Source organism: Gadus macrocephalus, chromosome 4 (assembly GCF_031168955.1).
Source record: "Gadus macrocephalus chromosome 4, ASM3116895v1".
In the NCBI taxonomy this organism is placed as follows: domain Eukaryota; kingdom Metazoa; phylum Chordata; class Actinopteri; order Gadiformes; family Gadidae; genus Gadus; species Gadus macrocephalus.
This window is the reverse complement of record NC_082385.1, coordinates 12,600,112-13,070,027: the sequence shown is the minus strand read 5'-3', so window position 1 is coordinate 13,070,027 and position 469,916 is coordinate 12,600,112. Positions and strand designations below refer to the sequence as shown.

At 44.9% G+C, this 469,916-nt stretch overlaps 25 protein-coding genes, 2 long non-coding RNA genes and 1 pseudogene across 61 annotated transcripts in view; 15 read left to right on the top strand and 13 right to left on the bottom strand.

Moving 5' to 3' along the window:
* The first annotated feature begins 20 nt into the window (after nucleotides 1–20).
* LOC132456131 (tumor necrosis factor receptor superfamily member 10A-like) lies at nucleotides 21–9,992 on the top strand. The gene is made up of 8 exons (XM_060050346.1): nucleotides 21–935; nucleotides 3,607–3,718; nucleotides 4,111–4,247; nucleotides 4,840–4,929; nucleotides 5,029–5,075; nucleotides 5,949–6,260; nucleotides 6,609–6,645; nucleotides 7,295–9,992. Exons 1-8 carry the CDS (start codon nucleotides 695–697, stop codon nucleotides 7,594–7,596), a joined length of 1,278 nt encoding a protein of 425 aa, XP_059906329.1. The 5' UTR covers nucleotides 21–694; the 3' UTR covers nucleotides 7,597–9,992.
* Nucleotides 9,993–12,815: 2,823 nt separating this feature from the next.
* Nucleotides 12,816–14,985, top strand: LOC132456130 (uncharacterized). 2 transcript variants are annotated; one of them, XR_009525383.1, is made up of 7 exons: nucleotides 12,816–13,019; nucleotides 13,101–13,320; nucleotides 13,783–13,859; nucleotides 13,949–14,006; nucleotides 14,144–14,272; nucleotides 14,617–14,793; nucleotides 14,892–14,985. It is a non-coding gene; the product is annotated as an uncharacterized LOC132456130 (long non-coding RNA). The 2 variants fall into 2 exon arrangements; XR_009525382.1 differs by having other exon boundaries at nucleotides 12,819–13,019; nucleotides 13,101–13,217.
* A 59-nt stretch (nucleotides 14,986–15,044) lies between these two features.
* On the top strand, nucleotides 15,045–30,759 carry trappc13 (trafficking protein particle complex subunit 13). Of its 4 annotated transcripts, none has more exons than XM_060050338.1 (18): nucleotides 15,049–15,192; nucleotides 15,591–16,186; nucleotides 16,403–16,512; nucleotides 17,085–17,312; nucleotides 17,601–17,845; nucleotides 18,099–18,451; nucleotides 19,356–19,424; nucleotides 21,723–21,822; nucleotides 25,190–25,274; nucleotides 25,387–25,514; nucleotides 25,753–25,825; nucleotides 26,180–26,224; nucleotides 26,820–26,837; nucleotides 28,437–28,570; nucleotides 29,079–29,277; nucleotides 29,731–29,835; nucleotides 30,178–30,321; nucleotides 30,453–30,759. In XM_060050338.1, exons 6-18 carry the CDS (start codon nucleotides 18,406–18,408, stop codon nucleotides 30,555–30,557), a joined length of 1,251 nt encoding a protein of 416 aa, XP_059906321.1. In that variant the 5' UTR covers nucleotides 15,049–15,192; nucleotides 15,591–16,186; nucleotides 16,403–16,512; nucleotides 17,085–17,312; nucleotides 17,601–17,845; nucleotides 18,099–18,405; the 3' UTR covers nucleotides 30,558–30,759. The 4 variants fall into 4 exon arrangements, with proteins under 4 accessions (XP_059906323.1, XP_059906321.1, XP_059906322.1 ...); XM_060050337.1 differs by having other exon boundaries at nucleotides 15,050–15,192; nucleotides 29,731–29,831; nucleotides 30,174–30,321; XM_060050339.1 differs by lacking the exon at nucleotides 26,820–26,837 and having other exon boundaries at nucleotides 29,731–29,831; nucleotides 30,174–30,321.
* A 448-nt stretch (nucleotides 30,760–31,207) lies between these two features.
* On the bottom strand, nucleotides 31,208–37,313 carry sgtb (small glutamine rich tetratricopeptide repeat co-chaperone beta). 4 transcript variants are annotated; one of them, XM_060050343.1, is made up of 12 exons: nucleotides 37,174–37,313; nucleotides 36,167–36,284; nucleotides 35,980–36,083; nucleotides 35,700–35,775; nucleotides 34,803–34,902; nucleotides 34,207–34,311; nucleotides 33,815–33,953; nucleotides 33,635–33,697; nucleotides 33,075–33,112; nucleotides 32,828–32,905; nucleotides 32,331–32,463; nucleotides 31,208–31,974 (listed from the first exon to the last, which is right to left on the bottom strand). In XM_060050343.1, exons 2-11 carry the CDS (start codon nucleotides 36,264–36,266, stop codon nucleotides 32,352–32,354), a joined length of 915 nt encoding a protein of 304 aa, XP_059906326.1. In that variant the 5' UTR covers nucleotides 36,267–36,284; nucleotides 37,174–37,313; the 3' UTR covers nucleotides 31,208–31,974; nucleotides 32,331–32,351. The 4 variants fall into 4 exon arrangements, with proteins under 4 accessions (XP_059906326.1, XP_059906325.1, XP_059906324.1 ...); XM_060050342.1 differs by having other exon boundaries at nucleotides 32,339–32,463; XM_060050341.1 differs by having other exon boundaries at nucleotides 31,208–32,463.
* Nucleotides 37,302–51,101, top strand: nln (neurolysin (metallopeptidase M3 family)). 4 transcript variants are annotated; one of them, XM_060050330.1, is made up of 13 exons: nucleotides 37,302–37,441; nucleotides 38,616–38,863; nucleotides 38,957–39,105; nucleotides 39,794–39,898; nucleotides 40,019–40,121; nucleotides 40,264–40,424; nucleotides 40,784–40,919; nucleotides 42,279–42,645; nucleotides 43,246–43,447; nucleotides 43,627–43,813; nucleotides 49,489–49,617; nucleotides 49,895–50,031; nucleotides 50,542–51,004. In XM_060050330.1, the coding sequence occupies exons 2-13, from the start codon at nucleotides 38,635–38,637 to the stop codon at nucleotides 50,689–50,691; spliced, it is 2,055 nt and encodes a 684-aa protein (XP_059906313.1). In that variant the 5' UTR covers nucleotides 37,302–37,441; nucleotides 38,616–38,634; the 3' UTR covers nucleotides 50,692–51,004. The 4 variants fall into 4 exon arrangements, with proteins under 4 accessions (XP_059906313.1, XP_059906314.1, XP_059906312.1 ...); XM_060050331.1 differs by having other exon boundaries at nucleotides 37,323–37,437; XM_060050329.1 differs by having other exon boundaries at nucleotides 37,326–37,528; nucleotides 50,542–51,101.
* Nucleotides 51,102–52,359: 1,258 nt separating this feature from the next.
* Nucleotides 52,360–97,368, top strand: erbin (erbb2 interacting protein). Of its 3 annotated transcripts, XM_060050326.1 has the most exons (27): nucleotides 52,360–53,022; nucleotides 58,190–58,252; nucleotides 70,015–70,276; nucleotides 70,989–71,106; nucleotides 72,410–72,488; nucleotides 72,986–73,075; nucleotides 74,290–74,346; nucleotides 76,195–76,258; nucleotides 76,901–76,975; nucleotides 78,450–78,594; nucleotides 78,981–79,053; nucleotides 81,374–81,503; nucleotides 81,944–82,059; nucleotides 82,269–82,338; nucleotides 83,082–83,181; nucleotides 84,730–84,851; nucleotides 85,603–85,776; nucleotides 86,219–86,383; nucleotides 86,702–86,819; nucleotides 87,410–87,593; nucleotides 88,210–89,755; nucleotides 90,117–90,278; nucleotides 91,509–91,565; nucleotides 91,982–92,167; nucleotides 92,623–92,715; nucleotides 92,953–93,027; nucleotides 94,279–97,368. In XM_060050326.1, exons 3-27 carry the CDS (start codon nucleotides 70,091–70,093, stop codon nucleotides 94,384–94,386), a joined length of 4,293 nt encoding a protein of 1,430 aa, XP_059906309.1. In that variant the 5' UTR covers nucleotides 52,360–53,022; nucleotides 58,190–58,252; nucleotides 70,015–70,090; the 3' UTR covers nucleotides 94,387–97,368. The 3 variants fall into 3 exon arrangements, with proteins under 3 accessions (XP_059906309.1, XP_059906308.1, XP_059906310.1); XM_060050325.1 differs by lacking the exon at nucleotides 58,190–58,252; XM_060050327.1 differs by lacking the exons at nucleotides 58,190–58,252; nucleotides 90,117–90,278.
* A 1,037-nt stretch (nucleotides 97,369–98,405) lies between these two features.
* srek1 (splicing regulatory glutamine/lysine-rich protein 1) lies at nucleotides 98,406–110,426 on the top strand. Of its 3 annotated transcripts, none has more exons than XM_060050333.1 (12): nucleotides 98,406–98,681; nucleotides 98,838–98,971; nucleotides 101,607–101,731; nucleotides 102,147–102,290; nucleotides 102,615–102,793; nucleotides 105,661–105,791; nucleotides 105,900–106,017; nucleotides 106,474–106,575; nucleotides 106,777–106,848; nucleotides 108,125–108,184; nucleotides 108,780–108,897; nucleotides 109,582–110,426. In XM_060050333.1, the coding sequence occupies exons 1-12, from the start codon at nucleotides 98,554–98,556 to the stop codon at nucleotides 109,693–109,695; spliced, it is 1,425 nt and encodes a 474-aa protein (XP_059906316.1). In that variant the 5' UTR covers nucleotides 98,406–98,553; the 3' UTR covers nucleotides 109,696–110,426. The 3 variants fall into 3 exon arrangements, with proteins under 3 accessions (XP_059906316.1, XP_059906317.1, XP_059906318.1); XM_060050334.1 differs by having other exon boundaries at nucleotides 98,429–98,681; nucleotides 108,783–108,897; XM_060050335.1 differs by lacking the exons at nucleotides 98,406–98,681; nucleotides 98,838–98,971 and adding an exon at nucleotides 100,006–100,458 and having other exon boundaries at nucleotides 101,079–101,731.
* Nucleotides 110,427–110,515: 89 nt separating this feature from the next.
* Nucleotides 110,516–120,508, bottom strand: LOC132456124 (protein sidekick-1). Its single transcript, XM_060050328.1, has 16 exons — nucleotides 120,240–120,508; nucleotides 119,922–119,954; nucleotides 119,642–119,698; nucleotides 119,425–119,548; nucleotides 119,146–119,294; nucleotides 118,884–119,029; nucleotides 118,350–118,485; nucleotides 117,612–117,700; nucleotides 117,327–117,528; nucleotides 116,847–117,029; nucleotides 116,611–116,742; nucleotides 116,010–116,171; nucleotides 115,522–115,665; nucleotides 115,275–115,368; nucleotides 113,951–114,032; nucleotides 110,516–113,653 (listed from the first exon to the last, which is right to left on the bottom strand). Exons 1-16 carry the CDS (start codon nucleotides 120,274–120,276, stop codon nucleotides 113,216–113,218), a joined length of 2,208 nt encoding a protein of 735 aa, XP_059906311.1. The 5' UTR covers nucleotides 120,277–120,508; the 3' UTR covers nucleotides 110,516–113,215.
* A 5,188-nt stretch (nucleotides 120,509–125,696) lies between these two features.
* Nucleotides 125,697–195,477, top strand: mast4 (microtubule associated serine/threonine kinase family member 4). 12 transcript variants are annotated; one of them, XM_060050349.1, is made up of 31 exons: nucleotides 125,697–126,225; nucleotides 139,474–139,627; nucleotides 141,575–141,693; nucleotides 151,668–151,699; nucleotides 156,779–156,859; nucleotides 166,746–166,834; nucleotides 167,519–167,588; nucleotides 167,972–167,992; nucleotides 168,656–168,734; nucleotides 169,311–169,450; nucleotides 169,645–169,720; nucleotides 170,642–170,851; nucleotides 171,460–171,561; nucleotides 171,967–172,099; nucleotides 173,672–173,736; nucleotides 174,337–174,428; nucleotides 174,945–175,153; nucleotides 175,412–175,550; nucleotides 176,124–176,256; nucleotides 176,459–176,624; nucleotides 178,309–178,410; nucleotides 180,608–180,730; nucleotides 180,868–180,977; nucleotides 182,645–182,784; nucleotides 183,488–183,714; nucleotides 184,216–184,443; nucleotides 186,962–187,191; nucleotides 187,805–187,927; nucleotides 188,083–188,219; nucleotides 188,750–188,934; nucleotides 189,065–195,477. In XM_060050349.1, the coding sequence occupies exons 1-31, from the start codon at nucleotides 126,010–126,012 to the stop codon at nucleotides 192,826–192,828; spliced, it is 7,695 nt and encodes a 2,564-aa protein (XP_059906332.1). In that variant the 5' UTR covers nucleotides 125,697–126,009; the 3' UTR covers nucleotides 192,829–195,477. The 12 variants fall into 12 exon arrangements, with proteins under 12 accessions (XP_059906332.1, XP_059906337.1, XP_059906331.1 ...); XM_060050354.1 differs by having other exon boundaries at nucleotides 169,293–169,450; nucleotides 188,750–188,844; XM_060050348.1 differs by having other exon boundaries at nucleotides 169,293–169,450.
* A 14,235-nt stretch (nucleotides 195,478–209,712) lies between these two features.
* Nucleotides 209,713–232,653, top strand: pik3r1 (phosphoinositide-3-kinase, regulatory subunit 1 (alpha)). 3 transcript variants are annotated; one of them, XM_060050363.1, is made up of 15 exons: nucleotides 209,713–209,871; nucleotides 210,883–211,535; nucleotides 219,915–220,007; nucleotides 220,109–220,183; nucleotides 220,676–220,807; nucleotides 222,004–222,205; nucleotides 222,707–222,789; nucleotides 227,318–227,525; nucleotides 227,690–227,870; nucleotides 227,997–228,122; nucleotides 228,213–228,355; nucleotides 228,470–228,646; nucleotides 228,761–228,835; nucleotides 228,968–229,138; nucleotides 229,570–232,653. In XM_060050363.1, exons 2-15 carry the CDS (start codon nucleotides 211,199–211,201, stop codon nucleotides 229,757–229,759), a joined length of 2,193 nt encoding a protein of 730 aa, XP_059906346.1. In that variant the 5' UTR covers nucleotides 209,713–209,871; nucleotides 210,883–211,198; the 3' UTR covers nucleotides 229,760–232,653. The 3 variants fall into 3 exon arrangements, with proteins under 3 accessions (XP_059906346.1, XP_059906345.1, XP_059906347.1); XM_060050362.1 differs by having other exon boundaries at nucleotides 228,440–228,646; XM_060050364.1 differs by lacking the exons at nucleotides 209,713–209,871; nucleotides 210,883–211,535; nucleotides 219,915–220,007; ... (2 more) ...; nucleotides 222,004–222,205; nucleotides 222,707–222,789 and adding an exon at nucleotides 224,585–224,847 and having other exon boundaries at nucleotides 228,440–228,646.
* A 14,334-nt stretch (nucleotides 232,654–246,987) lies between these two features.
* LOC132456122 (uncharacterized) lies at nucleotides 246,988–249,360 on the top strand. Its single transcript, XR_009525381.1, has 2 exons — nucleotides 246,988–249,039; nucleotides 249,173–249,360. It is a non-coding gene; the product is annotated as an uncharacterized LOC132456122 (long non-coding RNA).
* Nucleotides 249,361–249,568: 208 nt separating this feature from the next.
* On the bottom strand, nucleotides 249,569–259,328 carry crkl (v-crk avian sarcoma virus CT10 oncogene homolog-like). The gene is made up of 3 exons (XM_060050323.1): nucleotides 258,096–259,328; nucleotides 256,556–257,024; nucleotides 249,569–250,771 (listed from the first exon to the last, which is right to left on the bottom strand). Exons 1-3 carry the CDS (start codon nucleotides 258,404–258,406, stop codon nucleotides 250,637–250,639), a joined length of 915 nt encoding a protein of 304 aa, XP_059906306.1. The 5' UTR covers nucleotides 258,407–259,328; the 3' UTR covers nucleotides 249,569–250,636.
* A 2,227-nt stretch (nucleotides 259,329–261,555) lies between these two features.
* On the bottom strand, nucleotides 261,556–265,854 carry si:ch211-222n4.2 (uncharacterized protein LOC101885505 homolog). Of its 2 annotated transcripts, XM_060050322.1 has the most exons (8): nucleotides 265,740–265,854; nucleotides 265,173–265,562; nucleotides 264,555–264,602; nucleotides 264,123–264,258; nucleotides 263,213–263,405; nucleotides 262,435–262,535; nucleotides 262,270–262,329; nucleotides 261,556–261,921 (listed from the first exon to the last, which is right to left on the bottom strand). In XM_060050322.1, exons 2-8 carry the CDS (start codon nucleotides 265,552–265,554, stop codon nucleotides 261,780–261,782), a joined length of 1,062 nt encoding a protein of 353 aa, XP_059906305.1. In that variant the 5' UTR covers nucleotides 265,555–265,562; nucleotides 265,740–265,854; the 3' UTR covers nucleotides 261,556–261,779. The 2 variants fall into 2 exon arrangements, with proteins under 2 accessions (XP_059906305.1, XP_059906304.1); XM_060050321.1 differs by having other exon boundaries at nucleotides 265,173–265,833.
* Nucleotides 265,855–265,956: 102 nt separating this feature from the next.
* On the bottom strand, nucleotides 265,957–291,746 carry ulk1b (unc-51 like autophagy activating kinase 1). Of its 2 annotated transcripts, XM_060050319.1 has the most exons (28): nucleotides 291,138–291,746; nucleotides 290,533–290,625; nucleotides 289,814–289,855; nucleotides 286,021–286,053; nucleotides 284,785–284,821; nucleotides 283,605–283,778; nucleotides 282,754–282,827; nucleotides 282,306–282,407; nucleotides 281,356–281,414; nucleotides 280,942–281,024; nucleotides 280,463–280,513; nucleotides 279,810–279,901; nucleotides 279,124–279,286; nucleotides 278,453–278,492; nucleotides 278,011–278,097; nucleotides 277,052–277,198; nucleotides 275,438–275,598; nucleotides 274,386–274,603; nucleotides 274,017–274,183; nucleotides 273,614–273,783; nucleotides 273,105–273,218; nucleotides 272,540–272,724; nucleotides 272,147–272,346; nucleotides 271,510–271,628; nucleotides 270,996–271,153; nucleotides 269,393–269,528; nucleotides 266,923–268,839; nucleotides 265,957–266,889 (listed from the first exon to the last, which is right to left on the bottom strand). In XM_060050319.1, exons 1-27 carry the CDS (start codon nucleotides 291,225–291,227, stop codon nucleotides 268,784–268,786), a joined length of 3,051 nt encoding a protein of 1,016 aa, XP_059906302.1. In that variant the 5' UTR covers nucleotides 291,228–291,746; the 3' UTR covers nucleotides 265,957–266,889; nucleotides 266,923–268,783. The 2 variants fall into 2 exon arrangements, with proteins under 2 accessions (XP_059906302.1, XP_059906303.1); XM_060050320.1 differs by lacking the exons at nucleotides 289,814–289,855; nucleotides 290,533–290,625; nucleotides 291,138–291,746 and adding an exon at nucleotides 286,796–289,798.
* A 7,696-nt stretch (nucleotides 291,747–299,442) lies between these two features.
* On the top strand, nucleotides 299,443–305,493 carry LOC132456137 (alcohol dehydrogenase 1-like). 2 transcript variants are annotated; one of them, XM_060050366.1, is made up of 10 exons: nucleotides 299,443–299,585; nucleotides 302,726–302,827; nucleotides 303,087–303,228; nucleotides 303,513–303,600; nucleotides 303,861–304,080; nucleotides 304,318–304,578; nucleotides 304,819–304,951; nucleotides 305,107–305,137; nucleotides 305,186–305,245; nucleotides 305,343–305,493. In XM_060050366.1, exons 1-10 carry the CDS (start codon nucleotides 299,568–299,570, stop codon nucleotides 305,368–305,370), a joined length of 1,083 nt encoding a protein of 360 aa, XP_059906349.1. In that variant the 5' UTR covers nucleotides 299,443–299,567; the 3' UTR covers nucleotides 305,371–305,493. The 2 variants fall into 2 exon arrangements, with proteins under 2 accessions (XP_059906349.1, XP_059906348.1); XM_060050365.1 differs by having other exon boundaries at nucleotides 305,107–305,245.
* Nucleotides 305,494–322,906: 17,413 nt separating this feature from the next.
* LOC132456116 (eosinophil peroxidase-like) lies at nucleotides 322,907–329,857 on the top strand. Its single transcript, XM_060050318.1, has 16 exons — nucleotides 322,907–322,983; nucleotides 323,091–323,157; nucleotides 323,466–323,547; nucleotides 323,852–324,027; nucleotides 324,492–324,624; nucleotides 324,760–324,889; nucleotides 325,000–325,206; nucleotides 325,303–325,666; nucleotides 326,039–326,199; nucleotides 326,442–326,700; nucleotides 326,786–326,956; nucleotides 327,851–328,088; nucleotides 328,365–328,585; nucleotides 328,702–328,736; nucleotides 328,909–328,980; nucleotides 329,390–329,857. Exons 2-16 carry the CDS (start codon nucleotides 323,091–323,093, stop codon nucleotides 329,402–329,404), a joined length of 2,331 nt encoding a protein of 776 aa, XP_059906301.1. The 5' UTR covers nucleotides 322,907–322,983; the 3' UTR covers nucleotides 329,405–329,857.
* Nucleotides 329,858–352,331: 22,474 nt separating this feature from the next.
* Nucleotides 352,332–365,796, top strand: LOC132456115 (eosinophil peroxidase-like). Its single transcript, XM_060050317.1, has 16 exons — nucleotides 352,332–352,413; nucleotides 352,520–352,586; nucleotides 352,953–353,034; nucleotides 353,524–353,699; nucleotides 361,001–361,133; nucleotides 361,450–361,579; nucleotides 361,673–361,879; nucleotides 361,993–362,356; nucleotides 362,580–362,740; nucleotides 363,242–363,500; nucleotides 363,587–363,757; nucleotides 363,965–364,202; nucleotides 364,496–364,716; nucleotides 364,826–364,860; nucleotides 365,030–365,098; nucleotides 365,433–365,796. The coding sequence occupies exons 2-16, from the start codon at nucleotides 352,520–352,522 to the stop codon at nucleotides 365,454–365,456; spliced, it is 2,337 nt and encodes a 778-aa protein (XP_059906300.1). The 5' UTR covers nucleotides 352,332–352,413; the 3' UTR covers nucleotides 365,457–365,796.
* Nucleotides 365,797–367,667: 1,871 nt separating this feature from the next.
* Nucleotides 367,668–378,724, bottom strand: gmcl1 (germ cell-less, spermatogenesis associated). Of its 3 annotated transcripts, XR_009525380.1 has the most exons (18): nucleotides 378,206–378,724; nucleotides 377,795–378,052; nucleotides 377,362–377,544; nucleotides 376,800–376,923; nucleotides 376,324–376,420; nucleotides 376,125–376,222; nucleotides 375,749–375,861; nucleotides 375,602–375,667; nucleotides 375,257–375,341; nucleotides 375,070–375,160; nucleotides 373,626–373,766; nucleotides 373,305–373,374; nucleotides 372,785–372,860; nucleotides 372,304–372,449; nucleotides 369,973–370,060; nucleotides 369,316–369,470; nucleotides 368,899–369,123; nucleotides 367,668–368,791 (listed from the first exon to the last, which is right to left on the bottom strand). XR_009525380.1 is itself a non-coding variant. In XM_060050314.1 (17 exons), exons 3-16 carry the CDS (start codon nucleotides 377,538–377,540, stop codon nucleotides 369,327–369,329), a joined length of 1,518 nt encoding a protein of 505 aa, XP_059906297.1. In that variant the 5' UTR covers nucleotides 377,541–377,544; nucleotides 377,795–378,052; nucleotides 378,206–378,724; the 3' UTR covers nucleotides 367,668–369,123; nucleotides 369,316–369,326. The 3 variants fall into 3 exon arrangements, 2 of the variants coding, with proteins under 2 accessions (XP_059906297.1, XP_059906298.1); XM_060050314.1 differs by having other exon boundaries at nucleotides 367,668–369,123; XM_060050315.1 differs by lacking the exon at nucleotides 378,206–378,724 and having other exon boundaries at nucleotides 367,668–369,123; nucleotides 377,795–377,874; nucleotides 377,944–377,973.
* On the bottom strand, nucleotides 372,026–372,144 carry LOC132456677 (5S ribosomal RNA; annotated as a pseudogene).
* Nucleotides 378,725–378,856: 132 nt separating the features above from the next.
* On the top strand, nucleotides 378,857–386,206 carry ggcx (gamma-glutamyl carboxylase). Its single transcript, XM_060050313.1, has 15 exons — nucleotides 378,857–379,029; nucleotides 379,222–379,431; nucleotides 380,243–380,401; nucleotides 380,639–380,804; nucleotides 380,914–380,992; nucleotides 381,151–381,257; nucleotides 381,339–381,502; nucleotides 381,995–382,305; nucleotides 382,853–382,984; nucleotides 383,083–383,234; nucleotides 383,381–383,550; nucleotides 383,877–384,007; nucleotides 384,115–384,262; nucleotides 384,743–384,944; nucleotides 385,586–386,206. The coding sequence occupies exons 1-15, from the start codon at nucleotides 379,005–379,007 to the stop codon at nucleotides 385,743–385,745; spliced, it is 2,316 nt and encodes a 771-aa protein (XP_059906296.1). The 5' UTR covers nucleotides 378,857–379,004; the 3' UTR covers nucleotides 385,746–386,206.
* Nucleotides 386,207–386,508: 302 nt separating this feature from the next.
* On the bottom strand, nucleotides 386,509–391,372 carry snx24 (sorting nexin 24). The gene is made up of 7 exons (XM_060050316.1): nucleotides 391,177–391,372; nucleotides 390,280–390,363; nucleotides 389,825–389,929; nucleotides 389,162–389,256; nucleotides 389,031–389,060; nucleotides 388,679–388,743; nucleotides 386,509–388,443 (listed from the first exon to the last, which is right to left on the bottom strand). The coding sequence occupies exons 1-7, from the start codon at nucleotides 391,243–391,245 to the stop codon at nucleotides 388,373–388,375; spliced, it is 519 nt and encodes a 172-aa protein (XP_059906299.1). The 5' UTR covers nucleotides 391,246–391,372; the 3' UTR covers nucleotides 386,509–388,372.
* Nucleotides 391,373–391,886: 514 nt separating this feature from the next.
* On the bottom strand, nucleotides 391,887–395,715 carry loxa (lysyl oxidase a). Of its 2 annotated transcripts, XM_060050310.1 has the most exons (7): nucleotides 394,889–395,715; nucleotides 394,692–394,800; nucleotides 393,942–394,079; nucleotides 393,298–393,454; nucleotides 392,633–392,728; nucleotides 392,355–392,470; nucleotides 391,887–392,253 (listed from the first exon to the last, which is right to left on the bottom strand). In XM_060050310.1, the coding sequence occupies exons 1-7, from the start codon at nucleotides 395,538–395,540 to the stop codon at nucleotides 392,247–392,249; spliced, it is 1,275 nt and encodes a 424-aa protein (XP_059906293.1). In that variant the 5' UTR covers nucleotides 395,541–395,715; the 3' UTR covers nucleotides 391,887–392,246. The 2 variants fall into 2 exon arrangements, with proteins under 2 accessions (XP_059906293.1, XP_059906294.1); XM_060050311.1 differs by lacking the exon at nucleotides 391,887–392,253 and having other exon boundaries at nucleotides 392,351–392,470.
* Nucleotides 395,716–399,672: 3,957 nt separating this feature from the next.
* On the bottom strand, nucleotides 399,673–401,176 carry fam136a (family with sequence similarity 136 member A). The gene is made up of 3 exons (XM_060050309.1): nucleotides 400,892–401,176; nucleotides 400,464–400,604; nucleotides 399,673–400,326 (listed from the first exon to the last, which is right to left on the bottom strand). Exons 1-3 carry the CDS (start codon nucleotides 400,976–400,978, stop codon nucleotides 400,138–400,140), a joined length of 417 nt encoding a protein of 138 aa, XP_059906292.1. The 5' UTR covers nucleotides 400,979–401,176; the 3' UTR covers nucleotides 399,673–400,137.
* Nucleotides 401,177–401,462: 286 nt separating this feature from the next.
* On the top strand, nucleotides 401,463–407,100 carry pcyox1 (prenylcysteine oxidase 1). Its single transcript, XM_060050308.1, has 7 exons — nucleotides 401,463–401,755; nucleotides 401,970–402,114; nucleotides 402,374–402,580; nucleotides 402,709–402,883; nucleotides 403,201–403,412; nucleotides 403,785–403,937; nucleotides 404,679–407,100. The coding sequence occupies exons 2-7, from the start codon at nucleotides 402,003–402,005 to the stop codon at nucleotides 405,350–405,352; spliced, it is 1,533 nt and encodes a 510-aa protein (XP_059906291.1). The 5' UTR covers nucleotides 401,463–401,755; nucleotides 401,970–402,002; the 3' UTR covers nucleotides 405,353–407,100.
* Nucleotides 407,101–410,786: 3,686 nt separating this feature from the next.
* On the bottom strand, nucleotides 410,787–422,833 carry slc20a1b (solute carrier family 20 member 1b). The gene is made up of 11 exons (XM_060050307.1): nucleotides 422,523–422,833; nucleotides 420,838–421,516; nucleotides 420,484–420,624; nucleotides 420,127–420,212; nucleotides 419,859–419,955; nucleotides 416,006–416,125; nucleotides 414,735–414,995; nucleotides 414,064–414,646; nucleotides 413,726–413,911; nucleotides 412,700–412,784; nucleotides 410,787–412,442 (listed from the first exon to the last, which is right to left on the bottom strand). Exons 2-11 carry the CDS (start codon nucleotides 421,184–421,186, stop codon nucleotides 412,287–412,289), a joined length of 2,064 nt encoding a protein of 687 aa, XP_059906290.1. The 5' UTR covers nucleotides 421,187–421,516; nucleotides 422,523–422,833; the 3' UTR covers nucleotides 410,787–412,286.
* Nucleotides 422,834–431,264: 8,431 nt separating this feature from the next.
* On the top strand, nucleotides 431,265–437,242 carry stard7 (StAR-related lipid transfer (START) domain containing 7). Its single transcript, XM_060050305.1, has 8 exons — nucleotides 431,265–432,143; nucleotides 432,333–432,496; nucleotides 432,707–432,756; nucleotides 433,062–433,172; nucleotides 433,462–433,544; nucleotides 433,665–433,764; nucleotides 433,881–433,965; nucleotides 434,842–437,242. The coding sequence occupies exons 1-8, from the start codon at nucleotides 431,689–431,691 to the stop codon at nucleotides 435,006–435,008; spliced, it is 1,215 nt and encodes a 404-aa protein (XP_059906288.1). The 5' UTR covers nucleotides 431,265–431,688; the 3' UTR covers nucleotides 435,009–437,242.
* Nucleotides 437,243–444,042: 6,800 nt separating this feature from the next.
* Nucleotides 444,043–448,745, bottom strand: drg1 (developmentally regulated GTP binding protein 1). The gene is made up of 9 exons (XM_060050304.1): nucleotides 448,558–448,745; nucleotides 447,939–448,062; nucleotides 447,310–447,485; nucleotides 447,159–447,228; nucleotides 446,856–447,025; nucleotides 446,421–446,551; nucleotides 445,559–445,726; nucleotides 445,268–445,390; nucleotides 444,043–444,384 (listed from the first exon to the last, which is right to left on the bottom strand). Exons 1-9 carry the CDS (start codon nucleotides 448,594–448,596, stop codon nucleotides 444,285–444,287), a joined length of 1,101 nt encoding a protein of 366 aa, XP_059906287.1. The 5' UTR covers nucleotides 448,597–448,745; the 3' UTR covers nucleotides 444,043–444,284.
* Nucleotides 448,746–450,277: 1,532 nt separating this feature from the next.
* kcnn2 (potassium calcium-activated channel subfamily N member 2) overlaps nucleotides 450,278–469,916 on the bottom strand; it is a 26,194-nt gene continuing 6,555 nt past the window's right edge. Inside the window, exons 3-9 of one of the 2 annotated variants that reach the window (XM_060050295.1) lie at nucleotides 463,912–464,330; nucleotides 463,085–463,226; nucleotides 462,428–462,538; nucleotides 461,497–461,624; nucleotides 458,557–458,565; nucleotides 455,526–455,595; nucleotides 450,278–452,053 (exon numbers count right to left, since the gene is read on the bottom strand). In XM_060050295.1, coding sequence (XP_059906278.1) covers nucleotides 451,778–452,053; nucleotides 455,526–455,595; nucleotides 458,557–458,565; nucleotides 461,497–461,624; nucleotides 462,428–462,538; nucleotides 463,085–463,226; nucleotides 463,912–464,330 — 1,155 coding nt within the window. In that variant the 3' untranslated portion in view covers nucleotides 450,278–451,777. The remainder of the gene's footprint in view (nucleotides 452,054–455,525; nucleotides 455,596–458,556; nucleotides 458,566–461,496; nucleotides 461,625–462,427; nucleotides 462,539–463,084; nucleotides 463,227–463,911; nucleotides 464,331–469,916) is intronic. The other variant, XM_060050294.1, reaches the window with a different exon arrangement.

Here is a 469,916-nt window from a genome sequence, read left to right as displayed (position 1 = left end):
AACAATGAGGATGTGAGAAGTCGCATGTCTGCATTTTAACACGGAATTTCAGTTCATATTGTTGTATCCTATTTCTAACTGAAGCGTTGTTGCCTATTATGCGATATCACATAGTGGCCTTAATTGCCAACATAAGGGGAGTGGATGACTTCTTGTTTTTATCCTAACACAGCTGATTGTTGTTATGGACTGGAGACTTGAATAATACTTTCGGGCATTTACTGGGTCGGGCCTGTTCTGAATTTGAAGAGACAGATTTATCATGCCTACTGAGGACCCAAATTATCACCACTCTGCAGCCAGACTGATGCTTTTTATGGTGTCAGTTCTGTTAACATCTGAACACGACTTATTGCTACCAGGTGTTGTGAGAACTGCAGTTAGCACGCTGTTTTGACTGTGTGTGTTTGTGTCATAATAAACAAATACTTGAACACATCTTGAGGACCTCAGTTTGCACAATTTAGCGTCCTTCCTCGGAATTATTCAGCGACAGGGGCTGTTTCAACGCAGATGTTTTGTCATTGTACTTTTTAAGGACCTCATTTATGACATTTCTGCAGTCTGACTCTGAATTCCTTATGTCGGCTCTCACATCTTAACAATGATTTGTTGTTGTTATGCTTTATGAAGACCTTGGTTATCATATCACTGTGATTTATTTTCTCAACCCTCACATCATCACACAAATGTAATGTGCCTTGGGAAGACTTGGGTTTTGAATTTTGTGTGTGTGTGCGTGTGTGTGTGTGCGTCTGTGTGCGTGCGTGCGTGCGTGCGTGTGCGTGTGCGTGTGGCCGCACAGGGTACCTACGTGCACCAGGCCTGCTCCCGGGAGCTGGAGGTGGGGCTGTGTAAGCCGTGCCACGGAGTGACGTACACGGAGCACTCCAACGGGATGAACCGCTGCCTGCCCTGCACCCACTGCCGCTCAGGTAATGAGCCCGCTCCGCTTACGCTGCTCCCTGCCGGGGCTCCGGTGTCTAAACACCTGCCCTGGCTCCGAGGCCTCATCGCTAAGCGAGGTAAAGAACCGTGCACGAGTGGGTGGACACTGAGATTTTAGTTCTTGTGCACTGTCATGTTAGTACGATTTGCTTTTTCACCTCTTTCCACAACCTTATTTTTTTATGAGGATCAATTGGGAGGGTATTACATATTGAGTTACCAAAGATATCCTTTACATGCCTCTGTGCTTTTTTCTTTTCGGTGGCTGTTTCACCCATCTTATCATATAGTGTTACAGCCACACAGAGGAGGGGCGGGTCTTTGTGTCGTTTTTCCCCCCTTTTTTTCTTCATTCAACGAATCGGAGTGCACTGGCCGTCCCCAGAGATGTGCCCGTGTGTCTGACTCTACCTGACTACCTGGCTGGAGCCTAGGTGTGGCTGTTGTGTTATTGTCTCCCCTCAGAGGCCGTCTTTGTACGGCTGTGAAAGACACAAGGCCCCTGGAACAGAAGAGACTACGGTTACATAGGGAAGGGCTTTGTGGGTATTCATTGAGTCCCACAAAAAAAGAAAAAGAGAGCTCCATTTTGTTGCGCGGGTTCTAAAGTCGTATCTTTTATTTACGCCGTGGCACTGTTCCATTTGAATAGGGCGTTTAAAGGGCTTAAAGTAAGAGGACTTTTAAATGGTCAGAACACTGAGCCTCTTGCTCTAATTAGCTCAAATTACCGGTGCGTGCACTTATTTGTTTGTTTGTGGACCGTGTAGTTCTTGGAGGGGGAGAGGCCAAGAGGGAGGGGGAGAGAAAAAAGACACGCAGTAGATCAAATAGGCTTCTGTTGTGATAATTACTCTATGGTCACAAGGAGCTCAGGTTTATTTTGAATTTAAGCTTTTCCTCTCTAGAGGCTGGTGGTTTCTATAGGCCAGCGATGCTCCCAAAACTGTGTCACAGTTTGAAAGGAAAAGCGTAAGAAAAGGAAACGTATATTCACAAATCTGTACGGAATTCAGCCTTTTGAATTCAAGATCAATCTCAAACTTCTTTCCAGAGTAATGTCCCTCTTTGAAAACTGAGCCAGTTTCTGCAAACCTTTTGTAGAACTGCCTGAACTCCGATGTCGTGAACAATTTATTTCAAGGAAAAGATTGCAGAGAGAGAGAGAGAGAGAGAGAGAGAGAGAGAGAGAGAGAGAGAGAGAGAGAGAGAGAGAGAGAGAGAGAGAGAGAGAGAGAGAGAGAGAGAGAGAGAGAGAGAGAGAGAGAGAGAGAGAGAGAGAGAGAGAGAGAGAGGTAGAGAGAGGTAGAGAGAGAGAGAGAGAGAATTTAAGCAATTAAACAATTACCAAAGAATCTGTACATTTAGGGCATTTAGCAGACACCTTTATTCAAAGCGCCATACATACATTCACACACCGACAGCAGAGTCAACCATGCAAGGCGACAGCCAGCTTGTCCGGAGCAGTTAGGGTTAGGTATCTTGCTCAGGGACAACTCGAGTTGGGGATCGAACTAGCAACCTTCCGGTTCTCAACCTACTCTACCTCCTGACCTATGGCATCCCCCTAAAAATAAATTAAAGAATGATTTTAGTGGATACTTTTTGATTTTAAGGTTTTACTTAAAATCGTATTAGACTCTTACAAGGTCTTTCCTCTAGCTTGTATGGTTCTGTCACTTCCTACGTTAAAGTGAACCTGCACAGCAATATCCATTTACCCACTCTGCATTTCATTTGTTCATGCAATAATGTTATAAGGCCCTGTTCCACTTCAAGCTGTTCTCTACGGCGAGGGATCTTTAAGATAACTTGAATAGGATAAGCAAACACACAAGTGGGCCAACACAAAGGTTGAGCCTGCATTACATTATCACCTTCCAAGGCTAACATAGCATTGGTGCTAGATAAACAGGAACCCCAGGAACACAGGCATCACTGTTACATCAGCCATGCAGCAGCAGCCATAGCACGGCTGCACATAAAGTTCAGATGAGGGCAAGGCTGTCTTGGTGTTGAATTATTATTAAGGGAGTTCGAAAGACCCCTCCATGAAAGAAAACACTAATCATCTCGTATTGTAGTGAGTGATTCTGTGAGCATGAGATGAAAGCATTGGTTGCAAAGGAATCGGGGATCTGTAGTTCGGTTTTTGGGGGGATTTTGTTCTTCTTCACCCAGAGCCAGTGATGTTGTTATACTTTTAGAAGCGCTCCATAGAATAATGTTTAACTACGGCACTCAATGCCTGAGTAAACCAGTGTTGGACTTTGGTAGAAATCCACACCAGCAACTTCCACTGGGAGTACTCTCACATTCCACCTAGTTTAACGCTTCTCTCTATCTCTCTCGCTCACACGCCTCACCGACCATCCTCTGTGTGTGTGTGTGTGTGTGTGTGTGTGTGTGTGTGTGTGTGTGTGTGTGTGTGTGTGTGTGTGTGTGTGTGTGTGTGTGTGTGTGTGTGTGTGTGTGTGTGTGTGTGAGGGCAACACATGAAAATAGGTGAAAAACTAAAAAGCAGAGAGACAAAAATGAAAAGCGGGGAAACAGGGTCTCTCACTTTCGAGAGAATCAGTGTGGAGGATTTGGTGGCATTGCTCTCTCTCCCTGAATGGTAATAATCACCCTGTATTTCTACGTCTGCCCCACCCACAGATGAGATGGAGACAGTCTCCTGCACCAGCACCACAGATACCAAGTGTCAGTGCAAATCCGGATCCTTCTGCGTCCCCGACCAGGCCTGTGAGGTCTGCAAGCGCTGTGCCAGGTACGAGACGTTGAGCATTGTTATATAGCATGAGCAAAGGGGTTAGGGTTGTGGGTAAGGGTCAACCCTAACCCTAAATAATAAAATATAAATAATATACAAAGAATACCTGAGTTAACTTTGACACCATTTATAAATGATTACTAGACCTTTAGTAAAATATTAATTAACTGTTACTTCCGAATGTTGATTAATGGTTAATGAATGTACCCTTATTGTTATGAATGAATCCTTATTGTAAAGTGTTACCTTTTGTTTGTTGTTTGTTTTTTGTACTTCTCCTGGTTTATTTGTCAATTTGAACTGAAACCAGGCATTTTCTAAATGTTCCCGATCCACCAGTGGTCCTTGCAGGTGTTGATATGAAGCCGATCTCTGTGTTTTTCCATCAGGTGTAAAGCGGGTGATGAGGAGGTGCAGAAGTGCACTGCGTTCTCCAACACGGTGTGCAGGAAGCGCTTCCCATCCACCACGGAGCTGTCCCCGCCCCTCCTGCCCACACCGGCTCCCGGCTCCCCTGAGCTCATAGGTAACACCTAGGCCCAATCCTATTTCTACCCCTTACCCCTTCCCCTTACCCCTCCCCCTTGTTTTGAAGGGTTAAGGGGAAGGGGTAAAGGCCCAATCCCATTTCTACCCCTTACGCCTTCCCCTTCCCCTTCCCCTTACCCCTTACCCTTACCCCTTCAAAACAAGGGGGAGGGGTAAGGGGTAGAAATGGGATTGGGCCTTAACGCTGTCTGCTTCATGTCAACGCTGTCTGCTTCATGTTCGCCAAACGCTCGTTTGGCGAACCTTCTAGGTTAACCTTCCACGTTAGTTATTTCACAATAGTTTGTATTGATAATGTTGTCTTTATTGTTGTTGTTGGTATGACTTGGCGCTAAGCGCAAAGCACATGGCCATGTTGGAGCTCACAATGTGCAGATAATGTGAATTAAACGATTCCTATGACTCGGAAAGGGAAAAACGACAGCCTCGCAACATCTACAATGTGTGTGCTTTGCTCTGTTAAAACACAATTTCATTGTATGTGTTTTCTGTGTTACGCTACAAAAGCGAAGCCACATTTGTTCCACATCTGTGCTTGAACATCGGAATGACTTTGGCTGTTCTTCCAGCGATCCCCATCGTCCTCATCCTGGTTCTGATCTTCTGCGGATTGTTGGTGTGGTTCTTGATCAAGCGGCGCTCTTCTTGCGAGAGACCCTGTGAGTAGGACCCCCTTTTGTAGATCTTCATTCAGCTTTTATGAGATACGACTTCAAGCCAACGCAATTTCTAACAGTGTTCTCTTGTCTATGATGCAGGTTCTAAGCCGCTGTGTGAGTCGAGTGAAATCGTGAAGATTCCCATTGTGAGTATTTGGGACTGCTTGTCTTTTCAGCATTATGGTATATTTTTTAGAGCTTTGATCAAGGATTATATACATATATTGGTTCAATAGTGTAGTCTCCAGATTTTGACAACAAATAAAAGCCGAAATATGGAAATAGTCAAATTAAATTGGCATTTACTAATGTCAATCTTTTGGAAACAAGTCCTCCAAGACAATATACTCCTCAACATTGGGAGTAAAGAAAACATCAAGAAGTTTTCATGTAATAATGCCACAGCTTCCTTAAAATGCCTTAACCCTTAAATAGCATTTAAAAATGGCAAGCTTTCAGAAAAAAGTGTATCTACGCAATATTTTCCACTAAACCGAGAACGTACTTTCCATTCAATGCTTCCTTACATACCAACAGTCTATTTTTAGTCTTCAACAAATAATGAACCTTTTTGAAGCAATAGATGCCAAGTAATGCATCTGCAGGGATGCATGGCATAAATGTTTAAACATAATGGTTTCACTTTCTAATAAAACCGTCATTCTTTTTAACGATATTAATTTAGATATTATACAAAGGTGTTTAGCTAAAGATTCCTACATCAACCGGAAGATCAGTAAAGTCCAATCTACTTTTCTCTACTTTACTCCGGTGATGAGTTTGACAGGGAAATGCCTTAAATAAACTCAAGAGTAAAACACTCAAGCTCAAATATTTCCCACAATTTCTCCTTTCGGCAATTGTTATTGTTAGACAGTTTCACTTTTGGCCAGTGTGATGCAATGAGTCTTGTGACGGCGTCCTGTCTCTTTCAAAGTTTAATAGAAGTTGAATAGAACATAGAGCGTGCGCGGTTGAATAGAACATTGACCCAGCGTCTCCCTCCCTCCCTTCATCAGGACGAGAGTGGCGCCACGGCGGAGGAGCGGCAGAACGACCAGAACGCCGGCCTGGAGGGCGGCGAGGACCCCCGGCCCGAGTCCCGCCCGCTGCTGCAGGAGACCCAGGCGGGCATGAGCAAGGCCTGCCCCCCCGGGGAGGACGAGGACCGCGGCCTGGGGGACAGCCTGCCCAACACCACCAGCTCTTCCCAGACCAGCCTCTCGGCCCTGCCCACCGTCACCGCCTCGCCCTCCTCCTCCACCTCCTCCTCCAGGAGCTCCCCGCACCCCAGCCCCACCCCCACCCAGACGCTACTGCCCACTGCCATGGTGAGAGGGAGAGAGAGGGAGAGGGGGAGGGGGAGGGGGAGAATAGAAAATAGAAATTTGAAAAAACTTAAGATTGTCCTTAACTAGTGTGTCTTTGTGTGACGTGGGGGCAAATGAAGCAAATAACTTTGTGTTGTCAACGACCGCTTTGAAATGTGCACAAATAATTGACTCTGCAGTATGCATGTCTCTAGACAAATCTTTGAAACAGTTTGAACTAGGTAGGTTTAATCAACATGCAGGTCATTAATGTTATCATGGCAGCCCTAGCCCGTAACCGACAATATATTGCTCTTATTCTGAGCCTCAACACTTGGCTAACATTATTTCTTATTTTCTATGTTCCAGAATGATCCGTTGCAGATGCGCTTGCTGCCACTCTTAGGTAAGTGTCCCCAGAGTTGTTGTTGTTTTTCAGCTTCACATCGGTGGTGTTATGTGAGCTTTCACACCGACACTTACAAACCAACCGCATAAACCACAGCTGTTGACAGCCCCCTGCGTGGTCTGTCTCTGTTCGTAACATCCACAATTAAGTAACAAACTCAGACTCCATAAGGTCGCTTCCCCATACTATCTGGATCATAGATTGATCTTATGACTGTCAGCCACCTCACAGCCTTCAGGGCATGTGTTCACACTAGTGCCGGAGAGGGTTGGAGTGCAGGGGAGAGGAGAGGGAACTGGTTGTGTTGATTTGGGTTCACTTCTCTCTAAAATAGAACAAAAACAAAAGAGTGATCTTGCTAATCTTATCTCGCTGAAGGAAATACAGCTTTGACCCATTTTCTCGATCAGAATCATGTTGTTTTTGTTTGCAATTGTCCCCACTGCGTATAATATCCATTTTTGTCATGACTTTAACATGTTGTAGTTGAGTGTATCCTTTCATTACCGAGGGTATCGGTACAACATACCTATTGGATAACAAATCCTCAAACAAGTGTTTGAGGATCACATCGGAAGATCCGGTAACAACAACCCGACGTTACCCATGTTTAACCTTTTTCCCTTCCCTCCCTTCCTCTCCCCAGGGTCGGAGAAGTCTTTGAGGAAGAGTTTCGACCTCTTCGACGAGTACCTGGACGTGCGGATCCACAACAAGTTCTTCCGGCTCATCGGGGTCAGCGACAACCACATCCGGCTGGCCGAGGGCGCACCCCCGGGGGACAAGGTGTACGACCTGCTGAAGAGCTGGATGCAGCGGGAGGGCCTCAAGGCGGACATCAACACCCTGCTGGACGCCCTGCTGAGCATGGACCAGCGGCGATCCGCCGAGAGCATCGCCTGCGCCGCCCTGCAGAAGGGCTACTACCAGCACGCCGGCGCGCCCTGACCGCCGCGCGGGGGCGGAGGGATACGCATGAAGTAGAACCGCAAGAGGACTACAGAGGACCTATGAGGAGCAGACCTAAAGCACATGGACTCTGTTTGTTGACGTTATCTTTCAGGGGATGGGGGGGGAAGACCGGCTTACCTCCACGTGGCTCATGATGAGGCTGTGTGTTTTTTTTGAAAAGCCAGTAATTAGTTTGTTTTTTATGAGAAAATGAAAGCCACACGAAAACAAGGGGGGGAAGGATGAGTCAAAACTGATCTTTGTTTCTCGAAGGTTGTTGACTAACTCTTCGCGTTGTCTGGCTTAACAGCGGAAATGAAAAGAAAAAGAAAAAGGATTTGTGAGCAGACGGCGTCAAAGACAGAAGTGATTCATTTCGTAGTAGACTCAGACACAGACAGACACGCAGACAGACACACACACACACACACACACAGACACACGCGCACACACGCATGCACACACACAATCGTTAATTCGAAGGAAGGCAGATCATCAATGTGTTCGGTTCAAGGGATGGCCGTAAAGACTTGTTCAGAGGTGAAGAAGCCATCCAAGCTCAGAGGTCTCCCAGTCAGTGTGTAGCTCCCCGGTACTCCACCTGGAGCAGAGCCATACGCTGTAGAGAGGCAAGGAGATTTATATATAGATATATAAATGAAAACACTGGTTTGCAGAAGTGGTGTTAGCAGTGCCACTGAAACTGTGCCTTCCTGATGCACTGATCCCCAAGGCACATGTAGTCATGTAGAGCTACAGTTACGTTATACTCATAGCTACATAGATTTAAACTGCTCTGTAAAGGAAAAATACATTTTACGTGTCTGCACAATGCCGTCGGAGAGGAGTAGGAATGTATTGGGCCGTGTGTTTGTTGTTGTTACGAGTTCGCTGAAAGCTTACTAATGAATATGTTACGTCTTTTTTTGTCCTCACTAGTTTTTCCGTCAAGCGATATTAAGGTAAAAATGCCAATCCATTTAGATCAAACCAGTCAAGGATAATTTCATATACTATAAATTACTGAACATTTTTTTCACCTCTTGTAAAAAAGCATTGCCCAGATACGTTTTTATTCATTTCTCTGTGAAACAGCACTTCCGTTTCTGAAAAGCAAAACACCTGCATTGCATTTCGTAATTTTGTAAGACAGAAATTCAAAGGTTCTGGCATTTTATTTATTAATATATTTATGTTTTATTAATTATATAGTTTCCATGGTTATTTATGTCATTGCTAATTTCAACCCTGGTCAAGAAAACATAGTTCTATTGTGTTGGTGTGAAGACCGGCGGAGGGGGAACCACCGACACGTCGTCTGGCTGTAATGCCAAACCCCCACCGCCTTGCTTCGGCGACAAGTATCAGAAGTGGCGGTTCTCGTCTTATTTGCTGCGGTATCGCAACGGTTTCCGAACACTACAATCGCCAGGTGTACACGACAATGTGTACTCGCGTTAATGTATATATTTGATTTCTTTATAATTAGAGGTAACCCCTTTTTTTAACTACAAATCCACCTCCCATTTAGCCTACAAGAAATGACCGACAGGATAGAGAATACAGCAACAGGTACTGGGCGTTCTTCTACTTGAGAGATGATGAAGGAAACCTTTTCTGGATATTGACCCATTGATTTATTTGATATAAGCTCCCTGGTTAATGGCCTTTTTTTATTTGTATACATGTCCAGATAGGGCCTAGATTTCTCACCACTTCTGTGAGTGTACATATAATACAATGATGTGACAAAAAGTGTAGGCTATATCGGGGGCAACTAATGAAGTTTATGTTCTCACCGGACACACCACGCCACAGTGGTGGGGACAGCAGTCATTGTAGACATTAAAACTAGATTGTATTTGTTTTTTTCTGCTGTGGCTGACTCTGCTTTTGATGTACAAAGAAATGAGAAGATTCTATTTTATAGCCTTAGAGGCTTCAGTGCTGGCACTGCCATCTATTGATGAGATACCTGGAGACACCGCCCGCCCGACACACACATTGTTATACTCTCTTAAGACTTTCTTGACCAATTTTTCTAACCTTTCATTCATCGTGGCCTTTCAAAGTACGAAGAGCTGATGCATATGTAACATATGTTCTATTCTATGGCAATTGAAGAAAGTGTGTGTATTTGTGTCTGAATGTATGTTTTGATTTTCTAGAATTACTGTGTTTTTACATTTGTACATATGTCAAAGCCAAAGTCCAAAACAGTTCAATTCCTCCATCCAATAGCATTGGGAAGATTATGTAAAAATGTACTGTACATTTTTTATGTAAACAGATTTCCCGTCGTTTATATGATTGATATGATTCTGGTATACAAATGCAGGTCGGCAATGTATTTGTATATATTAATTGTAATTAAACATTTTGTATAGAAAATACTTACGATCTACTGTCAATCTCTGGTACATACACAAAACAGAGTCCCATTTCATAGAGCCGTCTACTAGGACCAACACAGGTGTCTCAATGATTATGGGTCTGCTCCTTTGATGTACCAGGGCACATGGTCCATGGTCAATGCGTCTCCTCATCAATATTTACCACCAGTGCCCTGGTACATCAAAGAATCAGACGCTAAATTAGTGTTATGAGCAACACCTGTGTTTGTGCTGCAACGATGCCTCTGAAAAGGCTATTGAGCCAGTGTTGTAATGGCATTTGGGTAAGCCATTAAAAGAGCCTCTTTTGAAGTCTAGGATGTTCTATTGATGCATTGTCACGTGTTCAAGCTCCTGGCATTATTCCGCAGGAGATAATACATAAGAGAAGGTTTTCTGAGTTTAACAGCCATCTAGAGTGGAGTGCTTTGTGTTAATGATTAGGATGAGGGGAAGCGGTGTGGAAAGACGCCCTAACTTGGGTTATCAGACTGAGTCACAGAATCACTGAGTTAATGTTAATGATTAGAAACCAGGCCAGAGGGTAAAGGTGGGACCAGTTGCTTTTCTCTTTCAACTTTGATAAGAATATCAAATCAATTATTTTCGAAGACATATTTAGTTGTTCTTTACGATGTTCGTTTCATCGTATATTTAGCTAAGCTAGTTTATTGTTTTTTCATGATGGTAGTTTCACTATATTTACTCCATAGACTACACGGCAGACAGTCTTGCACAACTATTACATTATGCAGAAATAAATACCCCAAATATGTCCTGTCTGCATTGTTGTGAGTGGGAGCATCATTGCATTTGTGAAATATATTTACAGTTAAGTCTGGTATAGTTGGAATCTCCTTTAATCCTCCCCTTCTTCTTGGCTTTTCCATACGTAACTGATTATATTGCAGACTCCGGACAATATTAACATGAGAAGAATGAATAATACATTAAACTCAGTGGCTTCATGTGTGCTTACTCTGCTAGCCATGGTCCATATAGTTCCACTTTAGTCCTTATTTCTACACCCATGAAGATTTTGTTCACATCATTAAAAAGACAATGTAAATTACAGTATTTAATACAATTGTATGTAGGAATAAAAATATTTATTTGTTACCTCCCTTTGGGAATAAACTGTTGAGGTGATTGCTATCGACGTGGTCCATCGAAAACATAACAGGAAGCTTGTGAAAATGTGGTTGGCAGTTGAGTTATTCCTTCCTGTCTACTTTTTTTTGGAACATGTATGTCTACTAAATATTTGATATACAACACAAATACCGACTTGGAGTCATTTGGTTTAGTTTCTAGATTTTGTTAACACTGGTAAATTGGAACTGGTACTGGTCAATTTGAGAACTTTTTTTTTTTTATCTGACATTATTCAACTGCATCTTCCTTCAACCAACCTGGCCAATACTTCCTTGGAGTTTTTGAGTTTTTATTATTTTGAGTCGATGCACAAGAGGGCGCCAAAGTCCATTGAACGTTATTTAACCAAACTTTCCCAGGATGCCTCATATATCAGTTTTTTTACTTCAGAGATGGCAAACTGCGTAGTCTCCTTCACTAACTCTCTGAATCTGAGTGCTAGTGTAATTCAATGGAGTATTTGTCATTAGGATGCGTGGAAATCAATGACACATGGAGGACTTTCTTTAAATCACATGATTCTCTCTCTCTCTCTCTCTCTCTCTCTCTCTCTCTCTCTCTCTCTCTCTCTCTCTCTCTCTCTCTCTCTCCTCTTTAAACAAATCCAATCATCAAAAGGTGGTTATTCTAGAGACAATTAATTGTTGTTATAACTCTGAAATACTAATACCAGTGCCCCCGTTAAGTGAGCTCCAGTTAAAGTAGGCTAGGCCTATATCAATTATCTTCTGCTTTTCCTCATCCCATGACTTGGGTCATGCTCTAACTCACGAATGCTGTTGCTTTCATTTTCGTGGACATCCACACTGAGATCACACTGAGGTGTCATCGCTGGTTTCACACTGATGTCGCATTGGTTTCACACTGGTGAATTGCCAAACGTGTGTCACACGATTTGCGTCAAAAAAATCTAACGTCACTGCCAAGTTGCTAACCTTTGCATTTAGGGCTTCCACGGATTCACGGATCCTATATATATATATATATATATGTATCATATATCAATGACATATTGATATATATATAGTGTACGTATTGCATTAATCATTTAGAAAAAGGCTTTATATATATATATATAAAGCTGGGGCCCACTGAAATGACAGGGGGGGATATATACATAATATATACAGTAGGCCTATATATAGTCCTACTGTATATGCATATTTTCCTCCCAGTCATATAAGCCCCAGCTGGTTAGTTTATTTGTATTAACCTGCACTGTTAGTGTCTCTGAGATTTTGTCCATACATGGATGTCTTTCCTCTTCTCTGCGTCATCACCAATTGAGGCTGTCACTCTAGTGTTTAACGATGGGTGGATATAATAGATGGATAGATATAGTTAGATATATGGATATGGATAGATACAAGATTTATTTTTAAACATTCCATAGACGGATCCTGGTTCTGAATAAGAACATCGTTTGCAATTGCATAGGCCTATATAAAAAATACAAACATCTAAAAAGAATAGCCTACATATTTACGATCACAGTCACTACTATTAAATATTATTTGAATTGGAAAATCAATATAAATAGCCATTTAATAGCAATAGTTTGTTCAATAAAAATGGTACATTCAGCCAATTTGTCACCTTAATGCAAAGTTTCACATGATTTCATCCCAGATAATTTAAATAAAGATTATAATCCAGACTGCTTTGACAACCGTTGCTCAGGGCAACAACTCATATAACGCCTTCACGTCTCTTTAATTCGGCCCGATTCGTTCAGTGAGCAGCTGTGTAGCTACTTATGTTTTATGCCAACTACTGATGGACAGCGGAGAGAGGCCCCATCTTCATTCTCCTCACGCCAGTCCGGTCGGTCCAGCGTCCGTCTGAAACATGACTATGAAGGAAATAAACCAGGTTCGCCCTACAATATTATTGACCGTTACATTATAATTAAGCTAGCAGTTACTATCAACGAGAACGCTGTTTTCATTTAAGGTCATCTCTGAGCTAAAAAAGGAAAACTTCAATCTGAAACTTCGTGTATTCTTCTGCGAGGACAGCCTCCAGCGGCAGAGTGGCGGACCTGCTGGGGAGGCCGACGTCCGCCGCACGGTACGTAGTTAACATAGGCCTACATACATAAAAGAGACACTGCCTCGACCCGGTACGGCCACTGGGCCGCCAAATTGAGGAGGCCGAGACTGGCCTAACGATTGTAAGTGAACTGCGGTACTTCTGGATATATAAAGCACTATACCGTAGGCTACAACATTTCTCAGCCGAATTCCATTAGTCGTTTTAACATTCATATGTAGGCTAATATTGTTATATATTTGGATAAAATGTGTATGTATTATTTTTTCTTATTCTAACCCTTGAATAAAAACAACCCATCTGTTGATAAATGTAAACGTTACACTTTATAGTGCTTTTTATCCAGCGGCGTCGTTGAAGAACAAGTTTATGGTCTTTTGTTGCTAACCCCATTGTCCGTTGAAAACATCCTAAACATTTTCGAACATTGTTGTTGTTTTGTATGCGGCGCAATTTAAACAATGCCCAAAAAATGATCTTAGAAGAATCAGGAATCAACTGAACTAGGAACAACATTATTATAATACAGTGTTGTAGTAGAAAAAATAGGCCTAGTAACCACAACCCTTTCCTGCAATTTCAGAATATTGACCTGCAGGTGGAGGTAGAGATGCTGAGAGAGCACGTTAAGAAGCTACAGAAGGCCTTGTCTGAATCGCAGTAAGTGTAAAGGGCATTCAGTTTAGAGGCTTCAAACGGAAATGTCCCTAATTCACAGGCAAAATGTGCCTTTTACCACTGCTATACAGAGAACAAACGCGACGTCAGACACCTGAATCCAACAGACGAATTTCAAAACTGGAGAAGGTAATTTAATTGTGTATGCTTGTAGCCTATCACTATGCTTTGCCTTGCCCACTTCAGCTCATCAGTTTTGGGATTCCCACTGAACTGAACAGAATCAACAAACTGTTATTTATTTATTTTTCATTAAAAAAATACAGGATTTACTGGTAGGGTACAAGAAAGAGCCGGAAGAAAAATACGCATTGGTTGAGCTCAGAATGAAGGACCTGGAGACCGGCAATCTGAACCTGGAAGCTCAATTGCAAGAAAAATCTCAAGTTGTACTGGTAAAAGAAAATACTTATTTATTTCTTAGCCTCTTGGGGGCTAGGGTCAAATATATGGCCTGATAAGCCCTTTGAGACTACCTGTGATTAAAGACTATACAAACAAAAAAAATTGAATTAAAAAATGTAATCGAAATTTGAATAGGCCTACACTAGCTCATTTTTCTCAAAAAGAATTATTTGAAACTGTGCAAGGCAAAGACATGCATAAAGACACTACCGAAATGCCTGTGGACGAAAGATAGAGCTCAAAGCTACCAAATGACCAGTCACCAACGCAAGATACATGTAATGTTTGTAAGAGCGTATCTCAGACATTTTCACATCTTCTCATGTTTTCTCAGGCCTTGGAGAAGGAGCTGGAAAACGAGAAACTAAAATGCGGCGCTAGACTCAATGAAGTTCAAGATGAGTTGGCTGAGTGTTTGTCCGAAAAAGATTTTCTACTGTCCGAGAAAGAGGTCGTAGCGGAGGCGCATGAAGACACCATCAAGTCCCTGACATGCAGGCTAAAGCAACACGTACAAACGTCTACAACAATGGTCTTTAATACGTTTTTACCACATTTACTTTTCCTCACTTGACTGATTGGACTGTTGATAATTTTTCTCTTTAACAGAAATGTGTGTGTATTGAAAAAACTGGCGGTGTGCAACAAGAGCAGCTGAAAGACATTGATGAGCTCCTGGATGAATTAATCAAAGTGTCTCTTGAAAAGTGTTACGTCGGAAAAAAGTTTAGTAAAAAAAAAGTCTATATTGATTTATAGAAAATGTATTTGTGTGTTTCAGACAAAATGCGCTAAAACGCCACATGCGACACAAGAGAGGAATAGTGATTTTGGTGTACCCGGAACGTCGGTTCACCAGATCAGGATCCAGATTCAGCCCTCCTCTTCAGCGTTCCAGGAGACCATCGATGTAGGCTGGGTGATTATGTTGTATGGGAATCCTACCCATGTTGTTCAATAATGCAATAGGTCGAAAATAAAGACAGGAGACACTTTATTAATTTTGAGTGTCGATAGATTATTCAATTTTTAAGATGTTTAGCCATCATGCATACAATGCTGCATGTGCAAAGTACAATTAATCATCAGTATTTCGGAAGGTCTGTCTTTTAATGTTCTATTTTGTTGATTCTAGCTACTCTCAAACTGACGACTGTTGAATGACATAAGCCAAAGTGGATCTTGAGAACTTAAATGATTGCACTTAGTAGATCACCTCAAATATCTCTGTCACCGAAGTCTAAATGTTCCAAGTGTGTTTCATTTTTTAAAAGATTTTAGATAACTCACTGACAATTTTGGTTTCAGAGAAAGGAAGATGGGGAAGGACAAGTGACAAGCAGCAGTCTGAGGTCTGAAGCTGAAATCGCAGGAAATCAAGTTGAAGAACAGAACATAAGACCTCAGGAAAGAAGGCAGTCTGAGGTAAAGAAGGTCAAGGCATTGGAGACGAGAGTGAAAGAGATGCAACACCAGGTTGAGGAAAGCAATAACAAATTAGAAGTGCTTGAAGAAATGCTGCAAGATCTAAATGCCACTGTTTCTTACCAACCGACTCAACGACTGGATCAGATATTCTCTGATTCTAAAGCAACAGAGAGGCAAGCCTCAGGGTCGTTCGACGAAGGCTATGGATCAGGCACGGATCAGAACCTCTCGTCTATTCGTTTGGACACAGTGAAGGATCAAGAAACCAACTATAGGAGATTGAAGATCAGGTTAATGGCTTCTGATCGTCTAAGAAAAGTTTTGTCAGAGAAGGCGTCTGAGGTTGAGACCCTGCAGAATGAACGTGAACATCTCCTGTGTGATGAATCCAAGCTGGCAGACGGTCAGAGTCACGCACGCCATGACCTCATATGCCTTGACAATGCTCTTGACTCTGCCAGGAGAGAGATTGAAAGGTAGACATACCTACAATCTATTTTAATTTATATAACTATATTGTTCTAGGTTTTTCTTTGGTAGGCTGTAGCTGTAGTCTGTATTACTACAGCCTAATAAAACACATAAATTATTTTATTTTTTTTATATAACTCCAATGTATTATTTTATAATCAAAACGTACATTTAGTTTATTTTTGTATTAACTGTAATGTTTTCATTTTCCTATCTCTAAGTTTAATGATGCAAATGAAGCTGATGGAGGAATTGGACCGCAAGGAAATGGTTCAGAAGTTTGTGGTGCCGCGGGATTCCAAACTAAGAGTGTTTCCCGTCAATACCTCAAGTGAGTACTGAGTGGTCATTATGTCTGTCTGTCTGTCTGTCTGTCTGTCCGTCTGTCTGTCTGCCCACATACAAACAGGTTCTGTTCTTCGTCTGTTCTCACATCTGCTCCCTCCTCAGCAGATGGTCATGTATGGTCTAATGTGTTGAGTTCTGTGTTTGGACTGCATTATAAAGTCTTGCTCATGATCCTGCACGTCCCTCTATAGATCATAACTTGTTTGCAAGTTGAAACCATACTCTCAACCAGGGGCAATACTAGGATTTGACCATTGGAGGTGGCTTAGCCTTATGTAAGACATTTAGTCACATTTGCAATGGTTTATCATGATTCATGTAGGCTACTGGCTAGGGGAAAGGGGGACATCCAGGTCATTGATGATTTGATTGGGCAGTATGTTATACATCCGTGGGTTATATATGTATGTTTAGATATATATGTATATATCTATTGGTCTTTCAACTCCTTTCAGACTTTTCATTCAAACTATCAGTCTAACCGTTTGGATGAAGCCTAGATAAAAGTGGTTAGCTTAGGTTAGGGACAGAAATTGATATCACTTTTTGACGCAGGAACAGACTGTGGTAGTAGGACTCAGAAGGAATCCCTATCTTCTCAACTCTCCGGTGGAATGAAAAAGAAGATGAAGCAACAACCCGTTCAACAGAAGAGGAAGATGAAAATGCAAGACACCAGAACCGAACCTCTTGACAGTGTCAGTCGTCGTCCCAGAGCTATAAACATTAATAACTTGGAGCATGAAGAGGATAGCTCGTCGCTCAGGAATCCCTCCGAGCTGAGTATGTCGGCTGGAAACCCTCTTGTTTGTATACATGTCAGGCATTCATGTGTGATCGCCTGAAATGTAAATGTTTATTTCTTGTGCATTAAACTCTGTGACCTTAACTGTAATTTGATAAAGCTTATGTATTCATATGTTTTCCTGTGCACCTATTTGTTTTTTTATTTATTTTGTTCATATTCGGTATGTCAAAATAACAGTATAGAATAAACATACAAATACAACAGTTATATTTAGGGTTACGCTTAGAAAAAACAAACACATTTGTCCATATTTGTAACCACAGACACAGAGACCCTGAGGTTGAGAAGTAACAGCCTTCAACGCAGCAACCTCAACACAAACCAGTACCATCACCCTTCACATGGTTCCTCACGATGGTCCACCAACCCTTCCAGGAGCCCCAGTCTCACGCAAGAGGATATCGGCCTTCAGCGAATCGTAGCAGAGGTCAAAGGGTTGACCTACGGGATTTCACGGGTTCTACGCGAAGCCCACGATGGAGGAAGTCCCGGTAACTCGCGGTCAAGCGTGAGTGCTGCCCATCATTTTTCATTCTCGAATGGGTTGCGTACTCTTACTGGCACTTCCTGCCAACAAACGCTAATATGTTGTGTCAGTATATGTTTAAAAAATGGCACTATTAACTGTTAACATTATGTTCTTGTTTATGATATACAATATATATATATATTTTTTTTTTTAATGGTTATTTTGAAATGTGTCAGGAATGTAGATTATATTTTGGCCTTATGTATGTTGATTTGCCCACCTATGTTTGCAGGATCCTTACTCTGAGAACGTGAAGCTGAACAAAATAATCAAGACCTTAAAAATGGAGAAGTCAAGCAACAAGACGATCGTTTTTGAGGCTGTTAAACGACTTCAGAGGGTCAACCAACGAAAACTGGAACGGCTTTGTGATTAGTTAATAAAATAAAGTTAGAATAAACGTAAGCAACCACGCTGACTATTGTTGCTTCGCGCTTCCCGTAGCCAGCTGTTGTGCTACTGCTAGGCTGACTGCTGCTAGCTAGCTAGCTGTACAATCTAACTATTTAGCAATAACAACACACAAGATCACCGGGAAAATGGAGGTCAATCAAGCAAAACAGGAGCATCTACTTGCATTAAAAGGTGGTTTATCACAGGATCCCACATACATACTTCTTGCTACTGCTATGTTATGTTGTTAGCTGCTATATGTACAAGCTAAAGACACTTCTCTCCGACCACAGACATCTGCCGTTGTTTAGTTAGGTTGACTTATTCAGAGCTTTAGATGGTTCCGCTGTGATACTCCGAGACCCCGTGCTTTATGATAAGATGCACGCAAATCATACGCGCTGAACAATACATCTAGCATGCTAACACAACCAAAAGCCAAACCAAAATACGGAGGAAGTATGTGCTTCAAGCTGTTCAAATATATAATATAACACGATTGACGAGCGTAGAATAACTGCACAGTTAACCGTCTGTATCAACAAACAATGTTAAAGGGATGATCCCGTAGATGACATGTAAATATATCTGTTAAGTCACTATCCTTCGCAGAATTAAGTAACAATGGGGATTTAGCGTATGGCCCATTGATAAAAGCCCTTGCATTGCAGTAATATGAATGTTATGAAGTTGGCGAAAACTTATTGGACCAATGTGTTTCCCACACGAATCACTCAACCCACACAGAACATGCAAATCCGTTTGAACTCCTTGACCACACATACATACGCACCTCTATGTGTATAGATACATGCATATAAACTATCTCGCTCCCTACTTGTCCGCACAGACTAGTTCAGGGCAAATAGCCTTACCATCTGGAAATGCATGTGCCTTCTAATATTTCTACCAGCTAGGAAAGAGACATGTTCCAGAATTCCGGGTAATAAATCACATGAAAGGTTGTTTGAGGGCAAGCCAACCTAATAGAGAAATAACTGTCATTTTAATGACACACAATCCATTTTTATCTAAAAATACATGTTTACTGACTAACATGTTTGTTGTGGTTGTTATTATTATTTATTTTTTACAGTGATGCGGTTGACAAAACCCACTCTCTTCACAAACATGCCAGTGACATGTGAAGATCGAGACCTTCCAGGTAAGTCAAGTTCACGTTGGCTAGAATCCAAGTCACTCATCCATTTTTGATGCAGCATTTGGAACAAGTTAGTTAGCTTTCAGGGTGCGAATGGGTGTATGAATGGTTGTAAGTGCCTTTGGACAAAAGCGTCTGCCTAATTCCCTGAATACACATATAATTTGGTTTGATGAAGCTGATAACTGTTCCTGAAAACGACGTCCCTGCTTTAATATCCCAGAAAAAATCTCTGATCCATTATTATATTTTTACAAATCTTTGAAATATCCCATATAGATCCGTGATGGTGTCTAATAAATGATTTGGTCGCATCAATAATTTATTTTATTTAGCAGTTCTATTCCTAAACGCTTACTGAAGCTATTCAATGGTAAATCAACACCCCACCTCACATCTAAGAGATCTGGAAGGCTGCCAGAGGAAGAAACCCAAGTTTGAGGAGAGTGAACACTGTTTGTGTTTCTGTCCGTCTGACCCCGTCCAACCACAGCAATGTGATCAGGGTTGGTTACCAAGCCATAACTCACCCCAGACACTTCTGGGTAAGGAGGAGCACTATTAATAAAAGAGGAGGGAGAGAGATAAGGGATAGTCCTCTCACACTGGAAAACAAATAGGAATTTAGTAATGAGGATGTTTGTTGCTTTCTGTGTTTGCTTGCATATGCAACCGCCATCATGCATAATGGAGGTTTATGACCAGTAACCTCAAAAGAAGAAAATCATGTCAACAAATTTGTTTAGTAATCGTTGCTAGGCCCTGTAATTTACCTTGCAACAGATCAGGTGTTGTTTGTGCATGGGCGCTACATGAATCACAGCTGCTGCAGCACTTCCATGCATGTCTGAGGGCAAGCTGGTGTACTGCCACCCTATCATCTGACTGCTGCATGTCTTCAAACGCAATCCCCTACCCTGGAGATTTTCAAACCAGGCGTCAGTGCTCAGCACCTTGCCATGGAGCATTGGCTGCCAAGGCACACTCCAGCACATAGTTATATCTGATTGTTGGCTGTTTCAACCAGCACTTCACCTTGGGTGGTTATGTGCCGGAAATACTCCTTGATCCATCAGACCATAGAATTTGCAGTCAACCAATCACATTGACAGCACTCTTTTTTCAAATCAAAACTAACTGCACCAATCGTTGATTGAAAAGCTGACTCCCACTTTATTTGGACATTTCTGTTATTTTGGCAGCTAAAGTTCTGCACATATTGTTTCTTATTTATGTAGGTCTCAGTGGGCCCCAGGGGCTGGGAGTCCAGCTCTAAGGGGCCCTGGCCTACATACATTTGAGGAAGGCTTGCAATATTGGCTTCATTGGCTACTAGGAACGTGATGTAGCTATATACAGTTGATACTGACATCGTGTTGAAAGTCGGTTACAGTTTCATAGGCCTAGTTACATTTCCGTTGTCGTTTCTGTTTTATGGGTCATCGGTAGAGTTTGGTTGTCTACATAGGATCCTTCTTAACCGCCCGGATGCAGTTGGCATCATCCATAACCAAGGGGCCATTTCCTACCTTGGTTAAAAAGGTAATGTGAGAAGGGAAATGTGTTAGCCTTAGATCCTCCATCTGAATTCAGTGTGAGCTGCTTTGGATAGTAAGTCAATAGTTCATCATTTAATTGTCCGTAATGACTTTAGAGTTAATTTAAATAATAGCTTTTTTTTTCTTTTAATTCCCTGTTCCCCTAAAGGTTGAGCTGTAGTAACGTGAGATGACAAACTGTGATGAATGGGTTCTGATTTAGACCTGAGCATTCTAGAGCACCCTACTGTGCTTACAACGAGGGTCGCATTCAAAGATTTATTGCAATTCTTTACTTTGTCGTCTTGTTGGCTAGTCTACTCCTGCTCTGCAAGAGTAGAGAACCTTTCACGCAATCAGTTTCCGACCCTCCTTGGTTATTTCCGTCTGACCCCCCTCTGGATGGCTACTCATAGGTGGGCTAGAGTCCACCTATTTCACCATGGTCGGACAGACGTGTGTGGTTGTCAAAGGCGAAAATCCGGTACAGGCAACCAACACATCTAGGGGGACTTCAGATAGTGTTGTGAACATATCCACCTATAAACCATTTCCCTATTCAGTTTTAAAGGTTCTCATGTGTGGAGTATTCATATTTATATTGTTACTGTAGTTTATTATTGTTCACCATTAACGCACGTAGTTAATGCAGAGATGCCAATGTTTTGGAATGAAATAGTGTTCGCTGTGCTTTTTCTCAATAACAACCATAAAGTTTTCACACGTCATGGTGAGAAGATGATCTGTTTGTGTGCCTTCCCAGGTGATTTATTTAGTCAGCTCATGAGGACGGACCCGTCCACCATCAAAGGGGCTGAGGCGCTGATGCTGGGAGAGATGCTCACGCTACCACAGAACTTTGGGTAATCATTGCTGCCAATAAAGTTCAGCAGACCCTTATTCTGCTGCTTAATCAGCATTCACTGTGTAAACATTAGGGATGGGCAAAATGATTATTTTCCGGGAACTAGTTCTTTCAGTTCAGTTCACTATAACGATTCGTTTGTTTGATTCGTTACGTCAGATTACGTCATTTGACAGGGAATCTCACAGGTGTCTGCCCCCCCCCAGCGAGATGGCCCTGAGCATAATTTAAAGGTTGGGTATGGGATTTGCAAAATGCCAGCAGATTTTGAAAATACACAACTCAAATGGTCCTACCCCCTCTCCTTCAACGCTGACTCTGACTCCACCCATTCCAAGTACATGGACGCGCAATCATGCACGAGCGAACACAGATGCGCGAGAGCGAGTCATTTGCTAGTTAGCTAGCTCCAGTAGCTACCGCAGGATAACAACAAACAGAAGCTTGCTCTGGGTCACGAGGTTTGAGTACGTGCACGAAGCGGTCGCGCGCGGGGCGCGGGCGCGGGGGAGGGAGAGTGCAGTACGACCGTTTGATTGACGTACTTACTGTCCAATGCAACTCGGTGGCTCTGGAAATCATTGGCTGGAGTTTTTCGAGCCCTGCCCGTTCCACAGATGATTGAGTTGTTTAATTTTCATGTCAGTACTTCTAACTCAGTAGCTGTAAGTGGGTTATGATAAGGATTAAGTAATTTTGCAAAAATTGCCAAAAAAGCGAATTCCATACCCAACCTTTAAAGGTCCCATGACATGAAAATCTCAATGTATGAGGTTTTCTAACATAAATATGAGTTCCCCTAGCCTGCCTATGGTCCCCCAGTGGCTAAAACTTGCGTTTGGTGTAAAACGAGCACTAGCTGTTCTGCTCGCCTTTGAAAAAACGGAGGCTCAAGCGCGCTGATTTGGAAATCTGTGCTCATGACGTCATGAGGAATCTCAGCTCCTCCCCTTACTCTGCCTGGCCCGCCCAGAGACGTTGGCCCGCCAATGAGACTCGACCGTGCGAGCGCCACATGTGTGTGTGTGAATACACACTGTAACGCAAGTGTTTCTTGTCGGTTCTTTGACGTGTCTTGTATTTCCACAACGAGACTGTCGTGGGGGTTATCTAAGCCATGGTTGAGAAGGAATTGGGGGAAAGGAACTTTGGTTTGACTCGCTGAAGTACATGAACTGCGACATGCCGCCGGTTGCCGCGAGGCACCATCGCCCGGCAGCGGGCAGCCGGCCGCAGGCAGCGCGCGGTTCAGTCGACTTCAGGTTGATGTGAAAGTGGAAGAACCAGAGACGTCGCAGAACCCGACAAAGTCGTTTGTGATTCATAATATCGTCTGGAGGCGCACACAATATGTTATATGATATAGATATCTATGTATTATATGATATTATTTAGATATAGAGCTCCAGGACTGTAATGCAAGTGACTCGAGACACGAGACTCGTATTGGGGGTTATCTCAGCCAAGGTTGAGAATGAATTGGGGGGAAGGAACTTTGGCTTTGACTCCCTCAAGAACATGAACCACGACAAGGAGGAGAAAGGGATCTTTGCCGGGCAGCGCTTATGCACCTCCGCGGGGCTCAAGCGGGAGACATTCGCCGCCAACAATCCCTTTCTCCTCCATGTCGTGGTTCATGTTCTTGAGGGAGTCAAAGCCAAAGTTCCTTCCCCCCAATTCATTCTCAACCTTGGCTGAGATAACCCCCAATACGAGTCTCGTGTCTCGAGTCACTTGCGTTACAGTCCTGGAGCTCTATATCTAAATAATATCATATACATAGATATCTATATCATATAACATATTGTGTGCGCCTCCAGACGATATTATGAATCACAAACGACTTTGTCGGGTTCTGCGACGTCTCTGGTTCTTCCACTTTCACATCAACCTGAAGTCGACTGAACCGCGCGCTGCCTGCTGCCGGCTGCCCGCTGCCGGGCGATGGTGCCTCGCGGCAACCGGCGGCATGTCGCAGTTCATGTACTTCAGCGAGTCAAATCAAAGTTCCTTTCCCCCAATTCCTTCTCAACCATGGCTCAGATAACCCCCACGACAGTCTCGTTGTGGAAATACAAGACACGTCAAAGAACCGACAAGAAACACTTGCGTTACAGTGTGTGTATTCACATTGATGTGGACGTTGAAGAACCAGGAACGTCGGAGAACCCAACGCGGTCGTTTGAGATTCATAATATCGGCTCACACAGCTTTTGGCCGTGATAATATATATTATATGATATAGATATCTGTGTAGGCTATATGATAATATTTAGATATAGAGCTCCAGGACTCCCGTGTGTTCTAGAATATTTACAGAACACGGCTAAAGGCTGTGTGCGGCTCGCCATTGCGATACATCCACTGTAAACAGAGCGCATGGTGGCTGCAAGCTGCTCAGGGCCACACCCCCACCCTCCTCCTTGACACGCCCACCGAAACAGCGCATTTGGGGGAAGCTCAATGTGCGACTGGCTCTGAGTGGCTGTAACTCTGCACCACGGCTGAATTTAGGGAACGTCTTTGAATACTGTGTTAGTTGCCCACTAATACCTATATTAAAGAATACATAAAATAGCATGTCATGGGACCTTTAAGCGATGTCTAGGCTCTACCCCCCGTGAAAATCGACAAAATATACTATATAGCATAAGCAAATGTCCCACCAATATTTATACCACTTGCTTACTCTCTATATGTCATTCATGGTTTTATATTTATAATTTTTATTTTACTTTACATTTAATTCTTCATAATTCAGGCATTACAGAACTTTCATGGTCATAAATAAAAAATACGAACTGCAGTTTGATTTCTTTGTTTGTTCTTGAATTGACGTAGAATGGAGCAAAGGCTCCTGGGATTGGGAAATGCGTTTATCCAATAAACAGGGGGTCAAGTCTATTTTCGGAAATGTAGGGGGATATATGAGTGGCCCCACGTCGAATGGTATGACCCAAGATACGTCAGACAGAGAAAGCGCGCAAATTCGATGGTACCACCTTGTCATTTGTTTACCCAGGTGCCATGGCAACACCATTGCTACCTTTCATTGGCTGAATCTTTGAGAACGTTGTAGACTCAATCGATGAAAGGTCGCGGGGAGACGAAGCTCTGTTCGTTTGTATATTTTATTTACGTGACCATATTTTTGTTTTATGTTAAAAAAAAAGAATCAAAGAACCAGTTCTTCTTGTTTTGGGGAACAAGTTCTTGTCGTTCACGTTCGGGATTCGTTCGTTGTGAACGAATCGGTCGCGACCGACCCATCCCTAGTAAACATCCATATTAGGACTTCCCCTGATTTGAAAATTCACTTTTGTACCGCCTATAACAACATGTTGTTTTCCTGATGTGCTCTGCAGAAACATCTTCCTGGGCGAGACCTTCTCGTGTTACATCAGCGTGCACAATGACAGCACCAAGGTGGTGAAAGACATCCTGGTCAAGGTACTGTACTAGAGGGAGGCCGGCCTATTCAAAGCATGCAGAGGTGGAGGTGTTGGGGCTCTGCCTTGGCTGTGAGGTAGCTTCTCTCCGTCATCTTGTTGTTCTCCTCCAGGCCGACCTTCAGACCAGCTCCCAGAGACTCAGCCTCTCGGCCTCCAACTCAGCCGTCACAGAACTCAAACCTGAATGCTGTATAGATGATGTCATCCACCACGAAGTCAAAGAGATCGGGACTCATATGTACGTCTACTTATAGCATAGCTTGTGTTAGGCTGCTTATGTTATGAGACTAAACCGAGACCTCTTAAGTCTCTGTTCCCATCTGTCCTGCTGGTGTTTCCAAGTGTCGTCTTTGTCAGATTTATTTATTTTTTAAAAATGTGTGCATGTGTCTGTATTTATCTCCACTGGTGTCTTTGCACTGCCTTAAGGGCCCTGAAAAGCGACCTAAAAACGTTTAGTTTTCTCTCTTCTCCAGCCTGGTGTGTGCGGTCAGCTACACCACCCAGTTCGGGGAGAAGCTCTACTTCAGGAAGTTTTTTAAATTCCAGGTGAACGACAACTTTTATTATTAATTTTCTATTTCATTGTGACAATTCCTCTAAATGGTAGCAAACAAAACTATTTGGACCATGGTCAAAGCGTCCGGAATCTCGCAGGCCCATCACAAAGAGTCTAAAAGCAATTAACATGCGGGTGATCCTCAACCTTCTTCTCTAAGTCCACCTGCAACCGCAACGCCCTCGACTCCGTCAGCATTCATCCAGGGAGTTCGGGGCTTTTCTTGGCTCTCAACAATCCCTATCAGTTCACCGTGCAAACCTCCCTTCTGATCCCGGTTCTCGATGGAGGGTGAAGTCAGGGAGAGAAGCTCCTCATTCAGCTTGCAATCTATCTTCCTCCAGGTCCTCAAGCCGCTGGACGTGAAGACCAAGTTCTACAACGCCGAGGTAAGCCTGTCCTGGCGGCTGGCCAAACTCGCCGGCCGAACATCACCTCTTGTCTTGTTAACAGCAATATAATATGAAGCGCTAGCCGGCGACGTCAATAGGGCCGCATGCCCGAGAATAGAATACCAACACATTGCGTTGCCTGTGTGTGTTGTCGTTCCTGCTAAAGGGCAGCATTGAATGGCACAGAGGTTATGGCAGCGGTATAAATACCCTGCTTCATATCATATTGCGAAGCCCATCGGGTGCAACTCTTTCTCAACGTAGACGTCCTCTGAGACCCTTTGAAAACCTTTTCATCTCCCGAAGGAAGCTGCCAAAACCAAAGTTGAGCCTGGGATGGTTGTTAGGACTTTAGTCAACGATATGTATTGTTTAAAACACACACACATGTTGAACTAACTGTAGGAATCCCTTTTAGACATAGTTGTATAGGAGATAAAGAGATTTTTATCGTGTAGATCATGCAATCTTTTCCTTGTTTACGTCATGTTCATTTGGCATTTTTGTTTTATATAGAATGCAAATATGTGTTGTCATTTTCATTGGCATGTAACTTCATTCATTTCTATGTCTTGTTTTTTTTTTCCATTAGAGTGACCTCAGTTCTGTGGTAATTGATTTCTGTTTTCATCACTTAACATTTGCTTTTTTTCTAATCCTTTTGCTGATACCGCTGTGAGGGTTGGCATTTACCTCTGTGGCCAGTAAGAAGGAGCCAACCGCTCAACAATGGAAATCAATTTATCATTAGAGCCATGAACAAAATGTAATACAAGAGCAATGTAAATAAACATTATATATATGTATATATATATAATATGTACATTTAGCTTTATTTAAATATGTAAATATTTAGCTTTTAACTTTATTTGACATTAATCGATTTTTGACCATCCATCGTGATTGATTTTCCATTGTTTTGCCGTTGCTCTTTCTTTGGATGTTTATGCTTCCTGGCTAACTCTTCCCAAACAGGGACATGTGTGGCTACGGGCTGATTGTGGAGGCTGGGAGTGAATGTGAGATCTATCAATAATCTTGGATTGGGTATCAGTGGATGATCTTCCATTTCTAATGAGCGGTTTGAAACAATTTAGAGGGTTTCTTTTTTGTCAATGAATATCAAGATTAATTCAATTCTTATCATTTCAATGAAATAACGATTGCATTTAACCATTCATCAGTTCAATTCAAAACGTGTCGATTTAACACAGAGATTTCAACGTGACACCTTTTGGTGGGAGTGGTTTGGCTTCCGTTTGTCCTTAACACAGAGGTAGCAATGTGCCCGGTCCCTCCTAATTCACACAGTGTGACTGGCAGGCATGAACTAATCTCTGCTTCTCTCGCTCAACAACTCACTGTATGTATACTATATGCTAGAGGTTGCACTGCAGTGTGGACCAGCCAGTCTCCCCAGCCCTTGTCTCTGCAGAGGAGAGGAGGAGGGGCTGGAGCTCAGAACATTGAACATGTGTAGAATAGATTATTTTTTTCATTTTCATTGGAGCATTGTCGTCAAACTCGAGTGAGCTGAGATCTAAGATGTGACGCTAGGCTGTATCTGAGGCCATTCAATTGGTTGGGTGTGGAATAATGTAGCATTCACACAGACATGAACCAACAGCTGCATGTCAGACGTCATGTTTGACAGCAGATTGCTGATGTTTCAGTCATCATCTAGACATTAGACAGAATTGGATTATTTCTGATTCAATTATGATGAGATTATTTCTGAGGCATTTGCTTGATTTATAAATTAATAAATTAAAAAAAAAAAACATAAATAAATTGTAGGCATTGACGACGCCTTTGTATGACTTGCTGACAGGTATCATTAGCTGTTGTGCAACCCCTACTGTATACCTTTCTGGTCTGCAATAGACTAACCACACCCTTAAAAGCATACTAAGCACACCTACAGTACATGATATACTTCCTGAACTGCCTTTTAGTTAGGACAATAGTTCACCCCATGTGTAAAACGATTAACTACACTCCAATCCCTCAATTAGCAAGTATTGTACTTCACATTTTCTCACATGCCTCACTTGACATCGCACACTTCAGATATCACACCTCAAGGCTGTGTGTTTCTCAGTGTGGCACGCAGCCGTTATGTATCACTGTTCAAGGCAGTTCATAAAACAAAGCTAGTTTAAGTGAATGACCCCCCTCCTGCCCCCCCCCCCCCCCACACCGGCCCCAGACAGATGAGGTGTTCCTGGAGGCCCAGATCCAGAACATCACCACCTCGCCCATGTTCATGGAGAAGGTGTCCCTGGAGCCCTCCATCATGTACAACGTGACGGAGCTCAACACCGTGGAGAGCGGGGAAGAAGGGTGACAACTTCATGCTCTCAGCTTCCTGCCTTTCTCTACGTCCATCCATCTGTCTTTCTGTCTGTTAGGGTGTCTAGCTAAATAACCGACAAGGAAGTCTTGAAGTCTTGAAGTCGTCGTCAGTGTTGGCATACTTATTCTACTACTGCTGCTGTTGTCGTAAATAATACAAATTGCCAGTGCATGCACACTTATTTTGTCCGTATTATATTTCTATCTTTGTGATTCATGGGGTTAGGCTGCACTGCCCAGTTGTTTTGGTTTGGCCTGATACGAAAAGAATGGAAAACGACCGCTGTGCTACTTTGAACTTCTTTTAGATGTGCTCCGTTCAAACCAAACCATTCAATACACTTTTTTTATTGGCGCCACAAATATGATCAGGAATTCTCTGTCCAATAAATATAAAAAGCATGAAGCTCAAAGCACACAGGGCTTCATACTTTGTATATTTATTTAATATTTCTTCCTTTTTTTTGTGGCTGGCTGGTCCTTTCCCTCGGTGCAGCGAGTCCACGTTCGGCAAGATGTCGTACCTGCAGCCCATGGACACACGTCAGTACCTGTACTGCCTGAAGCCCAAGCCCGAGTACGCCGAGAAGGCGGGCGTCATCAAGGGCGTGACGGTGATCGGCAAGCTGGACATCGTGTGGAAGACCAACCTGGGGGAGCGCGGCCGGCTGCAGACCAGCCAGCTGCAGCGCATGGTACTAGGACCCCTGCTGTTTCGACAGACACTCACCTGGTGCCCCAGGGGGGCTTAACCCAGAAAGGAGCCCCTGGGAGCAGGGGGCTTCAAATGAACGTTATTGGAGAGAAACCCCATATCGTTAGCCTCATAGCATAATTGCCTGTGTCATATTTTGTCCAGATTGTGATATATAACCTACCTCTTCTCTCCTAATGCGGCTGATTCACTGTGCCTCATTGGCTATATCCTTAGCCAATCAGATTGCTTTTGACATTCCATAATCACTCATCTATTTGACCTGATGCTATGAGGCTAACAATATGTATATTCTTCGCCGTCGTTTTCGTTGTTGGCGTCGAGTTCTTGACAAATATCTAAAATAAGCATGCAGTGCATATCTAAAACATATGTACTCCCTGTGAGTTGGTTCAGAGTAGGTTCTGAGGTGTCTTGTCTCTCTTTCCCTAAGGCTCCGGGCTATGGGGACATCAGGCTGTCTCTGGAGATGATTCCTGACACCGTGAACCTTGAGGAGCCCTTTGACATCATCTGCAAAATCACCAACTGCAGGCGAGTGTCCCTTTTGTGAACTCAAGCATTGGTCCTCTTTGACGAAGATGGCACTATCTTAAAGGGGCCCCGTTTTACCGCTAGGTATGTGGTAGATTATTTAAAAATGTATTTAACAATGCATTCGCTTGTGACGTCACAAGTGGGATTTCTTCAAGTTTTCTTGGTAGGTCAACTCAACAGTCATTACAGTCCGTCGAACACTGAAAAAACGTTGAAAAAGTGTTGGGTTGTCGAACAGCCTGAACCGGGGTCGTGGTCTATGTTGCTTGGGGCAGTGAGGCCAGTGAACCAGCGGCTACAACGGTTTTGTGTGTTGTCTGACTGTGCTGTGTGTTACAGTGAGCGGACGATGGACCTGGTGCTGGAGATGTGCAACACAAGGTCGGTCCACTGGTGCGGCGTGTCGGGCCGACAGCTGGGGAAGGTGGGCCCCAGCGCCTTCCTGTCCCTACCGCTGAAGCTCCTGTCCTCCGTCCAGGGCCTGCAGGTAAGGCTGCGTCCGGTCGCTGTTTTCAGAGTTTTGAAGCGGCCAAGAGCTGGAGCCACATTTAATATGGATGGTTTTGGAAGTTCTCCGATGCCTGATTATTGTTTATCTTTTTTATGTTTCTTATTTAGAGTATCTCTGGACTGCGGCTCACTGATACCTTTCTGAAGAGGACTTATGAATATGATGATATAGCGCAAGTCTGTGTGGTTTGTCCATTTATGAATGAGAGCTAGTATTTTGTTTTATTCAATGTTATTCACATATTTAATTTGATTGGACCAAATTTGCATTTCCGTGTCTTGTCTTTGTCTTGGCTTGTTATATATTTGCACATCGAAAGATAACAAGGTTTTGTTGTAAGGTTTCCATGCTTTTCTTGTAATATAAACATAAATCTTTATTATTAATTATTTGAATAAAAACCACTCAAATCTGTTATGTGTCTACAAAGTGTTGGATGAAACTGAAATAGCTTACGTTTCTTGGAGGACTTACACAGAGGAAGACAATTATCTTGACCAGAGTAGAAATTGATGATATATTTCCCACATCTACAGTCTCATTAAGTTTAGGGGTTAAACCACTGCTCTGCCATTGTCATGCTGTGTGTTAGAAATGCCGATCTTCAGTATGCAGATTCTTAATGAAATGACCAGAAAATCTTGCTTGAGGCCAGAAGTACTTCAGTATAATTTTTTAGAAAAAAAAATGCTATTGAGAAATGTTGCAGTTGAGAATCGTCGCTAGCCTTTCCTTTATCATCAAACATCATGAGTCACTTTTGATAAAAAAAACTCTGGTCAATGTCTTTATGCAATTCTAAATTGCATATAGCGTGATTTAACTTGATGTATTCTTGAGACATAGTAGGAATCAAAAAACATTTGTGTGGAAAGGTTTATTGGCATGATTTTAACAAAACATGCTCTCTACAATTATATATTTCCATAAAGCGTAAGACTTCAGATATAAGATTGAAGAGCATGCAAATGTGATCATTTCCGTCATATCAACTATCACACAAGCTTAAAGGGGATCATGACATTACATACATGTCTGCTAAAGTGCTATACATAAGACGGTTCAGGCTGCTTAAGACACATTCAGTATTCGTTCATCACTTCGTTCATCGGTACCACAGTTAAGGATTTGCGTAAACTCTCGGCTAACAGCAAAAATGCCATGAATTTATACAAAAATAAGGTTTGAGATGATATGATAAAAAAAACTAAAAACATGGCAAACCTGGCGTCCGATCGGTACTGAAGCAAAGCCAAAGATATTTCCTGAAATGATGCCTTCACTATTGGGCAATTAGATTTAGATTCAGATTGAGATCTAAACATTATCTATACATATTTGTTTTTAGAACAGGTCAGCCCGGGATTAAGTAACGTCTGGTTTTGTAGAAGGCTCTTTCTCACTATGTGTCTGGTGCTTACCCTGATATCAGTGTGTGTGTCGGTTGGTTCTTTTTCCTTGCTTCGTCTCCACTACCCTCTTCTTTCTCCTGAGCCCCACAAAAGAAAACGGTTAAAGTGCCTCGGAAAAAATGCCCATCTTGGTCTCTCAGCCTTCGCTTAAGAAATGGGTGGAACGATTGTAATCACGTCGTATGGAACCCCCTCTTCCATGACTAAACATTGAAAGCTGAAATGAAGACAAAAAAAAACATAAATCACTTACAATCGACTTAAACCTGCACTAAATACGTTTTCGTATTTTAAGCCTATGGATAATTGAGATGCATCTCCAGATGTAGCTTTATGCAAATCTTAGCCACAGTGGGGAGGGGGGCAAAAGTGTACCAGCAAAAAGCTATATTCAGAGAACAATTCCCTGGATGGATTGACTCACCGATGAGCGCCTTTTATTATTGAGCAACAACAGTCTAGTTCCAATATTTTCTTCATGGAGAGCAAAGCGGCAGTGCAGAATCGACATAGTGCAGGTTTAACGTGCTGTTGTCAACACAGAGTTGAGTCAGTGGGAGGAAGAGGAGGCACCTGCGTACAGGAAGAAGATCATCATGAGTGTTCCTCTGCGCTCCCGCTGAAGGAGCGGCTCCGGATGTGGTTCCTCAGCTGCTCGATCAGCTCGGGGCTCTGCTGCTGGATCTGCTGGGCAAACTGCTGTCCTCTACGAGAACCACAAACACAGAGCACAGCAGAACGTGGAACCAGCTGCTGGCAACCGAAATCTAAACGGTGCAGGCCTGCGGTGAATAGTGGCGGTAAGTTTAAAGGTCAGTCCAAGATTTAAGAGCTGTTATTTGTTGGAAATGGCGCAGCCATGTGACGGCAGGAAGTGAGTGAAATCCAATCCATCCTAAATCTGACCCAACACAGTGTGCCACAGAATTGTCTTAAAAGTGGCTCATATGATCGTTGAAACACATCATCCACTCACTCCAACAGTATTTGTATGATAAAAGGAGGGAATGTGAGACTAGGACACAGTGTGTAGCGAGTTGAGTGTGTGGAGTGGGTACTGGCTGCCATACGCTTCAATCAGGCTGGAGATGTCGGTCAGCCCCCCTGGTCCCGGACCCCCCACCGCATTGGTCATCATGCCTGACATACTGACGGAGAGACAGGTGGACAAGGGGTGGTGGTGGTGGGGGGGGGGGGGGGGGGGGGTGTTGTTAGAGTCGACAAAATTGCTTCCACAAATAAAGGGTGTGATTGTGTTTTTTATATATTCTGTACACTGGAAGCGTGGTTAAACAGGAGGAGGAAGGAGGAACTCACAGCTGTTGGACTTGCTGGTTCTGCATCACGCTAGCGGCCTGCGGGGGTAGGGGTGCCGGGGGTGCAGGAGAGAAACATCCGGAAGGAAACCGTCGGGTGAATGAAATAAATCCCAACTGATTTACGGTTCCATCTCTGATTCGGCCAGGCGGGCCTTGCGTGGAACACGTAACGATTTAGCTGTCTCATAAACATGCCACTTTCGTTCCGATGCCATCTTGGAATTCCCGCATGCTTGTAAAAACACAAAACGTAATCCGCCACCACCTGTTGGGGTGGCGGATCCACCCCCATGGACATGAGACTGACCAACAGGTGGGATTGTGAGAATGCAATAACGGCTATTAACAATACTGTGCTGTTAAAATAACTAACTAACAGTCATGTATGTAAGTGATCTGCAAGTGAACCTCTATCAGAGCCCTACCAGAAGCAATATACCAACGACATGTTAATTAATACATGCACAGCGAGTATCTCTCAATGTACAACGTGCGTATAAAAACACATTTATTGAACTGTTTTACAAGTATTGCGAAGGGTATAATGTTGTGTCGTACCATACTGATGAAGGCCGGGTTGTTTATCAAACTCGCCATGTCGAATCCAAGCCCCGCAACTATCTGTAAGGCGGGTTTCAATGACAGTTATTCAATCAATCTTGGCCAGGTGCGTCGCAGAGAGACTTTGGCACACATCAGCGGCTTGTGATGAATGATGACAGGCTTGTTTGTACTCACTGGACCGCTGGCCTCCCTCTGCTTCTGCTCGGCTATTTTTAAGTTGGATTTGTAGGTATCGTTTTCAGGATCCAATACCAACGCTTTCTTAAAGTAGGAAATGGCTTCGGGATACTTGCTCATGGCCGTCAGAGCCAGCCTGCGGGGTACGCACAACATACCAAGATCAGGGGGGTCAAATCCGAAGATCGTATTTCAGAAATCGACATTGTGATTTTTCACCTGTCAGTTGCTAAATCATGGCAGGGGAAGTGTGTTATATGTGTGTATGTTTATGCAAATAGTTTTAATACCATTATTGGTTGCAAGTGGCTGTCTGTGTATATGTAACCAACGGTCAAAAAAAAGAAAGAATAATGCATGTTCTAATCCGGTGGTCTGTCCGGCCTCACCCCATGCGTCCGTAGGCCTTGCTGTAGCTGGGGTCGATCCCGATGGCGCGCTCGCAATCCCCCGTGGCCTCTGTGTAGTTCCCCAGCTTACTGTGAGCCGCAGCCCTGCAGGGAGCCGGGCCAAATGCACACTCTGATTAACACACTTCTTATTGTTTCCGTTTTTCTTGCATTCGCATTCACATGAATTAATAACAACGTCGTCTACAGTCAAACAAACTGGATGTACACCACGTTTAACCTTTACATACATTACTAATAATAATCCCGATATTAAAGGGGTGATATCATGCCACCAGGTGTGAGTGTTATTAGCCATTACAAGCCTTTTGAAAATCTGCCTTCCCTGTGCCCTAGTGACATCACTATTGGGTGTGTCTGCCTAGACGGGTGACGGATAGATAAGCAACATTTGCAACAGTCCACTGGGTAGACTGGTGGACTGATCTATCCAGTATACATCCACAACTGGTGGCATGATAAGTAGAAGAATAAGAATAATTCTACTAGAATAAGAAGAATAAGTATAACCCCTTTAAGTAGAAGAAAACACTTATTATCGTATGTCAGATCTGAAAGAGATGCCTTATGTTGACCTATTGCAGTAGTAAACTGCGTTCCTGAGGTCCAGGTCGATGGCTTGGCTGTAGCACTCCATGGCACGGCTGTAGTTCTCCTCCTTCATGTGGTTGTTTCCTGAACAGTTCAGAACAGGGTTGATCCTCGGAGGATTCAGACATTCATAATGCACATGGCGTAGCCCTGCTGAACACCGCCGGGCTACACCGCTCACTCACTCATTATGCATGAGGCCGACGGGACAGGGCAAACAGTGCAGTAGAGCAGGTGTTGGGATGTTGAATCTGGGATGGGTGATGGGTCTGATACAGTGATAATGATAATGCAGTAATGATGATTAGTAAGACAGCAACATGAGTGCCTATATGTTGATCAGTAACCATTAGATCTACAGAAAGAATACCTTAATCCTTTTAAATATTCTTCAGTATAAGATGACAAAATGACATGGCAACACTCAATACAATAAGGGTAAATTAATTAACCATTAATTGACATCAGTTAATGCAGTATTAAGCATTATATAGCATAAGCCCTATTAAATATGTATGCATTCAATTAGTTACCATGAACCGCATTAGTCAATTATAACTAGACCTATTAGTCAATGCTTATTGCACTTAATGCACCCTCATTGTAAAGTGTTATCATGGACATATTAAAGAGAAATAAAGGCATGTTTAAATAATGACATCCCAGCAGAACATAGTTGCTATTTTTGTTGTTCTCCCTTCACAGAAGAACCAAACAAGAGTCTGCCCTTTAGCTTTGATTCAATAGGATGTGAAACATGCAGGTGGGAGCGATGGTGAGCTCACACACTTGTGACAAGGGAGACATTTAGCTTCCATGGCTGCTCATATTTGTATACCAGTGTTCGTAGCGGTGGTGAATTTGATAAGAGACAGAAGTACCGTCATTCTTGAGCTGCTCTGCCATTTCAATGTCTTTCGGGGGCGGTAACGTCTTGGGTAAGGTCATGTTGTCATTCTAGTATAAACAAATTCATAGTACTGAAGCATTTTTCTGAGGATGACACACACACACACACACACACACTAACACACAGACACACACATACATACACATGCACTTGCACTTCCATACACTCACACGCATAAGCACATGCACTGTCACACAAACACAAACACGCATACACTAAGATACACATATCTACAAACACAGTGTACACACCTTGAGCAGGGAACTTTTAAATATCTCTGGTAGGGTCTGTGGGACTGCCAGGTGGCAGTCAGTGGAACTGACTTTGAAGGTGGTCTCCAAACATTGAATTGCAACTGTGGATGAAGAATTGTTGTTAAAGTTGTTTTGCATACATTGAGATGATATCACATGGTTTGATAAAGGGAAATGCGAGTACCTTCAATGCTCTCCTGCTCGTCTGAGTTCAGGCTGCCACAGTGAGCGTGATCTCGCAGAAACTGCACAATAGAAAACGCTAGGCGCTTCTCCGTTGCCATGGTTTTTCTTCTTCAGATCTACCGACCGAGCAGTGACACACAAATGCTTCAACACAGCTACTAAGGACACTTTAACACCGTCATCTTTGCATGCTTCTTTGAACTTTCTTGTAATACATAACGATGTAGCTGAATCATGCCAAAGTGACATGAAACAGTAATCTATTATTACTCTCATTTGTTTTTCATATCAAAAGATGATATTTCCCTAAATGCGTACACAATTTTTGGCGATGATTTCAGAGTCTCGATTCTAAGGGACGAGCTCGTCGTTTTAAGTCATAATCACAAAGCAAACAAACACGGAATCAGATCGAGTGAAGACACGCATGACGGAGCGGAGAGCGGATGAGAGAGGGATGGAGAGCCTGGGTACCCGGACGGCCATTCAACTCACACCAACCAACCAAAATCCATCTCCAACCAAAACGACATGTCATGGGTGTGATGATGAAGAAAATGAAACGTAGTGAATATAACCCGTCACCATCATCATCCACACTGTGTATGCGCGTAATTATTGGGACGTGCGGCCACCTATGCGTTTACATATAATGCGATGATGTAAACCATACTTGTAATCCAACAGAGGGCAGCACACATGTGCACGTTTCCAAGCGCCCTGCATCCCCAACGAGCCTACCGCCCGTGGTGTCAGTGTTAATAAACGTCGACATGCATCGTGTTGTCTACAGACAGCAGGGCTGCGTTGAGCACAGAACCATCGCATTGGTTATTTTTACAATAACGTTGTGTAACTGACCGATAACAGACATTGTTATGAATGCATCTCTCGGATCCACATGTTCGCCGACCAGATGCGATCATAATGTGTACTGAACACAATAACAAAAATGATAATAACATTGTAGCAAAGAGATGCAAATGCACGCCCCCGCCCACTCACCTGAGCGCGCCTCATTCGCGAGCGTGCGTCCGCTGCTGATCCCGCGCGTCACGAAACACTCTCCTGCCTGTCAGATCGATGGCATCCTCGGCGCATGCGCGTTCAAACCGCGGAAGTCAAGAGTATTTATTTTGCACGTTAACTTTTGAGGGTGCACTGCTGCCTCACACACCGCAGGAGTGCACAGGGATTCGAGCCGGAGACAGACGACCACCTGCCCAGCAGTGCACACAGAGAGAGGGAGAGAGGGAGAGGAGTGAATACGTTGGTTTGTAGGCTACAGCTAAGTGCATGGGCTTGTTGCAGCAGGAATGTTTTGGTTCAGAAGTGCAGCGTGTCCCACCCTTTACTGCAGGTATACTACTTTTGGCTTCAATCACTAACATCAGCAGAGTTTTGTGCATTTTGTGCAACAGCGTTTGAATTCGTCTGTGCCTTTCAAATGAAATGCATGATGCATTATAATGGACTATTCGTTATTTTGTTTGCGTTGCGTTTGTTTAATCATAAATCCAGCTTGGTTTACTTTCGGACACTCAACCCTTTTTGGTATGTTTCGTATTGATGTTGAGTACTGGAAGTGACGGGGAAAGGACGTCATTTAGCGGTGGAGAAATGTGGGCGCATGTTTGAAGTTCCTCGTCTGTTTGACCTTGTATTTATTACCTCCTAAATCATCCCGGGGGGATGAGCTCTGAGCACCTGCAGATGACCCCCTCAGCCCCCCTAAAACCCTTCAGTAATTACAAGCAGTCAAGATCTGTTGATTAAAAACATTATAATAACACTCTTAAGGCCAAGGTCAATCCATAGGCCTACATTAAATCATACATGTATCAAATAAATATATATTTTTTAATTATCCACTCATTTGAAATAAGCTATGAGCTTTATACTACATGTGTTTCTACATTATTCACTATCCTCCCAGTTTGGCTTTTCCCGTTTGGCTGTAGTCTTCTCTGCAGTGATTTGTTTTCAAAGCCTTATCTTTATATAGCTTTGCCTTGTTATTTGGATTTCTTACCATCTTTTATGTTGTATACAATATTTATGTTGTTATAATTGAGGCACAGTTTGATAGAAATATCTGCCCATGAACAGGTGGTGGAAATATTTTCAAGGGACAATGCTATAAATATTTTTTGGCTTGTGAAAATAACCAATGAACACAAATGGAAGTTAATGGCAAGCTGGTCTATTGAAGTAGCTTAAAGGTTTTATCAATGGGAAACACAAGTTAAAGTTTTACTGTTCTCTCTTCCAAGTGAATAAAATATGATCAAATATTAATAGGACATGCTTAATAAAAACTTTTATAAAGTGTTTATATCAATGTAATATGACATATCATTATTATCATTATTATATTCATTATTTGAAACAAGCCCAATTTTATGTTCAGCAACTCAAACTGATCAACTTTATTTCTCCCCCTGCAGAGTTTTCCAGCTCTCCAGAATGCCTCTCCAGACTGTATTCTCTATAGCCAGCAGAGGAATCTCCCAGGGTGAGAATGGCAACCACGCCCTGAGATGGGACCTCAGCCCGGACGAGATCAAGGCTCACACGGACAACCTGATCAACAGAACCAAGACGGCCTACGACCACATCGGCTCCCTAGACGTGGAGACGGTCTCCGTCCAGAACACCCTCCTAACCCTAGCCGACGCCAAGTTCAATTACGCAGGTACGTACAATGTATTCACCTCGACCAAAGTATTGCACACTGTGATGTATATGTTTGCATATATTGACGTTGTTTGTGTTTATTCTCCTCCAGCCTCACGCCATGTTCTTGATTTCCCCCAGTTTGTGTCGCCCTGCAAGGAGGTGCGATCCGCAAGCACAGAGGCGGAGAAAAAGTTGGCTAAGTTTGACGTGGAAATAAGTATGAGAGAAGATGTGTTTCACAGAGTGATAGCCCTTCAGGTACCAACAGAACCCCTTTATCTATTTGTATGGCACGCTTCCTGGAATTAAAAGATGGGTATTAGTTCCAGGAAGACTGTCAAAGTTAGAATCTGTTTAAGTTTATAAAGTGTGAGTAAGACAAAACCATATCCAAATGTGATATGGCTTTGAAGTGGAATTAATATGCACGAAATGTAGTTTGGCTTTTTACAGTGGATTTAGTTTACGAGGGAGGTGCTAAAGTTACCCTTATCAAATGTGAAATGGCTATAAATAATGATTTATTAGAACATGAGAGCGATGAAAACCGGTTGAACAAGCTTCCAGAACACTGGTGTGTAGCAGGTCCCCGTGGGGGGGTATTATTATAATTTGGAGTCAAGTTGAGGGTAACTATTTGTGAACACATGAGTGATGAGGATGCAATGTGTAGGCTAGGTTTAGATCTGCACAACACCAAGGGATCCAATCTAAATGGTGATGGCAGCTGATGGCAAACATTCACCCATTTGAAACGACTAATATTACAACTTATAAAAGTCCTAGGTTAGTTTGAGTCTCGGATACAGAATGACCAGTGTTGGAGCACATTTGAGAGCTAACCAATGGAAAAGAGTATTCAAAATGGAAACTACTACCTGTAATCCATAAGATCATGAGGGTCAGAATGGTGTTTTTCTTAACCTGTTTATGTTCTACTGCATAGAAAAAGCTCCAAGGCCACCTAACACCGGAGGAAAACAGATTTCTACATCGAATCGTAACATTGGGCAAACGAAATGGACTACATCTGGCCAAAGAGATACAAGAGGTACCCAACCATTCATCATCTTCATAATCAGCCCCTTTTATGTCTGTGATTAATGAGGTGGATCAAACCCTTACAGTATCACACTGCCCGCACCCTCCATTAAATCTCTCATCCCCGAAGGAAATCAAGAGGGCGTCCAAACTGATAAGCGAGCTCTCAATCGAGTTCAACAGGAACCTCAATGAGGACACCACGGCCCTCGTCTTCTCCGAGCGCGAGCTGGGTAAGCGAGAGTCAACATGGATCTGTTGATTTAAGAGCGTGAATAGCAGCAGCTGGCTGGGTCACCTCACATGCCCCCCACCCGGACGTCCACGGTGCTGGGGGGGGGAAATCAACCTTAAACGCCCTCCCCTGTGCTGTAGGGGGGCTGGCCGAAAGCTATCTGAACGGGCTGGAGAGGACGGAGGACGGGCGGTACCAAGTGACCTTAGAGTACCCTCACTACTACCCTCTGATGAAGAGATGCCACATTCCTGAGACCAGGAGGAGGATGGAGACGGCGTTCCACAGCAGGTGTAAGGAGGTAACTGCACACCGCGGGACGTCTCGCAGAGCGGGCCATAAAACCGGCCCGCACGTTGTTTCCTCTTCACATGTCTAAGTTAGGGATGTCACGACGAGTCAACTAGCACAAAATTCCAGTCGCTTTTTTTTTTGCGCTTTCATTTTAGAGAAATTATTTAAAGGCAGGATGTACAACTTGGAAACCAGGCATTCACCTTTTGACCGATTTTCTAGGCAGTTCCCTTTTTTCTTATTTACTAGTTGGCTAGTCCTTCACAAATCTTGCATTTAACCTGCACTAGTTTGCATTAAACGTTTTTAAAAGCTGAATTTGTGATGACCCATTCATTGGGTTCATTGTGCTGTTATTTGTGGCAGGAGAACACAGCCATCCTGGAGCAGTTGATGGAGCTGAGGGCAAAGGTCGCCAGCCTACTGGGGTTCAGCAGCCATGCAGACTATGTGTTGGAATTAAACATGGCCCGGAATGCCAACCATGTGTCTGACTTCCTAGGTAAGACAACATCAACACATACTCAACATCAACATCAACACATGTTGCCACATACTCGCAGTCATTTTGCAATGTGTTGTCTGTCAATTGGTATGGGTTTACTTTATACATTGCCAATTCATACAAATTATTTGATCTCTAGTTGTTTGTTTTTGCAACAACAGACTTATTGTTTTGCTATTAGGGATGCACCGAATATTCGGCCACCGAAAATGTTCGGCCGAAAATGGCCCAAAACATAATTTTCGGTTTCGGCCGAAGGAGTAAAAAGGCCGAAAAAAATACACATAATAAAATAATGTTGCTATAAGGTCTGCTGGAATGTTAGAAAACGTTCAGTATTAAATAAATATTTTGTATCAAATTTGTAATTGATTTTTTTTATTGAAAAGCAAGACAAAAAAGTTTATAAAGGACTTTTTTTTTTTTGATTTATGCAATGGTGAAAAACAACAAAAGCCACATTCGGTATTCGGTTTCGACTTTCGGCCAACTGTTTCAGTATATTCGGTTTCGGTTTCGGCCAAGAATTTTCATTTCGGTGCATCCCTATTTGCTATCTATTGTGACGGCATAATCATTTTCCAGAGATATTTGAGTTTATTACTGCAGTTGGGAACGTCAATAAAGCCAACATCGCTGTCTGTGATGGCTCACTCTTATTAAGTTGTAAGCGAGCTGGCCTGAGTTGACACTGCTGCTTGTTGGCACTGGAGTGTTCTTTGTCCTAAATAGTACCTAGTAAATAATATGGCAACATAGCTGTCCCGACACAACCCCACGCAGACCTTCATCCTTGGGTTGCCGCCATCAGATGGCAGCCTCTTGCAATTCAACACTCGTCCAAGAGAGACGTCAAATATCATTGTCATCAGATTGGTAGGATAGGCTGCGCTGGAATTAACTATAGTTGAGCAGCAACGACCATAACAACAACAACCCCAGGCTGAGTGATGCTTTGTGTCGTCCACCTGCTCATTTCATCCGTTTTAATTACCAGTTCAACAACAACAGCTGCCGCAATTAAAAAAAAAAAAAAAAAAGAGTTTTGACTGAAAAGAGTGAAAAACAGGCTTTCGAATTCACTGATGAAACGAATGCTTCACTTTAAAGCGGACCGTATGCTAAACGCAGAAAATAAGTTTGGCGCTGTCTTAAGAATCGATGACGTGATTGCGGAGAAAACGCACAAAAATATGCCTTGTTCAAATTCTTGTTTGGCACTCTATCTATTTCCGCAATGGGATTTCCGATATCCGTCTCCATGGAGACCCCTCGGGTCTTAACCAACTAAAATCAACGTCTTTGAAGTATGCTGACCGCGTTACGCTAACCTTGTTCGTTTTTTTGTTCCAACAGATAAATTATACACACGACTAAAACCCATCGGGGAGAAGGAACGCAAGTACCTGCTGGCGCTGAAGAAGAGGGAGTGCCTGATGAAGGGCCTCGCCTTCGACGGGCAGGTGAACGCCTGGGACTTGCCCTACTACATGAACCAGGTGGAGCAGGTCAAGTTCGCCGTCAACAAGGACAAGCTCATCGAGTACTTCCCCCTGCACACAGTGACCCGCGGGCTGCTGGGCATCTACCAAGAGCTGCTGGGGCTCACCTTCACCCAGGTGCCCGCGCCCAACGCCTGGCACGAGTCGGTGGACCTGTACGCCGTGCGGGACGCCGCCACCGGGGACGACATCGGACGCTTCTACCTCGATTTACATCCCAGGTATGTGTTAGTACTGGGGGGCTTGGGATGCAGTCCCGCTGGTCGGTCTCTTAAGTGCTTCGCTCGATTAGAGACAGGGGGACAATCTCTGTGTGAGTGTTGCGTACTGGGGGTCTCATTGCAAACTGTTACCGTTTACTGTGAGTCGTAGAGCAGGGGCTTTTTTTTTTAAGAAAAGCAGATATGGGGGATCTAACCCAGTGCCCTTTTGCTGGATTTGCTCAAATCACTATGAATAAATATTGAAAATGTAACTTCAAATCTTAACTTGTAAGGTGCTGTAGGAAGGATCCGAGAGTTATAAAGAGAGAACTGAAAATATAGGAATTTCAGATGGTTTGTCTGAACCAATCAAGAAAGAGTTGCCCTGATTGGTCAGAAATGAGCCGGGAGCGGTTGTAAAAGTCTATAGTCACATACGAAGGCAGGCACAGTCAAATAGAAACGGATATGCTCACAGTGCATTTCACCCACTCATGGGGGATTATTGTACAATTTCTAACAAATTACACCCAAACGACACTAAAAAAATAGCTCTTATATTTGCCTACAGCCCCTTAAAGTCCCCAAACCGTAAACCTCACCCTCACCCTTTACCAGGGAAGGGAAGTACGGGCATGCGGCGTGCTTCGGGCTGCAGCCCGGCTGCGTGGGACCGGACGGGGAGCGGAGGCTGGCCGTAGCCGCCATGGTGGCCAACTTCACCAAGCCCAGGAAGGGCTGGCCCTCCCTGCTGCAGCACCACGAGGTGGAGACCTACTTCCACGAGTTCGGCCACGTCATGCATGAACTCTGCTCCAAGGTAGGAGTACATTACAGCTTATGTTTCTGTCGATTTTTGTTGAATAAAAGGTTAGCACTTGGTAGTACGAAGTCAATTGGCAAAAAGGCTGTAATGTGTGTGTGTGTGTGTGTGTGTGTGTGTGTGTGTGTGTGTGTGTGTGTGTGTGTGTGTGTGTGTGTGTGTGTGTCCCCTCTCAGACGGTGTTCTCGGAGTTCAGCGGGACCCAGGTGGAGACGGACTTCGTGGAGGTCCCGTCCCAGATGCTGGAGAACTGGGTGTGGGAGGAGCCGTCCCTCAGGAGGATGTCGGGTCACTACAAGGACGGCAGCCCCATCCCGGACGCCCTGCTCAGCAAGCTCATCGCCTCCCGGGTCGCCAACACCGGTGGGTCACCAGATGGTTGAGGTGCATCATTGGAGATTTAGATGCTTAGTTTGGGCCCCTTTATGCTTTCTATAAAGGGTACTATAATGTTACGCTTTTGGTGTCTTGAAAATCTCTAGAAATGCAGTTTATAATTACTGCTAGAGTTTTCGCGCGAGCACTGTGCGTGCTCAACCTCTAGTTGAAATGAAACCCATAGCAATAATGTGGAAACCCCAGTCGATAATGTAACAAATTTCTGCCGCATAATATGATAACATTTTGCCTATAATTTTACAACGTATTACATTCGTTCACTAGAAATGACTCTTAAAAGCAGTGCCAACACTTAAATATTTTTTAACCATTTGGCGAACAAAAGGCAACCAGCTGATTATCATTTAGGGGGCCACTCAATGACATGCAGAAGCGTCATCAACACGCCCACTGAAGTGGTGTGAGAAATACAGACTTTCTACTCCTCATTCACATATAAGGTCATTTACATTTCCTACGGAGACAATACTACCTCAGGGGTAGTATCATTCAGGAGATTTTCAGGGTACAAATGTCATGATATGTTGTTCACACATACGGCCCATCAGGAGAATATCAGGACTTACACATGTGTCTGAAAGCAGCTTGTGTGTGTGTGAGCATTTGATTACATTATAAAATTAATCAATTTATGGTAGCAGGGGTAATTGTTCAATGGCAAGTGTAATATACTATGCATGCAAATCAATTATTAAATAGCTTTTACTGTTATTCAGGGCTGAAAAGTGCATTGACATTTTAAAATGCAAGGCAACTACTATTGGTTAGTTGATATTAATATCAGAAGACATTTGGGGAGGCTCAAGGAGGAAAGTAATATTAAGTTTGAGCAACAAAGTGTAAAGACATTTCGGGAGGCTCAAGGAGGACTGTAATATTACATTTGAGCAACAAAGTGTAGTCTTGGGGTGGACTCTATAGACATAATTCACCATACTGTGTTATTGACATGTTTTCGTTCTGTGTTATAGGGACACTGTCTCTTTAAGATAACGTGACTTCTGTGATGATATGCCGGTCGGCGCGATGTTTGAATTTAACCGTTTTTATATGACAAAATGAACGACCCGTCGTTGCTTGTTCTTTTATCACAATTTCTACAGTCTATAGACAGAACGTGTTACCTGGAAGAGGTTGTCGACAGCGGACTCGTTATGTTTAAAAACATAAAGACTTACCTGGGCGAGTGTGTCGCTGCGTGTGTACGTGTGCGTTCTTACCTGCAAGTGTGTCGCTGCCTTTGTCTTGACATACGGTGTGTGTGCGTCAGAGATGGAAATTAACTTTTTTGCCCACCAGCCACTGTGGCAGGTAGATTTAAAAATCTACCAGCCACTCATCACTCAGCCACTTTTTATACGCTATATATTTTTTTAATATATGCGTACATTTTAAACAATATAATAGTAACAATAGATAACAAAAAGTGTTTTTCCTACAAATCTTTTTTCCATCAGAAGTGTTTTACTGTAAGTAGGTTCTACCAAGGAACTGAGTTGAAAACATTAATAAAACAACATGAACTTTATCAATCCCCTGTAGGAGAAATTTGTTAATGTTGTTAATGTTTGTCCCTATAAAACTAATGGTAAAAAAATAAATACAAAACACGACGGTAAGTCAAACCGTCCAATCTGAAGGCTCTACTTAACCACTCCCCCTACTCACTTCCAACAATGCAAAGCAAACAGAACTGAGTAGGGGAGGGCGTAGCCTAACTAGTTTGTGAATGACCCAGAGAAACGCAACGCAAATTCAATGTGAACATGTATGAGGCTTTAATATTATCCTGGACGATTTTGAAATTCCGCAAAACATTTTTTTTAAAGTGTCTCAAAAAGAGGGCATGTCCGGGCAAAAGAGGACGTCTGGTTACCCTACGTACGGGAAACACATTTGATTCCTACCAGTAACACTGTTAAATAGCGGCCCAAATTGGTGGGCGCTATTCTGGTAATTTCTCTGCGTGAGAAATACGAAGTGTGGCGTGTGAGCGTGTGCATGGGTTGAATTCATGGGGCAAGCCCCAGGAATCTCCCACTTCCGGCTTCAATGAATGAGAACCAAACTAATTCACACAAAAGCGTTCATGCAAATCTAGCATTAAAGGTTAGTTTAAGGAAGTTCTCTCCAGTCACGCTGAAAGTAGTTCGCTAGTAGTAGTGCTTTAATTTGCAGTGTCAGAGAATTCTGAGAAATCTGAATGCTGACTAAATTCTCAGAATTCTGACACTGCAAATGATTGCACGCTAGTGATCTACTTTAAAAAAAAAACTCGACAACGCGACCAGGTGACAAATTACTGGTGAGAACCTTCTTAAATGAACCTTTAATGCTGGATTTAATTATCAGAATTCAGATTATATCCAAGTATTCTGACTTGGAATTGGACTCTGACTGGAATTCTGAACGTGTCCCGCCTCCGAAATAGCCTGGCAAACGTGTGCCAACGTGTGCATTTGAGGGGAGCGTAGCCCCCCCTGACGGTTTATATACGCCACCAGGGCCGTTGCACCAAATCCTGGGCCCCAATACAAGAGGTATTGATGGGCCCCCCCCCCCCCCCCCCAACAATTGTTCGCTACCACCCCCCCCGGAATTCCCCCTGCCAGCCCCCTGCGCTGAATTGTGTGTGGGGGGGGGGGGGGGGGGGTAGCGAACAATTGTTGGTGGGGGGGGGGAGCAGACGTGGCCGTGTGCGACTCCTAACACTATGGGCTGGTGAATAATTCAATATTTTTATTTTTATTTTATTGCCATGGGCCCCCCCCTCTGCCTTGGGCCCCCCCACAACTGTCGCACTTTCCCCCGCAGTCCGTCGGCCCTGTACGCCGCCACCGTGGTGTTGTCCGTCCTGACTAGAACATGTTGCCCTCTCAGAAAGGGCAGAAAATGTTTCAGCGCCAGCGACACCGCCTGAAGTTCCAGGCAGTTTATGTGAACAAACTGCATATGTGAGCTCCACGAGCCATCGACTGTTCTGCCCGCGTATACGGCCCCCCAGCCCGCCCGAGAGGCATCCGTCGAAAGGACCTTCCTCGCCAGGACAGTTCCCGTGGTAACGCCTGTAGTCAGCGCCGAGACGCACGCCATGGCGATCAAAACCCGGCGATGGCCGTGGCACGTCGGGTTCAGTCTGAGTGATGCAACCCATCGCTGAACCGGCCTCGTATGGAGGCGGCCAAGTGGGACTACGACCAGCGCCGACGCCATCAGACCCAATAGTCTGAGGCACGTTCTGAACTTCAACATCGTCCCCCTGCGAAAAAGCGCCAGGCAAGCCTGAAAGGCTTCCACTCTCTCCGCGGATAGACGTGCTTTGAACGTCACTGAGTCGAGGCACAAGCCTATGAACGCTACGCTTTGAGTAGGGACCAAAACACTCTTTTTCACGTTTATTGTGAAACCCAGGGACACTAGGTGCGATATGAGCACGCTGGTTTGCGCCTGAGCCTCCTGGGGCGACTGTGTGGCTAGAAGCCAGTCGTCTATGTATGTTGCTAAACGCATTCCCTTCAACCTGAGGGGCGCGATAGCAGCCTCCGTGCAACACCTGTGGACTTAACGAAAGGCCGAACGGGAGAACCAAATACTCATACGTTACGCCCTGGAAGGCGAACCTGAGATATTTCCTGTGAGGGGGATAAATGGGGATATGGAAATAAGCGTCCCTCAGATCTATGCTTGTGAACCAGCCTCCCGGGCGCACGAAGTGTATGAGAGCGGCGTGTGTCAGCATCCTGAAACTGTACTGTCTCATGTATCTGTTCAGAGCGCGTAAATCTAATATCGGTGACTGGCCAGGTGATGGTAGTGATGGTGATGGTAGGCGGTGCACGCACCGCCTACCATCACAGGCGACGTGGTGCAGGGGAAAAGGAATCATCATCCTCGTCCTCGTCAGAGCCGAGGCTAATAGATTCCCCCCCCCCCCCGACTCGGAGTAACCGCCCTCGGCTTCCTCAGGCCCTACCAGCAGGCTAGCCTCGATGGCGTCGGGCTGAGTCGACTCCAGCGGCTGGGAAGCTTCGGTGAGGTCCACCTCCGATCCCCAGCTGGTGCCCAGTGGGGCGGCGAGCCCCCGGGAACCTCCCGCTAGCTCCGGTAGTGGCGGGTCGGTTACCCCCATTACCGGATCTTCTGCGAAAACCGCGCGCAATGCTCGCAGGTGGCCGGGAATGCAAAGGCAGCCTTGGTATATTCCAGCCCAAGGCAGCGAATGCAGGCGGTGTGGCTATCCGCTCCCGACATCTTGTTCCCGCACACGCAGAACTTTGTCGGAGGCTTCCCGGAGCCCTCGGTTAGGGTAGGTTCAACCTCAGACTGCATGGTCTCCGCTTTCCGCTTATGCTCAGCCGCTGTTTGGCGACAGGTCAGCTTGGACACAGGGATCGAAGCTAGTGTGGGTACTAGCGGCTAGCAGCTACTGTATGGTGACAGTCTAGCTGTTAGCCTCACAGAGGTCAGAGGTAGCGATGGAGGCTAGCATTCGGTGACCGAGGGGTTAGCTCGCTCTGGGAACCGTATGCTAGGCCGTCTACAACTTCTGTCCGAGAGGTGCTTCTAGGAGCGAGAAGAGGTTAAAGACTGAAGAAATGACGTGACGACGGGACTTATGTAGTTGGAGGGAGTCCCTCCTCTGCAGGCAGACGTCACGTCTGTTGGCCAGTCACGACTGGCGTAGTGTAAAATTGCTTCTGGGGGACAGCGCGAGGGGCGTGTCCCATAGTGAGATACCGAGCGAATATTGAAAGAAAACTGCAGCGCCATGTGACGAATGTATTAAATATGCAAATTTGATCGGACCCGACTGGAAAGTATTACCAGACACCGTGGCGGGTGAAGTGACACAATTCACCCGCCACCATAGAAATCCACCCGCTAATGGCGTGTGGCGGCTGTTAATTTCCATCCCTGGTGTGCGTGTGTATGCGCTTCCGTGTATGTGTCGCTGCCTTTGTCTTGACGTGTGTGTGTGTGTGTGTGTGTGTGTGTGTGTGTGTGTGTGTGTGTGTGTGTGTGTGTGTGTGTGTGTGTGTGTGTGTGTGTGTGTGTGTGTGTGTGTGTGTGTGTGTGTGTGTGTGTGTGTGTGTGTGTGTGTGCGTGCTATCAGTGTATGTATGCGTTCGCGACTGCTGTGTGTGTGTGCGAGCTGCAGGTTGCTTGGCACATGCGCACATGAGTAACTTGAGTAACTGGTGCGACAGGCCTGCTATTATAGTAGTAAGATTATATATCTTGTACAAATCTGGTTCCCTATAAAGTAAAAATCGTAATACCCATAATTCAACATTGAATACATGCACAACTGACACTTATTTCTGCACTATATCCCATGATGCATAGCGGTTTTCGTTTTTATCAGTTTCATCGATAGATGTGGTCGGGCACATGACGCATGTCAAATGAAATCCCACCATCAGGGGTAGACATCTTTGTGTCTGCTGCTTAACCACAACGCCTAACAATGTCTGCCGTCCAAATCCCCCCCCCCCCTAAAACCCTCCTTCCCTAAATAGTCTGCTATGTAGTGTACATTACAGGGAATGAGGGTGAGAGGTGGGCCAAAGGGAATTCCGCCTCAGATTCCTCCGCCTGGGTCACAGACAGTACATGGATGCACGTGTGTGTTTCCGCAGGCATGATGAACCTTCGCCAGGTGGTCCTTGGTAAGGTGGATCAGACACTGCACACCACGGCGTGCGCCGACACGGCCCAGGTGTTCGCCACGCACTCCGAGAGCATCCTGGGCATCCCCGCTACGCCAGGTGAGCCGCCACCATACCTAGCCGTTAGCCTATAGTCTGAAATGTAGCCGCGGTGCTATCAGGGATAGGTCAAGGTGGGATCATCAAAGGTGCTAGTTTTGTATTGGTGGGGATGTGGTTTGAACATGGCTTCACTTGCTTTCAAAGCGACGCTAAAGTGTTTTGTGGATACAATGGGCCAGATTGATTCACTCCCATATTTCACTTTGAAACCTCATTGAGCTCAAAGAGAGACCGTTTGTTCGTAATGTTTTTGTACATCCGTGTTCTTTCAAAGGGACCAACATGACGGCCAGCTTCAGCCACCTGGCCGGGGGTTATGATGGCCAGTACTACGGCTACCTCTGGAGCGAGGTCTACTCTATGGACATCTTCTTCAGTCACTTCAAGAAGGAAGGAATCATGAATCCAAAGGTGTGAAACGTCTTTTGTTTTACTTGCAATACAATTATCTTCATTTTAAATGGCACAAATAGCATATTGTTTTGGGCCTTGTATTGTGTTCAAAGGTTTTTTTAATGAATTGGTGCTTTGGGTAAAATGACGAGGCTGTCGTTTGTTAGAAGTGGCCGTGAGCTACTAGTGAGTGGAAAGCGCTCGGACGATATCTGTTGTTACTGTTACTGCGCGTCATTAGGCTATTTAGACTGTTCCCGCATACTTTTGACCGATCAGTCCATCTCCACCTTGATTGGTTCGGGGAATCGATTTTTCCTGTCCATCCCAGATGCGTGATTACAACACTTCTCAATGGAATCATAGGGAGGGAGGGAGCAACAGGGGACTTTGATTTGTTTCTTTTCGTTCCAAAATCTTCTATCAAGAACCCTCTTACCTTTCCTAACGCAGCTCCACCATATGTGTGTAATAGATTGGAAGAGGTTTGTCAGCATATTCAACCGCTTCATTTTGGTTGTTCTTCAGGTTGGAAGGGCGTACCGGAAGGCCATCTTGGAGCCCGGCGGCTCTGTTGACGGGATGGACATGCTGACCTGCTTCCTGGGGCGGGAACCTTGTGAAGACGCCTTCTTTCAGTGCAAGGGACTGGTTCATCCAGCAGGGAAGAAGAGTTAATCTGGGTCTAATGTTGGGGCAAAGCCATGCCAGGGAACCCCCCAGCTAGGACTACGGTGCTCTGCTCAAGGGTTAGACGCTTTTGCCCAGGAGAGCTGAGGGATCTAACCAGCAACCATCCGGGAGCCACACGGCTTGCTCAGGCACCTGAACTACTGACCTGAATGACCAAGTTATAGATTGGGTTACCATTGTAGGTAATGGTTAAGAAGTACTATGTACTAATGTAGATGAGCTCTGTATTGTAGACGGTGAAAGGAATGTTTTTTTTAAGCAGTCCCTTATCCGTAAACTGGTTTCAGTGTTAGTAGTGTGATTAATGTTTGACTTGCATATGTTTGTTTATATGTTTATTATCTGTTTAATGGAAATCAATCAACAAAATATATAATTTTTGTACTGAACGATTTATTTTGTATCAGATTCTAATAATTGATTCAAACATTGTGTGTAATATTAAGAACCAAAAAAAAAATTATAATCACTAATCTCCAAAAAGGTTCAGAAATTCAAAGAAAAAAACCTCAATAACATACAGATTAGAGGAATCTCCCTTCCAAGATGGTTGCATTGCAATAAGTGCCGCACAGGCAGGCATAGAACCAGTTCCAAATCACACACGCATACTAAGTGAATACTGCTGATAATCCATAGGAATGTAAAGGCAAGTCAAATTCGAATAAACAAGACGGAACGAGAGCCAATGAGAGGCCTCCAGAGTAACGAGGTCAGCAGGCATCTGCAGTTAAGGTTTAGTACTGTTTTGGCCAACGAATGGTTTGTTTATATAGTCCGTAGCAGTAAGGACGGTGACCAAAAGTAGGCAGGTCTTTTACAAAAGGAAATCTGAAGGCAAGTAGTACCCATTGGGCTAGTTTGCTGGGGCTTTGAGTGAATATTATGGTGTGCTGGGGAGTGCCAAGAGCACAGTTGACTACTTAATATTTGATAGGGAGCCATACGTTTGCGGAGGCTATCACGTGATAAAGTGCGCTTTTCGTCTACACATAAAAGTAGGTCTACTTACATATGCATGTACATTATGTAACATGAAGATAATTACTATTAAAGCCTATCTAAACTCTAATTATTATTGCATCAATTTGATGTTATTTAAATAAAGTATTATGTACTTAATTTATTATATATTTAGTCATACATGTAATTATCGAACTTGTAGTCTTTCTTCACTATGAAGGCCAAATTTTCCCCAAAAAGTATTTGTTTGAGGTCTACAAGTTTATCTGGTCACCTCTTTCGTATTCTTGACTGTTGTGGAGAGAAACGACCACCAGGGGTCATAAAAGGACAACAAACTGGACCAGGATGGCGGTGGCTTGTCCTCAAAATAGGAACATATCTGGGCCAAGAACTGCCGTCGCTAAGCTATTTTATAACGACATATACATGTGAGCTGCAGTGTCAGCATCTCTGTTAATAATTCTGAAATGTGGTTCTAAAATTAGATTATTTAATGGCTTCTCTCACTATTTATTTTTGCGAGCAATCTAATTTAATCTCAGTGCTGGCGTTATACTTATTCTATTATATTTATTGTAAAATTGTGAAGGGTCAAATGTTATTTCCCTAACCTTTGCATAGGTATATCTTCGTATATCCGATGGTGTTTGACTCTGTGACGGGGGGACATGGGGGGAGATGGGGGTGGGGGGCCACACAGTGAAACCCGTCATCACGCAAACACTCTCCGGCTTGTTGGAAAGGCGACTTCTGGTGGACGTTCGACACACACACTCACAGGTGCACCAAAGCCTCCGGTAAATCGGGCACTAACGCGTTGGTTTCTACTCTGGCGGACGCTGTTTTGGACCAGGGACGACCGGGAAAGCATGAGTGAGAGCACCAGGGTGCGGCAGCAGCGACCGAGGGGAGAGCGGCTCGCTTTGGCGGAGCTTCTGCGCATTTGCTCTTTTGTATTTCCTTGATGAGTGTTGTGGACATTTTGGATTCTCCCCTCCTCACTCTCGGCTTTTCACTGCACTGTTCTCCCAAATCAAATGCATCAATGCCGAATCTAATGGACCGGATCAGGTAACGATCATCGGTAATCGGGGTTAAACCAACCACTTTTCCCGTGTGGGAACCGAGCGGAACCGTAAACAACTTCTGGAGAGCCACGGTGGCTCGGTGCAGAAGGCTCCTAGCAGGCTAGCTCCCAGGAGCTCTCTCTCCAGCTTGGACCACAGCAAGTCTACCACCGTTCTCAAGACCGAACCACCCAGGAAAAACGAAAGGCGAATGTCCACCGATCGTGAGCCATCTGGAGTATAATCCCCTGGTCCGGGTCCGGACAGCATCAGCGGTGTTTGGGTAAGTCTCTTCGGGGCTGGCGTCTCTCTGGTCCTGGGGGCCTCACGCCGCCTGCAGCGGCTGGCTGGCGTCGAGGTTATGAGTCATAATAATGATGTTAATCATATAAGAGGATCCCCGCATTAAGACGGTGTCGTTGTGTCTCCATGTGGAGTCTGGTGTCCTTTAAGCAGTCCAACTTCATGATGTAATCCGCGATTCTTTCGTTTTTCACCTTTTTCTTCGCGTTTTTTTCGGGGGGTTTGTCGTCAGTCAGGGGGCATGGATTGTTTTTTTTTATAGCCCTTTTCAAAATGTAGATATTTCATTTCGGGGGGGATTTGGACTGTCAGCTGTGCAATGTGCACGGTGAGCTTTGTCTTGGATCTCTCATCGTCCTTACAAGGGGTTTAAAGTGTTTCTGTGATCACAAGTCTTGCTCAGCAGCTGCAGTGAGACGGTGAGGTTGCATCCATTGTTGGGGCATCACCTTCAGCGCATCGGTACGGTAGGGGTAACAAAGCCTGCTGTTGGATATATATACTACTTGTAGAGATATAGTGGATTATTGTGGAAATGTAGTCTTAGTTGTAGTCCCTAACGTCCTGAGGTTTTACTGGGACGGACGGTATCCGTGCAGCGGAATCGATGCTGCCTTCCCCAGGTCCATTGAGCACAACATGGTTCACATGTGTGGATACAGAGGAGGAAATGGGTTTATAAGTAGCTGAGGTTATGTAGACTCACTTTTATTTTATCGAATTGGGACTATATTGGCCTTAAGAGCTGTGTCAGTTGGACACGTTTTTATTCACTTATGAGGTAGGCCTATATCTATTTGGCCTACACATTGCAGTGGTGAAATCCAAGTAGACTAGACACAATTCAAACATGTGTGGTATATGCTACATATGCCTTTCTGAGCATGAATGAAGATTGTGAAACGAAGTCTTAACTCATTATTACAAACAGGCTATCTAAACGTTTAAAAATGTGAAAGCCTTTCCTCAAGCCAGGCATAAGACTTTCTTTCCCAAGGTTATCCTTAAACCCAACAATGTGTCATCCTGGAGTTATAGGGTGCCTGTATTCACCTGCTATGTGGGTCTGATTAAAAATCTTATAATATATATAGGTCGTAGATGAGAAAAAACATAATTAGAATTCTTTTTTTAAACAAAAACTAAAATAACATGCAGATCGTTTCTGTCTATAATTACTTGTCCTTGGTTATGGCCCAAGGGGGTTTATATGTACTTCCTAACTAATGAGTAAAGTATAAGACCGGTTTTGAATGACCCATACCTGCTCAAAGATTCAGATATTTTGGGTGCAGAATATCAACTAAGCCACTTGTTTTCATCTAGGCCTATGGCAAACATGCCCCAGATCAGTTTGATCACACTAATTCACCGGTTGGTTAAATGATAACGTAAGGCCTGTCCTCTGAGCTAATGGAAGCCAGTATGTTGACTTGGTTTGGGGAAATTACTCACACCTGGTTTGGATATCGGTCTGAAATCTTTTCATATGCAGAATAGTATAACATATCCTCCTCTGTGCATCACAGTATTCTGTTGTGCAGAACAACATGACTTGGTTATGATTTTAATTGGTATCTGCGTTCTTTATTGGTTGAAGATCTCTGATACAACACTTCTGTAAGGTTTCCTGGTGGCTGTCAAATGTTTTGGTAGCCCTATTTATAATTAGCATCTTAGGGCTAGAAGGAGAAGGATATCAAGATGCATTGTTTTGCTGGTCCATTGCCAAACAAAAGTGAAACCAAAAACTTGTACTAGATTTCTGTGTCAATAACAACTCTATTAACAGTTCTATTTACTTTGTTAAACTAAGCATAACATGTACTATTATTATATATTAATTTATGTATGAAGATGCAAAATCTGTATTCTTGGATTCAGTATTCTGCCTGAATGGACCCTGTCCACGTGCAGCAGGATTCCCCATGTCACGTTACTTAAGTGTATTTTAAACATAACAACTCTGCATCTATTTGCTACTGTAAACTGTTTATTCCAAGTAATTGTGGTTCTGTACCAGAAACTGTCAGACCAAGACTCGCAAGGCAATGAGAAGGATGAGCGTTTAACTTAGCTTAAATTGCCACCAAGTCTATGAGTGTGGTATTGGTCATCTCCCCATACTAACTACGAACTAGTGATTAACATTAAGCATCGGGCTACAAAGATTGAACTTGGTGTTGCTGACCCAACCCAAATTACCCTCCAATGCCGAACCCCTTCCATCAGGCGTGTGTGTACGTGTTGGCCCAGTGTGTTCATTTAAAGCCCATAACCTCAGTCCTTCCCTGTTGAGTTGCGGCGATCTGTAATTCCATCCTCGTGACCTCGTCAGTGACTCCGCTGTCATTCCGTAGGAGCCGTTTACTCATCTCTTCTAGTCCAGGAGATGCTCTTTCCACCACTACACTCGGAAAGTTTATTTGGGTTCACGCGGCTAGTGTGGTTGGCTGGAAGCTAATGTGACTGATGTTACATTCTCCCTGTTACTCTAATGAGCTTAACCTTTTAACCTGATACACTCTGCATACGGGCTGGTGTTCCCTCTTCCCACATAGGCACGGCATCCATCCTCCCCTACTTCAGGGTCGACCCCAAGAAGAGACTTATTGGGAGGCCGGCACCGATAAGTCTCGTGGAGGGCTGCCCTTATAATGTCAAAAGAGACGATGAGTTTTCACAATAGCCGTTGTAACATTTTGATGCTCTTTGCGCCAGGATTATGGAGCGTCATGCCATTCACGGACGAAAGGAAATTCGTAGGCATGTGACGGGAATAGTCAATGTGCTGACAGAAATGTCAATCCATTTAATTGAGTTATGTTGGTCTGGTGTGAATTACATTTAAATGCTCGAACAACTGGCATTTGACTGGCCGGGGGAGTCAATGCTTGCTTGTATAGATTGTCCATTTGACAACGTTTAATAAATGCACATGTTGTTTGATTTGGTCAATACATTATTTAGTGTTTATATTTTGTAAACATTATGCATTCAAATACATCAGTTGCAGGGTCAAAATGTTTAACCGTTTTCATAATTTTGGTGAAAGATAATGTGTTTATGTCAGTGGTGGGGACACTTAAAGTTTATTTCCTTGCTGTTATACAAATATATCCTACTTTTGTGTTCACACTGATGCCAGTTGGGTTGTGGACGGTTGAAGTCTGAAGTGTAAAGAAGCAGTGAGTGAAGTGTCAGACAGAATACTACAGGGCATCCTGTTCCATCAATTGAAATGTACATCAGTGTATTCTGCTGCTTAAACTAATGCTTTCCCTGCCTCCGTGACCCACTTACAACATCTGTCTCTTTCGCACATTCACACTTTGTCTGTCAACAGAAACACTCCGTCAAATCCTCACTTTAATTTAGTACGTTGAACAACAAACCTCTGAAGACATTGCAGCCTACACTTGATGTAACTAAGCTCTTCATGTATGTCTCTGTAGATGGGGAGTATAATCCTTTTAATGGTTCAGTTTTGGATGCCAATTCAATTTAGACTAGTTCTTATCTCTGACCACAGGAAATTGGCTTACTAGAGAACAGATTTGAAGATGATGTAACCTAGTTAGCATTATGATGAGTAAAAAACGTCCTGTTTATTGAATCAGAGTAGGTTGGGAGGATGAATCATAACAGCTTAGACTCTTGGTTTGGTAGTCTGGCTAATATTAGACATTAATCGTATTGAAACAAATAACTATCATCTGTTGGTTGGTTTATACATTGTTTTCGTATGCATGGTTCTTTCCCTTCGAGATTAATTTTCAGCAGTGCTATAGATCGTTGCTAATCCTTACTAGATGAGCCTTTTATTTGTCATGGTTTTACTTTGATGCCTTAAAATTGGCTTCGGTTTTTGGCCTGGTTGTGAATTAGATGGCATTTGTCCTAATTCTCCAATCAACAATGAAAAATGCTGTGCGAAGGGCAATGTAATCTTATTTGCTAGCTTGTAGCGTTGCACTCTTGAAACCACCCAAACACGTCATTCTTATAGGGGACAGTTCCATCATGAGCTCATCCACTATATCTGACGATTGGTTGGGATTCACATTTCCAGTCATGTTAAATTTGAGGTCCCCATAACAAAAGTGCGAGCTTGCTATGGGATAAACATTCCGACGCATATGAAGTCAATGTGATATCAATCTTATTATGGAACCAGTTTTTCTTACATGGCTACAGATCCTTTTCGGTTCAGTCAATACCAGTCAATGCAAATAAGCACTGTGTCACAATACAACACCGTAGTTAATCGAGTTTAGTTTATCCACACATGCCAATGTCGATGTGCTCAGGTCTATATAATACAACCAAAAACAGACATTTGCTGCGAAATACCTCATTTTGCCTCACACGTGCACACAAATACATTCTAACTTACCTAACAGATAGCGAGAGGAAGTCAACACCCCTGTTGCATATATTGTACCTTCCTGTCACTTAAAGGAATAATACAGCCTAATGAACTTTGACATTGTTTTAAAACATTGTAGTGGTTCTCTTTCCGTTTCCAGAACAGTTTTCTGTTGACGCTACTGCGTAACGTCACTTTAAACATGAGGTTTGGGGACATGTTTATAACGGGAGGTAAAAAATGACAGCTAAGTGACTTTACTGTCAACAAGTTAGTGAAAACCTTCAAACTAACTTTGAGCAGTCTCTATGTACATTTTTTTTCAGATAGGTATTAAGGACAAGACGGTTATGTACGGTTGTGCCTTTTTGATTAGGGTTAGGATGTGGGTAGAAATGCCAGCACGCAAGTCTGATAACTTGCCTTGTCTTTTCCGGCACCAGTGCCTCTGACGACAACAAACCTATTTTTCCAATACTGCTCAAAAGTGGAAGCCTTTTGATTTTAAAGGCAGCGTTACATCTGGCGACTATGATGGATTTAATTTAGTCGGTCTGTATTTAAACTCTATTTCTGCGGAACTCTATTTTTGTGAACTTGAATTCGCTTTCCAACTCGTGACACTTTGACATGGGAGGAAGTAGAGCAGAACGGAGTCTCTTATCACCCTGAGAGGCCATTGAAACTGGAGCCCAGGTGTTTAATCCGACCAAATGAGCTGGTTGAGAACCACTGTTATTTTGCTGCCATTACAATTCTTTCTCGTCTTTTTTTGTAGATTACCACACTTGTCTCGCCTGCCATACTTTGGGACCAAGGGGCTTAAATCATAAATGACACGGTATGTGAAGTATTACATAAAACTATGCTCCTCGTTCATTTCAGTGACTAACACAAATGGGCGCCTGTCAGATTTCTCTCATACTTTGATAAATCAATTTTTTTAATTGTAGCAACTCAAAGTCCAAGGTGGTCATACTGTGATCTATCAAGTGGCAACGGGATGCTGATGAGTGGTTATGTGTGCAGAATGATCTGGTTGGGTGGGTGTTGTAGCGTGTGCGCCTGGCCTCCAGGTAAACGGGGTGTGACGCTCCTGTTGTTTCTTGTCAGCAAGACGACTGTTTTGAAATTAATCCTTTTTAATGCCACAACAGAAAAATAATTTTGCCATCAACAAGACTGTTATGGATTGATCATTTTTGAATGCCTTATAGGGGCCTTTTTTTTATTATTATTATTATTTTTAAACCCCTAGATTGTGAGCTTAACTATTTAACAACTCACGGATATGGTATAGCGGAAGGTAAGGGGGTACTGTTTATGAGATTGATGAGAAATGTAATGTTTTACGTTTTTTTTCAAAATGATTAAAAGAGGGATCATTCATGCAGACAGACAGAGACAGACATTACATTGGCAAGAGGCCTAGCGCCTACCTGCTCATTAATGACATGCAACTAAATAAAAGACCAGGAAGTGGCTTTGACTATAGGCATCCGATTAGTTTGACTATACGACCTCTCTCCTATCTGACAACCACAGGTAGACATGAGTCTCAAGCAACCTCCACTATGGAGATGTGTTTCTGTTTGTCTTTACGTTTGAACATTGTTTGCCATCATTGCTTTCCCACCAGAAGTTCTTTTTTAACGTGGCAGGACTACTGGAGCCGGGATTACTCAAACGCCGAATGTCCCTACACCATTTCGTTGTTGACAAGGATAGAAAAACACTAGCCCATTATAGAGATTTCCTTCTCTTCATAACCGAGTGTTTGCCAAGGAAACCTTTGTTGAACCTTGGCGAAACCTTACCTGCTCAGGTGGTTGCTGTGGTGATTCCACGTGGGTTCTTTCAGTATGGCCCGGGTACAAGGCCCAGTGTTCAAGTCTTTTGTCACGTCTGCTCTGCATTGGAAATGTGTATTCGTTTACCTGCTTTAAAGTTATAATATGTGACAACAACAGTCTTTGTTTATAGTTGGTTGAATTAACCTTTTAGAAGCATGCCATGTTGCAGTGTTATTTGCTTCATCATTTGATACATTTGGGAGCAATTTTTTAAATGGCTGATTTGGGAGAATATACGACGCTATTCAGTGCTTCTGAACTGGTGGGTCAGGGCATACGCCAAACGCGTCTTTAGGAGGAAGACCATGACTTTGCTAACTTTCTTTGCTATAGTTTCAATGTCTGTTCATGTTTCAATGGCCGACAGTTTAGTTGAATTCAATTCGTTGCAGCTTTTCGTTGGCTGCATGTTTTTAACAGTACGTGAAGGCATTGTAGACTACTGCACAAATGGTAAATACTTTGGATGTTTTTGGCTCCTGACTCAATGACTAATATGCGTGGCCTGAAGCCAGTCCGTTGGAGAGCCACTGACGTTATGTAGTGCACATTTTTGGACCCGTGTTTCAAAGGAAAACGCTGAACTGGCCAAGCAAGCAATGAAGGACAATCAGACACGCGTGTTGTTTATCAGAAACACTAAACAGTGGCTCTAAAGATGTCATTAAGCTCTGCCACCGTCGTCTCCGTGGAGCAGCGGGCCTTTCCCTGAGTCCTCCCAGATGACCTGCCACATTGTTCCCGCTCCACACATCTTCCTGGAATGGCCGCCTTCGGAAAGGTCCCCTCTGGTAACCGATTAACCAGACTTACCCTCACCCCCCCCCCCCCCCCCCCCTCCCACAGAGAGCACTGGGAGTCGTCTGGGTCGTTTGAAACTTTTCTTTCAATGAGGAAGCTGCCTCTGCACCCTTTGTGAGCGCAGTTCCTTGCTCAGTAAATGGTTGCCTCCAGATTTCGAAAGGTACAAAAAGAAGTAGCACGCCCCCGGCTCTCCCTTAGCAGGCCAGAGACGCTCTCGTTCTGCATGGTATGCGCATGGATTTTATTCCATCCATGCGCTTTTTTTTTTCAGCTGATGCAGTCAAATGGAAGTCTCACCCTGGGGTTTTTCCTCTACTTAAACCGTAGTTTATTCCCCCCAAACGTCCGGATTTAAAATTGTGTCCAACCGTGTCTCTCTCCACATAGATCGTCCATCAGTATTTACTTTTGTATTCTTTAGCTCTGCAGATGGAATACGTATACTTATGCAGACAGGGTTGTTTAAGAGAGCGTATACCTCTGTACCCTATTGGCCCCTCACAATGGATATCGGTTGCGTTTAGTTGCTGGCTGCTCTAGAGGGGTGTGAGCTGTGAAGAGGGGGACATTCACACCACTCTCATGCTAAGGACTGCAATGAGCACTCAGCCTAGTTGAGCCGGGAGTCATGTGACTCGGTGACTGCAATGAACTTGGAGTTCCCTGCAGTGAACTCCAAGGTTCACTGCAGTGAAGCCGATTCTGAAGACGCGGTGAGGTCTCAGCACATACCAGAGCCTTGTACTTTTTATTGCTTTTTTCCCGCTGCTTAGGGCACACAAAGCTGGACAATGGTAGTGGTTGCATTTAAAATTAATCTGCGCTCACTGCCATGCATAGAAACAACAAACCCCCTCCCTAAGAAAAGTGAAAAGCCCTTTGTCAGCAATGCCTTAATCCATCATTGAACTCATGTTGTCTGGCGGCAACATTTGGTGTCAGGGTTAAACACTTGAATCATTTTGTCCTATGCGGCTTTGGTTAAACATGGCATTAGTGGATTGTTACTCTGTAGACAAGACGGTCAGCAGTGATACAAGGGTCCAGCGGACTCGATACTGATACTCTGACCCGGGTTACTGTGTAACCGACCCCGGACACTGAGATCGGGCCTTGTCGTGTGTCTCCGCTTCGCTCTTTTTTCATTGTGCCCTGAGTCCCAATAATTACACTGGACTGAATTTCACCATTTGCAGATCCTGAGTGCCGGTTCTGGTGTTTTGTTCGGATGTTGCTGTGGAAGAAGCTTCTTATATTCAGATTACTCTGTTTTAAGAAGAGTGTTTTTATATTGGACTAAAAACTAAGTCAAAACCAGTCGAGGACCAAGACACTTTTACAACTCAAGTATTATTAGACTTGAACACAACCGTCCATATTTGGCATTGTGGTTTATTGGGACTTAATATTGTGTCCCTGCCTGTTTTACAGGCCATCCTTTCCCCTTTCCTCTCTCTGCCGTGCGTTGGAGTATCTGTGATGCTAAACAGACAGCCCTCCTGGTCTGGCCAGGCTCAGTGAGTTTGATAGAGGATGGCTTACTCTGGTGAGCTCCTGTAATGCTAGCACTCACCAGCCTGCTGTGGACGTCCCCTGGGCCTCACACAGGGGACGTCTAGGCCTATAGTCTAGGTAAAAACAATGAACTGAAACCCTGATACGGCCTACAACCTGTACGCAGCCCACATCCATACCTACACCTCAACTGGAAATCAACTTTTTGTGAAACTGTGGACGGTTGAGGGGATTTGAGATCGGTCTGTATTGATGCACATGCGTTTGCACTACTGCATTGGCTTGCGTTTCCCATTCTGAGCTCTGCCTAGGACGGCCATCTGCTTTTGCTTAGGCAAACGTCGTCTTGTCCGACATTGGACTGGAACACGCATCGAATCACCGAAGGGGAGCTAGGTCAGGCTCTGCTCCTCAAGAGGAAGAGCAGAAGAGAATATGACGGCTCCGTGGTAGACTGTAGGTACGTTTTTGTTTTGGCTTCCTCCCTCGGAGAGATGTGGTTCTGAAACAAGAAGCCGATGACATTTGTTGATGGTAGTGGTGGCGGTCGTCATGATGAAACAGCGACATGTTGCCCAGACAACAAGACGCTGTACACGTTTGTTGATAAACAGACTTTTACTGACGGTACAATCACAGAGAGTAAGACAGCCTTATAGTTATATCAGAGAGAGAGACCGCCTTAAAGTAAGGTCAGAGAGATTGGCTTATATTAATATCAGAGAGAGTAAGACCGCCTTATAGTAAGATCAGAGAGACCGACTTATAGTAATATCAGAGCAAGAGACCGCCTAACAGTAAGGTCAGAGAGACCGGCTTATATTAATATCAGAGAGAGTAAGACCGCCTTATAGTAAGATCAGAGAGACTGACTTATAGTAATATCAGAGGGAGTAAGACTGCCTTATAGTAAGTTCAGAGAGACAGCCTTAGAATAAGAAAAGAGTGAGAGAGAGACCGTCTTACAGTAAGATCAGAGGGAGTGAGACCCCTTAGTTTACCAGTGCATTCAGCAATGCTGGTTTGATCTGGGCTGTTGAATTTCATCTCATATTCCAACCACTCTTGAACTGAAATGCTTCTTTTCTTCACATTTGGTTTTCATACGTTAATTATTATGACAGTGATGATGGTCATCTTGAATTGCAAACCGGTCCATGTTTATTGTGGATTGTAGAAATGGTATAGAGACAATTGCATGTTTGCATAAGATTAATTCCAGGCATACCGGGAACAGGAAGTCCATTCAGCACTGGCGCTTCATTTGAATCAACCCGTCCCCATCGTGTCACGATGTGAAGAATAGGGCTCATTATGGCGCATCAGGACGGTGATGAGTTCCGCCGCAACATCATGTCACAAGTCAATGAGTCTGTTGTTCTGTTAAACAAATGTACTGCTCTGACAGTCTGCTATAAACGTATTGTGTGTCTCCTATTCAAATTATTGACTCTCAATATGACACACTGAACATCCTGGCATGCAGTGGTCTTTTGTTTGCGTGCTGCGTTCGTTCCTTTTTATGAAGGTTAATAAGTGTCCCTTATCAGCCACGTAACACTCCCAGGGGATTCCTGACTCCTCTGCAACCTCAAGCTGCATTCCTATTATTCCTTTTCCTGAGCGCTGTGTGTGAAAATAGTTTGGGAATTATTCATCAGGGTAATTATGGTACGCCCGTCTCCGGGGAGACGCAGCTGAAGCCACGCTGGGTTTAGTATGCGTCGTCAGGACTTGGGAGGAAATGCTAATAATTGCCTCCACAATGGATTGTCTTCTTTCAGGAACAGGGTGTGCTGTATCTCTGTTATTGATACTGGGAGTGTATCCGATCTGATGTGACTCTCTGATGTGACTCTCTATAAGTCGGTGCCGCAGGTTTTTATGTCCGGCACGTTCTTCGTGCCCGCCCAGTGAGGAACTGGGAAGAGCAGCGTTGAACAAAAAAGAAAAACGGAGGGCGAGAGAGAATGCCTGCTTGTCCCGGGGATCAGATTACCAGCCCTCATTTCAGGATTGGCCCTAAGAAAACAATCACGGTTTTGTTTCCCCCTGTCACGTAAGACCATTCAGGCAGAGGAACGCTGCTGGGAACCGAACACGCAAGAGGGAACTGGAACAGCAGGTTCCACTTTTTCCTCCCCGTCACCGCTCCGACCGCCGCCGCCCTCCCGGGTCTAAGGGTCATCTTTCTACGCCTCGACGCGGTCCCCCCCCCCCTCGCCTTATTCACTCCCAGCTTTTTAATCGGAGGTTGAAGGGTGGACATGTGTGGTCATGTGTAACCACACCGGTGGTCACAGACCAGTACTTGGCGTCCAGTTCTCACAGTTCCTAGAAAGTGTTCTGGTTCTGTTTGTTATGGAGGAGTCGTTGTCTCCCCCCCCCGGTCACCTGTGTTGTATGGAGCTTAGTCGTGCTAGCCCACAGCGCTTCGGAAGCAGCAGGGCTCCTGCAGCGCCAGCCGCCGTTGGAATGTGAGCCTGGCAATTAGCTCATAGCTCATCACTGAGACACGTTGGCCTTTAACAGTTCCTCCACAGCAGATAGCGCAGCTTCTTTGACCGTATAGCATGTAAGTTGGCCATACATACTTGTGTTTTACGTTTCTCTTTTTGAAATGATAATTTTACGGATCATTTCGTTCTTATAGGTTGTCGGATTAATTGTGTTTTGAAACTGTGATTCCTGGCTATGCAATATCATAAATTTAAACGGTGATGTCGGTTGTTTAACAGTTGGTATTTCAACCATCCAATTCGTACCCCTTGCTATTCATTTCATTTTAAATTACAAGCTGTACTAGAAGGGTTTTATTTCCATTGACAGACTTATTGCAAGCAATATTACGCTGGCAGCTAGACACCGTTGAGAAACATGTGACGATGACACACATCAGGTTAGTCTACTGTAAGAATGAGACCGCACATTGTGTTGTCATTGTCACCAGGAAGGGCCTGATGTAGCTCTATTGTAGGCTGAACAAGTGCTTTGTGTCCTGGTATAGGCCAGTCCTATAGATCCTGTTCTTGCTTAATCCCCAATTAAAACAATTATATTGTGATGCCTCTGTTAGGCTATCTGCATTCGCTTATGTAGGCTATCTGCATTCATGAGCAAATATTTGAAGCATGATGTGCAACAGTGTCCATGGAATCAGGTTTAACAACATAATGAAAGAGGATTTCTTAATACACACCCGTAGCATGAGCACTGCATGTGTATTTCGAGTGATGTGATAAAAAATCCTTATGCGATACTAAATCCTATTACTTTTGCAGCTACAACTTCATGCATGTTCATGTTTTGCAGTGCACAAGTCGTTAACTAGTCTAGTTTTAAAAAAGTCTGTTTTCTCTTAAATTCTGGCACTTATCTTTACTTTTGTTTTCCCTATTTGAAAGATGCCTCCTCAACTAAGATTAATGACTCTCTAATCTCTTAATCTCATTCGAAGGTGTGATTTTAGTTTTTTAGTTTTGCCGCTTTTCCACTGCATGGTACCAGCTCGACACGACTCGACACGACTCGACTCAGCTCGCATTTTTTGCGTTTCCACCGCGGTACCATGGTATCTGGTACCTGAAGTGGCTGCTTTTTCTAGTACCTACTCGCTCTAGGTTCCAAGCGAGCTGAGCCGAGGCTAAAAGGTGACGTCGGCAGACGGCCGGCGACTGATTGGCCAGAGAGTGTGACGAAGTCACGAGAGCGACATGGCAACCATGCTGGTAACATCCATAGCAGCGCCGCAGCCAACATGTTCCACTTCTCCAACTTCTTCAACATGCCAGCTAATAATAGTAATGCGATCGATGTCCTCCATTGTTGTTATGTGGGTTCTGTCCATGTGTGGGTTGCGTATGTGTTGTTTGCGTCGCGTACACAAATACGTCACGGCCCTTTCGCGCAGCCGACCCCGCCCACGTCCAGGAGGTACTATTTGCGGTGGAAAAGCACCCGTGCTGCTACCGTGTCGAGTCGTGTCGTGTCGAGTCGTGTCGAGTCGAGCTACATGTGCGGTGGAAAAGCGGCATTAGTTCCTGGTTATTTCTGGTCCCTTGCCTGGTATCGAGGAAGTAGCTTTTCTCTCTCTTTCCTCTTCCAACAGGTCAGCTCAGTCCCATATGGCCACGGTGAACTCAACCGCTTTAGGGAAATCCATTTACAGCACTCCTAATTGCCATTATATTTATATAATGTATGTATATATATTCTCTCTCTCTCTCTCTCTCTCTCTCTCTCTCTCTCTCTCTCTCTCTCTCTCTCTCTCTCTCTCTCTCGTATATTCTCATTAAAATCGAGGAACATGCATGTGCTGATATCCTTTGGAGGCAGTTATTCTTGGAATTGTTAATTAATTAAACAAACCAATTCCGTTTTGACGAGGTCTTCGTCTCTGCTGCCTTCCTTGGTTTTGGTGGATTTGCTTCGTGAATTCCTGCATAGACATATAAAAAAATCGCTTTCACCTTCCGCTGTGATTCACCGAGGGATATCTATCCGTAACATCTGCGGTACCTGTTTCTAGGGGTGAATCAGTCTCGGTAGCAGACCAGCTTGAACCGCATTCGACCTGGACTCTCGGCGTTATTGTTTGTCCCTAGTGCCGGATAGTGTGGGCCACCGTCTCTTTAGCAACAAGCCAAGAGGCATTTGGTTCGGGAGGGGACTGTGTTGACCCAGAAAGATGTTTTTTCCCTTCTCCCCCCCCCCCCCCCCCCCCCCTTCCCCTTCTGGCTCTCGACTGAGAGAGGCTGGCCGAGATCTGTGGGACCACTGCCGTATGGTCCATTTCATTCACTGTGGTGGTGGGGAATAAAGCGCGCCCTTATCATCGCTGCCAGTCTGGGGGATGGTTGGGGTAGGGGGGCACTGGTAGCCCAGCCGGAGTCTCGGAGCCCTCTCTTGGTCTTTACGCCCCCCCCCCCCCCCCCCCAGCCCAAGCTTTACAACCATACGTGTAAATCTGTCTCCTGGGCTAACGGCTACAAACAGTGCGATCGGACTAAGTAGAGCTTCATGCTAACGTGAACACTGAACACACCAATGAGAGGGCTGTGAGCTGTGGGGGGAAAATCTATCTGTAAATTGTACAGCCTCGCACTTCTTTAGGTCCCGTTTACTGCATGCGTGATGTCTGCCACTGGTTGGAGCTGGGGCTGTGGTGGTGTTCTGAAGAAATCATCTATCACATGACCCCCCCCCCCGTGCAGACTATCATCCCCCACCCTAGATCATGAAGATGTTCTGAAGTACAATGATTCAAGTGTGTGTGTGTGTGTGTGTGTGTCACACCTGCTTCTGCCTTGCCAGCCCCCTTTTTGAAACGACTTTGTACTACGAAATATATATACGACTTGAAATATGAATTATTTCACAACTTTTTTTTCCTCCTGGTCTTTTGCAGTGTCCTCTGCAGACGGCCTGAGCTGCTCAGGCACAGCGATGCCTGGCAGCGAGCCCCCCCTCTCCCTCCTACGCATCCCCTTCCTATAGACGCCGTCACTCGACGGCGAAGGGTCTCATATACACGCCCGTCAGCCGTACAGTGGATGAAAGAGGATTTCTTGTGGGACAAAAGTATTTGATTTAATGGCGCAGGATCACGGGAAAGACACACTGGGAGCATTCACACGACGTCAATGAGACGACGGTTCACTTCACAGCTTTTATAGTCGCACTGTAGGAACAAACACCGAGGCATCAAAGACGCGCACACCAGAAGGGGTTCTCACGGCCAGAACCGGGAGGCTGGTGCATCGAATGCACTTGGCTACTTTTGCGACGAAAGTGTGATCTAATGAGACACCTTTTTGATTTGGAGAGAGGGAGAGCGATTCCTCTAGGTGCAAGGAGCGTTTATACAAAGATTAACATTGAAAAACAGACTTGATACGTCAGCGCAGCGCTGTCCTGCTATACGTTTCACTTTCACCTCTGCTGTGTGGATGTTTCTAGCCAGCGTTTGTTATTGTAAAACTTTTCAGACGTGTTGGAAACTTCGCCTCCCCTGCCAGCTACTAAGCGTTGGGTAACCAACCTATCATCAACAGCCTCTCAACACAATACATGACGGCATGGCGGCAAAGTCTTTGGGCTATTTAATGATGTATCTGTAACCAAAACGTTGCCAGAATACACCTTAACATAATATCTAATGTATTTTGTAAGGTGTCAGAAAATGTACTTTCATTTACAAAGCGTTTGTCGATTAGCATATTTCTTGTTAGGAGTGTGTGTGTGTGTGTGTGTGTGTGTGTGTGTGTGTGTGTGTGTGTGTGTGTGTGTGTGTGTGTGTGTGTGTGTGTGTGTGTGTGTGTGTGTGTGTGTGTGTGTGTGTGTGTGTGTGTGTGTGTGTGTGTGTGTGTAAAAATCTACTCGCCTCAAACCATACTCGTAGAAAATTGGTTGCCACTACACCAAGGTTAAAAATACGTTGATGCTACTTGAACACAACCCACTCCCATTAGAAGTGACGGAGTAACAAACTAAGACCTACTCAACTTTGGCGGCAATGGTGTGTGGGATAAGCATGCTGTGGTACATCCACCTATTATTCTAAGTGGTTTTATCAACTTAAAAAAAAACATGTTTCCTGCAGCGGAAATGCGAGGTGATTTCCGATGTGTTATGTAGACATGGTTTCGCACACACAGTGAGTGAACCCAAACACACTGCATATAACGCATGGACCCTGGCTCGCAGCTCTGTGACAGCGTGGGTAAAGACTAATGCAAAGCATCTCGTGGCGCATGTTTTGTAAACACGGAGCTGAAGAGAAAATATATAAACGAGTCCCAGGGAAAGAGGCGTAGGTGCGTGGAGGGGAGACAACGGTCCACTTTCTCCTCATGCTCGGAAGAACAAAGCTGCTGTTGACGGGAGCACATTCCCTGCTGTGTAGTGGACTCTCATAATCTATGAACCTATACTGACCTGTGGGACACACACACACACACACACACACACACACACACACACACACACACACACACACACACACACACACACACACACACACACACACACACACACACACACACACACACACACACACACACACACACACACACAAAATAAGGCGGAAAATAAGGCGGAAAATTGTCACTGTGTCCTTTCCTTGAACAAAGTAAACCAACCACGTCTGAATGTAAAACAGAACCGGTTCACAGGACCGTTTTTTAATCCAGAGACTAAGGCTACCGCCATGCCCAGGATGGAGGTGAAATCCCCTCTGCGCTCTGTCATCCACAAGGTGACTCTATGTTTGGGATAGCGTCACTCACAAGCCGGGTTTTTACAGTCGTGACTCACTCAAAGATGTGTGTAGAGGTTCAGGACTGGGAACGATCTGCCATGGCCCGCTTACTCACCGCGCTCCAACCCAGCGAGCTGCAGCCACTGACCACCACACAGCAACGGCAAAGGCTTCTGGGTCTGAATGAATGAATATGTTAGGAACGTTGGGGTACTTCTCATTCAGGACACTTGGCCCGTTAGGGTACTTGACGTTTGGGTACTTGCAGTGCAGTACTTGACATTCAGGACATTTCGTATGTTAGGAAACTTGACATGTTAGGGTATTTGACATGCAGGACACTTTGCATGTTAGGACACTTTGCATGTTAGGAAACTTGGCGTGTTAAGGACACTTGGAACTTGGCACGTTAGGGTACTGGCAATGCAAGACACTTGTCATTTTAGGACACTTGGCATATTAGGGTACTTTGAATGTGAGGGCACTTGACATGTCCGGTTACTTGACATGTAGGACACTTGTCACTTTATTACACTTGGCATGTCAGTGCGGGTACTTGACATGTTGGGGACTTAGCAGGCTGCCTCTATAATTCAAATGTGAAAAACAACACCTGCTGATCAGGGATGTATGAAGGATGGACGGATGAATAAATGACCGCCTCGGTGTCGGTTCCAGGTGTCTGGTTTTCAGCTTACTGGTCAACTTTAATTTATATGTAAATTCCCCAACCCCTTCACTTGCAAGAGAAACAATGCAAGGGTGCATACGTGATTTGTGCCAGTTTTTCCTTGTTTCTTTGTATAGAAATGATAATGAAGACGTTGATAATAATGTCATGTTCTTGGATGTATTCCCCTGTGTCATCCATCATTTTAATACCAGCGGGGCGTACTATTCCTCTTTCAAACCAATGTATCCACCGTCTTAAACGTAAGCAATAGTACGTCTTAAACGTACTATTGTGTGTGAGCTTCCAATTTTTTTAAATTTTGTTTTATTTATTCATTGTTTTCGGTGCCGAAGGTGAGGATTAATTTAGTCACGTATCTGAATCCTGGGACATCGTAATCCCCCAGGCTTTATTGAGGCGTTAGCCGACCACGACCTGTTCACGGACACAACCAACGCCGTGACCGTCCCCTAACTTTTGTATGTTTTATCTTTCCGCAGGTGGTCCCCGGTGCTGTGCCCCCCCTGACGTCGTCTCCGTGCCCCCCCCGCCCTCCCCCCCGCCCCGCGCCCCAGGATGTCCAAGCGGAACCTGTTTGTCCGTCTGGTGCCATGCCGATGCCTGCGAGGCGAGGAGGAGCCCGTCACCTCGCTGGACTACTCCCACTGCAGCCTGGAGACGGTGCCCAAGGAGATCTTCGGCTTCGAGAAGAGCCTGCAGGAGCTCCACCTCGATGCCAACCAGATCGAGGAGCTGCCCAAAGTGAGACACCGACACGGACAACTCGGACACACAAATACACAGTCTGGGGTGGACACACACCCCCACACAGACACGCACTGATACCCTACAACCGGATCGAGGAGCTGCCCGAAGTCAGACGCGCGCGCACACTCGCAAAACTCAGAAACACACACACAAGTCACACACACCCCCACACAGATACACACTCAGATCCCCTACATTGTACAGTGTACATTACAGGGTGCTCGGGGTGCTGGACACCCACACCGGGACCACAATGAGGGCAGTCAGAAACGGAGACTGATTTAATCAAAGTCGCAGACAGCCTGACTTGGGGTCGGCCCTCTGCCCTGGACTTTGCTCTGACCTTTGCTCCGTTGAAACGTGACAGAGGGCGTCCTGGATTGTACCAATCCTGGGAAATAACCGGGGAAATGTCTGTGTGAAATTGCTGTAGATATCATTTAATATCAGCGGGAGCAGTTCTGTCGAGCGGCCCCAGCCGAAAGGGGTCTGGGTTCGAACCCCCGATGTCCGAAGTCCGTCTGTAGGCAGACTGACTTGAGCAAGGGGCCCAAAACCCCTGACCTGCTCATAAACGGCGTGTAAGAAATACAGGATAAACTCCCAGTTTCATGACTGAACGGTTCTCCATGTACATCCACTGTCTCTCCCTGTCTCTGACTATACATCTTGTCCTCCCTGTGTTTTCTTTCTCCCCCTCTCATAGCAACTGTTCAACTGCCAGTTGCTGCAGCGGCTGAGCATGCCAGATAATGACGTGACGGTGTTGCCGTCGGCCATCGCTAACCTCATCAATCTCAGGGAGCTAGACGTCAGCAAAAACAGTAAGCAGGGGCCGGGGGGCCAGAGCTGAGACAAAGCCCAAAGTGGAAGTTCAAGTTTAAGTTCACTCTGTTTAGTAGTTGTTTGAAAAGCATGGTTTGCTCAAGGAAGAGCCGAGTTTGTTATATTTGTGTTAGTTTTATGTTACTATGCTACTAAAAACTAGGACATCCCACATAGAAAATGGTTGTGGAGATCATTTTTCAAACCTTGCTCAATCCATCTTTAGGCTGCTGAGAGCTCATGGAGTCTGTTCTGATGTTGGCGTTAGTGATGGTGGGTCTGACTTTGGGGTTCAGTTACAGAGGTGACCGTTTTATCCGCAGATCTGTGCGAGAAGCCCCTAGACACAATTATTTGAATGGCCACGCTGTCAAACAGATTAAACAATAATGAAGCAGTTTAATATTCTGTTTTTATTTTATTTTAATATATGCGTGTTTGAACGCCTCGATGGATGGACTTGGATTAAACGGCTCTGACTGGTCCAGACCTGCACTGTTTGAATAAAAGACCTTTCATTAAAGCATTACAAAGAAATAACGGAACGAAGCACTACTTTGTTCAGTATTTCTTTTCAGTTGATCAAAAAGAGCAGAAGTTCTATCACTATCACAGTAATCTTTACTCAACTGCCCTTATGCAGTTTGTCAGTTTCAGGTACATGCCCCAGGCCTCCCCAGGGGGTTTGGCTATCCCGCCGGTCTCCTCCCCCCCCCCCCCCCCCCCCCCCCCAGCCTGTTTGAGGGTCAACAGTCTCAAACCAAACACGGCGGGCGTGTGAGACAGTGTGGGGGGACGCCAGGCCCCGCCCCCCTCTGTCAGCCTGGCCTGAAGCGAGCGTGTTCGCTGAGAAGCTGCAGCCTTGCTGCTCGGCGCTCATGTTTCATGTTCCTCTCTCTCTCTGTATCTCTCTGGCTGTATCTCTCTCTATCTCTCAATCTCTCTCGCTCGGCCCCTCACCTCGAGTGCTGCTCTCCCTGAGATTGTTTACAGAAGGGGGGGGGGGGGGGGGGCTCTGTAGAAGGTACTCTCCCACACCCCCGCCTCGGAGCTTGTAGACAGACCCGCTTCCTGTTTGACTAGTTTCAGCTACTTAGCGACTCACCTGTGTGCACCACCATCTGCAAACCCTCCCGGACGCCACGCTAAAAACCTGGTTACCCAACTTGTTATTGACCCTCGTTTATTTACATTGGGAAGACGCTTTTCCAAGCGAGGGGCGGTCCGCGTGTCATCAACAGTATGACGGTGGCGCCGCCTCTGAAGCACTTGACGTATTTATTCCCTGATGTGATTTATTAGATATCCAAGAGTTTCCAGAGAACATCAAGAACTGCAAGGTCTTGACCATCGTGGAGGCCAGCGTGAATCCCATATCCAAGTGAGTGTGTTGAGTGTGTAGAGCAAGTGAGAGTATCCGGACGCATGCAGGCGGCCATCCATCAGCATCCATTTCAATTAACCTTCCCCTCGGTGTGTTACGGCCTCACGTTGGCTCCGGCTGAGCCCCGCGTTTACGGTCAGGGAGCCGTGTGTGTGTGACTGGGGTGTGTGTGTGTGTGTGTCTGGGGGGTGTGTGTGTGTGTGTGACTGGGGTGTGTGTGTGTGTGTGTGTGTGTCACTGGGATGTGGGTGTGTGTGTGTGTGTGTGACTGGGGTGTGTGTGTGTGTGTGTGACTAGGGTGTGTGTGTGTGTGTGTGTGTGACTGGGGTGTGTGTTTGTGTGTGACTGGGGTGTGGGTGTGTCACTGCGATGTGTGCGTGTATTGTGTCTCACTGGGGTCTGTGTGTGTGTGTGTGTTGTGTCTCACTGGGGTCTGTGTGTGTGTGTGTGTGTGTGTTGTGTCTCACCGGGATGTGTGTGTTGCGTTTAAACAGGCTGCCAGATGGCTTCACCCAGCTCCTGAGCCTGACCCAGCTCTACCTAAACGATGCCTTCCTGGAGTTCCTGCCAGCCAGCTTCGGCAGGTCAGTTTCAATCCTTCCTCCGCCGAGGCAGCGGGAATGAGACGCCAGCTCCGGGGTCAAGCTGCGGACCGGTGCATGTTCCGCCGTTGTGTTTTGCAGCTTTTTTTTTAAACACGGTGACCCCCTCTCTATTATGATGAGCACGGCTATACAAAAAGTGTTCACTAGGTTTTGTTCGCCTGTACTGGAATAATGAAATTCACTCCGGAATTAACCTGCAGACACGGGAACTTTCCTTTTTTATAAAGAAAATGAACAAAGTGACCCACTCTCAACTTGAACATGGCAAACGTGTTCAGTACATTTGTTCAATGCACCCAATTCCGTAAAAAAAAAATATATATATATATTTTGCCCCTGCATGGTAGCATTCATAACCCTAATAAATGGAATAAACCGCAAACCAAAGTTTTATTTGCTGGAAGTCCCCCAATGGTGATGTCATTCTTAACTACCAGGCTTATTATCTTCTTTCAGCCCTTTTAATTGTAGCAAGTCAATCGATTTTCGTAAATTGTTGCCCTTCTCTTTAGGTATTAACTCCAAAGCACAAACAAGCATAATTATGGTTGGGAATTTCTGCGTCCAAAATAGACTTGAGGCAAGCTAGTGAAATCCAGTGAATATAAGTGCATTAACTATCTAATTAGGATATGTCTATACTATTTGTGGTAGAAACTGTATGGGCAATACATCAGAGTTTTAAACGCCAGCTATGACATTGCTACAGTTAATGCCCTTTCTTTAAACTAAAGTTCATTCATAAAACACCGCAGGGTGCCATAGATTGGTGCAGGTAGCAAAGTAGACAGGCAGAGAGAATCCTTGCTGCAATGCGACACAGAAACAATACAAGTTAGTATATTTAGTGTATTTAAAATCCCAGGGAAGTACAACATGCTGTATTAGGCACAATCTTTATTAGGAAACGCAACGTTATTAATCATGACCACAATGTCCATTGTAAAGTAGAAACGATGAAAGAGTTCACAAACAAACCTGCACACATTGAGAGTTAATCTTGTATTACAATCTTGGATTGTGCAAGTGCATGCAGGGTATGTTGGTGTAGCTGTACCGATTTGAATTGTCCAATGCGCTGCTGAAATATCAATGCTGGCGTGATATTCCGGCCCTTATTAATGGTCATTTTCCATTTTGATTCAAGGAATATTGCGTTTCGAATCACTCAAATATTGCCTTCTCCTCCCCAGGCTGACGAAACTGCAGATCTTGGAGCTGCGAGAGAACCAGTTAAAGATGTTGCCAAAGTAAGTCTCCCGCTTCCCCTCTCACACTCTCTCCCCCCCTCCCCTTCTCTCCCTCCTCTCTCTGTCTATCTGATCCACACACAGCCTGCTCTCGACACATTTGACTGTGGCAGTGAATTCAAGTCTTGCATAAGCCCTGCCCCCCGCCCCCTGCCCCCCGCCCCCCCTCCCCACTCCCTCACCGCTGTGGTGACTTGGCTGCCTGCACAGACAGGTTTTAAAATCTTCAACCAAGAATTTTTGCCATGTTATCTCACCTTTTGGATAAATGCATTGATCGTCTGCATTTATGGAAAAGTGCTTTTTTCTTTGGCTCATTCGTTCACTTTCCGATTCAGAAGACTTTATTTGCCATGACATGTAAACACGTTTGGAATTTGTTTTGGTGCAGTGGAGTTTACAACAGGACTCGTGAACAAGTCAACACCAGGGGCGTTCGTCTGTAGATGAGTGCTGCCTTCCTCTTCTGCAGATTAACCTTCTCAGACCGATCATCTGTTGCGGTCTGACAGTGTATTAAACGGACCGTAGTGTTTACGTTGTGAATGGAAACCTCTTCCTCTCTACTGCTCGGATTATGTATAGATGTTTTTTTTCTTTATTTTGTATTTACTGCTGTGTGCGTCTCTTGCTGTGCCGCCCACACGGTTCCTGCTGTCTGGGATTAATACGGCCCGTCTTATCTTAAGTGAGGGGGTAGTGTTGGGTTTGAAAACACAACAGATCCTTCTCGGTAGTGTTTATGTCCCCAGAAGGCCAGACAGACTTGGGACTTTTGGGCCAAGAATATCGCCAGAAACGTAGAGCCGTGAGAAAACAACCCAGGGGTGTGATAAACAAATACTTGAGCACGGACATACAGGCGTGAACCAGACACGTTTTATAGCCGGAAACACGCCTTCTGTAATCAGACAAAGAATGGATTACTCAGAATTAGCATGCACTTCATTCACTGTTTTTTTTTTGTCTCCCTTCCTTCTTTCGAGATTAAGATCACTTTCTAATATCTGTATTCTGTATTAGAATTACTTTCTGAACCCTTGAGTTGCAAGTTCCTGTTCAGTTGTGTTTCTCTGTTAATGTTTCCAGCGGTGAGCCACTGGTGGTGTTTGACATCTTCCAAACGGATTATAATATTGATCGCTCTCAAACCGCGCTGTGAGACTGCTCCAGATCAACTCCGCCACACTGCTAATCCGCTGTGAACTCCCACTCAGCCGCTCCCAGCGTTACCCACACGTCCTTCATTACGTACTTGTACACTGGCGGGTCCAGAGGACAGTCCTCTAGCCCAGAATTTGGTTTACAGCTCCAGGTTTTACAGCCCTGTCCACAACCTTTATGTCATTTGGCTGGCACTTTTATGGAAAAAAGGCTTATGTTTAACGGGTGATGGGAGGGTACAGGTTGGGCCTCTTGCTCAGGCATGGCTATTGGCGGTGGACATTGGGGTTTGAACCAACAATTTGGAAAGGTTGTCGGTCAGACTATGTTTGAGTCCTATACATTGACTCCAACACGCGTCACTCATCCACTAGTTCCATTATTTGAAGCACATGCCCGGGGCGGCCCGCTTTGAACTACTGGTTCTGAGGAAAAATATATATACAATCTATACAATGTATACAATGTGTACCAGCCAGAAAAGCACTTAGGTTCCATACGGGATTGACAAGCAAGCAATGTCTATAGCAGATGTTTACAACCAAACATTCCACACAGTTTTCCCAGATACTACGTATGTATTTATGTGATGTGAAGTCTATGACATGTTAAATGGGGCACCCTCAATGCAGTGCTTGGGATGCGTCCTGTTAACCTTCCTTCTCCCTCTGTGCCCCGCTGTAGAAGCATGCACAAACTCACCCAGCTGGAGAGGCTGGACCTAGGGAGCAACGAGTTTACTGAAGTGGTGAGTCGCTGTCACGCAAAGATGGCTTTGACACACACACACACACACACACACACACACACACACACACACACACACACACACACACACACACACACACACACACACACACACACACACACACACACACACACACACACACACACACACACACACACACACACACACACACACACAGAGAGAGAGAGAGGACACACGGAAGCACACACACAGAGAGAGAGAGAGGACACACGGAAGCACACACACAGAGAGAGAGAGAGGACACACGGAAGCACACACACGGAGAGAGAGAGAGGACACACGGAAGCACACACACGGAGAGAGAGAGAGGACACACGGAAGCACACACACAGAGAGAGAGAGGACACACGGAAGCACACACACAGAGAGAGAGAGGACACACGGAAGCACACACACACACACACAGAGAGAGAGAGAGGACACACGGAAGCACACACACACACACAGAGAGAGAGAAAGGACACACGGAAGCACACACGGAGAGGACACACACACAGACGGAGAGGACACACGGAAGCACACACTGACCGGAAAGGAACGCACAGAGAAAGAAACACGAACAGAAAGACACCCACCCACCCCCACACACACACGTGTAGCTAACGGTGTGTGTGTGTGCAGCCTGAGGTGCTGGAGCAGCTGAGTGGGATCAAGGAGCTGTGGATGGACTGCAACCGGCTCACCTTCCTACCTGGGGTACGTCCTCACTGCCGCCGCTCACTAACACACCTATTTGTTGTTGTTGACGTTGGTGCGTTTGTTATTGTGCTTGGTCTGTTTGAATCCCATTTGTGTTTCTCTTTATATAAGTATAACTACTATGAGTATTTATTGATGTCATTATTTCAATTGTATGCATTTATTCAATGTGTATTATTATTATCATACGTTTAAGTATTATCATGATTCTCTTCATACCTGCGTGTGCGTCGTGACGTGGTCGGGGGTGAAGGCTGGTTGTGTTGGAAGGTGCTCCTCACCTGAGCGCCCGCGTGGGGGCATGGCTAACCAGGGCCTCGTGTGTAGCGCTGTTATCGTGTTCTGGAGCCTCATTTGTGGTGGTGCTATGTCGACATCAGCCCCCTCTTGCTCTCTGGTTGGCCGGCCTCCTACGAGCCTGAGTCGCATGGCCGCGGAGTCGAATCAAGCACCTGATTTACAACCAGCGTGAGCGCCGACGTGTGTGTGAAGCGTTACGTCATACGATGAGGCGAGGGCGGCGTGGGTCGTCTCTGGGAAGCTCTCCAGACGCGGGCCGTAAACAGGGTTGTTATGGGGGTGAAGCTGCCCGGAGCATGAGGCCATTCCTGGGACAAAATGTTATTCAGGGTCAGCTTGTTCACACTATTTTGATTCTATGTCATTTTTGTCTCAAAATGTTATCACTGGTAGAACTAGTAAAAAAAAAACAGCACTAAAGTTGCACCTAGAGGAATTGTAATGCATTTGCAGAAAATAGTTTTTCTTTTCAGAAATGGAAATGAAGAATTTTAAATGTAACCGTAGTCAAATCTCAACCCAACGGGAACCAGGATCGTCACATTTCTTGCTGCCTTCTTAGCCTGTACCTCGATTTGGTGTGATTGTGTCTAGAATCTAGAAACACCGCATCAGGCTACGTGCTAAGAAGCTTCAGTAGCCCATCATCTAGACTCTAGATGACGTGCTACTGAGGCTTGTTAGCATGTAGCTTCTTAGCATGTAGCCTGATGTGTGTGTGACTGTGTCCAGATGACGGGCTACTGAAGCTAGATAGCATATCGCCTGATGTGGTGACTGTGTGTCCAGATGATGGGCTACTTAAGCTTGATAGAATGTAGCTTCTTAGCATGTAGCCTGATGTGTGTGACTTGTGTCCAGATGATGGTCTACTGAAGCTTGTTAGCATATAGCTTCTTAGAATGTAGCCTGATGTGTGTAACTTTTGTCCAGATGATGGGCTACTGAAGCTTGTTAGCATGTAGCCTGATGTATGTGACTTGTGTCCAGATGATGGTCTACTGAAGCTTGTTAGCATGTAGCCTGATGTGTATGACTTGTGTCGAGATGATGGGCTACTGAAGCTTGTTAGCATGTAGCCTGATGTATGTGACTTGTGTCCAGATGATGGTCTACTGAAGCTTGATAGCTTCTTAGTATGTAGGCTGATGTGGTGTGACTGTGTGTCCAGATGATTGGCATGCTGAAGCAGCTGGCCTACCTGGACGTGTCCAAGAACAACTTGGAGATGGTGGACGAGCAGATCTGTGGCTGTGAGAGCCTGCAGGACCTCCTGCTGTCAAACAACGCCCTCACAACGCTACCCGGCTCCATAGGTGAACACGCGCACACACACACGCACGCACACAGGAGCACCCACGCACACTCACCGGAGCACACACACACGAACAGGAGCACATACACAGGAGCACACACTCACACACTGGAGAACACACACACTGGAGAACACACACACAGACACGCACACACACAGAGACACAGGCGCACACACGCACACACAGACAGTCCTGACTGCAGGACTGTAACATGAGATATGTCCGGCTGACCCAATCGATGTGTACATCCTTTAACATAATGCACAGTGGCTTTTTGTTAACGAAATGAATAGCTGCAGTAGATATTCATTTAATGTAGTGCAAGAAATCAATCACTCAAACTTTATCGCTCATGCTCTCTCTGCGTCTCGGTGTCTCTCTACCAGGCTCCCTTAAGAAACTCACAGCTCTCAAGGTGGATGAGAACCAGTTGATGTATTTGCCGGACTCCATCGGAGGGTGAGTGCTAACAGCATTACAGACGACGTCCGCGATATAATCCACTCATCTCGGTGAGGGAGGAGGGAGGGATTAGCATGATGGCTATTAATCCCTCTCCCTGTCTCATTGGCTTCCTCTGCTGCCATTCAAACACACACGCATTCAGAGCAGATCAAAGACCCAATTAAAGGCATTAGGTATGATTCAGTCTGCGAGTCCTTGGTTTTGATTTTGTGTATTAGTTTCAAATATATTTTATAGTCCACTACAAAGCTTTTGTTTCAGTGACAAACGCACACTTGTTATTCACAGTAAAGTCAAACATAAACATGACTTCAGAGTGCCCCCTGACTTGGGGACAGTAGCAGTCATGCTCCTCTGAATGCTAACACGGGTGACGATGACCGAGTATTGACACAGTAAACGTGCTGGTCTTGTTGTCACACCAACAGTGTCAACAGGGCTGGGCCTAAAATGGTGGCAGTCAGCAGTTCTGCTGGCAGAGACCTACCCAAGGGCAAAAGATCAAGCCCACGACTATGGTCCGGCCAAACGGATTGGCTCTACATTGAAGATTTAATCTCCAAGACGATTTCACTCCTAATTATTAGTATTTATTTATCAGCAATCAATAGCATCTGTGACTGTTTGTTCTGGATTACACATCCAAACACGGTGATCTATTCCGTATGCTGCGTTTGTCTCCCCCAGTGCACTTTCACACAGATTAGGTTTTAAAATAACCCACCCATGGTTTTAACATAATCACGAGTAAGGATTGCAGTTTAAGCATACTGATTAAATATCTAATCTTTTTTTTTTTTTCATTCATTCACCCGCGGGGTCGGACGTCGGTTTACCCCCCGGCGCGCCGTATCGGTAGTCCGTTGTGTCCGGTTGTAGGTCGGGCTTTTACGAGGAGGACGCAAATCTCCCCCGTTAATTCTTTGGCAATCGAGAATATGGATGGTAATGCCATTAGGAGCGGCGGCGCATGCCAGCGGTCCGAGCGCTCCAACTCACGGGAGCGCGGCGCTCCGGGCCTGACCGGCCGGAGCTGGTTAAACCAGACCTCGGGCCGTTGCTGAACCCTTGGACCCGCGTTGCTTTTAAGGATGGAGCCCAAAGGGTCCGGATCCTTTTTGTATAGCGACCCAAAGCAGAGATGGGCTGGTATTGTTGTGACGGAGTGAAGCCCACGGAGCGGGACCGTACTCGGGCTTTATCTTTTCACTCTCCTCTTCCGGGACTCGAGTCTATTTTGGATGTCAAAAGTCAAAAACGGGCTTCGGGCTTCAGAATAAAAGTACACTTAAGAGAGTGGTCCGATGTAACAGCGGCTAAAGTGGACCCCCCCCCCCAACACAGGGTGCATGCTGTGATGGTAAGCTTCACCCAGGGGTCCATTTCATGTTTCCCCCGTCCATATGCCCGACCAGGCCGGGCCGGGAGGAACAGTGCGACCAGTGTTTGGTGACAGGACACAACACGCTCTGTCCCCGGGAGGGGGGGGGGGGCGGGGGTGGTCCGCTCTCCTCATGAGGGTGGCCGCAGGGAAACAATCTAGCAAACCAACAATGGCGGGGTCTGTTTACCGCCGGCCAGCCGTGCGGAGCCAATGTGTTGACGTAGCTCGCCAAGCAGCTCCTTCTGCAGCCTCAAGGCGAGCACATTGAGGGTGGGAGGACGACTCGTCAGAGAGTGACCGTAGCCCTAAGCCCTACCGCTGAACAGCTGGTTGATGGGTAGGCCTACCTGGTGACCGTAACCCTGTTCTTTATCAGCGATCAGCTGGTTGATGGGTAGGCCTACCTGCTGACCGTAACCCTGTTCTTTATCAGTGAACAGCTGGTTGATGGGTAGGCCTACCTGGTGACCGTAACCCTGTTCTTTATCAGTGAACAGCTGGTTGATGGGTAGGCCTACCTGGTGACCGTAACCCTGTTCTTTATCACTGAGCAGCTGGGGGTTGAGTAGGCCTGCCTGACCATAACCCATTCAATACCACTGACCAACTGGTTGTTGGGTTGCTGCTACAGGCACTTATTTAGCTAACTAATATATCAGTGGATGAGAGAAGGACGGTAATATTCGGTGAGGCAGGCAGAAAATACTGGAAACAGTAATGGTAGAAGACATACATTACTCAAATAATGACATAAAATAATAGACACGAAATAATTGCATTTAATATTTATTCCATTCTGTACAATGTCACCATACCAAACACCTGCCATTCTAAGACTGTTCGATTGTTTTTCCCGCACCTCCCGGAAGGCCTTGTCCGTGTGACTGCGTCCCCGGGAACCCGTCTTTATTCACTGTCTCTGCTCTGCAGGCTCAGCTCCCTGGACGAGCTGGACTGCAGCTTCAACGAGATCGAGGCGCTGCCCGCCACCATCGGGAACTGTGTCCACATCCGGACCTTCGCCGCCGACCACAACTTCCTCACCCAGCTCCCCTCTGAGGTGAGCGCGGGCGGGAGGTGTTGCGTGGCGCCGTGTGACGTCATGCAGCCAGGGGTGTTGAGCCATGGCCCCGCACGCTAGAGGGGAGGGGGGAGGGGGGAGGGGGGGAGGAAAGAGGAAGAGGAAAGGACCGTGAGAAGGTGAGAGAGGGAAGGAATTGGGCAGAGGAAAGGAGCAGTAAAAAGGATGGAGAGAAGGTGAGGATAGGGAAGAGGAAAGGATGGAGAGAATGTTATAGACGTAAGGAAGGAGGAAAAGATGGAGAGAAGGTCTGAGAGGGAAGAGGAAAGGATGGATGGAGATGGGGACGGAGGGAGGGAGAGAAAAGGGGAGAAGGAGAGAGGGGGATGGGGCGGGGGTGGGGGTTTGAAGATGTGTTCATCTCGGGATGTCTCTCACACCGTTTTTCCATCGCTTGACTTTAAACATCTCTTCTCCAGATTGGCAGCTGGAAGAATATCACTGTGCTCTTCCTGCACTCCAACAAGCTGGAGTGTCTGCCCGAGGAGATGGGCAACATGCAGCGCCTCCGTGTGGTCAACCTCAGCGATAACAAGTCAGTGCTGTCCCCGACCCCACCTCCCGACCCCACCTCCCGCCGGGATTATATACATAAATCCTCCCTTATGCCCAACGTCTGTCGTGCTATTTTTAGCCCACATTATGATGGATGCTTGTTTCGGTTTTGGAGTCTGAAGGCATTTGATCGATTTTTAATATTATTACGATGGACTGGTCTTGACTTGTCTACTTTTGACATCCCAGGTTGAAGAATCTCCCCTACAGCTTCACCAAGCTCAATCAGATGACTGCTATGTGGCTCTCGGAAAACCAGGTGAGCCATCTCACCGCACGCACACATGTACACACACACGAGCGCTCGCATACACTGACACACAAAACCTTTTGAATCTGCTCCGATCACTATTAAAAGCATGCCACATGATGCCAATATTTAACACTTAAATTCATGATTGAGAACATTTTGGTCCAGCAGGCAATACCATACTTTAGCATATTTGTTATTTGGCACAAACACATGAACATATTCATGTGATATCACCACGATGAATATTGGCTAATGTAGCCTAGCATACCGCCAGATGCTCCCGTCACACACACACACACACACACACACACACACACACAGGCACGCACTCGCGCACGTACGCACGCACGCGCGCGCGCACACACACTTCTTTACTAACATATTCACCCACGCATGCCAGTCTACACTCGGATATCTACACACAAACACACACGCTAGTCTATACTCGTATATTCACACACAAACACACACTAGTCTATACTCGCATACTTACACACACACACACACACACACACACACACACACCACAAACGCTAGTCGATACTCACATATTCACTCATACACACAGACACACACATTCTGCCTCAGCACCGCATAGACCAGCATCACATGGTTGGGTTTGAAATTGTGCGAGGTGCCGGTGATTGCAGAGCGATCATAGCTTACTCCCCCTCTCTCCCCTCTCCCCCTCTCTCCCTCTCTCCCTCCCTCCCTCTCCCCACCCTGGCTGTGGGGTCTCACTCCCTCAGTCCAAGCCCCTGATCCCCCTGCAGAAGGAGGAGGACCCTGAGACCCATCACACGGTGCTCACCAACTACATGTTCCCCCAGCAGACCCGGGCCGAGGAGTGTGAGTTCCTGTCTCTTTGTTCCTCCTGGCTCTCATTATTTCCTCTACCCTCCTCTGGGCCTCCTCCAGCAAGATGGCCGACCGCTATGGCCCATCATTATCTCGACCCCCGACTCCGGTCGCAATATCTTATTTTTTTATGCTTTTTCTTACTTCATAGTAATTACCAAAAGCATCACACGCCTGTATTCCCGTGGTGTTTTAGGTAACCGACGGTTAAAGGATATTCAATACGAGTTTATGAGGCTGACTTGGAATCAGGATGGGATATGGATGAGTTGAAGAGACGGAAGTGATCCCTTATCAAACCAAATCGCACTGGGTCGTTTCTAACCGAGTACGGTTCCTGGATCGTATCGGAGTCCGTTTAGCGACATGCGTATCGCTCCAGGCGTTAAAGAGGAGGTGAATGCACATCCTGAGTAGACTTCAACACAGGAGACACAGACAGCCGTCTATCAAACCATTCACTGCTTAACGGTCTGCAGCCCGTCCATTTCCCCCTAACGATCGGAGTCGCGTTGGGATTGTAATTCTCTGCGTCCTACGGCAAGAAGGGGGCCAAGATTGCAATGTGCGTGTGGCGTCGTTTGCTAAGCTTCAGCGATGAGATTACGCAACCACAAAGCCCATACAATACAGTTGAGCTCGGATGTCAAGATAAACGTTGAGGGTGTGCCGTGTTGTTCTGAGGATAGCTGTAATCTCCAGCCAGCGGCACATTCTCCCAGAGCTCGCCAGTGTTCCCTGGGAGTTCCTCATTGTCCCGGTCCGTTTCAGACCCACGCCGGGAGAGTTCTGACTGAGCAAATCAGACATGTATGTTTTATAAAGGGCTCTTTAATGCTGGCGCTCTGATCGGATCGCGTATAAAAGAACAGTGGGAAGGCTGGTGTGTTTAACATCTCAGCATTGCTCTATTCAGTCTTTATAGGCGTACTGAAAATGTAACCTTTAAAGCCGAGGACAGTTGCTTTTTATTTCAAGTTTGTTTTTATAGTAAAGCATTTTGGAAAAGGGTAAACACTTTCATTTTAATGTTTGGATGAAAAAATATAGAATTTTATTTGATTGTGTTGTTAATGACTATATTGATGTGGATATTTTCTGTGCCACCATAGGGTTAAATTCCCTTCACATCCACTACATGTGATAAGATACTTGTTTGTGCTGGGCGCCATCTGCTGTCTGTTTTGTAGAATTGCTTTCAGACATTTTCAAAAGAACATGGCTTTCTGTTAGAAATGAGTTAACCTCAGAGAATAACATAGGTGGAAGGTTGTTTTTAATGGGATCAATATTAATAATCATACATATTTAATAATTGGTTAAAAGGAGGATAAAGTGCCAGATGTTTTCATGTAATGTTATGCATGTTTCCTGATTTTGTGTGTGTTTCTCTGCGCGTGTGTGTGTGTGTGTGTGTGTGTGTGTGTGTGTGTGTGTGTGTGTGTGTGTGTGTGTGTGTGTGTGTGTGTGTGTGTGTGTGTGTGTGTGTGTGTGTGTGTGTGTGTGTGTGTGTGTGTGTGTGTGTGTGCACGTCATCAGACACCCCCAACTCTGACACGGAGAGCTTCAACCCATCGCTGTGGGAGGAGCAGAGGAAGCAGAGAGCCCAGGTGGCCTTCGAGTGTGACGAGGACAAGGACGAGAGGGAGATGCCCCCCAGGGTGAGTTATCCTCCACCCCCCCCCCCTCTGCTCGCTGCCCCGGACACTTAAGCCCTGCCCACACGCAGCCCCAAGCCTGGTTCATATTTGTAGGGCAGCCCGTAGAACCAGTAGGATCCTGTACGGTTTGAGCAGAGCTGAACAAGCGGCGCATGGATGGATTGCGCAGTGTTTGTTTCTGCTCGCTTTCGTCAAGGACACTTTATCACAAGGTCAACATTCTGTTGTGTTTGTCCCGACATGGCCTTGTGCTTTAGGCTTTGTGCTGCGGTACAGAGGTAGAAAACAGGAACACAATTTTTATAATATGTTTATTTGTATATGTAACGGCAGGGTAATGCAGTTCAATAATTGAGCTGTAATACTGTGCGGTTTTAAGACTTTTTAATGCATAACCTATGAATAACCTTTTGAATATCTGGCCGTTAGCAGTGTTCCCTTACCGTCCCCACGGAGATGTTTCATTTATAGTGTGTGTGTGTGTGTGTTTGTGTGTGGTGTGGGCACTAAACTAAACTTCACAAGAGCAGCCCATAGGCGGGCCTTCTCCCCTCCATGTCCCCACAAAGAGCTGACTCTCTCTCTCTCTCTCTCTCTCTCTCGCTCTCTGTGTGTGTGTGTGTGTGTGTGTGTGTGTGTGTGTGTGTGTGTGTGTGTGTGTGTGTGTGTGTGTGTGTGTGTGTGTGTGTGTGTGTGTGTGTGTGTGTGTGTGTGTGTGTGTGTGTGTGTGTGTGTGTGTCCGTCCTGCTAGGAGGGGAACCTGAAGCGCTACCCCACCCCGTACCCTGACGAGCTGAAGAACATGGTGAAGACGGCCCAGTCCGTGGCCCACCGCCTCAAGGAGGACGAGGCCGGAGAGGGGTCCGGCAGGGATGGCCGCCCCCAGGAGAGGAACCACATCGGCATCCAGGACGTGGGCGTCAAGGTGTGTGGCGGAGCGATGTCCCGCCTTCATACCCCTCTGTGGAGGGCTCCTCCTCTAAAGGGAGAGCTACGATCCCAGTTAGTCCTCACGAGATGGGAGAGTAGGTCCGTCCTTTAGACCAGGGTCTAGACTAGAGGAATCCTAATACCGGACTGTGTCCACTTTGACTCTGGGATCTCGCACGCTATTCCCCAGGGCGTCCTTTTAGCGCGATGCCTAACCCCTCTTTAATGACGTCTACCTAAAATCATGCCACTTCTGCTGGTATTAGTATCGTCTTGCTAGCGGGTTAAAGTAACACAAAGCACAGCAATGTATTGGATTACTTGAGGTTGTAGAAATTGTCCCTGTTTATTTGTAACATATGTTTGATTGACATGCTGTCGTAACGAGGTGACACCATGACCCAACCCCTCCCTCTCTGCCCCCGGCCCCCCACCAGGTGATTGAGGCCCCCAGCGCCAACGGCCAGGCCGTGGACGCGGAGCCCATCTCCCACGCCGACGACTCCACCGCCCCCAAGGACAGCTCAGAGTCTTACAGCTCCCAGAAGACCCCCTACAAGTCCTCGGACCCCTCCATGATGAGGCACGAGGACACGCTGGAGGTACCGCTCGCAGCCATCTCATTAGCTCGCAACCTCACGGTGTCACCATGACAACGGGGACCATGGAGCCACGTGCACGGCGAAATGCTTTTGATTCATTAACATTCGATTTGCATAATGGCTCACATGGAATTCTATAGTGATGCATATTCTGTTTGATGTCAGTAAAGTGATGTCTTCACACACATCCATTGCATCTGTTATCCCTGACATGTGCTGTGCATAGAGGCAACCCCAAAAAGCAGGAACCACACTGTGTGTGTGCGTGTGTGTGCTTGTTTATCGATCATATAATGAACCAACTGCGGCTGTTTGCAGGACTCTGAGGATCTGTCTGATGAAGAGGAGGAGATGAAGGTGGCGGAGATGAGGCCACCCCTCATTGAGATCTCCATCAACCAGCCCAAAGTGGTGACCCTCAGCAAGGACAAGAAAGGTGCTTAACTATACGTCCTACTTACATTCACTTGGTGTCTATTCAGCGGCTTCTGTCCCATCATGTGGCAGAAGCTGTGCCGGTATTCATTGTTATTTAAGTATATTAGGGACGTGCTTTGATTATGCTAAGGTATGATGTACAGCTCCTCCATACTAGACCCCTCTGTCACGTATTTCTGTCAAGAAATTGCATAGTATTGTTTTTGCAATTCCAAAAAAGATCCTTTAAAGGTTGGAAAAAAAAGTCATTATTCATAGCAACAATCTATTGTTTAGGAATAACCGACGAGTAAATGCCCTAATTGTCCAGTGACCAGTTGATCAGAATCAAGCATTCAACAAAGCGGTGTAGTGCGATAAGGTATTGTGTGATATCAATGACGCTACAGAAATCTCAAACCAGAGACCATTTTGAAAACGTTGTGCGTTTAAATTGAGATTTGAACATGGATCACTCATCGCACCACTGTATAACGCACCACATCCCTCATCCAAAACAAGTTGCCTCTGGGTTTGGTTTACCTTGGAGCTTTAAGACTCTCTAGCTACAATGACCCTAACAAAGAGCTCTCTGTTTCTGCACATCAGACGACGGGAAGGACGCCGACTCCCTCCTGGACGACACGGTCGCCAACAGCAACCAGAACAACAGCAACTGCTCGTCGCCGTCGCGCATGTCGGACTCGGTCTCCTTGACGACGGACAGCAGCCAGGAGAACTCCCTCTGCACCCCCGAGAAGGAGGCCAAGATGCCCTTCTTGCCCAAGAGCAGGTGGGAGTCGTGCACCAGTCGTCCCCTAGATGGCGCTCTCAATGTCGCCTCCTCTTGGAAACTGATCTCAGATCAGGTTATATTGCATCACTTTTGTCACGGCGATGGAAAGTTGTCTTTGAGGGAATCCCCATGAATTAGTCATATGAAAACGTTTTTAGGAACTAGGTTTTTTTTTTGAGTAGTAAGGTTAGCTTTGTGTGAGAACGCTGCTCGCTTGATCAATGATCTGCAGTTGGGATTTTGACAAGAAATGATACTAGAATGCTTGGTTCTGCTTTTTGTTCGTTTCTTTTGTTCAAAAAACAAATGAAAGTATCAAACAGAGCATTCATCCCCATCCCCCCACCTTACCCACCTCTTCTCTGCAGCCCCCACAGATCACACTTTGAAAGTAAAATGCTCATCAAGATAGATAAATGAATGGAAAAGACGAATAAAGCTACATTATAGGTTAAAACCTTAAGGCCTAAGTTAACACCTTCAAACAAAGCCAAACGAGGAGACTCCAAACTGGAGTGTGATCTAAAGTTCTTTGTGACTCCATGTTGCTAGTCCGTCCGTTAGTTCGTGTGTCTCCCTCACCCTCACCACCTCTGTGTCGCCCCTCCCGCAGGCTGGAGGACGAGAACATGAACCCGGCCAAGGAGACGTCGCCGTTCCTCCACAACGGCAACGGCTCGGCCTCGTCCCTGCAGGCGGCGCTGCGCTCCCAGCGCGCCCTGCCCCCCGGCCCGCTGGGCGACTACGACCTGTCGGTGGAGGCCCGCCTCTCCTTCCTGAAGAGGGGCGTGGACGAGGTGAACAACGGGCCGGTGGACGGCTACACGCGCTGGGACCAGATCAACATGAACGTCTCCCAGCCGCCGCCGCCGCCCGCCACCGACAACGTGGGCCGTCCCGACGACCCGGCCAGGTACACCCGCGGCCAGTCGCAGGCGGACGAGGGGCGCGGTCACTACGGCAACAACAACAACAACGGGGAGCCCCTGCAGAACGGCGGCCGGCGGGGCGTCGGCGAGCGTCTGAACGGAGTGGGGGGCGGCGTGGACGCGTCCCTCTCGCGCAGCACGGAGGAGCTGTCCCCCGAGAAGCGGCTCCTGGCCCCGCCCACGGTGGCAAAGGCGCAGAGCATCGGCAACATGGAGAGCGGCGGCGGCGGCGTGGGGATGAGGCTGTACTCCATCGACGCCGGTGTCCGTGACGACGCCTGCGACGGGCAGGCGACCGGCCGGGCGATGATGATGGATGCGGCGGCGGCGGCTCAGGGCCAGAGCATCGTCCGGAGCAAGTCGGCCTCGCTGCTCAACGAGCAGAACCTCCAGGTGTACCCGGGCTCCTCGTCCTCCTCCTCGGACCTCCTCGCCGCCAACAAGCCCGCCGCCGCCAGCAGCAGCAGCCGGTACCCCGTGGCCTCCAGCATGGCCCTGGGCCTGCCCCCCCCCCAGTACAACATCCAGTACTCCAGCGGCGGCCAGCCCCCCCCCGCGGGCCCCAAGGACGGCCTCTGGACCCAGCGGACCGCCGTCCCCCCCGAGCTCCAGGGCTACCCCGCCGGCCCCCCGCCGCCGCCGCAGCAGCAGCAGCAGAACTCCCTGGCCAACACCAACTACTCCAACCGCAACCAGGCGCTGCCGCCCGGCTACCCGGCGCGGGCCCCCGGGGACATGTGGGCCAAGGACCGGCTGCAGCCCTCCGGCCCCTCCTCGGGGGGCCCCCCGGGGCCCGGCCGCAGCAGCACCCTGCAGCGGCAGAGCAGCGGCTCCTCGGCCGTCTCCATGGGGCGCTACCAGCTGCCCGAGGGCGAGTACATGACCTACCGGGACATCCACACGCTGGGCCGGGGCCCGCTGGCCATGAGCCACGCCCTGCAGCGGCCCCTGTCGGCGCGCACCTACAGCATGGACGCGCCGGCCTCGGCGCGGCCCCCGGGCGGCGGCCGGCCCCCGCCCCAGGACCACCTGCTGCCCGAGCGGACCATGTCGGTCAGCGACTTCAACTACCAGCACCTCAGCCCCGGCAAGAGGCCCGGGGGACGCGTGCGCTCGGAGCACTCGCTGCTGGACGGGGGCCCCCTGCTGGGGCCCGGGTCCCGGGGGCCCGTGCCCACCGACTGGAGGGACCAGGTGATGAGGCACATCGAGGCCAAGAAGATGGAAAAGGTAAAGGAGGACAAAAAATAAGGAGAAAAGTGTCTCATGTTGTCGTCGTTGTTGTTGTTGTTGTTGTCATGTTAAAGGACGCCGCAAGTTTAAACCGATAGATTTTCTTTGCATACACACACCCGCGCGCGCACACACACACCCGCGCGCGCACACACCGCCTCTTTAATTGCCGGTTTGAGTCGCACAAGACACGCCAGACTGTAAATGCTACTAACAGGTTCCAGCAGACTGCCTCTACACTAACCCTGTTGTTGATGAGCTTCTATTAAGCGGTGGGCACCGCCGCAAGGCCTCGCTCTGAACAGTGGGGGGCCTGTGTGGGCTTCTCCGTGTCCATGTCATCCCCTCTCCACCTCAGAACGCGCTGTCTCGCTCCTATAATTCGGCTCACGCCCCGCTGGGCTGGTCTCACCACCACCACCACCCCCCGGGCGGGGGCCGTAGGGCCATGCATGCCAGCCAGGGCTCTCTGCTCAGTAGTCCGCGGGACGGCCTGTCCCTCGGACCCTCGGGTTTCTGCGTGAGTACGGTGTCGCCAGCGAGCCGGCTAGCGTGGACCCCCACTCCCAGTAGTCCTTAGGCTGCTTCCTCTCGAGACCAGGAGATCACCCTGTGTTCCAGTCTCTCTCTCTCTCTCTCTCTGTTCCCTGGGTCCTTCGCTTTGAAACTGAGGAGTCATCACTGATCTGGCTTGAAAGGAAATTTGTTCTTGGGCTAGTTTGGATTTGGCTTTTTTAGTGAAAACGTTTGCCGACTGGTGATGTCTTCTCAGACGGAAGGATGGACTGACTCCTGGGGTTAATACGGTTCTCTAATGTGATTTTGTAGCATAGCTCTTGTTTTAAAAGGGGCATTTTTAGTACTTTAGTATTACTCTAGATAACCATGTGTGGATGGGCCTCCCAACTGGGTTGTGAGAGGCCTTAATGTACATTTAATGAATAAAACATCCGAATAAATATTGGTAAGGCCAACTTACACAGTCACACTTACTTAAGCACTTCCATACACTTTGTGTTTGCATCACAAACATGGGACGATAAAGGGAGTTTTTTACATTTTCGGAACGTCACAGCACGAATGCCCCCTTTCAAACTAGAACAGGTTTCGGGGCCCCCTTAGCGTTTCCTCCCCACTCTAACCTGCAGCTGTCGAAAGACACCGTCAGGCGTCACCTGTAGGCGTGTGAAACCTTGTGATCACATTCACCACCACCGTGATCTCCCTCCCCTGCCCCGCCTACTAAACGGACCCTTTCAAATCATTCTCATGCTCTTTCATCCTCTTCTCGCTGCCTCGTGTTGCTCACATCAGTCCTCCTATGACCTTTCCCCACCTGTTTGAAGATGAGTACTGTGTCTGTCGGAGGTAAGTGGCAGGAAGTAGAGTCTTTAAGGCAGAACGTGTTTGATTTGGGGGAAATGAATGTGTTTGGCAAGACGTAGGAAGACCATTGATGGCATGTTGATATGTTTCCTATAAATGCTGCACTCATAAACCTCCACGTGTGTTACAGTGAGTGGTTGAGACGGATCCATATTAATGATGGATATTTCTGATTTATTATAAATATATCAACACATTGGCATCGGCCTTCCTAGGTTTTGTCCCTAGTTCTTAATCTCCATTCCTAATATACCCTTCATTTTGGCGTTAATCATAATCACCCTCTTAATATTCCACCAAACTGCTGTTTTCTGCCCATGTATTGAGACAGGATGTTAACATGGGGGTTGTGCTCTCTGTTTAGGACGACGTGTTCAGCATCCCGGGCCAGCAGAGTTACACCCTGGACCCTCACAGAAACGTAAGCAGGAGAGCGCGGGCGGTCTGCCGCGTCACTGTGTCGTCTGTGACCGCCACCCGCATGGGTCGTGCTTTTGACCTCGGCTCAATGAGTCGACAACTATGAACTGAATTGTGTGTTTTTCACCCGTCCTGCCGTTTCTGCTCCAGGCCGAACTCAAGGACGTAGAAATGCATGAGCGAGCACAATTTGTATTGAGCTAAAAGTTGGAGGTTGCTATGGCAGCATAATGTTACTTATATAAAAGATGATAAAAGCCCAATAGGGCTATGTTCATTGCATGGCGAAGCTCCTCCAACAACCCATCTAAACTGTACGCCAGCAAGCAACGATCCCAAACACACAGATTCACATCCCATTAGGGTGTCCCCCAACTTATAACCAAGTGTCGTCGTCGTCCCCCCCCCCCTCCCCAGGTGCCTCTAGTGAACGGCCAGCTGGGCCCAGGCCCGGCCCTGCGTCCCAACTTGAGCCAGAACTCCATGGCGCGCCACCCGTCCCGCGAGCAGCTCATCGACTACCTGATGCTCAAGGTGTCCCAGCAGCCCGGACAGCCCGGACCACACGGCCCCCCGCGCATGCCCCAGGAGGCCCTCCAGGAGGTAAGCCCCGTCCCCTATGGGGGGGGGGGCGTGTTAGAACCACCCCCAGGGGGAGCACAGGGTTGGCGGTGGAGATGGGTTGGACAGACCCCTGTTGGTGGGGGCGTGTGGGGTACATTGTTTTGAGGTTCTCCCTTAACTTGGTCTTGGCAATAACAATTGTTTATTTGAAAATTGACGATGAAATATTTCATTTTTCCCTGATTACCCTGTTACTCTTTTATTCATTTCCCTACTTGTTCAATAATTTGTGTATTTATTTATTTGACTGTATATCACTCTTTGGGGTTACATATCAGTATGTTTGCTTGCTGCTGAATATTGCCTGTGCAGGGACTGGTTGACGTAGAGTCCTGGGACTCGACTGAGCCTCCCTGTTCAAATAAGTGTTGAAGATGAATATGGTTTCACTGCGAGTGACTGACCAACTCGTGGGTCTGCTGCTGTTGTTCCAGATGTGTGTGAAGGTGGAGAAGAGTCCGGAGCTGGGCTTCAGCATATCGGGGGGAGTGGGCGGCCGGGGAAACCCCTTCAGACCGGAGGATAACGTAAGCCTACACTCTGGACTATTGATCTCCTCATTGAACTAGTTACAAACCACAGCATTTTGGATGAATTGATACGGATACCAAACCAATTGTATGAGCTGGTCCCTGCCAACTATCAAACGCTTTCTCGCCAACTTGTGGTTGACACCTTTTAGTCTGTATTTACATCTTATCCTATTATAAAATGTAGGTGTGTGGTTTGTAAAAATGCTTTTTCGGTGCGTGTGGTTCCTTCAGGGGATCTTCGTGACCAGGGTCCAGACAGAGGGGCCGGCCTCCAAGGTCCTTCAACCTGGCGATAAGATTCTCCAGGTAATGTTTTGCAGGAGGAAGAATAGTGGGGAATAGGAACTAGTCACGGAGCTCGTCACGGAATCTGTGGAGGCTGACGTCAACACGCAATATCCCGAGTTTGAATTCTCAATCATGGGATATTGCCCAATGTCCACAGATGGCGAACCAATCAAATTGCGCCATCTTACGAGGTTCACGTGTAGCGTATACTAACAGCAGATATATGTCCACTAGTTTAGTCCAGTACTACCTGGTTCATCAATGGAGCAGACCCGTAGTCAGTGTTATCAGGGACAGCTGTGTTGATCCTAAAATACCGGCTCTGCGATAAGGAATCCTGAATAGTCAAATGTTGTAAAACTAAAGAGACCCACGACGGATTTGTGAGGTTAATTCTCCCTGAGGGTAACCATTAGGGATGTGTCGGTCGCGACCGATTCGTTATTCGTTAACGAACGAATCCCGAACGTGAACGACAAGAACTGGTTCCCCAAAACAAGAAGAACTGGTTCTTTGATTCTTTTTTTTAAACATAAACCAAAAATATGGTCACGTAAATAAAATATACAAACGAACAGAGCTTCGTCTCCCCGCGACTTATATTGATTGAGTCTACAACGTTCTCAAAGATTCAGCCAATGAGAGGTAGCAATGGTGTTGCAATGGCACCTGGGTAAACCAATGACAAGGCGGTACCGTCGAATATGCGCGCTTTCTGTCTGACGTATCTTGGGTCATACCATTCGACGTGGGGCCACTCATATATCCCCCTACATTTTTTCGAAAATAGACTTGACCTCCATCTGTTTATTGGATAAACGCATTTCCCAATCCCAGGAGTCTTTGCTCCATTCTACGTCAATTTAAGAGCAAACAAAGAAATTAAACTGCAGTTCGTATTTTTTATTTATGACCATGAAAGTTCTGTAATGCTTGAACAATGAAGAATTAAATGTAAAGTAAAATAAAATTATAAATGTAAAACCATGAATGAAATATAGAGAGTAAGCAAGTGGTATAAATATTGGTGGGACGTTTATAGTGTATCTTCTCGATTTCCACGGGGTTTAGAGCCTAGAAGTGGTTTAAATTATGCTCACGGCCGTCTCGCAGGGGGGGGGGCGGCAGACACCAAATTACGTGATCTGACGTAACGAACGAATCAAATAAACGAATCGTTATAGTGAACTGAACTGAAAGAACTAGTTCCCGGAAAAGAATCATTTTGCCCATCCCTAGTAACCATGGATATATATCTGTTGTCCACAGGCGAACGGCTACAGCTTTGTGAACATCGATCACGGGTACGCGGTCTCCCTCCTGAAGACGTTCCCAAGCACTGTGGACCTGATCATCCTGAGAGACATGCTGTCATAGGGTCGCCGGGCGCGGCCCCGCCCACCGCCTGAACACTTGACGAGGACAGACAGGGCCAGGTGATCCGGGAGAAGAACCAGCAGACAGATCGATGGCCACTCTTATTTGTATTTTTATACACAGATCCGTTGGTCTTTCATGACGTGAACTATTTATGATGAAGACCTCGGCAGAACATTTTGTCCCACGAAACATAGAGGGGTGATAACGCCCCACGCAGTGAGAAGGGGAAATTGGGCGGGGGAGTAACATCGGGACGCATGCGTCGGGAAGAGGCCATCACTGTGGTATGGAGTATTTTTATATGAAAAAGGAAACCTGTGTGTGCGGGGTGGGAAGGGTTTATGTTCTCAACGCCACTGTTGGGCTCTCTTTGTACAGAACGTTAAGTTTATTCCACTCATTCGTCCTCATCACTCATCAGCCATCGGTGTGCTTTGGTTTCCGTAAGACTATCGCCGACCACTAGGGGGCACCACTCCAGCGTTTTTAACATTCAGTTTGCCTTTTTTTTTTTTTTGCTGGTCTTTTATCGTGGATTTTTTGTATTTAAAAAAACATGTACTTTGAAACCACTTATAGGTTGGCTGTGTGGTCTGGAATGGGGGATAATGTTATGGTAAGTTTCTTTTTTGTGTGTGTGTGAACATGAATGTAGTTTATGGGTGGGATGTAGAGGGGACAGTGAAACTGATGTCCTCGTGTGGCGTGGAGAGCGACAGACGTCCCACCATAGAACTGTGTTTCATCCTGTGATATTTTTTGGCAATACTGACATCGGGGTACTCCAACTGCACACCTACTGGGTCGACGAGCGACACCTGCTTTATCATTTACACCTGGAAGGAAACCACTGCCAGGGCTTACGCCAACGTAAACAACCAAGCACCTTTATGGACCGACCATCGCAATATGACTGGATATCATCACAACCTCGGTGCTGAAACACAAACCACGACAAGATGCATTTCTGCATGTGATATTTTGGGACGAGGAATGGAGAGAATTGGGCCGGAGAAGGTTCTGGCGTTTTTGGGAGAGCCATGAGATTTTAGATGTAGTGCATATCTTTTAAAGGGGCGGCGTCCATTTGGGATGCAACCGGAGCAGGATTTTTGCAGACCAGAGGGGGTGTGGCTTCGCTAGGTATCCAAAGCATGTTTGGAGAGTGGAGAGGGGCTGGATGCACGAAGAGATAATAGGGTTTTAAATTAATCAGTCTACACTAGCTCCGCTGCTCCTTTTTTTAATTTAGGGCTTTTATTCCCTTTCATAAGGAGCTGACATCAGGTTCGAAGAGGGCCGACTATTAGGGCAAGAGTTTCAGTGTCTGACCTGTTTGCGTGAGGGGAAAAGATCACAGTTTGCCTTCCTATTTGTACAAAATGTCTCCATCCTTTCAAGCTTCTCACTTAATTCCCGTGTGTATGCGACAGTCTTGGTTCTGCTCGTTCTGCAGAAGATTTTGGTGTGTGTGTGAGAGAAATTGTTCGTGTGAGAAAGTGTGAAAGAGAGGAGAAGCAAGGTGTCAAGTGCCATAGACCTTGAACTGTTTGAATACGGGAGGACATTTCACTTCCGGGACCCAAGCAATATTCACTTATTCATAACGGACAAAAAACAGCAACTCATCGTTGAGTATATTCATTTTTTGTTTTTTTGTTGGTTTTTGCATTATGGCTTAGCAATAGTGAAGAGAGAAAAAAACAGACAACTTTATTTTTTATTCTTAAAAAGATCAGCATTTTTAAAGAGACTTTTAGTAATCACTGGTTTTACATGCATTTTATATTGTGGAAAAAATGTTTTGTAATAAAACGGCATTGTTAATATAAACAGCTGTTTTTTTTATTTTTTTGGTTTATTTTTTGGTCATCAAATTACTAATCGAACATACCCAATTCTAATCGATGCAGAAATCCCAATGTTTAAACTTTGTATTCAAGCAAGTGTTAAATCACATGCCTTTTCATCAGTAACAGTCACTAGTTGTGATCAGTATACCAGCTGTCTGCATGAAATAGGCCGACTCCAGTGGTAAAAGATTATTTGATGAGACGTGTTTCCAAAAGTGGTGGAAATGATTACACAGTATTGGCTTCACACAATTTTTGAATATGTATGTGACCACCAAATTATATGTACAATATTTATATAGTAATGTATATCCCCCTCACACTAATTCAGTGAAAGCCATTCCTGCATATTTTCAGCATTTGTGTCATGCACTGTACCTGTATGTAAATCATTTTGACGTGCACAACGACTTATGCTCATTAAGAGATTCTGTCGAAACAAAAAGAAAATGACACTGTGGTAATCCAAAAAAGGTTTGACCCCTTTATGATCGCAACATTTGATAATTGGGTGAATTAATATTTTCCTTTTTTTTAACGATATTTGCTTTTTCTTGGTTACAAACCAACTATTCAATGTTTTTCTTTTGTTAAAATATTTTGTCAAGTGACATTCCCTCCTAAAAACGCCCAAGTAGATTTTAATGAGATTTTATAATTTCTGTTATTGGAATCTATGTTGGATTTTCTTTAACAAATTATTTGTTCCTGAATTGATAGATAGTATTTCTCTATTGATGAGGAATTGATAGTCCGATCATAGACAATCGAACCAGAGAATCGGTGTCATCACATAGTTCTTTTTTTCAAGTAGTTCTAATTTATTTTGCAGTCTCAGTGATTTGTAGACATTATTATCCAACCGATTACTTCATGTAAATACCTATAGAAAAACTTGAAGAAAAAATAATCATGGCATTAGTGGTTCGAGTTTGTAAAACCAGCAATAAAATCTCCATGCAGACAGGCAACCCTTTTGATGTTAAGCAGTTAGCGTTCCAGAAGAATCTCTGGAAAAAGGCAACAGAAAAATTATCAATATGCATTTATCCAACATTCCAGATTTTGTATATAAACACCCTGTTTATGAAGTAACCTGTGGAAAATAAACTAATGCTCTACATTGTTTGGTCTTCTCATGTCTGCTTCATGTCATCTTCAATGTTTTTGTACCATAAAGAACTTTATTGATTTAGGATATTCTGAAATATTTTTAGGGTATAATTTATCCCATTTATACCTTCTGCATGAACACAGGTCCCACTGGAGCCACACACTACCGTGGATGGCTGCTGGTGACACCAAACACTGGTACTTTTAAAGGGCCCCTATTTTACCAGAGGTTGTGATGTGATTAGCCCTTAGAAGCTGTGTATGATGGATAGATAAGCCTACCAGTTGGCATGGTCCACTGTGTAGGCTGGTAGACTGATCTATCCAGCATACATGTAGGTGGAAAACTCCTTGTGATGTGCTCAAATCAGGGATTTTGAAGTGGCTTGTAATGGCTGATCCCTCTTAAACATGGTGGTAAAATAGGGGCCCTTTATCCACTATCGAATCCGTTAAGTGCTCCCCGTGCAGGTTCAAATTTCCCCATGAAATGAATGATTTGCTGCAAAACTTAAACATTAAGATCCACTTCTTGCTCGTCAGGTCTCACCAACACATCCTTGGTTGTTTACATCCATGGTTTTGAACGCAGAACTCCTAAAATGGCCACACTCTGGAAGTATTGGTCAAAACCGACTGGGTATCAACTAAGTATCCAGATTGTTGTATTTAATTGGCTAAAAACAAATCACTGAAGGTTTGTTTTGTAATTTAAATGTCATGTGACATTTTGGTCTAAACGGGCCCCACATAGATTTAATACGATTTTATAATTTAGATTATTTGATTACATAATCCCAAATTAATTAATAGTATATCTGAATCTTATCAAAAAATACCAACAACAAGGTATATTATTGTGAGTAAACTACCCATCCCAAAAATAATGACGTTTACGAAAATAAAAAAGAGCAAGCTCACAACAAAAAAAAAATTGAGGACTGAACTATAAAAGAAAGTCTAGAGATAATTCCATTAATGTGCATACTTTACAGATTATTCATATCACTTTAGGTGTCTTCAGCCCCTTTTGTTCTGGACCCCCACAACACACGGTGGCGCTGTTCAACATCTTAGCTTCCTCCTCCTGATCCAGAAGTCAATAGTACACTACTGACTATGGTGGTTACCCTGAGGTATTCCCTGCACGAATACCGCGTATAAATAAACACGGGAATTATATTTTAGCACCGCCAGAATGAACGGAATACCGGGAACTACCGTTGTCCAGGTCACCAACCTGTCGTCGGCCGTGAGCAGCGAGCAGATGGCCACTCTGTTCGGCTTCCTGGGGGACATCGAGGAGCTGCGGCTCTACCCCCCGGAGTAAGTGCATCCGACGCGGGCTCACTAGCCACAGCAACGGCGGGGATCTATCTGGGGCCTTTTTTTTAATTCGTCGATAATGCTTACAAACAAAACATAGGGATGACCGTGAAGGGGCTTTTAAACGTGTGTGTGTGTGTCTTGTTTCATTAACAGCAACGCGCCGATCGCGTTCTCGTCCAAAGTGTGTTACATCAAGTACCGGGAGCCGTCTAGTGTCGGCGTGGCGCAGCATCTCACCAACACCGTCCTCATTGACAGGGCGCTCATAGTTGTCCCGTGTGCGGAAGGTGAGTGCGGATCATCTTTCGCTCCCACACTGTGTCATAAGATTGGGTCTAAATAGATGATGTGGTTTGTGTTGTTTTTTTCTTGTTTTTTTACCTCAGTCCAGACATGCAAATCGTTTACAAACGGTCGTTAACAAATTCTGGTTAATACTCTTGCTGTCTTTCTCACTGCTCCCCTCAACCCCCCCCCCCCCCATACACCCTCTCCTTACATGCACACATAAACACACATAAACACACACACACACACACACACACACACACACACACACACACACACACACACACACACACACACACACACACACACACACACACACACACACTAGTATATTCCTACATTTTCACTCACCAACACACTCACAATCATACACTTGTCTATACTAACATATTGACACTCACAATCACAAACACAAACGACCACACACACACACACACACCTATACTATCATGAAAATCAATCTTAATCACAATTATGCACTGGTTTGTACAGACACAAATGGCTCTTCGCATGTGATTTCATGAGTAGTGCACTTTCCAAGGTATTTGCTTTTCCAAGGTTTTACACTGCATCCGACATATAGGTATTTCCTACTTAGAATTGGGCAATCGAGACGTAGCAACATAGCACTGGTTTTATTAAATCATTTTTGGGGATAAATCTGCTTTCCTTTTTTTGATCAGAGTGTACTTATGCCTTTTCATCGTGACTTCTGTTTTTTCACGGTGATCAGTCACAAAACCAAAAAAATTATAAAAACATCAGGACGGCAACTCGGATAGCCTAACTCCTGATCCTTTCTTCCTTTTTTTATGTAAACCCAACCCCCTGTGGTGCCGCTGTTCCTCCCGTGTGTTACCGTAACGTCATGATAGTAGCGCAGCGCAAATTGCTCTTTGTCATCCTGACTTGGTGGCCCGATGGCTACTGAGTTTATTAATTTGGTTTTGTATGTTTTTTTCTGTGTGATTATGTGTGCATATCAGATGACTTGAGTGGCCCCGGCTGGTACACTTCACTAGCCTGAATCAGGCATTGTTTTCCAAGCCACAATCCCCGAGTGGGCCAACCAAGCCTTCATGGGGGAAAATGTGACCAGGAGACAAGGCCGCTGAGCATTCCAAGATGGACACCTTGTCTCTTTTTTGTTTTTATTTTCTTTATTTTTTTATTTCCTTCCTTTCATTCTATTCCCATGTTGTCCACTCTCTGCTGTCTCTACCAAGAACCTCTAGCTTTGTTTTTTACTTTTTCTATAAATATATATCTATATATATAATTGGTATTTTTTGGTTTATTTTGTTTTTTCATTTCCGTCCATCCCCCCTCCCCCCATACCCCTTCTCTCCACCTCTACAGCTGCAACTTGTGTGTGGTTGAGCTGGGTTCAGCGCAGCGATGCGGGCCCCCATTCCCCCGAAGATGGCTGTCACTTAACACTCTTTTCTCTCTCCTCCTTGCCGGTGTAGTTGTAGGTGTAGTCAGGGTAAATGACAAGAGAGACCCGACTACAACCTATAGAACGTACTGTTGCACTTTGTTGTTGGATTTTGTTTTAAACTGCTCTGTAAACATATCTACTGTTTGTGTGTTTCAACGCAGCCACGTTTGATATAGCTTTATCAAGGGTCGCTGTTCAGAAGCTACTTAAACACTATTCTTCTCATATATATATTTACTATATATCTATATATATATACGAGTATAGACGTGTCACAGGCATTCATTGTTGGTTTGTATTGTTTATTGAGGATATTTCCCTATACTGGAAAGACTCAGGTAGCTGTTGTGTTTAGACATGGCGTTTGTGTTTAGTACCGGTGACTCTCATCGTACGCTGTGTCTTTAAATCCACCTGTAGCCTTTTTTAAATTTTCTCTCAGTTACGATTTGTAGTTTTGATTAACGGTAACGGCCACAATAACTAAAAACGTGGCCTCTCGTCCTCCAGCTCTACTGAGCGGGGGAAACGATAACAGCAATATTTACCATTTGAGAAGAATTTCTAATCCGATGTTCTTTGGCAAAAAAAAGTCTTGGCTAACGTCTCATACAATTCTTAAAGTTGTTGTTCTTCTCTGTATTTGATGTCCTGTGTGCTATTAGTGACGCAGCCAATGGGGTTGTCTTGTGTCTTGCACAACTTTCCGACACTGCGAAAACGAACACCCCCCAGGAAACGCATCCATGCTTGATATCGTACGGTTCATGACCAATATGTTTCCAGTACAGGTGACCCCATACATCAAAGTGTTGACTCATTATCTGCATATTATTTTCTCCTTTTTTTTCAATCTATGGAAAGAAACAACAAAAAAGATAATCTGTTTCTTTTTTTTATTTTGTGAGGAAAATCTGTTTAGATTGTTGACATTCACAATCATAATTATGACTGCCTGAGCAGATTGCTTGTTTTAAAGTCTAGTCCACCACAGCGATTGAGCTACGATGCTCCGTCTTCACTCGTAAGACACTAGGACAGGCTTTAGACGGATGAGATAAAGAGGACATTTTGTTTTTAACGCTCCCTTTCGCTCTAGAGCACAGTGTTGGGTGGGTAGTGGATGATAGAGCAGACAACAGTCCCCCCCGCTCCATGGACCCCCGCTAACCGCTGCCTCTGCCCCTTGACAGGGAGGATCCCGGAAGAGGCCAAGGCCTTGTCTCTGCTGGCCCCGGCCGCCCCCCCGGCGCCCGCCATCCTCCCGGGCGCAGGCCTGCTGCCCATCCCCATCCCCACGCCCTCGCCCGTTCACAACGTAAGCTCCCAATTTATTTACTTTTTGAGATTCATATTTGTAAAATAGTTTTACAAATGGTCTTGGCTGCATGCATGTGTCCGTGTGTTTTAGTTGTTTATGTATTTCTATTTTCTAAATGGTTTCACGACCGCTAAAGTGGATGCACAAAACGTGGCTTCTGGGGGATATAGAGGGCGGGACTTCCCGGAGTGCTTCGCAAGAAAATGTATTGTTATCCACCTTTTGCATTGATCAATTTTACAGCTCATGGGAAGAGAACGGAAATGAGTTTCTGTAGACCGGATAAATAATAAAAACCGACCTCCATTACGCATACATCCTGGGTGATGAAGGGCTTCTCACGGCTCATATTCAAGACGTGTGTATGTATATAGCAGTGTGTATACGGTTGTGTTTCCCTGGGCTTCTGCAGCTGAACCTCCCGGTGCTGAGCCGGCCCCCTGCGGAGCTCTCCCCCTCGCTGAGCGCCCAGCCCCCGCCGCTCATGGGGAACGTGGACCCCTCCAAGATCGACGAGATCCGCAGGACTGTCTACGTGGGCAACCTCAACTCCCAGGTGGGGCCTTCAGACACCGTGTCCGATTCCTCAGGGATTTCACTCCTGAGGTCAGGGTCCGTTTGTTTTATGGAATCATAGCTGTCTGCCATTTTGTGCATTGAAGTGCGTCTAACAAGGCAAGGGTCGTCTAAATATGCACAACAGCCAATAGTAAGGTGGGTCAAGTCAACAGAGGTTATTGGAACTCTTAATTACCTTTAGTTCATTCATGTTAACTATATTTACACTGATTTACAGTTTGTCTGTGTGTAGACCACAGAGATTTGACTTGACATGCCGTACACTTTTCTTATGTAATGTGTTGTTTTGGTGTGCTTACAGACCACCACGGCTGACCAGCTCTTGGAGTTCTTCAAGCAAGTGGGAGACGTGAAGTTTGTGCGCATGGCGGGGGACGAGACCCAGCCCACACGCTTCGCCTTCGTGGAGTTCCTGGACCAGAACTCTGTGTCCAGAGCGCTCACCTTCAACGGCGTCATGTTCGGAGACAGACCGCTCAAGTATGGGATCTTTATTAACATCTAATTATCATTATCGCTTATCGGCCACAACAATAACAAACACAATTGTATTTAATCATGAACTGGCTTTCTTCATTTCTTTCTAAAGGATTAATGGTTTTACTGATATGTTTGTATGGAGGAAATATGGTACGCTGATGCTGAATTATCAATCTAATTTAGTTCAGTTAGCAATGCAACATTTATGAAACAAATAGAATCTTCATTCTGTTTTATATCAATGCTACGATGATATATGTGGACCAGGGATGGAAATTAACTTTTTTGCCCACCAGCCACTGTGGCAGGTAGATTAAAAAATCTACCAGCCACTCATCTTTTTTACCAGCCACTTTTTATGCGCTATATATTTCTTTAATAAATGTGTAAATTTTGAACAATATAATAGTAGCAATAGATAAGACTGTAAGTAGGTTCTACCAAGGAACCGAGTTGAAACGTTACACTCTCAGTGTTTCCCCTAGGATTGAGTTGCAGCGGAGGTGAAATGTTATGTTTTTCACACGCAATTTTTTTGTGTGCTCGCAAAGCGCACCCTGCCGGGAGGTTTCTATGTGTCTGCTGGCAACATACATACAGTACATTTGTGCACAGTAATTAGCAGGGGAAATAAGGAGAGATTGAACATATTACAAGTATAATCTTTAAAACCATTATTTACTTTTATTTAACAAAAAATATTTTATATCAACAACCACCCTATACATTAAAATCCCATAACCCAAATACTCCAACAATCGAAAAGGTCTGTGCCTCAAACCAATGCATCTTCACACTCCCTCCCCTCGCCCCATCACAAAGGTTGTAGTAGGAGCATAAATAGGCCATGCCTCTATTGAACAAGTTTTGGAGCTCTAGAATCAATAATGGCGACGCTACTGATAATGTTGCTAAAAAAAATGTATATTGACATTTTTGCTAAAAAAATAATTTCTTAAAAATAAGTAGAGATATATTTTTCAAAACATAAGGTTGCAGTTAGACATAAAGAGCCCATGCATATTGAAAACGTTTTAGGGATCTAGAGTCAATAATGGCAGCGCTATTGAAATTTTACCATTGTGGTCGTTTTCAGTTTTGCACATTGCAGACGGTCCCTAAGATCGCGGCTGAATCCGACTGCTCGTAGAAGCCAATGCAATTCACAGTTCGCTAAAGACGGCTCGTTTGGATGAAAACAATGTTGTAGCTGGTTCTCTGGGTTACTACACTCAATTGTGTCGCAACGATGTTTCACTGATGATCTATTGAACCGCAAACTCCGAATCTGCGGAAGTTCCTCCGTAAATATGAAGCTCTCCTCTTGTTAAAAAAAAATAAGAAATTCAGCAGCGGCGGAAAATTTGCTGAAATTTGATAAACAATACACGGGTATCTGCCATGTTAAGTCATGTTTATTTCAAAGGTGTTACGAAGTTTGGGGATAATTCATCTATACAAAGTATTTTCAATAAAAGTCAAATTGACATATTAACAATAAAACAACATGCATGGCTACACCATCATAAGTCAATTTGTTTTTTTATATTTAAATGTGACTAAACACAAATTTGTCCACAGACATGGTAACTAACGTATGATAGTAAGCATTATTGGCCCGTAACACTAATATTCAGAAAAAACACTTTCTTTCTGTTCAATTGTCTAGATAGAACTTTATCAATCACCTGTAGGAGAAATTTGTTAATGATTGTCCCTATAAAACAATAATGGTAAAAAAATAAATACAAAACACGACGGTACCTGAGTAAGTCAAACCGTCCAATCTGAAGGCTCTACTTAAAGGTTGGGTATGGAATTCTCTTTTTTGGCCATTTTTGCAAAATTACTTGAAATCCTTATCATAACCCACTTACAGCCACTGAGTTAGAAGTACTGACATGAAAATTAAACAAGTCAATCATCTGTGGAACGGGCAGGGCTCGAAAAACTCCAGCCAATGATTTCCAGACCCACCGAGTGGCATTGGACAGTAAGTTCGTCAATCAAACGGTCGTACTGCACTCCCCGACCCCCTCCCCACACGACCCCTTAGTGAAAATACTCAAAGATCGTGACCCTGAGCAAGCTTCTGTTGTTATCCTGCGGTAGCTACTGGAGCTAGCTAACTAGCTAATGGCTCGCTCTCGCGCATCTGTGTTCGCCCGTGCATGATTGCGCGTCCATGTACTTGGAATGGGTGGAGTCAGAGTCAGCGTTGAAGGAGAGGGGGTAGGACCATTTGAGTTGTGTATTTTCAAAATCTGCTGGCGTTTCGCAAATCCCATACCCCACCTTTAACCACTCCTCCTACTTCCACCAATGCAAAGCGAACAGAACTGAGTAGGGGAGGGCGTAGCCTAAATAGTTTGTGAACGAACCAGAGAAACGCAACGCAACGCAAATTCAATGTGAACATGTATCAAATTTCAGCCAGCCAGACAATTCACGTCACAGTCACGTCTGTTAATTTATTAATGGAATTCTGAACGTGTCCCGCCTCCGAAATAGCCTGGCTATAGCCATGCTGCCTTGCGTGCGATTTCATTTCTCGCTGCGAGGCAGCCTGGATTCCATGGATCAGATTTTCGCCTGAGATGGGGAACCAATCACAGAACGGGGAGGGACGGCAAGACGATGACGACGTCTATGCGACACACCCATCGTCTTCTTCCGAATTGCGTGTGTCTCACGCCGAATGCGTGAGACTTGAGAGCTGTTAGTTATCTATGTTAGTTACTGGTATATTATCCCGGATGTTGACAAGTCGCAGTTCAGCAAGAGAGGCGTAGAAGAAGAAGGGGTTTGCTGCGTGAACTCTAAATTTTAGCTAACATGTTTCTCTTCATCCTTCCTTTGCCTTCCAGGATCAACCATTCCAACAACGCCATCGTGAAGCCCCCGGAGCTGACGGCCCAGGCCGCCGCCAAGGAGCTGGAGAGCGTGATGAAGCGCGTGAGGGAGGCCCAGTCCACCATTGCCCTCGCCATAGAGCCCGGTACGCACTCCCCCCTAGCCCCAGTCCCATTGGCTCAGCCGTGCATCCCTGCCCGTCCTTCGTTAGCCTTCCACTCAATGCCTGGGCTTCCTCTGCTGTTTTCTGTAGGAGAGGAGGAAAAGCCGCGCTCTGCCAGTCGGTCCCGACGGCCGCGGCGTTCCCGCTCGCGGACGCGCTCTCCCTCACGCTCGAAGACGCACAAGAAGAGGTCGCGCTCGAGACACAGGTGGGAACAAGTTGTTAGGCCTCTGCCTCCTCGTTAGGCTTCGGCCTCCTCGTTAGGCTACATCCTCCTCGTTATGTTAAAGGGGCCATACTTTTTGAGATTTAGCTTGTTATAAACCTTGTCAGCTATTAGTGAGTGAACTGTGCTGTGGGAATATCCGTCAGTAGTTGACTGCCCCTGCTGGCTCATTTCTGAACAAACAAGGCATCTCGTCCCTGATAGGTTCGGGGAGTCCATCCGCCCTGTCAATCATAGGTTCATGAAATGTAAAACGTTTTACTGGTGGAGAACGAATGGAGGGAGGCTGCAGAGCGTGAGGGGCTGTTATTGGTGGTTTGGTTTCAGAATCTTGCTCTCTTTCTGTTCCCTTTTTTAAAACCATTGAATCGTTTCTAGAGCAGCTTTAACCCCTAGTGTGTTGTGACGGTTAAGTAACGGCGTCTCTCTGGGTTGCAGGACCAAGCCCTCTCAGGCGCCCGTGCCCAGGGGCAGTCCTCGCGGCGTCCACAAGAGGCGCTCACGCTCCCGGGACAAACGACGGAGCCGAAGCCACTCCAGGTGTGTGTGTGGCTGTGTGCATGTGTTCATTTACCAGGACTACCACTCAGCCATGTCTATTTTCCTTTTGTTAAATGGGGCAAATTCGTAAATCATAAGCAATGGAAAGAAAATGACATTTATAGTACTGCTAACGTGTAATAAAACGTATGATGCCTATGACAACATGTGACGTATAATAACGCGTATGGTTCCCTCCAGGGGCCACAGGAGACGCAGTAGGGAGCGCTGCAGGAGCCCCAGGAGGACGGCCCGGTCTCCCTCCCCCCAGAGGTGAGCAAAACACCCCCTCCCCCCGCCTAGAGCATACCGCTGGGGGGCAGCCAGTAGTCAGGGGGTCAGTATGACTCCCAGCCACAGGGTTCTGGCTTCAAACCCAAAGTCAGCAACTGCCTGTAGGGGTCCAATAGCGGGTTGTCTGCCCCTTAGTGAGACGATGTGCACCGTTCCTTAGCTTGGCACGTGCTCTGAAATGAATGGGGCCGTGTAGACGCTACCTTTAGGGAGTTAGCAACATGGGTTAGGTTACATGAAGGATGCATATATCTAGAGCGGGGTAGAGACACCTCGCTTAAGGTTTTCCACACCAGTTTAGATGGGAACGTGGTTTGGAGAGGGAGGGTTTACGATCAGTGTTTTTTATTTCTTTGGAATCAAGCGTCCCCAATAGTGGCATGTATTGGCCTATATCCTAGACTCTGTGGGTCCTCTTTTAAATCAATCCATCAATCCACCCTCCACTGGTCCTGATTAGTCCCTTAGGGGCCACTCACACTAGGGCCGCGGCCCTGTGCCCGAGCTCATTTGCATACTACAGCCTAGAACGTTTGTCTAGTGTGACCACGCCATCCGTATTCCAGCACGGAACAGCCCCTTGGCCACGGCACACTTGGGAGAGGTGTGCCGTGGCCAAAGTACAGATGCTAATGAGATGACACGCGCGGCCGGATACGCAACGTGAGCTGGATGACGTAGTCCTTGCGCGACCCTTCTTTCTTTATAGGTCCATGCCCTTCTTCCCCACAACAATAATTTTAAACAATGGCGGCAAGCGGTTCACGAGTGGGTTTACGTTGGTGCGATAGTGGAGTCGAGTGTTTACTTGAAATTTGGGCCGACGACAGCATTCACGTTGTTGTTCTCCACTGTTGTTATGGCAGCGAGGACGCTTGGTGATGACATATTTATAGTATTACGATGTGATGACTTATGTATGAAGGAGCAATCGTGCCCAGGCCACTGCCTTTGGGAGCAGTGTGACCACGGGCCAGCACGGGGAGTGGGGAGGGGGGGGAATCGTGCTGAATCTTCCTGCAGCACGGAACATACAAACTTGCCTAGCGTGAGTGCGCCCTTAGTCATTGGGAAACGGCAGCTTCCTCTTTCAGGTCCAAAAATGGAAAATGCTGATAATCCATTAACAAAATGTTCCTACTGAGAAGACCGGTGGAGGCTGTACATAGTGTGGTATTAGTCTCAAAAGCCCCAAAGGTAGCAACAGTGTTAGGGATCTAGAGTGGAGGAATGACAATTTGTTTCACTCATGCAGAAACACTGCAGCCTCCCACAGAGGCGCCAACAGTCATCAAACTTTCCAACAGAAGCCGAGGTAAGCTTAGGAGTCTGAAGGCTCATGTACAGACAGCCATGGAGCTGGGCTCCAGCCCTTTGAGTCTATTTATTAATCATAGAAACCAATGTAATGCAACATGACCAGGGCATTACATTGAGTAAAGGAATAGTATATGCAAAAGTGTTGTAACGTTTGTGGAAAATATTTATTATAAAGAGGGGGATCCCTGTTTGACTGATTTCAAGAGATCAATGCATAATATAGATCAACAACACAAATATATAATGACTTTGTCAATATTACTCTAAATCAATTCATCTTAAAAATTTATTAATTTAAAGAAATGACTGTGTATATATATATATATATATATATCTGTAAATATTATTGTACATACCTACAATAAGCCATAGGTACAATAATCATGTATCCCTTCATATATGTAAATATGATATAACTCAAACTCTAGTCTTATCAAACTAACATTGCTAGTTATTTTGAAATATCCCTGTAGACTGTTATGGAACAAAAAGCTTATGTTCCTGTATGATGACGATGTCTCCCATCATTGGCTTTTGTGGAGAAGGAAAAGATGGCCGGCTCTCAGTGACCGTTTGTCCTCTAACTCCAGCAGGGTGAAGAGGGGAGGGCGGAGGAGGGAGCGCAGCAGGGAGCGGAAGGAGCGCTCTTTGTCCCGTAAGAGGAGTCACAAGGACCAAGACCGGAACCGAAAGGCCAGGCCCGTCAAGGTAACCAAGGTGTTCCCAGAGATCCAGTCCTTGCACTTTAAAGGCACCCAGTGCAACTTTATGTAAACATTCAATGAAAAATAAACATTCAATTTCTAGTCTTTTTTACACGTAGTAAGTTTCAATAACTCCATACCATTACATATCGACATTCAAGGAGCAAAGATGAGACGTCGTTGTGTGGTGAGAACTGATAGAAAATCGTAAACAACAACAATCGCCGGTGGGGAGAAGCCATTTTTCCATTGACTGGAAGCCTGCTTTATTTATTGTAGGTTACAAAAAATAAAGAAAATGGCGGCATTGTTGTTGTTATCGATTTTGTATCAGTTCTCACCACACAACGACGTCTCATCTTTGCTGCTTAAATGTCGGTAATGGTATGGAGTTATTGAAACTTACTACGTGTAAAAAGACTAGAAATTGAATGTTTATTTTTAAGCCTCGAAAGTTGCACTGGGTGCCTTTTAAGCATCTGTAGCATTAAGCTAGTTATAGTGTACGCCAAAATGTCCAGCATTCGTCGAAACGTACTCGAGAACAAAAAATGCATTCAAATGAATACGTAAAATAAAGACAGAATATGGAAAATAAATAAATAAAGGGGTGTAATAAGTCATGTATTCTGTAAAATATATTCGACCGCTCGCTCACTTGTTTTTTTGATTTAATTTGACATTGAAGGTGCAAAAGGAGGTTGAACGGGAAGCAAAGGAAGACTGTGAGAGCGACAGAGAAGGCTCCGGATCGGCCAGCGAGGACATGGCCTCCCCCTGTACACAACAAAATGGCCGCTGAGAGACTGGGCGAAGAGCACGTGTCCGTAGGTTCAACACGAAGTAGGAGACCAGAGTTCTTCTTTTTGGCTAACAGTGGCTATATTAAAAAAAAGTGTGTTGAAATACGTATTCGCACACGACAAAACTCACACATAGTTGGGTAGTGTCACACATGTCAGTCGCCCATTTTTAAGACGCAGCGTTGTATTAGTTCAATCATCATCTGGTGGTTTGCTTTTAGTTTTTTATTCAATTTCATACTGGCACTACACAAATTCCGTTTTGTGGTACAGATGTCACCAAACAAGGATATCGATTTCATAGATGTGTCCATCTGTCAATGACAAGCAATTTAGTTATTAAACTGAAAGGAAATCAATCTTTATTGTCAATTTTATTTTACTGAACAGTATTTTGATATCAGAATCAGTTGACAGAACGTGGAACCTTTATGGATTCAGCTATTGTACCATCTATTTGGGACAAATGGTCCGATTTAATGAGTAAACCGTAAGCAAAGATTTATATTTAATACTTTTTAATTACAAGTCTACTAACTAACAAAAGAAAGAATAAAAGGGAGTAGTAGAAGAGAAATCTGAATAATCGTCCCCTCTTTGTACAACTGTGTAGAACCCCTTGCTTCAGTACTAGGGATGGGACAGGCTATGCTTACCTCGCTAACGTACAGAGCCTGTATTGACTTGATAAAAAATAAATAAATAAAAGAACAGCCCACCCTGTATCTAACTGGCACATACTGATAATCCTCTTAAGCAATAAGACAAATGTTTGAATCTAAAAATAAACATGACATTCAGAGACCACTGAGGAGTAGAAATGAACTATCTTGGCAACGCATCTCATTTTGCTTCCGATGTCTCATGGGAAATAAATAGGTCCTTTTTTTTTATTATTACTTGGATTGTATTATTCTGACCATTTTGTGTACAGTGAATAGGTAGTGTTTATGTATGGGCCGGGTTTAATAATGTATGAGGTACAACATCAGGAGGACACAGATGCTTTTTATGGTGCCCGGGGGAAATAGCCCTGTCTGTTGTTTGAAGGATACATTCATCACATGCCTCGTGCAGTCTATCACAGCCACAGGATCTGTACAGTATGCCCTTTATTTTTGTGTCGCTCACCTTTTTGTGATGCAACAAACGGGTTGATATATATTACTGTAATTACAAGCAATCAGAAGAAATGTATGACTTATTTTGCCAATTTGGTTTGTTTCTTAAAGCTCCACAACATCCGATAAAGAACATTCTTATGTATGTTGTTATATATGTGGTCAAATGTATTTTTCACTCCCTAGTAAAACATATATTACATATATATTTGACTTTTCCTATTTTGTTGCTGTTTACTTTGGTGCTATATTCGTATTTTGGAAATGTGCATCGCAGGAGGTAAAAGTGTGAAACAAAATTTTATGTACACATTTCTATAATTTTCCACACGTAAATTGGTTGACATAGGCGGCATTAAAATATCTCTTGGCACATTGTACATTAAAACCAGTGCTATGGGCATTGGGTCAAACATTGGCTGAAGTAAAATTTGAAAAAACGTATTGCAAGGCACAGACAACTGAAAAGTGCCTAGACTAAGATTGTACAAAACACTGAATAATTCCCTAAAAGTCCAACCTCAATTTATTTTGGCAAACTAAGATTTGTTAATTAGGTGTTGAAGTTACAATACATTTGTGAGTAAAATTGTCTTCGACATAAAAAGTATAGCTGATGGTGAATATTTTGGTGTGTTTTTTGCAGGTTCAAATGTTTGTGCTAGTGCGGATTATTTGTGTGAATAAATCCAGTGTTGAGAAATTCAACAGTGAAAGGTATCTGCTATTGTCTAACAACAAACTTCAAAGCTTGATGTCGGTTAAAAGTATAGGTTTGCGAAACAATTTAAGGAATGAAACATCTAAACGTTGGTAACATACCAGAGGTTTGCCAAACAGACAAATGTTTGGTGTAAGATATCTGAAAGACAAAACAAATGAACATAATACAAATTGTATTTTTTTATAATGTTGTATTCAAGTATTTAAAAACAATCTTGGCTAATTCCTAAAATGAAGAATTACACTTCCTGATTCAAGCGGGGTGGTTTTTTATGTTTATGAAAAGCTTGGATGTATGCTGTTGATCCTCCCTGGTCGTGTCTTGTTCAAATGTCCCCCCCCCCCCCCCCAATAAAAATAGAAAACCCACAGGCTTTTTCATTCAGATGATCTGCTGTACATCACAGCGTCTCCTCGCCACATCCCCTGGCTGATATCTTAAGGAAACAAATGTGCTCAAGCTCTTCTGTATGCTGGTACCACTTCTACCATTATTGAAGTGTCTGCTTTATTTTTAGGGTCTTAAGGTATTATACCCACACGCTCAATCCTTCCAGACATTCAGTCTCCTTTCTAAGCGAATTTTGCCTTTTCAGTTTGTGGTCCTCCTATCTGTGCCATTGGCTGCCAGGTTGCAAATGTATTGGTGTGAAAGTCATGCTCTTTGCAGATGATTGGCCTACGTTTATTTGAACGATGGAAACGGTCAAATCCCCAGTGCTCCCATTGTCACCCTACTATGCTCGATCTCAGCAACGACTTTACCCATTTGTACGTGGTTGTGAAAAGGTAGCCCCTCCTTTTCACGTACATATGACACTACCCGCAACACGTATACTGATCAACACGCACACCCGCACTCACACATGTTTATGTTGAGTATGACGCACGGTGCCGGCAACCGCGTCTCGTCATGAGACATTGATCACTAACCCATAACCCATAATTCATTCTCTGCCGTTAACCCATACATTTTGCATGACACAGACAGACACTGACAGCCACACCCACTTCCTGGGTCCCCAAACATTTTGAACCCCGGGCAACACGAGCACCTGGAAATGCAATCATTACCTGATTGGGATGCAGGAACCGGACTGTTTATCGGGGGGGGGGGGGGGGGGGGGATGTTATTTGTTATGTTTAATTATTACGGTATTTTGCATTTTGCAACAGTGAACTTCATCAACATTCGAACTGTTAAGATGTGTAATGAAGTGTGTGGTCGAACATGATTTAATTATAAAATATAAATGTATTATGGTACTTGGGTCGGTGAACCCCCATGGTAGTTGGTGTCTACCAATTTAGTTAATTGGTTGGCTTTATTTAAGCCCGGTATTTTTTGCTTTCAAGGGGGTTGGTGGAGGCATAGAGAGAAGGCTTGCTGTGAGGCTGGATCATGTTCGGTGATTCTCATGTTAATGGAACTTTGCAAGTGAGCAACCCTCTGGTTGATTTTTGGTTTTGTTTATCAAAGTATTGTGTTTGGCTTTGCCATTTCACTTTTTTAAGCGTGGAAAATAAATCAGTTTCTCACCTAACTTATGCTGCTGGCTGAATTTTTGTGGCGTACTCCAGATCTTCATTGCGTCCTAACCGCTACAACCCTAAGTGGAAGTGAGTCGGGAGGCTCATTTTCACATGTTCAAAACACTAGAACAATCGATCCAGTCTACAGAGCGCCGATCTCCATCGGACCCTGGCTAGATTGCCGGGAGTAGTCCGATCCGTTCCCATGTACAGTCTTGTTCATCTCCTCTCCGTGAAGGCCTGCGTGGCCTTCGGTCCTACAGGCTGGGGGTGGTGGAGGCATGCCCTGCTGAAACAGCTCCATGGTGGTGTAGTCGCTGGGCCCCTTACCGGGAGCACTCTCCGGGTCGCTCTGGAGCGCGTCCGGGGTCGTGGTTCTCTCGTCGTCGGGTAATGTGTCGCCGGTCGAGTCGTCGCTGGCGTCTCGTCGCGGCGGTTCCTCACAGCTGGGGGGGGTCCCGAGTGGCTGTCCGCTGCCCTGGAGCCCGGTGTACTGAAGGCCCAGCGGCGGGTCCGGGGGGGGCAGGTGGAGGGTACACGTGTCGCATTCCTCCCGGAGGATGGTCAGCTTCAGGGGCTCCTGAGGGACCAAACCACATGATGACCCATTCATTAAGGGCACTGAACGTGTAAAGGATCCGCTTTAGGTTTTTGTGAATCAGTGTGTAGGAAATAAGACCATCAAGTTGTACTTTAGCAAAGTGAAAAGTTCATTTAATTCATGATTTTGACAAAACCCCAAAATTATCTCCAATTCATGATATTGACAAATGGAAGGTGTTGTCCTTCTTAAAACTATAAGCTGAAACCAATGCAGTGTTATTTGACAGGTGAGACTTGTCAAATCTGCTTATTTTTTGACCAAATAACAGCTTACCAGCTCATAGGACTTAACCATTCTCTGGATTGCACTGCTGGTACCTGGATTTGGTACATTTGGCCAAAACGACCCCTTTGCCCTGAAAAAACAAGTTATATTTCAAATTTTGTTTTAAATTCACCTACTTTTCTGAACACATGTTGATTCTACACTTACATTTGTTAAACATTCAAAAGGTGCTATAGGTAAGAATCTGGAGTTTCATAGCAGGCAGAAGACTGGGGAAGAGGGCTGAGCTTTGAAACCAACCATCCCCCCTCTCTGCTGCTCCCTCCCTACAGTTCTCCGCCATTTAAAAGGATTCCCTGAGCCAATCTTTGTTGCGATGCTCTGTAATGGGCTGAGATTGATAATCTGTTCTGGTTCACTGTACTCCGGTCTCTGTATGAGCCAATTAAGAATTAAGACCACTCTTGGCTAATTTCTGACCAATCAGGGCATCGCCTCAATGATTGGTCAGAAATTAGCCAGGAGTTGGTTTAAATCTTAATTGGCTCATAGAGGAGCCGGAGCCCAGTAAGTTAGTTAGTTAGGCCTTTAAGTTCTCTAGGGAATATAGGCCATTGATGAAACCCCTCCATCCTCTTCGGACTTGTTGTTGCCATGTCAGCCGTTTCGTCTTCATCTCCTGCTCTGTGGTTCTTCTTCAGGTGGCTCTAGGTCTTCCCCTCTTTCTCTTGCCTTGTGGGTTCCATGTTAGGGCCTGCTTTGCAATTGATTCGTTTTTTCTTCTGAGTGTGTGGCCTATCCATTTCCATTTTCTCCTCCTGATTTGGGTCTCAATTGGTTCTTGATTGGTGGGTTCCCAAAAGTTGCCATTTGAGATGGTGTTGGGCCAGTAGATTCCCAGGAGGCGCGTAGACAGCGGTTGCTGAATGTCTATAGTTTGTTGAGTATGTTGGTGGTTGTCTTCCAGGGTTTGGATCCGTAGAGTGGATTTGACATTTGAGTTGAAGATTTTTAGTTTGGACTTGAGTGATATGTTATTTTTTTTAATGGGTTACTCATACCACATGTGGCCAGACAGGGTTTGGGTTGTGTACAAGCTGTCTCGGCACTTCAAGCCCAACCAACTCCTGCTGCTGTGTAGTGAAAGCTGCAACCAGGGCAAGCATTTCATACAAGCAGCGCGAGACAGCGGAGCACAGTAAACCAGGACAGATATTCTCAGCACTTTTCACTCACTAAAAATGACTGACGGATAGCTATGCCATTTGGTACAAATAACCCTCTTTACATGATAGCTCTTGAATCTTACCTACAGCAACCAGAGGATAACTACACTGCTTTCTTAGCTGGAATGTTGTGATGCCACTTGTACCTTTTTAACAGTGGCGAGCCGAACAGGATGATGCCTATCAACACAGAACACGTTATCAGGGAGTTCTTGACGGCTTTATGAAGAAAAGGGAGGCCTGGAGAGGGGATAGAAGTGTTATTTTACTGATTCTGTTGGCTATTGGGACACATTAATCTTGATTGCTTCACGCACATAAAGATTGTATCTAATACATTTGCGGTAATTGATAAATCTCTATCAGTTTTGTGTGTACGTTTTGCATTGGTACCTTGAGAACTGGTACCAAAGTAGCTTGCACTACTTTTCACCCCCGCTCCTGCGGAGGTGAATGCTGCTATTTGAACCGTGTACACTGTACCACTTTCAAGACCCACCAGCTCCTGTGAGACTACTGTGGGATCCACCGTTGTGTCTGTAAAACAAACAAATACATAGTGTGTACAAAAAACCCAAGTGAAACATTGTGCGACACATTCAAATTAACACCCCCCCAATGAGGAACTGAAACGCTGCTAAAAATACAAGGAGGAGATCTCTAGATCAAGAGAAGACGGTTGGTTCAAAGTGGGTTTTCAACTGCCGTGAGCCGTCTAAAAGCTGTTTGTACTGTGCTTTTTCTTTCAGTGGCATGACTTTATAAGAATACCGGGTTTACTTGGAAATACCAAATTGGCAACGTTTATTCTCCATAACAAACCCTGTCATCATGTAAATGTTAAACAGTTAATTGGTCAGATGATGAGGATGCGCGTTTACTTCTGGGTGTGCTCGTGTTTTGTGGACCAGTCTCCTTGTAGTGGAGGGTGTACCCAAGGAGGTGTCCCCTGAGGTCCGCCACTGGGACGGGCCTCCAGGTAAGGACCATGGAGGTCAGGGTCACGTTGGACCTGGAGATGTTGGTCGGAGCGCTGACAGGAGCTGAGGGACCGCCGAGAATTTAGACGCTTAAAGGTGTGTGTGTGTGTGTGTGTGTGTGTGTGTGTGTGTGTGTGTGTGTGTGTGTGTGTGTGTGTGTGTGTGTGTGTGTGTGTGTGTGTGTGTGTGTGTGTGTGTGTGTGTGTGTGTGTGTGTGTGACAATATGTATTCATCAAGGCAATCAGGGAAGAGAAGCCCTGATTGTTCAAAAATTAACCGGGGGCAGCGACAGTCAACCAGAAACAGATCATCGCACAGAGCATTTCTCTCACTCATAGCTGACGGATGGCTGCGCCATTTCAAACAAATAACGCTCAAAAGGTATCTCTTAAATCGTACATCTCGCATCATGAAGACGATTTGTTGAGAAAGAGGAACAGACAATTCATGGATAAGGGGTAAGGGTGACCATATTTATAGAAGTAACATAAGTGCACTGACTTCCCTCTCTGAAGTAGGCCTGCAGGCTCCCGTAGGTGCTCTCACTGTTGTTGATCCGCTCCATGTTGCAGGTATTATTGTTAGTCCTGGTGTGCAGCGTGATGTCATACATCTGATAGGGCTCCAACGGCTCTGCGTATTCAAACGGACACATGGATGGTTCAACACAACAGAGAAATGCATATATAATATCAAAATAAAATGAAAAGTGCACATAATTTCGTTTTTTTACAAACCCTTTAAACTTATCAATTGGTGGGATGCATTGTGTATGAAAAACACGTCATACTGTGTTTTATGCCCATCGCTGCTCAGTTCGACGGAGTAGCAGACTGGTTTCAGAGCCTCCGAGTCGCTCCAGGACAGAGTGAGGGACATGTTACTGTGGAACGTGACGTTCAGCCTCCCGCCTGCACCGTCTGACACAAAACACAGACATTTCAAATGTCATTGGATACTGTCACTTAGAAGTCATTAAGGACCAGCTTGGTGTCTTGCCCAAGGGCGTCTACTGCAGGTAGGCTGGGGCGCGGACCCGGAGCCCTTTGGCTGGGGGTTGTGAGCGCCCTTGCCGTGTCGGGCCACGACCCTTACTACTAATCTAACCGGGATATCCCATCGGTCCTTGTACCATGAAGGAATTATGAGGTCGTCCAAAACTAATCTTAATAGGATTACAATGTATTCATACAGCACAGCTGGCAAGTCCCTCCTACCCCTGTATTTGCGTGCGGGTACGGTCCAGTGGGCTGCGGGGGATGTGCTGAACTTGTTAGAGGCAGTGATCTGCAGCTGGTAGGCGGAGTAAGACACAATCAGCCTCAACTCCATTTGGTCGGTGGGGATACGATTGCTGGCCTCTCCAGAGGCCTTCTCCACCTTCACGCTGTAGCCTTCCACCAGCTCTCTGGAGGGATACTGACCAAGGCACACACCCTTCATTGTCACATCGTAGTGTCATCGTCATGGTAACATCATTTTTTTTAATAACGATCACTAACATTCCAACGTATAAGGAGAAGACGGCGGCCATTTTGTCCTGCAACATCGATGTCTTCCACGTTCAGAATCACTGGCGGGACGGTTAATTCTGAAAGAGAAAACATCTGGTCTGTTTCATACCTTCTTTGTGAATGACATGCACTATGCACCTTCCACTGTTTCCATCATGGTAGTTATGGTGTTGGTCCAGTCAGATGTACACCAGTTTTGCTGGTGTACTTTTCCACGGGTCTGCTCCTTTCATTTACCAGGGCACAGTTAGTAGACTAAACCTGTGACTAGTCTACTAGCCGTGCCCTGGTACATCAGAGGAGCTGACCCGAGTTTTATGAGCAACACCTGTTTTGGTCCTATGATGATGCGTCTGTTAAATGAAGATTACTTCTACTGTACATTACTTATTGATTTTTAACGAATAACTGCATGAGCAGTGGATTCCCCTAACCATAACAGGGACCAACAATTATTAGACATTAGTCACATACATCTTTAACGTCATTGGGTTTGTATCCACCTGATCAGCTGAAATTAATTCTTCTTCCGCGGAGCTCTGAGCGTATTGTTTTTACGTTGCCTTTGTAAACATCTAGTTGATGGTTCTACTTGTCCTTTGTGGCTAATGCTGGATTTGGTTGTCAGCACATTGATTATGAAATAGTCAAAAGAATGCACACCCTTGGAGCTTCACTGACCAATCAGAATCCGGTATTCCACCACGGACGGACTGCACCACTCACCTGGTGGGAGGCAGTAGGGGGGACTCCAGGAGCACTTTGGGCAGAGGTTGATTGGGCTGCACCGTATCTCCACCTCGTAGGAGAGCGAGGGGTCGAGGTGCTCCACTGAACCCTTGTTCCTTTGGGTGGACTGGGACTACACACAATGTGGGAGGCAGGGAGAGGTCACGAGGTCAGATCAACGCCATGATAACGCAATTCTAAGAGAATGTCACCGTGTGGCTTGTTATACTGACATTTAGCTCAGCATACACAACGGTTATATGGTGATTCCCATCTGTGGAAGGAAATGTCTGTCTGTCTTTGAACTGTAAGTAGCAGTTCGGGGGTTCCACAAGGAAGGCACCAATTATTTTTTGGATGACAAGATGCCTACCTGCTCACCAACGACATGTCTCACAAAGGCCCTGCCCTTTTGGATAATAGCATCAGCTAAATGACTAGCAGAAAATGTTTAGCAGAAAATGTTTGGCAGAAATTGGTAAAAAGTAAAAAAACGAATGTGACTTGTATACATTAATGTGTGTTGCCTACCTCGTTCCAAAACACACTGTTGAGCACTCTGTGTCTCAGATCATATTTTTTGATATTTCTCTCGTCCTCCGGCCTCCACGTCAAATTCACCATGAGTCTTCTCGAAAGACGAAGAAAGCTTACATTCGCTGGTGGATCACAACGAACTACAATTGACAAAATGTGAAAAGACGGATTTTCAAACATGTATTTTCATGCAACCAAATAGCAAGATTTATACAAAGTCCACCAACGATAAGCACAATGTTTGGCGTGAACTTACTCAGTTGGTTCGGAACACCTCTAAACGACGCTTTTGTACAGTTGTTATTATCAAAAACATGAACGGTCATGTTTTTGTTTTTATATAACGATCCATCTTCGAGAGTCATCGGCTTTGCAGATTTGTTGTGCTGATACCAACATGTTTTCCTTTTTAGGTCATGGATACACGAGCTGTTAGCCTCAGAGACACTGTTGGAAAAAGGCTCTATTGCATGTTCACTGAGCACTAAGGGTATGAATGTGTTTATAAATTGTTAGGCCTATACTTTATACTCACTTTTCTTGTATGCTGACATATTTTCCAACATATGAGTTTTCTGATGAATCGTTAAACGAGCAATACCATTCAAATTTTTTTCCCTTTTGATCGTTTTTACCAAAGCACTCGAAATTGAGTCCATCTGAAACAGACACGCATCGCTGTAGCACATGTGATTGCCAACTGTTGGGTCTTTGTTCTCAGGGGATATAGATAAACATAGGTTATACATTACCCTGATTTGTCGCAGAGAGTTCATAACTGGAAGGTTGATGCTTCAATGAACAGTCCCCTAGTTTAAAGGTACATGCATTGTGTACAGTTACATTAACCCCACAAGTCAAGACTCCTTTCTCTGTTTCACTTCCCAAGATGAAGGCCTATGCATTAACAGATGTGGTGATTTTGGATGATTCTAAATTACGAGTAACTCAGAAGTGGGATGTTGAGAAAAAAAATAAAAGAAAAAAGTCAAAAATATAAAAGGTACATAGTACATAGTTTAAGAAGCTTACCTTGAGTTTGTGGAAAGTAGATAATAGCCATGCCTTAATAAAAAAAACGTGATATTGGTTCGGAAATACTACTAGTAAACATAACTTATTAACATTTCAAATTATAATGCAAATATCGACACACACACACACACACACACACACACACACATATATATATATATATAGGACAGGTTATACATATATATTATATACAAATATAAAACATGTTTACACCCTATAGATAACCTCTACTAAAAACATAAGCCTACAAATGAAAACAAATAGGAAACAATACAACATGTATGCGGTAGTGATAACAATGTCAAAGCAACTTACCAAACATGAAATAAAACAATTGACGGCCCAAACTCATTGTTCCCTTCAGTCGTTCAAATAAAAGTCATAATCTCCGTCAATGTGTTTGCTCTTATTTAACCGGAAACGCACTGGTAAAAAAAATAAGATCATACTGATAAAAAACCCTCAGAGTAGAGCAAAGATGATTGACAGGCTACTCCTACGACGTCAATGACGCTAATCATTATGCTTGACGTAAAAGGAGTTGTCGCCTGTCAGTCTACAAAAGGAGGCTGGTTCTCTGCTGGGTCATGACAAGTGCACTGAGTGCTCACAAGCTGATGAAGAAAATGCACCAACTCAACGCTCAATGTTAGTATTTACATAAACATCGCGATTTGACTTGTTCTCAACCGTAAAATAACCGAGGGGACATCCCTTTAATCAAGGACCTCCTCGGGAGGGTCGAACTTCAGAGGTTCCTTTTTTGGTGAGCCCAACATAGCCTGTGATTGGTTGATTGAATTCCCCTGGTGTGTTGTTGCCAGGAACACGCGGCAGGGGACACGGCTGACCGTAAGCAGCCACAAGTTGCGGGGACACGGCTGACCGTCAGCACACAGGAAGAAGCCTTCATACTTCAGGGGCTTCAGTAGGGCTACTAAACGTACTAAACTGTTTCCTATGATCATCCCCATTAATTGATGGATTTATGCGAGGAGCTATAGCTCCTCGCATAAATCCAATATTATGATTATATTATTAACTATATATAGGCCTATATTATAATAATAATTTCGATTTTATATATATGTGTGTTTTATATATATAAAACAGATTTTGTTCTATATATATATATAATCAAAATAACATGTATATAACATAAATAAAACATGTTGACAACCTAACCTCTCCTAAAAACAAATAGAAACAATACATGTGTGCCGTAGTGAATACAATTTTGACTATATCTAATATAACTTCTGATATTATATATAGATCATAGAAATGATGACGGTGCTGAGTAATAACGGACGGAATGGGGATTTTTGCCATCTTTGCACGTGCTTATCTTTCTCTGAGATTGGGGTTGTGCTAGATGGCATTTTGGTTTTCATGCAGTTCAAAGTAAAAACGGGGTGGTTCATTCCTTTCGATTGATCATAATCTTTAATCACGGCAAGAAAAAACCCATATGGTTCAACAATAACTCAACAGACAAACAGTAGGCCTACTTGTACCAGCAATTAAAACTAAGCAGTTTACCTCTCTGGCAATTATGGGTTGACTTCATGTCAACTACAATTGCCATGTATTAGGTCAGTCTTATGTTGTGCGGATGATTGTTGTCAACGCTATAGGTCGGTCATTGACCCCGTGCAACCTCATTTATAGACGCTGTGCGGGAACTGAACGAGAAAGGACGTCACGGCCGCACAGAGAGTGCAACTGCGCGTTCACGTCGTGCATGTAGTAGGCCAAACGCTGACCGCCATGGACGTGCGTGGACTGAGGTTGGTGCATATAGAAGACGCAGAGAAATGCTGAGATAATCACTTTTTGTTTTCGTTCTACATGCAAATGCATCCGACCCACTGAGATTTCCATTAACACCCCCGGCGCATGTTTGAAGACATCTTCCTGTAGGCGGTAGTCATTTAGCTTTTTCTCAGCAATACTTTGCTACTTGTTCAAACTAAATGAATATCAAGTAGGCCGCATTAATTATTTAAACAAACATCGCCATCTTGTGGTCGGTCTGTTTTTTTCGATCCTTGAACCTTCTGCTCCAATTTAAACGTGCCTGTCACAAGAAATCAAATAAAGACAGTATTTATTCTCCATTTTCATTTTCATTTATTTATTATCCAAACTTTAAAAAAAAATTGAAATAGGGTATGAAACAGGCCAGTCCAGTCCTAAACCAGTCTGATGTGCTATATATATGTTCCAATAGTTATCATAAACAAAATGTAAACAGTTTGTGTTTTTATTCGGGATTATATATATATGAGTATTATATATTTGTCTGTCTCATACTCCATTGTCCAATTTTTTGGACAATTTATTTTTTATTTATTTTAACATTTTTGGCCGTAGCAGAGAAGCAAACAATGCCTTCTTCTAACATGCATTGACCGAACGGCCTGATATGTGAATGCAGTCTTTTAAGGTTGAACAGAAATGAGAATAAGGAGCCGGCAAATCAGGAGCCAGTTTTAGCCTGGTTCACCCTGAAGTGGAATGTTCATCCACGTCTACAGGACTTCACTCCACATCTCCAGAAACACTAAAATGGGACCTGGAGATATACCATGTGCCATGTTCATTTAGCTAAATGTCTTCAGAAATGTCTCCACTGTAGCACCAACTGATAGTAGCTTCTCATACTAGCATGAAACAGTTCCCCACAGGAGTCTTTGTAGGACTTATTAATGGGACAAAATAATGCACCAGAACATGCAATGCAAAAAGATTAAACCACAAATAAAACATTGTGTCGTCGCACTCCGTTTAAACGGTTAAAACATCTCCGCCTCCCCCTGCCTTCCCCCCACACACACACACACACACTTGGTCCTTCAGGAAGGTGAGGGTGAGGTCCATCCTCTTTTGGCAGAAGGGCACTCTTCCCTCCAATCCCATTGTACAAATGTCATGCAGCCCCACACACTCATTACACAACTTCTGAAAACAGTCCTCCCTGCGCATCTGCTAGAGACGTTTCCACCGCGGCTCCGGTCCCGACAAGCTCCTTGTAGCCGGGCTCTTCCCAAGAACCGGGTACAGGATAGGGGTGGCAGGGGGAGCGTCTGTCTCCGGAGAACAATACCCTCATTATCTGATAAGCAAATGGGTCGAGAAGCATAGTCACCCTGCACTCATACTCACACACATATCCTGCCATCTAGCAGGCTGTGTGTAAGATTTGTCCCAGTAACAAAACATTAATCGTAAATTACGCTACGATTCTTTCATACATCTCGGAAATGGGACATTCTGGAACAGGCCTCTGTTCTGTGCCAGAAATCCCAACAGTCAGCCTGCGTCAACTCAAGGAAAACTTGAGTTTGCGTTGTTTTGCGCCAAGTGACGTCTGAATTTACACTTAAAATCGACTTTTTGTCGATTTGTAGTTTCTATGGGCATCATCGTCAGAGTGGGCAGACAAAGATCATGCAGAAAATGACCATGTTCCCCAAAGGGATGTCGGCTGTAATTCAAGGTGAAGTAGCCTCTTAAAAAGGAAATGCACTGCGGTCAACACGGCGAGCCCCTGTGCGACCCTTTGTCCACTCAATGACACAAGGAAGGCCCAGGGTTCAGGACGACACCGTAGAGTCAATGTCGATACTGAGTCAACCCGGCGCTGACACTAAGAATAGCAGGAAGAGAAAAGCCTGCGGGCACTCAGCCAACACGTGACATCATGTTCCTCGAAACACCTCCGGCCGCCGAAGATTCACAGGCAGACCAGACCGCACTCAGAGGGATGTTTCCACATTTGTGTCCGTTGGTTGTAGATTGTCCTGTCTATAAGTTACTACCACTGTCAAATAGTAAATGTGTTTGTTCAATTTGTTCACCTTAACAAGGTCAAATTCCTGTGTGTACATAAATATTTGGGTAATAAAGACAAGATCGAGAAATCAAACCACATAGGCCTGTTGACCGCCAAGCAAACCACCGCCTCAGACTCTATGAATACATGTACCACAGGCTGTTCGTTATAAGTGGGGCTAATGTTTTACAAGGTTAGGTTGGATTTAGAAATAGCCCAGATTTCCACCAGAATAGCATTTCCGGTTCTATCTGAATATCCTCGAGGTGAGGGTCATAGAGAGCTCTATTGTAGATTTGTCTATTTAACAGGGGCCATCTCTTAAAGAGAGCACCCCTGGGCATGGAGCACACACACGCACACACGGACACACACACTATTTATATAGACACAAAAAAATGGCCACAATTTGGTTGGACTAACCATAATTGTAATTGAATAGACCGATACTGGAGCAGCATCGTGAAGAACCTCAAGCCTCAATTCTCATTGGCTGACAGCATAGTGACTCACAGTACAAGTTTGGGGTTGAATCATTATTTGTACTTATTCATCATTATTCTTACATTTAAGATCACTGGGCAATTTTAAATCCCATTTTCAATCATTTTTGGTTCGACACAGGTCTGATTTTCTAGCACCATCCCTGTAAAACGGTCGGTGATTGGTCGTGATTTAAGTACAAGTAATGTCTCTCTGCCCGCAGTCATTTTGAACACGATTTATTTATAAATTCACTTTGCAAAATCTACTCAAATCCATCTATTCCTCTAAGGCTATATTCCATGCAATGTTTTGCATGGAAAGAGGAAAGACATATACGCTCTGCGTGCCAGCTCACATTGCCTTTCATTTATGAACATATCAGAACTCCTGGTTGTTCTTTGGCCCACCCCTGCACTCAGCCAGTGAATTTTGGCACCTCTACGTTTTGCCAATTGGCAAATCCACATGACTGATTGCAAACACTGGGCACGCTAATCTATTATCCAGGTGTCAACATTTTGAATGACATTGAGACTTTTATTTAGTTAACTGACTCATAAATAATGTAATGCATTCATATGAACATCATCTATCACAACCAGTAGGAGAGCAGACCATTGACAAAAGATTTGTTGGTCTAGAGTCATCTTACCTGTATTATTAGTTAATGCTTTATTCAAATGACATCCATCCATTGAAACTACCTCCATGGAACTGTCCACTACACTATATCAGTGGACCTGCATACATTATAAGCCTTCATTAAAACAAGTTAAAACGTTGAGGGAACAAATATAAAGTGAATAACGAACACATAATATAAAAATCAATTCCTATGTTTAGTTTGAATAGCAGGCACATTACAATTATTGTATCCCACCAGAGAGAGAGAGAGAGAGAGAGAGAGAGAGAGAGAGAGAGAGAGAGAGAGAGAGAGAGAGAGAGAGAGAGAGAGAGAGAGAGAGAGAGAGAGGGGGGGGGGGGGGGGGGGGGGGGGGGGACTTTCACTAGACGGATATTCGTTTCAATCGTTTGTTTCCATTACATTTTTCGGATTTTGCTTTGTCAAATCATTAGTCAAAATTAGTCAAAACTAGACTTTCACTAGACGGATATTCGTTTCAATCGTTTGTTTCCATTACATTTTTCGGATTTTGCTTTGTCAAATCATTAGTCAAAACTCCATATTCCTTCTCTTTTTCATTGTCGTTATTCTTTTCATATTCTTATTCTCAATCCGGGGTTTTGTGAACTGGTGTACAACGTTTATACGAAATTAAAGACCGGAAACAAAGCATTGCCGGGAGCATTAGACCGGGATAACGCTAAAAATAAGGACCCTCCCTCAGTTTACGCCCAAGCTGTCTTCCTCTTGTATGGTCAGCCTCTTGTTGTGTGGGCGTGGTCACAGCGTGCGCGTGTTTCCAGTGAGTACGTAAAGCAGTCCGAACTTCTAGGCAAATGACACTTGCGCTCAATTGAACCAGAGGCTCCTGGGCTCACCGGCCAACATCATGTGTTTGCTGTCCCGTACAACAAACGACGATAAAATGTCACCTTTACACATCGATTTACGGAGACGTACTGCTATGAAGGACTTTTGCTTGACGACAAACCAGAACTGTTCATATTCGCGTTTAACATGATGCCTTTTCAGGACAGGTGCAGTACACCTCAATTGAATGTATATCTGTACACCAGGTCTTCCGACACATTTTTGCTTTATTAGTTTTCTATCTTACTCCGGCCTTATGTTATAATATGATGGAACTTTTTGGGGGCATCGGCGTCCGTATCAGTCCGACTTCCTCGGGGTCCGACACCATGTCAGAAGGGGAAAGCACCAGCAAAGTGTACCAGTACTCCTCGTACTGTGAGAGCCGACGCTCGACCCGGACTAGAGGAGGAACCGATTCAGATGAAACAGAAGAAAACGAAGAATTATACAGCAGAGATGAAGAAGATGCAGGCGAAAAGGTAGCTATCGCCTTAAGAAATGGCATCAACATTGCTTTACTCGACGAAGTGTGTGTGTGTGTGTGTGTGTGTGTGTGTGTGTGTGTGTGTGTGTGTGTGTGTGTGTGTGTGTGTGTGTGTGTGTGTGTGTGTGTGTGTGTGTGTGTGTGTGTGTGTGTGTGTGTGTGTGTGTGAGATCTACTGCTGAATAACATTGGCATGTTTTGGTTTTGGTTTTGATCATCATGGTCTAGACTGAAATGCCTGAAGTATCTAGAAGCATATTTTCAGCTCTATTTATTTTCTTCATTATTTTACATCGAAGACAAGTGTCCTATCGCCAACCTAAAAAAGCCCGACTGACTAGTCATATGTATCTAAAGATTTAACTCGGAGCTTTACGAGTGAACCCGTACCCTGCAGGTCATCACCATAGCAGACTTGGGGCAACACCGTCACATGTTTTTGCGCTCATCTGGCAGCCAGCAACATTATCCAGAACGCCTGTATGAGAGCACAGATTTCAGGTAGCATGCAGACTCCTCCAATAGTCGCTGGTTGGAAACCAACTACATTGGCTGCCTAGGGCGAAGGTGTGTTTACAGTTTTAAAGTCAAACTAACACCCTGTATATTATGCATTGTGTGTGTGTGTGTGTGTGTGTGTGTGTGTGTGTGTGTGTGTGTGTGTGTGTGTGTGTGTGTGTGTGTGTGTGTGTGTGTGTGTGTGTGTGTGTGTGTGTGTGTGTGTGTGTGTGTGTGTGTGTGTGTGTGTGTGTGTGTGGGTGGGTGATGGTGCGTTGCATAGTTGTGGAATCTTCCTACTAACTGTATGGTGCGTGTGTGTGGGTAAACAAATGAACGTGTTTTGGCAAAAGCAATGGTGTGAGTCACCTTGGATGTGTTTGGTCTTTATTGGTGGAACACATTGGGGCAAACTGTTGTGGTTTGGAGCAAACTGTTGTGGTTGGATTTTGGTGCTTACTTATTAGCTATCATTAAATGGCTTATTTGCCAGCACTGATATTACAAGTTATTTCCTTTAGGTAATGTTGCATAAAGTCTTGCGTAAAATTCAGCCATAACATAACATCCACTATTATTATAACAAGTAAATCTGGATTTTTTTCTGTTCAAATCTGCATATGTCCCACCTTTTGCTGTGTTTCTGCTGGAAATGTAGGTTTAAACAGGATAGGGACACGCGCAAAATATCTTACTGTTACATTAGGCTTTGCCTCACTTAGGAAACTTAATTTCACTAAGGCTAACCCTGCTCTTGGTTGATGAATCCCACCACATTGATTCTAATTACTTTTAAACCAATTTAATCCTGGTTCAAGTAAGTAGTAGAATTGAAATGACCTGCTATCCTAGTCTCCAGGGGACCAGACGGTAGAGTAAGCTATGCACAATCCTCCTATCACAGGAGGCCTGAAAAGGCCCCTCAATGTAATTCTAAATGCTATTGGCCGAAGAAGGTAAGACTTATCTCTGACATCACCATCTAGTATTGAAGAGCTCAGTTACAAGGTACTGACTTAGCTGTGTGTGTGTGTGTGTGTGTGTGTGTGTGTGTGTGTGTGTGTGTGTGTGTGTGTGTGTGTGTGTGTGTGTGTGTGTGTGTGTGTGTGTGTGTGTGTGTGTGTGTGTGTGTGTGTGTGTGTTAGTCTGTGTGGGAGAGAGTCCGTGTGGGAGAGTCTGTCTGTGTGTCTTCACTGCAGAACTCAGCGATACACTTCCGTATAAGTGCGCTATATATATACTATCTAAGTACTATATATATATATATATATATATATATATATATACATACTATGTGCCTTTTTGATTTCAATGCTGATGGATTATACGTCACAAAACCAGTATTACAGCAAGCAAACACGGTAGACCAACATCGTAGATATTTCTTATCAAACTAGTTTATTGCTTGCATGTGCAGTGGGTCTCCATCATGCTCACATAAAATGTCAATAGATTACTTTGATTTTGAATAATTTCCCTGCTGGAGGACATTGATCCAAATGCTGTATTCTCATTTCTTTATTCCCTTAGTAATAAAAAAAATAGCAGTTAAAAAAATAAGCTACATCTGATAATTGGAATTCGGAAAAAGCGATGGATGATGAACGTGAAAGTACTGCTGCTCGATTATGGAAAAGATCAAAATTCGCCCAGCCCTACGTGAGAGTAGTCTGACATGTTTGTTTCTGATTTGTAATGTAAATATGCCTGCCCAGCTGATGTGGTACAACCGCCTACCCTCCCAGGAGATTTGTTGGTCATAAAACACACCAACATTATCATGAGTGATGTAAGTGGCTGCAGCCGTCCTGTGTGACAGTGCACAGATACTCGGACCGTCGCTCCCAGTTCAGTTCATTGACCAGGGGATCGAACGGGAGTGGGTGGAGCTGCTGGGCTCCGGTCACTGACCAGCATTACATCCTTCCTTCCTGCTTAAACCACCAAAGCTGGCAATCCATACCTGGCTGGCACCAGTTGGGGTTCTGCTATTCAGTGTGGAAACGCTTTAGGAGCGTCTAACCCGAACCCAATGACAGTTTGGATCCGGCCCCGTGGATATCAATGTGTTTCTTCCCTTTGATAATGTTTAACTGTCAGTACTCAAATGTCCCAAAACTGCTCCTTTGGCTAAGACTCAATTAGTTTTAAGGGTGAGTGAAGCAGACTAAATAGGCAAACAGTGTCGGCACGGGGCTTTCGGGTTAAGAGGATTACTAGAATCTGGTTATTAAGGCTCTTCTCACTCCCACGGTCGGCCCATGCATCCAAGGAGCTAATGTTGACTTCTGACTGTGTTGTGTGAGTGTGAGTGTGTGTGTGTGTGTGTGTGTGTGTGTGTGTGTGTGTGTGTGTGTGTGTGTGTGTGTGTGTGTGTGTGTGTGTGTGTGTGTGTGTGTGTGTGTGTGTGTGTGTGTGTGTGTGTGTGTGTGTGTTTCAATGACCTTACTTCAGGATCCTGGTACTGTACAAAGTTGGTTTCAAGTGGTTGGTTCTTATATCAAACTGTATTTCTGCACGTTTACATGAAAATTGCAAAAATACAGTTTGATTTGATATAAGAACCAACCATTTGAGACCAACTTTGTACAGTGAGAATAGCAAGGAGAAAAGAAAAATATTAATATCTGAATAACGGATATATTTCAGAAAACCAACAGGGCGGAAAAGCTATAAGAATACTAAAAAGTACTAACCTATCCATCTCAGGCTTTGACCTGCCTGGGTTCTTTGCTATAACCAACATCAGCTCTCAGTAATGCAGTTGTAATGACAGTGACAGCCATACATAACAGATAAGTGCAACACACATCTATTTGAAAGAAAAGTACCGGCTGTTATAATTTTTTGGAACGAGGAAATGGTGAAGTTGTTTATCCATCATTAGATCAAGTCGATACAGGAAGCCTAATTCCCCTTTGAGAACAACATGGGTGTTATGCAGTGTCTCTGTGGTAGCTACTGCTGAGAAATCGTAGTCACAACATTGTCGTTAAGAGTGAGAACACATCCTTATGTTATCATGAAGATAACAGTGTAATAGGGATCAGCTTTACCACCTGGTTGTGGTGGTCGAAGAAAAGTTTTCAATCACACAGAATTTGGATGCGGTATGTGTGTCTCTCTCAAGGGCATAGTGATAGAGTGGGGACTGGAATCTGGGGAGGGTAAGAGCACACAGATGTTGGGGGACAAGGTCATGACTTAAACTGGTTTGGCCCCAGTGCAGTTGACCCTGGGAGAGGGCGAGCGAGCGAGAGCGAGGGAACCGTTTCTGTATGCTTGTGAAGGTCAGAGTTCAGGAGCTGAACGCTGAAGATATTTAAGACCTTCATCCGCTCTGGATCAGATCCCCTTGCATGTTGAAAGAGACCCAGCTTTAAATAGTCATATGAAACATTTCCCCCACAATTTGTTGTATCCCACCAGCTGCATAATATTTCAAGTGTACTACGTATAGGATCTTTACTTGCATAAATCACTTTAAATTGACATTATATCAACAGGTTTAAATTTAAAGGAAGGTGGTGATGTCTTAATGGCACAAGTGTCTAATGATTGTTTATATCTGTCATTGTTTCTCAACCCACGGAGCTCATGCTCAAGTGCTAGAGGCTGCAGTTCAGTTAGCGGCCAAAGGTGCCAGTAATGAGGCGCCATTTCAGATACTTACAGCGAGTACCTTTTTTAATAACTGCTAAAATAAAGAATATTTTTCTAATGTCTTATGTTTTGTCCGAATTACAATGATCTAGACTTTCAAGCATACACAAAAACTGGTTTATATGCCAACTCAAGCAAAGGCATGATTCAGAATATCTAACACTATTGTGTCATATTATATATACTTTATGCGTCATATATTTGGCCAGTTTGTTTTTGAAGTGTAAGTTTCAGCCTGCACTTCGCTGCACGTAATTTTAAAATTGTAAAATATTTGCAGAATTGAAATGCCTCCACCATTTCATTATATTACTTCTCCATTCCAGGCACCAATGTTAACATAACATCCGTGTCCCCACTAGACCTGTTGTTTGCACTCACTGTGATATGTAGTTTTTCCATCAGATGTTGGAAGCCACACAAGTTTCATTGACTTGTATGTCTGTAGCAGACCATATGGGTTCCTTTCTTTGTTGATTAATATTGTATTTTGCAGGAATAAACATGCCAAAGACATGGGAGTGGTTTATAATGATTCTTCCGCGTGAGCAAATTTCTGTTTTTCAAGTTTGATGACATAGCATAATGTGTTGATATTTAGGAAGGGAATTATGAACCATGTTGTGCTACTTGACTGTAGGTATGAGCGTGGTTTCTCTCTCTTGTCTTGTGAGGTTATTTAAAGTTCCACATTTGTTTTGTTCAATGCAGGCTTTTCACTGCAATAAACTGCATTTATTTTGTGGAACATTTAGTTTAGTCAGATGCTGTCTGACTCATTGTTAACTCTGCTCAAACTATAACTGAAGGGGGCAGGTATTGGTGTTTAGTTTACAAACAACACAAATAAGTAGTTTTTTATTACACTTTTTATACATAAGTGGGAATGTTAAGTGTCCTATTTTTCAGTTGATATTGCTCTCCTGATTCATATCACCATTCCCCCTTCCAACTGAAAAGAACCCAGAGGACGGGTAATCTTTTGTAGCTCTCTGTTTCCCTGAGGGTTTCCTTCTCTATCATACGAAAATCATTCCTGGTACCAAGGCTAATTGTTGGATCATTACTTCCTGTCCTGCGCAGCTTCCTGTTTTGAGTCAAACTCTTGACCTGCTCTGCTTCCCGGCTGACCTCCACAAATTAATGCTTTCTCTCTGGACAGCATTCCTCAGAGCTGGGCTGATGGGCCCACAGATATTTCTGACCAGAGAGACCGTTGGTTTAAAGAAGGGTTTAATCTGTGATAGGCGGGAGGTCTGTCATTTATGAAGTGAACTATGACGTTAAAGCTTATAGCCGGACCACCTCACTGTACTACGGCCCATTCAGCCCAGTAGCCTTCCCAGAACAGTGAGCTCTGGTTGATTATCGATCGTTGTGTTTCTGTCTTTTAAAAACGTAGATGCATCGTTAGGTTAGGAGAAATAATTATTTATGTGTGAATCTGTCCATTAAGGTGGACAGATGAGTAGCTGGACTTTGCATAACTTTTTGATGTCTTATCTTATCTTGGCAGCCTTTTTCTGTTTTGAACTTATATTGTAGAGGGGCAAACGTGTTTAGGTAATTCAGTCTTCAGAAGTTAGTTCTTTATTTTTATTTGTGCACTTTATTTTTTAATGATTCAATACCTGATATTGATTGCGGATGTAGAGTAGCCTTCTGTCTGTCTTTTTATTGAAATGGCTTGATCAAACTGCCTGAGTCTACCGACAACATTAGATATCCACATTCCACACTCATTAGTCTATGACTTGAGTGTGTTTTTGTTTACTTACCAAGCAGCCCATTAGCCTAAAGGTCAACCCTACTAAAGTGACCAGGCTGCGTGACTTGTTGGTGGTCTCTCTCTCTCTCTCTCGCTCTCTCTCTCTCTCTCTCTCTCTCTCATATATATTACCACTGCTTGAATGCACGGTAGCTATTCTGGGGTTTGAAAGAGTAGCCCCATCTCAGCCCTGCTGCTGTCTGCATGATTGTTTCCATTGGTGTGTACATCTGAGTGGGCAACACATGTTGTGTCCATAACTATAGAATGTGCTTATTTGACAGTATGTATGTACGTGCTGTATGTGCACTTCTAGTTCCACAGTATGGAATTATATATTTTTGGAAATGTATTGACCTATTAAATAACAATAACACAGCCAAACGTCATTTGGCTCTGCAAACACATTGATGTTTAAAAATGGGGCAATGTACACAGTGTCTCGGCCTGCATAGGGGAATTCAGCCATCCACAGACTTCTAAACAGGTGTTCATGTACACGACAAGTAATTTAATTGGCATTTAACTGAACCAAAACTAAATTTAGGAGGACCAAAACACCCATGAACTCACCAGCCTTGTGGCTGAGCAGAAAGAGGCCAGAAGGGTGTGGTCCACTTCTGCACTTCACCTGCCAACTGTCTCTCCGCTCAGCAGGAGCCTCACCCACACATTAACCCAAACTCCAAATGAACTTATCTTCCACTCAGCACCCAACACAAACACATCAACAGGGAGCACGCAAGGATACATGACACCATGGAGGGACATTGACACAAAAGCCTATAGCTTAGAATTACGACCAAGGGACTTGACAACATGGCCTCAGTGGATCAGTGAATCATAAAAGAATATAAAGATGAGGCTAGAGACTGGCCATCAATGACGTTTGAACAAGGTTGGCTGTAATCAGACAGTGATCTAATTCTCTCATTTACATTCAAATGTTGAACCAGGTTTAATGAGGAGGGATCCTTCCTATACGATCAAGTTAATCAGAAAGCTTTATAATGTAAACAGCTGCATTGCATTGAGCTCGAGGTGATTCAGAAAATGCTAATGAACTATGTTTTATCTGGGAAGCATAGAGGGGCAAATTGTCATTGTGTTCATCCAAGCAACACAAGACCATTGACATTTTATTCAAGCTTTAATATTGTGTTAAAGTCCTCATGTCAGTATTGAAAATCTAGCTCTTGGATGTTGTATTTGTAATGTCCAATTTGTGTTCAACAACCAGCTGGTTGTTGAACACAAATTGGACTTGATTATCTGATTTAATCCAAACCCATATCTTCCACTGAGGCAAAATCAAATTAGTCATGTCTAGTAAAAATCTAGGCCTAACAAAAATCTCAAATTCTTGGGAAAATTAAATGACTGATTCTTAACAAACCCATTCTGTCCGAACTCACCCAACCCGGATGTCTAGGTTCTTGCGGTTCTAAGGGTTGACGATATCATCGTTAACTGCTTAGCGTCGGGTTAAGGATTGGCTATTTTGTCAATAGATTGTAGGTGCTCTGTTTACGTGCCTCTGTTATCGTCTCACTGTAATGAACTTCACCTCATTGCTTTGATCAGCAGCAGGGGGGCAGTAGACCGCTGACGTGACCTGTCAACAGAACACGGTATCAGCCAAACATTCCTAGACCTCTGTACTCTGGAGCAGGCGTCTAGAGATGTGGGGGGAGGAGTCGCAGGAGCTCACCTGCCTTTGGCCTCAGTCTTGTCCCTCTCGCATTGATGCGTCCTGATCGAAAGCGTTTTACATAACATGTACGTGTATTATTAAATATATATAATAATAATATATATTAAATGTATAATATTATAATAAAAACATGTGACTTTTGATCGGGGTCAGGTTGTTATTGTTAACTCCTAACTGTTCCCATTAAACACGTCAACTTACTAATTTTGGAATCACATTTCCGTATATAAAAACAACCAAAACAACCATTGTGTAAGGGGTGAGTGCCTCTGTTTTGTGCGAGGGATGCATGTTTTAGGCCAACTGTTATCCCTGGTTTTGTCCAATAGGATATCGGGGACGGTCCAGTTCCACATAGAAGGCTACATTTGTCTCTGGCCTTCGATTGGGCCAGAGCTGAAAACCATTGAGGGAACACGTGTCCACAGACAGACAGACATACTGAATTCTGTCCACAAGCCAGGCATGAACTGGGGAGGGGGAGAGAGGGGGGGGGGGGGGGGAAAGAGAGAGAGATTTTTTTATTTTACGTCATGGGAAAGTCTTGTTTGGTTTAACTTCTTGGATGTCAGCCTCTGAAATATAGCAGGAGAGTGATGTTTGTTTGCTCATGATATGCCACAGGAAAAGCGCTTTAGACTCAAGCCCTTATGATTGTGGGAAGTTGCGGCATGCTATCGCAGAGCCGTTGGCTGGTGTAAGCTTAGCAGTTTTCCACCATCAAAACATTTCCGTCCCTTGTAATTTCTCTGTTCTGAACATATTTTCTAATGTAATTCTGAAGATTCAGAAATAACAACGGTTTGGTTGTTATCTTATTTGTATAGGCGCTCTACCTGGTCATAGTGCATATTGTCTCTGCAAACACAAAGCCAGGGTCCGGACCACATATGAATCCAGGGTCAGGTTTGAGTTTAGGGCTCTTAGTCTGTTATTATTGTTTGTGACCATTTAAATAATAAGATGCTGAATGCTGCTTAGTCAGTGTACAGTTTGTAGAAGGCTAAGGTGAATGTTGACGGTTGTTAAAATAAGGATTGGATGTCTATTATGGTATCTCAATCTGACTGCTAACACCAGTAATGACTGGTCATCATTATAATGCGGTGGCCATCATTGCGTGTTTATAACCAAGCTTCTTTGTTTTGACAGCTTCTTTGCGCCTAGTCTTGACTTCCATCCCCAACCTCCATTGGCTCTAAATCAGATTCCGTTCCATGTGTTTATCTCAAGCTAAAATATTCTAATTGATGATAATGATGGCGGATACTCGTCAGTTGTGTCTCCATCTCTATTTTATACATATGTCTAATGCCCATCCCAGTCTATCAGCTCCTTCCTCTTTGCTGTCACAACAAGAGCGTGTCGCTGGCGTCACCGTGTGAAACAGAGCGAGAGGGGGAGAGAGAGGGGGAGAGAGAGGTGTGGAGGACGAGCGAAGGCCCTTCAGACTGTGGTAGCGTTTGTTTGGGGACACGGCGAGGCCGCTGTAGGGGCTGCCAACACTGGGCGTTTATGTTTTCGTGTCTGTACGAGGAACAGGGCATGCTGTTTAAGAGAAAAGGGCAAGGGTTTGTCTTTTAATGTCCATTGCCGTACACTATACACGTCTGGACAGATTTTGCCCCGTATCTCCTTGGCAAGATTTACAGGAAACGACGTTAGTTTGCATAAGTGTTAAATACAGGATTGAAGTGTGCATTTATCTTTGTCATGTTGGTCTGGAGAAGCTGTCGTTTTCATGCTTCAGCTGCATTCACTACGTCAACGTCTTGACACGTTACGGTATTCACCGTCATGTCCTGGTCTTGACACGCTTGCATGAATCCGATCCGTCTTCCTTTGTATTGGCGGGTGTGTGACTGTCGCATGTAGAACATACTGTATCCCTTACTGTCTATATGCCCTGCGACTATAGGCCCCGGACACGCATGACGATGTTTGAGGAGCCTATAAATGCATTGCATTGTTTTTTATCTTGTGTGTGATTTTCTTTCTTGTCTCATTCCCTTCTCGCATGCGGTTTCCGGGACATAATGACACCTATGTGTATGGCACCGGTGTGTCACCGATGTAGACCACACCGTAAGAGCTGAGGCAGAAAGGTCTGGGCAGTGTAGTTGTGATATTAGTAGTTGTTCATTTGGGTACTTGAAGTGGAAGGAAACATTCCCCAGTTGTGCAACAGAATCCACTCTCAGACAGCCCCGCCAGGCCTGGCTGTTTACGTGAGGCTTGCCTCAATCGGTTTGTTTTAACTGCAAATCATTAAGCTGTTTACCATGTTGTATCTTGTAAAACGTCCTTTTTCTCACACATGATGTAACCCCCATCGTCTATCCATGACATCAGGCCTGTAGTTCAGAAATGTGTTTGGTTTGAAAACCCCTGGCCGTAAGAAAACAGAGGGCAGAGGGATTCCTGAAAACCATTGCTCATGAGGGGGGACAAACTTCACTCGACCACTTCCTGGCATTCGTACCGATGGGAGGATGTATGGGGACGTTATTGGTCAAGACTATTGATGCATTATTATGCTGTACTTTCAGTTCATTAGCATGTAGGGCTTAAAGAGCCATAGAAGAAGAAACGGTACAGAATGCTCCACATTGTTTTTGGATAGATAGTTTCATTATAAGCAGCAAGGCCATAAACAAATGCTGACGAAGCAGCTTTCCACCTTCTTCTATGTTCAGTGGAAGATAGCCGAGGGCCTTATCCTATGTTTTTAGAGACTCCTGTTCTGTTATTTTGGACCTAACTTTTGCTTTCATCGTTTTTCTTCCTGCACCCTTTAAACTTGCTTTCATTTAATCTTTGTTTCAACATTAAAGATTCTCTGAATGAAAGTTAGAAACGACTGTCAATCCTTTCCAGCCTTTGCATCCCAATTTACCAAAATATTTGCACAACCCCATCAAAAATCCCTTTCTCTATCCCCACAATATATATAATCTAAACATGAATCGGTCTCTCTGCAAGGGTATGGCTGAGAAGTTACCTTCCTCCTACCCTATCAAGGGTATCTTCATGACATGCATAATCGTCAAGCCATAACAAAGTACCATCCATTCTTTGGAACCTAAATTATCATGAGCGCTGTTGTTAACCCAAAGCAAAGTAAAACTCCTGCTGGGTTTTTCATAGGTATACAAATCTGCAACGGCCTTAACTTGCCACTTGCCACATGGAACAGAGTCCTGGTATATGTATCACACACCTGGGAAATATGACTTTCCATCCAAGTCTCCCGTTTTAGTTCTGCTGCAGAGTCTAGTGGTTCTCTCCTGTTTGTGTGTAGAACCCCTGCACACCGTTTTCCCCTAAATTATGAATCATCGCATTGTATAATGTAGGGTGTTTCCCTCCTTTGTACAGTGTTGGTCTCTCTCTGTCTCCCTCTGTCTCTAAGCCGTCTATTTGTTTTCTCTGAGCCGTTCTGGGCATTGTTATTTTATTCCTCCAGCTTCTGGGAAGTCTGTCGTCCTCCAGGGACAGCAGGGTATTATTCTGGATAAATGGCTGCTGGATTATATACCAAGTTCATTGTTGTGTGGTCGTAGTTTTGCATCTTTTTCCCACAAAAGATGTCACGAGTGTTTCACTACACTGTTGTTATTTTGCTTTTTTTCCCCTACACGTCTGGTGCTGTGTTGGGGCCCGTGGCGTCTGCTTTGTTTTTGCGATGAAGGTTTTTAAATAACCCTTGTGTTGCGTAAGGTATATCACAAGCCAGTTTTTAAACACGGTGTACCACATGACCTTGGGCAGGGTTCCTTTTGTCGAAACCACTGCTGGATGTGCTCTAGCAGCGGAACCACGACCTGGTTTCACCGAGCACCCTGTATTTACATATTCCCACAGCGCCTGAGCTGAATAAATAAATCTGTGTCAAACGTACCAAGCGGCACAAGGGTGACTGCTGCTTCGACGGCTGTGTTTGTCAGCAAGTAGAACAACCATTTGGTTTTCTGTTTCAAGGTTTTAAAGGACACCCTGGCAGGTGTCATGTTGACGAGCTGTGACGAGGCATTTCAAAAACCGTCTCTTTGTGACTTCACAACTCAAACTCATCATCACAACATACACCGGCCTATTGCAGTGGATGCAGTCCAATGGATCTAACTCCTGACAGAAGATGGACACTCCCACATAGTGATGTCACAGAGGGAGAGAGTTTGAACCAGGTGTCATGTTGACGAGCCATTACAAGGAAGTTCAAACATTCAACCCTTTGTGACATCACAACCAAAAGTCATCACAACAAACTCCGGCCTATACCGGTCGGCACAGTCCAGCCAACAGATACTTCCTGAAGACAGCCGGCCCCACACTGTGCTGGCAGAGAGGGATTGATTTTAAACCCTCGTGGAAAAACGGGGGCCTTTTGTAGTGTTTCAGCGCCAGGGGATTCTCATCGTGTTCCCCTCCAGATTCATGAGATTCAGAGTCTGTTGCCATTGGCCTTCAGATGGAAGGCTGAACACTGTTATCTGTGACCTGATCTGGGACTCTGTGGTGTAGGCCTCGCACGGAGGACCGGGCGGATTCCGGCCCACTGGTAGAACATGTGTCAAACAGCTTCTAAAATAGATTACAACATTGACATGTTTCTGAAACGATTACTAGAATGAAACGCTACAAGAACCATGATTGAACCACGGAGCAATGACGTGCATGTGATCCACCGCTCCTTGTGGTCGGCTCTGAGGCGGCTGTGTTGACTCTTGAGGTCTGATTAATATTCGCCTGGCCTTTGTTCACCGTACTGACGCCATTGACGCTTTTTCTGTTCTCTTTCTGGATATTTTGTGTTCTGGTTGTAAAATATGATTTGAATACATCTTTATACGATTTAACCGTTGTGAAACATTCAAAATTATTTGGGATTTATTAATTATATTTTTCGTTTTTTATTAAACTGAAAATAATGAACCATAACTCCAATGTGCAAACCAGTTTACAATGTCAGCAACAGAAGTCAAAACATTATGATCAAATCCAGAACACACTTCTTGTCTGATAAAGCCTTAAACTTTTTTGTTAGAATTGCCCTCATCTTTACAGGACTACCAAAGACTTTTTAGGTTGGCTCAAAACACAACGCATTTGCCATTGCCAGAGCTGACAACTTGAAACATTTCTCTTAAATCAGGCCATGGGTGGGGAATGTCTTGTTGCTGCTCTGAATCTGCTCCGTCAGCAATGTCTGCTGGTTCACTTTCATCATTCCTCACTCGCTGCGCTACTAGTTCTCCCATAGACCCCATCTCTCGGTGGTGAAATCTCCCCACGTCTCTGTCTTTTACATCATTTTCGTCTTTTCTATCCTGATATTGGCAAGGCGTGCAATAAAAATCGATGATGCCCTCAAATGCTTTAAAACTAAAGTAACCTGTTTTGAAAATGTAATGAGTTCAGATATTTGTGTAAAATGTAGGGAGAAAAAGTAAAAAAGTCTTAAAAAATTAATACCCAAGTAAAATACACATACCTGAAACCTGTACATAAGTACGGTATCACCACGCTAAACGTCCTTTGTTTGCCTCCCACCTCTGCCTTTATTGAACAGCCCTGTTGTGCTCTCCTCTCTCCTCCAGTCGGACAACGTCCTGTACCCTCCGGCGGCGCTGTTCAGGAAGACCAGCAACCCGGAGCTGAGCGTGGCCTCCAGCCTCTCCCTCAAGCTGAAGAGGCAGCTCAGCGAGGACGGCCGCTACTTCAGGAGGGGCAGCCTCGGCGGAGCTCTCACAGGTACCCGCCAGCACACCGTATCAGGGGCCGCAGGGGCTGCCTACCTCTGGGGGGGGGATCTGGGTGAAAGGGCGCCGGGGGAAACAGGATCCACGCATGTGTTGAAGCTTGATCTTTGACCCTTTTTTTTTAAATTACCTACTGGTTAAAAGGTATACAGTTAGCATGTTCTAGAGTCATTTTTATCTTGGTCTTCCTGAACAGCTGAAATGAATGCACTTATGACCTGGGTCAAGATTGAACTTTTAGAGTTTAGTTTTTTTACCTGCCAGAGGGGATTGATCTAGCCTTGGTTTTCATATGTTACCCTGCCTTTTCTTTACCTGCCTATTGGTCCAAGTTATACGCCGTTGGTTCGAGGCAGGTGTATATTTTAGGCCCTGATTTATAACATTATGGAAGTTCTTACTACTTTTAAAGATGATTTTTTTTAATAATGAAGAGGTTCCAAATCTAACTGCATAAAGTAACAGTACAAGTCGTCCTCACAAGATTCTTCACATTGCATTATCAAGTAGAGGGGGTGAACAAGCAATTGGTAACTTGTTTTTTATTTGTCATGATTAAGGATGTTAAAAGTATACCTCCAAGGCTGCTAGATTTTATCAGCTGATAAATCCCTGTTAGTGTTTCCTTGACTGGTTCATGTGGAGGACTTTGGACTGATATAGAGCGTTGACTTTACTTATGTGGGCCAATCAAAAACATTTGCTCTCTTCTGGCAGCTATAAAACAAGTTTCTCTTTTGATTTGGTCTATATTAAAAATAAAGGGTTTTGACCCCAGGTTTTATACTGAACTTATAAAATATTCATGGCTAACTTAGAACTCCTAAACAGAACACTTCTTTTTTTTTTTTTTTTTTTTTTTTTTTTTTTAAATTATATTAAATCCTTAATGGGACGTTTTTTACACACTTAAGAGTAGCAGAAGACGGGAGGATGAACGCTAGCCTAGCCCAGATAGCTGCAAGCTCAAAATAGTCTCCAACCTCCAGTCAATACAGACAGACAGACAGTCACCAACTCAGAGCTGTCGAGTTGTTGGGCAAGTCTTCCTCTTCCTCTTCCTCTGCTCAGCCCTTCTGCTCAAATTAAATTGACAGCGAGAGACGCGAGATGAGTTGTGACTCATCCGGCTTCTCTTGGTGTCTCTTTCCACAGGAAGCGGTAATGTATACATGCAGTGTGCTTCTCAGGTCTGCCACCTAGAAATAATTTTCATTCAGGGAGGAGGATCTGCAGAACTACCGCTTACCTTTGAGGCTTTTCCGTACTATCAAAGTCATAATATTTTGAATATGATTGATTGTGATATTATTGAAATGCGCCTGATTTATGTGAAATGTGTACGCAGAAGGTCGTCACTTGCAGCAGATGGATGCTATCAATTTGTAATTTAAGATCCTGCTGCCACCTAGCTTCTAAAGCCAATATCAATGTTTCTGTTTTTAACATCTATCCTGACAGAAATCCACTCCAGTCCATCTCTCATAGCCACTGGCTTGCTGTGACCACAGTTTTGTTAAACTCTGCTTGGACATGTTTTTCTCAATGGGCTTTACTTAGTATTTCCACCTCTGCCGCCACCATATAATGATATGTTTTTAATTATTTAATAAGCTGTCAAATGGGAGTTTTGCATTATTTTGAGAGTTGTCATAAATAAATACAGTTATACAGAAAGAATTGGGAAGACTAAAAATAAAGTAAATTATGACGTAAAATAAATGAATGCTTACGGCAATATATATTATTATTTAAAATGTATATTTGACATATATTTACTTGACATTATGAAAAAAGAACTGTCTCATGGGAGGAATTTGATTTACACATGTAGTACACATTTGACACATAATTATATTCATTTACAATGTCTTAACACTTATATATGGACCCTTTGACATTGTTAACAATATAACCATCTTGTGTTGTGGACCCACAGGGAAGTACCTGCTGCCCTACGCCAACCCCCAGCAGCCCAGCGCCGACCTCTCCAACCTGGTCCGGATCCGCTCCCAGACCCTGGGCAAGTCGGACCCCTCCCTGACCTCCTCCACACTGGTCAGTACGGCAGGAGTACACGTCGTGTGGTGACAGTACTGCAAAGTAGCAGAAATGACCTTCACATAGTGTTGTCGGCACTGCAGGAGTAAGGAAAAGAGCACTGTGGTGAATTAGTACTGCAGAAGTACAGAAATAACACTCGCATTGTGTTCGATTCATCGAACGCAACCCATTGCTTGGGTTATGTCTTCTATTATGAACCATGCACACGCGTCGTTCCGCAGTGTCCTTTTTGAAGAAGACACCGCTAGGGATTTTTTATGGTGTTGTTGTGAGTGTGTGAGTGTGTGCTAGTGAGTGTGTGGTTACCTGAAATGTAGGCTTCCTGTTATACGACTCCTCTGACCTGCTCTGACCCGAACTCTGAACTAGTGCGGTAGACGGAGGAGAGGAGGTGCAGTGTGCAGGGGTCCTGCCCCAGATCTGTGGACATCAAAGCACTGCTGCCGTTTTCTCAGGCTCTGATATCGACTACTGATTCTCAAACTAGATCCACAAGATATTTGTTCTACCGAGTAACACCTTAACCTACAAAAAAACTTTTGCAAGCTTTTTGCATGACTTCTTGGGAATCAGAGAGTTATCTCTTAAAAAAATAATACCTTGGCACTGATGTTTTCTGCTGAAATGTCTTTGAAGATCAAGTATTGCACATGCTGGATAATTCCCCCCCCCCAACAAAGCACAAAGTCAGGGAGGGGTCTGAGTTTGTGCACGACAATCCCATTGAAACATTTATAAATATTCCACTTATTCTTCCTGAACGTATTTAGGTGTTTCTGAAATGTCCCCAGTCACAACTGCATCCATTATAGAGACCAGACTTAAGTATGTATCAATATAGTATAATATATATTTTAATAAATTGTACCTCTACATATGAAGACCATTTATAAATAAATGGTCTTCACATTTATTTATTTGTGGTACCTATCCAGCAGATGGCGCTAAAGCATTTCAGTCATAACGTGGAAATGGAAAATGATAACCGAAGCCAAGAATTTAAAGATATGTAGGCGGGAATGTTTCATAATTCATCATTACATTATGAAACATTTATTTGAATATGGAATTTATGTTCCGGTTATGCTGTCATAATGGAACATTAAAGACGGGAAGTGTATTTAATAACTTGTTTGAAACACATTGATATAGACAATTATGACAACATTATACATGGTTACCTAAATGTCAACAATGTGAAAGATAATTCTGCGAAATAGAACTGTAATATATTTCCCCAAGTATGCGCAAACATGCTTTGCATGGATCGCTTCCCAGTTTAGAACGATCAACTAGTGTGTGTATGTCTCTCCACATGCATGCTGTGCCCCCTTTTTAAAATAAAACCATTATTACCCCAGAATAGAGGAATGCTCTGGTGTGGTGCTCTTATTCTCCACATATTGAACCCAGTTTCAGGGAGTAAAAGACTGCATCTTATTTAATAGGGTGGTTAAAGAGTCTTAGTGGTGTTCGACGATGGGCAGCCCGAGAGGAAGCGTTTACTAGAGCCTGATGACCGACGGGCTGTGGGCCGGCTCTGTGGCCTTGGTTCCTGGTGGACGGGTGGACTGCTGGCCCATGGATCTATCTCCCTGTTAGTCCGGCTGCTGCGTGGATTTAGGGGGAGACGGGTGATTAGTAAATGACATCACCTGCCGCTAAGCCTCATGTCTCCTGGTCTACAGGCAGGAGCTACCCCCCCCCCACAAGGTCATTACTAAAACTAACACCATAGAACTAATGGTAATGATACTCTAACTTTCTGAAAATGTGAAGAATAAACCATGTGGGGGGAAAAGTAGGGAAAAATACGGTTAAATTAAATGCTTAAAAAACATTACGTCACTAAATCTTCAATGCCATAAAAGCCATAGAGTTGGATGATAAAGGGCACCATATTCCATCACAAACGCTTGAACCCCTTTAGTGGAAAATGTATATCTTTGGAACTAAATCTAAAAGGAGACTTTCACAGGGCTGCCATGGTCTACTAGCTGTTTTTCTGCCCCATTCCTGGAAGTCATACTTTAGGGCAGAACACAGTTTTTATTATTATTGATTTTTTTTTTGCACAGTCGGGAGACACAAAACAAAGGTTTGAAGGGATTTCATTAAAATCTCTTATCTCAGGGGTGATGTCATTGTTGTGGCTCCCAGGGGCCCCCAGATTGTCTGTAGATACCGACCAAAAAAATAACAACAACTAAAACCTCATTCCCTATGGAAGAAGCCTGATTTGCAGCCGATCAATGTGAACGGTCAATAAATAAAACGCACACATCCGTGCTCTTTTCATCCACAATGGCGAAACTCAACGAATGCGTGATTAGTGTGTGTAAACGTTGCAGTGATTTGCGGAGTAGTTGCTACCCCATCTTCGACCGTACGCTCCACCACACCGACGGTGTGTGAGGAATGGCCCTGCGTCTCAATCTCTTGCCGCGTGCCCCTTTTGGCCCAGCGGCCATGAGCTAATGACGTGACCACGGCTCAGGAGACCAGTGTGGACTTGAGTAGAATCACTGATGTCACCACCGCCACAGACACACACACGCACACACGCGCATCCAGATGTTATCCACGAGGATTGAAGTGGCGTCGAGGGCAGTATCGACAAGTCTTCGTGCGAGAGGAGGGATAGTTTGACCTTGGGAAGGACAAACACTTCACTTCAGAAGATGCACTCTGCCATTGATTCAGTTTAGTTTAGTTTTTTTCCTCAAGGGAAAATATGCTACTTCTTATAATGATACTGTGAAAAGAAAGTATTTTTAAAATAACCTTCTATACTCTCCTTAAACCAGGGGAAATAACCTTGTGTGCTTATAAGATAATTGAGATGTATTCAAATGTATTGCTTATATAAAGACCTATGCAAGAAAATGCAATTTATTACTAGGTACATTCTATCTCAAAATGTTAAAAATGAAACCAGGAAAATGGACTGAAATGGGATTTCTGAATATTGTGCATTGATTCCTTGTCCAAGCATCGAATGTAAAGTGTGTGTGTGTGTGTGTGTGTGTGTGTGTGTGTGTGTGTGTGTGTGTGTGTGTGTGTGTGTGTGTGTGTGTGTGTGTGTGTGTGTGTGTGTGTGTGTGTGTGTGTGTGTGTGTGTGTGTTCTCCCGCATACCAAAATGCCCTTTGACAGAAGATCAATACTTTTGCTCCTGGCATGATGTAGAGATAAGCCATAATCCGTATGTTGTGTCCTCCCTGTCTCCTAATTCCTCCTTTGAAAGCAGTGATGTCCTTTTCTGATAGCTCTGTTGGACACAATGTTGTCTGAACAGCGTGTGCCTTGTGTGTAGAGTAAGTCAGCCACTCACTGTATGGTGGCAAATGATGACCTTAACCAAAGAAACAAATAATCTATTGGAAGAAGATGTGATGGATAGCATCACGTCATTCATTGTCTCCTTGGGTCGTTTCCTCCTTTTATGTTATCATTCCTTTCAGTTTCCACTAATTCAATGAGATCCTGGTCCCCACTGAATTGTAGAGATACTGACTTCCGAGCGACCCACGGCTCTGAGCTGACCTTCCCTGGTTCTAACCAGGTGAATCCCTGGCCACTTTTTGTCTAGCAACGGTCGCTTTTCGGCGTGAATGGGGCTAGAGTTTCAGGGGCTGGAACCAGTCAGCAATAGCCTCTAAGAGACCCTCCAGATATTAAAGTTTCCCAATGACTATCAGTCTGGCCTTGGCTGGGCAGCCATTGGTTTCCACATATGGGCGAGGCCTCGACTTGTCCAGAGAACTCCAACCAATCAGGGTGACGCTGTTCCTCTCTTCGCTCCTGCTGAATCCAGTTGGAAATAGTGAAGCAAAAGACTATTATCCCCTGATAAATGCCGGCCATTCTGTGCAAATATGTGTTGATCTTTCGCCATCAACGTATTGAGTCTATCTCAGATAAAACGGGTTTTATGCCCCCGTCTGTTTCTAGGCTTTCCTCAGGCCCCGGCATCGCTTTGGAGACTCTGCGAACTGCGGCGCTCCTTGTCCATCAATAACTTAAATCCCTCCCCCTAGCGCCGATTGGTCCGATCATTGTAACATGAAGGTGCTTTCAGCGGGCTCGAGGCCAGAGCAATCTGCGGATTGCACTATTTATAATCTGGAATCCATATCGCTGAATTCATCCAATTGTGTTGAAAAGAAAAATAAGTCCAGTGATCTAGCTTGAAATCTATGAGCCAGGAGCCTTGCTGGTATTAAACAGCTGTCTGCTAGTTCTCCCCCATGTGGATGTAGGTGTCACACTGCAGTGAGGTCAGTGTGTTCACACGCCTCTTCGGCGAGTTGTCTTCCTATTTCGATTCTCTGTTGTTATTGTTTTTTTTTATATAGGCGGAATAGCAGAATCACCCAGAGGGTTGAGTGTGGTGCGTTCAACAGGATGCTTGAACAAGACAATGCCCCAGACCATCCTTGGGAACACAAACACAAGTTTAATCCTCAAACTCCACTGAGGTTCTGCTAAACATATTCAGGATAAAACCCAGCCTGATTGGCCAAGTATTCCCACTTTCGTCTCAAGCAGGAATACACATGCACAAAACGACACATACACAAAACGACATATACACATACACAAAACGACACCTCACACCACAAAACGACACCACACACACCAAAAAAACGATACCACACACTACAAAACGACACAGACCCACCACAAAATGAAACACACACACACAGATACATACACACACACACACACACACACACACACACACACACACACACACACACACACACACACACACACACACACACACACACACACACACACACTCTCAAACACACACACTCAAACACACACACACACACACACACACACACACACACACCACGACACACACACTCAAACACACACGCCACAAAACGACACACACCGAGGGGTTTGGTGTAGTGCTGTACTCTAGCTAGAGACGGGCTGTAGTGGTCACCTGTCTGACCTTGCAGTCCCCCCTCACCAGCCCATCTATTTTCCTGCTCCCCTGCCAGTGGGGTGGATCGCTGCTATTCCCGACCACAGCTTGGGTAACAGAAATCATTTGAGCTTGGCTGGAGATGAGGTTGAATAGAGGGAAAGGAGGGGGGACCACTTAATATTCACAGAGCACAACTTCCACCACTGAATGAAAATGAATGTCGGAGAAGGGAATAGAGAATGGATGGGCGGGGGGGGGGGGTTGGAGAAAGACCCACAAATGGAAACGGCTTGTGAACTAGCGGTAGTGTGAAGTTAGTGGTGGCCCTTTGGAATGACTTGAAGGAAGAGTAACGCGGAGTGTTTGACTGCAGGAAAGGGCGATTGAGCGACAGTGATACACAGTTCTAGGGGGGAAAGTCAACGATGAATAAATTGTATTAATAATAATCAGAATAATAATAATAAAAATGACTCTGTTCTTCCAAGTACAACTCAAACTCTTAGTTATCTTGGGAGGTACCGTCCGGTTGGGAATATCACGCAACAGTTCCTGAAACGACCGCTGCTTCAGAGGAAAACAAAATCTAGTCTAAATGAGTTACCGTAAACGTACAGTAGGACGTCAAACCGGTTCCGCCCGCTGATCCCATTTATCACGGCGCCACTGTGTTCTTAGGAGCCGAGAGGCCGATTCACACGTGCATTTATCTGCCCGAGTTGACGTTTTGCTTACAACACACTTCAGAGTTTCACCCAATTCCCACTTTGGCAGATGCCTCCCTTCCTCTTTCACTCTCCGGTAGGGCTTCGGCTGCCCTGCATGGCGTTGGTCGAGTGGGTCTCTCACCCCCTGACCTTCAGATGTGCACTCTGGTTTCCAGCCATGCAAAGTGGCTCACGGCCCTGTACCGCCACCATTGAAGTCCCCTCCGGCTGCAGGATGCCGGGGGTCTCTGTATAGGTTCAGGCAGAACAATGCTCAGGCGAGGATATCCGCTTCCAGGGGCTGCCCACCCTTCTGTTGCAGGCGTCGCTATTCTTTCTATTCTTCGGGGAGAACCCCCCCTCATCTCTCTTTCGGAGTCGTTACCCAGGTTGATCTCGCTCTCTCTCACTTTCTCTCTCTCACTCACCCTCCTCTCGCTCTCTCGCTCTCGCACTCTTTCTGGCTTCCCCCCCTCTTCAATATCCTCCCCATCTCTCTCACCCTTTGCTCTCTCTCTATTTTACAGTCTCGCTCACCCTCTCTCTACCTCATCTCTCAACTCTCTCCTCCCCATGTCCCTCCTCTCCACTCATTCTCGTCATTCTCCCTCCCTCTCTCTATGACTCTCTCTCTCTCTCGGTCTCGGTCTCGGTCTCGGTCTCAGTCTCTCTCTCTCCCCCTCCCCTCCCCTCTCCTCTGCTCTGCTCTGCTCTCCCTCCTGGGAAGTTGGTAGAGGAGTGAGACAAGGCAGCAACGAAAAAAAAAAAAGCATCAGCTGACTGCCGTCCTCCAATCACAGAAGTTCAGGGTGGAGGTGTTTTTAGAAGCAGCCGCTGAGCTGCGATGTAGCCCGGAGAAGGGAGACGCGTGCGATCGGTGAGACGGGAGATCTGTAGGCTGTAGGAAGAGCGGCGTGGTGTAGCCAGACGCCGGTGAGGAGTCGCGCAGTCTCCCTCACTCTCCGATGGACGAGTCGAGCATCCTGAGGAGGAGAGGGCTACAGGTAGGGAGAGGGAGAGGGAAAAACCTGAATGCGTCTTGTCTTTTCTCACGTCAATCCCTGGAGCTGCAGAGCTTGTTCCGCTGTGTGGAGTGAGGCTTGAAAGTCATGCGGTAAAACAGTAGGTGCTTTGTGCTTGGGAAACGGTAGTTTGCGGCGTGCCTGTGGACGGGGGGGTGGGGGGACACTTGTGAGTGAGCGGGGAGGGGGGGGAGCTGCAGTGGCCGTGTGTGTGCGTGTTGCACATGTGTAGCGTGCGTTCATACGCGCCGGAGGAATGAAGTTGGGAACCCCGACTGTGATGCAGATTATGGGACTTTCAGTGAAATACAGTGAATGGATGATTGTGTATGATGGTGTTTGCATGGAGTAACTTTTGATTATTTTGTTGATTACCTATCGTATAGGAACTGAATGTCTACTCAAAACATGATTTTATTCTAAACTATTCTATACACAATATACATATGTATATTTATACATATTATTTGAGAACACATTTCTGAAATAATGTGTGCAGGAACAGGTTGTGGTGTTGCTCCTATGTCTGGATGTGAAGGGGACTCTGTCTGGGTCATATAGTGGCAGCAGAGTGATCCTAGCTGTTGGTTAACATATAGCACAATTTAGCGGGAAGGATACTGTAGGTCAAATTACCAAAGAATTTGATCTTTATTGAAAGGAGCATTCTATTTTTGAAAAACATTCTTGGCATCTGCGTTAAATTCATCAGTTTTAAACTTTAAGAGGGTTCAATTGATTTTAATCTTTCGATTTTGATTGGCTTGTGAACGTTGTTTTCAAAAATCCTTGTTATTAAATTTGGATGTAAAATGAACACAATATGTTGGTTGGTATACATTGTTACCTTGATCTAGACGTTCGGCAATCACATCGTTCGACTCCTATCAAAGCGAGTTGGCAGACTTGACGGCTACCTTGCCAGTCTCTGTAGTGATTGCATCACATTTATCACCTTCTTGTTAATAACATGTGCTTCACCATCCCCCTGTTATATGAGGGTCTGACAGATGGAGAAATGAACGCTACGCAGTGATGCCACACTTCATTCTACTGCTTCATCCAAGGTCTAAATACATGTCAAATATCTTCTTCTTTTTATCAGCCTCTAGGATTTTGCATTGAGCAAATCTACATTTGTATATGTTCAGCTAAAATGGAAGAAATTAATTTAGTTATTTTCTTCTTCTTTTTTTCATTGTATCAAAGTAATCATGTATTTGATATTTAGTTGTGTGTTTTTGCACCTAACAATACCCCTAAATTATATATCTTTAAAGCAAATGGTAAGCAATTTTGAAGAGTATACAAGTCTGGCAACAGAACAGAGTCTGCCTTCTTTAAAAGTGGATAAAGAAGAAGAGGGAAATCAGTTTCTCTCAGCGAGAGCAAACAATTCCCAGAAACAATTATATAATGAATTAATTATAAAATGATAACTTGTCAACAAAGTCTGTGTGTGTGTGTGTGTGTGTGTGTGTGTGTGTGTGTGTGTGTGTGTGTGTGTGTGTGTGTGTGTGTGTGTGTGTGTGTGTGTGTGTGTGTGTGCGTGTGCGGCATAAGGCCATCCTGAGCCTTGCAGAGGCTTTGAACACTGGCTGGTTCTCTGCCTTAAAGTATTTCAGGAGATGCTCAATAGAAAGCCTTTACATAACCATCGTCTCGATTGAGAAGGAAGAACCTGGCTAGCTTAGCGTGCGCGTTAGCCTCCTCTGGTGGAGGACAAGGGCAGCTTATTTCACCTCAATAGCGTTTGCTTTTGAATTAGTCTTTCTTTTCTTTTGAATTCATGTTTTGACTATGCCGATCCTTGTTTAGCATAGCCTCGTCATAAACGCTTATCCTTGAAATTTGAGTGTCCTTTTTCCAGACCGCTTTATATCTAGTGTCTGAATGCAAATAGCTTCTCCATCAATGGAAAGATTGCATTATAAAGAGAGCCGACCGAAGGAAGAGGGTTTGCATTGCACCTTGGAGAAGGTTATATTGGCCAACACAGTTCATAAAGACTCCAAGCAGAAGAGCAGCAGATGTAGACTTCAAGTGTTGTACAGAGGCGACAAAATGAGGAAATATAACAGCTCTTGTGCGTAAAATTGTGACCCCTGCAGATGTGCATTGTCTGCTTGCTCTTTCTTGTTGTCGCCCAACAATGACTTTTTAATAACAATAGAACGATGGCGCTGCCAATTGTTCCAATGGATCCCGTAGATCAAAAGAGACACATTTAATTTGGCATGTCAAATACAAAACCCTCAAGTGGAGCTGGAAGTGTGATGAAAAGTCAGTTGAAAGAAGGAATAGGAATAGGGTTGGGGGTTATTGTGATAATAACTGTATGAACTTTAGTTTGGCACGGAAATTGAGGTGTTTGAAGTTCTCCAACTCGCCCAACTCTGTCATTTCAAGCATGCTTTTGATGTTGAAATGTCAGGAAAACCAAATATGAACACATTTCTATGACTGCCCCCTCAAAACCTGATCGAGGTTTAACCCTAACTTAAATGCCTTCAGTGTTGTACTATTCCAATTATTATTATTTTTTTATATTGACTCTATGAAGTTTGTTATGGCTCCTCCAAGACCCAGGAATGAACCACGAAGACAGAACTGATCTAAATGGCAGAAACACTGCTGGGAATGAGGGGCTTGTGGTAGGGGAAACATATGAGGGGATTACAGGAGAGGGCAGTGTTCACTACCAGACTGAGTAACAGTCATTAAACGCTTAATTCAGTTCAACTGACCTTATGTTTCCTACGCATTATAGATATTACATAAATATGTAATCTTCTCATTTTATTTTAAACCACCTATTATTTGACATTGATAAATGGTGTTAAATGTACATCAACAGAAGGTTATAAAGCTAGCTATATATCAGTTATATTTACAAAATGTATTAGTTTATCAGTTCATTCTGAAAATATACGTTATTTTAGTCCAGTGTGTCTCTAGTGTTTGTAGGCCATGTTCCCTCCCTGTGGTTCATTAGAAGCGTTTCAGCCTTGATAATTAGCACTGCATAAACTGAAGGCAAGTCTCCCAAGGATACACACACACACACACCACCCTTGAGCCTGTTTATATTAAAGGAGAGGCCAAATATTAACATTTCTGCTGACAAAAAGAATGAATACAGACCATTCATCACATTTTAGCAACCGATTTTCAGACAAAGAACCGAGGGGCCACACCCAAGGCCAGTCTTGTCCTAAATGTCTAAAAGGTTGGCAGTTGATTCAGTTGTGGCTGTTCAGTTCATGTTTTCTCTTGTTTTTCTTTTCATTCACAGAAAGAGCTGAGTCTTCCACGAAGAGGCAGTCTGTAAGTACCTCCGGTTGTCGTGCACCTGTTGGCTGGTTTTGGTTTCTACACTCTTTCTAACACTGTGGGTAAAGCTGTCCTTCCGCCAAGGCTGTCCCTCCCACACGAGGGCTGGGAGAGGGCCATGAACGTTGGGGTAATCCCGGTCGACCGCAATGCAATTTCCTTTCTCTTGCATCCTATCAGCTGTCCACGCCAGCAAACAGTCCCTGGAGAGGACAGAATAACAACTGGACAATAAGAATAAAAAAAAAATTGTTTTGGACAAAGAAGTTGACTATAAACTTTCCGAAATGTACGGACAACGGAAACAAATACGGAAAGGGGTATCGCCCACTCCGGAAACTGCCCGGAATTCCCGCCCCCCCTCTCTCTCGCTCATTTTAAGCCCCCTGTTCTGGACGTGAGTGGAGAACAACTGGGAACAAGGTCACCCCCACATGCAGACCCGTTAACCCGCTGGCCGTTTGTTGACACCACCAGCATTGTCATCGAAGCGTAACGCAATCACTGAAGTCCAGAGCTGACCATGTTACCGCGGCCTCCCTGCGCCCCTTTTCAAGGAAATCTTGCAGGCGTCGTGCTTTGAAGGCCTGACGTACCAACAATCAAACCCCTTTAAGGTTGTTGTGACCTCTCGTGGGATGCTGAAGTCGTGCCACTAGGATCCGTCGCTACTTGTGGTCAGTCTTCAAGAACATTTCTACGAGGAAATAATAACCAATGCTGCTCTTAAGATGACATAAGCCGGATGAATCAAGAAGACATTAGTGTGAAAGTGTGTCAGGTTTTGAAGATGTTTTAGAAAGCATGCATGGAACAAAGCAGTGGGTCATCGCTTGATGCTTGACCCAGTTAATACCTGCAGGCTAATGACATCGGCCAAGGTGTTCACGGCAGCAAATCTCATTAAAGACCTTTACACAGAGACGACGGTTTTGGACGAACACAGTTGTCGCTCACAACTCTAAATAGGGGTCGGCTACTCTGATGTACCAGGGTTCATGGTAGACTCAACTAGTAATAATACGTTTACAAGCCGTGTCCATGTGCACCAGAAAGAATCATGGATTTTCTGAGATGTTGAGAGGACCAAAATGAGTACTGTAAAATCAAACTTTGTTTTGCCACTGTCATCAGAAACACTGTTTCCGTTTCAACACTGTTGCAGTTTCCAACACAACAATGCCTCCCAATGATGATAAATATTTTCACGATTAATGACCAACAATGACCAAAACTCCTAATTCCAGTCAGGAAGTGTGGGTCTGACCCACACTTCCTAACTGGAATTAAGAAGTAGGAAGGAAGGGTTATTAGGAAGGGCATTATACAAACCTAGTACTTTTATCACCATTGTTCTTACTTTGCCAAGTGGCACTTCATCGGTCGTGCTCGCCAATAACAAAAAAAACAAATTAGCGAGCAGCAGACTGCTCTCAGCCCTGTGTGACGGCTGGGTGGTGTCAAGAACTAGGGCCGATCTCCGCCGCTTGGCACCTAGTCACCGAGGGGCCTCTTGGCTGACCTGCTCCCTATCCACCGTTCTCACGCTCTCTCTCTCTCTCTCTCTCTCTCTCTCTCTCTCTCTCTCTCTCTCTCTCTCTCTCTCTCTCTCTCTCTCACTCCTATCTGTGTCCCTCTCTGTCTGGCTCTTTCTGTTTCTCGTTTTCTCTCTCTGTCTCTCTTTCTGTCTCAGTCTTTATTTGTCTCTCTTTCTGTCTCTCTTTCTCTATCGCTGTCTTTATGTATTTTTAGCTCCGTCTCTCTCCATCTGTTTTTCTCTCTCTCGCTGTCTCTGACCCTTTTCCACCGGTGGGTACGCTTCAGACCCAGCACGCCTCAGCCCAGTTGCGAGGGTGTGGTATAGCCCAGCTCAGTTACGGCTTGTGTTTCCATCGCCGACAGTACCCTTATGGCAGGGCAGGGTTTAAGCCGTATTGTGATAGCCGCGCCAGCTACGTAAACATCCTGACCTCATAGCAGCCCTACTCAGTGTACCCTGGTAATAAATCCAAGGAAAGAGAAGAACGTGCACGATGAACAAAGAGCAACAATGTAGGACGTCCAAGAAGGGCGGCAAACTTTTGCGCGACATTTCCTTCAATAAAGGAATAGGAATATATTCAATTGAAGGAATATAAATGAAATGCGCCATATCCCTCTATCTGTCTCTGTTTCTCTCTGTGTCTCTCTCACTTTATCCGCTTTGCCCTAGTTTCACACTTTCAACCATCTCGACTTCTTATGGTACAGCGATGAGGTTCTGAGCAGTGAATAGGTGCCAAGAGTAAGGTAGTGGGCTGCTGTCCTGTTTCAATTCCATTTGGTACGATTCAGCTCATTTCCTATTTGTTCCCTAAGAAGCTTACTATCTAGTGTATACATTCCATTTAAGTATTCCAATATTTTTGATTATTTTTGTAATACTATCTTAATTCGGCAGTGACTTCAGATGAGATTGACCATTGATTCTTTGTTTGTGCCCAGTAGTTTGTCAGAACAGCGGTAGTAGACATAGTGCTTTCCTTGAGTGGAGGTGTCCGGTGTGGTCGCGGACCGTGCTGCATGGGGGGGTGTGGCCCCGGGCTCCGTGAGCGACGTCATGAAGCCCTTCGGCTCTGCGTGGCAACGCCCTCTTTTTAACTGCACCAAAACACACAGTATACACGTCCCCTTTTTGGTGTTGGTTCCAGTTTGATCCAGTTAAAAGAACAGCAGACACCGTCGGTGTTCAAACTCAGTGGAATTACGCAAAGATCTGCATTGCTCCGCTGAGACGTGGCTATTGATTGAAGGAGGACACACACGCAGAGGAATCAGCCCTGTGTGTGTGTGTGTGTGTGTGTGTGTGTGTGTGTGTGTGTGTGTGTGTGTGTGTGTGTGTGTGTGTGTGTGTGTGTGTGTGTGTGTGTGTGTGTGTGTGTGTGTGTGTGTGTGTGTGTGTGTGACAGGTGCTGTGGCGCATTATGATTTAATTTTTTTTACCCTTTGCGATGACATCATCTCCGTAGTAACAGCGGCATCACTGAGCTCACGCTAGCGATCCGTCAAGGTGACAACGGCGGGAATGACAGGGTGAGATGAAGGATCCAATGCATTAATTCTAGCGCGCCACACTCCCACCGGTAGCCAATCAGCAGCCTGGAGACGAGGGGTGGGTTGGGATGAATGACACATGCAGCATGTGTTTATAAAGCAGGCTGGGGGGCACGTGTTGGGGAATGAGGGGGGAACACTGTGGTCCTGTCTCTGTCTCTCTCGGGTCATTGTCTGTCTGTCAGTCTGCCAGTCTCTGTCTGTCTGTCTGTCTGTCTGTCTGTCTGTCTGTCTGTCTGTCTGTCTGTCTGTGAGTCTCTGTCTGTGTCTCTCTCTCTTTCACTTGTCTGTCTTTTTCTCTCTTTCGCACTCTGCGGGCAACCGACAATCTCATCTGACAGCCCCAAGGTGGTACGCTCAAAGGACCAAAACAAGAGCCCCCCCCCCCATCTTGCTATTCCTCCTCCTCCCCCCTTTATCCTCTCCTCCCATTTCTTTCTGCTGGTGGGGGGGGGGGGGGGGGGGGGGGAGGGAGGGAGGGAGGGAGAGAGGGAGAGAGAGGGAGAGGGAGAGAGAGAGGGAGAGGGAGAGGGAGAGAGAGAGAGAGAGAGAGAGAGAGAGAGAGAGAGAGAGAGAGAGAGAGAGAGAGAGAGAGAGAGAGAGAGAGAGAGAGAGAGAGAGAGAGAGAGAGAGAGAGAGAGAGAGAGAGAGAGAGAGAGAGAGAGAGAGAGAGAGAGAGAGAGAGAGAGAGAGAGAGAGAGACGTGCATGCCTCAGTGCTCTGTGGTGGCTGGGCTGGGCTCTTTGTCAGCGGCGGATAGACTGAGACGTATAGCATGTCTGCGGCGGGGGAAACCAACAGCGCAGTGAAGCCATGAAAGCCCAGCGTGAGAGGCTGAGAATCCCAGGGCTGACGCTGGAGTGAGTATTTGTGTTTGTCTCTCTCTCTCTCTCTCTTAATGGGAAGCAGGTGGTGTTGAACGGTGAATCCTCTGCGGTAGCATCTCTCCTCTCTCTCTCCGTCTCTCTCTCTCTCTCTCTGTCCCTCTGCTGTTTTCATTTCTCCCATCCTCAGAGCTCAGTGCAGTGTTAGCATTAGCCGTAGCATCCCTTTCTAGCGGAGGGAAGTCTTTATGTTTTTAGGAATCCTTTGTACCCTGACTCCCAAGACTGGGATGACAGTGTCCATTATGCATGATCGCATTCGTTTGTGTGTGTGTGTATGTTTACAAAAAATGTGAATACTAGATAAAGATAGAAGAGCGAGCCGAGATGATTATCTGCTTATATGGAAATGCATGCAGCAGATGCATGACTGACATGTTTGTTTTGGTAGCGGCTGACAGCAGGCACGCACATGAAACGTGTTCCACAACGCATTAAAGCTCCTCTGCTGTGGAATACCCTTTGCCCGGATTGTTTGGCACACGAATGGCGACGCAGGCCTCTGTTTAGAACTAGTTTTTAGTTTATTTAGCCTGTTTTTATTTCAGGCATAAACAAGTATTAGTCCGTGGCCCGTAGAAGGAGAAGCCTCATGTCTGTATGTTGATTACAATACGGGGTAACCGTGACGACTGAAATGTATTCTAATGAATTCATTTGTGTCCGATCATGGAGATTTTGTTATGGTTCTCATTATCGTTTTTTATGTTTGAATAATTAAAAAAATTCAGAGCAGACTCAGCTTAAACAATAGAAACCAAATCCATTGAAAGTTGTTGATGTTTTCACACAAGGAGAATTGAAATTGATGAAAAAAAAGCAAAGCGATCATTCAAATGCATTTAGAATCGTACTTTCAGTTTGAAGTGGGCCGTGTGTACGGACGACCTTTCAGCGATTCATCAATCGATATATCGATTGATGAATCATTAGAAAGTCTTTCAGCCGATCCTCTACACGAAACAACCCTGCTGTAGTAGACAGAAACAGCCCTGATCCTGCCCAGCCTTCTGCACGCGGTGGTCGGGCGTACGGTCTGTGTACGCCATATGTAAAGAGATGGCTATTTACCAGCACTTTACCGTTTAACTTCCAGCCTGACTCCCCGGAGCTTGAGCCCCACCCCCACTAGCCCCTGCAGCCCGTGCAGTCCCCTCCACGCGTTCCACTTCTGGAGGTAAGCCCACGACAAGCCCTCCGGTGAGGGGGGGGGGTGGGGGGGTTCGTTGTTGATCAAAGTGTTGTCGTCCACCTGCTCTGTTTTGTGTGTGCGTGAAGTGCTCCTGGGTTGTGGGAGAGGTACAGCTGGCAGATAATGGGTTTGTTTTGCTTGATGTGTTGGTCTATAATTTGTCTGTTCTGGAAAAAATAAAGTCAACCACTTCGGTGGAATCCTTCCATTTATTTTTTTTATTTGCTGTAGCTGTGATCGTCCCCGGATTGGTTGTTGGCATTGAAATTGAGTTTGGAGGAAAGAGGACATACTGAGGCTTATATAATCCTCTGCCCCCCCCCCCCCAACACACACACACACACACACACACACACACACACACACACACACACACACACACACACACACACACACACACACACACACACACACACACACACACACACACACACACACACACACCACCCAACCCCCATCTGTGATTTGGGTTTACGCTCCTCTTTCATGTGTTAAGTAGGATTTCAAACACATCAAAGTGGCCAATGCTCTCCAAATCTGTTTGAATACGCAGAGGATAAAATGGACTTGATTTAATTAAAAGTCCATCAGAAATAAATGGTCTTACGTCTGCTCCTCGTTATCTGCCGTGTCTTAACGAGGGCTGATGTATAATTGGGGGGACGCGGTTCTTAATTTCATGGCTTTCGCCGTCGCTACATGACGCGTGACGCGGTGGGAGCTCTTGTGAAAGAGCTGGATGACTGAATCCACCCGCTACTGCGGAGTGGGATGTTCCCGCTAATTCCCCCCCATGGGTGAATCACGTTGTGTCACAGAGTCACGTTGTCCTGTTTGGCTCCACTGTTACAGCATGGCGTGAAGAACATGGGGGGAGGGGCCCCATGATCCACGGGCAATCCATAAGAACATGATTATGTGCTTTGGATGAAAGTGTTGCCAAATGGCATGTATTTATTCATGTATTTATTATCTATGATCGATCTGCTAAAAGAAATGTCCTCTCTTAATACATGATTTGTAATAATTAGTCTTATGTTGACCTGATCTGAGACATTTTTTCAGGCCCAATTTCAGATTTAGGATTTTGGTCAATCTTTGGTGCAACCAAGCATTTCCATTGTCGGAGATTTCTTTCATCACATTCTTTTTCACTGATTTTCGCCATTGGACTGGTCACATTGTTCCCTGGCCGTGGTCGAAGCAGATGTAACTGCACAATTCAGTGTGTCATTCCTGGTTCCTGTTGTTCTGTACCCTTGCAGTGTTTTTTTCACTTACCGGTACTTTCTTTGTAGCACATGCAGCTATCTTTTGCATTGCTCTTAAGTCCTTGGTGCTTGTTTTGCAGTTTTCCCATGCTGTTAACACACACTTTCACCAGCCAAATGGCTTACTCTGTGACCTTGAACGTGTGTGTGTGTGTGTGTGTGTGTGTGTGTGTGTGTGTGTGTGTGTGTGTGTGTGTGTGTGTGTGTGTGTGTGTGTGTGTGTGTGTGTGTGTGTGTGTGTGTGTGTGTGTGTGTGTGTGTGTGGGCATTGTATTAGAATGATGCGACAACTTCAGGTCAATTACTTGCTGCTGTACCCGTCTGTCCGATCCAGGTGGGTTCCTGCCTGTCTGAGCTATTACACTAGTTTCATTTTGCAATGCATCTGCATCATGACTTCTAAGAAGCAGACACTGTGAGGGTGATGATGCAGCTATGGGGCTATCGTTGCGGACCGCGGAGCAAAAGGTCCCTTCAGTATTTTTAGAAGCAAAGCGGTACAGTACTCTTCACCTTTTTGGCAATCTGTGAGAATGACTTTAGTTTCCAGTTGTTTGGACAGTGTACTTGGCCATGATGGATTACTTGGGAAGAAGCACAGGGTTTCTTATCTCAAGCCTCACGGTACTTTATCTTGATGGAATAAAACAGACACTAGGAATATGTATCTACTTAAAAGAAAATAGTATTTTTGCGTTAGCATATGCACTTTATGCAAAAGCTGCGTTCTTTGCCGGAGAAGATGTTTTCGAGGATTTTTTTTTTTAATTTGTAGTGGTATAGTGGTAAATGACTGCATGACTGAATTAATGCCTTCAGATTCGATACGTGGGCACTGTTCATTTTAATTCATACCTTCTTATTAAAAGATTTGTGAATGCATCCGTGGTTAAAGGTTTGTATCCTCATTATGTACAAAAATAATTAAAAAAACTAATAGGGTTACACTCCAGTTTGATCATTAATAGTTGATGAAATATCGCAACTCCAGCCTTACTCGGTTTGGTACGCACTAAGTATCCTATGTCAAATGCCAGCATATCAAGTACCTATACATTTGAAATGGATGGAAGGAGGGATGGATGGATGGGTATTTTCTTTAATGTATTCTATAGGGTTCATATGAATAGTCCTGATGCAAAGCTGTCCCGTCACATAATCTCTCTGGTTTAAAGCCATATTTACTATCATCTAATTAGTTTAATGAATATTTTCCTCTATACCTTGTTATACCTAGCATACATTAACAAGTATAAATGCATGGAGGGAGTCCACATTTGGTTGTCTACATTGAATCCGTCTTCTATAACTAACGCCTAGTCGTCTATTATTGTCCCCTCATCCTTTCAGATCACCAGATCGCAATCTTCAATTTGCGTCCATTTGTACTGGACCCAGATCGGTTCCACAGATGTGATGTCACAAATTGTGCCCAAAAGGCAGCCAACCTAGATTTCACTGAAAACAACAAAACCGTTTCCCTCTGCTGGTGAATATAGGAAGAAGAAGATGTGAAGATTATGATCCGGCGAAAAGTGGAGCAGTTATAATTTATACAGTCAAGGTCATGCTTCTGTCATTTATTAATTCATCCGTTTTGAGGTGGAAAGGTCTTAAAATAAGAAAAGCTGTGACCGGTTCAGGGTCTATATTATTTAGAGTCCTCTCCGCCGTTGCAGAGGGATGAGTCCGATGGAGAGAGCTTGGTGGACATCCTGATATGGAAGCAGGCCGTGTGCCCTGACATGCTTGTTAATTATATTTTATAGTCTTGGCTGAGATGGTAGTGGAACATGTGGGTGTCAGGGTTGTTTTGCTGGTGTACCGTTTCAGGAGGTCTGGTCTTGCTGCATCAGGAGCAGCTGGTTAACTTATCGCAATTGTTTCAATCAGTCCTATTCTAGGATAAAAATTGTAACATTGCACCGTTTGTCTGCAACATTGACACAACGTTGTGTCCTGAATTGATTTCGTCATGTATTGGTAGCGTGTGTAGTGTAAGTGCAGACCCCCACAAAATGTATTCGAAAAATTCAGCTTGAAGAGTTGTTGCGGAGACAGTCTGCAATAGAATAGTTTTATTAACCGTACATGTAGGGCTCCTTCTCCTCCCTGATGGTGTGGACTGGCTGTGCCCCCCAGCCCCAACATGGCCCTTGTAAAAACTTTACAAGTTGACCACTTATCTAGCTACGACCCATCCTGTTTTATCATCACAGTGCTCCTCTGGCTCCCCAGACGCCAGCCTAAACAACGATGAACATGCTGTCTCTTCTTCTTCTGTTTGGCGTATTCAAAGCATGCGATCGATGGGCCAACTTTGTGGGGTTTCCACTATTGTCACCGTTTCACTGGGCGAGTATAGTGCCTTGTTAGGCTCATCAGTCGAGGTTTGTTGGGTTTTCAATACATTGTCTGGTGTGAATGGTACACACACACACTCACTCACACTCACTCACTCTAAGATATTACATTGATTTATTTTGCAATACATCTGTGATTCTGTGTCATAACTTATTCACACACACACACACATGTCTAAGATATTACTCTTGGAGTATTTTGCAATACTTCTGTGTCATCATAACTTATTCTCACACACACACACACACACACACACACACACACACACACACACACACACACACACACACACACACACACACACACACACACACACACACACACACACACACACACACACACACACACACACACACACACGCGCGCTATTACAGTTGTTTTATTTTGCAATGCATCTGCGATTCTGTGTCAAAGCTTATTCACACACACACACACTCACTCACACACTCCTCTCTGGACCGACTCATGGAAAAGCCCATTTCAAATATAAGAGCTGCTTAATACGCCAGACCTTAGCGTTGTCAGGGGGGCCAGACTGTAGGAAGGCTGTGTCTGCTGATGATGCAGCAGCATTCTGACTCACCGTCCCCCCCTCCCTGGATGTGAAATGGAAGATGCCTGTTACATGATACAGAGCATGTGGGGCAGCAGAGGTAGCCGCGATGTCAAAAGAGTTTGGGACTTCAGTCCCGCGGGACGGCAACACGGCGCGAGGAGCTAGAGGAGGGGGCTCCTATCCCCAGCAACACCGGAGACGGCTCGCTCACGTCGGCCGCGCGCTTCGCCGAGACCCCTCCTCCACGGATTTACTTTTTCCCTCTGAAGCGAGGACGACGGGGGAGAGCAGAGGACGGAGCGCCCTCTTCCCTGCTGGTTTTATTCTTGAATGGGTCCATGCCGCATCCGGCCGCAGACCCCGTCCCGCGCCGACCCCGTCCCATCCCGAGCAGAGGCGTCGTCCTCCTCCCCGTGTCTGGCGGGACCTGACCAGCCCCCCCCCCCCAAGGAGCCCCGCGGCGGACTTCCCCACACCCGGTCCGTCAGGACCTCTCGGGAGTCTGACTCTGTCGTCCCGCGGTCACCGTGACGACACAGACCAGGCGATGTCCGACCCCGGTTTGTGGACGCTGCTGTCCAACTTCAACATGCCCCAGTTCTTCAGCGGCGCGAGGCTGCGGCGCTCCAAGAGGTAACCTGGAGGAGGGCGACCTCCCTGGGGGGGGTGGTCTCCGGTCCGCTCCTCGGCTGGGACGGCTGGGTCAGAGGGGCTGGGGCGTACTCCATGCAGACGGTTCAAATTTGTGTGTTTTAAGACGGGTGGGAAAAACGGTTGTTTCTATCCATTTTCTACAAGATGAACAATAAGTCTGCAGCAGTAATGGATGTTCATATCATCATATTTCTGATATCAGACGATGCGTGATGATTTGTTTTTTTTACCGGGGACCGTGTTCCAGAAATGATGAGTGTTCTTGGATTCAAGAGTAGTGTTGCTGAACTGGTTTATTAAATGCTTTCATGATCAGTGGATACTGTTTACAGTGCTGCTCACTGCACATTATTTTAATCCATGGCCTGACCTATTTTTTCGTACAAAAGAGCTTAGCATACATCGAGTCTTTTTAGGACATTATGTACCATTAGTGGATCTGTTTGGTAACCCACAGTTATGAAGTGATTCATTTTCTTAAGACATTGAAAAGATCTCTATGAAGGATGAGTTGTTAAAAGTTATCTGCTTTCAGGTGAAGCACTTTAATAGATAATAAATGTAATGCAATGATTGTATATACATAATGGGTCTCAGTTAAATACAAAAAATATTTTCCTTCCAAACCTCTTGAGTGAGAGTGAGAGAATCTAGAATAGATTTAAAGGAAGAAGATTAACTTAATGGGGTGTGGGACCATTTTCATAATACGCTTAGTAATGCTATGTCGTTCCTTGTCATGCGACCTTAAACCTCTCAAACCAATACTCTGGAAGGTTAAGCAATGATGAAGAAATGCTCGCCTCGCTTTCCCACGGGGAGGACACAAGGAAGGTTGATGAATTCAGAACAGAATCAATGCAAAGCCCTTTAACTTTCACACATTTTAATTTAACATAGTCACTCTTCAAAATCTTCAGTCTCTAAATAGTGGGAAATGAATGAATGCATTTGTTTTGTTTTTGCTAAATAATGCACTAACAGAACACGACAGTCCTTAATCACCTGTGCTATTGTGTTATCTGGTTTAAAACAGTCCTTTTCTAAAAGATTATTTAAAGCAGGAGTCTCACATGTCCGCAGTACAACATGGCCTACTTTCCTCTGCCTTATCATCTCCGCCCGCGGCTCCTTCATCGGCCTTAAGCTGTGTGAGACGATCCCTTCCCTCACATCAGCACCTACACTGGCTGAGCTGCTGTCGGCTCAGAGCTCAGCCTATGGCGCGGGAACACGTCCCATCATAATGAACAATGACCAAATGGTTCTGTGGTTATTGTTCAGTAATTCATAGTGAAATGGTTCGTCATTATGGGGAGACGTTGGTGTCTTTGAAAGTGCCACTGTGATTCTCATTTGAGATTTGGCCAAACAACATTTTTGTTACCCTAGGTTGCTGTATTTATGTGTTGATTTGTGATTTTCAGTACTTCAACCATTGAGTCCAATGTGGCAACAAAAAATCCAATGATTCGTTTGAAAATGCATGTACAAGCCAGCACATCATAAGCTGTTGATTGGTCAGTGTAACAACACTGTCGGTTGCTACACGTCACCTAGGGGGCTTTTATAGGGTTCCTATAGCCCATGGACACAGGGTGAGATGATAACAATACAGAGCAGGGTAGGAGATCTCTGTGTGGGTGTTTGGGGGTGTGGGCTGATGTGTGGTTTAACCTGTGCACAATGTACAACAGCCATCATCCACACACAATCCACAGTATTTGCGTCTTTTGTGTTTAAGTTCTGTTCCAAAAGTCTCTGCTTGGTGTCTATTCTGTGGAATGTGGTTCCTTTGGAAGTGGCCTTTAAGCGCTGTGTAATGAAAGGTATTTTTGTATTCAAGTCAAGGCCACAGTGTTTTGAATCCATAAGAATGCTGCATGGATTTTGTTGTTTGTTGGCGATGCTCCGCCATATTGAGAGGTCTCAAGAGAGTTGTAGTCTTTAGCCAACATAAATATACCGTACGCTAGGCAAATTTAAACATTTTTTGCCACGTCTTACATGACAAACGCTGTGGAAGTTTAAAAAACAACTGTCTTCCCTTATCGACAAATACTTGCAAGATAAATAACCAATTACGAAAACAACATTAAAACAAAAATAATAATAACAGAGATTTGAATGCTCCTATGCTTCCAAAATGGAGGCGTCATTGCAATGTGACGCTGTGATGACCAATCCCAAGTGTGTGTGTGTGTGTGTGTGTGTGTGTGTGTGTGTGTGTGTGTGTGTGTGTGTGTGTGTGTGTGTGTGTGTGTGTGTGTGTGTGTGTGTGTGTGTGTGTGTGTGTGTGTGTGTGTGTGTGTGTGTTTCGGGGGGTCTGGATGTAATCCAGTGAGGAGGTATAAATAGAGTATATTAAATCTGATCCTGTTTGACTGGGCACCTGTCTACCCTTGGTGTTATTTGCTGGCTGCTTTTCGAGGTGTATGTTTTGTGAAATCTAAGTACCTGTGGCATGAGATTAGCTCTGTTGCTACGTTTCATCGATCCGAAACCGATCAACTGAGTTGCATAAGGCTCTTGGCATTTTTGTCTTTTGTACAGGGATTGGACTTCCAACTTTGGCGATTAGCAATGCAACTACTTTATGTTAAAATGTGACTGAACAGAACAGTTCATTTATGTCATTTATTTATTACTTTTACAAAAATCATGGCAATGCAAAAAAAAAGTCAAATATCCTCCTGAATCCATCTTCAAAACATTCTGTTCTCTGCTGCTCCTCTTCTCTGTATCATGGGGCAGTGAGGCGTCGCAAGTCACTGAAGGTATATGAAGTCGACCTCCTGATCACCTCTAATGAATAGTCAATGGGGCTCTGTGTACATCCGGTGGGGGCTTCGCTCCCTGGCTGCTCGTCATGTCTGAGGTAATCCTCGAAAGGCTCCGCAGTCCTTGCATGATTTCACTTTACAATAAGGGTGCATTCAGTGGAGGTTAAATAACACTAATTAATGCGGTGTAAGTATTAACTAACGGTTAATTGACAGTGAACTAAGGGTCTAGAAATAATGGACAAATGGTGTTCATGTTACCTAGGGTAGTGGTCTTTATGTAAGGTATTCATTTATAAATGCTTTGATGACTCCCCATAACCCTCAAGCAATATAAAAATGAATTAATGTTGATTCATGGTTCCTTAATGTACCCTTAATGTAAAATGTTACCTTTCTTTTTGTCTTGTGGTTGTTTAGCTTTGCCTTAGAAAGATGAAGGCATATGTCATTTTAGAAGTGTGAACTGTTGGGATGCATATGTGTGCATACTTGTCTTTTAGCAATGTATTAGAGAATCTGAGCACAGTTTGTCACCTGAACATGGCTCTCTCTTTCTCTCTATTTCTCTACCTCTACCTCTCTGCACCGTGATACAATTATGCATCTTCCCACCATACTAATGGCTTAAGTCAAAAGCCCTATTTAAGTCTTTTAAGCATTTTTCCTGTGACATATTGCGAACAAACAACCATTCTGCTATATTTCAGAGGCAAAAAAATACAAGATTAACCGCAAAAAATCTCCTCTCTCGCTCTGGTGATTCATGATCTATCTTTGACCTTGCCGTTGACCTATCGCTGCACACCCTGCTGCTGCTCGGCCTGGACCACCTTGGATCTAGAGCAAACCTGGGAGATCTCGCTTAAGGTCAAACGCAAATAACAAAGTGGGGCGCACACCCTTTTTGAGAGGTCACCTAATTAAAAAAAAAACGGAGTGTGCCGAACGTCTCGCGCTGTACTCTGATTCTGAAACGCCGTTTCACACCACGGCGGTGCCAGTGACTGTCACGCCGATTTTAACTTGGTTTGATCATCACACCAGCTGGGTGTTTCTCTATTGCCAAATCCAGCGTGACACAAACGTACTGTTTCTCTTTTTGGTTCACCGAAGAACAAAAGAAACAAAACACTCATTGGTATGTGCACCATGAACCGGGAGCGAATGGAAGGGAGCCATCCAGTATGAAGACATCTAGGGACTCTAACCTCTCCTATAACGGTATGGAGCCATCCAGTATGAAGACATCGAGGGACTCTAACCTCTCCTATAACGGTATGGAGCCGTTCAATATGAAGACATCGAGGGACTCTAACCTCTCCTATGACGGTATGGAGCCGTTCAATATAAAGACATCGAGGGACTCTAACCTCTCCTATGACGGTATGGAGCCATCCAGTATGAAGACATCGAGGGACTCTAACCTCTCCTATAACGGTATGGAGCCGTTCAATATGAAGACATCGAGGGACTCTAACCTCTCCTATAACGGTATGGAGCCGTTCAATATGAAGACATCGAGGGACTCTAACCTCTCCTATGACGGTATGGAGCCGTTCAATATAAAGACATCGAGGGACTCTAACCTCTCCTATGACGGTGGGGAGCCGTTCAATATGAAGACATCTAGGAACTCGTACCGCTCCTTTAAGAGGGGAACCAGCCAAGAGAGAGACCTTGGTGGGAACTAGGTTGAATCAGATCTCGTGTTTTGCATCCAAACCTCATCTGCTGTGATGCTCAGTACACACACCCAACAAATAACTCATTATGAAATGTCAAGACACACGCACACACGCGCGCGCACACACAACGTACTGTGGGTGTTGTTTTTACTATAATCATTAATGGTGTTGTGTTGGATTCCTCTGGCTCGGTGTAGAAGATATTGTTTCCTTCCAGCCCAAAGCACACGGCCACGTCGGGGCTGAAAACAGCCTGCTTTACATTTCTATGTTCCCTACGTGTTTCTCCCAGAACAACAATATGATTGTAATTATTTTTTGGGTGGCACTACAAATATGAGGCGAAAATACGTGCTCTCTGGCCTTTGTGGTTTTAGCCTCTACAGGAACTTTATTATTATTCCTGGTTCTGTGTCTCCCTGGAAACCTCGCTTTATCCATTTTGTGCTGATAGGGGGGGGGGGGGGGGGGGAGGATAATATGTATCTGGACAGAAGAGCACTTGAGGTGGAGCACTGTGTCTGATTTGTTTACGTCTGTGTTTGGTGTGGACAGCTGCCGAACCAGCAACAGGAAGAGCCTGATAGGAAGTGGGCAGTCGTCAGCGTTACCCCGACCACACTCCCCTCTCTCATCACTCACAGGTAGGAACCGCACACACTGACTGACTGGCTGACTGGCTTATTCTTTATTTCAAGGATAGCCCCTTGAGACGTACCGTCTCATTTTCGAGGGCTTTCTTACAAACAACACAAACATAATAAAAAGTGAATACTAAACATAATGCCAAACATATAAGCACAAGGACACAGACACTCACACACCCATGCACACTCCAACAATGCTCCCCATGGATGAAGGTATTTATTCCCATTATCTTCATGTTATATCATATTGAGTGTCCGGTGTCTAGTGTGGCTTGTCCGGTTCGATTGGCAGACGAAAGGTTGCGTGTTTGATGCCCAGTAACTGCAATCAACCTTTTAGACATTCTAAAGCTTCAAGAAGATAAGCTAACTGCTCCTTGATGAAATGTATCTGATTTCACTTTAAGCTGCTTTGAATAAAAGAGATTCATGATTAAAAAACAATGTTTTGAATAATTTGTACCTTGTAATTTTAAATTATTTATTTAATTAACCAACCGTTATTAATTAACTTTTTGTTATGTTTTTATGAATGACTGACAAATCGAAGTATATTATATAGGGATTTATTCATTTTCATAAGTTGGCCCTGATTAATAAAACTGAGTTAGTAGACTTCTGAATGAACCATACTGTATTGGGTGGTAATATGTTTGCATGAAATATTATCCCTCCTCTTAGGGTCGAGCCCTCAAGACAGTCCAAGGAACTTCTCTCCCAGTGCCTCTGCTCACTTTTCCTTCGCCCGAAGGTAAGAACTCTCCTGCATATTATGGTCTGGAAAAGTGCAACAGATAGAGTAAAAATGTATCTATAAAAAATCTTAAAGCATTGAATGTTCTGGAATTGGCTTATGTTTCATCGGTCGTTCCACACTTCAAATCTATTTTTAAATCAACCGCTCTGTGTGTGTTTAAAATAAACCTCTAAAGTTTCTGCGGCGGTCAAATTCCAAAAAAACCTTGATGCTACAACATAGCTACAAACACTCCAGTGTGGGACTGAAAAAGAGCCCCCCACTCCCCGACAAATAAATACTATCTGTTCTTTACTAATTAAAACCTCTTTATTTCCTACATAGTCTTTATGCTCTATTTACTTTTCTGTTTCCTTTATCTTCATGACGAACTACAGTCATTTCCACAGAGCAGACAGGTAAACCCACGCTAGGTTACCATCCATAAACCCCCCGTACATCGCATCCCCCCCCCGCCCCCGTGATGGCACTCATTTTGAACCCCATTGTCGTGGTGATATACAACATGTTTAACTGTTCTACCATGCCATCCAATCAATGTGTTGATCACTGTACCTCAGATTTCATTGGCCAGGATTGAATTAGTCCTGAGCTACAGTGATGGATGGATGTTTTTTTTTTTATCAAGTACATCACGTTATTAAGTTATGTGTGACCCATAATATTTGGGGAGTGATGGTTCTTTAAAGAAAGAACGATAGTTATGTTATTATAACTCTAGTCCTATGATTGTAGACGGCTAAGCCTACATGAAATGGAAGCGTCTTTAATGGGGACGTCCATACCTGGCGCTATGGCAGCTCCTTTTCACAGTGCCGTCATCGTAGGACCAACACAGCTGTCCCTCATAACACTAATTAACAAGTCTGCCACCAGTGCCCTGGTACATCAAAGGAGCAGACCCTTAATTAGTCTGATGAGCGACAGCTGGGGCTGTCCTGAGATGAACCGCTCTGAGGAAGGTCTATTATTGTTAGAGCGTCTCCGTGCCATTCATTGAGGCTGCGTTCTTTTGATTTATTGAGTTGAGTAACCGATACGATGATGTCGTTGTTTGCCAGGTCCGACGGGCGCCGCTGGTCCCTGGCCTCCCTGCCCTCGTCGGGCTATGGAACCAACACCCCCAGCTCCACGGTCTCGGTGAGACGCCCCCCCCCCCCCCCCCCCCCTTCCATGAGAACCGCGGAGCAGAGTAGAAACCGTTTTATAGGACGACTGAAGTAAACTCCTCATGTTGGCAGAGGCATCGATGGAGCGAGGGACCGACCTCATGGGTGTTTTTACGGCGAACATTAGGAGAACTCCATCAGAAAGAGCTGTATCCACGGCCCCCTAGTTAAAACGATCCGCTTAACTAATTCAGTGAGAGTTAAACACAGCCTACACTTCCCAACCCCACAATAACCGACCGCGTCATCCCTCGACGAAACTCACTATGGACACAGGGAAGCACCTCATCGTCGTGCAAACCTACTGGTAATGCACGCGACAACACAATACACAGATGGAGTCCTGCAGAATGGAAATCAAAGCCCCCCCCCGCTCTGCCCGGCCTACGTCACCCCTGGCGACCGCTCGTGTACCGACCGGCGGTTTTCCCCGCAGAACGACCAGGCAACCGGCGAGTTTTGCGATGGAAGCCCCCGGGGGTGCCGTGTCCCTCCGGTCCGGTCCAATGTGTGCTCATTTCATTTGCAGTCGTCCTGTTCATCACAGGAGAAGCTGCACCAGCTGCCCTTCCAGCCCACCCCCGACGAGCTGCACTTCCTGTCCAAGCACTTCTGCACCGAGAGCATCGGGGGGGCGGACGAGTGCCGCCGCGTCACGCCCATGCGGCCGCGCTCCCGCAGCCTCAGGTACGCCGCCGACATCCCATAATAACATCATGATATCATATAGGATATAATATTGTGGGGGGGGGGGGGGGGTTCCTTCAGTGTCCGCACTGACGACGCTCTGGATGAAAGTATGCATGACCGCGAAGAACATAGATGTGTGATTTAAGTGTCAAAATGTTGTCAATGTTAATTGGTGTCATTCTGTTTGGCAGCCCTGGAAGGTCCCCGTCCTGCTATGACCATGAGATCGTAATGATGAATCATGTGTACAAGGAACGCTTCCCTAAGGTGAGCACACGCTGTTTACCGCCCCCCCCCCCCACGAAGCGTAAAGCGGAACGATGTCATTCAGTAGGAGCCCGGACCAAAAAACAAACATCCAGCAGTCCACTACAGATGGGGCGAGCACTGGTGGTTGAAAGGTTTCATGGCCATATACCAGGTGGAAAGAATGAAATGGACCCCTTCATAAAGTAAAAATCAACCTGTATTCCTAGCTGTTCTTAAAACACTGAAGGATCACCGACATCCCATAATGATGTCATGACGCCTCAAGAAGCTTGTTGATTTTTTTGAATCCGTCACTGCAATGGTTTCTATAGACTGCCGAGTGAGATTTCACAAAATAAACACACGGCAACAAAAAATGCCATTATTTATTGATGACAAATCATCACTCTTCCGCCAAGCAATATAGTTTATCAAGACAGCAAAATGGTTGCTGAATAGGCGAGCAAACTTTGAGATGGCAGTGCATTAATACTTAAAATGGATGTTTGCAGAGTATTTACAGAGTATATTAACAGCTTCAAGCCAATCAGAATCAAGGACCAGGACTGTTTTTTATCTGTTTTAAAATGAGCCAAACCCAACAGAGAACTACCTGAAGAGGCTTCTTTGAATTTTGGAACCACTGCAGTGGGACCTCATTTATTATTTCCAGCTGTGTACCTCGTTCCCCTTACAATGCTACTCACCTAAACGGGAAACTCTATCGGAAAACTGTGTAATTATTCAACATTGATCGTGAAAACGTATTAATAAAACAGAAGCCAATTTGATCGAAGGTGTTCTGGCCATTTTCAGGTCTCATCTGTGCATCTTCTATTCATTCATTGCGGACGTTTGTTTTGAATAGCTTAGCACTGCTGGCCCTTCAACCCCCTAACCCCCCCTCCCCACCTCCCCCCTCTCCTCCTCCTCCCCCAGGCCACGGCCCAGATGGAAGAGCGCATCCTGGAGGTCATCCGCAGCAGCTCCCCGGAGAGCGTGCTCCCCCTGGCGGACGGGGTGCTGGGGTTCGCCCACCACCAGATCATCGAGCTGGCCCGGGACTGCCTGGAGAAGAGCCGGCTGGGGCACATCACCTCCAGCTACTTCTGCGAGCTCACCGACAAGCTGGAGCGGCTCTTCCAGGAGGTGAGGCGCCCGTCTGGCTGCTCATCGTTTAGGGTATTGATCGTGGAGGGCTTTCCTCCGTGGGCGGTTGGCCTCATGAGTTGAATTCGTCTTCACAGGTACAATCTGGATGCATTGAGTGGGTTTGGTTGCAGTGAAACCTGTTGCAGTTGGTGTTGTTATAAGTTGTCATATTTGAATGTGCAGCCATAAGCAGACGGCACCACGGCTTATAATGGATATAATTGTGTTAGAATGGGATTGTTATTCACTCCAATGCCTTTTGTAAAGGTCTCACGTTTTAGGAAGTGCTTTCACATTTTTACGAGGGCAAAGCATCTCTTTGAAACAATGAGGGCAGACCAATGCCAACATTAGGAAAGCGAAGACCAGAAAGAGAAAAACATTATTCATAGGAATCTAAAATGCAGGTCAACGCCGCAAGATAGCTTGTGCTCACAATGTTGGTCTCCAGCACTAGAGAAGCACCAGAGAATGGGGTATGATGTTATTTTCTGGTTGGACGAAGATGTAAGATGAAGTAAGATGAAGAGTGTGCCTGGGTTCTGCATTGTCTGTTTCTCAGTCGAGTCAGTGTGTCTGCGTTTCGTCTCTCTCTCTCTCTGCAGTCCACGGAGCGCTCTGACAGCGAGGAGGTGAACTTCATCAAAGAGCTGGTGAAGAAGCTCCTCATCATCATCGCCCGGCCTGCTCGACTCCTGGAATGCCTGGTACGTTGCTACGTGACTCCTGTCTCCCGCCACGCCCGGGAGAATGAGACATTTCTCTGTGATCGTCTGCTATGTAAAGAGCCCGCCTCTTTGGGTAGTTCATCAGATGATATCCAAAATCACATTCCTAAAGTTATTTGAAATAGGAAAAGTGCAGTGACATGTATTTAACAGTAATTCATAACACTCAACATAATCGCTCATAAGAAATACAGGTTCATATTAAATTATGATTTATGATTTAGATTTAGTTATCAAGTTTTCAGACGTGTACAGCTAATTAAAGTCCCCTCTGGTTCTTCCATCGTATATGTGCCCCTCAACCAATGACACAATGCCACAGCCTCTCCACGTACGTTCCACCATGGTACCGCTGACCATGTTTGGGTGCATTTGTTTCTGCAGGAGTTCGACCCGGAGGAGTTCTACCACCTACTGGAGGCGGCCGAGGGCCACGCCAAGGAGGGCCAGGGCATCAAGACCGACATCCCCCGCTACATCATCAGCCAGCTGGGCCTCACGCGAGACCCCCTGGAAGGTAGGCGCCCCCCCCCCCCCCCTGGAGCCGTTGGTCTGATGCTCCATCTCCTGTTCAGTTGACCGGGATACGCTGGAGTCAGTGGAACCATCTCCATTTAGTCCAAACTAATATAAAGTCACAAAGCTGTGTGTGTGCGTGTGCGTGCATGCGTGCGTGCGAGAATATATATGTACATATACTGTATCTCTTTACCTCTTTCTATAAAACGGGGAGCTCAAATCAAGCAATCTGATTAGTTAATATCTGTGGAACAGTAAGTTATGAAATCGAATTCCTTTTCTCAATTCAGTATCACTCCGCGTCGGAGATAGAAGCCATTAGCCTGGCAAACTATGATAGTTGGCTAGGGCCTGTCAGCCCTCCAACGAGAGCTAGTGCTTTAATATGTGTGTGCTTTATTCGGTGTGTATTTCCGAATAAAAACTTTAATTTTCATTATTTTATTTTATCCATAGGATGAGAAGTGTAAAAACACTCTCATTTTAACCTTTAGTTAATTGCTGGCGAAGATGTTTCGGCCTGACTGTTATAAAGGAAATTCGATTTGTCCCATAAGTAACTGTTCTTAAAGTAAACCAAGGAAACCCGAACGTCTTAATTAAATTCCTGCAACTGTAGGAGAAAAATAACACAACAACTGCAACAAGAAAATCGAAAGAGGTGTTAACTAAGCAAATCTTTGACTAATGTGTTGTACTGAACAGGCTGTCTAATTGTCCCGCCATCTCCCTAGACCCAGGGACCAAGCATCGTTATGACTAATTAGAAGGAAGATGGCCTCCCTGTAGACCCCATCCTCAATATCAGCCCGTTCCTCTGCCTGTCCCCCCCCCCCAGAGGCCGTCCCGTGGCTCATCGGCCTGATGTCTCAAAGTGTCTGAAGCAGACCTAGAAGGAGAGGGACAGATGTTGGGCACCATTAGAAATAGCTTTAACCATCAGGGGACCAGATAAACCCCTAACGGTACCGTTGGTTTTCATCGGCGTGGGGACTTTAGCGATCACACACACCCACTCGCGTCTGTGTGTGTGTGTCTTGACATTTCATAATGAGTTATTTGTTCTGGACTGGGAGGTTTTCTTAATGGCTGCTGAACATGTGTTAATGTTTCCGTTTCACCGTTTCCACTCCATTTACTCTCAATTCCGCGTGAGGTTTGGAGTCAGCACATTGGAGCCATCCGGTGAACGGCATCGTTCAAAGTCCCCAGGCCCCAATTTATCCTTTATTCTTTTTTTTCTTTAATGAAGATATCTTGCCATCTTGGTGTAGAGCATGTGCCAAGTGTTCAATCTTTTGGACACCATATCATCAAATTCTCCAATATCGTCAAAAATTCCAGAGAAGTAGTTTTCCAAAGGTGCTCAGAGAAACAGAGGAGCGTGTCTGACCCGTGTTGCAGCGTGTTCTATAATCGTCTTAAAGACTCTGCGAACAGGGAGGTGTTAGCAAGGCGTCTGGCAGCAGTTCGCTCTGCCCTCACACACTGCTGCTCAGAGGGGCTTCCAGTGAGACCCCCCCCCCCTTGGCAATGCTCTGACAGGGGTTTTGTTCTGGTTCTGCTGTAGAGATCGCTCAGATGACGGGCTGCGACAGCGGCATTGCAGACACGCCGGAGTCCGACGAGTCCCAGGTGAGTCCACTGACCCGTGGATGAGGTTGATGAGTCCGGTGACACTTTAAAGGGGACCTATTATACCACCAGGTGTGAGTGGGATTAGCCATTACAAGACATTTTGAAAATCTGCCTCTTCTGACATCATAAGTGGGCATGTCCACCTAGATGTATGACAGATAGATGAGAAACGTTTGTCGACGTACAGTCCACTGGGTAGGCTGGTGGACTGATCTATCCAGCGTAATTCTAGGTTGACACGCCCACTTGTGATGTCAGAAGAGGCGGATTTTCAAAACGGCTTGTAATGGCTAATCACAGTTACACCTCGTGGTATAATAAGTCACCATTAAAGGGGAACTGCCCACTCTGCGCTTTACTGTCTGATCTAAGAGAGTATGGCTTTATATGCGGTCTGTGTCAATCAAATCTAATCCGCGGAAACTTTGGGCCATTGAATTACATTAGTGTAAATCAGGCCGGTTAACAGAGTTCTTGTTGCAGGCCTTTTTTTAACAGCTCGATGTGAAGCAGTCCTCTCTTCCATTCGATGCTATGTGTGTGTCCGCTATGTGTGTGATGGATGACTGGAGTGTTTCCATGACGTCTCGCTCACAGTCCCAGAGCATCAGTGCGGCACTGCGGTCGAGGCGTAAGCCCTGCGAGGTGGACTTTGAGATGATGAAGCTGATCAGCAACGGTGCCTATGGGTGAGAACCGCTCTCTTTGGGTCATGTGACCCCACTGGCGCTCGCTCCCTGTCCCAAACAAAGCTGAGGTTCAGGAGACCGTTGGAAATGTTTACGAATGGAGGGTCATTCACTTATTACCCTTATCTTTGTTAACTTAAAAAGACAAATTGCCGTTTCAAATTATATTTCAAATGTAAACATATCTCCAAAAGAGAATGCACCATTTGAAAAACTATAGTTCCCCTGACCTCCCCTAATCTGTAAGGCCAAAAGAATAAGTGACGACTTGAATTTCCTAATTTGGGTTTAGTTATTGAAAGACTAATAATTTGACACTTAGGCGGTGTATATTTAGTGAGTAGGCCTTTAGTGAGTTAGTCTTAGTAGGCCTAAACGCTGCATTGTAAATAACTAGCATTCGCTTTGAGGAAAACGTTTTTTTTAGATGTTAGCATAAATTGGATGCATCAGTAAGGTTAGAGACAAAGGTCAAGATGGCCGCTCGTCTCTAAACACTGCCGTCCTCCCCCTCAGCGCCGTCTACCTGGTCCGCCACAAGGAGACCAAGCAGCGCTTCGCCATGAAGAAGATCAACAAGCAGAACCTGATCCTGAGGAACCAGATCCAGCAGGCCTTCGTGGAGCGGGACATCCTCACCTTCGCCGAGAACCCCTTTGTGGTGTCCATGTTCTGCTCCTTCCAGACCCGCCGCCACCTCTGCATGGTGATGGAGTACGTGGAAGGTCAGTCCCGCTCCACGCTGCCTCTGGATGGTTCTACTTCCTGTTTTAATTCTACTGCCCCCAACCCCCAAGGACCTCTTGTTTGTGACATTATGCTGCTGACATTTACATGTTCTGTGTGTGTTTGTCTTTTTTGTGTGTGTGTGTGTGTGTGTGTGTGTGTGTGTGTGTGTGTGTGTGTGTGTGTGTGTGTGTGTGTGTGTGTGTGTGTGTGTGTGTGTGTGTGTGTGTGTGTGTGTGTGTGTGGGGCGCTAACAGGAGGTGACTGCGCCACGCTGCTGAAGAACATGGGACCCCTGCCGGTGGACATGGCAAGGATGTACTTTGCCGAGACGGTGCTCGCCCTGGAGTACCTTCACAACTATGGCATCGTGCACCGAGACCTCAAACCAGACAAGTGAGGGACACACACACACACACACACACACACACACACACACACACACACACACACACACACACACACACACACACACACACACACACACACACACACACCCTGACGCTAAACGGTTGTGCGGCCTGCAGACAATTACAGGCCCAATTTCATTACACACACCGGCTCATAACATTACTCAACATGTTATCATTGCCGCACATTGCTGATGGCACACACACACACACACACACACACACACACACACACACACACACACACACACACACACACACACACACACACACACACACACACACACACACACACACACACACACACCTACACACACATGTGGTGTTTGGCTCCCAGGTTCAAACCCTGAATGTCTGCAGTCTACCTGTAGGCACCCTTGACCCAAGATACCAGATGCCTCCACCTGACCTCCTTATTTATGAAAGAAAAATTATAATTTGAAGTTTGATTAAAAAATCTGAATTTGTGAATAGATATAGATATAGCGGTTTACCATTTTGTTTTTTCGTTGATAATCTCCTCCCCCGCGTTTCCCCTGGTGCGTCTCCTGCTCCACAGTCTGCTGGTCACCTCCATGGGCCACATCAAGCTGACCGACTTTGGGCTGTCCAAGGTGGGCCTGATGAACATGACCACTAACCTGTACGAAGGACACATCGAGAAGGACGCCAGGGAATTCTCAGACAAGCAGGTAACCTTTGTGTTCTCTCGGGATATGGGATGTCGGCGAAATCTGTGCCTTGTCGACCCACTTGTTTGTTATTGTTGTTCATAGCTTTTAGCTTACATTCTGTTGACGCTTCATTGTGTGTCTGCGTGCATACGCGTGTCTTTGTGTGTGTGTGTGTGTGTGTGTGTGTCTGTGTCTGTGTCTGTGTCTGTGTGTGTGTCAGGTGTGTGGGACCCCAGAGTACATCGCCCCAGAGGTGATCCTGAGACAGGGCTATGGGAAGCCGGTGGACTGGTGGGCCATGGGCATCATCCTGTACGAGTTCCTGGTGGGCTGCGTGCCCTTCTTCGGGGACACCCCCGAGGAGCTCTTCGGACAGGTCATCAGCGGTGGGTTCAACAGTTTGTCTGCTAAACTTTGGTTCTTTGGTTTTACAATCAAAATGACAAAATAGGGTGGTACGTTATATTTAGAAATAACATCGACTATTATTAGCAAATGAGTTACTGTGCTGTAGTCAAAAACATCTGTCAGGATTGGTCCTGTAATTCAAATAAAGTGCAAATGGATTGCATTTTCTTACCTGTAAAAGCTTTAGCTATAAAATATAATAACATGTGCAAGAGATTTCATATGCACATGATCCATATCAGTCTTTTAGAAATGTCCTCACAACAGAACAAAGCAGTATTCCTGTTCTCTAAAGCCTCCGCCACGCATGCAGCCTTTCCCTGCAATTTTCAGGAACATTTCCTGCCCGGGGTCATGTGTGATGGGAACAGGAATTAATGTTCCAGGTGAATCTGCACCATCAATATTTCAGCCCAAGACCGAGTAACATTTCCAGATCTCTGGGGGTAGGGCTGTGTTGTTGGATTGGATGCAGGGACATCAAAGAGACACATAAAGGGACATGGACGAAAGTGTCACATGTAGGGTTGTATCGTCTCCAGTAAGACTCATGTGGAGCGAGGGAACCAATGACAAGACTCCACTCAGGACGTATCGTTAATCTGAGACTGTTTATCTCAACGTGAAATGTTTTTCCTGTGATTCGATAACAATATCAAAACGGCGTCTTTTGTTTGCAAACAAGCTCCTGTTCTCACTAATGGGTGGAAACTGGAAGGAATCCGAAATAAGGGTCCCCTCAGTCAGCGATTTGTAAGGCGGTTATCATCCACAAGTGTTGCATCACCGCCCCCTGCTGGGCTGTCCATTAGCCAAGCTAGTCTGGCATTGCTATGCAGTGTGTGAAACGGCGCAAGAAGGGGGTCGCCCCGGTGGTTCACCGGGAAGAATGTCGAACCATTAGACCCGGTCCTGACCGCAGCGATCGGGTTTCGATTCCTGCCCGGGTTCCTTTGCTGCATGTCTTCCCCTCTCTCCCCCATGCCTTCCTGTCTTACTCTACAATATAAAGGATGAAACCTTCAAATAAAAAAATAAAGAGCACAAGATGGAAATGATCCAGAACGTGGCTGCATGTGTGAATAGTGAAAATCACTAGCGTTGCCTGGGAGGTTATTTCAGTGATTTACCGGGAACTATGTGTGAAAGAGGCTTCTGCAAACCAGTGGGACTGGCACTGACTAATGAAACACATTGAACATGCGCACCACACACATTCTGCTAGGCCTACAGGCGAAACACTAATTGTATTTAAATGAGGGAGCCGGGTAGTTTGGAAACAGGTAAACATGATTAGATGGGCTGCATAATGAATTCATCCTGACAATCTGTTGATTGTCTAACACCTTCTACGTTTTATTATCATAGACAAACAACCTAAATGCAAATGCACCAATACTTACTGCATGGATCTCTGGATTTCTCTGATTTCCCAGCCCCTAATGAATCGCTCGGGTCTTAAGATGGACCCTGGTGCGACATCGAATTTCACATGCAAATCTGGAAACTAACAATAGACTTAAGAAGATAAAACACTGAATAATGCAAAAACTAATCGCATCAAGGTAGTTGGTTGTCTTAATAGGATATGAATTATTCAGTCGAATATTGATCAATGTTGTTAAAGCGTGTGTCTGTGTGTTTTGTGTGTTGGTTTAACAGATGAGATCAACTGGCCCACTGGAGAGGACACCCCCCCAGCCGACTCCCAGGAACTCATCACGCTGCTGCTTAGACAGAACCCCATGGAGAGGATGGGCACAGGTACAGGCACCCCATACATACATGCACACATGTACATGTATACATTAGTCTCACCGATGGCAGTGAGGCTCAAATCTGGCCGAACAGGACCTTTCTTTTTCTCTTCACTTTGTATTATTATCGAGCCATCATGTTTCTGGAGGCAAGCATTGTCAGCGTGAAATTGAATATTAACAGAAAACACAAACTCAGCCTGCACTAGTAAAAGATGTGCGGTAGAGTATGTCCATAACGAAACAGGAAACCAGGCGTAACTGCTGCAGCGGTTTCCTGACCGAGCTCTGAGCCGTCTCTTTCAGAAGGTCTGCTTTAAAGCAGCAGGACTGCAGGATACCTCATGTGTGTACCTCATACACACACATAAAATAAATGTAATATGTTCAATATGTCCCTCACCACAACAGAAGAGTACATAAATAGGAAGCTTAAGAACATTTTACCATTCAAAAGTTTTCCGGTAATGTTATGAAAAGTATATAATTTGTAAAGATAACCATATAGTTCACAAACTCTTAAGAATAAACAACATAAAAATCATAGCATTGTAAATACAACGTGAAAACAAACTCAAAATTTCCACTGGGCTACACAAACACGTATACACACACATATATACACAAGTACGTGTAACCACACGCACACAAAACCACATGCAATGTCGGACTCATGCATTCATGCACACACACACACACACACACACACACACACACACACACACACACACACACACACACACACACACACACACACACACACACACACACACACACACACACACACACACACACACCATGATGCACATTAAAGCATGCATAAACGACACGCGACACGACCGCCAGCCGAGCGGGCGGTGGTCGGGTTCCTCCACTCGGCGAGGGGCGGTCGGTGTTCATAGCGCTGTGTCCCAGAGAACGGGCGGGCCAGGGTCAGCATGAACCTCAACACACTGCTCACCTTTCTTTACACCCTAAGCAATTACATTCCCATTATATTAATACCCCTGCCCTGGCTCTGACCTTGCCCCCCCATCGCCTTCCTCCTCCACCTTCACTCCACCTCCGTCACCCAGTGGGCATCCCCACGGCGGCGGCCATGAACCGTCTCTTTTAAGCGCTCCAGGGTTGACATTCACAGCCGACCGCCCTACTTATCCAAAAAGGTCACTCGCATGAAATTGCGTTGCATATTTAGTTTTACGGTTACGACGGCGATGCTGACCTCCGGCCGTGTTGGTAAACCAAGGGGAGAGACAAGAGTGCCGGCCGCCCCCGTCCCCGACGCGGTGAGACGCCACCGGTCCGATGCCGGGCGTCCCCCCGGGTCTATTAGCCTCCTGACCCCCCGCGCAGCAGCCTGGGAAATTGAAGTGAGAGGGTTTGACACCGTCCACGCTTTAGTGAGACCTTCTGAGGCAAAGCCATGAATTACCAATTAGCCGCGTTTTAGAAGCCAGGGAACTTTTTGTCCGTTCGTCCGGACAACTTCTTGGCTGTTGTTGATGCTGTCGGCGTTTGACTATAAATAAAACGTGTCAAATTTGAATCCTCATATTTACTGGATGGAATACTGGATAAATCACGTTGCCCTTGACGATTGGATTATGGGTAATGCAGGCTACAATGCACACCTGTTACCTTTTTAGTGTCGTCGTCCACTTTGCCGTGGCTAAACTCTAACTCTGTTGGTCAGTACTGCGTCACGCAGAGAGTGTTTCATCAACCAGACGAATCTGATCATTGTTGTCAACAACTCATTCCAAATCAAATATATTCAACATTCCTGCTGAGAAAAATCTGTCATTCAGTAAGTGGATACACACATGGTTTTGACGCTATTGGCCTCCTACAACCAGAATACACTTTTTCATTGCAGGCACTCATTGCAGGAATGTTACCCTATTATACCTTCTATATTGTCGAAGCCCAACGAGGTATTTTACATCATCAAGGTTATGCTTTTATTCTTCCAAACAATCAAATCAAACGCCACAATCACCACAATCTGAACAACACAACAAGAACATAAAATGAGCCTACAATAAAATACTGCGCCGGTTTATGATTCCTGGTTGAACAGACTAAGAAGACATTGCTAGTGTGTTTAATTGTCATGTAGGCCTATTTGCACTGTCTGTGTCTGCAGCGTCTATAAGCCCTGTCCTCACAGCCTTGTGTATGTGCTCCTGCTCCACCTGTAGGTGGTGCCAGTGAGGTGAAGAATCACCAGTTCTTCCACCACCTGGACTGGAACAGCCTTCTGAGGCAGAAGGCCGAGTTCATCCCGCAGCTTGAGTCCGAGGACGACACCAGCTACTTCGACAGTGAGTGTCATCTCATTACACATCTACACGTCATCTCATTTACACATGGCATGTTGTTCCAGTTCCTTGCCTCATTTTCAGCTAGAAGTGTGTTCTTTGGGGGGTTTTGGTGTGAATTAAAATGTGTTGGTTTGCAGCCCGCTCGGATCGCTACCACCACCTGGAGACGGAGGAGGAGGATGCCAATGAGGAAGACTTCAATGTCGAGCTTCAGCAGTTCTCCTCCTGTTCCCACAGGTTCTCCAAGGTTTGTCCAGGGTACCACCCGTCACCCCGCCTTCACTCTCTCCAGTTCTCTCGCTCACTCTCCCGCTCCCTCCCCTTTCCCTCCCTATCTCTCACTCTCGCTCTCCCACACACTCTCTCACCCACTCAGGTTTCAAATGGCTTCAGTGTCATGGGAAACGTATATACATTGCCAAAATGTATGATAAGATACGAGATAAAAAGGATAATTAATAATAACCGTCAAAAACACATTTTAATGTGTTTAAAATCCATTCAAATCTATGCATGTATTTATAAAGAAAACTGAGGACTATAATATTAGATAATGAGGTAATGGTCGGAATATAGGTGAGTAAATAATAATCTCTCGCTCTATTACTCACACACACATGCACACGCACACCCCTACAGAGTGCGTCACCAACAGCTCTTCCTAATGCAAATATCATGACCTCATCTGTCCACCTTTCCCCATGGGGGGTAAAAGATGAACAAACCCTTCATAAGTTTCATTCCCCCCTACAGTTGGAGGGCACATCTTTGGCCCTGCATACATTTTCTCCTGGCTCCCATTGAATAGCAAACAATTGACACAAAATGATTAAATACCCTGCTACTCTGCAAAAACAATATTGTATATTTATAAGGCTTGCAAAGAAACAGTCCGAACAAGGGCATGCCTGTTTACTGCAGTGCCCCCTTCTTCCACGAAATCCTCGACGCTGCTTTCTATGAAGATGGCGACGACAGACTCGCAGAGCAGCATACTAACATTTCTCAGTAGCCCCCGCTCCCATTTCTACCACCGCAAGTCACGCAGTGACCTCAAAGGAGGTCCGTTTTATGAGTTTGGCACTCAATCAAAGCTTCACAGGCCAACATCTCATGACACCCCCTAACCCTAGCCCGCCAAAGAGCAAGGACAACTTGAGACATTAGTTTACATGATGTTACATGATACATGATGATTGAAGTTCATTTGTAAAAATCCAGAACGCATAAAGTAAACATAACTATTGCCACCCTGTAGATTTAGTCTATATTGCAACATGGGATGAATACTAATAGGAGTTTAATTTGGTTGACATGTATTGGATTAATATTGGTTTGATATTCTTAATAGAGGGATTAGTATGCAGATGGAGACTCCATTAACCGCTAGATGTTTCTAGAGGAGAACACATCACACCAGTATTAGGAATCAAACATGCTGGACTGTGTTCTTTCTTTATTAGTTCTCGTGCATCTGCAATTAACATACATGCTGGTCAAAGCCTTAGGGTAAAAATCCATGGCTGTACCAAAATGAAATGTCTTGGCCGACTGAACAATATGCATAACCTATTATGCATATTGTAGTATTATGGTAAATTTTTTCATCAAATAAAAACAAAACAATACATATAATCAGTGATCATTCTTAAACATACTTAATACGTGAATGAGTAAACACAGTAGTTGTCTACGGCAATACTGCATTCATAAACATTGACATAAACCTGTACGTCATACTTACTGCATTGTAACCATTCGAAATTTCCGAATATGATCAGCCAGTTTTATGCATTGTTTTATTTATCAAATAGTCCCAGAAAGTGTATATTAACGTGTGTGTGTGTGTGTGTGTGTGTGTGTGTGTGTGTGTGTGTGTGTGTGTGCGTGTGCGTGTGCGCGTGTGGTGACCAGGTGTACAGCAGCCTGGACCTGTCCCGGGGCCAGCTGGAGGAGAAGGGCGAGGAGGGGGACGAGGAAGAGGAGGAGGAGAAGAAGAGTGACAGCCCGCTGACCCTGGACTCCCTCAGCTGGACCCCAGACTTCACTGAGATGTAGGCTCCGCCTCCACTCCCTCCTTAAGGCCCCACTCGCCGACCCACTGCAGGGCTGGATGCTGCAGGGCTAGACACTGCAGGGCTGGATGCTGCAGGGCTAGATACCAGGCTCGCTAAATGACTCAATAATTGCAGCCCCAGGCGGTGATGTCCTCACACGCTGTGCAGTCAGCCCTGTTTGTAAAGGGTGTGAACCGCTAAACTGGAGCGCAATCGCTTTTGATACAAGTTCAACAACGAAACCAAACGGGGGACTCTCTCTCCCGGCGGCTCGCCATCCATCACTCAAAATAATATCTCAACCGCAAATGTACGATTACAATCGCTCTGGCTCCACAGCCGCTTGTTGCACGTAACGCCTTTCACCTGGAAAGAGGAAGGGAGCGTTCTCTACGTGCAGTTGATACTAAAGCTTATCTGGTAATTAACTAGCAATAAAGAAGGTTGTATCATTTGTAATATTATTATTATCAGGGGAAAAAAAATCCAGTACAGTCGTATGTATATATATCTTGTTATGTATATAGAGACTCACCCACCAAGTTTCTGAATAAGTTATACGTTTATATATATATATATGGTACTTGGACAGCATATCTAGCGAGGCTACCATTGTTTCCACTTCAGGTCCTTGTCCTTCTTTTGGCTGACATACTAACCCCCCCCCCCCCCCCCCTCCCCTCCCTCCCCCCTCTGCCAGGCCCTCCCTGTCACACTCCATGGACCCCGCGGAGGCCCTGGCCCCGGGCCCCCAGCGCTGCTCCACCTCGCTGCCCAAGTTCTCCATCTCGGCGGAGAGTGGGGGGGGGGAGAGCTCGGGGCTGGGGGCGTCCGGCAGCAAGGCCTCCTTCTCCATCGGGGAGCTGCCCCGGGACGGGCCCGAGCCCACCACGCCCGGGAGCAGCCACAGCGGGGCCACGCTCTCTGGTGAGGATCAGAACCACATACTGGGGGGGGTCTGTACAGGGGGGGGTCTGTACTGGGGGGGGTCTGTACAGGGTGGAGTCTGTACTGGGTGGTCTCTCTATAGGGTGGTGTCTCTATAGGGGTGTCTGTACAGGGTGGTGTCTCTATAGGGTGGTGTCTCTATAGGGGTGTCTGTACAGGGTGGTGTCTCTATAGGGGTGTCTCTACAGGGTGGTGTCTCTACAGGGTGGTGTCTCTGTAGGGTGGTGTCTCTACAGGGTGGTGTCTCTATAGGGTGGTGTCTCTATAGGGGTGTCTCTACAGGGTGGTGTCTCTACAGGGTGGTGTCTCTGTAGGTCTCTGTCTCTGTATCTCTATAGTGGTGTTTTCTGGTATATCAGGTATGTTGGGGGGGGGGGGGGGGTCGGAATTCTTTGCAATACTTTGGTATGTGTTCGTTTTTGGTCATTTTCTAAGTGTGTGTGTGTGTGTGTGTGTGTGTGTGTGTGTGGTCATCCTCAGGGAGTTTCTCGGAGCACTTGGACCCCCGGCCGACCTCAAGAGGGGAGGCGGTGGGCCCCAGCGCAGACCTCTGCACCACCTCCCCCTCCCCCTCCGCCACCTCCCTCCAGAAGACGCAGGGCGCCAGCCTGCGTCCCGAGGGTCCGGCCGGCTCTGGGGAGAGGTCCCCGCTCCCCAAGATCACCAAGTCCCTCTCGGCCAGCGGCCTGTCCCTGCTGATCCCTGGAGGTAACGCCGCCTCGTAGCTTATCACTGCCTGAGCCCCGCCCCACAACCCCAGCACCCCCAAAGGGCAAGACAATAGAGTGGGGGGTCCCTCCTTCCAGGGTGATGATGAGTGCAACAGGGGCTACCGTTTACATAAATCAGTCCATCATTTTAAATATTATTTTAAAAATAGTGTTGCCCAGGGTGACGGGGTGCTGGCTGGTGAGAGGGTGCTGGCTGGTGAGAGGGTGGTGTCGGGTGAGAGGGTGGTGTCGGGTGAGGGTGGTGTCGGGTGGGAGGGTGGTGTCGGGTGAGAGGGTGGTGTCGGGTGGGAGGGTGGTGTCGGGTGAGAGGGTGGTGTCGGGTGAGAGGGTGGTGTCGGGTGGGAGGGTGGTGTCGGGTGAGAGGGTGGTGTCGGGTGAGAGGGTGGTGTCGGGTGAGAGGGTGGTGTCGGGTGAGAGGGTGGTGTCGGGTGAGGGTGGTGTCGGGTGAGGGTGGTGTCGGGTGAGGGTGGGAGGGTGGTGTCGGGTGAGAGGGTGGTGTCGGGTGGGAGGGTGGTGTCGGGTGGTGTCGGGTGAGGGTGGGAGGGTGGTGTCGGGTGGGAGGGTGGTGTCGGGTGAGGGTGGGAGGGTGGTGTCGGGTGAGAGGGTGGTGTCGGGTGGGAGGGTGGTGTCGGGTGGTGTCGGGTGAGGGTGGGAGGGTGGTGTCGGGTGGGAGGGTGGTGTCGGGTGGGAGGGTGGTGTCGGGTGAGAGGGTGGTGTCGGGTGAGGGTGGTGTCGGGTGGTGTCGGGTGAGGGTGGGAGGGTGGTGTCGGGTGAGAGGGTGGTGTCGGGTGGGAGGGTGGTGTCGGGTGGTGTCGGGTGAGGGTGGGAGGGTGGTGTCGGGTGGGAGGGTGGTGTCGGGTGAGGGTGGGAGGGTGGTGTCGGGTGGGAGGGTGGTGTCGGGTGAGAGGGTGGTGTCGGGTGAGGGTGGGAGGGTGGTGTCGGGTGGGAGGGTGGTGTCGGGTGAGGGTGGGAGGGTGGTGTCGGGTGAGAGGGTGGTGTCGGGTGGGAGGGTGGTGTCGGGTGGTGTCGGGTGAGGGTGGGAGGGTGGTGTCGGGTGGGAGGGTGGTGTCGGGTGAGGGTGGGAGGGTGGTGTCGGGTGAGGGTGGGAGGGTGGTGTCGGGTGAGAGGGTGGTGTCGGGTGAGGGTGGGAGGGTGGTGTCGGGTGAGAGGGTGGTGTCGGGTGAGAGGGTGGTGTCGGGTGGTGTCGGGTGAGGGTGGGAGGGTGGTGTCGGGTGAGAGGGTGGTGTCGGGTGAGGGTGGGAGGGTGGTGTCGGGTGAGAGGGTGGTGTCGGGTGAGGGTGGGAGGGTGGTGTCGGGTGAGGGTGGGAGGGTGGTGTCGGGTGAGGGTGGGAGGGTGGTGTCGGGTGAGGGTGGTGTCGGGTGGGAGGGTGGTGTCGGGTGAGGGTGGGAGGGTGGTGTCGGGTGAGAGGGTGGTGTCGGGTGAGGGTGGGAGGGTGGTGTCAGGTGAGAGGGTGGTGTCGGGTGAGAGGGTGGTGTCGGGTGAGAGGGTGGTGTCGGGTGAGGGTGGGAGGGTGGTGTCGGGTGAGAGGGTGGTGTCGGGTGAGAGGGTGGTGTCGGGTGAGGGTGGGAGGGTGGTGTCGGGTGAGGGTGGGAGGGTGGTGTCGGGTGAGGGTGGTGTCGGGTGGGAGGGTGGTGTCGGGTGAGGGTGAGAGGGTGGTGTCGGGTGAGGGTGGTGTCGGGTGGGAGGGTGGTGTCGGGTGAGGGTGAGAGGGTGGTGTCGGGTGAGGGTGGTGTCGGGTGGTGTCGGGTGAGGGTGGGAGGGTGGTGTCGGGTGAGAGGGTGGTGTCGGGTGAGAGGGTGAGAGGGTGAGAGGGTGGTGTCGGGTGAGAGGGTGGTGTCGGGTGAGAGGGTGGTGTCGGGTGAGGGTGGGAGGGTGGTGTCGGGTGGGAGGGTGGTGTCGGGTGGGAGGGTGGTGTCAGGTGAGGGTGAGAGGGTGGTGTCGGGTGAGGGTGGGAGGGTGGTGTCAGGTGAGGGGGTGTCAGGTGAGGGGGTGTCGGGTGGGTTGGCCTGGTTTCCAGTCACGATGAGAGCCACACACTAAGTCAAAGAGGACGTTCTGGTTAGGTGGGGCGGGGGACGAGTGACATCTAGGACCTGGCATCCACCTTCAGGTATTCAGATGGTCGTAAAGCCCTTCCATGTAAAATGTGACGCGTGTCAAAAGATATCACTATCCTTCCTTGTCATAACAATAATAAGAATAATAGATGAATGAATAATGATCTTTATTTGTGAAGCACTTTTCAAACTTAGGCACAAAGTGCTTTCCAGATACAATAAAATCAAATACAATCCAAAGAAGTATCATATATTATAACAACGGATCATTTTGGCCCTAAAGACCTTTTTTGTTTTGTTCCATATTTCTCTGCTGGATCTTAAAACACGTTGTGTTCATCAATACCAGTGGTCCCAGTCCCCCTTCAGGGATGCATGTTAAGCGGCCATCTTGTCTCCCCCTCTCCCCCTCCCAGACATCTTCGGGATGTCTCCGCTGGCCAGCCCCCTGTCCCCCTACTCCCTGTCCTCGGACCCCTCGTCCCGGGACTCCTCCCCCAGCCGGGACTCCTCTCTCCAGGGGGGGCTGGGCGCTCGCCAGCCCGTCGTCATCCACAGCCGCGGGAAGAAGTTTGGCTTCACGCTGCGGGCCATCCGGGTGTATGCCTGCGACGGAGACGTCTACACCGTCTACCACATGGTCTGGGTACGGACGCCTCTAGAACCGCCTCTTTACCTGGTCTTTAGTCGGGTTTTCTCTCTCGCATGCTCTGACCTCTCTCTGATCTCTCGCTCTGATCTCTCTGACCTCTCTCTGATCTCTCGAGCTGACCTCTCTGATCTCTCTCGCTCTCTCGCTGACCTCTCTGATCTCTCTCGCTCTCGATCTGACCTTTGATCTCTTGCTCGGACCTCTCTGATCTCCCACTCTGACTTCTCTCGCTCTGACCTCTCTCTCTCTTTCTCTCGCTCTGACCTCTCTCTCTCTCTCGCTCTGACCCCTCGCTCTTTGGCTCTGACCTCGCTCCCTCGCTCTGACCTCTCTCTCTCACCTATTCTTAAGACCTTGTTCAGCCTATGCCTTTATCCGTATCAGGGTGAATTCAGATAGAGGTAAGATGAAGGACTGGACCAGGTAGGAGGATAGGTATCTCTCTCAAGGGATGCCTGCTTGTGGCCCGCCGACAGAAGGGATTGAACCTGGGTTTGAGTTGAACACATCAATATCCTGCTCCCGTTAACCTAATACTCAGGCAGAACTCAAAATAATGTCTTCATGTAGGAATATTGAGCTTATTTCTGCATCTCTGTTCCTCCAGAACGTGGAGGACGGTGGGGCTGCTCAGAAGGCCGGCCTGAAGGCTGGAGACCTCATCACCCATGTGAACGGAGAGGCCGTCCACGGCCTGGTCCACACAGACGTGGTGGAACTGCTCCTCAAGGTAAGAGAGCGCCTGTACTTTACACATGATGGGTATGATATATTCATATAGATACGCTCAGTTAAAAGACTTGCAACAAAAACAATTAATCTATAGTTAATTGTTCGATTTGTATACTTTATATCTTATTATATCTATTTGTTCAACATTTTCAGAGCGGCAGTAAGGTAACCATCACCACGACACCCTTTGAGAATACCTCCATTAAAATGGGGCCTGCCAGACGCAACAGCTACAAGAGCAAGATGGTCCGATGCACCAAGAAACCCAAGAAGGAGAGGACCCAAGAAAGGCAAGTCTAAGTGTATAGTCGTATCAATATAGTAGACCTGGGTGTTTCCCCCATTGTTTTGCAATAAACCAACCACCAGGGGTAGCTGGTGATGAATCCATCTCAGCCCTGTGTTGCTAAGTGTAATATGTTATGTGTCAATACTGAATAACAATATTCCGTGCAACTTTAGTATACCTTTAGCTTATGTTTGTTAGTATTCTTTGGTATTTATTTTCCAATCCTTAGAACAAAGAACATTAGCATTTTAAAGGCCAAGCTTTTTGGGTTCCTACTGTACAAATTAATAATTTCTCAGTACATATTACCTAACTTCAGTTGCCAAATGAAAATGTATAATAAATATTTATTATTTATATCCCTTTTTCAAATGCACTTGAAAAAGTGTGTAGCAGTTTCTCTAATACAACTACCCATGCTTATAGTAGATAAGAGAATAAGGTATAGGTTCTACCCGTGTGTTCTTTATCCCTAAACTAAATGTTCTGTTTTCTCGGCTGTGTTGTCCGCCCTTCCCTTATTGACTCTAGTCGGCGTTCGCTGTTCAGGCGCTTCGCCATGCAGCCCTCCCCGCTGCTGCACACCAGCCGCAGCTTCTCGTCTCTCAACCACTCTCTATCCTCCGGTGAGAGTCTCCCGGGGTCTCCCTCGCACAGCCTGTCCCCTCACTCCCCTACTGGGGCCCTCCACCCCAAACCAGATTTCAACCAATCAGGTGGAGACAAGTCAGACTCTAGTGCACGATCTAACCACCGTGGATGACAGTAATGATAATGTGTTCCTCACGGGATTCCTTAGGATTAGGTGTCCCTCCCTTGACGGGTTTGTTGTCTTCTGTGTTCCAGCTGGTAACTCCTCCCAGAGCAGCTCCCCGAGCTCCAGCGCTCCCAACTCCCCTGCAGGCTCCGGCCACATCCGGCCCAGCTCCCTTCACGGCCTCGCCCCTAAGATCACTGGGCAGCGGCTCCGCCAGGGGCGCCGCAAGTCGGCCGGCAGCATCCCTCTGTCTCCTCTGGCGCGAACGCCGTCGCCCACACCTCAGCCCACGTCCCCTCAGCGATCCACCTCTCCCCTCCTGGGGGGGCACCCTGTGGCCATCTCCAAGTCTAACCAAGCGTACCCCACTAAGATCCACTCCCCGCCGACTATCGTGCGCCACATCGTGCGCCCAAAGAGTGCCGAGCCGCCGCGGTCTCCGCTCCTGAAGCGGGTGCAGTCGGAGGAGAAGCTGTCCCCGTCCTACACGGGGGATAAGAAACACCTCTGCACCCGTAAGCTCAGCCTGGAGGTGACCCAGGAGGAGGTGCAGGATGAGGAGTTGAGGTGCGGCGACAGGGATTACCTTAGCTTGCACAGCGTCGAGGAGACGCCCTGCGAACCCATGGCCGTCAACCGCGTCCGCCCCGCCGAGCAGGGGTGCCTGAAGAGGGCCGTCGCACGCAAGGTGGGCCGGCAGGAGTCCCTGGAGGAGCTGGACAAAGATAAGCTCAAGGCCAAGGTGGTGATGAAAAGACAGGACTGGTCGGAGAGGAGAGAGTCCTTACAAAAGCAGGATGCCCTGCGAGAGTACGACTCTTCCTCGTCCCCTTGTGGAGATGACTGTGACAAAGGTCCGAGCAGGTCTCAGAGATGCGCCGACGGTAGCTTGCTAGAACCAAAAGCCGCCAGCACCACCAAAGACGTCCTGTATAAGAAGCTCAACACGCCGCGCGTCTGCGAGGGAAATTCAGATGCGTCTGGTGGTGTAGGTCTTGAGAACGATGGGGTCCTCCGTTCACCCCTGTGCTCCATTCACCCAGACTGGCAGCTCTCGTCTCGACAGGGTAAGGACATGCTGAAGCCAGACAGGCTGGACTTCAAAGTGGCCAACATAGATTTCACCAGGAAGAGGTTGTCTTTTGAGGAGCGTGAGGACTGCGTGTGTCGACTGTCCCCTGGCATGCACGAAGGCCTACACTTTGCCACGACCCGGTCCAAAAGTCTTCAGCTGGACTCTGCCATGTGTCATGACCACCTGAAGGGTGGACTGGGTCACTCCAACCCTGAAGGCCTGGCCCCTAAGCTCTTCTGTGGACGAGGGGAAAGTGCCGTGGAGAAGCTCCAGCTCATCTCCTCGTCAGAAGGTCCGCTCAGAAAGACTTCCTCAGAATACAAACTGGAAGGGCGTCTTGTTTCTTCCCTCAAACCCCTGGAGGGCACCCTGGACATCGGCTTGCTCTCGGGCCCTAGACTTTCAAAAACCGAGACCTGTCTGTCCAAACTGACGGAGAATGGAAGTCAATCTTCAAGTCTCACAATATCCTCCCAAAGGCCACTATCCAGCCCCCAGCTGAAACTACTTGCAGAGAAGCCGAAGAGCCCGCTTGCTTGTGCCAGCAGCCCTGGGCCTGTTTTGTCTCTAGATAGACCTGCTTTCTCTGTGGAGCAGCCGCCATGTACAACAACAAGTACCACAATGTCGGAATGCAGTGGTTGTGGAGAGCAACCACAGGAATTAAGCAGTGAATCTTTGAAGAGTCCTACATGCAAAGTGGAGGCCGCACTTGTTGGTTGTAAACAAGAGAGCCGAACAGGCACGAAGCCAAGTTCATCACTGGCACATGAACACAGAAGCTCTCGTCACAGCTCACACTTCTCTGCCTGTGGAAAATCCCCGTCCATACGAGAGGTCAGCAACGAAGACCAAGAGGACGAAGTTGAAAAGCAGAACCTGACAACATCGACTGGTACAAAAAACACCTCCAAGGTAGATGACGGAGCTCCGACTTTAGCCCATGCTGTTTTGAAGACACCTCAGCCTCTTAGCCACAAAAAGCGACCCACGCCACAGACCTCCACCGTTTCCGTTTGTCAAGGAAGTCTGCAAGAGACCCGTGTGACCGTGCAATACATCCTTGAGGATTCCCAACACCTTTCCCTGCAGCAACTTCTGTTCCATAGTCCTACTAAAGACAAACAAGAGCAAGACGACAAAACCTGTGGCTCAAAGTCCCAGGAGGAGCCCAGCAATTTGTCAGCAGTGAGCAAAGAGAATTTACAGCTTCAAAGGCAACCACTAGAAGTGGGTAGGCCTACAACTAGCGCACTTATAGCCCCAGTGGAAAGGATTAAATCTCCCGAAGAGGCACACTCACGTCCTGCGTTGAGTGAGGTGGTTTTTAAAGGTGCAGTCGACTCCTTGGCATCACTCACTGAACTCACAAAATCCACGGAGGGGGCCTTTGTCCAGCCAAGCACATCAAGTGCAGTAGGGGTTGGCAAAGGTAAGCAGAACAAAGATCCTCCAACAACACCAAAGGGTATGAGGAGTTCTGATGGGGAGAAGGTAGCTCCTGAGAGGACACCGTCCTCAAAAGCTGCCCTGGTAAATACACCTACCAAAGCACCCGAGGAAAGCACCCCTCTGAAAAAACAAAAGGCTGAGGTAGACTGCAAGGAAACATACATATCCACTACAGGGAAACAAAGACAACCAACAGACGTTGCAACAGGAGATGAAAAGGTTCTGTGCCGGAGAGGTAAGCAAGGAGCTGACCGTCTTCCCCTGGCTCAGACCGTCCAGAAGGTGGAGAGGGAGAAAAAGACATCCGAGAGGGATGGTATCAACACTAGCAGCTCCAAGGGCTGTCTGGAAACCCCACACTCTGTTTCCCCGACTAATGCGAGCAATGCTTCTAAGAAGGAAACCTCCCGGCTGTCAACAGGACCTTCCGCGGATTCGAGAAACAAAGATGTGGTCCGACAAACCGCCGGTATGAACGGAAGAACGTCTTCTGTTGTCACAAAAACAAGCACGTATACGAAATTACAAGAAAGCCCGCCCAAAAGTGTTCCGATAACCTCTGGTCATAACGTTAAAGAAAACACAGACTCAAAGCAAAAAAGCCCTCCTCCTTCCAAACCTGGAAGCGCCTCCTTCCCCATGAAGACCCCTGTAGGTCCCATCACGAAACAAACCACCACGACCATGAAACAAACCACCACGACCACAACGACTACCACCACCAAACAAGGCCAAGAAGCCAGGCGTAAAGACGCCTCAATCAGACCTCCAGTTACGGTCTGCAAAGATAAGGACGCAAGCTTAAAGGACATCAGGCCTGCTCTTTCTGTGCCACAAAAGATTCCACAGCATCTCAAGGTGCCTCAGCCAAACATCCCCCCATCCCCCACTCCTCCACAACCAGCAACAGCACCGCTATCACCTCAAGGGCCTGCGTCAAAGAAAGAGACGCCCAACGGTGGGGTCTGCTCGGGCAGGGTTTGCCGCGATCCGGAGCCTGAGCAAAAGGCCTCCCAGGAGGGTCCAGGAACGAGTGGGCTCAAAGCGGACGCTCACAAGGAGCGGCAGGGTACAGATGTCCTGGGGTTCAGGCCCGGTGCAGCGCTGGACTCCAGGGCCACACCCTCTGATAAACTGACGTCCTCCTCTCATCACCGCAAGGAGCAGGCGGAGCGGAAGAAGAAGGAGATGGGTCAGGAGGGTGTGGCTGCGCAGAGGAAAGAGGCGTCCAGGGGGGGGGCGGTTGTCGTGGAAGAGAGTGGTTCGGGGGCTGATAAAGACACTGGTAGGTGCAAGCAGCGAAAAGACTCACCGAGGAAGAAGTGAATCGTTACTTGGCAGCACATCATGCAGAATTTTGTTGAGGAACGAAAAAAAGGTTTCAAATATTTTGCCACTACATTATCATGCCTTTTATTCTTGTTTTGAAGACCGGAGAAGCTGTTGCTGTGTGTGTGAGTGGGTTTGTGTGTGTGTGTGTGTGTGTGTGTGTGTGTGTGTGTGTGTGTGTGTGTGTGTGTGTGTGTGTGTGTGTGTGTGTGTGTGTGTGTGTGTGTGTGTGTGTGTGTGTGTGTGTGTGTGTGTGTGTGTCTCAGTGTGTGTGCCATTGTGTGCGCGTGTGTGTGATTCAACATGAGCACAACAACTGCATTGCTCAGAAAGTGTGTACTTGATACGAAAACCTATGAAAACACTGAAAATGTCCATAAGACTGAATGTAGGCAATGGATTGCTAACACATTTTTGGAAGAAATTAGTAAAAAAAACAAATGTGTTCAGTCAATGTTTTGAGATGTATTATTTTTGATAGCCGAATGCATTGTGCAATCCGCAAGTCAGGGACGACAGGGGAGTTGGATGAAGCTCGTACTGTAAGATCAGTGCCATATTTGATTTTTGAATTGCATTCTTATGTCACAGCTCTGGGCACCTGAAAGGTGATGGGACACTAATAAGGCACTACAATAACCAGTCAGAACCGACTCCACTATTATCACTCGAGAAATGTACTCAGTATATCAGTGTTTATTTTTAGAGTTCCTAGTCGGACAGTTGGCAGTTAGTTTCGAGTCGTTCGTACTCAAAAAAGAAAATGCACTATGTCCCGTCCTTCTGCGTGGAACGCTTAAAAAACAGCCCTCTTTTTTGTTTCTAGAAACAGCGGTTTGTGACAAGGGCGTACAGACGTTAAAACGGTGGCGTTCTCAACAGGTTGAGCGCTAGCTACATTCCACTCACCCACACGTGTACATGTAAAGAAAGGGATTGATTTTTATGCAATATGTTGTAAATATACAGTAAGAACCGGGACGTGGGTGTTTCTATTATGATGTGTAGATATTTGCGATCACATGTTGGTGTTCTAACTTAAGCTAGCGTAACGCGTATCCCGTCCGTAAGACATCCTCACGTAGAACTTGTTTTAAAAAAAATTACTTGAAAAGTGAGGAAATGTGGCGCGGTCGGGCATCTGGGCTTTTCTTAACGTAGCATAAATTAGCAAAACTGTGAGGGTCGCGTTAACGAAGAATGTTTTATTAATGATGCCATAATGTTGGTGAACTGACTTACTGTGTTTCTAGGGAGCGGTCTGTGTTTGTGTGTGACACACTGGGCAGAGTAGCTTTGCAAGGAGAACCTGCCATACTTTGAAGTGTTCAGGGTGGCTCCCTATGACTGGGTGTTTATGTGCGAGCACGTTTGGGTGTGGTGTGTTGGAAATCACGGTAAAGTAGACACGGACACAGAGTCCAGTTTGCAAAAGATTAACGTTTGGAGCTGCGGTTTAATAAAAATGGATTCTGGATTGGTTTAGTGTTTCTAATAAAAAGTATATCACTGTGCAACAGTTGGCTTACAGCTTCATCTAGGCAAATATTAGAAACGAACATCGACGGTGAATAGCAAAAGGCCATCTTACTTTCATGATGCTTGGTACTATACCGAGGGGGGTGCAGTCACATCTCCCGCGCTCAGCTCTTTCAACACTCAGTCACATGCACACATCCGATACACGGTAGATGCCTTTAAATTACCTACCCTAAATGTCCCCCAGAAGGTAGCCTAGGTCTCTATGTTATGCAGTATTTGCTCTGTTGTGCTGGCTATATAAAACCAATAGTTTTGTCTACCTATATGTCGGTGATGAGAAAGATGACCTTATCCTTGACGAATAAATATAGAGTTTATGTAAAGGACTATATAACCACTAATGCAAACTCAAACCACACAAAACGTGTCCTTGGAGAGGAGCGGTTTGTCGGAATCTGACATTGACTCGGGTAAGGTATCGTAGACGTATACTAATGTCTTCTGGGAGAACACATGCACCTTAATGTTATTAATGGTATTCCCCCGGTAGTCTTGGAGGGGAACGTCATGAGCGGAGGTTTGAGAAATCTGATCACAGGTTCCTCTGTCAAAACAATTTCACTCACTTTTGAAACCCTAATGAATTAAAATTGATTCAAAAGTTAGTTTTTAACGCAATCTCCCTTCCCCAGCCATCACCGTTCTCTCTCTCAAATTAGACTTTCGAAATCCTCAAAGCACATTCAATGTTTGTTTACAAAAGAGTCATATATGTATATTTTGTATATTGTTCATTTGCCAAATCTATGTTCCGTGTCACAGAGAAATGTGCCGTTTCTGATAGTCTGTAACTTTCTGTTGTGCTATTTACCAAGACCATTTATTCGTGTGGAAGTTTGATTTCTGTCAGGTTGTTCTTTTGACGCGTTTGTCCTTTTGCTTTGTATTTGTTTTGTTATCTTGTTTTCTGTGATGATAAAGTATTAGATGAAATTGCTTAATGTGTTTCTTTTCTTTTAGGATCTGTGCAATAAAGTGTTTGAGTTTTGTATTTTGCCCAAGGAAAGCTCTATGGATGTCATAGATGTTGTATAGTAAAAAAACGATATTTATACTTCTAATGTTGCGTAATACTGCAAATAAATTGCAATGATCAATAATGAATACCTTTTATTTTTTCTCCATGTCCACTTGTAGATTCCAAAGCTCAAGGTAGTTCTGTTGTGTTCTTTATAACAATCTCCATAAAGGTGCATGTATTGGGCTCACCGTAGCGATCACTATCACTTTTCTGAATAGGTACAAGCTATAGATTACTTCTATGCATTAGTATTTGTATCAGTAAGTGCCTTTTACTCAAACCATCACTGTGACATTGGGTGTCCTCGCTCTTTTAAAGATAATCATCCTCTTTTGTTGCAGTTTGAGACAATACTTTAGCCACACCCTGAAAACAAGAAACCATAACCCAAACATATGGGATACAGATATAAACATGATCACGCCACAACGCCACAAGTAGGCCTAAGATAAAAGTTGTTAACATTGAGTTCAAAACTCTTCATAAAAAAAAGTCCCCTATCCTAGACCTCTATAAACAACGAGCAACAATAAAACATTGGTGTGAAAACATAGCTTCCTCCCCACACAGTCTTTTGCCACAGCTCTCAACTCTGGGCTCTGTGGAACCGGAGAGAGGAGCTCTCTGTGGATGAACCTTGGCTGCTTGGACGCGGTACAAGTACATTCTGTGACTTGGGAACCCGCCAAGTCCCATTCCAACCCTCACATCTCATGTTGCAATGGCAGCTTTCTGCCAGAACGCTCCAAGTCCACAGAGTGCGGCCATTCATGCAACCAGGGAAACGCTAAGGGGAAAAAGCCCTCCCTTCTTTACGTGGAAATGGTCAAATAATATGATTTCTCGTGGTTTGAGTTCAAATGCGTTTTAATGGGCCTCAGCCAGAGCTGGTGAGCTGGGCCATCGCAACACAAGCTGTGGACCAGCACTGTTTTGCTGGTGGTTGATTTCATTGTTGTCATGTCAAAAGTTGGATTTAGAATGTCTATAAAAGGAAAATATTTTGTTAAGGTATAAGACCTATTGGTGTCTGAATGTGGTTTCTATTTTAAGTGTGAAAAAACTGAAAAGTTAAACTTGTATATGCTCATTGCGGTTGACGGCAATACTTATTTCGTGAAGTGTTATCAACGCAAGCCTACTTATTAATAACATTAAATAATCCACGGTAATTGGAACCCATTAATCATGAGATTACGACGTCAGCAGAAATATGCTTTCTTCCCCTTATGATTTATAGAAACCTTACTTCGAAGTGGATCCAACATATAAACACTTCACATCGATGTTATCTTTTCAACAACCCTACACCAGAGTATAGCCAACGTATAGTCAGTCGTTTACATGGGAACACCTGATGTTTGTGCATCTAAAGCCCAGAGTCAAGCTACTTTTCAAAACCATGACCCATTTACTGGCACAGGCTCGTTTTGGCTATGAGATGTGGTCGAGTGAGGCTGAGGTTGGATTCTAGGACATTCGGCACGCGGCGCCGCCCCTTTTGAGCTCATAGCACTCTTTGTCCCCTCTCTCAACCGAAAAGTCAACAAGTCCTATTTCCTCTTTTCCACAAGCTGAGTAAGGCCAGGCCCCACTACCGGATCGCTTTACCGGATCAACATTTAGGTATTGTACCGTGAAGGTGACCAGTATGTGAAAACCGGTTTCACGTTGGGTAAGAACGTGATGGGAATGTGCATCGTCCAGAACAACTTTCAGCACATTTCACAGATTCTTCAAGTTCCTCAAAGATCTAGTTCCGTTTCTTCAGACGCATCCTGGTTCCCCAGACACAATTTTCAAAAATAATTGTGTCAAAAGTTGCATATGGTGCAGATACCTGCCTGGTAATGCTTGGGATTTAGGACTCTAATGATTTCCCAACTGGAAGGAATGTGTTGGAACAATGGCCACCGGTAATGTTTCATCTACCTCTCTAACCAAGAGAAAAAGAAGAGTACTGATCTAGTCCCACTGAAGAGGGGATCCCCTTGTGTCCTCAGGAGCCGGGGTCACGGCTAAGCGGCCGTGACACAATGGCTTGTGGTCCAACAGAGGGCCTTAATGCCCTGTCTGAGAAGGGTTTAGTGCTGGTCCTGAGCCCAGACCAGCTACTGTTTCCAGTGAGGCTTAGCGCAGCATTAAGGTAGGCCCCCGCCGACTAATGCGAAGTCACTGGAGGACGGCAGCAGGGTGACTGCAGAGTCCCTCAGAGGAGGCCGCATCTAAGCAGAGGCTAGAACGCAGCTATCTGCTAGCATTTAGCCAATGATGGGATAGCATGAGGTAGATTTGGACTGTTTCCGTTTTTGGAAGTTTATATGGTTTAAATATCCGAGTCTGAATGCATAAAAAAGGATCCAAAACAAAGTAGGTTGAATCTGAGAACATATTTGGTTCCTTCTTCTGTGGTGGTCCAACCCAGTTCTAAGCAGCTCATGAAGGATTGTCATTATCAGGACCTGTGTAACCACTAACACACGTACACACACACACGTTTACACACATACACACACATTCACATGTACACACACACACACACACACACACACACACACACACACACACACACACATCAACATGTATCCTTCCAATGTCCTTATTAGCCCCTCAATCATTAACACATGTCATTTTGTGTCTTCCCTGAGTCAATAATAAACGAGCAGTAAATAAACGAGGCGTCACCTTCTGAACTCTTGCCACCGTAGTCAAGCTAAGCTAAGCTAATTGTATAAACTGGTTCCCTGCAGGCGAGCTGCTCTGTTGATGATCACAGCTGGCATGGGAAGGGATGGGGAAATCAGGTTTCGGCCAGGTCCTTCCGTTGTTCACACACACAAACACACACACATGCACACACACACAAACTAAAACACTAACACACACCAACGCACACACACACAAACTAAAACTCTAGCACACATACACACTAACACACACACACAAGAAACTAAGATACTAACACACACACAATCTCATACACACACACAAACACACACACACACACACTAAAACACACATGCGTACACTAACTAACGCACACTAACAAATACATATGCACACATTCTCAAACAAACGAACACACACTCAATAAACACATCTATGCACACATGAACAAACGCAGACACACACCTACACAGGCATCCAATGATATTTCAACAGTAAATGAATGCTCAACACAAATGCTAGGGCTGTTTTATGGTGGTTGTTGCAGATACCTCAGCTTTCGTGAGAGGGAGGGAGAGAGAGAGAGTTTTACCAAGTGTCCCTCCCACCCTTCCGCAACATACAGAATAGCAGTGGCAAAAGTAGTATGTTGCCTTTGTTGAGCTATATGTCAGTACAAGAGTTGGGTTGGTAACTTGATACCTTGTGTACTCACTTATATACAGTTTACAAAGCTTCATGCTATTGCATGACATATACATAAACATACAAACAGTACATACAGTACATATATATGTATGTTTGCTGGGGCCTGACTTGTGTGTTAATGATTATAATAGTGAATGGCCATCGCTGATACCCAGAACCCACATAGTAAGCAGCGTCAACATGTCAACACGGCTACTATCAAGTAGTAGCCGATAGCAGGACAATACCAAAGAATGCTGAGTATGGATGGAGGATGGAGTATGTATGGATTACCAACATAGAAATGTGATTCACTATTGAAAGTTGCAGAAGCTTCCTTCCTTGCTCGTTGTGAAACTGCATGTTTCAAACTTACTTCATTTCCTTGTACTGCAGAAAAGAAGACTTATTCAAACAATAGAGGCTGCGTATAGTTTCTCCCACAAGTACAGCTGGAGACAAGCAGCAGACTCAACTTGAGGCTATAGGCTAGTACCAAAGCTCCTGATCCTCTTCACCAATGGGAGCCCGTGTGCTGGAGAGGTTATATATATATATATATATTATACAATACTTGTTTCTCAGCAGTTCCATTAGTCTACCCATCTCAATGTGTATCGACCTTCTCATTGTGGGTTTGCGTTGCAGATATGCCAGGCCTACTTTGATTGCTCAAAGTATTTCCCTTAAACACAGACCATTGTTTAATTTACTTTTTCAGAGCCACTATCATGTAGAATATGTCTAGGGGTGAACGCGTATGAGTGTGTATTTGATAACAGGGCGCGCTGACCCTGAATGCCAAGGGTCGCGGCCTGCCCAGTGCAGCTGGCCGCTGATTAGTGAGTAATGGAGTTAGGTCACTAAGTGGGGTAAAGGGCTCGGCGCTGTAATTGGGATCCAGTGGATTTACCTCCTGGAATGTCTGAACCTCGCTGCCCCCTAGAACACGCATTAAGCTTCTCTCTCCAGGGCCTACAGAGGATTTGTTTGTTTATATTTTACTTGAAATATAGAAACGTATTCCATGTTAAGGTTTGTTGATCGTATGGAAATACTTGTACTAAATAATTAATGATAATGAAGTTATTGTTCAGGATCAGAATTATGTTGCGTGTTGAGTGTAAATAGTTCCCATTCCTTGTTCTTTCTTCCCTAACCCCTTGCTATGTTTCAATAGATAAAGACACTCCTGATACATCCTTCATGACTTCATCTTATAGAAACACAGCAGAATGATGCTAACAAATTTTCTATTTGGCAAACATTGCATTGTGTGGTGATGGAATTGAGGTGATCAAATCAAAGCTAATGAAGTAGATTCATCTATATGATCTATTATGTAAATTTAAGCTAACTGCCAGGTCAAACTACAGATGTTGGGATCTTATATATATAGAAAGTTGTATTAAATGCATTTATATTTACAAACATTATTTTGCAATATCATGATTCCCCCTTTTTCTTCAGCTGTAGAGTCGGATTTCCCTGTTTCATTATTTCTAATTTTACTCAACCAAAGCTTTGTATTGCCAGGCATAACTAAGACCTTTAACATGAAATTTGCTTTTCCAATGTAATCCCTACTTGCCCTTTACTAAATCAAAGCATATACATATCCACTTGATCACATTTCACATAATATTCCCCCTCTGGCATATCCAGAAGATTACATTATTAATCATTTGAAGTGACACAAATGAGAGCTTAGATGTGTTTCAATTATTTTTACCGGTTTTATTCTCTGAATGCAAACCGCAGACTAGAGTAAGGCCTGTTGTTATGAATTCACGGATATTTATTGAAAGGTGAATATAGTGGATTCATTGATTAGAATATCCACATAGAACATCAAGGTGTAAACTTTATAGTGACACCTCTGTCATCACCAGCGCTGTCATTATATATTTAGACATGTAATGAGGGCAGAAATTCTCTGAAAAAGGGCGTGGTGGATTAAAAGGTAATATATGCGCTGTAGATGAAATAATATAGTTGAGAAACCATATTGATTATTCAAAGCATATACATATGCTAATATGCTATATGCTAATGCATGTAATACTGATCATGCAAATTATAAAACTCATTGGGTCCAAATTACAACCAGCACCATCTTTGGGATAGGGGGAAGGCTCATTGGCTGTTGTCCCAATTCTTGTTCGCATTTAGATTAGAATAAGCGGTGTTATCTCCTTGTCGACACGTCTGCTCTCCGTACGACTCCCAAGGCACCCCCAAGCCAGCATAATGAGATATTTTCCTCTCCTGAAATTCATCCTATTTGCGTGGTAAAGGTCAACGCCGGCTCAGCCAACCCTAACGTTGACGTTTTACTGATGGCTGGATAGCGGGGGACGGCGTCCATTCAGGACAATGGAGGTGGAACAGGTGGCTCCCTCTGTCCCAGGCTGAGGTCCAGTCTATATGTGGGCTTGTTGAGGTCCGGCCAAGGGGTATGAAAGTGAATCCACCTCCCTGGTATGGGTCTGGCGGGTCTGATGGGCAGAGGAAGAACCGGGATGCCCCGCCTCCTCTGGACCTCTGAGGCCGCGGCCATCAAAGGGCAGGAATGTGTAGCGGCTCGTCTCGCCAAAGTAAAGAAATCTCTTCTTCTGAAATGTTTACCCGTGACTTTAGAGTCAATACATGCCGTACGTTGGTCTCCCCGCTATAGAGCTGCCCAAAACCCTCTTGAAGAGAGTTATCATTAAAACTTGTGCTGTAGGGACAGTATGGCAGGACAGACTCACACATGACTTTGTGTTGGACCCCTCTCACTCTCCCATCTGTAGTGGGTTCTATGCGAGGACGTAGGTTACAGGACGAAACTTAAAAGTGCTTTGGTAAGGTTCAAGAATGTTTATTTGAGTGTTATTTGTAAATGAAAAAATGGCTTAGCAATCCTTTAGCTGTTAGTGAGTGAAATGCGCTGTGGGAATGTCTGTTCCGGCTGTCTTCCTTTAAGACTCTTGAACATTACCTACAGCACCTTTAACTCTGGCCATTCATCTGGGGTAGAAGAGGAATGGCCGGTCGCTGGGTGATCCTGACCGGGGCTTGTTAATGACTTTGGGGGACCTGGCTGGGGGAATGTGGTACTGCTCCATCGGGGTCTCTCTTCAGGCTCCATGGGAATGGACAGGGAACCGAGAGGTTCTGGGTGGGTTGGGTGGGTTCCCACAAAGGCCAGCTCAATCCTTCACTCATTCTGTGAGCCTGTGCTGAGGAGACCTCTGAGTTCATTCTCTCTCAGCACCTCAAGCACAACACTTGATTAGATCGTTGGCAAAACTGCCCGAATTTGGCCCCGGAACAAGCTTCAAAATATGAACAGCCAACAGGTCTAAACAATATATATTGAATATGATACAATGTACTCTAAAAGCTATGCATGCTGCGTCTGATGACATCTATAGTAGGCCTGTGAATGCTATCTCTCTATCTCTGTTATTTTACAGCCCATATATGGTTCACCCTCATGCAGTCTTGTCCTGACGATGAGGTTATGAGTGTGTTCAGACATTCACCTGGAGACACTGAAAACCTATTTTGGTCCCAAGAAAACTGAGCCCTCCTCGTTTTTTTATTTTTTTTAAAGGGCGGTGTTGTGGCTCCCTGCATCCATCACACTCCTACGAAAGCACCATCACACTCCGACATCACAGAGGTGTGGGGCTGACAGGCAATAGCTGGTTCAAAGTCTTTGATGGATGGCTTTTCTCTGTGCTCGTGGAGAGCCAGATCTCCATCTGATAAGGTCGTCCACGGCTGCTAAATTTATCATAACCGGTTCACCATTTGATATAGGTCTGACATGTTCCCTTCTCGCCAGGCCCAGCCCTACAGAGGAGCGCTTGTCACCGATATTTAGATGCATAACGCGGCCAAGTCTCGGGAGAGATCGTTCCAGGTGGCGTTCAATCACGCAGCTGCAAAACAATATGTTGGGCAACCACAGCCAATGGAACTGTGCCAATCATAGAGCTGATTTTATCACACGGGAGCTCAGACTTCAAACGCTGCGGTGTCTTTTGTTTAAGATTGTAAACGTTGAATGTTCTGCATGGAAGTTAATGACACAACTCAATATAATTTACTCCAAGTCTCTGATTTCCCTTTATAACAAGCTTTATAAATGGCAGGGTATAACTTAGATTGAAACACAAACATAATTAGTTTCAACATTCATATATAATTATAGAAATGTATAAAAGATCCTTAGCTGCATCCTGTGCACGATAATCTAATAATATTTATGTTTGCTTTCAAATATAATATATTCACACACATGCATGCATGGCCATTTCCCCTGTTGAATCAGGAAATTACATTGGAACCACTTTGATTAACAAAAGCCTGTTTTCCAGCACCCTTCTCCATCGACGGCACGGCGTGTTCCATCTCCATAATGGATGACTCACAACCTCTTACTGCACAAGAACATGGGGGCCAATGTTCCCAAGGGACTGTGTTTAAATTACCCCCCCACCCCCACCCCACTGCCATTACAAACGCCAAGGTTATATGTAATGCACGGAACATCAATTGAACATCACTTATCTGTCCCTGTGCATGTGTCCCTTTTTAGTATCTGTTTAGGATCTGTAGGACATTGGCCCTGGATTAAGGGAAACACCGCGGCGGCGGCGGTGGCCAGGGCTATCTGGAACACCAGCAAAGTAAACAGCCAGGGAGATTAAGTACAATGTTTATCAGATTGTAAAGACCAGCGATGGCAAACCGTTGGAAAGGCCGATGCTTATTTGAATGTGTGGCTAAATATATTTAGTGAGACGCGTTCACACGGTACATACGCCCAATAAAAACACGCGGGATTATGGGAAAGGGCACACACATTATGACTAGGATGTTAATTTGGCAGGTTGGGTTATTGGCAATTTTTGGAACATTTCACACACAGCAGACTGTCATAAAAGCATCTCATGGACACTGGTCCATAAACAACAGACAGGCAATTGTTATTTGTCAAATATTTGACAAATAACAATGTCGTTATATATTCGTAACCATATGTTAGGTGTGTGTGTATCAAACCCACAGCATTTCCCAGCCCACCAAGTCTTGTCTCCAGCCAAATAGTCTGCCTAACAATATTAGGTTTGATAGGATGTTGCCAAATGTTGGCTACTCTATTCCAATGGAACATTTATTTTATAAATATATATATACATATATATATCGTGGAGGAAATGACTCTGACTCACACAGGGAACACGTTAAAAAACAGGATGATGACGCATTGTCCTTCTTGCGTCCTAAACCAAAATTACAAAAATCTGGCAGCGAGAGCATCCATGGCGAGAATCCACACTATATAGCCCATCTTTGAGCTATGTGTCATATACAACAAGGTTCAGTATTTATATTTTGCAGATGGGACAACCTTATCTTTTTAATCACCATCCCATTTTGTTTTCCATTTTGAGGTGCTATACAAGACCCCCCCCCCCCCCCGGGGTCAAACGTCTATATCTACATTACGTCTAGTAATCTTATGTTAATAAGGGAACTAATGCAAAGAGAGGATCATGAGATCGATGAAATCACAGATGACCTCACCGGCCACCACTCTTCCCGGGTGTGACCGGGCGTCCCTCGATGTCAACCAAGGGGGGGAAGGAGCTGCAGTACGGTCCTGCTCATGAGGCTCAGGTCCATCCCGGTTACACAACGGCCCCTCGGGTCTTGGTCAAGAGGATCACCGGGTGTGGTTTCCCTGGTGTTGTTCCTCCCGTGATCAGCTTGGTGGTTATTGATGATTGAGTCACGCTGAGAACTATGGGGAACGACGGGTTAGGGATGAACATATGGGTTATAGGGCGAGGGGTATGGGTTAGGCATATCTGTTTTGGTTGGACGTATTGGTTGGCGTCAATGTTAATGGGTAATATCTTACCCTCTAAACACTTTGTTGTTATGTACACTAATCATTCTTAAGTAAAAGATTAACATTTCTTGAATGTTTTTTTGCTTTTTTATTCAACCCAAAAACACGTTGACTCTACCGTGTGGTCCCGGAGTGGTAGGCCGGCTGACCGATGAGCGCGTTTTCAGGGGAATCCACGCTGGTCTTAATTACAGGGAATCCATGTTACAGTAAATCACAGAGAATCCAGAAGGCTGTGGGCCACAATCAAGACCTTGGGTACCCTCCACTTACTCAAGGAGTTTCTGTTGCCCCAAGGCTTTAGACCGTTCCCATGGCCCTTTCTGATATGATAGGGAGAAGGAAACGTCAAAATGTGATTGGATGTCTTCTGGGTAATGGATGTCAATTGCGGTCGGTTGATGAAACCAGTACAAACACGAATGCATCACCAGGCATCAGGGAAAATGTGGGGGGGCGAAGTCTATTTTGGGCCGATCACGAGCCGCAACTAGTATTTACTTCGACGCGGTTTCATAACTGTTATTAATGTCAAAACAGGTCGCTGTTCGCCTCTGAGTCTTTCCCTGGGCTCGGGGGTTGGCTTGTGTAAAGATTATTGGCAGAACACTCGTTTGGCTCCGACCTTTTCCCCTCGGTGAGCTTTAGACTCCTCTTGCCCTCTCCCTCGCCCTCCTACAACCAAACCCTTTCTCTGCAACGCGTGGAGCCATCCCACCACCCCCACCCCCACCCCCACCCCAGATGAGATCTCTCCCTTTGCTTGGAAAGGGTGTGTGTTTTCCTTGTATCCAAGACATTTAATTTCCCCCGTTTCCTTGGTTACGGGGAATCGCACAAAGAGCAGTTTGAGCGCGGTCTGTAATTACCGAACGGCCTCACCACCACCAGGGCCTTAATCTGAGCAAATGACACACGGTCAGGACTGAAAGCTGAACCGTTAATAATTTAAAACTGTACTCGTGACCTTGTGAACTGTTGTGAAAAGACATGAATATATAGTCCTTAAACCCTTTTGACTGTGCAATGGGACCTGTGATTCAGCGCCCTTAGATCCCTCTAGAGATTAATGCAGTTTCCACCCCCCCCCCCCCCCCCCGTCTGACTCCACTGTAGCTCAGCCAGCTACGAGTCCTTATCTCCGGGTTCGTCTGAGAAGGGCAATCGGCCGAGCAGTAGGCCTGCATTCCCCCCGCGTCACCCTCTGCGTCTCGATGGAACGATTATCAATGCTAAACACCATTACCAAAGCAGAAAATATGCTCTGAGCTATGTGTAAAAGGCATGTAGAGGCAGATCCGACAGGGTCCGGTGGGGTTCTTTAAAGAGAAACAAACGACTTGCTGACGACAAACTATTTCTCCGGTAAACAACGAAGAAGAGAAAGATAGAGGACATAACGAGGGAGAGAGGGAATCAAAAGGGAGGTTTGCAGAGGAAACACTGGTCGGTTTCACAAAAAGGAAACGCTTTCAGCTCCTGGCGTGGTTTCAAGGCCCCTGCGCGTCCAATGAGAGAGGCCTGCGGCGAGGCTGCGATCTCTGCTCAAAAATCACTGGCCTGTGTTCATCAACCATAAACATCTCAGCGTCAAACTAGGTTGTGGTTTCACTCTCGGGCGCACAGACCCCCCCCCCCATCGAGGACTAGAGTTTGGTTGTTGAACCCACAAGCTCTTGCCTCACACATCGCCCACGATTTCATAAATTAGTTTAACTGATGAATCAGTATTTGACATTGTTATGGGGTCAACGTAACCTGCCTTGCTGGATAGATTAGATTCTGTTTAGTTTATTTTTAATTTAAAAAGTTTAACTCTTTCCTTTGACATGTGGTTTCTTGATATGTTAAAAGCAAATGTGGAAGGTATACCCTGCTATTTACGGCAGAGAATGAAAATAAAGTCTATATCCTTGAAAGTTGGGTTAAGTCAAGCTATGTTTTAACTTTCAGCTGTCCTCCCACCAGTCGATGGCATGTGTGCATATGCGTCTGTCTGTCTGTCTTTCTGTGTGTGTGTGTGTGTGTGTGTGTGTGTGTGTGTGTGTGTGTGTGTGTGTGTCTGTCTGTCTGTCTGTCTGCCTGATGCCTTCCTGTCTGTCTTTCTGTCTGTGTTCGTGTATGTGTGTGTGTGTGTGTGTCTGTGTATTAATATGTTTGTGTGTACAGCCAGTAAGTTGCCAGAGAAGATCTGCATGCACTTGTTATGACAGCAAAACACATTGATGATGATCCACTACAAGATTAACAGACGGCTTAAATGAAATAAATCAACCGTTTACTACAGCCATTGTCAGTTACTGCGGGCCATAAAAGTTCAAGAGTCAAAGAACTTCAGTTGAGATTGCCTTTCAGTCCCAGCCAGTCGGACTCCACTGCAATGGACTCCAAGACGGACAACCCCTCAAATTACAGAGACTACAGCTAGGGGCCAAAACGTTTCAGATGCTTTTTCCTTAAAGTCTTTCATATTTCAAGAATTTTTTTTTTTTTTCTGGTATTTATTTGGTATTTTGTCCGTTAAAAGGACGTTTATCGTTACAGAGTTGTAGCCTTTTAATGAAAGGTCTCGCTGCCTGTTTGGGAATGCCATCCTCTGTGCTGAGCTGGAGAGCCCACGTTGTCGCGTGTGTGTGAAGGTCGGGTGAAGTTATGTAAAGGGATGACACACGTACGTGTTGATGAAGGCCATGGAGGGCCAACAGATATTTGAACACAGGGAATGTTAATAGGGACTACGGCAAATACGTCATTACCTTGTGGCATGACTAAGTGAAAATGTTAAACACTGACATTAGTTCAATTGATCAGACTAATTACAATGGAGGCAGAAAAGTTGGTTTTGTCACTCGATGGCAATCATTTCTGAATCTCATCTCATTTTGTTCAGCATGTTTCCTCTCAGTCTCTTTTTCCTCTTGCGTTCGATATCAAAGGAATCAGAAAAAGAGTGATGAGAAAAAGCAGCATCTAGAGAACTTGAAAAGATCTCAGATACTCTGAAGGCTGAAGAGATATCTGTTTCTGTACCTGTAACTAACTGTATCCTGCCTTGTGCTGACCCGTGGCGTTGAAGAACTCTGAGAGAGAAGTCCAAGAAGTGACCAAGCCGCGCCACAGAAAGCATATCGTTACTGACTCACTCCCATTCCCTACACTTTGCAGCTGTCCATTTTGATACCAGACAAGATGGCTTCCCCCTTCAGACGTAGGCAGTAATTTAAAGAGTGACAAACGCTTCCTGGAATGTGGTCAGGGCCGGATGTGCCTTCACACTGCTGCGTGTGTGCTGTCATCTGCTACGCTTGTCTTCTCTTCTTCCTCTTCTTCTTTCTTAAAAACAACTTTTGAGTAAAAACTCTTTGAACCTTTCCAAAGTGGAATGGTGTGAGCTAGAGTCTGGCCCTGTTACCATAGGAGTGCTCCCAGGGGCCGGCATCAGATATAGGAGAATCTATTTAGGTGGGTGAGTCAGGTTGTGGGTAAGAGTATTAGAGCGCATTAGCCCGGGTGCTGAGCCCTCGGTCGTCTCAGCCTCACCGCGGTTCACCCCTGCGTGCGGCCCACGCGTCATCATGGGGAATTGTTTCCCAGCAGTAGATCTGGTGTATTTCATTGAAACTGCACATGTGTTGCTTCTGCACATTTTTACTTGTTTAGCATTGGTCTTTGAACCAGTTGCCTTCAGGTCAAAGTGACTTAGGGTGAATTAGGATTCATTGTGGATAAGAAGCTGGTTAACATTCAGCCTTTTGGTCCGGGAAGCATAGCAGGATGATGACATTTAATCCAGGTTTGGTGAAACCTTGTTGAATGTGACTTACCATTAAGTCTTACCATTTCTGAATATTTTGCTCAATCACTGCATTATTGAATTGTATTGTACTGGCGGTCTGTTTCTTGGAAAGCAGAATGAGCAGAATTCCCTGTATGAATCAAAAGACTCGCACAGCCAGCACGTGCTAGCTTGTTCTTCCCTTGTTTTTGTTCCTAATTCCGACCTGTCAATATTGAGCAATAGACCGTTTCTCAGAAGCATCGTCGTAGGGCAAACACAGGTGTCACTCATCACACTAGTTATGTGTCTTCTACGTTTATGTTCCGGTGAAGATGTCACACGTGTACCATGGGTCATGTGACGGAGCCATAATTAGTGTTATGAGCCACACCTGTGTGTGTCCTATGAAGTCACCTCTTTGAATAGTGTCTTAAGTAACACGTTGCTGATTGGTGGTTTTTATTGTTGCGGATAGAGGAAAATATACACAGAATCTGGGTCACCTTCATTAACCCCAGAAATTATCTTTAGCATGTTTGGATTTTTACATTTTGTTGTTTTGACAAACTATAAAAGGTTAAGTGTGAACAATCCCATTGCAGGTTATGTCTTGAATCTACAGCCACATATTGCATGGAGGGGTGAATGTGATGAACAGTATTATATTGTATCATCATTCAAATCAATGCCCTATTGCCTATGTTATGTTCTTATCTGAAGCTTCATATTCTGAAGAAGGTGGAATCTCTGCATGTTCCTTATTGTAACTGGCACAATAAGATGCACACATCTATATTTTAAATGCACACATCATTTATTCACCAACTGCTAACACACATCTTCAAATAGAAAACTGGGGATGGAATGTGAGATGGAAATCCATCATGAGAGTGATTTACTTTCCCAGGCTTTTAAGGCTGTTATAAATAAAATAATTACAACACAATATAAATACGTAGAAGGGTGTGCCATCCGTTTAAATTCTCAAATCAGCATGATATAATTTCAACATGGCTAGGTGTCAGATAAAATTAGAACGACCTACCAAAATATATTAGCTATTCGGTCCTAATTGTCCTGATGTAAAACTTAAATAGCATGGCAATAAGCTGAACAAACCTGCTGCTGTACCCTATATGTTTGCCTATTCCAGTTATGTAATCGGATGTGCAGCCTGCAACAACGGTTTGGGGATGGGTTACACTGAGCCAATGGCGCTGGGTTTACATTACCCGGGAGGCTGTGACGTTGCGTGATTGACACCCACCGAGCTCGAGCCTGTCCTGTGGGCTGTAACGCCTCGCGCTTGTACGGAGAAAACCAGGTTAAAGTCGACCAGCAGTGATACAGCTCTGTAAACCATGACTTAAAACTTTTGTGAATGCTTTGTCTTCAATCCACTGAATATGCGGAAGTACCGAAGATTGCATTGAGGTTTGTTTTTAATATGGTCTAACTTGGGTTTGTGTTTAAACTGGATAATTCTGGGATTTACCCGAACGAGCCCGTCGCTCGAATGGGTCTGTGTAGCCGCGCGAGCTAACCTGCTAACTTAGCTTCGTGGTTCGCTGCCTGCTACAAGTTATCAATAACTTAAAGGAAAGCTTCAGGAGATGTCGCGATCAGCGTATGAGGGAGTATGATGGATCATCTCCAGCATGTAACATCTTTGCATCATTGTATTATTACAAACAACTGTTAGAAATCAGACGGAATGAGGTGTAAAACACGAACAGTGCTGTCGTGTTGGCTCTTGCAGCGGTGGCGGCTACTGTTAGCATCCGTGAGGTTGTATTAATGCGGACAGAACAAACCGTTGTTTTTCTCATCAGTGTGTCTTATTCATTTATGACAACAGATTAGTACGGGGTGATGCGGTTCTCGTGTAGGTGGCGTTGAGACGGAGTCACGCTGATTGCTTTCGGGTTGTATAAACTTTTGCGTTAGAGGTTTTGGACGTTGCATTGCTGAGGTTATGAAAAGTTGATGTGAATGTGATGCATTGCAAATTAATGTGTCTGGTGCAATAATATTGAGAATGTCAAAGCCTCAACGAAAGTTGCATGTTGTAACATGTGTACTGTAAGTGACAATGCACAGTCTCTAACTACTACCAGAAGCGTTGATTGTTATTGAATTCGTGTACGGCGTTTGTAGCTTTTGGAACAATTCGTTTTAGAAGTTAACAATATATTACATGTGATAAAAAGCAAAGTTGAATGACCTGTATTTTTTTTTTTAAGTAATTTATTGCCTTAGTCTTTATACACCATTCCCCAGTAATTCAGTTGAAAAGATCTGAAGTATATTTTTTTTTATAAAAAAGAAAAGAAAAATAATATCTTTGTGACGAATTGGTCAATAATGTTAACAACACTGACATTATACGCGATTGAATAAATTCTTATGCAACGTTGTGAAAATGGCTCCCCTCTCATATTACAGGTCTCTGTTGCATTCTGGAGGAGCCGCTGCAGCTCCACTGATGGGCCCGGAGCATTGCGGACAACAGACATGCACTTGGTTCCTTACCTGAATCGTATGCAAAAGGACACTTAAAACATTGTTAAAAAAATAAAAATAATTCGGAACTCAGTTTATTCCGATTTACAAACATTATCATTTTCTGGTTGTTTATGCCAGGATATTGTAGGTTGTAAAGACACCAAGCAGTTTTCTGTTGGAACTGGCCTCAAAGAAGTAGCTTGGAGTTATAAGACAATACCTTTTTTTTTAAGTAAGCTCTGACGTTCCCATCAGCATGAGCGCTGAAGGATACCAGTACCGAGCGCTCTACGACTACAAGAAGGAGCGGGAGGAGGACATTGACCTGCACGTCGGGGACATACTGACAGTCAGCAAGGGGGCCCTCCTCGCTCTGGATTACGTAGAGGGCCTGGAGCAGAGGCCGGACGATATCGGCTGGCTGCCGGGGTTCAACGAAACCACCCAGGTGAAGGGGGACTTCCCGGGGACCTACGTGGAGTACATCGGGAAGAAATGGCTCTCCCCTCCGACCCCGAAGCAGAGACCCCTCCGGCCCCTGCCCCTGGCCCCGGCCACCTCCAGAACGGGGGCGGACTCCGATTCGGAGCAAGGTGAGTTGTACCCCGATGTGTCAATCCAAAGTGTGACTTGCAGACAAACTGTCATGTCGCATCTGCGTCTGGGCAGCATTCAAAGTGTTCTCGTAGGCAATTTTTTCCGAAATTGTTTAGTGCCCACATTTCCCTTGAAAGACTTCCTTCCTTATAAGTTATCTTTTGAACTTCTACGTGCCTTCGTGATTCGTCTGAACTGGAATTATGGATGGGCTGGCAGTTTTTCAACCCAGACTCTATTCATGTTTTCACATGTTTTTTCGTTCTAATGCTTGTTTGCTAGAGATCTAGGATTAGAGGAAGTCACTATAAGTTCAATAGTTATTTTCAGTTAGCAGAATCTTAAACGCTAACATTTGAACTTGTATACTTTTACCATCACATTGTGCACATCAAGAGCTTCTATCCTAAGATCAAAGTGAAGAGATGTTAGGTTGCAGGCCTTGGCCCTCATGAATCGCAAGCTGTGTGGTTGGCAGCATCTGAACTCCAGTGTTGGGAGGGAGAGCACAGAATGGCTCTTCTGAATGATGGCTATTTACGGACCCCTTACTTTTGTCTCTATTTCAGATGGGGCCCTGTGCTCTCCGTGTTGATGTTATTGAGAAACAGTAAACAGGATGTGTCTGTATGTAAATAAACATAAAATTCTGACCGAAGAAAATGTTAAGGGCCGATATCTTCTTATTTATTCCTTATTTTAGTCGGGAACGGTTCTAATGTAGCGTGACCCTCTTATCCAGCTGCAATATTCTGGGACGATGGGAGTTATTTCCATCCCTAAGGGGTGCAATAGGCCAGTGTATTAAGATTTAAATACCTCCCCAGTGTAATCCGCATTTAACCCTCAGCCAGTCTTGTAGCAAACATAGGACATAGTCAACGTCACCCAAGTCTTCTCTCCCTCGTTTTTTTGCAGTCGACGGCCAGTGTTTAAAACTTTCTGTCCGTCGTGCGGTGTGGATGTGAAATTCTTTGCACGGCCTTGCATGCTGAGGGGAGGGCAATATGAAGGGTGGGGAGCTGGAGCTGCTGCAGTGTGTGTGTGTGTGTGTGTGTGTGTGTGTGTGTGTGTGTGTGTGTGTGTGTGTGTGTGTGTGTGTGTGTGTGTGTGTGTGTGTGTGTGTGTGTGTGTGTGTGTGTGTGTGTGTGTGTGTGTGTGTGTGTGTGTGTGTGGTGGCGGCTCATAAGAGGGCCAGGCACTATGGCGGGAGTTGGATCTGCGGCTACACAACATTTTGTGATTTATCGCTGACTGCCAATGAGCCTCCCCTCCCCACACATCCACCACCACCCTCGCTCTCTTCTCCCGCATCTTTCGTTTTCCTTCCCTCTTGCTTGGCCTTCTTTGTCCGGGTTGTTTTGATAGTGCTCCTGGAGGAGGCCCCTCTGCCGCTGCCAGAAAGGTGGAAAGTGCAAGCGCTGGGGCCCGGACCGCCGGTCCCCGTGAGCCACGGGCGTTTACATCAGAGCAGCAGATGTGGAGAAGAAAGAGAACAAGGGAGTGCTGGGAAACTATTTAGCCCCTCCATTCCAGCGCTTGGCCCCCATTTCTGAAGCCCTAGCGAGGAGTCGCTCCTTGGCCGGGCCCCTCACTCCACACAGTATGTGTGTGTTGGGGCCCGCCACGCTGAAAGGAGGGCCGCGGTTATGACGTTGTGCAGGGGCTGGGTCCTTAGCGACGAGATGTGCGGTCGGGCGAGGTCGGAGTTGTTTCGTCGAGACACGGATGCATATAGATGATGCGTTCAATTATGAATTCAAGTTTTACGTTAATTATGAAGTAGAGAAAGCACTGGAGAAAAGAAGTGATTCAAAAGTGATTTCCTATCCTGGTTGGCGTGCCATTGCTCTATTTCCTCGCTGCCTGGTACTAGTTACCACCTAGCGTGCTCGGCTAGAGGGGGGTAATTTGACATTTTTTCTGGTCAGGGCTAGCCGAGCCATCGTCCATGGCCTTAAGTGTTCTGTTCTATTCCATTTCTGGCAGTCATAATGGAAGAATGACGCCAAACCTTGTTTTGTAGACCGATTAACACGGGCAAAGAAAAACAACCAGCGGCTCTAAACCCAGAAAAAGTAGGCCGTTAAAATGTTTGAATGGAAGTAGACTATTGTTTCCCCTCGCTTCCTCCGTCTACTGGGTTTGAGTCTGGTCTTTTGAACACATTTGGCTATATAATGTGACACTTGGAAGTTTGGCCATGCACACCATTCAAAACAGTGGAGAGCTGCTCTGCATATCCTCTTGTTACTCTGCATGTTGAGCCATGCGGAGAAGCTCAGCTTTGTGCAAGGAAATGTTTGAATGCCTATTGCCGTGTTTTCATTTTCAGTTCGGCACGGAATCACTGCCAATTGAAACATTTGAGTTATGTTTTATGTGCGATTTTGTCATTTCTGCTTTTGGTTGCAAATGGTAATTAAACATTTGTATTTTCTTCTCTAGTTCATAAAAGTGAAGGGGCTTTTTCTGAAAGCCCAAACCCAATCATGTTTGAGGCAGGATGTGTGTGTGTGTGTGTGTGTGTGTGTGTGTGTGTGTGTGTGTGTGTGTGTGTGTGTGTGTGTGTGTGTGTGTGTGTGTGTGTGTGTGTGTGTGTGTGTGTGTGTGTGTGTGTGTGTGCACTCTGCCATTAAGATAACGCTCTGTTCCTTTTCTAGGGCCTCTTCTTCTGCACACATCTGTTCCGTTGAGACAGGTTTTTTTTCAAATTCTATTTCTGTTTGCTTTTCTGCAGACCTATATCCTGTTTTCAGATATTGGAGATGTGGCAATGTGGGGGCTTCTGTTATTGTATAAACCCTGGGTCCTCTCACATCTCAAGAGGTCCAAAGGTCTCAAGAAGTGGCATGAAGTTAGGTATTCTTGGCATAGCTTAGCATAGTTAACAAACATTGTCTCATGCATCTGATGCTTTAGCTGCAGCCAATTGTACAAAGGGGAATTTTTACAAACAAGCGAGGAATAAGTTCTGCCACAATAGCACTTGAATGTGTGGCGACATTTTTGAGCAAACGGTGAAGGCAAATGGCTGCATTCCAGCCATACCGGTTCTAAAGGTCCTAGCTCAGCATGACACCATCCATGTTCTGCGATGTTCCAACCTGCTGAACCTTCCTTCTCATGTCTGAGGTCATGTTTTAAAATGTAACTATTGTGTGGTTTGTAGGCCTCACATCTAAGGTGGACCCATGGGCAAGTTACTGGGAATGTTGTTAATGTGCAATGGAGTTTAATAACGCAGTAGTTAAGTGTATGTCGTGTTTTGATAAAGCCCTAAAGCAGCTGGAGGTGGGAATGTAATGGAACTCTTGGTGGAACGCAGACTGCATGCTAGACCAATTTGTTGCATTGTGATGAATCAGTATTGTACTAAATGCTGATTGCAGTAGCTTGGTGCACAATGCGCTCGGTGGATGTGGTGAAAGGGACGTAGGCACTACTTTTTTAGCGTGGGCAAAGTTATCTGAATGGCTTCTGCTCAACTCTTTTAATATTTTTAACTAGATAGTTGTCATTTGTGAAGGGTATTATCGTATTGTGTAGACTAAAATATGTTTGTGCTTTCCTCAAAATATTTTCATACAAATAGTAATAAATCCCAGGGCAAATGTTTCGGTCTTATTCAAAAGTATATACTCAAGTTGTCTCTAGTCAACACAGTATATAAACAGCAACTTTACAATCTCACAAACCTTCCTCTGCTAAAATGGCCCAAAAAAGTCAAATGAATGCAACCCTGGTGTTTGGTAACAGTAAAATCCACCCACATTGTAATTAGGATCTTTTTTTCTTCTCAGCACCCAGCAAGCGGCGCTTGGGCCTTCACCGCTCCAGAAACACAGTGCTTTATGGGCCTGGGTGCGTGAGAGCATGCACATGTGTTTCATTACTTGATCACCTCTAGAGACTGGAGTCTGAATTGGCAAATCTTCTTTAGAAAACATGTAGAGAAAGGGGGAGAGAGGGAGGGGGGGATATAGAGAGGGAAGAGAGAGGAAAATCTGAGTTGCATTAAAAAAAGGCATCTGAAGTATGTGATTGTTAGAAAGAGTTGGAGAGAAGGAGGGCTCAAGATAGCTAGCACAGCTAGTTGCTGTGAGGCCCATGTGCCCTGGAGGTGTGGCCTTATGTAATGCAGTATCCATTCCAGACAGATCCTGGGATCCTGTTGGCTCCTTGGCTTATGTTGTATGGACACTACATGACGTGTTGCCTAATGCTAAACCCATACTTATGGATCAAAGGAGGTAGGCATTAGCTACAGTCTGTCATATTATTTGGATTAGTTGCAGACCTCAAGACACTATTGGTGAATTACAGATTAATGTAGTTAATCTATTTATTTTATGTTTTTTACTTTAGGCTGATTTGATGTGTTTGCTCTTGCTGTTTTTGGAAGCTGTTAAGCAAACGGAGTGTCCTTTTTTTTATTGGATTTATTTTTGTTAAATCCAAACTCCTTTGACAAGCTAATGTGTAAAGAACGTTCTTCTATTCTGGTCAGCACAGGGTTAATCAACAAGCTGTAGCAACAGGCTTCTCATTGGTTAGCCCTGAGCTGTTGCAGTGTATGTTCTCTCCTTTAGGGGGCGACATTGTCATTCCAGTGTCATGCAAGCCATTCAAGTACTCTCCGTTAATAGTGAAATGTATAAACTCCAACGATCCATTGGCCAATTGAAATTGAAGCCTGCCTCTCGCTAATGCAAAAATATTTGGTTAAAAGCGAGGTGTATTTATCTGTGACAAACGTAGATAATATCACGCATCTTCATGCAACAATACTGAACAATTCCAGCGTCCAGTTTTGTGAGCTTAGGCTATTGTATGTTTTACTGTTGTATTGTATGTTTCATTAGTTGCTTTAATCAGGAGAGATCATTTAACTTTTACATCTCGATTAGGTGACACATAATGTATGTGTTTTATAACATTATCAAATAAATCAAATGATATGTACTGAAATAAATAGCAGTTTGAAAAAGAGGAAGTCAATATTTTTTTTAATAATTGTGGTTTTACCTATCAAGCCTGCTTTGCATTTGACACAAAAGAAAGTTAAACAGAAACCCTAATAGGAAGTGGGGTCCATGCATGCATGCATGCATGCATGCATGCATGCACTTTGGTCCATGCATGCATGCACTTTGGTCCAATGCACTTGGACTTTGGAGTCAACATTGAAGAAATCTTTTTTAAACAAATTCAAATTCATGCCAATGATTTCCAGTCTGGACAAAAAGGTCCAGTCTGTAGCCCCCCGCACAACCTCCAATGAAGCAACATGTGCTTTTAATAATTACTTGCACATTTAAGTCCATCTAGCTGTCAGCAGCGGTATAAATATAGATCAGAATCCTGGAGGTTTCGACCGCAGCTGTCACTACTCTGGTGTGCGTGCAGCTTTTGTTTGGTTATTTGGACGCCCTGACTAGTGATTGTTATGGAAGGGCAGACTATTTGGGCTCTAAAGGGCAAATCATCTCTTTTTGATTATTTGCTCACTGATTCGCCTTACCAAAATAATGTTTTTATTTCCTCACTGGTGATATATTGTGGTCTCCCTGGGGTAGAAGTACGACGGCACTTTCTGATTAGTCCCGCGCCAACTCTCCTGGAAATCACCGCCCGTGTCTCAAAAAATGTCTGGCATATTTCGTGGGTTACCCGACCCGTTTCCATGGGTGCTGAAACGAGCAGGTCGTTCCGCAGTACCCAGAAGTAACCGGACCCACTCATCCCGGCCCATCCCTAGCCCCTCACAGGGGCGCTAGGGTAAATAAACACATACTTGGACACTAGTCATGGAGACAAGAAGCACGCAGCCACCACTAGACAGGGAATCCAAGTGAAACATGTGTGCATGTTGACTCTTTATTTGTTACTGCATATCGATGTTCCCTCACATTATTTCATGACTGAGTGAATAAAAATCTCTCTGCGCTCAAACTCTTTAACTGTGATATATTTGTGGGTGACCCAAGGCATGTTAAAAGACCTGCAAGGATTTCCAGCGGACTTGAACTAGCAACCTTCTCTTAAAAGTATAAAAGCCTGAGTATAGCCATCAAAATCCATCTTCTTCTTGTCTTGTAAAATGAGAGAAAGCTGTGCTGCATTGAGGCCGGGGACCCCATCTGTTGTGGACATCACTTCAGAGCTATCCCTCACCTTATAAACATCTCCTTTAGGGCATGCTATACCACTCTCCTCTGGTTTCTTAAGAAGGGATACATTTAACAGGGCCTCCCATAACATTTTCTTCTTTGTGGAAGCTTCTAGCATTCACGAAAAGATGACCATTGTCTGAAACATCTGTAGATTCAACGACTAAGTCCTAGTGCACTCTGAAACACTGTATTCCAGTGTTTTTATGGCTGTTGAAGCTGATTTTTTTTTTATTCACATACCTCGTGTTTTTGTTTGCCTTCAATAGGGTTTCATTCATCACATTCATGCACTCCTTGAAAACCCCCGTCATTAAATGTTTTTTTTTATGTTCCATGCAACTCCAAGAGAACATTAGTTTGCAAGTGACTGCGATTTAAGTTAAGGAGAGAGGATTCTGGTGGACCGATCGTAATGGGCCGCCTGGTCGTTCGTTTGACATGCCCCACCACTCTGACTTTAGCTGGTGCGTTTGCAGAAGAGATGTGTGCTTCTCACATAGGGCTGCTGCTACACAGGCCCTGAGCCGTTTGAGGGAACATTGCTGGCGGCCTTAAAGTAGACGGCACGAATTAAGAAGCGTAGCTTGCAGTATAAGCACTGGTTTTGCGTCTGTTGCTGCTTAAATCTCGCAAGTCACAGTAATTCCTGATTAATTGTTGCATCGACGAGGTGACTGTTTTTAGTACACGGAAAATGATCATGGTGGGGTACATAAAATCTACAGCTTGTGAATAAGGGTTCTGAGAAGTGGGCTGGGTGAGGGGGTCATATGTGTTGGGTGTCTGTCTGGGAGAAAGGTCTCAAGGTGTGCAGTGGCAGGCCCCTGTCTAGAGCTATATTTGGGGCAGGCGATGTTCGTGTTCCATCTCAAAGTTTCACGGCTTCTCAGAAAGCCCCCTCTCTCCGCTTCCAATAACGTCTCCCAGATGGCCAGTTGTCCTACATTAACTTTGAAATATTGGCTGTGTGTTTTTCTTTTTTCTTTCGAAGACTTTGTATCGGCCTACATGCGCTATATTAAGGAGTGGTGTGAGGGTTCAGTGGAGAATTCAACGGAGAAGTGAATGATCTGCTGGCATCAGCGTGTATTTCCACATTAGCACCGACTAGCGTTTGTGTTGATGTGTTTTTCAGAAGACCTGTTTAATGTACCTCCTCGAATGCATTACCTTTCGGCCTTCCTCAAAGAGAAACTATTGCACACAGAAGGGCCCTTCATTCGTAAAACCTCAGCATTTTGAAACTGCAGACTCTCTGCCCTCAAACAGCAAGGTCTTTTAGAAAAAACTTTTTTTTTTTTCAAACATACTTTTTTTTTTTTTCAAGTTCAAATAAAATCCGTGCCAGTGCCTTCTTCCTTTCATGTCTGCACCTGGGTGCTGAGATCTAAGGCATAAAGTAGAGGAGGGAGGAAAGAAAACCAAGACCTGGCTCACCTCATTTCACAGGGTGTTTGCTTTACTCGGTTGGCCCACCATATGCTAACATAATGTATTCTGCTGCCCCAGAAGCTCCAGAAGCCCCAGCTTTCTGAATCCTTCGGTTTGTTTTTTCTTCAGGTTGTGGGCCCCTTATGGTGATTCTAGTGCTCCTTTGGTCCTGCTGCACCTTCTGCTCCTTAGAAGCTCTGACAAATGGTCAGGTTGCGACAAAATCAGACTGCGGATACAATAGTCTTTTTTACATGGAAATCAGTTGAACATTTAACATACCATTTATCATGACAAACATTATCATTATGTAGCGTAGATTGTTTTTGCAGTGGTTGGTGGCGGAAAAGGAAGACTTCCATACCCAAACACAGCTTTGGTGTGCATGCCTTTGTGTGCCCATACAGGAGCAGTAATGTTGTTAACCCATCTCCCACCACCCACAGCTGGCTAGGCAAATGGTTAATGTTGGATTGAACATGTCTGGCTTAAGTACCGGTACTTGTGTTCCCACTGTGCATTTCATCAATTCCCCAATCAAAAGGGAGTCTTTTCCATAACTTCAATGGGCTTTGCTGCTTTGTCTCATGTTTTCTAGGATTATCTTTACATCCCTGCCTCTTGTGCAGTAGTTGTGTTTATACGCGGCTGTATGGATAAAGCTTCGACCTCATTGAGGAACGCTTTAAGCTCCACGTGCGGCGGCTTTAGGACGAATCTGTCTCTTAACCTCGCCTCTGTTTGTTTCCCCCCCCCCCCCCCCATCAGGGTTCGCTCTGACGGACCTGACGGAGCAGTTTGCCCCCCCGGAGACGGCACCACCCATGCTGGCTTCCCTGCTGGAGGCCATTGAAAGAAAGGGTGAGTCACCCCCTCTACCCTACCAAATCTGATCAAGCGTATTGATTATTTTGCCATTGACTCTGACAGGCGACGTTTTCTTGTATCTTGGTAATTTTCAGGTCTGGATAATCCAACGTTGTATCGGACATTCGCTGCCGGGGCTGGCCTGGAAGTCAGACAGTGCTTTGAATCCGGTAAGCGGCCATTCTATCAACTAGGGCCCCGTCGACCCCGCATGTGTCCCATATTAACGCTGGTATGAATGTTGCAGTTGTGTCTGTTAGGATGTGCATGCAGGTACAGAGGGACATGGTTTTGTTTTAAAAATGGTATGAGCATATTTGAAAGGACGGTAGTGATTGTGATTTAACTCTCTTGAAAAATCCTCAATGCGTAAAATGCCTTTATGTAAATTGTCGTAGTTCGTGCAGCCTAGCGCGTAGCAAGTGGTCAAATATACATGACAAAACGGAAGAATGACTTTAAACCCCCACGTGCCGTTCACCTCCACCACGCAGTCTCGGCCCAGCGCCATGTGGCACACATTGCACAGGGTGGCGTGTTTGAGGCCGGAGTCCAGTTCCGCCCGGACCGTTCCGAACTCAACGGCCCTGTGTCATCGTTGCTCCGGGGAAGCACCGACCATCACCGGCCTCTGAACCAAATCAATGTGTGTGTTTGAACAGATCAGCCCGCAGAGGAGCTGGACCAGCTGGACCTGGCCGGGCTCTGTGACGGTGTGCTCCGCTACTTGCAGGACCTGCCCACGGCGGTCATCCCCCCCGCCGTGTACGCTCAGATGGTGCAGACCGCCCAAGGTGAGGGAGGGGAATGGAGCACTTAAGAGTCCAAATTACGCCGTCAATAAGTCACGAGCTCCCAAGTCTTTCCCTAGTCGTCTTTCCCAACAGTGTTGCATAATTATACCTTTTTGTTTGCAGGTCGTAATTAGCGTGTCATGCAATGTCCTATAAAATGAGTCACTTCATTATTTAATTTTTTAATGGTGTTCAAATTTACTTTCGGAGCACTATCTTGTTAGCGTCTCGTAGGGGTGTCTCCAGAGAAAGGCTTTATGAGTGTTGTCACTTGGCTGTACCTTAACCCCGACATACAATTTTTCCAGTTAATCATTGGCTTTCATTTGGAAGACCTCGCATAACCAAGCCCCCCCCCCCCCCCCCCCCCACCTATGGACCGCTATCGAACACCCAGTACCTTTGAACACATGACTCCACTAGAGTCAATATTTGCCTCTTGTCAGCTCACAAGCTAAATGAATCGCTGCCGTGTGCTAAACGTCTACCCTTGTCCTCGGTTTCTACAGTTTGTCCTTTTTATTTCTTTTCTTTTCTAACTTCTCTCAGTCCTTCTTCATTCTGGTGGTTTTCTGCAAGGATGTGTTCTCTGGCTCTCACAGGGTTTCAGAAACAGGATGCATGGTGCGGTTAATGTCAACTGAACATCGCCTTCCTCGTTCTCTTGTGGCACCTCTCTGCCAGCCAATGGAAACACTTATTTTCCACCACAAGACACGCTGTGGTTGTTCTCCTGCAGTGTTTCTCATCTCATTATTTGAAGTAGTGTGCCTTAAAACTGTGACCCAATCCGAGAGAGAGAGACACGTGCAGTGAACATTTCACGTAGGCTTTAGCACCTATTCTGGGAAATGTGATTATTGAGGGGCTTTTCTTCTTTTTAAACGTTCAGTGGAACAAACAATTCACATTAGTAAATGCAGTAATAAGCATTATTATATAGCATCAGCATAGGTTAGGCTTAGGGTTAGCCATTACTATTCTAAATAAGTATAAATGAATGCCTTGGTTAACATGAACATCATGGCCTCAGCTAACATGAATCCCGTTAGCAAATGATCACCAGCCTCATTAGTGACGTGCTAATTAACCGCGTGTGGGATGCGTATCACTGCATTGACCCGTGGTAACCAAAGGCTCACGGCCGTAGCCTCGGGTCCTAGCGCTGACGAACGCTCCTCTTCCTCCCTCCGCAGAAGTGACGAACCCCGAGGAGTGCGCTCAGCTGCTGCGCTCCATCCCCAGCTCCCCCAACCTGCCCGCCCAGTACTGGCTCACGCTGCACCACCTGCTGCGCCACTTCTCCCGCGTCTGCCACCACGGCCCCAAGAACCTGCTCTCCGCCCGCGCCCTGGGCGAGATCTTCAGCGGGGTGCTCTTCAGACAGGAGCCCGCCAGGTGGGTGGAGAGAGAGAGGGAGAGGGAGAGGGGGAGGAAGGGAAGGGGAGAGGCTGGGCTGAGGAGGGGAGGGAGGGAGAAAGAGGCCGATGGAGAGGGAGGGTGGGGGAGGGAGGGTGGGAGGGGAAGAGAGTGAAACTAACAACCCCTACCTCAAGACGATATCGCACTCGAGGAGTTTTGTTCCATCACAGACAAACCAAGACACATGGTGTCTGGAACACACAGAAACCCAGCCGGGTACAAGCACTGACACGTGTGCAGGGCCTCCTGCCCGAGCCGCCCAGGCACACGTATGTGAGGCATGCAAGGAATTGAAGTGGAGAAGGCGGGGGCGGTGGGGACCTCTACTATATAATTAAAGCACCCAGGCGGATCATCTGGGCTCTTTTAGGCAGAGACGCTGCATAAAACAATAACAGTGCGTACAACAATAAAAAGAGAAAGGCCACCCGGTGATTATTGTCTTGTTCTTTTCTTTTTTTCCCCCCGGGAATGCAGTTGTGAGCCAAACCCGGAGGTCCACGTGAAGATCCTGGAGGCTCTGGTGACCAGCGAGGTCAATGAGACCCAGGCAGCTCCAGGTAAACGCTGTTCTTCACTCGATGGGTTACTTGGCTGTCTTCTGTGTTTTCTCGGGGTCCACCAGATTGTTTCTGTGGAGAGACAAAAGAGAAATGTTTCATAGTGCTTTCTTTTTTTACACGTTTTATTCACACATTCCAAATCTATAAGCAATGTAAATCTACAACATCGATGAGCTGTTGCGTGCGTAACTTTTGGTAGAAAGAGGATTTGAAAAGGAATGGAATTAGTGTCTAACCACTTTTTAACCGCTTCACAAAATATAGACGGCACAGGAAGTTAAAGGATGCAAACAGCGCATCACAGGGCTATATCTGGTCTGGGTGCATGCTCAATGAACCCTGGACAAAGTGTGTGTATTTTGCCGTTTCGAAGAATTGCTGCGTTATTTACCAATAATCGTGTGTGTGATAATAACGTCAACAGCCAGAGTCGATATCGATTTATTTTTGAGATTGGTATTGTTTATTTTAAAGGACAAAACAAACAGTTTGCCCCATTTTATTTCGCTAAATGTTTCCTTATAGTATGGCGAGCTTTGTTGACTCGTAAACGCATGCAAAGCAGCAAAGAAAAACAACAACTGCAAAACGGCGTGGCTGTGGCTGTGGCTGTTTCTCCCCCGAGCCCCCCCCCCCCCCCTCCTCCTCTGGGGTTGTGTGTACGGGCGCAGCGTGGCCTGACACTGCAGTGTTTTCATAAGGCTAGTTAAAAGCAGCTGCAGCGGCCCCGGCCCCAGACGCCCACATCTGACTGTGGCCGGTGAAACCTTTTATTACCTGCCGGGGAGCGAGGGGGGTGGGTATATATAATGGGCCGCTCTGCAGGCCCGCTGTGGGCTGTCAGGGGCCTCGACCGGAGGGCCCCCCCGACACAGAGCAGGGCGGTCCTGCGGTGGCTACGCTCCTGACCGCAGGCGGACGTATTGATCGGCGGCCCGGGGGGAAGCAGCAGCAGCAGCAGCAGCAGCAGCAACAAACGATTTAAAATGAAAGAAATCCCTCAAACGCACACGGAGCCGGACGCAAATAGAGCCGCAGACGCACAGGGTCACGCACAGTCCCTCAGACACAGAAAAATGTGAAGTGGAAGGCAGTCGCACTGTGCCTATGCCGAAAATATAGGTCGGACGTATTTTTGGATGCGCAAATTATACGTCCGACGTCTATAAAACTCCCCCTTCATTCTAGTTTGGGCCATATGTCTCTGTGTGTGTGCATGCAGATGTGTGTATGTGTGTGTGTGTCTTTGTGTGTGTGCATGCATGACGTGTGTGTGTGTGTGTGTGTCTGTGTGCGCCCCACAGTGACTGGGGGCTATTTAAAGTCCATGACAAAAGGTCCACTTAGACTTGGTGAGCTGGGTCGCTGGACGCGCTCCACAGAGCAGGCCTTGTTAACAGGCGGCCGCGTTCGTGTTCTGGGTTCCTCCACCCTCTCGCCTACCTCCCCCACCCAAACCGCCGCCCTGCTGGGCCGACACATGTCCCGCCTGCCTCAAAGCATTCGGCTCAGCAGATATTTGAAGTTTTCCAAGTTAATCATAAGAAAGAGTCCGCTCCCTCCCTCACCTCCTACCGCTCTTCTGACACACACACACACACACACACACACACACACACACACACACACACACACACACACACACACACACAGGTATTTCAGAAGGCAGCTCTGACACTGGGGGAAGAGTTAGCCTGAAGAGATCTGCCTCACTTGAGCACGGCCCCAACAGGAAGTGAGAGAGGGGGAGGAGTGGGGAGGAGGCGGTCCCAGTCCCTCTGGTCGACACGCGCCTCTCGGCAGATCATTAACCGGCGAGGTTCTGCCCGCGCAGCAGCAACGTGTTGCACCTGACTCTGAACGAAGGGATTATACCTGCAGCTGGCTGATCACTGAGGACACCACACCGCGCTTTAAATACACCTTTGGGCTCACACGCATGGACCTGAAGACAACCTGTGGATTTATATGATTTGTTTTATGTGCTTGTGATGAGAAAGGATCATTAAAAGGAGTCGCTGGTTATCGTAAGAAGAAGAATGCTCAACTTGCAACGTGAGTTTAATGGCCTTTGTCTTTCTTCATTGACGGGAACTTTTCCCGTTTGGTATTGAGGCTGAGGGCGGAGTGGTGATTAAACACGAGGACCCCGAGGGGTTAAACCGCCGGGTTTCGCTGAGTGGGTATTTACCGCTGCTCGGTTGTTGCTACACCCTCCGAGCCTATCACGAGGGGCTTTATGAACGGGTCCACTCTGCTGGAGGCTGTGTCCCACCTGGCCAATCGGGCGCCTTCCCCGCAGCCTTTAAAGTGTTGAATACATCACCTATTGTTGGGGAGAGAAAAGTGTGACGAGACGTTGCGTCAGCATTGTGTGTTCAGGGGGAGAAGCTGGTTCTCGGGTGTGATAGTGTTGGTCGTATTACTAATAATACTATAGCATTTAAAACATGTATAGATGGGGCTCGCTCCCAGCGGGGCTTCATGTTGGTCCGGAGCCAGTAACGGTTGCTAGTCAGATCTGGGGCTGGCCTGACAGTTGGGTGTCATCTTTAATCTTTACCACGAACCCCGGGTCTATTTAGAGGACCCCCCCCTGGCCGCAGTCTCTAGGACACAGCTCCCCAGACCCGCCCGCCCCCCCCGGTGTCACGGCAGGATTACAGGCATAGCTCCGAGACCCCGGGCGGCTCTGGAGCAGGGCGCCCGGCGGGGCGCGCATTAGCCTGCGTGCTGCGGCAGCACAGCCCGTCTCGTCTGAGAGCCAGAGCTGGGACGGCTCACTCCTCCTCCTCCTCGCATGAGACGCGCGCGAGCGCACGCAGACGCGCGCACACACACACACACACACACACACACACACACACACACACACACACACACACACACACACACACACACACACACACACACACACACACACACACACACACACACACACACACACACACACACACACACACACACACACACACACACACACGCGCGCACACACTCAGGGAGGGGGAGGAGTCAGCCACCAGGGAGCCAACAGCAGAGCTCTACTGAGTGAGAGAGCATGAGGGGAAGAGGACGCGAGAGGCTGCATGTCTGCTGTTATGTGCTGCGCTCGCAGGCAATGCGCAGTTGTGCTTTCCGTATCGACGCGCTGTGAGATAAAGAGGGCTGCACACCGCAGAGGAGAGAGGGAAAGAGAAGGGGATTTAAGCATGTTTTTTTGCTAGTGCGGTCGTGGTTTTACTTTCTTTCGAGAGGATTTGAACCGGCGGTACAGGGAAGCGGTCTGTCGGGAATGACCTCATTGCTGTCGGGGAATAAAGGATGCAGGAGTGGTTGGTGACAGACACCCGATGTGATTGGCTGCGGTGAGTGATGTAACACGTTACCGAGCAGGCTACGCCGTGCCTCTGCTGTGTGGTCCAATAGAATCGCCGGAAAATTCATGCAACTCATGGCTGTTTGAATTAGACACCATGAATGGCCTATTTCTCTGTATCATTTAAATTCGTCTGTTTAGCGGTCTGTAGAGATTTAAACCGGACACTAGCTGATTGTATGTAAATGCAGTAACCGCAGTGGTTTTAACCTAATTATCCTTATAGCGGTCTATCATGTTGTAACATTTCTTAGTCGCTTGCTTAGGTCAGTGTATGGATTCAAAATGTTGCATAGGTAAATGGATATGCAGCGGACCACATTGATTTGGTCTGTGTAATGCGTTGATGTGGTGCTGTGGTCCTGGTGGACGGGGGTGCTGCGCTGCGTGGCTCTCTGGCACTACTTGGTCTTCTGCCCAGTTACCATGTGGCCGAGTTCTGCCCGGGCCGGCAGAGATGCAGCAGTGTGCAGAGGTGTGGGGCAAAAAATAACCCTTTTAGCTGGACTCCTATTGGCTCTGCCGTCACAACGTTGCCGGCGGCGACGCCAGCAAGGACAGAATGACAGCCCCCACAATGACGTAGTACAAGCAAGAATGCAATTTATTGTTTTTCAAGTGGATACTTCTCCAGGGACCTAGTTTTGAACCAGTGATCTTGAGTTTCTAATATGTAATAATAATATGTAGGACTTAATTTAGCTGCAAATGCAAATTAAACAAACCCTGGGAAACAGGAGAGTGGGGTAGGCGGTTGAGATATCCATTGATGCCTCGTCTCCCACTGATTAAAAGCGCTCTCCCATTGACTCGCGCCTCACGCACATCTCGCGCCACTCCGGCCGGTCGAGGGGCGACGCGGTCTGCGCCTGGTGTGGTGAAGTGGGGGCCAGAGGCTAGCGGCCGCCCAGCGGCTCCGTCCTGCTGAAGGGACTCATCGACGAGCACGTGGATCACCCGTCCAGCTCTGTCACGCAGGGCTATTTTCAGACCCGCAAACGCGATTACCCCGCCGCTCAAGGCCGATCAATACCTCGCAGCGCTAATGGCCCCGGGCTAATTCCGCCTCGTTTGTTTCCGCTAAAACGTTCCAACGGAAACACTAAACCTCCCCCCCCCCCCCCCCCCCCCTTGTCTCCCTCGACGCAGCACTGCCTCCGAAGCCGACCAAGCCCGCGCCCGCGACTAACAACGGCATCATCACCAACAACGGCATGGCTCTCCACGAGGCAGAGTGGTACTGGGGCGACATCTCCCGCGAGGAGGTGAACGAGAAGCTGCGGGACACGGCCGACGGCACCTTCCTGGTGCGGGACGCCTCCACCAAGATGCACGGCGACTACACGCTCACCCTGAGGTGAGGCTCTCCCCCTCGCCGTGGCCACGCCCACCGCGCACGTGCATCGTGCGTGCGTGTGTGTGTGTGTGTGATGCGTGTGTTTCCATTGTCGGTAAGCGGTTTGCATCATGTAGCTTGCTGGGCGACGGCTAATTTCTCTTTCACCTCCTTCCGGTCTGCAGGAAAGGCGGCAACAACAAGCTGATCAAGATCTTCCACCGCGATGGGAAGTACGGCTTCTCGGACCCGCTGACCTTTGGCTCGGTGGTGGAGCTCATCAACCACTACCGCAACGAGTCGCTGGCCCAGTACAACCCCAAGCTGGACGTCAAGCTGCTGTTCCCCGTCTCCAAGCACCAGCAGGTAAGCTCCTCCTGCCGACGCCGCTATAAAGCTTCCTGCTTTGGGCGTGTAAAAATGATATGGGGCTAGGGTTATATGACGGCTCCCCGGTCCTGGTTGTTGACTGTGGTCGCCCTCCTCCCTCAGGATCAAGTGGTGAAAGAGGACAACATCGAGGCGGTGGGGAAGAAGCTGTGTGAGTACCACCAGCAGTACCAGCTGAAGAACAAGGAGTACGACCGGCTCTACGAAGAGTACACCCGAACATCCCAAGTAAGTGCTGCTCCTCATCCCATCAACAAGCTCTCAACACCGGAGTCGGACCGGATCGACTGACCTGGTTGTTTCACTTTTCTCTTGCAGGAAATCCAAATGAAGCGGACGGCCATCGAGGCGTTCAACGAGACGATAAAGATATTCGAGGAGCAGTGTCAGACGCAAGAGCGCTACAGCAAAGAGTACATCGAGAAGTTCCGGAGAGAGGGCAACGAGAAGGAGATCCAAAGGTAAGCGACCGCACGGCGTCTCTCTCACCATCACCACTTACCTCGCCATCCTTGGCGACTGGCAAACTCATTGGCATCGCTTAGCGTTCCCTCTTCCCCGACTGCCTCTCCCAGGATCATGGGCAACTACGACAAGCTCAAGTCGAGGATCAGCGAGATCGTGGACAGCAAGCGGCGGCTGGAGGAGGACCTGAAGAAGCAGGCGGCCGACTACCGGGAGATCGACAAGAGGATGAACAGCATCAAGCCCGACCTCATACAGCTGAGGAAGACCAGGGATCAGTACCTCATGTGAGTGTCTCAGCCCGGTCGACAACGTAGACGTGTGTGTGTGGCGTCGGAGGGTGAGGACTCCACGTCGGCCGTGTGTCCCGACGGGGCTGACCTTGTCCTCCTCTGTTCTAGGTGGTTGACACAGAAGGGCGTGCGGCAGAAGAAGCTCAACGAGTGGCTGGGCATCAAGAACGAGAACACAGAAGAGTGAGTTGTGTTTGCCACCTTTCTCATTCCTTAACCATGTGCCTTTCTCAGCATGCCCCTCCCCCCCCCCCCCCCCCCCCCCACGACACCCACCCTGACCTCTGACCTCTCGCTCTCCCCTCACGTCTGCAGTCAGTACTCGATGGTGGAGGACGACGAGGACCTGCCCCACCACGACGAACGCTCCTGGAAGCTGGGCAACATCAACCGCCTGAAGGCCGAGGACCTCCTGCGGGGCAAGAGAGACGGAACATTCCTGGTCCGGGACAGCAGCAAAGCCGGCTGCTACGCCTGCAGCGTTGTGTACGTTCCCTCCCCGTGTTGATTATCAGAAACAACTCTTTGGAAACTTAACGTCATATTAAAGTCCACAAGACTTTACTGGCCCTTGTACGTGTTGAGGGGTATATGGACTGCATTTATACAGCACTTTTCTAACCAGGGGTCCCTCAAAGCGCTTTACAATATTCATGCACACATTCACACACCGAGGGTTTGTCAACCACGCAAGGCCACAACCAGCTCGTCGGGAGCAGTTAGGGTGAGGTCTCTTGCTCAGGGACACCTCGCCAGTCTCCCAGTAGCGAGCGGCCCCTATCTGCTCATTTAGGACACAGAGCTAAAACTAGGACATTCTCCATTCCCATTTCTCCAGTGAGTGGATGAATTGAATGTTGCAGAAGATGAGGTCAGCGGGCTCTAAACCAATGTCCCCTCTCTCTCTCTCTCTGTAGCGTGGACGGCGAGGTGAAGCACTGCGTCATCAACAAGACGCCGTCGGGCTTCGGCTTCGCCGAGCCCTACAACCTGTACGGCTCGCTGAAGGAGCTGGTCCTCCACTACCAGCACACCTCGCTGGTGCAGCACAACGACTCGCTCAACGTCACGCTGGCCTACCCCGTCTACACCCAGCAGAGACGCTGAGACGCCCCCCCCCCCGCAGCGCCCCAAGGACCCCCCCCAACCGTTGACCGTGTCCCAGGGGGCTTCTGGTTTGGTCTCCTTCTGACCGGTGGACTCCACACAAGAGGCGGACGGACTGAGGCCCGCCAGGAGGAAGAGGAGGAGGAGGAGGAGGAGGAGGAAGAGGAGGACGATGAGGTGATTCGGAGACTTGATACCGGCTATGGATGACGTTGAGGAGCCTGAATGTAGATTCAACCCCTTCTTTATTTTTGTGGTCGTTGCTGTTGTGGCGGGAGCACAGAATCAGGCCGAGCCCGCGGAGCGGTCTCCACGGCGACGGACTTGAAGGCCTTCTCTTTCCAAACGGTGCTTTCTCCTTTCAAGCTGTACCAGCTGGAATGTCCCCCCCCCCCCCCCCCCCCACAAGAGGAGGTCCCTCAGTGGGTGACAGAGACTGGCCGCACATTATCACCCTTACATGTCTTGATTTATTTGGGGGGGTATTTTGTGTGTGCGTGTGTGCGTGCGCTGTGCGTGTGTGCGTGTGTGCGTGTGTGTGTGTGTGATGGTGCGAGGTAGTTTATGTGACCAAAACATTTTGAATCAGGAAGCTGTGCGACGTGTGTGTATGTTCGGCGTGTGAACGTTAGTTTGTTTGTATTCACTTTTTTTTTTTGTAGCAGAACATGGATCAGCTGATAAATGTAGCAAAATGGCACTTTGTTTGGGTTTCTTGAAAAGACTCAAAGGACTTCAACCCTGGAGCTGGGCGGTCAAGATCCCTTGCTTTTTCTTTGTGGAAACAAAAACCTATTGGAAATGTGTGAAACTATGAACAGAAGAGATTAGGTGGAAACTATTAATTTATGTACATAGAGGACTTGTGCAAAGTGTTAATACCTAGTGTACCATACCAAAAAAAAGAATAGTTCTCGTTCCGCTGTGATCGGCTATGCAATTCTATCTCACCTCTCAAAACTGTATATTTTCTTCTGTTGCCACCAACGATATAAGCTTGTTTTTGCTTGAAATAATATTTTTTTTTCCAGTGTAATTAAAAAGGATATTTTGTCAAAAATGCCAAGATGGAGAGAAAAAGGACAACTTGATTTGTAAAGGAAAAGAACATATACTTTATCGCAGATGACTTTATTGACTGGCTAACAGATGGACAGGTTGATTATTTTGTCACGCCCTGTCGCTTCAACCCGATCGCTTCTCAGGCCGAGCCTTTTGTTGAGTATTTGAGCTGCTTCACTCAGTGACTTTCTTAACGTAGCCAGGCCAAGTTTTGACGATCTTTGTCGTACACAACGCAAAAAGTCAAAGTTTGGGTACGTGTGTAGCGTGTGCACAGAGGGGAAAGCTGCAACGTTAGCCGTACGCTACACGTCGTACGATAACCCCACGGGTTGTACAATAACCGTACTCATCGTATGCTACGTGTCGTACGATAACCGTACTCATCGTATGCTACGTGTTGTACGATAACCGTACTCATCGTATGCTATGTGTCGTACGATAACCGTACTCATCGTATGCTACTTGTCGTACGATAACTATGCGCCGTATGGCGCTGTTTCCACATCTCCTTGAACACGGAAAAAAATTATAAAGATTTATTTTGTTATAAAAACCACAAAAAGATATCAAAGCAGAACTGTTTTAAAAGACCATGGCTATGGTAATTCTAAGAATAAACAGGGGAGGTTGTTCTATCTTCCTATATACATTGTCGACTTAGTATTTTTTTCTGTATCAGAAAAGCATTAAGTGTTTACATGGGTGGATCAGCTCATTTCAAATAGTCTGTGATTTCTTTATTTTCATAACGCATTATTGTATGCCAGTGGTGATGGTGGGCTTTGTTTGAAGACGGTACTAAATCGTGTATTCCATGTTTGAGGCCAGATTATGGAAAGTACAAATTGAACTCAATTGGACTGGACACTTGGGCACTTTCAACGTTGACCTAAACGTTGGAATTGGCACATGTCACGAAATACAGCAAGTTCTTGAATGATTCTATAAAATCGCTAATTTGACCACCACTATAATAGAATTACTGGCCATTCTTGGTTGGATATTTTTCTTTTCAAATACTGCAATTATATACTCGCCTTAAAAAGAGACTTCGATATGGCCCTAACTCCCCCACAAAAAATGTACTTGGGTCGGTTTTTCTGACCAATTAAACACGTTTTGTTCCCTATGTTTATAAATGACATTAGCCTGATAAGTAGCATCATTAACCTAGTTGAAATAGTTTTGCTACCTTTCCCATGATGACGGCTTCCTTTTCTAAAACCGATGGTACTTTCTTTGTTTAATAATGGGAGTGGTCTATGTGTATATTTTCAGGTGTAATGATATTAAACCACCTTATGTCAATATGTCAAAGTAAACGTGGTCAATATGATTGATTTGAGTTTATTCGAAAAGGAATGACCACAGGAACAATGAATGTTTGCTACAAAATGAATGACCCAGTACCCATCTCCTTTAATCTAAAACATAATTCGGACTTATTGGAGGCAGAGTTTACCATTGCATTGCTGAAACATTCGTAATTAGTGTAAGAAAAATATGTATGTATGACATATTTGTTTAATTCTCCTGTCTTGGGAAAAATTATTAGATCTCTAGGCTGTTGACATTCGTAATGTGTCATTGATCTCATTGATGGTTTCTTTGAACTGCTCTTAGCTTCTTCAAAATGCACCACTTATGTTTTAAGATCTATTTTTCTTTTCTCACTTTTGTGTTCTGTACGACTTTGACTTATGTCTTGGCCTCATGTTGGGTGTGTCCTCGACACCATGAGACTGATTTACCAGTGTTCCACAGTTTTGCTTTAAAACCTGTATTGGGCTTTGTTAAATAAAAATACATTTTTTGTTCTTTTTAAGTAACAGCTTTCTCTTGTCTTGTTGATTCTTCACTCAAACCAGGATAAATGTGCATTCTAAGGTTTAATGGGGTCATTGAAACTCAAAACAAATATTGTTTTGGGGAACGTTGATTGACCCCTCATAGCAAGGAGGGACAATATTTCATAGACAAAACAAGTATGACAGTGTGGCGCGATCAACAGCATGTTGACATGAGTTTTATTGTCTGTAATCTCATGCAGGCTATCTGTACCCAAGCCTATCAGTAACAGACACCATTAGATTAATGTCATAAAACACTGGGCTGTGGTTATGCCTTTACTTGTAGAAATATCAACCCAACATGACCTGTTTATAACGGGTTGGACCATCCTGATCGTGTTGGAGCAGGCCGGCGAGCTCACACCCTCCGGCAGAACTCATGACATCTCCACCATGATGCTCCAGAATGTGGTTCAGCTGGTCTAGAGAGGTGCTTTATTACACATGTTTACATGGGCAACGGCTCATAAATAATATTTCCAAAAATATGTAGATACACACACTTAAAATGTTTTATTAGAGAAAATAGTCATATGTTGCTTCTAGCAGTTTATTCACTGCTTTTTAGGAACCAAACGGTTTTTACTCTTGTGGAGATCTCAACATAAGTAACTTCTACAAGTCCCGATCACTCTCTTCATAGGGCAGTACCTTAAAAAGGACTTAGTCATTATTACGGTTTTAGAGTTATATCATACTAACGAGTCAAAAACAGTTATACGCAATAATTAAACATTTGTGTATTATTTTTCAGGCAGGTCTTTTCAATGATTATTTTTAATTTATATTATATGGGGGAGACAAATACTATCATAAACTATTTAAAAATGTTAACATATACTTCAAAATCACAAATATGCCTCATTGAAGGAGATCAACACAGAAGGTTTGGATCCATCATTGAGTTTCAACTCAGTGAAAGGCTGTTACGCCACGTGAATCTGTCATTATAGAAGGGTGTATCAAAAGCGCATTATCATGGGGTTGGACTTTTCCCCCATCTGGCTCCTATTACTGTAATAATGGCAATATAGGTTCATCCTATGGCCCTGATCCGGGGACATTAATCTTGCCGTTGGCTCAACACTGATTACCAGCAATAATCTGTGATGCAGACATCAGCACTGGGAATTAAAGGGGGAAAGGGCCTTAAATCAGAGGCATGATGTGTACTGAAGGATCCTATTTAGATCTGCTGGTTCATCATGACCATTGGGTGAAATGAGACCTAATAGACATTTCTGATGGACAGACATGTACAATTCTCAATTCTCTAGACATGCTGGCAATTCCTAATCACACATGTACAGGTCTAAATGTTTATTGGAACTTCATTGGTGAAATATGCAAGGCAGTCCTAATGAACAGACATGTACAAGTCTAAGTTTTTTTTGGGGAAATCCAGACAATTCTAGAAATATCCTGCATGGTTCGTTTAACTCTTCTTTCCCCATAAGGATAGATAGCAGGCCTGAGTCTACTGCTGGACCGCTCCACTGCTGGTGGAGTCGGCCCACACGTGACGTCGCTTTCGTAAAACTCGGAGGGTGAAAGATAAAGCGACCAGTTCAGCGATAGCTTATCTCTTGCTCGGCCTGATAGAGAGACCATTGGCGTTTGCATTACTCAACCCTCTGTTAATATTGTACAGATCTCTCGGAAACACTCAGCAAGGAGTCCCTAGCAGACATGCGGCCAGAGAGGAGTCATTGAGAAACAAAGTTCCCCTTATCGTTGGCCTACAAAGTGTTTCCTATCTTCACGGACATGGATTTCCAATTCATCTCTGAACGGTTTTAAGTTTAGACAAGGATTGCTTTGTCTTCATGTGGCCCCCTCTCCCGGTCCATAGCTGGGTTTGTGCCGCAAAAACAAAACAAAAGCGAAGCCCCCAAATAAAATGTGTCACTCAAATTTTTTAAAGCGTCCTTGAAAGATGGAGCAGTTGTATGCATCAGTTGTATTGCTACCAGGAAAGATACGCCATGTGAACAAAAGGCTGTTGTTGTTTTTTTACAATTTATCTTGATGTAGGAAAAGGAAAAGCTCTTCTCCAGTCAAGATAAAACAGTAAAGTAGATTATCTTGACAAGATAAACATCCCAGTCAAAGTAGATAATCTTCCACTCATTCACTGCTTGTTTCTGCTGCTAAAAGTATTTCACAAAGTGGTTGTAGACCTAAACATAACAGGTTATAAAGAATATAACTAAATCATCAACACTAAATTTACAGCCTTAACCTCAAAATTAGATTTGTTGCCTGATGTGATCTCAACCAATGATCTGGGTCCCTCGTGTAGGATACGCTTTGCTGTCCATCACTCATTGGCTGCACTTCAGGGGTTGCATTTGGATCAAAACCTTTTGACCTTTTTAATCAATAATTGAGTCAATAATGTATATAAAGTGGTCCTTAAGAAATACCTGCAGCCCTGTAGAGTTTTGGAAAGCAACTCAAGGCACCTTTAACCTTAGAAAATTACAGTGAGGGAAATGTTTCTGTCGAGGGAGGGTGGAAACAAACCCAGAGTGGCTGAGAAAGCAATTGTGTATCAGGAAAAATGAATTGATCCTAATTAGCTGTCAATTAAGCCGAGCTGTCACTCACTCTTACATCATCCCTCCACACTGCAACACTGCCAGACAGCTCCAACTTAACTCTTTATATTTATATATATATAAATATATATATATTATATAGTACATTAATATATTATATACAAATATAGGCCTAGTTAGTACATATTGAGGCCTTCCAGCTAATGTATCTGTTGGCAGGTACCCTCTTGTTTCATGGCCAAGAACCATGCTAGGTCCAGTCCAGTGGATGTAGCCACTAGCTACACATTCTAATCAGCAAACCTAGTAACCTCTCTGCTGGTACCAAGTATTCTGACCTATACGACTTAAGTGGTCAACCTCCATACCATAGCTTAGTACCATGCAAAGATACCTCTTTTTCATACATATAATCTTTTATGGCTTTGAGAGATACTTATTTTTTTACTCATTTTATGCATATGGGATTTAGGGATTCTTATTAAGAGAAGTAAACAGAGCTGGGGTCATTGTTTAATATAAATCAGGAGCAGTTGGTATGGTAGATTCATGATGATAAACCCAATTGAAATGCCCCTGTGTTTACAGTCATCAAGAAGATCAGCTGATCAAAAAAAGGGCACATGGTGAAAACTGCCAGCTCATGGGATCTAGATATCCCAACACAGATGTCCAACGGATTCTCCGCTGCCGTAGGCCTCACCAAATCTATCCTTTGGGGGTTTATGGGCCTCATGATTCATTGTGTTGCTAAGCCTATTTTATCCAGTTAAACCCTCAAATAAACGGCGCTGAATGAAAGTGTAATCCCACCCCAGCGGGCCCTTGGGCCTGGCTCTGTGTGAGGATGTTACATCACAGGCCAACCACACAACTTAAACCCTGACTTTGATCTGCAGGGAGCACGGGAAAGAGTAGAGTTTTGTTAAACAATTATGATGTACTTTGTTCAATATCTTGCTCTAGGGTTTGAAGGATAGTGTATGGTAACGGGATATAAATAGATCTGTATATATATACACTGCATATACAGTATATTATTCTTTTAACTTTTGTTTGCGTTTACCTTTAACGAGTACCTTTTGACTTTCCTCTTGAGTTTTTGCCTGCATACGTACATACAAACACATATACATACATACATACATACATGCATACATACATACATACATACTGTACATACATACATACATACATACATACTGTACATACATACATACTGTACATTCATACGTTTATTATACATATATAGGTGCGTACGTACATACATACATTCATACATACATACATGCAGACACACAAACATACATACATACAAACATGAATATATATATTATACATACATACATACATACATGCATACGTACATAAATGCATACATTCATACATTCATTCATAGATACATAAATAAATACATACGAATACATACATACATACTTACATTCCTATACATACATGCATACATACATACATGCATACGTACCTACTGGTTCATAGATACATACATTCTAATAATAACATGCAATAATACATGCATTACATTTTGGTATTGATGCAGCAGTAAGAATTGGAGACACCAAAACAGTAACTTAAGAAAAGCCTTATTGAAAAGAAGATTGAGAAGAAGGCTACAAGCCAAATTGATATCACAAGTGCAAATTCACAGCAATCGGACATCCGGCCGCTCTATTCATTCAGGCCAGCAACCAACGGCAGCTACTCTGTCCCTCATTTTATCTTACATGCAAAAATACAAAGCAAAAGGACTTCCAAAGGTACCCCAAGACCTGTGGAGGGGAACGGGTGGCCTGAGAGTTCCTGATGAGGCCCCGCGCCCGGCCCCCTGCCGCAGGGTCCTCCGCCTGCCTGACCCTCTGCTCCAGATAGGAGACGTGATTGAGGCAAACATTTCATTAGGTCCCTGCAGATGTACGTTTAAGCAGTGCCTAAGAGGATTGCGTGCATGCATGAACTGATCCGTTGATTTAATGGGAGGTCAACGCACAGATTTAATGACTCGCCAAGTTGCCATCTGGGCCTATAGCATTTATGTAAAAAAAGATTTAGCAGATAACGCTCACACATACACAAACACACCTGTTGTTGTAGGCCAACAAAGAAAGTATACACACGCGTGTGTATATATATATATATGTTTGTGTATACTGTATGTATATATATATGTATAAATATATGTACATACAAAAACAAATATGTATGTAATATTTCATTGTTTTCAATTGATTAGTATTTTTTTTCAAGAATGTTTAGTTTGTTCTTTTTGCTCGAATAGGGTTAGATACGGAGTATGGCATGCAAATGTACCTTTATTTAGAATTTTTTCACTATGTATACGAATCAAGTATTAAAGGAGAGCTCATTTCATGGCTCATAATTCATTATCTGTATTCACACTTTTACAAGGTTGTCACAAGTGTCTCTTTGGTGCGTCAGACAATGATGTTGCTTATCAGCTCTGGAGACACTGGTTCAAGTCCCGCCAAGGGGAGTGGCCAAAGGTGTGAGGTTGATCAGCCTTTACACAAGATAACCTCTAGGGACATCCCATGTGAGTGTGTCTTCCAACAGGGCTAGATCGGCCTCCCAGTCCACCGCGCGTAGACTGGTAGCTTTATCTGTCAGAGACGGTAAACAACAGCCCTCTCTGCTGCGCAACAGGTTTGAATACACATTACAATTCACATGACATCATTACATTTCTAAAATGATATTATGTTTCCATGGAGACCCTGGCAGAACCCATCTCCAAAAGAGATAACCGTTATCACTCTCCACTGCAACACCAAGACACAACCAGTGATCGGTCTGATGTTATAAATGACAAAAGTCACATTCTTATAAATGATTACATTCTTATTACATTCGACATTCATCGCTCTTGAAAGGTTTATGCCATAACTGTCATGTATGTAGGTATGTAGTGTAGGTATGGTATAGGTATGTGTGTGTCAGTGTGTGTGTGTGTGTGTGTGTGTGTGTGTGTGTGTGTGTGTGTGTGTGTGTGTGTGTGTGTGTGTGTGTGCGCGTGCGAGCGTGTGTGAGTGTGTGTGTGTGTGTGTGTGTGTGCGTGTTCGTGCGTGTGTGCGTGCGTGTGTGTGTATGAGTGGATGTGAGTGTGTGTAGTGTGTGTGTAGCGTAGGTCTCATTGGTATTGTATTATTACCAATACTATTATAATTATTGTGTGATTTTAGACAGAAGTTAGAAGTCAAAATAGGAAGGGACAAATTCAAATGATCGTTAGTTATGTAAGCCTACATCTCAGGCATTATTGGTTTTGTGTCTCTCTCTCGTGTTTGTTTATATATGCTAAATATATATTGAATTTAAAGCAAGAGCAATTGAAACTACTCCCACCTTGAGCTTCCCGATTACTTTCCCCCTCGTAGGCTCCTCGACCTGCAGAAAAGTCACCAATTACTGTCGGGATCCTGAATAATACTGAGGTTATAAATGTAATTGATAAAGCCTTATTTGTAATATCTAGAAGGTGGTCTTTAACTGTTATTAATCACTGAGACGGGAAACTTGTGTAACCTCGAGCTGTATGAAATGATATCTACAGCTCGCCCGCCAACAGATGGGTGATTAATATATAAATCCATGGCGATCGAGTGAGACTCAGGCTAAATAGCACCACCATGGATGTGTGAGTACAGATGCAGAATCGCTGACAGAACGGTGCAGAGGGTGCTTCAGCACCCCCGGTTGGTTAAGTTTATAAAGTTTATAAATAGTTTCTAATTTATATTTTATGAAATAATTGTCTTAAGGCGCTTGTGACATAATTATTTTGTATTAAAACAATTATATATAGAATATCAAAGTTATGTGCTGTATAGTGTCGTACAAACCGTGGCTAGAGGGAGTGCTATAAAGAGTTCAGCACGAATCATGAGCACAGGGATTGCTGTATAGGGTGCAGTAACAACTACGGTCACTGGGAGTGCTGTATAGGTTGTATTACCAACCACGGTCACTGGGAGCGCTGTATAGGGTGCGGTAATGACTACGGTCACTGGGAGCGCTATATAAGTGCAGTACCCACAACGTTCACTGGGAGCGCTGTATAGGGTGCAGTACCAACCAGGTTCACTGGGAATGCTATATAGGGTGCAGTACCAACCACGGTTGCTGGGAGCGCTGTTTATGGTGCAGTACCAACCATGACCACGGGTGGCGTGGTCATGGTCCAACGTAAAGTAACTTTTTCTACTCAAGGGAGAAAAAAATAATAATTCCACCCTTCATGATTCAGTTGATTAAGGTGAAATGTTTGAACTTGCAAGCACTCCTATGTGGGCTATGTTCGTGTCAGCATCTGAGATTATCATAAAGTGATATGAGCATAATGTTTATACCCACCCATAGTAGGAGGAGGGTAGGGAGGAGGTGGCACCGTCACAGGGTTTAGAGTAGGAGTGCAAGGCTCCATAAGAGGGTCTGATGAGCTACTTGAAGAGCTGAATATTCCTTTAGGGTTTCCTGTCATGTGTAAAGACTTAATAAATATTTTGTTTTGTGGTTAACACATATAAAGGTACAAATGAATATTATGTTCCCAGTAGATGGTGCTATTCACTTGCATTCTTGACTCCGTTAATTAGAACATAGTTGATTGTATTGAATTGCCTTTGGAGAGTGTAGTAGTATACAGCATATAGTACTATAATGATCCTACCTTTTGTAAACTGTGGTACTTTTTATAGTTTACCAGGAATAAGTTTGAAATCAGGAAATGCACAAGTTACAAGTTACAATACAGTTCAACTCTCTTAAAAAAAACTGGTTTAGGGTTATAAATAAACTATATAAAAAAAAAAAACACTGGGTCTAGTCCAGTGGGGACACTGGGTCTAGTCCAGTAGAGACACTGGGTCTAGTCCAGTAGAGACACTGGGTCTAGTCCAGTAGAGACACTGGGTCTAGTCTAGTAGAGACACTGGGTCTAGTCCAGGGGAGACACTGGGTCTAGTCTAGTAGAGACACTGGGTCTAGTCCAGGGGAGACACTGGGTCTAGTCCAGTAGAGACACTGGGTCTAGTCCAGTGGGGACACTGGGTCTAGTCCAGTAGAGACACTGGGTCTAGTCCAGTAGAGACACTGTGTCTAGTCCAGGGGAGACACTGGGTCTAGTCCAGTGCAGACACTGGGTCTAGTCCAGTAGAGACACTGGGTCTAGTCTAGTAGAGACACTGGGTCTAGTCCAGTAGAGACACTGGGTCTAGTCCAGTAGAGACACTGGGTCTAGTCCAGTGCAGACACTGGGTCTAGTCCAGTAGAGACACTGGGTCTAGTATATAAAGATACTAATATCTTGATATACCTGTCGTCTGCAGTCGCATTTCCGAAATCATTCATCGCGCGTGTGTGTGTGTGTGTGTGTGTGCCTGCGTGTGTAGATGGCTTTGTGTGTTTGTGTGCGTCACACAACAATGTTTAAGTTTGAGCATCCAAAACTTCTCTGTGGTTTTGTCATATTACAATCATACATTATCTGAATAGGTTGGAAATATAGAACATTATATATAGCCTTTTATACATAGCCTTGTACACATATTATATCCAAAGCCTTATCTTATTCTAGACATTTGGCCTCCATATACATGCGTTCCACTCCGGTTCAGCCCAGACTCTGAACCCAGAGCTCTCTGCCCACACATTCCGGAAGGAACAGAGGCGAGCAAATACCTTTTCTAAGATACACCGTCTCGCCTGATCAGACATGTCCCGGGGTTTCACACTTGAGGACACCGCCCTCCTGACAGTCTCCTCCTCCTCCTCCTCCTCCTCCTCCTCCTCCTCCTCCTCCCCTTCCAGTGGAAAGAGGAGGAGTTGGAGGTGGAAGGGAGGTCGAACCGCGGAAGGGAGGCCGAACCACATTTATATTATGTCCATGCCCCCCACTCAGACCTATGTCCACCGGGACTCGAACCCCCTCGGGGTAGCCACCGGATGAGGCAGTCCGTCTCCTTCCTTAAAGCCCGCTCACCAGCAGCCCCCTGGCCCAGTAGGACCATGTAAGGACTTTCTCCCTCCCAGCACAGTCGCAGATTGCATAAGTTGCCTTATCAGTCCATCTTTAATCAAACCCGTGCGTCAAAAATGCACTTTTGTTGATGAATCTCTCTTTTGAATTAACAAGTCTTTCTCTAACTCACTCGCTCCCCTTTTTTTTATGCATGTATTTTTTTGTACGCACAATTATCATGAATGTCTTTTTGAACAGGAATACATTTCTTAGTGAACGCACTATCAGGTCTATACAAAGTATTCCGCTCATCGGCCACCAGGTATCGCTGTCGGTCATCAATTCAGCAAAGCGGAACTCGCCTCTCCCGTGGTCGTTGGAGCAGGACCCCGCAGAGAGCCGCACACCGACCCCCTGCTTCCCGGACAGTTAGCCTACCAATGATCTGTGGGGCAGTGAATACCAGCCTACATGGCCTACCCGCCCCACAGGTAGAGCGCTTTATTGAATACATGTAAACATTTAATTTAGAAACCTTTAATGGGACCCTTTTCTATAAACCACCATTACCCTCACATGCCAGGCCCAGAGACTCTGGCCAAAGTCGTCTCCGGGGGCAGACAAGGGGACAGATCCCAATAGACCGTTCATGGTGAACTCCTTCGCCCACTCTTCCTCCGCCGCAACTTCTCAGTCCACATGCTCAACAACACTACCCACATGGTTACCGCCGTCACCATGGCAACACGGCGGAGTGTTCTCATCTCCTGCTCCGGCTGGGGAACTTTGACCCCGCCTCAACCTTATCGTGAGGCTCGTTCTCTCGGGAGAGAGGATGGACGTGCCGGGGGCACATCAAGCTGTAGATTGGGATCGTTTTGATAAAAAAGTAATATTTTATAACTGTTCTGAATGTATCGTTGGTGATTGGTCAGTCAATTGAAGGAAATAAAGTGAAAGAGCAGCCAATACGAGGAAGCCAGAAGAGAGAAATAAAAGCAACTTCAATTTAAACTGTTTCAAACTGTTCACAATTGCACCATTGAATGCTGGATGACCCAACTGAATGCTTTTAGATGCTCAACATTAAGGACACCGTTTGAATATTGAACAAGTGTCCTTCAAAATAACTGTTATATTGAATTAAAACCAGTTTACAGGGATATGTTGCATATATTTTTAGTAATCCATTTCCAAAAGCCAATTATGAAGTATTAAAGTGCCACAAAATGAGTGAAAACCACCAGTCAAATTGCATAAAAAGTGCAATAGAAAGTGCACATATAAATGTTCAGAAAAACATCACTTTGTCATCATGTGATGTTCATGCTTACTTTCGCTGGTACCCATAACCATCAAGGTTATGAAATTATCTTCTGTTGCTATGGTTTCCTCGTGCATGGGAGATATATGTCTCACTATCTGTCCTACTTTAACATGATACAAACATAATATGCTGCCCTCGAGAGGCAGAGAGACAGAAAACAATATATCAGGGCTTATCAGAAGCAGTGAGCGTGTGCATTTTGGTTCCCATTACAAAAAAAGTAATTACACAGACAATGATATGTTCAACTGTAATCATACCTGGAGTTCAATGTACATGCATATTCCACATGAAGATACTGGACATTTTAATGGTTAAAATAGTTGATGCCCTTAGTATTTAGAGCAGGATTCGTCATATAAATACAGCCAACCATATGGGAATACTAATTTTTTTCTCACTTTGGTCATGCTGACTCAAATTATACAAAAATAAGAAAAGTACTTAAACTATCAACATCAAATGTAATACAATATGTTTGAATATCATTCAAGGGGATGGAAAGCACAGCAGTTATCATACTGTTTCAAGGCTGAGCGTTGAATCGTTTAGCATGAAGGATACTTTATCACGTGAATTGATTTGATTTGGTTTGGAATTATGACAATAACATGAGTTGTGCTCACTTTCCTAATCACGAGACTACATTTCCAAGAGTGAAACATTAATGTTTAATACTTTAACCCAGAATATCTGAACGACATTAAGAATGGTGTGGTGCAAAACTAAATAAAAAAGAAGAGCGAGGAGAAATAAGACAGAGACAGAGACAGAGACAGAGACAGAGTCAGAGTCAGAGTCAGAGACAGAGAGAGAGAGAGAGAGAGAGAGAGAGAGAGAGAGAGAGAGAGAGAGAGAGAGAGAGAGAGAGACAGAGAGACAGAAAGAGAGACAGACAGACAGACAGAGAGAGAGAGAAAGAGAGAGAGAGAGACACAGACAGAGACAGAGAGAGAGAGAGACAGACAGAGAGGGATTCTCAGTCAAGGACTCTCGCCCAGATAAGCGACAGAGAGGCTGTTTGGCCTGGTTTCCCTAGCAGAAGGCGTGTGGACTGTAAATGTTTTAAAAGGAGGAGGACGTCTTGGATAGCGGAAGAGGTTAGGGGTGCAGTGAAGGAGAGAGGAGGGGAGAGAGAGGATGGATGAATATTTGGTCCACGTTCCTCGTCACGCTTGAAACTAGTTTGGAGAAGAAAATAGTCTGCACATCCCATCCAAATTTAATGAGGAGTGTGATTCCCTGCATAGTAGACAAACTAATCCAATACACAGTGCATGCAACGCACACATCTCTGCAACCATCACAGGCAGTAAGGTAACCTACATCGATGCGATCGATGTCACACACATATTATGTGGATCATTATGTGGATAACATTACATCATTATTATTATCACCATGAGGGCTGAATCCATTCCCCTATTCAATATAGAATGCATTACAGGCTGTTACCCAGCATGCTTTGCTGCAGACTGAGCTAACTGGTGCACACACCACAGATGGCCGATATTAATATGCTCCAGTTAAAATATGCAATATGATAACTGAAAACAAATGTTGACATTTGACACTCATCAATGCCGTGTTTTTTTCCATCACAAATGGCTTAGTTATATTTGGTTGGATGGTTCATCATCATTTAAAGCACCTAGTTAAATTCCTCATATGTGCAAATGTATTCTTTATTTTGAAACATTCTTTTGGCTAAAGGAGGGTACTTAAAGTGTGAGTGTGCAGGTTCTATCGCTGACTCAGCCTTTTTCCATCCCGCTGTGCACAAACAGTTCATCGCCCAAGCATGGGGTGGAAGTAAATGAGTACTTTTCCCTTAAGTACTGCCTCCATGCAACGTGGATCCATCTCTTCTGCTGGGCGATTTTCATTTCAAGGGACGTCGTTAGCGTTAATACAATAGGTGTCATTCTGTTGACATGAATGAGCCGGCCACAAATAGGAACCAAACAAAAATCCTAACTAGGCCGTTAACATTGGTAGCTCAGAAGGTGCCCCTGGACAGGTGTGTTCCTCTTAGTATGGACGTCCCCGTCTGAAACGACCAGACCAACAGCAGATGGATGCTTCTGACCCCTGCCGCCGTAGGCACATCAACCTAACTCACAGACGCCACCGCTTCCTCTGGTCCACAGATCAGACGGTCAGGCCTGGTAGACAGCCTGGCAGGACCGGCCAGAGGGCAGGTGGGGTGGTAATGGACAGTAAGGGTCTGCACACGCACACACTAACGCACGCACTAACGCACGCACGCACGCGCACACACACACACACACACACACACGCATGCACACGCACACGCACACACGCACACACACACACACACACACACACACACACACACACACACACACACACACAGGTCGGATTAATTATAGCCAGTCTCTCTGAAGCCTCCTACATAGACTAGTTGTAATGAAAATTGATCCTGGCACCATGTTCCTCCATGAGCCACCAAGCAGAGAGGGCCAAGATAGAAATGGGAATATTCTGCTCTCTACCACTGAGGAAATGGAAGAAGTAGAGACGTATGCAAAGATATAATGCAGCTTCAAAGAGGTCTCCCAAAATAGAAATCTGCATTCAGTCCATTAAAATGTTATTTGCATTAACATTTCATTTAAAAAAAATAAATAAAATAAAGCCATGACAAGAAATGAAATACAATTCAAGGAATCATTCGATGATTGATACATAATCGAGATACATAATTCATACATATCCAGAAATGGATCCGCCGACTTCTTGTTGCCCAACTGTGGAACTTTTCTGCAAGTCAGTCTCAAGTCCTGCAATGTCTCTCTCAAGCACTACGACAAACCAACTGCTTTCCCTCATTCGCCTGTGGCTTGATTAGCAGATCCACGTGGTGGACTCAAAATACTGGGCAGGATCTTTGCTTTCTGGACTTTCCAATGTTTGATTTATCTGAAATTCAAGAAGAACTATCAAATACATACACATTCGTTTTTATCATTAACATTTATGAAAATAGAAAGTTAAACCATGAGGCCCAAGTTATGTTATAATTCTAATGTGCTGACACCTAGATACTTTTGATACTGATTGTTTGTCATGCATAAATTGTTTCTGAAGAGAGAATGTTATGGTAAAATATAATAAATACCATGCCCTTCTGGGAATCATATAAAATATACAAACTTCAGGCATCAGCATTTTATTCATATATTTGCTATATTACTGCAGTTTTCATTTTACAGAAACACTCAATAGAAGTCATTAAATTAAGACTAAAGTGTGTTTTGTCTGGTACATTGAATCAGCTGCCTTAATCTATATGATAGCCTACACATTTGTATAATGTGTTGTGCTAAGCTCCACTGGCTAGAGTCATAGCAGAGAGAGATGTCATGTTAAATGCCATCCCTCGTTTAATGCCAACGCTATTGGACTCAGAGATCGGCCAAACATATCTGGTGGCAGGGTGGGACGGCCAACTGTCCATGTACTTATTACTGATGCTAGCAGCCTATGTAACAGATTAAAAAAAAATGTAATCATATAAATGACGTCACAAAGGCGTACATGTGTAGCAATACTTCATGTAATACTGCTGCTGATAGTTGATTAATAATGTAATTTGATTATTTCATATTTTAAGTCATGGCTTGAAGTTTTAAACCATGTTTAAAAAAATTATGAAGTAGGGAATCCAGGGCACAAATTTAGTCTGCTCTTTCCTGGACAGAATCATGCAACACATCTGTTGATCAATTCAAACACCATCTGCTTTTAAAACTATGACACAGTCCTCAAGCATGAAGTCTGAATACCAGTCCCAAGATGCACCTCAACCTTGTTCTGTTCTCCCTATCGGTGCTGAATAGCTGTTTAGGTTGTTGAATAGATCATGAGCAAAACACCTTTTGACAAGATTCTCTTTCACTTGGTAAGGATCTGGGAACTGGTTAGGAGGGGATAAGTTGTTGTGCCCAAAGGCACTGCGGTAGGACAGATCCCCAAATAACCTAAACAACCGGTGTCCTTTTCCCCATTCAACCCCCTCCCTCGAGATGTTTGAACACCGTGTGATGCACATCCATGTATCCACCTCATAAACCTCTCTGTACATCACCACGGCACTGCTGTGACTTCCAAAACACGGCCTCTTCTCAAACCCCTTGTCCTTGGGAAAAGTTTTGACAGCCTCGTTCTGTAGGTCAACGAGAAAGCAGCTCTCTTTTCTTAGCACCTCATTAACATTCATTAATTGCTTCCTCCCTCCTGGGTGCCCTCCTGAATCATAACGAGCAGCCACAAAGCCTCCGACGCAGACCGGACCCTTTCATGCTCCAGATAGTCTGGCCCCGCACAGAGATATACATCACCTAGAATAGACACACGCTGTTCTCGTACACAGGGAGAGCAGGAAGAACGGGCAGTAGAGAGCCGGATAAAGAAGTACATTTTATTAACTTTTTCTGTACATTAAGGGGGTTCAATATCCGCACGGCTGTTAACCATGGCAAATATTAACACATAGAAATGGTATAATAAGAAAATAAAAAGGCACAATTTTTTTTCCAATCTTAAGTAAAAGGTCAACACAAACCAAAAAGGGCTTTCTTAGAACATGAGTAAACAGCAGGAGTAATACTGTGGAGGGTGACGCGTGTTGGAGGCAGCTCCAGCCCAGGGAGGAGGGGACCAGAGGAGGGTGTATTGCTCCGTCAGTACGGGTTCATGGGGGCCAGAGAGGACCAGAACCAGTACAGGTTGGTTTCACAGACCAGGCAGCATTGAAATAGATCAAAACGTTGGAAAGAAAAACAGTAAAAGCAGCATTGGGGAGAGGGGGGGGGCGTCTCCGAGTCCAAGACATCATGCAAGCATCAGGTCACCAGCAGGCATTTTTGTCCCTCTTGAGAAAAATACTAAATTAAGTCACCCAGAGGGTCAGAGGTCGTGTTTTCAGAAACCGTCGACCCATCGTTTGTACATAAGTCATTCAATAAGTGGCAACGACAAAAAGAAAAAAGGAATTTGAGAGGTTGCACAGCTGTGTCGCTGAATGACTGTGAGAATGGGGGTCCCCTAGGGAGAGAGGGTTAAGGGTGACGGGGGAAGGGTTCAGGGAAAAGAGAGACCGAGGCAGTTGTGGAGCATCTTTACAGCAGAGATGGTCGGAGCTCCCATCGTAGGGCCTTGATCACCTCCAGCTCGTGGTCACCAGAGAGAACATCACCCTCCACACCGAACGCCAACGGTCCTCCCACACTGGGATCAGTTGACACCGCCCCCGCCCCCCTCCCAGCACACCACCGCACTGCTATCGTGGATGGGATCAGGGGAACACAGTAACGCTACCTAGAAGACACACAGGAGGATTGCATGTGCAGGAGAGAAACGTTGCATTTCTCTCAGGGAAGTAAATAAAAAAGAAAAAAAGAAGGATAAAAGGCTTTCACTGCTGAGTTCTGCTCCCACCCCACTATCATTGACCTGTATCCTCACTTGATTGGGTGTGTGGGGGGGGAGAGGTTGCTTACTGCATCAAAATGCTTTTGGCCCCCTAGTTAAATGGCCGCCATGTTTTTAAATAACGGTGCTTAAAGGACTGCTGTGAAGCGATGCTTGTAGCGGCTGCTATCGAGCCACGCTGGGATATAACTCTTCCCGGTACGTTCGATCGCTGCAGCATCGTACGGCTGGGTGTCCCAGACAGACACCGCAAGGGCAGCTTTAGAAACACCAATGTGTCCTGCAAATCATACGGCACCGACAACACAGTGAGATGAAGTCACACTGACATTAATGAGGACCGCTTGGCAAACAGGGCTGAGGTTGTGGGTTTGAGTCCCTGTTCTATGGTTCCACTCAGTTTCCTAAGCCATAGCACACATTATACAGCCACATATATATTATATACATCTTTTATGTATACAAGGTTCAGTCAGTCAATCTGAACCGCAGACAGGGCCTAGTGATTACATACAACAGTGATGTAATCATTTCAAGCCGTAACATTTTGGCAGGCTGTCTAGCCCTTGAAACAAAAAGCCCAGCGTTCGTACAGTATGGTTGATTCCCTCTCTTGTGCACAACAATACTCGCATCCAAAACAAAACAAAAAAAAAACATACATCTGGAAAACAGGCTTTCAGAAAAATGTCTGACGTTTTACAACTGTAACAAATCCGTGGAAAATTGAGGACAAAACACTAAATTAAAGTCGATCGATTCCATGATGATATAGTTAACACCACAGTAACACATTCTGCTTAACAAAAACCACACACACACACACACACACAACGATGATTCTGTAAATGTAAAGGACGCTTTAAGGCAAAACGATAACAGACACTAGTCCAGCTTAGGACCAGGATGTGGTGGTGGGGTGCTGGGGGAGAGGTAGGGGCACTGGGAAGAGGTGGGGGCACTGGGAAGAGGTGGGGGCACTGGGAAGGGGTGGGGGCACTGGGAAGAGGTGGGGGCACTGGGAAGGGGTGGGGGCACTGGGAAGGGGAGGAGGGGCACTAGGAAGAGGAAGGGGCACTTGGAAGAGGAAGGGGTACTGGGAAGAGGAAGGGGTACTGGGAAGAGGAAGGGGTACTGGGAAGAGGAAGGGGTACTGGGAAGAGGAAGGGGTACTGGGAAGAGGAAGGGGTTAGGGCTGGGCGGTATGTCGATATTTGAAATATTTCAATATTTTTTCAAACGAGATGTGGAATGAGACAATATCGTCAACATCAATATAGTTTAATTTGCGTTGAAAGTACAGCATATTTTATCCAAATAACAGCAGTTTCGAACCGCGATTGCCGCCTGCTATTTTGTAACTCTGCTAATCTCTCTCCCGCTCTGCCTCCGGCTCACACAGCACTTTTTTTTAAATCCCCAACGGCGCGAAACATGGAGTCCGCCGGCAAACGCGGTGCAGAGGAGCTTGTATGTAGGCAGAATCAAATGGCTCCATAATTTGGAAATGTTCTGGTACAAGGTGTCTGACAAATGACAGAATCAGGTTTTTTGTAGAGAGTGCGTCAAATCTGTCGCAACCAAAGGGTCGAGTACGACCAACCTCTTCCAACACTTGCAGCAGCACAACGTGCTCAAAAAGCGACCCAAAATCTTAAGCTGTCGCGACATTAATAACTTTTTATTCAGATAAAGGCCGTACAGAAATTGTCCCAAAATGATTGCGGACACCATGTCACGATTCAATTCTGTGCTTCAGATTGATGAGGAAGTGGAAGAACCAGAGACGTAGGAGAACCCGAACGTCGGGTTCTCGTTCGGGAGATATATTAATAATATAATTATTATTAATATGTAGGCTAATAAGATTCATAATATTCCGTAGGCGCATACAGCTTTTGGCCGTGATATTATATTATATTGTAATGTTGGGCAGTGTCTGGTCCACAGTTTCAACGTTCAAACTGTATTCAATTCCGAACGGTAGGAATAGTGAAGGTAAATCCAAACGGTAGGTAGGTAGGTAGGCTATAGTAATAACAGTAGCTCCACGTAACTCCCCCCACGCCCCCATCAGCAAGGCAGGTTAACGAGCACAGCCACGCAGGCAGGCTGGAAATGAGAGCACAGCGGCGCCACCAATGTAGAATGAAGAGTTTGAGCACGGCAACAGCAACTATGTTATTGCGTCAACAAATATCGATATTTATCTTATATCGATATTTTGCTTGAAGATATCGAGATGTGACTGTTGGTCCATATCGCCCAGCCCTAGGAGCGGTACTGGGAAGAGGTGGGGGCACTGGGAAGGGGAGGAGGGGCCACAGGGAAGATGAGGGGCACTGGGAAGGGGAGGAGGGGGCACTGGGAAGGGGAGGAAGGGGCACTGGGAAGAAGAAGGGGCACTGGGAACATGTGGGCGCACTGGGAAGGGGAGGGGGGGATCCAGATAGTAGTCCAGAGCTGTAAACAGTCAGAAGCCTCGCAGGTTGCACAGGCGTGACAATAGAGGGGGTGCTCTCAGTGTGTAGCCCTAAGCAGGCAAGCGCGTAGTCGTAGGGACACTGTGGGGCGGGGATAGACAGCCAGCTAGATTGGGGGTGTTTCACACGCGGCGCCGTTGGCTCAGTCACTCTCGTCTGGATTCTGGGGGTCCATTATTTTGACGTGGGTGAAGGGAAACAAGCCTCGCCTCCCATTCACCTCACCCTCCCATTGGCCGCTGATGTTCATCCGCATCACCTTGACGATGTCCCCCACCTGTGGAGAAACACAAAAAACACACATTCAGGAACTAACCCACAACAATGAAAAAAATTAAACAGTTAAGAAAGGCACACCAAAATTCAAGCTCGGGGCTATTCCTAGGAAAGAAGGGTTTTCAAGGGACGTGCTCTCCTTCGAGACCAAGGAGGTGGATAGCCCCAATCCAGCCTTCTGGAAGAGATGCCTGATTTACAAATTGCAAAGTTGCGACAACCGTGGTATCTCGAAACAAGGACAGAATGTTAAAACGAGATAACCAAAAGTGTATTCATGCAAAGGCAGCATCTAGTCGTTACAACAAACCACGTATTATTCATAACATCTCGAACTGCTGGAGGTTCATATAAAAGTATCTAGACATGTGCCTCAGAGTCTAACAACCCCGGCACTACAGATTTTCAGCAAGGGGCCGAACTGCTTTACGACTTCGCTTAATAACATTGCACATTCAGAACCATAGGCTCTCAATCCAGGTATAAAAAAATAACAGTGAAATGTCATCATCAAGATAGTGGACAAATCTCCAAAATGAAAGCGTGGAAAGCCCCGTCTGAAAGTCACCGTTATCTGTGATTATAGGTATCCTTGGGCTCGTGGATGAATTTGCATCGCAATCATCTTATCTGGAGTAGCCAGAAAAGCTGAATGCGGTGACAAGCAACTACGTACTTCATCACATGGGACTACACTGATTTACAATTCGAAAGAAACCAAGACTCAGACAAAATGAAAAACAATGCATGCGTAGGCCTGTCACAATGACACATTTTTCTGGGCGATTAATTGCCCCAGAAATTATTGCGATAAGCGACAATATTGCCGTTTTTCAACTAATATAATGATAAAGTACACCCTTCCGAAGATCAATAAACTTTTATTTTTAAAGAACACTGGGACTGGACGTCTGGAAGACATTTAAAATATCCAGAATAAATTAACAAAACAACCAAAAACAATCTATTATTAACAAAAAATGCTCTTGAATAAAAACGAAACACCACCAAAAACAATAAATGAAATTGAAACACTAAATAAAAAAGGATGTAAACACGATTGCGCTTCAAAAAATAATAAACACGCGCCAGGGCTCCGCCTCCCACACAGACCATGCAACAAGTGACTGACACTTGACGAGGGGGTTTATTCGTTGTGCCCTGTAATTATGAGCCGGAGTCCGATTTCAACCCGACATTTGTTACTTAGGCCTACCCTGCTAAATATATATAATATATATCAATATATATAATGCATGTGATGATGAGTCCTTAGCCCAAGTGAAGGAGTTCAAGTACCTCGGGGTCTTGTTCGCGAGTGAGGGTACTATGGAGCGTGAGATTGGCCGGAGAATCGGAGCAGCGGGGGCGGTATTGCGTTCGCTTTACCGCACCGTTGTTACGAAAAGAGAGCTGAGCCGCAAGGCAAAGCTCTCGATCTACCGGTCGATCTACGTTCCTATCCTCACCTATGGTCATGAGGGTTGGGTCACGTGATGACCAAAGGACGAGATCGCGGGTACAAGCGGCCGAGATGAGTTTTCTCAGAAGGGTGGCTGGCGTCTCCCTTAGGGATAGGGTGAGAAGCTCAGCCATCCGTGAGGAACTCGGATTAGAGCCGCTGCTCCTTTACTTACAAAGGAGTCAGCTGAGGTGGTTCGGGCATCTGGCAAGGATGCCCACTGGGCGCCTCCCTTGGGAGGTGTTTCAGGCACGTCCAGTGGGGAGGAGACCTCGGGGAAGACCCAGGACTAGGTGGAGAGATATATCTCAACACTGGCCTGGGAACGCCTCGGGATCCCCCCGTCAGAGCTGGTCAATGTGGCCCGGGAAAGGGAAGTCTGGGCCCCCTGCTTGAGCTGCTCCCCCCGCGACCCGACCCCGGATAAGCGGATGACGATGAGATGAGATGATATATAATGCATGGAACGCCGGTCATTATCAGGAAAATAAGCCCCGACAGGGCGAACAGGCGACCGACGCGCAGCGGAGGTGTCTTGCTTCGCCCTGAATGACCGGCGACGTTCTATACATTATCCCGCTTATTACAAGGCTACTTGCCAAGACGAAAAAATAACTTCACATGGTGTGTCTTTTTACAATTTATTCGTTAGAGAAATAGTCAGCCAAAGACGTTGACGTTGCTTAACAACCGAAGACGCTGGGGTTGACAAGTTACCGGACTACTACCCATGCAAGTGAACGGAGCGTTCCACGGCATTCAGAAGACCCGTGTAATAAAGGCCTATAATATTTCTGTTTATGGCATAGATTTCTTTTCAGATTAGGCCAATAAAGCAATGATTTAAAAAAAAGAGTGCGAATGGAAATTATTGCGGCTGGCAAAAAATTATCGCTCATTTTAATTTATCGCGCAATTAATTGATTTATTGCATATCGCGACAGGCCTATGCATGCGCGTTAAGAAGCTGCAAATCACAGCTGACTATAAGAACCATGTTGTTCAGGAGTACAGATCTAGTATGCCTACATGTATACTATGGAGACCGTGGGTTAAACCAAGAACTTCTGGTGACTAGGGTGTGTTAACTTCCTCCATCATCTTCTTCCTGGTCCCCCAAAAGACCAGTGAAAACCTCATGCTGAGACCCTGCATAGCGGGTGTGAGCTCCAGACTGGGCCCTGCTCACACCCAGAGGATTGGAACCAAGGGATGCCGATGCCGTTGTCCCTGCCTGCCGTGAGAACATGTCAAACAGTATGCATTGGGAGTGACTCAAGTGAGTAATTTACAGCGTTTGGCCATCGAGGCCAAAGTGGGTATTTGTGTGTTAATCGATGGGGAATTCCATAATTGTGTGTGTGCGTCCATAATTAACTGTTTGACATCGCCTATCCTAAATGAGTACACATTAAGTCATTGCAGTTCTTTTATCTAATAAAATGAGGCAAAAAAGCTAGTGGCTACTAACTATCCTTAATAAAAGTGTGCTAAATGACAGATAAATAGATCACACTTTACACTTCAGTTCTACTCTCTGTACTGTCCCTCACAACCATAAAACCAGTTTGGTCATCTGAGCCACATATGCTGCGCACTGTGGTGGATCCGGTCTAGGCTAGCGCCTGCATGCATCTTGACAGGAAACCCACTACGGATGTTTCTAGTATCTACACATCAGGTCTCACAGTATCCGCAAAACTTGTCACCTGGGACTCTTCGAGTTACCCAACACCGAGAACCAGTGAAATCCCCATCCAAAGCATTTTTCCCCAATCCGCGGTGTATCTGCAGCATTCATCTGTCTATCCAACACCAGTTCACCCTTGAGTCAGCACAGGGCCTTAATCCCAGGTCGTAAGCCAGACCGGCTGCCTGAATTTGTTCTCACACCAAACAACCATTTAGACTGAACACGTGCAAACGACATGATCCAATGCTGACCAATTTCGCTTACCCAATGAACGCTTCTGATCTTAAAAGAGCATCGCTCGATAAAAATGAAGAGCAGACTACTTCAAGACTTGGTGGTTTAGGTTTATAGGATGCAGACGATACTCTGATTCAAAGATAAAACTCCCATTTGACCCAAACACCTCACATTTTGGTTTAGATGGAATTACATTTTTAACTAAAACGCATTAAAATGATCAGAATTAGTTTTTTTTATTGATCAATTATGTTTGTAAAAATATTATCCAATTGTATATCTTCTTGGTTTTTCCAAATTTATGCAATTAATTGATGAGGCTTATATTAGTTTTAAATAGCTTGACATCTCCAATTGGCTTCATGTACTGGAACTGTGATGTTTATTGAAAAAGTTTGCTTTATATATACTTGAAGGATCAGGTTCCATTTTCAAGTAATCTTATGACAGACTTATTGAAAGAGCTGCACAATGTAGTTTCTCTTTGCTGCTCGTAATAGATTCAAACTGAGAGGAAGCGAAAGTAAACTTGCAAAAGTCATGGCTACTGAAAAACTATGGCAATGCCAAATGCGTTTGGCCAGGTACAGACATGAACGTGAAGATGATTGTTTATTGTGCAGCTTTGTGGAGTCCCTGGCATGCTTAGGACGTGACTTCCTGGAAGATTTCCACCAATGGGACTCGAGGCCAACCCAATTGAGTCTCAAAAGTCACATGACCGGAATCACTTGAGAGGCCCGTTTTCAACCCAGTCTGATCCAAATCCGATTTTTTGAGTGTCACAGGCAGTTGTGGTCACACACACACACACACACACACACACACACACACACACACACACACACACACACACACACACACACACACACACACACACACACACACACACACACACACACACACACACACACACACACACACACACACACACACGGCCGGTTTTAATCGCATATTTTTTCTTTACTTCCTCTTTGTCAGTGTTTCACAGCTGTTTTATAGAAAGGACGACAGCGGAATAATAAAATACCAGGATGGCCTCAGTTCTAAACAGATCTTTGAACAATGGAAGAATACATCCATTTCAAGGTTTTTAATTGGTCCAGTTCTGGCAGACCTTGCTTCCGCTGGCTGCTGCAATATAATATGTTGTTGTAATGTATAGCAGCCAGGGTAAAGAATATGGGAGTGAAGATAGGAAAAGCCTGTAGACCAAGACAAACGAAGAAGAAGAAATGCAAGGCAAGCTGAAATAAACAAGTACGGATTTCTTGACTGGGAATCGACATAAAATCGGTAGCAATGGATGGGCAGGGATTCTACTAAGCTAAACAGCTTACTAGCCCTGATGGCTAAATCAATTTGTCAATGACTGAAAATTGTAATTGATATGATTGTCATACCATTGTCAATAATAACGGCATAACAGTTCAAGAGTATTTTGTTATTGTTTTGCATGTTATCCATAATAGCTAGCTACCAAGACTCCCACAGAATAAATTCGGAGATCTGCCTCCCGATGGGCTTTTATACAGATGAACCAACACATTGATCTGGCATTATCCCAGTCCCACCACGAGGCTGCCACTGTCCTGTATTGGTAATCTAACAGTAATCTAACAGTTCACCAAACAGTACACTGCCAAGTCACCAGGCCAAACATTACTCAGCATTTCTTCACTCAGAAATAGCTGACTGCATTTTCCCTTTAGAGAGTCAACACAGGGTGATTAATAGACCCTGGATTCCATTCAAAACGGTAGCAGAGCACCACATCGCTGAGGAAAAGGGCAGCTTTGGAGGGAATGTAAATGCTATGGATAGGAGAGTTGTTTTGAAAGTGGGTGGCACCGTCGTAATAGTACATTATGCTAAGCCATAGCATAACATAACAATCTCATGTGGCTACAATAGTTCATCCGATATGGATGGTGGTGGTTGGTTTACAAGTCAAATTCAAATGCAATTTCCCCATTGTGATTGAAGAAAACTTGCATTGATAGTGGTATCGGTCACATCAATCACTTATAAAGCCCAACATGTGGCCATGCCTGTTAATCCTTAAGATCATGTAATCTGAAAAGCTGTCTCAACAAACAACAGAGCTTCACCTATAACTAAACCTCCAGCCTCTGTGTGAACCCACTCCATCTCTTCAGGTGTTCACATTGCATTCTCTGATTATTTGGAAAGCTTTACCTCAAATGTTTCCTAATATAATGTATCCTAAGTTTCTTTACGTTATTCTAATTTTCCTACTGTGGAAAAGCCCTTAGGACTACAGATGCTAACTACCCTCTTGGCTAACCGACACATTTACAAAAGAAGTGTGAACTAAAGTGTAGCCTGATGTGTACAGCCCCGTGGATCATAGACCAACAACGTGTGCGTACCTCTAGAGCCAGGGCCGTCTTGTCATAGGCACAGGGGACTCTCCTCTGGATGGCCTTAGCCATGACGGGCCCGTTGGCCAGGGATGGCCCCGGGGAGATCAGGGCGGCCGGGGCCCCGGGGGGCAGCGGGGTCGGGGTCTGGGGCTGGGCGTAGGCGTGGGCGTGCGAGGGCTCGGGGATGCCGTAGCTGTTGGAGTTGCGGGAGCCGTGCGGCGGCTGGCCGGGGTGCGGGGCCTGGCGGGCGAACTTCTCCACGTAGGGCACGGGGATCATGCCCACGCGGCCCTCCTTGCTCTTGGCGCTCCACCACTGCTCCTCCGGCTTCTCCAGGATGATCAGCAGCTCGCCTTTCTTGAAGGGCAGGTCCTCGGCGTCATGACCCAGGAAGTCGTACAGCGCCCGCACGTACTCAAGGTTGTCGTCGGGGGGGCCCATGGGCTGTACCGGGCCTGAGACAGGGCTGGCGTACCTGCAGCAGGGCCAATGTTACAGGGGAAGACATGAGGAACAACACTAGCAACGATAGAATAAAGAGAGGATCGCTCTTTAAAGCTTTTTGCTACCACCACTTCTAACAGTATTTTAAAAATCAGACGGAAAATACCCTGCTAGTGTCAATGGTTGATTTCTTTACTCCTCCAGGATTAGGCTGAACGCCACTATGGGTTGTGCCATTAAGTATGTGTTATTCTTCATGAATGCATTGCTGCTTCAGCACCATAAACCCTAGGCTCAGGGACAACCAAGTATCCCTAGGTGGCTCAGATCGTTGCCAAATTGCCAATCATGCAAGAGTCAGATTAGGTTAAGTTTTTGAACTATCAAGGGAAGCACCTCTGACTACAGTCACCACCGTCCCTGTAACCTGATCTAGTAAAGCCTATTGTGTATTCTCTACATGCGTGTGTATTAGTATGTAATCTCCAAATAGGCAATTCTAGGTCATAGTATTCCAAAGGAATCCTTTTGTTTGAATTTACAAAGACACAGAAACACACATTTGTGTCAACTTGGGAGGAACTCTGACAGACATTCCAATAATTAACCGTGAACGAAAATTATTTGCAACATGCAAAAAAATGTGCATGTGGTATGAACCGTTGTCCACGCCTCCATGGTCTAGTTGTAAACAAAAAGACAAGATAAACAGATATTTTTTCCATTACACGTGTATGTATTCGGGAGCACATGAACTTGCTCACTTGTCATATTACAAATCCGTTCGCTTTCATTTCCATACTGGCGCAGGCACACCACACCACACCTCCCTACAGACCGCCCAGAGCAGTGAGATATGTGGGAGGTGTTGGAGCGTGTTCCAGCCCCGGCATGCCAGCTACAATCGAACAAGGCCGTTTGATTAAAGGCTTAATCAGAGCATAATTGCGGGAACCGTGGTAATACTTCATATGTAGCAATCCGGTTGATCAAAACACGGATGATCCTCAGAGTAACTCACTTGCTCGTCATAATGAGATATGTTAGATACAGGCAAGAGATTGAAGACATTAGCCAACACCTGAATGGAGCAGTCACTCACCTCGATGCTGGCTCTATCAACGTGGTGGTGTCCAGGTAGTGGATCTTATAGAACTCCAGAAGGGCGGCGAGGTGCTCGAACTCCTGGTCCCCTATCTTAAACCTCTTGCTCGTCAAAGAGTTTATAATATAGTGGGACACTTTTGAATTCTCAGATACTGACAGCACGTAGTCACCCGGGCAGGTCGACGAATCCCTCACCAGGAACATACCATGTCTCTGTCCCTGCAATCTGTTCTGAGCCTCCTGTCGAGACACCGGTCCGAAATACCAGGCGGACCGATCGGACGAGTCGAACCGTGCCGCGGACATGATTCTCTCTGCTCGAAAATAAATAAACAAACTAAAATAGAAATGACAAGTAGACTAACAGCTACACAATAAATTAAAAGCCTCGGGAAGCCGCCGGGCTGGAGGAACAGAGCGATCTACCGGATCTTGAGATCCAGGGCAGGGCGGTCGGCGCTGACGTTCTCGAAAGGTTTTCTACCAAGAAGGTGCAGGATCCGGAGACCTCCACCGGACCAGGACCCGACGTTCAGGGTCAGGCTGCGACTAGCTGGCTCAAACTTTGGGACATAATGTGTCTCCCTTGTCTTGAGGCAATGGCGACGGGCGGTGCGAGCGGCCGACACTTGGACGAAAGACCCACATCCAGTGCGGTTCAGAGCAGCAAATGATTCAAAACGACGGTTCCCCTTTTCGTTCCTTCTTCCGACAAAGTGAGCAGTTCTGTTAAAACTACTCCTCTGCCGCCCCGGTCACGCCTGAGAACAGAAAAGGTGAACCTACAGTGGCATCAAACCGGGTCCTCATAACGGCGCCATAATGCGGACGGCCACAGGTCGGACACAGTTACAGTCGCTGGTCGATCAGAGTGTAAAACACGAGTCACGGAAGCGTCTCAGAGGTCCCCGTCTTGAGTCGGAGAAGACTTTTGGAAGCGGTAGCAGTCAAAAATGGCGGCCTGGAACACGTCTTCACATCAAATGCGTTAATAACAGTGACCCGCCGGCACATGCGTGCGACCTGGGAGGGTTACAAAACGAGCGCAGGGTTCGCGCGCACTCCAGTCACCGCTTTGTATGTATTTCCAGTTCGCGCAGGGCTGTGTTTTATACTTTCCACGGTTCTCTGCGCAGCAGCCCCCCTCTCGCAAGCCGCTCGAGTGAGACTATGCGAGAGCGAAAAATGGCGACGGGAGGGCAGGTCTGCGCGCTCCCACTCTCTAGCCGCACGTCACGGACCGCTCGAGGAGGCTGGCTCGAGCTCCCCGCCAGCCAGGTGACGAGTGTGGACGGAGAGAGAGGTCGACGGTGAGAGTCCCTCGTGGTCATAACGGGGTTCATCGATACGACTCCAGATCGACATTTAAAGGTTTATAAGTAATTTGAAACCTAGGTAACATGATACAACCATATCGTCGGTGATACTTTATAAAAAAAAAATCCAGTCATTAGTAAGTTATAAGCTTTTAGTTCATTACAAATGATTTAATATACCTGATGATTCAATTGCTTTAATGTTACGATAATGCTTTGTTCATAATGAACTAAAGGCTTTAAATTACTGAAGTTATTGTATGGTGATACCATATCTTCCATTTCCGTCGTAGTTCCTGGAACCATATCGTCATGAAACTCAGTTTAGGGCCCACAGTTCACACGACTTATGATATGATTCTACTCTTCCGAGCTCTCGTCAATGAGTCTTTTATCGGAGACTAGGTGGGAGAAAGGCCATAAATCCCTTTGTAATGACATATTCTTAGTCTTAACACAATCCTCCTGAATTAATATAGTGTGAGATGTAAACAACAAGGCTGTATTCAAAACAAGCAAGTCATAAAACATACTATTGTAGTGTATAGTCTATATTTCTTAGCAAACAATCAGAAAATCTTAATTCATCTGATCTGAGAGATCCCTGCCCCTTTTTACGATTCACTCAATATTTCACACAACATGAACACAAGCACAAACAGGAGTCAGGGAGGGGGCTGGGTGGTGGGTTTACTTCTGCTTATGGCATAAAGAGGTAGTTCTCTCGGGCTACCAAACCAGGCAGTCACTGAGGCTCCAGTTCAGCCCCAGTAGACTGCAGCTGGCTGGCAGGACGCTGCCCGCTCCAGCAACACTCGCTGAATGCTAATAGACACTGAGCCACTGGTTGGAACTGGCTATAGTGCCGGCCAGTTCCCACATCGCCCTACAAAGGCTCTGTGATGCAACAAAGTGGCACGGCCAATGCTGGTGAATTATTCGTCCTAGGCCCTGACCACTGACAATGGACGCCGGGCGGCCTTATTGTGTGTGGTTCTGCAGAGCTTCTCTTCCCCCCATACAATGTAGCCGTGGCACGTTAAGCGGGAACACCAGGGCCATGATGGTTTTGGCTTATAATAATAATGATAAATGAAATTTATCTAGCGCTTAATATGGTACTCTAAGACGCTTTAAATATTATAGTATCTGATAAATGGCATTTGAGATGTTTCTCCTTCATGTTGTATATCTATGGTTTATTTAGAAACAATTATATGCCACGCAAGAGGAACATGTGAGTGAGGTCGTCCCGAATATGTGCAAAATAGAGTGAGTAACAAGGAAGCTTAAGCATAGAAGACTTGGCTGTACTCTTTCGTTAATAACAAAGTGGTTTATTTATATTAACCACAGACAATGCCACACAACAGTCTGTAGGCATGTCTCTATTCATTGTGAAAGCAACTTCCTTCATAGGAACAGCCCCTGGTGGAGGAGGGCTGACGATGACTACTTTTGCATAAAGTAGTCATCGTTGAGTGAGTCAAACTTGCATATGCAAACAATGGGACCTCTTCAATTACTGACTGACCTAGGGTAGATCGCTGACCTAGAGTTTAATAAAGTCTCAGTAGTCGTTTCAAGTATTTTTTATGATCTTCATATATTTTCATAAGTTTGACATAGGTATGGCAATGTCATTACAAATCCTCAGTGAATGCGTATTAATATAAAGGCTACATCTAGCCAGACTGTTATGGATTTGTAGACTGGGTAGCCCCGCCCATTCTGCCTGCGATTTGAGTTCGCCGTGCACAAGGGTCTGGAGAAGAGCAATACATTTCTTTCTGCTTCCGATACGATTTTGTGGGAGCCAATCACCAAGCTGGCTTTTCCCCTAGGCGCACTATTGGCTGGTTTAACACAATGACGTCAGAGAAGCGACGGCAAGTAGCCAATCGCGTACAGAGTCAGTTGAACTAGGCCTGTTCATCAAGCCTCTTGTGCTAAATAAAATGACGGCAGCTTCCCCAGACCAACGTGCAATCTTTGATTGAGCTTGGTCTGGCAATAGCTAGACTAATGGATTTGGTCGGTTTGGGGACAGTGCTGTACATCAAATTAGTTCTTCCACCACTAGAGGGCGCTGTTTTTGTATAATTTGCTAATACAATGAAACACATGCATGCATAAGAATCAAAGTCATGTTAAAGTTTATTTTACCGAGTGGATGTTTCAAACCATGGAGCCGCATACATGAGGACGCATTTGTGAGCTTTAGTCTGACCTCAGCTTCATGCCATAGTTCATTTTGAGTTCCTTGTTTGATGTTTGTACTTTGTCTGGTGGGATGGCCCTGAGGGGGCCCTGAGGGGGCCCTGTGGGAGTCGTGAACACATCTTGAGACACCTGGAGCTGGCTCACTGCATGGTCCGTTTCAAGCGGCTCCTCTGCGCCGCCTGGCCCCTCCTCTGTCTCTCTAGGATGGTGGAGCTCAGACTCTGATGCTTCAGCGCCGGGAGGATCACTGCGTCCGCCTCCCTGGGCTGAGTGGGCCTGGGGCTGGGGAGAAGGAGGGCACAGGGCGTGTGGAAGACCCAATAGTAGCTCCAACCACAGGGGATTGGAGAGTGAGAGTAATTCACATGCCTTTTGATTGGTCACCCTGTGAAAGCTTTACTACACGTGACCACGTGTCTGATTTGACATGCATAGAACACTAATGCAGAACTTGAGCTAGGCTTACACAGTCGGGACACAGGTTAGCTTTACCTTCCAGGTTGTACAGGTTGTTATTTAATTTAAAAAACGAGACCTCCCCAAACAAAGATTGATGATTGTAAGATTGCTTGCTTAGATTAGTTTAAAATATAACTAAAACTAAAACAAGTGTAAAGTTTGTCCACCTACGTTTTCTTTGGGAGCTGTTTATGTGCGAGCGGTGGAAACCTCTCTGTCGACGAAGTCTTGCTGTAAAGTACATAAAAAGAAGGATAATAATACTTGACTACAAATATGTCTGGCTAATGCATGCCTCTGCCGTGTTAACCATATGATAGGGCTCTGTCGTCCTACCGGGGCCCGTCTCCAAGGAAGGCCTTGGTCAGGATGTAGTTCTCTGGGCTGATCTTCTTGTGGAACACGATGTCTCTCAGAACGGCCTTAATGCGTATAATCTAGAAAAACACCAACTATTATTAAATTACATCATCAAACCTCTAAAGCTTGATTAGAATTGAACAATGTTTTTGATTCTGGCAAAGGTTTCAACACAGATACAAAATCTTTGCACACCTTAAAGCTCTACATACCACTAGATGAACGCTCTACCAGTGGGATTCGATCCCATAACCCTGGTAGTGTACGCGCCACGCTCTACTAGAAGGAATCACACCCCTTACCCTTGTAGTGTACGTGCCGAGCTCTACTAGTGGGATTCAAACCGCTGACCCTGGTCTTGTTCAAGCCACGTTCTCCCAGTGGGATTCAAACCCCTGACTCACCTGTTCAGAGTCCACCTCGACTCTGCATAGCCACCCTCCCCCTTCTGGCCACCATTGTACACTGTATTGTGTTGTATTGTATTGTATTATAGTACTTAACTGTGTAGTGTAGAAACTGCAGTAGCTGCTATCATTGCTGTAACACGGGGAATGGGTTAGCCTAGCGATTGTTGTACTTGCACTTGGTTCTATGAACATCCTTTCTGTACCGACAGCGATATATTGTTGCACTTCTTATGACAAATGTACCTATTGTAAGTCGCTTTGGATAAAAGCGTCTGCTAAATGCCCTAAATGTAAATGTAAATGTAAATGGCCCTGGCAGTGTTGATGCCGACCTGGTCCCTTACCTCTTGAGATTGCAGACTGTTGGTGTTGTAGAGCTGTCTGATGATGACCTCACACTCCGGCAGGGTGGGGGCCCTGGGGTGGTGCACCGGGCTGCTATGGATACGCAGCGGCTGGAGGGAGGTGATCAGCCCCCCGAGCAACCCCGGGCCGCGCTCCACCGGCCCCGCTGCTCGGGCTTCAGGAACGGCCGCGCTGCTGGGTTTGTTCATTTAATTCAACATTATTATTATTATTATTATTTATTTTGTACGTATTGGTACGTCCAAGTATGATGATAGGTAGTGATTCATTAAGGCTCCAAATGTTAAATGGTTCCCTGGTCTCAACCATTCAAACATAAAAAGTTCTGTTCATTTTACATCTCAGGCTATAACTTTACCAATATTGTTATTACCAATAAATGGCTATTTTGCTATGTATATATATATATATAATGTATATTAAATATTGCCATTAACCGAAATTATATATATAATTGTACATGCTATTATGTACATAACATCCGGCCCGGATTTATGCAATTTTGTGCTCATTATACAAATTCATACCTCGCCAACCAGCCATCAGTGTGATCAGATTACATTAAGATGTTTGTATGTTAATGTGTACGTTACACATTCAATGTTTTGTTTGTTTAAATTTGATTCTCAAATTAGTATAAACGGTTACTGTTCTCAAAAGGTGGCGCACATCCAAAATGTTCCACCTACGCAAATGCAGATGTGTGGATAGATAGGGGCTCCCATAAAGTATTTTGAGTGGTTTGGTCACCTTTCACCTTAAAATTCTGCATCAGCTCATTTCCGTGCGGGTAGTGTAACTTTAACGGACTGCATGTTGGCAATTTAAGTTACACTGGAGAACAACAGTACGGGAGCAGCTGGGTGGGCTGGAGATCCCGTACCGTACCTGGCTGTGTGCTGGGGGTCCTGGTAGGGGCAGTGGGCCGCCTGCAGGGGCCGCTCCAGGTAGAGCCCTCTGCTGGCGTCACCTCCCTGAGCAGGGGGCCGGAGCCCCCGCTGACTTGGGTGTGTCGAGGCTGCACCTACAGGAGACAAGATATGATACATGCTGGCTGTGGTCAGTATTATTAGCGTGTGATGGCTGCATATGGTCCAGCGAATGGAACTACTGCTGAGACAACTTGTCAACGAATAAATTGCTCAGGAATGGATTGATTGACATAATAATTAATCTCACACTTTATAAGTACAATGTGTGTGTGTGTGTGTGTGTGTGTGTGTGTGTGTGTGTGTGTGTGTGTGTGTGTGTGTGTGTGTGTGTGTGTGTGTGTGTGTGTGTGTGTGTGTGTGTGAGAGAGTGGAAGGAAGGATTGCTTACTTTTTCGGCTTAATTTTGGAGGATCCATTATCAGTTTATACTGCAAATCTGAAGACCAAAGGAACATCAGGAAGAGTACAAAATGTCAGTCCTGTCCTCTTCCCAGTTATTAGCAAAATAACCTATTGAACCACACTGTCAGCCGGCTGCTGAGATGACGTCAGCAAGAGACACGTTACGGGATTCCTTTTCAACGTGTGTGAGACAACTCTTGGTGGGGGGTCCATTGGGGAGACATGAACATGGTGGCACTGCTCGGTAACGCGACACTGGAGCAGCGCCGATTACCCCCTACAGAGAGGCATCATTCACCATCCGCTTTCCTCCCCCCGTCACAACCTTGGCGTTGCCATGCAACCACGAGATGTAACAACCGCGTCTCAGTTTTCAGCGGCTCATCCTCGGGAGTCAATCGGGTCATTTGGACAGGACCACATTATTAGAACTGTTGTTTGAATTAATATCATTGAATTAGTCAAATGAAATGTCACGCTAGTCTTCAAAATCTGCGCTCATAAATTATAACATGTGCACGAATACTTTATTTATCTAAAAGAAAAGTTAAAATCTTGTTATTAAAGACATTATTATACATTACCTCACCCGCACACCCCTCACCTTTATTCTCTCGCTTGAGGTCGTCTATCTCAGCATGCAGCTTGTGGAGCGTATCCCCGTGTTGCTGCTGCAGGAACGTGATGTTCCTCTGGAGCGACGCTACGCGGGTGTTCGCCACCATGTCCCCAGGGGAGCGGCCCCTGTCCCCGGGGGTGCGGCCCCTCTCTCCGCCTCCCCCGGCCGCCCGCACCGCCACCATGACCCCGGGGGAGCGGCCCCTCTCTCCGCCTCCCCCGGCCGCCCGCACCGCCTCGGGGTCTGCTCGGATCAGGGGCTGCAGGGGTTTCGGTGGTCGTGAATTTGAAACGCCAGATTTGTCCAGAAAGCCGACTCTTGTCCAGTGCGGCAGGTTCCTGACCGGCGGGAGGTGGCGGCTCGACATCCGCTGTGCTGAGGGGACAGCGGAACTATTTTAGACTGGAGCTGATCGATGCTAACGTTAGCCTCGCACCTCCCGGCCAGCCTCACACATCAGCTCATATTTGGCCTTACGGCGTGTTGACGAAACAAAGTTACACAACTCATTATTATAGTATCATTCGTCGGGATGTCGGTGAGGGGTCTCACCATTACTATTTTTGCGCAATTAAAAGCAAAGTAAACCACAGGTTTGTCACGATTTAAACCCGTTAGCTTTAGAAGCTGGAGCGTTTAACCTTCAACAGACATGCGCGTTGATCACTGACAACGTTGCCCATGACAACGGATTTTAAAGGCGATTAGACCAAATGTCAAAACTCATCTAAAGTGTTTGAAGGAAAACAGAAATAAAATCCTCAAGAAGTCCAGTTGCTTAACAATTTATTAATGTTGGACATTTCAAACAGTAATGGTACATCAGAGCCATTAAGATAGTGTCTTCATTTAAATGCCCTGCAGGCGTGGACCGTATGGGGTATTTGCTCATGGCCAATGCTTCTTTGGAAGTTTTATGGTAATATTAACTCCATGCTTCTCGTGTCATATTTACAATAACTTAATATACAATATTTACACATGGTACCGAAAAAGTAAGATGTGTTATGATCTTGAGCAAAGAAACACACAAAATAATCGAAATGAAATGAAAGGATATCTATATCTATATCTATATCTATATCTATATCTATATAGATATATAGATATATAGATAGATAGATAGATAGATAGATAGATAGATAGATAGATATATACACATATACAGAGTATAAGCATCTTCCTACCACTATTAAATGAGAGTATGACTTCACAGAGACAGTAGGAACATAAGAACGTAGAAATAAGACATAGTCACGAGTCAGGGACATTTATAACATTTACAACTCTGGTCCCAAAAAGTATAATCTCCAAATTTGATTCTGCCTATCCTGTCAATCTGTGTTAATATGGTTTGATGTACATTGAATTCCTACACAATAAGAACGACCACAACAATATGATAACTATCATGATTGAGACATGACAGTGGTGATTGAAAGTAATCCTGGAAACAAAGTGTCACATGCTTCAGCTTAAAAAGGTCGGAGGTCATTTACAACCTGCTACGTACCCACAATGCACTTCAACGAGATGTGGGTCAATTCATAAGGAATGTTTGTATATTAAAAAAAGAAAAAGTAATATATAAACACACTACAACTTGAATAAATTGTGTACGCAGGCGAAATTTGCGATTAGTCTTAATAAAAGAAAAAGCAAGTACACGTGCATAAATAAAACACTTAAACCGACACATTCTCTTTACATCCACATTGCTGGCCTTATCTCACACACACACACACACACACACACACACACACGAGTACAAACTGGGTTTAATGTTTTATGCGGGTTACACTTGGAGAAAAATAGACTATGTGAGGCTATGACACTGGGTTAGGGTTAGTCCTATTCCCCCCCCCCCCCCCCCCCCCCCCAGGATGTATAAAAGAAAAGTGCCCCTTACGCAAACAGCATAATCAAAATGGGACTAATGTGTATACAGCACTTCTTTAGATCTGTGTACACCACACTATCCATCAACACCTCCCACAACAATGGCATCATGCATACCGCTCACGTCAAGTCTTTCTTGACCAGGAATTGACCCATACCGCTGGTCCCACATTCATAACAACACCTGGGATGTTGGAGAACATCGTTGGTCAAATTCTACATAAAACACACAAGGGGTTTCCACACGTTTCACACTTAAAATCCAATGCAGACCATCTTTGGGCTACCCAATAAAAAACACATTTTTCAAAATCTTTCAGTGTTCAACATTTTTGCTTTTCAAATTGTATTCTTCAACTTCTAAAACTGCTTTCGAAAGGTTGAAAAGCTTAACACTCACACACACACACACCAACCTTAACCAGGGGCTCTACCTACAAACGCTATTATTGAGAAGCAACCAAATGAAATTCCACAAAATGCAGCCCATACAGATAGCGATCTACAAAACAAGCTAAAACTGTTCAGCAAATACCACCAAACCTCTGTCCACACACTGCTTCAGTACAGTTCAACACAGCAGCTCACTCAGGCCCTCAGGCCTTTACCATAAACTCCTTTTGGTTGTGGTCTCCACTGAACGAACCTTGACATTCAATAACTGATTATACTCGCCATCACCCCCCACCCCCCACCCCCCCCAATAAAAACCAGATCACAACAGGCAAGAGAAATGCAATTCAACTCAAATCATCCAAAATCAACTTAAGGTACTAGCGACGTTGCACATGCTGCAACACGTCCATGAATCCCTGTTAAAGTCACGGTGATTGCCTGCATGACCAACACAGTTCAGTGTGTTCCTGCACAGTGATCCATTCCTTGTTCCAGGTTCTGTCTGTTGCAGGCAGCGTATCCAGCTTTCATCTATAGAGAGAGCCTGTACAACGGCTTTTCACTGATACACTATTGAGTCCAGTCCTCGGAAGAAAGTTGAACGTAGTCTTTGATATGGCAAACATAGCGAGCCATAAATACAGTGATCGATAATTACAGCGATCCATAAAGTGACAAAAGGACAGGAATAGTTCCTGGAATGTGAAAACTCACAAAACTCCTGGTACATAACTTAAATCTTAAAATAAAAACACACACTAAAGCTCAGAGTTACATTGCCACTATTCTCGACAAGGGACTTTTAAATACAGCATTTTCTGCATGTAGTGAAAGTGAGTCCTTAGTACATCTATTTTTGCCGGATAAGCATATGGCCCTACTTGGCTAGGTGTGATTAGCTGTGGCTATATGAACCCACGTGGTCTTTAGGCCAGCTCTATAAGGAATAACCGAGCTCGGGCGAGATAAGGCTAAACTCCTCCACACCGGGGTCTGCTCCGTCCTCCATCAAGAAATCGGACGCTCCTCCTTCACAACAACACAGACACTTAATAAGTCCCAGCGCTGTGAAGTGATGTCCGGGGATGAGACACATCAGCATCTTGACACATGTGGGGGCGTTGCGAAGCCTCAGCGGGTGGACGAGCTCAAAACAGCATGTCACTTGGTGGGAGCTATTTGTGGACCGGGATGTCAATCAGCAGGGTTGAAAGGGCGAGGGGGGCGGGGCTTAGGGCAAGGTGATTGACACCCTAACGATGCAGTATATCCAGGCTCTAGCGGGGGTGTCTCGCTCTATTTCAAGCGCAGAGCCCCGACTGCAGAGCTGTGAGACGCCTCTCGATGCACTCTTTACCTGTTGAGGGGGAGATAGAGATAGAGATAGATAGAGTTAGTGGGATGATTAAATGAATACAAATATTGAATATCTCTTTCAATATCAGAAGAATCAGAAGCAGAAAAATCCAATTTGTTCAAGTTATGCAGATTTGATTATGTACCGAAGCAAGAGATGTGCACTTTAGTCCGTTGAGGTTTTCATATGTTTAGATCTAACATAAAAGTCTTGTGGGTCCAAAAGTGCATTTAACTGCACCGCTGTACATCTATTAAAAGGTCCTATATTATACCACCAGGTGTGAGTGTGATTACCGAACGTGATCTGGATTATGTTCTGTATGTGCATGTTTTTCGGGGTTGGTGTAAAGTAAACATCTGACGTTTGGTGCAGACATCTGACATCTGCCCATGCAAATAGAAATGGCCAAAAACCTTTGATACAGTATTGGCCTGTAAACAGGATCTAACACTCTAATGCACTTCGTAGGTGTGAAAAGAGCATCCCCCAGGCCTCCATGCCGAAGCGGGTTCCCTATGCATGCAAACCACAGATTGCTTGAGCACCGTACATTTGCTAACACTGAGGATGTCGTCCTGTTCAGTGAGCAGCAGCGTCAGGCCCTCCATCAGCAGCAGGGCCTTGTGGTAGCGCATGGCCGAAGATGCCCCCTGCTGGAACATCTCGTCGAGTGCAGCCGCCTTCACCTATGGAAGGGAAGGACAGGATATTATCAGGGGGTTTCACACCGCATTCAAAGCATGGACCTATTAAAGAAAGGTAAAAAAAATGGCGCCCATTTTTGTACAACTGCTCAATGGCGCAGGGCAACATCAAGGAGAGATTTGCTTCCGCATTATGGGAGCCAGCCACGCCCTAGTGCATGACGTGCCGGATGCAGAAATATTCTCGTTGTCTAGCATTGTTAGCATTGTAGCATCATAAGCGAGAGGTCTGTCTGCACATCCCTCAGTGACCCTAAGTGATAAAAAGTCAACACAGTGCCTAAAAACCATCAACGTCCTTCATGTTAAGTGAAAGGAAAAACCTCGGACACGCGAAGTTAACTGAGCTCTCGGATGCCGGGCCGAAACGACATTTGTTTCACTACGACTCCTTTCAGCTGGCCACCCCCACTTCTCCTGCAAAAAATAAATATAAATAAATATAAATAAAACGGCTAATAAAAGGTGGCGCTTTGAAAAGAGAAAACTTACATTTGGATAGTACATGGTATAAAGATAATTATGAGCCTTTGATTGATCTCCAGACATTTTTTGTGGAGACAAATTCCTGTCCCCAACTTGTGTTGGAGTGAACGGAGATATCTATTTCTGGGCCCCTTGAATCTAGGGAGCCGTCCATAGCCCGCTTAAACAGCTGCAATACCAGGCTTGGCACTGGTGGATTGTGGAAGTATGCACTGCTCCTTGGGGCCTGATTCAAAGTGATTCAAAGGTTAGGGTTGATTCAGTCGGTACTAAAGACACAGCTGTGATCGCTGCCAAGAAACATCTGGGACGCATGTCATCATCTGGCGTCACTACATAAATAACACGTTGAGATGTGGTCCGTGATGAATGAGAAGACATTGTAGGTGTGCTCTGAATGCATATCTTTCTCTGAGGGCATGCCAGAGTTTTTTTCACCAGGATCATTCATGAGCCACTCAACAGGGAGGGGTAAGCCCTGTTTTCAGAAGAGGCAAAACGTAAATCCAGCCCAACAGAATGAATGTGCAGAGTCTCAAGGCCTCTCGAGTGGACGGAAAACTCTTTACGTTCATTAAGCGATTTATTTTAATGCAGGCAAGCATGCTGCAAACTACAGACGTCCTGATAAAAAAAAATAATGCAAAAACATGCACCTGCACAAACACACATGGTTATTCCGAAGGATGTGGTTATTCTACATCCTTCAACACTATAAGCCTACTACCCACACCTATAGGCCAGAGCTGCACTTTTTTTAATGAATGAAAAAAAAAATAAAAAAAAAAAATAATTTCCATCCGCTGCGTGTGACGGTGGCTGACTGCGCCTGGGGGTGGCTGACTGCACCGGGGGGTGGCTGACTGTGCCTGGGGGTGGCTGACTGCGCATGGGGGTGGCTGACTGCGCATGGGGGTGGCTGACTGTGCCTGGGGGTGGCTTGTGGTGGGTAGTGGTACCCACCATGTGCACCGTGTGGCTGAACAGCAGCCTCTCGGCCCGGATGCAGGAGACGTGGTCCATGAGGAGATGCTTCCTGGAGAAGAAGTGCTCCAGGCGGCCGCTCAGCCCTCGGCACGACCCCACGCTGCTCTTGTAGAGCTCGTTCAGATGCCGCACCACTATACACACGTGCACAAACACACACACACACACACACACACACACACAATCATCAAATTACAATAAAACCACAATTATACTTTTTTTCGTTTCACTCAAGCCATACGGTTCTGGGTTTGAACCCCAATGCGTGAACCCAACTCCTGGGTTCTTGGTTTAAACCCAACCCCTAACCAAATCAATAGTAGTGAACGGTAACATATGACGAACAACAGAACCATTACTCACAAGAGTGAGTGGAGAGGAGAGTAGTGACCCTGAAACAACTCAATGACTCTACCCCTCCTAGCGGTGTCTTACAGGGACCACGAGGCGGCCCCGGTGAGGGACGGGGGGGTCAGTAGCAGGGTCCTACCTTGCTTGACGGTGGTGGAGGGGTACAGCTTGCCCTGCTTCACCTGCTCCATGGCCATGTGCAGGGCGCTGGACAGGAGCTCTGCAGCCTTCAGGTACAGGACAAGCTGCTCTGCATAACTAGAGACACACACACACACACAATAAAAAATGATAGAAAGAACAAAATAAAAAAAAGAATTGTTGACATGGGGACCAGATTAGAGATTTTCCTCCATCCTCCCTTGTCTGGGACGCCTGGCTGCTGCCTACGCACTAGCCATCACCACATAATAATAATATATACATTTAATTTAGAGGCGCCTTTCAAGACACCCAAGGACATACAGCCCTTTGGAGGGCTTGGAGTTAGAGGAGTGTCTTGAAATGCAGGCCTGCGAAGGCTTTTGACACTGTAGCTGTAGCTAATATATCGATATATTGCTACGTTTATTCCCTTCTTTCTCTGCCATAGTGACCCTAGTGTCTCTGTGGGTTGAAAAAAAAATGTCTGAGTTCTGCTGAAGTTAACAAAACAAGACGGTACTTTCTCTGTCCCAGACTGGGCGCCAGTGGGCCCGTGTCTTAACGTAGGGCCAATCGGCTACAACTGGGAAGTTTCGCTACACACAGCGCTGAACCACTGCGGAGGAACTTACCTCCACTCTCTGCTGAAGGAGCTGATCTGATCGGCCACCAGGCTCTGCTGTTGGAGGATGGAGTTGCCCCGGTCCAGGGCCCCTCCGGACCCCCGGTCCCCGTCCGCCTCACTGGACCCCCGGGCCCCCGCCACCTCCAGCAGACAGCGGCAGAAGTCCAGCGTGAAGCGCAGGCTCTGCAGGGTGTCAGTGTGCTCCTGCTGCACTCAGAGAGAGAGAGAGAGACAGAGAGGGAGGGAGCGAGGATATGTGTAAGATATAGAAATAACAAGCTGGGGAGAAAAGATAACGTGCTCTCTTGTGTGGGATAACACAAGAGAGACTGTTCCGATGCTGAACAAACCAGACTCCATAGAGACTAGAATACGTCATAAGACACCTAGGACCCCCCACCTCCATCAGGGTCTCCTCCGGGAGCTCAGGGGCCTCGAAGGACACGGGCCCGCCCATATTGGCGGCGATGGGGTCGGCCGGGCCGTAGCGTGGGCAGGAGGACCCCTGCAGGCCGTCCACGCAGGTGGCGGCGTGGGCGTAGAGGCGAGAGAAGGAGCCCACCGGACTGACGGAGCTGGGGGAGCCTGCGGCACAACGAGACCCAGGAAGGTTTATCAACTTTATACCTATTTATATTGAATATCTCTGAACATCTCATTAAAATATCCCTTCTTTTCCCAGAGTGAGAAATCTCCGGCCACCTATGTTTACAGCAGCTCCTGTCGGCTCTGTAACGTTCAGTCATAGTCAGTGTTAAGTGAGGCAGAACCGGAGCTACACACTCACCTGAACACTGGCGTTGGTATGGTGATAACCTTTCATGTTATCAGGATGAACCCTGGCTGCAGGGTATCACACTCACGCACATGTACACACAAGGAGACACACACACACACACACACACACACACACACACACACACACACACACACACACACACACACACACACACACACACACACACCTGAGTACTTCCTGTGTCTGAGGGTCTGTGGGGGGGTGCTGCTGCTGGGCGGGGAGCCCACAGTGAAGACCACCTGAGCCGGGCCTCCGGGGGCCCCTCCACAACCAGGAGGCGCTGCAGGCAGATGAGGAGGAAGGAAAACCAGTAGAGAAGATAAGATAAGATAAGAAAAAGGCATGTTAACAGCAACAAAAAGACTGGCGAAAATAGAGTAAAGTTGAAAAAACGCAATTCAATAAAATACAAAAATATAACATGATAGACATTAACTGCAATAAAGCAATTATAATAATGAACTAACAAATGAGCATGAATAATGCACAGAAACTGCATTATTTCAAGTGTATGCGCCTTGGTATTTAAAGTGTCCATGGGATAAGTGATCTATCTTTCTGATCAACCCTTTAGTTTATGGACTCAATTACATCTGACATTGGTTACCTGTCCATAATACTACTAGTATGAATAATAGTCCATATGTCATGTCTTAGGGAGAATGATGAGCAGACCTTTAATGTCTATTGCTCTGGCCGAGGTCACGGGCTCCGAGTTTCCTGGCTCGCCAGCGGCCACGCCTCCTTCTCCTCCTCCTCCTCCTCCTCCCCCTGCTCCCCCTGCTCCTCCTGCTCCAAACGCAGCCATCAGCAGCATCTCAGTCAGACGGCTAGCACTGCTGGACCTGAGGACCAGAAGGAACACAGCCAGGAGTTCAGGTGCAAAGCGTCAACACACACACACACACACACACACACACACACACACACACACACACACACACACACACACACACACACACACACACACACACACACACACACACACACACACACACACACACACGCACACGCGCGCGCGCGAGGCCACCCCGGGGACCCAGCTACCTCTCCTCCCCGGCTCCACATGTCGCCTTACCGTCCGAAGCCTCGGGGGTCCTGGTACGGGGGCCGGGGGGCCGCGCGGTGGGCCGTCGCCGGGAGCTCCGGCGGGGCGGGGCCCAGAACCAGGCCCTGCTGGGTCAGGAAGGTCACCAGGTTGGGGGAGCCGGAGGGGGAGTTCAGGAACTCAAAGGGGGGGATGGTCTGGGGAAGGAGAATTGACAGATTAGATGGATACTTTAAGTACATTTAAGAGGTAGTTCTTCTTAACTTGCACTGAAGTACAAAAGTCAATGCGGTACTGGCACGCAAACACAAACACACACACACACACACACACACACACACACACACACACACACACACACACACACACACACAAAAAACCAACCACAACCTAACTCACCCTGGAGGGGGAGCCGAGGATGGTGGGGAGGGGGCTGATCCTGGGGGAGGGGTGCAGGGGTTGGGGGGTCATCACAGGGTCAGAGTGCTGCTTCCTGACCTTCTGCCTAACGCCGCCACCGCCAGCACACTCCAGCAGACAGGGGGCGCTGTGGAGCCGCGTGCCCAGCCCGGACTCCGGCTGCTGGGGCGCTGGCTTTGGCTCAGTGGACTGGAAGGCTGGAGAGAGAGGAGATGGATGGTGAGAAGAATGAAGTCTGAATATCAAAGCCCACTTTAAAGTATTATATATATTCTTTAATGCTTTTATTTTGGAAAATGCGCTTTTATTTTTAAAAACCCAAAAGATTGTAATAATTAAAAAAAAAAGAGTATAAAGATTGAACATGCAGTCATACTCTACTACAGAGGGAAACTACTAATGGGAATGTAATTATTAAGTCAACAGATATGTTGAAAGTCCAACAAGCAATCAGAAACATATCAGAGGCCGTAGAACGCATGCATGCTATATTTGAGCATATCTTTAAAGCTGATTCCAATCAAGCAATCTAAGAATATATCCATCAACCACACAGTAAAAGCCAGCTCTTCCCGTCTCTCAACTGCCACGTAAAAACACTGGTATCTTGAATGTTTTGGTCACAGCAGATGTTACCAGTCATCTGGTGGTTGAGAGCTTGGAGGAAGTGGGAACATCACTGCCTGTTGTTGTCGCTCGCACTGCGACGACCACACTTTCATATCAGCCCGTTGGTCGGCTGCACAAGAGGCACTGGGCCAGTCTTGAAGAGTGTTAGCAATATGCAAAACTACTGACATGCCTCCCGCCAACGGAGGCGTTGCATCAGTGGTGATGAATAGCCTGAAGCACTCTAGCAGGACTCTCTGCTCTCTTCTGAGTAAAATAAACGACCGCTTGCAATGCACGGCAGACCGTTTAAGAAAAAAATAAAAAATGCTGACGAGACCCAATTTAAATGCTGTGAATAACTGATATCGGGAAATTCCAAATGCATTTTTTTACAATCAACACAGTCCGAGTCTGTTCACCGTGAGGGATGAGAGGGAGAGTCTTGGCCCCTCCGGTGGACTGCCTGCGGGGGGTGCTGCTGTTGGGGGGATGGGGTCCGTGGCTGGACGGAGACGGGGGTCCCATCCTGAAGAAGCCAAGCGACCCTCCACTGCCGCAGCGATGGACCGGGCTGGACAAGCTGGGAGGGGGGGGGGATCGTGCACACACGTCAGCGCCCGCAGCACTCCTACCGCTCCATGCACTCCTACCCAAGGTTCCTGCCCGGATCATGAAGTGAGGTTCTCCTCGCTCTTCTGAGGGCTATGGTTTGTGGGGGTGACGATGAAATGGGAAGCAAATGAAATGCTAATTAATTGCTCTAAAGCAGGGGTTGGTAAACTATGGCCAATGTGCCACAACAGGCTCGCGGAGCAATTTCTAAACATCTAAATATTTTTGGAGTAATTGAGTAACTATAAACTGAAATAAAGTCATTTGAATGCTGAAATAATGAGCTAGTCTCAAACGGCACATTTTGAAAGAAGAAATTTGAAGCCTTTTGGAGATGATGGTGGCTAGAGTTGAATACTCAATAAGGCAGTGGCCCAGTACGAGAAGCAAAGCAGTGGGTTTACAATCCTATGTACCGTCAAAAATCAAGATACAGAGGGCAGCTATGAAGTCGTGCAGTGCATTGCTAAACACAGGAAGCCATTCTCGGATGGAGAATAAATAAAGGGAGGATCTGCTCAGCAGTTCAGAGGTTATATTTGATGGATCAAAGACACGATCATCTCCAGGATTAAAGAAATGTACGCGACAACTCTAGAAAGGCTCATTACTGATATAACTGAAAAGCACCAGCAAACTCTTGCATTGAAAGGTGCTTCAGTTTTTAAAGGACGGTCCACCTCTAGTGGTGGTTGCCAGATACTGCGAGAATGCATCGATTCGTGAGAAACGTTGTTGTTTAAAGTCAGCCACTAAAGGGGAGGATGTGGCAGAAATGATTTACTGAGAATTTTGAGATTAGAGGGTTTCAAATCAACAAGATATGCATACAATATATGCATCCTGTTACGGCGGCCGGAGCCGATTAGAAGATATTTTGGCATTGGCCCTGCAGACAGGGGGACGGGCAGCAGCCGTTATGTAATAAATTAATAAATGGCTATATCCAAATCATAACTGGCACAGGGGTCTGTGTTAAATGTCACGTGACATCCAGAAGGTGGCTGACCCTGCTCTCAAGGGTTCAGGACAATATTTGAAATGATAAATAATAATAATCACCAAATAATATAAATAGCTCTCTTTAACCCCAACACGATCCCATGTTTCTTCACAGAGCTAATCGTCAAGAATAAACATCTCTGGGTCCCTTGGGTGGATGAGGTTTCATGATTGAGGAAATCATAATTTGAAAAAAAAAGTCTGCAATTCATAAATAATGCATTTTTCTTTGACAAAAGTGAAGACTTCAAGTGAAGAGTTACGAGTATGCGCCTGTTTGCGCGTGTGTGGGTGTGTGTGTGGGTGCGTGTGTGAATGTGTTTGTGGGTGTGTGTGTGTGGGTGTGTGTGTGAGTGTGTGTGTGGGTGCTTGTTTGGGTGTGCGGGTGTGGATGTGTGTGTGGGTGTGTGCGTACAGACCGTGGGGAGATGTCCGTCCTGGGTGAACTGAGGTTCTCCTCCATGCGCTGGTAGTTGTGGACCTGAGTGGGAACGGGGATAGGCACTGACTGGCCGCGGTTTCCATGGTGACCACCGTAGTTACTCGGTGAGCACTCAATGGGCTTGCTAAAGAGAGGGAGATGAACAGAGAGGGTTTTTAGGAGAAAAAAACACAGTGTGTGTGTGGGTTGTGTGTTTGTAGCATTTTGTCCGCGGTTTGGGGGAAAAAAACACATCTTGGTCAGGTTTAGATATGTTGCGTTAATTACACCAATTTATGCGTAAAATACTAATGCAGATAGTGCAAACGGCAGTTACAATCAAAAAACAGGGCAATTATCAGGGGTGCACATAACTTTTTTAGTGAGTTACTCGGGTGAGTACCAGGAGATGGTGTTTGGTACGCACCCAACACATAGCCCCAGACGTAACATCTGAACTTATGAAACTTACCCAGTTTCACAAAGGTGATTGTTTTTTGCTCCACTTTTCTTTTATGAAACTGCAGCAGCTTGACCACGGAGCGTTTCAATATCTCACTAAAGGAACGTTGCTATCAGCAGATTTTGGGCCGTTCTCCAGTGTGTGCGCGGTGCACGTGCTCTGGCAGCGTATCATACGTGTCGAGCCACGACCCATCTTTGCGCCACTTTTCAAAAAAAACTATTTTCTTCTGCTCCGGCTCCATTTGCCTTTTCTTTGCAGGTGGTGAACGCCAAAGTAGCAGCTCAATGTATTTTGTTTTTCCAATTTCTTTCGATCTCCCGTTAGTGACAAAAGTGTTGTAGTGACACAAGTGACGTTACGCATCCGTGATTATAGGTGCGCATGTGTACTTGCGTACCAGTTATGTGCACCCCTGGCAATTATACACATTTCCAACTTGTAATGGAGATTTGTGCACGTTTGTGTGCGTGTGCGTGTGTGTTTATGCTTACCTGACTGGGTTGGGGGATGTGCTGTAGGAGGGAGAGTGTGGGGGGGTCCTGGCCTGGACACACAGTCCAGCCGAGGCCAGCATAGAGCTGACAGAGAGAGGAGAGGAGTAGAGTAAATAGATGAAGACTTTACAAAAATCGTTTCGTTTTTAAAAACTCAATCTTGACCTTTTTCTTTTTATCAGGATGTATATTACGGAAGCGGGGAGTAGGAATATTAAGTAAAGTAAGCAAGTGCCCCCTGTCAAGCTCAACTGGCAGAGGAGCAGACCATTTACACTGCCAGGGTTTGGGGATTCATTCCCAGAGCACCAAGCATCCATACTAAGATGCATATGTAAGCAATTCACACCAATCATTAACGCAATGACATTTACTCTATGAACCCTTTGCGGCGGCAATAAAAGTGAAGAGAACCATCAGAATAACGGACGATGCTTACCCACTGTTCATCAAGCTGTCCTGGAACGCTGCGGCCTCGCCTGGGGAGAAACAACGTCCGCAATGAACACAGTGGCCTGGAAGTATCTGGAGGTCATTATCGTTATTGACTCGGCGGATTATATTACCCCCAGTATCTACCTCAGCAAAAGCCTCTCTATATGCATGCTCCTTTAAAGGAGAAACATTGAAAGAGGCCGGCTAGAGTTTAATTTGCAGTTTAGAATAGAACTCATAAAAATAATAGAAAAGTGTTGGGCTCTATAAATAGCTCAGACACTGTGCTTCTTCAATGTAGGAATGCCAGAGGACCGGGCCTTCATAAACACTGATATTTATGGGATACCGAGGCACTTGTCAAAAGGTTCAAGTATACTTCTAACTATATTTCCCCCGATCCACTCACAAAAACAGCGCTACCTTAAGAGATCTGCCTGAATCACCTGCATCAACTATTGGTCGACAATGTCACATGATAGACCAAAGCCTTACTGGTTCGTCATCTCCCTCAACTGCTGTGGATCACCCTTAACCAAAAGGCAAGGATCTACAATGTGCTCAGACTTCTTTTCAGCAAGCACAGACAGGTTGACTGTTTATGGGAGGGAGGTCCCGATGCCAATGTTCGCAGGTAACTGTTTAGGGGACGGATGTTCCCAGTAAGGTTCTTACTGGGACACTGGGCTGGCACCATCACAAAGTCGTCCGTGTCGCACGAAGACGAGTTCTTGCTGCTGCCGGCGCCCCCGGAGGAGTCCTTGAGGAACCCCGCTGCATCCTGGGTAGGAGAGGCCAGAGTCTTGGGCCGCGGTGGCTGACCTTCAGCCAGGGACAGCTGAGGAGACGCCGTGAGACACATCACGCAGATATCGGCACCGAATGGAAGAAAGACAACACGAGGCAAAGAAATCAATGGACTGGAACTGTAGGGTTACAAAATAGAAGCCTATAGAGCGGCTAAGGAATTATGGCTGATAGCTGGATGTCCCTTCAATGACTTTGCACAATAAACTGCGGTATGTGCGCCGAATCCTGCACTATGCAAGTTTCCCGATCAGCAGACGATAGTGGCTTGAGTAGTGGAGCTACAGCTATAGCTATATTATTAAAAGACAGGCTACGGTCAGAATTGGATTAGATTAAAACAATATACAGAGGAAGATTCCCAGCATGGATTGAGCTGTGTTGGGGAGTGTGTTCTTGAGGAACCTTCTAGTTCAGGAATGTTTTAAAGTAGTATACAGCTGCAGTGGTAAAGCGACATAGTTCAGGTTTAATGGCTGTCATGGCGGTGTAATTCAGGCTCAATGGATCTCCATCACAAACCAAACACCACCCGAGCGAACACAGGACCCTACCGGGGGAGAGGCCAGGTGGGAGGTGGAGGAGCTGCTGCAGGAGCTGGCCGATGCAGAACTGGAAAAACACGTCATGGTGACGACTGGAGTCGCTGCAATAAAGAACAGCAAAGACACGCTTAAACACGCACACACCGGTACCTACTGCCACCTCTCACAGACACAGTCTGTTCAACTACCTTCCCCTTTGATGAGGAGATTGAGCTGACGAATCAGGAGGATCTTTCAGTATCAATGGGAACCTCTTTAGAGGAAATTCCTGGAATGTTACCCTGTCAGCAAACTCTAGTAGATTTTTAGTTTGAGATACAGCTATTGCTATGTCATTGCCATATGACAATTACTGTTGTCAAAATAAAATGATTTAAAGTGAATAATTCCCTGAATGGATAGCTGCAATAGAGAAATTACATAGTGCAGGATTAAGTAGTGGGGCACAATTCTCATTTAGTCAGTGTGCGGTGCCTTCTGGACTTCAGTATGTATGTCTTTATGCTATCTATATACACCATCATGATGTTGTGAACTCTTGAAATAGAAAGTACTGTACAATAGTAAAATTAATGTGCCACATTTATTCCAAGTTTACCGAAATACAGTGTGTTAATATGGAAAAGACCAGAGACAAAGATTAAGAGTGAAGAAATACTCACTCTTTTTGGTAGAGGAGCTGCTCTCGAGGAACGGATGAGTAAAGAACTCATCTATATAGGGTTATGGGGACATAAGGAGAGGAATTCAAAGTCAACAGTGATTCTGAGCCCAATCCTACACAGTCACACTTACATAGCAGACATGGAATTTATAACAGAAATGCATTGTTATGCAATGGTTACAGTAGACCAATAATTAATGAAAAGGAGCCACCGTGAGAGATTTTTAGTGGGAGGTGAGACTCAGTTCACACACACACACACACACACACACACACACACACACACACACACACACACACACACACACACACACACACACACACACACACACACACACACACACACACACACACACACACTTCAAAAAAGATCCATTAGCCATGAGGGCCAGTTTGATCAAGAGTTAACCAGTGTTGAATGTCATGTTCCCTGCAGGTTGCTAAGCGATGGACGTGTAGATGTAACTGTGAGCGTACCGAAGTCCAGGCGGTCCTTGTGGTTCCGCTGAAGCAGAGCCAGCAGCAGAACCCTCAGATGACTGGAGGTTTCTCTGGGGATGCTGGGAAAAACACACACAAAAAGAGACACAAATGTCTGTTAGCTTAGTCTGTGTTGGCAACCACACAAGACCCTTGATGTTTTCTTCGGCCATGACATTATACTACAAAATGAGGTTAATAATAATCATAATACAAAAATGTAACATTGTTGTTAACAAATGCGATGGACGAAGTGAAAAAGTTAGATTGTACATTAATCTATCTCTCGGCCCCTTAACACAGGAGGTCCTCGTCGATGAACGGGTTATCGTCAGAACAGTCAAATTTGATTGTTAACAATACAATACAAAGCATGGTATCTTATTTCATGTACGTGGTAAATGACCGTACCTTGGGCTGAGATTCTTATTCTTTTCATAGAAGAGGCGTAGGTCCTGAGGGCTGCTGGCCTGTTGAACAGACACAACGTGGAGAACTAAGTTCACGCATGTTCACTAGTGTACATGCTAAATAATAAAACACAATCATAAAGCTGTGCTTAGAGCCACGTGGTGAGCAGTCCGCTGCACAAAGCTGAACATTTTAACCTGCAAATCAGACGCAGAGTTCAAAAAATTCCCCGCTCAAGGGAATCCAGTCTGACCGGTTCAGTTCAGACAATTCCTCGAGAGGTGTGATTAACATCCAGTTACACGACAGAAGTGTGGCAGCACGATAGATAAACAGGCTTTGAAATTAAAATCGAACTCTTTGAAACCCAATCTCCGACATGAGCAGATACACCTCCGGTTGGATCCAACGTCATCGTTTTGCATTGCAGTAGCAAAGCACTGCATCCAGTCAATCATACGAACAGCAATGGCTGCAATGTGAATAGACCTGCTAAGTGGAACATAGGTATTAAGAGTTCTAATCTCCCTTTGATGCCATTATTGTTTTAATACCACTGTGTAAGCAGAATTTCCAAGGCCTTCTAATTCTTGACAGGTTTGAGTCTGATTGGTCAATAACATTCAAAGGTTGTTTGGGACACCTCTGCCCTTTAACAGTTTCCAGATCAATGCGCTACAAACCTAACATCAACAACGACAGTCAAATACAACTATCGACCAGATAATTCCTTGACTGTGCAAAGACTATAAGCTAAAAGCAGCTGATTAAGTTGTAAGAAGACGATTAACATTACAGATGAAAGTAACTTATATGTAATCACTGTTGGTAACTAGTACAAGCAAAATAAACCACATGGGGAAAACAGGTTTCTTTGCGATGGTAGGCAACCTGGGATTACATGCCGTACAACAGACAGATTAGTGAGGTCTGATCACCACGGGGCTTACCTGGAAGGGGGCCTTGCCAGTGAGGCACTGGAACACGATGGTGCCGATGCTCCAGAGGTCCGCTTTGGCATCGTAATGCTGGGACATGATGACCTCAGGGGCCTGAGGTCAACACAACAGCAGGCCCAACCATTCAGAACGGCCCTTGTGTACCAAGGGTTAGGTACAATGTGTGTTCATTGTTCAACCAATATTTGTGTTGTTGTGCAACCACCATTTTAACACATTCAATGGAAGCTCAATGTAACATTCTACCTCATGGAGTCGTGATGTTGTTTCTGTTTTAGTATTCTTTAAATAACGTCATTCAGCATAAAGCTGTTGTGCCTAAGAACTCATCATTGCGTTCTTAAGCACAGTAATTACTGGATGGTGTTTTGAGTATGGCTGATGGTCACCCAGTTACTCAACGTATATGCGGGCGCGGTTTGGCCAGAGGAAGGCTCACCATGTACATGGGTGATCCACAGAGGGTGGCAGCCATCATGTTGGTCTGGAGGTACCTGGCGAAGCCAAAGTCAGCTGGAACAAAACCAGGAGAGGATGGAAGAGGTAGGAGGGAGGAAAGATGAATGCGAAGATGAAACAGCTTATCCTCACTATATTCTAAGGCCATTTGTATTGCCTTCGCAGTTCCCATGCCAGCTGCTGGTAAGCTAGCCAAATACTTAAATTGCATGTTAACGTCGTCTTTTGTTATTCTTCTTAAAATGAAAGACACATCCGTTCTGATTCAATTGGTCACATCTTAATGTTCAGTCGTCCTCTGGCATTTCTTTGTATTCTTCTTTCATAACAAGTAGTTTTGTGGCTCTGTACACCCGGAAACAGCCTACCAACTGGGTACTGTACGGGGTACAGAGAAGGAAAACTGGAATATCCTTGAGAATCTTCCAGCATGAATCAGAGGGTCAAATTCCATTGAAAGCGTCGTGAACACAGGCATGGAAAATAATTACAATACACAAGTATGATCCTGATCAGGTCTGTGTAAGAATGAGAGCCTCATTCTTACAACTATTATGATGGTGTACATTGGTTGGCATAGTGTGTGTGTGTGTGTGTGTGTGTGTGTGTGTGTGTGTGTGTGTGTGTGTGTGTGTGTGTGTGTGTGTGTGTGTGTGTGTGTGTGTGTGTGTGTGTGTGTGTGTGTGTGTGTGTGTGTGTGTGTGTGTGTGTGAGGCCTGTGTCTGTGGATGGATATTTCAGTGCATTAACTTAAAGGTGAAAAGGTATGAACAGAACAGTGATGATTATGAGGCTTTGCCCCTGCTCAATTGTGTCACTCCCCCCCCGTACCGATCTTGATGCAGGTGTTGTTGGAGTGGGATTTGCGCCCCGGCGGGTAGGAAAGCAGGATGTTCTGGGGCTTCAGGTCCCGGTGGATGATGCCCTTGCCGTGCAGGACCTGCATAGCCCCTGCGATCTGCTGCAGGAACACGCGGATGGTGTCCTCACTAAGGGTGCCTTTAGCTGCAACACCGGGAAAAGTACAGGCCAGTATGTTATAGGTGCCAGGAAAAAGAGTAACATTCAGCACCACATTTTGTCTGCACTTCTCGTATATTTTTTGAATACGTAGGCAGGTTAAACAGGTGCATTTAGAAGTGTATCATTTTACAATCTAGATCTGTTTTTTTTGTAAATGATAAAGGGATAATAGAGATATTTCCAGTCAAGCTTTGCCCTGACTCATGCCCTGCCCTTGAGAGCAAAATTCATTGTGAAAATATATCAAACGGTTTAGGCATGTGTTATGAAAAGTGGTTTGATTTAGGCCGAAACTGATTCTTGGCTCAGGGGAAACCCACTTACTCATGTAGTTGTTTCTCATTTACTCCTACTAGCGCTTACGTCAAAGAGAGAATGTGGTATTGGACCCACTGTGCTCTCCATTCTCACACCAAAATAACCCACATATCTCGACGCCTTAAGATACGAATCTCAATTTCTGCCGTCACCGAGTAAGTGTAAGAGTAAGACAAAGTAAGTGACTCACATTTACGTTTTAATCTCTGAACATCATCTTTTGTTTCATTTATAAAATGTATGAATATTCACTTTCATTTTGGTGTGTGTTTCTTTATTTCTTATTCACCCGTGATGATGTTTGATCATTGTTTATGTGTTGAATAAATCTCTCATAAGCCCATTGGGACGGAGCATAATTAATGATGTAAGACACTATAATAAACGTAGGATCAAATCATGAACACAAACACACCACTAAACAACAAAATGAAAACAGTGCAGACAACAACCTCTGGCGTTCTATCTCAAAAGTATGATTTACACACAATTTAATACAAAAATTATAATGTGAGGTGTGTGTGTGTATATATATATATATATATATATACACCCCTCACATTATAATTTTTTTTCAAGGAAGAGATGACTCATTTCATATCATTTCATTTATATTTTCCAACATGGATAGGTCTAAGTCTCTTGTCCCACAGTAAATGTTTCCACTCACAGTGTAAATAGTCTGCCAGGTCCCCGCCGTTGCAGTACTAGATGTATAGAGAAAGAAATAGTAAAAATACACAAACTTTACAGGAAATGAGTGAAACGCAATAAATTGGTCGGGTCAGAAGAGAGAAAAACGTAACTAAAAAGTTACACTTGTGACTCTGGTCAATGTTGCCCTGAGAGGCTCAGTTCACAGAGGCGTCATCCTAGGACAGTGGTTCTCAACCTTTTTTGAGCAAACGCCCCCCTGACCTTACCCTGATCCTCTGGCGGGAGGATCAGGCGTGAGTGGGGTTGTTTAATAAAAATAAACAAACAACCCCACTCACACTCGTGTTATATTGCTTAAAGTTGTCAGTGCATCGTTTTTCATTGATTTTGTGTTGGTCACTAATAGCAGTGAATGCCCTCTGAGTCGGTTTTGGTGCAAAAAATATGAATGAATGTTCATGACATGCAATTAGAGAGAGAGAGAGAGAGAGAGAGAGAGAGAGAGAGAGAGAGAGAGAGAGAGAGAGAGAGAGAGAGAGAGAGAGAGAGAGAGAGAGAGAGAGAGAGAGAGAGAGAGAGAGAGAGAGAGAGAGAGAGAGAGAGAGAGAGAGAGAGAGAGAGAGAGAGAGAGAGAGAGAGAGAGAGAGAGAGAGAGAGAGAGAGAGAGAGAGAGAGAGAGAGAGAACCAGGGCACGGCAAGTAGACTTATCTTCACTAGTTTATTATGCTAGCCGTGCCCTGGTACATCAAAGAAGCAGACCCATAATTAGTGTTATGCGTTTGTCCTACGACATCTGTGTTTGTCCTACGATGACCTCTCTGTGAGGGTCTATTCCCAGCCTGAATGTGTATGTGATCTAGTGAAAGGACAAAGGTGTTTTCTGACATCACAGGCTGCGGTCACATCTCTTAGTATGAAAGGGCTCTTCTGAGGGATGCTAAGTATGTACTACCAGTGATTGTTTGATCATTTATCCAAATAGTTGATTAATCATGAATATATGTATTTGAGATAGTTTGGTTTTTTATAATATATTGATTTATAAGTTGAAGTGGAAAACGCAAAGATTTCTGTTATGTTCTCTTTTGCGACACCTTTGGCAATAAGTGGTAAGTGGGCCAATAGATCGTCACCATAACCCAGTTAGTAACAACTATAATGTCTTTAATCAGTGTGTTATCACTGTGTTGCCTCATTAGGCAGTGGATAGTGACTTAACCGTGCTCCAAAACCAATACACAAACGTACCTCCATCACCAGGTACACTGAGCTGGCCGTTTCCTGCATGGAAGGTAAGAGAGAGCAGAAGAATACGTTACTTTGTGATCCTGTTCATGTGTGTAACGCGTACGTATGTGTCAGCTCGTTATCCTTGTGCAAAGGTTCAACTCTCACGATAGGGGAGCCAGACTTGGCAGGATGTAAGCAGTGTTTGTTTGGAGGTTTGCCTGAGTCAACACAGCACCATTATGTATAAACTCCACCAATCCAGATGTCATGTCAGCTGAAGGAAAGCCACCGTGAAAGGGGATTAGATGAATAGGGACATTACTTTAGCTGACACTCTAAGGGCATTCAGGTTACACTGTGTAAACCAAACCTGTCTACTTATTCAGGACGTCAGCAACGCTGACACAAACCAAGTCATTCAGAAAATCTAATCAATGATATGACAAAAGATGACCGGAAACACATTAAGAAAAACAGACCAACGTCCCATTTTCTACTCATTCTCACTATGATCGATCTCGTCCAGTGACCATGAGACAGAGTTTGCACACATTATCAACAGCTCTCTCTCATTACGGTCATCTTCAAATAAATTCAATTTAATCTTGAAATTCTAAAGTTTTCAAAAGAATGATGTTGGTTTTAATGGAAGATGATGGAAACATAGCTTCTCCAACTAAAACCAAAAGAGGGAACATGGATGGAATAAAAGATGGAGCTTGCAGACCTCGCTAGCAAGGCTTCCAGTCGCCCTCCATGCTGTTGTAGCATGAACAACTGACACCCTGTTCACCTGTTTGGAGACGTCTTTCCTCTCCTCACGTTAACCCTTCAGCGTTAGTCAACACGGCGCACGCCACCCCAGAATCTCCTCTTATCACCCAGCAACAGGCCACGCTAGACTGCCCCCGTCTCCTCAGTCGGCCAATGACAGAGCTTGATTCTGTGGACATAATCCGGCTGACTCAGCACTTTCAGACTTTTTTTTTCACCTTTTTTTTTTTTTGGATGGGTAAAGCAAACCAACAACAAGCCAAGTTCTATCTCTCAGGAGAGTCGTTAGCTTTGGATTCGCTGTGGTTTTCCGTCCGACATTAATGCAGCACCTCAGTGGGAAAAAAATAGAAGGGAGCAGAACGTTGTGAAACGGTTTCAGCCTCTTTAGGTGACGGTGGGGATGAATAAAATATCTTAGGTGAACCGTTAACCCTTTGACACTGTATTTATTAAATCCTTCCCTTAATTAAATGATGCCTGCGAGTCTTTAAGTCCTTGCTATCGACTGCCTTCAGTTCTCCTGCTACAATCTGATAAAAGTTTTCTACACACATATTCTCGACCGGAGTGGGAATTTAACAGGAAATCGGTTCCTCTGTAGTCGTCACAGCAATGCATTTTCCCTGTGTCTGAGACGTTTGCCCCGAGTTCAAGTCGTGAAGCCGGCGCTGGCTAACCCACAAACTGTCCACACAGCCGCTGTGCGATACCCTGCCTGTAATCTTAGAGCCCAGAGAGAAATTGTTTGGATGCTGAGAGAGTCTCTCCCCTACCACCGGATCCAGAGTACGAGGCTGAGAACATACAGCCAACCCTGGTCCGGCAAGGGCCAACATATCTAAGGTTCACATTTACTGTAACGACAAGCAGTCTCCAGGCATGGATGGGACCGCTCCTACACTAGGGTTACACCCTCCACAACCAAGTGGTTGATCTGCACTCATTTTAATTTGATGTTATAATATACTTTAATCCTATCTTGGATAGACAGGTCAGTAGGTTCTACGACGCATGCTATTGAATGACATTATTAACCAGCATGTTAACAGTCAGACAGTGCCACATTGATGCCACAATCAACTACATTGTATCCGAAATGCTCAAGACTCTTTATTATATCAGAGAGGAGGGTGCAACGTCTTTGCGGCCAACATGTTTTATGCATTTAATGGGTGTGCAAAACCGAAAGTCAGGTCAGTGCAAGCGAGAAAGTTGCGGTGTGCAACTGAAATGTAACCACCGCTACCAGCAACCAACCAGGTGGTCTCTCCAATTTCCTCTCTATGGGTCACAGGCAAACAAACTACATCCTAGCAAGATATATTCAATCTATACAATTAAAACAAAAATTAGGTTTTGTCAGCAGAACAAATGCCACATTGTGTAGGATCAAATGATGACCAGAAGAAAAACAAAGGACAGCGGAGAGAGTGTTCTTTTATGGGAATCTTTCCTATTTTAAATAGAGTAGTACATATGGAACTCACTGCCTGGTTTACGTCTAAATACCCCCAACTCATTATAAGCAAGGAAGATAATTTATTCCCAAAAAACAAAAACAAAAAATGCCATGATGTATGGCATTTAAAGGACTCTCTCTCTCTGAAACAAGTTATTTAACCTTTATGAGCCGTTGCGAGTCATATATCCTTGTTGCTAATTTGTGCATATTCTGGCAGAGACTACTATAAGTTTCCCTTCAGAGTGACTCCTTCACTTGCATTTTTTTTACTTTCATGTTCTGCTTTTTAGAATATTTTAAATGGCCAGACTTGCTTATAGCAGACCACACAATGCTTAACCAGGTGCTGAAATATCCGGCGGTTGGTTTATTAGTGTGACAAAGACAAAATAAACAGCCAAGTGTATTTGGAGTCTGGCTTGCCTTCTGCCGCTGAAACTCTCAGACAGGTGTGTTCACATGAACCACCTGAGGTTGCTCGGCAACGATCAGGAATATCACCTTGGACGATGCAAATTCCACTCCAACCCAACAGCACGAGGCAGTGGGTCAGTGAGAGGTCAAGCTGGCCAGCAGCACAGTTGGTGTTAGCGAGGTGTTTTAATCCACACCCAATGCAGGCTCACATCTCTTGTGAGTTGGCCACAACAGGGCAGCAGGTAAAGAAATTCCTTACGACACAAAGCCGCTTTCTAGGGCCCTAAAACAGGAAAAGAGCTTAACAGGAACCTTTCCTCCTAATAGGGAACCAATGGTGGCACAGAGTTACATCTGAATACACTGACCTAGAGAAATAAACAGCAGAATCGACCAATTATAGTGAGTGTATCAGGTCCAACTGAGGTTAGGTAAGAACTTTTGGATGTGTAGCATTAACAACAAATTAGCCACACACGTACATGAAATACATTCTGAGGAACAGGCATAAATATCAAATGCTGACTACACATAGATTTACATTGCATGAGTCAAATTAAAAACACTGAATACTACAGGTTCCAATCCAATATCTAGAACACTGTTCTAGATATGTACTATTAACTATCTGTGGCTATAATAACTATTACAGCTGGAGATCAGACCGAATGTAAGTAAATCAGGTGTAAATCAAAGGCCTAATTGTAGTTGTTTAAATCTAAACAATGTCCCCTTCTCTGCGAGTTTGTACTTGCAGGTGTAAAATGTCAACCATTTGCATATTCTCCAGCAGTTATTTAGTTTGAATTCAGTAGTTACATACCTCCTACCTACCTAACTAGTTTACTTTGTCTGCATGACATGAGATATCAAATACATCCTCATAACAAGCAGGCATGTGACTGGACATAAATTGTCTACAGAGGGCCATGTAGTATCCCAGCTTATTAATACACAATGCAGATGGTAGGTTTGCAGTGTGTATCAAGTGTTATTTGGATTTCCCAAAACTTGTTCATGCAATTGAATGGGTAATTTTCCATGTTATATTTTAAAACAATAGATATATATGGTTTAAGCAGAACAAACTTTTTTAAGCCATCTAATTTCCTGCTGTCTACCGTTTCCTAAAAAGATTATCATAATGTCACTTACCTGAAAGTCCAGCAAAGCAACAATGTTCTCATGTTTCAGTTCCTGTTTGGAAAAAAAACTTAAATCATTGTGGATCCAGCACACCAGCGCATCCAGTATCTTATATTTTTAGTGTACCAAATTAGTCTGCACAATAAACTGCTGAAAGCTCTGAGGAAAATTAGAACAGAATAATATACCAACAACATAAAATATTTTGTAAGTCAACAAGTAGAACTTTCTAAAAATTATTTAGATACAGGTTAACATAGCACTATTTTGGGGGCAATGATATACAACACGTCTGGATATTTAGCTTTGCAGCTCTCTGAATTCATGAAGAGAATTTAATTCCCCCTCAGACTATCCAACCTTTATTGCATTAGTGATGGTAGCCGATCTGTCTTTTGGCACAAAGAAGGCTACATCGTGTTACCAGTCGGTATGCCTAATGCTCAAACAAGACTGTAAATAGTCTGTAACTGACTGTCGCTGCTTTTCATTCAAAAGCAAACATGTTTCAAGTGGTTGTAAATACTGGCATCACACAGATGTACTATTTCTATGCATATTTTTTTTCTGGACGCCCATTGAACACAGGCAAGTACACACGGACAACCTTGGACATTTTGTTACTACATGTGTTAGGCATTTAAAATAACAGTATTATTGTTCGCTGGACAAGTTAACAATCACAACACTGTCATTATACAGTCAGCACGAACAGGAGTTAGACTTACCTTGAGTATTTTGATCTCTTTCCCCAATAGTGTTTGCGATTTGGAGAGATTCTTCTTATTTATGCATTTGACTGCCACCTCCCAGTCATGTTTCTATGGAAATACATTTGCAAAAGGATTAACGAATGCAGTGCGTATAAACGACAGATACATCGGCTGTAAAATACATTAACACTTATGTGATTGCAAAGGCCTAAATCATGCAACATGGTACATTTAACCTTTAACAAGAGCTATGAACAAACATACACAAGTACATATTATTAACCAACTTTGAAGGAGTAAAATGCTTAACGTTATTTTATATACCTATTATAAACGACAGTGCTGTCTAGAGTCAATATTGTTGATGGGAGAAGCGTGTGGCTGTTCACGTCGGCCTCTTAAGGTCGTACTACGAAAGTACACATATTTACTGGGTCTCATTACAGGATACAAATACAGAGGGAGCTCCGCACTCTCCTGTTAGATGTACAAATAGCTTTGCCCCTGATGGTTGACATGATATGTCTCCTAGTTTGGCCCCTGGGGGCTGGCATGGTTATTGAGCCTTGTCCACTGTAATTAATTAACAAATCAATAAAAACAACAAAGTAGCGACTCACCTCTCGGTGCCTGCCTTTGAACACGACTGCGAATGCGCCATGTCCGATTAGGTCCTTACGGCTGAACTCGAACTTCCCCACGGTCTCCATGACGGACACCCTGGAGGTCTACTCGGGACGGGCAGATGGCAGCGGGCCTGGTGCTCCCGTCTCCTCCTTCAAGCAGGACCAGCAGGAAAGTGGCACCCTTCCTCCGCTTGCCATGGGCAGCCGTCCAGACAACAAACCACAGTCTTCTCTCATGTTCGTGTGCAATGACACGGGCGTGACCCCACTTAACCCATCGTCGATCCAATGAAACAACACGAAGCGAAAGATGGAGAGATGAAGGAAAATAATAATACGCTAGGTGGTTGGAGAGTTCAGCTGGCGTTGACGCGCCACCTTAAAACCAGCTCGTCGTTTGTTTGTATACATGGGAGTCGCTTTTCTGTCGCGATAGGCACTCGATTCTGCTGTTACATTCCGAGTTGTGCTATAGAAGCAGCAATAAATTATATTAAAACACGCTCTGATGATGGAAATAAAACATCAGCTTGGAGGGAAGTAGGCGCACGGAGAGGTTCAACAAAGACCCTACATCAGCGCGCATGCGCAAAGCTCAGTGTATTCTGACGTAGGAAAGAAAAATGCTACGCCGACACTAAACGAAACAAGGTTATTTATGCACTGTTATATTATAACATACACAGATACACCAGTAAAATTATACGAAACAGCCAGGCCCTTATCATTCTTATTGCTAAACATTTAGAATCAAAGAATAGTCAATTAAGAATAGTCAGAGACCAATGTGCTGTAGGCTACAATATGAAAAACATCTGCTCTTTACAGCCTAGGTTCTGAATTGAAGCAAGAGAATTACCCTGTATGATGACAAATACTGTGAGCGATCCTGACATAGTTACAATAATTCAAAATAAAATAATGCCTCTAAGAGGACACAGGGCAATAAAAGAGAAGGATATTCTCTAATAAAATATTGATATCGTTTTTTATTGGACTTGTCATTCTAACTCTCATATGCGGACCAAGGAATTATAATTCCCCCAAATTTGAGCATGAGATCAAGTTGAAAGCAGCCAGACGGAAGCAGATGATTGTATATCACAGGAGAGCCCAGCAATCAAAGGGAGGCTTCAGGAAACACACTCCTGCCGGTGCGAGTACCAGATGTGTTCGGCTGCCAGATCGGCTCGGGGACCTGCGCTTACAGATGACTCGACACTTGAGTATCGACACAAGCCAATGGACAAAACCGGAAAGGTTGTTTATAAACGGTGCTCAATCAGTTTTGGTTTTCATTTCATTAAACAGAGCCCGTTCTCTCACAAAGCCATTGGAAACACGTCTAAAAGAAATGAATGCATATTTTTATTTTCACATATGTTAAAGTAAGGATTGGCATTGGTAAAATTGGATATTAAGACAGTATTTTCTAGTTTCTATTAACTGAAAATTAAGAACTTGGACAGTCATATGATTGATGAGATTTTATTTGCTCATACAAAACAGAATAAATAAGACAATACATTGATACAACTGAGGAACAGCTAAATATAAATCCATAAATGTCTGTCATGTTTAGATCCCATGGTGAATTGAGGATGAATTCATGAATGGGTTCATATTAGATAGTCATCCTATTCCTTGAAAATTGTTTTTTTTTTATGATTTTCAAGATGTTCAATGAATTGTATCCTTGCCTCTAAAACTAATAACGATAAAAAATGTAACATTTTCCTCGTATCCACTAGGGGTATCTTTGCTCTATAATTTAAAGGCTGTGTGCGCCTCGCCATTGCGATACATCCACTGTAAACAGAGCGCATGGTACCGTGGCTGCGAGCTGCTCAGGGCCACACCCCCACCCTCCTCCTTGACCCGCCTCGCTCCTCCTCATTTTTATTATAGCTACAGACACCAAAACAGCGCATTTGGGGGAAGCCAGTGTTTCCCATACATAGACCATTGTGTGGCGCGGCGCCACAGAATCAACATCGAGCGCCACGAATTGATTCTGTCTTTTTTTTTTTTTTTCTCAATAACGCGATTTGGAAATCTAAAAATCTTTCCGTCCATTCATCTCTGCATAGCACTCGTTCTCCCTGTCATTCACACACACACACACACGGAGCGAGAGCGACGATGCTAACACATCAACCCACCGATGTCACCCGTCGCTTAGCAACCGGACACGCTGGGGTTGATAAGTTACCGGACTACTGTAACTACTACGGAGTGATAGTTACCCCCCCCCCCCTCCCCCGCGCACCACACATTGGTCCTTGGTCTGTGGGAAACACTGGAAGCTCAATGTGCGACTGGCTCGGAGTGGCTGTAACTCTGCACCGCGGCTGAATTTCGGGAACGTCTTTGAATACTGTGTTAGTGGCCCAATAATACCTATATTAAAGCATCCATAAAATAGCATGTCATGGCACCTTTAAGACTTTTGAAGGACTGATTAAATACATTTTAATACCAATACCATTTATGGTATTATTTTAAGCATTTGTATGACTTGGATTTATTCTATACATTTGCATAGCAATTAAATGACTTACTTGTAGATGTATGAAATCAATGCTTGTTAAAAACAACAGTCATCAAATCACTTCTAAGAAAAGAACAATATAGATACATCACTCATGAACAATTATAGGCCCAGATCTAACTTACCATTTTTAAGCAAAATCATTGAAAAAGCTTTTTATCAACAGCTAAATAACTACTTACTTCTTAGCGGAGGTGGGTAGGAATGCGCTACATTTACTCTGTTACAAATACTTGAGTAACGTTTTGGAAAAATTGTAATTTTAGGAGTAGTTTTATTGCAACATACTTTTACTTTTACTTGAGTAAATATTTGAAGAAAGAACGGTACTTTTACGCCGTTCCATTTGGCTACGTGACGGTCGTTACTTCGTTTTTTTAGATCTTTTCTTTTACTACATGCGAGATCTATTTCTATCACGTGAATATTCCTTAGCCCAAGTGAAGGAGTTCAAGTACCTCGGGGTCTTGTTCGCGAGTGAGGGTACTATGGAGCGTGAGATTGGCCGGAGAATCGGAGCAGCGGGGGCGGTATTGCGTTCGCTTTACCGCTCCGTTGTTACGAAAAGAGAGCTGAGTCGCAAGGCAAAGCTCTCGATCTACCGGTCGATCCTCGTTCCTATCCTCACCTATGGTCATGAGGGTTGGGTGATGGCCGAAAGGACGAGATTGTGGGTACAAGCGGCCGAGAGGCAATTGAATAACGCCTGCACACACACACACACACACACAGGCACGCACGCACGCACAACGCAGAGTGGTAATCGGGAGAGTTGAGAAAATTCCCTGTGGCCCGTTAACGTTTCGGGGGGCGCCGGGTCAACATCGCAACCAATTCGGTTTTGTCTAGAGGGGAGTAACTGAGCGCCCCCTCCCGAAGTGGCACAGCCCAGGTCGGCCTTGAACTGCGATTGGTCAGAAAGACGTTACAGCTAATGACAACATTGAACTCTCTCATGCAGGCTCGAACAGAGTGACACACACAAACACACACACACACACACACACACACACACACACACACACACACACACACACACACACACACACACACACACACACACACACAGTTTTTCACCCACTCCGTATCCAGCTTATTCCATGCTTAAAGCACCCAGGCTACTATGTGGCGAGCTGGGGCTCTCATGTTCTCCCCGCGGTGTATTCCTTGTCCGCATCCCCTGCCATCCAGTTGTCATACGATTCATGCAGACTGGTTTTGAACGGCTGATTCCATGGATGTACTTTGATAATAATGTTAGTTAACAGTTATACGTGTATTGTAGGGCTGTAACGATACACAAATTCACGATTCGGTTTGTATCACGATTTTTGACCCACGGTTCGATACATCCCACGATTCTTTTAAATTTAAAAAGCATTTTATTTAAACAACACTTAAATACCAATTATCTTAATGTAACATTTAATAACAAATAATTTGGAACACTGAACAGATTTGAACCGAAAGAATACTATTAAAGTATAGCTAAATTAATAAAGAAATAACCAAAGATTGCAGTTGGAGGATGCTTTTTGCTGGTAGACATAATAGGGCCCCTTTAACTGTTTGGTTGGTTTATTCAAATATCCTTATTAGCGCTTCTTATTAGGCTATGTAGCTTAAATAATGACATAATCAGGCCGTATAGAATGCAACATGTTTAATAGCCTAACTTTCAATAGATGAGGAAAAACATGAACGTCGCAATAACGAGGCATAGTGTTACGAGTAGCATATGTGTGTGCGGGAGAATGGCAGTGTGCGTCTGCGTGTGTGAGTGACGTCAGCGAGTGAGTGGACGAGCGAGGAGAGCGAGCGGTAGCGCGTGTGTCTAGTGAAGAAGCGAACGAGTCCGGTAGAATAAAGTACCCATCCTGTCAATAATCGGTGGCCGCTTCATTCCTACCTATAAGCAGACAAACTGCCAGTCAAATCACACAAAACAATAGAGACAGGATCACACAGGCAATTTTTTTCGCGCTTGGCCCACTCTGGATAAATGTCGTTCATATCGCATATGAGGACTTCGACGGCTGTGGAGAAATGCAATCCTCCGTAGCCACGGAGAGCTGTGATCACAGAGGGGGCATCTCGTCACATATTTACGGCATCGATAGGAGGGGGTGCTGTCAGCAGACTATTATTTAGACAAATTATTAGCAAATTTCAATCGGACAATTTGACCGAAGAGTTAGAAAGGGCATATCGCGCTTCTGCCTTCTCACACCGCGAGACAGGATCGTGGCTTTGAGTATCGCGATTTTCGGTTTGATATACGCGTATCGTTACAGCCCTAGTGTATTGGTTTTAATTAATATAATTTTGGATAAACCGAATTTATTTTAATTTTATTTAAAGGTTGATGTATTTAATTTTGCAAAGATTTAATTTGTTATTGTTTTAGTTCAAGGGTTATACATTTAATTTTTAAAGACCTTATTTATTTTATTGAAAAGGATGTTATTTACATTATCTTTATTTGAACATTGCTGTTTTATATTTCGTTGGTGTCTATTTTGTACTGTTTGTGTTGCTCTGTTTAAAAAATAAATCGGAGAAACTCAGTACTTGGACTCTTGAGTACTTGAGTAGTCTTTTCACTGCATACTTTTTTACTCTTACTTGAGTAATTATTTTTACGAGTACTTTTACTTCTACTTGAGTAATTATAATCTTAAAGTAACAGTACTTTTACTTGAGTACATTTTTTAGCTACTCTGCCCACCACTGCTTCTTAGCAATGAATACATTTACATATCGCTGACACCCGGCTACTGAGTGACGCGCATGCGCATTTAATGACATCGTTTACAGGAAGTGCGTCATTATTGCGCATCTAGGACCCCCGAGCCGATCTGGCAGCCGAACACATCTGGTACTCACACCGGGAACGTCTTCAAAGGGCACGCTCTCACATCTTTAATCAAGAGCTGATCAAGAGAAATACGAACTAGGCCATTAGATTAAAGTGTGAAATAAGGTTGTGGGACGTTTTGGGTCTCGCTGCTCGGTGGGATAAACTGTACAGTTATGCTCTGTGCACAACAAGATTAGTTTGTTAATGGTTATTATAACAAAGTTATCTGGAAAGGCTAAGAGAGGAATTAAAGAACGAATAATGAGATGCTGGGCAAAAGGATGGGGATTTTTAGAGGCAGTGAGAATTATGAATGAAAAAACCTGAATCACAAGTCGCATCTGGATGAGAATGGCCTCGCGCGTTGTTAGACCTGGGCATTCGGGGCTATAGCCCCGGATCTTTTGGGATCAGCCCCGGATCTCTGCCGTAAAAAAAAGAAAAAAAGAAACGTATATATATATATATATAATAATAGCTGCTTTCATACACGTAAGTACTGGCTGCTCTTCTGAATATATGCTGCATCGTTGCAGCAACATTGAAGACGATCGCGTTGACTTCTGCGGTCTGTTCTGCCTCCATGCTGTCTGCGTCAAACCAAAACAAACCTGAGTGACAGCGGCCGCACTTATCCCGCCTCCTGCGAATTTACATAATATCCCTCCCCTTGCAATGCCGGTGTAAGTACCATATTGGCTCGGCTACCAGATCGGCTCGGGGTCCGTCGTCTGCTGATTACGTCACACAATACGCTATCTACAGCAATAAGGTATTTTAAGGCTTAAATTAAAGAGCCTGTAATGATCTTTCATTTTGAACATAGACCATTCCCAACCTATCTGTATGGATAGTTTTCTTGTAAAAACAAAACATCCCTCGGAATCATCTTGGCTGTTAAGATAAGCCGTCCGTGTTGCCAGATTGGGCACATTTTCAGCCTGATTTGGCTACTTCGAATCACGTTAGGCTGGAAAAACGGGACATATGCCCAATCTGGCAACACAAACCGAAACTAGACATGGACCTACTCGCGCTCGCACATGTGCTCGCTGTTGCCTGGTGGTTGCTATGACTACAGCCAGAGCTACAGCACAAAACAGCCAATCACAACTGTCCGACGTACAGCCAATCACAATGTACGCCCATTCAAGCGTACAGCCAATGATAGTGTGTAACGTAATCAGCAGACGACGGACCCCGAGCCGATCTGGTAGCCGAGCCAATATGGTACTTACACCGGCGCTGGCACTGGCCGCGGGAGCAAGATGTTATTCAAACAAAAATGCATCAATCATTGTTTTATTCTTTCATTACACAATTTCTTTCATTCTTATAAATAAAAAAATAAAAATACATATATAAATCTAGCCAACTTGGTGTCGCTAAACAAATTCTGGTGTTGCTATGGCAACACCCTGGCGCCCGCCACTTCTCAGAGGTCTTCTCAGGTCAAGTACAGTTATAAAATATCGTTGATAAGAGATGGATATAAGAAAATTCTTAGGAAGAAAAGGGCAGAGCAAGAACAAGCGGTGGAGAGTGTGGCATCATCTCCACCAACCCCTGATGAGAACACTTCGATCAGCTCTGGTTTGTGAAAAGCAGCCAGTCGATAGCTTAATTTTGATTGATTAATGCTGGTCTGGTGTTACTACCTAGTAGCTAGCATAGTAGCGGTGCCTGTCTTGTCTCTCTAGTGGTCGTTCGTTCTAAAACACTACAATCTTTTGAGAAGCAAATGGTTGCAGCCTCTATAGGCTTACTGTGGCGCTGATGTGAGTACTGTATGCATGCAATACTACTACTCATAGTAATAATCGGAGAGGGTTGAGAAACAGTAGGTTGACAATCCATTCTAGCTTGGTACCTCATTTTGAAAATCCCCAAAAAAGAAACTACACATAGGACTGTTCTTTCAATTTTTAATACATTGCTTTGGAGGTTTTCAATCTAACATCCCACTGGTTTGATTTTACCTAAGAGAAAAATGTTTATTTTTTTAAGCATCCACAGCAGCCTTAATAATGAGATTATGAGACAATGAGAATGAAGCGGCAACAGTGTGACTGTACAGAGTGAGAGAGATGGCTTCAATGGATGACCAGGGATTGGTGGTGGCGTTACCCAGGAAGGGCGGCTGTAGTTAACTGCAAGCAACAGAACATGAATAGTGAAGTGGAGGAAGGAGTCGAAATGAGACTTCATTAACAGATTCATGTACAGCTCAGATTTATATGGAGATAAGCTTCTTACACAACTTGCATACAGCATAAGCAAGTAACAGAAACAGTCTGGGAAGATAATTTTTTCATTATTGAAATCTACGTCCTGGTTACAGGTCGCGCGATAGCGCATATCATTTCATGCAAGCGAGTGTTTACTTCCTGGTTACAGGTCGCGCGATAGCACATATCATCTCATGCGATCTTAAAGAGAACATGACGTGAACAGTTTAGGAATGCATATTCCGGGAAAACATTAGAACTCTGCAATGCTGACTAAATATAAAGCATGTTTTTATCCGTAACATTAAACCTACACTGACAACAAGTAATAACTTAAAAATGAAACATAAAAGCAGACCACTACTTACTTGCCGTTGCCTGGCTGGGGGAGAAAGGTCCGTCGGAGCAGCGATGGCTTCCTGACATCGGGTAGGTGCACGCAGGCTATAGGCTATTCTAATGTCTAATTTTTGCCGCTGGCACTCGGCATAGGCGACCTATGTGTTGGGGGCGCCCTTAATTAATTAATTAATTAATTAATTAATTAAGATACCGTAGCACGCAGGAGTCAGGGCGGTGCTCCCCCCGGGCTAAAGCCCCGGATGTTTTCAATTGCTAACGACGCGCCATTGGTTTGCTAACCTTCAAATCCCTCCCACTCGTACTTAGTATTTATACTTCTAGCCAAATATCTCCTTCTCCACTCCTGTTCTGGAACACCAGCTGGTCATCCTCTTCACTCTGGTAATCTTCCTGTAGCGTCGTAAAAAAACTCTACCAAAAGTATGGCAACTGTAGGAAAGGTAAGTTCAGCACTTTACATACAACAAATTGAGTTTGTGTTTTTCTTTTTTAAATGTTGTTTAACCCATTTATGCCTAAAACGCCTGCTAAAAACGCCTGCTAAAATCCTATGCTATTCTAGGAAAAATAACCATTTCCTGAGGGTTTTCTGAGAAAATAGTAAGAATTGTCAACGTCTACATACACCTTAATATCTAAGCCTCTGGAGCACCTAGAAACATGAAATAAAAAGCATTGTAAAGGTAAGAACTACAGGTTTTATTAAAACATGCTCCCTGAGCACAACCATAACAGCAACATTTTAAAAACATTCTCAAAACAAGATTTAAGAAGAAAAAACAGTATAAATCAATGATATAAAATACAACAAATAACATTTTAACCAAAGCATTGTAAAGGCACACCCCTGACCTGCAGATCCAGCAACAACTTCACGCTGGTGTAAAAGTTGTCCATGTAAACACACAAGTTTGACCCAAAATACGGTTTAGCCAGGTCTGACACAATCCGGTAAGCCAGGCCTGTCTCGGTCTTGCCTGCAATGGCCCCTGTGTAAACTTGAAAATTGTTTACGTAGCCTGTATTGCTCTCTGCCTACTGCCGGAAAGCAAGGCGTCCCTTGTATTTTACCATGGACTCATCCACGCTCACAAACCCATTGACCTCATAGAGTCCTGGAACTGATGCAAGAGGAGGTCCATGAACCGCCGGATCTTCCACAGCTTATCGGATTTATCCAAGGCAGGGTCCAAGTTATCTTCTAGATGGAGATATCTGAAAATGCATATATGACAAAGAATTTGAGCCTGACATTTATTTCCATCATTGTGTTTATTTGTATTATGTTATTTATAGTATTTATATTTATTCATAATTGTATTACTATTTATTCATTATTCCATTATTGTATTTATAACTAACATTATTGTATTTATTCAATATCAACCATCATCACCATTAGTAATTGCTATAGCTAAGCACCACTATCATTACTGGCCATTCCGTTTTCTAAGAGAAGAGAATGGAACTCGGAAGAGAGCACAAGAAAAGAAAACATAAATAATTACCTCCAGATCATGTCGAAACGGTCCTTTGACATTTGTTTGGTAGAGCCACTTAGTTTGCCTCCAGTAATCGCGGCGTGCTGGTATCTTTAAAATTCCAAAGCAAAGACACAGCCCGAGGAATGTTTTCATTTCTGTTTTCGGGACCGGGGTCCACTTGAGGTCGTGGGGGTCTGAGCTCGTACCTGTTCCGCGTACCGATTCGTTTCGGTCAATAACGTGTCCCACAGCTGATCGGTAAAGATCCTGGAAAACACATCGAGTGGGCTAGCATCCAAGGGGATCGGTTGTTTCACCCCCGGTGTGCGAGAGAATGTCTTTTGTTTTCCGAGGCTGGTAATTGCCGGTTCTCCAGTCCACCTGGAATCCCCGAAAGTCATCCTCCTCCTCTCCTTCGGTGTCCAAAAATTCCCACTTCTGTGCCCGATCCAGTGGATCAACCGGCACAATCATTCTCGTCCTCATTCTCATACTCAAATCCCATGTCAATATCACTGCCATCGCTATCAAAATCCTCCATGTTCATTGCGACTTCTCGGTCGCCAGCTAGACGCGTCGCTAAAAACAAAAATAGAAAATCACGTGTATATCTGATTGATTGACGTGATTTTCAGCCAACCAAAGTGCATTTTGGTGGTCTCCTGATCTTTACCAAAGCCTTAAGACCCACCCCATGTGTATTTTTAACCAACCAGAGTGAGTTATATGCTGCATTCGTCATGAAAACAGCACGTGTACAAAATGTTGCGCTATGCAGCAACCGGCAGGAGGGGCTATGCTGCGCTACGCAGCATCCGGCGCCAATGGGTTCATGCAATAAAATATGATTTTCTGTACAACATTTTTAGAAACACTGATAACCATTTCTTGTCTTATTTTTAGAAATGTTTTTTATTATGTGTAATCATCCGTCTTATTTCAGGTCGAAAAGATACATTTCTTGTAGCCTTGGAAACTCGTGTGTGTGTGTGGAAAAAAATAGCTATTTCCCCTTGATATACTACCAGTGCTGTCTTGAATGTGTCAGTATTATTGCTTATTATTAAACTAATAGTTTCCTAAATATTTAAAGTTAAATCGTTGATATCAATTTGGTAGAAAATGCTGTCATAGCTCAAAGCTCCTTCACCACCCTCAAGTTTCCCATTCCAATTTATTTTAGAGTTACATGCAGGCTACAAACTAATTATATTTCTATACTTGTAGTGTAATTCATGATCATAGAAAGCTAAACCTGCAGCACGGAAAAGTCGCAATATATATTTTTGGGAAAACAGCCAACAACATGTTGACAGTACTCCATCTGATCCCTCTCTCATTTTGTGTTCCATTGAGGTTCAATCTGTCTCTCTGCTTCTGTTTTATGTAATGTTGACTTATCCAAACACTGTGTGCAAAAATGTGTTTATTTATTAAATAAACACAGATTAAATAAAAGGGCATTTATTTAATCTGGAGACGATAAACAGAGTAGACAAAGTCCAGTGATAGATTTAACAGTTAACTATTAAATGGAGTTAAAGTTAAAAAGCTGCACAGAGCAGGTTTTACAGCATTCAAAGTTCATAGTATTTTCTACATTTCTAGTTATCAAAAAGCTTCCTCTCTGTAAGATGCAGGTTTTTTTTTTTTTTAGATAATGGAATCCAAATTCTCTTTCGAAAGTATTTGTATTGGCAAAGTCAGTGCTATTATTTGAACCTTTGCCTGAATACTGTATTCCAGATGTTCCAGATGAGATGTCTTAAATGGCCTCTGGACAGTATCATGTAAAAAACAAAACCATTTGTAACTGATATGCATGTAACAAATATGTCACATATGTATAACAACATTTAAGACACATTTTAATATCAAAGTGTTTAATTTGTTATATGCACAGCATTACACTATTGATAATTCCTTGTGACCTGGGAAGCAACACAAATGTGGAAGGCATTAGCAAGAAAATACTATAATATTGAATCATTAAGTCCCCAAACCACATTTCTGTAAATCATTTTCTACAGATTGGTATTCATTTTGGTATGCTCCAGATTTAGATTTATGCTTTATTGAATATTTGTCTCTTCTAGGTTATTAAGTGTAAGGCTGCTGTGGCCTGGGAGGCCAACAAGCCTTTGGTGATCGAAGAGATAGAAGTCGATGTTCCCCATGCCAATGAAATACGCATCAAGGTGGGATCTACCTTCCATTGAAAGAACAGAATGTGTGCTTCTAAAAAAAACATTTGGTGCTTCCGCACGCATGAACGCAAGTACACGCGCATGAACGCATGCACGTGCACACACAGTACAACAATTCTGATTCTACCTTTTTATAGGAATATTAAAGGAACAGTAGCCTCTGCAGTAGCATGTGTGCAACTCACAAGTAAAGAAGTATACAACATATCACTTACATTAAAACGTAATTAAACGGTGGATTTGGATGCAGATCATTGCCACAGGAGTGTGCCGCACGGACCTCTACCACCTTTTTGAGGGAAAACACAAAGACGGCTTTCCTGTAGTCCTTGGACATGAGGGCGCTGGCATTGTGGAGAGTGTTGGACCCGGGGTCACAGAATTTCAACCAGGTGTGGAAGCTGTAATCGAAGTGTAATGAGTATGGATCGTATTATTCTGGGATGTTGGTATCTATTTAAATTATGTGTGTAGAAGTTGTTTGTGTTTACTTGAAAGACATTTCACCCTTTAATTTGTCAAGGTCTACACAACAGAGTCCTTCCATCTCTGAAACAGATGCATCCCCTCACACAATAAGTGGACTAAAGAGCAGTGTTTAAAAGTGCATTGAAGTAAACAAACTGGAAAGATAGGGACTCTGTCTGTTTAATAAACTTAGTTATCTACATGTTAGGAGAAAAGGTGATACCTCTCTTCATCTCCCAATGCGGGGAATGCCGTTTTTGCCAAAGTCCGAAAACCAACCAATGTGTGAAGGGATGGTAAGCATGCTGACAAACTACTCAGTCTCTCCTTTTCCACTTTATCTGGAGAATGCTGTCAATGTTTATATTAAATTATTCCCTGAAAACTGAATTGGTTTATTTCTATGGCTTTAACCTCTGCCCTTTGTCAAAAACATTGTAAGCAATGGAAGCCTGTTTTTTTTCTTGTAGCTTACTTGGCTCGATGCCGGCCTGCCAGTACTATGAAATGATTTTGTCAACGACTGTTCTGACTAATAATTACTTTCCTATTGTAGGGCCAATGAGAGTCCTGATGTAATGTCACCTAAAGAGACCAGGTTCACCTGTAAAGGTCGAAAAGTTTTGCAGTTCACGGGGACCAGTACCTTCTCCCAGTACACTGTGGTCAACCAGATAGCTGTGGCCAAGATAGACCCTTCAGCACCGCTTGATACCGTCTGTCTTCTTGGCTGTGGTGTGTGTACTGGATTTGGAGCTGCTGTCAACACTGCTAAGGTATCCAAACAACTGGTTCACGTTTAAACAGATGATTCCATGAATACCTTAAAGAAATTACGTTTATGGGACCCACAGGTTATTTGGGATTTTCTTACTTTCAAATAGGCAATATATGAAAAAAAAACAACAAAGAACTAATAATTGCCTACCCTTTTTCTGAATAAAAATAACAAACGATATCTATCTCTCTGTATATGTCTATATATGCAAACATCAAATATGTGTTTTCCACAGGTAGAGCCAGGATCCACTTGTGCCGTCTTCGGCCTTGGGGCGGTCGGCCTGGCTGCTGTGATGGGCTGTCACTCTGCTGGGGCCAAGAGGATCATCGCTGTTGACTTGAACCCGGACAAGTTTGAGAAGGCCAAGGTGTTTGGGGCGACCGACTTTGTGAACCCTAATGACCACAGTGAGCCCATCAGCCAAGTGCTGTCAAAGATGACCAATGGAGGCGTGGATTTCTCTCTGGAATGTGTGGGGAATGTTGGAGTCATGGTGAGATAAGTTGAAGTGACACTCAAAGGGACACAAAACGCATATTGTAATTTTGACTGTGTGCTGAATTTAAACACATATTTACAAGAAGTTTATATAAAGCAGAATTGAAACAAACCATACTCACAGCCTAATCAAAATCCACAATTCTACACATATATCTCAAATTATTAATTAATAATTAATCTGTTGTGACACTAACTGTTATACATTGTGCTTTTTTTGTAATGTCACCTATAGAGGAATGCACTGGAATCCTGCCTGAAGGGATGGGGTGTCAGTGTGCTGGTCGGCTGGACAGACCTGCATGATGTCGCTACCAGACCCCTCCAGCTCATAGCTGGACGCACATGGAAGGGTTCCATGTTCGGAGGTGAGTCGTATGAAAAGTTCCAATCTGAGCTCATATTTAAAGTTTTTATTACTTGAGGTTGATCCAAACATGCATTGGACCCCAAAATCCAATAAAGAATAAAACCATACACATATTGGAAAGGTTTCAGCTTGTAGGGTTATCTTTCCAATCAGGCTTCAAGGGTAAAGATGGTGTGCCGAAGATGGTAAAGGCCTACCTGGATAAGAAGGTGAAGCTGGATGAATTCATAACCCACAGAATGCCCCTGGAGTCGGTCAATGATTCCATTGACCTTATGAAGCACGGAAAATGGTAAGTAAATGAACTGTTTATCTCTAATTGAACCAGTTGTCCTGGCGGCTGGTTAGTTCTAGCCCTAAATATTATTCACTTCTGTTTCTCCGTACAGTATCCGCACCGTCTTGAGTCTTGAGTGAAATCCAGGACCAAATCAATCGAGGACCTAATTGGAAGAACTACTTTTCTATGTTGGTTGTCATAAAATACATTTTGAAGAAAATAATACAATGTGAAATCAATAAAATAAACTATAAAATAAACCAGGTATACATTTTTCCACATATTAAAAAATTATGCATTTCTCCAGCAAAGAAATTCTTGCCTGAATCACAAGTTTGCGCAGCAATGTTCTGATACCGAAACATCAAATATCTGGTGCTGTAAGTCAAAAATATTAATGTTGGACATTAATTCAATATTTTTTTGCTTTTTTCTGAGAAATACAATTAGATTTGAACAACTCCTCTTCACTTTATAAAGAGTTATGAAATACAATTCAACAGATGTGGACACCAAAGAAATCTGGTTACAAAACACTGCACCCTAGCTATTTTACTTCATACAATTGAAACTTCTATTCTCAAATGTATCATTCCACCAAAGGTTATGTGCTGAGGTAGAAGTGGAACCCCCCCTCATTGCTATCTCTTGACTTGCATAGTTGACTCCGCCGTTGGTGTGTGAATGCTTGTGGCTTTTTATAAAAGCGTTTGCTTAATGTGATTGACGATAAAGAAAATAAAATGCACATTTCTCAAAGTACACAATATCTTGTACTTTTATCTTTTATTTGACCAGTCCCACTTTGATAAGCCTTCAAATCCCTTCCACTTTGAGTCTTTGCTCAACAAAACCCCTGGCATAATCAGCAAATACTCAGTCAACTCTCTTCCAACACTTTACTCTGGTACTGTTGAGTTGATCTTTATAAAAGACAAACTATGACAACTGTAGGAAAGGTAAGTTTTTCAGCCTGGGAGGCTAACAAGCCTTTGGTGATCGAAGAGATAGAAGTCGAAGTTCCCCATGCCAATGAAATACGTATGAAGGTGGGATCTACAAAATGTACACACACACACACACTGTGGTAACCCGGCTCAAGGAACAAGAGTCTCTGCTGCTCAAACTGCCAACAAGGCACGTTTATTAGTTCCAAAGAACGGAAAAAAGGGGAATCACCCGTCAATGCAAACGATACAAAATAAAGCGTCTGGGCTCCGTGAGCCACTGGGGATGCTGGGGTCGTGTCTCACGCGCTGTCCCGGTATCTAGGAGAGGAGGTCCTTCCATGGTCTCCTGTGGTCTTCTCTAGACCGGGTCCTGGGGCAAAGGTCCGTGCGGGTAGGGAATCTCGCTCCGCTCTCTGCTCCTGCATGGGTCACATACCTCCTGTGCCTTAGACTACATCTCAGCTTCTCTTTTATAGCCCTCACCTGGGTCTGATTGGCCTGGTACACAGGTGTCTCCCGTTGGCGTTGAGTGGGACCTTGCCAATGCGACCCATGGCGCCCTCTGGGGGAAAAGGGTGGTAGACAGCTCATATTACCTGCCCTCTGGGCTTCCAGGCCCGCCGTGTCGGGCCGGGTTGCCACAACACACACACACACACACACACACACACACACACACACACACACACACACACACACACACACACACACACACACACACACACACACACACACACACACACTTCCACTTTTGGGGTGGAGTTGTCTCAATATTTGATAGAAAGACAGAATGACATCTATGTGAACAGAGATTTGTAATCTGTATGCACTCTGTGTCTACGTTAGTTTTTCTGTAAATATTAAACTATTCATCAACCACTAAAAAATCACTAAAATGTATTTAGCAAATACAGGAAAACCCTAAGTGTATCTAATTTCTATGGATTAAAGTGACATACAAATAGTTCTGATACATATCTTCAATAATTTTTTGGATGCTGACTCTTACTTTCTGTTCTGTTTTTTTTTTTTTTTAAATTGTTTTCCTTATTTGATAACAGAGTGAGGGTGCACTCACACTAGGCCATCTGGCCGTGGCCGTTTTCACACCTAACCGTGCTCAAATCTGCCAGTGTGAGTGTGGCCAGTTTGGCCAGGCCAGGCCAATTTGGCCACTTGGGAGAGGTGTCCTGCTACGGTACGGGCCGCTAAGGTACAGATGCTAATGAGCCGACACGCGCACACGCACGGCTACTCAACCTGAGCTGGATGACGTATAGTCCATGCGATGACCATGGACATAATAGAGCTCGTAAGTCGCCATTGCTCATGGGACCTATGAGACCGAAAAAAATGAATGGGAGTCAATGGAGAGAAAGTAATTATTTTCTGATCCCAGTCTTTATATGCCCCAGATTACACACGTGTTGTTTGTGGATTTAAATGATAATTTTTCATGCAAAGAAAACTATAATTTAGCGGGTAGGAGTTTGATAGTTAGTTTTTGTGTGGGGCGCTTTGTGGACTACAACTCCCGCTGCTCTCGACGCGTATGATATACGTCACATGGCTACGACACATGGCTGTGTCTTTGGTGCACTTTACCACCTTCTTTCACCTCGATCAAGGCTTTTGTGCTCTCCTTGAAAGAAGGTGGTAAAGTGCACCAAAGACACAGCCATGTTCCGACTGCGGGTTCTGTTTGCGAGTGGTGGTGACGTATATCATATGCGTCGTGGTTCGGGACTCTCTAAATCGACGCCACATTTATAACAAACGGCCAACGGCCACGGCCAGATGGCCTAGTGTGAGTGCACCCCATGTTAGGTACGGCCACCCAAAGCGTGAAATGCTGGAAAAAATATGTTATGCTGAACTTTACTGCAATCTACTGGTCCCCTCTCTATCGACCAGGTGATGAAGTGGTTCGGGACTCTCTAAATCGACGCCACTTCGACCTGGGCGGGACTTACGTCCTACTTCACTCGCTATGGGTGTGCATATGTGCGCGTAGCCGTTTGTCTCAGGGCTCTGTGCACGAACTCCCTTGCACTATTTCTACAAATTACTTACTATTACTAGCGATTAACATGACGAAACAACACAAACTAAGCTAACATTCGACTATAGCCATACCAGATAACGCCATACCAGCTAACCCTAACCCTACTATTTCTATTAAACTCTGAACCATTTTGCAACAGGCAACTGTGTGTTGGTGTGTCTTATTGCTTCCCACGTCTGCGTCTGCATCTTTCCCACTCCTGGCTAATAGTTTCAGCTTTTGTACTGTATATCAGAAATGATCACCCTGTACCACACTGCTGACTTGTTGATGTTTTGTGAGCACTCACGCATTTCTCTAGGTATCTTAAGTTTCCTACTGGAGTCATCAAAACTTAGGACTTTGTTATTGTAAGAAATATTGTGTTGCAAAAACACTTTGTGTCTTACCCTTAAAGGCACCCAGTGCAACTTTATGTAAACATTCAATGAAAAATAAACATTCAATTTCTAGTCTTTTTTACACGTAGTAAGTTTCAATAACTCCATACCATTACATATCGACATTCAAGGAGCAAAGATGAGACGTCGTTGTGTGGTGAGAACTGATAGAAAATCGTAAACAACAACAATCGCCGGTGGGGAGAAGCCATTTTTCCATTGACTGGAAGCCTGCTTCATTTATTGTAGGTTACAAAAAATAAAGAAAATGGCGGCATTGTTGTTGTTATCGATTTTGTATCAGTTCTCACCACACAACGACGTCTCATCTTTGCTGCTTAAATGTCGGTATGTAATGGTATGGAGTTATTGAAACTTACGTGTAAAAAAGACTAGAAATTGAATGTTTATTTTTAAGCCTCGAAAGTTGCACTGGGTGCCTTTAAGGTTACCCTAACCTTAACCCCAGTAACATTTCTTCATCATAAACTACAAGTTACGCAAAATGGCATACAAACATCCAGTCCAATATGAAAGAAAAAAGCTAGCTTCATTAGAATCGAACCCCTTATCCCCGCGTTAATGAGTTGCGATTCAAGATTTAACCACTTGACAATCTTTAAACTTCGGTTGCCTAGAAATTTTAAAGACAGTGATGTGTGTACATTGTGCGAGTATCCGTCACTCGCGATGTGTGTGCAGTCCAAAATGAAAGAAAAAACCTTGCATCACTAGGGAATCGAACCCCCAATCATCAGTTGGTCGTTGGTAACTGTAAACAAAGAGATCGCATTTTGTTTAACTGCTAACTAACAAACGGGTTTATGCGTTCACTGAACAAAGATTATGGAAATAAAAGACCACTTTTCCATCAGAATCATCAGAACCGTTATTACCAACCCATAGACACTAGCCAAAACCTTTCTCACATGCACACCCATCGCGAGTGACGGCTACGCGCACACATGCACACAGCCACACACCCATAGCGAGTGGCGTAGGACGTAAAGTCCCGCCCAGGTCGAAGTGGCGTCGATTTAGAGAGTCCCGAAGTGGTTCATTGCCTTATTAATGGGTATTTGTAAGATGAAAAAGAGGGATGGTTGCGAGTCGCGACAGCTCAAACAGCATATCCTTGTCCGTCAGTTGATAATATAATATAAAACAATTAATGGTATTTCTGGATTCTGTACAGGGGATTTTAATACCAAAGGAACAGAGTAACATGTGTGCAGAATGGGAACTGGTCGCCAGCAGAGGGCGCTATGAGAACAGCAACAAAAATGAGTATCCAAAGTCGAATGGAAAAAATAACGAGAAAGTTCAGGATGAAGCCATCCATCTATTTATAAACATTTATTGAATGGATTGACGACCACTTATGGCCACACAACTTTAAGCTGTATGCCATCATGTCTGGGGAGGCAGTATTTCAGTCCTTTTTTAAAAAGCATACTAAAGGTCCATCATGAAATACTGTTTATACGGCGTATGACTGGATTTATACCAGACCGTAGGTGGCGCCACTGGCTCCACTGGCTTCTGCTCCTCTGTACCGCATGAGGGCAGCGTGAAGACCTGGATGCACACATCGTCGGTAGGGGAATTCTCTCTTCTTTTTTTTTCTTTTTTTTAATGCAATGAAAACATTCGGCCACAGCAATTTATTGATATTAGAAAAATATAATTTTTACTTTTGAATACTTTAGTATAAAGGATGTATTGAATTAGGTGATTATTGGCCTACACATACTAATCATAAGTCCGAACGGGCTACATTTGGCTGAATTATAAAAGGTTTGGAAGCCAAAAGAGCCAGCTCTTGTTGGTGAGCTGATCTGCGCACAGACTTTACACTGCGTTCTCGCGAAATGATTAAGGCTTTAGGGCTGTCCGTCCCAATGTCGAATTCCAAAGGGCGTGAGGGTTTGAGTCCACCCTTACCGAGCCCCTTCCGTGAGTCTGCATCAGTGCAGACTTTACCGAAGGGAATTACCCACATTTCAAAGCGTTGTGACGTTTACCGCGGAGATGTTGTAAATTATTTTGGTCTATGCTACTTCTGATGAAATGTTTCAAGCCAACCAGTTATGTATGGTTTCTTCACTACACAATGGACAACAACATATACGGTTTTAATGATAAGTTAAAGACTACTAACATGGCCACTTTGCCATTTCTTTTTAAGCCAAGACAGACCAAAGGTTTACCTGGGTAAATTCGAACATGTAGGCGTGGCCTATTTACCTTTACGCCCACTCCCAATAACAGTTTGTTTACCTGTGTTCGCGAGCTGCCTCATGAAACACCTCCAGAATGCGAGATTCTTCATGAACCAACTCCAGAACGCAAGCCCGTTTACCTTGTATCTCTGTTAGAATAAACCACGTTGTTGAACATGTACCACTCTCCGAGTCATACCTAGCACGAGACCGACCCACCACAAAGGATCAAATTAGTTTTACTTCAGAGACCCCAGGGAAATCCGGAAATTAGGAAGGTAAACAAGACGTGCAAGCCCCCAGGAACAGTGCATACTTCCGCAATCCGACAGTGCTCAGCGGCCAAAACTGGTATTGCAGTCTTTTTAGCGGGCTGTTGACAGGTCCCTCAATTCATGGGGCCCTGAAGTAGATATCCTCGTTCACTACAAGTGGGGAGCAGGAATGTGTCTCCGCAAAAAATGTCTGGCTGTCAATCAAAGGCTCATAATTATCTTTATACCATGTACTAAAAAAATGCATGTTTTCTCTTTGCAAAACGCCTTCTCAAGCGTTTTATTAGCCGTTTTATGTTTTTTTTTTGCTGAAGAAGGAGGGGTGGGTAGCTGAAAGGAGTCGTAGTTAAACAAATTATTATTACTTCTCGTGTCTGAGGTTTTTCCTTTGACTTAACATGAATGACGTTGATGGTTTTAGGCATTGTGGTGATTTTTATCACTAAAAGTGTTTTAGTGATAAAGGGATTGGGGATTGAGACTGGTACAGCTACAATAACTCTCACGTCCCTCTTCTTGCGATCATTTCGATTCACCATTTATTGATCCATTCATTCAAAAGATCCAAAGAAAAAGAATGGGTGCATTAAGGTATCATTTTTATAATATTGTTAATAGTCTAATAAACATTTCAGTTGGTATTTAATTTCTCATTTGCTTGTTTAGCTATGTATGACAGTTAACAATGTTAGTGTATTACAATTATTTATGTTGGTAGGCTACTCCAACTACGTTGCTGGTTGATATATGTAACCATTTATTTGTATATTAATTATTGATTGCATTTTTCCGAAATAGCTAGTTGGAGGGAATCTGTTTCTTAAGCAATAACATTGAACTTTATTTTTTTTCTACATTTACTATGTTGTTGGTGTTACATGTTATATGGAGCAATCTTTCATCTTTAGGAAGTTAACATACTTCCATGGTCGGTAGACAATGCGACTGCGATCGCTCAGACCTCTCGCTTATGATGCTACAATGCTAACAATGCTAGAAAATAAGAATATTTCTGCATCCGGTACGTCATGAACTAGGGCCTGGCTGGCTCCCATGATGCAGAAGCAAATCTCTCCTTGATGTTGCCCTGCGCCATTGAGCAGTTTTCATAGGAATGAATGGCCGCCATTTTTTTTATCCGCTGTCCCTTCTATAATATGTCCATGCGCTACTGTCGATGCACGACCAGATGGGAATTTTGGCTTTTTTTTAGTGAGCTTGATCATTTGGATTAGCTCAACAACAAGAGCAAACACTTTTGGCGCCCAAACGTCTCTTCGTATATAATAATATGTCCATGGTACCTACACAGGTGTGGGTGTCGGATTGACTCAGCTGCCAGATCGACTCGGGGTCCAAGATGCGCAATAATGATGCACTTCCTGTAAACGCTGTCTTTTAAATGTGCATGCGCGTTTCATTCATTCCCATGTTATTCCGAAGTATTAACGATCTCCTTTTGTTTTCTAATCTATGAATAATAATCTAATGTACAAATTATTGTTGCATATACTTGGGTTAGATAAAAAAGAAGAATCGGTTAACTCCATTCACTGAACGGTGCGATCCACTTTATTTCCAGCGCTCCCAACACAGAGTCAAGACACTTCCGTCTTCCTCCTTCAGAATAAGAGTCCCTAACAGGAACTGGGTTACATGTGCATTCATCAGTGCTTTAAGACGTGTTTCCAATGGCTTTGTTTGTGCGGAAGAACGGGCTGCATTCAATGAAATCAAAACCAAAACGGATTGAGCCTCTGTAGCAAAGAAAAAAAAGAAGGAAGAAAGTCTCGTGGCTCTCTGTCTGTGCGCACCATAGGTATCTGCCTTACAGCACAGTATATGTTAAGTCAAAAGAAAGTGTCGGACAGGGGTTTTAACGTTGTTAATCCTTATAGAGGGTAGCCTTCATCCTCGGGTCCAGATTATTTACTTATTTAATTAAAAAAAAGAGAGTCGGACTATGCAAATAAAAAATATGAGAGAGAGTGACTTGTCTCACCTTCTGTCTCATAATAAAAATAAATTGGGATTTTTTACCATTCACCCATCCTCCTCTGCTGGTCCCGATTCCATCCTGCGGTATTCCGGTAGTTTTTCCCGGATCTGCCTCTGGTATCGGTATCGGTCCTTGTCTCTGCCGCAGCGGGTCTCCGTTTTTTCCCATGGTAGGAGCTGAGCCAGTGTTTCTTCCGTAACACCTGTACTCTTGGTCCCGCGAGTAACTTCACCCACGGTAAATCCCCGCTTGCGCAGATCCTCCGCAGCATGAGTCGCAGTGTTGTACATGATGGTGCCCGTTGCAAGGAAGACGCGCATCCTGGTTGGTGGTGTCTGGAAGCGTATTCCCCGCTCCTTCGACGCCTTCTTCACGGGGGTATATTCCTTCCGCTTGTTTTGCACGTCCGTCGCATAATCATGGTCAAAAAACACTTGTTTGTTTTGGACACGCAGTTCCTTTTTCCAAGCTGCATTGAGAACCTTCTGCTTCACTGAAAACCGGAGGAACCGAACCACTATCGAGCGTGGAGGAGGTTGTGGTGCCAGAGCGCGATGAGCGCGCTCTATACCCAGGTCACGGCCCCTATCCAAGGGCAGACTGTCTCCGAGTTCAGTCCTAGCCGAGGGTGTACCCTCGGCGTCCTCCGGGACGCCATACCTCCTAACGTTGTTGCGCCTGGTCGCGACCCTCCAAATCAGACACTTTATCCCGCAGAGCTCGTTGATCGCGAAGCAGTCGGTTGAGGGCGTCCTTCACTCCAATGTCCCATCTTTCCATATCGGCCATGCTTTCCTCCATCTCATCAATGCGTTTCACCGCGCCCTCAATCGGACCCGCCGTGTCTTCCATTTTCTGGTCTATTTCTCAAAAAAAAAAAAAAAAATCCTCAATTTGTTTCTTAATGTCCTCCGGAAAACTGGCATGAAAGTCGGAGAGTCATCACTTCGCTCACGGCTACACGGATTAGGTCCAAAGTTTCGCCTTCTCCGGGGTCGCCATCTTGACCTGCTAAAGTTTCGCTAGCCGCATCTCCTTTGTCGATTTGCCGATCGGCGTTGTACCGTAACCCATATCCGCCTTTCTTGCTTTTATCCCCATCCGTTGTTATTCAGTGTGTATCAATTTGAATGAACAAAAACGCTTGAATTAGGGGGAATTTAAAGGCTGGTACCGGAGCTCTGTTTCCAATGGCGCGTTTCCACTGCAGGGTGTGGAACGGATCGGATCGCAAAGGTGCGGATCGGGTCGCGTTTCCACCGCCAAAAGTGGGCGTGACCCGGACTTTGCCGTACCCGTTCCGGCCTCGTTCTCGGGACTCCTCCGTTGGGGTACCGAAAACGAGACGAGACGCCTGAAAGGGTCCCGGGAAATTCTAGCTACACACCCCCTCCCTTGATTGGTCGACAGAATCATCACTTCCGGGTGACGCGGGGATAAAAACAAACAAACAGTAGCCTCGAGGTATTATTCTTTACAATTAACATGTCGCGTAAAACGCTTGCTTGGGCGAACAAGGAGGTGGAGACGTTCGTCTGCATTCTTGGGGAGGAAGACGTTGTTTACGATGTTTACGTAGCTGCTGCGGCGATCGACATCCGGCCTACCACAAAGGGTACTGTCGGCAGTGGAAACGCAACCTCGGAACTGAGCTGGGCTATACCGCCCCCTCCCTACCGCACCTTTGCGATCCGATCCGTTCCGCACCCTGCAGTGGAAACGCGGCATAAGCTGTCATGCTGTTTCGAGCGCCACCGGAAGATCAAGTTCAAGTTCTTTATTAAGGCAAATGCACAACAAACATGCAGTAGCAGTCAGTGCTGGCAATGAAATTCAATTGTTTCAAGCTCTCCTCGACAGTGCAGGTACTATGTAGCAAATACAATAAAGGGGGTGGGTGATCACTGTCCAGAGTTCAGTAGCCTTGTTGTTTCGGGGAAAAGGCTGTCCTTGAACCTGGTGGTTCATTAGCGAATGCTCCTGTACCGTCTCCAAGACGGTAACTACGTGCCACCAAGGTTGCTGCCATACCGACAAGTGGCTTTTCTGGGCTGCTCTAAACAGAACAGGTGGTGTAGGAAAACTGGTGTAAAAGTTTCTAGACAAGGATGCATCACCTGTTGCTCCATGTTGCCATGCAGGGGATCTCTCCCTGAGTGTCTGTGGTTACTCAATGTACAACCGGTGTGCAGCCTCACCCAGCCCCGGAGTCCAATCAGATTCGGGCTTCATCCACAAACACTCCATAGTGACGAAGTGACACAGTCAGTAATCAGAACAAACACACCCTCCAGAGTTACGTCACAAACAACCACCAGCAACAGTACCTCCTCCACCACGGTTCCCAGTGAACACTGGGAACCGTGTCAAATTCAAATTAAGTGAGCATTGATCAAGGAAACTGTGATTAGCAATACTGTGGTCAGGCGGCTATCTGCCATGCTATCAGCTCAACCGCCCTGCGCTCTTGAGATAATCTATCCGAATAAACACACCGTCACAACTATATCCTTCTTGCTTCTTGGATAGGAAAAGGTGTAGACACTTCCACTTCCACTGTTTCTAGTTTTGTATTGATCTAATCCTATTATTAAAACTAGATTTGACCCTTTTTGCAAAATGCAAAAAGTCAATGCATAATGTTTAAAGAGATACTTCACCGGTGGGAATATGAAGGTTTTATGAATTAAATAATTCAATGTATAAATGTGAAAAAAAAATTGAAATTGGTTCATCCTAGCCTTAAAAAAGGCAGAAAGAGTGTTTTCATGGTCTCTCTGGCTCAAAGTATGAAAACCTCCAACTACCACAGTGCATTGCGCTCGCTGCCCCGCCCACCTGTCGGTCTCCCGTACGCGAGCTCCCGCCCCCTCTCATTCCTTATTGGTGGAAAAATTTGCCACCAAAAGTGGGTTGTAGTCCTCGGCCCTTCTAGCGGGACAAGAGGTTTCTCCCGAAATGACGTCAAACGCGTCATTTGAAGTCATTTCGGGAGAAAATTAGATGAGAAAAAATGGGCCAAGGGGAGACTGGTTTAGACTGATAATTTATATATTTATTTATATTACAATAGCGATTTTATAATGATAGAACGCCGGTTCTAAATGGGTGAAGTATCCCTTTAACTACAACAATATAACTTAAAGAATAAGAGCTTGAAACATTTTCTACTACACTGTTATAACTAAACCCTCGTTAGACCTCGTGTGGCCCATATCTAGAATAGCTCTGCTAGTTTGCTTCGTTTTACTATAATGAACCTACTATCTCAATGTGTCCAATGTAGCTATAACAAAAAAAAAAATTTACAAGCCATTGTTGTCCTTGTGAACAACATTATATATTAGGCAACGTTTGTAAAATAGAGCTGTGTGGAGGTTATCTCAATATATATATGATACTATTTTAAGTTTAAGATATTGCTTTCCCTATCATCTACGTATCGCCTGAATGTTAAGAGGTTGAGGGTGCAGGCAGGACCCAGATGCAGACGGTTTAGCGAGAACAGCACTTTATTTATGCCTAAAGGCTAAGGCAAGGAACCAGGGAACTCAGGAGACAACAGGGAACACACAGGACGAACAACCACAATGACAGCACAAGGAACAAAGGAAAGACAAGGGCTTAAATAACAAACACAATGAGGAACAGCTGAGACACATTAGGGGAGGGAACAGTAATCAACACAGGAGGGAAACACACCAAAACACGACAGACCATGACACTGAATACATTTTTCAAATCGATTGTCTTTGATAAGGAATGATCGATTATAGCCTATCGAATCTGATTGATTAATTTAACATGCATTTCATTTATCTTGGGTTGTTTCAGACGGACGGCGCCACACACCGATATCCATGATGACCAATTCAGTGTGACGTTCAAAATTCCCCCTATTTTGCTTCCTGAAATCCGATTTCTCTTTCATAAGTCTTGTATACACATTGGAAAATGTTTCACTGGAATTTCCCTGAGTGCCACTCATGTCCTTGACTAATCTGAACAAAATCGGTCCTATTTCAGCTATCCTATTGTTTTGCAAGACTGCTGACTGACGCTGACACCTGGCTGTGCAAACGAAGAACATGTGTCTGACTCTATGTAAAACCTTATATAATATAGTCCTATCTAAACACAGAACAGGTGCCTGACTCTATACAACCTTATATAATATAGTCTTATCTAAACACAGAACAGGTGCCTGACTCTATATAAAACCTTATATAATATAGTCCTATCAAACACAGAACATGTGTCTGACTCTATAAGACCTTATATAATATAGTCCTATCTAAACACAGAACAGGTGCCTGACTCTATACAACCTTATATAATATAGTCTTATCTAAACACAGAACAGGTGCCTGACTCTATATAAAACCTTATATAATATAGTCCTATCAAACACAGAACAGGTGCCTGACTCTATAGAAAACCTTATATAACATAGTCCTATCCTATCTAAACGTGGAACGGTTCCAATATGATGTATAATAAAATTGATCTTGGGGATGATAGATAAGTGCAGAAATAATTAGTTGGGTATTGATTAGTTGCTTGAACTTTGTTCGGGGCACCTACAACAAGCAAGCAAAAGCATGACTTTGAGCTGGTATTTTCCACCATTGATGACATTCTGCAGCTTCAATAATGCTCGTCATGAAGAGCAATACAAACTCCAAAATGCATTTCCTGTAGAAAATGCGGTGAGTGCTGTAGTACAAAGGGAGTTTGAAAATATTTCAACCTCTTAAATCAAGTGAAGGGATTTGAACAAAAGTTCAAAAGTCTAAATGGAGTAAACAATGTAAACATGCACCCCATTTAAGAAACTGTAAATGGTTGGAAACAAATTAAGTGACAGCTGAATGAAAAGCACAAAGCATTGCTAAAAGTGCAGAAATGTAAAATGAATTGAACTGAAGAATCTGAAAGGTCAAATGTATTACCCTGCACTGGTGTGTGTGTGTGTGTGTGTGTGTGTGTGTGTGTGTGTGTGTGTGTGTGTGTGTGTGTGTGTGTGTGTGTGTGTGTGTGTGTGTGTGTGTGTGTGTGTGTGTGTGTGTGTGTGTGTGTGTGTGTGTGTGTGTGTGCCCAGCTTCATATGGTGCAGTGAACCAACATATACCCCAGCTTCATATGGTGCAGTGAACCAACATATACCCCAGCTTCATATGGTGCAGTGAACCAACATATACCCCAGCTTCATATGGTGCAGAGAACCAACACATACCTCCGCTTCACACATAGGGTACAGTGGACATATAACTCTGGTTCAGACTACAAGGTACTTTATCAACTATCAACTCTGTTGATAAAGACAATGACTCCCCTCAATGTTGCTGTGCTTTTATTTTTGTAATCCAAAGCTCAGGTAATCATTTGTTAACAAATGACGCATCGAAATCACATTTCTTCTTCATCATTTCTTTTATATTGTTGTATTGTTTCTTAATGTGTGGAGGTTCTTGATGAGTATTGATGTTGAGGAAGGTTTATTCCTATAATGAGATGAGGGAGTTCTGGTATCTTTGCAGCTTTGAGCTTTCTTAGTCAACTTAAAGCATGATTTGAAGAGAAGGATCAATATATACAGAGGGCTGTTTTACAGGAATTTTCCTTGCATGTCTGATGGTCAAAAGGAGAGCAATCTTACTTAGATTTTTGGTTGGTGAATCAATAATGGTTGATGACACTAATTGTTATCCTTAGGGTGCCAGATAGATGGGAGACTTAATACATTTTGTTTTGTTGTAAATTGGAACTCAATGGCAGTAATATACTAATATACATTGCAGCATTGTTCCAAATACGCTAGAAACAAATGAACACAATTATTTTGATATCATTTTTAACTTAAAACAAATAATAAAAAATTCAGAGTTTATATTGCGATTACAATTTAACACAATGTTCTAAGTTCAAAATGTATACCCTTTTTCTTCTGCCCTAGCATACAAGATACAAAATGGGTTTCTCTCCTATACAATTAGTCTCTGTATAGTAAACACAGGTTCCTAAGGATGGGACTGTAGTTACTAAGATAGAAAACTATGAGCTAGGCTATGCTTTCTTGGCCTTGCTCGGGGCCTTACTCCCATAAGTATGATCGCAGTACAAATAGTGTTATCACAGTATTCAGGCATTGTATACTTTCAGGGCCTATCTATCACACACATTCAACTGGTTCACCAATATTGATTCAGCTATTCACAACATTCACAAAGCAAGTATTTCAGTTCTAAGTACGACGTGAGTTCTTCGTCATACTTGTGAGTTATTAAATCACAATTATGGGACACTATTGAGTATCAAATAACAATTGTGACAATAAAAGTCAACGACATTCAAAATTGACTTACGTATTAGGATAAATAAAAAGCATTGATTGAGGCATTGATCCTGTAGAAACATTGGGATTAACAATTCTCCATATTAAGCTCTTTGGCTAGAAATATTGTGAAATCAGCAACTTAAGTAAAAACCGAATAATGCAGACATATTTTGTGCATGTTATTAATTATGCAATGATAAAGAGCAAATTGGTAAGACCCCAGTGTTTCCCAGTTTTGTATTTTTTTCATGCCCCCCTCTGAAGATTTTTTAAAAAAATAACATTTTAAATGGTTACTTCTGGTGAGATTATTTTTGGTGAAATGTGACATAACAAATAACAGAGTCAAGTATGCCGCTGAGACCAGATCATTGTGCAAATGTGCCTTGAACTTAGAAAAAATAAATGAATGCAGATTATAATTTTTTTACCTGATTTATCAAAAAACAAGTAGCTACATGAAGAATATAATATCTTTATTGTCATTGTAACAAGTACAACGAAATTAAGTGCAGTCCTGGTTCAGTGCGAAAGCATCACATTGAGGAAGCCAGATCTATTGGCACAAGCTACACTAAAATTAAGTGCTCGCTGAGCACTTAATTTTTAATTGCTTTTTAATTTAATAGCCACTGCTGAATACATATAGGAGAAACACTGAAGACCCTGAAGGATTGTAATGTAATAATATAATATAATGCAACAATATAATAACTATCTGTCAGGTTAATATATATCTTCTTTAGACTGGGAGATGAATACGGCTCATCACGGCTCAATCCGGACCCTGCCCACTTTTGGTGGTGGAAACGCGAACCGTGCTGCACCTTTGCATACCGAACCGACCCACACGGTGGAGACGCACCATAACAGAGAGTTTCCCCCGAGCGGTGCGGCTCGGTACGGCCTGGCACGGTTCGGTACGGTCTGGCACGGTTCAAGTTTTTACCACCAAAAGTTGTGCAGGGTCCCGAAATATGCGCACTTAGCCACGCTTAGCCGTACCCGTCTTTCGTTACTCCTCGGTTGGAGTACCAAGCGGTCCGAAAGGGTGCCGAAAAGGTGGAGCTAGTGGCGCGTTTCCACCAGAGGGTGTGGGTCGGTTTGGTGCGCAAAGGTGAGGCACGGATCACGTTTCAACCGCCAAAAGTCGGCATGACCCAGACTGACCCGTATTGAGCCGTACTCGTCTCGCAATAGTCCTCGTTGGGGTACTGAGTAAGTTCAAGTTACAAATGCCGTTCGTTGATTGGTCAACAGAATCGCACTTCCGTGCGACAGGGGGATAAAAACAAAAAAACACATTATCCGCAAGGTATTTCTGGACAACGGTGAAAGCTTAGTTTATTGAAGAAAATGTCGGGCAAAAGTTTGCCGTCCTACTTGGACGTCCTACATTGTTGATCTTTGTTCATTGTGTCACATTCTTCTCTTTCCTTGGAATTATTAGCAGCCACACTGTGTCGGGCTGCTATGAGGTCACGATGCTAACGTAGCTGCCGCGGCTTTCGCCATCCGGCTTTAACCCCCCTCCCCCATCCATAAGAGTACTGTTGGCGCTGGAAACGCGAGCCGTAACTGAGCCACAACTTCAGTACCCCACCAAGCCGCACCGAACCGACCTGCACCCTCGAAATGCACCATAAACGCGCCGTCGTTGATTGGTTGACAGAATCATAAATTCCGTAAGACAGGGGGACAAAAACAAACAAACACAGTACCCGTGAGATAGTTCTGGACATCGGCGAAAGCTTAGTTTATTGAAGAAAGTGTTGTGCAAAAGCGGTTCCGTTTGCAATGGTGCGGCACGGATCGCATTACCACCGCCAAAAGTGGGCGTGACCCGGACTGAGCCGTACTCGTCTCGCACTCGTCTCGCACTCGTCTCGCAGTATTCCTCCGTTGGGGTACTGAGACGTCTGAAAGGGTGCCGGCAAGTTCGAGCTACCCGCCCTCCGTTGATTCGTCGACAGAATCGTCACTTCCGGGCGACATGGGGATAAAAAAAACAAAAACAGTACCCGCGAGGTATTGGAAATGGACATGTCGTGCAAAACTTTACTTTGGTTGAACAAGGAGGTAGAGATGTTCCTCTGCATTCTTCGGGAGGAAGACGTGCAGAGAGAGCTTGATGGAGCAGTTTTTATTGTTTTTATTTTATTTCCAAAAATTAGCTACACTGTTTCACGCTGCTATGATGTCACAATGTTTACATAGCTGACGCGGCGATCGACATCCGGCCTACCATAAGGGTACTGTCGGCGGTGGATACGCAACCTCAGAACTGAGCTGGGCTATACCGCCCCCTCACTACCGGACTGAGGCGAACCAAACCGAAACGCACCCTCCGGTGGAAATGCGCCATAAGGGTAGCGTTGGCGGTGGATACGCGAGCCAGATTTAGCGTAACCGAGCTGTCCTAATCCGAGACGCACCATACCACACCGAACAGTACCGCTCGGTGGAAACGAGGCATAAGTAGCGACCCACTTTCATACAATTCAAACTAAGCAAATGTATTGCTCAAAAAAGGGCTAGTAAACATTAATACTCTATGTCATTCTGACCTTTTTTTAAACATAAATAAACAAATATTGTCACCCCTGCATTCAAAGCACATTACTCTACTAATCAAAACAAATAGAAGATTATTATTATTTTTCTTTTTTTTAATGTTCTTATTCAGAACAAAAGCAAAGAGCAAAACAAAACCTACTTTTGTTTTTTATAAGGAGAACCATCATGGAAGCGTCACGACAGTAAAACGAAAATAATAGAAACCATTATAGTCAATGTAGGCTATTAAACTGGATACAGTGGCAAAGAAGAAATGAAAGTCTGCGTCGATGCCTCGTCTATTCTCTAATCGCGTCCAGTGTCGCGGGTGGACCGCGACGTTGCCATGACACCTAGAAATCATACCGTATTTAATGGATTATAATATTGATCTATATATATTATGTAGAGGTTGATAATAACTCGTGAATAATATTTTATGAATCATTGTAATCATAATCATTTTTACAATTCACATAGGCCTATTATAATTATGCACGTCTATTCGTACTAAAATGTCCTGTCAAGCTGAATTTTTCCAATATCCTCATTAAGAGTGTTACATGGCTTTTCCTGCATCTAATTGTTAATATTTAATGACTTTAAATACACTTCCTTGACAATGATTTAAATGCTGTTTGAGCGCTTTTTTAGAAATATACATATATGAAACTAAACCATATGCTACCAATATAATTGTTAGTAAGTTAGAATAAAAGTAGTAGGTAGACGTTAAAGCTTTTGTTGTGCAAGAAAGTTGATGTGGGTACCCTTTTGTTAATCAAAGGCAGCTTGGAGAAGGAAGTAGGAACTATAGGTTTACTGATATATTGACCACACCAGAATACATCAGCAATGTGGGTGAGGCCTAAGACTCTCACTATAAATAGGCTGACAAAGGCCAATCTTCACACCACCTTCATATTGATCTCAATGTACTTTTAGCTTTTAGCCTCGCCTGCAGAGGTAAGAGGACTACTTTCCTATGTGGGACATAGCTGTGGGGTATCATTATTGTCTAATGTTTGCAGTGCGTTAATGGCTGATGTTTGGTATGTTTTGTTCACTTATAGATGAACCTGCTTGTCTGCGTTGTAACGCTGGGCATCTGCGTGATGCAGGCCCATTCGAACCCATCAAGTAAGCTTAAACGATGACCTCTCAAACCCCTGAATGTTTTTAATACATTTTGGTATATTGGGATGTTTTCTTTTATGTAAAAAAAAGTGTTTCAGTTGAAGTATTACGTTTGTTTATTTTATTTATGCTTTTGTAGCTGAAGGTCTATCTTATGGTTTATTTTATTAATGCTCTTGTATCTGAAAGCCTGTCTTATGGTTTATTTTATTAATGCCCTTGTATCTGAAGGCCTGTCTTATGGTTTATTTTATTGATTCTATTGTTTTTGATGGTCTTGGTTTATTTTATTAATGTTCTTGTATCTGAAGGTCTGGGTCGTCCCTATCTTATGGAGTGTTTTAAAGAAGCCAAAAAACTGGTGGATGATGCTTACAAGTATTCGCGAGAAGAGTGAGTTGGTTGTCTTAATGAGAATTAAACAATCACCTTACAGAAAACGATACTGCAACAGAACGCTTCCACTATATGCATGAAAGTCACATTTCCATTTGTGTAATTATTAAATTGTAAAATATTGCTTGAAAAAAAATACTTAACTGTTTCAACTCTTTCATAATGAAACTGTGATCATAAGCTCCTTCGCTTCATAAACAGTTTTTATGATTCTTCTTCTTCTCATGAATAATGCTAATACTGCTATTGTTCCCATCGTACTTTAACATGCCTCCTCCTTTCCCCGTCCGTTCCCTGGCAGGAGTCTGAGAAGAGTTCGTCGAGACATCGTCTCTCCAACGGACATCCTGCGCCTCATGAAGCAGCCGCGTGGAGACTCCCGCTCGGCCGTGCGCTCGGCCGACTACATGGACCAGACGCTGCGCCTGCTGCACGAGCGCATCCACCGCGTGCACAAACGCTCGCTCAACGCCACAGGTCAGGCGGACGCGTCTCTGTTGTTGTTGTTAATGTGCCTGGAGGAGTTTTATTGAGAGGTGTTGCTGACTACGGGCGCGTTCAGACATGATGAATGTATGTGTACATGCATGCACACGCACATTCATATCGACACACATGGGCTTTGCCTATGCACACACACTCTCTCTCACCTGCCCACTCAATCTAACACACACGCACTGTTGTGATCCAAGAATTTTCTATGATAGGTCTATAACTCTTGTTTCCTCCTACGAAAAAAATTATTACCTTACAGATAGGTCTTCCATCTTCTGCTGAAGGGAGCTGGCAACTTGGGCCCTTTGTACATCGTCCTCATTCTTGATCTTCCTTGATTCTCCCCCCTACATTTCATCTCAGTACATCCACCCTTTTTTCCCAACCATTCTGTTTTTAACTCAACTCACAGACCTTTTGCCAAACCTATGTCTGCTGTTCTCCAGATCTGCTCCCCCGTGAAGACCTGGAGGTTCTCTCGAAGATCTCTGGATGTTCAGCCAGGGTCAGCAAACCATCCTGTCGCACCATTCAGAACCTGGACAAGTACAGGACCATCACCAGTGTCTGTAACAACCTGTAAGTGCGACCATGACAATGTTTTAGGCCTGTCAGCTTTAATTGTAGACAAAGGATGAGAGTCTCAAACAGTTTGTCACGGTAAAAGTTTAGTTTGGTTGGTCTCCACCAACAAGTGTTTCAACACGCTAACAGGAATAACCCTCGCCTGGGGTCCTCCAACATCCCCTTCAAGCGATGGATCCCCTCTAACTACGAAGACGGCATCTCCTTGCCCATCGACTGGGACAGTGACCACCGCTACCACACCTTCCTTCTCCCTCTGGTATGACGTCAACGTCAGCTCATGCGGCAGCATCGCGCGACAGTAACACCCACGTGCGGCAAAATACACACGAATATCTATAACGGATTGCTTTTCCCCATCCTCTTTAGGTCAGAGAGGTGTCCAACCGCATCCTGGCGACGACGAACGAGGGCGTGGTCAGTGACACAAAATATTCCGGAATGTTGACCCAGTTCGGCCAGTGGAGCGACCACGACATCTCCCACTCCCCCTTCACCCCCAGCATCCGCTCGTTCAGCAACGGCATCAACTGTGATGAGAGCTGCCAGCGCTCCGAGCCCTGCTTCCCCATCACGGTACGGTCGCCCACTTGGTCCCAGTTTGTGATTTTATTGTGGCGTGCAACCTAGATGTTTAGACATCACGGTAGTCACCTGCGCTCTCCTACCCAGATCCCCCCCGATGACCCTCGCTTTAAAACTGGACCAAACAGCTGCTTACCGTTCTTCCGATCTGCACCCGTGTGTGGAACTGGATATTCGGACTACGATTTTGGCGGAGTGGCGAACAAGCGGCAGCAGATCAACACAGTGACGTCGTTCACTGACCTGAGCACGGTGTACGGCTCGGAGGACCAGCTGGCATTGGACCTCCGCGACCTCACGAGCGACGCGGGCCTCATGCGCGTCAACGACAATGTCACCGACAACGGCCGAGCGTTGCTTCCCTTTAGCCCCCTGAAGGCTAACATGTGCGCTACACGCAGGAGAATCACAAGTAAAAGCACTGCAGAGGAGGTGCCCTGTTTCCTCGCAGGTTGGTGCATATATGTGCATCTTTATGCATCTCTATATATCTCTATGGCCATCTCTATATGCGACTATCTCTGTAAATCTCTTTATTTATCTATATATCTCTATTTCTATCCTCTCTCTCTCTCTCTCTCTCTCTCTCTCTCTCTCTCTCTCTCTCTCTCTCTCTCTCTCTCTCTCTCTCTCTCTCTCTCTCTCTCTCTCTCTCTAAAGCTCTCTAAAGCTCTATAAAGCTCTATAAAGCTCTATATATCTCTAACCACTTATCTACCACTGTAACCACTGTCAGTTTTTATCTCCATCATAGCTAGCAAACCATTTGCAGACAACTATTGCTGTGTCAAAAAGATTCAAACAGCTTCTGTGGTGTTTCTAGGTGACGTGCGTGCCAATGAGAACGTTGCCTTGACGTCCCTCCAAACCTTGTTCCTGCGAGAACACAACCGTCTGGCGAGCGAACTGAAGAGGATAAACCCGCAGTGGGACAGTGAGACCCTCTACCAAGAGGCTCGTAAAATCATGGGCGCGTACAGTCAGGTAAACCCCCCTAGCTGCTTCTCTTTATCCAGTCTCCTCCTCTTCCTCCTCAACACGTATCTCACTCCTCAACATGGGTCCCTCAGCCTCCCCGCACTTGTCCCTCCTCCTCCTCCTCCACCTCCTCCTCCTCGACATTAATTTCTCCTCTTCCTCCTTAACGGGTGTTACACCTACTCCTCCTCCTCACTTGTCCTCCTCTTCCTCAACGGGTGTTGCTCCTCCTCCTCCACCTCCGCCAGGTGTTTGTATACAGGGACTACCTGCCCCACATCGTAGGTGACTTGGCCATGAATTCTGGACTGGGCAGCTATCCAGGCTACAGCTCCAACGTGGACCCCGGCATCGCCAGTGCGTTTGCCACCGCTGCCTACCGCTTCGGACATCTTGCTATCAAGCCTGTCCTAACACGCCTCAACGACAACTACCAGGAGAACGACCACATCCCAACCGTGCCGCTCTTCAAGACCTTCTTTACCCCCTGGAGGCTCGTATTCGAAGGTGAGCACGGAGATGACACAGTTCTTAACATGAATTTCAAACAGGGTTGTTTTCTCTTTACATTGTTGTTGTTGGCTGGTTACAGGCGGGATCGACCCTGTGATTCGAGGTCTGGTTGGCAGTCCTGCGAAACTAGGTGCTCAGGAACACTTGATGGTGGACGCGGTACGTGACAGGCTCTTCGAATTTGTCACGCACATGGCTCAGGACCTGGCGTCGCTCAACATGCAGAGGGGCCGGGACCACGGCATCCCTGGTACCTATCCCCTAAAAGCCTTCCCTATGCACGCCTGCTGCCTCTTTGCTCGCTTGATTCAGTTCACCTTTATTGAACCATGTCTTTTTACAAGCAACTGCCAAGAGGGCAGTGGTCTAACAGAATTTAACTAAATTTCACATACTAATGGCGTTTTTCCACCGGTGAGTACGCGTCGGACCCAGCCCCCCTCAGCCCAGTAGTGAGGAGGCGGTGTAGCCCAGCTCAGTTCCGGCTCACGTTTCCCCTGCCGACAGTACCCTTATGGTAGGGTGGGGTTTAAGCTGGATGGCAATATCCGCGGCAGCTATGTAAGCATCGTGACCTCATAGCAGCCCGACATAGTGTAGTCTGCTATTAAATCCAAGGAAAAAGAGGAATGCGACACAATAAAAAAGCAACAATGTAGGATGTCCAAGAAGGACGCCAACCTTTGCGCAACATTTTCTTCAACGATCAAAGCTTTCTCAGTTACACAGAAATTCCTTGTGGGTACTGCGTTTGTTTGTTATTATCCCCCGGTCGCACGGAACTGACGATTCTGTCGACCAATCAACGGACGGCAGGTGTAGCTCGAACTTGCCGGCACCCTTTCAGGCGTCTCCGTACCGCAAAGGAGGAGTACTGTGAGACGAGTACGGCTCAATACGTCCTAATACGACCACTTTTGCAGACTAAACCGTCTCCCACCCTCTGGTGGAAATGTGCCATAAGAAAACGAAGCAACCTATTATTTCAGACTTTGTTACCAAGAAGGTGCTAGACCTATGAGGTCAGGGTTCTGAGCCCCTCAGTCTTTCTTCTTCTCTTCTTTTTGAATTGTTTTGTGATTAAATCACGTCGCAAATGCTTTGCGATCTGATGGAAATAAACCTCTATTTCAACTCACACTAGGCTACAACGAGTGGCGTAAGCACTGTGGGCTGTCCGAGCCAAGCAATCAGGCCGACCTGGCTCAGGTACTGAACAACACAGACCTGGCGACAAGGTTCCTGAAGCTGTACGGAACACCCAGCAACATCGATGTGTGGGTGGGAGGCGCTGCGGAACCCTTCGTCCAAGGAGGCCGTGTTGGCCCTCTGTTCTCCTGCCTCATCACCAACCAGTTCAAGGAAAGCCGTCAGGGAGACAGGTATGCAGGCAGGCATGCACGGACAGGACTGACTGAATGACGTTGGGGTGCGAAACAGAAAGAAGGTTGACCCGGTTGGATCTAGATCACCTTTGGATGATGATGGATGCTCCATCGTTTGCGTTCAATTAAGACGCAGGTGATTGAGGAGCAGGTAGGGGGGTAGGTGTCTCTATGACAAATCATGGACCCCCTCTCTAACTCAACCCCTGTTGCTCCCTTCAATACCCATAACTGTCCATCTCATGAACATTTAGTTCTGTTTGCCGTGGACAGGTTGTGGTACGAGAACCCGGGCGTGTTCACCCCCGCCCAGAAGATGGCGCTGCGCAGTGCCTCCCTGGCCAGCGTCATCTGCGAAAATACAGGCATCACCAGTGTCCCCAAGGACTCCTTCAGCCTGATCACCGCCAGAAACCCCCTGGTCCTTTGCTCCAACATCCCACGCATTAACCTCTTGCCCTGGAGGGAGCGGCCAGGCAAAAGGGCATCATCTGGTGAGGAACAGGAATGTGGTTAAAGGCTCACTTTCCTTTTTGAAAAACCTTTAGCATGCACATTTTATTTAATCATCTTACTTTTTTAATCACCTTACCTTTTTTGTTTTTTGCAGGGACAAAAGATATACTTGCAGAGATTAAAGCTGAGGTAATAATTATCAATGTATTTTCTTTTCCAGTGTAAAATACGCTGGTTGATGTATTCAATTCCTATATTTGCCCACAGATCATGCCCCTCTTTCTTTTTCATACACTAATATTAAAATATTAAGGGAGAAAAGGTGACGCGTACGAAATTGTATTATCTTGTTTATATCCAGATCAAGGAGCTGACCCTGGCTGAGCAGGCCCTACTGGGCAATGAAGTGCCACAGATGGAAGAGAACAATGAGGTAGTTATAACTCCCATCTCTGTAGGACGAGAAGAATGAGCTAGGTCAGGAATGAGGAATTTGACATGTTATCTTGTGAACAATTCGCTGTGTTCCGATCGGTTATTGTTATGATTTACTTCTACATTAATTGGCTCTGAAATTCTCAATGACAATTATATTATAGAAAACGTTAGGACAGGTCATTAAGGTCTATGACTTAATCCCCTTTTGCACAGATTGACTCATGACTTAAACGGCTGCTGATTTATATGTTATGTTATTTGTCGCTTTTCATAATCCTTCAAGCGTCTTTCCTAGCTTTTAAGCAGTGCAGACATTACAGACCGAGCCAGTACATAAACATCTGACATGTTATCAATCTGTTCCTCTTACATCCTCCTTCTGCCTGTGTTTTCCTCCCCTGAAGGTTCCCAAGGCATAAGAGGTCAACATGGCCCTCGGAAAAAATATTCTAATCAATGAAACCTATTGCTTTTTTGTGTCCATACTGGTCAATTTCGGACACATGACATCCGGTTATCCCCCTCCTTGACTTAATGATGAATTTGTGTCGTGCACCATACCACAAACAGCTTCTTCCCTCTACGCCTTCTTTTCTGTGTGAAAAAATGGAAGCCCATTTCTTTTTTCTTCTTTAAAATGTAAAATACGGGTGGCTGATTTTAAAAATCTGCTATCCTATAGGACCCCTGTTTTCCATGAAATATAATACACTGAAATGTTTAACCACAACTGTGACAATTGAATTACAGTATTTACTTTGAAAATACTTTGTCGGGCTGATTATATTTTACAATGGACGTTTTAGGCCTTCCTTGTTTTTCTTTTATTTTTCAAATAAATGAATTTGCGCAAATACATTTAGTTTGTTACTCATTTTGAATCCCACATCTCAAATATTTTGAACCTGTCTCATATAAAGCGAAACAACTGCTATGAATAAATTCTTCCTCTGTAGATGGAATTGTTTAATCAAGATGAATTGTTTTGCATTAACGAAAGTAAATTCATAGCCCAACTGAGAGAGCCAGTATGGAACCATTATTTTAATGGTGGACGTTCGGCTCTGCCTAGTGCCCATTGAACTGCAATGCTGTGAATCGGTGAAGGATGCTGCAACACAACAATATATAAAAAACTAAAAAGACTCCATTAATACTTGAACCTTAATCCCTATCTCCTAACCCTTGTTTTGGAGATGTGAAGGTCCTACCGCCCTGAAAGTTGACGACCTTATTCTAGGGCCTGACTTGGATCCCCTCACCAAACCTTGGCCTTCTAGGGACCAGAGAGCAGGAAGGGGGGTCTCTGTTGTAGGTTTAGGGTCCGCCTTTTTTCTAAGAGTTGGTGCTTTGCACTTGGTTCTATGAACATCCTTTGTGTACCGACAGCGAGATATTGTTTCACTTTCTTATAACAAATGTACTTAATTGTAAGTTGCTTTGGATTAAAGCTAAATGCCCTAAATGTAAATGTAAATGTAAGAGACCCACAATTTTTACAGAGAGATCCCAAGTTTCCCCTTGGTTGAAGGTCTAATGGCCAAGTTTCTATCTCTTTCTATTGAGATTCATTTCTAGCAACGGCATACGTTTCCAATGTGTTTCAATGGAGCATTTGATGATGCTGTGTGAGCCTTCCTATGCAAGTAAATCTGTGCCATCGGATTTTGAAAATAAAAAGCCATTGAATTCTAAGCACTGAATATTCATGCATTGAAATAATGTAGCTCCCAAGTAGTACACACGAGGCCAGAGGTCTTTTTTAGGAAACAGGGTTTATTTTCCAGGTCAAACCAACCCGTGAGAACTGGGTTTAAAGAGAAAAATAATTCTAATAAATAAATGCAATTGACAATATGCAAATGTACGGTTTTTCAGCAGCACAACAGGCGCATTTGCACCAAAAAAACACTACACACACCTCACATACAGTCCGCCACTCAATATTGTGGCGACCGTGGGCGTGGTCGCCGAGTACAGGGTGCCCCAAGGGATCCTGGGGGGGGGGGGGGGTTAGGATCGTCGCAAGTTGGACCTCTGGGGCCCTCCCAGGTCCTCTGCGGCAGAGACATTGTGTGGGGTTTGTTTGTCTATGGGTGGGTTAGCGTTGCTGTGTGTGTTGAGTTATTGTTCCGACACCGAGACGTTTATGTTAATTAGTTATGTTGAGTGTGTTTTGGTGTGTCATGTGTGTGTGTTCATTAAAGGCAATTCGTAGTCCGCACGACTCGCCACATTGGTGTCAGAAGTGGGATTGGCCTGCGCACGCGGTGAGGGACTCGAGAACGACGGTCGAGCCCATGGAGAATGAAGCACCCTGCGTTATGGGAGCTCAGCGCCCCCTGTGGCCACGACCGGAAGGGCCGGAGAACTAGTAGCTGCCTACCGCCCCCTGGTGGCAAGGACAGTGGTTAGGCTGCCGAAGTTCTCCGGGGCAACGGCACAGGAGCCATACCTGGCACTGTTCTGTCTTGCTGATTGGCACAACGGCTGGGGTGCCGAGGAGGCGGTCGTCCACCTTGTGCAGGCCTTTGAGGGGACGGAAGCACGGGTGCTGCTCGACCTGGACTAAGCGGACCAGCGAGTCCTTCAGGCACTGACCAAAGCACTGGACAGGCTGTTCGGTGAGCGGGTCTTCGGCGACCAGAGCCGGCATTTGCTGGCTTCTCACCGCCGCAAGGAGGAGGAGAGCCTGGGGGTCTACGCTGCTGATGTCCAGCTCTTGACCCGATGCGGCTACCCGGAATTCTCCGCGGCTGCACGGGAGGCCCTGGCGCTCCACGCCTTCCTGCGGGGACTGGTGCCAGAGTGTCTGGGGCAGCATGTCCACCTCACCGAGCCCCAGACCCTCGATGCAGCTCTTGACCAGGCAGAACGGGCTGAGGTGGAGCTGTGCTGCCGTCGCTGTGGTGCATCCGTGGATGCGGCTGGGGCAGCCCTCCCCCTCGGTACAAAGGACGTGGGGGTCCAGTGGAAGGATTGGGTCCGGACGGCCACCATTCCAGCCACTGAGACGGCTGAGGCTGCCCATGCGCTGTGGCTGCACGACAGGGCTGACCTTGAGCTGCAGCAGTGTCGGCAGCTGGGGCTGGTCGAGGACTGTGGGTGGACGGGGCAGCGTGCCACCCATCCTCGTCCCAGCCAGCGGCGTGGCCATTGAAGGGCCAGACGTCGGAGGGCGGCGGAGGATGGGGTGCCCGAATGGCGCTCCAGAGCCCCCCTACAGCGGAACCTGGCGGGGGCCCCGATGGAGGTGGTCCCCGACCACAACCCCAGGACCTCTGTTGGAGACGGCAACCCATCCAGGGAGGAAGGCTGCGCCTTAACAGGGCCGCTGCTGGCAGGGGCCAAGGCTGCGGCGCCGATCCCCCTGAACACTTGGGACTATGCGTTGGGTATTGGGGTCGTCGGGACGTCTGACCCCTAAGGACGGGGCTGTGTGGCGACCGTGGGCGTGGTCGCCGAGTACAGGGTGCCGCAAGGGATCCTGGGGGGGGGGGGGGTTAGGACCGTCGCAAGTTGGACCTCTGGGGCCCTCCCAGGTCCTCTGCGGCAGAGACATTGTGTGGGGTTTGTTTGTCTATGGGTGGGTAAGCGTTGCTGTGTGTGTTGAGTTATTGTTCCGACACCGTCACCGAGACGTTTATGTTAATTAGTTATGTTGAGTGTGTTTTGGTGTGTCATGTGTGTGTGTTCGTTAAAGGCAACTCTCGTAGTCGTGCGGTGTAAGGGGCGCGAGAGTTGCATAACCGCTTAACCTGGGCTCCCGTCTCGTCCTTCCCGTGCTGCTCGCCACAATATTAACTTGTACATTTACAAACTTAACTAACGTATAGATATTCACAACTTTACATCGTATGCAAATAACCATCACACACCAACCATGCAATGGAATACAACACAATACAATCGTCCACGTTCTTCATAGACATAAATAAAAGATCAACATACCTCGTCCATTGCTAACTACTTAAGGAGGGAATTTTCTTGCATGCTTCTTCCCTATCCTTTATAGTTTATCTTCTTTAAGTGCCTTTAGCTTTTAACTTCTAAAAAGGTGCTGCTTCTATCGCTCTGTTTGGCAAGGTACGTCGCTAAAAGGTGGGGTTAAGGAAACATGCCGGCGGCAATTAGTTCCGCCCCAATGAATTCAATTCAATTCAATTTTATTTGTATAGCCCTTAATCACCATTACAGTCTCAAAGGGCTTAACAGGCCAAATATTTGTGACACCCCCCTTTACCCATGCCCCCACACGGGCAAGAAAAAAACTCCCTTGAATCAGCAAGGAAGAAATCTTGAGAAGAAACGCAGTGTAGGGGATCCCTTCTTCCAGGGATGGTCGGGAGTGCAATGGGTGCCACAATTGACATACAGGTAAATACATGCACATCATATTAAAATGGTGATGGGGTTCTGGCCGGTTATCCATGAGGAGAGTCCAGGCATCCAGTCCAGCACCCGCAACACGCTACAACTGACAGAATTAGAACGGAAAAGTACATAGTGGGAATGTATAATGTAATAAGAAAAGCACAAGCAAACAGAGTAGTCTTCACTTCGCATCAGTTGTTTTCACACTCCAAATGCAAGATTGTAGAGGTGCGTTTTGAGCTTCCCTTTGAATAGCTCCACAGAGTCAGCTTCCCTGATCACTGATGGCAGCCTATTTCATAGGAAGGGGGCTCGATAGGCAAACGCTCTCTGTCCAGCCGATTTCTTTTTAACCTTCGGCAGTGAAAGAAGGCCAGCTCCCGAAGACCGGAGGGACCGAGAAGGACTATAAGGAATGATCAGGTCCTTCATGTACGATGGAGATAATCTGTGCAAGGCTTTATAGGTTAACAATAGCACCTTAAAGTCTGATCTGAAAGTTATTGGTAGCCAGTGTAGAGAGGCGAGAATAGGTGTAATATGATCAAACTTTCTCGTTCTGGTCAGCAGTCTAGCTGCCGCATTGTGTACCAGCTGTAGACTTTTTGTGGTAGAGTTCGGTAATCCCGAGAACAATGCATTGCAATAGTCCAGTCTTGATGAAACAAATGCATGAATCAGTGTCTCTGCATCCACTGCAGATAACATTGGTCTGATTCTTGCAATGTTTCTCAGATGGAAAAAGGCAATTCTAGTTATACTTCTTATATGTTGGTCAAAGCATAAGTGAGGGTCAAACAGGACACCAAGATTTTTGACGGATGCACTCTGTGGGATGGCGAAGCCATCCAACCACAGAGAGACATCCTCAAACTTTTCCCGGTCCCGCTTCGAGCCGATAATCATCAGCTCTGTCTTCCCAGTATTAAGCTGTAGGAAGTTTTGTGACATCCAGCCCTTCACAGCAGCTAGACAGGACTCAACCCTTTGAATCTGGCCCGAGTCCCCGGAATCTACAGGAATGTAGAGCTGGGTGTCATCCGCATAGCAATGGAAACTAATTCCGAAGCCGCGGATAAAGTCACCCAGGGGAAGCATATAAATTGCAAAAAGTAATGGACCAAGAACCGACCCTTGTGGTACGCCAAAGCGCAATTTACAGCGCTTTGATTCTGCACCCTCATGAAGCACAAATTGGGTTCTATCGGTGAGGTACGATTCAAGCCAACCAAGAGCCGTACCCCCGAAACCAACATAGTGTTCAAGACGGTGAAGAAGAGTGCTGTGGTCGATCGTATCAAACGCAGCGCTCAGATCCAACAGCACAAGCATTGTGCTTGTATTTTTATCCAAAGCTAAAAGGATGTTACAACTCTTGTAATAGCAGTTTCAGTTGAGTGGAAATTCCTGAACCCCGACTGGAAAGGTTCGAAGAGATTATTTCTCGTCAGATAATCAACCATTTGCTTCGCTACAATCCTTTCCTGTACCTTGGACAGGAAGGGCAGATTCGATATAGGCCGATAGTTCCTGACTAGTTCAGGATCTAGGCCAGGCTTTTTGAGTAGCGGTTTTAACACCGCAGCCTTGAAATTGGAGGGAACAATTCCTGTTGAAAACGAAAGATTCATAAGCAATGCCATTATAAACAGTAGGAACAAAAAAACTGGAGGTTAACAAATTAAACAAACTGCCAATGTGCGGCAGTTACAAATAACGTATCTGGATTTTCTGCCTCTGAATTTAATACAAATTCAACTTAAATATTTTCTAAGTCCCCAAATTTAACATGCCAAATTCAGCTGCAAAATTCAATGTCTGAAAATTCAGTGTTAACATCCAGGGACTCAAGTAAGAGCAATTGATCCTAGATGCTAGATGGCGGGCAAGGACATATACAAACGTTAATTCTAAACAGCATCCTACACAGTAGCCTATAATAGGAAATGCTCAAAGGTAAATCAACGTCATTAAACACTGTGTGTAGCTTTTTAATGCATTGGTGTTACAAGTAGTACCTGGTCCTAATAATATGAACTCTGTTTTGCTGTCATTTGAGGGGAAAAACGGTCTGTCTAGTTACTGGACCAGATAAAATGAGACGGAGAGGTAATAAAGTCTGTCGGCACGAGGACCTTGGATTTATTAAGTAAAGTGGCAACGGTTATACAGAGTCATAAAGCGTGAGAAATCGAATATGTCTAAGTCCCTAATCAGCGCTGATGGTTCGTCCGGAGCTTCGCCTCCGTGGAAGGTCTGCTTCAGAAGAAGATGAAGAGTCCCTGTGTGATACAGTCTTATGCTGTATCCTCCTCTCGATGAGGTGTGTGTGGTTCTGTGTGTTTTCGCTGGACCTTGGCTCCCAGGCCCTGGTCCATGCCTCCTAACGGGGGAGAGCTCCTCGTGTCTCCGGTGTGATAAATTAAAACGGGGGAGTGCCCCCCGAAGTGTCTCGTGTGTGATAATTTAATGTGGCTCTGAGGCCCTGGTATGGGCAGGTGTCTCTCTTGGTTCCTCCTAACGGGGGAGAGCTCTCAAAATGTCTCCTGTGTGATAAATTAATGTGGCTCTCCCGTTCTTGAGGATGACTGGTGCATTGTCTGAGTGTCTACCATTTGCCTGGGAAATGGGGCCTTCGGCTCTGGCCTTGGACCTGACTATATTATCATGTTTGTGTTATGTGTTCGTTGGGTTTAGAGCAAGAGTCGACTATATATTAATGTGCCTGCCATGTGATGTGCTCATCAGGTTATTTTTCCCAACACATTGAAGCTCAAAAAATGTAAGGCCATCCAAGCTTTGACATCCTCCAGACAGTTTAAGAGACATTTAATGGTGGTGGAATCTTGTCCTTTCAGAGGTATGTAAATTAGTGTGTCTTCAGCATAGCAATGGAATGAGATGCCATATTTTCGGAAAAAATTGAGCCTAGCGGAAGCATATATAGGACAGGGCATTTAGGATGGGTGCAAGAATAGAGCCCTGGGGAACACCACATGATAGAGGTGATGAGGTGGATTTAAAGTCCCCCAGGCTGACAGAAAAGGTTTCCATCAGATAGGTAGGATCTGAACCATTTCATAGCAGTACCCTTATTCCGACACATTGCTCAAGGCGGAAGAGGAGGATAGTGTGGTCTACACTAGCCGCGTTTACATGGCACATCTGATCCGCATAGATTTCTATGCTGCATAGATCTGTTCCTAAAATGTGTTCCGAATGTACTGTATACATGGCAGTAACAAAAGTGTCCGTTCTGTCTCTCGCGCACACCTGACACATCTCTGGATCGGCGGCGACATAATGGATGTCTTATCACTATCGGGGATTTTAAATTTGATTTTAATGAAAGCACAGCAGGAGAGAGCTTTTCTCTGCCTGCTCCTTCAATTAAGAAGGAGGACGACAGCGCAGCAACGTCAATTTCTCGTCAGATCTTTATATTTACCCTAAGCTCCGCTGCAAACAAGAGGAATTTGGATGCGAGTCCGCAGCCAAGACTGGTGGGAGAGAGTGGTCTTACGGGAATTTAGTGACCAGGAATCCTCGAAGGTCCAATTGCGAACTACTGCAGCTGCCATCTCTCTAAGTTAAGAAGTATTTTAACGTTCAGCCTGCAAAAGTACTAGTAGTAGCCTACTCATTTACAGTTATCTCGGACGAGCGCGGACACTACGATACGCGAACACGTCATTAATAAACACCCATGTGTCCCGTCGCTTAGCAACCGGACACGCTTACCGGACTACTTTTACGGAGTGATAACAAAGACGTGAATCAGGCAATAAATCCACTTTCCTTGACAGCGGTGAAGTTCGGTGTGCTTAAAAGTACCGACGGAGCTCAGTGGACCAATTGCGAACTACTGCGGCTGCACTAAGTTAAACCCCAATCTATGCGGAATAAGTGTATACATGGCGATTTAAAACGGACTACACCACCTCTTCTATTCGGCATAGAATCTATGCCGAACAGATCATTGTATTCCGAATAAGGCGTATACATGACCATTTTCTATGCCGCATAGAAATCTATGCGGCATAGATGTGTCCATGTAAACGCGGCTTATGCCGAACAGATAATTGTATTCCGAATGAGGCGTATACATGACCATTTTCTATGCCGCATAGAAATCTACGCGGCATAGATGTGTCCATGTAAACGCGGCTAGTGTCAAATGCAGCTGTGAGATCTAGCATAATAAGGATGACAGAATCTCCAGCATCAGTAGCTAATAGGATATCATTAAAAACCCTTAGCAATGCTGTTTCTGTGCTGTGAAGAGCTTTGAAGCCTGATTGGAATGCCTCAGGAATGCCTCAAAAATGCCATTAGTATCAAGAAAAGATTGAAGTTGTGTCAGGACAACTTTTTCCAATACCTTAGAAATGGATGGAAGTTTGGCGATAGGTCTAACATTTGAGAGGATTGAGACATCCAGATTAGGCTTTTTAATTAGAGGTTGTACTATAGCATGCAGTGTTGGGAAAGTTCACTTTCTACGTGAACAAGTTCAAAGTTCAGTTCACAAATTTTAAAATTAACTAGTTCAGTTAAACGTTCATAATTCAAAATTTTGAACTAAGTTCACAGTTTTAAAAATAAACTCGTTCATAGTTCTTTTTTTCAATATGTTGCTGGGAGCTATTACTTTTTTCCTGTATTTTGAACATCCTTTCTGGTTTGTCTAGGATGTAAGTATCTAGGAAGTATCGTAGCGAAATACAGTATCTATCGTGTTTTATTGCACATTTTAGCATTTTGTAAATCCCATTGATTTATTTTGGAGGACTCATTGCTCGTTGGCCGGAAACGGAAAAGGGGGGGGGGGGGGGGGGGGGGTGTTCACGTTTGGTTGTAGTCTTTTCGCTCGGTTCTAGCCCTACTGTTGGGACGGAGAACCAAACATAAACAGCCCCCCTTTCCGTTTCCGGACAACAAGCAATGACTCTAGGAGGTCTTCTAGTCCGCTGATCGAGCCAGAGAGCTAACGTTATGGATTGTACGTACTTATAATTTGAAATTCGTCCCAGCCTTTATACCATACTCTAGGTTCTATAGCATATAACCGCTTTGTCTGATTACAGTTTAATACATTTTTCTCATTTGAGCAGCACTCGTTTTGAAGAATCATCACTGCGGCATTCGTTTCAATGGGAATCGCGACGGTCTATACTTTCAACATAAAGTGTACGTATTTCTAATTTGAAATTCGTCCCAGCCTTTATACCACAGATACTATAGGGTCTATAGCAAGGGCGTAACCATGGTTTAGACATTGGGGGGGTCCAATTTTTTATTATTATTTGTTAAGTGCATTGCCTACAATTCTATATTTATATATGAAAATGTGGACATTCAGAACATAGTTTCGAGGACTACATTGACCATTTGAATTCACATCTAAAGGAATAGTGTAATAATGTAATGTCTGCCCCGCCCCCCCCCCCCCCCACACACACACACACACATACTTTGTTTTGGTTAGCTGCTTACTGACCTTAAACACACCTACCAATTACAATTATGCTCTTCCAGTAGTACTGTAGCAAAAAGGATAGCTTCCAATGGAAAAATACCACATACCCATGACCACATGTCATTATGTTATCAGAAGAACAGTGGCTGACCTTCGTGATCATTTTGGTCTACATATTCTGCTTGTATTAGAAGTAGGCTACTTTTATGTATTGCTGACATGTAGGCCCAGGTTATAAACAATGTTGTAAGGCTGTCTAGTCTCATATTCAAAATTCTCACCTTATCACCTGCATGTCCAGAGCATGTCCCTGTCTGGCCACTGCTTTCAGCATGCCTGTCAAGTTACTTACTGTCTGAAAAAAACTGCGTATGCTTGGCTGTTGGTCCAGTTTCTTCTGCTTTTTAGGTAACCTCAAATCCTCCATTACTCAACTTTACTTTCTTGGCTCTCACTGAAGAAAGAGTGTGGGGTAACCATGACAACGCAGAAAGTCGCGAGGTGGTTTCAAACTAAATCGCACAAGTGTACAATTAGGAGGGGGGATTCACACACTCAACAAACGGAAATAAATTGAAAATAAATAAGACATAACCAGTGATGTTGATAGGTTTTCAATGTAGTGAGTCCCCGGGACCCACAGGTGGCGAGTTGGGTGGGTCCCTGAGAAATTCAATGGGTCCCGACTCCCCAGTTTAAAAAATGTGTTTCTTTTTTATTATTATTCTATTTCTTAAATTAAATTAATAGTGTTAAACTCCTTGATGGTGGTATGATATGGTTAGAGCTGGAGTACTCAACCGTTCATGTTTAACACTAGAAACGCCGGGCCATTTTTACTTACTCCTAGCGCCGCAAGGACCCCTAAGTCATTTTAATGAGAGGCTGTGCATTTGCACATAATGATCACTAGGTGGCGCCAATGAGCTATTACCGCGCGAGCGCCACATTGTGTGTGTGTGTGTGTGTGTGTGTGTGTGTGTGTGTGTGTGTGTGTGTGTGTGTGTGTGTGTGTGTGTGTGTGTGTGTGTGTGTGTGTGTGTGTGTGTGTGTGTGTCACAAGCCTAGTCCTCACGATTTTGTCATAAATGTACATATATTCAATCAGAAGGATTGCAAAAAAATCCTGTTTGATTTGCTCATTCGACACGAATGAGCACAGCATCGAGCAGTGGAAACGTGGGTTTATTTACTATGAAGTTCGTATTTTTAATTGTTGAAATGAAATCAGCGGTGACGAGCTAGTTGTTTTGGTAGCGGCTAAATTAGCATGTCGCGATACCTTGTACAGGGGATCACGTCTGCGCCGAGTAGATGCGCAGAGGGTTGAAACAGCGCTTGTCCGATCTGCTCACAAGAAGGTTTCTTTGGCCAGTTACTGTGATTAAACAAGAGTTGTTTAATGTTCACAATGTATCGTTTTTCATGGGGAAAATGAGATGCGTCCCCGGGACGCATGGATAGTGAGTTTAGTGCGTCCTTTCAGATTTGAATGCGTCAGGGACGCAGGACGCGTACCTAGCAACATCACTGCGTAACAAGAGACCGATCCATATATTTTACATTTTATCCTGCTGTATATTGGGGGGGACAGGTTAGTATTTTCTCAACATTGGGGGGGACACGACCCCCCCAAAGAATGCGTGGTTACGCCCTTGGTCTATAGCATATAACTGCGTTTTCTGATTACAGTTTTATGTAACAGTAAGCTGACAACACCGCAACTGCAAATTAACCACACAGAGATAACCATGGCAACCGGTCAAACAAATGTCGATCATTCTGCACGCGCATCCGCCGTATTGATAAACAAATAATCACCCTATTTAACAAAGTTAAACCGAGTGAGCGTGCCGTTCACAGACACCAGAATGAAAGAGTTCACAGTAATGTTCATCAGGCAGAAATACAGTACGTTCAGTTCACGTTTGATGAATTTGAATATAAAATAGTTCATGAACTATCGGCCTCGCAAACACACTCCCACTCACTTCTCTTTTGTCTTGCATTTATCCCTGTTGACAGGGTTCCAATAGCATATGCTTGCGCATTTCTACCTCGTGGAGCAAAATCTCGAGCTCAGACTCCGTGAAGTTTCGTTCATGGTGCCAGGTGATCGGATTAAGAGGTGAATCTCAGGTCCAGAGGCCTATTTAAATGAAATTGCATATTTAAATGAGGGCATGGACAGGGAGGAGTTTGGCACCTCGGCATGTGCGCTCAATTCCACGTTGATCGAGATGTACAAAAGAAACGTGCTTGGATCCATGCGTTCGCACACTTTGATACATCTGAATGTATTTGTGCGTAAGACAGTTTCTGGGTTTTGGCGTACGCCAAGTTTCAGTATGAAATCCACGCAAGTCTTAGTACATGAGGCCCCAGGTGTTTACTATTGGTGTTATGGAACAGAACGTGGGGACCCAAGTGCTGGACACAGGAAGGCGGAGACGGGGTAAAGGGAACGGGATTTATTGGTAGGCAGACGGTTGGTCAGACAGGCAGGGGTCCGGTAACATGCAGGCGATCAAGCAGTCAGGGGCTCGACGACAGGCGGGTAGTCAGGCAGGCAGGGGCCCGGTAACAGGCAGGCAGTCAGGCAGGCAAGGACTCGACAACAGGCGGGTAGTCAGGCAGGCAGGGGTTCGGTGGCAAGGGGAGAACAATAGAGTGGCGAAGTCACGCCCCTTCCGGTAGGGCTCATGGGACCTATGAGATCGAAAAATATGAATGGGTGTCAATGGAGAGAAAATAATTATTTTCTGGTCCCGGTCTTCATATGCCCTGGATTACACATATGTTGTTTGTGGATTTAAAGGATAATTTTTCATGCAAAGAGTACGACCGTTTATTGTGCAATTGTTCAGATAAAGGCTGTAGAGAAAACACAACGAGAAAGACTACACGGCTCGTATGTGACGTCACGCTCCCTGCGACTGGCGTGGAGAAGACCGACAATCTTCCCATCGGCATAACTGAAACTCTGCACATGCCCCGACTTATAATGGTTTTCACCTCTTTCGATGCTTTTATCCTCCCCTTGGAAAAAGCGGTGAAGTGGGGCAGAGGGATTGCCATCTCTGTGCCGAGTTCCAAGGGCGGGTGTGGTGACGTATATCATATGCGTCGAGAGCAGCGAAGAGCTGTAGTTCACAAAGCGGCCTCACATAAAACCTAAAATTATCAAACTTCTTCACGAACATTTTTAGTTTTCTTTGCATGAAAAATTATCATTTAAATCCACAAACAACATATGTGTAATCCAGGGCATATAAAGACTGGGACCAGAAAATAATTATTTTCTCTCCATTGACACCCATTCATATTTTTCGATCTCATAGGTCCCATGAGCCCTACCGGAAGGGGCGTGACTTCGCCACTCTATGGCGTGTTTCCGCTGCAGGGTGCGGAACGGATAGGTGCGGATCGGGTCGCGTTTCCACCACCAAAAGTGGGCGTGGCCCGGACTTAGCCGTACCCGTTTTGGCCAGTTTTGGCCTCGTTTTCAGGACTCCTCCGTTGGGGTACTGAAAACGAGACGAGACGCCTGAAAGGGTCCCGGGAAATTCTAGCTACACACCCCCTCCGTTGATTGGTCGACAGAATCATCACTTCCGGGTGACGCGGGGATAATAATAATAATAATAATACATTTAATTTAGAGGCGCCTTTCAAGACACCCAAGGTCACCTTACAGAGCATATAGTCATCATTCAAAACTATGTAAAACAGACTAGGAATAAAAGGAAAACAGAGGTTAAACATGAAGAATAATAATAATTAATAACACTCAAAGACGCCTAAAGTGAAGGGGGGACCTCACTAACCACCACCAAAATAAATATCCTATCCTTTGTTTGGATAAAAAACAAACAAACAAACAGTAGCCTCGAGGTATTATTCTTTACAATTAACATGTCGCGTAAAACGCTTGCTTGGGCGAACAAGGAGGTGGAGACGTTCGTCTGCATTCTTGGGGAGGAAGACGTTGTTTACGATGTTTACGTAGCTTCCGCGGCGATCGACATCCGGCCTACCACAAAGGGTAGGCCTACTGTCGGCAGTGGAAACGCGACCTCGGAACTGAGCTGGGCTATACCGCCCCCTCCCTACCGCACCTTTGCGATCCGATCCGTTCCGCACCCTGCAGTGGAAACGCGGCACTAGAGAGCGGGAGAGATGGTTTACAAGGGGTCAGGCTAGAGACAGATATTCGAGAATGCTGGTAGGACCGATACTGACTAGGTAGACGTAACGACGAACTGGCGCCAGCTGACAGGAGATCCCCGGCTGAAGTAGGGAATGGTGATTGGTGATTGAAGACTGGTGTGACAGGAGAAGGACCACTAGCGTCAAGTAGCCAGTAGGTGGAGATAGTGGACCTGCGAGCAGGACGCGGCATGACAATTGGACAGCTACCTAAAGAGCTGTGGACATAAACAATCCAGACAGCTGCTGTAGTGAGGAACAGATGTTTTAACAACCGCACAAAGCAGACGCCTTACTTACTGCTGAAAGGGAAACGACCTAAATTGTCCAGGATGCAAAAGTTTGTGTGGATTGTTATGCGTAAACAAGACTTGGCCATTTGGGGACCTATGCCTACCCACAAGGAACTGAGTTCCCATTAACAGGCCTCCTGGTTCTCAACTGCTTGACACTAGTGATGGTTGAATCTGAGTCAATCGGATTCAAAGAACCGAATCCTTACATTCACCCATGAGTCACGAGTCTGTGGTCTAAATTAACCAGAATCTTTCGGTTCTGGCTGCTACGGACGACATTATTAAAACGATGCACGAATGTCATCAAACTGTAGGACTATAACAACATTAACACATCCGTTTTTCATCTGCATAGTAACTTAGATTAAGCATACGGACCCGGAGCTGCCAGCTGCGTGGTTGAATAAGAACTTCCTGTAGACAGAGCTGTACACAGATCCAGATCCATAGACTGAGCGAATTCATGGGTCGGATTCGTATCCGGTTGAGTGAAAGACTAACTCAAAGGATTCAGATGAAATGGGTCTGACTCGTATCCGGCTGGGTGAAAGACTAACTCAAAGGATTCAGATGAAATGGGTCGGACTCGTATCCGGCTGGGTGAAAGACTAACTCAAAGGACTCAGTTGAAATGGGTCGGACTCGTATCTGGTTGAGTGAAAGACTAACTCAAATTACTCATATTGAATGGGTCGGACTCATATCCTGTTGAGTGAAAGACCAACTCAACGGACTCATACTAAATGGGACGGGCTCGTACTGAATGTAAATCGTTAAACTCTTTTGTTACAAAGGCATTATTTTACGAGAGATTGTATTCTAAAATGAAAGTGGCTTATTAAAAATAAAGTTGTTTGCTGACTATGTGAACTCTCAGAATATTTCTGTGTTTGACGAGCTTCGAAGAGAAAAAAAATTAATCCATACGTTTTTTTCCTAATTCAGATAGCAGTCACGTTGGCGACATCTCTGATGTTTGCAATGCATCCTTTTTAATATTCAAATATGTTCCATAATGTTCGGCCTGCGCTGAGAAAGTCCTTCTTGCGTATTTCCCCTGGATATCCTCAAAACTGCATTACAGTGGTTTGCTGTGAGCGTGCGCATTAGGCACTAGGGGGTGGGCTGCTGGGCTCTTTAAGCGACAAAATTTCAACTGATTCAGATTCAAAGGACTCAAAAGATTCAGATCTTTTTAGTGATTCACTCAAAGGACTATGAATCTTCTAAGTGAATCGAAATTCCCATCACTACTTGACACACAGTCAGGTCATCCTTTTGGAACATTTTGCTCAGCCGGACCAAGCCTAAATCCAAGCCTAAATCCAGCGATCTGATTGGTTCCTAACTGTTGTATAATGAGCATATACATAACTGCTATGACGCCTGATCATTTTGTGAAAGTATCACTCCGCGCCTTGAAGTGGAAACCGTTACAACCCTTTCTCTCGGAGGGACGCTAAAGTGTGTTGCATAGCGACCGTCGTGCATTTTGAAGGCAGCCAGGAGGGACTACTTTTTGGTAGTCTTTAATAAAACGGCTACTTTGACTTTCTTGGTTTCTTTTTAAATGTAGTGTGTCTATGACTTTCGTTTCGCCATAACAGTAACCGTTGTATAAAAGCAATAGATCACTTCAGTCAGTGGCATGTATGTGCTCATTATACCACTGTGAAGGGGGTCGCCGGCCCTCTGCTGCGCGTCGGGGCCGGACAACGCCCCTTAACAGTGGTATAATGAGCACATACCAGTGGTGATCTATACCTGTGGTGATCTATTGCTTAAATATATCACGGCCAAAAGCTCTGCGCCTCCGGATGGCCGTAGCGCTGGGAGCTCTCATGGGAGCTCTGTAGGGAATATGCTTCGCGGGGTTTGTTTACCGGCGTTGTTATGGTTACCTAAATTATTAAGCAACTGAAAACGATGCCGGTTTGAAACTAAAACTGTGATTCTGAAAAAAGTATAAATGCTATCGAAATAGAAAGTATTGAAGATACAAGTGTGTAGATTTGTTTAATGGTTTGAACGATGGTAAACGGTTGAAAAAGGATTGAGTTGCTGTCATAAGAAGTAGGTGTATCAGAATGGGAAGACGTCTTCAATGAAAACAGCTGAAAACGAAGCGGTATGAAACTAAAACTGTGATTCTGAAGAAAGTTTAAATATTATCGAAGTGTGTAGATTTGTTTGTTTGTTTGAACGAAGATAAACGGTTGAAAATTGATTTAGTTACGTTACTTCTACATTTGAAGCACCAGAGGACGGCTCTGCCGTCCTCCCATTGACTCCCATGTAAAAAAAAGAGATAATATTTTAAAAGTAGAATATCTTAAAAAGTATAAAATGTTTTAAAAATCTGAAAAGAAGCGCGCGATTCCAAGCTATTCTGAATATTTTCGATTATTTCCCATTTGAATAAAGGCACTCAAAAAATGTGACAAAATGTTAATTCTATTTTTATGTAATGCATTTTTCAAAATGAATTGAGGATTTCATTGTCACTTTGTGTATATTAAAATACACTTTGAATACTGTATTTTCAAATTACATTATTAAATTGCATTATGAATTGTCAATTGCATAATGCAATGACTTATTGAATTGCAAATTGCATTGCCATTAGAATTTTGCTACATATATGCTTCCATAGAAAAGGGGATACATTTGTCTGTAATAGAGCTGTATATGGTTTTTAATAAAGAAAAGTTTGTGTCATTTTTTGCGTGAATGCACCCCTTGTGTCTCTCTGAACGCTCACACCTATAAAAATAAGGTTTCCTGCAAGTAATAAAACTCAATGCTGTCATCTGGATCAGGAAATAACATGGTATCTATTGCTTGAAGGCAACAGCCCAAGTAGTTCCTTATTGTTTGTTGATATGAAAGAGTACGTTTTATCATGACTGATTGACTTATCATTGACTGTCGTGTCATGAGGATTTTTAGGAAGGAGAGGGCGTGTTATCCCCATGGTAACCCACGGCAACTTTATGATACATTTTTAGTACCATCATTGAGTAGCTGTAATGAGTGTTGTGATAAGCAATGTTGTATAAGGACTCCGCCACACACCCCAGCGTTACACTAAAGATGTCCAGGAAGCATAACCCTTACTCGGACATGGACATTAATAACATCTCTGCTCGGACGGAGCTTCAGCATCCACACCCACCTTGGCGTTATTTAAAAGTGTCCAGTCAACGGCTGCCCATATAGAGCTCCACACGTCCACACAAACTGCCCCGCTGGTGCCCCTTGGTCGTGATGTCAGACCACTTTTTTCCTCTAAATAAGGGAATTCTTTCATATAGCCTATTACTATTTCGGCGAGGATAGATTAGATACAAACCCCGAAAGGAGAAATTTCTTCGTTGCAACAGCCCAGCAGCAGTGGAAAAAACAGGATAAAAATGCAATCAATTCAATAAAAATACAAAGTATAGGCTACTGATGCAAACTATTAGGGTTGGGTTGAGACCAACCTATTGGAAAACAGGTTAAGCTCATTAGTAGTTTGTGCCCCCCAGCCACGCGACGCGACCGATGAATATGTTTTGGTTTCACCGGCTCTTTCAATGAATTAGGCCTACTTTTAGAGCGGGTAAAAGTAAGCAGCAGGTTGGATATTCGCCGGATATTCAGTTTTGCAATCGGATTCATCCCGCAATCGGCTTAATTAACACAATGCACTATATTACGGGTGTAGCATGTTGAGGACAGTATAGGACAGCGTATTGACAAAAAATCATACCGAAATTAGTTGTTGCTATCGGTATCTGTGCAAGAACAGCGCTGTAATCTACGGTCCGGCTGCAATCTGTTTTAGGGACCGTCCACAAATTACACCCCACGGACTGGTGACATAGACGTTACCATGGAATTGTTTCAGGAAATAAATCACCAATAATCAATAAAAACACATATTCTCATTCTGATTGCTGTAGTACTTGCCAATGGTGGGCTTTTATTTACTACGAGTCATTATTTGATGACATTTTGCATTATAGCGAATGAGGATGCAATTGATAGTTTGAAATATTCACCAAAAATCAATAGAAATACATTTTCTCATTCTGATTGCTGTAGTACTTGCCAATGGTGGGCTTTTATTTACTACGAGTCATTATTTGATGACATTTTGCATTATAGCGAATGAGGATGCAATTGATAGTTTGAAATATTCACCAAAAATCAATAGAAATACATTTTCTCATTCTGATTGCTGTAGTACTTGCCAATGGTGGGCTTTTACTTACTACGGGTCAGTATTAGTTAATATAGTAAAAAACATTTAGGTGAATATTTAATTGCATCCTGTTTCACTATTATCTAAAATATGAACAAATAATGACCCGTAGTAAGTAAAAGCCCACCATCGGCAAGTACTACAGCAATCAGAATGCGAAAATGTATTTCCATAGATTTTTGGTGAATATTTTAAACTATTAATTGCATTGTGTTTCACTATTATGCAAGATGTCAACGAATAATGACCCGTAGTAAGTAAAAGCCCACCATTGGCATTTACTACAGAAATCAGAATGAGAAAATGTAGTTTTATTGATTTTTGGTGAATATTTTAAACTATTATTTGCATCCTGTTACACTATTATGTAAAATATAAACAAATACTGACACGTAGTAAGTAAAAGCCCACCATTGGCAAGTACTACAGCAATCAGAATGAGAAAATCTAGTTTTATTGATTTTTGGTGAATATTTTAAACTATTAATTGCATCCTGTTTCACTATTATGGATAATATATGAACAAATAATGACCCGTAGTAAGTAAAAGCCCACCATTGGCAAGTACTACAGCAATCAGAATGAGAAAATTTAGTTTTATTGATTTTTGATGAATATTTTAAACTATTAATTGCATCCCGTTTCACTATTATCTAAAATTCGAACAAATAATGACCCGTAGTAAGTAAAAGCCCACCATTGGCAAGTACTACAGCAATCAGAATGAGAAAATGTAGTTTTATTGATTTTTGGTGAATATTTTAAACTATTAATTGCATCCTGTTTCACTATTATGGATAATATATGAACAAATAATGACCCGTAGTAAGTAAAAGCCCACCATTGGCAAGTACTACAGCAATCAGAATGAGAAAATTTAGTTTTATTGATTTTTGATGAATATTTTAAACTATTAATTGCATCCTGTTTCACTATGATCTAAAATTCGAACAAATAATGACCCGTAGTAAGTAAAAGCCCACCATTGGCAAGTACTACAGCAATCAGAATGAGAAAATTTAATTTTATTGATTTTTGGTGAATATTTTAAACTATTAATTGCATCCTGTTTCACTATTATGTAAAATGTCAACAAATAATGACCCGTAGTAGGTAAAAGCCCACCATTGGCAAGTACTGCAGCAATCAGAATGAGAAAATTTAGTTTTATAGATTTTTAGTGAATATTTTAGCTATTAATTTCATCCTGTTTCACTATTATGCAAAATATCAACAAATAATGACCCGTAGTAAGTAAAAGCCCACCATTGGCAAGTACTACAGCAATCAGAATGAGTAAATGTAGTTTTATTGATTTCTGGATAATATTTTAGCTATTAATTTCATCCTGTTCCACTATTATGCAAAATATCAACAAATAATGACCCATAGTAAGTAAAAGCCCACCATTGGCAAGTATTATAGCAATCAGAATGAGAAAATATGTTTCAAGTGATTTGTGGTGATTTCTTTCCTGAAATGTAATTTGTCGACGGTCCCTAAAACAGACAGCAGCCAGGACGTTGATTTAAGAGCTTTTCTCGCACAGATATCGATAGAAGCAACATGTCACTGTGATTTTTGTTGATACAGTGTCCTATGCTGTCCTCAACAAACTACAGCCGTAATGAATTGCAATTGGGTTGATTAAGCTGATTGCGGGGTAAATGAAAACCGAATATCCAGCGAATATCGAACCTGCGGCTGACTTTTACCGGTGTATGGCGACTATCGAACCACTTATTTAGTCACCGAGAGGCTAGATCGGGAAAATATGTTTTTGCCAGACGCGCTGCTTGTTCCAAGAATCACTTAAGAACAGTGTTGGGTATCGTTACTTTTGAAAGTAATCCGTTAGGTTACTTTGTTACTATCAATTAAAAGTAATCCGTTACGTTACTACGTTACCTATAAATAAAAGAAACGCGTTAGAGTACTCGTGCGTTACCAACAATTAAAATGCGTTTGGGGTGCGTGCGTGTCCGCCTAGCGCAACAACAACACACATCCTCCTTTAGATGCACCAACAGTGCTGACTGTTTATGAATCAATCATGAACCTATAGCATAATGACAGGAAAGACAGTCATCATATTGCACGTTTTATTTAACAGGCATTCATCCTTTGATCATTTGAACAGCTTCCATGAATAACATACTCCGGTAACAGGCAGTTATTTTAACAGAATGTAGCTTACCGTATTGGCTGCGCACAAAAGAACAGTGCGTCACACATAGCTTATCCACTTTACAAGTGCAGGCGCCTAACAAAGTGCTTAACAGGTAGGCACGCAACCTTTTAGAATTGGAAATTTAACTCAATTTAACCGTATGCGTTGCACAAAAGAACAGTGCATGGCACTAAAAAAACATTGAAGAACTGAAAATGTTCGTGTGACCCTATAGCCCTACATTCATAACAATCACGTAGGCTACCTTTAGCCTATTTATCACCAAAGTAATGGTTGAAACGTAGGAGAAGAAGGTGCTCAAAACGACCACTATGTTCTTCTTGTCCTTTTCGCTCTGTAACTCAAAATAATGAGCGTACCTCCAGGAATCTATCTATCTATCTAAATTATGCCGCTTTTCCACTGCATGGTACCAGCTCGACACGACTCGACACGACTCGACTCAGCTCGCATTTTTTGCGTTTCCACCGCGGTACCATGGTATCTGGTACCTGAAGTGGCTGCTTTTTCTAGTACCTACTCGCTCTAGGTACCAAGCGAGCTGAGCCGATGCTAAAAGGTGACGTCGGCAGACGGCCGGCGACTGATTGGCCAGAGAGTGTGACGAAGTCACGAGAGCGACATGGCAACCATGCTGGTAACATCCATAGCAGCGCCGCAGCCAACATGTTCCACTTCTCCAACTTCTTCAACATGCCGGCTAATAATAGTAATGTGATCGATGTCCTCCATTGTTGTTATGTGGGTTCTGTCCATGTGTGGGTTGCGTATGTGTTGTTTGCGTCGCGTACACAAATACGTCACGGCCCTTTCGCGCAGCCGACCCCGCCCACGTCCAGGAGGTACTATTTGCGGTGGAAAAGCACCCGTGTTGCTACCGTGTCGAGTCGTGTCGTGTCGAGTCGTGTCGAGTCGAGCTACATGTGCGGTGGAAAAGCGGCATTATCTTCTCGTCCATCTTGCCGCGGTAACACACGTAGCTTACACACACAGGTGCGCGCGCACACACACGAAGAGAGCGAGAGAGAGATGCAAGGAGCAGGGCAGCAGCATCTGACTAAATGCAGAAAACCCGGGACTTTACTTTCCTTATCGAGGGAAAATCTTAAAGTAACGGAGTAACGAGTGGTTATTTTGGAAATTAACGAGTTACTGATTACTGAATTCGCAAAACTAACGCGTTAGGTTACTCGTTACTGAAAAAAACGAATAAGAGTACTCTAACGCGTTAGTTCTAACGCGTTACCCCCAACACTGCTTAAGAATGGGTAGGCCTACTGCGTTTTGTTGGTTTTATTAGAGATAAGTTAAAAACGTTCCATAGTAGCATAGTCCTAAAGTGATCGGTGCTAAAGTGCGTTAAATGTTAATAGATTGTGCGGTCAGCAAAGTTGGACTTCCCCCGTCCACCCCCTCTCATCTCAAACATTTCATTCAAGCCACCCGCGCGTGAACAGCTGACTTTTACCACTGATCCTGACTGACGTAGCCCCAACACCACGTGACCTGTCAGTTCAAAAAAAATAAGCGCTGCGTAGCGGTTTTCAATGAAGTACAAAACATTGTGTGGGGAATACCTGTCACCAACAACCGGCTTACATTTAGATTTAGGGCATTTGACAGGTGCTTTGATTCAAAGCGACTTACAACGAAACAAGTTTAAGGGAGGCCTCGACACTCTACCTCCTGAGTTTAACTGACCCAATTCCCTTAAAGATGATTAGAGAATGGGGGATTAAAGGTTTTTTGAGGCTATATATTCTTAACATCTTAATTTTTTAACCATTCAAGAAAAAAGATTTTCTTTCCTTATTGCCAGACAACCCAGTCTCATGGAAATACGTGACACTGTCACGTCATTTAATCTATTCATTCGTGATCTGGGACACGTAATTTAAATTTTTTCGTGTCAAAAGCACAAATTTCAAACTCATTCTAAAAAAAGAAGAGATGAAGCAGCTACCTTTTTTTCCGTCGCGGTTTGCCTACAGATCAGCGCACCTGCATTAAATGTGTTGTCACAATTTGAGTTGTCACAATTTCTCAGAATCAAAGGTGAAAGTAGAAACGGGTGGCCAAAAGCTGCCATATTGTTAGAAATTTGTGCTTTTTGGCAAATTGGAATTACGTGTCCCAGATCACGAATCAATAGATTAAATGACGTGATAGTGTCACGTATTTCCTTGAGACTGGGTGTGCCAGAAATGCAATGTTTGTTGTAGGCCAGACAACCTGAGAGAACAGACAGTTAATGTTCGAGGACATTTTTACACCTACAATTATTGTTCAATATTAAGTGTGGCTAACTCCTGTTGTATGTTGAAGGTTTTATTCAATCTGAAAAAAAAAGAATATGCTGCCAATATAATAGATATGACATTAGTTGGTGGATGCAACTCTCTATGTCTTTTGTTGCGCAAGAAAATGATTAGCTGAGTGATAAGAGTTAGTTCATCTAAGTCACCTAGAAGAAGGAAGTAGGAAGTATAGGATTTACTGAAATATTTACCTCACCTGAAATCATCAACACTGTGGGTGGGGCCTTAGACTCTATAAAGAGGCTGACAGAGGGACAATCTTCACACATCCTTTACATTGTTCTCACTGTACTTTCAGCTTTACCTGCAGAGGTAAGAGGACTTCTTTCCTAAGTGGGACATAGCTGGTGTGTATCATTATTGTCTTTCATGTGCATTGTGTTAATGGCTGATGTTTGTTTGATTTGTTCACATATAGATGAACCTGCTTGTCTGCATCGTAACGCTGGGCTTCTGCGTGACGCAGGCCCATTCAAACCCATTAAGTAAGCTTACAATTATTACCTTTAAAAAACAACAAATGTTTTTAATACATTTTGGTGCTAATGTTTTTATTTTCCGTAATGTTTTTCATTTTTCTTCTGTTCAAGTTGAAGTATTTTGTTTGTTTATTTTATTAATGATGTTGTAGAAGAAGGTCATCCTTATCTTATGGTTTATTTGATTTGTGCCCTTGTATTTGAAGGTCTATGGTTTATTTTATTAGTGCTCTTCTATCTGAAGGCTATCTTATGGCTTATTTTATTAATGCTCTCGTATCTGAAGGTCTATCTTATTGTTTATTTGATTCATCCTCTTGTTTTTGAAGGTCCTTCTTATGGTTTATTTGATCAATGCTCTTGTATTTGAAGGTTTGGGTCGTCCCTATCTTGTGGAGTGCTTTGAAGAGGCCAAAAAACTTGTGGATGATGCTTACAAGTACTCGCGAGAAGAGTGAGTTTGATGTTCTGAATCTTATTCTTTCTTAACGAGAATTAAACAGAGTTAACATCACCTTACAGAAAAGGATACTGTAACAGGAAACCTCCACTAGGCTATATGCATGAAAGTCTTTTCCTTTTGTCTTATTCAATTATAAACATATCAAAAAAATATTTGAAAAATTGAAATTTGAAAATTGAAAAAATTACCATTGGATACCGGTTTCACTTTCATAATGAACCATTAATAATAAGAGCCTATTCGCTTCATATACTAATTTTATGATTCTTCTTCTTCATATTACGATGAGCATCATCATGTTATTACTGTTATTCTTACCATCGTACAATCTACTTGTTTTTCTCCTCGCACTAGAATGATGATGATCATGTTAATACGGTCGTATATATAAACATACTACCGTAATGATGGTTCCCATCGTAGGCCTACCATAACATGCCTCCCCCTTTCCCCGTCCATTCCGCGTCCGGTCCCTTCAAGGAGTCTGAGCAGGGTTCGTCGAGACGTCGTCTCTCCGGGGGACATCCTGCGCCTCATGAAGCAACCGCGTGGAGCCTCCCGCTCGGCCGTGCGCTCGGCAGACTACATGGACCAGACGCTGCGCCTGCTGCACGAGCGTGTCCATCGCGTGCACAAACGCTCGCTCAACACCACAGGTAAGGCGCACGCGGCTCTGTTGTTGTTGTTGTTGTTGTTGTTGTTGTTGAGCATACAAGCGATTTATTGAGGGCAGGTAAAGTGGTGGAGAGGTGTTGGTGACTCCAGCTGCGTTCATACATGATTTTAATGTGTGGCGGTTCTACGTCCAGTTACGCCCCGGGCAAGACTTCCTCCAAGGAGGGGGGGGGGGGGTATGGCGACACATTAGTGCCATAATTCACTAATGTGATAAAAGATGCATTCGGGCGTATTAGATTATTCCACACGCGTAGATATTAACTGCGAGCGCGCAAGTGATCTCTGCGCGCGCGCAAATTACCTCTGTGCGCACAAAACAGCGTCTCGCGCGCGCAAATGACCTCAGCGAGCGCAAAACAGCCTCTCGCGCGTAACAGCCTCTTGCGAAAGATGTTTTTACGCTCGCTCGAATTTAATTTTGGCACTATGGGGGAGGGAACCAAGGCAGGGTGGGCTTTCCTATGATTGGCCGTTTCTGAAGCGCGATATTTGATTGACAGCCCTCCTCAGCCTTCCTCTCATTCAATTCTGAATTGTACAGTAAATGGCTGAAACGATAGTTACGTATTGTAACTCTAGATTCTATGAGTATAGGCGCAGCCTTTTAAGGCTATCGCTATTGGGTTATCCCTAGGCGTGAGCCGTAGCACTGAAAAATGTGTAATCCCCGACCACCAACAGCGTAGGCCTCAATTACGTCCGCGTGCGGCGTGCCTCAACGACGTCCGCATTTCGCAGATATAGTCGGGCGCCGGCAGACGTTCTGCTCCCAATAAACAGCTTTTCTTCAGCTATTTAAAGGACAATGAGGCCGACACTTAAAAGGCTGCGCCTATACTCATAGAATCTGGAGTTACAATACGTAACTATCGTTTCAGCCATTTACTGTACAATTCAGAATTGAATGAGAGGAGGGCTGAGGAGGGCTGTCAATCAAATATCGCGCTTCAGAAACGGCCAATCATAGGAAAGCCCGCCCTGCCTTGGTTCCCTCCCCCATAGTGCCAAAATTAAATTCGAGCGAGCGTAAAAACATCTTTCGCGAGAGGCTGTTACGCGCGAGAGGCTGTTTTGTATGAAGGTATTATTGTAGCAAAAGTCTTTAGCACCTGTAACTGCAGAATTTGAATGCGTACACTAAAGTCACAGTAAATTTGAAGTCGTATATATTTATTTTGCATGTGTACTCTAAAGTCACAAATGTGTAACAGTACATTTGTAGTCGTAAAAAAAATATAAATATTTTTTATACCATTGTAAACACAAAATAGGGTCTACGAGTACGCTAATCTGTGTTACAGGTGCACAAATCCTTTTGCTACAATTATTGCAGCGCAGTTGGTGCAAAACACATTCGCACACCCGTGTTTCATAATCTGAGAACATGCCCAAAAGGTGTGCATTCGTAAACCCAAATTTGAACAAATGCATCAGAAGTTGCACATCTGTGAACGCTATGTTAATTCAGCATTTTAATGAGCGAGCACAAAACCATTTTACAACTGCTCGAATCTGCTCCTGCAAGTCTCAGCTGTGGGGTTTTTTGCAGGTTGTTTTGCAACACCCCTAGGTGGTAAATGTGTAGCAAAAGTATTCGTATCCGTAGATGACAGAGCGTCCGTGAGCGGGACAAAATAGTCCCGCCCATAATTTCCTAATCCAATGAAAATCGCCGGCAGGGATGCATTTCTCAAATTACACTGTCTGGGACCCACCCCGTGCCAGCCATGGAGCTATAAAGATCGCAGCATACTCAGCACGGGATACGTTTATTTCTGGAGAAGTGAAGAGGGCGTCCTACTGAACGGAGATGGGTATCCTACATTATGTTAAATGAAATGACTTAGTTCAAGTGAATTCCCCCCAAAGTATTTCATTAACATGCCGCAAATGTCCTTGAATGTATTGTAATGGTCGCCATAACATAAATTCAGAAATGTTAATGCAATACTTTGGGGAGAATTCCCTTGAACTAAGTCATTTCATTTTACATAATGTAGGATACCCACCTCCGTTCAGTAAGACGCCCTCTTCACTTCTCCAGAAAGAAACGTACCGCGCTAAGAATGCTGCGATCTTTATAGCTCCATGGCTGGCACGCGATGGGTCCCAGTCAGGGACGGCTGGTATAAATGGGCTAACAGGGCTAAGCCCTCTTACAGTGAAAATATATTATTAAATTCTTAGAACATATTGTTTTAAATTTTGGTAGAACCTAAAGGAGCAACAGCACCAAAAAGTGACAGAAAAACCCAGGATATATATATCTTCGTTTTTTTTCCTGTGAATGGGCTAAATGTATTCAGCCCAAGCGCAGTAGCGTAAGCTTCCATTGACGTTTGATTGACAGGTGCCCTGACACGCCCCCTTCATATGCTTCCCATTTGGGCTAAATTAGTTTAGCCCAAAGGCTGACCTAGCACAGTAGCTACAGTACAGTGTCCTTCGACTAATCACAGCACAGTAGCGCAAGTGCAGTATGGCGGGCGTTAGCATGAAAATGAATGAAGTGGATTATTTACTTTCTAATCGGTTTTCTTTAATGTCTTTGGAGGAAAAATTGGAAGTGAAAAGATTGGGGACACATCAACCAAACGATGTACAGATTTACTGTCAGGAGTGCGGTCAGAATATGGCCGGTAATAGTGCATTTGTAAGCGGGTCAACTACGTTTCGTATCGAAACATTTAAAAAGCTGTCTAAATAACCCAACATGACGTGACAAGTGTGTAGAGATAGTGGCCCCTCTCCAAGCTGCATTTCAGCGACAGGCAGTAACAATAAGGTTCTCTAAGGAATCGGAAATGATCTCATTTAATGTTGCATACAACATTGCCAAAGAGGAGTTGCCATTCTCAATTTAAATCCGAAATTATTCTCATGAAGAGAAATGGATTAAACATCAACCCGACGTAGGCCTATAGCAATGAGATGGCATGTGCACAATTCATTGCAGTAGGCCTAATGGGCGACACCTTAAAGCAAAAGACAGCTGCGGACGTCGGAAACGCCACATAGGCCTACATGTCCTTCATGATTGACGGCGACACAGACGTCTCTACCAAAGAGTGTGTGATCGTCTACAGCCGCATTTTGCGCAAAGGGAGACCAGTCAACATTTTAATTGTGTAATACTTTAAGCACAAAAAAAGTTTTATTTTGCTTAATGGTTTAGTTCGAAATGTTCAATTTCAGCTCAGTGAAGCACTTTAAACACCTTATTTTTCTTTTTATTTATAATTGTGCTTCAAATAAAGAAATGCCTTTCTCTACACCTTAATCTTGTTTAAAAATCATTCACATTATATGAAAGTTATGAACAGAGATATAAAGGTGACCTCATGGCGTCACCTTGTGAAGTATTGATAAATGTAATGCATTCTTTAGCCCACCCACCCAAAATCACCACCAGCCGTCACTGTAATTTGAGAAATGCATCCCTGCCGGCGATTTTCATTGGATTAGGAAATTATGGGCGGGACTATTTTGTCCCGCTCACGGACGCTCTGTCATCTACGGATACGAATACTTTTGCTACACATTTACCACCTAGGGGTGTTGCAAAACAACCTGCAAAAAACCCCACAGCTGAGACTTGCAGGAGCAGATTCGAGCAGTTGTAAAATGGTTTTGTGCTCGCTCATTAAAATGCTGAATTAACATAGCGTTCACAGATGTGCAACTTCTGATGCATTTGTTCAAATTTGGGTTTACGAATGCACACCTTTTGGGCATGTTCTCAGATTATGAAACACGGGTGTGCGAATGTGTTTTGCACCAACTGCGCTGCAATAATTGTAGCAAAAGGATTTGTGCACCTGTAACACAGATTAGCGTACTCGTAGACCCTATTTTGTGTTTACAATGGTATAAAAAATATTTATATTTTTTTTACGACTACAAATGTACTGTTACACATTTGTGACTTTAGAGTACACATGCAAAATAAATATATACGACTTCAAATTTACTGTGACTTTAGTGTACGCATTCAAATTCTGCAGTTACAGGTGCTAAAGACTTTTGCTACAATAATACCTTCATAGTTTTGCGCGCGCTGAGGTAATTTGCGTGCGCGAGAGGCTGTTTTGTATGGCAAGCCGAGTGTGCCACAATTCGACTTCAATTAAACGCGTTCTGAAACGCCAGCACGCGTGCCCAGAACGCGTTTTGGTTTTCCAGAACGCGTTCCGGCGTTTCAGCGCGCGCGCCCAGAACGCGTTCCGGCGTTTCAGCGCGCGCGCCCAGCGTTTCAGCGCGCGCGCCCAGAACGCGTTCTGGCATTTCAGCGCGCGCGCCAAGAACGCATTCCGGCATTTCCGCGCGCGCGCTCAGAACGCATATTAGCATATTAACAGCACGCGTGCTGTTAATATGCTAATGCGCTCCTCCCCTCAATTTTCTCAGCCAATAGATTTGAGCCGTTTTCCCCTAATCATATGCTAGGGCAAACACACAGACAACATCAGTCGAGACCAGTGGGGTGTTCCACAAAGCCGGTTTTATCACATAACCGGGTAAGTTAACCCAGGGTTTGCTGTAACCCTAGGTTTTCCGTTCCAAAAGGATCACGGTATGTTAGTTGCTATAGCAACATATGCTCTGAATCAAACCTGGTCGGACCAGGTTTTGCGCAGGTTAAGTTTGAAACATAACCCGGTTTTGGGTATTTCAACCGGCGTTCACCGCAGATTTCATGTGTTCACAATGGCATGCCCTTTTGATGAGTGAACTGCTGATATCAGAGCGCAAATTATACGTGCAATCCACCGGGAGCGATTGATAAGACCACGGCTCGACATCTTGGCATATTGGATGACTTTTTGCTGGAGTGGAGAGATATAGATTCTCGCGCAAATCTTTAATATATTTAAATAGCCTTGCATAGCCAACACTACCAATCGAGGACCTGGCCTCAGTTCACTCCAGACTATTTGCGTAGCCCTCCGTTTTTTTCAAATGGTAGTTTTATCTAGGCTATAATGCTGGAGATGCTGAGCACATCACAGTCGTTTCAGATGACCCATCCAAGATTTGTATCGGCCTCCTATCATACAAAGAGCAATATTGTCTGAGTACTATGCCGAGAGGCATTTACAACATAAAGTATAAAATAGTCCTAACGGACTTGCATCCACTGGAGAATGTTCGATCGTAGCCGGCGGCTTCATTACAAGCACTGATCCATCTTGATCTGTGAAGTTGATGAATTGTCACTTTTAGGTTTTCTACCCAGTTACCAAAAAAAGAAACATTTGGAATAGGCCTAGTATGCGCTGTGGCAAGCACACGGTTTGCATGTGTTACTTCGAAGGCAAAAAAAATCTAAAATACAAGAAAACACAAAAACCTACATTAAACCAGTGTGTATGGCCCATGACTCTCTGAGGTGGTAGGTACCTCCAGGTAGGCTACCCCCTCCATGCCAGGGCGCCCTGAATTTATGTTTATTAACAGCTCCTCCACCGGGGTCAAGACAATTTGAGGGCCAGATCCAGTCTGCCGACTGTCGGCCTTTTCACGATTGGCTTAAAAAAATGGCTTATTTAAATTTATACCAATACGATGGTGGGAAAAGCTTACCAGTTTGTATGTTTTTTATACTGCATTTTTATACTTGATCCTCTGACCGCTTGGAAGCAATCGGAGTAGGCCTACATGTTGTTTTAGAAGAAAGGGGTTATGTGGTAGGATCTTTAAGAATGCTTAACTGGGATATTTATATATTCATGGCTCAAATATTAAGGATCATGCTTTTGACGTGTAACTAACGCATTTACGCGGTCAGCGATCCGCTGCCAGGCTTTGGTTCTCCGGGTTCCAGAGGTTTTAGCGTTCCCTTTTCTTGTGATAATGTCCTTCTCCTCGTCATAGCTCTCCAGGAGAACCTGGAGTTCCATTTCATTGAAATAAGCGGCCCGTTTCGCCATATCGATCAGGGTTTCCATGATCCATACATCACGTCTTTTTAAGTTTGGCGTGGACGCGCACAACCCTGTGTTAACCAACCCCGAGTTGATTGAACTAATGCATAACCGCTGCTGTGGAACCGAAAACTCTGGGTTGGTCGGCACAGGGTCAATCAACCTAGAGTTCAGCGTTAACTCAGTGTTTGTTAAACCTCCGTTCGTGGAACACCCCTCTGGTCCGACCAGGTTTGATTCAGAGCATATGTTGCTATAGCAACTAACATACCGTGATCCTTTTGGAACGGAAAACCTAGGGTTACAGCAAACCCTGGGTTAACTTACCCGGTTATGTGATAAAACCGGCTTTGTGGAACACCCCACTGGTCTCGACTGATGTTGTCTGTGTGTTTGCCCTAGCATATGATTAGGGGAAAACGGCTCAAATCTATTGGCTGAGAAAATTGAGGGGAGGAGCGCATTAGCATATTAACAGCACGCGTGCTGTTAATATGCTAATATGCGTTCTGAGCGCGCGCGCGGAAATGCCGGAATGCGTTCTTGGCGCGCGCGCTGAAATGCCAGAACGCGTTCTGGGCGCGCGCGCTGAAACGCTGGGCGCGCGCGCTGAAACGCCGGAACGCGTTCTGGGCGCGCGCGCTGAAACGCCGGAACGCGTTCTGGAAAACCAAAACGCGTTCTGGGCACGCGTGCTGGCGTTTCAGAACGCGTTTAATTGAAGTCGAATTGTGGCACACTCGGCTTGCCATAGTTTTGCGCGCGCAGAGGTTATTTGCGCGCGCGCAGAGATCATTTTCGCGCTCGCAGTTAATATCTACGCGTGGGGAATAATATAATACGCCCGGGGGGGGGGGGGGGGGGGGGTTGTATCATTCTGTGCACGGCACCTTCTCAACGAGCAGGTGTGCGCCTGCAGCCAGAGGGGGCGCCAAAACACCAATTCCCCACACAATGTTTTGTACTTCATTGAAAACCGCTACGCAGCGCTTATTTTTTTTTTGAACTGCTCGTGGCGCACCCCATGTGATTTGGCGCCCCCCACAAAGATGGCGCCCCGGGCGGCTGCCTGGTTCGCCCGTGCCTAAAACCGCCACATCATGCATGCACACGTACGTGCAAATCGACACACATGAGCTTTGTGCATGCACACACACTCTCACTCCAATCACTACTCAAGCTCACACACACACACACACACACACACACACACACACACACACACACACACACACACACACACACACACACACACACACACACACACACACACACACACACACACACACACACACACACACACACACACACACACACACACCCCCCTTCCTGAACCTATGTCTGCTGTTCTCCAGATCTGCTTCCTCGTGAAGACCTGGAGGTTCTCTCGAAGATCTCTGGATGTGCAGCCATGGTCAGCAATCCACCCTGTCGCACCATTCAGAACCTGGACAAGTACAGGACCGCCACCAGTGTCTGCAACAACCTGTAAGAGTGACAATGACCATCTTTTGTTCCTATCCTTTTTTTAGTATAGACAATGGATGGTTGTTTCACATTCTATGTTTATTTAGAAAAAATGCAATTAAAAAATATGCAAATGCACTTGTATAGCACCAACAATGTGTTGACAAAATGGATTAAAAAAGATTGAGATTGTGAAAGCTAGACGTTTACGCGGCCAACATGTGTCAGATCAGTACAGATCTTAAACCATCCCCCAACCATATGTGAAATGTGTAAACTTCCATGGAGGGAGGAGGTGAAGTTTCAAAGTAAAAGTGTTTTAACCTGCTGTTACCAGGAAGAACCCTCGCCTGGGGGCCTCCAACATCCCCTTCAAGCGGTGGCTCCCCGCCCAGTACGAAGACGGAAAATCAATGCCAAAAGGCTGGGAAAGTGACCATAGCTTCAACAACTTCGTTCTCCCTCTGGTATGTCATCCTCAGCCCAAGTGGCATTTTGTGACGGTAAAACCCACATGCGACGAATACACACTTATACCTAACGGATTACGTTTTCCTTAGGTCAGAGACGTGTCCAATCGCATTCTTGCGACGACGGACGAGGGCGTGGTCAATGACAGGGAATTTTCGAGCATGGTGGTCCTGTTCGGACAGTGGATCGACCACGACATCACCTTCACCCCCGTATCCCCCAGCATCCGCTCCTTCAGCAATGGCCTCAATTGTGACGAAAGCTGCGAGCGCTCCGAGCCCTGCTTCCCCATTTCGGTATGGTCACTGACTTGGTTCCCTTTTGAGCTTTTGTGTAGTACAACCTTTATGTTGAGACAGTGACGCTGTGGTCTACATCTCACCGTAGCCATCTGCATTCTCCAACACAGATCCCCCCTGGCGACCCTCGTTTGCCCACTGGAGCGAACAGCTGCATCCCCGTCTTTCGGTCGTCAGCCGTTTGTGGAACTGGATATTCAGCCTACAATTTTGGCGGCGTGGCGAACAAGCGGGAGCAGATCAATGCCCTGACAGCGTTTTTAGACATGGGCCAGGTGTACGGCTCGGAGGATCAACTGGCAAAGGACCTCCGCGACCTCACGAGCGATGTGGGCCTCCTGCGCGTCAACGATAAGTACATGGACAACGGAAGAGAGCTGCTGCCCTTTAGCCCCCTGCAGGCTAACATGTGCGCTACACGCAGGAAGTCCACAAACAACAGCACTGCCGAGGAGGTGCCCTGTTTCCTTGCAGGTTAGCGCATTTATGGAAATTGTTGTATATATATCTCTCTATATATCTCTATGTCCATCTTTCTATCTATCTCTATTTCTATCTTTTTATATACTTATCTCTGTCTTTATCTATGTTTCTTTATATCTTAATATTTCTATCTCTATCTATCTACATATCTAGTTTGTAGACTCCGACTAGTGCTGTCTCAAAACGATTCAAATTGCTTGCGTTGTGTGTCTAGGTGACGTCCGTGTCGATGAGAACATTGCCCTGACGTCCCTCCACACCTTGTTCATGCGAGAACACAACCGTCTGGCACGTGAACTGAAGAGGATAAACCCGCAGTGGGACAGTGAGACCCTCTACCAAGAGGCTCGTAAAATCATGGGCGCGTACAGTCAGGTAAACCCCCCAACCTGCACCTCTTGATCCATCTCCTCCACACTCACTCCTGCTTACAACTGCGATACATTCTCTGCTGACCGCACCTCTTCTCCTCAACACGTACCCTATGCCTCCTCCTCTTCACCCCCGCTCCTCCTCAACGTGTGTACCTCTCCCTCCTCAACATATGGCTCTCCTCCTCTTACTCCTCAATACAGGTCCCTCCTCCTCAACGTGTGTACCTCTCCCTCCTCAACATATGGCTCTCCTCCTCTTACTCCTCAATACAGGTCCTTCCTCCTCCTCAACATGTGTACCTCTCCGTCCTCAACATATGGCCCTCCTACTCTTCTTCCTCAATATAGGTCCCTCCTCCTCCACAACATGGGACCCTCCTCCGCCTTCACCTCACTTGTTCCCCCTCCTCCTTCTCTTCCCCAACACATGTTTCTCCTCCTCCTCCTCTTCCTCTTCAACGTGTGTACCTCCTCTTCCACCTCAACATGTGTCCCTCCTCAGGTGTTTGTGTTCAGGGACTACCTGCCCCACATCGTGGGGGACGAAGCCATGTCTGGAAAGCTGGGCCGCTACGTGGGGTACAACCCCAACGTGGACCCCAGCATCGCCAACGTGTTTGCCACTGCCGCCTACCGCTTCGGCCACGTGGCCCTCCAGCCCGTCCTATCGCGCCTGGACGACAACTACCGGGAGGATGCCCGCTTCCCCACCGTGCCGCTTTTCAAGGCATTCTTCAGCCCCTGGAGGCTCGTATTCGAAGGTGAGCGGAGATGACACAAAGTGCTTGTAAGAAACATGAATTTCAAACAAGTACGTTTTCTTCACATTGTTGTTGGTTGGTTACAGGCGGTATCGACTCCCTGATCCGAGGTCTGGCGGGCAGTCCTGCCAAACTGGGCACTCAGGACAACCTGTTGGTAGACGCGGTGCGAGAGAGGCTATTTCAATTTGTCCAGCACCTAGCTCTGGACTTGGGGTCGATCAACATGCAGAGGGGCCGGGACCACGGCATCCCTGGTACCTATTCCCTAAAAGCCTCTCCTTTCCATGCCTCCTTGCTCGCTTGATTTTGTTAACCTTTTTTAAACCAGGTCGTCCTCAATGAAAATGAAAATGTATTTTTTACAAGAGACTAGCAACAGCTGCAGCATACAATAGAATCTTTCTTCTTCTCTTCTTCTTGATGTGTTGATGGAAATTAACCTGTATTTCTCAACACACTAGGCTACAACGAGTGGCGTAAGCACTGTGGGCTGTCCGAGCCAAGCAATCAGGCAGAGCTGGCTCAGGTACTGAACAACGAGGGCCTGGCGACCAGGCTCCTGAAGCTGTACGGAACACCCAGCAACATCGATGTATGGCTGGGAGGCATTGCAGAACCCTTCGTCCAGGGAGGCCGTGTTGGCCCTCTGTTCTCCTGCCTCATCTCCAACCAGTTCAAGGAAATCCGTCAGGGAGACAGGTACGCATGCAGAAAGGTATGGACTGGACAGACTGACTTGACAGACTGACTTGACAGACTGACGTTGGGGTGCGAAACAGAAATAAGGGGGACCTGGTTGGATCTAGTTCACCTTTGTAAGGTGATGGATGCAAGTTTGAGTTCAGTTAAGATGCAGGTGATTGAGGAGCAGGTAGGGGGGTAGGTGTCTGTATGTGAAAATCATGGACCCCCAGTCCAACCCAACCCCCGTAGCCCCCCTTACCAAGACACGATCCATCTCATGAACACTTAGTTCTGTTTTCCGTGGACAGGATGTGGTACGAGAACCCGGGCGTGTTCACCCCCGGCCAGAGGACGGCGCTGCGTGACGCCTCCCTGACCAGGATAATCTGTGACAACACAGGCATCTCCAGCATCCCCCAGGACCCCTTCAGCCTTCTCTCCGCTACAAACCGCCTGGTCCACTGCTCTAGCATTCCACGCATGAACCTCTCGGCCTGGAGGAAGAGTCCCATTGATAGGGCAGCATCAGGTGAGGAACAGGGATGTGGTCAAAAGCTCACTTTCCTTTTTGAAAAACCTTTAGCATGTACATTTTATTCGTCACCTTATGTTTTTAAAAGCCTCGTTTGTTTTTGCAGGCACAAATGAAATTGTTGCAGATGGTGAAGCTGAGGTAATAATGTATTTTTTCATCCAGTTTTGGACAATATCCTTATTGATATGTTCAATTCCCATACTTGCCCACAGACCCTTCTCCCTTTTCTTTTTAATACACCAATATAAATACTGGGGGAATGAGGATGACATGTAATGATTTTTATTATTATCTTGTTTATTTCCAGAGGACCAGCCCCCTGGCAGAGCAGGACATACTGGGCAGGACAGAGCCGCAGATGGAAGGGGACAATGAGGTTGTTACTAGTTATGTCTGAAATCTCTGTAGGACGAGAAGTATGAGCTAGGTCAGAAATAAGAACTTTGACGTGCGTTCTTGTGAACAATTCACGGTCAGGCATAATCCCACTTTTGCACAGATTCACTCATGACTTAAACAAGGATCGCCTGCTGATTTATATTGTAGGTTATTTTTAATTCGATTCATTTTTAGTTCATAATCCTACAAGCGCCTCGTATAGCTTTTAAACAGTGCCGACATTGCAGACCAAGCCAGTACATAAACATCTGACATGAGATCAAGCTATTCCTCTAAAATCATGCTTCTGCTTGTCTTTCCCTCCCCCGAAGGTTCCCCAGGCACACAAGAGATGAACCTGGCCCTTAAAAGAAAGAATTATAATCAATGGAACCCGTATACTGTCGTTACCACTTTGGCAACATTCCCCAAACCTGTAGTATGGCACTCTTTTATTTGACTTTTGAAATGTAAAAGTGATTTTAAAAATCCCGCTGACTTTGAGAACCACTGTTACACCAGGAAATATAGTACACTGAAAAGTTTCACCACAACTCTGATATTGGAATTAAAAGTATTTACATAAAAAAACTTCAGAGCTGGTTATATTCTACCATGGACACTTTAGGCTTTTTTTTTTTTTGGTTCATCAACTGAATGCATTTAATTTTAATAAAGTAATTGTGTTAATTGGTACAGTGCGTCGTTCCTTAGTGCATCACAACTCACGCTTCCATGAATCGTGGTTCCAACGGCTTCCATCGAGTGTGGTTTCTAATGCCGCGTTTCCACTGCAGGGTGCGGTACGGTTCGCCTCAGTCCGGTAGGGAGGGGGCGGTATAGCCCAGCTCAGTTCCGAGGTCGCGTTTCCACCGCCGACAGTACCCTTTGTGGTAGGCCGGATGTCGATCGCCGGTAGGCGATCGAATGGCAGGCGAACCGACAATCACGCACGACGATTCGACGAAGATGGAAATCCGGCAGTAGAGCAGGGTTGTGGTATGGTTGTGATGGTGATGACTGGTAGAGAGAAAGAAGGATTAGGAATGCACAGACTTGAACACGAGCAAACAAGAACTAGGAATAGAATCAGGAAGCTACTCAACAGGGTAAGTACAAACGACGATCTGGCGACGAATGGCTGGAAGACTGGGGTAGATATCCTGGTGATCCTGATTGCAGATGACTGTCAGGTGCGGGTGATCAACGAGGCTGGGTCGGGGAACTGTGCTGGAATGCGAAGACCACGCCCCCGCACATGAAACACTGAGACAACAACAAACAGGGACAGACCAGACTGACACAGAATGAAACTAGTGGCAGCTAGGATCTGGTGGGAGAGACCGTGACACTCGAGGCTACTGTTTGTTTGTTTTTATCCCCACGTCGCCCGGAAGTGACGATTCTGTCGACCAATCAACGGAGGGGGTGTGTAGCTCGAATTTTCCGGCACCCTTTCAGGCGTCTCGGTACCCCAACGGAGGAGTACTGAAGACGAGGGCAAAACGATTACGGCTCAGTCCGGGTCACGCCCACTTTTGGCGGTGGAAACGCAATCAGTACCGCACCTTTGCGAACCGAACCGTACCGCACCCTGCAGTGGAAACGCGGCACAGGACACGGTGTATGGTTATAAAGGGAATAATGTTACTGGTTTTTAATACATGTGAATTCAGTCTGTATTCATTCAACACAATGTATTCCTAACCTTTATCCTACCCAAATTACTATATAGCACTGCTATATCATATATTTTTATTGACATGAAATGAATAAAGATGCCATGGCATGCCACCAGGCGTGGTGTGATTAGCTGCTACAAGCCGTTTTGGAAATCTGCCCCTTATGACATCACAGGTGGTCATGTCCACCTAGATGTGTGACGGATAGTTGAGCAACGTTTACTACAGTCCACTGGGTAGGCTGGTAGACTGATCTATCCAGCACACATCTAGGTGGACACGCCCACCTGTGATGTCATAAGGGGCAGATTTCCGAAACGGCTTGTACCGGCTAATCTCACCACACCTGGTGGCATGCCATGGGACCTTTAATACAAATAATGTCAGCTACCTAGCTAGCCCGCCTGCTAAACTCACCACAACCTGTATATCTTCTCTTTGAAGCTGGCAGTCACAAACACTACAGTCCTGACTTTTAGTGGTTTTCACCCATTTGACACTCAAGTATTCCTCTCAAAAAAACCGCATCATGTCAGATAGGTAAACGATGATATTTATGGTAAACGATCAAGTTCAGTGGTAGCCGTAATCGACGACTGGGCTTTCGCGCCGGCGGTAATTGTTTTCATGGTAACAGCAAGCTTCACCAAAGACGCCGTGTAACACCTTAGGATTGTGGGTAGTGTAGTGCTTTTTAATGACAACGAATAAACCATTACTCTTAAAACTTTTCTTTAAATTGTGGCATATACCATAGTTCTTTACTCTGCTGTACAAATGGCTTTTAATCAAAACATTGACCCTAATATAATATACCCCCAATATCTTGTTGTATAAGTGGATAAAATCATTGCCAGGAAATAAATGACTCAATAGCAATTGAGCTCTGGATGAAACAATCAGTTTAATAAGCTTATATGACGGTATATGTTCATTGTCAATATCAAAAGGTACAAAAACATACTAATGTAATAAGAAACTTAGTAAGCAGTAATATTAACAGTTCCCCAGAGTAACTGGTGAACGAATGCACAGGAACACAATCAGTGGCCTAATCTTGTTCCTATTGTCAGCATGAAACCCTACTTCATGTAGCAGAGCATGTGTCAGAACAACCCAACAAGAACACCAAATTCAAGTTCCAGTGTGAAGTAAGTAACGTGAAGCCTGGTGACAAACTACGAGGTCCCGTAGACGTATTAGTATATAGTGCATGAACGATCATGAATTTATTAACAGGGAAAGACAATAGATATCACAATGATAAACAGTCTCTCAGGACCTTGAAAATGTAAATGTAAATCTTTTTGAAAACGACTGGAACATCTCTCCGTAAAGTGGCCAGACATCGGTGACAGAGCAACTTAAATAAAGTAATACAAAAAACATGTGTGCAAAACAATGTGCTTCAAAATAAGAGTCCCCCACCGCTGACCACCAGGAGAATTCACCCGATACGTAACCATCCCAATGGGTACACATGCTTTGAAACAAAACGTGGAAGACAATAGTGAAAATCGCACCCTTACCACCCCCTCAAAAAATATAAATAAGCTGCATCTGCCATTGCCCTCAACGCTTCAAACCCTCAAAACTTTGATCAGAGGTTCAGAAAACATGAACCAGGCCGTCATCGATTGGCTCTCAATGCTTTATTTGCTGGTCCAGTGTTGAAGGCCTCGGAGAGAGCTCTGCCCCGTGTGGTCATGACTCAAACCATAGATTATGAAACTGAATAATTGGGTAGATGGTGGATCTTGAAGCAGCGTTGTATCAATGATGTTATATACAGCGAGGCGTCGATGGAAGGCCCACGTCAGTAGATATGATGTCCAATAAGGGATGAAGAAAATAAAAACCAAAATGGTAATACTATGTCTGATAAGGGAGGGAAAAATAAGGAATAAGAACAGATAAACAAAAGCAGGAAATGAATGGGATATGCTGGAAAAGGATCTATTAAAAGCACCACAGCTCAGTTGGCAGAGCCGATAATGGCAGATGTATATCTTTAAATAAAAGCAAAACATAAAAACAAATAGTATAAATATAATTTAAAAAAAACAAGGACAATACAAAAAAGGCGTCTTGGATCAAAGTAAAAACTGTTGTAAACACCACCTGGATTGCACGTAGACATCTGAATGATGACGAGAACGCCCCGACCGCTCAGTCCCCCGGCGTCGGGGAACGTCAACGCTCAGAGATTGTCCAGAAAGACAGGGTGGTCCGATGAGTGGGCGGGTTGAGGGCCAATGGGGGGGGTAACAAGAGATTAACAAAAGTCGGAGGCTTCACCGGGGACTGGTGGGTTGCTGGTGTTGCCCAGGGGGTTGGGGGCTTCACCGGGGACTGGTGGGTTGCTGGTGTTGCCCAGGGGGTTGGAGGCTTCACCGGGGACTGGTGGGTTGCTGGTGTTGCCCAGGGGGTTGGGGGCTTCACCGGGGACTGGTGGGTTGCTGGTGTTGCCCAGGGGGTTGGGGGCTTCACCGGGGACTGGTGGGTTGCTGGTGTTGCCCAGGGGGTTGGGGGCGGTCTCTGGGGTCAACATACGCTGCGCGTGCTGCCCTCCGGCTCCGTGGACGCGTCCGTCCGAGGGTCCGACTGGGACGAGGTGTACAGGAAGTTACAGCACACGTACAGCGGGAAGGACAGCAGCCGGCTGTCCAGGTTCATCACCACGTACTCCTGAAGGAGGTGGAGGATGGTCAACCAGGCTTCACGTTGCTAGGGCCTTAAGCCATGTTTGCGCTGCTTTGCATACCTGCCTTAAAATCCACTTCCCCACCATCAAATATCTACAGTTAATATCTGAAATGTCCAGTCTTTCACACATGTTTTGAGATCCAATTTTCCAACTTTTGTTCTTACATGGTTTCCTATTATATAGTATATTGTCCATATGAAGGCTGATCTGCAGAGTGGACCAGAATGTGACCTTGTGAGGTCAGGATGGTCTCCCAAGGCTAGGACTGACCTGGTCCCTAGAGTGAGGATAGGCTGACCTGGTCTTTCTCCAGAGCGAGACTAGCATCGACTTGGTCTTATACAGAGTGAGACCAGGACTGACCAGGTCATCTCCAGACTGAGACTAACACTGACAGGGTCTGTATACAGAGTGGGGCTAGGTCTCACTTGGTCTTTCTCCAGAGTGACAATAGGACTGACCTGGCCTGAAACTAGGACTTACCTGGTCTTTCTCTAGAGTAAGGAGCTGGTGACCCGTTGACCGACTGCACACCAGCTTTCCGTTGCTGTCAAAGGAGGCCAGTCGTAACCTAGCAGGAGAAGAAGTGACAATAGATGGATTCAGACAATAATGGTGTCCTCCTGAAATGTGTTTCCCCCTTACACCAGCAGTGTCCCGAACCCGACAGTAGCAGTGGCCCCCTGACACTAGTGTCCCCCTCACACTAGCAGTGGCCCCCTGACACTAGTGTCCCCCTCACACTAGCAGTGGCCCCCTGACACTAGTGTCCCCCTCACACTAGCAGTGGCCCCCTGACACTAGTGTCCCCCTCACACTAGCAGTGGCCCCCTGACACTAGTGTCCCCCTCACACTAGCAGTGGCCCCCTGACACTAGTGTCCCCCTCACACTAGCAGTGGCCCCCTGACACTAGTGTCCCCCTCACACTAGCAGTGGCCCCCTGACACTAGTGTCCCCCTCACACTAGCAGTGGCCCCCTGACACTAGTGTCCCCCTCACACTAGCAGTGGCCCCCTGACACTAGTGTCCCCCTCACACTAGCAGTGGCCCCCTGACACTAGTGGCCCCCTCACACTAGCAGTGGCCCCCTGACACTAGTGTCCCCCTCACACTAGCAGTGGCCCCCTGACACTAGTAATAATAATAATAATAATAATGGATTGAATTTATATAGTGCTTTTCTAGACACTTTTCCAAGACGCTTTACGGTGAAGGGGGGACCTCACTAACCACCAACAGTGTGTAGCACCCACTTGGGTGATGCATGGCAGCCAATCTGCGCCAGAACGCTCACCACACACCAGCTTGAGGTTGAGAGTGAAGTAATTAATGAGTCAGCCAATTATACAGGGGGATGATTAGGGGGCCAGATTGAAAGAGCCTGGTTGGGCCAGGACACCGGGGAAACCCCTACTCTTTGTGATAAGTGCCCTGGGATCTTTTATGACCTCAGTGAGTCAGGACTTAGGTTTTACTCCTCCTCCGAAGGACGGCGCCTTCCACAGCAGTGTCCCCGTCACTAGAGATGGGAGTTATGGCTCTTTGAAGGGAGCCGGATCTTTAGGAGTCGTTCTTTTCAAAGAGCTGTTCAAAAGACTGGCTCATTAATTTATTTTTATAAAGCTAGCCTAGTGGTAACCCTTTTTATCTGAGAAATAATCACTGGGAGGAATGATAGGGTAAGATTTGGATCAGAATTATTCAGAATTAGACATCGGATATCTGAGTTCGATATATTTTAAATATTGATTATAATTTAATTTAACATGTGTGGACTAGATTTTAATGTCTGATCTGCATTAATTGTAAACATTCCACAAGGTGGTGCTATATCCCTCTGCTTTGACACTGAGATCACTATTTTGGATCTTTGTATACAATGTGTCGTAGTGTAAATACAGCTCTTTTCATTTGTTCATCATTTAACACCTTTTTAATTGTAGCACAATAAAAACTAAGCAGGCAATGAACAATGAACTTCCATGCAAAAATATAATTAACAAAAAATACATTAAAATAGAAAACCTTTTACAAAACAAGTTTCTTTCAAGTATAACACTGCAGAGGACTCCTGAACTGTCCTTTGTAACATTAGTGCAAATCTTAGTAAATAATATTTTTAGAAAGATGCTGCTGCGCTTTCTTTGGCTCATAGTTGCAGTACTGCGCCTCCGCCGCGGACGCAATCACGTGAAACAAACAAACGCGTGTTCCCGCTTCTGACTGACATGTGAAATTTGCATATCAACATACCACCACGAGTGCACTTTGCATGCTCTCCGTCTCAGTGGTGTAGGAGGAGGAGCTTGTGTGCGCATGCTGTGAACGTGACAGAGTTATAAAAAAAAGAAAAGAACTAAAAGGAAAAAGAACGGCTCACCACTGCGACTCGGTTCCCATCGTTCATGTTAAAGAGCCGTTAAATAGATTTGGTTCGTTCGCGAACGTCACAACTCTACCCGTCACTGCGCTGGGGCATCGGGATCGATGTTAAGGCCAGAGGGAAGAGTGCCACCTATTGGCCACCACCCGACCACTAACAGCACCTGGTATTCCCAGGCGGTCTCCCATCCAAGTACTAACCAGGCCTGACCATGCTTAGCTTCCGGGATCAGACGAGATTGGGCGTGTCCATGGTGGTAAGGCCGTCACAAGTGTCCCCCTCACACTAGCAGTGGCCCCCTGACACTAGTGTCCCTCCTCACACTAGCAGTGGCCCCCTGACACTAGTGGTACACATACCTAAACGACCCCCTGGTGCAGCTGTGTTTCATTTGAACAAGCTCTTCTTTTTTATCCACACGCGACCCACCTGTAGGCCAGATGTCTGCGAGGTTGCAGGCTGACGGCGCCCCCACATGGCTGACTCAGGGTGTTCCTCTTGAACACGATGAACCGGTTGGTGTAGGTCACCAGGAGGTCAAAACCAAAGTTGAAGCCTGTCCACCGCCAGCAGTACTGTTGAAAACGACTCATTAACATGATGGATGACAGGATCTAATAACTTTAAATAACCATGACACATCACAGAGGGATTTATCCGATAAATGTGAAATATCCATGACATATCACAGAGGTATGTACTACCCATTAAACATTAAGTAACCCCAACCTATTACAGAGGGATGCATCAAACAAACGTTAAATAACCACAACATATCAGTGATCACACAGTCGAGTATTCAATATCAACTTTAAAGAACCAAAACATGTCACAGAGGGATGTATCCTTCCTATAGTTGCATAAATGATATCCATGTCGGAAGGAAACAAGGGAAGCGATTAAAACTCACATCTCCATCCTTTGCAAGTTTCCGCCCACACCTCATACTGCTCATCTCAAAGTCCTCTTTGTTGGCGTCTTGTGGACTACACCCAGTACATGCAAACACAGTGAGACTTTAAAATAACTGTATTCTTTGATACTACGGCGCAAACCTCAAAAACGACAAATGTATGCTCCTGTGAAATCAGTATTTTCGTAAACTTTGTGTTCATTTATTCTTTCTTGAAAATGTTTCATCGAAATATCCAAGAGCAGATTTTATCTATCAAATTTTTTCTTAGATTGACATTACCCCGTCATCAAAACACCCAATAAAAAGGGGCAATTTGAGCCTGTATTAACATCTCAACCTAGGTTTTAAAAAGTTGGGGATTCGAGTAAAGATTCGGTCCAGGATACATCCATAGCACTATGTACCAACTACTTAACTTTTCATGCAGATTACCTTGGTTTAGAGTTTTTTTTTCCTTTAATACAGCAGTGATATATAGAGACAGTCTTGAAGTCTCCATCAGCGGCTGACTTACCCGTTGTCGTTGTCGAACTCTGTGCGGAGCATCGCAAACCACTGGTTCTTATACATGGAGGACAGCCAGTCTGATGTGAAGGATGGCCAGAGGATGGACAGGTGGACAGGGGAGGGAAAGAAGAGGACAGGATGGCCAGAGGATGGACAGGGGTCATCTCAGAGTTTTCCCATCATGCTCAATAATCACCCATTGGCTCCTCAGACCCAACAACCCAAATCCCCGGCTAAACTCCTGTGGGAGAGGATGCAGCATCTGGGTGAAGATAAAACAACCTTTCCTAGCGCATCGTGTGACAGGTGAAACCGCAGCAGCACTCACCGGCAGGTAGTATGTTGTCTCGCTCCAGGATGCGTGCGGACGCCAGGTCGTTGATGATGTACTGCAGTCGGATGTGTTTGAAGACGGAGGGGAAGGCGGCCCCGTCCTCCGTGTCCAGGAACGGCTCTCGCTCACACAGGTCTGAGGAGACGGGCGGAGGGAGGAGCTTCAGATTCGCGTCAGGGCCATTCTCACGGGAACATCGGATCCTCTAATTATTTGAATTGCTCTACATGACAAGCATTGTTGAGAAATGCCAGCAACAAGTCTTGCATTTGCTTGCTTGTTTTAGGTGTTCAGAACAGGAATGACGATCGATCTATTACATTTTAAAATCACCCAAGTTCGAGCAACTAATGAACTCCTAGAGGACTGTATTATGTAAGGTTTTATACCATGGTCTTGGGGAATACTCGATTCTGATTGGCTGCAGGGTGTGCATTATCCCCTGATATGCGGACACCTGCTAAGTAATTCCAATCAAATTGTCTGTTCAGCCGTCAAAACGAGAGCTGGTAAATTGTGAAAAATGCATTAAACTGTAATCAGAAAACGCGGTTATACGCTTTAGACCCTATAGTATCTGTGGTATAAAGGCTGGGACGAATTTCAAATTAGAAAAGATGTAAACTTTATGTTGAAAGTATAGACCGTCGCGATTCCCATTGAAGCAAATGGCGCGGTGATTCAGTCTTCAAAACTAGAGATGGTCAATTTTGAAAAATGAATTAAACTAATACGAAAACGGGGTTATATGCTATAGGCACTAGAGTATCTGTGGTATAAAGGCTGGGACTAATTTCGAATTATAAATATGTACAATACATAACGTTAGCTCTCTGGCTCATAGCTGAGCAGACTAGAATACTTGCCGTTGCCAAGTCGTAGCTATGGTCCGTCCTATTTATTGGAGGAATACACAACGTTTCCGTTGTATAAGAACCTTACGGGAGGGTAATGAATGTTCCAGGTACTGGTCAAACCCTCAGGCGTTACCAGGAAACCAAAGTTATGGCTTGTGAAAAACTTTATATTTGGATTGTAAAAGCATGAAAATATAAATGAATGGTCTTAATTTATTTTCTATGCAAGTGACCTTGGTATAAGCAGAATAATGCCCTTCGAGGTGTCCATTATCAGGAATTAAAGTTCTCTGCGTCGCCCATTAATTCCTGATAATGGATACCTCGTCTGGCATTATCCCCTACATATAGAGTCAGGCACCTGTTCTGTGTTTAGATAGGACTATATTATATAAGGTCTTATAGAGTCAGACACCTGTTCTGTGTTTAGATAGGACTATATTATATAAGGTCTTATAGAGTCAGACACCTGTTCTGTGTTTAGATAGGACTATATTATATAAGGTTTTATATAGAGTCAGACACCTGTTCTGTGATTAGATAGGACTATATTATATAAGGTTTTATATAGAGTCAGGCACCTGTTCTGCGTTTGCACAGCCAGGCGTCAGCGTCAGCCAGCAGCTGCTTGATGGGGCCTTCCCAGGAGGGGTTCAGCTGCAGAAACATCCACTGCAGAAGGGATAAACCAATGAGAGAGGAGTTAGCACACTCAGCTACCACCCCTGTAGATGAAACAAGATGCAGCAGAGGTGTTTCTGCCCGTACCTTCTTAAGAGCCGTGTAGACATCCATCTCCACCTGCATGACGGACAAGTCTGACGACCGGATGAGCTGCTCCATCATCTCCACCCTGCACAGGAAGGAGAAGGCCATCACATTAGGAACCAAATATTAAAAAAATGACGAAAGATTGACACGAAAACCGAGTAATGGGGAAGTATTAATGGTTTTGGAATGGGTTAACCTATTGCGAGTGGTTTGCAAATTATTCTATGAACATCCTTACTGTAACAACAGCGAAATATTGTCATTTCATTTTCTCCTTTCAAATATACTTTGGATAAAATCGTCTTTGAAATGCCCTAAATGTAATGCAAGTACTGAACATACCCAAGCTCTTTCATCAAGTCCACATTCTGGTGGGTCATCAGATTGTTGAGTAGCCACTCATGACACCTGTAGTCGACAAACACACACACATCATGAAGACACACCCAAGGATAACAATATTAACACACATTAACCAGGACTCCGTACTTCTTAATGACTGAATCCAGGCCGTAGATGCTAGCCGATGCGTAGTAGCCACACACCGTCTTCACACTGATGTTCTCCTTCATGGTCTCTCCACACTGCTGGATCAGGCCGTCCTGTTTACGACACACACACACACACACACACACACACACACACACACACACACACACACACACACACACACACACACACACACACACACACACACACACACACACACACACACACACACACACACACACACACACGTTACGGAAATGTGAGTGGGACTGAGGTGATTGTTTACCATCACAACTGCGCAGCCAATGGAATAAGACAGAATGGAGTGTGAGAGCGACAACATTTCGGTGTATTTTAATGATAACTGATGACTAACCAGTTGGAGCATGCAAGCAGCAGCCAGGATGCTGACCACTCTGCTGGGCTTTATCAGCACATCGTCACGATACAAGGAGCCAAACACCACCTGCAGAGCTACACACACGTGCATGTGAACACACACACAGAGTTAGTCAGTGCTATTGTCAACCATGCATTTTGAAGCACGATCACTTTGATTTGAGACTCTATCTCACCTTCTGTGTCGATGTTCTGGTCAGGGATCTCCAGCTCTATCACCATCATATTGGACTCCCTCCAGGAGCCACTGAACATGCTGGAGAAATACCCCGACTGTAAGACAGAAAGAACCCTGAACATGCTAGAGAAACACCCTGACTAGAAGAGAAAGAACACATGAAAACCAGAGAAAACTATTCACTGTTTTTCTTTTTCACAAAAGCGACTTGGTTTTTATATCTCATCGATCCGTAGCTTCTCCTCGATAACTGCCCCTGACCGGCTAGCAGTCGTATTAAACAAAAACGTTGTTTAATACGACTGCCATGTTGAACACGTCGTCTGCGTATTAATGTGTGTAACAATTTGTTGATGAATGGGTCTCTGAATGGGCCAATGTGAGGCACTCATTGTAAAGTGCTCTGAGTAGCTACCGGTTAGAAAATGCCTCTTTAAACTTGGACCATTTTAAAAACTTGTTGGTTGATTATACCTGACACAGGTATACTTTGTGGAGGTTCCATGCCTGTCCAAGAGCACATATGCGTATGTCACTATTCTCCCCGTTCAGAAACAAGGTCTGGTAGATGTATTTGGATGTGCTCTTCAGTTTCTTCCTGAAAAATGATAAGATACAAACATTTGGTAATTTACATAAGTTCTCCTAAATTATTAGGAATAGAAACAACATATCAGGAGAAACACAATCTAACATAATATGGGCCGATTCTCTTTAAAAAACATTACAATGAATATGTATTTTTTTGACTATGCACCAGCCACTAAATGTTCGCCTTTTCAGTAAAACCTTTAAAACATATATTATACCTATAATATTCTACTTGATGACTTCACTTATAGTGACATGAACTATTAGAAAAAGAATCACAATAATGACAAGCGGGATTGTTATAATCTGCTGCTCTCACATCAATTAAGTACGAAATAATAACAGCAAAGTCAACTGCCAATGTTGTTGTCCAATGGACGACAACTTTACCATCCAGACGCCCCAAGTATGGATGGTAAAGAGAACTCCTCTATCCATGCGTTACCTCCGGGGTATATCTAACAAGGCATCCTCATCGTCTTGTTCACTGTCACAGCAGTCACAGTAGGCGTTTCGTTTCCTCTTGTGACACACACAGGTGAGCTTCCTGCTGCTGCTGACACCCTCCACCAACCCCTCTGCTCTGGGAGGGGCCGACTGGAACCGGCTGCCCAGGTTTCCCATCACCCTTTCATAGCAGACAACCAGTTAGCCAGCAATGTCTAGACAGTGTATTATATCTGTATAACTGCATTGTCTTGTGTCACAAGAAGGCACCAGAAGACGTACCATAATCAATCAATCAATCAATCACCAATTAGTAAACGACACACAAGTCTTAATGAAAATACTTTTGTTTTTTAATGAAATAAACACATTAGAATTACAAAGTCACAAACGAAAAACAACGACAAACCATAATTAAATAAATGGCTTACCAAATGTGCAGCAGGAGAGGGGTTTTGAAGGTCGGACTGTCTATCAGCGGGAGGTTCTCCCACGTCAACAAGTCTTGTCTTTGTGTTGTGTTTCACCTGGCGTGTCTCACGCCACGTTGTGTTTCACTTCACGTATTGTGTCTCACTCAACGTTTTGTGTCTCACTTCACGTAGTGTGGCTTCACTTTGTGTGTCTCGGAAGGAGGTCACCAGACGTCAAACAGGTCATGGGTTGTGTTGTTGTTGTCTAGCTCCCAGCTGGTCGATTGGAAGCAAACTCAGAACTCGCCCGTCTCTGACACCCCTCTGGTAAAGATTATCTGTTCCCTTTAATAGCTTCAAATTTGAGACGTCTCTCTTATGCCAGGGTTCAAAATTCAAAACAACATTTTGATATTCAAGAGTGCTTACTGAGATGCAAACATCCAGCGGCTTAAGATCTCAGGGCGTGTTGGTTCTTCTACTTCTTCTACTACTGCTAGTTATGTGTCCTCTTTTCTACGGCTGGTTGTTTTTCACCTTCTTCTACCGCTAGTATTGTCTTCTCCTTCTGTTAGTTATTTGTGTTCTTCAACTGCTCGTGTTTATCTTCTTCTTCTCCTGTTGGTTAGGGTAGTGTTAAGCAGCACGGTAGCGCCGCATGTTGGCCAACCAGCTGCAACTGCATCTCCATTCAATTACTTAAATAATACTGCCTTTTGTTTTCGTTTGACGTTAACGTTCTAACAGAGAATTTTCTAGAATGGTAAATACATGAGCGATATCTGTATATTCAGTTCAGACGTTGCTCTAATTGTGGGGATATTTTCTACTTTCTACTTTAGACTTTACGCCAATTTTTTTTAAGTGAGTTAAACTACAAATATTCAATCCGCTATTCACACACCACGGCTGGTAAGAAATAATTTATCCGATTCCATTGTAAATGGAACATTCCATAAAATACTGAATCACTTTCCCGGGCTACGCCGGAAGACTACGCCTTTATCGCCCTTTAAGGGGGCGTGGTGATTAGAGGAACCAACCAATAATAGAGAAGCTGTCCCCTGCTGCGATCCTGTTGACTGTCCCGTGTGTTCGTTCACTGTGACACGTAGGTGGTTGACCACCAGGAGCTCAGCTCACTACCTGGTGAAGGGGAAGCGGGTGCTGAAGTCCCTGTCCTGAAATTCAGTTAATATCCTCCAGCTTGTTTACAAAAACATCAGTTATGGAGGCCAGGGGCGAGGGCGCAGGTAGTTATTATGAGTAATGGCTTGTTGTGTGGTTGTGTGAGCAGCATTTTGTTTTGTTTGTTATTGCCCGTTAATACTATGCATGAATTACATTGTTATTATAAAAGTATCACTATGTTGATTTGATAACGTGCAGATATCTGACCTGTATTGAAAAGTATGTCACAGCCCAGTGTTACCGCGGTGTTGTAGGTGTGCAGTCTGCTGACCTAACCTCCGGGTCTGGAAATGAAGACGAACCGGTAGAGGATACGACCGCACAGGCCGTCAAGCCACCAGAAGGAAGAATGAAACGTATATTTGGGTTTGAAAAGGAGGACTTCTCTTCCTGGCACCGCATCGTGTGCCTCCTGAACCGCCCCACCGACCCTGCAGCGTTGGGCATTTTCCGCTGCATGTTTGGTAAGCTTCTAGTTTGAGTGTTTCGTACTGGCAGAACTGGCAATAATAGCTTTTAGTAACCTAACCAAAGCAGATACACGGATAAGCGTATTGCATAGCTATTTCCATGGGTCGGAGTCTGGGCTTTGTACTTGGGTCATGCAGTGACTTTCAGGCTTCTTATTTCATCAAAGGTCTCACTGTACTTTGCAGATTTTTGCACACTAGTCTCCTAGTAGTCCATTCCATACTAGACCATGCCTCACTTTGGATTGTACTGGCAAGAATTGAAGCCCAAAGGTATTTGTCTTCCCTCAGACGAGAGAATACTGTTTTTCCTAGTCTCTTAGTTGCTAAAGGGCGCCCACTGGACTCTCTTCAGAATCTCTTGTGCCTTATTATTAGGGCTTCCTGCTCTTTAAATACTCTAATTGGTAGAGAGGTTGGAGGAATGTTCCTCCCATCTTCTCCCATCTGTTTTTGCTTGTTGTTACGGTGTATTATTGACTTTAAATACATTTTAGGAAGAAGCTATACCACAAGTGGTGCACAATTTAACGGCTTGTTTTAAAAATATAAATACAAATACAAAATACAAATAAAAATACATATACAAATACAAATACAATACTTCCTGTTTTCCCTTATATTTAATGTGCATTTCTGACATTAAGTAGGTGAAAAGGGAGAAGAAATTGCCCCCTATACCATTAGGACAGCTGTTTGTAATCCAACCTGTATCTCTCCAAGGCGATGGCATCGTGGTCTCTGTTGTTACTGGTGCATTGTGGGCAGAGCCACCATGCTGAAGCTCCACATGTCTTCCCCTCAGGGATGCTGATGGCCATCGACATCACCCAGGAGAGGGGCCTCAGTCACCTGGACTACAAGTACCTGGACGGGGCCCCCATCTGCCGCTTCCCCCTCTTCAGCTCCCTGGAGCCGCTGCCCATGGACTGGATGTACCTGGTCTATGTGGTCATGTTGTTGGGTGGGTTCAATGGAGGGTTATGTTTCTGTTTGAACTGACAGAGAGGGGCATAAGAACTGCTCCGACCTCTAATCCTCGTGCTGTTGTTTTCTTTACACAAATATGCTCAAGATTGGTGCATCTCAAAAGTATGTGTCTTTGGATGCTTTCTTTAGTCATTTCTAGTAGTAGAAGTTTCTTTTTTGAGTTTTTACGTCTTGGATTATAACATGGCTCTCATTTGCATCTCTCTGTAAGGTTCTGTTGGGATCATGCTGGGTCTTTTCTACCGGCTGTCTTGCCTCATGTTCATCTCCACATACTGGTACGTCTTCTTTCTGGACAAAACCGCCTGGAACAACCACTCCTATCTCTACGGCCTGATCGGATTCCAACTCACACTCATGGATGCAAATAGATATTGGTAAATATCTATTATATAAATGTATAAAGATATATTCTCTATTGTTCATACGTTTGTATTTCGTTACTATATTTGTTGAAACTATTTTTGGATATTTTTTTTTTTGTAGGTCACTTGATGGTTTGATGAAACCCAAGAAGAGGAATGCTGACGTCCCGCTCTGGAACTACACCCTCCTGAGAGTACAGGTCCGGATCCTTCTTGATTTTGATTTCAAATGAATGAATGGCATGACATATTTGTTAAAGTAGCATTGTAGTAGTAGTCTTTCATTACACAAGTCGGCAGTCCCGAGTGACTTCATTCCGTTTCACTAATGGTTATAAATGTTTACAATTCCTTGCAGATATTTATTGTGTATTTCATCGCTGGCATCAAGAAGTTGGACGCAGACTGGGTGGAGGGATACTCCATGTCCTATCTGGCGCATCACTGGCTGTTTGAGCCCTTCCAGTGCGTATATTGTTCACACGCTTGACGTCTCCTGCTCCTAGGAGGCCCCTCGTGTCTCATCCCGATGTCTCTCCTGCTCAGGATGATCCTGTCGGTGGACCAGGTCAGTCTGCTGGTGGTGCACGGAGGAGGCCTGGCCCTCGACCTCACGGCGGGGTACCTCCTGTTCTTCGACGCCACGCGGCCGTTCGGCATCGTCTTCGTCTCCTACTTCCACTGCATGAACTCTCAGCTCTTCAGCATCGGTGAGTACGTACGACTTTCTCATGGATCAATTCATGATATTGATTGGCTGATGATATTGGTGTCCGGAAGTTGGTTCAATCAATCACTGCTGTACCGATTTGTTACTTATGTCGAGGAATTTCGGCTTGCCTCATAAAGTTGTCTTATACTTGATAGTCAAAGTTCCTGCTTACTTTTAAGACCTGTACAGCATTTATTCAACATCCATATCACATGTGGATATTCCATACAAAAACTGAAAACATTTCGTTTTTTTGTCTCATTTGGAAGTCTACAGATGACTCAATTGCTACAATAATTTAACAAATGATGGATCCAAACATGAATTCGTTGCAGTAGCAGAGTAATGCATCATGTTTGTCATCACACTTTGACAGCCGTTGGAGCAGGTTGTCACACCACATCCCCCATATCTAATAAAAATGAACCATTGGTTTTGCGCTAAAGTCAATGTGCCCCTGTTGCACCTCTGAACCCTGACCTCTTCACAGGAATGTTTGCCTACACCATGCTGGCCACCAGCCCTCTCTTCTGCTACCCCGACTGGCCCCGGAGATTCTTCGCCCGCTTCCCGGCGCCCCTGTGGGTCTTACTGCCCATCACGGCCCCGGGGCCCCAGCCCAGCAGCTCTTGCGTTTATCCAGAGGTCCAGAAGGGCGGCAAGAAGGCCCCTAAGACCCCGTCCTCCAACACCACCCCCAAAGTCTCCCAGCCCAGGTTTAGACACAAGCTGGCCACCGTCTTTGCATTTATCTACGTGGTGGAACAGTTCTTCCTGCCTTACTCCCACTTTATCACACAGGTAAATCTGCCTCTCTTTAAGGGTTCAGTTTCTTTTTATTCAGACAAGATAGGCCACTAGTTGTCAGGTGGTAGATGTCCTGTGGTCCCATTACCAATGTCTGACCTCATTCTTAATGTTTCTTAATGACATGTTAACAAAAGTAGTATTTATGTGTGATATACAATACTTATGTGTGATGTACAGATCAAAGTAGATTACAGTAATCCTATTTGATCAATGTGATTTATTTAACTTCCATAAAGGGCAAGTCCTTTTGTAATCCACCAGATATAGTTGCTCAATCAGGATCAACGTGGTCAGTGAACCCCGAGAGCAAACAGTAGCAGAGTCTGGCTTAGTCATCAACCACGTCCGCAACACCGCTTATATAATGAACATTTGAATCGAGTTGCATGCATTGAAAACAACTGAATGTTACATCAAATTCAAGTGAATGAACAACACCCAAGCCATCGCTTTCGTTCAGAGATATAATTTCAGAGGCAAAATCTGGATACATGTATGCGATACTGCAGGTTTTAAACAAAGTCCTTCCTGTTCCTAGGGCTACAACAACTGGACCAACGGCTTGTACGGCTACTCCTGGGACATGATGGTGCACTCGCGCAGTCACCAGCACGTCAAGATCACGTACAAAGACGGAACGACGGGAGAGGTCGGATACCTCAACCCCGGGGTGAGTGACTCCACGCCACGCCCTTACACACACCTGACGTGAGCGGTCAACCCCCCCCCTCTGTGTGGTGTCATGAACCTCGTCATGTGATCCCCTAGGTATTCACTCACAGCCGGCGCTGGAAGGACCACGGGGACATGCTGAAACAGTACGCCGTCTGCCTCAGTGCGAACCTGCCCCGTTACAACATCACCGAGCCAGAGATATACTTTGACATCTGGGTCTCCATCAATGAGCGCTTCCAGCAAAGGTATGTCAAATAAATGAAGACTTGCAGTCAAGTGATTCATTTAATAATTTCATACTAACCTTGCCGTGTCATGGTAAGGATGAAATCATTTAATTAATCCCATATGGTTGGATATGTCATGTTATTCTTTTTCTGGGTTCTGGAAGGATCTTTGACCCGCGCGTGGACATCGTGAAAGCCGATTGGTCTCCGTTCCGTCCGAACCCCTGGCTGATGCCCCTGCTGGTGGACCTGTCCCCCTGGAGGACCAAGTTCCAGGAGATCGAGAGCAGTCTGGACAACCAGACGGAGATCGTGTTCATCGCTGACTTCCCAGGTGTGTGGCCGTGGTGCGACACAAGCTGTACCACGTTCAGCTAGTGATGACATGTGACGTCGGAGAGCTACCTGTGGTCCTCGTATTGGAGGCTTCAGGAAGATCTGGTTCTCTGATTGGATGATAGAGAGGCTGTTTGTGCACTCTTTAGACACACCGATTTGAAATATCACTTTAACAGTGATTACAATTTTTCCGAAAGACTCTGATAAACAAAACTAAATCTTCCCTCTCACTCTTAACAAATACAACATTTTCCTACGTGTTGTCCTGTGTGGAAACCCGTCACATAAATCAGAAGGCCTTGTTATTCCCACATCCTGTAGGCCTCCACCTAGAGAACTTTGTGAGTGAAGACCTGGGCAACACCAGTGTGCAGGTCCTCCAGGGTCAGGTCACCGTGGAGATCACCGAGGAAAACAAGAACTACACCCTGGAGACCGGCCAGCAGATGAAGGTACCTCAGAGGAGCCTCCAGAGCCCCCAGCTTCACTCCATGACCAAAACACTTGGCAGAAAGCTTACGTCAGCTTAAGTAAAACAAAAAAGTCTGTCTTTCTGTAGCTACCCCACGGCGCCTACCACAAGGTGTACACGGTGTCCGAGGGCCCGTCCTGCTACATGTACGTCTACGTGAACACCACGGAGGCGGCGCTGCAGCAGAACTTCACCAGGCTGCTGGGGATCCAGGAGCGTGTCCGCAACGGCACGGGTGAGAGGGAGGGAATCAGATAGGACACGTCATGTGACTTCAGACTCCAAAGTCTAAACAGTGACTGGTGTTGAAAAGGCTGGGCTATTTATCTATGGCCGTTATCAAAGAGTAGGTCTATCTGATATTCCCCTGACAAAGTCGATGACTAGAATTACAAAGGTGAAAAAGTGTATTGCAGATATTTCAACACCTGATACAACTTATGCATAGAGCAAAATGGTGTTACTTTTTTTTGGTAAATTCTAATTTAAACCTCAATTTATGGTCTCTGATTATAACAGACATTTTAATTTAGCCATTTTTTCTGCGTTTTCTTATGGTCATATGATAAATGTAACAAACTAATATAAGAAGAAACGACAGTACGAAGGACAATCTAAAAATTAGGAACCAGAAACGAAAAAAGGTTGACCCCTGATACTCGGCTGTCCAGCAGAGATGAGGTTCGTGTGCACTAAACTGTCCTCTCCCGATCAGAAACGGAGCCCCTCCCCCCAGAGCTGCTGCCGCTCATCGCCACAGACGACCAAGGGTCAGAGGTCAATGCCACGGACCCCGTCGTCCAGCTGTTCCTGAGGAGGCAGCGGCGCATGAAGGAGGTGAAGAAACGCAGGGAAGCCAACGTGATGGAGCGCCTCAACCGCTTCACCGTCAAGAAGTACTACCTGCTCAGAAGAGGGTGAGTCACTCAGACAGGAAGTACTACCTGCTCAGAAGAGGGTGAGTCACTCAGACAGGAAGTACTACCTGCTCAGAAGAGGGTGAGTCACTCAGACAGGAAGTACTACCTGCTCAGAAGAGGGTGAGTCACTCAGACAGGAAGTACTACCTGCTGAGACGAGGGTGAGTCACTCAGACAGGAAGTACTACCTGCTGAGACGAGGGTGAGTCACTCAGACAGGAAGTACTACCTGCTGAGACGAGGGTGAGTCACTCAGACAGGAAGTACTACCTGCTCAGAAGAGGGTGAGTCACTCAGACAGGAGGTACTACCTGCTCAGAAGAGGGTGAGTCACTCAGACAGGAAGTACTACCTGCTGAGACGAGGGTGAGTCACTCATACAGGAAGTACTACCTGCTCAGAAGAGGGTGAGTCACTCAGACAGGAAGTACTACCTGCTGAGACGAGGGCGTGTCACTCAGAGAGGATGTACTACATGTTGAGACGAGGGCGAGTCCAACCATCTACCATAGCTATTTGATACTAGCTAAAGTATCAAATAGTTGAACCCACAACCACTTCTCTGGGAGTCGACCAACCCAGCCACTCGACTAGTCGTGTCTAGCACACAATTCACTCTTCTGTGTTTTCTATCTCAGGTTTCTGATGACGGCCATTGCACTGCGCAACCTAGCGTTTGGTCTTCCTCCAGTGGACCAGCTGACCAGGGAGGTGGCCTTCGCCAACATGAAGGAACCTCTGCAGGAAGCCAATCAGGACGGACCTCTCAAGGAGGAGGCGGGACATGGAGAGCTTTAGGACCAATAGATAAGATCCCGAGAAGTCCCAGCCAACAGAGGAAGGAAGGATTGCGTGAACAAAAGGATATGGATAATCTTTCTAACGGACTGTTACTATGGCGGGAGCATTAACTGCTCAGCAATTGAAAGTATTTAAATTGACCTGTAATATAACACGTCCTGCATCAGATGGGTTTTTTTAAGACAGTATTTTGTTACAATCGTTTACAATGAAAGGACCAGTTTGAGTTATGCTTTAATCAGAATGTTAATCAAATTATGCTTCTTTACTTGCCTGGTATTTTTTCTCAAACCATATTTTATCTGAAGTGTAACAGATGTTTTTTAGGGACGTCTTGACCTCCTGTGAGGCATTTGAGAATCCACTAATGTGAAAAAATTCTTTACGCTTGGCGATAACAGTTGGTACTGACATCATGTTTTATATGTACTTTTTAAATAATAAATAAGTTTGATGTACCTACCTCTCATCTATACTTCCTAAAAGGTACGAACACCAAGCAATACAGTGACGAAAGGATAAAGATATGCAAGAACTATATTCAGTATCCATGTGAAATTCTGATGCAACTCTGAGTGTAAATAAATTCAGGTGAGCTTGGATATTCCATAGAATCCTATGGCCATTATTTTCAGGGATTGCATGATTATCCACTTAAAAACACAGAACCTATATTTAGTAAGTAAAGCCTGTATGGAAACACAGCCAGTCATGACATGCATTCATTCCAGGTCAACCAATCAGAAAGAAGAGGAGCTAGTGAAATCAATGAGCTTTATTGGTGTGAGTTTGATAGCTTCCAGATCGGCCATCCTAAAGTGCTACAGTACCATCCACAGTGTTATTTATATGATCCATTATGGCACAAGTGACAATTATCCTACAGTCAGAACACACAACAGCCGCGGTATAAATAACACTTTAAATATAGATCTACACGCTTGTATCATTGTTCTGTGGTGTCGGGCCATTCTGACAGTTACCTGCTATTTTAAAATCAATACACTTCATGGAATATTGTTAATGCCTTAGGTACGAATTTAAATTACAGTATTAATGTAAGTGCAATGTATTCTTTTATTGAATACGTCATGTGAGATTCACAATATGCACGCTTTCATGTTGGCCAGGATTATGAAAATAAAAAAGGCACAGAATGAAAAAAAAAAAGAATACTTCATGTGAAATTTTAAACAATGAATTGCAAAAATATTCAGTCGCTCTCATGAAAAAATAAGCGGACACTATGTTACATAGTATACAATGTTACATGTCAGTATCAACACGATGTCTACACTGACCATTTTCCGTTTAACCCTTCATACAGTACACGTTTATCCTGTCCCGAATATGCAAGACTCATCATGATCCTCGTTTATAAAAACAAATGTTTAAGATTATTAAGACGCCCACATACAAGCTGAGGTTCTGACATCAACCCTGTGGAATAAATATGACCGCAGCGAGCGAGCATGCATCAACAGGTCCACTGCTGCGGCCTTTAGTGTTAAACTACGACCCAAACCTTACAGGGACGTTAGGAGCCCTGCATGGAGAAGATAAATCACATCTAGGCTGCAACAGAGCAAGTTAAACATGAACCATTAATGCCAGCCATGTGCCATGCTTTTTGTTAATATTTTCTGATTTGATTTAAAACACCAATTTATTTTAAGACACTACATGGAAAGATTAAGACAGTGATTCATAGAAGGTATTTTGCAAAGACAGTTTAGAGTGCTAAATTTCATCTCTGATGAATAATATCAAAACTAGTTATCCTAGCTGGTTTTCTGTCTTCAAACATTGTTGTCCTTTCAGGACTTTAATCCATTGTAATAAACATTATTATATCATCATAATATACATTATACATTATTATACCCTTTGTCCCTGCACCTTGTTATTACTACATGACCTTCTTCATATTGAACACAAAGCAACACGATGGATCAACAATGGATCGACCGTTGCGATACATGCTGCCAATATCAGGCCTGTTGTGATGAACACCCACCAATGTGACCTCATGATGGAGCTTCACCTTCTGGGTTCTGCTGCCTAATGGAGCTTTGTGTTGTCATTGTCCATGGAACTTAACTGTACAAACATTGACATAATATCTAGGCTCCTTAGGTTTAGAAAAAACACAGCTTTGTTTGTTTGCATTTTAGGGAAGCCCAGGTTTAGTGTTAAAACCTGATAGTCACTCAGCAATACCGAGCAGGGGAAGTTTAACCTAATCCCCTGACCATATTGTTTTATGTATTAATTTAATAAGAAATAAATAATCTCTTTCATTATTTAGTTTCACTGCTCTTCAAAAATGGTGAAGGAAATATGTAGATGCTGTTTTTTAGGATAAAAAGATTCTGCCTTTCTTAACTCTAAAGTAGGTCAAATGTAGATGAGGTATAGGCCTACCTGCCGCTGTTTCACCACTGCATTCTTGTTTCTTTCACACCCTTATGCAGAGGTACCTAGTGGTACACTTAATGGAAGTGATCATAAATGAGGGTCATGTGTCTTTACACATCACACGCACACACGCACACACAGACACACACAAACGTAGTAATCCCTTTGTAGTAACAGGTGTTTTCGACACACAGGGGGCCAGGATCCTACCTGGGCTGCAGGTCAGGGTAAAACACCCCGTGTATGACCCCCTCGCTCACCACGTTCGCAAACGTATCTACAACAGAGAACAAAAGGGTCTTTCAAATTAAGTCCTCATATAAACCAGCTATTATTACAGAAGGAATACAAGTTAAAAGTGATAACACTATACTTCTTACATATATAATAATGACCATAACAAAAAGGAACAGCTATCTGGAATAGAAATTGACCAAAGAGAGCATACAGTATAATGCTTTATCATCATAACTGTGGTAATAACTGTGAACAGAAGGGAGAAGAGGCCGTACCGTGGGCGGTGGGGAAAAGGTAGGGGTCCCTCAGGTAAAGCATGACTGGCTGGTGAGTTAGTTTACTGAGAGAGAGGGACAGAGAGCGAGATGTACAGACAGTGAGACAGTAAGTAAATAAAACCTGCCCACTCACTGGCTCTGAGTGTGAGTATGCGTCCCGTGTGTGTGTGTGTGTGTGTAGTAGGTGGATGCCAGATTAGCAAACAACGATTAAGGCTTTAAAAACACAGCAGAAGGATGAGACACTAATATTGCTAGATTATAACATTATTGTATGTTTTGTCTTTCAGTTACCGTACAAGCTTTTGTACGGTAACTGAGATGTATACGGTAACATCTAAATGGTTACCTCAGTTCATCAGAATCGGTTTCAAATGACCTAAGGAGGGACAGAGAGACGGGTTCAGATGGAGGTTAGGGCTTCTGGACAGCGTCTGTGAAATTCTGAACTCTTTGAACACAGAACCGGTTCCAACTCACCCACAGCTTTCTGTTTTCGGCACTGAGGGAAAATGCCTTATATTTAAGAAATCCAGGAATATCTTTGGAAGAACTTCATTCTCCATGATTATAGTCTGCAGAATAGAAGAAAGTCACAGAACAAAAATTACACTAGATGTAACCAGAAGGAAAGCAGCACTGTGTTGTTCTCCCCAAGGTAGGAGTCGTGAGTTAGCGGAGATAACACACAAACATATCTCAACCTCAACCCTCAGCTACAGCTCAGATAGCGCTGTACATTTAATAATACTGTCTTATCAGTCATACTTTTGATTATCAGTAAGTGTACAGCTACAAAATCAAATCCAAGAGTGGGCCTTTATAGTGACAACCCAATCACATTAGTATCGTCACAGGTACAATTTGATGTAATAATTCCATTTTAAGACCTATCCTTAAAAAGGTACACTTGTACAGCCATTTATGCTATAATATCCCTATCATAACTATAAAAACAATAACATTTTAACGTCTGATTATTGCGGAGCACTAACATAATTGTACTAATACAATTATAATACTTAAATAACAGTAATATTAATAATAATAACATAATAATATTATTATTAATAATAATCATAAGGCCTCAAATAGGTGCCTTAATAGTATTTGTTAGATAAAGCACAGTGCACTGAGCCACACCTGTAAATAGAGCTCCAGGCCATGTCTCCTCTGCTCCAAAACCTTAGGAACCCAGTTCCTCACATGTTTAGAAGGCACCTCCGGTGGTTTGATGCTCTTCTTAAGCTGTGGCGGTGGTGGACAGACAGCGGGACCCATTACAAACACAAATAAATAGTGCAAATACCCATGAAGACTCCCCAGTAATCACTGTGTATGCAAATAATGTTTGTTGATCTATTTACAAACACATAAAAAGCTATATCTAACCCTAATAAGCTCTGAATCCATTAGTGACAAATGCAAATTGAAGTGAATCCTAACCCAGGAAGTCTAATGTTATGACCTTTGATCTAGTGGTAGACCACTGTGGACGCAGTATGTGTGAATCTACGTCTCATCAAAGGATTCATTGGGGACTGTTTGTAACTAACTATATGCGTTTTGAGCAAAATGTTTAATACATCCAACTGTACCATTTTATGAAGGGCGTGAAATTCACTGTAGCGTTTCTCAATGGCATGCTGTCGGCCATTCATCAAAACATCGATTTTAAATACCTACAAGAGGAACAAAGACATTTTATTATGTTTAATAATGACATAATTCCACAATATTCGTATAAGGCTTAAGAGAGTCTCTTTCAAGAGTTAGCCTGAAAGCATAGGCTATGTAGGAACAAACTGACCACAACTGGTCAGAAATGTTACATGGTCAGTAATGTTCATAGCCAGTACATGGACACTACTTGCTTATGTCAGCTAATTTATTAAGAGGAAGCATCTTTCTGCATTTGACTTCCTACTGAAGTGAATCACATCTTCTAGATAGAGTACATAACAAATTATAAAACAAGTTTGATCAGATAACATATCAACAGCCTGTGGGTGCTAACAGAATATTTTGTTACAAAACAGACTAGGGGTATTCAAGTTGTATTGCTGTTCGAGGCTATCACTGACAGCTCATTGCATATTCAATACATTCGTATGTCATTCATCAGTTGTAAACTATATGGCAAATTATGTCTTCACAGTGATGATCCACTAGGTGTCCAAACGAGGAAATTACAGACATTTAAAGAATGTAGGGAATGTTCGACCTCCTCAATGTAATAATGTGTTTATTTTCCCAGTAGATCTGTTTTGGTTGGGAAGTGGTAAATAGTCGTAAACATAGGCTGGATTGTATAACAAATAGATCAATACAACACCATTGTTAAACAGAGGCATTATTTATATATTTGAGCCACCGTTATTTTAACAGACATACTTATGTCCCATATGAGTCATATAATGTGATGTTTATAAGATCTAGCGCAACTTAACCAGAGGTCAAGAATGAAGCGATGAGAGAGCTTGAGAACATCTTACCGTGTATCCCTTCTCCAGGGAGCTGATCTCGGAGCGGAACGACGGGATAGACACTCTGATGGGGGGCATATTGAGGAGGATGTTATCTAGCTGTCTGATGCTGCTGGTATGTACAGCTGATGATTACACTGATTACTTCGCTCTCCCTGAGTTCACCTCAAAACGCATGAAATAAACGAACTCACTAAATCCTGTGTACTGCCGCCCAGTGGTAAGGAGTATATCGGTACAAGTGAGGATCAATTTGAAGATTTTATGGGCTAATTACTATTGCACAAAATGATCAAATATAATATGATATATATATATATATATATATATATATATTTTTTTTTTGAAATTGAAATCAGTAGTATTTAACATAATTATAATATATTCATTAAATTGTAGGTGTGTGTGTGTGTGTGTGTGTGTGTGTGTGTGTGTGTGTGTGTGTGTGTGTGTGTGTGTGTGTGTGTGTGTGTGTGTGTGTGTGTGTGTGTGTGTGTGTGAGTGTGCGCCTGTGCGTGTTTATAATTTATTATTTAAAAACACAATGTTAATCCAACCTTTTATTCAAGAACATTTTCACCAAAATAAAAGTATCTCTTGTTTATAAATATAAGAAATACATCTTCCGTAGTTTGTCATATAAATATTGATTGATTTAGGTATTTACTGATCAACGCTCAAACCTGATTCTCTTTTGGGAAAAAAAATGGCAATACAAGTTCACTTTGACCATTTTTATGTGTAGAAGAAGTTGCAAGTCATGCGGGGAATCAGTACAATGTAAACAAGAGCAATATGTTCATAAAACACTTTAATACAAAATAAAATGGGCATTCATGTACTATGCTTGGAATACAAATCTGCCTGGGGAGAAATGTTGATTAAATCAATTATTAACATTCAATAACTTTATGAAAAACCCTACCCTACATAAATTGATACATTAAACGAAAGTTTGATTCATTTAACTTTAATGTGAAGCTTGAAAAGAAACAGTATAGAGTAACCCAATTATCTCCATTCCATTTCCCTTTGTGATGCAGCCTTCTGATGCCCACAGATGATCTTAATGCCATTTCCTAATACCTAAAAAAAAGAAAGAAAAATAAACACGACTATAATAACGAGTTACCGGGGCCATACCTCAGCACAGGCTATCTTTTCACTTTGTACTAGACTCCACTTACGGAGATATGTGGCAGCCGGAAACGTAGGCGTAGTTCCCGGTGTAGCGGACGTCGCAGCGCACCACATTGTTGCTGTAGTCAGACTCTGGCACCTGATAGCTGGGATTCACACTGACCTACACAGTGCGATGACAAATAGCACAACACATGATCGACCTAGCGTGTTCAAATGCAGAGGAACAGGGAACATCTGGTACTTCAGAGGGTTAAACTGGCCTTCTGAGTCCTTCCCTGCCAAATTAACGAGTGCCAGATATCATGTGATATCTCCAGCCAACCTTGAGGACAAAGTTTCCAGGCTTCACATCTGTGATGTCGATCCACTGGCAGTCGATGTCCGCGTTATAAGTGTCGTAGCATCCCGGGCTCAGACCCTGTAATTTAGAGGGCAAGCAATTTGGGAGAAAAAGAAGGAATGAATCAAACAGTAGGAAACGCCGTCCATTTCACATACTGATACTCGATCAGGGTGTTTTTGTTGCTAAAACAATAAATAGCTTCTAGCTTCTGTTTTTCTAACAGTTTGACTCACTGTTGAAATGCTTGATGATCTTTTAATGGCAGCCAAGTAAGGGTGTGTACAGTGCAGCCAAGCAGTAGCTAGCTCTGTGCTAACCTGTGTGAATGCCATGCAATCAAAGCAGCAGCTAGTTCTGGGCTAACTTGTAGAGTGCAGTGCACCCAATAAGTATCTAGCTCAGGTCTAGCCTGAGTGTGTACAGTGCAGTATAAGCAGTAGCTATCTCTGAGCTAACCTTGGTGGGTACAGTGCAGTCATAGCACTCACTATCTCTGGGCTAACCTGGGAGTGTACAGTGCAGTCATAGCACTATCTATCTCTGGGCTAACCTGGGTGTGTACAGTGCAGTCACAGCACTAGCTATCTCTGGGCTAACCTGGGAGTGTGCCGTGCAGTCACAGCACTAGCTAGCTCAGTGCTAACCTGGGTGTGTGACGTGCAGGCGAAGCGCCTGTAATAGCCGTAGTCGCAGGACGTGTCCTCCAGGCAGAAGCTGGCCTTGTGGCCCTCGGCCACGGAGTGCTGGGTGCTGGAGTCCAGAAGCTCGTAGTGGCTGAACTCATCCATGCTGTGGTAGTGCCTGGGATTAACACACACACACACACACACACACACACACACACACACACACACACACAGACACACACACACACACACACACACACACACACACACACACACACACACACACACACACACACACACACACACACACACACACATACACATGCGCACGCGCATCACAGTAGCTAAATCTTTTTTTTTACACATTGACATATTTTCATGCATTACATTACATTATATTTATTTAGCTGTTGCTTTTATCTGAAGCGACTTACAATAACTATGAAGATACAATGAAGTTGAATCTCTATGGAGACGCATAAGTCTAAGGTATACTAATTTCAAGAAATTGATAAAGAATGAGAATGCAGGTGACGTAATAATTAACCAATCAATGAAATTGTATATTTCAAGAAGAAGTCCAGACCCTTCTGTCTATTCATCCACATCCCCTTCAGCCTCAGAAACCCCAGGAACACAGACAGGGACCCGAAGGTACTTACTGATGGCAGCTGTGCCACTCCCAGGAGTAGCGCGGTCTGCTGGGCAGGAAGTCAGCCGTCCCCTGGTTCTTCACCCTCTGAGGGAACCTCAGGAGCATCCGGGTGTCGTAGTCCCGGACGTCACCGCGGTAGGCGGAGCTGCACTCACAAACACAAGGCAAGGCATTGAGGATACCCACTGAGGAAAGGAAGGAATAATGGTTGTTTGGGTTGGTTTTACAATAATGAGTTTACCGGAGGCAATTTTCGTGCCATGCAAACAAACCATAATTAAAGTGCTCTGATTTCCACTGCTCCACCCTGTCCGGACCTTTGGTGAGACTGTGACTCTCTCCTAACATGAGGTCACTTAACACAAACACACCAGGTGGCACATTTTCAGTCTTGGAAGTATTGTTTTTGCTCTCTCTCTCTACCTCTCTCTCTCTCTCTCTCTCTCTCTCTCTACCTCTCTCTCTCTCTCTTTCTCTCTCTCTCTCTCTCTCTCTCTCTCTCTCTCTCTCTCTCTCTCTCTCTCTCTCTCTCTCTCTCTCTCTCTCTCTCTCTTTGTCTCTGTCTCTGCCTCTGTCCCTGCCTCTGCCTCTGTCCCTGCCGCTGCCTCAGTCTCTCTCTCTCTCTCTCTCTCTCTCTCTCTCTCTCTCTCTCTCTCTCTCTCTCTCTCTCTCTCTCTCTCTCTCTCTCTCTCTCTCTCTCTCTCTCTCTCTCTCTCTCTCTCCTTTCCCACAGGTGATACATGACAAAGGACATTACCTTGACAGGCAGTTCTCTTCCCCTGCACATCTCAGGTTGTACATGGGGACCCTCTGCACATATGCAGAGGACTGGATGTAGTACGGGTCTGGCACAAGGTCCGGGAGACCTGAGGGATCACAAACAAATAAACAAATAGTTACAAATAAACATCCAACCGGATAAAATGAATGAGGAGACCCTTTCCTCATTCTTACCGTACTGATGGTACCTTGTGCCGTATCCCCCTCTGGATCGGGGTCTGGGCTGCTCGTACGCGTCATAGTGGTTGTAGTATGGGTTATCTCTGTCGGTGGACTTGTATGGGTCATAAGGGTCATCGGCGACCATCATGTCCTCTCTCCGTGGCAGGGACGCGTCCTTCGTGTCATTCTTGGTCGTGTTGTGTGGATGCGTCCTCGTGAGGTCGCCTGCAGGCTGCTGCTGCTGTTCGTCGTCTGCTGGTGTCACGCGCCGTTGAACTTGAGGTGGAAGCCAGCGTCGTCCGTGTCCGCGCGCTGGGAGCGGATTGCCTGAGTCCGGAGCAGGCGCGCGGCTGGAGGGCTGAACCAGCTCTCGGGTTCTCGCTGCGTCTCCGTCGCGAATGATGGTGACAGGTCTTGATTGCAGGTTGTCATTAGCTGCGTCCCTTTGGCGCGCCGGTTGGTACTGAGAGCCCTGGCTTAGCAGGCTAAAAATATTACCATTGTGCGCCCATTGTAACGTCTGCCGAAGTGCCGCACTTTGTTGGTTACTGCTTTGCCTCCTTGCATCCGGACTGTTTTGAGATAGGGCAGCATGCAGTAGGAACATAAGTACAAAGATGCGCGCGTACGCGTAAAGGAGCGTGTCAAATATGCGTAATCCCATGATGAAGTTAAAATAACGCGACGTTGCTGACAGGACACTTTTAAATGAATGTTATTCCACTTTATAACGTCGACCGGGTATCATTTTAACGCCAGTTTCACAGATATGAAAGCCTACATGTATACCTGTGATGTGAACTCATTTGGTTCGTTCTCAGCCTGCAGATGCGCCGTTTGAGAGCAGGAGGAGGAGGATGGGGGGGGGGGGAGGAGTTCAGCTATGAACCTTTTAGACACGTCTGCTGCCGAGAAGTACTCCATTTTTTAAGATTGCATATTCTCTCACTTATTATAGTACTTAACTGTGTAGCAACTGCAGTAGCTGCTATCATTGCTGTAATACGGGGAATTGGTTAGCATAGCGATGGTTGTACTTGCACTTGGTTCTATGAACATCCTTTCTGTACCGACAGCGATATATTGATGCACTTCTTATGACAAATGTACTTATTGTAAGTCGCTTTGGTTAAAAGCGTCTGCTAAATGCCCTAAATGTAAATGTAAATATTCTTAGTTTGCCTCCCCGGTTGGTCTTGATGGGCCTAACCATCGAATATACCTGTTCACATTGTTTTATTGAGAGAAGGATATATCCTTAAACTGTACTACAGAACAGGCCTGCAGAGGGATTATTATAAACTCTGCATTAAACTGCAGAGACAAAAGAAGAAAACATCGGTATTTTTTGTTATATAGCCATCTTCGTAATATCTTAAATGTCTATCAATTGCATAAATGGGGTTCTGGTGTGCCATGCTATGTGATCTAGACTAGGCCTTTACACTCCTGAAAACATAGACCCATGCAATGTAATAAATAGCATAAATCATCACATTAGTTACTAGGAGACAGTTGAAGAATGAACATCTATAAAAAAAAAAAAAAAGGGCTCTTCTGAATGTTGGATGAACTCCATACTTCCTGTGCCAAAATGCTTTCCACGAGCCAAACTGCATTTGTGGACTCTGACAATCTAAACACGATTATAACTGCCAGGACAAAATGTTATCTCTTATTTGGAAATCCACTCCCATCCAAACATTTGTCCACGTCTTTCCTTGGCTGCTGTCTGGAAACGTACGCGAGTCATCGCGCTAGTCTCCTCGTTTGCACTATGAGCAATACACCACGCAAATACCTACATTGAGGTTGAAATGGTTGCGCATGTGGCCGGATTGGCCAAATCGACCCCATAAAAACCGAAAAAAACACGGCCCTGTTGTCAACACTAAAGGCGTAATGCATAGCTTGCAAACTATAATCAAAGGTTTTCGTTTCACTAAGTCCAGCCAACCGGGACATCTTTTTAGGAGACGTGGTTGGCCTCACGTTGGCTGCTGCATAACCACACAGAACTCCAGAATCTCATGCACACAATAGAATCATCTGGTTTCAAGCACGATATACTGTGTCTCCATGCATGAACCAGACTTTAAAATGTGAAAGGATGGAGGAGAGGCTCTGCTGCTGCAGCCATTCTTCAAATCATGTTTTTTTTCCCAAAGCATACATTATAAACATTTATAAAGAGAAATGATATGGCATATTCGATTCCCCTCACATGTTGTGTCCAATATTCTTAAAGGGAAAAATATGGCAAATAATCAAAAGCAAGTCAAACATTCAAAGCACATTCAAGCACAATTAATGTACTGACAGGATATAGGTCTATAGAGCTAGAAACCAGAGATCAAAGGGACAACAGTAAACAGACTGCTAATACAATGGAAGACCACCAGTAGGCCTATGAAATAGGCATATAGTGAGCTTTCTGTAGTGTTGAAGCTTGCATTTTTTAGGGTGGTCATACATTTGCAATATATTGCCACCTTTCCTCTTCTGTGCACCATTGTACACTGTATTGTATTGTATTGTATTGTATTGTATTGTATTGTATTGTATTGTATTGTAGCACTTAACTGTGTAGCAACTGCAGCAGCTGCTATCATGTCTGTAATACAGGGAATTGATTAACCTAGCGATTGTGGTACTTGCACTTGGTTCTATGAACATCCTTTCTGTACCGACAGCGATATATTGATGCACTTCTTATGACAAATGTACTTATTGTAAGTCGCTTTGGATAAAAGCGTCTGCTAAATGTAAATGTAAAATGTAAATGTAATATTGTAAGGATTATTACAATCATAACAGTATAGACAATATGTCTGGGTTTGGACAACATGGTCTCTGGATTAGAACAACAAAGCCGGGGGCCACGTTTCATAAATCATAGCGGGTCACGTGGGATTGCATCGTTGCTTATGTATGCTCAAATCAGAGCCATGAGGCATTATATGATCCCCCAAAAAGGTTTCCTCCCCTTCGGATGTGTTGTAAGGGTTGGAAGACCAAAGCTGATTGGGTGGCCAGGCTACAGCATAGTATCTGCAGGGAACGATGGAGCGTTGCATGCAGGCTCAGATAGATGCACATGAAACAGATTGAGTTCTTAATGAGTATTAGTATGATATGGTTCCCCTAACGTTGTTTGATACAAACATAAACAAACATCACATCCTACATCACACAAACATTACAAAATAAATTAAAAAAATATCTCCCCTAGCCTCGGGCAACAATATAATTTACATTGTATTGGTGAAGCATTTAATGCAGAAATTTAAATATATAAAGCTGCTTTGGTCTAATGCTTTGGTGCATTAGTGAGCAGCAGGACTCAATAGGGAGGTTGGTTTCACTAGGTTGCATTAGTGAGCAGCAGGAGTGGAAGGGAGGTTGGTTTCACTAATGCATCAGTGAGCAGCAGGAGTTGTTAGGGAGGTTGGTGTGACTTGTGCATCACTGAGCAGCTGGAGTTGATAGGGAGGTTGGTGTCACTAGTGCATTAGTGCGGCGTAGGAGTTGATTAGTAGGAGGACAACAGTACTCATGTAGTTCTTACATACCATCAGATTCTCCCGGGAGCGCAAGAATGTGAATATTTTTTTAACATTTCCACTCAGTTCTCTGGAACACCAGACAAACGGACAGACACACCCACACACACAGACACACACACATCCATGGACGCAGACACACAGACACACACAAACGCAAGCAGACAGATATACTGGCACCTGCAACCACTCTCGCAGACGGACACATACACGCACAGCAAACACACAAACACACACACACACACACACACACACACACACACACACACACACACACACACACACACACACACACACACACACACACACACACACACACACACACACACACACACACACACACACAGCTAGTGCAGAGCGGTGATCTGGATGTACTTTCTGTGCGTGCTCATAAATTGATTGAAATGTGGTCATGGGCAGTGCAGAGCTACACATCTGCAAGCAATCAAGCCGGTTCTCCACGTCGCTGCTGTTCTCCGTCATCTGTGTGCAACTGAAAACGAAAAACAAAAAGGAGAAACCTCTTCCAAAGACTTTCATAAACAACTTCTTCCTACCCTCCTCCTTTCTTTAACCTGCCAGGATACATCTGGCCGTGTAGTGAAACTAAATTGTGTGAGTGAATCATATTTTCACTTCTTAATGATAACACAAATGGAGAGGGGGTGGGGGGGACTTTTCGTTTTTGCCACGGACTCTTACTCCAGTGAAAGTGGACCACACAACCCTCCACTCTCTCTCAACACTTGGCTGCCTACACCTGTGTGCCAGCCTGAGCCCACTAACCTCAGCCTAACATTTAGACCTACACGGGGAACCTCTTGATGCCCACAGCATATAGGCTGTGCAGGATCAGAAATGTTCCTACACACAGAAACCCCCCCCCCCCCCAGACACACACACACTGACACAGACAGACAAACACAATCTGGTGGACTACGTGGCACGCAGCACGCGTTGTCCACCAGGAGGAGAAAGAGGGGGAGGAGGAGGAAGAGGAGGAGCCTTCTAATTAGACTCTCTTAACCCTGGCTCTGGAGTACCCTCGTCAGTCTGGGCTCATGCAGTGAGACGAGGAGGACCAGCCTAGAAATTAGTGATTGTTTCTATTACTGAATTATATTTATACAGTGAGTGCACATTTTTATGATTCTGTCGTCGGTTTATATACTAACTGATGTGTGACGTCGACTCTTAAATAGGTCTCATATCTGTTCACAAAGAATGTCGAGGTAAGAGGTGGCTAAGAAAGTTTTATTTGCAGTATTTTTAATATGTTGTCATTGAAGAGTGAATAAATAAACATGAATGTGGATGTGTATTCTCATTTAAGTAGCACCCGTTTCCCTCATAACTTCAGACACAAAGATAAAACATGGGGAAACCTTTTCAATGCAATGAAAAAGCCATACAACGTTCAACTTTCACTTCACAGGGCAGGTACAGATGACAAATACAACTGGTCACTGAGCAAAGGACTCAGAGTGATGGGAGTATTTTTCTAACATGTATTTAAATGACAACCTCTTCCTTAACCGCATACGGTAACCACGACCAGTTCACTGGTATCCTCTGACCTTCAAGTCCCATTTTTCTTCCTATAGTTTCAGTAACCCACCAGTCAGCTCATAGTGAGACATAATGCAGGTTGTGTTGGACTTGAAGTTAACCAGCAGCAGTGGTCATATTGGATCCCCCTCACTGCGGGATAGCGTCCAGGTTGTCCCTGAGCCTGCGGGTCATGCTGGGCACCAGGTTCATGTGGTCATCCACGCAGCTGCCGACGCAGCGGTCCATCAGGGCCCTCACAGCGGGCTCCTTGGCCCCCGAGTCAAACAGGTCCTTGGCCTTGTCGCTGCAGTGCATCGTACACCTGGCCAGGCGGTCCTGGACACACAGGGAAAGAAATACACAAACTTTAACAGTCTATTTTCTCTGCGAAACAACAGTTTGTAATAGTTCTTAACTTGTGACGCTGTAATGTTTAAGAAATGTAGATACCGCCCCAATACCAATTCACTCACCTGAAATTTCTCGAGTTCTGATGTCACAAGTCCCTGAGCCTGGGCCAGCGGGGTGTGACAGTGTTCGATACACTGGTGCACCTGGGACATGGAGTCCGACGACCTGTCACAGCAGTCTGCGCTGCATTTGAACATAAGTCCCTGACGGAAGGATGCACATAAGCACATGAACACATGAAGTTAGATTCATGGGAAGGTCATATTCATTAATTCATTGGGAAGGGGGCTGCTGTGTGGATGGAAGTCGGAATCACGTGAAGGTGATATTCATTCATTCAGTTGGTTGTTGCTGTCTGAATGGAAGGAGGATTCACGTGAAGGTATTCATCCATTCATTGCTGCTGGTGGCTGCTGTGTGGAACGGGTGGTTTTTCCGTTGCATGCATAGTAGAAGTGCATTAAATGTCTATTTGTGATTTATCACCTACTTGCATTTTGCGGATATGGTCCCTCTCTAAGCTCTGCACCATATCTTCAACCACAGTCTGTATGCGTGCCTGATGCGCCTCTGCCATCTTTTGAAATGAATTGAATTATACTCCGTTGAAAATGAAAGAGATCGGTTGTGACCAATCTGAAATGTAAGACCTATTCGATTCGTTTGTGTTTATACGTTTACAATAACTAAGGTCACCTCCCTGTCAGCATGTTCTTAAAGCGCTGCTGCCTCGTATCCGGTTTTCTTCCTCTGTTGGTTCATGTAAACATTCCGGTTCCGTTTCAATTGGAGGATTTTCAAAATAGAATTTGAGTTCCATTAGCTTGTAATGTTTACAAAAAAACACAAAACATGATACTGACGTTCTAGTAACTTGTCAAAATGCCTCTCATTCAAACTATAATTTTAAACGTTTTGTGTTGATGAATTCCAATACAATTCCAGATTAGAAGGCATTGAATGTGTGCGAAAGCTTGGAAACGTATTATGTTAAACAGCAAAGAAGACGAACAACTCTTAATGTGAAGTCCATGCGATATTATCACCGGAATTCTTGTATATGTATAGCCACTTTAACTTGACAGTGTTTAGACGCTAGCAACTCCAGAAGTAAACTTCGTTCAAAGTGTTTATGTATTATTCTACCAGTATATTGGTTAAAAAAGGGTACTGGGCACAGCTTTTGCAGTTTAATATCCGTAGTTTATTACCCTTCGTTTAATACCGTTGCTTTGAAATCGTGAGTGTGATGTCGCTAGAGTAATATCGTAAGTTGCAGACATTAGTTGAGTATCTTGGAGGTGGTTGATCCACTATTCGTCCTAACGTGACTCCTACAGGTCACTGGTCACAGGTAAGTGGACCTCCAGAGAGACACTGAGCTGTCATCTACTACATCATGGATTTTGGTCACTAGGACCAGTCTTCACTTTGATGTTGAAATTCAGTGGGATGTACTTATTTAATAAATCCATGCACGATCACTATATTCTATTGACATGATCTTTGACCAAAGCTCTGGAGGAAGTATTTCCTTACTGGTGACGTTCATATGTCTCCTTTCCCAGATGCCTATGACTGATGATTATTAAATTTGCACAATGAGTATAAAGACCGTATCGCTGAGGACGATCCTGTTCCTGGGGCTCTGTCAGGCCGGCCGGAGGACCCTAGCATCCGACCCTGGACTGCGAGAACAACCTAAAAGAATAGGTAACACGGCCCTTGATCTACTGCTACAAAATAATGCTTTACAAAAATAACATTTCATTTTTCAAAAGCATGTTGTTAAGCCGAGCAGCTTTTAATGTGTCAGGTCACTTTTACCATTTTTTAATGTGTATTATCTCTTTGACCAGCTTTTAATGTGTGATTTCTCTTTGACCAGCTATATTATACAGTGTATATTTTACCAGCTTTCAATGTGTAATGTCTCTTTTTTCAGCTTTTAATGTGTAGTGTGTCTTAACAGCTGTGGTGGGGGCCGGCATTGGGGGTACTGCAACAGCCTACTTCCTGAGGCAGGAGTTCGGCGTGGGGGTGAAGATCGATGTGTTTGAGCCTGAGAACGTGGGCGGACGGCTAGCCACGGTGAAGATGGGGGACCAGGAATATGAGACCGGTGGTTCCGTGATCCATCCCTTAAACCTTCACATGAAGCACTTTATAGACAACCTCGGTATGGCTACTAAACACTTTCAAAGACGATTGAATATATCTGTATGAATCAGTGGAATTAATCGGATAGATCATTGTAATTGGATTGTATTCATACTTGGACAATTCATGGTCATTTGATTTCAATAGGTATAAGTCAAAGGGAAAATGTTCCTTCCAAAATGGCCATCTTCGACGGGAAGGAGCTGACCTTCGAAGAGAGCGACTGGTTTATTGTCAACATGTTGCGTATGCTGTGGCGCTACGGCTTTAACTTCCTGCGCATGCAGATGTGGGTGGAAGGTGTCCTCGATAAGTTCATGAGGTAAGGCCAACCGTAGTCTCACTCCAACTTGTTAACGTTATTCTGAACTAGAAGCCTCACAGTGCAGTTTCCATGAAAAAGAGGAGAGGACAGTGTTGTGATTAGGGTGTCAAACTCCCAGGGTTAAATCACCGATGTACTCACCCTGAAGGGCCTCCTAGACAAGATGACCCCCTAACACCTACCTGCTCCTTAACGGCATCTGTCTGAACCCACTGAAAGTTTTTTTTAGTTTTCTAAAATACTATATGAATATAAAATGGTGAGCTGTCCTATGGAGTGTATTAATGTGGTGACGTGGTCCACTGTCCCTGCAGGATCTACCAGTACCAGCAGTTTGGCTACTCCTTCTCCACGGTGGAGCAGCTTCTGCACGCCATGGGGGGCGACAGCTTCCTCACGCTGGCCAATCAGACGCTGGAGGAGGCCATGCTAGGCGAGGGCTTCTCCCAGGTCTTCCTGAACAACATCGTGGCGCCCATCACACGGGTCAACTACGGTCAGAGTGTCCGTGTCAACGGCTTTGTCGGTATGCCCCTCCCCCTCCATCACACCCGGTTGAGAGAAGGGTCAAGTCGTTCTGTTTTAATTGTGGCCTTTGCGACTTCACAATGTGAGTGGGGCCTCTTAGACTTCTCCGACACCTCCCTGGTGGCGAAGGGTAACCGCTGGTCGGCTGGAGTTGAAATGGCGTGCAATCACTGATCCGACTTACACTGTGTGGTAATACGGGCGCTCATAGTTCTCTCATTCACCACCGTCCCTTCTTCAAAGTGTGTGTGTGTGTGTGTGTGTGTGTGTGTGTGTGTGTGTGTGTGTGTGTGTGTGTGTGTGTGTGTGTGTGTGTGTGTGTGTGTGTGTGTGTGTGTGTGTGTGTGTGTGTGTGTGTGTGCCTCTGTAGGTGCTGTGTCGCTGGCTGGGGCAGACTCTGGTCTGTGGGCCGTGGACGGGGGCAATAAGATGGTGTGTTCAGGGCTGCTGTACCACAGCAGGGCTGAGCTCATTCCCGCACGCGTCGCCTCCATTTCGGTCAAAGTTAGACCATCCAAGGCGGGTAAGGTGTGCCGTTTGTCTTGTACTATATTATACTGTAGTAAACTTTACTTTACTGTTCTATACTGCACTGGCAGCCTATACTGAACTGTACTATATTATTCTATACTGTAAAGTATTATATATTTACTTTATTGTACTCTAAGGTACTGTATTGTTTCGGCATTAATGAACTGCTTAGAAATGTTAACTGTATGGTATAATGACGAGTAGGGCTGGGTATATCCAGGTACCTCACAATTCAATTTGATTCTTTAGGTCTTCATTCGATTCTATTTCGATTCGATATTGATCCAATTGCTTCGATATCGATTCAATAATACGTGCAGATGACAAAAATACCTAAATATTATTTAGAATTAACCATTTCAAAATGAATTAACCATTTCATTTTGCTTTAACTATCAAAAAGGGAATACACAATTGTATAGTATTGTTCCCTGAGCTAAACTTGCAGCATAAAAGTAATAATCATAACATGGACAAATGTAAAAGGGCATGTACATTTAGGCATGCTCGCTTCTAGAGTATAATGAAAAATGTCTCTATTGATATTTTTACCCAGCCCTAATGACTAGTGTGTTCGACACTCAGCCAAAAGGGTACTGGGTTTGATCCCCAATGTACACAGTCTACATTGAGGCTTGTTTTTTATGAGCATACGTTTGTCTTTCCTTGAAGAACTTTTAGCACAATGTCTTCAAACCAGTGACGCCTCTTCTTTTTTCCCGCCCGCCCCCAGGCACCACAACCAGCTTCTACGAGGTGAACTATGTCGGGGTCTCCGGCCCCGCCCACTCCCTGTACGACATCGTCATCGTGGCCACGCCCCTCCACACGGGCAAGTCGGACATCAGCTTCCCGGGCTTCTCCCCGCCCATCCCGTCGCACTACCCGGGCCGCTTCCACCAGACGGTGTCCACCCTGGTGCACGGCCTGCTCAACGTCTCCTACCTGGGCACCCGCCAGAAGCCGTCCGACTTCACCGTGTCCGACGTGCTGACCACGGACGCCGAGGGCTGCTTCCTGAACAGCCTGAGCTCCGTGGACCCCGTCACCATCCCCCCGGGGTACCGCCGGCCCCCCGCCAGCACGCCCTCCGTCTGGAAGATCTTCTCCCCGCGGCCGCTCACCGAGGCGCAGCTGGACGCCGTCTTCCTGTCCCGGGACTCCGGGGCGTCGGAGACCCGCTGGCTGGCGTACCCGGCGTACCGGCCGCCGCACCGCCGGACCCCGCCCTTCGTGCTCCACGACCGGCTGTACTACCTGAACGCCGTGGAGTGGGCGGCCAGCGCCATGGAGATGAGCGCCATCGCCGCGCGCAACGCCGCCCTGCTGGCGCACCACCGCTGGCACGCGCTGACCGGCAAGATCGACCAGGAGGACCTGCACGTGCGCCTCCGGGGGGAGCTGTGAGGGGGAGGGGTTAGGGGAGGGAGGGAGGGAGGGAGGGAGTACGATACGACCGGGCCTGATCCACTTTTTTATTTTCTTCGTTGCACTGAAGATGTAAGCAAACTGGAGCTTGTTTGGTGTACTGTATTTTGCTGTATTTTTTATTTGGCTATTAATTGAGGTAAAATACTACTTAAAGTACTTCCGCTCAATTTGAATTTCCCTTCAGTACTAGGTCTTGGTCTGCGGCATGTTAGTGGGTTTTCTCTGTCTACATTTTGCGAACAGAGGGAGTGGCTGAGATCTATGACGTTAAAGTCAGCTCTCGTTGACAGACATCTACACGCACGGTGATTGGTTTGTTTACAGCCTGCACGCAACGTGATTCGTTAGCGATTGGTTATGGCCGATCCAGAGGGTCACTGGGAAGATCCAATAGTTTTAAACTTCAACAGACACCCGCCTTCAAGTATCTGAAGAGGGATTATTGTGATTCAAGGATCATTAGAAATACATCCAGATAAGTCGAGATGAGATAATACTCAATGGATCCGAAATTTCAGGACATAATATTGAAGAATTAAATTACAATTATTATTTAAAATAAATTGATATATTTTCAACCTGGTAAAAAGGAAGGAGTAAATTAATAATGAAAAACACTCCAAAGCATGATAAAAAAAATGCACAGTGATGCCTGGGAAGCAACGATATTCGAGCCACAGCAGTATCAATCTGTCAATATTGATATTCCTCTTCCATTCCTATTGAGGAACATTCTTATCAGGTAACGGTGGAACAACACCATGTACTTTCATGTGTAGGTGCTGTCATGTGACCAGGGCACTTGGTTTATGCTGCTCTGGGGAACTGGCTCCCTGCTTGAATCATGTGGATTATGCAAAGTTGTTAAAAATGTCTCTCTCGTGCTGTCACACACAACAAGAGAACATATTATAGTCGGTTAAAACAGTGTAGTCCTTTGACTTAGTCATTCAATGTGTCGTTAACTAATAACCCACATATGTTTCGGATTGACTAATGTTGTTTTTTTACAACATGATAATAACTCCCTTTTGGCATACTACTGAATTCAATTAAAACCTTTATTTAATCAGGCAAGTCTCATTGAGTTACAACAGTGTCTTGTATCTTTATGAGACGTGTGAGTTGTAAATTCTATTTTCATAGCGGGATTAGGGGTCCCTGTTATTCTAACAGTGTACAGAAGCCGTCACAGAGGGAAGTCCATCACACTGACTGTTTTAGAAAAGCATTACATACTTTCCTGCTGTTGGTTTTCATGTTGTGGTGCCTTAAATCTACAAGACAATCTTTATTTCATCAAATGATGTAAATAATGCAATTTCTACTGGGATAGAGTCCACCAATACACTTATATACAAGAAATGAATGAAGCTTTAGCTTATAAAAAGATAACAATTCTAGTACATTCCTAGCATGAGGGCTCCATTTCTCCTTTTAATCACTGGAGGGAAGACCACTTGTAGTTTTAATGTTTTCTAAGAGCCTTTGAACGATGGTCTGTTTAGAGACGTAGCAATATATAATAATTGATAGTGCACTTTAATCCGCCAAATAGTGTGTTCGTTTTTTATTTTATACAATTGAGTCCCATCTAAAACCAAACCAATTGAACTAACAAAAATACGGATGGAACCGGAAAAGAAAAGAATAAAAATCTTCTGGGAAGTTTGACCCATGATGTCTGGAGTTTTAAATGTTTACAATAAAGTAATGAGATGTTAGATGTGTATTGTCTTTCTAAGAGCTTTTTTTATATTTTTGCGAGACCTGTTTTGCGTGAGTGAGAGTGCAAGACAAGGAAATACAATTGATTTAAAATGTACGATTATAAATCAATTGATTAAAATAAATTGGTAAATTCCTATCACTTGGCACAGGCACATATATTAAAGTTCTAGTCATTTATGACGTTTGTATGGTTCACAAGTGCTTGGGCCTTAGTTTACTTCTGTAAAAATATCCTTTAGTATTTTGTAATTACTATTTATGTGGTTCCTTTTGCATTGCCAAAATTATTCTCTTCTCTTAAGTGTATTATAAGGGAATAGAATCCCTAGGCAAATATGCAAAAGGTATGGAAAACCTTAATTTGAAATGGAAATTGTATGGCAGCCTGCACAATGTGTGATAAAATGTCTCATGGGAACGACCTTTACTTTGGCCTACTGTGGCGTCACTGTTTTCATCCCTTAAAAAAATAAAAACAGGAAGCGCCCGTTGTTTATTTACTTTTGTTTCATCCCTTTCCCCCCAGCATGCAAAGAGCAACATGGCAGCGGGAGGCGTGTGACCCGGCAGCACACAATGGCCCCCATTGAAGGCCTGAATGAGCCGGCTGTGTGTGTGGTGTCTGCTGGGGACGTGCGGCCCAGCTGGCATCTGTTCAGGTAGCGGATGGGACAATGGTACCACCGCCGCCAAGCATGTGATGAGATGATATAAGAGGCTGACGACAGCCCCCTGGTCCTCAATGTTGGACCGGGCTACACACCTGCCACTCACAGATCTCTCCATCCCTGAGATAACCCCTTTGTGGATCATTGTTGACCAGCATTGTCAGAAACCCAAGCCAAGATGAAGTCTCTGGTACCTCTGTTTCTCTTCCTAGCTTTGGCTGGATTCCAGACGGGTAAGAACGATGCATGATAACATTGAGTTATTTATTAGTTATGTATTTCGTTAACGGTCATAACAGAGAAGGATGCATGATAATATTGAGTTATTTATGTATTTTGTTAACAATCATTCATAACAGAGAGCGTTGAGGACTTTAGAGTTCAAGTTGTATCCTGTTGATGAAGAGATGGTTAACATTTTCTGAAATGAAAAAGTTATTTCCATAGTTATTTGCTTTTGGGAACGTACAACAGCCATACATTGCTGTATGAGCTCACTCCATTTAGTTTCCCTTCTCAGTGTCTCTTACAGAACTCAATCATAACTTAATCATAACCTTAGCATACATTTAACTTTGTTCTCCATTATCTTTGGTACACTATTCTATTTGCTTTGGTACACTATTCTACCAAAGCATCTTAAAATGGTCTTTTAAAGTGTGTTTACCCGGCCTTACTAGTTTACTTATGATGACCTCCCCAGCCCTGTCTGCCTCTCTGGAGACCAAAGAGAAGGAGGACGCCGTGGTTGAGGAAGGTGAGGGACACATTGTGGAATATTGAGGAGTTATAATGTTAGGACCATGAATATTCCCCACAAACCTCCTTCCTTTTGTTTCTTTTCCAGTTGCCGAAGTTCCAGTTGCTGAATTGACTGAACTGCAGAAAACTGGTACAGTGATGTTGTATTACATGAAAACAACGTGTGTGTGTGTGTGTGTGTGTGTATGTGTATGTGAGCAACATGGTTTTACTTAGGATTAATCATTTTCATGTTTTTATGCAGATCAAATTGAGTTTGAGGCTGCTCAGAAGAATGGTAAGATAAAAATAAGGATCTCATTATAGCACAATTCATTATTAAAGAATTGCTTTTTAAAAGTTAAAATCCCTTTAAATAGCGAGTCAATTCTGCATTATTCATTATCATTAACATTCTTTACTCTTTTAAAGAGGAACACACCGAGGATTCACGTTACTTGGGTGAGAAATTAAGTCATTAATATCATTCTCCCAAATCCAAGAATGATTTGTTGTTGAACGTCAGTAATAAATAAAAATTGTTGTTAAACCAATCTTTCTTATATCTAATCTCCATTCCCAGAGGCTGTTCATGTTGAAACTGGTAGGTTAGTTTTAGACTACTCCCTACTACTTTTTGCAATGCTTCCATGTCTTCACAATTCAGTGTTGTGTAACTGAATGACCAATCTGTTTTCCCCACAGTGGTGGAGCAAGTTGCAGCAGGTGATGACAGCAAAGGTGTGTCATATACATTTTAATGTGTATACTATCATGTACAAAACAACGAAAGATTACAAGGGAATTGGCCAATTCTGTTTAGCATTGCCATTGCGTAACTTGTCTTAATACATTCCTCCCACAGAGGGCGATGATAAATCCGTCACCTCGCACGAGGGTAAGAGAAACGGACTGCGGTTCAAAAAGTGGCCTGAGAGCGGCACTCAATGGCCGCCTTTGTACATTTTTGGGCTTCTTTATAAGATTATTATATTTTTTAATTAAACTGAATAATAGTTAAAAGGTTTTACCCTTATTGTGATTTATTTAACAGAATCATCATCAGAGTCAACTGAGGACACAGATGGTAAGGCCAATAATATTAATAAAATAAACACACTTTTCCAATAAATAAGACGCCAAACTTGTACGCAAAATCTAAATTCTGTGATTTTCTATTTATGACAGGCATGAGACAGAGACGTGGTGAGTTAAGACTTATAGTAGGCCTAGGTCTAAAGTCGCAATGCTGCCTTCTAAACAATCAAACATTTGTTAAATTGCCCTACCATAAAGTTAAACTGGTTTTATAACATTTTTCCTCATATTGTAGTCTAAAAAGAACACCGAATAATGTTCTGTTTTTTTCCAGAGCACCACGAGACAGAGACCGAAAAGATCACCAACTTTGGTAACGTGTTAGTCACCGGGATCCTTTCCATTTCTTAAATGCCATACTTTCTCTCATGGCAACTATAATCTAATGTTGTTCCTCCGCAGCCACAGATGAACGCAACGCGACGCCTGTCGGGATCGGAGGTTGCACTAGAGCCCAGTGACATCTCATTATACTGTAGCCTCATATTACATTTATAAGGATACATTAACGATAATCATAAAACTAATATGGCTAAATATCCAATAGTGTAGGTATAGCCTGTTCTAGGTCGACGCTTCAAGGACAGCACACTGTTTGATAACAGCCTTTGAAACTAGTACACAGATCCAGGCCATTCAGACAGCCTCCCCCGGTGACCAATGTGCTTGATTTATAGCGTGTCGCCTTGCTGTTGCTATTTCCGAAGCGCAGATGCACCGTTCGATAATAAAAGGTGGTGTCATTTGAGTCAGAGGTCAAAGTTCAATGGTCGACGGTTAACATCCCCTGTGTATTCACAATACTCGGTAGGCGTTTGTTTTGTTCTTCACATATTAATCTCACATCACGTGAGCTGCAGAATCAGGCCATTCATGTCACGTTGAAAACAATATTGCGGGGGGGGGGGGGGGTGTGCTGCCGTTCTAAGGAGAACTATTCTGTCACAGATCTGGTGGAATGATGCAGTGCAGTGGACGCAGGATTGCAGCGCTTCTGCGGTCTACCAGTAGCTGATGCACACCACGGTGTGAAACATTTTACTTCCAAATAAAGGGAACTATCCCTCTTACTCTTCATGTGACGTCGTTCTTGTTAAGCTGCATAGGAGCTACATGTTTTAGAAGCCGTCATATTGATCATTTCGTGCTTGAAAGAACTTCAAAGCCAGAGGTAGTTTTAACTTTTCCGTTTTTTTATTTGGTTTTTAATACATTTTTATACTGTCTTGCTGGTCAGGACATAGCAACAGCTTGGTGTGCGTTTTTTTTAAAAAAACATAGCTAAATCAATCTCTTCTTTGGTACCTAAAGGGGGACATAAGTAAGGCAACTACTGCATCTATAGGTCTAAAACGGTTGGTGCTGCAGCCACATGACCATGTGATGGTGCTTTGTCAGGGGCGTGTTCCCATTTATCTCTACGCCACAATACAACCCGGTCAATGATCTCCTCACTCAGGGCATCCCAGTCAGTCAACAACTTCAAGAAAACAAAAGGGAGAAAAGGCCAACATAGAAAGCAGCCCAAAACTCTAGGCAGATGTACAGTGCAAGAAAAAGGTTATATTATTAGGGAGCGCCAGTCCATGTTGGCAGACGGAACTACAGCCTCTAACCACGTGGTCAAGTTTAACAGGATGTAAGGATATTCATTTTGAGAGCTAAATGTGTGCGTTGACATTGTAATACATTTAGAGTGAATGCGCGTTACGAGGTCAGTGTTGAGGTGTGTAGCAGGGGACACTGGTGGGGAACTACAGTCCGACCTTGAGTCAGGGTCATGATATTGATGCGTTTCTGTTCCGAGTTTGCGACTCATTCTTGAAGGGTAGAGTCAAGCTATTACAATCACTAAGCTCCATGTTATTTGGTCATGTATAAATAGTCCTAAGCATGCTTGACATAAACCCATTAATGGTTACTTATTTTATGAACCTTTTTTAAAATGGTGCCTTTCAACCAGCTAGTCTAAAGGGGCTTTTTTTAATATATAAAAAAATAATCTAAACCGGCGGTTCATGACAAGACCAAATCAAAACATTTCAGTAATACCAAAAAAATATAAAGAACTTGACACATTTAAAAGCCACGCACAATAACCTCGTTTTTTTGCATCAAAACATACAGCCAGGGCTGCCACTGAGAATGTTCACTGAGCTGTATGTTCACAGCTGCAAAAAAATTAAAATAATATTGCATTGTTTTTTTTCCTCTCCATTCGTTTTTCATAATCTCCTGTAATAAGATGCCCAAGAAAGAGGGCTGCATGTATATATCTATATACACCCATATAGTTGAGGAAAGAATTTAAAAAGTAATGAAACAAAAGTTGGTGCGTTTTGTTTTGCTCTACAGATTTGTGGGGACCGAAGTATAACAAATCATTCTTTTATCCACCCAGACAAAAAGGAAATCAAAGGGACCAGGCCCAAACGGAAATAAACCACCAACTTGAGGTGGAGAATAATGTAGTATAAAAGAACCACAGGCCCATTTCACAACCCTCCCCCTCCCAACATTTCCTCTCCTCCCTTCCTCTCCCGAAAGTGGTGGCCTGGAGGTCTGCGTACGCCATGACCTCCTTTTCCAAGCCACCGCTTCTGGGCCTCCGACGCGCGTGCCAGGGCACAGTGTCTCTCCTCGCCCCCTCTCGGGGCTGGCGTCTCCACCCTTCAGAGGATGCCGTAGACGAACACCGCCATGATGGCCGCGCTGATTAGGCCCGAGATGGGCACCGTCACGAACCAGGCCATGAAGATGTTGCGGAACAGACGCCAGTCCACCGCCTTCTTGGAGCGCAGCCATCCCACCGCCACCACTGAGCCCACCTGGAAGAGAACGCAGGGAAGGACCCGTTACTCCTCTTCAAAACACATCTGTGTCGCCAAACACATGAGGTAATGTGGCCCTGGAATCTTCTCTTCCCATTTCCCCAAGTGATGCCACTTATTTGGACTGAGCCGTGCTATTTTTAGACCCAGACTGCCCAGTGGGGAGCCAGTCTGCCCTCCCTCCACCCACATGTTTAAGACAGTGTCCTCATTATGCTCAGAGTCTGGCTGTGGGACCACGCTGACCAGCTTACCTTGCAGTGGGTGGTGGAAACGGGCAGTCCGATGTTGGAGGCAACCACCACTGTCAGGGCGGAGGCCAGCTCAATGCTGAAACCACTGCGGGGGGGGGGGGGAAAGAGAAACAAAATAAGTACAGAGTTCATCATCAGAAGACTGTGTCTGAGCAGAGATGCTAATATAAGATACTGGGTATGACTCATGTCTGGACAGGAAGTGGTCAGGGAGAGTGGGGTAAGTGTCCTTTCTGGACAGGGCGTCAGGACCGAAAGCTGCCCCGGGACAGCAGATACAATGCCGTGTTCCAATATCCATACTAGTCCGAGTACGTAGGGCGTTCCGATTAAGAACGGGCGAAAATAAGTGTACTGAAAGGACCCGGATGGTGTACTCCAAACGGTCAAACCGCGAAGTGTGGAAACGATGTACACTTTTCGTATTCAACGGCAGCCATCTTAGCTACGTAGCGGAAGAGGGCGGGGCCAGGCTGAGCCAAATTCGGCGTATTTTCCACATAACCTGCATTAAGAGTAATTTTGTAGTTTTTATAGCTGCTAGCTGCTAGGCGTAAAGAGTGCAACGTTCAAACCGGGATGTTCATTGCGGGGGAGGAGCCGCGGCGGCAGTCGTGATCGTTATTTCTGGTTAGTGCACCACGTATTCGATTTGGAACAACACTGACATCTGAAAATGAGCGCACTTAGTGAGTGCGGATAGTATACTACGTTTAAGTGCACTCATAGAAGCATGGATATTGGAACACAGCACAAGTCCCGTCAGGCCCAGAAGCTGCCCATGGACAGCGGGTAAGAGTCCTGGGACAGGGGCCAATGCCTCGTTCCCACCGGGTGGAGCAGCTCGGTCGGGCTGGCTGGCTCGGAGGGGGACAACTCGGACACGCCAAATCTGGCTAGCGTTTCCACCGGCGACACCCGAGCCGCACCGAACCAAACCGCTCGAGAGGAAACGTGGCATACGAGAGCCGTCTGTAGCGGAGGCCGTCCTAGGTTAGCGTGTCGAGTCCAGTGTGGTGTGAGCACCTTGAGGGGGTGATGGGCGTGAGGTCTCGGCCCATGGTCTGGATCACCCGGCGGCCCCACACCCACAGACCGGCACAGATGCCCACTCCTCCGTACAGCAGCAGCCAGATGGGCGTGGGCTCGGCCGACTCCACGCTGCCACTGGTGTAAACCAGCCACAGCGCCACCAGCGGGCCGATGGCGTTACTGCAACAGAGATACGACTTGTTCAGCACTTGGGGACGAGGAACTCAATCCAGCCTCCTGGCGGTCAGAAGTACAGCCGACACATTCATAGCAACGGCTCGGTCGGCAGAGGGTCCACCCGCGACCCGCGGAGAGAAAAGCCCCGAGGGTACCTGACGTCGTTGCCTCCGTGGGCGAAGGAGCCGAAGCAGGCGGTGAGGATCTGCAGGAACTGGAAGAGGGTGGACACCTCGGGGCGGTCCTTCTCCAGCCGGTCCTCCTCCAGGGAGCCGTGGCTGCCGGCCCCCTCCGCCTGGGCCATCTCCAGGGTGACGTCGGCCTCCTCCACGCCCTCGGGGGCGGCGTGCTCCGCCACCGCGTTGCAGTAGCTCGTGTAGCTGTCCATGCGGATTCGCTTCCGGTCCTCGCCGGCGGCCTTGGCGCCGTCGTGGAACTCGCCCTCGCGGTGCTTGAACTCGCCGTGCATGCCGATGATGGCCATGGTGTAGGAGGTGTAGCTGTTGTTGCGGCGGATGGGCCGGTCGCCGGCCTCGCCCATGCAGTCGCCCACGCGGGCCAGGTGCAGCTTATGCAGCAGGTCCTTGTACAGCCCCGAGTCCTTGTGCACGGTGTGGTAGTGGCTGTAGCCGTTGCTGGGGATGTGGGCCTGCTGGCTGGAGAACTGCACCTGCTGGTTGAACTGGGCTTGGTTGGCGGAGATGGCCGGCGCGCCGTTGGCCTGGGGCTTCGGGGAACCTGGTAAACACAGGAAAGCGAGGGTTAAACAAGCCCCAAACGTCAACAAAAACTGTGGCCTGTAGGATGTTGTTTTTAAACCCCTCACCCCCGTTGGCAGCGCTGTAGTCGTTCTCGTCCGTGTCTCCGATGGCGAACCCGACCTTGCGTTCCTTGTCGCCGTCGTCAGAGTCTCCGATGTTGAAGGCGACCCGCCGCTCCTCTGCCACGGGCTGGGCGGAGTCGCTCTCCGGGGCCAGGGGAGGGGTGGGGGCCGGCTTGAGGATGGGGCACTGGGGCTCCGGGAGCTCCGGGAGCTCCCTCTTCTCCATCAGGGGGCTCTCAGAGGGGCTGGACGCCTTCAGGTCTCCTGGTGGGGGAAAGGGCATGGGTTAGTCACGTGACACGTAGTGTAATATGAGCAGCTGTGTGCGGCCGCCTGACCAGAGGAGGGAACGCACACAGAGTCATATCTTTGAGTCATTTGACGTCACCAACCAAGTACCTAAAGTCCATCATAGCAGCTACCTTGTATTAGATCAATGCAAGCTTCTGGCTCATGTGATGTGCTACGATAAGTGATATTGAATTACAACATCACATGCCAGTCCTTGGGGAGCCAAGGCCTTACCGGAACAAAAACCTGACGCATTGGCTTATGTTACCGTTCCATGTCAACCTGTTGCTATTTCTGTTAAAGTGTTGAAGGCCAATTAGCAGATTAACATGACCCAATTAGGAAGCTTCGGTCTAGGAGACGGGAGTGAAACCCAGACAGATCATGACTCCCAAGATTAAGCTTCAAATTCCCACCTTGACTTCTGGAAACAATGTGAATCAATATGGTATTGTCTGATTTAAAAAAAAACATTGTCTGATCTCAGACCCCTGTGCTACTGCTACATGCTACTGCTACTGGCTCAATGCTCTTAGGCAGAATTGGGACAAATATTTAGCGAACATCCTCAAAGTATGGACCTTAGGATGCTAGTCTTGTATTTGTTTAAATATTTGCAAAGTCAATTAACTGGGTGCCGTCTGACGCACCATTTTAAATCAACTAATCTAGGCCATTCATTTTGTACAACCACACTGGATGCGTTGTGTAGAAGGGCTACGTGGCGTTTATTCATCAGGATTACTAACTTAGTCCTTTTATACAAATCTCTTCTTTGGAACACCTCCATTATAACAACAGAACCCTGTTCAGAACTAGGCTAAGCTCATAAAATTAACGGATTGACACTAAACATGAAGGACCAAATCTCTTGCTTAGGGTGTGTGTGCGTGTGTTTCAAAAGCAGTCCTGGATAGTTGTTAAAAAAAATTGTCCTAGTCACAGTGAGTCACCTGAACTGAGACACTGGTAGGACTACTTACGTTCAATCTTCCTCTTGAGGAACGGGCACACGATGAACCACACCACCAGGGCAGTGACCAAGGAGAAGCCCAGGGAGATGAGCAAAGTGACCCACCATGGGAAATTGTCGAATCCCAGCACTGATGGGTCCCAGGGGAAACAAATACAAATAAACACACGAGAAGAGGAAAAACGGAGAGAGAGAAAGGCATTTTAAGAACCATAGCAGCGGAATGCTACCACAAAAAAAAAAAAAAATCTAGGCCCAAAACTACTTAAAAAAAGAACATAACAAAATAAAATTAAAATACAGGTTAAAATGACTATTCTAAGACAAGAAGATCCCAGGCATCAAAAAAGTGATCCACATTGATCTGTAAATTAAACATGCAGAGGACAGAGCTACTGTGAATCCTGGCCATCATAAAGCATCTCTCAGTGGTGTTCAAGGCTAAAGTCACATTGTGCCACGAGTGTAATATACCATGTGCAATTAGACACCACAAGTGAACAGGTCTAACGACACCCACAAGAGGAAAGGGTGACTGTGCCGTTGGGCTGTCGTGACACACACACACACAGTTTCCTGCACATGGACAATGCATTCCTTACACTGGTACAGGAGGCCGACGGGAGAGGAGGAAAGAATAAAGAAGGGGGAGGCGAGCGAGTCAAGGACGACCGCGTGCCAAGGCTGCAGTACAGTATGTGCATCGGGAGCCGAGAGCAGTCGCAGTGCAGCGCATGCCTGGCAGGGCTCTAACGCCCCGGGGATGCCACCGTTGTCATAAGGAGACTGCAAGTCAGCAGGTTGCTTTAATGAGGGAAGAACATCCCAGCCTCTTGTGGTACGGTGCCCTCAGCCATCCAGAGTGGAGAAATGGATTCTTTCGGTTTGTCAAAAACAAACGGAAGATTCCAGCGACTGAGATAAGAGGCTTCCTCGTGGGTAATTGGCTAGGCCAGTAGTCCGAGGTGCGCTGCTCACCACGTCGTGGCTCTCACATGCTGCAGCTACTGAACATCCCATGTGTCATGTGTATTTAGTTACGCAATGTTAACTCAATGCCCTCGGTAAAAGGGGGGGGGGGGGGGGGGGGGGTCTGAAGGGCACCGGTGGCAAGAGGCTGGGACAGAGAGACCTTCCCCCTCCAACAGCTGAGGCATGTCCCCCATGAGCTTCAGAGGGGAAGCAGGTGTGGGACAACCAGACGCTATCATTGGGAAGTCTTTAACAAGGGGGTGTTAAGCCCAGGGGAGGCTGGAGCATTAAGAAGAGAGCAAGTGGGAGGAGGGGGGGGGTTGAAGATAGTTCCTTAGAGATTCAGGGCATTTGGGAGTCGATTATCGTGTAATAAAGGCAGTCGTGGGTCAGATCTTTATGAACACACAGGAGCAGGGGAAACAGAAAACAGGCTTGATTTACGAGGAGCACTCCTACACAAAAGGTGGCTAGTCCAAACCACAGACATGCACAGGAATGAATGAGATCGCTCAGGAAGTGGAATTTACCCACACTCCAAGTCCCTCCCTCCAACTTAACCGTCTCGTGGCCCACGTTACACAATAAAGGGCTTTGTTGACCCTCCCTCCACCCCCTCCTTCCTGTAAAGCCAGCTCATCACACCCCTATTTTTGTTATTTTCTTTTGATAGTTTATGACTCATGTCTCATGGAAAACACTGGATTTTTTTTCCGCTTTGTTTAGGCCCATTCCTATACTGCTCAAAAGGAAATCCCTTAAATGTAAAGCCTCAAAATGAATCACTGTACACCTTATTGATACCTGAACGGTAAACAGCCAGCACTATAATAAGCTAACCACAAAGGTTTTGTCGTCTACAGCCGAGTTCATTCCCCAGCACTATGCTGTGATTAGCAGTGTGTCTAGCAGTGTGTCGATGATGGCTTCAGGTCCACTAAGCAAAGCCCTGCCGTGTCTGTTTTTCAAAGGGGAAACCAGGCAGAAAATTGACATTCCAGCTAAGGCGCATTGACGTCTGCCGATGTGTTGTGAAGCGGTTGAAATGTTATGATTAGTATGAAACAGAACATAGCGTTTTGTACACCATTATAAAAGGAAAGGCTGATTGAGCAAGTGTAAAATTTATAGACCGCAGACCTAGTTCCACGAATACTGACATGATGGCTGTGCTCATTTCGCTAACCAAGCAACAGGCCAGTCAGGGAGATTTGACTTGCAAACATCGGACGATTTATACCTGGGATGAGGACACATGGGAGGAAACTAGACCTGTCCTGGTGGTTTTTCTCTAAGCGTGTATAGAACATCTCTGCTTCCATTTAAAGTTTAACACGGCTTTAAAGTCACTCCACTGCAGTATAAAATAAAATCTTTAGTTATAAGTTTCTCCTGCAGTAGTTTACTTGCGATGATAAAGGGTGATCATTATGTGACTTAGAAATACGTGGGTGTCCATGAATAAGGGGTGTGGTTGGGTAATGAGAAACAGGGACTTCTGTACAGCAGTGAGTACAGCATGTTCCCATAACATTATGCCCCTACAACCACATGTGGCATGGCGTAAACGGAGAGCCTGAATAGTCTGTTCTAGAGTGCAGTAAACACAGTTCAGACACTTCTCTTAACCTAGCCCTTTGGCAATGCAGCTCACGTCCTGATCAAACTTCTCTTTACTTTTTCTAGGCTACGCGTACCAAAGAGGTCTTCATGAATAATGCAACATATGTTGTCATGACAACCTCTTGTTGGGCTGCAGTAAAATGCGGAGCAATAGGTATTTGTCGCTTTCATCTGTAGCAACCCAATATCCAATCACATCCTCGGTATAGGATTAATGCTGACTTTTAGAGCCCGTCATAAAAAGTATTTTTCAGACTCAACATAAAGTAGTGAGTGGAACTCATCTCCGTCTAAATTATGCCATTCTTGAATCCACAAAGGTGGCGGTGCTGAATTACACCTACTATAACTAATCAGGGTTCAGGGTCGTTAAGTGTTCCTGAAACCCTTGGGATAATGGCTGCTTGTGTCTTCTCTCTTCAGAAAAGACATGAGCCTGCTCATGCGGGGGTTGGAACAGTGTAAAAATCGGGTTTGAACTAGTTCAGTCATTCTAAATGTTTGAATGCTTGTAACAACAATAAAGGGCCCTGCATAAGATACGCTTATGGAAATCTACTGCAGTCTCCTGAATGTAACCCAGAGTTCGGGTCCTCATGGCTACTGGGTGAAGGCTAATGTGTGAAGAGCTCTAGGGCGATGTGACTCAAGTGTATTGGACTCAGCGAGGCTATGGTCCGTTGAGTGGGATATGTTGTGTGAAAGAGGGTGAGGTGTGTGCACATACACATGAGTGTATGATATCTGGTCATACTCTGGCCTGTAGCCGCCATTAAATGGCCCAGGCCAGCTAACTTCTTGAACTGTTAGGCCCTGTAGAGAGAAGAAAACACAAGGAGCAAAAGTTGCTCATTTAATTCTGAAGAAATGGCAGAACCTGGTTTATTACTCAGCAATACAGAAAGTTAATTGACCTACTGGAGTCATTCAATACAACCTCTTAACTTCTGTTTTCCCACTTCCATTCCAAAACAACAACAAACAAAAAAGGTTTGAAAGAAACATTTGACGTCAACAATAAAAGTTAAATATCCTATAAAAGCTTGATGCATTTCCTGTTTTTCATCTCTTAAAGCTTTAACTATGACCCACATCGTACCACAGGAAGCCACCACAAAAACACGTTCAAATAAACAGGCCTACTGTGAAAGGGTAAACATTCTGGTTTGGTTTGGAATAAGGCTGGGCATCCATCTGTCTGAGGGAGGGGTGTATTTTGGGCTGTGGGCAGGCATGCAGAGGTAAAGACGTAGCATTGCGATACTCACTCGGAGCTCCAGTGTACATAATGGAGAACAGGTTTGTCCCCATGGTGAGTGCATAGAAGGCTGGGAGGGCCTTGAGTCCGTTGGGCACTGGATCTTTCTACAGGGACAACAGAACGCACCGTCAGAACTTTCATAGCCTTCTTTCGTTGCATTCAAAACTGCGTTACAGGAGGCAACCACAGCAACATCCAGTGTGCTCGATTGTTACTAAATCGTCAAGACATTGCTTTTCAGGTTTCTTGTGTAGTCTGGGAATTAGGAAACCCACCTTATGCAAGATGAACTTTCTCACAAACCAGAAAACCACAGCAGACATGAGACCAGACAACAGGGGGCTCAGGAACCATGAGCCAACTGGAACGGAAAAAAAACAGACGAGGGTCATAAAAACAAACTACTGTAGTAAAAGAAAACAGAATTGTGTTATTAAGCGTTATAAAAACAAACAAAACAATGTAATAAAATATAGTATAATGCTCTCCCAGTTTCGTTGATACTAGTTTTGTACATTGTACTCAAAATGCCATACAACAGGATTTGATTTGGAGCTAACTACTTTTAAAAACCTTCCCTAAATCACCAGTGAACAAAGGGCATCGTGGGTCCCATGAGGGCGATGACTCACCGATTCGAAGCAGTTCCAGCCACCTCACTCCCTGTGATCCTCTAGCTACGAGGGAGAAGCCGATGGTAGCTCCGACAATGCAGTGTGTTCCAGAAATGGGCAACTTCAGAAATGATGCGGCCAGCTGCCAAACGGCAGACCCTGAATAGAAAGGACAGCGCAACAATGCAATCCTTTAATAAATTTATTGTGAATGATAGAATGACATAATGTGTATTGCCACTACTCTTATGCGGACCTTCATTGTATTGTATTATAACCTGACACACAAATGTAATCTCCCAGGTCTTGATTTGGCCTTGCCCAACTGCTAATCAAGCCATACTCCGGACCTTACGCTCGGGCTGAACTCACCAAACATGGCGCTGACCGACCCGGCCATCAGGACATGCTCGGAGCCGTTGTACATCCCCACGTCTATGATGCCCTTGCGGATCGTCTCGCTGACTTTGGCCCCGAGCAGAACCGAGCCCACCGTCTCGAACACGGTGGCCAGAATGCAGGCCTGCCGCAAGGTGACCACCCCTGAGCCCACCGCCGTGCCGAACGAATTTGCCACATCGTTGGCCCCCACGGAGAAGGCCAGGATGAAGGCGATGATGAAGCCCACGATCAGCAGCCACATGTAGTCGGTCATGGGCCCCTGGGTGGCCAGGGCGGCCGTGCCCACGATGAGTAGTGTAGCCATGGTTGTTGAAGCCATTGTGCGTGATGTAAATATAGGCTACACAAAGTGAATCTTAGCAGTCAAATGGATGGGAAACCACCGATTTGTTAGAAGCAGCTACTGTAATAAGAGGTATCAAGGTAAATAAATAGGCAGAGTCCAAGGCCTCTTAGTTAAATGAAGACTCAAAATACTGTAAACTATAACCCAACAAGGCTAGAAATAAATAAGAGGTAAATTAGAAGTGTGAGCGTATTGTTATCCTGTAATATTAATTATTTTGCCAATACTTTGGTTCTTGGCAATCACAAAACCTAATCTACTGGCCATCATGCAATAGTAAGGTTGGGTGAATGGAGGTGCATCCTGAAAGACAGAAGAGAAGAGTACTTTCATTGATGTACAGGCCCATAGCAACAGACCGAGCATATTATCTGGTTCAGCGGCGTCTCGGGGCAGACTGTACAGCCAACAGTGGACTTTGGGTAAAGAATCTCCATTGTTATGCTGAAGAGAGCCCCCTATCTGCCTTTCCCGCAAACTTCCCCGGTAGCCATTTATATGCAATGTCGCAGAAGATAATCGATTATTTATATTTAGGCAGTTTAACAAGCTTTGGAATTTCATGGTACTTTCATTAAGGGTTAGCATAGCGTTGTTAGATGGTCCGATGCCGTCTAGATGGAAGATTGATTACGAATGATCATTCATTATTAATAGGTTATCGGCTTTCATGTGCACGTGCTGAAATTCATAAGAGACGTCCAGCACGAGCCAAATGAATCTTGGATAACCAAAATGATGATCATCATGTTTATTATTACTAGTATTACATCTAAAAAGGTTGTCGTCGTCAGTACCACAGACACTGCTAGTTAACTATAGAGTAGATGTAATCGTTATTTGTTCATCAGAGCAACACTTCCTCCGGCTCCACAGGCAGAGGACGAAGCGCTGTGACGCCACCACGTTATACGCTACATGGAGACTGGATGTATGCTGGCTATAGCATGAAGCAGCTGGTTGGGTTTGTAGTAATTTTAAGCTACTTCCTTCAACTGAGCGGATGAGAGGCAACGAGTAGCCATTGTAGTCCCAGGTTACTGGTTAGTTAAGGTTGACCCCGAGGGAGGCAGTCATTTGTTACAATGAATGAACTCATGAACCAACCAGTTAGTTAACCGTGAGTTACTGAGTGTTGATAAGGTCCACTGACAGGACATAGGTCCGTTTCATCCCTTAGCTAGGATGCTACTAGCACCGGGCTAACACGTTAGCGCACCATTCAGATCGGAAGGTTAGTACCGCAGTCATCACATTTAATATATCCTTTATTAAATATTATAATATTAATCATAACATGGCCACTCACCACACGTTGTCTTTCTTTATCCTTTAAATGGAAGCTTCTAGCGGGAGAGCTAATTATCCCGCGGATTAAAGTACGACAGCGAGCGCGGGATCAGGAAATGAAAGGCAGATGTTTGAATAACTCTCCGTTGATGAACAAGATTAGCTAGGATAGACCCCGACCAGTCCTCAAAACATCTCTACTACGGGACTTAATAAATGTTTCTCAAAATCCAGAAAGATCTCGTTTGAATGACCCGTCACGTTTCAGTCGCATGCAATGTTCGCCGGTAGAGCGGAGGCGACTGTCGTGTCTTTTATTGGAAGTAGATGACGCACCCCACTATACTCCCGCCCACTATGATGACGCCCCTACTATAGCCACGCCCACTAGTGATGACGCCCCTACTATACTCCCGCCCACTAGGCTGTCAACAGCATGAGCATGTCATTGACAAAGAAAAAAGAAAATAAACCGAGCTGTGTGTGCGTGCGTGTGTGTGTGTGTGTGTGTGTGTGTGTGTGTGTGTGTGTGTGTGTGTGTGTGTGTGTGTGTGTGTGTGTGTGTGTGTGTGTGTGTGTGTGTGTGTGTGTGTGTGTGTGTGTGTGTGTGTGTGGTTCAACTTAAAAGCAAATGGTCTTGAAACAAATTTGCAGCACAAAACATGAATATGTATGCAGAAGATATTTAATGTTTATTTTGTTGGACACCACTTGTGATATCTGCATCGTCTGTAGTCCGTATAGTAGAGGCTGGATTTCCAGCTTAAACGTATACGTCAGAATTAAGGGGAATCCACTATTTTCGGTTTCATATACCAAGATATACCAACACTATAATACTTGAACCCAAAATACCAAGTAAAATTCACGTAGTATAGTATAGCTAAATAGATTAATACACTTGATTATCATTGTTTTGTATTTTGAATTGAGCATGTTTAAAGTATCTTACCACGGAGCAATCTGCATAGAAGGCCAAATGTAGAGCTTAACAGATAAGGCTGAATATAAAATACACAAAAAAAACGGATTTAACCCCACCGCTGCATGGACAACTATGGGCAAGAGCATGCCCTGGGTTGGTTTGACCCAAGTTCTGGGTTTGGACATTTAACCCAGAATGCTGGGTCGTTCATTTGACCAAACCAAGCTATTGAAGTTAACTCTATTGATGTGTTAAATATTACCCCTACAATGAGCTATTTACTGTCGTATTGCCTTGCTTCTTTTATATTAAATAATAATAATCAATATATATAGGTATGCCATATAAATTATGATTGTTGTGTAATTTGTAGTTATTTCCTATAATCATACAAACATAAATACAAAAGTTGGCCACTGTAAATGTGCAGTTAATTACATTTTTTTAACTAAAGCAAATTTTTTTGCAGCTCAAAATCATACAATGCAAGTCTTTCAAATCATCAAAAATAAATACAAATGGACCAACCCAAAAACACACGCCTTCAAGATATTATTTTAAGCTCCTTTTCATGAATACATATGAACATCCCTGTTGCTAATTGGAGGGCTGTTGATAAAACAACAGTTTATAGAAAAGCGCTGGAGAACCTCCCAGGTAGGAAGGTACAACAGAAAATATCCAGCCTCCAGTAATAATGACAACAGAAGGAATGTGAAAGGAAAGGAAGCAGAGGAATGCGGTACATAACTTCAAATAAACTCACCCAATCCATAGAATGAAACGGAAGACGATTAGGGCCACATGTTGATTTTTGAGTTCTGAGTTTAAAGACCAAATTCAGCGACTATAATCAGAATTCTGAGATTAAAGCCAGAATTCTGAGAATGAAGTCAGAATTCTGAGAATAAAGCAGAATTCTGACCAATCTCACAGGCTAAATCTTAGAGGTTAAAGATGAAGGCCCAATCCCGTTTCTTTGCTCACTGTCTCAACCCTACGTCTCAACCCTAACCCTCATTGCTCATGCTCATTGCTACCCCTCATTGCTACCCCTAACCGATCCCCTACCAAATGGGACAACCCTACCCTGTGACGTCATCATGGCCTCCCCGTGCCCCTAGCAGATAACCAGACCCCTGGTAATGTTACAAGAGACAGACTGGCTGCCATTGTCTCGGGCAACGAGCAAGACCCATTGTAAAGATGTTTAACCTGAAATGGTATTTATATTTTGTAATTGGCATGTTTAAATAAAGTGTTAAAAAATAAATAAAATAAAAAATACTATTTGTCCCTCATAATATACCTTTATTTTGAATGTCACTTAGCTACATGTTAAAGGTGGTATTAGGGTGCACTCACACTAGGCCATCTGGGCGTCGCAGCTGTGGCCTGGCCACGGAAGGCTCTTGTACATACGTCATCACGTCGTAACACGTCATCACCAAGCGTCCGCTGCATGGACCATAATAAAGTCTGCCGCCAGTCAGAGTTTTAACAACAATGGACAACAACACAGAGAACACACCAACAGTTGAACTGCTTGACGCGATGTTTACCGTTTAATGGGAAAGAAGGCTCGTCGCCTTTATTATGTCCGTGGTCGTCGCATTGACTATACGTCATCCAGCTCAGGTTGCGTAGCCGTGCGTGTGCGCGTGTCGGCTCATTAGCATCTGTACCGTAGCGGCCCGTGCCGTAGCAGCACACCTCTCCCAAGTGGCCAAATTGGCCCGGCCTGGCCAGACTGGCCACACTCACACTGGCAGATTTGAGCACGGTTAGGTGGTAAAACAGCCACGTCCACGGCCAGATGGCCTAGTGTGAGTGCACCCTTAGATAATAATCGGTTAAGAACAAGAACACTTTAGAAGAAACACTTTATTTAAATAAGAAACACTGAACCACACATCTAAAAATACACACACACGCACACCTAAAAATACACCCACACACACACACACTCTCTCTCAGCTTTTGAGAGAATGGTGGAGAATCACATCTTCTCCACCATTCCGCCAACTTTGCCTCGCTCTCCTCATGCCTCGCCTGCTCCCTGGCACTCTCCTCTTGGAAGGGGTGTCTGGGGTGGAGGAGCATGAGGGAGAGGTGGGGGGGGCTGGTGGCAGTGGACTCAACGAAGTCCTGAAAGAAAACGAATAAGAAGGAATTAGGAATTATATGCCAGAACTGGGTGATATGGCCATATGTTATGTACAATATATAATAGCTATGTACACAATATAGTACTGCCAAAAAATACATTGATTAACCATGTAATATTACTAATATAATATAATATATTAGTATATATAATAATACTTATAGAATATTACTAATATAATATAATATATTAGTATATAGAATATTACTTATAGAATATTACTAATATAATATAATATATTAGTATAAAGCTTATTTTTAACCTGGAGTCACTAGAACATGGAAGATCTGGATATCATACGACATGATATCCAGCACGGTCGTATGCAGTCCGGTCTGCAGCCCGGCCGAGAACCAGGGTCGGGCGGCCCGCGAAAGTCGGCCGCGGACTTTCGCAGACTTTCGCGATCTTCCGCGATCTTCCGCGAAAGTCAGCCGCGGACTTTCGCGATCATCCGAGAGTCCGCGGCCGGGCTTCGAAGCCCGCGGCCGGGCTGCAGAGTATAATTAATAAAATAATTACTAGTTAATTACAGAGAAAACACTTACATTTGTGTTTTTCCAATCCTGTCGCATCTTTTCGTCCTCCATCTTGTCTAGGATATTTCTTGATTTTCCGTTTTCTCGCAAGGTATTGTGGGAGCAAGTCAGAACTGAGCTTTGAGGGTGCCCATCGAAAATCTCAATTTTGAGGGGATGTTAGCCCTCCCCCTTACCCCTTAAGCTACCTTAAACTGGTATTGGGACATTGCTCCACGGCGCGTGCACGCGCAACAGCGAGGGCTAGGGCTGAGATTTTCCTTGGAGCAAAGGATTGAGATTCAACCGTAGACTGAAGAGGATTAGAGCCACATGTGATTTTCTTTAGAGTTCTGAGTTTAGAGTCAGAATTCTGAGAATTTAATAACTCAGAGTTCGGACTCTGAGTTCTGACTTTCAACTCAGGATTTAACCAAAACTAATCACGTGTGGCCCTAATCCTCTCTCGTATAATCAAATTCTATAGCTCCTTATTCAAGTATATTTTTATTTAACTTGCCAATAAAAAATTGGGGAAGGTATAAATCCCTCTAAAAGCAGTCGGCAGACACCAGTGGTTTCCTTTGACAGGTTTTATTGCAGACTTTTACTCCAACTTCACCGTGAAAACTATAGATGAAGACACACAGTACAACAGAAATCACGGCATTAGCTTTACATAAAATCATAAATTACACGGCACACAAAGAGCCAAACAAGCAAAACAAAGTATACGGAAACAACAAAAAACATACCTTGTTGGCTGCATGCTATTTACAGGGACTTTGAAACTAGATTCTTCTTGGCGAGGCATATCACAAGCTGTTCACCTTCTCTCATGTCGCATCTCTAACTGACAAAGAGTAATCTTCTAGAACAATCCGCCTTACAAGTGACGTCATTCAACTAACTATTTAAATAAAAATGTAAACCCAAATAACGAACACAATTATTGAATTACTAATATAAACAAAAATGAATTTCCTTAAGGCTTGTCTTATAATATGAAAATACCAATTAAATTACAGAATCTTTTTAATGATGACAGTTACAGAAGGTGTTATTGTACGAACGGATAAGGCTTAATCTTTTAAATATGTTAAAACCCCCAAACATGTGACTACAACCCAGTTCATTTTGCATATTAGATTAGATGAGCTTGACAAAAAGTGTGCTTTACTTTCTGTCCCTTAAATAGTAAGTAACAGCTCAACATTATGTCTCAATAAAATTGAACTTGCAATTAAAAGTTCTATACCAGGCTGTCAAGTTGCAATTCAGTTAATTTCTCTCTCACAAAACTATCCATCAGGTGTAAGCCACAAACTCATAAACCTGGAATGAATGTCAAGAATGACAAAGCCAGATTGACAAGGCCATAAGGCTTTACCTTATGTTCCGTGTGTGAAATCCAGTGCACTGACAATTTAAACAATGATCCAAATCAACGTTGACCCCTCCCACATCTCCCCACCAGCGTGTACACAGTGCGGCAGAGCAGCCCTTGTCTTCCCTTACTCCTTGGTACCAGCCTACTACTTCGATCTACAATGAAGTGATCCAGCGGTGTTGGGGTGGAGTCATCAGAGGACCGACCCTTTCAAGGGCCTTGGGCTTTCGCTGCCTGGGTAAGGAATACACCGTGGCCACCCTATCGGGCTCCGATAATGTCTGTTGTTCACTGCCTAGAGAGGTGCTGCTCTCCGGTCACCTCTTCTTCTCCTCCTTGGTGGGGTTAGCTGACGCTGTCAGCATCTTCGATGCTGTGGTGCCTCCAGCAGAGGGGGAGGAAGATAGCAGGAACGACCACGTCATTGAGGGGGGACCACGTCCGAGGGCACTTCCGACTCCTCCGCCTCTCGTTCTTCGGCATCCTTGCCCCCGTCCTCACCATTCTGCGAGAATCTTTTCCGGTTTGGGGCAATTCTCACCGGCACCTCCCAGAAGACCGGCGGGAATTAGGGTCCTGCTCCCAGCGCAGCAGGATACTGCCTCTTTCAATGCCGCCGTCGCAGCCGCAGTAGCGGCGGCAGCACCCTCCGGCAGGACACTGAAGCAGAGGAAGCTGACACCCACATGGAATCGACCAACATATTTTTCCTTCCCCCCCTTATAAAGATATCGAAGTCCCTTGGACTGAAAGCTGACAGTACATCTTTGGAGAGCTTTGCCTTTTAGACCATCCTCGCCCTGTGCCTGTTGGGCATCACGCTCCCTGCCTTCCCCCCACCCCCCCCCACTTCAGCCTAGTGGCTGTAGGGCGGCGTTTCAACGCCGTAGTATAGCCCGGGTATCGGCCTCCTCCATGAGCGGACTGGGAACTTGTTTCACAAGGACGTCTCTACGGCCTCATGTACCAGTCCCCTGGACCCTGAATTTTCCCCCTGTTCATCCTCCCTAGGATGTTGGCTGTAAGGAGAAGGCGGAGCTGTCCGCGACTCTCGTGGCATGGACCTCCATGGCGAGCGAACAGCCCGGTGACTCACTTGCTGTATCCCGCCCTCTCCACTTTCAGGCAAGCTTTTCATCCGCTTTAATGGAATGTTCCCCATTCATCACACCTGGTGTGAAGGCGGTAGGTGCTAAGGAATGCCGCTTATTCCTAGACTGCATTCCTCAACTACCTGCTCAACCTCTCTCCGAGCGCTATGCATTTTACCAACATGGTTGGACAACATGCTGAGGTGCCTCAGGTGGGGACATCCCATCCAGTTCAAGCACCATCCCCCAGCCATTATGGGATCAGTGGAGATAAGGTTGCAGGACCCCGTTGCCAGCACGGCTCTGGCAGCAGAGGTCGCTCGTGTCATGCCAGATTTCGACTCTTACTCTCTAGACATGCAGCCCTTCTCAAAGTGTGTTGAGGCGATCCACTAAATCTTGAAAATCTACTGATCCTGAATCACTCAGAGGAAGCTGCGAGAGGACACATCATGTCGGGGGTATATCGTCTCCCCTTCTTGGGCTTCGCCCTCTACTGGGAAATAAACTCTCAAATCACCAATGGTCAGCTTTTCTACCTGGGGCTTTGCCTCGACTCGACCACGATTACAGTGAGGCCCTCGCCTCCCCGGCAAGACGCTGACCTGTTGGTGCTCACCCTCTTTCGCGCTCGCATAAGTGTGACCCCACTTTATCATGCACCCTTTGGGGCTGATGGCAGCTGCCCACCCGGTGGTACCCCATGGTCAGCTCTTTGGCTGAGCAGCAGTGGAGCACTGGCTATGGGCTCATAAAATGTTCCTACTCTTCGACCAGTCGACTTGTTGATGAAAAGAACGAGAGTGTTGTGCAAACATCTGATGTAAGAGATGGATCCAGAAAGTTTGAAAATGGGAGTGGGGGAAAAGAAGGCAGGAAAAATAATTGACCAGTAGCTGGGTCAAAGTAACCCATCCAGCTTTTCAGCCAAGATAAAACCCCTTTCACCCAACATGAGAAACCAAACACTGTGTTTACAGTGTCCCAAACGACCAAGAATTATGTCCGAGCATAATCAACCAAACAATGTGTTTTGTTACTTTTATCTTTCTATGGCAAACGCTACATCTGCATCAACTCTAGTTTAAACTGGTTTAATTTGCTGCTTGAAACAGGCTTCCAAGTTCCAATAGGACCTGCTCCTGAAACCTAAAAGGCACCATCTTCCGAATATTATTGCTATTACAGATTGACAATTCAATTATTATTTATAAAGGACATTTTAATGTTCGTGACACAAAAAAAAACAGTCAGAAGCATTATTTCTCAAAAGAGTTTCCCCAGACATTATGTGTGGATAAGTTTTAAGTATTGAAGTCTTAAGTGTCTTCACAGGGGCGTAGCCACGTGGGGGCCAGGGGGGGCCACAGCCCCCCTGGTCAGAGGTTGGCCAAAAAATCCTGAACGGAAACGGTCTAAAGAAAGCTTAAATATATGCACTATTAGTTTGATTTAACTTTGACTTATCATTCTTATTTAAAGTGTTATAAACCGATGTTATGAACAAATATTGCACTTAAAATACCCCCCCGCCACCCCCCAATAAAATCCTGGCTACGCCCCTGTCTTCGGTATTCATGTAGCCTATAATAGTTTCAAGCCAAAGTTTGCAAACAAGAAGAATGCATTCAGAACAATTAGTTGTTAAACTGGCAGTAAGTGTAGTGATTTCAATTTAAAAAACGAATTGTTAATAGGCGGTGCCGAGTTTCTAAGGAGAGTTTCATGGTTTTATCTGGATGTCTAGTGAAGTCACAAGTCTGATCTGCTGCTGATCTAAGCATGTATCTAACGGTATTTTCGATTACTTGTAGATATTTTAAGTGATCAAATGATGAGTTTGTGATACTTTTGTATTTTGTGTATCACATAGAAATCATATTGTTTTTGTTTTACTGTACATTTACAAATAACGGTGGGTTTATATCTTTCATACAGTATTTAGTATATATTGTATCTATAATATAATAGTACAGTATTTATTCGAGAGATATGGAGCTGTGTATCATCAGCACAGATCTGATATCTGAACTTGTTCATCACATTTTCAACTGTTTATACTATGTCCTCGAGGAGGCATATCGATTAAAAAAGAAGTGGTCTAAGGATGGATCACTACAGAACGCAAGTTTTATTTTACATTCGTTACATTTTAATCTGATCAGAAAAACATAAGGACAAGTGGAACTTGCTATGCAAATGAAGCCGAATAGTATGTTCCAGAAATCGCATAATCGACCAAATAACGTAATGAAAAGCGACCAGCGGAGGGCGCCATTGGTGCGTGAGGCCATGGCTGCTGTTTCCGTCACCAGGTAAACTGGTCCAGAGTCAGGTCAGTAACTTCTGAAGCGTTTGAAGAACATACAGATAGGACGGAAGTGCTGGTCCCAATTAATTTTTAAACCACTTACCCAATGCTATCGATAGGGTGATACATACTGTTAGGAATATAAACATATGTGATTGCACTATACATGTCCACCATGTTAGGTTCTAAGGATTGCATAATAACAATGTAATGACTGTGTGCACTGACCGAGAGACGTCCTAGCACACATCCGGACAAGCAAACTTGCTAGCGTCTCCGTTTTTTCTACACCTATAGAAGTCGCCCTTAAATGACAGCTATCCAATGGGCGTTTGTTTTGCATGTTAAGGCGGGTCTAAGGGGTGGGCGTGTATGAGACTAGAAGGAGGAGGTCAAATGTGTTGCTAGGTTTTGGAAGCGTGAGGTTAGCTGTTAGACAGGTGAGATATTGGACTTGGTACGTTGGACTAACTCGATATTATAAAGACTGCATTAGATTCACATCCGGTGTGAATACCTACGAATTGTTATTGTTTCTATTCCATTGTGCCTCGTATTGATCCCGGCTCACTCGATCACAGCTAGCCGTAGTGCTGTAAGTTAGCTCTCTGCTCAGACATTAGCAAAAGCGACAGAGTTAGTTAGATGGGACAGAACTAAACCTTTAATGGTTTAGTATGATGCCTCTCAGTGGTCCGTCTCAGTGGATCGTTGGGTACTTCGTGTTTCGACGTTTTTCTAGCAGCGCTGTTATCTAAACCCTGCTCTTTGAACCCGGTCATCATGTTTCACACCATGCCCAGGCGGCCCATGTGTGAAATGGGAATAAAAGCAGTGAGGCTTCAACGTACTTGTGCACTTAGAACGAATGCGAGCCAGGAGCATGCGAGTCCCGCCGGTACGGTGTGGCTGGGCCGAGGCCTGGGTCTGCTGCTGACATGTCTGCAGAGAGCTGGGCTCTGTGTGCGGGAGGTCTCCCGTCCGGGCAGGAAGAAGCAAGGCCTGCTGTCCCTATTTGCCAATCACTGTAGCTTTGTAACGGGTCAGAGGCTCAGACGGGCTTATCAGATCGGCGAGCTTTACTCGAACCTGTACTCCGAGCGGACCAGGTGGACCCTTGTAGGCAACATATGGCGGCGGTTTCAGAACAAGCAGGCCCCAGTGGGGAGGCTCGTAGCCGCCCTGGCCGGGGTCTTCATGTGGGAGAACGAGAAGATCGAGGATGAGGAAATCACCAGGTAGGATTTTAACCCTCAATCTTTGGCCTCTGAAACTTGCTTGGCCACCTTCCTAACTGCTTCTACTATTATATACACTGTTGTTTTGGGCTGTAGCAGTGGCAAACTATCACTAAGGTCACAAACATATTCGCTAATTTATACAACTTGTTAACTGTTGTAACGGTTTTATAATCTGTTATAAACCAGGTGTGGGCTCGAGCTGCGATCCCTCGACTCCATGAAGAGAAGGAACTCCTTGCCGGTGGAGGAGGCTGGGGAGGTAGAGGCTGGCTGGGAGTCCGTGGTGGAGAAGAAGGAATTCAAAGTGTGGAAAAGACCTATTCCTGACAGTCATCTCTATGAATACAGAGGTCAGCCAAACGTAACACGTGCTTCTCATATCTACTCTGTAATCTGAGTCGACCATTTGCTTCTGTTGACGTATATTTCCCTCTTGCAGATGCGTGTAAAGCAGTGTTTGTCTTAATGCAAGAGAGACACCTTTGGTTGCTCTGTTTTTGTTTGAGTTTTTTGACTACCGAACAACAACAGTTTACTTTTTGTTTTGAATTGTTCTACAGTGTTGGCCTCATACAATGACGTCACGCCAAGACAGTTCTTCAATGTTCAGGTACAGAGTATGACAATATACCAGATACTGGCCAAACCCTTGTGCTATCAGTGGAAAGGCAGAAACGCAAATATCATGTTTAAACAAACCAACAATTACCATGTGCCGCGTGCAACAATAAGATCTAATCACGCTGCTCCTATTGCTATACATAGTGTAATCTCTCTGTAATAGTGGTGTTGTTGCTAGCCAACAACTCTTGCACAACAATGTAGTGGCTGTTGGCACCTGGCGTACGCAGTAGCTCTTTGCAATACTATATTTAGCCACAGGGTCTCTTCAAGCCCCTCTCCCCACTCCCCCAGTTGGACACGGAGTACCGGAAGACCTGGGACGCGCTGGTGATCAAGCTGGAGGTGGTGGACCGCGACGCCAACACGGGCTCCGAGGTGGTGCACTGGGCCACGCACTTCCCTGTGAGTCCACGAGCATACCGTTCAACACTGGCAAAAAGTACACGCTGTGCATCATCATGAAAGCCACTGGTGCTATTTATGTACACTTTCATTAGAGGAACTAGAGCTGGTGCAAAACCGCTCCGTTGTAAACTATTCCTAATCGAGTTAAAATATGATGCAATCTTTAACTGGCTTGTAAATGTAGCCAAATGGAAAACTCCATGTTATATTATGAAATGTCAAGCCCCAGCATCGAGACTATCTGTACCCCCTAACAAAACGCCTGCCTTCTGCCCCGTCCTCCCAGTACCCCATGTACTCCAGAGATTACGTGTACGTGCGCCGCTATGATGTCGACTGGGAGAACAACTTGATGATCCTCGTTTCCAGGTGGGTGATCTGACGAAAATGTCAATAAAAACAAATGTCCAGAGTGTATTCCCTGAGCACAGAGTAGCTGTATCTGTTCACACGGTGTCCATGGGCTCATCGTGTGGTTTTCTATTGCAGGGCCGTAGCCCACCCGCGGGCCCCCGAGACCCAGCAGTTTGTGAGGGTCCATTCCTACCAGTCCAAGATGGTCATCCGTCCTCACAAGTCTTTTGACGAGGTGGGTAGGAGGAACGTTATTTACATGCCCGTAAAGGGATTTGAACCATTCATCAGAGGGTAACGAGTAGGTTATCAATACGGTTAACCATGCCGATTTTTTGATTCTGTTTCTAGAATGGGTTTGATTATCTACTGACCTACAGCGACGACCCCCAGACTGTGTTCCCCCGCTACTGTGTGAGCTGGATGGTGTCCAGTGGTGAGTGCCTTCACACGGCTAACGCAAAGCCCCCGTTAGTGTTAGGGTAAGGGTTAGACGCTACAGCTTGTGATCCCTTTATCTGAACGAGAGTTAGCTACTTAGACCTTTTGTAGTCACACGTTCACTGCACAGTTTCGGTTCATGAGGACCATGATTATAGTACCTTCTGTGCACTACTTCCAAACAACTGCTTGAGAAAGTAGAAGTGCTAAATTGGCCTAGCAAAGCATCAGTGTTTCTTCTTGCAGAATATTATTCCATTGGAAATTCTGCGAGCGAAGCACTACTGCGCTAGACCTTTTATATTGATAGACACTGAGTAGTGAGTAGTAGTAGGTGAGTAGTGAAGTGTAGTATTGCTAAACAGGAAGGGAAGTGATTTATGTAGTGCAGACCTCAGGTTCAGTTTCATTGGTAGCCGATACTGGGAGGTTTCTCTCTGCAGCTGCTTTGAGATTCTGAGCTGTGATCCAGAGTAGCTTTAGATGGTTTTGTCATCATTACCATCCTCTACCAATAGAGGTTGCTAAAACCGCCACGTGAAGTGTTACTGTTGTGCCCTGACTTGATACTGTTTCAGTATCAAGTGTATTTTACCAACTGAATTCATTTTGTAACAATAACTTGCAAAACTGATTCAAGATTCAACTAGTGTCTAGAGAATCCACTGGGCTCAATCACAGGGATGATCTCCCCCTCTGTAATTCAACCACGACTGGAGAGAATAACCTTAGCACGAGGGATGATTTAAAGAAGGGAGTATAATCTCGAAAGTGGCTTTTTTCCTTTTAATCCTAATGCATTGTTCATATGAAGAAAATGCAACAAACATGATTCCTCATAACGGCGTGTCTGCGGTTCTCGTCCTGCCAGGCATGCCTGACTTCCTTGACAAGCTGCACACGGCGGCGCTGAAGGCCAAGAACCTGGAGGTGGGGATCCACGACTACACCAGCAGGCTGAAGCCCAAGGACGCCGGCCGGCAGCCCAGCCCGGAGCGCCTCGCCGGGGAGAGCGCCCCGGGCCCCATCTACGCCTGATGTGGAGGTCACTGCATTGGGGGGAGGGGGCAAGAGGAGAGGGGGGACACGCACTAGGAACACAAACATAAACCTAGTTACAACAGGTTCATCCATTCAGTCTGTTGAACGGTGGAGGGGGGGGGGGGGAGAGAGAAAGATGGAAATAGGATGCGTACGTAGAAGACACATCTGTCATCCACTGACCTTCCCCCCCCCCCTCCCCTCCTCCTACATTGGATAAATCCAGTCGTCATGGAAACAAGTGGTCAGCAAAAAAATTCATCTATTTATTTTTTCTTCCCTCTTGGGCATCACAAACCGGTTGTTTCGGAAAGGTTTCTTTGCAGAACGTCCGCCTGGAAACTGCCGTTGCTTAGTCTGGCGACGAAGGCCGGGGGACTATGCAGGTTGACTGGTGCTAAAGCGATGCGTTGCTGCAGCGGCTGAGTGAGGCTGAGCCAAAACATGCTCCACGCAGAGACACTGTTGCCAAAGCGCTGCTTTTTTTTAACGCGGTCCCGCTCAAGTCTCGTGTCTCATTAGCCATACCCATTGACATTCACGGCAGACATCGTTTTCACCGTTCACATGCCGCTACTTGCGCTCATGTCGGCTTAGCTGTTGCTCACCATGGATCATTTGTTGTTGTTATTTCAAAATGAGTCTTCAATGGCTGCTTGTTGAAAGTTGTTGCCTAAATCGTTTGCCAGCCCAACAGATATTGATATATGTAAAGCAAATGGATGGATCCAAATGATGTCGGTGAAACTGGACTTCTGCATGTGTCGACCGCTACAATTGACACATCCAGCTTTTACTGGATGTGTGTGACGCTGAATCTATTGGTCAGGGGGACAACATGCCCACAGTTTGTCTTCCATGGAATGAACCATGTGAAGCTTCGACCCACCGCCGACCCCCTCTGTGAGCGCGGAGTGCTGATCTCATCCGTCCCACATTATCTGTTTGTGTTTTTTATTGTTATGTTTTTTGTTTTTTTTTAAAGACGGGTTTCTCCAACAGCTTTGTAAATCTGGCCAGTCCTCAAGCAGACGCACTCCTCAGATATCTTGGTACGCCCCATAAACTAAATGCTCTCGAACGGCACACATCCCATCTCCCCCTGTCCTATGAGTCCATATATTACTGTTTGTGGTCCATCTGCAGAGACATGCAGCGGCTTTTATGTGTCGTCAATTCAACCAAGCAGTTGGTCGAACAGATATTATTGTTTTTATTCCTTGTTGAAGACCATATACATCCACAACTGGTGGCCTGACTTGAGTTAGCCGATGTGATTAAGAATTCCTTTTCCTAGGTTGTCATTTATTTTTTGTATTTCATGTAATACTGGACTCGACCATCAAGGCTCTGGTTGTACCCAGGTGTGTGTCTATGTGTGTGTGTGTGTGCGTGGGGTTGATTTTTAAATGTAACACGCATGCTGTAGGAAGTCAAGTGCTCAATTGGACTATTATTTACTCAATACTGCCTGACAAACGTCAAATGTCACCAAGAACATTTAAAATTTGATGCAGAGTGGGTTGTTTGTGTACGGGATCATAATGGACGAGTTAAGGCTTTGGATAACTACTGGGTTAGGTACTAACTTAGTTACTACTACTAACCCCACGATGTCACAGCCATATTGAACTGTTTTCAGCAAATTGCGAGTAGTGTTTTAACAATACGTTTGCCAATGTCAATTTATTAAGACATGCCCAATACGTTTTGAAGTATGGGGAATATATGTAGTGCGGGAAAAGGAAGTGACTATCTATTATCATTAGGCTATAGGCCTTTATCGCAGAGGTGTATAGGATTTGTGAACACAGGTGTATCCCAGAATTATTATCTCATTAAGTTGATGAGCTACACCTGGGTTCACCCTACTATGACACTGGGACTCTTGGCTTGAGGGGTTCAATGGTGGAGCCATGAGATGGATGTACTAACATAGAAATTAAAAGGTATTCATTGATAAGGAATATTCAACTTGAACATTAACATCTTCCAGGTCATTTCTAGACGTGTGTGTGCCACAGATTCTCAAAGAGTTTTGTTTGTGAAGAGATTCAACCTTGTGTTGTGATTAATTATTGTTAAAGCTTCTAATGATTGTATAATGCATTCTATATACATAAAAACAGAAATGGGCGGTTCACTGGCATGGTTCCCTTGTAATCCTGTGATTTGGAGAAATATTGAAATTGAACATCTTATCGTTTCAAATAAACAGACCTTCAAGTGTATCTAGTGTTGTGGTTTACATTGGACTTTGGCATCTGGCCGTCGTAATCATGTTCAAACACAACTCAAGTTAGTATTGCTTGCGCGAGTGTCCAAAACAGACTTAATCTTTCTCCTCATGTCCTTGAGGCAGCCATGTTCTCCTGGTCTGCCTCAAGGACACCTGGGAAAAAAAGCTTTTTGCCACTTTTCGCTTAAATCATCATGGCAACTCAGTCCTTACTCAGTAAATTGTGACTTTAAATACACATCTCATCTCAAGGGGGAGTCTAGATTAGTGCTCAGCAATAATTCAATCTATTTTATCATCTGAATGGTATTGTAAAGTCATTGAATAAAAATATTGGCTCAAACAAATCAGTTGTAAAAGGCTTTCTGTTGAGATGAGATATTGTATGGAATATCTTGTATAAGATGTATTATACAATTGTTACAAAATAATATTAATATTACCTTGATTCAAACCCAAATTACTAAATATTTAAATATAGTGACATCACTAGAGTGAAGATGAATTGTTTGAATTCATGCATCATAAATTCATACTTGTATTGTGACGTTGAAGTCCTTACCGTTACTGTGATCATACATGTTGCCGTCAGCTAAATATCAAGCGACTTTGTTCGGCCTCTTCTTTCAGAGCACGCAAATTCCCTTGATTCGCGTTCACCTTTCAGTGCATTTGCGCATTGGTGCAGCAAGTTCGGCTGTGGCCAACGAATGCAACAGGTGTTGACTGCACGGCGGTACGTAGACTGCAGTCACTACTCGGTGCCATGGCGATCCATGATGCAAGAGCGAAGTCGCAGTTCTTTAAGTTAAGTCAGCTGTTGAAACATGGCATCTAGCCTGCACTGCGTCATCCGAAAGGGGATGTTGATTAATGATGTCCCAAAGTCTTCAGAAAGTGAATATACTACAGTGCATAAGTGGTATAAATTATGATATCTCTCCCCCAGCTATGTTTAATTTGCCATGACGTCACTGAGGTGAGGTCAGATCTCTGTTCCGTCTATAAATACTCGGTTTGATTAAGATTTCCCAAATGGCCTGTTGGGTGAATATCAATCTTATCATCTTAAGATGCTTTAGTGTTCAGGTTTGTGGTCATTGCTGAGTCGTCCATCAGGGCCTTTATGGCAGGCTTCTATGGCGCGTCGTGCTCCAGACAGTGTCAGGGCGTGGCTCATGACTTATGGCTAATGCGTTTGGTCTCGTATGGCACGATTTGAAACCTAAGCATCTCTGTGCTTTACGTAATTTATTTGTAACTGAATTACCAGTTACCAGTCACCAATTTCTTCCAACTCTGCTCTTTAGTTCACCTTCATATTGTCTGATTGCTAGCGCTTATCACTTTTGCGTCTAAGTGTCTTGGAGAAGGACCATGACGTCTTGTCGGCAGAGAATCGCCGCTCATTGATTTCTATGTCGTTTTTCATTTGTGGGGAAAATGAATACAAATAAGAGAATCTGGGTGCTTAAATCAATCTGTTTATTACACATTCATTGACAAATACATTGATATGAAATGGGGTGCTCGCTTCAAGCATACATGGGGAAAAAATAAATCTTTGAAACCAATATAATATAGATGAACTCAACAATGAACACAATGTTGGTACAATATAAGCAGAGAGGACAATCAAAGAAAAAAACATGTCTAAAAGTGCTGTTCTCATTCAGCATGGAAAACCAATTTCCTTTAGCGAGTTGCAGAAAATATGTACCCGCTTTGGTCGGGTCATTTTGACCCTTAACTCTTGAAAATACAGATAAGTTAGTGTGCTTAAACGTTAATAATTAAAGCAGACATTCAAGGCTATTTACCTTTTTTTTTTATATATATGGATGGATGTTGAATAATAATCAATGATCAAAGTGTATAAATGTTCTGTATCTGGACCAGATGCTCATTCATTTCATTTTTGTCCAGATTGATGCTATTGTGCTCCTCATACATCGTCGAGTGCAGCATGTTTTAACATATGACCTCTACCGCTTACGTGTATTAAAAGCCTTGAAAGCCTTTCCCTACAGCAATTCGTTAAATCGACCAATCTGCCCACCAGTAGAGTACAGCTTGTATGAAACATAGCGGTAACATCACATTGATTTAGGTATCCTCAGAAGTAGTGTCATAAAAAAAAAATTGCTCACTGGAAATTGTCCGGTAAATTACGTTTTTGTTAACTATTCAACATTTAGCCTTGCAGTAATACAAATTAGAGAATACTTTACAGTATCAAAAACTTAGGATAAAACCAACAATTCTGAAGTTACCTCGGTAGCATTGATGCGTAACCTTTAGTCACATAGTTGTCAGATACAATCTATTAAAATGCATATTTCTTTAAATCATATTTGCTCTGATTTTTAAAAACGTAGTCTAACATTTCCTTTCTTGCTTTGCATCAGTTAAAAAGAGGGACTGGAAAGATTTATAAAAATGTAACAACTACATTGACATCGACCTTACAGAGTGTAAAACAAGACGTAGAAGCAGGTTAGGCGAAAGAGAAGACAAGTGCTCGCAAGCCTCCAAGGTGCTTGGTACAACCATGGACAGAAGACGCACTGCATGGTTAGATCAAGCACAATGGGGTCCTGGGCAAAGACATCCACCCGTTGGTGAACTGCATCAACCCAGTCCCCCTGAAGGGGACGGATGTCGAACACCCAGTAGGACTTACTTGAAGATGCAAGAAAGGAAACCTTTTTTTTTTTTTAAACGAATGATCCAATCTTCACGAGCTAAGTTGTTGTAGTAAATTGTTGGATAATGGTGGACGAAGTTGTGAAAAAATGAAGAAAAATCATTCATTCGGAACTGCAGAAAGAAAAAACAAAAAGAGGTTTAAAAAGATTTGAGTTCTTCAACAAGGGTTGTAAGCCGATCCCCGACTCTGGGATATTGGTATCCCGAGAGGAGAGGATATGGTGCTCGGTGGTGGTGGTGGAGAAGGTGTGAGGCAGGAGCCGGAGCTCCTGAAGTGATGAACTGAAATGACATGGGGGGGCTTTGCAAAAAATCTGCGATAAGGGGGAGGTGTTCGTAAGATGTAGTGCGGCTAGGAACATCTGCAAAATTACGAAAAGGAATTAGTCATGGGGTCACACTGCGGAAAAAGTGGGACCACCCTTACTGCGTACAAACTGCGTCAAACCCCACCCATCGCCCGCTTACCTCAACCTAGCAGACATCGACGCATCAACGAGCGAGGAAAATATCGTGAAACATGACTCCACGATGAAACGTAAAAATATCCGACACTAAAAGGAAATTTTCTTCGCAGTGAGATCTTTCGAGATGCCTGTTACTGAATGCACTCCAGATCCTCTGACTATCGGGCATTTCAAGGGTTCAACGCTCTAGAGTTTAGCTTCAGATGGTCATCTTGTTAAAACCACAAGCCTTCAACTGAGAATACAGCCACCGAGTTTCTAACTATTCTAACCATTGAACTGAGCAAAGTGCTATTGGTGGCAAGGGCTTCAATAATGGTCATGGTTGCATCGCTATTGTCTCAAGACATCTGTGGACAGATGCCGTTTGATCACCGTTGGGACCGACCAATCCTGACATGTTCCTCTAACCATGTTAACGGTCAACGAGAACAATGTCAGGAGTTAAGATGCCTATCAGCTAAAAGGTCCTTTCACAGAATCCCCCATCCCAAATGTTTGCCAATCTTATTACCATAGTTCTAGGGTCCCAAGGGACCTTTTAACCCAAACCTAAAGGCCCATCATGATAATCAACTTACACCTCTTGCCACAAAGCCACTTTGTGTGAGGCAATTGGATAAATGTACCGATGCTGTCTAGGGAAAACGAGATTTCTCGTGGCTAGTGGAGATGATTTATGGCATGAGATAGGTCAAGAGCTGGTAATGTTGAGATGGGTTGGTTTAAGGCATGGTTGTGATGTGATCTCCGGTGGGATGTGACGCATGATCCTCCTTACCCTTTTCGTTTCTGTTTACTTAATAATAGGAAGGTTGTTCCTGATCCCTAGAACAAACAGGCAAGCTCCAACTATTAGTTCGATCAGTACAATTTTCAAAAGAACTGAAAACATGTTTGAATTTTGTATGTTCAAAGCATTTTCGTCCTCCACGTTTAAATAAAGCAGTCAAGGATGCTTTGGGTAGAATGAAAAAAAAAATGCATAACTTGAAATACAGAAAAACTGAACAAACTAGACAACGAGTAAGAAATCATCTTAAGAAAGAAATATAAAGAAAGAAAGAAATAGTCACCCATATTCCACGACCCATCTCACTACATAAGATGGAACAAACAGCATGCAGCAAAGGATCGTACCACAAACATCATACACTCTAGTATCTGAAGTCTCCACAAAGCCCTGCTCCCTGTTCCTGCTGCTGTAGAGAACACCCACCTGGTCTGCTGGCCTGGCCTGGCCGCCGGCCGCCCCCCCCCCCCAGGCGCCGGGGAGCCGCCGGGGGGCCGAGTGGTGAAGGAGCGCTGGGTGTCCAGAGCAGGCTGGAGGTCCAGTCGCTGGCTGCCCGGGAGAGAGACTGTCTGCATCTCCTCCATCACCCTTCCCCAAGTCCCCTGTCCTCCTTATTTCCCGTTAGGAGGGGGGTGGGGTGGTGTGTGTCGGGGGGGGGGGGGGGGGGGGGCCAGTTCCTTCTGGGATAGGTCGAAATGTAACCAGGACTTGGAAGGAGGGGTGGGATTGATTTGGAGTTCAGGGAGTTTGGGAGGAAAGGGGGTCCGCATTTCATAAATATTAATACAGTCCCCCCCCCCTCCCTCCGTCCCCCCCTTGAAGGGGGCAGATTCTTTAATTTCGTTAGAGGGGGAAGTGCTTTATTCACTTAATGGCTTTTATTAGCGGCCGGTCTTCAACTCTTTCATTAGCTAAAGTGCTGCTGTAATTTACAGGGAGAAAGGGGGTGGGTGGGGGAGTGGGGGGTGTGGGTGGGGGTGGGGGTGGGTGGGGGAGTGGTGGGTGTGGGGGAGTGGTGGGGGTGGGTGGGGGTGTGGTGGGTGGGGGTGGGGGTGGGGGTGTCTGCTGTGCGGTTGCTCCTGCTGTTACTGAACATGCACCGCTGCCTGAGGGCCGTGCAGCGTTTCCTCAAAGTAGACATTTCTCCCTCAGAGTGAACGGCAGACGCCAGACACGACACGATGCGCACTGCGTTGCAGATCGCACCTCTCGTGTTTGTTTAAGTCTCCCATGCAAATTTGTACAAATTGCCTTTTTGTTTTTTAACCTCTTTATAGTGTAAATTGGGCTTAGAATCTAAGCCCATTTTACACAACAAAGATGTAAAAAAAAAATATGGCAATTTGTGCAAATTTGCACAAACTATAAAAACGTTACTATAAATAAAAGCAATGCTTCATAGCACTGTTTCATCTTTCCGTCCATCTAAAACTTGGATGGAAGGAAAGATGAAGTACAGTGCTACGAAGCATCGTTTTTATTCATATTAATGGTACTATTACTTTGAATAGAATAGAATAAACAAACTTATAGACAAAGAAGTTAGTGATTCATTTTTAACAAGTTATAAATTGGCTTTATGTATTAATTTACCTTCAAAAAGCTTTAAGATTTCAATATTGGGAAACCACTTTGCGTCAATTTGTTTTTTATTATGTTGCTATAAATTTGAAATTGAACAACAATTTCTTTTTTCGCAATGCTCATAGCATGATACATTTCTTATTTCAGGTAAGTTTCATGTTTTTTAATCAATATACTGTAGATATCTATATCTGTATTTATTTATTGTCAGGAAGCACTTTAAGTCTGCCTCGTGTATAAAAAGTGCTGTATAAATGAAGTTGCCTTGCCATGTGTATGCAGTAACCGCCCCATAACGACTACATTGGATAAGTCAGCCATCCCATAGAGGATGAAATGCTGTTCTTCACATTGCTCAGAATGTGGTTTAGCTGAGCACAGCTGGGTCTCCATACAGCTGCTTTAGACGTCCCCAGACTGTCTGATTGAATGAACATATTAGCCTGAGTGAACGTCAGTCCTAAAGCGAGGGGATGGGCTGCTATCTGCCCCCATCGTCAATGTCCTATAAATCAGGAGCCCTAATGAACCTCTTCTCACGCGCCATGGACGGGACGCTGTAGGCCTATGCATGGGGGCTTCCTTTTTTCTCATAAGACTAGCTTTGGTGCAATGGAGTAGGACTATATATATATATATATATATTTAAATGTGCAGCACCTTATTTTTCACACAAAAGAACATAAGAATTGTTATAAAGTTAATCTCAAATTCAGCAGCAAACAGTTTTTTTCACATTTTCTTATCATACAATAAAAAAAAATAAGTTGTGGGACCACACAAAAATTAAACGGGCTGCCTGTCTCATATATATATCTATATATATCTATATAGATATAGATATATAGATGTATAGAGATATATATATATATATATATATATATATATAAAAGACAGGCAGCCCGTTTAATTTTTGTGTGGTCCCACAACTTATTTTTTTTATTGTATGATAAGAAAATGTGAAAAAAACTGTTTGCTGCTGAATTTGAGATTAACTTTATAACAATTCTTATGTTCTTTTGTGTGAAAAATAAGGTGCTGCACATTTAAATTCAATATATTGGATGCTACTTTCATCACATCTCCCTCAGGCCATATCTTTGTCGATCTTTTAATTTATATCTGTGTAATATCAAATGTATTTATTACTAAAAACTCCATTAAATACAGCCCAGTCGTCTTACGTATTTAAAAATCGATGCCGGGTCAAATCCAGTGAAAAACAGGTTGAACAAAACAGCCCTTTAAAAGCATTTTATTGTACAGGTTTCTATTCTTCTCCCCAAGTCTCATTTGTCGATATTCAATGTGAACTATTAAAGGTATTTAAACACGGGCCGAGGGATTTCTCTCTGGACCAGTAACAAATCCAACTGGTATACGTTGGTGAAGTCAAGACGTTGTGGGACGCGTCCCGGGTGGTGGAGGACGCGGCACGAGGAACGGGGCAGGGCCGAGCAGGGCGCCATGGCGATGGGCGTCTACTTCTTCACCAGCTGGATGACGTCTTCGTCGTCCATCACGTGGTCCTTCCCCACCTTCTGGGGGTTGTGCTTCACCGAGGCCCCCCACACCAGGGCGCTGGGGGAGGACACATCGCAACGTTACACACACAATGATAGCCGCCATAGTTCTATAGGACACAACGTGTCACACACACACACACACACACACACACACACACACACACACACACACACACACACACACACACACACACACACACACACACACACACACACACACACACACACACACACACACACACACACAGCTCTACAAGAAACAACGTTACAGGCCCACACTCACACTGCCATGTCTCCTAAGGAAACCACGTTACACACGCTATTGTCCGGTGATGGTCTCTTTTTACATATTGTCTAATCATGGTTATTCTCGATTGGGGAATGTATGATCCGATCGCCAAGGGGTGACGTGCAAGCAATACAGTTAATGTTATGTGGATAAACAACCGTGATAACTCAGTCAGCACACACAACACAGATTTATGACATCAAAAAATCGAAATCCATGATATTTCCTCTACTGCTGCAACAGACAGATGGTTTGTGTGTTCACTTTTGCGCCAGCCAATCAAACAAAGGCTCCGACCACATAAAATCCTCCATTAATTAAATGAAAATATATCACATCGTCCTTGCTACATTCAAGGTCACATTCTCCAGACGCCGTTTCACGTGGAGAAAACGGAGCGGCAAATACTTAACTGTCTGAGATGCTGCTACCCTCTCAGACAGCTTTCAAGCAAACTGACCTTTAATGCTGAATATTGTAATAAATGAATAATGTCAACTACATCAACGTCTGAACCCATGTATGGTACCTTAATGAACACATGAGGGATATTCTCTTTCGTGTTGCATAACACACTATCCACTGAATATATAAATAGCAATTGGTCGTCAGGAGGAGACTCATGCACCGCTGAGGGTACGCTACTCACTATTTGAACTCCTTGATGAGGGTCTTGTGGATCTTCAGGCAGAAGTCCTCCACAGCCGTGTGGTCGTCGGGCAGAACCACCGGCGACGTGTAGTCAGGGAGCTGGCCCTTGGGCTTGGTGTAGCTGTCGAGTAAACACACAACACATCACATGAGACAACATATCACATCGCCCGCGGGTGAGGAGAGGGTCCCGGTACCGTCTCCCCTAACTGCAACGTCCTAGAGCTCATTCTGCTTGGAAACTACTCTATGGCGCCCTCTGGCGTAGATAGGAACGGGGAGCACTTACATGCGCACTAGCTTCAAGTAATCCCACATCTTCTCCAGCAGATCGTCAAAGTTCCAGCGGCTGTGGGCCGAGATGGGCACGCAGTGGGGCACCTTGTAGATGACGTCCAGCTCCTCGATGGAGATCTGGTCGATCTTGTTGAGCACATAGATGCATGGGAGGTAGACCCTGTGGGGGAGAGGAGGAGGTGAGCAGGGGGACGCACGGGACCAAGACCCTGGGAGGGAGGGGGACCCCAGGGACCCTGAGAGGGGAGGGGGACCCCAGGGACCCTGAGAGGGGAGGGGGACCCCAGGGGGGAGAGGGACCCCAGGGACCCTGAGAGGGGAGGGGGACCCAAGGGGGGAGGTGGACCCCAGGGACCCCAAGAGGAGGGGGACTCCGAGAGGGGAGGTGGACTGAGCGGGAGGTCGGCTCTGAGAGGGAGGTGGGCTCTGAGAGGGAGGTGGAAACTGAGAGGGAGGTGGGACCTGAGAGAGAGGTGGGCTCTGAGAGGGAGGTGGGCCCTGAGAGGGAGGTGGGCTCTGAGAGGGAGGTGGGCTCTGAGAGGGAGGTGGGCTCTGAGAGGGAGGTGGGCCCTGAGAGGGAGGTGGGCCCTGAGAGGGAGGTGGGCTTTGAGCCACAGTACAAAAGGGACAATCCTGTTGCAATTGTTTGATTTGTCGTTAATATGGTCATATGAAAAAACAACACATGAAATAATATAAACTCATTGTGTATCCACAGTCAATTCAACTATTCCCTTGAGTAAGTCTGAATTAAAGAGGTTGAAGTGAAACTAAAGTGCTTTTTACAGCTATAATCCAAGATCCAGGAAAGATGGTTCAATTCAAACTGAGACACTGCATGATCAAGTGCTTACCGGTTGCCCTCAACGACGTCGATGAGGTCATCGGCGGTACAGTCTCCACGCAGGGTGATGTCGGCGTTGAAGATCTTGTACTCTGCCAGGATGCTCTTCACTTGGTCACTGTCCAGCTCACTTTGAACACACTGGACCCAAGGAGACACACGATATAACCTTACACACTAGACCCATGGCGGGGAGATATAACAATACACACTAGACCCATGTAGACATGACACAATGGAACCTTATTGTCTAGTTCTGGGGGAGGATGGTGTAGTGGTTACGGCGTGAGGCGACATCCAGCTGAAAGGGTCCAATTGGAACCCCAACATTCCCAGTTCACTTGTACGCCTCCTTGAGCACGTTGGCCAACCCCTAGCTGCCCCTTAATGAGTACTCAGGCCTTCAAGACTGAATGGAGGAGGTCACTGAGTGAATGGTACGTACAGTGGCGGTGAAGTTGATGCCTCCCTTGTCCTTCCTCTTGTAGCCGATGTTGGGCGGCTTCTTGTTCAGCCTGATGCCGAAGCCCTCCAGCTCGTGCTCGATCAGGTTCTTGTGGCCCAGGGGCTTCAGGACGTCCAGTACGATGAGGATCAGGTTGCAGGTCCGGGCCACTGAAGAAGGAGGAGGAGGAGGAGGAGGAGGAGGAGGAGGGGGAGTTCCATTAGGCCCCTGTGACACTGGGTCTTTTCTGCCAATGGAGGCCATTTCCTGAGATCATAATACAAACGGGACAAATGGACTCACCGGCGATGACCTGTCGCCCTCTGCCTTTACCGTCCTTGGCCCCCTCAATGATTCCTGGCAGATCCAGAAGCTGAGAAGACAAGAGTATTCATCCACCTGCACGCTCATGATACCGCTCCGTATAAGACCCACCGTCGCTCCAGGTGTTTACCTGGATCTTGGCTCCCTTGTAGCGGATGACGCCGGGCACCGTGGTGAGGGTGGTGAACTCGTAGGCCGCCACCTCAGAGTACACCCCCGCCAGGTTACTAAGCAGCGTGGACTTCCCCACAGAAGGGAAGCCCACAAACCCGATACGGGCATCACCCGTTTTGGCCACATCAAAACCTGGAGGAACAGACGGGGGTAGGAGGAAAAGTTCTTCATGAGGAGTTCCTGAGAAACTTAATGTAGAAACACAGCAGCTCCTTGCATTCTTGTATAATAATATAATATATAATATAATAAAACAACTGGAGACAATGACTTTGTGTATTAATGTTTACTTTGGCTTAGTACTTTTAAGACCGGGATGCCATATTCAATATCCATGTCCAATGTGGATATCCCATTAACTTAATGTTTTCTTGTCATTTGGGCTTCAAGCCATCATGAATCAATATTGGTCAGATTGGAGAACAAAGTTACTTTAAGTGGAACAAAAATGTGTTTACATCACTGACTGACAGTAGCAAGAGCTGGTGCTGTGTGCCAACGTCCACTTTAAGGCTACTGCTTGCACTAATAAACCTACTAATCAAAACAGTCTGACCGGTCGTATACAACAGGAACATCTCTCACCTTCGCCAGTACCCCCGCCGCTGCCTCCCTTGGGACAGATGAGTTCCCTCCTCAGCTTGGCGAGGCGAGCTTTCAACAGACCCAAGTGATTGGATGTGGCCTTGTTCTTCTGCGTCCTGGCCATCTACCATTCCCAGCAGAAAGAGTAGCACCGTTACCTTTACATGCAATCAGTATCGTGGACAGCTAACATCTTGGCATGTTTACAATATGTCTTGTTGGTGTAATAAGAACAGTCTAAAGATTTACATTTGAGAGACAGTGAGGTGTGTGTTATTTTTTTAATTAGTACGGTATCAGAGGTCTGATGTGTGGTGCTGTTAAAGGTAGCAATCCATTAAAGGAGTAACGTTAGTGTTGCTGAACATTAATACACAACTACTCAAGATGACCTATCTGCCTATAACATCACTACGTTATATATAATAATATGTAATGTAAACACGGAACCACTCAGGCTCAGTGCATTCACCTCACTACACCTCAGAACGAATTAAAGACCAAGTGTTGCCCTCCCAGCTGTTTGATTATAGAGGCCCACTGTGTGGCACTGGCTAGGCTAAGGTAGCTAGCCACAACGTGACTGATTTCGATACATTGCCAGCTACTTAGATCTTACCTCATTTTCAATTTCCGCGATTTTGGCGAGTAAACTCATGTTGATTGTTGTTGTTTGCTGTTATTTAGTTAAACAAGAATTTTATTAATCACGTGGAATTTGCCAACTTATCAGATTTTCTAGCTAGCACACAGACCAGCGTTGACAATCCTGTGTGCCGCTACAGAGAGAGCTCGCGGGAAATATCGCGAGAAAATAGCCACGAAACCCGAAAGTAAGGCAAGCCAAGAGGTAAAAGAAAACCAGACCGCATCAGTTCACTAGATATTAACATTTACCTGTTTACTGATCAGTATAATATATAATATAGCAATAATCGATGCTTACATTATTTTAACCATAGCAACGACCTCTCCTGTTTAAACGTAAGCCTATATGTATGGCCTAAAATAGAAAAAATAGTTATTCTGATATATATCATAGAACTATACGATAATGTTATTCTATATATAGCCTAATTGATTATGTAAGACACACCAAAAGAACACTTCACATGGATTTACCAATGTTTTAGCAAATTATTATAGTGATCATCGGCGCACCCATCAACTAGTCGCTGGTGTATGTCTCCATCTAGTGGCCACATGATGTCATAGTTGTCGGTATTGAAAAACAACACACGGTATTTGAACTACTTCAGAAGCGTAATGCATTCAATGAAGAAAGATTCTGCCGTTGTTCTTCTGAATTAAAAGTTTTAATGCGGTGAAAACAATTATGCTCTGTTTTTCTGAATAACAAGTTCATTATTTCAGACTTCTGAGATAGGTTTTCATAAAAAGAAAAATGCTTGTTTTTCTGAAATAATGAGATCATCAAAATACAGAAAGTGTCATTCACTCGAGAGCTCGATTTCATAGAAGCAAATATTTCCCGCCTGTTGAGTTTAGTCTAATCCATTTTTATTTTGGTTTATGTTTGAGACGTAGAGAGATGGGCCTAATTTAATAGTTCGTCTCCTTTGTGAACCTCAGTAGTCTACCTTGCGGTTGTTCAGAAGGAAAGCCCATTACGATCTGCTTGACTTTGTGGCGTTTCTCCAGGATCAGTTGAACCGATATGGCTTGGATATAAGATGATGCATCTAAAATGCATTCTCTTCCGTTACGTGGTCAAGCGAACAGTTTGATTAGGCCTACGTCATCATTTGACATATTAATCAATACCTCAGATACCATATATCGAAACCGTAGGCCTACTTGAAATCACCTTTATTTATGAATTTATGAAGTGAATGCATTATGCTTTTGTGCCCACACTGACTTTCTTAAATGCGCGCACACGCACGCACGCACGCACGCACACACACACACACACACACACACACACACACACACACACACACACACACACACACACACACACACACACACACACACACAATGAACTTCACCAGACAGTATTATTTTATTGTTTAATATCTTATTCGCATACAGTATAACCTCTCATTGGTTTCTATGTTGCTGGAGTTCCTGAACTGAACATCTATAATCCTTGTTGTATTTGGTTTTTGACTGACTGGTTAACCTAATGAGTCGGTTGTGCTAAAAACATGGTTGGAGAATGGACTGGACAGGTGACCGTCACCAGAGAAGTGATTCACTAAACTGCTCTTAACAACTGTAGTCTAAATACTGTTTAAGGGTCGACATGGAGAGAGTTTAGACGAGCTTGTGAAGTTTCAGACGTTTGGTTTAAGATACAGTATATAACCAGGATCATTCTTAGCTGTTGGGTAAGATAAAAATTACAGGCCACACAAAACTATCAACTTAAAACCGTTACATTCAACTATTTTTTTTTTTTTTACCAATAATGAAGTCCGATGTATTTGATATGAATGATATCTGAAATAAAACACGACACATTATATGATTAGGCTGTTGAGGTCAGATGAACCAAATAGATGTCCTTATCATATTTTAACCCCTGTCCGATATGTTGACACATATGCAATATATGCTGACACTGTCCATTTGTACCCCTCATTATCTCGTGGTTTTGCTGTTCTTGCAAGAGGTGTGCTTCTCCCGTTGAAAATATAAAAATATGTTTTTTTCTTAAAAGGTAGATGTGGTTTTGGTAACATACTTCTCAGCATATTGTTGCCCGGCTGAGGGGGTGACAGTTAGCATAGATGGCACAGGACAGGGGCTAAGACATTCACATTACATTGAGTTGGTTTGCATTTCAGTTGACCCCGGCAAGGAACTGCTTCCTCGTTGGAAACAAAAACCCCTTTCAACCAATCAGCCATTAGCTGGAGAAACAAGATAATAAACCCATGCCCAAACATCTCTAATGTTTGTCTTTTCATCAGCAACGCATCCTTATAATAATACGTCAGTCAGCATTGAAGTGCATTGATTAAAAAGTAAGTGCAAGTACAGATTCCGATGCATTAATTCTGACTAGAGGATTAAATTGTTTAGCAATGTCTCCCCAAAAATAGTCATTCTAGTGGGGCACTCTTGACATGGAAGACCGCTATAGTAGGGGTTAGTGTTGTATTCTAACCTAAAAGATATATGCATTTCCCCCCCATCCTCATTACAAGCTTCATAAGGTTTCTCTGAGTGGCAGAGTGGAGGATGGTCTTCTGCCTTCTTGTGGTCACGTTAGTCCAGCGTTTTATTTTCCTCAAGAGAAGTGTTACTGTGAAGCTCTCTGGCTAACAAGCTGCCCGGTTTCTCAGTTTACTTTGAGGAACACTGCATCTGATTCAAGCCAGAAAAAAGCACAAAAAAGAGTCTGTGGAAAGCACTATTTTAGTGCAATATTTTCACACGTGGTAACCTCGCTACCTAGAACTGGCTATACCTCTGCATAGAGATGGAGTTGTGTCGTCTTCCCATCGGTTCCTTTTTTTAAATAAAGGTTGATATTTGACTGAGGACAGTGCCATTATTCGCGGTCAAGTCACCAGTGGATAACAACTCTGCTTTTGAGGTAATAAAAAATAAATAACAGCATGAAGTTATCCATTGTGAGAACGCATCGTATGTGCATCACAATCCGATCTCTTGATTCTGTCATCAGAATTTTTGGGATAAAACTTACTGAAACCATAAGGCTTTACGATAAATGCAACTCGGCCATATGATGGCAAACGTCTCCAGCAGTGGAAGAGACCCCCACCCCCCTCCTCCTCCTGCCCCTCCTCCGACACCTCCTGCGGCTGCTCCTCCTCCTCCTCCTCCTCCTCCTCTTCCCGGGACCCTTAGCTGCTCTCAGAGGAGGTGGGCGGGGCCGTGGAGGACGAGCGCCTCCGCGACACCGACTGCGAGCGGTCGGGGCTGTGTTTGTCGTAGGGTTGCAGCTGCACCTCCAGGAAGTCTCTGTGCTGCTGGCTGATCACCTGACTGATGAGCCCCGGCAGAGCCTGCAGGTTGCCTAGCAACGTCTCCAGCTTGGCCTCCAGCAGCGCTATCCTCTTCTCCATGTCCTCCCCGCGCTCGTTCAGGTCCGATATCATGTCGTACATGACGTTCTGGGTCTGGGAGATAACAAGATAGAGGAGAAAGGGAGGGAGGGAGAGAGAGAGAGAGAGAGAGAGAGAGAGAGAGAGAGAGAGAGAGAGAGAGAGAGAGAGAGAGAGAGAGAGAGAGAGAGAGTACACAGTGTTATCTCTTCCCAGTTAGGGGTTCAGATATGGATTGGTGAGGGTCATTGTGTTGGGCTGAAGGATTTCTTTGCATATTTAGCCACCAACACATTCTTTGTATATTTAGCCACATTTCCCATCCTTAAAATACATGAAAAGCTGAATTTCTGAAATAGTTGTGTAGTTTGACCGTGGCCTGCTTTGCCTCTCCATTCATCATTTTGTAAATGCACTTCTGTCACGTATTTGTTGTGGAATTTAAGCAAAATGTGCAAGAGGGGGAAATATTGCTTTCTGTCTATTTCCAGTCATGTCAGACTATACAAAAGTCAAAACAAGTATGCTAACTACTAAACATTTCAGGGATGACCTTAGAATGTCAGTGGTAACACCAGGCTTGAAATACAACCATTGATATCCTAAACCCTACGCACGCAAGCAAACAGACACGCAAACACACAATGGAGGTTTTTTTTCCACTGATACACAATTGAATGGATCAGGAATTATCAAATCCATTATCCATGTTAATACCACTCCAAAAAATATAATACAGAACAAGAACAGGGCTTACATATCCTAACAATATAATAACAATAAAAAAAAACACATTGCGCATTGCGAACAACACATGGCGATACCTAAATAAACATAAATATACTGTCAACTAGGCTATTCGTAACTTTATTTCGCCATTTCTTGCATCAGAAACACCCGGGGAGTTTCAAACACAACAATGTTGTGCTTGGAACTGTCCGAGCTCCCCCCCTAATGACAAACAATTTACGATTGATTGAACTAAACAATGAACACCATTACGACCAATAACATTCTAAAGCTCTTATACTTCAGAAAGGGACGCAGTCATTGCGATGTGATGTCCAGAGACCCTCTTATAGGCTTACTCCAATGTAGCAAGGATTCAAATCATTGTGCTAATTCAGGATTAACCAATACATTTGAGAAGTCTAAAATGCTTTATTTTTTCTGCAGATTTGAAACTCTTATTTAAGCCATTTTTCTCTCACTGAGCAACAGATTATCCTTCTGGTGTTACGCAACGAAGACTTTTGATAATATTTGATTGTATCAAACTAGTGCATGTTAGAATTTTGTTTCAATATAGTGACCTCATTTCTTGTTTACATTTTCAACTCTCAATATCTCATACATTTAGAAATAGTGTTAAATTGAGAAGTTGAATAGGATTTCAGAAGTGGGACAAAGAAGGGGGAGATAGGCGGTTAGCAGTCATCACTTGCCTAGTACCTTCTCGTGTCTGGAGTGACGGACAGTCTAAAATACTGGGGTCATTGATGGTTCATACAAAACCCCTAAATAGGGATTTTTAGTGTGCTTATCAGTAGATGCTTATACATACTTATTAATATGGAGTTCCCTGGTGATGCAGGTAGAATTTTTTTATTAATGTAATGGAATACGAATATTTAGTCATTTAATTATAATATAATATATTATAATTAAATGACTAAATATTCGTATTCCATTACATGGAATACGAATATAAAAATATTCCCAAAAAAACTAATATATTATATTAGTTTTTTTGGGAATATTTTTAAATTGCCAATATTTAATTAGACATTCATATAAAGATTCAAATTTACGAACGCCTATTTTCGTTTTAAGCATGGGTTGTCATTGCCCCTGTCGTTGGACTGTGTGCAGGCTGTTAGGTTTAATATCTGTAACGTTAGACAGACTGGCTTCCTGTGAGTAATTAACGTTTCAGGAATGCCGCCGGCCTGTCCGGTTACTCATCAATTCGCATTTAACTCAATTACTAAACAAATTAATAAATATGGATCAAAATTACTGATCAGACTGGCCAACGCACAGTGTCATTCTTTTTTTCATAGCTTGTTCCACCTTCTGTTCTGGTGTCATGTTGCCGAGAGCGACGTGGTGTGAGAGGTGCGCGTTTAAAACTAATGAGCGGACATAAAACCCCCGCAGGCAGGAGGATGAGTGCAGTAAAGCAAGGGGCTGACGTGTGCAACGAGCAGGGGACAGAGTTGCTGGTGCAGGCACATATGTACGATTGTTATTGATCCACAGCTATCCGTATCGCAAAGCCATAACCACTAGAGCTACCAAATCCCTTTTAACGAGACAACAATTTGAGGCGAAAAAAAAACCTTGCACACGCCCATCCAGTTGCTCTCCACGATGGATACAGTAAACTCACACGAGAGAAATAATCCCCAGCAACGCTATTATCTTTAAGTGTGGTGAGAATAGCAATAAAACAGAACTCATAATGTTTTCTAAAAATAGACGATGTGCGAGGCCTGATAATAACGGGATACATTTTAATTTGAGGGGTTTCTAAATGGTACTGCAGTGGCTATGCAGCTGCCAAGAATATTTCAGTCTTTGTGTTAGCTCTAACTATCCTCTGGGGAGCCCAGAGACACGAGGAAGAAGGCTTACAGTGCCCTCTCCTGGTCAGAGACCCTCATGAAAACGATGAAAGTGGGCTAGGTGGGTTGAATGGTGGTCACAGGCTGAATGAATCTTATCGCGCCAGTCCCTCTGGAGTTGCTGCGTTCTAGCACTTGGGTGACTGTCCAGTGTTAGCCAGTATCTTTCATAACACGTTGGCAACTGGATCAGCGGGGACATTTGAATGTCAAAGCACTTCTGCCCCTTCTCTCCCCTCTCTCTTCCCCCTTTATCTTCCCTATAGTCCCTCTTTGCTCTCTGTCTCCCCCCTCCCCCCCTCTGTCTCCCGCTCTACTGGCTGAATCATCGGATCTCGGTGTGTCTCCCTCTCCAGGTTACTGTTTCTGCTGTGTCAGGCTGGCTCTTCGCCCGGCCCAGTTCCCTTTCTCTCTCTTTCTCCTGTAAGGTGTGTCAACTTCTGTTCAGTGCATCTGGACACAAACCTAACGTGATGCATTAGCTTTGGCACTCGTAACACACTGAAGAAGTTATTCTCATTTAATCTCTCTCTTTCTCTCTCTCTCTCTCTCCCTCTCTCTTGGGGAAAATACCTGGAAAGTGAGGATGGGATTTGGCTTTTGTCCAACCAACATGGGGGTTATTTCAGACATGTCGCATCACAGAATCTCTTTGAATGAAAGCACGTGGAACTCATACATCACTGTTATACCTCATTGCTTTTCGTACAGTCATGAACGGAAAAGCCTGTCTGTTTATTTGACACCTGTAGACTTTGATTCTATCACGGGACACAGTTAAGAGAGTGGATTTGCATGCATTTCAAAATCTGTCCCACCTAGCAACCAGCGTTTTTTTCTTTTTTGCAGCAGTAGCAGCAGCACATACTGTGGTTGTGTGGACCTCATAAACCAAGCAGTAAACTGTGAGTCTAGCTTACCTTGGCCAGGTCCACTAGTGAGTTTGCTTGGTCATTCAGCTTGCGTTGCTCCATTTTAACACTTCTTAATCTGAACACAAGATTCATTCAGAACCCAAATGAAAACAAAAAAAGGGGGCTATTTAGAATTGACCAAACCATTTGGTGTGCACATACAGGCCATACACACACGGAGGAATCTCCCAGGACATGCACATGGGGGTGTGTAGAGAAATGCAAGGGATTGCAAGGTTCTGGTTGGTTCAGCTTCATGCAAGTGGAGCGGTCACGGAGAGGAGTAAGGTAAGATCAAACCCAATTCAATGTCCTCCGGAAGTTATGCCAGAGAGATGATGCTGTCTAATGTATTACGAGCAAACAATATATAAATATATTGTTTATATAAATACAAAAAATATAGGAAGTAATGACAAAGAAATCGGGAATATGCACTTAATATTGGCAAGCATTTCCAAATTTGAATGGGTGAATTATGGAGTTTCAAAGCCACCTACGTCAAGCATAGGTTTGTTTAGCAGCTAATTGTACAATGTTTCTAGTTGTTATAGCACTTGAATGCAAAAATAAACATAAAAAGAATCTAATAATCAAAATCAAGATATTTCTAGGTTAGCTATGAGGTGCATTAATGTGAGTCGTTGGAATTTAAATTCATGTCGTTTTCTAGTCTAATCAGGCTTTCATCCAAATGTTTTGATTGTGACAAGTGTTTCAAACTGAAGGCGGGGGGGGGGGGGGGCAATTCATTTAAATAATGGAGTTTTATATATAAGTATGGGTAAAAGAAACACACCTTATTCAAACCATACACCCTTAATCAAACCATACACCCTTAATCAAACCAAACACCCTTAATCAAACCAAAGCACTTGAAGTAACACCAGAAGATGGTTGTGATTCGGACGCACGCATTGAGAGGAAACAGAAGAAGAAGGACCTCCTTAAAGACGCGCGGCTAACAGCTCGTCATGCAGTTCAGGGTCTCTTCCGCGCGGCTCAAACAGGCAGACGTTGAGCGTAGATGATAGCTAAGAAACCAACAGAGGGTGTCCCATATGAAGATGACAAAATGTGTCCCGTCTCGTCCCTACGGCTCACGAGGGAACCCGACGCTACGCCAATGCACACACTCCAAATAAATAAATAAGTCGAGTGGAGAATGCATTTAGCGTAAGTAGCACTTCCATTACCAGGATCATATATCAGATTAAAGACACCAAATGAAGGGCCCGTCTGCGATGGTGTGGGAGGTATTTCATGTTCAATGGCAGGCGTGGTTGACATCGGGCCTGTTAAGGAGGTCTACATTTCACGGCTGGATGACCAATAGTGGAGTGACTGGTCGGGGTCAGCGTGTCCTCTCCGTTACGTCCACATGTCCTTTTGTGTCTGTGACTCATCCGCCTGCTTTGCATTCTCCCCGAGAGCTCTAACTCCCCTCTTCATCAGGTTAAAACGCGCCCATGGTCAATGGCTGCTTATCCTTCACTCGGGGCAATCTCAAATAGTGCTCTCAAACGTCTGCTTTCTCTCTCTCTCTCTATCCATCATTATCATGACCTTTGTTTAACTATTTAGTGGGCAGAGAAGTGTGTGTTTTGCGGGCTTTTCCACGCTCAACTCCTCCTCTGATGGTTCTGTTGCGATTGCTAAGCGCTCTCATCGTTCTCCTGCAGTGTTACAGCAGCGTATCTCTCTCTGTCCCATCGGTGTGTTCCCCACATCCACTGAAGCCCCGGGCTAAACAGACCAGCACACATACACACACACACACACACACACACACACACACACACACACACACACACACACACACACACACACACACACACACACACACACACACACACACACACACACACACACACACACACACACACACACAATCACTCAATCATCCCCGTGCCTCTCTTCTCTCCCTGCCGTTCTTTCGTCTCATCGGGTAGGATCAGGATCGAGGGGGGAGACACAGGCCTGTTGGATCAGTAACTAAGCCGGGGCATCGGCTATCTCCCGCCAAGACTGGTCCGAATGTCCTCCAACAAATTGTTAGGACATCTGCCTGCATGCTTTGGTGTGTCACCCCCAACACCACCGACGCATGCAGACATTCTGCGCTACTACCATCACTCACGTCTAAGCTAGCCCCTGTAACACCTGCCACTGGGTTTCGAAGCAGACCCAACCATCAACAGTGAGCGAGTGCGCGCCTTCAGGCTACGATGTCGTCCAAGAGAGAAATGGAGGGGGAGATGTGTCTGCAGATGTAGCCGTAACAGGCGTTAGAAACTGGTTCCACAAGCCGAAAGATGACCCCTGAGCCCCAGATTCATAGCACGCGGCCGCTAAGTGCTAGGTGGCACAACCCCGGGAGAGGGGACGCATCACCAAGGTCATGTCCTAGTGTGTTGGGGGCCTCTCCTGGTGAGCTCTAGACGTCATCCTTCGGTACGTGAAAGCAGAGTTGATTGGAGTTTAATCAGTGGCTTTCTGATTAAAGATTCAGATAGTTCATCACATTCATGCAACAATGGAAAGAAAAACACCCTCCTTCACAGATAATTGAAATTCATGTGATTTGTTATTGTTAGTGCATTAGTCGTAATGGATGCTTGTGTTTAAAAATGACCTGGTGTGTATTTAGCGATAATACTTAGTGTTTGCACAGCCTGTCTCTTAATGGTATTGGGATTGTCTTTGTCTTAAATTGTCTTAAAATAATGTGTTTCAGTGAATGAAGATCGTTTGGAATGCCGCTTAGCATAGCTGTGTGACTTCACTACAAAACATAACAAGTATTGTGTGTGGTATTCCTGGTCCAAAGAATGCTACTTTGCTTCACTTGATGAAAACCAAAAGAAACTAGAGACATTAAACTGTATGGTTTAACGGCCAGAAGCGGTCGTCTGGTATGAATTTCACTTATCAAACGTGAGGGAGTGTCGTTTTAAAGTCTCATTATTGGGGGTTGTAAGACAAGCTGTCCTCGGCATGCACACTCCGTGTTGCTACAGGCGAGGCGACCACTTACTTCCGAGCTCTATTGCATTGTGTCGACACAAACAGGAAACAAAAAAGGAAACACGAAGTAGACAAATGAATTATCAACAACATCAGCTCAACATGATAGGTATATATATTCACAGAAAACCATCCCCTCAATGTCTAGCTGCTGTAACCTGTAACTTCCCCCTCAGTCGTGACTAGACAGGGACTTTTACTGGGAAAACCTAGCGATGCCCAAACCGCTCACAGTGCCATTTTTATATGCCAGAGGCAAATAAAGCTGCAGTGATTCGTCTGTTCACAGGTCGAGACTGTGTGGGAGGACAGTCGGTCGGTGGTGAGGCGTTCAAGGTCACAATGCAGGGGAGCCTGGTAGTTGTAGTCCTATAAGTTGAAGAGGAGGTCCTGGTAGTTGTAGTCCTTTAGGTTAATAGAGGAGGTCCTGCTAGATAAAGGAGGGAGTGTAGATAGGGTTCGTGGACGAGGTTACATGGAGGGGGTCTCGGTAGAAGCATGGATGAGGTTTTATAGATCTAGTCATTTTCACGTTGGGCGGACTACGTGTCGGGACAAACATGATGGATGTTATGGTTTGTGGCCTCCCCGCACATCTGGTGTCAGGATTTATGGGTGCAAGGTAGTGCTAACACCTTGGTTTGAGCCCGGTGTCGGCCAGGCCCCGCTCCCAGGCTTTAATCAAAGCTATCGTGTCAAACACTAGCGTGGTACATGGGGTGGCTGTGTGTCTGTGTGTGTGTGTGTAGGAGAGGAGGCTAAAGCCTCAGCCGACTGTAATCAAAGCTATAAATACAGTACAATATACTCCCTCAGGTGCCAGGCGAAATGCAACTGCTCCAACTGGTCGGCCGAACATCGTCTCAGTCAAACAGTAAAGAAACGTCCATCATGAGGATGGGATGGCTGAGCGGCTGTCCTGGGGTAGAAGGACCTTGTTCTTTTTCAAAGACAGCAATAACTGTGTTTTTCTTTTAGTATCTCATCTGAACACCTCTTAGTGGATTTAACTTGTTTTCACATGTTAGGCTGTCTGGGGGTTGGGGGTTGAAGGTGTTAGTGTGGCACACAAGACCGTTGTGGCACAAAGCTAGTGTAGCACAAGGCTAGTGTTGCATGAGAATAGTGTAGCACAAGGCTAATGTTGCACTTGGTTAGTGTAGCACAAGACTCGTCTAGCATGAGGCTAGTGTAGCCGACTGGTGTAGCGCCAGGCTGGTGTAGCATGAGAATAGTGTAGCACAAGGCTAATGTTGCACTTGGTTAGTGTAGCACAAGGCTCGTCTAGCATGAGGCTAGTGTAGCCGACTGGTGTAGCGCCAGGCTGGTGTAGCATGAGAATAGTGTAGCACAAGGCTAATGTTGCACTTGGTTAGTGTAGCACAAGGCTCGTCTAGCATGAGGCTAGTGTAGCCGACTGGTGTAGCGCGAGGCTTGTGTAGCACGAGGCTAGTGTAGCATGAAGCTCGTGTAGCATGAAGCTTGTGTAGCATGAGGCTAGTGTAGCATGACGCTTGTGTAGCATGAAGCTTGTGTAGCATGAGGCTGGTGAGCAGCAGGTTTGTGGATGCAGGTTACAGCAGCAGACATCAGCCCATTACTAAGTGTGGTTTATCCTCCTCATGTCTTTTAAACAAACAAGAAGATTCATGAGCAAAACAAAGTTGCAAACAGAGCAGACCACATAGCACACCTATACATATAAAAATACAGAAAATAGAACAGGCAAATCGGCAAAACTTTACAATAATAGCACATTCATTATTAATGAACATTAGTTAATGTAGTAATAATCATTCATTAATAATTAATTAATTAAATTAATGATGAATCATTATTATATAAAGTTAGCATACGGGTTAGGGTTAGGTTTGGTGAAGGTACGCAACAACTTGATGATCATTACGGCATTAACTAATGGTAATTTATGGTTAAGTAATGTACCCTTATTGGAACGTTTTACCGATAAAACAAAGCTAACAGTAAACAATTTCACTGGAATTTAGATTTCTATCAAAACAAAAAAACGTAGGAAATACATTATTTAGAACTCATAACTCAGCTCTGTTGTTTTCAGTGACAGTTTTTAATACATGGCATCTAACGGAGCAGCACTCTGTGTGTGTTTCTGTGTGTGTGTGTGTGTGTGTGTGTGTGTGTGTGCTGTCGGCGTCGGTGCAGGAAAAAGAAGAAGCAGGTCAAACTAAAAAATCAATAATGTCCTGGAGTTAGAGCACAGTTGAAGGATCCCAGGAGACCCACTAAGAGACTAGCTGACAGGTGAACTTGGGACCAGCCGAGAGAGAGAGAGAGAGAGAGAGAGAGAGAGAGAGAGAGAGAGAGAGAGAGAGAGAGAGAGAGAGAGAGAGAGAGAGAGAGGGGGAGAGAGAGAGAGAGAGAGAGAGGGGGAGAGGGAGAGAGAGAGAGAGAGAGAGAGGGGGAGAGGGAGAGAGAGAGAGAGAGAGAGAGAGAGAGAGTGTTCCCTCCACCTTGCTGTGAAACACACAGCGTTCCAAGAGAGGGGTTGGGACTGAGAGGAGTAGAAGGATAATAAAGACAGAAATAAATACGTAAATAAACACAAAATCAAATACTTAAAAAAGGAAGGAAGAGATAAAAAGCAAAAAGAATGATTCCGCCCAAAGACATAAAGGCGTCCCTTTATGATTATGACTATAACACCTTTTGCTAAATTGCAAAAATATTTGACTAAATATTGCTTTCCTTCTAAGTTGAACTCGTTACGTTATTCAGGTCGGGTGAAACCTATGGACATCAGCACCACATGGTTCCACGTCATGGAGGCATACTTCTGCTACAGGTGTCAAACAATTCAGATCTCAGGTCTGTGAACCCGGGGGCGTCAGCGAACACGCTGACAGGACAGCAGGGGTTACAGGGCTTCCCACGGTGGGCTCACGGTGCTCAGGGCTAAGAACGGGGCACCTACTGGTGAATGGCTTGCAGGAACTTCCTCTGGTGCTTGCGGACCCGGGCGTGGTCCATCTTCCGCACCAGCTTGGTGTTCTTGTAGATCAGCCACGTCTCCCTGAGAACATTCGCCGCCGTGTTTTTCACCTGTGGAGGAAAACAACAAGAGGCCGTTTCAACTTGAAGGGATGGGCAGCGGGGTCTAAATGTATCACTTCACACCTACCAAATATCTTAAATGTATCTAAAGTATATACCTATACATAGAAACACTACCGTTCACCCTGATAATTTCATGTTTTCCATGAAAACTCACACTTTTATTCAACAGCTTTCCGCTGTGCTAATATAATTACACAGGAGTGATGATTGCTGGAAATGGACGTTTCCAGCTAAAATAGTAATTAACTACATTATCAATGTCTAGACATTAGACTAAGTGACCCCAAAATTTAGAACAGTAATGTGTATAGATAATATTTTATTATAAATATATATAATAAATATACATACTCAGAGTCGGCTAACAAACTTAGACTTCATTACCGTGCTTATTTTATTCTGGTCACCAGTGCTAATTACATTATTTGATTCACCTGTGTTGATCATAAATTTAGTTCACATGTGTAACTTACTGGATTTGGTTCCCCCTGTGTTAATTACTCTGTTCGATTTAACTGTGTTCCTGGCTTTCAGTTTCCCAGTTTCTGTCCCTTGTGATCTGTTCTCTGTGTGTTTAAAACATCGTTCTGGTGTTCAGTTCTCCCTTCTTGCTTTTTATGCCTGTGATTGGATTCACCCAACCGTTTCGATATCACATTATAAATAAAGTTACAAATAAATTACATTTTGTTAGGTTTTGTATACCTGTATACATAGAACTAGGGTCTATAACAACAGGCATCTTCCACAAAACGTTTTTTATCAGTAACCTAAACAGGGGCACTTACTCTTTTTGTTAGCTGTGTGTCCATCATGAAGTTGTGGACGTGCTTCTCAGCTTTGGTTAACTCCAGCTTCTTGGCCACCACAGCCACCACCAGGGCAGTGCAGCCGGCCCCCTGCAGAACAAGCACTGTCAACTCTCCATCCATTTACTTAGAACCGCAGAGTTTTCCTGAGCTCACAGTTTCCTGTCAGAGTGCCGGTTATGAATGGCTTTGCCTCAGTGTATTTAGACAATTAAAAATTCAGCATCAGGCCCATTTCTCAAATGTTGGCAGAAACTAAAACAAAACAAAACACGCACGCAAACATGCATGCACAAAAACGCACACACACACACAAACACACAACTACACACTCACACACACACACACACACACACACACACACACACACACACACACACACACACACAACCTCTCACACACACACACGCACACAAACACACACAACCCTTCACACACACACCCACACACACACACACACACACACACACACACACACACACACACACACACACACACACACACACACACACACACACACACACACAGACTGTGAGTACTCTGAAAAAACACGATACTGGACATATATATTTGAGAGGTACTGTATGTGAATGTGATGCATAGAGAGAATAGTAACATGTCATCACCACTCCTCACCATGATGCCTGTGAGGAGGCACACTCCCTTGCCACAGTACGTGTTGGGGACCATGTCCCCGTATCCGATGGTGAGGAATGTGATGGAGATCAACCACATGGCTCCTAGAAAGTTGCTGGTTATGTCCATGTTGTCGTGATATCTGTACAACAAACCAAGGAAACCTCACCTTTACTGCACAGGATACACATCTTCAACCACAATCCTATACACAACATAATACATCAAACAGACACCTGGTAGCCTTTCCAATCGCTTTCATAAATTATAAAACAGCTGAGGGAATAACTCAGCATAGCCCAGCCAGGCATGGACTAACAGCCTCTGACACCCCTAAGCCAAGCACCACTATACTACATATATATATATATATATATATATATATATATATATATATATATATATATATATATATATATATATATGTGTATTTTTATTTTTATATTTTAAATTCTTCTTACAATTAGAAATTTCGATGGAGTGCTATACTGTGTAGACCAGTACACAATAGATCCTAATCATAATCTAATCATGTCTAAATGTATACATATACTTTATCCTTTACCTATACTTTGGTGCTACACTGAGGCTATACTAGTGAGACGCAAGGCATAGATAAGACATCACCAGGTTTACAGTGAACAACTACCACTGCCGCTAGCACTTTGCTAGCTAGCAGCAACGCATTGTGAGAAAGAAGGTAAGACCCATGGGCAAGATATCACAAGCTTTACTGTTTTACTAGTGAGCTAGCTAGCAGCAATGTAGCATGAGATGGGGGGGGGGGGGGGGGGGGGAGGTGTGTGAGGGGGGGGGGGGGGTCTAACCTCTCGCAGGCCCTGACGGTCCAGGCGGCGATGATCCACAGTGAGATGGTGAAGACCAGCAGCACGGTGCCGGGGCAGATGGTCATGAGCGTCTTCATGACGAAGCGCGTGTTGAAGTTGATCTTGTTGAGCGCGCCGATGCTGCGCGACGAGGCGTCCGTGAACAGCTTGCTGTGCAGCAGCATGACGCGGGCGATCAGGTACAGCCGCAGGAACATGGGGATGGAGAGGATGATGTCCACGTCGGCGTCCGTCTTGGAGGCCATGTAGGTGAAGGCCAGCCGCGCTGTCCAGGTGAAGGTGTAGTTCCCCGGGATGGGGTGGATGGCACACACCAGGATCTCCAGGCAGATGAAGAAGATGCGCTCGTACGTCATGGCGATGCGCCAGTCGTCCGCCGCATTGTCCACCATGAACAGCTGCGGGAGGAGAGAGCGCAATACCATCACCATTAATGTTATATTACTGTATTTTTATTATTATGACTATGTTTCAAATCTTTATTATAGTACATTGTTCTTTGCTGGATTGTGTTCTTCTTTGGAAAAAAGTTGACAAAAAAAGTCTAGAAAGAAGCAAAAAGCGTCACGTGTCATTAGCGCTCTGGGAGCATATGGCTGTTGGTGGGACATTAGTGGAATGAGGAGCCGGGCTGCGGGGTACGGCCAGCTGAACAGCAGCCGTGAGGCTGGCGTCTCAGCCTCCAAAGCATAACTCTGATTAGAACATCAGTTGCATGTAGCACGCACTAGCTAGCCTCTTTCTACTGCCAGGCCTCTAGCAGACGCTAGCTAGCCTCTTTGTACTGCCAGGCCTCTAGCAGACGCTAGCTAGCCTCTTTGTACTGCCAGGCCTCTAGCAGACGCTAGCTAGCCTCTTTGTACTGCCAGGCCTCTAACAGACGCTAGCTAGCCTCTTTGTACTGCCAGGCCTCTAGCAGACGCTAGCTAGCCTCTTTCTACTGCCAGGCCTCTAGCACATGCTAGTATGACCTCTTTCTAGTACCAGGCCTCTAGCACCCTCTAGCATGGCCTCTTCCTAGCACCTTGCCTTGAGTATAGACTAGCCGGGCCTCTACCTACTGTGCAACCTCTAGCACACGCTAGCTAGCCCCTTCTTACCAACAGGCCTTTAGCACAGGTTAGCGTGGCCTCTTTCTACCTGGTATCTTTCTCGTCTTAAAAAAACAACGGAAGCCACCCACACACACACAAACATAAACACACACAGATACGCACACTAACACTGATAACATCTGCCCCCCCTCCTTAATAATTTATTTACCCCTTCCACACTTTTATCACTTCCCATCCGATCTCCAGCTTCATAGAGGCGTCTGGAGATTCATTGGCCAGCATGTCACTGACCCCCCTCCCCCCCATCTAATTAGAGAGACCAGCATAACTGCTCATGGCCCCTGGCTCCATCAGAAGAAGAAGAAGACGAAGAGATTCCTCATCTCCATTTCCACCTCCTCCATCCCACGCAGATTAAATCTAGCTTTATTAGCCTACGCTGCATTTACAGCATCATGCCTCTCTGTGCGTCTCCCCCCCCCCCCCCCCCCCGCCCCCTCTCTCAGCTTGTAAACAGGACGTCACACTGCCCGGCATAAAAAAGGAAAATGTTGCTGTCAGCAAAAAAACAAAACAAAAGGAATTCAAGGAAGCTTTCGGGGTTGACGCTGGGTGGTGGAGCTCGGAGGTGTGTGTTTGTGTGTGTGCGTGTGTGTGTGTGCGTGTGTGTGTGTGTGTGTGTGTGTGTGTGTCTGTATAGGGGGATGAATTACAGTAACCAACGACAGGAGACGGCTGCCCCCTGGTTGACTCCTTTTACTACCTTTGGTAACACATGTCTTTTTCACATTTATTTTATCGGCCAAACACGTCATTTGCATTCCTGTTATGCAATTGTTTTCTGCATCTTTTTTTGCATATCATGCGTGGAGGTTCCTTATTGGGAACAGACTCATATACAATTGTTTTATATTTGAATGTGATTTAGAGAGAAAAAGCTGAAATACATCACAGCTGGGTATGTTGCTGCATCATCCTGTGCATAATAAATACTAAATAAACAGTTGGTGAGTAACCAAGTCATGCACCAGAGATTATTATCTTTTGCATAACTCACATCAATGTAGTTTGTTCTGTGTAATGCAAGTGGAAAAGAACCAATCATGTTGCATAGATACAAGAAGATTAAAAACAGTGATGAATTAACAATAATGAATCGTAAAGAATAAGAAACATCTCTTATGAAGAGGGAGGCCTCGGCCTACTTTGGCCCCTATGGAAATTACTAGTATCGACAATCACAAGTTGGTTAGTAGCCTACATTTATCTTTACAATTCTCCACCATTCAAAACACAACATAACTAAATATTGCTACAATTAAATAAGGATACACTGTATACATGTTCTTACAACCCAGCCAATAGGTCATTGAGGTTTGCCTTATCACAAGAAATGGGTAAAATGGCCCCTGCTACAGGGTCAAAAGAAGAAGGGAGCTAGTTTTAAATAAGTAACATCCAGCCCCTTGAAGACATCTGTCAGGAGGTGTGTGTAACTCTAACCAGGGTCTGTTAAGCCGTCCAGAGGATTGTAATGGAGACCTGGAAACACAGGCTGTTCCTACTCTGTTTCTTTACTCACTAACAAGTGTCTGTTAGCAACATAAAATGTAACATTTAATGCTAGTGTGTCAAGCACGGCGCGTTTAACATTAAAGTGACAACAATATCCCTGTCCCAATCATTGACAAGGTTAGGTGACTGATAATAACTTAATTAAACATTTAAAACTCGGGTTACAGAAGGATAGCCGAGGCCTATTTGGCAAGAAGCAATTATGTTAATGCGCCTGAAATACAACACTGTACAGACCTTTACCTCGGACCATCAAGCAGTCCATGTTAGTGGTGGAGACACAACGTTCTGACTGATGACTCGTTGTGCAATCAAACACTTACAGGTCCTTTACAATGGCCATCAACGTTAACTTAAATAAAATGGATCAATTAAATGAATCACTAGGCCCGGTTGGATGGATGCGCTGGATTCATGGTTTCAAGGATGAATAATGGATATAGGCTACATACGTATACACACTGAAAGGTCCTATACATACTTAAGTACATCAAAATAAACGTGCTGAAAACGGACTCCTGAAATAGATCGCCTCCGAAAAAACCCGCTTGTCACGCACCATGAATTTTTTCTAACCTGAAGGTTAACGTGCGAGCAGGTACCAATCAGACAGCAAGGCTACGTCAGGCTAGTTCGGTCAGCTCCCCTGCGCTTCGACGCAGGGTTTTGTCCTGACGCCACGAAAAGAGAAACCTCCGCAGTTTAATCACCGGAGAAGCATCCCGTGCGCTCATTGTAAGGGAAGGCCGCGTCGATGCGGCGGAGACGGGGCCCGCGTCACCACGAGCCGCGCGGTCCCCGGGGCCGTTCCATTACCCACGATCCCTTGTGGGAAGTCCCGCGCGCCGTGGCCCATAGGGTGCACCTCACCTGCACCCGGGGCTGTTTGCGGGGTTTCAGCGCGGCTCAATATAACTAATGGAGTCCAGTTCAATATTTAATCTGTGTAATGTGGAGATGGGAACATATATCTGGAAATCGCTCAATCTCATTAGTGAATTAGGTTGAAAGGTTCGGGCCAATTAGACATGCCATGGTTTATGTATGATATCAAAGCGAGCCACTAAGAGGCCACTTGGCTGAGTAAATCTAAAGTTGTTGAAAAATTGTGGCCATCCAATGTTATTAACTTTCTTTTCATTATTTTGCATTTATTGGTACCCTCCCAACCCCCTACTCCCAAAAATTAAATATACCCTCCAAACTTTTCTTAATTTTGATCGTTAGACCGGTTTAATAATTCATGCAACCCCCATCCGTCTGTTTGAAATCAAACACACTGATTCAGATTTGAGACCGCAATCAATGGCGACCGATCGATCAGAGAGATCCCCCTACACGACCCGCGGCCCCTGCTAGACCGCGCGAGCGTCTTACATCCCTGAACGCCTGTTTTGTTCAGTGAAAACAAAGAGGTCAGCGCACCGCACCGGGTCACCCGACACCAGGCCGGCTGCTCCGCAAGACCGCGTCCGGGTCAGATTTGAGAAACCCGCAGTATCTCTCCTGCAGTTACACCCAGTATCTCTAACACATACACCCGACCCCATGGCTGAGGGGGAGGCGGGGAGGGGCGGGGGCTGACTACATACCACACACACACAGACACACATACACAAGTCTGGAGGAGGGACACTTTCTGTATGATATGGAGTTGTGCAACTCGTTTGAAGCTTGCTTTGTCTTATGCTAACATAAATTCTATAATTAAATAAGGGGGATGTGTGTGTGTCTGTGTCTGTGTGTGTGCGCACATCAATGCATAAAAAAACCTTTAAACGTAGCATCGACTTTCTGTTGCTGATGGGAATGAAAGAGAGACGAACGATGACTTTCATGGGCATGGCTTCAGAGAACTCAGCACTACTGTCTAATACAGTAAAGAGGTACACCGGGCAAGGCCTCCTCGCTAACGGCCTCCCGTGACGGTTCTTTGGTGTGCAACGAGCAGAAACCAAAACTCGCTACTGAGTGGACAAAAAAAGATGAAAAAACTGGGCTCACTTTTCTGTTTGAAATTGTGGCTGAACTTCATACGTACCGGCTGTCAGGACCGTATCATTTCATTCATGAACAGCTTCTGTGTTTTTTACTTGGCAAGGCTGGAATAAAAACGGACTCTGATTCTATCACGCACCGCCTGTGTCGTACAGCTCCGGCCTTACTACAGAGACAATTACAGCTTTTCTCAGTCGCTTTGGTTAATTTCTTAGATCAGAATTGAAATTCTCAAAACTACCTGTTCAATTTTCACATCAGTGTGTCACTTGTGCACATGAAAAAAACTGTTTCTCATTTATTTGAACACGTTGCGAATGCTTTGGTACATCCATGCACATGATTATGTACAATTCTCTGCTCTTTCCTACATTATCAATTGCTTATGTCATGTTGATCAAAATGTATTGTAATGGTCTCTATGGAAGAGTCTCACCCCCACAACATTTAGGTATTAGTTCATTGCATAAGTCTTTACATGCAAAATGGTTGAACAAGTTGTCAAAATATGTCAAGCATATTTCTATACACTGGCATTAGACTCTTTTTTTTGTTATTTTTTCTAAATCTATCCTGAATTGGTCAATTGCTACCAGTTGAATCTTGCCTTTCTCTAAAGAAGGGAAATGTGTGATGTGTTAGTTCAACCAACGATCAACCAATAGCTCAAAGGTGCATCTCCTGAACCATGAACTGGCAAGTATATATATAGCTGGAGCACAACACAATGTTACAGTAAAGTGTCTGAGAATTTGTGGCCCAACAGACAGGAACGTCAGGAGTTGTAGGATGACTGCACTGTAATTCCGACAGCAATGCATGTACAGTTTTCCCTAAGGAGATTTTCCTATGTTCACATTTCTAGCAATGACATGGTCTGTCAACAAATTGCAGTACAAACAGTCAAAGCGTAAATGTGAATCTTGTCCAGTCTCTTGCAATCAATCTCCCACATACACTAAGGTGTAACTTACAATTTACAATAATTGTCTTCAAAACTTTAGCCATAGTTTACATCAGATTATCCCTCAAGAGTACACTGTTATATTGACAACATGACTAAGCAATTTGACTGTCTTATCCGTAGACAATGACGCAAGGACTTGTCATTCTGATGGCACTGACATGTTCATTGAAACAGATATTTACTTTTGAGAGATGAACTAAGGATTTTGAGCAAGAGACTGGCTTTTGCAGGTAATCCATGGTGTTTTGCTATTTGAACGCATTGTTTTGAGAAATGCACTTACTGCTTTGCAAATTTCATTTCTGATCTGAGAAATGTACCAAAGCGACTGAGAAAAACTGTAAACACTCTCAACCTTCCTCCAACTTACACCAACAGCATGTCAACCG

Coding starts and splice junctions, on each gene's coding strand:
- pcyox1 (XM_060050308.1), top strand. CDS start 402,003: ATGAGTATAAAGACCGTATCGCTGAGGACGATCCTGTTCCTGGGGCTC. Junction 402,115..402,373: donor AGAACAACCTAAAAGAATAG/GTAACACGGCCC, acceptor GTGTCTTAACAG/CTGTGGTGGGGGCCGGCATT. Junction 403,938..404,678: donor AGTTAGACCATCCAAGGCGG/GTAAGGTGTGCC, acceptor GCCCGCCCCCAG/GCACCACAACCAGCTTCTAC.
- slc20a1b (XM_060050307.1), bottom strand. CDS start 421,186: ATGGCTTCAACAACCATGGCTACACTACTCATCGTGGGCACGGCCGCC. Junction 420,213..420,483: donor GCTGGAACTGCTTCGAATCG/GTGAGTCATCGC, acceptor TTTCCGTTCCAG/TTGGCTCATGGTTCCTGAGC. Junction 414,996..416,005: donor CCTCAAGAGGAAGATTGAAC/GTAAGTAGTCCT, acceptor TTCCCCCACCAG/GAGACCTGAAGGCGTCCAGC.
- drg1 (XM_060050304.1), bottom strand. CDS start 448,596: ATGAGTTTACTCGCCAAAATCGCGGAAATTGAAAATGAG. Junction 448,063..448,557: donor TCGCGGAAATTGAAAATGAG/GTAAGATCTAAG, acceptor TGGGAATGGTAG/ATGGCCAGGACGCAGAAGAA. Junction 446,552..446,855: donor GCATCAACTTCACCGCCACT/GTACGTACCATT, acceptor CCTTGGGTCCAG/TGTGTTCAAAGTGAGCTGGA.
- LOC132456131 (XM_060050346.1), top strand. CDS start 695: ATGTGCCTTGGGAAGACTTGGGTTTTGAATTTTGTGTGTGTGTGCGTG. Junction 6,261..6,608: donor CGCTACTGCCCACTGCCATG/GTGAGAGGGAGA, acceptor TCTATGTTCCAG/AATGATCCGTTGCAGATGCG. Junction 6,646..7,294: donor GCGCTTGCTGCCACTCTTAG/GTAAGTGTCCCC, acceptor TCCTCTCCCCAG/GGTCGGAGAAGTCTTTGAGG.
- mast4 (XM_060050348.1), top strand. CDS start 126,010: ATGATGGAACTTTTTGGGGGCATCGGCGTCCGTATCAGTCCGACTTCC. Junction 173,737..174,336: donor CGGAGTCCGACGAGTCCCAG/GTGAGTCCACTG, acceptor TCTCGCTCACAG/TCCCAGAGCATCAGTGCGGC. Junction 176,625..178,308: donor CTTCGGACAGGTCATCAGCG/GTGGGTTCAACA, acceptor TTGGTTTAACAG/ATGAGATCAACTGGCCCACT.
- gmcl1 (XM_060050314.1), bottom strand. CDS start 377,540: ATGGGAAACCTGGGCAGCCGGTTCCAGTCGGCCCCTCCCAGAGCAGAG. Junction 375,668..375,748: donor CTGGATTCAGTCATTAAGAA/GTACGGAGTCCT, acceptor TGTCGACTACAG/GTGTCATGAGTGGCTACTCA. Junction 369,471..369,972: donor TTACTCTAGAGAAAGACCAG/GTAAGTCCTAGT, acceptor CACCTCCTTCAG/GAGTACGTGGTGATGAACCT.
- LOC132456137 (XM_060050365.1), top strand. Junction 304,081..304,317: donor CTGCTGTCAACACTGCTAAG/GTATCCAAACAA, acceptor TGTTTTCCACAG/GTAGAGCCAGGATCCACTTG. Junction 304,579..304,818: donor TGGGGAATGTTGGAGTCATG/GTGAGATAAGTT, acceptor TGTCACCTATAG/AGGAATGCACTGGAATCCTG.
- pik3r1 (XM_060050362.1), top strand. CDS start 211,199: ATGAGCGCTGAAGGATACCAGTACCGAGCGCTCTACGACTACAAGAAG. Junction 220,008..220,108: donor GGAGGCCATTGAAAGAAAGG/GTGAGTCACCCC, acceptor GGTAATTTTCAG/GTCTGGATAATCCAACGTTG. Junction 220,184..220,675: donor CAGACAGTGCTTTGAATCCG/GTAAGCGGCCAT, acceptor GTGTTTGAACAG/ATCAGCCCGCAGAGGAGCTG.
- erbin (XM_060050325.1), top strand. CDS start 70,091: ATGTCCAAGCGGAACCTGTTTGTCCGTCTGGTGCCATGCCGATGCCTG. Junction 84,852..85,602: donor AGAGGGAGATGCCCCCCAGG/GTGAGTTATCCT, acceptor CCGTCCTGCTAG/GAGGGGAACCTGAAGCGCTA. Junction 87,594..88,209: donor CCCTTCTTGCCCAAGAGCAG/GTGGGAGTCGTG, acceptor CCCCTCCCGCAG/GCTGGAGGACGAGAACATGA.
- stard7 (XM_060050305.1), top strand. CDS start 431,689: ATGTTTCACACCATGCCCAGGCGGCCCATGTGTGAAATGGGAATAAAA. Junction 432,497..432,706: donor TCATCTCTATGAATACAGAG/GTCAGCCAAACG, acceptor ATTGTTCTACAG/TGTTGGCCTCATACAATGAC. Junction 433,545..433,664: donor TTGATGATCCTCGTTTCCAG/GTGGGTGATCTG, acceptor TTTCTATTGCAG/GGCCGTAGCCCACCCGCGGG.
- nln (XM_060050329.1), top strand. CDS start 37,485: ATGTTTTGGTTCAGAAGTGCAGCGTGTCCCACCCTTTACTGCAG. Junction 38,864..38,956: donor CGCCAAGTTCAATTACGCAG/GTACGTACAATG, acceptor ATTCTCCTCCAG/CCTCACGCCATGTTCTTGAT. Junction 40,122..40,263: donor CTTCTCCGAGCGCGAGCTGG/GTAAGCGAGAGT, acceptor CCTGTGCTGTAG/GGGGGCTGGCCGAAAGCTAT.
- LOC132456124 (XM_060050328.1), bottom strand. CDS start 120,276: ATGAGTTTGGGCCGTCAATTGTTTTATTTCATGTTTG. Junction 119,295..119,424: donor TATGTCAGCATACAAGAAAA/GTGAGTATAAAG, acceptor TGACCTAAAAAG/GAAAACATGTTGGTATCAGC. Junction 116,172..116,610: donor GGCCTACTTCAGAGAGGGAA/GTCAGTGCACTT, acceptor GCGGTCCCTCAG/CTCCTGTCAGCGCTCCGACC.
- ulk1b (XM_060050319.1), bottom strand. CDS start 291,227: ATGGAGACCGTGGGGAAGTTCGAGTTCAGCCGTAAGGACCTAATCGGA. Junction 281,025..281,355: donor AATAAGAATCTCAGCCCAAG/GTACGGTCATTT, acceptor TGTTTTTCCCAG/CATCCCCAGAGAAACCTCCA. Junction 277,199..278,010: donor ACATCCCCCAACCCAGTCAG/GTAAGCATAAAC, acceptor CCCTCTCTTTAG/CAAGCCCATTGAGTGCTCAC.
- snx24 (XM_060050316.1), bottom strand. CDS start 391,245: ATGCCCCCCATCAGAGTGTCTATCCCGTCGTTCCGCTCCGAGATCAGC. Junction 389,930..390,279: donor TTCACGCCCTTCATAAAATG/GTACAGTTGGAT, acceptor CCACCGCCACAG/CTTAAGAAGAGCATCAAACC. Junction 388,444..388,678: donor CCTTTTCCCCACCGCCCACG/GTACGGCCTCTT, acceptor TCTCTGTTGTAG/ATACGTTTGCGAACGTGGTG.
- LOC132456115 (XM_060050317.1), top strand. CDS start 352,520: ATGAACCTGCTTGTCTGCATCGTAACGCTGGGCTTCTGCGTGACGCAG. Junction 361,880..361,992: donor AGCCCTGCTTCCCCATTTCG/GTATGGTCACTG, acceptor TCTCCAACACAG/ATCCCCCCTGGCGACCCTCG. Junction 363,758..363,964: donor CCGGGACCACGGCATCCCTG/GTACCTATTCCC, acceptor TCAACACACTAG/GCTACAACGAGTGGCGTAAG.
- ggcx (XM_060050313.1), top strand. CDS start 379,005: ATGGAGGCCAGGGGCGAGGGCGCAG. Junction 381,258..381,338: donor TGGCTGTTTGAGCCCTTCCA/GTGCGTATATTG, acceptor TCTCCTGCTCAG/GATGATCCTGTCGGTGGACC. Junction 383,551..383,876: donor GTTCATCGCTGACTTCCCAG/GTGTGTGGCCGT, acceptor CACATCCTGTAG/GCCTCCACCTAGAGAACTTT.
- si:ch211-222n4.2 (XM_060050322.1), bottom strand. CDS start 265,554: ATGTCGAGCCGCCACCTCCCGCCGGTCAGGAACCTGCCGCACTGGACA. Junction 264,603..265,172: donor CCTCAAGCGAGAGAATAAAG/GTGAGGGGTGTG, acceptor TTTGGTCTTCAG/ATTTGCAGTATAAACTGATA. Junction 262,536..263,212: donor ACAGTCTGCAATCTCAAGAG/GTAAGGGACCAG, acceptor GTGTTTTTCTAG/ATTATACGCATTAAGGCCGT.
- trappc13 (XM_060050338.1), top strand. CDS start 18,406: ATGGAGGTCAATCAAGCAAAACAGGAGCATCTACTTGCATTAAAAG. Junction 28,571..29,078: donor GTGGAGAGCGGGGAAGAAGG/GTGACAACTTCA, acceptor CCCTCGGTGCAG/CGAGTCCACGTTCGGCAAGA. Junction 29,278..29,730: donor CCAGCCAGCTGCAGCGCATG/GTACTAGGACCC, acceptor TCTTTCCCTAAG/GCTCCGGGCTATGGGGACAT.
- sgtb (XM_060050341.1), bottom strand. CDS start 36,266: ATGGCAACGGAGAAGCGCCTAGCGTTTTCTATTGTGCAGTTTCTGCGA. Junction 33,954..34,206: donor AAGGCCTACGGACGCATGGG/GTGAGGCCGGAC, acceptor CGTACCCCGCAG/GCTGGCTCTGACGGCCATGA. Junction 32,464..32,827: donor ATCTCCAGCCTGATTGAAGC/GTATGGCAGCCA, acceptor TGGTTCTCGTAG/AGGACAGCAGTTTGCCCAGC.
- loxa (XM_060050310.1), bottom strand. CDS start 395,540: ATGGGATTACGCATATTTGACACGCTCCTTTACGCGTACGCGCGCATC. Junction 392,729..393,297: donor CCTGCACGTCACACACCCAG/GTTAGCACTGAG, acceptor TCTAAATTACAG/GGTCTGAGCCCGGGATGCTA. Junction 392,471..392,632: donor CTGGAAACTTTGTCCTCAAG/GTTGGCTGGAGA, acceptor CGCACTGTGTAG/GTCAGTGTGAATCCCAGCTA.
- srek1 (XM_060050333.1), top strand. CDS start 98,554: ATGAACGGAATACCGGGAACTACCGTTGTCCAGGTCACCAACCTGTCG. Junction 98,682..98,837: donor CTGCGGCTCTACCCCCCGGA/GTAAGTGCATCC, acceptor TTTCATTAACAG/CAACGCGCCGATCGCGTTCT. Junction 106,576..106,776: donor CGGAGCCGAAGCCACTCCAG/GTGTGTGTGTGG, acceptor GGTTCCCTCCAG/GGGCCACAGGAGACGCAGTA.
- crkl (XM_060050323.1), bottom strand. CDS start 258,406: ATGTCCGCGGCACGGTTCGACTCGTCCGATCGGTCCGCCTGGTATTTC. Junction 257,025..258,095: donor TTGATAGAGCCAGCATCGAG/GTGAGTGACTGC, acceptor GCCCTGCTGCAG/GTACGCCAGCCCTGTCTCAG. Junction 250,772..256,555: donor AGACGGCCCTGGCTCTAGAG/GTACGCACACGT, acceptor GTTTCTCCACAG/GTGGGGGACATCGTCAAGGT.
- LOC132456116 (XM_060050318.1), top strand. CDS start 323,091: ATGAACCTGCTTGTCTGCGTTGTAACGCTGGGCATCTGCGTGATGCAG. Junction 323,548..323,851: donor TACAAGTATTCGCGAGAAGA/GTGAGTTGGTTG, acceptor GTTCCCTGGCAG/GAGTCTGAGAAGAGTTCGTC. Junction 328,089..328,364: donor GAAAGCCGTCAGGGAGACAG/GTATGCAGGCAG, acceptor TGCCGTGGACAG/GTTGTGGTACGAGAACCCGG.
- fam136a (XM_060050309.1), bottom strand. CDS start 400,978: ATGGCAGAGGCGCATCAGGCACGCATACAGACTGTGGTTGAAGATATG. Junction 400,605..400,891: donor ACCATATCCGCAAAATGCAA/GTAGGTGATAAA, acceptor TCCTTCCGTCAG/GGACTTATGTTCAAATGCAG. Junction 400,327..400,463: donor CAGAACTCGAGAAATTTCAG/GTGAGTGAATTG, acceptor CTGTGTGTCCAG/GACCGCCTGGCCAGGTGTAC.